General features: G+C 41.0%; 4 protein-coding genes, 1 long non-coding RNA gene and 1 pseudogene across 11 annotated transcripts; 3 read left to right on the top strand and 3 right to left on the bottom strand.

Moving 5' to 3' along the window:
* Positions 1-4,834: 4,834 nt before the first annotated feature.
* Positions 4,835-59,138, top strand: PADI4 (peptidyl arginine deiminase 4). Its single transcript, XM_074218291.1, has 16 exons — positions 4,835-5,194; positions 24,294-24,471; positions 25,420-25,486; positions 31,686-31,753; positions 36,544-36,661; positions 36,994-37,119; positions 40,415-40,593; positions 42,113-42,216; positions 44,845-44,956; positions 45,200-45,307; positions 47,766-47,920; positions 48,704-48,848; positions 50,213-50,315; positions 53,270-53,340; positions 57,592-57,735; positions 58,584-59,138. The coding sequence occupies exons 1-16, from the start codon at positions 5,103-5,105 to the stop codon at positions 58,815-58,817; spliced, it is 2,004 nt and encodes a 667-aa protein (XP_074074392.1). The 5' UTR covers positions 4,835-5,102; the 3' UTR covers positions 58,818-59,138.
* Positions 59,139-63,433: 4,295 nt separating this feature from the next.
* Positions 63,434-94,265, top strand: LOC141509075 (protein-arginine deiminase type-4-like). Its single transcript, XM_074218290.1, has 17 exons — positions 63,434-63,845; positions 65,876-66,056; positions 67,527-67,599; positions 70,361-70,452; positions 71,887-72,001; positions 73,466-73,585; positions 77,892-78,070; positions 78,488-78,591; positions 78,822-78,968; positions 80,354-80,465; positions 81,937-82,044; positions 83,075-83,223; positions 89,641-89,785; positions 90,354-90,477; positions 90,790-90,860; positions 91,504-91,659; positions 93,677-94,265. Exons 1-17 carry the CDS (start codon positions 63,625-63,627, stop codon positions 93,908-93,910), a joined length of 2,331 nt encoding a protein of 776 aa, XP_074074391.1. The 5' UTR covers positions 63,434-63,624; the 3' UTR covers positions 93,911-94,265.
* Positions 94,266-101,742: 7,477 nt separating this feature from the next.
* RCC2 (regulator of chromosome condensation 2) lies at positions 101,743-155,549 on the bottom strand. Of its 2 annotated transcripts, none has more exons than XM_074218288.1 (13): positions 155,451-155,549; positions 153,916-154,319; positions 141,712-141,805; positions 137,980-138,123; positions 132,400-132,531; positions 131,885-131,973; positions 128,357-128,471; positions 126,163-126,329; positions 124,125-124,305; positions 123,038-123,143; positions 118,883-118,955; positions 109,676-109,753; positions 101,743-105,940 (listed from the first exon to the last, which is right to left on the bottom strand). In XM_074218288.1, exons 2-13 carry the CDS (start codon positions 154,258-154,260, stop codon positions 105,833-105,835), a joined length of 1,632 nt encoding a protein of 543 aa, XP_074074389.1. In that variant the 5' UTR covers positions 154,261-154,319; positions 155,451-155,549; the 3' UTR covers positions 101,743-105,832. The 2 variants fall into 2 exon arrangements, with proteins under 2 accessions (XP_074074389.1, XP_074074390.1); XM_074218289.1 differs by lacking the exon at positions 155,451-155,549 and adding an exon at positions 154,908-155,005.
* A 116,994-nt stretch (positions 155,550-272,543) lies between these two features.
* Positions 272,544-524,638, top strand: ARHGEF10L (Rho guanine nucleotide exchange factor 10 like). 6 transcript variants are annotated; one of them, XM_074218287.1, is made up of 29 exons: positions 272,544-272,797; positions 349,959-350,029; positions 365,951-366,118; positions 367,028-367,055; positions 399,509-399,591; positions 400,899-400,982; positions 407,946-408,118; positions 414,770-414,886; positions 420,678-420,786; positions 426,230-426,336; positions 429,577-429,654; positions 430,449-430,628; positions 431,211-431,327; positions 432,036-432,128; positions 434,872-435,045; positions 440,109-440,254; positions 442,630-442,644; positions 442,868-443,049; positions 448,918-449,033; positions 450,200-450,327; positions 450,836-450,936; positions 462,041-462,162; positions 476,661-476,747; positions 477,587-477,810; positions 478,961-479,115; positions 484,854-484,999; positions 511,315-511,489; positions 521,209-521,331; positions 523,394-524,638. In XM_074218287.1, exons 2-29 carry the CDS (start codon positions 349,993-349,995, stop codon positions 523,906-523,908), a joined length of 3,783 nt encoding a protein of 1,260 aa, XP_074074388.1. In that variant the 5' UTR covers positions 272,544-272,797; positions 349,959-349,992; the 3' UTR covers positions 523,909-524,638. The 6 variants fall into 6 exon arrangements, with proteins under 6 accessions (XP_074074388.1, XP_074074384.1, XP_074074383.1 ...); XM_074218283.1 differs by lacking the exon at positions 414,770-414,886 and having other exon boundaries at positions 523,394-524,637; XM_074218282.1 differs by lacking the exons at positions 272,544-272,797; positions 414,770-414,886 and adding an exon at positions 308,567-308,661 and having other exon boundaries at positions 523,394-524,637.
* On the bottom strand, positions 328,943-329,439 carry LOC141509070 (NADH dehydrogenase [ubiquinone] 1 alpha subcomplex subunit 2 pseudogene; annotated as a pseudogene).
* On the bottom strand, positions 420,315-424,632 carry LOC141509073 (uncharacterized). Its single transcript, XR_012474574.1, has 2 exons — positions 424,411-424,632; positions 420,315-420,764 (listed from the first exon to the last, which is right to left on the bottom strand). It is a non-coding gene; the product is annotated as an uncharacterized LOC141509073 (long non-coding RNA).
* Positions 524,639-575,719: the final 51,081 nt, after the last annotated feature.

The raw sequence follows: 575,719 nt of genomic DNA, 5'->3' as shown, positions 1-575,719 counted from the left end.
GGCACTCTGCCCAGACCTTAGTGGACAATGGATCTTCTTGTCCACAGTCCTGGTCACATCCCTTTTGGAGCACTGAAGTCAAGGCTGAAGCTCGTAGTTTAAGAGGAAAATGATGACTAAGGAGGGACCGGGAGATACATCACATGAGGAAGACCCTGAAGAATGAAGACTATTTGTCTGGAAAAGAAAAGACTGCTGGTTGGGTTCAAGCACTCCCAAACTTATTGGTTCTTTTGCTTGGCCTCAGAACTCAGCCGCTAGTGAAAGCTGGGAAAAGGCCAATATATAGGGTTGATGTTCAGAGGAAGCTCCTAAGGGAGCTGTTGATCAAAGGTCTTTCACCAAAAGTTGACTGACTGCTTGACAGGTAGGTTGTGGATATTTATTCAGGGGCAGGTTGGACTAGATAGTCACCAAAGTCTCTTCCTCCTCTAAGATTCTGTGATTCTAAATTGTTTTGTTAAGCATATTTTTGTACGAAAAGAGTTTTAGTTTTTGCAACAAACAATATCCTTTGGATACAAATATTGGCAGCAGTTATGTCCATTTTATAGATGAGAAAACTGAGACTAAGAAAGGTCAAGGGACTTGTCCAAGGTCATATGCCTAATCAAAAGCAAATCTAGGAATCAGACTAAGATCTTTTAACTCTAAACCCAGTGCTGAATGTGTTGCATACTGCAGTCCTTGAAGACCCCTCAGTTCCCCAAGGTAAGTGTGACGGGTAAGGGCAGGGAGATCCAGAAAAGGAGAAGCCCCTCTTTGTCTTCTTTACACATTCACAAATCATTGGCAGTCTCTACAAGAATAACTTGACTCTGAGGAGTTTCCATCTGGCTGAAGGTTTAAAATAATTTGCCATTTTTTCTCTGCATAGTCTGGGCAATCTCTCCTCCCTGTTTTTACTGGCTTAAGTATTCATCTGCCAAAGAACAGGCCTGTCTCATTTTCCCCAAATGTTAGAAAAGGTCAATTAAATAATGCTCTCAGTTCCAGCTTTCCTGGGTCCCTATTTAACATTAAAATATTTCATTTATGGAAATATTTACATGATTTGCATGTAAAACCTATGTATACATATGTATACCACAGGTATAGTTTATATCAGATAGTTTGTCTTAGGAGGAAGAGAGGACTAAAATTTGGAACTCAATATTTTTTAAATGTTAAAAATTGTTTTAAAATGTAATTGGGGGAAATAAAATGTCATTTAAAAATTTCATGTACCTTACCCTGCCATGATTGCAATTGTAGCATTAGTATCTGTTGATATAGAAAAAAATATACATTGGTAAAAGGTTATTATGTAACACTTTTAAATGAATTTACATTTTATTACTGAAAACATCATTGATAGACATTTAAAAAAATAACACCTCTGTGAGTACTATATATGTAGATTCATATATAACCTTGTAGACCCTTAACTTTTCAAGATTTCTAAGATTTCTGTCTCTAATGTTCTGCTTTTGAGGTCCTCCCAGTTCTGTGAATCTATGTCCTAAGGGCACTCTTATTTCTGATTGTCTATGTTCTAAGGTCCCTCCCATCTCGAATAATCTATATGCTAATGTTCCTTCTAGCATCCTTTGTTTCAAGGTCCCTCCCAGATCTAACTTTCTGTGTTCTAGGGGCCCTCTTGCTCTGACATTTTATGTTCTAAGGATCTTCCCAATTCTGACATTCTGTGTTCTAGGGACCCTCCCAGCTCTGACATTCTGGGTTCTAAGGACCCTCCCAGCTCTGACATTCTGGGTTCTAAGGACCCTCCCAGTTCTGACATCCTGGGTTCTAAGGGTCCTTCAAGTTCTAACATTCTCAGTTCTAAAGACCCTCTCAGCTCTGACATCCTATGTTCTAAGAGCCCTTCCAGTTATGACATTCTGTTTTTCTAAGGGCCTTCTGGCTCTGACATTTTGTGTTCTAAGGTTCCTCTGGCTCTGACATTCTACATTCTACGGGTCTTCCAGTTCTGACATTTTCTGTTCTAAGGCATATTTTCTGAACTTACGTTTGTGCATGTGTAGACAAGTCTGCCTCACACCTGTGTGACTAGGAGCTGCCCCTTGACAGCTTCTTGTCTGGACCCACCTTCAGGTTATTTAGAAGCCATAGGGAGGCACAAACCATTGAATGAAAAGTACAAAACATCCTGGTCTGGCCAGTGCAAAGGCAACTTGTGTTCATCTAAAAATGAAGTCAGGGCTAGTGACTGACCAACAAATAAGGAAAAATGAAAAGCAAAGGGTCAAATTGTCTGCGAGATCAAACGTTATCTTCTCAGCTAGAACCAATCCTTCTGTAATAAAATCTCTTTACCTTTCTTTTGGGAACATCCCCTATGCATTGTCCTCTGCATTCAAGGATGAACTATAGTTTGTTTATGGAATCACAGAATGTCAACATGAAACTTTGCAAATAAGGAAACCCAAGGTCCAGAGAGGTTAATTGATTTTTCTAGGGCCACAAAGATCCTGGAAAGTTGTAGAATTTAGATGAAACAGGGACTATCTAATCTGCCCATTTTACAGATGAGGAAACTGAGAAGTAGGAAAATGAGCTTGCCCAGTGTCACCCAGATTATGTACTGGCATGCAAACCCAGGACCCCTTACTTCAAATCCAGGGCTCACTATTACCCAGAGGAATAGAATGTCCTTGGAGGCAAGAATTGTTTTATCTTTGTATTCCCCTTAATAAATGATTATTGGGGGACAGCTAGGTGACACAGTGGATAGAGCACCGGCCCTGAGTCAGGAGTACCTGAGTTCAAATTTGACCTCAGACACTTAATAATTACCTAGCTGTGTGGCCTTGGGCAAGCCACTTAACCTCATTTGCCTTACAAAAAATAAGAAAAAATAAATGATTATTGAATAAAAATTAAGACACTTTTATGGATGTCTCTGGTTTATCTTTATAGGTGTGTCTGTCTGTATGTATACATGTAAATAGGGACTGGATAAATAATATCTTTGCTAAAGGAAATTTGTAGGTGAGGAAGTTCCCCCTATCCATTCAGATCTGTACCTTTGCTGAAAATTGAAACTAAAAGTCTTACAGAGTTACAGAGGCATTCAATTTTCCAAAGTCACACAGCTAGAATGTATTAGAAGACGGACTACAATCCAAGTCTACCTCTCTACATACACTGCCTGTATGTATGTAATGTATATGATACATTACATACAAACTTACAAAAAGAACACTTTAGGTTTACAAAGGTTATTTACAACAACCCTATGAGGCTGGTCAAATAGTCTATTATATTGGCCCCATTTTTAGATATGAAGTCACTGAGGCTTAGAGAACAGCAGTGAATTACATTATATAGTTAAGATTGGGACTTCAGCCTAGGTCTCTTCTACCTTTTCTTTTTTTTTTTTTTTAGGTTTTTTTTTTTTGTAAGGCAAACGGAGTTAAGTGGCTTGCCCAAGGCCACACAGCTAGGTAATTATTAAGTGTCTGAGACCGGATTTGAACCCAGGTACTCCTGACTCCAAGGCCGGTGCTTTATCCACTTCGCCACCTAGCCACCCCCATCTTCTAACTTTTCTAATGAGATTGAGAGAGCTTTATTTGGGAAGTCTTTCTCTTGCAACCACATTTGTCAGTTGGGACTTGGGGGAGAGGTCAACAGAAGGCTCTGTTACTGGAGACATTCCAGCTTCTGACGGAAGAGACTCAGAAATATCATCAGCCCATTTTTTTTAGGGAACATGTTCCCCAGCTGACTGAATGGGGAAGGGTTGGGCTGACGAGGATTTCACCTGGGAGACCCAGTTGAAGAGAGAGAGGAGAATAGAGTGTGGTGGTTGTTATTCAGTCATGACCCCATTTGGGGGTTTGTTTGGCAAAGCTACTTAAAATAAGTCTCCAACTCGCTTTATAGATGAAAAAACTGAGGCAAACAGGGTTAAGTGATTTGCCCAGGGTCAAACAGTGGAATCTTCCTGATTCTAGGTCAAGTACTCCATCAACTCATCTAGCTGCCCCAAGACCGTATAGTATCCAGTCTCTAATGGCAAAGCTTCACCTCCCCTCAGGCCTTTATCCCCTTTCCTCTAAACTATTGCAAGAGTCTCCTAGGGGATCAACCCCCTGTCTCAGGACTCTCCCCACCCAAAGCCATTCTCTGTTTGATTCCAAAGAATATAATCCTAACCATGTCACTCCCCTTAACTCCCTTAACTCTCTCTTATCCCCAGGATCAAATATATATGATCATCTTTTTGGCATTTCTCTCCTCTACAACCTGGCCTCTTTCCAGTCTCACTACATGTCTGTCACCTTCCCACACACTACCAGTCTGCCTAACTTATCTTCTTGTTCCTAACCAACAATCCTGTTTGTCTCTCAGTGTCTTTGCTCTGGTCATCTCTTCCCCACCCGGGTCGCTGCCTGGAGTATACTCTCTTTGGCTCCACCTCTTAAAATAGATTGTTTTAAGACAACTGAGCACTACCTTCTGCATCTGACCTTTCACAATCTGCTTAGTTAGTAATACCTTCCTCCCCAAACAACTTCATAGTTAATGTACATAAGCTATGTTGATGTTTACATGGAAATATAAATATCAGTAAATATAAATAAACAAATATAGGGATAACATATAAATACATGCTATCTCCCTGGCAGAATCTGATGGCCCTGATGACAGGACTGGTTTCATACTTGCATGTCCAGTTCCTACTTCTGTATCTGGACATAGTCAATGCTTACATTTTTTTTTTGATTGGTTGATATAGCTAGTAAGTGACCAAAATGATCACTTCCTACTTCTGCAGACTCCAAAGAAGGACTGCTGGAATGATAACTCTACTCTCAACACCTTGAGATTTGGTTCATTCATTGAGCAAACCAGGGACTTCTTTGACTAATATCAAACTTCTGTCCACCTGGGGAGGCTGAATGACAAGTCACCTGGCCACAGGCTGGAAGCCTGAGAAAAAAGCCCATAGAAGCCCCAGGACCCATAGCTGGGAACAGGGAGGAGCAAGCCACAGTGACCTCCAAACCACATCTGCTGACTCATTTACCCAGTATAAAGGGAGCAGCCCACGGCAGTGCTGAAGGCCCTAGGCTGCCACCACACCCCAGAAAATGGCCCAGAAGAGACTCGTCCGCCTGTCGTTGGATCGGCCTACGTATGCTGTGTGTGTTCTGGACACCGACACTGTGGTGGACCTGCAAGGGTAAGGAAGAGGGGACTCTCCCTGTGCCTCGGTGGGTGTGTGGCTCTGACATTATCTGATAAGCTTGACAGAAGGGCTCTGCCAGTACATGCTGGCAGCTTAGTAGTTAATGAAGCTAATAATCTCTGAGTAGTCCAGAGAAGGGCGTAATTACTCCATAGAGAATTGTAGAAGTATAGCACATGGACCGTGTCATGCCAGAGTTGGAAAGAAGGGTGAGAAAGTAGAGAATATCAGAGCTGAGAGGGATCTTGGAACAGAGAATATCAAAGCTAGGAGGGGCCTTAGAACAGAGAATGTCAGGACTGGGAGGGCCCTTAGAAGACAGAATGTCAGAGGTGGAAGGGTCCTTAGAACACAGAGCTGAGATGATCCTTAGAATATAGCTTGTCAGAGCTGGAAGGGACTATAGGGAGTTAATAGTCCAGTCCTTTCATTTCATAGATGAGGAAATTGTGGACACTTGAGGCTGTGGTACCTCTGGTACAAAACTCTCCTGGGCTTGGCCCAGACCTTTTCTCTGCATTCATCCTATGCTCCCTTGTATCAAGATATCTGTGTAATTTTCCTTCTTGCTGTTACATTATCAGTTCCTTTTTAATCTCAGAACCAGACATAAGACCCTGCATTGCTGATTTCTATTCAATAGATCCCAGAATCCCCTAGTTCAATCAGTCCAATCCCCTGGCTGATCTAGGAATGCCCTCTCTTCCATCCCCAACATGTGATTTTTTAGCCTCTTCTTGAACACCACCAGTGACATGGTGCTCAGTACCATATGCATGTATGTACTTATCCACCCATTGCAGTTTAGCACAAGCCCAATTATCAGGTCTCCTTCAAATGAGTTGAAATCTTTGGAACTTTAATAAGCTGTGACTAGAACTGGCATTGGAATGAGGGTTAGACTTCCTCAAACCCCAAAACACACATAGCCCCCAAGTCTCACTAGACACCCCAAGACTCTTTGCCAGTTGCCTGAGATCTCCTTGAGTCTTCCTAACTTTGAGAATGTTGTTTATCCCATATGGGAAAAACTGAAGCCCCAGGACAATGAAGGGGAAGACTTGGGGGGGGGGTCAATAAAGCTGGGGACCAAACCTGTGATTTTGTAAATATAGAGACTTCAAGGGTCCGAGGGTCAGCTCCTTCTTTGCAACTCCAGGTCTCAAAGAGCTGCCCAGAGCAATGAGAAGTGACATCATTTGTTCAGGTCACATGAGACATTAGGTGTCAGAGGCAGGATCTGAACCCAGATCTTCCTGGCTCTGAGACCAGTTCTCTATCCAATATGACACATTGATCCTTTTGAAGTAGACAATGGGGCAGCTAGGTGGCTCACTGGATAGAGCAGCAGCCCTGGAGGAGGCAGTGTTCAAATCCACGCTTAGACATTTACTAGCTGTGTGACCCTAGGCACAGCTAGTAACCAATAGTTAATCCATATTGTAGAAGCAGCAGGAGCAGAAATTGTTTATATCAATATAGCTCTTTAAATATGTACAAAAATAAGTTTAATGTAAATTGGTCGAAGACATGCATAAAGGAGAAGAGTATAGTGAGGTCCATGAGAGAGAATTCTCTCCCCACTGGGAGTGTTTTAAGAGACTTTCTGAGGGAGATGGCCTTGGAGCGAGCTTGAGAAGTTTGGAAGAGGAACTAGGGCTTAGTGGGTTCCAGATAGAGTTCTTTTTGCTATTGTTCTTGTTCAGTCACTGCGGTTGTGTCTCATTCTTCATGAACCCATGGATTTTTCTTGGTAGAGATACTGGAGGGGTTTGCCATTTCCTTCTCTAGCTCATTTTACGTATAAGAAAACTGAGGCAAATGATGAAGTGACTTGCCCAGGGTCACAGAGCTAGTTTAAGGTCAGATTTGAACTCAGTTCTTCCTGATTCCAAGCCCAGCATCTATCCACTGAAACACTTAGCTACCCAAAAAAGTTCTCCTAGACTCTCTTAATTAAGATGAATGATATTAATTGTATTTAATGGCTAGTGTTGGAGGTAATGACCTCCATAAGGGACTGGGCTAAGATTTCAGCCTCTTTCTTTTTGGCAGTGGAATCTCAAGGGTAATGACTACCAATTGAATTTCCCTCCAGAGAAGGTGGGTAACACAACAGGCTGGTTGATCACCTTGGATTTCCATGCCATTGTCTGCCAATACCCCCTGAGTATAACCCAGGATATTTGCTAGTCCCCAGAACCCTAGATGACTAGGTGCAGTGAGAATCGATCTGAAAGCTCTTTGGGAGCCCTTATTGTGATCTGCCATCAGACTCCAATCTTTGCAATGAAACCCAGAGCAGATGAGGAAACTGAGATCCAGGGAAATGAAATGGTTTGCCCCTTTATCCAAGGTATGAACACTGAAGGTAGGATTTAGATATAGATCCTTTAATAATGTGCTTTTCATTATAAACAGATACATACATACATATAGGACAATTTGATTGACTGATGGTTGTCCTTTGTAAGAAGACATGGCATCAAATGAATGATGGCATGGCTTGTCCATTATGCTGATTATATTGAGGGGAATGTTGTGCAAAGGACCATTATCACCTCATGATCTGATTTAATAGGAAACAAGATCATCTGGGGAACACTGAGTGGGACAATTAGTGGACACTTATATGGATCCAGATTAAAAGGTCAAAAATTCCTTGGGATGGTCCTGAGGAAGCAGCACAGGGATCAGGAACATCATGGACAAAGGTGTGGAGGCAGGAGATAGAATGCCAAAGAGAAAGCAAGAAGCAGGTATGACTGGAATGTAGAGTTTGTGAAAGGGATTCATGGGCAAGGAGTCAGGGTTGGAACTGAATCATGAAGGGCTTTCAATGCCAAGCTAGGGAGACTCGGTTTTCTCCATATAGCAATAGGGAGCCACTGAAGAGTTCTGAGCAGGACAGCAACATGGTCAGATGTGTAGGGGGGAAAGGGGAGAGGATAAGCATTTCTATATAAGCATTACTTCTATCAGCATTTCTACTTTGTGTCTGGGGAAATGGCTCAGTAGGTAGCATGCCAGCCCTGAAGTCAGAAGGACCTGAGTTCAGATCCAGTCTCAGATGCTTAGTATATGACCTTGGGCAAGTCATTTCACCCTGATTGCCTCACATCCAGGACCATCTCCAATTATCCTGATTCATATCTGGTCACTGGACCCAGATGGCTCTGGAGGAAAAATTGAGGTTGATGACTTAACCCATTCCCCCCTCACTCAAATCCAATTCATGTGCTTGTCAATGGCATCACCTGCATGTCATCATGGTCCTCTTCAGAAATGAAGGCAAGGTATGTTTTTATTTTGATTTTGATTCTCACAACAGCCCTTTCAGGTCAATGCTATTAGTATCCCCATTTTAGGGATGAGAAAACAGATGCAGACAAAAGTTAAGTGACATGTTCAGGGTCTCACAGCTAGGATGCGTCTCAGACTGGTTTTGAATTCAGGTCTTCCTGATTCTAGGCCCAATGTTCTCTTTACTGTGCCACTAACTCAAAGGTGAATTGTGGCAGCTCCAGCCCTTACTATGTGACCCTAGACAAAGCATTTCACCCTCCCTAAGCCAGAGATAGGAAAATTCATATCATCTGACATAAGGAGTCATTGTGGGAACTGATACCTGACTGACCTTAAACCCCTGAGAGACAATTCTAAAGGACTCACGATGGAAATACCATCCACATCCAGAGAAGGAACTATGGAGTCTGAATGTAGATCAAAGCAGACTATTTTCAGTTTTTTAAAAGATGTTTCATGTTTTTTTCCCATTTTTGTTCTTGATTCTTCGTTCACAAAATGATTAAAATGGAAATATGTTTAACATAGTATATAAGTATAACCTCTATTAGACTGCTCTCTCTCAGGGGGAGAGGAGAGGGAAGGGAGGAAGGTAAAAAATGTGAAACTCAAAAACCATGTGAAAAATGATGGCTGAAGATTATTTTTACATGTAGTTGGCCACAGAAATGAGAGCTGCTAGTTCATTAGCTCAGACCTTGTTTCTGATGCTCATGGAAGACAAAGCAGGCTTTTAGGGTGTGTTTTTATAGAAGGCGAGAGGCAAGAATTGGTTATCAGGGGTCTTGGGTTCAAATTCCAATTCTGCCACTTCCTATGATGGGATCCTTTCCATGTGACTGTACTCATCTTTCCCATCACTGAGTCTCAGTTTCCCATCTATAAAGTGAGAGGCTTGAAGAAGATGACCTCTAAGTTTCTTAAGCTTTTGAGGGGCGGCTAGGTGGCGTAATGGATAAAGCACTGGCCTTGGAGTCAGGAGTATGAGTACCTGGGTTCAAATCCGATCTCAGACACTTAATAATTACCTAGCTGTGTGGCCTTGCGCAAGCCGCTTAACCCAATTTGCCTTGCAAAAAAAAAAAAAAAAGCTTTTGAAAGACTAAGCCATATCTGAGAAAGAATGGTTGATTCCCAGGAGATCCTCCCTTCAATGCATAGTATATAGTTGGTGCTTAACAAATGCATGTTGATGGGGGCAGCTAGTTGGTGCAGTGGTTAGAGCACTGGCCCTGGAGTCAGGAGGACCTGAGTTCAAATTTGACCTCAGACAATTAATACTTAGTTATGTGACCTTGAGGAAGTCACTTAACCCCATTGCCTTACAAAAATCAAAGCAAAACTGTTAGAATGTTTCTCTGCCTTTTCCTTGAACCTCTTTCCTTCCCTTCCCCCTGCTTCCTTTCAAAGTCAATTCCAATGCCACCTCCTTCTAGAAGCCTTCCCTCATTTTCCTTCTGAAAATGACCTTTTATTTTGGAACTAATATAGAACTTTACACCTCTTTTAATAGTAGCCCAGTGAATTGAGTCTGGATTCAGGAAAATCTGGATTAAATCTGGCCTCAGACACTTTCTAGTTGGATGACCCCAGGCAAGTCTCTTTACCCTGTTTGCCTCAGTTTCCTCATCTGTAAAATGAGATGGAGTGGGAAATGACAAACCACTCCAGTATCTTTGCCAAGAAAATTCTGAATAGGTCATGAAGAGTCAAACCTGACTGAACAATAAGGACAATGCTCTTATATTTATATTGCATCACTTAACTTCTTGTATCTAATCCTGTCTCCATAAGGGTAGGGCAAGGCCTTAGCTAGATTTTTAGCATCAAATGATCAAAGATTTACCAGGAAAAGAATCCTTAGAAGTCATTTAGTCAGAAAGTTCATTTTGCTTTTTTTTTTATAGTCAAAGACTATAAGACCAGAGATGTTAAATTACTTGCCCAAGGTCACACATTTAGAGGCAGCAACAGAATTAGAGTACAGGTCCTCTCTATATCTACTTTTCCTGAACTAAGAATAATACTCTGTGTTCAATAAGTGCTTAATAAATGCCTACTGAATGGAAATGAAATGAGTGATGTTCAGTCAGTACTTTGAAGACATCATCCATATTGGCCCTTGTCTCGTCCAGCTTCAAGACTTCCTTGTCCTGGCAAGGATGGATCTGATAAAGTAAACCAGCATATATTAACCACTAATTGTATAATCCTCTATCACATCTATCACACCAGGAATGCAAAAATGGCAAGGAGCTAATAAGTTCATAAGATCACTGACAAAGAGGTAGAAGGGACTTTGGTGGACATCAAGTCCAACCTGTTCATGTCTTCAAGGAATTTATAGCCTTGTTCCTTCAAGTCCCAGTTAAAATCCCATCTTTCTTCCCTTCCTTTGCCCCTTCATTCGATTGACTTTCTTTTGCTGATTATTTCCAATCTTTCTATAATTTGTATATTGCTGTTTGAATGTTGCCTCCCTGATAAAGACTCCTGGACAACAGGATTGTCTTTTTCATTTCTTTATAACCCCAGCCCTTAGCACAGTGGTTTACTGACTTAGAAATATTTAAGGTATAATCTTGCCACAGTAGCAAAGAGAATGGGATTTGGAGTCAAAGATCCACTCTGGCCTTAAATGTCTTTGTTATTTTGGGCAGTTATTTTCTCTCTCAGTCTCAGTATTTTTCATCTATAAAATGGATCCAATAAGCCCTGATGTCCCTTCCAGCTCTATTTATGAGTCTATGATTATAATGGAGAGGAACAAAGCACTCCTAGATACTAGAGAAAAAGAAAAGTATCATGTTCAGTTCTTCCGTTTTCTGTCTAGGTCACTGAACTATTTATGGATTTTTCCCCTTTTAAAAAAATATCTGTTTTGGGTGTTTTTTTCTTTTTTTTTTGGTTTTTGCAGGGCAGTGGGATTTGGGTGGCTTGCATGTCACACGGCTGGGTGATTGTTGGGTGTACAGGGCCGGATATGGGCTTGGGTGCTCATGGCTCCAGGGCTGGTGCTCTGTCCATTGAGCCACCTGGCCATAGCTACAATTATTACTATTATTTTTTAATTTTAATTTTTTTCTCTCCCCTTTATTGTTCAAGCAAGTCTATATTTATGAGGGGAGGGGGGTATTTCATTTACTCTTAAACAATATTTTATTAATGTAAAAAAACATTATTTGTACAAAATGAGAATAAATATTAAATTAAAAATTAAAAATATATCAATGTGCATTTCTTTTCTTTAAAAAAAGGCATTCAGGGCAGCTAGGTGTTGCAGTGGATAGAGCACTGGCTCTGGAGTCAGGAGGACCTGAGTTCAGATCCTATTTCAGACATTACCTAGCTGTGTGATCTTGGGCAAATCACTTAACCCCATTGCCTTGCAAAAATCTAAAAAAAAAAAAAAGGCATTTTCATTTTTCCAAAAATTCCTCACATCCATTAAGACCCTCCCTAGTAACAAATAAATGCATTCAAACAAAAGCCATTTCTGGACACAAATGCCTGCGTCTGAACTAATGGTTCACCACCTCTTTGGTGATATGAGGAGGAATGCTTCAAGTCTCTGAATAGGCAGTAATCAGACATGGATGGCATGGATGGGCTGCCAGCTATTGGAGAGAGGGCAGCTAAGTGGCGAAGTGGATAGAGCACTGGCTTTAGAGTCAGGAGGATGAAAGTTTGAATCCAGTCTCAGACATTTACTAACTGTGTGACTTTGGGCAAGTTACTTCACCCTGATTGCCATCTATGCAGGGTCATCTCCAGTCATACTGATCCATTTGCGGCCCCTGGACCCAGATGACCCTGGAGGAGAAAGTGAGACTAGTGACAGCATAGCCCCCATCACTCAAATCCAATTCATGTGCTTGTCATGGTATCACCTCCCTGATGTCATGTCTTCTTTGGGAATGAAGGACAAGCATTATTATTATTATTGGAGAGAGATTCTCCAATGACATGGTAGATCAATTAGTCAACCAGTAAGCATTTATTTAGCACCTCCTGTATACTGCCATAGACTCTGGAAGTATAAAGATCAAGCAAAACAAAAAAAACCAGTCCTTAGTCTCAGGGAGCTTACATTCATCCAAGGACACAAATTTGCATCTAAAATTATTTGCAAAATATGTGCTAAGTAGATACAGTAGAGCAGTAAAGTAAGACTCAAACGATATGTGTCCCTGTGTCTTGGGTCCACCAAACCTTTCTTTGCAGTCAGTCAATCTATCATTCAATCAACAAGCAGGTATTAAATGCCAAGCACTATGTGAAATGATAGCGATTCAAAGCAAAAGTGAAGGAATGCCTGTCTTCAAACACCTTACTATTTTTTTTAGTTTGTTTTTTTTTTGCAAGGCAATGCAGTTAAGTGACTTGCCCAAGGCCACACAGCTAGGTAATTATTAAGTGTCTGAGGTTGGATTTGAACTCAGGACCTCCTGACTCCAGGGCCAGTGCTGTATCCACTGTGCTACCTAGCCACCCCACAAACAGCTGACTATTGCTAGCTGACATGCAGATAATTTTGTTGTGCAGTCATTTTTAAGTTATGTCCTATTCTTCATGATCCCATTTGGAGTTTTCTTGACAGAGTTTGCCATTCCCTTCTCCAGCTCGTTGTAGAGATAAGGAAACCAAGGTAAATAAGGTAAAGAGACTTGCTTAAGGTCTCACAGCTAATAAGTTGTAAGGCGAATTTGAACTTACAAATATGCATTTCCTGACTTTAGGCTTGGCTCTCTACCCACTGTGCCATTTAGATGCCTGCATGGACATAACTAGATACATGCAAGACACCTAAGGGTAGGTGGAAGGCTTTGAACTTCATTAAAGGTTCCAAGAGGTCTGCATATTTCTCAGGTTAATGTCCTTGAATGACCAATTAGTGACTTCTTCAATAAGAAACTTTCTTGCCAGATGTGGGATTTGAACCAGGGTCTCCTTACTCTTTTTCCTCAGTGCATTCCTCTATAACCTATTCACTGCTCATCTTGTCCCAAGGCACCCTTTCCTAGACATTGATACCTTTGGCACCCTTCTCAGCAGACATCCCACCATCAAGAGTATTCTTTTTTTTTAGTTTTTTTTTTGCAAGGCAATGGGGTTAAGTGGCTTGCCCAAGGCCACACAGCTAGGCATTTATTAAGTGTCTGAAGTCAAATTTGAACTCAGGCCCTCCTGACTCCAGGTGCTCTATCCACTGTGCCACCTAGCTGCCCCTCATCAAGAGTATTATTAAACACATCTGCCCCACAAACTAGATACTTGGGGCAGTAGACAGAATGCTGACCCCAGAGTCAGCAGGATGTGAGTTCAAATCCAGACTCAGATATTTACTGTGCGACCCTGGGCAAGTCACTTAGCCCCCATAGCTTCCAAAACAAAAATAAAAACAAAAAAACCACAGATACTCCATCATTTTTTCTCTACTTTCCCTCATTCTTGAACCACTCTCCCTCCTCATCTCCATCTACTGCCTATTCCTGGCTTCCCTTAAGTTCCTTTAAGTAAAATCCCATCTTTTACAGGAAGTCTTCCCCAATCCCTTTTACTTCTAGTGCTTCTCCTTTCTTAATCACTTCCTATTTATTCTTGCACAAGGACTATCTTTTGACTTTATGATGTCCAAGATGCCTCACTGATAAGGGAAGAAGAGGAAGACAACTCAAAAACCAAGAGACTTCAGCAGCATCCAGACCATGATCAATAGTCCTGTTTCCTTAGATCAGGCCATGGGATAGAATGGTTTGGAAAAGGCAAGTGAGAAAGATGCCTTGCACATTATGGCCCTCATTATAATAAACATAATTGTTCACTCCACCAAGAATGGTCCTCTTCAATACCAAAGAACAACTGTTATCATCATCATCATCATCATTATTATCATCTCCAGCTCAGCACAGTGCCCCATTAGCAGCAGGTGCATATTGATGGACTATAGACTATTTAACTTGTTTTAATAGAGCAGACCATTTACAGATTGTTCATTGATGAACTATAGACCGTTCCATAAAACCACTCTTCATAAGTTGAAGTTATTCATTATATACCTTACATAAATTTCCTCATGCATGTGTCATCTCCCCTATTAGAAAGTGAAGTATATGAAAGGAGATACTTTGGTGGTTTAATCACTGGTGTTTTAGCATAGACATGTCGCACAGTAGACACCTAATAAGGACGTGATGATCAAGCAATGATCATGAATGTAAGGTAAATTGTAAACTTTAAAGTATGACATAAATGGTAACTGTGTCATTATGATTAACAAACACAGTGACTTAGGGAAGGAGCAGACTATGTTGACCACTATGCTAAAAGCCTCACGGATAGTATTTCATTAGATCTCATTTGATGGGGAACAAAAAAAGGACTTAGAAATCACCTTTATTTTACAGAAAAGGAAATTTAGGTCCCAAGAGGTTTAGCTAATTGTCTAAGATCACACATAAGTGGGAAGAAAGTGGGAAAGGCAGGATTTGATCACAGATCATCTGACTCCATAGTCTTTCCTCTGAACTTATTGAATGAAGCCTTTTGTTTCATTGACTTTGGGTTGGAGGCAGAACAGACTTGCCATCCAAACTGAAAAGTTGCTGGAACCCCAAAGTGACCCAACTGGTTCAGGATAACTGCCTGCCAAACCATAACAAGGTTTGTTCACACAGAGAGACAGACAGACAGACAGACAAACAGACAGACAGACAGACAGACAGACACACACACACACACACACACCCTTTTTACCTGTTGTTCAGATTGACAAACCCTTCCAGCAAGGCTTAGAGAACACAATAAACTTATCCCTTATCAAAGACTGATGGGTTACTGTGGGATGGAAAGTCTGCTGCTCTTGTAATCAGCAAATGTCATGATTCCAATCTCTCTTCTGACACTTATGAACTGGATGACTAGGGTTGAATCTTCTAACCTCTCTGAGTCATAGTTTCCTCCAAAAGTATCTGCAGCACCTAACTCTGGGCTGTTGTGAAAGAACTTTTGTAAACTTTTTAGCCCTCTAGGAGAACTGACCTGCCTCCAAAATAATCTCCTCCAGTTGATTTTTTTTTAACCCAAATGAAAAGTTTATCTCTATCCCCATTGAATTTCATTTTATTAGATTTAGCCCAAAGTCTTATTAATCTTACCAAGTGACTCAGTAGATAAAATGCAGGTATTGGACTCAGAAAGACCCATCTTCTTGGGTTCAAATCCAACCTCAGACATTTCCCAGCTGTTTGACCCTAGGCATGTTACTTAACCCTGTTTGCCTCAGTAAAAAGAGCTGAAGAAGGAATGCAAATTACTTCAGTCTCCTTGCCAAGAAAATCCTGAGAAGGTCAAAAGAGTCAGACATAACTGAAAATGACTGAACAACAATCTCTCAGATGTTATTGTTGCTAGGTCACTGTCTTCCTTCCTTTTAATCTCTCTAGTCCCTCTTTTCTGACTTCTTTAATTTAACATCATTTAAAAAATTCTCATCTTTGTTCGTTTCCGGGATTGGACCCAAGGTATACAGAACTGATTGTTAAATTTTCAATGTGAGCATTTATTTACACCTCAGATATTGGCAAACATCACACATCAGGACTTGATTTATTGTTTTGTGGATTTTCTAAACTTAAGAAACTGATGGAAAAAATGTTAACAATTCAAATTAAACTTAAAAGTATGTCAGGGTGACACCCTCCCAACCCCTCCCCCAAAACTGGTTGTTAGACATTCACCACTGGCTTTATTTAATTCTACTGACTTCTCCTCCACCCCATCCCACCCTTTTCTTTAACTCTTAGAGATCCAGATCAGGCATCCTTAACTGTTTTTGTGTCCTGGACCCCTTTTGAAAGCCTAGGGACTTCTCAGAAGAATGTTTTTAAATATATAAAATACAATACAGTAAATAAATGTAAATAAATAATTGTAAATGTAAATAAATAAAATGTAAAAAACTAAAATGACAAAGGAAACTAATTTTATTGTAATGTAATTAAGGGTAGTTAGGTGGTATAGTGGAGAGAACACTGATCCTAGAGTCAAGATCAGGAGGAGCTGAGTTTAAATCCTTTACATACTTGCCAGGTGTGTTATCACTTAATTCCAATTGTGAAAGAGAGGAAGGAAGGAAGGAAGGAAGGAAGGAAGGAAGGAAGGAAGGAAGGAAGGAAGGAAGGAAGGAAGGAAGGAAGGAAGGAAGGAAGGAAGGAAGGAAGGAAGGAAGGAAGGAAGGAAGGAATACTATGGCCAAAATAGTGAGGGAAAAAGACACAAGTGCATGGGCCCCAATTTTAGAATCCCTGGTGGGGTTGAAGTGGATCCTTCCCGATCAGAGCTTCCCCCAAATAAACTGATCTGTGGCCCAGTAGAAAGTGAGCCACCAGGGTGTTTGTTCAGTGGCTGCCTAGGCTAGAGGAAGAGGCTGGGTGTGGCTGAGGCTTCCTGGGCCACAGAAGGTTCAGTGAGCAGTTCTGAAGAACATACCCATGGGGCAGCAGCATTCATCTCGAGTTCAGTCCTTGGCTAGGGGCTGACGATGCAGGCTGTTTGATGGCTCAATCAAAGCATCACACACAACATCCCACCAATCCAGTTGGACGGCTTCTCAGGAGCTCTGGGAGATGGGGCAGTGCCAAAAAAGAGATCAGTTGTTTTTGAGTCCCAGGAAGGCCAGATCTACGCTTATGAAACTGTCCTGGGCCCAGCATGAGAATGGGAGTCAGGAGACCCAGATGCTCCATCCAGGTCTGCTATTAACTGGCTATGTGACCTTGGTCAAAATACACCTCATCTCTAAGTCTCATCTGCAAAATGAGAAGACTGAATACGAAACATTTAAGAGCTTGCTGGGAATAGAAAATTGTGTTCAGACCTTGGGGCAATATGATGTTTACATAAGTTACAGGCCTTGTTCTCATAGAGTCATAGTCTAGAAAGTGGAGTAAGATATCAGCTGTCATAGCAATCATTTTTTTAAAAAAGAGGATTACAGAATCTTAACATCATAAAGTTGGAACTGGAAGGGACTAGAGATGTCTGATTCCAAACTCTTCTTCTTTCAGATGAGGAAACTGAGGAAGACAGAGATTAAGTGACTTGCCCAAGGTCATACAGCTAGTATTTGAGGTTGGATTTGAACTCAGGTCTTCCTGACTCCAGGTTCAACCCTCTGTGTATTGTGGTGCTCTCTAGCAGCTTCTCATTTTAGTTCCAAGATATTCCAAGAACCTCTAACTTTGTTGATGTGGAAATAAACTGTGCTAGGGGATATCTCAGGCTAGGGTCTTGGTCTTAGCTCTGATGTTTCTCAGAACCCTAGAATTTCAGACTTGGATAAGACCTCAGATGCCATCTTGTCCAACATGTACCTGAGCAAAAGTCCCTTCTAAAGAGGTTCCTCAACAAAGAGGTTTTTTTTTGTTTTCCTCAAAGGCTTCCATCGCCTAGAAAAAGATTTTTGAGAATTGCCAATCTGGTGACTGAACTCTGCTAGTTTGGTCTTCTAGTGATGGATACATGAATTCAAATCCCACCTTGGTTATAAAGGCAACTACTGTCTCTTGGGGTCTCAGTTTCAACATTTGCGAAATGTGTGGGTAAGGCTCAGTGGCTTCTAAGCTCCCCCCCAGTCTATGAACTGCTTTGTGCCTCAGTTTCCTTCTCTGTCAAATCTGGGGGTTGGACTCCATGGCTTTTAAAGTTCTTTTGTACTTTATTTTGTTTTTAGGTTTTATTTTTTTGCAAGGCAAATGGGGTAAAGTGGCTTGCCCAAGGCCACACAGCTAGGTAATTATTAAGTGCCTGAGACCAGATTTGAACCCAGGTACTCCTGATTCCAAGGCCAGTGCTTTATCCACTACGCCACCTAGCCTCCCCATCTTTTGTACTTTAAATATATAAATCTAGTATTCTACAATGATGTAGGACAATCCCAAGGGACTAATTGATATTGATTGAATATGGACTGAAATCTGCTATTTTTCACTTTCTTTGTTTCATTTTTTTCTTTTATTCTAGTTTTCTTGTACAAAATGATCAATTTGGAAATGTTTTACAGAATTGTACATTTCTAACCTACATCTGATGGCTTGTCATTTCAGAATGGGGCAAGGGAAGAAAAGGATAGAATTGGGAACTCAAAACTTTAAATAAAAATTTTTTAAATTGGGCAAAAATTAAATCTATGAGTCCAGGATGCTTTCATTGATACTTTTACCCAAAAAGATCCTAGATGAGGTTAGAGAGGAAAGGTTATTCCCAGCCAAGGAGATCAGGGAAGGATTTCTGGAAAAAAGTAGATTTTGAATCATAGGAAGAAGATTATCCCTGGAAGATGGATGGGGAGAGATCTTTAGTGTCTCTTCCATCTCAAAATATCAACCTGAAAAATTCTAGTATTCCACTGATTTTCAAGGTTCTCGTGCAGTTGGGTAATGGAGAAATGGTCAATTGAAGATATAGTGCTAGAAGGATTTCAGAAGCCACCTACCCATTTTACAGATGAGGAAACTGAGGCTCCAGATGACAAAGTGAGTTGCCCCCAAACACATAAGGAACAATCATCTGAAGGGAGGACCTGAAGTCAGGACCCCTAAATCTAGAAGCACAGTTCTTTCTAGTGTGCCTATAGATTGTATGAAGCTCAATGGAAAATCCATGTTAGGTCTCCCAGGATCCTTGAACAGTCTCTGGGAAAGACCAGAAGAAAATCACCATGAGTCAAGATAGAATTCAGTTTAATTCATGCCTAGGGGGAAAAACTGCCCTTGTAAAATTGCCAAGGAGTCAGGTGCCTCGTGGGTGGGAATGTGTGTGATGTGTGTGACAGACTTGAACATTTCAGAGCAAGTCACAAGACTCCCTGTACCCTCTCCCTACTTTGTTGTCTTGAATCTGGCTTTCCTTCTGGCTAAGGGGTTTACTGAGCTCCTTGTACCTAATCTTCCCCATCCTCATTCCTGTTTCTTTTCCTTGGTGGTCTTTCCAACCCCATTTTCTCTTAGAGCTCTAGAGAGCCACGCAAAGCAACTCATCCTGTCTAATCCCTTCCTTACTTTCTATATTACCAGTGAGGAAAGGACCAATGGTTAAGTGACTCATCCAAGGTCACACACAGTGACCCTTGTGGGATTTGAATCCAGGTTTGCTGACTGAAGAGCCAGAGCTCTTTTCACTCTCCTCCACTGCCTCCCTGACCATTCTCTCTATTCTCATCTTTGGCAGGTCCTCCTCCCATGCATCTCTGCTCTTACTCTCCCACCTGAGAATTGTGAGCATCCTCAAGGTTCAGTCCTTGGCCTTTGGTCCTTTTTCATCTGCTTCCCTCAGACTCAGAGATTGCAACCACTTCATCTGTGGGGAGGGCTCCCTAACTGACAAGGCCATCCCTGAGCTCTCCTCCCTGGGAGGTCATCAAAGACTGATTAAGCAAGTACAACAGAAAAGGCAGCTGGTGAACCCCTTCTAGTTTGCTTTACCGTATCTGCCCCTTAGGCAGAGTAATATAGTAAAAAACCTTTAGAGCTTAGAACCCAGAGGGCCAGGGGTTCTAGGACCAACTTTGTCTCAGGAACACAGGATTTTAGAGTTAAGAGGGACCTGAGCAGCCATCCTGCCTACCCCACCCCCTTCCTCAAACCACCCCCTACGACATATTCAACAAGTGATTATCTAACCTTTGTTTAACCAGTGGAGTTTAGTTTTGGAGAAATCTCTTCACAAGAAAGTATTTCCTGACATCAAGCCTAAAATCTGCCTCTTTGATACTTCCTCCTTCCTCCTACTTCTGTTCCCTATGGCCAAAGAAAACAAATCTAGCTCCTTTCAAGGGCACTAGCCCTTCAGATACTTGAATACAGCTACTGTGTCCCTTCCTCTCCAAAGCAATTCAATTCAAACTCTGGGCTTGGAGTCAGGAAGATGTGAGTTCGAATTCTGCCTTAGACACTGATTAGCTGTGGGAATCTGGGCAAGTCATTTGACTCTGCCCAGACTCACTTTCTTTATGTGTAAAATAAGAATAAAATAGTAACCACCTCATAGGTAAAGAAATATGAGATCAGCTTTGTGAAGGTCTTTACAAACTTTAAGGAGCAATAGAAATCCTAGCTGTTATTATTATTATCATCATCATTATTATTAACATTACACATCTATTTAAGCATTTCTTAAGCTTGGGATGCAAAGACATAAAAGAAAATATTCCTTTTCCTCACTAAGCTTACCTTCTACTCAACTAAATATATCTAGGATAAATATCAACCATTTTTTTTCATCATCAATTTTCATATGAGTGTGACCCATAAGTCTATAATATTCTCACCTGCAAAAGGGGGATAATCACAACATTGTTTCACAGAGCTGTTGTGAGGTTTAAACAACAGCCATTATTATCCTTTCTCCAGTGTTTTTAATTTCTTTCTTAGGGGCAGCTAGGTAGGGCAGTGGATAAAGCACTGGCCCTGGAGTCAGGAGGACCTGAGTTCAAATCCAGCCTCGGACACTAAATATTTACCTAGCTGTGTGACCTTGGGCAAGTCACTAAGCCCCATTGCCTTGCACAGACAAAAAGATGTGTTTTTTCCAGCCATGAATGTTCCAAGCACTCACCTAACCATTGCCAAATTAGCACAACTTTTCTGGTTTCCTAGTGACCTATTTCTTCTTATATCATCCTTTCTGTAATCATTTAACACTGTTTTAATCCTGGTGTACCCTGACCCAAATAATACCTGCCTAATGGCCTGAAGGAGAGATGAAAAAGATGTAGCCACCTTCAGGGATATGGGTGTAAATATTGGACATACTGTCAGACTCAGCTACTTTTGTTGGTGAGTTTTGCTGAACAGGGTTTCTCTCCCTCCTTTCCCTCTTATTCTCTCTCTCTCTCTCTCTCTCTTTCCTATTTCTCTTTCTCTTTCTCTCCCCCCATCTCTGACTCTGTCTCTCCTCTTTCTCTCTTACTCTCTTACTCCCTTTCTTCCTCACTCCCTCCCCACCTCTCCCATTCTCTCTCCTCCCTCTTTCTTTGTCTCCCCCTCTCTTCTGTCCACCTCTCTTCCTCTCCCTCCTCTCCAGTTTCTCTGTCCCTCTATTTCCCTCTGTTTCTCCTTCTACCTCCTTTTTCTCCTCTCTCTTCTCTCTCTCTGCCTCTTTCTCTTTTACTTTCTTATTAATTGCTTCAAGGAATGGTCCCCTAGGTAAAGGTGTATTCTCCAAGTAGATGAAAAAGGACCAAAGAGAACTGGAGACAAGGGTCTGTGTCCTAGAGAAGGAAGTTTCCTCATTATATTCATTTGAACAAAGCACAGGGTCAGCAGATGGAACATTGCAAGAGTCCTTAGAGACCATCTCATCCTTGGGTTCTTAACCTGGAGGGGTATGAACTTGCTTTATAAGATATTTCATTAACTGTTCAATTCCCCTTGGTTTCCTTTATGATCCTCTGCATTTTGTTTCATGCTCTTAAAAGCAGACTTCCAGAAATCTGGGGGATCCCTAGACACAAAGGAATCCAGAACACAAAAATGATTAGGGTCCAAACTCTCCTTTTATTGAGGGGGAAACTGAGGCACAGAGAGAAGTGACTTGCTTAAGATCATATAGATAACAAGCAGAGCTCAGATTATGAACCCAGGACTTCTGACTCAAAATCCTCCTCAGGCCCACTTGAAAAGTCTTTCAAGCTTGGCAGGATCTGTGCTTACACTACACTGTTAGGGCCTTCTGGAACCTAGGATCTCAGTGCTGTGAGAAAACATGAGAAGAAGGTCTCAGTAGAAAAATAATAAAATTATGAGGATAATAAATGTCAGTCATCTCTGACATCTGCAATACTTTATATTTCTCAAAGCACGTTTGAGTTCCTATCTGATTTCATTAGCTGATGGCATTCACTTACCATCAGAAACTTTACTGGGGCCACACCCTTAAAAACCCAGCTCATAAATTCATCTCCTTAGGGCAGCCTTTGGAAAGCTGCCCAGGATTATAGAAAGAGCCCTGAATTTCAAGTTATTAACCTTGGGTTCAAACTCTGGTTGGAACATTTGTTAATGGTAGGACTTGGTCAAATCACTTAACCTCTGTGAGACTCAGGTTCTTGAACTGTAAAATGAGATAATACCTTTTTTGCCTACTTCACTTTTCCTTATTGTGGCTTTCCTCCTGACTTAATTAAATGAACATCTACTCATTTATTAAGCAAAGTAGGTGCAGAGTACTGGGCTGGGTCAGAGAAAAGTTCAAAGTTTAGAGAAGAAGGCCTCTGATCTCATGGAGATCACTGTCCAGTCAGTTGAGGGGTAGGGAAATAATTTCCAAGCATGCAGATAACTGAGATACATAGCATTATATCATCAGTCCATTAAACTAGGGATTAAGTCTGGACTTGGGATTTCATTGGTATTGGGAATGCCCACATAAGGAAACACACCCAACCAATGTAACTCAACACTTTTCTACAATTTATAATTCTAGAAAATTGCTGGGGACTGAGATGGGGAGGGGCAATACTGAGAGTTAAATGACTTGCTGGGGGTGGAGTGAGGTTCACACCAGCAAAATACGTCAGGCAAGAATTGAACTCAGATCTTCCGGGCTCCTCCAAGGTCAGCTCTCTTTTCATTATGCCAGCAACATGAAATCTCCAGTGCATAAAAAAAGAATCAACAACAACAGAATGATCCATGTTGGTCCATGGGAGAAGGTTGGATTTTCTTGGGTACTATGAAAGAGACTGGGATTCCCGATCTGCAGTAAAGCATTCTGAGCTCGAATTGGTCTGATCATCCACAGACAGACACACACACACTGCAATTTGACTCAAATACAGTGATGTCATTTTGGTCTTCAATAATCAAGGACAAGAACCAACCAACCAATTGAAGGGATAGATGCAGCAAGGTGGCACAGTGATAAGAGCATTGGACCTGGAGTCAGAAAGACCTGAGTTCAAATTTAAAAAAAAATGTATTTATGGCAATCAGGTTAAGTGACTTGCCCAAAGTCATACAACCAGGCAATTATTATGTGTCTGAGGTCAGATTTGAACTCAGGTTCTTCTGACTTCAGGGCAGGTGCTCTATCCACTGTCCCACCTAGTTGCCTGGAGTTCAAATTTGAACTCAGATACTTATTAGCTGGGTGATCCTTCAGCTTCTTTGCCTTAGTTTCATTATCTGTCAAATGAGTTACAGAAGGACATGGAAAAACATGAGGCAAACAGTGGACAAAAGATTTCCCTGGGTGATACAACCCACAGCTAATAAGTTTCCTGTGGTTGAAACTCAGGGCTCCTAGTTCTATGCCCAGAACTCTTATCTACTGCATCTTCTCTTTGCTTTTCTAGAACTTGGGTCTAGACTCTGTTTTCTCTCCTCCTTTCCAGCTTCTCTTTTTATTTCCATTAGAATATAAGTTCCTAGAGGGCAGGTACTATCTTATTTACTTGTGACTGTATCACTAGCTCTTAGTATAGTATGCTTACTACCTACTCCTCCCTCCCTCTCTAATTTCTTTCCTTCCCTACCTTCTACTTTCCTTCTTTCCTTGCTTCCTCCCTCCCTCCCTCCCTTCCTTTCTTCATGGCTAGCTTGGTAGATAATAGTGAAAACCAGTTGATTGACTTAAATTTAACTCCTAGTAATGACTAAGCTATTGGCTGCCAGGTGGGAGTGGGAAAGTTGGACATAGTGACATAATTCATGTCACTAATTCATGTCACTAATTCAGTCCTTTGACTTCATGCATCTCTCTCCCCCTGCTTGGCATCTTGATCCAGATGTGCCCCAGCTGGATGCAAGTTTTTTGAAGTATTTGCCACATCGGGAGTGACTGTTGACATCAACTGCAATCCTCTCAAAAGATCACCTTCAGGCACATCCAAATGGCTCCTGGAACCTGAGGTGGAGATGATAGTAAGGATGAAAGCCCCAAGCTCCCTTCTTAATGATCAAAAGGTGAGTGCAATAGTAGAAGAGAGAAACTGAGAATTGGGGTGGTCTGCTTTTTCTGGATTTATTTGTTTTCCTGGAGTTTAGCATAGTGTCCAACATAATAAGCCCTCAGTAAAAACTTGTTGACTTGGAAAAGATCTGGGAGATTTACTGTACTGCAAGTTCAATATGAGTGATAAGATGTCAGTAAAAGAGAAGCATATGGGACCTTGTGCTATGGTTAAAAATAAAGGCAAAATATCCAAGATTAAGGAGCTATTGGTCCTGCTTTCTTTAGTCTTTGTTGGATTACATCTGACATTATGTTCAGTTCTGAGTACTTCCATTTAGTAAGGTCCAAACAAGCTAGAGAGTGTCCAAAGAAGGGCAATCAGAACAGTCAAGAGACCCCCAGATTCTTTCATATGGGGATGGATTCAAGGGTATGGGAATATCTGAGAGAAAAGAAAACTTGGGGCAGGAGATGAAATAGCTATCTTCAAATATTGAAGGAATATCATGTAGAAGAGGGATTATACTTGATTTCTTGAGTTCTAGAGTATAGAATAATAGGAATTCATAAAATTAATAGTAACAGCCATGTATATAGTAAAGTTTACAAAGAACTGTATAAATATTTAATTTTATCATTTATAAATTAAAATAGCCAGCTTTCCCTCTGTTAATTATCTATTATCCTACATATAGTGATGGCATTTTAGTCTTTTTTGATAACAAAGGACAAGGACCAACCAACCAATTATAGCTGCATATAGTTTGCTTTGAGTTAGGGTTAGAGTCTTCCTGACTTCAGTTCCAGTGCTCCATCCACTACAACCCTTAACTGACTCAGGAGCTAATGTTCTTGAGTTTTGTGACTATTAGACTACCATGTTCTTGACCTTTTCTCCTCCCTGGCAGATAAAATGCCATGGACTGAAATCACAAGTGCCTTTCTGTGTTGTTCTGCAGGTCAAGATTTCCTACCTTGGATCCAAATCAAAGTCTGACCAGGCCCTACTCTACCTCACTGGTGTCCGTAAGTAGCATTTCTGTTTCTATTGGGGTGGTGCTCAATCACCTAGTTTGAATTAATACAATTAGAGAGTGCATATATGGGGAGTTGAGGGAGATACTGAATATTAGAAAAATGACCATCTTGTGGGGTCTAATTCTTGTTCCTCTGCTGATATCCATTCTGAATACCGTTCTGGAGTATCAAGGAAATACCACTTTTTAGAAGTTATTTTTGAGAGTAAGTATTGACGGGAGAATTGGGATCAATCAGAACACACATTGGAGTGTCCAGAGATAGGATGGGTAAGAACCTAGAATCTGTGTCACAAGAAAGCAACCCAAGGACCTGGGGTTGTTGAGTCTGGAGAAAACATGAGTTGGGGCAGGGTCACTATAAGAGCCTCTTCAAGTATCTAAAGGACTCTCTCAGGGAAGAGATATCAGATTAGAAACAATGAGCCAAAGCCCCAAATGCCTACTGTAGGCTTGCAAACAGAAAAAAAAACCTATAATAAATTAGAGGTGGTTGGTTCAACTTTACTGGCTCTTCAAGGAGAAGCCGGATGACCACTTCTCCAGGATGTTGAGGTCGGAATGGGATTATCTATTCATATATGGGCTGGACTGGGAGGTTTCTAGATCATGAAATGATGAATCTCGAGCTGGACAAAACCTTGTCCAACCTCCTGACATCATATACCTCGGTATCATAGTGACTTGGAAGTCAGCAAGATCCGTGTCTGAATTCTACCTCAAACACACACCTAACTGAATGACCCTAGGACAAGTCATTTTAAATCTCCATCATTAAAATGATAATAATAATTAAATGCCCAATCTACAGGGTTGTTATGAGGATCAAGTACTACAATGCTTTTCAGACCTTAAAGCACCATATAAGTGCTAGTTATTATTAATATTATTATTATTATTATTAAGGGGGGGGCAGGATTTCAATCCAAGTCTTCCTAATAGCAAGTGCGGTGCTCTTTTCGCTTTTCCATCCCTCTTTGTCACCTCTGAAATTCTCTGTTTCTATGAGATCTTTCTAAACTGAAAGGAACATGCCTCATGATGAATTTTATACCATTTGGTTTGCCTAAGTTTGGAGAGAGGATCATTATCTGTTTGACTTGTAGCAATCAATTTTTCAGATACAACAATTGTACCATCTACCTAAACATGGAAAAGTCATTATTTTTCTTGTTACAGGGAGTATCTTAATCTATGAAATCACAAATCACTGAAGTATGTAGGCAGGCGTACAGATTATCAGTGACAATATAATTAGGCAATGCAGTGTAGTGGGAGGAATGATGAATTTGGAGTCCCAGGACCTGTCGAATCCCAATTCTACCACTTGCTTAAAATCCAAAACATTATCTTTCTTTCCTTGATGACTTTAGCATCTGTCTGACTTTCTTTCTTCCTCATCCCCTTCCCTCCTACTACAGTACTTCACATTAATGATCTCACAAATATCCTAACTTCACGATTTAACAAGCCATTCACTGTTCACGCCAGTTCAGTCACACACACACACACACACACACACACAAACACACACATATCACTGAGCTTGTTTCATTCTTCATTTACAGTTCTCCACCTCTTCAAAATGATGAGAGGCAGGCTTTCCTGAAAATCACTAAATTGAACAGAATTCTAAAGTGTTTTCTTTTGCCTTGCTTGCCTTGCATATTGTTCTCCTGATCCTCCTTAATTTATTATGCATCAGCGTTTGCATCTTCCCAAGTTTCTCTGAATTCTTCATATTCAGTATTTCTCACAATACAACAATATTCTATTGCATTTATATAGCAAAATTATTTCATAAAACAAGAAAAAACTGGATAGATAAAAGGTCAAGAATCTAAAGGGAAATTTTTTTTAAAGTGAGAAGGAAGGGGACCTGATCTTAAACTATTCTACAAATAGCAATCATCAAAAACAATTTGATATTGGTTAAAAAATAAAGTGGAACAAAGTATGCATACAGTATACATACCATTGTTTGCTACAAACAACCAAATTGCTTAATGTTCAGTAAAACAAAAGGCGCCATCTATTGGAATAAGGATTTCTTATTTAACGAATACTATTGCCAAAAATGGAAAACAATCTAGCTGCAATTAGGTTTACACCAAGATCTCACACCATATACGTTATCTCCAACCAAATAGATAGCTGACTTAGTTTTTTAAAAGTTACATGATGAACTTGGCTAATATGGAAATATGTTCTGCATGACTTCATAATGCATAATTGATATCATATTGCTTGCTTTCTCAATGGGTAGGAAAGGAAATAGGAGGGAGTTAGAGAATTTAGAACTCAAAAATTTTTTTAAATTTATGATAGGGTCAGTTGGGTGGCACAGTGGATAGAGCACACACCCTGGAGTCAGGAGGACATGTCCAATCTGACCTCAGACACTTAATAATTGCCTAGCTGTGTGACCTTGGGCAAGTACTTAACCCCATTGCCTTAAAATAAAAATAACAAGAATTTTTTAAAAATTAATGTTAAAGATAATAATTAATTTTTTTTAAATTCATTGTAAACAAAGTAGAAGAAAAAGAAAGAACTGACTTCCAGATCTATGGGTAGGGATGATGAAACAAAGGATATCAAAGAAGATTAAATAAGTTTTATTATACAAAATTTTAAAAAATCTTTGCAAAAGAAAAAATAATGTAGCTAGAATTAGAAGGAAAACATTTAACTGGGGAAAAATCTTTGCAACAAGTCTCTCTGATAATTGTCTAATGTATAAGATACATAAAGTAGTTTCATTGCAATCATCTTTTTTATTATATTGTTCTGTGAATTGAAAATAAAACAAATTTTAAAAAAGAATTGATTCAAATTTATAAGACCCACTTCTCAATATGTAAATTGTCAAAAGATATGAGCAGGCAGATTTTAAAGGAAGCAAGCCAAGCTATCAATAGCCATGTGAAAAAAATTTACTGCAATGCATCAATATTTGGAGAAATTAAATTAAATTGCAAAGTAAAGCAATTCTGAGGTTCCATTTCATTCCTATTAGATTAGCAAATGAGATAAAAACATGAAATGACAAGTCTTGGAGGATCTTTGAAAAAAAATCTATGCTGTATATAGGATCTAGAAATTGGTCCAGACATTCTAGAAAACATTTTGTTAAGTATGCCCCAAAAGTCTACAAATTGTACATACATTTTGATCTAATCATAATACTGCTAGGTCTATATTTCAAGGAAATCAAAGAAAGAGGAGTGGGACTTTGTATTAGTTCTTTCTCTAGTGGTAAAAAGCTGAAAACTAAGGGAGGATATACCAATTGGGGAATGACTGAACAAACAATTACATATGAGAGAAATGGAATATTATCTTGGCATAATTATGGAAAGGATGGTTTCAGAGAAAACTGGAAAAACTTGTATAGAGGCAGACAGGTGAATGAGTAGATAAGAGAGATGGTTCTGCAGTCAGGAAACATATGTTCAAATTTAGCTTCAAACACTTATTTTATGACTTTGGCATTTACAAGTCATTTAACCTCAATTTCCTCATCTGTAAAATGGGGATAATAACATTTGCCTTTCAAGGTTGTTGTGGGGATAAAGTGTAATAATAATTATAAAATGCTGCACATTGTAGGTGTTGTATAAATTATTATTAGCTATTATTGTATAATTTGATGCAGAGATAAGTGAGCAGGACTAGTAGAATAATTAAAATGATAACCACAACATTGTGAGATAAACAACTTTGAAAGTCTCATGAAGTCTGATCAGTCCAATAACCAACCATATTCCATGATGATACATATCACCCACCTCTTGGTGATGAATTCAAGATGCAGAAGGAGACCTATATTTTTAGACGTGGGACATTGACAATGCATATTATAAAGGTTATCTTTTTCTTTTTTGTTTTTCCTAAAAGAGTCAGTGTGGGAGAAGAAGAAAGTAAATATTAATTGATAAAATTAAATTAAATTTTAAAACATTTATATAGCAATGCATCTTGGTTTGGTGCATGGAGATCTTTGAGTCAGGAAGACCTGAATTATAGTTCTATTTCTGAACCTAAACTAATGTTTGTCCTTCATAAGAAGACTGTGACATCAGGGGGGTGATGCCTTGACAAGCATATGAATTGGATTTGAGTGAGGGGGTGCTGTGCTAAGTTACCAGCCTTGCTTCCTCCTAAAGAGTTATCTGGGTCCAGTGGCCAGATGTGGATCAGGACAAATGGAGATAACTCTGGATGCGAGGCAGTCAGGGTTAAGTGACTTTCTAAGCTACTGGCTGACTAACATTTTCCTAGTCAATGAGCACCTGTTTTCCTTTTGGGGTTTTGCTAATGCAAAAGATGCTGCTATAAATATTTTCATCTATATGTTCTTCTTCCTATGTCTATGATGTTGTTGAGGCTTATGTGTAATAATAATCTTACTCTGCCAAAGGATATGATTTAATGACTCTTCTAGTATGATTCCAAATTGATTTCTAGAACAGTAAAAATCATTTACAGCTCTGTTAACAATGTCTTAGTGTACCTATCTTCCCACAACTCTATCATTTATCTTTTTTTGCCAGTTTGATAGGTTTGAGGTGAAACTTTAGAATTATTTTAATATATATATATATACCTTATTATTAATGATTTAGAGCATCTCTTTATGTTGTTGTTGAAAGTTTCTATTGATATTCTTGAAAACTAACTTTTATAGGCTTTGACCAATTATCTAAGAGAGAATAGCATCTGAAGTTTTCAGATATTGATATGTTTCCTATTTATCTTGAATTTCAGTCCTTTAAAAAACATATTTGTTATAAGGACTCTTATTTAATTGCTTTTTTCCCTTCTAATTGCATTGATTTTGTTTCTACAAAAGTCTGTTAATTGTTTATAATTTGAAATTGTCTATTCTTTCTTTCATGATTCTTTCACTCTGTTATTTGCTACCTATGTGACCTTGGAAAATTACTTTACCTCTTTAGACTTTAGTTCTTCATCTGTAAAATGAAGGTTAGTCCTCAATCCATTATGCATTAATCACCTGACCATAGCTGTGCAAGGTACAGCCCTTCATTCTCTCCTCATTCTAAAATAAATAATATTATTTCTTATATTTCATAAGGTAGTGATCTAAGCCTAATCCCTGACAGCTGCTTTCCAGTTTTCCCAAATCTTGTTAAATAGAAGATCCTAGTGGCTGATGTCTTCAGATTTTATGAACACTATCACAATTCACTGGCTAGCTTGTATCTTGTCTGTGTTATGGTTATTGCTTTTATTATCAGCTTCCTAAAACTAGATTAAAACTAAAAATGTAATTTTAAATTCAAATAAACATTTAAAAATTATATATTTTATTTTATTTAAAATTTTAAAATTAAAATTCAATTTTAAATTATTTATAACATTTTTCTTCCCTCCCTCCTTCCAAAGGGTCATCCCTTATAATAATTTTGGGGATTTTTTTTGCAAGGTAATGGGGTTAAGTGACTTGCCCAAGGTCACACAGGTAATTATTAAGTGTCTGAGTTCAAATTTGAACTCAGGTCCTTCTGACTCCAGGGCCAGTGCTCTATCCACTGTGCCACCTAGCTGCCTGTATAATAATTTTTTAAACTGAGGAGGAGAAAAAAAAATCAGCCAAGCCAATTAATATACCAAAAAAAAATTGATATTGTAGACACTATTCCTTATCCATGGACTTCCACCTCTGCAAAACACCTTAGGGAGAAGATTTTTTTCATATCTTTCCTTTGGGACCAAGCTTGTCTTTAGTAATTTCTAAATATTCAGTTTTGATAATTTTGGAGCGATTGATATTTCCGTTGCAGGCAGTTGTTTTCCTGGTTCTGCTTATTTCTCTCCGCATCAGTTCATATAAGTCTTCCTATTCTTCTCTATATTTCTCATATTTTTCTTTTCTTACAGCACAATGATATTCCATTACAATGATAGACTCCAGCTTGTTTAACAGTTCTTAAAGCAATGGGCTCCTACTTTGTTTCAGCTCTTTGCTGCCATAGAAAGGGTATATCTATATATATATATATATATATATATATATATATATGGAGTGCATATAAACTTTTTCTTTTTATTAGTGATCATCTTGGGCTATATATCTAATCATAAGATCTCTAGGTCAAAGTGTATGGACATTATAGTCTTTTTATTTTATTGGTAACTTCTTCTGTTGGCTCCTATTTCAGAAATCTCCCTGGATGCTGATACTTGTCGAAATGGCAAGGTAAAACCTACCAATGGCAAGATTGACAAGGTAAGCATGGAGTCTTTCCTCATCCAAGGATCTGGAAGAGAGTAAAATTGTTGACTTACTGTTCCCAGTCTGTTTTTAATTTACCAAGATAGTGGGTGTCACCTGTTGGTGGGAAAGTATGAGAAGCAGTAGCTCAGACTTGCGGTGATCTTGGACAAGGCAAACATAGAACACCAGCCCTACAGAATAGGTTCCATGGAATGTAACATGCTGCAAGCCTTAGATTGATCTTCTGGATGATGTCAGAAATAAGTCTTAGGAACTGGAAAGAAGGTTTTATTAGGGACAAGACTAGATCCTCCTCTCCCCCAGCCCAAACCCTCAAATATATATGCTCTCCAGATTGCATTTTTCAAACCAGAATGGAAAGAGTTCTAAATCTAGACCAAAATATACATTCAGTTGTCATTTGAATGACTTAATTCACTGTGTGACTTTGCACTTGTCCCTTAGCAGCTTACATTATAAGAATGAGAGGTAGCATGACACAGTAAATGAAGACCTGCCCTTGGAGGTAGGAAGACATGATGCACACTAGCTCTGAGACACATTGGCTGTGAGACCCAAGTCAAGTCATTTACTTCTTAGTGCCCCAAAGGCTATTCTAAACTTAAGTTGAAGGGAAGGTGGAGATCTGCAGTGGTGAAAGGAATCTTCTCATGAGGAACCTCTTTATACCAATATAATCACAATCTTGCAACAATCCTGTCCCCCTCTTGTGGTGCATATGTAGAATATATCTATAATATAGGTAGAATAACTATTACAGATGCAGAACACATATAATTTGTAGAATATATGGATAAAATACATATTCCATAAAGAATATATGTGTAGAATTATAAGATATATTGCATGTGCAGAATATTATACAGTGGAGGATGTTACTGTCATATTATATGTAGAATATATACAATGCATGTATCATTCACATATTATATGTGTAAATGATATATATGCATATATATAGATTTATAACAAGTGTCTATATCTCTACATTACAAATAAACCAACAAACATTTATTAAGTGTTTACTATAGACCTAGTGCTGAGGATATTAAAAAAAAAGTAAAAATTTTCCTCATCCTCAAGGTGCTTACATTCCAATAGAGAATCTGTTACTTCATGCAAACCCATTTGGTCAGAAAGAGGAAGAAGGCAGGGAATGCAAAGGCTAAATAAGACACTCACCCTGCTCTTGGGGAGTTTTTTTTTTAATAAAACTACTACTGGCTCCTTTTGGAGGATGGTGGTTAGGAACAGATGAGCTAATGGGGAGAAGGGGCTTTAGAAATAGACAAATGTGAATGATGAGGAAGCTCTCACACATTGGAGTTCTGGGATTGACAGTCCACTGTAGAGTGGGGTGGCTGACTTTTCAATGGATATGACCAAGGAGTTAGAGCCAGATTCACAATTCCAAGAACTGGAAAGATTTTGAGTGGTCCAGTGACAGACTCCAGTGTCTGTTGTCTAATGTCAAGTGTCCTTCAGTGAATAGGGGCTCACTGTATGGAGATAGGTGGGCCACCAGGCAATGGTGGCTTTCTGTAACACAGGAACTCATGTAACCCCCTTCTAAGGTGTGGAGAAGCTGGGATCATTCTGGGCAAAGGAAGAATTCACATAGACCAAATGAGAACAATACATCTTTTATGAATAGATGAAGTCACTTGTTTACCCAAAGGGAAGCATTCTCATTTTGGCCCATAAAAGTATATTGCAAATCATATGCTGACTAGGATATTCTGAGGAAGTGAAAAGCAAATTACAGAAATAAACAATATGTTGATATAGTTCATAGGCTATGGGCCTCCCCCCCTTTCCAATGACCTCCCAATGATTGGTAGGCTGGGTTCCCAAATTCCAGGGTTCTAGGCATAATTCTGAGAGGTTGGAGGGAAGGAGTCGGGATTCCTGTTATAGTAAATTTATCGGCCCCCCATCCAATATCAATTGCAAGTTAATACTTCCCTATTATCAATTAATCAGTTGACTTTTCTTACTATCAATTATTAATTACCATCAATCAGCTTTTCCAAAAGAATATTTACAAAGAATACAGAGAAAAAGTCAAAATAAAAACACTTCTGAAATAGGCATCCTGCTCTCTTCTACCATCATGCTCCTTGGTCCACTGGGCTTAATCTTAAAGTGTTTGCTATAAACCTTTCTTCCACTAAACTCACTTCTGGAAATGACTTGACCTCTGGATTAGCCATTCTCTTGCTTTCAAAACATGGTGTCTTCGTGGGGTCAAGCAGTTTACAACTGGCTCCTCCCTGGGCTTGGATGGTGTAGGCTCTGCAATTTGCTGGCCCTCTCTGTGTTGGTTTTCCTGAACATTTGAAGTCATAAGGTCTGTTCCATCTCTGATACTCATTCACCCAAGATTAAGAAAGAATTAAATCCAATGAGAATGCATGTGGCAATTGCAGTAGGGAGATGTCTGTTCATCTTAGCAATTATCTGCTATTGTGCCTTCTGCATTTCTTCTTTCTCCTCTTCATCAGTGTAAGCCTTTTGCAATGACTCTGGTTCATCCCAATTAAAAGCTATTTGTCTTCATATAGTAAACTGATAGAGAACTGTCAGAGAATATTCAGGTGTCCTCCCCAAAGTGTATCCTCCATTATTCCCTGACCCACTTGAACTGACAGCAGTCATGAGTACTCTGAATGCTTTAAGGATTTGGCGTTCATTGGACATTCCATGAAGAAAGAAGGCTCCAAAGAAGCATCGTTCACTCACCAGAAAGATGAGGAAGTTAGTGGTATAATATAAAAAAACACTCGATTTTTAGATTATAAAATCTTGACTTTGGCTCATCTTTCTGTCTGCGACCTTGGACAAATTACCTTGTGGGTAAAATGAAAAAAGTTTTTAACATTTCCATACACCATAGATCACTGAAGTGATGGATTGAATGTTGATGACAACAATGACAAAAATGATGAAGGTGATGATGGTGATGATGATAATCCTAGCAACCAAATAACAACAAAACAACATCACAGGCATCATTTGAGAGAGAATCAGAGAATTTCAGAGTTGTGAAGGACTATGAAGGTCATCCAACTAGTCAAACTGATGCCTGAACAAGAATGCACTGTAACATATCTAAGAAATATCTATCTAGGACAACTAGGTGGTGCAGTGGATAGAATACCCATCCTGGAGTCAGGAAGACTTGAGGTCAAAGAAAAATAGATGCATAGTTAGATATGTCGAACTAGTCTCTGTTTAAAGATCACCAGTAAGAGAGATCTCCTTCCACCTTCCAAGACAGCCCATTCCACTTTTGGGTAGCTCTCATCATTAGAAAGTCTTTTCTGACATCCCAAGGTATGCTGGGAAATGTTTCACAACTAACTCTCTGGACAAAAAAGAAAAAAGTACAATAGACACACTTTTTAGTTTAATCTTCATCTTTAACATATTCTCCATCTCTTAAGGCTTGAAAATCAACAAAACAATAAATTGAGCCTTGATTTATTGTTTTTGACAATTTCCTTGATGTAAATGCTCATACTGAAAATTTAATTGCCAGCTCACTGGGGCAAGTTCAAGCTGGCTCCAGTACAGTCCTGAGAGACATTGAACCTGAACTAGCCTCTTTGGAACTTCCCTTTCTTAGTCTTGGTTCTGTCCTCTAGGTGCCTCTTCCTCCTGTGATCTCTACAAATATTGAACACAACCCCCATGTACTCTTTGAATCTTTTATTCAGACTAAACCTCCTCAGTTCCTCAAAATGATCCTCCTTAGAAATGGACTTAAGCCCTATGCCCTCCTGGCTTCTCTCCTTTGGACAATCTCCATCCTATCAATGTTCCCAAAATATGAGGGCCAGAATGAACACGGCCCTCCAGGTTAAGTCTGAGAAAAATAGAGAACAGAGGGGCTTTCCCCCTTCCTATTTATTCCTGGAAGCTCTATTTCCTTAAATCACAAATCTTTCTCCCCAGCTTCTCTCCCCCTTCCCCTCCCCCTCTTTCTTTCCCCCTTCCTACTTCCTTCCCTATCTCCCTCTCTTCCCTCACTCTATCTTTCTTTCTCTCCTCCACCCTCTCTCCTTTTCTCTCTTCTTTCCTTTCTTTCCCCTCCCCCATTCCTCTTTTTCTTTTTCTTTCTTTCTTTCTTTCTTTCTTTCTTTCTTTCTTTCTCTCTTTCTTTCTTTCTTTCTTTCTTTCTCCCTTCCTTCCTTCCTTCCTTCTTTCCTTCTCTTTTTCTGCTGGCTTTCTACAGCAAACAATCTTTTCTGAGATAAATGACTATATCATCAATTGCAGTCTCTAGTTGCATCACATTGGAAGCTCAAGATGCCATTTGTTAAAGATTTGGGCCAATTGGGAGTGACAGCCAATCTTTATTAATTTGGAACTGCACCAGAATGACCTGACAGGGTCTGTGACCCTTTCATTGTTGTTGTTCTTGTACAGTCATTTCACCCATATCCAACTCTCCATGACCCCATTTGGAGTTTTCTTAGCAAAGATACTGGAGTGATTTGCTATTTTCTTCTCCAACTCATTTTACAAATGAGGAAACTGAGGCAAACAGGGTGAAGTGACTTATCCAGGATCACACAATTACATGTCCGACGAAAGATTTGAATTCATGAAGTTGAGTCTTCCTGACTCTAAGCCTGGCACTCTCTCCATTATAGTGCCTCTTACCTGTCCCAGGTTGCTGACCCTTTCATGATAATTAAAGGTTTCTAAATTTCAGAAACACTGCTCTGTGGTTCCCAGCACTAAGAAAGCTCTGTGTTCCCTTTTGGTGTCTGCAGAGAAATTGGACTTGGGGCCCCCATGGGCATGGTGCCATCTTGCTTGTGAACTGCGATAAGGATAGCCCCAGGTCTTCCATGGTGGATGCTGACATGGAGAAGGTGACTACCTGCAAAGGTAAAAGACTGATTCAGAACCCGTTCTTAGGCCAAACCTGAGGGTGGAAATCATTTGAAAGAAAGAGTGTGACTAAACCAAGTGCTTTCACAGGTATTGGGCCTTCATAGAATCAGAGGTCAAAACTGAGAGAGGGCCCTTAGAACACAGGATGTCAGAGCTGGGAGGGGTCCTTAGAGCACAGAATGTCAGAGCTGGGAGAGGGCCCTTAAAACACAGGATGTCAGAGCTAGGAGAGTACTTAGAATATGGGATATCAGAGCTAGGCACAGTGTCTATCACATAGTAGGTAGTTAAGAAATGTTTGGTTTTTCCTCCTTTCGTCCTTGCAGACCTGAAAGACATGTCCCTCATGATTCTGAGCATACAAACTCCAAAGGATTTCTTTGCCCGGCATGAGCTGATCCTGCACGTTTCCAAATTTGAGATGGATAAAGTGAGAGTTTTTCAAGCTGACCGTGAGTACCCCGTGACCTTGGTGTTTTGACCGTTTGGTGTCTTGAGACATCTTGAATGTCTCTGATGGCTAGCATACAATGATATTTTTAGTAAGTTGTCATTAAAGTCATCAGCTCAGCCCAACTTCCCCTGAAACATGTCACAAACCATTCCTAGGTAGAATTTAGGCCCAGGGTGTTGGAGGAGGAAGCCTGAGTAGGGGCTGGTTAATGAGGATAGAACCCACCAAAGATCTAGTGATAGCTCAAAGAGCCACACATCTGACAGACAGATGAGGCAGTCATGAACTTAGAGTCAGGAAGACCTGAGTTTGAATCCTATTTCAGTCATTTTCCAAAGTGTGTAGCCCTGGGCAAATCACTTGACATTTGTGTCTCAGGGAGGCTAGGTGGCACAATGGATAGAGCACCGGCCCTGGAGTCAGGAGGACCTGAGTTCAAATCTGAACTCAGACACTTAATAATTGGGCAAGCCACTTAACCCCATTGCCTTGTTTAAAAAAAAAACTTGACATTTCTGTGTCTCCATTTCCTTATCTATAAAAATGAGCAAAATAACACCTCTCTCAGAGGGTTGTTGTGAGACGCAAATGAATAGGCATTATATAAAGAGTTTTACAGGCATTAAAATACTTTATAAATGCTAGCTATTCTTATTATTGGATAGAAGAATTGATAGATAGAGCCAGATGGATAGGCAGATAATAGACAGATGAAAGAGAGATAGAAAATAGATAGACCTAAACAGACAGAGAGACATGATAGATGTTAGATAATCTAGAGAGATAGCTAGATAGAGAGACAGACAGATAGGCATGATAGATAGGTAGAAAGAGGGAGATAGATGATAGAAAGATAGATGTAAATAGACACATAAATAGGTAGGCATAATAAACAATGTTTGTCCTTCATTCTCAGAGGAATCCATGTCATCTGGGAGATGATGTCTTGACAAGAACATGAATTGGATTTGAGTGAGAGAGTGCTGTGCTAACTCATCAGCCTCACTTTCTCCTCCAGAACCATCTGGGTCCAATGGTCAGATATGAATCAGGATGATTGGAGATAGCCCTGAATGTGAGGCAGTCAGGGTTAAGTGACTTGCCCAAGTTCACACAGCTAGTGAATGTCAAATGTCTGGATTCAAACTCCCATACTCATTACTCCAAGGCCAGTGCTCTATCCACTGTGCCACCTAGCTGCATATAGATAGATAGATAGATACATAGATAGATAGATAGATAGATAGATAGATAGATAGATGATAGATAGATAGATAGATAGATAGATAGATAGATAGATAGATAGATAGATAGATAGACAGACATGGATGATGGATGGATGGATGGATGCATGGATGGATGGATGGATGGATGGATGGATGGATGGACAGACAGACATAGATAATAAATAGATTAATAGATAAACAGATAGACAGATGATAGAGTATATTTTAAATCCTTTACTATCATTATCACTGAATCAAGGTCTCAAAACATGTGGCATTAGACCTGCCAGGAGGACAAAAGGATCAGTGCTTATACCTCTGCACATGATTTCAGTAGCTTTTGCCTTGTAAATAAATTCCCACATGATAATAGTTGTCTCACTTCCTAACTGTTTTTTGGGAAGTGATAGGTATATGCAGGGAATGAAAATTACTTAAAATTCAAAATAGGAAAACTATCACAGGATCATAGAAACTGAAACCCAGAGAGGTCAAGGAACTTAACCAGGGTCACACTGTGTCTAAGACAAGGTTTGGACTCAGATCTTCCTGCCTCTCAGTCTAGCGCTCTGTCCACTGCAAAACCTACCTGAGGGTCTGTTAGGAAGGTCTTGTTGTCAACTCAATTGACACACCCTTTCTGACCTTACATAATTCTTTTCTGACCCCCCCCCCCCCCCCGGCTCAGACATCCTCCTCCATGTGCAATCACTGACCCCATGTCTATAGCCATGCTGGCATGAAATCTCCTTTTCCCTTCCATTGTCTAGTACAAAATACACAGAAGGCACTTAAGATCCTTATTGAATTGAATCTAATTGAACTGCATTAAGATGAATTTAATTGAATCACACCACAGGAAAGGTGAGAGAGGGACTCAATGTCTTATTGATATTTGATTCCTAAATGTCGATGAACCAAGGAGACGAGAAGCAAGACTCAGTATGACCCCTATCTCTTTGTGAACTGCAGGTGCCTTTATTCATGCCCTACACTACAACTACTTCAAGTTTCTATATGAATATTTACCCAAAGACTAACCCAAACTACCCTAGAATTAGAATTTGAAGGCAAAAACATATCCTTAAATTTCCCCAGGGACCTGCAGTTAAAATATAACCACACACACATATACATGCACGGGTGCTCATGTCCCACTGACTCACAGTCCTGTTATTTGCAAACACTCAAGGTCATTCATTGATCCCTCACTCTGCTTCTTCACAATATACTTCATCACAAATAACTAAGAGATAGATTCAATCACAACCTACTCTAGTCATTCCCAGCATCAACAGAACATCCTAGTTTAGGGAAGGCATAGAAATCGATCACTGTGGGTCCTCTTTACTTAGATTAAACACTTCACTTAGATTAAACAAAAATTGATTGTCTCTAAGAGTATTACCTTTAGTATGTTCTCTGCATAAGATCTCAGGTAGAACCTATAGGATCAGAGAGGCAATAGGGAAATCCATCAGGTTTCACTTATCTATTTATAAGGAGTATCACTTGGCTCTCATCTGCCCCCTAAAGTTAACACACTCAAGGGCCAATTATTAAATTCTCAATGTGAACATTTATACCATAGAAACTGGGAAAACACTACAGATCAGGGGTTAATTCGTTGTTGTTTGTCCTTAGTTCTCAAAGAGGACCCATGACATCAGGAAGGTGATGGCTTGACTTGCAAATGAATGGATTTAAGGGAAGCAGAACTGGGCAAAGTCACCAGTCTCACTTGCTTTTAATTTATTATTTTGTCCATTATCTAGGCTTAAGATGGAGAAATATGGTAATAATGCAGAGTAAGCAAACATTTACTAGCACATTCCTGAAAGGAGTCGATTTAAGCCCCCCACCCAGTCCCCCCAGAAGCTTATATTATCTCTGCCTTTATAAGCTCTTTACAGGCAAACTCAGAGTAGGAGATGAGCTATTACCCACATTAGGAATATTGTTCTAAGTTGCTGTCTACCTGCCCTCACATCCGTGATGCCCTTCCTTCTTGCTATCATAAAAGAGTGTATGGAATAGCCCTTTTATCAGTCCCTTTCTTTCTCCTAGGGAAGAAACTGCCATCCAAATATAAGATGGTATTGGGGCCAAAGAAGCCATCTCATGTCCTTTCAGGGCTTGAGGGTCACCACGAGGTCACCTTTTATGTGGAAGGACTTGCCTTCCCTGATGCTGATTTCTCAGGGCTCGTTTCCTTCACTGTCTCGTTGATGGACATTTCTAATCTGGTATGAACTAGAAAGTAGTTCTGGGGTAGATCCTGGTTCCATGGTCTGGGCTCATTGAAGCTCTGGGGCAGTGGGGCAGAACTGGGGAGAAGCACAGCTTAAACACCTAAAAAGACTCCTTGGCTTTATTTTCTCTTCATGATTTCTACTACTGCTGGAATAATTTTTCTTATGAATAAATACATTGATAATATCCTCTGCTAAAAAACAAAACAAAACAAAACAATGTCAATGAATCCCTATTGCAAATGGAAGAGATTCAGAATCCTTGTTTTGCATTCACATTTAATGTCGTCTGACTTTTACAGCCTTCCATGTATACTGTCATATATACTTATTTGTATATAATATAAAATACAAGTATATATAATAAATCATTAGCATATACTTATATAAACTTACTTATATATTATTGCTGATCAGTTGTTTCAGTCACATCTGACTATTGATCCCTTTTGGGCTTTTCTTGGCAAAGATACTGGAGTGTTTTGCCGTTTCCTTCTCCAGCTCATTTTAGACAAACGAGGACTGATGCAAACAGGGTAAAGGGACTTTCCCAGGGTCACACAGCTAGTCAGTGAGGACAGATTTGAAGTCAGGTCTTCCTGACTCCAGTCCTATCCACTAAAGAAGAAAAAGAAGACTGTGATTATCAGGGAGGTGAAACCATGACAAGCAAGTGTATTGAATTTGAGTGAGGGGGCTTTGCTAAGTCATCAGCCTCATTTTCTCCTTCAGAATTATTTGGGTCCAGTGGCCAAAAATGAATCAGGGTGACTGGAGATGGCCCTGGAGTTACTAAGGCAGGCAGAGTTAAGTGACTTGCTTAAGGTCATACAGCTAGTAAAGGTCAAGTATCTGAGGTCATATTTGAACTCAGGTCCTCCTGACTCCAGGGCTGGTGCTCTGTCCACTTCACCACCTGGCACATATGTGTGTGTGTGTGTGTGTGTGTGTGTGTGTAAATATATTCATATATAATGTATATATATATATATATATATTCTATACATATCCCCTCAATATGTCCTATTCTCTTACCTCTGAGTCTTTCTTTGTTCAAGCTCATCCCATGACAAAATGCCACTATACACCTTTACCTGTTGCATTTCTACACATTCCCAGTCCAACTGCTGCCTTTCCCTAAAACTCTGTGAACACACCATATGTAACAACCTTCTCCCTTGTTCTTTGCTTTCTACATCTCTATGCCAATTTTCAGACAAGTTTGTGCTTTATATTTATCTGGGTTTATGCCCTATCTCCCTAAGACTGTGGACTCCCAGAGATCTGGGATCATGCCACCTCTAAGCTTTGTATCTCCCTTAGTGATCAACATAGGGTTTTGTGCAATTAGTAGTTAAATGAATGTGTGCTGAATGACGGAATGAATGAAATTGGAGATTATAGATAAGGTTGATATGAATAAGCCTTCATCAAATGAAGGAAGGCTCTGAGTGACCCTCAGCTGGTGGGTGATGACAGAGTCATCTGTGTCTTTTCCTTTTTCTTCTCCCAGCCTGTCCCAGGGCTTCTACTTTTTGAGGACACTGTGGTGTTCCGTGTGGCTCCCTGGATCATGACTCCGAATACTCAGACCCCCCAAGAGGTGTATGTATGCAGGTGAGAGAGATGTTGCCCCTTACTGGTGGTTAGAGGAGGAAGGATGCCTCAGATCTGTGACAGCTGTTGTGATCACTGTCCTCATTGCTCAGTTTTTCAGGGTTATCTCCTCCCTTCAGCCATGGTCCCAAATAAGAGACTGTCATAATGATAATTTACCTGCCCCTTCAATAACTTGCAACCCAAAGACAGATAGTTCACTTTCCATAGCTCCACTATTATACCAATAATGGGTTTTTGGTCCTTCATTCTCAAAGACCATGACATCAGGGAGGTGGTGCCATGACAAGCACATGAATTGGATTTGAGTGAGGGGAGACTGTGTGCTAAGTCACCAGCCTCACTTTCTCCTTCAGAACCATTTTGGTCCAGTGGCCAGATATGAATCAGGACAACCGGAGTTGACCCTAGTGAGATAATCAGGGTTAAGTGACTTGCCCAAGGTCACATTTCTAGTAAGTAGCAAATATCTGAGGCTGCATTCGAACTCCTGTCCTCCTGGCTCCAAAGTCAGTGCTCTATCCACTGTACCACATAGCTGCCCCTAGTATTATACCTTAAGACAGGAAAAGAGGGGAAGGAGAGAGAGAGAGAGAGAGAGAGAGAGAGAGAGAGAGAGAGAGAGAGAGAGAGAGACAAGTTGGAGGATGAAGAAGATTCCATTATATTGCAAATGTAAATATTAGAAGGGAACTTTGAACATAGACAATTTGAATATAAAAAATTATAACTGGGAGGGACCCTAGAACTGAAAATGTAAGAAGTGACAGGGACCCTAGAATACAGAATGTAAGAGGTGAGAGGAAACTCAGAATGCAGAATGTTAGGGTTTGGTAGGACTTTAGAGTAGAGAATGTCAGCACTGGGAAAGGCTTTAGAACAGAGACTGTTAGAACTGAGAGAGTTGATAGAACACAGAATGTGGCAGTAGGGAAAGACTTTAGGATCTAGAGTGTCAGAGCTGGAAGGAACTATAGAATCATAGATTTAGAACTATGAGGGACCTTAGAGGTCATCTTGTCTAACTACATCATTTGATAGACTATGAGGTCCAGAGTAGAAAATGATTTGCCCAAGGTCACAGAGATAAGTGGAAAACCTGGAATTCAAGCTTAATTCCTTTGGTTACAAACCTAGAACTCTTTCTCCACCACTCTAGAACATCCAATGTCAGAGACAAAAGGGATATTGGAGGCCATCCAGTTCAATGTATTCATTTTCCAGAAAAGGAACTAAGTCATGGGAGTAGGATCAGAATTGTAAGTCCCAGGTCCTGTGACCCCCAAATCTGAAGGCCCTGTCAGCCCTGGATACCATTCCTCAGAGTCAACAGAAAACTATGTCCATCTCTCCTATTGAGAATTTCTTGTATAGAAAGAAGGAGCAAACAATCTTGAAATCTTTGCATTTCTTTCTTTGACCCCTTTCTGATGTATACTTAAATAAATAACAGAATCTGTTCATGGTATGGTCAATATCTATACATACCTCATTTTGGAAATACGAATTAGGAGGAAGCAGAGCTATATATAGTGGAAATGACTGAAATTACAATAATAACATTTAAATAACAATTTAAGGTTTGAAAAGTAATTTACAAATATCATCTCAATTAATCCTCACAGTAACCCTGAAAGGTAGATGCTATTATTATTATTTCCATTTTACAGATGAGGAAACTGAGTCATAGAAAGGATTGCTCAGAAAAAAGGATTGCTCCACTAGTAAGAGTGATGCAGGATTTGACCCCAGATTCAACTTTCTTCCATCTAGAAACTTAAATGGAAAAAAAACCAAAGGAGTCAGAGTCAGATAATCTGAGTTTTAGACCTAGGACTGCCATTTTGTTTTCTGTGTGACCCTGAGCAAGTCCTTTCCCTTCTTCCAGCCTCAGTTTCTTTATTTATAATATAAGGAGTTTGTACTAAATGGATTCTAAGGTCCTTCTCATCTTTGATATTTTGTGTTCTAAAGATTACTTCAACTCTGGTATTTCTAACTCAACATCTTGAATTCAAAGGTGCCATCTTGAGTTCTCTACCAGTGCTAAAAGTTTATATTCCAAGGTCACTTCAAGTTCTGACATTCTATGTCCCAAAGTCCCTTCTATATTAATTTCTATATTAATTGCCATGCAAATATACTATGTCCTGAGAACCCTGCCAGGTCTGACATTCTATGTTCTAAGGCCATTTCTTGTTTTGACTTTCTATGTTCTAAGATTCTGACCATCCATATTCTGAGATAGTTCCCAGTTCTGATGTTCTATATTGTAAAATCCCTCAGTTTCTAAGGTCCCTTCCAGCTTTGATAGTTTATCTTCTGAGGCCTCTCTTTGATCTGATTTTCTCTGATTCCTTTTTCCTCCCTAGACTTGCTGAGGACACACAAGGAAAGACTGTTGAGCTATTCTAAGACTCATCTTAAGATGGGAGTCTTTGTTTCCAAACAGACAGTGAGGAAGAACAGGGATGCCCTCTGCCATGGAGTGAGTTTGCTTTTTAATGGCATCCCTCACCTGGAAACCCCAGACTCTTGGAGGCACTGAAGGAATGGCCTAACTCCAGTCACTAACATGCCCAATTCCCAAAACCTTTGAGGTGAATAATTCTTCCTTGGTCTTTCCAGATTTACTGAAAATGAGAATTTTGTGGAATCTATGACCACTCTAGCCAAGAAGGCCAAATGCAAGTTGACCATCTGTCCTGAAGAAGAAAACCTGGAAGACATATGGATGCAGGTGATACTAGCTATTCTACAGTTAGGTAGAGACTATACCTGTATCTACAATCTGATTTCTCTCATGTAAAATCAAAATGGGCTTATGAGCAAGTTGGGGATCTTAGAATGAAATCTGAAAACAATTATCCTCTCTACAGGACAGGTGTTGTCACTGTTACTAACTAACAAAGGTGGTGATGCTATTGTTACTACCAAAGGGCAATTTTTGAATTTATGTGAATTTTCCTTCTACTCCTAATAGGATGAAATGGAATTTGGCTATGTCCAAGCTCCTCACAAAATATTTCCTGTTGTCTTTGACTCACCCCGAAACAGAGGCCTGAAAGATTTTCCTATCAAAAATATCCTGGTATGTTTTGGTGTTGTTTGGTCACTTTTTTCAGTTGTGTTTGATCCTTTGTGACCCCATCTGGGACTTTTTTTGGTAGAGATATTGGAGTTTTTTTTTTTTTGCCATTTCCTTCTCCAGCTCATTTCACAGATGAGAAAACTGAGGCAAACAGAGCGAAGTGACTTGCTCATGGTTACACAGGTAGTAAATTGTCTGAAACCAGATTTGAACTGGGGAAGATGATCTACTGTAAGTTAATTAGGTTCTGAGTAGAGATCTATTGAGTCAATTCCTATTTGATTGTCTAAAGAGAGAGGGTGACAAAGGGGAAAGAGCTTATGGTCTTCGTTAAATTGATAGATGGATAAATGAATAATTTATCCATGACAGAATTGAATGGATGGATAGTTGAATTTGGAGTCGAAATGTAGATTCTTATCCTACCTTTGAAACTTACTAACCAAGTGTGACCTTACTTGAGATTCTTAGCTACCTAAAAGGTCAGCATTATATAGGAGCTAGAATATAAATAATACAAATATTAAATGTAATATATAATATAAAATTAATATAAAATGAGGTTGCTATTGTTTTATCATTATCATCATCATTACCATTACTGGTGCTATTACTATTATTGCCATAATAATCCATGGTATTTTCATACTTCTCTATTTTTCCCAGCACTTTGCTCCTCCTAGCGCAGGAGGCACTCTTCACAATGGCCCTAGGGAGAGAGGGGGTGTGAAAAGTAGATTTGTCTGGTTGTCTAAAGGACCATCCAGGACTCCAGCCAGGAGGAGATCCAGGCCCCTTTTTAATAGGGTGGGCGGTAACATTGCACAGATTTGTTCCTGCAGAAGGGTGAGATCCTCCAGTCTTCCACTGAGTCATTTCTTTTTTGTACGGAGCATAGAACTAGGCCATGAATCTGCCTTCATTTGCTGGAGTCCAGAGGGTCTGGAGGGAAGGTGCCCAGTTGTGCTTCACTCGGACCATGAGCATTCTAATGCAGCAGAACCTCGAACCTCTCCAACCTCTGGGGGGAACTTTTGGAAGAGACAAATCCTCCAGCCTAACCCTTGGTCACTAGCTTGCTTTCTATCTACCACAGCTATTTTGGAGGGGTAGACTGGAGGATTGAGAGGTTTCTGGAAAAGAAAACAACTAGTTTAAAAAAATGCTAAAGACAGGAAGCCTTCAAAAAAATTACTGGAGTATTTTACCCCAAACAAGGAAAAAATATAATTTTTGACCTTCAGGGAGGAAAGAAGGGACAAGACTAGACCATCCATCAGTCAATCAAGAAGCAGTTATTAAGCATCCACAGTGGGATAGACCAGGACCCAGGCTAGACACTGGAGAACAAAGCTAGAACTAGATGCCCAGAGGGACCAGAAAGTTCCTTGGAGGCAGTGACCTAGAGGCTCCCCAAGAGAAGGAAGGGGATCAGCAATCCAAGTGAAAGGTACCCTCCTCTTTCAGTACCTGGCTCATTTTCTCCATGACTCTTCCAGATTAGAGTGGAATTTGGGCCTTCCTACACAACAAATACCCTCCTGATAGGAGAGGGTCAAAGTGTTTTATGGGGAGAAGAGGGTAATTTGCTCAGATTATTGGTTTTCTACCTCCTTGTCATAGGCAAGTAGGCACCAATCAACAAAGTAGCATAGGAAATGGTATTTTTTTAGCATGGAAAATTTCAGAAGTGGGGATTTCAGAAAAAGGGCAGAAGAGGGGAGGGGAGGGAATATCAGGCAGGAGGAGAAGGCATCTCTAGAGCAGAGACAGTGGGGCAGAGAACTATCCCTGGGGGGGGGGGGGGGAGAAGCAAAGGAGACCAGGATTCAAGCCCAACCTTTGACACACACCAATTATGTAATGCTGGGGAGGTCATTTAACCTTTCACTGCTCTAGGTCACTCTATATTAAGTAGTTTAGTTGAAGACTACAAGTTTTGGAGAAGGTACTGACCTGCACTGGCCCAGAGGATTGAATTTTTGGATGTTTTCCAGACTACCAGAGGGAGCAACTGAGGGTATGAGTAGAAGAGTGTGGAATGTAGGCAATCGATAGAATGAACAGCTTCCAGGGTCTCCCTGAGAGGGAAGGAAGGCAGTGATACAGGTTAAACAATAGTTTATAACTTTATATGAAAATGATCTGGTGGGGTGGCCATGTGGCACAGTAGATAGAGCACTGGCCCTGGAGTCAGGAGAACCTGAGTTCAAATCCAGCCTTAGACACTTAATAATTACCTAGCTGTGTAGCCTTCAAGCCACTTAACCCCAGTGCCTTGCAAAAAAAACTAAGAGAGAGAGAGAGAGAGAGAGAGAGAGAGAGAATGAGAATGATCTGGTGCTCTTAGTGATGCTCTTAATGACTAGATGCTCAGTATGAGTCAACAATGTGATCTAGTGGTGGAATTAATCAGTTCGATGTAACTTTATTCCCTCTCCCCCACCCCATTTCTCAGGGCCCTGATTTTGGTTATGTGACAAAAGAGTCAGCAGAAGGTTTGATCACTGGCCTGGACTCCTTTGGGAACCTGGAGGTCAGCCCACCCATCACTGTTGGAGGAAAAAATTACCCCCTGGGCCGGATCATCATTGGCAACAGCTGCTACCCTAGGTGAGGGTACAGGGATGGGAAAAGGTGTGTGGCTAGAGTGTGAATAAGCATGATAAGAATCCTCAGTTTAATCCCATCATCCTACCTCTCTCCTGCTATACAGGCAGAGAAATACACTTTTTAGCTTTAATTTTGGCAGCCCCTAAAAATTCTCTAAAATACCCCCCTCTAAATGCATTCTTCAATGGAAGGGCCATTCAAGATCTAAAATTCTATATTCTAAGGTTCACACACACACACACACACACACACACACATTCTGATAGTCTTTGTTCTAATATTCTATACTAGTTCTGACAGTCTGTGTTCTAAGAACCCTCCCAGCCTGTCATTGCACGTTAAGGACCCTCCCCCATCTAATATTCTGTGTTCTAAGACCCTCCCAGCTCTAATATCCTTTATTCTAAAGTTCTTCCCAGCTCTGATACTCTATGTGCTAAGGTTCCTCCCACATCTGATATTGCGTGCTAAGGACCCCTGATCATCTGGGCTCTAGTTCTGATATTCTATTCTACAGTCCCTCCCAGTTCAGATGTCTCCATGTTTTAAGACCCTTTCAGCTCCAATTCACTCTGAATTCTATACAGTGAGTTCCCTGTCACTGCAGGTAGCCAAGAAGAAGCTAACAGCTTGTTTCATTTTCCCAGATCAGGCAGAAGGTTGGACTAGCTGACCTCTGAGATCCTCTCTGGTCCTTAGTTTTTCTCTTTTCCAAAATGGCACCCATCCCACTGACTTATCTGCATTTTCTCTTAGACACTTTCTGACTTCTGTGTTTTCCAGGGAGCAGAGCAGAGAGATGCTTAAGGTACTCCAGGATTTCCTTTTTGCCCAGAAGGTTCAGGCCCCTGTGAAACTCCTCTCCGATTGGCTGTATGTTGGGCACGTGGATGAATTCCTCAGCTTTGTGCCAGCCCCAGATGGGAAGGTACAGCCTGGAGGGAGTGGGAGGAGTGGTATAAAAGGGGATGCAGAGGTTGGGGTATTGGGGAACTGCAAAATTGTCTGGCATCTGAGTTAGGAGATGTGGACCCAAACTCTCTGACCCTGGCTGGATATGTGACGTTGGCCAAATCACTGCAAAGCTGCAAGCCCAGTTTCCTTGATCTGTAAAAGATAGATGATTCTCAAACTATCCCCTTTGCTCCCCACCTCACCCACAGTAGTTCAAGGAATAATGATTTGTCAATAGAAAACTCCAGAGAAAAGTGTTATTATCTCATTTTCAGAGACCCCCATTCACTCAATTCCTGACCTGCATTTTCTGCATTATTCTCCCAAGGCCCTGATATAATCCAATTTTATTTCTGGAAGAAAAACAATACAGTTTAGGAGAATAAGGGCTGGACTAGATGCTGTATGACCTTGAGTGAGTCATTGAATTTCTCAAGGACTCAGTCTTCTAATCTATAAATTGGAGTGGAACATAGCAATATTTTTTTTTCTTTTCTCATTTTGGTTTTTTTTTAGATTTTTTTTTCAAGGCAGTGGGGTTAAGTGGCTTGCCCAAGACCACACAGCTAAGTAATTACTAAGTGTCTGAGACTGAATTTGAACCAGGTACTCCTGACTCCAAGGCCTGTGCTCTATCTACTGCGCAACCTAGCCGCCCCTCTTTTCTGATTTTGTATTGATGTTTAAAATGAATAAAAAAATTAAAAAATAAAAGTAAGATGAAGTGGAGATGAGTCACCAGAAGATCACTAGAAGAATATTAAGATCGCTTTGGGCTAAAGTTAAGAAGAAATCTCTGATGAAATTTAAGGTTTGAGCAGTGAATTAATTCACAAAAGAGACTCAAGACTCAGAAAGATGAGGGACATATAAATTTTATTACACAAATTGAAATGTTATTGCAAGCATGCTGAACCTTAGATGATAAGCAGCTAACAAGGAGATATGATATGGCTTTAATAAGGAAACAGGCCATGGTATATGTTCTGAAAGAGATGATATAGTTTAATGGATTATGTCAGAATGCTCATTTTGACAGCAATCTCTTATCTCAATATTCTTTGTTGGCCTCTAGCTTCTGTCCTATCTAGATGCAAAATCTGTGCAATTTGAGTACCCAAGACAGTTTTTATCAACCAAGATCTGTATAGGAAGGTGAACTTTCCCAGGGATGGGGGCAAACTTTTCCCAGGGAAGATGTAAGACAGCATTTTCTCTCAGGATATACAAGATCAGCATAGAGAGGCACAAATTTAGCTATTTGCTCTCAGCCTATTTCTTCTGCATCACATCTATTGTGAAGAATCATCTCCTGACCTGAATGTCTCCTTCTTCTAGGGATTCAGGCTTCTCCTGGCCAGCCCCAGTGCCTGCTACAAGCTATTTGAGGAGAAAATGAAGGAAGGACATGGAGATGCTAAGATTCTCGAAGGGGTTAAGAGTGAGTGTCTGGTCCAAGATTTCTGAGGGCTAGTATTCCTCACCCCCAACTTTGACCTTGGCTCTTAGAGCCACTTTCCCATAGTACACACTGACTCCATGGGTGACTGGTTCCAATCTAAGATAAATCACATATTAGGTGATACATGGGCCTTGGGACATCTCTCTTGGAAGTGAAATTGCTTTGGAGATTTAATCCAGGAAAAAATGGCATACCTCAGACTTGAAATGGGTCCCATTATTAGAATTAGAATGTCAGAGTTTGAACCTATAATGTCAAAGCTCAAAGAGGCTTTAAAACATAGATTAGAACTGAAGAAGACCTAAAGCATCCTAGAACACAGAACGTCAGAGTTGGCAAGAAATTTAGAGGTCAAATAGCCCAACCCCTTTCTTTTAATATTGAAGAAATTGCTCTAGAGATAGGGAAAATACTTTGCCCAAGATCCCATAGCCAGGATGTTGAAGAGTTAGGGAAAGAATTCAGGTCTCTTGACTACTCTCTCATTAAGTTCAATTAAAAAAAACACATTTGTTGTTGTCATTGTTCAGTCAACTCTTCATGACCCCATTTGGGGTTCTCTCAGCCAGGATACTAAAGTGGATTGCCATTTTCTTCTCCAACTCATTTTCAGAAGAGGAAACGAAGGCAAACAGACTAAAGTGACTTGCCCAGGGTCACACAGCTAGTAAGTGTCTAAGGTTGGATTTGAACTCCTGACTCTAGGTCCAGTACTCTATCTATTCCATCACTTAGGTGCTCAAATAATAATAATAATAATAATAATAATAGTTATCATCTATATTTAGTATATATTATGTGATAGGCACTGGGCTACATATTATCTCATGCATATAAACATTATCTCATTTGAAACTCACAACAACACTGGGAAGCAAGTTCTATTATTATTCTCACCTTACAGTTGAGGAAACTGAAGCAAAAAGGGTTAAGTGACTTGCCTGGTAAGTGTCTGAAGCCAGATTTGAAATAAGGGTCTTCCTGACTCTAGACCCAGTGCTCTATCCATCTAGTTCCCCCCCACCCCAAGAAAGCATTTATTAATCCCCTAATATATATTCAGTGAACTGGGGGTAGATAAGATTCAATTTTCAGTGAACAGGTGATGCTTGATCTCATGGAGCTCATAGTCTAGTAATAGGGGATTAAGACACAAGTATTAAATAATGATAATCAGTTATAAATAACATAGGGTAATTGTGATGACTGCTGGAAGGGCGTGCTGGAACTAACTCATACGGATTCTGGTGAGCCTATTGTTAAATTTTCAGCTTGAGCATTATACTCCAGAAATTGGCAAATTCTAAAATCAGAGTTTGATTAATTGTTTTGTTGATTGTCTAGACTTTAAAAAAAATTATGGAGAAAATGTTTCTAAAGCAAATTAAGCTTATAAGTCTGTCCTGGACATCACTATTATTGTTTTGGAAAGCTGATTGTTAAACATTTACCGACACATTCTTGGAAAACAGTCCTCTGGCAAAACCACCCAGAGTTATTGCCCCACTACCAGGGTCTTAAAACTATGTAACACACCCTTGTCCCAAGCTCCCTCCATTTCTCAAACCTTCAGAATAAGGGTCCAAATTCTCTTTTCCTGATAGATTTCCTTGGTATCACTACTATATTTCATCTTTCTGTGTTTCTAGTCTTTTTACACGTTACTCACCTCCCTATATTTTACATCCCAGCTGTACTTTCCTATTTGCTCCATTTCTAACCCCCATGACTTTGAGTCATTAACTCATGAGTTAATCCCTGACTAGTGCCTTGAATACTCTGCCTCTTCACCTCTTGCTCTTAGACTCTCTCAATTACTTCAGAAATAATTCAGTTCAAGCATTAATTTCTACATGAAGCCTCTCTGATCCCCATCAGCTGCCACTGACCTCCCCCTCTAAGCTGCCACATGCTCATTATGTCTATATTTTATGAAGAATCCCATGGGTATAAAGGGCTTTGCCCTTGAAAATATAAGCTCCTTGCCTTGGTTTTATTTTTTTCCACCTATGTCTGACTCTCTGTGGCCCCATTTGGGGTTTACTTGGCAGAGATACTGAAGTGGTTTGCCATTTCCTTCCCCAGCTCATTGTACAGATGAGAAAACTGAAGTAAACAAGGTTAAGCTCTTTAAAAGGAGGAACTGTTTCATTTCTGACTTTATATGCCCAGCATCCTCAATTCTGGTGTGTGTGTATATATATGGCACTTAATAAATGCTGGCATATGGTACTTAATAAATACTTGTTGATTGGTTGATTTGCCCCAGTGAAATTATTCCAAATTATAACTCTGAGAATAGTATAAAATAATCCAGGATAAGACCAAAGAGGTACCAAAAAAGTCCTGTGATCTCTGAAGATGAGGACAAGAGGTGAGTTCATTACCAAATGGGAGAACCATGGAGAATTTTCTGGAAGGAGGTGGTATTATTTCATCATTGAATTATCTCTTCCAACACTCTGGGTAGTTGATTGAAAATATTTACAAGAGAGTTCTCTAGGGATGTCCTTCAAAATCCTCCAAGAGAGATCCTCAGGGGTGGCTAGGTGGAGTAGTGGATAGAGCAGCAGCCATGGAGTCAGGAGAACCTGAGTTCAAATCCAGCCTCAGACACTTAATAATTACCTAGCTGTGTGGCCTTGTACAAACCACTTAACCCCATTGCCTTGCAAAAAAACCCAAGAGGGATCCTCAATTATATTATTATTATTATTATTATTATTATTATTATTATCATCATCATCATCATCATCAGTTATCATTATTGGCCATTCTAAGTAAGCCTTGTGCTTAGCAGGCATCCACCATCTTCTGTTTACAGGTTATGTGTGGAACTACAACTCAAGACTTTCTTGGCCAGCCTGAAACAAATTATGGATTGCTTACCTGCTACAAACAGTTCTCATTTTTCCCTTTTATCTTCTCTATAGAAAAAGGAAATATGATGATAAAAGACATTCTGTTGGACAAAACCTTGAGAGAGCACAATCAATATGCCGAGGTATGGGAAGCTGGGACTCTGGGAGAGGTGATGTGAGCTCTAAAAAACAAATCCACAGGATTTAAAATCAGGATTCAAATCCTATCTCTGTAACTTACTCTTTATGGGACCTCAGTGGGACATGACATTTCTAATCTGTTTCTTTACCTATGAAATGGGTTGGATTGGGTGACTTCTAAGCTTCATTCTCTGAGTCTATAGAGAGGAAACCATGGTAAAATTGGGGTCACCTATTGAAACTTCCCTCAGACACTGATTATGTGCCTGCTAAGGGCAGTAACCTTTGGGAGCCTCAGTCAACTCTCTGAAAGACAAAGGTTCTCTCAAAGTGTAGTCCAGGGATTCCTGAGAGTCCTTGAGACCCTTCTAGATTGTTCATGAGGTCAATACTATTGGACCAACATAAGTTGTATTTCCTGTTTATTCAGTCTGCCAGTCCCCCAGTGAAGAACCAGAGCCTAGGGCAAAGATATAATTAGGAATATTTGCACCCAAGGCAAATACCACAACCTCCAAGGATTGGAGGAAGAAGAAAAATGGACTAAGACTTTTTTAAAATAGAAATTTATTTTTCCCTAATTACATGTTAAAACAGTTTTTAAACATTTTTAAAGCAGTTTTGAGGGGGCAGCTAGGTGGTACAGTAGATAGAGCACCAGCCCTGGAGTCAGGAGGAGCTAAGTTTAAATCCAACCTCAGACACCTAATACTTAGCTATGTGAGCAGTCACTTGGGCAAGTCACTTAACCCCACTGTCTTGCAAAAAAAGAAAAAAAATATTTGAGTTCCAAATTCTTTCTTTCCCTCTACTCCTTTAAAAATAATGCCTAATATGATAAATATCAATTGATATGTCTCATAAATAAAAGCTTTTGGGGGTTCCTCAAACATTTTTGAGAGTGTAAAGGGTTCTGAGACTAAAAAAACTAAGAACCACTGCTCAGAAACATAGCTCTATGACTCCTTCCAGTTACAAATCTATATTCTTGTGACCATAGCAGCTAAGTGGTACAATGGCTAGAGTGCTAGACCTGAGTTCAGATCTTGCCCCAAACACTTATTAATTGCACAATCCCAGGGACATCACTTTACCTCTGCCTGCCTTAGTTTCGTCATCTATGAGATAACAGTATCTTCCTCCCAGGGTTGTTTGAACCATCTTTATAGAGCATTTTATAAACTCTAAAACACTATATAAATTGTTATTATTATTTTCATTTCTATTGTTATAGATGGATTGTAACCTGTATTGGTGGAGGAAATATTGGTAGAGACTTGTGCTTGCCTGGTATGGTTAATGTACTGTGGTCGCCTCATTGATACTGGAGGAATTGAAACTATATAAGGCCAAGAGACCCCATAGTAGCCAGACTAACCTCAAATAATCCTATTTTCTAAAAATCAGGCCCTGGATGTTTGATTCTGGTCTAGGCAAGTGAGAAGCATGCCTACATAGCATAATAAACATAATTGTACAACTCACGTTTCCAATCACTTGGTTGGTTGGTGTGGTCTTCTTTTTCCTTCTTTGAAGGACTAGTAGTAGGGAATCTCTACACCCATAAAATCAAAGATCCATAATATTTTGACGCATGATTTTTTGATCTCTACAGCCTCTGAGGGAGATGGGGGGGGGGGAGAGGGAAGTCCAGGCTTCCAACTTTACTTTCCTTACCCAGAATCTTTTGATTGTTAATCATGTCCAATAAGAGATTTGGTGAATTAAGCTATTCTTTTAACCCAGAGATCAAATAATAATATTAACTTACATCAAATTAGTTGGGTAGTGGGAGGGGTTAGAAGTCAAGAAGGATAGCAAGAAAGAGAGAGAACAGGAGAGTCTACTAATTCTCAAATCAGATTGGACCAACATAAGTGAATACCACTGTTTATTCAGTCTGCCAGTCCCCCAGTGAAGAACCAGAGCCTAGGGCAAAGATATAATTAGGAATATTTGCACCCAAGGCAAATACCACAACCTCCAAGGATTGGAGGAAGAAGAAAAATGGAAATTGTTGGTGAGATCCAAGGAATAGAATAGTACAGAAAAGAAGCTCACCCTATACCACTTCTTTGCTTCCTATTCTAACTCATTATTCTTGCTAAATAGGTATTAGACAACCATTATACCGCTGGAGAGCTTCAAGTGGCATTAGTGTCTTCTAAATTTGGCCCCCTAGGACAGAGCTCCAGTTGCCTCACCCTAGTTTGTTGCCCTGGACATGGACAATAAAAACAATGTGGATCCGGTGTATGTCAGTGACTTCATTTTTTTCCAGTGTGGGAACTCCTTCCACTAATTCAAATTACAAGTGATAACTTAGCGATAACTTTCCCTCTTAGAGAGTTGCTTGAGGCTCATATTTGTTTGGGGTCACATAGCTATGTCAGAGTTGGAATTGGAACCAAGAGCTTTCTGAATCCTTCTCCTGCTTGCTAACCACAAAGCAACATGGTTTCTCTTGGGGTAAGATCAGTCAAGTTTTAATCTCAGCTTTACTACTTACCATTTTAGTTTGAAGCGAATTGCATCCCCTTGGGGGGGGGTGTCTTAGTTTTCTTATAAGTAAAAGGCTTTAATGACCTTCAAAGTCCCTACATGTTCAAGAACTCAGTGGCTTGAAATCTTTCTTCTTCAGGATATCATAGATGATCAAATCTGGAGTTGAAGCTAGATGGGACCTTGAAGGACATTGAGTCTAAACCCTTCATTCTTCGGATAAGGAAATAGAGGGTCAAAAGCTCAGTGACATCCAATAAGCTTAATTATTTTGAATCATAGAATAAACTCCTCAAAAGTCCTTTGTCAATGCCTCCTGTTAGTGCAGGGCTAGCCCAGTACTCTCAGAGTCTATGAATAGTGAAGATCCATCTCTGGCAGGCCTTTCTAAGATGAAAAGACTTAGACCTGTGGTAATTCATCTTTTTAGCACCCTGGACCAGTTGGGCAGTGCCAGATGAAGCCTAGAGACCCATTTGCAAAATCACATTTTTTAGATGCATAAAATAAAATCCATGGGATCCCAGTTGTATTGAAATATAGTCCAAAGAATTGGACGGAATGAAAAGCAAATGATTAACCACAAAATACCAGTTGTCAAAATATTAAATTTGTATAGTGTAACAAATTTTAAAAAGTGCTTTTTATGACTTACAAGTTCATGAACTACCACCCCCCTTCAGATTTAAAATCTCTGTCTTAGAAGATGGGCCTAATATCCATTATTTTGACCACAACCTTTTGCTGAGGACATCTAAGACCTGGAGAAGGTCACCTGTTTATTGACTAAAAAGTGAACATGTATATACACTTACACACACACACATACACACACACCAAAGAAAAAACAATGAAGTATTTAGAAGCATTGAAATTTGAACCATCAGAAGATTGGTGCAATCATCTAATCCAACTCCCTAATTTTTCAGGGGAGGAAAAGACTCTGTTCAGACATATAGAGGGTGTGAGGAAAACAATGGGACAGGGGCACATCATAGCAGAAGCCCTGAGAGGGCAAGTCACCCACCAAAGGTCACACAGAGGGAGAGTGAGTGGAGGTACCAAAGCAAGAATTCAAACTTCCTACTACAAAAAGGGCACTGACCAAGATGTCAGAAACCTGGGCTCAAGACTTGCTCTATTAATATATCATATTGTTTTATTTTGTTATAATTATATAATAATATAATATAACTTGCTCTTATCTATATTGCCTTGAATAAGTCTATTTCCCTCTAAGGGTCTCAGCTACCTAATCAGCAAAAATGGGATGGCAGTAGAGTATCTTTGACATATCTCCCAATTCTGATATTCTGTGTTCTAAGGGTCCTCCCAGCTCTGACACCCTAGGTTCTAAGATTCTCCCAGCTCTGACATTCTCTGTTCCAAGGTCTCTCCCACCTCTGATATTCTCTGTTCTAAGGGTCCTCCCAGCTCTGACATCCTGTGTTCTAAAGTCTCTCCAACCTCTGACATTCTATATTCGAACCCTAACCCTAACCCCTCTGCAATCCTGGGTTCTAAGGCCCCTCCCAACTCTGTTGTTCTTTATTATAAAGACCCTTCCACTTTTGATGTTTTGTGACCCCTCTGTTCTGCTTCCTTAGGCTGGTACTTTCTCAGCCTGAATTGACCAAAATCTGAGTGAGCTTAGTATTGGAGAATCCTTTCCAGGGACTGGTCACTTGGAAGATGTGTGGGTGGGTGTCCATAGAGCAGAGTCACCTTCCTTGCCTCTCTCCCATTCCTAGAACTGCATTGACTGGAACCGGGAAGTGCTGAAGCAGGAGCTGGGTCTGTCGGAGCAGGACATCATCGACATCCCTCAGCTTTTCCGCCTCAGGATTCTGTCTTCCACAAATGAACTGAAAGCCGAGGCTTTATTCCCAGACATGGTAAGAAGTCAGTGGCTGAGAGGTGTGTGGCCCAAGATCCTAGGGTGGGGGTGGGGGCCCAAGAGCAACCTCTTAAGGTGCAAAGATGGTGGGATGTCTGTCCTTACAGGTGTGGGACTCCCCCTCTCGGGGAGATCTCAGGGTGGGGATGGTCAGGAGAGAGTACAGGAAACCTAGGGCTCTTCTCCAAGATTCACTCTGACTTAATGGAATGGTCTTTGGAGGGTTTGTAAGAAAGAGCATGGAACACAAATCTAAGACTCCTGGGTTCAAGTCCTAGCTCCATCATGGAATGATTTGCATGGGTCTTGATTGCCATATTGGTAAAATGAGAGCATTGGATTAGTCTCTAAGACTAAGGCTTCTTTCAGCTCTGATATTCAAGGTTGGCTAGGAATAAAACAGTACAAGCATCAGGGAGGATCTCACTCTTTATAGGATTTTAAGTGGGAAGTGAAGGAGCTCAATTAATACATTTTACAGAGCATAAAACTGAAGGCTGGAGAGGGAATATTGTGCTTAAGATGACAATATAGGGAATCAACCTCAGAACTGAAGGGCAGGAGAAATAGCTCTGGAATTGACATCTTGAAGATCTGAATTTGAATTCTGATTATTCCATTTAGTACCTGATTAGGATGGGCAGTCACTTCCCCTCTCTGTGCTTCAGTTTCTTCCTCTAAAAATAGGGGCATTAGCCTGTGAGGGCCCCTAAGTTCCTGACAATCTATGAATCTTTATCTATGATCCCAGGAATCTGGGCCTTGACCTCCAGATCCAAACCTCCCTTTACCACACAGAGTTAGGGGTATGAAAGATTAATTGCTGATTTTTCTCTCCTGCCCTAGGTGAACATGCTTGTGCTGGGGAAGTACCTGGGCATCCCCAAGCCCTTTGGACCCATCATCAATGGACAGTGTTGCCTAGAAGAGAAGGTCCAGACCCTGTTGGAGCCTCTGGGCCTGAAATGCACTTTCATTGATGACTATTTTACCTATCATCTCCGCTTTGGAGAGATACATTGTGGCACCAATGTCCGCAGGAAGCCCTTCCCCTTTAAATGGTGGAACATGGAGCCCTGAAAAGGCTCCCTTCCCATCACCTCTCCTTCCTTCTCCAGTTTTTGTGAACCAATTCCAGAGGTCTGCTTGCTCTGCCTACAACCCTGGTCATCTGCCCTGATTCCCCTTGACAACACCCCCACCCAATCCCAGCCAGGCCATTCTGGCTGCTCTTTGATGTACTGTCCAACTAGAGAGATGGATATCATCATTCATCAAACAACACCAGAGTAGGAAAAAAATGGATTGAGTTCTAAAAGCCTGTGGCCAGATGAACACAAGCTGAGGAAACCATAATAAAATTGTGAAGATGTTGCGAATGTGGCTACATTCTCCCAAATCCTTTGTTTTCTGTATTGTGATGAGGGAGAAGCAGAAACACAATTCTGGGGTCCCAGAGCTTGGGTTCTGCCTCTGACACTTACTGGTTATGGAATCTTGGGGAAGTCTTTCCTTTCTCTGACCCTGAACTTCCTCTTTGGGGAGACTTGGGAGGGGTTAATTTGAAAGGCCCTTCAGATTTTCTGACTTTTAAGGGCCCTCCCATCTCTGACAATCCTAGCCATTGCGATTATTATTAGATTATTCTGGCAGCAAGGGCCACTCTTAGAGATGCCTACATGGAAGGCCCCAAAGAAGGAAAGGTGGGGCTCTCTGAAGAGCGTAGAACGAGGGCAACCCTGTGAGCTGACCCACATCTCAGTCTTGCTGATGGGGTACACTGCCCCATCCAATTCACCCCTCCTCCTCAACCTCCATTTCCACATCTATAAAAAGGATAGTTCCAGATTCTCTCTCAAAATCAACAAGGGCAGAAGAAAGTCACTTAAATTACTTAGAAGTCTTTAAAGTAGCTTAAACTCTTACAATTCTTAAAATCTTAAAAGTAACTTAAACTGGGGCAGCTAGGTAATGCAGTGGACAGAGCACCAATCCTAAAGACAGGGGGACCTGAGATCAAATCAGCTCTTAAATACTGATACTTACTAGATGTGTGACCTTGGGCAAGTCACTTAACCCCATTGCCCCACCCCAAAAAAGGTAATAAATTTTCACTGACTAAGGGGCTATAAGGCTATATGTCTCTGAGAGAGCAGGGACAGGACCAACATGCTTCATTAGAAAATGGAATGTTATGATTAATATGGATCTATGTTTATCATTGCTATACATTTAGCACCTATATTAGATTGCTTTCTGTAAGGGGGAGAAAAGGGAGGTAAGGAGAAAAATGTAAAACGCAAAACCTTGCAAAAAATTATTGTTGAGGGGGTGGCTAGGTGGTACAGTGGATAAAGCACCAGCCCTGGAGTCAGGATTACCTGGGTTCAAATCCGGTCTCAGACACTTAATAATTACCTAGCTGTGTGGCCTTGGGCAAGCCACTTAACCCCATTGCCTAGCAAAAACCAAAAAAAAAAATGTTTGTTGAAAACTACTGTTGAATGTAGCTGGAAGAATTGAGAGAGAGAGAGAGAGAAGATGAATAGTTTGACAGAGAGATGATAGATAAATAAAAGAAAATGGAATGTTAGAGTCAGAAGAAACCATAGGCCATGACAAAAGAATGAGATGAGTTCACATTATCACTTTACTAAGAGCTCTATAGGTCACTAGTTAGCTTAGAGAACTGGGCCTGGAGTCAGGAAGATTCATCTGCCCAAGTTCAAATTCAGTCTCAGACACTAGCTGTATGACCCTGGGCAAGTCACTTTACCCCATTTGCCTCAGTTTCCTCATCTATAAAATGAGTTGGAGAAGGAAATGGTCAACTACTTCAGTATCTCTGCCAAGAAAACCCCAAATGGGGTCCTAGAGAGTTGAACGTGATTCAGATGGATGAACATGAGTTTTGCAAATATATCACTTAATCCTCATAGTGACCCTGGGATGCTATTATAGCATCCACATTTTACAGATGAGGAAACTGAAGCAAGGAGGGGTAAATGATTTGTCCACAAGCTAGTTTGCTTCCAGGGTGGACTAAGGTCTTGTAGACTCCAAGTCCAGAGCTCTATCCATGGTACCACTTGGCTGTCCTTGGGCAGCTGGGCAGCAGCTCCCTAGTTGGGTTACCGAAGGCTAGTCCTCCTCAGTTTTCTCTTGTGACATGAAAGAATTATTCTAATTCAGGGGTCCTTAACTTGAGGTGCCTGGAGTCCGAGGAGTCCAAGAATTTGGATGGAAACAATTGCATCTATATTTTCTTTAATCTCCTTCTAAATTTTAGAGCATTTATGAATGGAGGCACCAAACACTCTCCTGAGAAGCGGTTCATAACCTTCACTAAACCCCGAAAAGGACCTGGTCCAAAAGATCTCAATAGCCCCTTCCACAAGTGAAAATCCATCTTCTAAGATTTGCTCGGTTCTCTATCCCCACACGGTCTTGCTAGGACAACATAGAGAAAAGACTGAGGGACCTGGGGCTACTTGGCTGGAGGACCCTGAAAGCTAGGCTGAAGGCCTGAAACTTCATCTTCTCAAAGGTCTGAAGAGGGATCCCAGAGGGAGAAGAGGCCTAACTATCCAAGGCTTGGTCTAGTCTCCACTCTGGCTCAACTTTTGGGGTGGCATTGGGGAGTCTCTTCACATCTCTAGGTCTAAGAATACTTATGTTTGTGACTGACATTCATAATTGAAGAATATGCTAAATAGGAATATTCGAGTTGGGGAGAAGAGGGGGAGGCAGAAAGGAGGGAAGGGGAGATGAGAGAGAAAGGGGAGGAGAGAGGAAGGAAGAGGAAGGGAAAGAGAAAGGGAGAGAAGGGGGGAAGAAGGAACAGAGTTCAAATTTGACTTCAGACATTTAATAATTACCTAGCTATGTGACCTTGTGCAAGTCACTTAACTCTATTGCTAGTTTAAAAAAAATACAAGGAAAAAAAAGACTGGAGATGAAAGACTCAAGCTATTATCAAAGGACAAAAATAGATGAATTTATCTTGTCCAGCAGGGCCACCTGATGAGAGACCAGAGGAAAAAAATGGTCATGATGATAAAGACTTTCTCTCTGGAATCTATTCTTTCATAGTTCTACTAATCCTACTGCTCTTTCTCAGCCTCCTTTGCTAGATTGTTATTCAAATTGCACCTGGTACCCTTAAATATCTCCTTTGCCCTCTTCCTCCTTCTTCTTCCTCTTTGTCTCCTTCCCTTTCTCTCTGTCTCTGACTCATCTCCTTCCTTACAAACATGTCAATATCTGTATCTTTAAAAAACAAAAAATAGGGGGTGGCTGGGTTGCACAGTGGATAGAGCACCAGCTCTGGAGTCAGGAGTACCTGAGTTCAAATCTGACCTCAGACAGTGTGGCCTTAGGCAAGCCATTTAACCCCATTTGCCTTACAAAAGCCTAAAAAAAATAAATGAAAATAAAAACCCACTCACCAATCATCCAGTTTCTACCTAAAGACCTCCCCTGACAGGGGACATCCTCCCTTCCAAGTTGGGACATTCTCCTTAATGCTCCCTCTCCCTCTTCTTGGTTCTTTTGACACTCTCTACAACCCCACCCTCTTCTTCTGTAAAATGATCTGAAGAAGGAAATAGCAATCCATTCCAGCATTTTTGCCAAGAAAATCCAAAAAAAGGGGGCTCACAAAGAGTCAGACACAATTGAACAAGTGCCCCTAGAACAAAGAATATCAGCTGTGGCAGAGAACTTGGAACACAACCTCAGAGGCAGAAGGAATCTTAGAACATAATTATGTAAGAGCTAGGAGGGATCTTTGTATGTTAAAACAGAACATTAGAAGGGGAACATTAAGGGCAGCTAGGTGGCACAGTGAATAGAGCACTGGCCTTGGAGTCAGGAGTACCTGGGTTCAAATCCGACCTCAGACAGTTAATAATTACCTAGCCGTGTGGCCTTGGGCAAGCCACTTAAACCCATTGCCTTGAAAAAAAATCTAAAAAAAAAAAGGGGAACATTAGAACTAAGAAATATTCTGGTACATGGTACTAGAATTCTAGTACATGGTGTATTCTAGTATACCTCCCCTGGAATGGTAGAACTGGAAAAAACTTTGGAATATAAAATATCAAATCTGGAAGAGAATGTCAATTACAGAATGTCAGATCTAGAAGAGTTCACAGAACAAAAATGTTTGACCTGGAAGGGTCTTAGGGGTCATTCTGTCTAAACTCATAGGATTGCTAGCCAGATAATAATAAACATATAATAATTTTATGGTGCTTGGAGATTTGCAAAATGCTTTACATATTTTATCTCATTTGATGCCCACAACAATTCTGTGAGTTAGGTGCAGATGAGGAAATTGGGGCTGAGAGGAATCACCTAGGGCCTTACTGAGTCCATGCCAGAACTCTTCAGCCTGGTTGACGCCGGAAATTATTTCTTTATGATCTAAGACACCTGCAGAAGTGGGCAACTTAATTTATCCCTAGTCCTTGCTTCTTAGAGTCTTGATTGCTTTTATCTGGAAGTATAACTCCCATATATAAGAAGAAGGCACCTAAGAATCTTGTTCCCAAGAGCCATAGATGAAACAAAGCTGCCACCACAACAGCTTTTGTAATAAATCGTTCAACCCTGCCAGGATTAGACAAAAGAGGGAGGTACATACATATGTTCTCACCTGACTGCCTCCTCCTATTCCTTGAACAGCTTTATCTTCAGTCTCTTAAACCTAAGGAAGATGGAGAACACCTGGATAGATGATTGATAATTCCCTTAATTAGAAGCAAAAGTGATTGGAGGCGGATCTACTGGAGTCTATAACAAGAAGCCTAGGGGTTTGTTTCTTGGCCCTCTCTGCTAACAACCTCAAAAGGTCTGAAGGAGCCTAAAGCGAAGACAAGGAAATATGACCTCCTGGGATGAAGACACGGACTCCTGGCATGGAGACTTAGTTTCCTGGCAAGGAAGACTTTTTTCCTGGAGGTCAAATTTGAACTCCCGGCAGGTCTCAATTAAGAAACCTGAAAGAGTCAAGGAATTCCCAAGGAAGATTTTCCCTATATCTGTGGAGCATACTCTCAAGGCAGTGTGTCCATTGGGTACCACACTACTGGTTGATGTTGTGGGGTAAGAGAAAAGGAGCTTTCCTGGATTGGTAACCCAGGTGTTGCCATTGAAAGTATGTTTGTATGTTTGTTCTGAAACTGTTTAGGTGTCTACTGGAGAAGAGGGTTATGCACAGAGCACTGGGCTAGCTGTGGGACTGGTGAATACATTGCTTCCCTTTACTATGTCTCAATTTCCTTTTCTATGAAACAAAGAAACTGAACCAAAGAGCTTTTAAGGCTTGGTTTGTTTGGTTTTGTTTTTGTTTGTTTTTTTGTTTTTTGGCTCTGACTTTCTGAAATTCTCCAGAGTCTTGGGTAAGGTAGCTTTTGTTGTGTATGTTGAGCCCCAGTCCTGATGCCTGAGTTAGGAGGCACTAATGGAGAGGCAGTATGATGCGGTAGAATGGCAATGGATTTGGAATGAGAGAACTCAGAGTCAAATCTACCCAAACCTTTGAGTCAAATCTACCCAAACCTTTGAGTCAAATCTACCCAAACCTTTGAGTCAAATCTACCCAAACCTTTGAGTCAAATCTACCCAAACCTTTGAGTCAAATCTACCCAAACCTTTGAGTCAAATCTACCCAAACCTTTGAGTCAAATCTACCCAAACCTTTGAGTCAAATCTACCCAAACCTTTGAGTCAAATCTACCCAAACCTTTGAGTCAAATCTACCCAAACCTTTGAGTCAAATCTACCCAAACCTTTGAGTCAAATCTACCCAAACCTTTGAGTCAAATCTACCCAAACCTTTGAGTCAAATCTACCCAAACCTTTGAGTCAAATCTACCCAAACCTTTGAGTCAAATCTACCCAAACCTTTGAGTCAAATCTACCCAAACCTTTGAGTCAAATCTACCCAAACCTTTGAGTCAAATCTACCCAAACCTTTGAGTCAAATCTACCCAAACCTTTGAGTCAAATCTACCCAAACCTTTGAGTCAAATCTACCCAAACCTTTGAGTCAAATCTACCCAAACCTTTGAGTCAAATCTACCCAAACCTTTGAGTCAAATCTACCCAAACCTTTGAGTCAAATCTACCCAAACCTTTGAGTCAAATCTACCCAAACCTTTGAGTCAAATCTACCCAAACCTTTGAGTCAAATCTACCCAAACCTTTGAGTCAAATCTACCCAAACCTTTGAGTCAAATCTACCCAAACCTTTGAGTCAAATCTACCCAAACCTTTGAGTCAAATCTACCCAAACCTTTGAGTCAAATCTACCCAAACCTTTGAGTCAAATCTACCCAAACCTTTGAGTCAAATCTACCCAAACCTTTGAGTCAAATCTACCCAAACCTTTGAGTCAAATCTACCCAAACCTTTGAGTCAAATCTACCCAAACCTTTGAGTCAAATCTACCCAAACCTTTGAGTCAAATCTACCCAAACCTTTGAGTCAAATCTACCCAAACCTTTGAGTCAAATCTACCCAAACCTTTGAGTCAAATCTACCCAAACCTTTGAGTCAAATCTACCCAAACCTTTGAGTCAAATCTACCCAAACCTTTGAGTCAAATCTACCCAAACCTTTGAGTCAAATCTACCCAAACCTTTGAGTCAAATCTACCCAAACCTTTGAGTCAAATCTACCCAAACCTTTGAGTCAAATCTACCCAAACCTTTGAAATAGGACCAAGGCAAGCCCAGGAAAAACCTCAGTGGGAACTTGTCAAAAACATTAAATGAAACCCAATTCTACTTGGGATGCAGTTCCCATTCTGGGCTTGCCTGGCATGGTCATGGAGATCTTGGAGTTGGAAGATGTCTTGTAGATGAAGCTCAGTCCTCTCTTTTAGCCAATGAGGAAACAAAGAACCAGAAAAAGGAAATTATTTGCTGAGTCATCTATCATACTAGCTGCAGAACTTGTTAACACTAGAACTCCAGTCTCTTGGTTCCTAGTCCAAGGTTCTCCCCATCCATCCATTGCTGTTCTTCTAAGCCTCATGGTTCTGAGGACCAAAACCTTGTAGGAACGGTAGAGAATGCAACCATGGCTCTGCCTGCCTAACTGGGTTTCATTCTCTTCATTTCTTCTATCAGGCTTGCCCCTGAGGGTTATAAGACCTTTGAAGCCTCATCTTCTGATGGGATCCTCTTTAATGTGGAAGGTACAAAATTCAACTTTAGTTTCCCTGAACATCCGTGCAGATGGTATCTGCAACCCTCATGCAAAATCCTCCTTACAGCACTAGCACCCAGCTCCATGATGTTTTCAGATTGGGTGAGTTTATGATGGATCATGGGGGACAAGGGGAAGCACCTGAGATACCAAATCAGGACAAGGGGAAAGAATGGGTCCCTGGGTTCTGGCCTGGTCAGTTCAGAGCTGGTGCTTTATAGTCCCTGGGCAGCACCTTTCAGGAAGGACTATGAAAAACTGTCTAATATGTAGCTGATATTTCATAATACCAAATTTAAGAGAGAAATGGGTTGGATGTATAAACTAAAGATTACTTTTCATAGAAATAACTGAACTCAGTGGAACTGCTGAAAGCATGTGGAAAATATTGAGAGAAATCCAAGATCAGAGCATTGATCTTAACCTAAAGTTTACAGGATCTTTTGAAATCTAATTTTGCAGAGGGGGAAATGGAGATCTAGGGAGGAAAAGTAACATATTCAATGCCACACAATTAGTTAATAACAGGTTGCCCAACTACCAGTTCCAGGTTCTTTCCATATTGACTATGCTTAGGCAGTTGGGTGGCGCAGAGCATTGGATCTGGAATTGGGAAGAACTGTAGTTCAAATCTGGCTTCAGACTCATACTAACTGTGTGACCCCAGACAAGTTATTTCACTTCTGAAATTACTTTTTTAATGTCTAAATATTTTTTTTGGATTTTTGCAAGGCAATGGGGTTAAGTGACTTGCCCAAGGTCACAAAGTTAGGTAATTATTAAGTATCTGAGCCCATGTTCTGTCCACTGCACCACCTAGCTGCCTCTGAAATTACTTTTAACAGTTTCCTTAACTGTAAAACAAGAATAATAGTAGCACCAACTCACAGGGTAGATGTGAGAATCAAATGTGATAAATATTTGTGGAATGCCTAGCAAACAGTAAGAGCTATATAAATGTTACCTAGCCAGGAACCCATTCAATTCAAAAAACAAGTTCCAGGCAATGTGCTAGTCACTAAGGGAAAAACCACAACTGGAGTTTACAATCCACGTGGGTGGGGAGAAGGGACTACAGGTGAACATCGTTTGAGGGAGGGGTTTGGGGGTAGGAATAGACCCATGGTTTCAATGGCATAAGAAACTTTCCTAAGGGCAGCTAGGTGGAGCAGTGGACAGAGCACCGGCCCTGGAGTCAGGAGTACCTGAGTTCAAATTCGGCCTCAAACACTTAATAATTACCTAGCTGTGTGGCCTTGGGCAAGCCACTTAACCCTGTTGCCTAGCAAAAACCTAAAAAAAAAAATTCTGTGGGGACAGAAAATAGTCCAGGTGTGGGGGACAGCCTCTTCAAAGACAAGGAGATGAGCGATGGAATGTTATTTCCAGGGAACCATCAAATAAGGCAGTTTCTCTGGAATATAGAATTTATATAGGGGAATGATAGGGAATTAACCTAGAAAGATCATTTGGAGACAGATGCTTTTAGAAGCCCCTTGCTGCTTCAAGTCCCTTTGGGATAGATTTGGAAACTATGGACAGCACATCACTGAAATATTGGTATCTTTACAGATTAGAGTTACCTACTTTAAATCTGGGGAGGAACATTCCAACTGTGTGGCTATGATGAACATCACCTGTATCTGTGAGTAACATGTTTTAAAGGGGTAAAGAGAATGGAAAAGAAGAAATATAATCCAAGCAAAGGCTTTGCTTAAGCAGCCAGAGGGAGGGGGAGAGATTAGTTGTAGAAAGAAGACTTGTGTCCATTCTTGGGGAATGCCACAATTAATCAGTGACCTTTTGAAGGGTGTCAGTAGGAATGAAGGCATGGCAATAAGCAGTTATAAAGTGCCTACTAGATTCCAAGTCCTTGCTAAGCACTGGGAACATAAATGCAAGCAAAAAGAAATAGCCCCTGGACTCAAGGAGCTTGCCTTCTAATGGAGAAAGACAAAACATAAAAAACACATTCAAAGTTGACAAGTAAGAATTGGGGATGAAGTGCTTACATAAGGACACACAGTTGCATTACATCTAAACATCACATTTGAGGAAGAATATTGATGAGCCATAGAGCATTCAAAGACAGGCTATTCATATGACATAGGAATTCAAAGCTGGTCATCTGAGGATTGGTTAAAGCTGTTTAACCAAAGATTTGACAGAGACATAAATGTTGTCAAGTGTTTGAATGGCTTTCAAGAAGAAGAATTAATCTTGGTTGCCAAGGTAACATCACTAGGTAAAACTAGAGACAACAAATAGAAAATGAAAAGGGGCAAAATATAAGTTTAATGTAAAGAAAACTCTGATTGGAGCAAACCCAATGTAGCACTACCCTTCCTATCCTCATTGTATTGATTTGGTTAATGAAAAATTAAAAATTTTTGTCGTATTATTTACTTTTTGTGATTTACTTATCTTTGTGATTTCCTCTTTACCTTCTTTGCTTAAGAATTCTGCCCCAGATATAGATGTTACTGAGAATCAGATCTTGTTCTCTGCAAATCGTTTGATTTGTGACCCAAATGTGAGTTATGACAATTTGATCGAACCGTGTTGTCCTTTCTCCCTCCCCCATCACCATCATGCCTCTAAAGAATTCTTTTGTTGGCAGCAAGGATTGAACTAGTAAGGAACAATGAAGATTAGAGAAAGGAGATGATCATGGGTAAAATATGCCAGAGGGAATGGAAAGGGATGGAAATTCAAAGTACCAGGAGAAAGATTGTAACTTTAAGCAGGAGAAGGAGCATATTTTCATCTGAGTTTAGAGAAAAGAAGGAAAAAATGGGGGGGGGGATTTACTGAGATGTTATGAGAGAAGGAACTGGTGGTCAATAACCCTTTTTCCAGTATAGAGTAAGACAAAATCATCCACTGAGAAATAAGGGATGCTTGAGACGTTTGGGTTCAATTTCTGTGTACAATATGACTCATTTAAGAAGAAAATTATCTTACCAAGGAAAACTTAGTTGTTATTGTTTTGGGGCCATTTTTAGTCCTGTCAACCCTTTATGACCTATTTTTTTAAGGAGGAGGACTTTCTTGGCAAAGATACTGGAGTAGTTTACCATTTCCTTCTCCAGTTCATTTTACAGATGAAGAAACTGAATGACTTGCCCAGAATCACACAGCTAGTAAATGAAGTCATCTTTGAAATTGTGGAAATGAGTCTTCTGACTCCAAGTCCAGTGTCCTATCTATTAAATCACCTAGCTTCCCCTTAGTTGATGTTAGATAATGCGACAAGGGAGTGGGATCTGCATTTCATAAAAAGAGGGATAGAGAAAGTAGAAGAAACAGAGTTGAATTTGGTATGAAAAGGGGGGCAAGGTATATGAGAGTAGTGGATGATGTAAAATTTAACTACAACTCAAAATGGAGTGGTGGAGAATATGAAGACAGAGTAAAGATGGTAGCCTAGGAGAGTAGTGAGTGGAGAAGAGCAGACTGAGGATGAAGAATAAGTATGAGAGAAAGCAGGAATAGAGAGATAAGGAATGATAAATCAAGTTAACAATTCTTGATTATAGAAAAAACCACTTATGTGTGATGAGATCAAGGGTGTGACCATTCATTTTATGTGGTCAGGGTAGAGTGTTATATTGAAATTAAGGTTGAACCATTAAGTGTCCTAACATAAGGTTAATGATTAGGGTTAGAAGACTGAGGCAGGTCCTATAGTTTTTGGGGAAAGGTGGGAAAATGGCCTGGGGTTGGAGGGGTCAGTAAATAAGACACTGCTAAATGATAGTGGTAGAGGGAAGACCAAGGTAGCAGGTGATCATAAGAGCTAGAATTGAAGGAATCTTGAAATATAATGTTATATGGTAAATGAAATATGACCAAAAAGCACTTTGCACAGCTTAAAGTTCTAGAAGGAGGAGGTATTAAAAATGATACTACTATAATAGTATTGAATTTTGAATTGGAGGCCCCAGGTTTGAATTTCAGCTCTTCTCTTATTGTGGGAATTTGGAACTTGAATTGTCTCATCCCCAGTTTTGTCTACAAAAGGAAGGATATGAACCAGAAGGAACCCTAAAGTTCTTCTACTGTTTATCATCCTATGGAGAGGCAATCTTTGAGTGGGCATTCAAGAATAGAATTAGAATCCAAAAATTGAAAGGACTGACTTGAGAGTTCCTTGTCATTCTAGGTTTTCAAATGGGGATAGCGAGAAGATTCCTGTACTACTTGAAGTCCAATTTGTATAACATCCCTTTTCTTTTCATGACTTAGGAGGCAAAGAGACTCCCAAGATGTAAAGCCCTTGGAAGAGTAGACCTTGAAACACTTTATAGCCTGATTAGAAGAAGGGTAGGTTGGGAGATCTTCTCTGACTCTGAAGGAGTCCTGGGCTACTGGTCACTCCTCGGATTCTATGCTTTCTTTTCCAGCTTTCTCTCTAACAGTGGAAATGTATGGAGACAAAGAGAACCAGAAGAGAAGAAAGATGAACAATGAGGTTCAGGGGCCGTTTCGTGTGGAAGTAAGTATACTCTGGAGGGAAAACTCCAAGAATAAGGATTCAGAATCTTTAGTATGTCCCCTCAGTAGTTGGTGAGGCCTATGTATGGACTCTCTCAAAATAATGTTTTAAAATGCATAGACTATACAAGATTACATAGGAAATAAATAAATTGTATTAAAATCTGGTTCTCAAACTATCTTTTTGAAAAACATACAAACCCAAGGACCCCAGGCTAAGGACTATTTTGATGATCCACTGGGGAGTCGGGGTGGGGAGACAGCATGAAAAACTGAGTAGAATACTGAACTTTGTAATCAAGAAGGTACTTTGGTTCACATTCTATTGCTAATAGTAACTAGTCATGTAATCCTGAACAACAGTAAGTTTCCATTTCCCCAACCATAAAAACATGGAGCTCATAATACCTATACTCACCTATCTTGTAGAGTTGGTTGGCGATCAGAGAAAGGAGGAAAATCGATATGAGGTCTCAAAAGTCTCAGTGAATTTTGGGATACCCCATATTTGTTTAAAATGGGAGTGTTCTTTGAGGAAGGGAAAGGAGTCAGTGGGAAGGGAGTCATGGGGGTAGGGAATTATATATTATTATATTGCTGTTTTGATCATTAAAGTCATTGATATGTTTATGGTTTATTAACATATTGATATGTTTATGGTTTGGTATATTAATTAATATCATTAATATCACAATGTATTTATTTTATGTTCCTATCAATATATTATACTAATAACTAAAATTATGTCCACTGTATAAGTTGTTGTACTAAGTATTTTAGGATGATCTCATTTGATCCTCACAACAATCCTGGGAGACAGGCACAATAGAAATGAAACGAATTACTGAGGAGTACACAGTTTATGTGAGTGTCTAAGGCTGCATTTGAAATCCAGGCTAAGGACTTTTTGACCTTGTACATTTACAATCAAAAAACTATATTTGCTTATTTTGAAAAACAGCAGCAATAAGAACCATGTATATCGCTTATTCTACTGCTTTGAGAAGGAAGGAATGTCCAGGATCTCTGGAAAAAGGAAGGGCAAGGAGAAATATCTGTGTATGATAGGATTAATTTCTTTTATTTCTATATTGAAAATTCTATCTTTAGAGTTTAGGAAAGTGTATCTAATTCAATTTTGTATAAGGTAAATCCAGTGACACTGTGACTCTGGACAAGTCTATCTCATTTTCCTCAATTGTAAAGTGAGGATAATAGTATTGGTCTCCCAGGATTGTTGTAAGGTTCAAATCAAAGATGCCTCAAAGGTGCTATGTTTTGGGCACCTAATAGATAGTTAAATGCCTAGTCCCTTCCCCCTCCTGATATTTAGTCTCTCTGTCTGTCTAGGCAAAGATGGAAGGAGGTCTTTATTTCATAAGTCTGGGGTGGGAATAGGGGAATGATCCTTTAGAGTCCATACCTCTCTTTTCAGGAAAAAGCCCAATTCTCCTGGAAGGGGCCCATCATGCTTGTGAACTGCAAATCCAAGAATACATACCCACCTGAAACAGATAATTATACAGAAGAAATTCTTGACAAAGATAAAGGTAACTTCAGGTGCATCACCCAGTCTGGGGAACAGCCTTCATCTTGTCTGGGCTCAACCTAAGGATAGCAAAGCAAATTTATTCTCCCCTTGTTAGTTTGGAGACTTCTGCCTCAAGAGTTGCTCCCAGACTTAGGGATAAGGGCTTCCTAACTTACCACCTCTCACCCTCAACTGGAGTAAAACATTTCCCTTATGTTAAAAGAACTTGAGACAGGAGCAGAGAAAGCTAAAGGAAAGGGCACTCACTTTATAATTGAAAGTCTGGGTTCAATCAATAGGCATTCATTAAATATTAACATTGTATCAAGTATTGTACTTGGGGATACAAAGTCAAAAATGAAAACCCTGCCCTCAAGGAGCTTACAGCCTGGGAAAATGGAAAAAGTATCCCCAAATAAGAAAAAGCACAAAATAGATTTCTTTACACATTTGAGAGAGAACAATGAACTAAAGGGCTGTAACTACTGAAGTAAAACCCAAGCCCAACAGTGTAGTCAGAGTATTAATTTAGAGGCAGCTAGATATTCAGCAGGGAAGACTTGAATCAAATCTATGGAGATAGTTGCCACCTATGTAACCTTCGGCAAATAAACCTTCCTGTTTAATTTCCTCATCTGTATAAAAAAGATAATAATAAGATCTGTTTCCCAGGGTTGTTACAAGAATCAAATGAGAAAGCATTTATAAATTACTAGGCAAGCCTTAAAGTTTTATAAAAATGTTAGCTATTTAAAAAGACAAATAAACTAGTCAGTAGGCTGTTGTTTTGCAGTCTAGAGATAAAAGGGCCAGACTCATACATTCTTTACCCAACTCTCTTATAGCTCAGGAATTTGGCTAGGGTAGAGAAGAGCTATAGATCCTATCATTGGCCTACAGCTGGAACCCTACCCATTTGACAGATGAGGAAACTAAGACCCAGAGAAGTGGGATTAATTTGCCCAAGGGAGCAAAAGTAGTAAAGTGGCAGAGAGAGGTCTTCTGACTCCAAATGCAGGACCTTTCCCATTGTCTCATGTAACATCCCCATGCTACTACAAGTAGCAAGAGGTGAATACCAAACTCTGGGGGAAAAAACTGAAGTTCATGATGTCTAAATGTCAGCTTATGTATTCTAGAGGGGAAGGGATGTCTTCTTCTCAGGTAAGGTTGGGAATCCATGAACCTTCCTAATAATTAAGGTTGTCTAAAAATGAATTGTAGGGGCGGCTAGGTGGTGCAGTGGATAAAGCACCGGCCCTGGAGTCAGGAGTACCTGGGTTCAAATCTGGTCTCAGACACTTAATAATAACCTAGCTGTATGGCCTTGGGTAAGCCACTTAACCCCATTGCCTTGCAAAAACTAAAAAAAAGGGGGGAAAAAAGAATGAGCTCCCTGTATCAATCTATTCAAGTGGATGCTTAAATCAGAAGAGGGATATCCTCAGACCCTCAGAAGCTGGTTATTTCTTTCCTTTCCCAGTTATTCATCGGATGTCAAAAATGATCTTGAAGATACATTCCCCAATTGGATTTTTCAACATTCATCAATTAATTATTAATTGTTCTCATCCAGACAGAGTGAGACTCTTTGGCATTGAACGTGAGTATCCTTTTCATCTTTGGGAGCTGACATGTTTAGGGGGGGAAAAGAGAGAGTGGGAGAACACTGCATAGGACTTAGATCCAAATGGAGATCCAAATGGCCACATACTACCTGGTAGTGACTTCCTGTAGTTCAGTTTCTTTATTTACAAAGTGGGGTGGGGTAGAAGGACCTCCAAGTTCTTTTCAACTTGAAATTTAGGACTCTATGAGAGAGGGAGGTAGGAAAGGGGGGCAAAGAAACTTTAAACTTGAGTAACATATCATTACTTGGACCACACGATCTATGATGAGAAAGAAGACAATCATAACTGAGAATTCTTGTAGGTTTGTTTATAGTATTGAGAGGAAGGCTAATATCACAAAGGATAGGTTAATAGCAGGGCTCTTCATGCATTCAGAGTAATAGAGGTTGGGTTCTCAGGAGAACCTACTGTTGGGTGATAATGTTGGGGAGGGGGACAGGATTTAAGTCAGATGAAAGATCAGTTTTGTAAGCATGAGCCAGCAGAAGATGAAAAAGAATGGAAAACTGGCTAGATTTGAGATTTATGGTCCTCAGCTCAAATTCAGTTTCTGCTGCTAGCTGTCTGTGTTGAGGCAAAATTCTTGATCTGTTCTTTCATTTGTAAAATGAGGCTAATGGATTAGAGAGAGACTAAAGTCACATCTGGCTCAAACCTTCTATCCAAAAATGTCTGTTTCCAGATCCACTACTCTACCCCTTTGCTATAGAATTAAACTGAGTTCAGATTTAATATCATGGCAGAGACCATCTAGTTCAGGGATTATTTATCTTTTTTTAATGTTATGGACCTCTTCTCAACACAAGATTTTAAAGTAATGATAGGCAGTTAGGTGGCACAGTAGATGAAGACTGTAGTTCAAATCCATCCTTGGATGCCTCCTGACTTTGTGACCCTGGACAGTTTACCTAAGTTCTGTCTATTTGGGGATGATAATGATATAGTACCTTTCCCTCCAGAGTGATTTGTGAAGATAAAATGAGATATTAAAGTGCTTTGCAAACATCAAACACTATGTACATGCTTTCATCGAATTATTTCAGTCATGTCTGACTCTTCATAATCTATATGGAGTTATCTTGGCAGAGATACTAGTTTGCCATTTCCTTCTCAGCTCATTTTATAGATGAGGACACTGAGGCAAACAAGGTTAAGTGACTTGACCAGGGTTACTCTACAAAGTATAAAGATCAAAGACAATTCTAAAGGACTTGTGATAGAAAATACCATTCAGCTCCAGAGAAAGAACTATGGAGTATGAAGACAGACCAAATTTTACTACTTTCAATTTTTGAAATTTGTTTTCTATTTTGTTCCTCTCATGGTTTTTCCTTTTTGTTCTGATTCTTTCATAACATGACTAACATGGAAATATATTTAATATAGTTTATACATACACACACACACACACACACACAAGACCTATATCAGATTACTCTGTCAAAGGGGAAAAAGAAGGAAGGAGAAAAATGTGGTACTCAAAATCTTTCAAAAAAGTTAATGTTGAAAACTATCTTTGCAGAAGGTTGGAAAAAAATTAACTTTTTTTTTTAAAGTGGGGTTTTAGATCTCAGAGGACCAGTTAGTTTTAACCATAGTTTCAACTACCTACTTCCAGGGTTGAAGGGAACCAATTTGCTCCCAGTAACAAATAGGAGACTTGGCCCTGAGGGGCCCTTTTTTTGGTCATCTCCAAAATTAAGACTCATGCCATTGTACAATTATAGTGATCAAGGGAGTAGGGAGGGAGGGATAAGTCTTTGCAAGTTCAAGGATGTTTTTGAACTTTGTGGTCTTCCCTTCAGGAGTTGGAGCCAAAGACTGCTTGCTTACATTGTTTCAGAACTTTCATAGGCTTGCCACTTGCTTCCTTATATTGACCATTTTTGATCATATTATTATCCTCCCCAGCATTTTCTGGTTTAAATGGACTGAGCAATTTGGATTAGTGGTTATAAGGAACAATGAGAACAGGTAAAGAGAAAGGACAGATTACAATAGTGATGAGTTCATTTACCTCCCTTTCTGAGGGCTCTTGATGTTCTGTTTAAAACAGTGGTTGGGTTGTGATAACAAAAAACAAAGGAACCTAAGACCAAACTGGAAAAAGTCTTAGCTTTACAAGTAACTGGATCAGCAAAAAGAAATTCTTCAAACTCAGAAGAAAGGGAAGAATGAATTTTACCTTCCCCTCTCCTCTTCCCTTCCTTGACTTCATAGCTCTCTGGATAAGGATAGTATTTTCTATCACAGATCCTTTAGACTTGTCTTTGATTGGGGTGGCTAGATGGTGCAGTGGATAGAGCACTGGCCCTGGAGTCAGGAGTACCTGAGTTCAAATCTGGCCTCAGACACTTAATAATTACCTAGCTGTGTGACCTTGGGCAAGCCACTCAACTCCATTGCCTTGCAAAAAAAAAACCTAAAAAAATTCTTTGATCATTTTACTTCTAAGAAGGGCAAAGTCTGTCATGGTTGTTCATCCTACAATGTTTCTGTTAATGAATATAATATTCTCCTGGGTCTGTTTACTGCACTCAGCATCAGTACATGTAGGTTTTTCCAGGCTTTTCTGAAGTCTGCCCATTCATGATTTCTTAGAGAACAGTAATACTCCATTACATTCATATACCACAATTTATTCAGTCACTCCCTAATTGATGGACATCCCCTCCATTTGCAATTCTTTGCCACTACAAAAACGTTGCTACAAATATTTTTTGTACACATGGCTCTTTTGCCCCTTTTTAATAATCTTTTGGGGATAGACCTAGTAGTGGTATTACTGGATCAAAGGGTATGCACAGTTTGATTTCTCTTTGGATATAGTTCCAAATTTCTCTCCAGAATGGTTGCATCAATTCACAACTCCAGCAACAGCCTTCCCCGCATCCTCTCCAACATCAATCATTTTCCTGTTTTGTCACTGACCAATCTGATAGGTGTGATATGGTACCTCAGAGTTGTTTTAATTTGTATTTCTCTAATCAATAATGATTTAAAGCATTTTTTCTCATATATAGAAAAATATTTGTGTGTGTGTGTGTGTGTGTGTGTGTGTGTAAGAGAAACTACCTGCTCATATCTTTTGATCATTTATCAACTTGGGAATAACCTGTAATGTTATAAATTTGACTCAGATATCTCTATATAGATTTTAGAAATGAGTCCTTCATAAAAACACTAGCTGTAAAAATTGTTCCCAGGTTTCCTTCTAATCTTAGTTGCACTGGATTTATTTGACCAAAACCCTTTTAATTTAGTGTAATTAAAATTGTCCATTTTGCATATTATAATATTCTCTATCTTTTGTTTGGTCATAAACTCCTCCCCTTTCCATAGATCTGACAGAATCCTTATTCTTTATTCTTCTAAACACTATCAGCTCTTATATCTAAATCCTGTACCCATTTCTATTTTATTTTCTTGTAGGGTATGAGATGTTGGTCTATACCTAGTTTCCGTCAAGTCATTTTCCAGTTTTTCCAGCAGTTTTTGTCAAATAGTGAGTTCTCAACCCAGAACTTGGGAGTCTTTGGTTCAAGCAAATAGTAGATCATCATAGTCATTTACTACTGTTTCTTTTGTATCTAACTTTTTCCACTGACCTACTTCTCTGTTTTGTATCCAGTATCAAATAATTTTGTTGATTTCTGCTTTATAGTATAATATTAGATCTGATGTGGTTAGGTCACCTTTCTTTGCAGTTTTTCCATTAATTCCCTTGATATTCTTGACCTTTTGTTCCTCCAGATGAATTTTGCTACTTTTTTTTTAGCTGTATGAAATAATTTTTTGGTACTTTGATATGACGTTGAAAAAAATAATTTAATTTAGGTAGAATTGTTGCTTCTATTACATTAGTGTGGCCTACCCATGGAGCAATTGACATTTTTCCAATTATTCAGATCTGGTCTTATTTGGGAAGAAAAATGTTTCGTAATTTTTTTCATATAGTTTCTGAATTTCTCTCTAATGCCCATTTTAGAGGGGATATCATTACAAGTATCATTAGCTTAGCTTCAAGAAGAAGCTATGTGTAAACACTCATATTCCTATCCAATTGGTTAACAGAAATCATACAATTGCTAAGAGGGCTATTGATAGTCAAGAAATAATTTTTAGTTTCATCTCAATGCACCCAAGATTTGGAAGACTGCATCTATTCTCTTGGAGTAGCAATGAGCCACTGAACCTTGATGTCCCATTCTGCCCCACTTCCCAATTCAGAACCAGGGATCTGGTCCTCTAACCTAAGTCATCTTTTCCTTCTTCTAGGACCCACTATAAAAACTTCCTACAAAATGATACTGGGGCCAAACAAACCTTGCCATACTGTCACATATCTGAGAAACTCTGAGAAACGGGAATTTTATGTGGAAGCGCTTTCCTTCCCAGATGCTGACTTCTCTGGGATGGTTTCTTTCACATTCTCCTTGTTGGATCATTCTAATGAGGCATGTATGGGAATGGACTTTGGTGGAGGTTGGTAAAATCTGGAGGGCAAGTTGGAGAAACAGTTGAAGAGATAGGGTGGGGAAGAATTCAGTCATCCCATGTGAAGAAAAGACCTTGGGAGAAACAGGAAGAAGGGAAATTTGGGAAGGATAGATTGATTCTAGTCTCCAGTGAATATAGAAGCTTAAGAGCTGGTCACTTAGGATCATAGATTTCCAGTTGGAATCGTATGTCTCTTAAAGCTACAGAAACCACTCCTAATTCAGCCCCTTCCTCTTAAGATTGAGGGAACAGAGACCCAGAAAGGAGGAAATGACTGGCTCAGGTTCACTCAGCCGGGAAGTAGGTGAGTAGGGACATGAATCTAGCTTTTCTATAACACTAATGATTAATGGTTTCTACTACACCTCCTATAGGATGTCCTTGAGCCTCTGATCCAAAATTCAAGAGTGGATTTCCGTGTAGCACCATGGATCATGACTCCTAGCACCCAACCAGCCAAGGCAATCTATATGACCAGGTAAGGATGAGAAGGGACTTCAAAAGGCCACACTAAGACATCTTCCTTCTGCCCTGGACTCAACCCCACAGCTCTCCATGCCAGTGAGCAGATCAAAGAGCTTTCTGGTGACCCCCCCTCTACCATTAGGGACCTCATTAGAATGGGATGAAATTAACTGTGTTCTTCCTAGGAGTGGGCCTCCATGTCCCCCTTCCCCCATTGAGCTATTTTGCTGGTTTTCTTTCTAGTAAACTGAGAAATCAGCCCTTGCGTCCATGGAGATTTTGGAGGAATACCAAAGGTATGTTGCCTATCAAGTGGTTGACAGGGTCATTGGAGTCGGAGCCAGAGTCGGAGCTGGAGCCAGAGCCAGAGTCAAGGACAAAGTCAAACAAGTATGTTCTAGTAATTGGAGTCTTATCCAGGTGACTTAATGGCTGGACCCAGAATCAGGAAGACTCCTGAGTTCAATTCTGACCTCAGACACTTACTAGCTATGGGATCCCAGACACTCCAGAATCTTTGCTGAGAACTCCAAATGGAGTCTGAGTCAGATTCAGTTGAAAAAGAACTGAACAATTTTCCCTACCCTCTCATTCCTCCTTTTTTTTTTTTGGAAGCTGGGTTTTGGAAGGGACTGAAGAGATGGGAAAACACTGAGGCTAGAGTTTAATGACCTATAGCCCATAGCAGAATAACTTAATCCAAGCAGAAAAGGACTAGGGAGGGGACTTCTGCTATAGGAACACTTGATCTCATTCCATGGATGAGATCAGAGCTCTAAAAGTAGTTTGAAATTAAAACTAAGAAGTTATCCTCCTCTTTCTCTTCCTCCCTTCCCCTTCTATTCCCACCTCACCACCACCACCACCACATGATATGCTAAAAGATATTTACAGATTGGTAAACTTTCCAAAGATTTTTTGTATGTGTTTACAATTTCATTTCACATAGATTGATATGGGTTAATACTCTTCTATCCCTCAACCTGCCAATAGAAATAGCAAAAACCGATGGATATGGATCACAATTTATCACCTGGAATCCAATGTTCTGTTGACCCTTAACCCACTGAGCTAGATTGATCCATGGCTATTGTAGCATCAAGTTCTTTCTTTAAATTCTTCAGCTAGTTGAGAACTTCTCTGCCTGTATTCTACTCTGGTTTCTCAAAACCATAAGATTTTGTCCATGCATGGAGATAAAGTAGGTTTTGATACTCAAAATGGATTGTTGGTTGAGTGGGGAGTAACGGCAGAGTAAGTGTTGCGTCTCCCTTGAATGAACTTGCAAACTGACTGAGTAAGCAGTATGATATCAAATTTAGGAGGAAAAGAAAAGGGAACTGGGAGAAGATGTGAACCTTGGGATATTAGCCCCTGTGAGTAGGGAGATTTGGTATACTATAAGGTTTAGGAAGCTAAAGGAAGTTTTCCTGAGTTGTAAAGTCAAAGAGAAAATGCATGTTGCTATTTGACAGTTTCCTATTTTGAGAAATTAAGCTTGGTTGTCCTACATTACTGAAGGAATTCAAATATGCAAACCCCCCTTCAAGTTTTTAGCATTCTGGAACAAGTTCCCAGTAGCACCATGTTAGTTAAAGCTCTGGTCAAGGTTCCCCCCACCCCAAAGTCTTTATAAAGAATACTTTTTAAGTTGAGGGTCATGGATTCAAAAATAACTGAAACCCTTCCCCTACCTTTCCCTCCCCCCAAAAACATTCCTTCTTATGGAATGGGATTTGTTTTGAGTTTTTTTTTTTTTTTACTTTTCTCTCCAGGTCCATACCTTGGTCGAGATACTTGAATACTATTTTGGACTATATCTATAAAACTAGGATTGAGCTTATTTTCTGCCCCAAAGATGAAGTTCGTCTTGATACATGGATTGGGGTAACATCAACTTGAAGAACCTAGCTCTCTTGAGTTCCCCTCTCTGTCCCAATGGTCCTGTTCTCTTGGGCAAGAGGGACAGGGGAAACAGAGGTGGGGAGGAAGCATGCTATTTGTTGCATGAATTGGAATGGGCAAATGAGTTATATGGGGTAAGATGGCCTGGGTTCCTAGCTAAGAAACCTGGATGTAGGGAAGAGGGCTCAAGAACCTCAAATGGAATAATAGGGGCAGTTATTTAGAGTAGACCAATTTGGGTAAGGCTTCTATCAGTAAACCTGAGGGAGGCCTAGACATAAGATACTTAAGTATAGATTTTAGCTGGGAATGGGAGGGTCAAGCAAGACCTCAAAGAAACAATGAGCTAAATCAAGAGCTTCTGAGGCAGAGCTATGAGACTCGGGGAGAGTTCAACCTGGAGTTCACAGAACAGCTCATGTCTTAGTTGCGATGTAGAAGACCTGGTGGTTGGAGTAAGATGGCAGAATGAATTCCAAACTAAAGGGCATCTACTTTATCATAGGAAGGATAGGGAGTCAAGGATAACTTCTGAACAGGAAATGGACATGCTCACACCTGTGCCTTAGCAAAAGAATTTTGGCAGCTATGCTAGGGAGGAAGGGGAGGAGAGGAGAAGACAGCTCAGTAAAAGTATATGCCAATCCAGGAAGGAAATCAGGAGAAGGGGCCTGGTACAAGAAGCTATCTAAGGGGCAGCTCAGTGGTACAGTGTATAGAGCACTGGCCCTGGAGTCAGGAGGATCTGAGTTCAAAAACCTCAAACACTAATACTTACATAACTGTGACCTTGGCCAAGTCACTTAACCCTGTTACCTTGCAAAAAAACAAAGAAAAAGACACTAGGTAAGAGGAAATTCAGGAAAATAAACTTGGGCTTGATGTGTCAAATGTTTCACAAACCTTAAAGAACTGTATTATTGAGATTTTATTATTAACCATTTAGAGCTATCTGAAGGTAGAATGTGCTACCTTAGGAGGTCTTCTCCTTGAAGAGTTCCAAGCAGAGACTGAATGCCTCTTTATCATGTACTCTAATAGGGATCTTTTCAGAGTGTTTGAGTTGATCAGAAGACTGCTGGGGTCCCTTCCAAAACTCCAACTCTGGGTTTCTCTAAGATGTCCAGGGTATGGACTAGGTCATATTTTGCTTTTTCATTCTTGGCATCTCATCTCCTTGCTCCTCAAAAATGCAAAGAACTGAAGTTTTGAACCTAGCTATCTGGAAAAACATGGTGCCCCCAGTACAAATAAGGCAGGTAGAAGGAAGAGCTAGTTTGCAAAGAGGGCAATTATTTGGAATTGCTGAAACTTTGGCTGAAAGCCCAAGAGACAATTGGGAGATAGAGACTAGTTTGTGAGACAGGAGAAGGAAGAGTTAGAGATAACTCAAGTTACTGCCACTGCTAAATTCTATATGAAATGAGACTGGCTCCTTTTCATTCCTTCCCAGAATGAGGTGGCGATTGGGTATACCCAGAGTCCTCAACAATGTTTTCCTGTTTTCCTCGACCTTCCATGGAGCAAGAAAATCAAGGACTTCGTGTTCAAAAACACACTGGTAAATGTCTTGGATGGGTACAGTAAGCTCTGATGCCATTCTCCTAAACTGGTCACAAGGAGGTAAAAAATAACCTTTATTTGTCTATTGTATACCTGTTTGAAATTTTTTTTCCCTTGGTCTAGCACCTTGAGGTCAGTGATAAAGTTGTTTATTTTCTCTATTTTGCAAATGAAGAAACTTGAGGTCTGGATTGAGGGAGATTTGACTGGTACATATCGGTCCAAAGAGGACACTCTTGAACCCAGGTCTTCTGCCTTGGTCTGCAGAGTGATGAGAGGGACTTTGGTCTTTGAGTGGACTTGCCTAGAAGTGGAAAGAATAGTCTTAGATGACCTCAGGAATTCTTTTCCAACCAAATACTGGTCTAGATATTACATTTTAGAAAGGACATTGGAAAAGCTGGAAAGTATTCAGTAGAGGTGACCAGAATAGAAGAGTTGCTAGGGATGTTTAGCCCTGGAGATTGGGGGTGGGGAGGGTCAAACAAGGGAAAAAAAAATAATGAATCTGCAAGTATTTGAAGGGCTGTCACCTAGAAGGAGGTCAACCCTCCTCTGTTTGGCCCTAGAGGTCAAAACTAGGAATGATAAGCTATAAAGAAGGAAATTTATACTTGAAATAAAAGTTTAGATTAACAATGAGATGTTAAAAAAAAAAAAGTAGAATGAGTGGTAGTAAGTTTCCTCTCCTCCCTCTTCAAATAGAGGTCCACGGATCACTGTTAGGTGTGTTTGTAGGAAAGTTTTCTAGCCACTAAGGTCCCTTCAACTCTATTTTTAAAATTTTGAGAAGGTAACATTAAAGAGATATGCACTCCTCCAAAGACCTGGGTTTGAATCCAATTTTGTCACTGACTCGTAAAGTCAACTAATATCCTTGGCCTTCACTTTTTTCCTGTAAATTGAAGGTGTTTCAAAAACCCTTAGTTCTGATTCATAGGCTTAAATTCTTAACCACAACCTGGTCCACATGAACCAATAGGATAATGATTTTTGTTCAAATATCCAATACTGACTTTTTCTCCCAGCCATCATCTCTTGGTTATGTGATCCGTGAACGAGAAGATGATGACAATCTGGATGCTTCTGGGTTCCTGGAAGTCAGCCCACCAGTCACTGTCCATGGCATCTTTTATCCTTTGGGCAGGATTCTCATTGGAGATGGCAGCTTGCCCAGGTGAGAAGAGGAAGTTCAAGACTTGAAATAGGGAATGTGAAAATTGATTCTCCCTACCCTATTTGTGTCACAAGCATTTTTCAAATGTCGACTGAATGGAAGGCATTTTACTGGGGAAGACTCAAACAATAAACATTTATTAAACACCTATTATATCCTGAGGAGTGCAAAAAGAGGTAAAAAACAGTCCCTGCACTTAGGGAGCTCACAATCTAATGAGGAAGAAAACAATGATATAGTGAGAACTGCATCATGAGACAAAATGAGACACGCATTTTTTCTTATTTATTATTTTATTTTATTTTTCCAATTGCATGTAATTAAACTTTTTCAATATTCATTCACATGCACATTAAACAATTATCTTCCACCTCCTTCCTCTCAGTGGCAGACAGTCTAGTGAACTTCGTACATGTACGTTTGTGTTCAACATGTTTACCTATTAGTATTTTCTGTTTAAGGAATTAGGACTAAAGAAAAAAGAAAGAACTATGGAATAGAAAGGAAAAACATAAGAGAAATTTTTTAAAAAAGTGAACACAGTGTTCATTCAGATTCAGTAGCTTTTTTTGTTTTGTTTTTTCTTTGTATGATGTCATTATCCATAACATGTCTCCCAGGATTGTCCTAGCTCTCTGAACTGCTGAGAGAAGCTACATCCATCAGAGCTGATCAACTTAACAGTGCTGCTGTTACTGTGTACAATGTTCTCTTGGTTCTACTCCCTTTGCTCAGGATCAGTTCTATAATTTTTTTCCACATTCTGACCATTCAGGGTTTCTTATAGAACAAAAATACTCCATAATATCTACATAGCATTAACTTTTTTTCAGTCTTTTCCCCAATCATTGGGAATCCCCTCAATTTCCAAATCTTTGCTACTATAAAAAGAGCTGTAAATGAAAATTTTGGAATATGTGGGACTTTTCCCATTTTTTTTTATTATTTCTTCTTTATATAGACCCAGTGTGTATATTGTTAGGTCAAAGGGCAAAATCAGTTTTATTGCTCTTTGGACATAGTTCCATATTCCTTTCCAGAATGGTTGGATTAGTTCACAACTTCATTAATGTCCAGTCCTCCCACAACTCCAACATTGATTGGTTCTCCCTTTCTATCATCTTAGTGAATCTGATAGGTATGAGGTGATATCTCATAATTATTCTAATGTGTATTCTCTAATCAGGAATAACTTGAAGCATTTTTCACATGATTATATAAAACTTTAATTTCTTCATCTGCAAATTGCCTGTTCATATCCTTTAACCATTTATTATTTAAGGAATGACTTGGAATTTTATAAATTTGATTCAATTCTCTATATATTTTAGAAATAGGGTCTTTATCAGAATCCCTAGCCATGAAAATTGTTTCCCAGCTTTCTGTTTTCCTTCTAATCTTGGCTGCAGTGGTTTTATTGGTACAAAAACTTATTAAACAAAATTATCCATTTTGTAATTTATAATGTAGTCTATTTCTTGCTTGGTGATAAATTTCTCCCCTTTCCAGAGCTCTGACAAGAGTATCTCTTGATCTGTTCATTGGTCTGGGATATCACCTTTTTCTGTCTAAATTCTATAGCCATTTTGACCTTATTTTGGAATAGGGTGTGAGATATGGGTCTATGCCTAGTTTTTACCATACAATTTTTCAGGTTTCCCAATAATTTTTGTCAAATAATTCTTGTCCCAGAAGCTAATGTCTTTGGGTCTGTCAAACAAGAGATTACTATAATCATTAACTACTATTTCTTTTGTACCTATCCTAAATCCACATTATTTTATTTCTTTATCAATACCAGGCAGTTTTGATGACTACCACTTAATAGTATTAATTTTAGATCTGGTAGAGCTAGGCCATCTTCCTTTACATTTTTTTTCATCAGTTTCCTTGAGATTCTTGATATTTGTCATTTTGAATTTTGCTCCAGTTATTCTTTTCTAGCTTGTTAAACTGGTATTTGGTAGTTTGGTAGGGCTCTAAATAAGTAATTTAATTTCAGTAGAATTATCATTTTTATTAAATTAGCTTAGCCTAACCATGAACAATTGACATTTTCCCAGTTGTTAAGATCTGACTTTATTTGCATGAAGTGTTTTGCCATGACTTCCATACAGTTTTTGGGTGTGCCTAGACAGGTAGATTCCTAAGTATTTTATGTTGTCTTGCAGTTACTTTAAATGGAATTTCTCTTTCTATCTCGTCCTTGGGCTTTGTTGTTCATATATAGAAATGCTGATGATTTGTGTGGGGTTATTTTATATCCTGCTATTTGCTGCAATTGTTAACTGTTTCAAGTAGTTTTTTAATATGACTTTCTAGGATTCTCTAAGTATACCACCATTTCATCTACAAAGTCAAGGTTTTGCTTCCTTGTATCCAGTTCTAATTAGTTCAATTTCTTTCTCTTATAGCTAAAACTAACATTTATAATACTGTATCAACATATGGGCATCCTTATTTTACCCCACTCTTATTGGAACTGCTTAGTTTATCCCTATTACATATGATGTTTATTGATGTTTTAGATAGACATTGCTCATTATTTTTAAGGAAATTTTCATTTATTTCTATACTCTCTAGTGTTTTTAATAGGAATGGATGTTATATTTTGTCAAAGGTTTTTTTCAGCATCTATTGAGATAAATCATTATTTCTGCTTGGTTTTTTTATTAATATATTCAATTATGTTGTTTGTTTTCTTAATATTGAACCATTCCAGCCTAACTGGTATAAATCCTACCTGATCTTGGTTTATTACCCTAGTAATAACTTGCTATAATCTTTTATAAAATTTTATTTAAGATTTTTGTATCAATGTTCATTAGGGAGATTGCTCTATAATTTCCTTTGTCTGTTTTGATTCAGTACTATATGGTGTCATAAAAGGAATTTGGTAGAACTTTCTCCTATTTTAAAAAATATGTTATGGGCAGCTAGGTGGCGCAGTGGATAGAGCAACGGCCTTGGAGTCAGGAGTACCTGAGTTCAAATGCAACTTCAGACACTTGATAATTACCTAGCCATGTGGCCTTGGGCAAGCCACTTAATCCCATTGCCTTGAAAAATCTAAAAAAAAAATGTTATGTAGAATTGGAATCAATTATTCATTAAATGTATGATAGAATTCACCTGAAAATTCATCTGAACCTAGAGACTTTTTCCTTAGGAAGTTTATTGATGGTTTTCCCAATTTTTTTCTGAAATGGGATTATTTAAGTATTTTATTCTTGCTTATCTGGCTGGTTTGTATTTTTGTAAATATTCATCCATTTTTCTCAGGTTATCAAGTTTATTGGCATATACAGTTGGGCAAAATAGCTCTGAATTATCTTTTTAATTTCTTCCTCATTAGAGGTAAAGTTCACCACTTACATTTTTAATACTGGTAATTTGGTTTTCTTCTTTTTTTATCAGGTTAACCAAAGGTTGATCTATTTTATTGTTTTTTCCATAAAACCAACTCTTAATCTTATTTATTGGGTCAATGATTTTCTTATTTTCAATTTAGTCAATCTCTCCTTACATTTTCAAAATTTCTAATTTGGTATTTAATTGGGTATCTTGTGCTTTCTCTAGTTTATTTAGTTGCATACCCAATTCCTTTCTCTCCTTTCTCTATTCATATCAGCATTTAGAAATATAAAATTTCCCCTAAAAACTATTTTGGCTGCATCCTATAAATTTTGGTATGCTGTCTCATTGTCATTATTTTCTTGGATGAAATGATTATTTCTATGACTTGCTATTTGATCTACTCATTCTTTAAAATTAAGTCATTTGGTTCTCAATTAATTTGCAGCTTCTTTCCATGGCCCTTTATTGCATGTAATTTTTTTGCATGACCTGAAAAGTATGCATTTATTATTTCTGCCTTTCTGTATTTGATAGGTTTTTATATCCTAGTGGACAGCTAAGGGGTATAGTGGATAGAGCACTGACTTTGGATTCAGGAGCATGGGAGTTCATATCCAATATCAGACACTTGTCACTTATTAGTTGCATGACCTTGGACAAGTCATTTAACCCTGATTGTCCCATATCCAGGACCATCTCAGTCATCCTGATTCATATCTGGCCACTGGACCCAGATGGCCCTGGAATAGAAAGTGAGACTGGTAATTTAGCACAGCATACCCCCACTCAAAATCCAATTCACTTGTTTGTCATGGCATCACCTTCCTGTTGTTATGGACTTCTTCAAAAATGAATGAAAGGGGTCAGCTCAGGACACAGTAGAGAGAGCACTGGCCCCGGAGTCAGGGCCAAATCTGTTGAGTAGGGTTTTCTCAATGATCATGCCCTCCCTTCTTTCCCTCTACTAAAATCAGTCTTTGTGCCTCTACCTGGTGTTAATTTTCCATTAATGCATAGCCTTCTCCTAGAATAGTCCTTTTTATTTATTGTTTTAACTCTGTCTTATACTTAAATCCCCTTTGTCAAAAATATTCCTTTTATCTAATCTGAAAGAAGAATTATCCTCAAAGGTTGATTATTTGATTGACTGATAAGCAGCATTACCTCAGGGTCACTAAGCACCTTTTCTGTCTCAATGTGTTGGGTTCTTGACTTCTGGGCAGAACCAGGTTGGTGGCATGCTCCCAGAGATTTTTCCTACACATTAAATGAAGTCTCCATACAGACATTAAAGGTACAGATCCCACCCCCCAAAATGGATCAAAACAAGCTTTCAACTGTAGACATCATGGAGGATCTTCAGTAAAGGTCTCTCTCTTGGGGGTAGGGGTGGAGAAGAGGGAAAGTAAAGAACCAACTAGGCAGGAGAGTGGGAAAGCAAGAGGGAGGTTTTTAAGCCATAGTGAAGCCTAGGTCCTGGCAACTAGATAGCAAGCCAGAAAAGTTGGTCCCAACCCCAGACAAAGCCTGAACCCTAGGAATAATGGGGTAAAAGATTGGACTGGGTTAGGAACAAACCACTGCACTCCACCCCCCTCCCCCCAAGAAAAACCTTCACTGAAGATCCTCCACAATGTCTGCAGTTGAAAGATTGTTTTGATCTTTTTTTTTCCCCCTTTGGTGGAATCTGTAGCTTTAATGTCTGTGTAGAGACTTCATTTAATATGTAGGAAAAATCTCTGGGAGCATGCTAGCTTCATGCTACCATCTTGGTTCTGCCCAGAAGTTGAGGACCCAGCACACTAACTTAATGGCAAGTGTACCAGTGCATATAAGCTTTCCCAAGAGAGGTTCATGTGGGATTCAATAAGCTAATCCACTCAACGTTTGTTATACCCCAACGATGCTCAAGGTACTCTTCAGGCATGGGTAGACAGAGGGGGGAAAAAGAAATTAGTTTCTGTTCTCAAGAACCTTACAGTTGTACTTTCTACATTGTAGGGGTTATGGGGTGCCCCACCCCACTCTGCAATCTAGAAAATGTTAGTAAAAATTTTTGGCTCCCCCATTATATACCAGAGAAGAAGTCTGAATGTTTTTTCTTTTATGGAGTGTTTCCAACACCTTAATGTAAAAATTAGATTGATATTATACAATATTAGACATGTATTTTATGCCTTTCTAAATTTCTAAACTTTTTTTTCTGTATCATCTGCTGACCTTCATATATCACATGTGATTTCTGTAAAACTCCCAAGACCTCCTGGCTCCAGGGTCAGTGCTCTGTCTACTGCGCCATTTGGCTGCCCCACCACATACTTTTGAGGGAGGGACAAAGTGAAAGGAGAGGGAATTGAATAAACAGGAGTGGAAAGGAATAGATGGAAGAAAATAGCTAGCAATAGCAACTGTGGGGAAAAATAATGAAGCAACTTCTCTGATGGACTTATGATAAAGAATGCAATCCATCCCAGAGACAACTGATGTTATCTGAACACAGGCTGAAATACTTTTTTTTCCCCTGTCACTTCATTTTTCATGAGGTTTCTCTTTCTTTGTGGGGGGGGGGGGAAGAAGGATTATGTTTACTTTTATCACAAGATTATTTTAGTAATATGTAAATAAATAAATCCCATTTAATTTCTTATGCCAACCCACGATATATCAAAACCATGATGAGGAAAGTCTTGATGTGGTAGGATAATTATATTTCTACTGATCTCAAGTACATGAGGAAAGACTTCTAAGAAGAGAACTTTAAATTGGACTTTTTAGTAGATATTGGTGAGATAAAAGAAAGCATTAAATTTGAAGTCAGAAGACCAAGGTTCAAATCTTTCTTTTGTCACTTTGTGTGTGACTTTTAGGAATCAGTTTATATGGAGTTTTTAAAAACCTAAAATGAAATAGGCACAATGCTCACCCAATGGACAGAATGTCAGAAGAATCTTCTGTGAGTTGCCAGGCTCAGGATTGCTATTCTTTGGCCCTGGCTGACCTTCAGTATGCCTTTCTCTTCCTGGATACCTCCTAACTTTCCTTAACTCTTGTGTTTAATAGGGAAAACATAACTGAAGTGAACCAAAATTTGCGGAAATTCATCTATGCCCAGAATTTACAAGAACCCTTGGAACTGTTCTCCGAATGGTTGCTTGAGGGCAACGTGAAAGGATTCCTGGCCTTCGTCCCTGCCAACGATAGAAAGGTAAAGGTGGGAAGTCTCCAGTCTGTCCAGCCTGGCTAAGTCGGGAGTGTATGGGAAAGGGTGGGACCTGATATGAATTGGAACTGTTAGTGAGTAGCTAAGGACCTGGAGTTAACCCCCACAAATGCCTTAGAAGGAGAAACTAATGACCACATGGTCAAGTGAGAAGACTATAGCTATGGAATTGGAGAAACCAAATTCAAATCTGGATACTCCTCCTCCTAGCTGTGTGACTTTAATTGAACTTTTCAGATTTTGTTTTCCTTCATCTGAAAAGGGAATGTTGGCTTCATGGTCATAAGATATATAACCCATATGTCAGCTGGTATCTATTCATTTGTGTTGGTCAGCTCAATTCTCCTCTTCTTCTAAGGGAGAAACTCTATAAAAAGATAAAGTTGTTAGATATCGAGTCTAGGTCTACACCCTAGTCTTCTTCACCCTGGTAAAAGTAGCTAGTGACAGTGTTTGTACTCTTGTTGCCCTCATCTCAGTGAAAACCTTGAAAATCCACAAATGGCATCAGTGGTCAAACAGGCCTTCATTGTTCTGTCCTTTTCATCTCTAGGGCTTCCGGTTACTCCTGGCTAGTCCCAGTGCCTGCTATCAGCTATTCAGAATGGAGCAAAAATTTGGGCATGGGAATGCTTGTGTGTTAGATACAGTGGATGAAAGCATACTCCATTATGCTGGTACCACCCTTTCTTTGATCTTCCTCATCTTGGTTGATTCCATCCAAACCACATCACAGGCTTTCCCAATACAGCCCTGGGGTCACGAGTTTGGGAGGAATTATCTATTGGGTAGCCTAAGATATGCTTTAAATTATCACTGGACCTGAATGTTATGGGATCAGGTCAGTAAACAAGCACTTATTAGGCACCCACTGCATGCCAGACATTGGGGATACTGCCTTGACCATGTCCCCCTACCTTCTTTCTCCCATGATTGTCCTAGCTGCCACTAATGTCTATTCTCATTGCCTTGTGTTATCTTTCCTACAGAAAGAGTGAAGATGAGTATTGATGAGATCTTGGCTGATAAAAGTTTGCAGAGACAGAATGACTATGTAGAGGTATGGGGTGGGGGGTGGGGGGGAGAAGGACTGGCATACCTGGGTGGTTCCAAGCCTAGTTTGTTTCCTGTTCCTCCCTAAGGTCAGGAGTCTGAGAGCCCACAAATTAACTCTTTGTCCCTTGGTCACTGATTATAAATAGATTAGAATTTAACAAGAGTACATCCTGGCCTGTGTTGTAAAACTGAAGGTAAGATTTTGAAGATCAGGCTGAAAATGAAATTGGAAACCAATTCCACAAATGTGAATTGTCTGCTACAGGCCTGGCATATGGGAAGCTTTTTTTTTTCCCTTCCTTCTCCAGATAAATTCATTGCTATAACATGCTAATTTTCAATAGAAGGGCAAAGTTAAGGGCTAGAAGTTGGGAGACTTGGGTTCAAGTCCTTGACCTACCTACTTGCCCTAAGATATGGGCCTCAGCATCCCCATCTATTAATATGAACAAGTATGATGGGATTTATTATCAAAGATCTTTTCTAAGCTCTTTACTTAGATCTCAAGATTGTTAGAATGTAGGATTAGAATTCAAGTCCTGACTTCCCTGGCCTTGGTTTGTTCATCTATAAAATGAAGGTTGAACTAACTGACCATGTTCCTTTTCTAAACTCAATGGTCCTTTTCTTCCTCTGTCTCTGTCAAGACTTGTATTGCTTGGAACCGAAGGGTGCTAAAGAAAGAACTGGGTCTTTCAGAGAGAGATATCATTGATATTCCCCAGCTGTTCCGCCTGGGCTGGGTCAAAGATCCCTCCACTGAAAAAGAAGTACTCCGAGCAGCACATTTCTTCCCAAACATGGTAAGGAATATGGCAGGTCTTTTTAACTCTGAACCTAGTGCTGTTACAATTGTACCACTCAGTCATAAGGGCAGGCAGTGATCTTTTGCAAAAGGTCTGGAAAGTTGGATGAGAAAGGAGAGCTTTGCAGGCATAGAAGATGACCACAACAAAGACATAGTAGACTAAGTATGAAGAACATCAAGGTTGCCAACTTAACTGGGTCATATCATGTATAGAGAAAAGTATAAGGAGGCCTATAAATGACAATGGAGGAATTCATATTTGGTTCTGGGGTAATAGGGAGCCACTGGAATTTGAAGGAGGAAAGGGAAGTGACATGTTAAGACATAATTCAGAAAGATCCCGTTTGCAGATATGTGGAGGATGGATTAGGGCAGGAAAGATTTTAGTCAGGGAGACCAATTAAAAGCTATTTGAATAATCCAGGGGCGGGGAATGATGCTGATCAGGCCTGAATGAGGTATAGATATGGGAGCAGAGAGAAGGAGAATCCATAAGAGATGTCACATCTGTCTGATAAGATACTGACAATAGATTGGGTTTATGGGTAAGGACAAGAAAAGAGTCAAGCAGGGAAAAGCTTAAGGTTGGACATTAAGATCTGGGAATCCTTAGCATGGGAATGATGATAGATGAACAATGGGAGTCAATGAACTCACCAAGCAAGTGATGGAAAAGAAGGGAGAGAAGATAGTCCAGGAATGAACCTGGTCTGAAATGTCATTAGGAAACTGGTAAGACAGAAGTAGAATTCAGGAAAGAGACTAATGGCTAAAGATTAGGGATCATAAGAAGATTTAGAATCTTAAAGGATAGCTGCTATTTAGAGTAGGACACAGAAGACCCACATAACACTGGGATGGCCCTCTGCCACTTGCCTCTTGTCAGGAGGCAACCTTTCAACCCTTGAAATATCTAGTTTTCTTAAACAGCTGTCTGAGGTCAAATTTGAATTTCAGTCTTCTGACTCCAGACCCTGCTCTCTGGATACTGTGCCTCCAGCTAACTTGCCAGGCTCAAGGATCTAAGGATGGTTAGCCCAGGGAAGTCAAGAATATCCTACAAAGCAGCAGAATTATCTATGGTGGGCAGAGCTATAAAGGGGGCAAACTTAGACTTGCTGTTGGGTCAGGAGTGGAAGGAGAAGGGAACTTCTTACCAATTAGCTATTCCCAAAAAGGACAGGCTACCTTGTAAGGCAGTGAGTTCCCCCCCTCACTGGGGGGTGGAGGGCGGGAATTGTCAAGCCAAGGTTATTTGGCCATTTTGTTCAGGGATATTCTTGGATAGTTTGGACTTCATGGAGGGAGGGAAAGGAAAGGAAAGAAGCATTTAAAAATGTCCACTATGAGTCAGACGCTATGGTGAAGTGCTTCAAAAATATTCTCATTTTAGACTCTGGGAGGAAAGTGCTGTTGCTATTTTACAACTGATGAAACTGGGGCAAGAGTTAAGTGACTTGCCCAAGAATCTATAGCTAATAAGTGATCAGGACCAGATTTGAACTCTTCTTCCTGACTCTGAAGCAGCTAGGGGGTATATAGGGAACAGAATGCCAGCCCCAGAGTCAGAAGGACTTGAGTTTTAATCTAGCCCCAGACACTTACTAGTTGTGTAGGATCTGGGAAAGTCATTTAACCCTAATTGCCTCAGTTTCCTCATCTGTAAAAATAAGCTGGAGCAGGAAATGACAACTCTAGGATCTTTGCCAGGAAAATTACAAGAGGTCATGAAGAGTCAGACATGACTGAAAAGTAACAACCTTCTGACTCCACACCCAGCACTATATACACTGTACAGCTAGCTACCTCTAAAATGGACACCAAGATCTCTTCCATCTCCAAATTAGATTTTCTTCTGTTTTAGAACTTTTTTGCTTGAAAGTGACCCAGACTCTCAGCAGTTTATTTTTCCTTCTCAATGTTCTGCATAGACTATCCATTAGGTATAGGAAATGGGGCTTCTTGATCCCAGATGCTGCTGATGGGTCCCTACCCTTCTCTTCTTGCCATAGTTGAATATGATCGTCCTAGAATCTTTCCTTGGGATCCCCAAACCCTATGGACCCTTAATCCAAGGTGTCTGCTGTGTTGAGAAAAAGGTCCGTAGCCTGCTGGAACCATTGGGTCTGAATTGTTTTTTCACCGATGAATTCTTCGGTCATCAGGAAGATCTAGGAGATGCCTACTATTGGATCAACATCCACCGGAAGCCATTGCCCTTCCAATGGTGGACTTGGATAATATGACAGGGCCTTTCCTGCTCTATTCTCTGCTCTATTTCATGTCCGTCTTCGGGATAGTGATAGGGGCTCTCTCCACTATCTGTTACCCATCTAGTCTCCTAGACGATGTCTAAACTGGGTGATGGCCAAGGGTCATGTCTCTTCTGATCAGGGGACGGAACCATAATCTGCAATGGGATAGAAGTCTCTGCCTTGAGAAGCATTTAAAATAATGGCTCACTTGGCTGTTACCTTTCTTCTGATTCCCTTGTGTCCATTTTGTGGTGGTGAGAGTGGCTAAATAACTCATCTCAGAGAGGCTACTTATGGTTTCAACATGGGCTGAGAATTTGAGCAAATATTCAATAAAACTATTATTTCATCCAAGTGATAGCTTCTTTATTGTAGGATTGGGGTAGAGAACAAAAAAAAAATCTTAAATATTTCTTCCTTACTCCTCTGAAGAAAATGTGGTATAAGTGTGAAACATGGGATGGGGCGGGGAATGACTTGGAAATCAAGAAATCTGTTTTGTGCAGTTGGAGAAGTGAGGTCAAGATTGGGGTACTGTGGTTTCCAAAGATAATCAGAAAGAATGTCCAGAAAAGGGTCACCTGCATGGGAAAGGGCCTTGAAACTGTCCTGTTCATCTTGGATTAAAGGGGTTTTGGGGGTTGAGGGGCCAGGAAGGACATGATAGATGTTAGTAAGCATTTAAAGATCTGTCCTGTGGAGATGAGATTTCATCTGCTTAGCCCCAGAAAGTAAAGCCAGGAGCAATGGGCAGACAATGCCAAGAGGAGAAGATAGACTTGACCTGGGGAAAAAACTTCTCAATGCGTACGGCTGCCCCAAAGTGGACAGAGATCACCTTAGAGAGGTAATGGGCCTCTCTCTCATGGAAGGCCCTGAATCGGAGGCCACTTCTTAAATATCTTGGGGAGAGGAGACTTCTGTGGGGCAGAAGTTGAATTAGATGCTCATTGAGGTCCCTTTCAGCGCTCAAATTCTCTGGCTCATATGGTACCTTAATGTTCTATAGAAATGAGTTTTCAAGGGGCACCTAGGTGGTACAGTGGATAAAGCACTGGGCCTGGAGTCAGGAGTACCTGGGTTTAAATCTGGTCTCAGACACTTAATAATTACCTAGCTATGTGGCCTTGGGCAAGCCACTTAACCCCCTTTGCCTTGCAAAAAACTAAAAAAAAATGTTTTCAGTAAAGCATAAGTGCTAAAGAAAGGAATATTTAACACTCATCTCCTAGCTCCATTTCCAACACTGGCTACCTTTGTATGCTGACATGTCCTATTCTCTCCAGGTTTAGCACAGCCCTTAGACTCCAATTCTTGCCCTCAAAACAGAACCAAACTGGACGTTGAAGAAAAGCAGCAGTAAATGAAAGAAAACAAGCATTTTTTGCTAAGTACCGTTCTGTGCCAAACACTTTCAAATATCTCATCTGACGCTTACAATGACCTTCAGAGGCAGTTGCTATAATTATTCCCATTTTACAGTTGAGGCAACCAAGGTAGCAACTAAGTAGTGATTAGAGCACTGGGACTAGAGTCAGGAAAGCTCAAATTCAAATTCAGCTTCAGACCCTTCCTAGCTGTGTGACCTTGGGTAAGTCATTTAATCTGCCTCAGTTTCCCCAGTTGTCAAGTAGAAATAATAGCACCCTACTTTCTAGGATTGTTTTATTGATTAGTTGTGTCAGACTCTTGACAAAGTTACTGGAGCAGTTTGCCATTTTCTTCTCCAGATCATTTTACAAATGAGATAACTGGGGCAAACAGGGATAAATGACTTCCCCAGTGTCACACACAGTTTCTGAGGAAGGATTTAAACTTGGACAATGCTCTAACCAGTGACACCTAGCTGTGTCTAAAATAATGGCAATTTTCCCACCAGGTTGGTTAAGTTCCTTGTCCTCTCTGGGTGGTCTTTCCCATTCTCTGTAAAATACAAAGGTTGGTCTAAATGAGCTCATTAGTCCCTAACAGGTCTAATGGATAGTTAGAAGGGTGCTACAGTGCATAGACTGGGCCTGGACTCAAAAAGATATCTTCTTGTGTTCAGATCCTGCTTCAGACAGTAGCTGTGTGACCCTGGGCAAGTCACTTAACTTTGTCTCAAGTTTCCTAAATGAGCTCATCAGTGTCTATCAACGATAATGATCATTTCTGCTCATTCCAATTCCTAACAGCTTTCTCTCACCACACAGAGGGGTAGCAAAATCTGGGCAGACCAGATGGTTGGTTCTTTCTACCCATTCACCCGAAAGGATAAGGGGACCTGGTGGAAAGTCTCCTGGGCAGAGGCCTAGACACAGTGAAAATGGTTCATTCTTGCTTAGTGTAATTAGATGCCCAGGGGCAAGTGGTGAGGGATGTCAGATGACAAACACATGTCTCCTTGCCTCCTTTTTTCCATGCATGAAGTCAGGGAGTTCACCCATCATGTGACAGGTCCCTGTGAGCACAGGAGTTAACAGGAGACTATTAATCAGAATTGTCTTCAACTCCTCAATTCTTCCCTGCAAAACTGTAGTCCCTTAATTTGTCTAGATAATTGAGGAGTGGTGCCCACCATTATCATGGGGAAAATGTTCAAAAATATGCACTAACATCTTGTGCTGGGTCTAGCTTCTGTGAAAATCATTTTAAACCATCCCTAACCCCATCTTCTCAGGGGGAGAGCTTTGTCTGTGAAATAGGCCCCCAAAAGTTCTAACAGACTGAGCAGTCATACATCTCTCTTCATAATCCTAATAGCTTGCATTTCCCCATTCCCCACCACCATTTCTTGCTGTGCTCTTGGGATCTGACTTTCTAGTGTCTATTCTCCACTTTGTGAGCAGGTCTATACTTTGGGGGCCATAATCATGACTTTCCTGGTTCTCTAAGGTTTGGGGTTCTTCTATTCTTTGTAGGTCCCTTCTAGTCTACCAAATCGATGATAATAGTCCCGTTTTCTCTGGGATCCAGACACATCTGACATCAATTTGGAGTCATGAAGAACCTTACAATTCAATGAATCCAGTCCTGTCATTTTTTTTTTGGTTTTTTTTTTTTTTGCAAGACAAATGGGGTTAGGTCGCTTGCCCAAGGCCTCACAGCCAGGTAATTATTGTCTGAGGCCAGATTTGAACTCTGATACTCCTGACTCCAGGGCTGGCACCCTATCCACTGTGTAACCTAGCCTCCCTCAGTCCTGTCATTTTACTATGGAAATGAAGGCCATTCTTCTCAATTTGGATTAAGTTCAGGAAGCAGTAGGAGAGCCTGTACAGAACTTGAGAATTTCAGGAATGTCATCTTAAATGGCATTCCAAGGGCTGCTATCAGAAAGAAACCCTTAGGATCACAGTACAAGTGGGGGCTCATGTTAGCAAATGTCACCATGACGGTGCCAAGGATACTGAGGTAGGCTGAGCCCTGGCTGCTCCAAAAGATGGTCATAAAAGTCCCACCTACTAAAAGGAACATCAGCTTTGTCATCAAAGGGCATGGGGATAAACCCCTGGATCTGAGACCAGCTATTTAGCCTGGAACAAGTCACTCCCTTTTCTGGGGAACTGGACTCCAAAAACAGCAAGCATTTGACCTCAGTCTGAACACATTCAGTGATGAGAAATTCAGTTTGTCCGGGGTGGGGTCATTACACTGAAATAGCTATAATTAAATTTTGTCCCTACACAGAGCCCAAGAGTATCTGCCTACCTGTTATAGCGCCATTGTTTCTAATTCTGGCCTTTCAAAGTACACATCTCGTCATATGGTTAATGAGGACCATTGGTGATGAGGTGACTCTCAGTTCCATCGCTATGATCTTACTATCCAAGTGGCTAACACTCCCATGTCCTTGCCTAGTTCAACAGGACCTGACTATGAATCTCCCAGTAAATCAATGAGGAGCTTTTGATACCAAATGATTAATTTTGAGGAATCAGATGAATGTTAGAACACATCAGAACTGAAAGGAACTTTAGGACACAGAATGCGTGGGTCAGATCTTTATAATTACCACATGAGAAGGGCAAGGCATTTGCATGTTGACTATTTCCAGGTGAGCCAACTGAGCCTGGGACTCAGATTTTGCTATTGAAGAAGACCCAAATGAAACCACTATGTTAGAGACAAGTTACAGTGTGTCTGATTGTGGCTGATTAGACTGATAGGAGCTTAGAAGGCTCTACCCCAAGTTGGGCACAAAGTCCAGGTGAACACCTGATGAGGGTACTCTAAAGGTATGCATCAAACATCTCTCATTTCCTTTGGGCCGCTTCAGGTCTGCCTTGCTTTTTCATGAGGGCATGCCATGCTGGGTGATCTCTGTTGTGTCTCCCAGGCTGCAAGATCTTGAGAGACCTTGAGAGTGTCCTTGTATTGCTACTTCTGACGCCACTATGAACACTTGCCCTATGTGAGTTCTCCCTAAGTCTTTTTGAGAACAGCATATCTGGCATTCAAACAACATGGCAAGTTCATCAAAGTAGAGTTCTCTATTAAAACATTTGAATGCTTGGCATTCATAGAATCCCAAAATGGTAGCATTGGTCAGGTCAAGCACATTTCAAAATTTTTTTTAATAAATTTTAAACTGTTGCTGAATTTGAGCACTTCTTTCCATCAATCCAGTTTTTGTTCAAAGAACTGCTGATGATCTAGAAATAATTCTGAGCTCCCTCCATCACTCCCCAGTCCCATAGACCTGGGAAACCATGACAATAAACTTCCCAATAATGTCTGGAAGCTTAGTGCCACCTTGTGGTCTATTTTCCACATAGCAAATTAAATTCAGGACAATGGCTTTGCTGAATACTTTAGCTTTCTCCAGCACCTAACAAGCCCAAGTTCTCTGTACATGACTCATTTATTAAATAGCAGTTGAATTGTTACGGGTAAAATAACTGATATGAACTCATTCATCGACCAACTTTAATGTTTAACCAAATATGTAAATTATAAGCAAAGGTAAATTTTCAGCACCATCATATGTGGGTACCATGTAATCACTGAGACAGATAGAAATATGAATTATTGTGCTTACTTTCTAACTAGAAGAAAATGAGAGTGCAGTTTAGTCCTTTAAAAGTTCAGAATGAGTTGGAGGACTAATCAAGTTAATAAGTTAATAAAGATTTTTAAAAATTAGACTGAAGGAGCAGCTAAGTGGCGCAGTGGTTAGAGCGCCGGCCCTGGAGTCAGAAGTACCTGAGTTCAAATCCAGCCTCAGACATGTAATAATTACCTAGCTGTGTAGCCTTGGGCAAGCCACTTAACCCCATTGCCTTGCAACCCCCCCCCCCAAATAGGCTAAGATTGTTGTTAGTACTTCATTCTTGAAGAGCACCAATGACATCAGTGCTATCTTCGTCTTGCAAATGAATTGGATTTAAGTGGGGGGGGAGGACGCTGTGCAGTCCTCAGTGTCACCTTCTCCAGTCATCTGGGTCAGTGGATGAATCAAGACAACAGGAGATGGCCCAGATGCAAAGGGAGACCTTGGTCTGATGGTAAGGTCTTTTCCCAGGTCTGTCTGTCTGAGGTCCATTTAGTGATTAAGACTAGGTAAGAAATGAGGCAAAGAATGGCCTCTTTAGCTTAGTCAATAAGGAGCCCCTTTACCTTCACTTATTACATTATCCATCTCCTTAGGAGTGGTTCTAGTCTTGAAATGGAGCTCTGGAAAAATCAGGCTAGAATGAAAGCTATTGAGATCTAAACAACCCAAATCACTTGGGCTCTTCAGTCAAAAATAGGTCCCAGCCCAAGCTTTCCTTAGTCAGTGGGGTTTCTTATTGAGTTTCCATTTCCTCTCTCCTGGAGACAGTTCAAATCGACACTGGACAGTTACTGTGTGACCTTTGGTAAGTGCCTGGGTCCTTGGCAGCTGGCACAGTCTCCAGACCCTCAGCCCAGGATAGCCAAGGACACCTTGGAAGGTCAGCAGAACTTCTGTCATACCAGACTGTGAGCAGAGCCCAGCCCAGCCCAGCGAAGACCCGGCTCCCAGGGACCAGGAGCAGAACTGAGGAGCCATGAGGCAGTTACCTGGCAGCTGCTTCTAAACTCCATAAGGCAGGTCATGGGAGACTGCAGAGGTCTCTCTGCTCTCCCTGAGGCAAGACTCTGTGGCTTTGCCCATACTCAGATCCAGTCTGGGACCTGTCACATAGAGAAGTAGAGGCACAAAGCTCACTGCTGCAGTGGAGTAGGGACCTTCCTCATGGTTTCAGGGCAGCAAGGAGGGCTTGTGGTCTTCCTTAGACCAACCTTTCATAAGACCTTGGAGGAATTGAGAACTTACAGGTCCCTGGGGTAGGTGGGGGTCCCTGAAAATAGCTGCAAAAACTCTCAAAAGCTTGGGACAGTCCATCCTCCACCATGGACTCAAGAGCCCTAATTTAAATAAAATCAAGTCACAGACTGGGGAAACAGGTAAAAAGCAGAAGAAAAAACCCCCAACCATAAACAATTACTTTGGTCCTATGGAGGGCCAAAATATACACTCAAAACATAACAAAGTCCAAGTTTCTGAGTCCAAAGCCTCCAAGAAATATATGAATTGGTCTCAGGCTGTGAAGGGGCTCAAGAAAAGTTCAAATTTGACCTCAGACACTAAATAATTACCTAGCACTTAACCCTAGTACCTTGCAAAAAAACCTAAATACAAGGCACTGGGGTTAAGCACTAGGCAATTTAAGTAATTATTATATATAATTTTATAAAGTGTGTATATATATATATGTATATTAACTTTTCATAGTACCACCTTGATATCATGGTGTTATTTGAGGAATTAAGGACAGATATATCATCATCCTATTCTTTCTCCTTTCACCTTATTGTTCCTCAACCTACACCCCACCTGCCATCCCCTTTCTCCTATTCCTTTCCTCCTTTTTACCTCTAAGGTAAGAAAGATTTATATATCCAATTGAGAAGTTTGTTTTTAGGTTTTTGCAAGGCAATGGGGTTAAGTGGCTTGCCCAAGGCCACACAGGTAGGTAATTATTAGGTGTCTGAGGTTAGATTTGAACTCAAGTCCTCCTGACTGGTGCTCTCCTCACTGCGCCACCTAGCTGCCCCCACAAGCTCCTATATTAAGGGCTGGGTTGAGTGATATGTCACCAACCTCACTTTCTCCTCCAATCATCTGGATCCAGTGGTCATATGTGAATCAGCGTGACTGGCCCTGGATTCGAGGCAATCAGGGTTGAGTGACTTGCCCAAGGTCACCCAGCTAAGTGGCAAGTATCTGAGGTTGATTTGAACTTTTATCCTCCTGACTTCATGTCCTGTGCTGTTTACTGTACCACCTAGCTGCCCTTGGGAGAAGCACCAGGATTAAAGGGTGATCAGGAAAGGCATCCTGCGCAAGGAAACCAGAAATTGGAAATAAGGGTAGAAGATGGCAGGCTTGGGGACAGTCAGGAAGGAGGATTTATGTTGAACCAACAGCAAGCAAGCCAGTGTCTCTGCATCAAAGAGAACCAATAGGTTGGGAGGAGGGAGTAAGCTATAAGATGGAAAGGGTAAAGTGCTTTATAATGAAGGGATTTGAATGCCAGAGGGTTTTATGATTCCAGAGGTGATCAGAGCCACTGGTCAGTATGGAATGGGGGTTGCCTCAGTTGGCAACAAGGTCAGACATTCTTGATTATTTTGAATGACCTGGAGTGAAGGGCAACTTGTATGTCATTGCAATATTGCATATATTATTATTCATATATTAAAATATTTGATGATTTCAAACTTGTAATAAAAAAGGAAATATTAAGTATAGAACAGGATGAGTCAATGCTAAGACATCAGTTTTTCTGTTAAAAGACCTGGGATTTCAATGGCTCATTGACCCAGCAGCCCAGCAGGAGTAGTGTATAGTTTTAAAAAGCATACAAAAAGTAATCGATGAAAGGCAAAGTTTTTAGGATGATCAGTTGTCCCCTGCTACTTGAACAAGGTTAGATCATAGCTGTGTTATGACCTGGAGACTACTAAAGGGAATAACCAGACGGAAAAAGCCTTGAGTGCAAGTCATGTAAGGATCAGTGATCAGTAGAAGTAGCTAGAATAGTCATCAGTAGACTGGGAGGAGGGAGAAAAAGGAGGCCCAAGTCCATAGCCTCTAAGGGCCGTCTTCAACTAATACATGGATCATTACTTTTCTCTTAGGGCCCAGAGAACAAAACCAGAAGGAAATTGTGTTTAAGATGCAGACTTAATTGCCTATCAAGAAAATCCTGCTAACAGCAAAACCTGATGGAAAAGGGCAATTTGTTCCCCCTTCCAGGGGTTTATAATAAATCAACTTGTTAGGTAATTTACTGGATTTGTTAGCAAAGTTGGTTTAGTTCCCTTCAATCTAAAAATTCTGGGATCAGCTGCCAATGAAGGGGTTCAGAGTGGTGTTACTCCAGTCATTGCCCTACTTTGAAAGGGCAGAAAATCTTAAAAAGGCAGCTCAGCATAATTCAACACTGAGCTAAGACATCAAGACATCATTAACTCTGGGTCCACTATGCTTTTACAAAAATTTGCTGAGTGATGACTTTCCAGTCCCTCCTTACTCTGGACATACTCTATTTATATATCTTTATAGCTATATGCTTTTATTTTCCATTTTCAATGGTCCCTCCAGGTCTGACATCCTCTGTTCTATAAGGGCCCTCCAAGTTCTGAAGCTGTGTTTAAGAACTCCAGGTTCTAACATCCTGTTTCTAATGTTCTAGGCCTACAAAGAATGGAATTTTCTTAAGGGTTACTTTATCCTGCATAAAATTTTCTCATTAACATTTCAGACATTCCAAAAGGCTTAAGTGTGCAGAGAAGTAAAGTGTGGGCCTGGCTGATTTCCAGGTGACTTAAACATCCCAACCTTCCACCTGGTCTGGGTTCCACTGCACCTCTCCCCACTACACTTTAAGTGTTCAACCATTCCAGGGATCTCACTGGGAGCCCCGGGGTGGGGGAGACAACGGGTCAGCTCAGGGGCCTAAAAGGGAGGGGCCCCTTTGCTGTCATCTCCAACTTCTAGGCTGGCCCTAGTCAGGGAACTTGCATGAGATGAAGGCTGATGACTCCCCACCTAGGGCTCCTCATCTTTTTGTGCTTCCTATACCCTTTGGGGAGGGTGATGAAGCTTACAGATCGCCCAGAATGTTAATTTTAAAATGTGGAGGTCTAACACTGTAAAGGAAACCAATGATGTTGAAATAACCCACAGCCCTCCCCAAGAGAGCTGCTGAATGACAAAGCCAAGAGCCAGAAAGGAGTAAACAGTGATGTCATTTATTTAAAACATTTACTCCAAGAAATATATATATAAAAAAGACCAATTCCAGCAATGAACAAGGGAAGCTTCTCTTGCCCACCCTACCTCTGCGTTCCAAGCCTCCTGGCAGCAGGCTCTTGGGGGAAGGAGGGAAGGGAGAGGGGACAGTCATGTGAAAACATGATTTGGGAAAAGATCTCTGGTCACTTTCCTTCTCTTTTCAGAAAGTCCAGACCCAAGGAAAACAAAAAAGTGTACAGGACATTTTGGCTTATTTTTTCCCCCCCCAAATCCCTTGTTCTAAAAGGATTTTTTGCTAATTAGAAAATTCTCATTTCACAATATAGAAATGGAAGGGGTTGGAGAAACACTCACAAAAGTCTCCTCATACCCGTTCCCCCACCCCCCAACTTATTTTCTGGCTTCAGTCCCTTTGGCATCATGGGTATCATGGCCAGAAATTAGGAGATTTATTACGTATTTGCACTCTTGGCAGATGCAAATATTGTCACCCCCCCCCACAACTGATATCCTTTTTCTGCCCAGGATCTTTTAATCCATAACCATTATGGGTTTGTGTTGAATGAAATGTCCCTTCCTCCCCACCCCCATCCCCACCACCCCAAGACAACTCCTAATAAATCCAACCTTGGTTTCTCAGTATCAGAACCCCTTGGTGAACATGTGACAAAGAAGCAAGGTCCCTCCCATGCCTCTGACCCACTCTCTCCAAGGAGTCTGATCTTCCCACCCCAAATAAGACTTACATTGGGGTCCCAATATATATATGTCCAATAACTAAGGTCAGGAGCAAGGCCAGGGAATGAGGTTCTCAAGATGGCAGAATTTATCAGAAGTGCCCCACCTCCAGAAACTCTTCTCCCCCTTGTCTCCTTGTATAACAAAAGAAGCTCACAGAGATGACTTTATAAAGTTGGCTCTTTGTTGAAGAAAAGATTTTTCTATGGCATGTAGACTATATAATTATGGGATCCCCCCAGGGCCATTCATTATACTTAGGCAGGCCAAAGCACTTGACTTTGCACCTGACAAAGGGAGAGATCATTTTACACGGTGCCTAAAGAAGGTGGCTAAGAAAAAAACAAGACAACTGGATGAGGATACATTTTTGGCATTTTTAACATTTTAAGAGAATCTACAACTTGGTAACAATAGCATAGAAAAGACCCCAGACATTTTTGCTTTTCAGATATTTTGTACTCTGCCTCCATCTCCACCCACTTCAGCACACTGGACAGAACCTCACTTACACACCTGTGCTCACCTCAGCTCCACTGCCTCTGGCATCTGAGCTAAGTAGGAAGATATTCTATTGCAACTGGGTGGGATTGGAACAGGGGTCTGTAGAAAGGCACCATTTTTTTCCCTCCCAACATGGGACAACAGGGGATGGCGAGAAAAGAAAACCTGAGGCCAGGAGGCTGGTGCCAAGCAAACACTCCTGCTCCGACATGCTGGAAGGGTTCTCAGTCATTGGCACCATTTGGACCTAAGCAAAACTTGTGTCGGAGCACCAGATCCCAGGACTCAGTTTGGACTGAGCAGAAACAAAAAAACAGGGCACAGAAAATTCATGCCCAGATCCAATGACAAGAGCATAAAGGCTTGATCCACCATGAATCGATTCCCTCTGTACCACCATTAGATCAATCTTGAGGAGAAGGATTTGCAACCAAGCCTTGATCACCAAGGGATCCCATAAAGCTTAAACTTGAAAGGGAAAAGAAAAGCCCTCTGTCTCTCAGACAGTCCCTGCTTCAGGGATAACTGATGCTCCATGGGAAATCTCTTGGGGGGGCAGAAGGGGTGGGGGAGATACATAAGTCTGACATAAATGTCTCCTTATTCATTGGTTTTGATCAGAAGTAAAGACAAGGGACAGACAGATATACACAGATCTCAAAAGGTCCCCATTAAAAACTAAAGCAAAAACATCAAAGATGAACCAAAGGAGAACAGAAAGCTGGTTAAGGGATGCATGGTCTGACCAGTTCTTAAAGGACTTAAAGAATAGAAGCTGAAAAGAGGCAACAATGGAAACCTTCCAAAACCAAGACATTTGTTCCCAAGAACAAAGTCTGATCATAGCTGAAATGTTTTTACCAAGTCACTGTGACCTCCATGGATTGGGAGATAATCCTCAATAACTAGAGACTCTATCCCCCATCTTCATCATATAAACTCAACAGGGAAGGAAGGAACTCTTGGAGGAATAAAAAAAATGAAACAAACAAAAACATGTATACAAATGAACAAAAAGCAACACTTCCCCTCCCCTTCCCACCCCAGGCAAACCAACAGATTAAAATAAACCCAAACCAAGGCTCAAAAGTTCCTGCCATTTTCATAGGAATGCTAACTCGTCAACTACGAGCAAATATTTTAATTAAACATTTGGAGTAGGGAAGGGAGAAAGAGAGAAAGGGAGCGAGAAATGCTTTGGAAATCGTACAGTAAAAAGGTAGTAAACGTTGAATTTGCTTATAAAACGGAACCTCGGGAAGACTAACAAATAGGAGCTTCGGGCCACCTTTTCTCTGTGTAATCTCATATCATCCACCTTCTTTGTGTCCCAGTGCACAGTGGAAATGACAGCTGCCTGGAGCGGCCTGAAGAGCCTGCTAGCAGCCTCCTGCCCCCCGGCATCAGGAGAGGGTGCGGGGATTATACTCGGGGAGTTTTTTTAGCTTTTCTTTTTCAGTCTCGCTCTCATCCCTTGCGATCACCAAGGAGTGTGAGTAGCCCATGGCAACCTGGGGAGAAGGAATCAAATCATCATGAGCACAGAATGCTAACAACACCCCGGTAGGCAGGTCTTTGGTCCCTACTGGGAGGTTTGGCTTGCCCAATGATAGACATTACAGTATAGATATAACATGGAAAAAACATGCTTCTTGTTTCCTTAGGGACTTTGCAGATTACAAAGTCCACAAGGCAGAAAAGCTCCAAGGTAGATTTTAAAAAGCTTAAAGATACAGAGCAGGTCTCTTTTTCAAGAGAGTGGAGAGAGTAGAAAGATGTAGGGGGTTGGACTAGATGTTACAAAAGACTTGGGGGTGGATGCCAGAAGTCCTTTCTTTTAAGAAAGTTTCTGTATTTGGGGGTTTGGGGGGATATTCCACATTTCATGGGAGCCCATACTATTTCCTACATGCATCATAACTAGAGATCTGGAAGGATTCTCAAATGCAGACCAATCCCTTTATTTTGACCATAAAGTCACCTGGTTTAGCCTGGTTGTTGTTCCTGCACAAATAAGAACCAAGTGACCCAGGATTTAAACCACAGTCTTCTGACATTCACATTCAGACCTCTCATATTGGAGTTGAGGGGTTTCAAAAAGCATCTATTCCAAGATGAGGAAACTGAGGCCCAGGAAGGTGATCAAGTAGCTGATCTGGAATCTAACCCCAAGTGCTCTAATTCCATCTCAATATTCTGTTCTCCTGCCCATGGCCTCCCCATGATCACCTAAAGATCCCTTTACCCATTTCTGCATCTGTTGTCCAAAAGCCTGGATAAAACTCTGGATAAAATTAATAGGTCCTATCAACATAATCATATTAGATATGACATTCTGCTTTGCATAGTAAGTTTGTTCTCAAAACAAACCAGTCAAGTAGGCAGCAGACTAGGGTCATATATTAGTGGCCTTGGAGATGGAACTTTTCAACTATGAGCCAACTAGTGTGACTTTTTCTTTAAATTTTATTTATTTAAGGCAATGGAGTTAAGTGACTTGCCCAAGGCCACACGGCTAGGTAATTGTTAATGTCTGAGGCCAGATGTGAACTCAGGTCCTCCTGACTCCAGGGCTGGTGCTCTGTCCACTGTGTCATCCATCTAGCTGCCCCACAACTAGTCCCAACTTCTTCCCCCACCCTCTTGTCCCCAAAGTGAAGAACACAGGTAAGTGATTTTCTCTCAAGGGCAACTTGATGGTAACTGCAGAAGAAGTTGAACCTCAAATCTTTTGAGGCATTGGAGTACAAATGCGGCAATCTTCCCCATTGTACCATTGTCCATTTTTATAGAGACAGCAACAGGGAAGGTTAAAAGATTTACTGAATTAGATAGAATCCCACACACTTCAGCCACTTACTGCCTACAGTGGTCTTGGGGAAGGGCCTCTGCCTATCCAATCATTTCCTTATCTCTAAAATGGTGGGAAATAGATCATATGACTTATAAAGGCCCTTCCAGCTCAAAATTATTATCCTAACAAGTTCAAGCATCAGAGTTAAATCTTAATATATGGATTTTCTGACTTTCTAAGTCCAATTCCCGATAATGCTTGAAGGCAGTGGGGGATGGAGGACAAAATCCTGGCTTCTACTCCTTACTTTCTAGGACCTGTATGACCATGGGAATGTCATTTCAACCTATGGAACTACAATTTCCTTCTCTGCAAAATGCAGGGAGAGATGCTGGATGATCTCTAAGGTCTCTTTGCTTTCTTGTATTAAATCTGTGATGCTATGAAAAGAACACAAAATAATCGGAATTGTAGCCAAGAGAGCCAGAACAATTGTAATGCCAGTCATATATAAAACTTGTTCTTGTTGATGAAATCAGTTGATGAGCAAATGTAATAGCTACTAGTCTAAAACAGTGCAAAGCAAGCAAGCAATACAAATGTAATAGCTACGAGGATAAAAAAGATGCAAGAAAGTATTGGTGTAACTTTGGCAAGTCACTTAAATCTCCTTGCTATTACTTCCATCTTTACAATGATGAGATTCAACTCCCTGATCAGTGCTCAAATCAACTGTGTGTGTGGAAAGAACACTAAATGGCACAGGGTCACAACAGCCAAGTTTGAATGCAGGGCTGTGCCACCTGCCATGCTGACACCCTGGACAAATATTTTAACCTCCCTGGGCCTTGGTTTCTTCATCTCTAAAATAAAGGAATTGGTCTGCATTTGAGCATCCTTCCAGATCTCTAGTTATGATGCATGTAGGAAATAGTATAGGCTCTCATGAAATGTGGAGTATCCCCCCAAACCCCCAAATACAGAAACTTTCTTAAAAGAAAGGACTTCTGGCATCCACCCCCAGTTCTTTTCAAACCTCACCAGGTGGCAAAAGAAGGAAACCACAGATGGAGGGAGAGAGAATGAATGCTTCCAAGCACCTTCCCTATCTGCACGGATGGAGCGGGGACACAACGATCCACCCCTCCCCTCCCCTTGCGTGCGTGCCCAACAATTCTCAGATCAAGTTCATCCTGTTCCAGTGGGGGGCTTATTTGCATCCAACTCTGCCAGGCTGGTTAATGTCACAGCCCAAGGATGGGCCTCCCCATCTGCCCGATGCTTCCTTCTTCGCACTGAGTGGCTGCATGCATGGTACGCCCTGGGTAACAGAGATGAGGGAGGCACTAGGCCCCTGGGACAAGGGAAGGGGAAAGGGGGAAGTTGGAGCAGAAACAAATGATGCTCGAGGAAGGTCATTAGCCAAGTGGGGCTTGGCAAAAGCAGTTACTATGACCCTTTCAGATCAGGAAATCCCAATCCAAGTCAAGCCGAGTCCTAGTCCCAGAGAGGTGCAGAGAAGTGGGAAGGGGCCATAAAGTCACCTGGTTTAGCCCGTTGTTCCTGCATAATTAAGAACCAAGTGACCCAGGATTGAAACCAAGGTCTTCTGACATTCACATTCAGACCTCTTCCCATTAAGAAATCAAGTAAATTAGGGCAGCTAGGTGGCAAAGTGGATGGAGTGCCGGCTCTGGAGTCAGAAGGACCCGAGTTCAAATCCAGTCTCAGACACTTAATAATTACCTAGCTGTGTGACCTTGGACAAGTCATTTAACCTCACTGTCTTGCAATTTAAAAAAATCAAGTAAATTCACAGAATCATAAATAATTTTTAGAGCTGTAAGATAATTTGAATGCCATTTAGTACAAAATCCTGTAAATTTTAAGAAATGACTGGTGGAGTGACTTCTTTTGAGATACACATCAAGTGATGGGATTTGAACTCAGTTCTTCCCAACTTCTAGTCCAGTATCCATCCATGCTAGAAAGCATGAATCTATATTTCCCCCCCTTTCATTCTGATTTTTCTTTCACAACATGATTAATATGAAAATGTTTAACAGTTATACATACATATATTCCCAAGGGGGAAAAAGGAAGGGAGAGAGGAAAAACATGAAACTCAAAACCTTACAAAAAATGACTGTTGAAAACCATCTTTCCATCTAATTGGAAAAATAAATTAATTTAAAAAAAAGTATAAAGCTATAAAATGAACAAAGGGATGTTGAGAACACATCCATCTTGGAAAAATCTCCAGGACATCAATATCTCACATAAGCTGCTAGTGGGTAATGCTTTCCCATCCATGCATCCTCTCAGGAATGTTATTTCAAAAAGCATAGATGATGGGCCCAACTGCAAGAAGGATTAGATAAAAGACAGAAAGGACACTGGCACCTGCCCTCAAAAAGCTTCCCTTTGGAGTCCCTTCAATGCCTCTACACACCTGTTCTGTGTAAATGCCATCCAGGGTTTTCACTTCTTGGGCAGCAGTGGAAGACTTGGGCTTGTGATCACCGTAGCCCTGGGGAAACAAAAAGGACAAGGGGAAAATCTGTGAACACAAATGATGGACTTTTGGGTCAAGCTTCAAGAAGATCAACTCTTCCCACTCCAACTCGAACATCAGTTATCTGCTATTAGGTAAATGGAAGCTCAAGGAATAGCCACTAGCCCCAAGGGCCTTCCTTATACACTCTTCAAACTTTTGTAATCCTGCACTTTGTAGAAAGATACTGTGTGGAAGCACACAGGAGGCTGCTCTGACATTTCTCCTTCTTTCCCTCTCTCCCTTTTCATTTTTCCATTCTCTCCCATTCTCCTATAAGTCCCACCTTCCCAGGGATCTCTATATGCTCACCTCCCTCACACTTAAATCATTCTAGTTCAGATAACTACCCCAATGCCACCCCCAACACAACCCTCAATTTCTAACACAAATATGCCCAAAGGCTAGTTCATAGTCCTTATGGATATGCTTTCTTTAAATAATTCATAAGAACCTGTGGATGTTAGGTCCAATCTTGCACTCACTGGTTTGAGCTGGTTATTCTCAAGTATGATCTTCTCCTTATAGGACCATCACAGTTCTCTATACCCTTAGTTACCTCTACTAGTCTGTCTGCTTTGTGACTTTGTTTTAGAATAATCCTATTGCTACTCTACCTGGGTTTCGCACCTCCCTGCCCAGCCCCAGAACTGCAGAGACAGGAGAGTTTTGCCATTCCATCTCTGCATCTCTCACACAGAAGAGCTACATGGGAGGCTGTTCAGTGAACCTGCAGAAGTAAAGATATCATAGCACTGAATGGGCACCTACAATTCAAAGGACAGTGTGATTAAGCTCCCAGGAGGTGCCTCCAGGACCTGAGCCTAGCACTGGAGACAGAGACATGGTTTCTGCCCCACATATGAGATAGGACAATCTCATGGAACACATGTCTTCAAGGAGGGCAGGGGAGAGATTGTGACAGAGAGGAGCTCAGACCAAAGACAAAGAACTTAGGCCACTGATAGCCATAAAGTTCTTCTAAGCTCAAGAGCTAGAACTAGACAGAAGGACAGGAAATAAGCGCTAAACTAAGTGCCTATTGTGTGCCAAGCTCTTCACAATGACTCATTTGAACTTCACAGCCAGCCTAGGAGGTAGGGGTGATTATTATCCCCATTTTGCAAATGAGCAAATGGGATAGATGCTAAGTGCCTTGCCCAGGGCACACATCTAGGAATTGTCTGGATTCAAACTCAGCTCTTCTTGAATCCAGGCTCAGCACTCTATCCACTAAGCCACCCAGCTGTCTGGAAGAGACCTTTCTTTGCAGAGCCCAGAGTCCAACCTCTTCATTTAGCAGAAGAAAACTGAGGCTCAGACAGGTTAAAAGACTTGCCAAAATAGACAGTGACTCAAGATCAGAGCGGAGCTCAGGACCCAGGACCTGACCTGGTAGAGCCCCACGATATCTAATAAAGGAGTATGGGCAGGAAAGGGCAACAAGATCAGGGAACAGCTGATAACTCAACATGGTTAGAACCCAGAGCATGTGAAGAGGCAAGAAAGGCAGAAGCAGTCAGCAGTACCAGGAGGAGGAACTTGCCTCTGCTGTAGGTGAAAAACAGTAAGCCACTTTGGAGAGTGTTTCAGAGGGACCTTTGACCCTGGTCTAGAAAGGGATCCCTCATCTGATGAGAGATTACAGGACCACAGATTACAAGTTAGATCACAGGGTGACATGGTCACAGACTTTGAAGGGCTGAATCCAACCTCTCATAAATAAGGTAACTGAGGCCCTGGGAGGTTAAGTGACATAGCCTAAAATCATACAGCTTACTCCAAATCCTGGTCCTCTAACCACTAAACTAGGTGGCCCAAGGGGGTGACTTGCCATGCTCCTGCTAAAGTCACCCAGAGTGCTGAGGGCAGGAAAACAGAGCAAGGTGAGGTTCCCTGGCCTCAGATCCAGCATTCATTCCAATACAAATGAAAAATATAAAACCGATGGGTGGGACATGATTAATGTCAAAGGCAATGTTGAATTAAGGGTGATAACAGCAAAATGACAAAGATGACAAAATAGGAAAATGGCAAATGCTAGAGTAGCTATGAGAAAAATGCTCAGACTGAACTGGTCCAGTCATTCTGGAAAGCAACTTGAAACTATATAGAAAGTTATCAAACTATGCATACTATGATCCAGCAATAGTGCTACTAGGCCTACTGCTCTCCCACTCTTACAGAGGTTAAAAACAAAACAAAAAAAAGACTCATATATACACAAATTATCTATAGCCCCTTTTTTTGTAGTGTCAAGCTGAACAGGAAACTAAGAAAGTGTCCACTAACTGAGAAAAAGAGAACAAATTAAGGTATAGGGCTAGAATGAATCGTCTTGTATTAGGATTTCCTATAAATTGATATAGAGTGAAATGATTAGAACCAGGAGAAAAACTTATAATAATGTAAAGAAAAACAATTTTGAAAGATGAAAGGATGATCAATGTAATTTCTGGTTAAGAGATCCAAAATTCCAGAAGACCAATGTAAAAAGAACAAGACCCTCCAGATAGCTTTTTTGGACATGGCCAATCAGGAAATATTTTTGCTTCACTATGACTAGTTATTGCAAGGATTCTGAGAGAGAAGGTAGTTAGGGATAGAGAGAAAGAAATTGAGAGTGAGGGAAGGAGAGAGACAGAGAGAGCATAAGGAAGGCTAAAGGAGACATAGAAAAAAATGAGGCATCAACAAGTTAAATGGTGAATTTATCTTATAAAGCAAGCTCTATTCTAGAGATTTGCAGTTTCATGTACAAGTTCCTCTTTTTATTCCACTATATATATGGAAATGTTCCATTTAATCTGGTACTTGAGCTTAAATTTTCTGATTTTAAATTAAGGGTCATCATTCAGAGGACTAAAGAGAGAATGTTTGTGGAAAGGGTAGGATTTTGAGAAAGCTCAAACAATGGAGATTATGGGTTTGGAGGCTGAATGTAAGTTAAAGAAGGACATGGGCTTGGGCAGGAATGTGCATCGAAAGCAAACTGATTAGGTTTGGAAACAGGGTTTGGGTAGAAAAGAAACAAAAAATGAGCTGGGAGTAGTGGATAGATGGTAGGATCTCAAGGCCAGGATTTGGAGTTGAACACAAGAAGCATCATAGAATCACTCTATGTTCCTGAGCACAACAAGGAGAGGAAAGGGAGTCTTGAAGATCCTTTTGGGTACCCTGGACAGTGTCTAGATGAAAAACATCTAGAAGGTGACTGAGAATAACTACTTAAATACTGAGGTGCTCTTAATGGTCCAGGGTTCGGGTCCACCATTATTTGAAAAACATCACTCCACTTCCCAACCCCCAAAACCCAAAACTTAAAGTGATGGAGAACAGATACTGACTCCACTTAAGAGTTGGCTGGCCAGAATCAGTGTGGTTCTACATATTACAGAAAGGCCTATTAGCAAGATGCCTATATATACGCTCATGCATCCAATGTGTTCATCTCTTAGTCAAACTGTTTGTTCTCAAAGAAGACCATGACATTTGGGACGTGATTACCAAAACATATATAAGAATAGGTATTGAGTGAGGAGGGGGGGAAAGGAGGGAGGCTGTACTAGGTCACTAGTCTCACTTGCTTCTCCTTAGCCATCTGGGTCCAGTGGCCTGATAGGGATCAGAACCACTGGCGATGGCCCTTTTTAACCTAAGGTCTAAACAAGGTCTCAGATTGATTGAAGCAATGCCCATGGAGTAATTAAGGCAGCTAAGAAAGAAATGAGGCAGAAAATGGCCTCTTTAACCTAGTCCAAAAACCAAAAAACCAGTCTGGAAGCTAGCCAAAACAGAAGCAACTCCTATTCACATCCACTCTAAGTCAATTGGGACCAAAGCTATGATCACATAGGGTTGAACAAGGGCCTTCTGTTGGCTAATCTGAAAGAGCCAGTGATTTGAAGCCTAGATATCTATCCAGGTGTCAATGATCCAAATTTACATTCCTCTGGGCAGAGTACTTATAGGTAACATCAGTGGTAAATACCCCCTCGCTCCCCGGGGCAGGACTTCACCATCTCATTCCTGGGATATTACAATAACCTGACAGACAACTGGCCTCTCTGCCTCAAGTCTCTACCACCCTACTCCATCCCCCACTATCAAGATGAATTCCCAGAAAGCTCAGGTTTGACTAAATTCTGAAGTTTTTTTACTGAACTGTTTTTTTCTATTATTATTAATCATAGCAAATCAATAATGAGCTGTGCCATCAAATGGAACAGAATGAATTTGGGAAATTAAACAGTGATTCCAATGACACCCAACACTTGTTGCACTCTAACGTAGCTTTTTAACACTATAATTTTCTGATGGTGCTCCTCATGAATCAGAAAACCCTATCATTTGTGGGGATGAGGGTTTTTTTTGGGGGGGGAGAGGATGAGAATATCACAGATCAGAACAAGTCAATGAAAGAAGGGCAGGTGTTCTCAGGTTGCAGACTCTCACCTATCCATACCAGCAAGTAAGAAGTAGCATCTCAGAGCTCCCCAACAAGGGTCTCCATGAACAGAAAAGGTGAGAAAATCAAGAATTGAGATGGAGGATGGACAGAAATTGCTCCAATTCTACGTAAGTGTCCAGGAGGGATGAAAAAGACCAAAGAGTGGGCAGAGAGCAAGGTCCTACCTAACATTAGAAGTGGACCGTAAAGGGTTATGTAGACCCTTCAACTCTGTCGGCTTCTATTGCCTTTTCCCCCTCTTTCCCTCCCATAGCTTCTGCTATGTGACTGACTATCTGTCTGTCTCTCCCTCCCCCTCTTCTCTCAGACAATCTAAACCCGAATGGGCTGTTGTGAGGTTTATGTATCCCCCCCTTCCTCATTAGCTAGCTGGCCGAGTAATTTCTTACTGTTGGTTATGGTAGACATTTCATAGGAGGAATTCCAAGTTATAGGTTGGATTAAGGAGCTACCTCAATCCTCTGAGAATGTATGAAGAAGAAGCAAAGAGGCCCAGGCTGCTGGTAGGGACAAGAGGGAGAACCAGTCAAAGGATCTCTGCCAAGTGTCTAACTTTGGGACAGGCGGAGCTTGCCAACAGGGACAGTCTGGCCCAAGATTGTCTCATATGTTCTCCTATAACAGGTCCAAACAGAAAGGAGAGAAAACTGGGGCCAAAGAAACAAACAGCTAGCTTCCCAACAGAATGTAGTGCTCTGAACTCTTGGGCCCAGCCTCAGGTCACAGCCCAGGATTCCTCAAGCAGAACTTGGGGAACTGCTAGTGTGGAGCAGAACGGAAGGGGAGCCTGGGAGAGGAGCAGGAGAGCCTAGAAAAGGTGTCCCTCTTCTAAGATATGAATCATCACAGATAATTCCAAGAGGTTATTTTTCCCCAAAACCGAAATGAGGCTAGTTTTCAAAGAAGGAAGCATTGATATCATCAGCAAAACCAGAGATTATGACAAAAGAAAGAAGAATTAGAAACAAATAGGGAATGGGTCTGGATTGATGGTTTCACTGCCCAAGGGAACTCTGAGTTGGAGATAAGGAATCCCCTGCCAATGCTACTGGGGGCCCTTTGAGCCATCTAATGGTCATTAACTACACATGTCATGTCCTGACCCAGCCAGTCCATGAGGCCCAAAGTTCCAATCTCCAAATAATATTTTTAAATGTATGAAATACAAAGTATTAAAAGGGAAGCTAATTTTGTTGGAATACTGCTATTCAGATCTCTTTTGAAAAGTTCATGGAGTCCAAGGTAAGGTCCTGTGAGACCCTGATCCAGCCCCAAAGCTAAGAGTAGTTTTTTCAAAAAACTTTAAGAAATTCTTTCTGCCCACCCTGGCCTAGAGCCCTTAGAGAAGTGATCTGAGGGGAGGGGTCGGTCCATTTAGGGGGTGACAGAACCACCCTGTCAGAGACAGGACTTGAACCCAGGTCTTTCTGATTCTGAAATAAGGAGCAATTCCCAGATCTTTTGTTTTACATTCCTCCACACCTCTTCTACATTATTTCCTGTCCCCCCCCCAACAGGAAGTCTTGCACTTTATAAAACCCCAAGTGTTTAGCTGCCCCAGTCCAGGGATTTTATTCTGCCCCCTGCTCTCTGATTTCTTATATATTGATTCACCAACACCTAAATGTCTTGGAAATTTATATCTGGAAGCACCTCCCGATTGTGCACAATCCCTACAGAAACATCTGTGCCTCAGAAGACAAGAAAACCACAAAGTGGGTCAGGCTGTGCTTCATTTCCTCTCTGACCGGAAAATGGGGTCAGGAACTTCCTCAACCTCCTTTAAGACTCAATTAAAACCCTGGTCTGCAGGGATGGCCTGGATAGGTCCCTACCCCCGAGCCTCCTGCTGTCACCCCATCCCCTCAGAGATGACTTCTCACTTCTCTGCTTAAGATCTAGAATCTTCCTAGTTGGATGCATGTGATCTCTGTTCCAATACACTGGGGGGGGGGGGGGGGGCAGGCAATTGACCTTTGTTTCTGCCTTTCTTTGTACCCCAAGCTTGACCAGCACTAAGTCCTTATTGAATGACCTGACATTAAGGAATGGCTGGTTGGCCCTTGTTCCATGGACAGACTCCTGGCTAGGTGAGACTTTGAGAAAGACCAAGAACTGGGGATGGGCAGGGGGGAGAAAGAACTAGGCCAGCAGTCACCCATGGGGTTTAGCTGATTCAAGAGGCTTTCACTGGGGCCCCCACCCTCCCTAACCATGGTTCAGTTGTTTGTAGTGTAGAAGACATTTCTAGGAATAAAGCACACAACTGGTGGAGCAAAGTAGCCAGGACCCAACTTGGTGGCCTGAGGATGCAGCAGGACAAAAAGTCAGCACAGACCCCAGAGCTCATGAGGTACTGGGTCCTAGTTCATCATCATTGCATACTAAAGATGAAGACCCTGGGGCTCAGTAAGGCCTGGCGCCTCAGCCTGGGTCAAGAAGCCTATTCCTTTTTCCACAAATAGGCCGCACATGAAAGTGAGCTGGGCAGTCAGGGAAATCCCCCAAATCCGGTTTCTTGGGCACTTCATTTGTATGTGACCTTGGACAAATTATTTAATCACTATTTGATTCAGTTTTCTCATCTATAAATGATTTGAGATATATATATATATATATATATATATATATATGAAAAACAATAGCCTCACCTCCCAAGGTTTTGTGAGGGTATTTGTAAGGGGACTTGGCACCTACATAGTAGGTAGTATAGCACAGTACTAAAGATATCATTAAAATAACCCAGAAAGGTGGGATTGGACAACTACTACTCCAGCTTCCATTCAAATCAGACCTGATTCACTGAAAATAGGAAACTTCATATAGGTAAACGTCTATGGACCTCTTTTATTCCATTTATGCCCAGAGTTCTGAATCTTTTTTTTTCCAGCGCATCCCCCTGGGAACTCTAGTAAAGCCTATGAACCCCTCCCCTCCTCAGAAGAATGTTTTTCAATGTATAAAATAAGAGGATTACGATTACAAGGGAAACTAATCTTTTGAAAATGAACTGATCAAAACTTTTACAACCCCCCAGAAGCCAGGTCATGAACCTGGCTCAGCTCTCTCAGATGTAGCATTACACACAGGTCCTTCTGAACTCCAGTCGGCTCTCTAGACACTACATCACATACTGGAAATCCCCATTTAGACAACTGATAGGCTCAGTAGTGTGGAAAAAATGGTGAGCCTATAAGGAATCTAGGCTTGAATCCCCTCAGTCACTTATGACTAGCCATAGAAAGATCCCTTTGTATCTTAAGGTCTGCATCTCCCCATCAGTAAAAGGAGGGGGGCTAGACTCAATGACCTTCCACAAGCCAAGTTCTAAGGTCCTGTGAAGGACTCGGCCCATGGCACTAGAACCCTGGGGACTTTCAGGATGTCCAGGAGTCCTTATAAATATTATCTCACCCAAAAGACAAAATTGGCCACTCTAATTCCCAATCTATTGTGTGTGCAGCCAAAGAAATGAGGCTCCTGAGGCCATGCAGACTGGGCAATGTGTGGTGAGGCACCTCTGGGATAGAAGCAGGAAAATGATGATCCATTAGTACCTGCCCTAATCACTCAAGTAATTGAGGCTAAAGACACAGAAGAGAGAATGAAGGCCAATTTAGTAAAGGGGAAGCCTCCCAAGAGACAGTCTAAAAGGCCACCAATGTGACATCTGCTAAAGATTCCTTCCCAACTAGTACTAAGGGGGCTTTGGCATCTGAAAAGGCTTTGATGGGAGTGGAAAAGTGTGAATTCAATGGCTATTTATTTGCTTTCTAAGCTTCAAAAGGAAGAGTTAACACTAACCCAATCCTTGTCATTGGGGAGAAAAGATGGTGAGACATTGAAGATATAGAGCTGTCTCTTGCAAGAGAGATTATTTTATGGAGTTTATGGAAAATTCTAACTTGACCTGCATTTACATGACCAAAATGGCTTTGGTCTCAGCAGTTACTTCCTTTGAATGCAAAGGTTGACCAGAAGCCGCTCTGGGTCAGGGGCAGATCCACACTCCCTAGAATTAGAGGTCAATAAAGACCAAGGCCATCCTATCCAGAGATATGCAAAGGAGAATTCTTGGTACTTAAATCTGCTGTGCCTGTTCTAATATAAACACTTGTGGATTTTAAGCATGGGAAAAGTCCTGGCTTCATATCTCCTGAAGAGTTGCCTGAAGCCCACAGACAGTGAGTGATCTACCCAGAGACACAAAGAGGGCATTAGCTGTAGGGGATGTTAACCTCAATTTCTGTTTTTATCACATTAATCTTACAGCGTGAGAAGGCCCTGTAGAAAGGATCCCTGCCAAAGCATTCTGGTCTGGATCTGGGCAAATACAAGAACCTTAAGTGAAAGTCATCTGCTCATTGAATGACTTGATGCTTCAAGATCGAGGGGAAAACTACAAAGATAACATAGATGTCAAAACCAAAGAATGTTGGAATATGAGATGGGAAAGAAGGGATCTTAGACAGATTCCTTGGTTTATACAGGGAGATTCTGGGGATTTGACCCCAGGTGGAAGCAAGAAGGACAGAAAGACTGGAGGGAGAATCTTTCAATCAAACAGATGTCCAGGCCTTTGACCCTTCCCTTACAGTTCCCCCACTTTGAGCTTCACATTGCTGCCTTCTTACCAATTCACCGAAGGTTGGAGAAGGGCCCCAGCTGATGGTGCTCTCATCTGCAGCCACAATAATACTGCTCTTCCTGGAAAAGAGGAAAAAGTGGTCATTGCCAGTCTGAGGGACTCCTCCACTGTGCTGACCACCCCCATGCCAGCACGGAGGACTGTTCTTGCAAGTTGAGGACTTGGGGATACTGCCAACCTTTACATCCCAAGGGAAGAGTAGGGCATCACAAACCCATTTTCATTTCAGCATTTCAAAGGACAATGTTACAAGGAAAAGGGAAAAATATTTAAATCATAAATAAACTTAACAGCATCCGAGTCGTATTTTTTTTCCCAAGTTCAATCTGGAAGGGCAGCAGGCTAAAACCCAGGCTCTGCACTGATAAGCTGAGAAGCTTTGATACTGCCCCTCGAACCAGGGTCAGGTCGTCCCCCAGTAGGGAGCATGGTAGTGACCCCTGACTCCAAAGGGCTCGACATAATGGGGTCAGACATCCCAACTGACCTAACCACTGCAGCTCAAACCTCCCCAGCTCAAGCCCCTTCCAGCCCCCAACTTTCCCTTGAGCAGGGATTTCAGACCATGTTCCACCAAACCCAACCATAGCCTGATTTTGTACTGGTAAATTCCACACAATGGAATAAAATAATAAAAACTCTGAAAAAGGTCACACATCTTACAATTGTGACCTCATCTTGTAACTGTGACCTATTCTCATATGCATGTTACAGATGCAAAGAAAACTCAAGTACTCAGAGGTAAATTTTAGAGGATTTGAACCCAAGTCTCCTGAATTCTCAGCTCTTATCACCATACAAGAAGAGGCCTAGGCCTGTAAGGAGTCTTCTAGAAGCATTCTTCATTTAAGTCCCTAACAGAACGCCTTGGTATACTGTAACTTGGTTGTATAACTCCTCCCCAAAAACAAAAAACAGCATGCCTTTCAGAATATGGCAGACTGTCAGACATAGTCTGACAATTTGCTAATTTGCTTTTTTTCTATCTTTATTTTTTTTCATTTTTTTAAACAAGCAGAAGAGGGGGATGGATGTTATAAAATGAATTGAGGTTTTTCAAAAGACCATCAACAAAATCCAAAACAAATAGTTAGCATTGGTATTTTACATGTTTCTTACTTGATCATCACAAGAACCCTTCCAAAGTAAATACTATCATCCCAGTTTTAGAACTGAGGAAACTGAAGCAGACAGGTGAGGAGGCTTGTCCAAGACGTCACTGCTATAAAGTATCTAAAGTCGAATTTGAACTCCCATCTTCCAGCCATCCATGGACTAGGGCAGCACCTGGATGCCTGTCAGATGGGCTTTAGAACCAGACCACACATAAGCACACCTTCCAATGCCACAATGTCAGTTGCCAGGATTTCTTCCATGGTGCTATCTTAAGGCTCCAGGGATTCACACTCAAGATCACGAAGGTGCCACCTTCTGGTGCTGTGATCCTTTCCTCAGAACACATTCCAACAACTTTCTGCAGCTTTCTCAATTGGACCCAAAGCCCTCTTGACTTCACCTCATCTCTCCCCAGGGCTCACTCTTTTTTTTTTAAGGTTTTTGCAAGGCAAATGGGGTTAAGTGGCTTGCCCAAGGCCACACAGCTAGGAAATTATTGCCTGAGGCCAGATTTGAACTCAGGTTCTCCTGACCCCAGGGCCAGTGCTCTATGCACTGTGCCACCTAGCCACCCCAGGGCTCACTCTTTCTAAACTTGATTCCCATTTATTTAAAACCTCCTAGGTCCAGGCACTGGAGGAAGTACATCTGCACCAAAAGGCAGTCCTGTCCTCAGGGAGCTTACATTCTAATGTAGAAAATAATACATAATAAAAGCTGAAACCTTTGCAGCATGATGCTCTCTAGAGTCAATGGAGAGAATGCTAACCCTTCAATAAAGGCAATCTTTGGGAGGGGTGATTGTCCCACACTCCCATCCAAGGGGAGAAGGTGCTGCCTATCACAGGGTGATGAATTTCAGGGGGTCCCCTCATCCCAAGGGTGACAGCCAGCTCTGGTAGAGCCAAGCTAGAACAGAGATGCAGAATGACCAAGACATACCACCCCAGGTCAGCACTGTTCCCCAGCTATACCTGCCTCTCTTCCCAATCTTGATCCAACAGATCAAACAGGATATTATTCCTTTGCTCCCTTTTCCCCTCTGCCCTCTTCACCTATGCTCTAGCAAGCCTAGCCAAAGGTCAAGGCTGGAGTGTTGCCACACTGTCCCTTCTGCTTCTGTTGGCAAAAGGAAAGGGGATGGAGGGAGTCACTCAAGTGTGCTTAGCCCATTACTAATCTAGGTCATGTATATGGCAACTGAGCCTCTATGTAGCAATCCACTTAGTGCTCCTTCACCTGTGCTCAACCTTCTCCTCTCTTCAAGCCTACTCTTTCCCAAATCACTCAGTAGAACATTTGGCCTTTTTATTCACTAGGAAAAAAAAAATCACTGTGAGCATCACCCCCTTCCCTCCAGTCTTTGGTACCAAGAGGAGCATCTCTTGCCAAGCCAACTCTTCTCATATAGCTATGCATATTGGTATATATACACATGTAGAGAGGAGGAAGGAAAGGATGGATCATATGTAGATGATCCTTCACTCTCTCTGATTCCATCTTTTCCTGTCCACCCCACAGTTTGAATCCCAGCCCCCCCCCCCAAAATAAAGAACTTGCCCCCTTCTCTCACTCATCTGAAATTTCTCCCTATCTCCTGGCTTGTTCATCAAGAGTTACAAAAACAGAAAGACCACTCCTATCTCTTAAAATTTTTCACTAAACCTTGGCTTCCCATCCAACCATCTTCCCCATCTTGTCCATTCTTTCTTTCATGGTCCAACTCACAGGAAAAAGCAATCTCAACCCCACTGCATTTACATCCTTACCTGGCTGCCAATCTTATAATTCAGTGGAAACTATCCTCTGCCAAGTTACCAGTGATTTGCATTGTTCAATCCCATGGCCTCTTCCCTAGACTCACACCAGCATTTCTTGATCTCTCTACCACATTTAACTCTGTTTACCTCCAGGCTATACTCTCCTGCTGAGGTTTGCCTCCTCTCCTCCTGGAGAGCATCTCAGCTCAGAGGATTCCTGCTGATTGGGCTCTCCAGTTATCTCTGGATCCTTTTTCAGGTTCATCTTCTATAAGTGCCCCAGAGAGGTGCCTGAGGCCCTCCTCTCTACTAGGGCTCCAATTCTAGTAAGTCAGATTCTGTAGTTTTGTCCACCTCTGACATTCTCTGTTCTGAACATGCTTAAAGCTATCATTTTCCTCACTGACTTCATTAGTTTCAGATACAATCATCACCTTTATGCAGAGGACACTGAGACCTATCCATTCAGTCCTATACTTATTCAAGAGTTGCAGTCCTACCACAGATGGCTCAGTGGTCATTTTGACCTGGACGACCCACGATCTCAATCCAACAATTCCAAACAGACCTCAGATTTCCCCCCACCTCTCTCAGCATCCTCATTTCTGTTAAGTGCATTTGTCAACCATCAGGCACCCAGCTTTGCACCCTCCTAGCATTTGTGTCATTCCTACTTCTGCCTCCCCTCCACATCATTTCTCACCATTCATCCCCTTCTCTCTATTCCAGCAGCCTCGATCTTGGCTCAGACCTCACACCACCTAATTTTCCTTGATGCCCCAAGGCCCTCCCCACTCCATTCCATCATCCTGCCAAAGACATGTTTCTAAATCACAAATTTCACTTGGCCACTTCCTTCCTTAATAAATCCCAGGGCCTCCTTACTTACTTCAGGAACATATATAAAATCCTACAGCTTGAGTATTTGAAGTACTTCATGACCTACTGTTCTAGCTTCATTAGGACAACTACTAATTTTAAGGGGAGCCCAGTGGCACAGTAGATGGAACAGTTAGATCTGAATTTAAATCCAAACTCACACCCTTGCTAAATGACCCTTGGCAAGTCCCATCCACCACCTTGCCTCAAGTGGGCACTAAATGTTTACTGGCCAGACCACTAAATGAGGAAGCAGGAGACAGTCTGAACTGGGCGCAGTCCTGCAGGGGGCCAGCCACCAGCTTCTAGCGCAGTATACGGCCACATCTAGATGCTACAGGAGGAGCAGGAGGGAGCCAGTTCTACAGTCCCCATGAGGCACTTACCCACAAGCTAAGCTTCTAATCTTCCAGCCACACAGGTCCTGAACTGCTTTGGGGTACATGGTAGACTCCCGAGAAGTGTTGGTAGCACCCCAGAAGAAAAGGCCCCCTATAGAGAACATGAAAAAAGAAATCATTGGAGGGGAAATTCTTTCAAGGCAAGGATAAAACCCAGGGTCCCTGAGAAATCAACCTGTCTAAGGAAAAAAGTACCTCCTGCCTCACTTCCATGTACCTAGTTAACCATCCCATTAGCAGAGGATAAAAGCTCCATAAGGGCTTTTGTTTTTATACCAAAAACAGGATGCACCATAGGCAATGAATAAAAAGCTTTGAACTGAGAAGGAGGGCTGACTGTGAAAGATACTTCTACCAGCTGATAAAATATGGGTTACATTTTTTAAAAAAAAGGTAATATTGAATGAGAACTAGATCTGTGATCTTTGGCATCAAGAAGTATTACAAGAAAAGTTATTATACTGATGCATTTTGCATCTTTTAGACAACATACAGTATTACAGAAATTTGAGTAATTGCCTTTTGTGATCTAAGATCCTTGTGGCTCTGACATCCTATGTGTTCTAAGAACCCTCCTAGCTCTGGCATCCTGTGTTCTAAGGGCCCTCCCAGCTCCAACCTCCTGGTTTTAAGGGCCCTACTGGCTCTGACATCCTGGGTTCCAAGGGCCCTCACAGTTCTAATACTGTGAGTTTTAAAGACCTTCCCAATTCTAATTCTCGGTCTAAAGTCCCTTCTAGCTTGGCCATTCTCTGTTCTAAAGTTCCTCCCAACTCTGACATTCTCTAAGACCCCTACGCAACCTTTTGTTCTAAGACCCCCATCAAAAGTAAGATCTAAATGCACTTTCTGCCTTTCTATCTAAAAGCCAGTTCTATGTAGAATACAACATGCAGTTGCTAACCTGCTTTAAAAAATATAAGAAAAGAAGTCAAGTAATTTCCAAGATACTGATAATAGAAAATATCTCTGTCTGGCTGTTCCCCTGCTGGAGCATTGGATTATAAAAAGCAAAATTATCTTCTTAATATCTTCAAACCCAGGGCAAAAACCAGGAAGAATAACCACTAACCAACTTCACTGACAGCAAAGGAGCAGGTGTAGCCAGCGTAGATTTGTGCAGCCCCACGACCAGGGAAATCAAAGAGCTTCACCAGGCGAGGGACCATCTCATCCTTCTGCTCTGCGTGGCCCAGCCGGCCATATCCTCCAAATCCCCAGGAGAAAACACGTTTCTGAGAGTCTAGAACCAGCTGTGGAGAGAACCAAAGGGGCCCATTAAGTCAGTGACCAACTAAAAGAACAAGCTCCCAAATGGACAATTGCTTCCCCTTTCTAGATCCAGGTAAGGCAGCAAAGGTCAGAAGAGAAGCCATTGAGGGTGAAGGGGGAGGTAGTGGGGGGTGGCAAATGAGACAGAAACAAATGTACCAAGGATAATAATAATCATTATCTCAAAGCCCATGTCTTTCTCTTCCCCATTTGAAAGCAAAAGGGTTAAATCTTCAGACAGAAAGTAGCTCATTCAATTTTATATTACAATATTGATTACATTGCAGAAAGAGCAAAGAAAGAGGGGAAAAGGACAGGCACTTTCTGGATCCTTCTAGAAAAACACAACTCTCCCCCCCTTTACAGTTAACCTTTTCCTAGAAAGACTATTATCCTGTCATAAATCACCAGTGATCCAAAATCAATTTACTGATCAGTTTTGCTGATTATTTTTTTCTTTGGGAGATAAATGGGAGAAATTTAGGTGATGCAAAGCAAAAGCTAGCCATAAAAAGCTATTTTTAAAAATCAATCAGTTCTTGCCCAGTTACTTTAAGGGAGAGGGTGGTGGTGGAGGTGCACAAGCAGTTAAGTAATTTCCAAATCTAAAAGATCTTAAAAACATACCATCTTCCCATCAAGCTGGCCCTAAAGCCATGTGCCATAGAACACATTCTTTCATAGCAGAGTACAGATTGTTTCACTCTTGTTCTTTATATCTACATAGTATGTGGTTATTAAATGTCTGCTGACCAACAGATGAAATTACAGCTCATCTGAATATTAATATTACCTTAACCATGATATTAAGAAATATGACTGAGGAAGGGTTAAGGGAAATAATGTCCATAACAGCAAGTATTCTCCCCCTAAAATAGTAAATAAAAATTTATCCATACCCATGCATAATTATGCAAAAATTTTCTACCATATGTAATAATTTGGATAACAGGATAAATTTCCTCTAATTTATGCCGACTACCTTAAATACCCTTTAATATGGAGGGTCACAAGAATATAACATTCAGAGCCACAAGTAGCTCAAAAAAGTCCACAGGTCAACCCCTTCCATTTTACAGATGAGAATATTACATTTACAGACAAGTAAACTGCCTTGTCTCACTCAGGTCAGGAAGATACTAAGCGACAGATAAGATTAAATCCAGGTTGGGCAGCTAGGTGATACAGTGGACAGGACACTGGCCCTGGAATCAGGAGTACCTGAGTTCAAATCCGGCCTCAGACACTTAATAATTACCTAGCTGTGTGGTCTTTGGCAAGCCACTTAACCCCATTGCCTAGCAAAAAACCTAAAAAGATTAAATCCAGGTCCTCAGTCTCCCAATCTAACAACCTTCTTTCCACCTACTAGATTCCATTCCATTCTCCCTTCTCCACCCTAGACATCCGGAGCAAGGTTCAGTCTTAAACATTCAGCCTAAACATTTAGGTCATCCAGTTTCACACCCTGCATTTGGATTCGGAGCTGGGTCTGGGTAAAAATCCTAATGGCCATTTGCAAGTAAATTCATCATCCTTTCTATATCCATTTCCTCATCTAGAAATGAAGAGAGGTTAATGACCTCAAAGATGCCTTCCTCTTGTAGCTAGAGAAATTATCCCATGATGTAGTCCTACAGAGATAAGGAAACTGAGGAGCACAGACACCAGTGTGTAGGTCAGTTAGTGATCATGTGTCCTTCAGATTAGTCCAATGACTTGCTTCTGAATCGAACCAATCTGGAGGATGACATGGACCACTATTCATCTGTTTCAGTTTAACTTTCCCAAAGCGATGATGAAAGAAATAAAAGGAAAAAGAAAATAGTCACTCTTACCGTGTGATTGGTGCCACAGGCAACATCTCGGACCACCACATTGGGAACTGGCAAAATCTGTCCATCTTTTGTCTTTTCAATAAAGATAGCTACGCGGCGGGGGACCAGCTCACAGTCATACTCTATCCTCTGAGCACGGGCAATGAATTTCCCATCAGAATTGTGTCCTGCCAGCATACAGAAAAGATTGGATTTGAAAGCAGTGATATTTGGCTGAAGAGACCAACAATGGCCCATTTTCCGTTATTAACTAGGGCAGAGACCTCTAGTGACAGTGAGTCTGACTTGGGAGGTGAGCATGATGTCTACCTGAAAGACTATAAACATCTCCTTAAGGAAGGAACCCTTACACTTCTGACCATACTCCCCAGCACTTATACCTAGGGCCACACACAAAAAAGACATCTAATAAATGCCCAGTGATTGGATGCCATTAACCTTCATTAAAACTGCACACCATCCCCCTCCTTTAGAGGGCTGAAAGGGAATGCTCAGTAACTTAAACAAGGCTGATTCAACAGGTTCTTCATCTCCTCATCTTTGATGTAACCAAGTAGTCTTGCCTGACCCAAGGATCATCCAAAATATAGAGGCATATTCAAAGCAGCTGGCCAAACACAGACTTGTCCTGGATTTAGCTAATGAAGGCAAATAGAATATGCTTAGAGCCTCAGAGCAAGTGTGACTGATCAGACAAGGAAATAATTTGTAGAGTAGCTAACTACAGATTCAATTTTCCCGGAGGAAAATCAATTTAGCATCATGTAACTTTCTGGGTTTCTTCTAAATGCTACCTCTCTCCCTTATTTCTCTACCCAATCCAAGCATTCCTTTACTCTCCTATCTCTGGCACCAATGCTGCCATCTTAGTCTGGACTGTGATGATCACAGCTTGGGGATGGCAATACCATTCTAGGAGGTCTTGTTGGACCTACTTTCTTTAACCTACCTTTGCAGTTCTGTCTCACTTCGCTCCCCTTGGATGAACTCCAGTCCAAGCCACACAAATATCCTTCAACATGCCCCTGCTGTTCAGAGATTTCCACATTCCCATAGATTATGTCTCATTTTCTTTCTCTGGTCTCCTCTCCCTCTTTCTTTGAATTTCAAGGCATTCTCCCAAACTGAACTCAAATTTTACTTGTTTCACCGAGTCTCTTTTGATCTCCATCAAAAAGGATCCTTTCCCCAGAAGGAAGGTGGAAATTTGCTTTCCAGCACATTTATCATGATCTGTCCATTACTGTCTTCTCAGTATGAGAGCATGGACCAGGTCTCATCTGGACTTTCTATTCCCTCCTTCTACCTTCCCACCACCTAACACCCACCCTCCTAATGTTCTTCATATACTTTGTGGATTGAATATTGAAGGAACGGTTTTGGTTTGAGATGAGGACACTGACAGATCTTCTCTAGGATGGTGAGTGTTTACAGAGGGTAAGGAAAGAGACTTATTTTGGTCAAATGCTAAAGGTTATCATTAGATAAAAGATCAAACAATCTTCCCAGGTGATCTTACTTTCACTTTTTGTTGCACTCATTTCGGGCTGTCATTGGGATAAACATAGTTACTCATTTTCTGTAGTCTGGGGAAAGCTGACAGGAATCTCAAGGTCTAGAGATCAAAGATCCAAATTGCCAAACCCTAGATGGTTACTTCAGAAAAATGCAAATATCAAGAATGCTTAATTGATCAGCCAGTACAACATGGCTATGAACCCAGTGAACACAGTACATTTTACCTATTGTTGTGAGACGTTTGGGCAAGAGTCTTTTCTTTGGGGGGGTCTGAGATGTAAAATGTCCTATTGATGAGGTAGGCAAATATCCAAGAAGAAAGGGAATGAAAGAAAATGCTAAGGTGTCACCCTCCCTCACTCTGAGCTCAGTTTCACAATTTTTCCTTTTCTGACTCAGAACAGGAAACTCAATGGGTCAAGAATGTGCCCTGACCCTAGGGATGAAGAACAAAATTGAGAGGACCCTATCAAATTCTGACCCCACCCCACCCTCCACATCTTGTGTTACAATATACTGTTGTATGGAAAGTTGACAAGCACTTAGTCATAAACTGCTATTATCTGAGATCAATGGACCAGACTTTTAAAACACGTATGTTTAGCCTCCACTGATTTCTGGTCCAAAATACGCAGTTGAGATAACAGAAGCTTTTAAAAAGAATAGGCTGCCATACCCAGCTGACCATATTCAGGGCACCCAAAGGAGTAGAGGTTTCCTTTGCAGTCCATTATCATGCTGAATTCAGCCCCACAAGCCATTTTGGTAATTGGCTGACCATTGTACATTATCTGAAAAGAAAAAACAACAAGCAGTTTTAAATTTAAAAGAGAAAAATAATAGAAGGGAAGGAGAGAAAGAGAGAGAATAGAAAGGGATAAAGAAAGGGAAAGGAAATGGGGAGGCAAAGAGAGAGTAAAAGGAGAAGATGGAGGAGGGAAAGAGAAGAGGGAAAAAGGTAGAGAAAATAGGGGAGGGGGAGAGAAAGAGAAAGGAGGAGGATAAGGAAAAGAGAGGAGAAAAAAAGGGAAAGAGGGGAAGAGAAGATATGACTGGCTGACAAAATAAACCAAGCCATTCTCATCCTTTTGCAATGGACCATGAAAAATTTACAAGGACATCAAAGGAACCTAATGGGCCCAACTACTCTTAGCAAAAAAAAAGGACAGGAGAGTATAAAGAAAAGAAAGGCATTAGGAAGAAAGAAGTGGTACTGAATGACATGGTCACAGAGAAACATAAAACAGCAGCAAAATGCAGAGAATTAAATAACAAAACCATAGCTTTAAAGTTCTCAGGTTTAAATTTGTCAATGCAAAAAACTTTCCCAAGACTCTCTTCCACTTTGACCTCATCTTTTAGTCCCTGTAGCAAGAATGAGGACCACCTCTACCTCTGGAGATAGGCAAAGGAAGAGACCGTGGCCCATCTAGCCTTGAATCATTTAGTATTATCTATGAGGTACCTGGCAAAAGTAAATGGTGACTAAGTTCTCTGCTGTCTTCTACTCCAGGAGGTGAAAATCCCTCTAAACAAGAAACCAAGAGACTATAACTAGACTTCTAAAATTGAAGTCTCTGACAACCAGAGAGGTAAAGAGCCTGGAAGAGCCCAGGAAAGTAAATTAAAAGGATTTCAGGCATCTTCTCAATGACCCAAGGACTTCTGCAGGGTTGAGAGGATTAGTCTCACCTACCAAACATTTAATCAGATTTAGACCCAGACAGGACCTTATTAAAATTCACTAAAAGTCTTTAGACACACAATGCCTTTAGACCTGCTCTCAAGTAGTTTATCCAGAATAGAATGCATCAGACCCATTCAAAAATGAGCTTTTCAATTCCCTTCAAGTTCACAGATGGACTGCCCATAGTTCCTATCCTTTATCCCTCCCTATGTATATGCTGCTCCCTGGATGTGGAGAGGTGCAGCATTATCTAACAGAAAGCCCTGGACAAGAGTCAGAAGCCCAGTTCTGATAGTCCCTACCTATAGCTCACTGAGCCCAAGGATCATCATCTGCAAAATGTGCCTAACATTGATCCTACCTTTTATAAAAGGATGGAGCAAAGTGCTACATTACTGTGAGAAACAACAGCTTATATTTTTACCTATATGCTGCATCTCCTCTGAACTCAACTGTACCATACACAAATGTCTCTATACTGGGTGCTCAGTGAATGGTTCCTTGATCAAGATCAATTTAAAATACTTATTTTTAAGGGTAAAAAAATCACTTGTACAAAAATATTCATAGCAGCCCTGTTTGTGGTGGCAAAGAATTGGAAATCAAGTAAATGTCCAAGGCTGGGAATGGCTTAGCAAACTGTGGCATATGTATGTCATGGAACACTATTATTCTATTAGAAACCAGGAGGGATGGGAATTCAGGGAAGCCTGGAGGGATTGGCACGAACTGATGCAGAGTGAGATGAGCAGAACCAAAATAACATTGTACATTCCTAATAGCAACATGGGGGAAAAGATCAACCTTGATGGACTTGCTCATTCCAATAGTGCAACAATCAGGGACAATTTGGGGCTCTCTGCAATGGAGAATACCATCTGTATCCAGATAAAGAACCATGGAGTTTCAACAAAGACCAAGGACTATTACCTTTAATTTAGAAAACAAACTGGTATCGTATTGTCTGATCTTGCTATCTCTTATACTTTTTGTTTCTTCCTTAAGGATATGATTTCTCTCTCATCACATTCAATTTGAATCAGTGTATACCCTGGAAACAATGTAAAGATTGACAAATTGCCTTCTGTGGGGGGTGAGGGGAGGGAAGTAAGATTAGGGGGAATTTGTAAAACTCAAAATAAATAAAATCTTTATAATTCAAAAAATAAAAAAATTTTTAAAAATAAAATAATTATTTTTAAATGAGATACAGATCTGCCTGGATCCCAAACATACTTTTCCTCCACTTAAAAATGGAAGCCTTCATTTCCTCTGTGACTTATGACCAATGCTGACCTTCATGCCAGCAGTAGGAGCATTAAAGAATACCACCAGAAGGTGAACAGAAGGTGAAGAGTTGTGTAGTAAAGAGTAAACAACAGCCCTGTGAAGATGAGCCACCAGGGTTAACTGCCAGTGCTAAAAGTACTAGGTGATAAGGGGGTTGGTTGTCCTGACAACATCCACAGCCACTCCAAAGAAACCCTCTAAGCATCCACATAGTGAAAAGCTATGTAGATGAAAATTTTTTATTGCCTACATTATGGTACTGCCTAAAAGTAGGTAAAAACTGGACAATGCTTTCACTGAATCCAAGTCATTCCCTACTAACAAAACCCTTCTAAAGCCAAGATTACTGGAAATTGATACAGTGGCTAATAATGAAATATCATTTCAGATAAAAATGACCTGGAAGTAAAAGACCCAGTTGGGCTTATAAGCAGGTGGGCAGCATATATGATTTGTGCTACAAATATTGAAATGATATGAAAGACCCTAAGGGCACAGAATCAGACTGAGAGCTTCAAGGTATTTCAGTGGCCATCAAATCCAAGCCCTACAGTCTAGATGAGGAAACAAAAGTTCCAAAGAAGGGAACTCTCAAGATCTCTATCTATATAGTAAAAGAGAAAACTTTCTAGCAGTCTGCACAGATCCTTTTATGGTGGAATTCTGAAAATAAACAGCCAAGAGTCACTCAAGATTAGAAGGTCACTGAGGTATATCAGTGGAGATAAAGCTCAGACCCCAGAAATCTCAGAATCTGTTAACAAAGGGAAAAGGAACAGAATGATGATTTGCATTGGAATAGAGAAGGCTACCAAAATAGACCAATAGCTTCTCTGGGGCTTGAGAGAGAAGACTGGAACCCTAGGACACATTTGCCCAGAGGGTCTGGGGCAGGAAGTTATCAAAGGCAGGTCCCTGAACCTAGGTGGTCTTGGTTCTGGAGATGGCCTTCAATCCCTTCTGCCACTTAGCTGCCTTTGATTGAAGGCTGAAATGAAAGAGAAAAATCATAGTAGGGTCCCTCCAGAGGGAGAGGTTTTCAACTGTGTTCACAAAATAATGGAAGCACAAAATGTAAATTCTGCATCCCACTCAAAGTTGGCTTGCCTTTTTCCAGTAGACCAACCAACACATACATCAAAGAAGGAGTCAGGTTTCTGAAAACCAAAACCAAAACACAGGGGCAATAAAGAAGCCCCAAACCCAGTCATGAGACAGCTAAATTACCTGTGCAGGGCTGGGAATAGCATCAGTCTGATTGCCAAGGCCAAGCTGCCCCATCTTGTTCTCTCCAAATGCAAACACAGAGCCAGTTTCTAAGAAATGAGGGAATAAAATGGGAAGCGAATGAACATTCTGAATGTAATGAAAACTTAAAAGTTGCCTCAAAGACAGAAATATCAAACATGCTGCTCATTTGCCAAAGAGGATGGAAATGAGAAAGTATTCCAAAGGTGGAATAAACTGATAACTTTCCAGAATCACCATCTCCTATCAGAAAACAAGAGAACAAAGAAATACCTTGTTCTTATCTGCAAATGGAAACAGTAGAGAAGAAATCTTTTCCTCCTCCTGGAGTTGCTCTCTGTTTCAAAAGTCATCAAGATACTTGTTGCTCCCCACCCCCAGCCAGCCATCGGAAGATATCATGATACCATGATACTGCCACAATTCTGCCTCACTAAGCAGGTCCTGACTGAACCACAGATCTCACTTTGGCCAAAAAGGATCATCTTCCGTACCTGTCAAAGCCAGAGTGTGGTTCCTCCCACATGCTGCAGATACAATCACTTCCTTGCTGAGGACTTCGATGAGTTTGGGGGCTTCCACTCTCTTGGTATCCCCGTGTCCAAGCTGCCCCTTTTCATTTCGACCTGAGAAGACCAAGAGGAAATCAACAAGGAAGGCAAGAGATGCAAACAGAGGCATGTAGGGGTCCCTTACAACTAACTCTTCACCCTTGGGCAGTTGAACGAGGGGAGGCTGCCTATGGACTGTCTCTAATAATGTTATTAAATACATTTTTTAATTTTAATTAATTTAATTAATTTAATTTTAATTTTTTATTACAAAGGAAACAAATTATATTGAGGATGGCTTTCTGGGAGAGGGATACATAGGATACTATGGAGAAACAAAAACTATCAATAAACAAAGTTTCGAAAGTTAAAAAGGAAAAGAAAACAATTATATTGAAAAGTAATTATGTTTTTTTAATATGAATCAATAGTACTAAGAATGCTACAGAAAATAAGTTCAACATCAGAAACTGCTAATTAATTAAAGGAAATGTCACTAAAGGAGATGTGTCATTATGTTACTCACCCTAAGGGGCTTTTCGTTTGCCCTACAACTGCTCTAGAGAGTCTCCCCCAAAGGGATGGGAGCCCAGAAAGGAGTGGCTAACTTGTATCCTTCTTTGACATTTTGTACTTGATAAGCACTAAATTCCCCAACCCCCTTCCCTAACCATTCATGAATTCAGCCAGCCAGCCAGAGAAAGAGGAGTATAGAAATGTATACAAAACATATACAAAGTTAATACAAAAATAACAGCCAGTCACAGCATCTACAGAACAGATCTAATCAGAACAGCATCTGGAAACACTTAGGGTTTGACCACCCCCACCCCCATGCTTCTAAAAGGTATCTTTTCAGAGTAGTAGTTTTGGACACCTGCCTCTAAAGTGTTCAGTCTTCTAGGTGCTCTAAGCCTGCTCCACAGCCCATTGAAATCATTCCAGTAATTTCTCTTATTTTTATCTACCTCATAAACAGAACTCACATTCCCTGCCAAATCCTATGACTCCAAACCTCCAACTACTCCAGGAACCAGTAACAAAAGCAGCTACCGCAAAGTCAAAAGTTTCATCCACGGGCTCCTATCTCCATCCCTGGAAGCCAAACTAGGGTCCAGTCCCCAGTGTGGGATGATCAGGGTAGCAAAGGCCTTTGAAAGGCATGAACCACATTAAAACACAATTGGGAAACAGTAAACAAAAATAAAACAATAAAATATAGATAATTTAACATGTTTTAACTTATGGATAGTTTACTAGGTCCCAGTTCTTTTAAGAGTTCTTTATGAAAACTGGGCTAAGGGGGTCACAAGCCCAAATTAAGTAGAATCTGGGAACTGGGGGGGTTCTAATCCCACACTAAGTATCTTCCCCCATACATACAAGGAAGAAAGTTGGATTAGATTATCTCAAAGCACTAACATTTCATGTTCTAAGGTTCCTCCCAGCTGATACTCTGTTCTAAGGGGCCCTCCCAATTCTGATATTCTCTGTGCTGAGGTCCTTTCAAGTTCTGACATTCTATGTCCTATAGGCCCTTTTAGCTGATATCCCATATTCCAAGGTCCCTCTGGTATTTTCTGTTCTAAGGTCTCTCCCAGTTCTGACACTGTTCTAAGAACTCTCCAAGAACTAAGATTCTAAGGAGTATCCCAATTCTGACTTTAAAGGATTTTAAGCTTGAACAAGAGTTCTTATCTAGGGGAGATCCATAAACTTTTTTTTTGGCAAAGTAATGGGTTAAGTGACTTGCCCAAGGTCATACAGCTAGGTAATTATGTGCCTGAGACCAGATTTGAACTTGGGTCCTCCTGACTCCAGGGTCGGTGCTTTATCCACTGCACCACCTAGCCACCCCCTATAAACTTTTAACATAGACAGATATATATTTCAATATACTGATGTACACCTAATTATATTTATTTTTATTTTTGGTTTTTGCAAGGCAGGATGGTCAAGTGACTTGCCCAAGATCACACAACTAAACCTTAAGTGTCTGAAACCAACTCTGAACTCAGGTCCTCCTGACTCCAGGGCTGGTGCTCTATCCACTGCACCACCTGGCTGACCCTTATAATTATTTTTCCAATCTGATTTCCTTTGGATTTTTTGTATATATTTAAAAACATTCTTCTAATAAAGAGTCCATCTACATAAAGATTTCACTAGACACTGTCATAGGGCTTCATGATACCACCTCCTCCCTGGCCCCCCCAAAGGGGGGAGAACCAGGGGAATTCAGACAACTGCAATTCCTATGCGAGTATGAAAAAATAAGGATGAGGACTCTCCAAAATCATTCCAGAATATATACAATTCATGGAAGCTCTGGATCTAAGGTTGGTCCCTTCCAGTCATCCCTTGGCTTAGGAAGAATAAGAATCAAAATAAGATCAAAGTAGGGGTTCTTATTCCTAGAGATATTTGGAATTAACTAAATCTGTAAAGAGACACTGTGAGTACAGTGGAACAAGGCCTGATTCCGGTCACAGGATCTGGATTCAAATCACTTCAACCTAAGAAGCTTGGAATTCATTGGTCCATCTCCTTGCTCAGATTTTTCATCTATCACATCAGAGGGTCAGGGCCTCATAGAACAACAGCCCTGTTCTCCCCGCCTATGAGTAAAGACACACCAAGAGAAGCAAGAATGGAAGATCAGGAATTGAATGACGGTCATCAGAAATGTGAATGATTACCACAGGGAGAAAAAGAAACCACTGTCAGCAATGTACTTGAATTATCAGTGTTTTTTGGTCAGCCATCTTAATGCTCAAGAAATAGATGTGATAGATCCACTAGAATGAAGGCTGGGTCCAAGTTACGGAATTCATCTTTGGAAAATTTGAAGCCAAGATCAGCAGACCATCTGTCCACCTGGCATGACGTCCAGGCTACCTGGGAGAAGGAAGAGAGCCTAGAAAAGCCCCAGGGATTCTGAATTACCATACGGGGCCCAGGTCCACAGCCACATCTCACCAAACAACAACATTTGTCATATGAAGGGTATTTGGGAGGTTTTGTTTTGGTTTGGTCTTTTTGTGTGGGAAACTTAAAATAATAAATAACAAATGCCTTGAAATCGATTTCAGAGCTGTCATCAGAAACATTCATTCTACACTTCCTAAAATACAGAACAGTCAAAAAACTCAAAACACCTTACAAAGTAGTGACTTCTCCTGTCCAATACAGATGGATCAATTGCTCTCTGCTTGTTCTCAATTTCTTTGAAGTGGCAACAAGTTTATTCTCACTCTACTGAGTTGAAAAATCACTGGACCAGGAGTCAGAAGACCTGGATTCAGATCCCAATTCTAACACTTAATTACTTGGCATAAGCCCCTTCATTCCTCTGAGTCTCAGTTTCCCCATTTGTAAAAGGAAGGGGGTTGAACTGGACTACCTGTAAAGTCCCATCTAGCCCTCAAATGGTCAAAGGAATTAAAAGATTACTTAAGGTACCTTTAAAAAGGCATCAGACAATTTGGTGCCCTTAGTCTACCATAGAATTATTTGACTCGGGCCTGAATAAGGTAAGGTGTTGGTGACTGTTGTAGGAAAGGACTCATCTTTTTAAAAGCAACTAAGAGACACTGGAACCGTAAGCAGTCTAAGTATGTCATCATGAGGCCATAAAGTATAAATTTGGGCCAAACAAACTTGTAGGCTTTTTTTCCTTCTTCAACGGAACTACAAAATTAGCAGCCAAAGGAACACAACAGATGTTTCTTGTATTTGGACCTTGGTGAAGCATCTCATGAAACTGCAAAAAAAAAAATGGTTCAAACAGACTGAAATAAAAATAGCTTCATTTGGACAAAAAGCTGGCCAGAGGATCAAAAACAAAGAGTGGGGAGTCATGCCAGGGGACCCAGAAACAGAAAGGGTCTGGGAGATCCCAGAAGCTCTTGTGGAAGAGACCTCAGTCCATTTAAAACCTTCATTAATGACATATTTAAATGGAAAAAAAGGAGAAATGCCACCCAAGTCTCAGAATCTGGGCACTGGCAGGGACCTTCGTGGTCATCTGGTCCAAGGCTCTGGGACAGCTTTCCATGAAGCTAGCTTGGGAGGGGGGAGAATAAAATTACATCTTTATTTCAAAAGAACTGGTTTCCTTTGTAATTCCAAGGATTTATTTTATGCAATTAAAAACATCATTCTGAAAAGGGATTTGGTTGGCTTCACCAAGACTTCCAAAAGATCCATGACACAATAAATAATAAAAATAGCAATCATCATTATCATTGTCATTATTATGTATAAAACTCTTACTGAGCTAAGCACTAAAAAAACATCTCAACTAAGTCTCACAACAATCCCAGAAGGTAGGTGCTGCTAGGGCCCCCATTTATAAATGAGAAAATTGAATCTGGCAGAGGTTAAGAGATTTCCCCAGCATCATCCAGAGTTCCTGCAGCAAGATCTGAATTTAGCAAGACCAGCCCCCTACCCCCCACCTCAATGGCTATTTTTCCTGTCCAGGTAGGAGAAGCAAGGGCAATAAAAGGGAAGAATCAACTCAAAAAACAGATAGGAGAGCCAAGAGCAAACCCAAACACTTGGGAACAGAGCAGGTAAGCTGATAACTAGCCCTAAAGCTGTTCCCTGCAGACTGGGGCTGTCCAGAGGCTGGTTCAGAGGAGGCAAGCACTGTTAAGTCAAAGAACAGACAAACAAGTCCTGGGACTGGTACCAAACAGCAAGGTATTGCCTGAGAGTGAAATGAGGCACAATGACGGTGGCAGGAGAAGGATGCTTTGTAGATTATATTATAATGGAATGTGGTGGAAGGTGGGGGGGAGGGGAGCAAAGAACCAACATGGGGCTGAGCAGCAAGAATAGAGTTCTTATGTCACACTGTGCTATGAAGCAAGAAGGTGACAGTCTGGCTGATGATAACGCACCTCAAACGGGAATTCAATTGTAAGGCAGCTCCCAATTGGAAAGCTGTAGATGCAATGAAGGTGAAATTAAGTGGAATCACACTAGTGAAGTGCCAAGGGAGAGGCAAGGGATGGGGAGGGAAGAGTCCTGCCCGACAGACAACAAAAGGAAGGAAACATTTGTTCATTCACTAATGTCCAAAAGGTAGGGGGGGAAAGAGGATTTATTTATTCCTAGCTTATAAAGGGAGGGTAAAGAAAAGAAACTCAAAGGATGGCTAGCCCTACTCCAAAATAAACCTATTAAAAAGACTGTCACAGGGGCAGCTAGGTGGCACAGTGGATAGAGAACCAGTCCTGGAGTCAAAAGGAACTGAGTTCAAAGCCAGTCTCAAACACTTAATAATTATGGAACTTGGGCAAGTCATTTAATCCCACCACCTTGCAAAAACCAAAAATGAAAAAAAAAGAAAAGAAAAAAAGGCTGTCACCTTCAAAGGGAGGCTCTTGGCACCAAAGAAAAATCTCAATTGGGTTGGAGGACCCACTTTTCAAGAAGTTAAAGAAAAACTACAAGATCAGCTAACACCAGCACTAAACTGTGGGGTGAGGGCACCCCCAGATCCTTTTTACTTACCCCAGCTCCAGAGTTTTCCTTCTGTGGTGATGAGGAGACTGTGAGCAGCACAGGGGCCAGAGACCACTGTCCGCACCTGAATCCCAGAGAGGCACCCATATCTGTGTGGCCCCCACAAGTTCTGCCCCAGATTACGGTAAGCAGCTGGAACAACAAACAGGTGACAGATTAGATTGTCCAACAACCTCCCCCCTTGACAACTGTGGCCTGCAGATGAGTGCTCTTTGGGACACAAGACCTAACTCTGCCCTTATTTCAACTCTTCTGCAAATAGCCCTAGGTCCCAAGGTTGTTATGAGAATACAATGATTCTACAAACCCTTAATCAGGTGAGCAGCCATTCTATAGCAGCCCTGTACTAGAAATACTGATCCAACAAACCAACTGTGCACAATGTCAAGCTGGCTATGTACTGTGCATACAAAGATAACAAGGAGCCAGTAGCCACCATCCAGAAGCTCACATTCTCCCAGTTAAAATGTCTGTTTTGAATGAAGGCTGCATGAGGTAACACAGGAAGAAAGGAAAAGAGAGCTTGTGACCCTTCCCAAATACCGAATTACTCACTCTTCTAACCTGGGCAACAGGTTTGAATTTCTTTGTTTTTTGACACCTGGGATTCGAAGGTACAGAAGTACTGAAGTGTCTCAGAAAAAGCTTTGTGGCCCAGCTATGCTAGCTCATACTTCCTGTCCCACTGATCGGGGGCTCCATCAGGAAAGATTTGCATGGCTTCAAGGAAGTCTATGCTTTTATGAAGTCTATTCATACCACCTCACATCATTCCCCAACAATGAGAAATGTCACACAAATATATCTCATTCAGGTATAGGTATACAAGACCAACAGGGAAAGAAATGGAACCCATTTGCTGGCACTTCACCACTAATAAACCTAATGGCCACAGGATTAAAAATGACAACTCATTCATTCTATAACCATCTTGGCTATACTACTGCCAGCCTTGATACTAAGAGAGAGAGGGGAGAACTTGAAGACATGGCCCCAACAAGAAGCCATCACTAGTAGGGAATGCTCTCCCCATTCTGACTCATTTTTAGAGTCCTGATCCAAAGAGCAGAGATTCAAAGCCAACTTTAGAAGTCATCTCTTCCAATGATGAAAAAGGATAAAAACATTATTTGTACAAAAATATTTATAGCAGCCCTGTTTGTGGTGGCAAAGAATTGGAAATCAAGTAAATGTCCTTCAATTGGGGAATGGCTTAGAAAACTGTGGTATATGTATATGATGGAACACTATTGTTCTATTAGAAACCAGGAGGGAGGGGATTTCAGGGAAGCCTGGAAGGATTTGCATAAACTGATGCTGTGAGATGAGCAGAACTAGAAAAACACTGTACACCCTAACAGCAACATGGGGGTGATGTTCAACCTTGAAGGACTCGCTCATTCCAACAGTGCAACAATTGGTAACAATTTGGGGCTGTGTGCAAAGGAGAGTACCATCTGTATCCAGATAAGGAGCTGTGGAGTTTGAACAAAGTTCAAGGACTATTCCCTTTAATTTAGGGAAAAAAAACCAGATATCTTATTGTCTGATCTTGTTACCTCTTAGACTTCTCTTCTTTAAGGATATAATTTCTCTCTCATCACACCCAATTTGGATCAAGGTACAACATGGAAACAAAGTAAAGACTGACATATTGCTTTCCATGGGGGGGTGGGGGGAGGGAAGATGGGGGGGTTGTAAAACTCAAATAATATCTTCAATAAAAATAAATTTTAAAAAAGTCATCTCTTCCAACCCTCTCACATTAACAGAGGAAGAAACCGAGTCACTTGCCCAAAGATTCAAGATCAAAAGACTGAATGGCAAGTCTTGAAATATAAAGAAAGTTAACATAATGTGACTTTTTCTTCTTAAATTTATCTTAACCAAGCTTTGGGCCAACACAATAAACAAAACCATAGGGGCAAAGGGTGCTCTGTTTGAACAGGATCTGCCAAGTCAAACAGTTTCACAGGTGGCAGGTTGGCTGTTCATTGACTTTCTGAAGCATCCTTCTCTCTTGCAGTGCTATGAATATAAACTAGTGGAATTCAATCAGCTTGTGTGAGAGGGAGAATTTCTCCCAGCCTGGCCTCCCGAGGAACCCTCATAAAAAGGGATCAGAGGCCCATTAGCTGCCTAGCAGCAGACTCAGGCACTTTGAGGGTGAATTCTTCAGGTCTCCCAGTTTGCAGGGCCAGATCCTAATCATGGAGATCCTCTATGAATCATTGTGTTATCTTGTAAATTAACAAGGCTCACACAGTCACTGATTTGACAAGACACACAGCCACATACACCCAAGGTCAGGCCTCCTCGGGGAGTGCCTGAACTGATAAGAGACAGGAGGCAGGGGGAAACAAGGCATCAGACTTGGAATCAGCTGACCCGGCTGGGGGATCCAGTCCAGACACTTAGGAGCCAAGATAACAAGGGGGGGGGGTGGAGTCATTGATCATTACTTAGGGTAAAGATGTAGCACGGAGCTAATTCAACTCCTTCAGGTTACAGATGGTCAAACTGAGGCTCACAAAGGTCAGTTAACAAGACTTGCCTAATCACTCAGGTAAAAGTCTGCCTTAACTCACATCCTCTGACTTCCAAATCCTGCCTTCTTTCCAGTGCACCAGTCTTTCCTCCCCAGAAAGTGAACACAATGTCTCCACTACCTATTTTATTGTATCTCACAGAATTTCCGAGCCAAAAGACTTTTACTCGGACTGCTACTTAGCACAGATGGGAAAGTTATTTATTTTCTTCTTTCTCAGCTCATTTCCCAATAGAGTGGGGAATCCCCTCAGAACCTAATTCCAGACTATCCAGAAAAATGTAAGGAAAGAAGAATATAACCTCATCTTACAAGTTGAGAGAAATAAGGACACAGCACCTTGATCACCAAAGAAAGAGAGATACCAGGATGTATTCAGGGCAAAAACAAGTGAACTCAAGGAGAAGGTGGATGTTAAGTTTCAGCTTCCTGCCAAGAGGTACCATCTCATTCCACTGAGAAGGGAAGAAAACCTCAGGCACAGATTCCAGTCTCCATCCCCCTTGAATCAGTGGGGAGCCAATGGCCTGCTAAAGGAACATTGCTCCCCATAGCCCCAGTACTGGGTTTGGGAGTCATGGTGTGGTTGCCAAGATGCCACCCTCTCATTAGGGGGGGGCTGGTGCTCACCATGATGCTCTGGCCCAGAATCCCCCTCCTTACACCTTTCCAACCCTTTTCAGGTCAAAGGTGGCAGTTCTTCACTTACTATCTTGTCCTGTTGGGGAGTGTTGGTGTGCAAATATTTGTCCACTGGGAGAAAGCAATGTTAGAGAGTACTTTGGGATTTTTCCAAGTGAAAGCAAGTTATCATAAAACATGGAAGCGGGCCAGGTGGGCTTTTTTCTTGAAGGGCTTGTAACCCAGCTGGTGTCCTCATGAGGAATGAGACCCATTTTCTGGAAGTGACTGGGGGATGGAGAAGAGGTAGAAGGTATCCCCTCGAAGGCCCACCTCCTCCTGTTTACACACCCAAGCATGTTCCACCAAAAAGTCAGTACTCTCTCTAAAATGAGTGTATTTTAAAGCAGGATCACTCTCTCTTTGCATTAAATTCAACATTCCACAGGTAGAGAGGGCCCATCTCTTGTCTGTTCATAGAGGAATGGGGAACCAAGGGGAGAGGTTTATTATCGGGCATCATTTTTTAAAACAAGCTTTGTTTCTCTTACCTTGCTGTTTAGGCACTTCCTTCCGACCAATGAGGTCCCAGTTGGTCGCCCCAAAAATCAAAAGCTGCCCTCTGCACTTAGAGCCTTCAAGTTTCTACAAAGGAAGTGGGGGAGAAAGGAGAAAAGCATCAGCATTAAGGGCCATCTCTGTGGGCAGCCCTCCCAGGCTCTGCAAGACTCTCTGGCAGACAGCAGGACGCAAAGGGAATAATGTCTCGTTAGTCGCAGACCCCCAGCTGGCGGCTTCTCAGGCCTGCTCAATCGGCTCTCAGCAATCACACCTAATCTCTGGGCTTGAATACATGTAATCCCATTCCAGCACATGGCACCTCACTTGTGAAGCTCAGGGTTCATTTTTTTATCCTTTGATTTCTTATTTAAACCTAGTTTGCAAAACACTAAAAAACCCCAAACCCCCACCAAATTACACCTCCTCCCTCCCACCCTGCAAAATGAGTTACACAGGTATTTGCAAGATCCCTGTAGAGAGAGTATTAAAACTGGCTTGTCCTCAGGGCCAAATCTACATTTTCCTATCAGCAAGCACAGAGCTCTCTGGGGCCAGGCCTGGGCTTCACTTCTGCATAGTAATTAAACCTGACTAGCCTCTCCTCACTACCTAGTGAGCCAGGGATCTCTGACTAAGGAAAAGGGGGGAAGTGGGAAGAAAAGGATGCCCACCCCCACCTTCTAAACTCCCTAAAGGCTTCTCAGCTTCTAAATCTTCAAGGAGAAGTGTGTGAACTTAAGAGGCAGGCACAGGAGGTTTGGGATGGAGCTCCCTTCATTTTGCCCTCCATTAGTCAAAAGGAATCAATGATGAGTGAAACGAGGATGCTCCCCAGGGTACAGAAATGTAAGTAAGAAGCCAGAATTTCTAGTCAGTTTATTTCAGTGTTCATTCTGACCCAGTCTGCTACTGGTACCATACCTTTGATTTGTGGCCACAGATTCTCTGACATTCTATTTCAGTGTCTACAGATGAAAAAGTCAATCAACCTCTCTGGGACTCAGTTTCCTCATTTGTAAAGGTTATGAGACTATGAACAGCAGGTACCATGTCAGTCAGACCTGGCTGATACTTTGGTCACCTTAACCTAAATGTTGTCTGTTTCTTAACATTTCATCCCTTCCCTTCCACAGAATGGTTCTCGGAGAGAAGGGAAATATGAAGGAGATATAAATGATATAGATTAAAAAAAAAAAAGAATCTGTCTGTTCATTTCAACCATAGAATGGAAAGGAATGGAAACTGGTTTCATCTTTAATAATGCAGACACCTCTGATCTTGTGAAGCCCAGGGGAAGAAAACATTCTGTGCCAGAGGACTGTTATAATAGTTATTATTATTCATCATCAACAAGGATAGGAAAGGTAACAGGAAAACATCCATGGGAAATTAAGTGGCATCATTCTAAAGAAATATTTTCTGAAAAGTTCAAAAGGGGAGGAAAATAGGGTTTTTTTGAGGTCAGACTAGTGATTTCATTGGTGTACGAAGCTTCCAAGAGGAAAACTCTCAATGTCAATGGGGATATGTGCCGCACCTTCAAGGAGCTGCCAGGGACACTGGTAGCGGAAGTAAGTCCCTCAGAGTCTTGAATCAAGATCTCCTGATTCTGTGGCTGTCTCCCCCTTTTTTTTTATCCACTATGCCTACCTCCCTAAGAAACAAAATCCTTTTAATATCTGTATGGCAACTGACAACTTAGAATGGTTTAACAATTCAGTTAATTATTAAATGACATTTCTATAGGTTTAACAAAGTGCTTTCTGTACAATTAAGAGTGTCAGAGGTAGAAAGGAAAGGACCAACTTCCCCTATTTTGCCAGAGGAAAATGAAGTTCATGCAAGCATTACAAACCCATTTTCCAGATGAAGAAACTAAGGTTGAGGGGGTTACTGACCTGCTCATGGTATACACAGCTTAGAAATATCAGTCCAGACTTGAATCCTGATTCTTTATCTAAGCTCCCTTTCTATCATAAAACACTGCTCCCTGTCCAGGACAATCGAAGAGCACATTTTCAGAGTAAAAGCACCCCATCTCCTTGATAAATTGACTGCCCAAATTTGTCATTAGTAGGCCTTTCAGTGGCATGGCATCTGACCTATCCGGTGGCTGGAGTCTATTCACAGATTCGAGAGGACACATCCATAGGCCTGCTCCATAAATGTCCGGGGGTGGGGGGCATTGTGGGGACAATGGGAGTGGGAACAGCACAAGCATCAGCCAGAAGGAGACCTCACTAGACTTAAATTATTTAGATGGATCTTAATCAGATAGTAGATAGAACTTGGCTTTGACCAAGGCTCAGATTACTTGACTCGGAGCCTAGTTTCCTATGGTTATCTGCCCTTCTTTGGCTAAAATGGTGGGGTTTAACTTGGAAATGAATAAAGATGTTGTGAGTTGGCGGACAAGGAGGATGCTTAATCTGTCCTCTGATAATGCTTATTCTCCAGGCAGTCTTGGTTGGACAAAATCAAGCAATATTTTTTATTAAGCATTTAAAAAATAAGTTTTTATTTATTACTTTAAGCTAGAGATACAAATACAGATGTGAAAGTTGTCCCAGCCTTCAAGGTACTTCCAATCTAGGGACCAAGAGATAAGGACTGAGAGAGGTCTAGAAGATGAATAGAGAAAGTTCTGCAGAACCAGGGTTCTATAACCTGGGACCCCAAATTTCTAAAGATTCCAAGGGATCCATGGACTTAAAAAGGAAGAAAAATTACATCTTTAATTCAAAATAATAGATTTCCTTTAGAATCTTCTGGTATTATTATATCCGTTTAAAAACATTGGGGGGGGGGGGGCTAGGTAGCACAGTAGATAAAGCACCTGCCCTGGAGTCAGGAGTACCTGGGTTCAAATCTGGCCTCAAACACTTAATAATTACCTAGCTGTGTGACCTTGGGCAAGCCACTTAACCCCACTGCCTTGGAAAAAACCCTACAAAATTAAAAAATCAAGAATAAAAACATTCTAAAAAGGCATTCATCAGACTGCCTCAAAAAAAAAAGTCAAGTATTTTACATAGGAAGCATTTGAACAGAGCCTTAAAGGAAATGGGGGCTTCTAAGAGGTCAAGGTGAAGAGAAATCCACCTCAGGCTTGGGGGGGGGGGAGATAGCCTGGGGAGAAGTAAAGATATTGGAGGCTCTGGATGGGGAGGGGAGTGAAGAAGTCACCAGACCATGGAAGTTTCATTCAGATGGCGACAACCACAGGCTAGGCATCATCAACTGCATCTGGCAGAAGCACAGGGGGGCAGGCAGCCCTTTCAAAGAGGCATCTCACAGAAGTCACCCCTCATCACACATGAAGTCACATGATGTGCTGCTTTCCCAAGAATCAAATAAATTCTTTCCCATAATAAATGCTCAGGAAGCACCCATTAGGATACCAGTGAACCAGGTGCTTGGGAGAGAGAAAGGCCAGGTGGGAAAAATGTTGCCTAAGTTTCCAGTCCCTGGAGAACCTGCCATTCCCTTCAAAGACTTGAAGCCCCATCAACTAACAGTTATAAGGAACCTACCATCTAAGCCTTTACAAATGTTATCTCATTTGATTCTCCCACTAACTTGGGCAGATTGTGGCTATTTTTGATTCCCATTATACCTATGGAGACTGAGGCAATTAGAGATTAAAGTGCTTTGTCCAGGGACACCCAGCTGCTATGTGTCTGAGGCAGGATTTGCATTCAGGCACCTGAGTCCAGGTGTGTAGCACTCTCTCCATCACCCTCCCATGGCCTGGGGCTTCAAAACCTACCACAGCACTGCTCTATCTTCTACCAGGGTGGCAGGGGTTTCCTGCCCATCTGCCTCTGGTGATTTCCCAAGGCCACCCTGGAGGCACCAAAATGAACACTAGTTCGGTGAATTTCACATCATTCCTCATGTTAGCTTAAGGGCCTAACAATTTTAAGGGATTAATGATCAGTCTGCTGACTGACAATAACACAGCCTCATCTTGTGCTTAAGACTTGAGAAGCTTCTGGAAGGCAGGATTGTCATTTCAGCCTCTGTCAATCCCCCACCACATAGTAGGCGCTTTAAAAAATGATTGTTGGTGGAGTATTTCACATTTGCATTACATATACAACAAAAAAGCTTGCCTTATCCTACATTCCAATATGTCCTCCACTTCCTTATTTCACATTTTTACCCTTTTCCAAGTAAAACTGGACACTTTGACTGCACATAAGTCTATAACAGTTCATTAGAGCCTTGAAAGAGTCACCTCCTATGAACAGCTAAGTCAGATGAGTGTATGACTCAAACAAGATAGAGGTGGAAAGAAAGAATGATGAGTAACAAAAGCAGGGTGGGAAGGAAGGGGGGGATAGATGGTATTTGACCCTTAGATAGTTAATTCAGGTTTCACTGATGGGAGAACAGATTTTCTATTGGACAATGCTGGGCTGTCTGTAAAATTGCTCATCTTCAAAGGCCACTGGAGAGTTTGTGCACGCGCGTGCACACACACACAAACACACAAAATGCTAAGTAAATTTCATTTCATTTAATCTTGCTATGTCCCAAATCTCCCTGGTCACCTAACCTGGGCTGAGATGGACAGCAATAGCGAAAGAATACACTTAGCTTCTTCAATCAGCAAAATGGCATTTCTGCTATAAAGTGACTTGAATTATTACCCAAGTCCAAGAAGCATGTTAGAGAATCAACCTTTTAACATACATTCATTTAGAAGACTACCTCTCTCCTAGGAAGCAAGGCTGTTCAGAGAAATACCTTCCACAACAAATTCCCTAATGGGCTATCAACTAAAATAGGCTTCAAGCCCAGTTCTCCGAGATATTTATTTCTCTTTTCTGATTGGACAGATTTGTCTCAGGGTCCACTAAACTTCAGCAACCCTATCCTGGAAATATTACATTGAAATGTCTTCTGTGATCTGGCCGACTGCATTCACCTTAGAGCTGCTGCTGTACAGTCAAGGATACTTGGTTTGGTCTAGCTGGAGGAATACTTTAGGAAGGTGCCTGCTAATTCAGAATGAATCAAATCGACACAATGAACCGCAATAAGGTAGTCCGTTTGCCTGGCAGAGATCCTTGGGGACTTAGGGCAAGAATGATTTTCTCTAACATAATATATGACTAGTCCTGATCAGACCCATAAAAATTGACATCTCCAGCTTTCAAAGGTAGTATATATAGTATGGTGGAGAAAGAGCTGGGGCCAGGAGTCAGAAACCCTACTCTGCCATTTCCTAACTGGCCTTCAGTTTGCTCAGCTACTCAATAGAAGGGATTGTACCAGGTGAACTCCACAGCCCTTCCCAGCTCTGACAATTTGGTTTTAAGGTCCTTGGGGTCCTGGACCAATCATTTATGAAGCTAAAACAAAACCATTTTTGCAATGGCTAAAAGCTATTTCAAAAGACAAATAGTTAAGACTTAACATGTAAACAGCAAACAACTGAATTTGCCTACAAAAAACTGTAGATGGTATTTGAACAAACCATATTATGATTTTATGCCACCTCAATATAGCTGGTATTATAAGGTTCTGAAAGTAGGGAGGGGAAACAAGAGGGAAGGAGGAGAGAGAAGGAAAGAGGAAAAAAAGGAGAGAGAGGAAGTGTAAAAGAAAAAACAAAAAAGCAAAGAAGGGAGAGAGAGGGAAGGTAGCAAGGGAAGGAAGAAAGAAGAGCACTCCTGGAGATTATCCTAATGGGCTAAAGTTAGCAGTGTGATCCAGTGGGATCTTGTCATCTGAGGATCTGGGGAAAAATTCCATCTCTTAGGCTTACAAGTCAACATCACCTCCCATGGGCTTCAGTTTCTATATCATGTGCAAAATGGGATGGTTGGGTGACATGATAAGGTCCCCTTTGAGCTCTCCCATCTAGGATTCCACAATCAAATACTGACAGGAACATTCACCCAATGTTATCAGTATTCATAGCAACATTCTTGGCAATTGGGGGGGGGGGGGTGCTGAACATAAAATATGGGCCACAATTAGAAAACAGTTGAGTCAACAATGCTACAGAAGTATAAGGGAGTGTTTCAAAATATTAAGGTAGAAAAAATAATTAGAATTCAGAGAATGTAGTGGGAACCTTGTGAGAAACTACAAAGAAGGCTATGTCAAAGGGACTTTAGGTGTTAAGACACAGCAAGGGAGAGGGAAGTGAGAAACAAGTCACGGGCAAGGGTCAAGACCAAAGTTAAAGGGCCCATTGACCCATTCCTACTTTCTGTTAAAGATTGATTATCAGTATTTTAGGGAGAGTACTTCTGTGGTGGAAGGAAGAAAGGGCTGGTTTGCATACTCAGCAAGATTAAAAAAAGTCACTTCTAACATACGAGTATCAATAATTTTTCTATATTTTCATTCAAATGATTCCACTTCCATCATGCAGCTAGTGGATACTGTGCTAGCTCTGGAATGAGCAAAAGACTTGAGTTCCAATGCAGATTCAGAAGTTTACTACCTGTCACTTCTATGGCTTGCTTTGGTACCTTAGTCCCATTGCTCTGGAGATCAAATGATCTCCAATATTTGGTATGAACTTTGAGAGTCCCGGGCTCCTAGCAGGCACTGTATGAATCCTAGCTATTACTGTTGTTAATAATACTGTCCAGGTGAAAGCAGCCATGAGAAGGCTCAGGATTCCATGTTGCTTCTGCTCTGCCAGAATTAATTTTCAATTATCTCAGTTTCCTTATTTGATCAATTATTTTTTTAGTCTTTTTTGTTAAATGTTGCTTCAGCAGATCAGAGGCATTCTCCTGTACTACCAGCTGAGACCCTCTCCCCATTGTCCAACTGTAAGACCCCAGATTTATGGCTGGAAGAGAATTTCAAGGGCACCTAAACCAGCCCAAGTCACTCCCCCAGTCCTCTCAGAGTGTCAGAACCACCCACAATCACAAGCAAAACGGTTGTGAAGTGGGATGTGAAGACCCTGATCCCTCTGGCCTACCTTATTTGCATCATGACTCTAAGAAGAAATCAGAGGGCAAATACTGTGTCTTCTAATAAGGAGAACCCCCCCCCACAGGAGGAATAATTGATGTGTATGGGGGTAGGTGGTGGTGAGGTTTGTATGAAAGCAAAGTTGATACTCAGTTACCTAAAGGTATTTCTAAAGATGTAGGAGAAAGAGAGGCAGAGTGGATAAATGGATAGAGAGCAGACAAGATCTGGATTCAAGTTCTACTTTTGGCACATAGGCATGGGGGGCATGGAGGGGACAAGTCAAGAACCCTGGGGAGCTAAGATAAGATGATGCCAAAAAGGGAGGAGGGGTGCCCCAAACTCAAGGAGTATCCTCCTTTATTTTTTTTTTTTAGGTTTTTGCAAGGCAAATGGGGTTAAGTGGATTGCCCAAGGCTACACAGGTAGGTAATTATTAAGTGTGAGACCGGATGTGAACCCAGGTACTCCTGACTCCACTATGCCACCTAGTCATGCCAAGAATCCTCCTTTAAACCAATGTTCTTGGGATTCCACAATTAACCTTTCAATTATGACAGACATTGTATGTATTATCTCTCCCATTTTACAGAAGAAGAAAATGAGGTTCAGAGAAGTAAATAAGATGAAGACATTGAGTTCTTTCTAGTTCTTTCCCCTAGGATCCATCACAAATTCTCCAAGTCAGTCAAAGACTGCCATGATCTGGGGCTGGCCTCCCCCTCTTCCAGACCTCCTTCACTCCAGGGGCTACCAAATTGGCTCCCTTGAAGTGTAATGCAAAATATCACAAATTCAGAGCTGGAGGGATCTTCCTGAGTCATCTAGTCCAACTCCAACTTTCATTTTACAGTTGGGAAACCGAGGCTGAGAAAAGGAATTTTTTTCTAAATTCACACTAAAGATTTGAAATCAAGTCACTAGACTCCAAGTGTAATACTCTTCCACTGCCTCACACTCCCTTTTTCTAAGTCTGTCATTCCTCAAATGGACTTCCCACCCCCCCCCAAATGTGAGTCTTGAAATTCTTCCTTCCAAAGCTAAGCTTTTAGGCTTTCCTTATGCACCTAACTATCCCCAAACCCCAATTTCTAGAACCTTCCCTCAGGAAAAGACTTTTTGTTCAAAAACTTCACGTAGACTAATGTGTGTGTTGTTTCGCACTAATTGCATGCAGATTCCATGTTAATCTTTCCCATACAAGAAAGACCCAAAGGACAGTCATTTATGTCTCTGTACCTCCAGAGTCTGGTGTAGGAGCCTGGCTTCTTATTTTTTCTACTTACTGTAAGTTAGAAAGTTTCAGTATCCCCAGAACTTCACTCTTGTCTTGTATAACAACACATTTCATAAAAATGAAGGAAATTTCTTTGTCCATAATCACACAGATCCATTATCTGATATGATATAAGTAAAAATCTATATAGTTCTTCCAAGTTTGCAAAATGCTTTACCTATGACTTTTTTGTTCCTCTGAATAGATAGGTAGACATATTTTAGAAGGGCCTCTGGATGAAACAGACCATGTAGACTAATGGATAGAGCTAATTTCCCCACCAAACCCACCCTGCTCCCTGGACCCCAAAGCGATTAAATGGTAATGTTTTCTGGGGTTGTTTCCTCTTCCCTTTTTCTGAACTTCTGAGCTCTTAAAAAAACTTTCTGAACTGCTCCTCCTCCTCTGAGGAATATCCTAAAGACAAGTAAGATGGTACATTTAACCTGGTTTGATGAGAACATGGTCAAAGGAGGAAGACTTCCAGGCTATGGACAACCACAAGAACAGCTGCCACAAATCATGAATAATTAGAGGAATGCAAATTACAACCAAAGGGAGGTTTCACCTCACACCCAAATTGGCAAAGATGACTTAATTAGGTTTTTTTGCATTCAAAAGTATGGGTTGTCACTAATGTGGCACTTTTTCTAGAAAATAGTCATTGGTCATAGCTCCCAATGACACAATGGGGCATCAATAATAATGACTGCTCTAAACCCAGACAGTTCATTATTGATTTAATAGTGAGTCTTCTACTTTGAATGAACTCAAAAGTGAGAACTCCTAAGCCACTGTGATTTCTATTTTAACTAAAACTTGAAGACCCTCTGGGTCAAGTGATTAGGTATGGTCTACAAAAAATACAGCAATGTGTTTCACTTCTGCTCATTTCCCACCAGACTGCAAGTCTTTTCAACTTTTAATTCTTCACACACTTCACCATGAAATCTCCTCATCCCAAAAGATCCAATCCCCTGCCTCTCTGCACTTGGGAGCAAAGACTGTATATAAGGAGGAGTGTCAAGAGACATCTTTTTGTCCCACTTCAACTACTTTTGAGATCTGCTTCATTCTATGGTCCCTTCTAGAGGTATATTCTTTCTTCACCCATTTCTCCCTTTCAATCAGTTTCCTTTTGTGTCATTAGATTGGAAACTCCCTGAGGGACAGGGCCTGGCTTTGTTCACATCAGTATTCTCAGGTTAAAAAATTTGACTGCTATTGATTTGCACTCTTAACTGCAAAGACCCTCATAACTTTCCTAAAGGTCATTAGAACTTGAAAAGCCCCCTTTCTCGGTTGTCTTATGTGCTATGTTTTTTAAATGATTTTTTTTCCCATTTTGATTTGATTCTTCTTTCACAACATGATACATATAGAAATAGATTTACTATAATTATACACATATTTTAGATTGCTTTCTATGAGGAAAGAGGGAAGGGAGGGAGAAAAAACTACCAAAAAAACCTCCCATATGATTGAAAAGCCCCTGAGGCAACTAGGTGGAGCAGTGGATTGAGCACCGGCCCTGGAGTCAAGATGACCCGAGTTCAAATCTAGCCTCAGACACTTAATTACCTAGCTGTGTAACCTTAAGCAAATCACTTAACTCCACTGCCTTGCAAAAAAGAAAGAAAAGCCCAGTTCTTTCTGCCCTGGAAAAGCTGAAAACTTTGTCCATGAAAGTACATATGCTAAGTAAAAGATACTTTGAAAGTTAAAACCTGGGTCAAATGTACCTTTATACATAGCAGAGAAGGGGAAAGGAAAAGCCATTATTAAGGATCCATTATATGGCCGACACCCTTGTCAAGCAATGGAATTAGTTATTGTCTCATCTGATCCTCACAACAATACTGTATTATCCAATAAGTATCATACTCTTCATTTTACACATAAGGAAAGGGAGGTCAGAAGGGTTAAGTGACTTCTCAGGATCTTGGATCATCACAGGACCAGGAGCTAGTAATAAACAAGTCTTCCTGACTCGACCCAGTCATTAATCCCCCAAGTCAACTATTTTTGCTTAAAAACTGAGGTACAAAACCCATCATTAAAGACTGGGTACTTAATCAAATGAAGTGAGGCATCAGATAGCTCAAGGAACCTTTCCAGCCCTGACCTGGCTTCAATCAATCTGTGGTTCAGTTTGGGATTCTGGGACCAGTCCAAACCCATTGCTTGAACAGGCTCCCAGGAAAAGGCAGCAAAGTGAATTTCATTTTGCCCTTTGGAAATGATTCCTGCACATATGAACATGAGAATAATGAGTTCCAATTTAGTGGGGGAAAGGATGGAAAGGATGTGGAAGAATGAGGATTAATCAGTTTTGAATCTGTGTAGATGGAATGTGCTCAAATGGATTGATACGGCTCTAGATTTAGGTGAAAGCTAGGGTTTCACTTAATAATCTGGGGAGGGGGAAGCCAAGAAAGTTGGACCATCTGGCGCTCCCAGCGCTTTGAACCTCAGCATCACTATCTCATGGACCATCCCAGGAGACCAGCCTACTGGAGTCCTTGGGAAGAGAGGATGGATGTCAGCATCAAGGAGAGAATGGCAAAATATGTAAAGACCAGGAAGTCAAGCCCAAGGAAAGGGAACATCGATTTTCCAAGGTCACCCAACCTCTGCCCTGGGCCTCCCCCTCCACCAAGGCCTCCTTCCCATCTCCAGTGCCGTCAGATCACAGGCTTCTCCTTCCTCAAGGAAGATCATGAAAGCTTCTGGAAATCTCTAGGGGTAGGACATTGTTTTGAGGTCAGGTCCTAAGCCTGAGCACTCTGGCCTGGAGGTTCTCCTCTCTCAAATGGGGAAAAGAATACTATTGCCACCTACCCTCCCCCAAGGGTGAGCACCAAAAGGCCCCCTAAAAACTCAGAGTGGGAAGGGGCTTGTTGGAGCCCTCCAGGGCGGAGGCGGCCCACTTTTAGTAAGATCAACCAGAATGAATGGGGATCATGAGCCGGGCCCCCTACAGCAAAAAGGTGGAGGGAGGGTGCCGCCGGCACTTGGGGCCCCCGGCCCCCGCCTCCATTAGCATTCAATTACAGCCTGGAGCCCCTATTGGGATTTATTGTTCATCCCGGGCCCCGGGGTGGAGGCGGCCCCGCGCCCCACCTCCACCTCCGCCTCCAGCTCCGGGGCGAGGACGAACCGGGAGACAAAGCTGAGAACACCTCACCGCCGGGCGCCCCCGCCTCCCCCAACTTTCCAGGCAGCGGGGCCTACTGGGCATGCGCCGCCGGCTCGGGCCCGCCCCGCCCCAGAGCAGGGCTTCCCCCAGCTTCCCGGAGCCTGCGCAGTCCGCGCCCGGCCGGCCCCTCCCCTCCGAGCGGCGGAGCCGAGGCGGCGGGAACCTCAAAGCCCCGGCGAGATCGCCGCTCCCTGCAGAGCGCCTCTCCCTCCCCTTCCTTCCCTGCCCCCGCCCGCCATGACTAACCCGCCGCGCGGGGGGAGGGAGTCGGGGCGGCTTCTCCCCCCGCACCCCCTCCAGCTTCCCGCCCGGAGGCGCCGCCCGCTCCTCCCCCCGTCACCCAACTTAAAAAGTCTCCATCCCCGCGGGGAGGGGGAGGGGAGGCGGCGGCCGGCGGGGGCGGGGCCATGACCCCGCGCTCCCCTCCCCCCGGCGCACGCGGGCCTCGCCCCCCCGCCCCGCGCCGGCCTCCCCGGGGGTGATGGGGAGGAGGAGCGGCCCGGCCCGGCCCCGGCCCCAGCCCCGGCCCCGGCCCCGGCCCCGGCCCCGGTCCCGGTCCCGGCCCTGGTCTGGTCCTGGCCCCGGCCCCGGCCCTGGTCCTGGTCCTGGCCCCGGCCCCGCAAAACACGATGCGCCCGGCCCGGCCCCGCACTCACGATGCGCCCCGGCCCGGCCCCGGCCCCGGCCCGCACTCACGATGCGCCCCGGCCCCGGCCCGGCCCCGCACTCACGATGCGCCCCGGCCCGGCCCCGGCCCCGGCCCGCACTCACGATGCGCTCCTTCGTGTGCTCGGGCTCCGTGATGACGACGGCCTGGCCCGCCCCCGCCTTGCCCGGCGGCGCCGGCTTGGCCGCGCGCTTGGCCCCGGGGCCCAGGCTGTCCAGCTCGGCCAGGCCGTCCTCGTCGCCGCTGCTGCCGCCGCCGCTGGAGCTGCCGCGCTCGGGCCGCTCCCGCTTCCTGGCGGCCGCCGCGCCGCCCCGCTTCCTGGGGGGGCCGCCCCGGGCCGCCGCCGCCGCCGCCGCCGTCCCGTTGCCCGAGCTCTGCTGCTCCCAGGCCGCCGCCGCCGCCGCCTTGGCGCCGGCTCCCAGCCCGGCGCCGAGCTTCTTCCTGGGCATCCTGGTCCCCGATGGGCGTCCTGCTCCCGCCGCCGCTCCGGCCGCGCTGGGTCTCCGCGCTGGGGACACACACACACGCACACACACGCGCACACACGCGCGCAGCCAGGCGGGCACACCACGACACAATAGAAGCGGGGGTCAATTTGGGGAGCAGAGAGAGCGAGCCCAGCCCGGCCCGCACCCCCCGGGGCTCCCGGCCGGCTCCGCGGGCGCAAGTTTGGGGCAAGCCCCGTGCGGCCTGGAGAGCACCCCGACGCACCTTCCGCCCCCCCAAAAAGCCAAAGCGGGTGGTGCACCCACCATGGCCCCTCGCCCCCCGGGGACCCCCTAAACCCCGAAGGAGGCGGCTCGGGGGGCCACTTCCCGGGAGCCCGGCGCGGGGCGGCCCGGTTTAGGGGGGCAGGCCGGCGGTCTCCCCACCTGCTGCTTTTGTCTGCGGGCCGCCCGCCCCTCCGAGCCGGTTTAAAAGCCCGCAGCCGGATTAATAGCAATTATCTCCCCTCCCCCGCCACCCTCCTCCATCCCCGGGAAGAAAGTCAGCCGGGGTGGGGGGGGGCCCGCACCCCGGGGAGATGGAGAGAAGAAAAGACCTTTCTCCTCAATAGAGAAACCCCCCCCCAGCCCCCCCAGTTCAACCCCCCCACCTGTTTTTTGTTGCTATGTTCTTTTCCTGCCCACCGGGAACCCTCGCAACTTTGCGAGGGGCCCCGACTCGGGCGTCCCCCGGCGGCCGGCTCCCGCTCGCGCCCCCCCGGACCCCGGCTGCAGCCCCGGCCGGGCTCCCCTGGCCTCCCTCCGGCGCTCCGCTTTGCTCTCGCTCCGGCTGCCTTTTTTTTTTTATTGATTTTGAACAATGGGATCTCTGTCTGTCTCCGCTTCAACCACGTGGATCCGCCTTCCTTCCCTTTTTTATTCATTCAAACCTCCCCCTAGCCCCCCCCTTCCCCAGGTTGGGTGGCGGGAGGGGGGGCTCGCCAGCTTTTCTCTCCCAAGAGAAGGAAAAGCCAAACTTTGCTCCGGCTCCCCAAACTGATCCTCTGCCACTTCGGCCCCCCCGCCCCCCCCGGGCTCAAAGTCAGGAACGGGCTGCCCCCCTCCCCATTCAAAACCAGACAAACGGCCCGCTCCGGGCCGAGCCCGAGCCCCCCCCCCCCCCCCAGGAAAGGCGAGGCTCTGGGCCCACTCACCAGCTACTCCTCAATGTAAATACGAGCTCCCCGGACAAACGCTTCACTACAAAACAGAAACACATGGACGAGCAGCGGAAAACCCCAGCGCTAGACCGGAGCCGGGGCGCCCAGCTCCCCATCGCGCCCTCTCCAGGCCCGGAGGACCCGAGGGCGCCCAGGCCGGCCCTCCCCTCCCCTCCCCCAGGACGGGCCGCGCGGGCTGCCCCGCCCCCCACCCCGCGCCGGAGGGCGGCCGGGCTCCCCGCGGCTACGCCCCTCCCCCTCTTCTGCATCTCCCAGCTCTTCCGAAAACTTTCCGGGGGGGGGGGGGGTGTCAACCTAAGAGGACCCCCCCAGGCCGGGAAGGAAGGTGAAGGAGGCGCAGCGCCCCGAGAGAAGCGCTCCCGCTCCCCTCTGAGCGGAGGAAGGAACCCCATGGCCAAGGCTGGGCCAAAAGAGATCTCCTCGCCGGCTGCCCGGCTTTGCCAGGAAAATGGCTCCGCTTTGGCCCGGGGACTCCTAAGGACAGCTCCCTTCTAGAGGACGGGCAGGAGGGGCCCAAGGGAGAGGAGACCCCCCCTGAAGCTTCCTGGGGGGGGTGACATTGAAAGCCGAAAAGGAACTCCGATGAAGCGAGACTAAGCAATTGGTCCAAGTTCAGTCATCTAAGTAGCAAAACCTAGAATCCAGCTCTGGTCCTTTGACCCCAGAGGCAGACTTTCCCACGGCTCCAGCGCCTCTCAATCAGAATTCAGAGGTAACTATAATATACAATGTTACCAGATAAGCACAAAGAAGATAATGTATCAGCTTTTATTGTTTTATATATATATATATATATATATATATACATATATATGTATATATACACACACACACACACACACACACACACACACACAATAACAGCTAGCATTTCTGAGGCCTGTTAGAGTTCACAAACAGTTCATTTTAGCCTCCAAACAACCTTGGGAGGTAGAGGCTAGTATTATGCTTGGCATTCAGATGAGGAAATTGAGGCAGACACGTGCTGGGTCAGTAAGTGCCAGAGTCCAGATTTGAACTGAGAATGTTGCCTCCAGGTCCAACTCTGCATCCAAGACTCCCACCCAAGTGCAGTATGCTGGATCCTAACCAGTGTTCTTTCCATTATGGCAGGATAGCATCAAGGCAAGCCAAATAATTAAGTGATTGGAATGAATTAACCTTGCAGGTGGTGTTTATGCAGTGATGCTCAACTTGGTCAGTTAGCCAATAAACATTGAAGTGCCTACTATGGATCTGACCTTATGACTAGCTCTAGGGATATAAAGTGAAAAAAACCCCCAATCTAATCCCTACATTCAAGGTATCTCCAGTCCAATGAGGGAGACTATATATATATATATATATATATGTATATATATTTATATATATACAGCTATGTATAAGCGAAATTTAGAGAAGATAAATTTGAAAGGATCAACAGAGAGGAAAGAAGCAACAGAATTCCTAAAGTTCTCTTCTTCTAAAGTAATACCTTCAACTATAGTATCCTATTTTCATCCCTCTTTAGATTGAAGGCTCCTTCAGGGAAGAAACTGTTATTAGACATTTTTATGCTCCCCTCACAGTAGCTGGCCCAAATATGCACTGAATAATCAATGTTTATTGAATTGCTTTACCTCCCTTAATAATAGACTATAGCTTCCAAGTATTACTTAGACTTGGAATTTCTCACTGGCCTTGGTGGCCCTAAATTCCCAAAGACCACACCTCTAAGATTTGGCAGCTAGGTCCTACCAACTTCTACAGGTTTGGAAGTATATGAGAAAGTAGGTCAGTTGTGAGGAGCAATCCCCAAAAGTGGACTCTAGTATAGCAATGGAAGTATTGGGGGGGTACAGTGGACAGAATTCTGGACTTATAGCCAGAAAGACTCATCTTCCTGAGTTCAAATCTGGCCTCAGACACTCTTAGCTGTGACCTTGGGCAAGTTGCTTAACCCTGTTTGCCTCAGTTTCCTTATCTGTAAAAGGAGCTGCAGAAGGAAATGGGAAGCCACTCTCTTTGCCAAGAAAACCCAAATGAGGTCAGGAAGAGTGGGACCTGAGTGAAAGGACTGAACCACATTGCCCCCATCCCTATTAAAGAAATCACAGATCTCAAAATATCTTTAAAAGTGAAGTGACTTAGGGGAAAGGAGGATATAACAGGACCAGGGTTTGAATCCTACTTACCCCACCCCCAGTACCTAGGCCAAGTCACTCTTCAAATTTCCATTTCCTGTGGTGTAAAATAATAGAGTTGAATTTAATGGCCTCTGATGTCCCCTCCCAGGCCAGAGCCTATGACCTTTTGCTAGAAAGGACTCTTCTTCAAGGCAGAGTCTGTCTTGGTATCTCCCAAAAGAACAGAGCCCCATCAGTGTTGGTGATTAATAGATTTTTGTTGAATTTGAATAGTAGCCATCTCTGAATATTTGTTGAACAAACGAAGGACTTCTTTAAGTCTAAGAGAGCTGGAAAGGAAGTAGCCTCACTTTCATATGGAAAAACTGAAAGTCCAAGAATCAGCTAATTCTATGATTAAAAAAAAAAAGCTCAGAATCCAATAAACCTAAAATGCTGATGGAAAAAGGAAGTGGCATCTATATCGATATAGATCTGTAGGTATTTATAAATATACATAGATATTTTAAATATATACCTATATACATAAACACCTAATTACATATATGTGAGGATGTCTATATATTTAATGAAAGGTCTCCCAGGCATCATAAGCCTTTGACCTCTAATCTATCACTGACCTTCTCCATCAGTTCTTCCAGACTTGTATTTGCCTTTCTGAGTGTGCCCTGGTCTATAATAATTGCTTAATTCCTGTTTATAGATTGACTACCAATCCATCCTCTCCATTTTCCCAGAAGCCCCTGGGATCCCAACAACCCCCCCCTCCATCTCCTGTTTTCCAGCAGACTGGCCATACTCTCTGCCACAAAAGGCCACTTCCCTGGGATCTTAGGAGCTGAAAACATACCTCGCCAAATTCTTATTTTGTAACTCTGGTGTCCTTTCCTTGGGATCCTTTGTTTTGTAATTAAGTATGTAGAGTCCACTGTTTTCAAAGGGTGGGCACTATATGTGTCTTACCAAACTTAGTATCTCCTCTGCATTCAGTAGAGGCTCAATAAATGGGTTTATCTCTTCCATAGGCTGTCCTAAATTTTTTTTTAGTTTTTTTTTGTAAAGCAAACGGGGTTAAGTGGCTTGCCCAAGGCCATACAGCTAGGTAATTATTAAGTGTCTGAGACTGGATTTGAACCCAGGTACTACTGATTCCAGGGCCAGTGCTTTATCCACTATGCCACCTAGTTGCCCCTGTCCAAAATTTTTTAAATGGGAAGCTGAATTAGGAAAAATCTTTTTTGGATCCCCTTTTCAAAGATTTGGTATGAAAACAGCTACCCAGAGAGATGTGATCCCTTGGGCTCCCAAGGCCAGCTCTGGCAGGTTCTTCCTGCCTTCCAAAGGTTCAGCACAATCAGGAATTGTGTCTACCTTCCAAGATCAGCTTAATTAAGGGAAATCACCCCCTCCCTGCCCCAGCAGGCCAGCACGAGGTGACAAAACTCTGGCCATGACAACCAGTGCCCAAAAGACCAACCAAAATAGCTTGTAGAAAATAAAAGCAGCCTAAACTAGATTTCAGTTAAAGCTCTCGCATCCAGGGCTCTTCAGGAAATGGCAAGTTGATACTTGTCCCCCATGTGTTTATCCCCCCAAACAACTTGTACAACCTTCCTTCAGATTACCACTAGTGAGAAGCTGTTTCTCCCTCAGGTAATGCTCCCCCAGCCCCCACTGGTGGAAAGGACACATGTATCTAAACCCTGATGCAATTGGACACTAACCGACAGACAGTTGCATCATATGATCCTCTAGGCGTGGTGTTCTTCAAACTGGTTTTTCTGGAGAGGGAGATGCATCAGTCCAGTACCTCTGCAGAAATAGCAAAGGACTGGCCCTACTTGTCCTGCCACCCAAGCAGCTTTGACTAGGGCATGCCTCCCTCCTGGGCAGCCAACTATCCATCTATCCATCCATCCAGGAAAAGCCAGAGCACCTTTCCTCCCCAAAAGGAGTGTCTTCCATAGCATGTACAAGAAGAGTGTCATTCATCATGTTATGTAACGCTTTTAAAAAGCAAATCGAGGTGCACCTACATGGATGAGGTGGAAATGCCAGTTCCTACTCGAAAATATGCTATGAATGCTAAATCTAATTTTAACCAAGCAACTTCTCTTTACAATGGTGAGAGGACTTGGGGGGGGGGGGGGATGCTGGGTAGGGATCAGTTGAAGGAACTGTAAAATGTGAGCACAAGGAGAGAAGGGACCTTTTGTTTGTGTCTTTGTTTTATCTTTATTATACCTGGTGCCTAGCAGAGTGACCCATGTTTAAAATACACTCCATAAATGTTTGTTGATTTGGAGAAGATCTGAAGACAGGAGAGCCCTCTCTAGCAATTAAGGAAAAAGGAGGAGGTTTGATCTGTTTGACTTGAAGAGGTCAAAAACTAGAAGTGATAAATGAAAATTGCATATGGATTTCCACTCAAAAAAATCTTTCCAATGGAGCTGTACCAAGGTGTTATGGAAGACTTTGGGAGATTGTCAGCTCCCAGTTTCTGAGGGTCTTGGGCTGGATGCAATCCCCTTTGGGTGGATGGTACTTGAAGTCATTCTTCTTCAGGTGTGAGTTAGCATGGAGATGCTCTGAAGTCCCCTCCATCTTTGAGATTCTGCAATTCTATTGGTATGGGGACTGAGTGTTCTAAAGGGAAGAGAACAGGGTCCAGGATGGAAAAGATAGATCCTTATCCTGCCAACCTATTTGTACTTTCACTTCTCTCTGCCTCAGTTTCTTCATCTATAAACTGGAGAACTTTAAGTCCATCTAGGCATGGTGTGCCATCCAGTACTGAACACAGTCCATGTGCATATAAAACATGAAATGTTTGCAGAGAAAAAGAAAGGAAGGAAAGAAGGGAGGGAGGAAAGGTAAAAGGAAGGGAGGGAGAGTGGGAGGAAGGGTGGAAGGGAGGAAGGAAAGATGGATGGAATGAAGGAAGGGGAGGGAGGGAAACATTATTTGTAATTGGGCTAAACTATAGCCTTCCCAGTAAGATCCAATGTGAAATAAGAATTTCAGCTATCACCAATATTACTCAATATTGTATTGGAAATCCTAGCAATAACAATTTCAAAATGAAATTGAAGAAATGAAAATAAAAAATGAAGTAATAAAACTATTCTTTTTGCCAATGATAAAATGATATACTTGGAAAATCCCAAAGTCTCCACTAAAAAGTTAGTTGAAATAATAATTTTAGCAAAATAGCAGGATATAAAATATATCCACATAAATCATTAGCATTCATATATATATATATATATACATATATATATATATATATATATATATATAACAAAACCCTGCAAGAAGAGATAGTAGGAGATACCCATTTAAAATAACTCTAGATAGTATAAAATACAGGGGATACATCCCTAAGTGAATCCAGGAACTATATGAACAAAATCATAAAAAACTTTTTATACAAGTAAAATCAGATTTAATTAATTGGAGAAATAATAATTGTTCATGAGTAGGCTGGGCCAATTTAATAAAAATGTTGATTTTTCCTGAACTAATTTATATATTCAATACTATCCCAATCAAATTATCCAAAAATTATTTTACTGATAATAGAAAAACAATTATGAAATTCATTTGAAAGAACAAAAGTCAAGTTTATCAATGGAACTAATGAAAAAAAGATGTAACGAGAGGAAATTTAATGGTATTAGATCTTAAACTATATTATAAGGCTATATAATTATGAAAACCATGTGGTACTAAGAAATAGAAATGTGGAACAGATTAGACACACAATTTACAGCATCAAATATAAATAAATAAATATTAAGTGTTGGGTATAAGAATTTATTATTTCTTATAAATTGTTGGAAAAACCAGAAAGCAATCTGGCAGAAATTGGGTATAGATCAATATCTAACACCATTTACCAAAGTAAGATCAAAATGGATATGACCTAGATATAAAGAGAGATAGTACAAGAAAATCTGAAGAACATGGAACATATAACTTGTCAGACTTAGGTGAACAATGTATGTATCAGCAAGAGATAGGGAGCAGCGTAAAGAAGAAAGTTGTGTACAAACAAATGTAGCCAAGATCATAAGAAAAGCAGAAAATTGGGAGGGAAAATTATATAGATAGATTTTCAGATAAAGGTCTCATATTTCAATTATATAAGAACTTAGACAAACTTATAGGAAAATGAATCATTCCCCCAGATGATAAATCATCAAAGGATATGAACATGAAGTTTTCTGATTAAAAAAAATCAAAACAGTTTATAACTGTATGAAAAAATACTCAAAATCAATATTGATTAGAGAAATGCAAATTAAAACAACCTTGAGATATTATTTTATACCTATGAGATTGGTTAAAATGATTGAAGAGGAAAGTGACAAATACTGGAGGAGAGGTTGAAAATTTGGGTCAAAAGCTCACTGTTGGAACTGTGAACTGATCTAACCGTTTTGGAGAGAAATCTGGAATTATGCCCAAATAGTTGCTAAATTGCCTATACCCTCTGGCACAGGATACCACTCCTAGGTTTATTTCCCAGGATGATTAGGACAAAAGGGAAAATAATCTATATTTTCTAAAATAGTTAAAGCACTTTCCTTGTGGTGACAAAGAAGTGGAAATTGTAGAGATGTCCTTCAATTGGGATATGGCTGAACAGGTTGTGGTGATGGAATAGTACTGTGCTATAATGATCTTAGAAAAACATTGATAGACTTGCACAAAATAATGAAGAGTGAAATGAGCAGAACCAAGAGAAGATTTCATGCAGTAACAATATTGTTTCGAAAACAACTTTGACTAAGTCATTTTAACTATTATAAATACCCAAATTAACTAAGAAGACATATGAAGATGCTATCAATACCCAGAGAAAGAACTGATAAGTAGAAGCATGTAGAACTCTCTCTCTCTCTCTCTCTCTCTCTCTCTCTCTCTATATATATATATATATATATATATATATATATATATATATATATATATATATATATATTTGTACCTAAATGGTAGCCATGTGGGTGGGAAGGGAGGAGGAGAAGAGGAAAGAAAAAAAAAGTTACAAGATAATGTTATTTTATATTTAAAAGGAATAACAAGTTGTACATATTAGATTTACAGTTTCATGTATTATCTTTTTTCCTATTCTACTATGTTATGGAAATGATTGTTTTATTTCTTAGTTTCAGAATAAAATGAATAAATTTTTTTTAAAATTTGCCAATGACATAGAAACATGATGGAGCAACTAGATGATACACCAGATAGAACATGGGGCTCATCTTCCTGAGTTAAAAATCTGACTTCAGACACCAGGTGTGTGGCCCTGGGCAAATCAATTTGCACTGTTTGCCTTGGTTTACTCATCTGTAAAATGAACCTCAAGAAGGAAATGACAAACCACTCTGGTATCTTTGGGGGAAAAAAACATCACTACAATTGAGGTCATGGGATCAGACATGATTAAAAAATGACCGAATATCATTACATCACAGGAACATGACCTCTTAGCTTCAGTTTGAGTCCTTTGGATCATTTCATCGAATTCAAAGGACAATTCTTCTGCAATTTAGAGTTTTAAAAGGGTTTCCTGGGGCAATGAGATTTGCCCATGGTCACACCACTAATCTGTATTAGGTTGGACATGAACCTTGGTTTTTTGACTCCATGAATGACCACTGTATTAATTGCATCACACTGACTCTCATTTGGGACACAGGCTTACTAAAATAAAAAAAGTGTGAAATATTTTAAAATGTTGGTATCCTGCTTATAAAGATCATATTTCTTTAAAAAAAAAAGAAAAGAAAAAAATTAAAATGTGGTTTTAGAATGTTCCAATTGTAGAAATGGATTGGCTGAAATGAGTTTGAGTTGAAGACTGATCATTTTCCTACTATCAATAATAGCTTTAAGAGTCATTGGAGATTGCCTAAGCCTTTTGCCTTCATTTTTTTAAATAACTGAGGCTCAGGGAGGGAAATGACCCACCCAAGGTCATACCATAACCAGTTAGTGCTAGATCTAAATCACACCATGTTGGTGAATTCCAGCTGAGCCCTCTCTGACCAAGAATTTGAAAGATAAATTGAACTAGATGTTCTCTCTGAGGTCCTCTGTTGTTGTAAGACCCTACTCTGTTCTAAGGTCACTTTCAGTCTTAATATTCTCTGTTTTAATATAGCTCAGACATTCTATGTTGTGAAGTTTCTTCCAGTTCAGATATTCTATCTTCAGTCACTCTGAAGTCTGAAGTCCCTTTCAGCTCCTAACATTCCATTGACTATGCTTCTGAATGCTTCCAAATAAACTCTTCATAGAGAATCTATTCCTATCTATTCCTTCTCTGTGCAGAGGCCTCTAAGGAGCAAAAAAAAGAAAAAAATAAACAAAGATTTCTTAGTCTTCTTTAGGCCTTAAAACATTTAATGTTTGTTTGCCTTTAAAACCAAACCACCTGATTCTCCTATCCTCTGGAAGGGGGAAAGGAAGGGGGGGGGGCTCCCCCTATTCATCTACCCACCAGGCATCAATTAAGGGGTTAGACTAAATGACTGCTTAGCCACCTTTCAAACTGTAAAATACTAAGATTCTAAAATCCTGTGAGTCTTATTTTAATAACACCCCATTTTTCCACAGAACTTTGAGGTTTAGCAAATTGATTTCCTTTTTACCACTCTGTAAATTAGGGAGTCTGGGCAACCTTCTCCCCATTCTGCAGATGAATGAGGACATTGAAGTTCAGAAATGCTGAATAATATGCCCCTGGTCCCCCCCAACTAGTAAGTTCACAGCCAGAACTGTATCTGTTTTAAAAAATCCCAATATTTGATGAATTTAAAATTCCATGAGACTGTGATTCTAAGAATCCTTAATTCTAAAATTTTATGAGTGACTGTGGCTATACTTTGAAGGTCAGGCTACAAGAGCCACTACTGTGTCCCCAGAACTTTGTTGGTGAGCCCCTGAGTAAGCCCAACTAGTTTTACTAGTTACCATCATAACTTAGTGTGAATTGATTTATCATAAGTACATATCATACATAACAAATAACATAAATGCTTAAAATCATAATTCATAAAACTGAATTGGAGTTTTAAGGGAGGGACTAAAACCTTTAGATCCTGAGGCCATATCCAGGAAAGGCAAATCCAAGAAGGAAGCCAAGATGGGCAATAAGAAGACAACATCGTCACTTGGAAGCCTTGCCAAATCCCTCCCAGCCTCTCTTCTCAGACATCAATCAATAATCAGTCAATCAACATTTATTTGCTAGGTACTGTACTAAAGATTGAGGATGAAAAAGGAGGTAAAAGGCCAAACTTGCCCTCAAGGAACTTACGATCTTCGTACACTTCTAGAATACACTTATTTTTTTTATATTTTTGTCTAACCCAGACAACCATCAATAAAAGCCAGCATTCTGATCCACAAATTTTTTTAAATGATCGTATGTGAAATCATGTGCTCTTTTGATTTGAAAAGGTGCTTATTAATTTTAGCATCAATATTACAAAATCATATTTCTACATTTCCTTCTGAACCATTTTTCAATTTTTTTTTTTACATAATTGTAGGGGTGGCTAGGTGGTGCAGTGGGTAGAGCACAGGTCCGGGAGTCAGAAGTACCTAAGTTCAAATCTGGCCTCAGACAATTAATAATTACCTAGTTGTATGGCCTTGGGCAAACCAATTTGCCTTGCAAAAACCTAAAAAAAAATTAAAATATACATAATTGTAGTCATAGTATATACTGTGTGTTAACCTTAAAAACAAAATCTTAGGGGCAGCTAGGTGGCACAGTGGATAGAGCACTGGCCCTGGAGTCAGGAGTACCTGAGTTCAAATCCAGGCTCAGACACTTAATAATTACCCAACTGTGTGGCCTTGGGCAAGCCACTTAACCCCGTTTGCCTTGCAAAAAAAAAAAAAATCTAAAAAACAAAATCTTAAAAATATAGGGTCAAAATAAAACAACAGAAAGTATAAGGTAGATATGAAGTTTTTATTCTTTGGGATTTACCATTGACCTATGGTGGAGGCCATTCTAATAATGACCATACCAAGCTGAGGGAGATCAGAAAACTTATATAGCAGCAAGGGGAGGGGAACAGAATGGACATAACATATACTTCCCTGGAGATCATTCTATTATTTGATATCAAAGAGAACCATCCTTCTACTGAGCTATCTTTACCTGAGAGAATAAATTCTTTTATGAGTTTCAGTACCAGGAGGGCAGGATAAGTTCACCTTCCAAGTCTAAAGGACACCATTCTTTCCTGGATTGAGGATAGGACAAGTCTTCTTTTCAAAGTTTAAAGGAAGACACATTTCATTCTGAACTGGAATATAGTTGTAAAAATTTATATTTTGACATTATTTCCTAGTTTCTTCATTCTAATATTTTTTTCATGCAAGTCTTTCAGTTTTTCCTTGTATTTGTCATTTCTTATAGTTTTAGCAAATGACTATAAACAATATAACAAATGTCCAATTAGGCACAATTTGTTCAGCCATTCCCCAGTTGATGGATGATATATTTTGTTGATAACATTTTGTTGTTCACTATGTCATTATCTTGGGTAATTTGTTGTTACTAAATTCTTTCCTTTTTTATTTCTATTAGGAAAAGGCCTAGAGAGAGACTGCTATATAGGGTAAGGATTAGATCCCTGGACCTAGAGGCAATTAGACTTTAGTTTGAACCCTGGAAAGTCACTTCACTTCTATCTGTCTTGATTTCCCTTTGTAAAATGAGAATAATAGCACTTACCTCCCAGATTTGTTGTGAGGATCAAATGACATAATATTTGTAAAACATTTTACAAATCTGAAGCACTATATAAATAGTTATTGGCTATTCTTTTCAGGAACAACTTTGGAATTTAGATTTGGTAGTAGGATTTCTGTATAAAATGATATGAGCAGCTTTTTAATATTTATTGTACATTGTCATTATAGTTTCCAAAAAGTTTACACCATCGTCATTTGAGAAAACATTTGAGTCTAAATCTCTAATAATTAGAAAAATTCAAATAAAAAAAGCTCAGAAATTCCTCCATACTGTTCAGATGGGCAAAAAAAAATGACAAAAAAAAGGAAAAATGACAAGTGGGAAGGGCTGTGGGAAAACAGGTGCCCTAATCTTAATGAATGGTTAGTGAAACTGTGAACTAGTCTAATCATTTTGGAAAGCAATTTGGAATTATGCCCCAAAAAGGTATTGAACTGTGTATAATCTTTGATCTAACAATCACAATAGATCTATAGACCTATACCCCAAGGAGATCAAAAAAAAAAAAAGGAGCGTGTGTAAAAAAAATATTTCTAGGAATTTTTGTGGTGGCAAAGAACTGGAAACCAAGGGGATGCCTATCAATTGGGAAATGTATGAATGTGATGGAAAACTGTCCTACTGTAAGAAATGATAAAGGGGTGGTTTCAGAAAATCAGAAATGAAGAGAAAAATGAGAAGAACCAAGAACACATTGTACACAGAAATAATAATATTATAGCAGATCACCAATGACTAATCATAATTCATAAAGAAACACTTGTGGGAACACAAAATGTACCTCTAGTAGAGAGCTGATGGACTCAGAGTATAGACTGAAGCATATTTTCTTTTTCTTTCTTTTCTTCCTTCCTTTCTTTTTTCTTTCATTTCTTTCCAAACACAGCTAATGTGAAAATTTCTTTTTTGCAGCACTTCATATTTGTCATGGGTTTTGTGTTTCTTACCTTTAAAATAAATAAGAGAGCAGTTAGGGTGAAATCAGGGAAAGAATTCAGAACTGAAAATAAAATTAAATGAAAAAAAGTTATGTTATACAAATGTGATTGTGTTGTAAGAAATTCTGAAAGTGGATTTTTTCATCAATGGATATGAATCTGCATTTCCTAGTATAAACTGATCCATGGTGAAATAAACAGAACCAGGAGTATAATTTATACAGTGACAATAAGGTAAACTCAAACAACTTAAAAAGACTAACACAGTAACTAATCACAATTCCAGTGCATGAACAATGCTACCTTCTTTCTGACAGAGAGATGATAGACTCTAAGAGCAGATTGAGGCATATTTTTCTTTTCTTTTTTAAAAGATATTAAACATTGTATTTTCCTCCAGTCACATGTAAAATCATTTTTTAACCTTTAGTTCCAAATTCTATTTTCCTCCCTCCCCATGCCTCCTCATTGAGAAAGCAAGCAATTCAATATAGGTTATATATGAGTAATCATGCAAAACATTTCCATAGTAGTCATGTTGTGAAGAAAAACATAGATTCCCCTCTAAAAAAACTCAAGAAAGATAAAGTAAAAAAAAATATGCTTCAGACACCCTCAGTTCTTTCTCTGGATATGGATAGCATTTTTCATTGTAAGTCCTTCAGCGTTCTCTTGGACCATTGTCTTGCTGAGAAGAGCAAAGTCATTCACAGCTGATAATCTTAAAATATTGTTATTACTTTATACACAGGACATTTCACTTTGTACCTTCTCATGTAAGTCTTTTCAGATTTTTCTGAACATACTGCTCATCATTTCTTATAGTAGAATAGTTCATCATAATCACATACTACAATTTGTTCCCCAATTGATGTGCATTCCCTCAATTTCCGATTCCTTAGAAAAGAGTCACTATAAATACTTTTGTAAATATAGATCCTTTCCTTTGTTTTTTTTTTTCCTTTCGTTTAGAATATGGACCTAGTAGTTGTAGTATTGCTAAGTTAAAAGGTATGCATGGTTTAATAACCCTTTGGGCATAGTTCCAAATTGCTCTACAGAATGGTTGAATCAGTTCACAGCTACAGGAGATATATTTTTCTTACTTGGTCTCTGCCAATGAAGGAATTTGTTTTGCACTGCCATATATGTGTATAAGAAGTTTGTTTTTCTTGCTTTCTCAACTGGTAGAGGAAAGGAGGGGAGGGAAAGGGGGCAGCAGAGAGAATGAGGATGTGAAAATAAAATTGTTTCTAAAAAGAGACTGTAGTTCAGATCAAATGTCTATAATATTGTACATATTTGTAGCAGTGGTTTTGTTTTGCTTTCTTTTTCAATTAGGGGGAGGAAGGAGGGAAAAAGCAAATATTTATTGATTAAAAAAATAAAAATTTAAAAAATCTTCTACCTTATGAACAACAAAGCCCAAGGGCAAGAGAAAAAAAGAGAAATTCCATTTAAAGTAACTGCAGACAACATAAAATACTTGGGAATCAACCTCCCAAGACAAACCCAGAAACTGTATGAACACAATTACAAAACACTTTTCACACAAATAAAGTCAGATCTAAACAATTGGAAAAATGTCACTAGTTCATGGTTAGATTGAATTAATTTAATAAAAATGACAACTCTATCCAAATTAAACTACTTATTCGGTGTCATATCAATCATATTGTCAAATAACTTATTTTACTGAGCTGGAAAAAATTGCAGCAAAATTCATCTGGAGTGGGGGCAGCTAGTTGGTATAGTGGATAGAACACAAGCCCTGGAGTCAGAAGTACCTAAGTTCAAATCCTGCCTTGGACACTTAATAATTACCTAGCTGTGTGCCCTTAGGCAAGCCACTTAACCCCATTGCCTAGCAAAAACCTAAAAAGAAAAATTCATCTGGAGTAACAAAAAGTCAAAAATATCAAGCTGATGAAAAAAATGTAAAGGACGGTGGACTAGCTCTACCAGATTTAAACCTATACTATAAAGCAGCAGTCTTCTAACCTGCCTGGTACTGGTTGAGAAATGGATCAAGGATCTGTGGAGTAGGATAGGTTCAAAAGAAATAGTAGTCAGTGACTATAGTAATCTACTGTTTGATAAATCCACAGATATTGAGGAACCACTTCATACCTATCAGATTGGTTAAGATGACAAAAAGGGAAAATGATCAATGTTGGAGAGGTTGTGGTAGAACTGGGACAGTAATGCATTGTTGGTGAAGCTGTGAACTAATCTAACCATTCTGGAGAGCAATAAGGAACTGTGCCCAAATAGCAATAAATCTTTGACTCAGCAATACCAATACTAGGTCTATATTCAAAAGAAATCATAAAAAATGGGAAGAGTCCCACATGTTCCAAAATATTCATAGCAGCTCTTTTTGTAGTGTCAAAGAAATAGAAATTGTGGGGATACCTATCATTTGGGGAATGACTGAACAATTTATGGTATATGAATGTTAATAGAATACTATTGTTCTATAAGAAGCTATGAATGGTCAGACTCTAGAGAATCATGGAAAGAATTACAGGAAATGATGCTGAGTGAAGAGAGCAGAACCAAGAGAACATTGCATACATTAACAACAACATTATGAGTTGATCAACCTTGATAGATGCAGATCCTCTCAGCAATTCAGAGAGCTAGGACAACCCGGTGAGATCTGTTATGGACAACACTATCCACATCCAGTCAAAGAAAACAAAACAAAGCAAAACAAAAACCAAACTACAGAATCTGAATTAACACTTTGTTCTCTTTTTTAATTTAAAAAATTTCTCTTACGTTTTTCCTTCCTATTCCATGGTTTTCTTTCTTTTCCCTTAGTCTTAATTCTTCATACAGAAAATGACTAATATGTAAACATGTTAAACACAAATGTACATGCACCATGTTCACTAGACTGCCACTTGGGAGGAGTGGGAAGAAAATTGTGTAACTTATAAATAGGCATGTGGATGAATACTGAAAAACTTGCATAACATTTAATTAGAAAAATAAAATATCAATAAGAAAAATATTTTATTGAGGAAGGAATTGTGTAGCTTGAAGATAGAGGTGCAAAGATCATTATACACCAAAGGGAGGGGGACAAATTTTGCCATTGGTCAGACCTGTGGCCCCTTGCTCATATTTAGCAAGCCAGAATTATTTGGAAATCATGTGACAATCCTAGGAGTAACTAGGTCAAATGGATAGAGCACATTCAAATCGGGTTTCAGACACTTGTGTGACCCTGGGCAAGTCACTTAACCCTGATTACCTCTAAAAAAAATAATTGTATGAATAGAAAGAGGGGAAAAGACAATCAAAAACTATTTAATCTAATTTAATGGGATTGATTTCTGCAACTTAATTTTTAGGAGTTTCTGAATCCTTTCTGAATCCCAAAGCATTCCCAACTCACCTGTCTGCCATGGGTTTCAGTGATGATATATTTTGTCAACCTGGTTTTTCATCAGTAACATGGTCATAATCTTTATTCAGCAGAGTCTGAATATATATTATAAATGAATCCTCAGCTCATCTTTCTTCCTATCTCTTAACAGAATAGGGACCTAGCAAAATGGAATCGTGAAAGCCAATCACTCAATAAACATTTTTGAAGCACCTAATATGTATCAGACACTGTTGGAGATACAAAGAAAGGTAAAAGAATTTACAGTTTTCAAGTTTATATTCTAATGAAGGAAACCACACATATGCAGGTCAAATGCATTGGTCCTCAGGTTACGATGATAAATTGGATGATGATGCCTCCTTCTTGATGTCATTTCCACTGATAAAATCATCTCAGTTTTTGATGTTAGACCATATGACAGGGACAAGAATTTTGGCAGATAGAACTTTCTTTTCTGGGTCTTTTGTAAATGTGGGTAAGCATAGGCAAGAGCAGTTCCTGGGCTGCTTTTTAGGATAATGGCTGTGGACCCCTGAACAAAAAGACTTCTTTGATTCTTAGGCTATGCAGTTGTACCTTTCCATTTGTGGTGAAGGGACTGAAGTATTTAATTAGGAGACTGTCCTCCCTCAGCTTCCCAGCATCTGGGTTTTGCAGTCAGTTCAACATTGGTACCCAGAGGAGCAAGGAATAACCCAACTCCAGAAGTGGCCAGAGAAAGGGCTAATGATACATCTGGATATGAACTTGATGGACCCAATGTTATATGGGAACTGAGCTAAGAGAGTGTTCCCAACATATTGTTGGTAAGGGAAGGAAAAATATTTGTACATTTGAATTTACTATAACTTCAAAGAAATTTCCCTTGAGATGGCTAATTGATATTAAGTGGGAAGCACGAGGCACAACTTGGGGGAACAGTGGGGGGACCTCTGCCAGAGCAAGCACATGAAGCCCAGCCTTCAGGGCACATAGCTAGCAGCTTGGCCAAGGCAGTCAAGATCCAGGAAACAGAAGAAGGCAGAGCCGGTAAGCAGGAGTCCCCAGGGCATGAGCCCATTGAACCTAGGGAGGGGAGTGGAGAGAGACTGCTGAGCTCTGCCCCTGGAACAGGACTCTGGGGTTCTGACCACATTCAGATCCTGATTGCAGTCTAAGCCCCCCCATAGAACTGTAGAGCCCCCCCACCTCAGCCCCATGGCAGAGGGGGGAGCTTATGGTCATTCACAGACCAGGAGGGAGGACAGAGCCTCACACACTGAGATCCTTGTAGGAATGTCCCAAAAGCTCAGGAAGCACCCCCAAAACAGGCTTAGGCTGGGAAAATGAGCAAGCAGAGAAATAAGAGGAACACCATTGAGAAATATTTTGCCTGTGAGCCCAAGAAGGATCAAAACACTCAGTCTGAAGATGAGGAAGCACAAGCTCCTGCATCTAGAGACTCCAAGAAAAACAGAAATTGGACTCAGGCTATGACAGAGCTCAAAAAAGAATTTGAAAATCAAATGAGGGAGTTAGAAGGAAAACTGGAAAAAGAAATGAAAGAGATGCAGGAAAAACATGAAAATAAAGTCAGCAGCTTAGTCAAGGAAATCCAAAAAAAAATGCTGAAGAAAATAGCATGCTAAAAACCAGCTTAGGTCAAATGGATAAAACAGTTCTAGAAGTTATTGAGAAGAAGAATGCTTTAAAAATCAGAGTGGGCCAGATGGAAAAAGAGATAAGAAAACTCTCTGAGGAAAACAAATCCTTCAGACAAAGAATAGAACTCAGGGAGATTGCTGAATTTACGAGAACTCAGGACTCAATACTTCAAAACCAAAAGAATGAAAAATTAGAAGAAAATGTGAAACATCTCATTGAAAAAACAACTGATATGGAAAACAGATTTAGGAAAGATAATTTAATTATTGGAATACCTGAAAGTCATGATCAGGAAAAGAGCCTTGATATCATTTTCAAAGAATTACTACAGGAAAATTGCCCTGATATCCTAGAAGCAGAGGGCAAAATAGAAATGGAGAGAATCCACCGATCCCCCTGAAAAATAGATTGCAAAAACCCAGCCCCCAGGAATATTATAGACAAATTCCAGAACTCCCAAGTCAAAGAGAAAATATTACAAGCAGCCAGAAGGACACAATTCAAATACCATGGAGCTGCAATCAGGATCACACAGGACTTAGCAGCAACTACATTAAAAGCTCATAGGGCTTGGAATATAATATACTGGAAGGCAAAAGAGCTTAGAATGCAACCCAGCAAAACTGAATATCCTCTTCCAGGGAAAAAGATGGACTTTCAATGAACCAGGGGAATTTCAAATGTTCCTGTTGGAATGGCCAGAGCTGAACAGAAGGTTTAATCTTCAAATATAGGACTCAAGTGAAGCAGAGAGAGTGGAGGAGAAGGGAAAAATATGAGAGACTTGATGATGAACTGCATGTATTCCCGTATAGAAAAATGACACTGATAATACTCATATGAACCTTCTCAATTAACAGAGCAGGTAGAAGGAGCTTTTATAGATGAAGCACAGGAGAAAGCTGAATTTGAAGATAAAATATGGTATAAAAATGGAGTCAATAGAAAAAAAGGGAAATGTAATGGAAGAAAGAAAAAGGAGAGGGGGAATAGGCCAAGATATTTCATATAATAAGATTTTTCTTTATTACAATGAGCTATTGCAATGATATGGAAGGGGGTAAGGCAAGGGGGAATGAGGGAATCTTCGCTCTCATCAGAGGTGGCTAGGAGAGGAAACAGCATATATATACTCAATGGGGTATAGATATCTGGAGTAAGAAGGGGGGGCAGGGGGAAGGGGGGGTGATGTGAGTGATGGAGGAGAGGATGGACCACGGGGGGAGACTGGTCAGATATAACACATTTTCTTTTTTACTTCTTGCAAGGGGCTGGGATTGGAAAGCCTGTCCAGGACCATAGGGCCAGGTGGATTCTGGGCCTAAGGGGTGGTATGGGGGCTCAGGGCTTCTTGGCCCCAGGACCAGGGATCTGTCTGCTATGCCACTCAACTACCCTACAGCAGAGTCAGAGTGAAAGGAGAGAGAAAATATAGTACATGGTAGTGGAGAAATAAGAAAGGAGGGAGTTGTGATCAGCAATGACAACATTGGAAAAATATGGAAGTACCTTTTGTGCTGGACTTATCATAAAGAATGTGATCCACCTGTGACAGAGTTGGTGGTGTTGGAACACAGACTGAAGCACATTTTTATTATTATTATTTTTGGGGGGGTACAGGGCAAATGGGGCTGGATGGCCTGCCTGGGGCCACATAGCAGGGTAATTGTTGGGTGTCTGAGGCCGGATTTGGACCTGGGTGCTCCTGGTTCAAAGGCCAATGCTCTGTCCACCACCCAGACACCCCTACTATTATTACTATTGAAAACAAATAAATATTAAAAAAATAAAAAAAATAAAAAATAATTGATATTAAGTGGTTAAATAGAACTGGCTTACTAGTCACCATCTCCTAACAGTGGAGAGATCACAATGGCAGGGGCTGAAGTCAAAGATAGCAGAAAAGAGATGCCCCCACCTATTCATGGTACCTTAGAGCACTCAGGGGAAAATATAGCTCTGGCTCTCCACAGAGCCAGAGAATATGGACTATGTTTGTGGTGAATAAAATTTGTGGCTTTAAATATTTGCAAAATGTTCTATGTATATTAGCATATAAGAGTCAGGGAGACCTGGGTTCAAATCTTGCCTTAGTTAAACCCTAGCAGTATGACATTGTGCAAATGATTTCTCCTAAAGGAAACTTTAGTTTCATCATCTATTAAATAATTTACTAGATAGGACCTTCTAGCACTTGATCTGTGATCCTATGATCTCCTTTGAACCTCATACCAAATCCAGTAATAATAATAATAATGATAATACTCCATTTCATAGATGAGGAAACTAAGGCACAGTATAATACTTAATACTTGAACCATTCATCTGCTTTCCCTAGCTCCCACAATATGACCAGTCTAAGTCCTTTTCCTATCCTTGATGATGTCTTCTTACTCAAAGATTATCAATGAAAATAAGCTACAAAGTACTTTTTTTTTAAGGCAAATGGGGTTAAGTGGCTTGCCCAAGGCCACACAGCTAGGTAATTATTAAGTGTCTGAGACCAGATTTGAACCCAGGTACTCCTGACTCCAGGGCTGGTGCTTTATCCACTGCACCACCTAGCTGCCCCACAGCTAGGTAATTCTTTTTTTTTTTAGATTTTTCAAGGCAATGGGATTAAGTGGCTTGCCCAAGGCCACATGGCTAGGTAATTATTAAGTGTCTGAGGTCAGATTTGAGCCCAGGTACTCCTGACTCCAGGGCCGATGCTCTATCCACTGCACCACCTAGCCACCCCTACAATGTATTTTTGCACACCCCACCTCTCTCCACCTCCATTTAGCACTTAAATCTTTGACTCTGCAGTTCTCCATCCATTCCTACTTACATCCACCAAGCATCTTACCCTTGTCCAATAAATATGATTTCCTTGATGTGGGGGACTTCCTTGCCTAAAACAATACCTTTACATCCTTTGGCATTCATTCTTGTTCATGTCCTGTTGTAAATCCCCCATGGAGGACCCCTTGCCCATTGGGTATGACGTCTTCATCATGTTTTGCACATTTGAACTGATGCCTCTCATGGAAACTAGAAAATAAAACCCAGCAAACTATTTTCCCACAGGGCTGTCAGATAGGGACATATGCTTTTGAGCCTGAAGGAGGAGGAGGAAGTACAAATTCATTACAGATTTGACAAAGAACTGGGGAATTCATTATGAGATGAAAGGGTGAGTCTGACCAAATTTCTTTTGCAGTCTGAAGGATAGACAGATTAAAAAAATATGAGATTCTAGAAAGGGAAGACTGTGGGAGAGGGTATTCAGATACAACACACTTCTGAACAGGGACAGGATGAAAGGAGAGAGAGAATAGAATAAATGAGAGTGGGGAGGAATAGAGTGGAGGGAAATACAGCTAGAAATAGCAACTTTGGGAAAGATATTGAAGCAATTTCTCTGGTGGATTTATGATAAAGAAAGTAACTCATCCCAGAGACAGAACGATTGGAATCTGAACACAGACTGAAGTATACTTTTTTTCTCTCACTATTCTTGAGGTTTCCCATCTTTCGGGGGGGGGGGGGGGGGCAGGGATTTGTGTTTACTCTCACAATAAGATTATTGTAATAATATGAAATAAATAAACCAAGAATATGATGACATCAGGGAGGTCATACATAACATAAAAGTGAATTGGATTTAAGAGAAGGAGGGCTGTGCAAAGTCACTAGCCTCATTTTTTTCCTCCAAAGCCAACTGGGTCTAGTGGTCAGATATGGATCAGGACCACTGAAGATAGCCCTGGATGCAGTGGGAGACCTTGGTCTCTTTAAGTTAAGGTTCTTTCACAGGTCTTGATTTGTCTGAGTCAATGCCCATTTGGTGATTAAAGCAAGTAAGAAATAAATAACGCAAATAATGTCAAAAAAAATGTGAGATATTGCCTTTTCTTGGAGATTGCCTCCAATTTATCTTATATATGCCTTGTATTTACCCAGGCTTTGTATGTCTCTTTCCCCATTGCAAAGAGCATTCTTCAAACTTTCTATGTATCAGCAGTACTTTCCACAGTATCTGACTTAGTGACTTAACAATTTCAAGAACAGACCAGGATTATGATCCTTTGGAGTCACTAGGTGTCATAGGGAATGGAGTACTGGACATGGAGTCAGGAAGACCAAGTTCTAAACCTTCCTTCTTCTGGTTGTTTTGTTGGTGTTGTTTGTCCAAGAAGACTAAGACATCAGGGGGTGATGCCATGACAAGCAAAGGAGTTGGATTTGAGTGAGGGGGGAGGTTGTGCTAAGTCACCAGCCTCTTTCTCCCTCAGAGCCATCTGGGTTCAGGGGCCAGATATGGATCAAGAAGACTGGAGATGGCCTTGGATACAATAGGAGATCTTGGTCTTTTTAAGCTCTGCTATGTTTTTTTTTTTTAAACAGATTTCAGTTTGATTGAAGTGATACCCATTCAGTGATTCAGGCAGCTAAAAAATGGGCAATCCAGTCTTGACATTTAATGATTGTATGATCCTGGGCAAGTCTCTGCTTCACTCAGTTTCTTTTTCTGTAAAATGGAGCCCATTTCATAGGACTGGTGTCCTGTGAGAAAAAATTTATAAAGTTTTTCATGCTTTAATGCACTATAGAAAAAATGTGAACTTTGTCACCTAATCAGCAGAGCTAATAGAGTGGTTTTACAATGCCTGCATGACTGGAAACCATTACATCTTACTGCTAATAATAGCTCATATTTCCATAGTCCTTTGAGATTTTCAAAGTTTGTGGAGCTTTCATCACAAAAGGTGAGGAGTATGGGCATTATTATATCCATTTTACAAATGAAAAAAACTGAGACTCTGTGTAGAAATACTATACCCAGAATCACATGGCTAATATCAGAACTATTATCAAAACTATTGCATCAGAACTGGGAGTAACACTAATTGGGCTAAGTGTTTTTTCCACTATGTCACACTGTGGTACAAAACCAAAATAAATTTTTAAAAGGAGAAGAGAATGGAAGAAAAGAAAAAAGAGAAAGGAAAGAGGGGGGGAAAGAAGAGAAGAGGAAGAAAAAGAGGAAGAAAAAGGAGGAGGGGAAGAAGGAAGAAAGGGAAATGGAGAAAAAGGAAGAGGAGAAGGAGAACTATGAACCTGGGAGGTTACATTTGAACATTTTAATAAATACTATGTTCCATCCACACGGAATCAAACAAATGGACAGACTTCTCTCCTCACTCCCCCCCTCCCGCCCCCCCCCCCCCCGCCTCTTTTCCACCCCTCCTCAATCAAATTGGAATATAAGACTATAGATTTAGAGATAGCATTCCTCAATAGATAAGTAGTCAAAGAATATGAACAAGTGGTTTCAAAAGAAGAAATGCAAATGAATAACTAAATGAAAAAAGATGTTCTAAAGTATTACTTTTTTTTTAGGTTTTTGCAAGGCAAATGGTGTTAAGTGGCTTGCCCAAGGCCACACAGCTAGGCAATTACTAAATGTCTGAGACCGGATTTGAACCCAGGTACTCCTGACTCAAGGGCCAGTTCTTTATCCACTGTGCCACCTAGCCGCCCCCCTAAACTATTACTAAAATTAAAATCACTAAGGTTTTATTTCACATACATCAAATAGGAAAAGATGATAACCAATGGGAACAGTCAACGCTGGAAGGACTGTGGTAAAACAAGGACTATACATTGTTGGTGAATCTGCGAGTTAGTTTCATAGTTCTGAAAAATAATTTGAAATTCTGAAAGTCCTTAAACTATTTAAGTCCCTTGAAATAACAGTCCTTGGGCAAAACATTTTGTCTCTGTGTTAAAGAAATTTACCTGTGACCAAACTCTTCTCCTCTTTGTTAGCAAACATTTATTAAACACCCCTTATTAAGTTCATATGACTTGATGTTTGACCATGATGCTAATTCTTCAGCTCTTTTTGCTACCCAATGTCATGGCAGGTTTGAGGTAGGCAAGGGCAGAACACTCCCTTCCAAGGCCAAAGGAATCCCTTTGGTAGAAGGGAAGGTAGGATTGCGCACCCTAACATAAAAATAACATATTAACAAATGAAAATCACAACTCCAGGAAGGCAAGCACAGTATAGAACCACAATCTGTGGATAGGGGTGGGGCTGGGGAAAAGATCACAATGGGGCATATTTTAATTCACAAAATATTTTATGGATGTATCTAAAACATACTGGAATGAAACAAATCCTCACCTACACTCAAGGACTTGCTTGCTTTAATGAGCATCAGAATCTCTGAGTTGGAATTTGTTAGTACCTGAACAGAATTCATTGAATTTATTAGCATCTGAATAGAAACTTTTTCCCCAATATCCCCAATTTATGGTCATCTAGCATTAATATCTTTCCTGCTGCTTTTCAAAGTAACCCTTTTCCTTTTGGATAGCTCTAATTATTAGAATTCTTTTCCCCTTTGATTCAGTTAAAACTGCTTCTCTGCAACAGCTATCTATTGTTCCCAACTCTACTCTTGGGGAATAAGAAGAATAAATCAACCCCACTGTAGCAACTGTCTAAACCACCCTCGGGCTCTTTTGTTTTAGCTCACTCTTCCCACCTGTATACTGGTAAATTAGAGTTTTCCAGAAGGGTATCGGGATTCTAGGGTCAGTAGTTACTCCACCAATACTACAACACCGGAGCCTGGACTGGGGTGGGCTTTCCATTAACACAACCATATGACTCAAATTTTAACAAAAGAGAGACACTTTAAAGGCAAAGTAAGGAACATTCTTATAAGTATTTGGCCCATGGATCTAGGTTATATTCTCCAATTTGTGCACTCAGTATCTGTGGGGGAAAGTCTCACAAATTTTAAGAACCATGCTAGTGAGACACATATGTGGCTAGGGCAACTCACAACCCTGGAACTCTGGACCTTGATATCCATTTTCTTTCAATAGATTTGTCCCCACAAAGTTCATTAATGAGTATGGTGTTTGTGTCGAACAAGTGGCTCTACTGCCAACATTGGCTGCCCAATAGTCTTGCTGAACTGCTCCTATGTAAGCCTACTCTGATGTTGGATCAGACTATTCTACTGCTGAGACAAGTTACTGGCTAATTTTCTTGGCTGCTGGGGTAATTCTGTGCTGTTTCAGGAAGCAAAACCCCTTAGCTCAGGATTTAGGGAAGTTTCTCCAGTTCTATTTCCTTGGACTCTTGAGGGGTTTCTTCCTCCTAGAAAGCAGAGCACAGATAGGCATAACCTCCCTTTTGCTAAACATCTCTTTCAGGTAGCATTGGATGACCAAGAGGCATTGTCTCTTTTCTACATAGTTTTAAAGTCCTTTCTTAGACATGAATGGGAGTGCTGGTGATAGAAAAATATTGTGATCTTTTTTTGCATTGAGAACAAATCTTGTGGTTTTGTTCTGTACTGTACTATTCTGTATTGCCTTGGTGGGTGACTTTGGTCATGCCTTTAGGGCTGGAGCATGCATGGTGCCAATAGATGTCAAGTATGCTCAGTAGGCAACAAATTTAACTAGGCTACACATATTCAGTAATTGCTACCCTATATCAGGTATTGGACCCTCCTGAGGGGACTGCCTTGTGGCATGCACAGTAGAAAACCACACTAGGTGGTAAGCCACTGCCTAAACAATACCCTTCCTCCATCTCCCACCAAGGATCTTTTTTTTAATTTTATTTTTTATTCTCATTTTGTACAAATATTTTTACATTAATAAAATATTCTTGTTTAAGAGTAAATGAAATACCTCCTCCCCACCATGAATATAGACTTGCTTGAGCGATAAAGTAAATGGGAGAGAAAAAAATTAAAATAAAAAAAATAGTAATAATTGTAGGTATGGCCAGATGCTGCAATGGACGGAGCACCAGCCCTGGAGCCACAAGCACCCGAGCCCACATCCAGCCCGGTAGACCCAACAATCACCCAGCCGTGTGACATGCAAGCCACCCAATCCCCACTGCCCTGCAAAAGCCAAAAAAGAAGAAAAAAAAAGACCCAAAATAAAATAAAATAGTAATAATAGTAGGAGTGGCTGGGTGGTGGACAGAGCATTGGCCCTTGAGCCAGGAGCACCCCAGTCCAAATCCGGCCTCAGACACCCAAAGATCACTCTGCTATGTGGCCCCAGGCAGGCCATCCAGCCCCACTTGCCCTGCACCCTCTCCTAAATAATATTAATAAAAAATGTGCTTCAGTCTTTGTTCCAACACCAACAACTCTGTCATGGGTGGATCACATTCTTTATGGGAAGTCCATCGCAAAAGTTACTTCCATATTTTTCCAATGTTGCCATTGCTGATCACAACTCCCTCCTTTCTTATTTCTCCACTACCATGTACTCTATTTTCTCTTTCCTTTCACTCTGACTCTGCTATAGGGTAGCTGAGTGGCTCAGCAGACAGATCCCTGGTCCTGGGGTCAAGAGGCCCTGAGTCCCCATACCACCCCTTAGGCCCAGAATCCACCTGGCCCTATGGTCCTGGACAGGCTTTCCAATCCCAGCCCCTTGCAAGAAGTAAAAAAGAAAATGTGTTATGATGGAGTTAAGTGGCTTGCCCAGATTTGAGCCCAGGTACTACTGACTCCAGGCCTGGTGCTTTATCCACTTTGCCACCTAGCCACCCCTCCACCCTCCTCCTTCTTACTCCAGATGCCTATACCCCATTGAATTCTCAAGCCATATCTTCAGAAGCCATCCCACCAAGGATCTTAAGGAGTCATCACTTCCTTTTTTCTCACTGACTCATCCATTCAGCTGATGCTCAGGTTTCTTCTCTCCTTCTTTCCCAGCTTGTAACTGTCTCTTTAACAAGGACTAAGTTTTTAGAAAAGACTATCTGTCTAGAAATTCACCCTCTTTAACTCCACTCTCCTTTTTGCTGTTCTCCCCTCTTTACCTCATTAAAGTACCTAAACTTGATTCCCACTAGACTATTTTCCCTTATTAGGGATCAGTGATTTCCTAACTTCACTTTAGCCTTTCTTTCCCTCAACTTTTGCTAATCAATCTGTCCTTTAAGAAACTCACTATTTAGCTGCTTCTCCAAAAGACCTAGCTTTTTTTAGTAGTTTGTGGACTTTTTATAGTAACTTATAAACCATTGTACAACCCATGAATTAAATTACCTCCCTCAGTCAGAGACTGCTGAGCTCTTCACTCAAATGAACCACAGCTATATCTCCCTACCCCAGTTGTTTTGGCAATTATTTTTGACTTCCTTGCATAGGTGACAGTGGTTCCTCTCTCTGACAACAAGACCAGTCTTCCTAGTTCAGAGCTGGGTATCCTAAGTGAGAGATATTATTTTAACTTACAATAAATAACCAATATATTACCAAATTTTCATCTCTGTTGGTTAAGCCATAGCCAGGGAGTGTACATTTTGTCCAGTAATCATTAAATATTTATGGAATTCCTAGTTATGAACTCTAAACTTCTGTTGATTATAAAAACTATCTAGGAAACAAGGCAGTCAGGCAGATTTTGCCCGAACATGTACATTTTCTTTGTGAGCTACTTTCTTAGTGTTTTTCATGTACAATTCTCATATTTTCTTTTGTTTTTGTTCCTTTCATCCAGAAAAATTGTCAGACTTTCAAAGTTTTCAACTTTAAACCACCTTGACAATAGTAAATTTCTTTCAAATATTCCCCCCCAAATATTCACCTCAGTTAAACATTTTCTGTATCTTAAAATCCCCATTCAGCATGATCTTCAGGACTTTCAATATCTCCTGCCCAAATTTCAATGCACTTCATTGAATTCCTCAAGTGATACAAAAAACTCAATACAACATTTCAAATTTGAATGATCAGATACTTATGTATTTATTTTATTGTATTAAGGGAATTGTCCCTCTTCCCTCTAAATTGGGATTTTTATTTTCTTTTAGTGTCTTCAAAATTGTATTCTATTGTAGCACAAACCTAGGCTGATTTCCCCTCTAGAATTTTGGGCTAGTTATCCTTTCTCTGAAGACTTTTAAATCTAAACTTCCTTAATCTAAGGTTCATGTCAGACTATTGATAACTTCCTTGAGTTTGAGGACTTTAAATGCCAAGCTAGAAAAGTTTGGATTTTACCCCAGAGGCAGTGGGGAAGCACTGAAGCTTCTTGGGCAGCCACAGGATGGGGACAAACCATGCTCAGAGTCTGAACTGGATTGTGAGTGAAGGATGCTAGGGATGAGGTGGTGGTGGCAGACCAATGGGAATTCACAAGTGTCTGAATGGTGATAAGAATGGTAACACTAATCAGAACTTATGTTCCTTTGAGGTTTGCAAAGGATTGTACTTAGGCAGTCTCATTTGAAGGTGTGAGTTATGGGAGAAGGAAGAGACAGCAAATGACAACAGGTTTACAGATCTGGGGGATTGGGAGGATAGTGTTGTTCCCTCTAGAAATAGGAAACTTTGAAGGAGAATCAGGCTTAGGGGGAAGAGAATGAATTCTGTTTAGGAAGGGATGTCCTGCAAGTGAATGGGGAATGTGGGACTAGAATTCCTAAGAGAGAGCTGGTCAGTCCTCTGCCTTGAGATGAGAATTCTTCCTGTTTGGTAAGAAAATGGACCAGGATCTCAAAGCCTCTCTTTTTGTTAAAGGATGAAATGAGTGTTGAGGAAAACTAAGAAATGACTAGATGCTCTGCTTCTAGTGGAGAATGGGTGAGGTAGAGAGACAGAGAGATGGTGTTAGAGAGATAAAGTATAGACAGAAAAAAAAAAGTCAGAGATAGAGACAGAAAGAGAAACAGAGAGAGACAGACAGATACAGAGAGACAGATACAGAGAGATAAAGAGACAGAGACAGAAAGAAAGAGAGAGAGAGAGAGAGAGAGCACACTCCAGTAGATATCTGTAAAAGGATAAATTTAAAGGAGATCATTGCTGGAGTCTTTTCAGGCTCAGAAATTTGATATACAATCATAACTCTAGTTCCAACATTCTAAACTATAAGGTCTTTCCAGTTCTAATATTCTGAGTTAAACTTCTCTTATCTCTAATCTGTAAGGTCCCCCCCCCCCCAATTCTGACCTTCTGTATCCTAAAAGCCCCTACACATCTGACATTCTCTTTTCAAAGTGCCCTGCCCTTGCTGTGACAATCCTATGGTCAAGATTTCTCCCATCCCTACGCCAGTTCTGACTGGATTCTAAATCTCCTCTCAGCTCTGACATCCTATGTTATAACGTTCAGGCCCAACTTTCTTTGTTCCTGTGTTCCATATTGTCTGGCCAGTTCTCACTTTTCTATGAACCCATGATTCTCATGGATTTATGTTCCTTGTTCTTATAATTTTCATAATTATGTTTCTTAGGTCAAAGCCTGTATCCAAATGCACTCATTGCCTCTGAATACTATAGAAAGTTAATGAAAAGGGAAAAAGTCAAGTCAGAACAGCATATTCCCCAAAGTTTTTTGCTATTTTTCTGTGAGGCAAAGGCTATATTTTACCTTTACTTTATATGCCTCATACTCATTAATATAATTCCTGCCACATAATGAATACTTAATAAATGACAGTAGCTGATTGATTGATAGCTCCCTTGTCTTTTAATCATTGAATTAATGAAAAAATGTTTCAAATGAGAACATTTGAAGATGGTTGATTTGCTATGATGTGAACTGGGCTCCATTCATCGAAGCACATTAATAAAAAAAAAGTTACAAATGAGAAGATAGGTAGTAGCTGAGAAAACAAGCCTATTTAGAAATGTCCAGACAGGTTGTATCTTGCCCAGTTTGGAAAAACCCCATGGAAATCTTCTTGGCCTTACTTGTGGGACCAGGTGTGCACCCCATCATCAATAAGAGCAAGATTATAGGGTTTAAGAAGCAGGATGTTGACACAAAAGGAGGATTTGGGCTCATAAGTAGGATTCTGATGCTTTATTCATTTTTTAAGTATGTCAAGGATATATGATGTCATAAGAATGGGCAGTCCTTCCCCTAAAGTAGATTGGATGCTTTTGAGCTTTTGTGACAAACTCCAAAGTATTGTGGCCAAAATGGTATTGGGTTCCACCCCCCCCCCCAAAGTAATCCCTGAATTTAGTTAGATGAGTTATTCATTCATTCAGTATTATGAACCAATGATCATACTGGGTTAGGCACACACACACAAAAATGACCAAGTCTCTGAACTTCTATTCTATTGAGGCTATGGGAGTTCATACTATGTATTAAAATAATAATAATATCAATAGTTAGTATTTACGTAGGGCTTTAATTGTCACTTGGTTTTATTGTTGTACAGTCATTTTTAAATCATATCCAACTCTTCATGATCCTATTTTTATTTTTTTGGCAAAGAGACTAAAGTGGTTTTCCATTTCCTTCTTAAATTTACAGATGAAGAAACTGAGACAAATAGGGTTATGTAACTTGCCCAGGGTCACACAGTAAGGGTCTGAGCTAGATTTGAACTCAGGGAAATGAGTCTGACTCCAGGTCTGGTACTCTATTTACTGGGCTACTTAACTACCTGTAAGTATTGCTAAGTACTTTATAAATATTATCTCATTTGAGCTTTACAACTGCTCAAGAAGATGGGTGCCATTATCCCCATTTTCATAGACAGGGAAACTGAGGCAGGCAGCAGTTTGCCCAGAGTCATACAACTACTAAATATCTGAGGTAAGTTTTGGACTGAAGCATAAAAAGAGATCCAGACAAAGTGTTTTGGAAAAATGTGGAAAGAAGAGAATACTTAGGGGTATGTTTGGGCAATGGAAAGAATGTTGAATCTGCAGTCAAAGGAATTGTGAATTTGGGCAAATTGGTTAGTTAACCTCTTCAGTCCTCAGTTTTTCCTTCTGAAAAAAGGAGGATTGGACTAAAAATTTCCCAGCTTCCCTTCTAGCTCTAGAGCTCAGCAACTTTCACTTTGTGGGGTGAGTGGGGCTTACGAAGAAAATGAGATCCCCTGAGCTAATTCTTCAAAGAGTATAAGGTGAAAGGTGAGATCTGGAGAAATGAATGAATGAATGTAAAACTATTTAAGTGTTTAAGTGAATGCGAGCTAATCTAAGGAATAATAATAATGCTAGTGATAACATTTATATAGTACTTCAAATTTTATAAATGTCTTTACATATATTTGCTTGTTTCCAATATGAAAAGCCAAAAACCAAAACCAAACAGTACCTGCCCTCAAAGAGCTTGCATTCTAATGGGAAGTTTAGAGGAAGATCTTTAGAAGTGTATTGGGGGTCTTTGCAAATGCACAGAGGCTAAGAACTATTGTTCTCAGGTAGGGTGGGGAAAGGGGGGAGAGACTGGTCAAGTAAAATGCCGAAGGAGGGCTAATATAAGATAAGGCTTCTAAGATAGTCTGGTTTTCACTACCGTCTAAGTATCATTTTTTTTTTTTTTTAGGTTTTTGCAAGGCAAATGAGGTTAAGTGGCTTGCTCAAGGCCACACAGCTAGGTAATTATTAAGTGTCTGAGGCCAGATTTGAATTTAGGTCCTTCTGACTCCAGGGCCGGTGCTCTATCCACTGTGTCACCTAGCTGCCCCTAAGTATCATTGATTCTGTCCTTGAAGTTCCTTCAGTTGGGGATCTTGGAGAAGCAGGAAAGGAAAAAAGCTTTTACCAAATACTGTGTTTTACCAATATTATCTTTCTTACATGAACTGATGCTGAGTGAAGTGAGCAGAACCAAGAGAACATTGTACACATTAACAACCATGCTGTGGGATGGCCAACTGTGGTGAACTTGCTCATCAAAAGACAACTCTACCCTCAAGAAGTTCACAGACGGGGTGGCTAGGTGGAGCACCGGCCCTGGAGTCAGGAGTACCTGGGTTCAAATCTGATCTCAGACACTTAATAATTACCTAGCTGTGTGGCCTTGGACAAACCACTTAACCTCATTTGCCTTGCAAAAAAAAAAAAACCCTAAAAAAAGAAAAAAAAAAAGAAGTTCACAGTCTAATGGGGGAGAAAATTCTGTAAAAACAGGAGATAGATAAAGATTTATTATCTATATTATGGAGAAATACAGAGGACCACTAGGAGGCATGATAAAGCATGGAGTCAGGAAGAATCATCTTCCTGAGTTCAAATGTGATCACAGACAGTCATTAGCTGTGTGACCCTTGGCAAATCACTGTACCCTGTTTGCTTTGGTTTTCTCATCTGTAAAATGGGCTGGAGAAGGAAGTGAGCAAACTACTCCAATGTCTTTGCCAAGAAAATGCCAATGGAATCAAGAGTCAGACACAGTTGAAAAGACTCAACAACAAACACAAACACATCAATATAAATATAGAGCTTTAGATATATACACACCCACACACACACATATACATATATATAAAATACATATATTACAAACAATATATAGTAAAAACAAGTCTATATAATAAAATAAATGTTTCTCTATATATGCATACAAATAGGATCTTATCTAATTCTTATTGATGCAGTTGTTTATATGTCTACCCCATGAACTCTTGAAATGGGGAGGTATTTGTGTCATATGTATTCATATGTATACATGTTTGTGTATATGGAAGCATATAATAATAAAATAATAAATAAATAAAATAATAAAAATACTTAGTCCAGAATGATTAAAATGGTTTTTATTAAGGTATCTTAACAAAATGGCACACCTCTCTCATGGTGGGAGAGAGAGTCAGGGAAATCCCATCATACAAGCTCTTTCATGCACTTTGAAAGACTTTGTTCCTGCCCCTTCATGCCAACCATAGGCTTGGGTCACAAATCTAATTGATATGCTGGTTCCTACATATTTCCCCACCCTGCTCATTATACTAATGGGCAAGAACATATAGATCTCTTTGAGCATGTGCAAAGGAGAAGGTCAAGACTCTAGGTTACTCTTGACCAGTTAAGGACCAGTTTCTTCTAATCTAGTTTGTCATTTTTGGAATGAGATTAGGAGAACTCTCCCAGTTTTTTGACTGGCTTTGGCCATTTCCCCTTTGTAATGGATTTCAAAGGGGGCCCCCTCCACACCCTGTGAAGACCAACAACACCCTTCATTCCTCACATATATGATATGTGTTTTATATATGTGTATATATGTGATTTTTAATATGTAATTTTTTATGGGACTTCAAGGACACCAGAAGACAAAGGTTGGGTGGGAGAGAGTTTCACTCATGACCAATAGTCAGTGAAGATGTATAACCCAATATAACTGGAGATGGAGGTAGATGGTGATATATCAAAAGAAAGAGATATTAGATGGACAGTTCAGGTGCTCCTTTGCTTCCACATATGAACTAGAGGAAGACCCCAAGCATCATGTGTTTATTTGTTGTGGAATATTTTTGACAGTGTAGAGCAAGGGTGATAACATGATGAGAAAATATGAATGGTTTTGATTTCTATGAAATATCAGTGAAATAATGTATGTTATAATGCATAGAGTGCTAAAGCTGGAGAGAAGACCTTTGATTTAATCCTACCTCAGATATTAGCTATTAGACTCCTTGCAAGTCATATGACCTCTCTCAGCCTCAGTTTTCTCACCTGTAAAATAGGAATACTAATGATATCTACCTCACGATGGGATTAAGATAACCATATTGCATCAAAAATGTCAGCAGTTTACAAATCTTATAGTACTATGTAATTTTTAGCTATTATTATTATTATTAATATTATTATCTCATAGAATGTTAGAGCCAGAAGAACCTGAGAACTTGTTAAGTCCAACCCCTTTCATAGTTTAGCTGAGGAAACAATGCAGTGATTTATCAAAGACTCAAAAATAATGTCATGAAAAAAATATATTATTGATATGGTGCAAGTCACAATTTGGCAATTGTCAGAGAAAAAGGAAAACTCAACTGACAGAGACAGTTGAAACATTAATTATCTTTTTGCCTTATGATTAGTTTAGATAACTATGATTATCCACTAAGGGGAAAGGGGGGGAATGAGTATATTAGCAAAGCTCATTAAACTATCCTAAATCAGTTATTTTTTTCTTCCCTTTCATTGAAGTGATTGAATAATGTAGGGATACTTGGAATCACATCATCCTAAAATGTTCACACTGGAAGGAAATTGAAGAGCAGGGAATATGAGAAATGTAAGGGACCTTAGCCCATGAAATGTTAGAATGTAAAATAATGTAATTAGAAAGAACCTAAGAACGTGCCATTTTTGTAGTAGAAGAGAATTGACTTTAGAATGTGGAATGTCAAGATGACAGGAGATGGTTCAGGATGCAGTGGAAGACCTTGGCATCTTCAAAGTCTGACCAAGCTCTCAGTATTCCATAGGGTTTACTTCAGGTCCTTTCATGGCCATTGGAACAAATTGTTCTCCTTTTTTCAATCAATTGGGGAAGTCTTTTTACATACAAGCCCCTTAGCTCACTGATGGGTTTGAGGTGTGTGGATTACATTTACCCTGATTTACTACATCTGTTGGGATAGTTTTACCTGGGTGTAACCCTTGAGAGTGCTGAGGAATCTTGAAGCCACAAGTGAGAGTTGACTGAATCAATTGACTACTAAAAGTGAATGAGCAGCCCTGAAACTTAGCAAGCCCTCACACCAGAGATGCTAGTCCTCCTGAACACCCATATATCATATGTGGAGTGTTGCTGTTGTTTGTCCTTCATTTTGGAAAAAGACCATGAGATTAGGGAGGTGACAGCATGATATACAACTGAACTGGATTTATTTATTTATTTATTTTTATTTTTAAGATTGTGTGTGTGTTTAAGGGACTTGACATTTTATTATTGTTTTAATTTTGTTTATTTTTAAAAAGCACATTAGATTTAAATGAGGGAGAGTTGTGGAAGAGTCTAAGGAAGAGACCTTAGAGTATGAAATATAGATGATTGTGTTGGAGATCTCAGAATTTAGCACAAGATGAGAAGCTATGGATGGTTAGAATGACTGATAAACAGATACAGGAACTGAAGATGTGATGTCACTGACAGAAGGGATTCCTAGGTAGAAAAAATTCCCTTTACTAATGTAGGTCAGCACTTCTCTGTAATTACTATTGAGAGGATAAATAACTTGTCCAGGATCACATAGTCAGATTGTGTCCAGGGCAGGACATGAACCCAGTTTTTCCTGGCTTCAAACCCAGTTCTCCCTACAGGCACTTTTGCAGTTTTTGATATTCGCTAAATTATATGGGAAATACTATCCCCAAATCATGTGGGGTTTCAAGCTATAATACATAGAAGTCAGAACTAAGAGGGACCTTAGACTATAGAAAGAACCTTGAAAGAAACTTCCAGCATGGAATTTGAATTATAAAGATTTTATTTATTTTGAGTTTTACAATTTTCCCCCAATCTTACTTCCCTCCTCCCACCCCCACCCCCACCCCCCCACAGAAGGCAATTTGTCAGTCTTTACATTGTTTCCATGGTATACATTGATTCAAATTGAATGTGATGAGAGAGAAATCATATTCTTAAAGAAGAAACATAAAGTATAAGAGATAGCAAGATCAGACAATAAGGTATCAGTTTTTTTTTTCTAAATTAAAGGGATTAGTCCTTGGTCCTTCTTCAAACTCCATAGTTCTTTCTCTGGATACAGTTGGCATTCTCCATCGAAGACAGCCCCAAATTGTCCCTGATTGTTGCACTGAGAGAATGAGCCAGTTCATCAAGGTTGATCAGTTGATCATCACCCCCATGTTACTGTTAGAGTATACAATGTTTTTCTGGTTCTGCTCATTTCACTCAGCATCAGTTCATGCAGATCCCTCCAGACTTCCCTGAATTCCCATCCCTCCTGGTTTCGAATAGAACAATAGTGTTCCATGACATACATATACCTCAGTTTGCTAAGCCATTCCCCAATTGAAGGACATTGACTTGATTTCCAATTCTTTGCCACCACAAACAGGACTGCTATGAATATTTTTGTACAAGTGATGTTTTCACCCTTTTTTCATTATCTCTTCAAGGTATAGACCCAGTAGTGGTATTGCTAGATCAAAGGGTACCAGCATGGAATTTGGGAACTATAAAAGTACCTCTTGGGCAACTCATGGCATAAGAGAGAGAGCACTGGGTTGGAATCAGGAAGACTCATTTTCATGAGTTCAAATTCAGCCTCAGACCCATCCTAACTGTGTGACCCTGGACAAGTCACTTCCCTCTGTTTGCCTCAGTTTTCTCATCTGTAAAATGAGTTGGAGAAGGAAATGGCAAATCACTCTGGTATCTCTGCCAAGAAAGGTGATGAAGAGTCAGACTTGACTGAACAACAAAAAGGACCTAGCCTATAGAATGTTAGCATGCAGAATGATAGCATTAGAAAGGATCTTGCAATGTACAGCCCCTACTTTATCTAGACAAAGGAACTGAAACCCAGAGAAACTTTCCATCAACTCTCAGCTGAGTCTCACTTTCTCTAAGACACTTTAATCTTAGGGCCTTTCTTCTATTATTTGTAACTTATTCTGTCTATATCTTGTTTTTTTAAAAATCTTTAAATTTTTTTCCAACTACATGTAAAATTTTTTAAATATTTGTTTTATAATTTTGACTTTTAAATTCTCTCCCATGCTTCCTCTTTCCTCTCATTAAGAAAACAAGTGATTTGATATAGATCATACATGTGTAGCCATACAAAACATTTTCATATTAGTTATGTTATGAAAGAAAACAGACCCCCTCTCTCCAAAAAGCACCATAAAATTAAAGTTTAAAAAGTATGCTTTGATCTGTATTCAGACTCTATCAGTCCTTTTTCTGGAGGTAGATAGCATTTTTCCTCATGAGTCTCTTGGAAATGTACAATTCACTTTTTACCCTAAATGTATAATTTGTTTCTAAACCTAGTTCTAACTTTAATCCTAACCCTAAATATCTGTGATCACTGTATTGCTGAGATTAACCAAATCTTTTACAATTGATTATCATACAATATTGCTGTTTTAGTATACAATGTTCTTCTGGTTCTGCTTGCTTTTCAGTAGTTCATGAAAATTGTTTGTTTGTTTGTTTTTATTTTTTTGCAAGGCAATGGTGTTAAGTGGCTTGCCCAAGGTCACACAGCTAGGTAATTATTAAGTGTCTGTGGTAAGATTTGAATTCAGGTCTTCCTGACTCCAGGTCCAGTGCTCTATTCACTGCACCACCTAACTGCCCCCAGTTCCTGAAAATCTAGGTTTTTCTAAAATCATCCTGCTTATCATTTCTTATACCAAAATAGTATTCTGTCACCACTATATACCACAATTTGTTCAGCCATTCCTCAATGGATAGGTATTCCCCCAATTTCTAATTCTTTGTGTCCATAAAAAGAGCTGCTATAAATAACATAGTTTCTTTTCCTCTTTTGCTTTTCCTTTTTTGTAGATCTATTAGTGGTTTTGCTAAGTCAAAGAGCATATAGTTCTTTTGGCACAGTTCTAAATTTTTCTGCAGAATAGGTGTATCAGTTTGTTACTCCACCAACAATGTTTTTAGTTTCCCAGTTCTCTCACATCCTAACAATTGTCATTTTCATTTTCTGTCATATTAGCCAATCTGATAGGTGTGAAGTAGTACTTTAGGATTGCTTTAATTTACATTTCTCTGATCAATTGTGATTTAGAGAATTTTGTTCCTTGACCATTTATCAATTGAAGAATAGCTTGTATTCTTATATATTTGAGAAATGAGGCTTTTATCAGAGATTTTTACTGTCAAATTCCCTTCTCTTTCTATCTCTCCTCACCCCAGTTTTCTGCTTTCCTTCTAATTTTGAGTGCATTGGTTTTATTTGTGCAAATCCTTTTTAATTTAATGTAATCAAATTATCCATTTTACATCTTATAATATTCTCTATTTCCTGTTTGGTGATAAATTTTTTCCCTTATCCATAGATCTGACAAGGAAATTATTCCAAGCTCTTCTGTTGGACAGTGTGAGATTTTGGTCTCATGCTAATTTCTGTCAAACTGCTTTTTAGTTTTCCTAGCAGTTTTTATCAATCAGTGAATACTTGTCCCCAAAGCTTGAATCTTGGGTTTATCAAACACCAGATTATTCTAGACATTTGTTATTGTGTCTTGTGTATCTAATCTATTTCACTGATCTTTCACTCTATTTCTTAGCCAGTACCAGATAGTTTTGATGATTACTCCTTAGTGATATAGTTTTAGATCTGGTACACAGGTGTGGGTTACCTTTCTTTATATTTTTTCTCATTAATTCCCTTGATAGTCTTGACCTTTTCTTCTTCAACATGAATTTTTAAAATTATTTTTTCTAGCTCTATAACATACATTTTTGGAAGTTTGATTGGTTTGGCACTGAACAAATAAATTAACTTAGGTAGACATCATTTTTATTATACTGACTTGGGCTACTCATGAGCAACCAATATTTTTCCAATTGCTTAGATCTGACATTATTTTTGTGAAAAGTGCAAAGTCATTGTGTTCATTTAGTTTCTGAGTTTGTAGGTAGGTAGATAGACTCCCAAGGATTTTATTTTGTCTAGTCATTTTAAATGGAATTTTTCTTTTTTTTTTAACTGTTAAACTTTGTTGGTAATATATAGAAACACTGATGATTTATGTGGGTTTATCCTGTGTAATCTTTCAGAGCTTGACGTTAATATAAGACAAACAGAATTAGGTTAATATTTTAAGTTAAGATTATTGTTCATCTAGACCTGCATGCATGAAAAGGAGCTCAGTTGAATCTGACTCCCAGAGGCTTTCTGGGGGAGCAGAGTTATACAATTGTAAAATCAGAAGGTGGGATCTTTAGTAGGTGGGACTTTTGATACCTAGGACAGTCAGGTAGTACATGGACAGAGCACCTGCCCTGGAGTCAGGAGGACCTGAGTTCAAAAGTAACCTCAGACATTTGACACCCACTAGCTTTGTGACCTTGGACCAGTCACTTAACTCTAACTGCCTCACATCCAAGACCTGATTCATCTCTGGTCATTGGACCCAGATGGCTCTGGAAGAGAAAGTGAGTCTGGTGGCTTAGCACAGCCCCCCAATGACAATGGATAACAAGCATGTTATGACAAGTTTCTTTTTAGGCTATCAGGGGTTAAAATGATTTGCCAAGGGTCATACAGCTAGTATGTATCTGGATTTGAACATGGGTCCTTCAGATTCCAGAGCCAGCCATGTCATGGCATCATCTCCCCTGGTGTTATGGACAGAATTATTTGTCCATCAAAGGAGTGCCTCTTCCAAGTCAGGATGTGTTCCTGGTCATTAAAGGTAGAAGGCTCATTATCAATATTTTCATTAATTCAGGAAAATGCTCTTTCTTCACTTTGGTAGCTTATCAGTTGTGCTAAGAGACATTCACAAAGCATGGAAATTCTCCCCCTTTCAAGCCAGAGGTGCTACTTTCATGGAAAGAGAGGAGGCTAACCCTTGTTTCTTAAGCTGACATTTTTACATTCAAATTTGTGTATGCTCTTAAAGAGAAGGTTCACCTTTTACAATTTCTACTGTGTTCTGATTACCAGGAGACTTTCCTCATATCTGTGTGAAAGTTGACTTTACCAACCATTTTCCTGATTCTGTCCTAAAAAGCCAAGCAGTATAAGTCAAATATATATATATATGTGTATATATATATATATATATATATATTAAAAGGGCATAATTCATCAATTACACCTGTAACTTTGCTAAAGTTGTTCGTTATTTCAAATAGTTTAAGTTCATTCTCTAAGTTTACCATCATATTATCTATAAAAATGAATGGTTTTATTTCCTGACTGCCTATTCTAATTCCTTCACTTTCTTTTTCTTCTCTTATTGTTATGGCTAGCATTTCTTATACTATATTGTACAATAGTGGTGATAAAAGATATTCTAAGTGGCTCAGTGGACAGAGTCCTGGACTTGGAATCAGATAGACCTGAGTTCATATTTGGCCTCAGACACTTAAAAGCAAGGTGATCTTAGACCAGTCACTTACCTTCTATACCTTAATTACCCCAAGTGTAAAATGGGTATAATAATAGTTCCTATAATTTAGGGCTGTTGTGAAGATCTATTGTGATAATTATATTAGTGAAGTACTTAACACAGTCTCTGACACATGATAGGCACCATATTCATACTTTTCCCTTCCCTTTTTCTCCATCAAGGAGATGAGTAATATGATTAAATCTAGATTATTGGGTCTGCTGTAGTCATTTACAATGGTGACCTTTGTGGCTGTCCTGTGTTCCCTTCTTTCCATTAATTTGGATAAGTTTTTTTTTTTTTGGCAAGGCAATGGGGTTAAGTGGTTTGCCCAAGGTCACACAGCTAGGCAATTCTTAAGTATCTGAGTTCACATTTGAACTCAGGTCCTCCTGACTCCAGGGCTGGTGCTCTATTCACTCTGCCACCTAGCCACCCATGGATAAGAATTTTTTAACAGGACAAGTAGAACCAGAGGATCCCCAAAAAGTTGACAAGTAAATACTTGTTGACAAATTGAATCTTACTGGTCATTAGAAATTGTTCTCAGGGGGCGGCTAGGTGGTGCAGTGACTAGAGCACCAGCCTTGGAGTCAGGAGTACCTGGGTTCAAATCTGACCTCAGACAATAATTACCCAGCTGTGTAGCCTTGGGTAAGCCACTTAACCCCACTGCCTTGAAAAATCTAAAAAAAAAAAAAGAAATTGTTCTCACTTTTTTTTCGTGTTAGTTTTATCTCCCCACAATCAGTTGGCAAGAAGGGATCAAAGCCATCTATTTGTATTATGGCCCTGGCATAGACCTTTTGAATGAATTCCTCATAAATGTTTGTTGATCCTTGGATTTGATTTGGATATGATTTGGATACATTGTCATTAGTATGGAAATATGCAAATGAAGATTTCTTTTCCTTCCTTCCTTCCTTCCTTCCTTCCTTCCTTCCTTCCTTCCTTCCTTCCTTCCTTCCTCCCTCCCTCCCTTCCTTCCTTCCTCTCTCAACTCTGACATCTGGTGTTCTGATATTTTGTGTTTCAAATTCTCTTCCTGCTCACTCATTCCACCTTTTGGAGATTCTAGAAAATTATCAATTAGCATCTTTTCTTACTGAGTCAGCTTGTTTAAAAGAACAAAGTCACATCTGTTCTTACAATAAAGGAGAGATAAATATAGTAGAAATGAACCGTGGCAGGGGCTCATTGGTCAGGACCATTGACCAGAGCTGTGATTGCCTCCCCAGGTCCCTTCTTCTTGCCACTTACATATTAGATTTGGTGGTACAGAGAAAAAGCTAGCTTCAAAGCCCTAGATCTTTTTTTTCAAGGCAATGGAGTTAAGTGACTTGCCCAAGGTTCCACAGCTAGGCAATTATTAAGTATCTGAGGTCAAATTTGAACTCAGGTCCTCCTGACTCCAGGGCTGGTGCTCTATCCACTGTGCCACCTAGCCACCCCAGATGGCTACATCTTTAATCCACAGGATAGATAACTTGCCAAAGAGCCAGTGGCTCTTTTCCTTACAGGAAGATTTAAAAGAACTTGTGAATTCTTTAAGAGGGATGGCTCACATTTTACCAGTTCGGCCTATTGTACACAAGATGCTTTCTTTGCAATATCCTTGTGAAGCTTCCATTTCACAGATGAGGCAATTGAACTTCAGATATAGGAAATGACTTGCTCACACAGAGGCAAGATTTGAACCCAGGTCTTCTGACTGGAGGCATTCCAAGTTTATGTTTCTCCTATCAACCTGAGTTCCATTAATTATGGATGAACATTCAGAAACATAAGGGTGAGAAGAGAAATAAGCTATCCTCCAGTGAAGTGATTGGGATGGGAAGAAATGGAGGAAAGATCAGGAAAAATAGGGAAAAGGATAAATGAGAATTTTAAAAATGGGAATTTAAATACTAGCCCTTCTCCCTGGGCTGGCTTGTTTCTGGGTGTTATAATAGATTTTTTGCAGCACTAGAATTGAGTTAACAAGGCAGAAGTTAGAAAAAAAAGGAAGACTGAATATTTTTCCATCGAAAATACAGTGTAGAATCTGCTCTTGATATAATTCACATAAGAAATTATTTAAGGCTCTTTCATTAATTGATTCCTCCCCTAACACTCTCCCCACCCCTTTCCCAATGGTAAGCAGCTCCAAAGCTGTTAGATTGAAACAGAAAACTACAGAAAACATTGCTGGCTTCAGATCAGAAAAAGCAGCCAATGTGAGGATTTGAATGTACCTCCTCCTTCTTGCTCCCCTGCAGATTTTAAGCCTGCATGGGGGGGGGGGGCGGTATCAAAGGATGGAGTTGGGAGTTTCCCCTTATCCCTGGTTGGGTTGTCTCCTACTACATTCAATCCCTGGCTTCTGCCAATGCTCAGCTCAGTTGGGCTTGTGCTGGTGGGCCTCCTCCCTATGTGACCACTTGGTCTCCTTTGTGGATCTTTATCCAGGCAAAAGCTCACTCTGTGGCTTGTCCCCTAAAGCTCCGTCCTGGGCTAGGCTGTGAGGACCCTTAGCCATCCTCCTTCACTTTCAACTCACTCTGGTCCTCTCCATCTCCCCTTCAGCTGTCTTGGCTATGGAAGGATGACTTAACCAAAGGTTCTGGGTCTCCATTCTAACACCCCTTGTGTTTTACCTCTCCCTAAAGGAATGGAGGCATCTTGAGAAAAAAGACTGTCTTCTTTTTGTATATCTAGGGCTTGGCAGAATGCCTGGAGAATAGTAAGTGCTACATACATTTTCTCATTTCCTCCCTTCCCTCCCCTCCCCTCTCTTCCTCTATCCTCTCCTCTCCTCTTCTCTCTCTCCTCTTTCCCTCCACTCTCCTCCCCTTCTTCCCCTCCTTCTCTCTCTCCTCTCCTCCCCTCCCCCTCCACTTTTCCTCCCCTTTCCTCCCTTCTCCTCTCCTTTTCTCTCTCCTCTCCTCTTCCCCTCCACTCTCCTCCCTTTCTTCCCCTTCTCCCATTTCTTCTCTCTCTCTCCTCCCCTCCCCTCCCCTCCCCTCTCTTCCTCTATCCTCTGCTCTCCTCTTCTCTCTCCCCTTCCCTCTCTTGCTCCTCTCCTCTCCTCCCAGTTCTCCTCATAAAGCTCTTAGCTTGGCCTTTGGTGGATTCTCCCTAAGTAGATTCTCCAATAGTTCAAGTTTATAATCATTTCATCTTTGATTCTTCACTCACTCAACAAATCTAATTCGTAACTGAATTTTGTCATTCTACTTTTACAACACCTCCATAGCATATGTCCCCTTTTCTCTACTCAATCACTATTTGCTTCAGGCTCTCATCACCTCTCACCAGTCCCTTTGGTTCAGATCTCTTCCCACTCCTATCCATCCTTCTCTCAGCTGCCAAAGTGATTTTTCTAAAGAGTAGTTCTTAAAAAAAGTTCACATTCCATCCCCCTCCATAATCATCTGTGGCTCCCTGTTACCTCTAGGATCAAATTTATCTCTTCTCTGTGCAACTTGGCTTCTTCCTACCTTTCCAATCTTCTTCTGCTGCTCCATTTTCCCCTCATGATTCTAGGGTCCAGTGGCCAGGCCCTCCTTGCCTATCAACAGGAGTAACAACAAAAAACACTACAGCTGGCTGTTTCCTCACCTGGACTTCTCTACTCCTACTCCTTCACCTTCACCTTTGTTTCCTTTCCAGAACCTTCCCCTATCAAAGTATATCTTATTTTATTCTGTAAACATCTTACAAATATCTATTTCATTAAATATAATAAATATATTATTTTAGAGTGTGAGTTCCTTGCAGGCAGGGACCATGTTTTTGTTTTTCTCAATATCTTCTGTGTTTAGTATTGTGCCTGAAACATTGAAAGGTCCTTAATAAATGATTGTCAACTGATTAACCTCCTAAAGGAAATGAGTGGTTAGTATCTTCTTTTTCCTAAAAATGACTTTTTATAAATTCTGTTTAATTTTGTTGTACTTCCCTTCCCCCTAAATAGAGTATAAGCTCCTGAGTACACACAATGCATCTCATTTATTTTACAAATAGGTAAACTGAGACCCAGAGTGGTGATATAGACCATCCAGTGGAATATACATGCCTAGAAGCAAGAGTATATAGGTTCTGGCTTCCAAAACATCCCATGCCTGATGATTCTCCCCTATGTGATTTTGGGAAGTCATTTAACCTTCTTCAGTCTTAATTTCTCATCTGTAAAATGAATGGGGTTTTTGAGATGACCATTGAGGTACCTTCTAGTATTGATCTGTTGATTCTTCTACTTTGAACACAGTACAACAGATGTTTGTTGAATTGCAGTGACTTGCCTAAGGCCACACAGCTCCTATAGGTCTGAGCAGAGACTTTAGGCTGATTCACTCTCCTCCCCATCTCCTTCCCCCACCTTGCAGTAATGGAATTGCCCAAGGTCACACATCTAGTAAGTGTCTGGGGCTGAATTTGAGTAAGGTTCTCCTTATTCCAAGATCAGCACTTATCCACTGTGCCACTTAGCTGCCTCCCATTCTTCTATTAAATAATGCAGCCCATCAGATGATTCAGAGGATGGGATGGCTGTCTTGGCAATGAAAGAGGGAGACCTGAAAGGAGACACGCAGACCCAGGGCTCTCTATCTGGCAGCAAGCCCAACTGGGGGGATTACTCATACCTGATTCTTACTTTTCATTCTCACTTACAAACTATGGATGCTAGAGGATTGTTTCTAGGACTAAAGGGGTTTTGAAGGAAAATTAGCTATACAGTGAAGGAAATAAATGGATTCCTTATTGGGAGTGTTTGAAGCAGAGTTCTTTTTTTTAAGTGGCTAAATATTTCTTTTTTTAATATTTTACTTGTTTTCTAATTATATACAATAGTAGTTTCTACCTATCATTTTCTGTAAGGTTTTGAATTTTATAATTTTTCCTCTCCCTCCCCCCACAGAAGGCAGTGTGATAATGTTTACATTATTTCCATTCTATACATGGATTGAAATTGAATGTGTTGAGAGAAAAATCATATCCTTGAGGAGAAAATAAAATATTAGAGATAGCAAGATTCTGTAGTACATGAGACACTTTTTTTTTAATTGAAGGTAATAGTCTTTGGTCTTTGTTCAAACTCCACAGTTTTTTTCTCTGGATAGAGATGGTATTCTCCATTGCAGATAACCCCAAACTGTCCCTGATTGTTGCACTGATAGAATAAGCAAGTTCATCAAGGTTGATCATCACTCCAATGTTGCTGTTAGGGTGTACAGGGTTTTTCTGGTTCTGCTCATCTCACTCAGCATCAGTTCATGCAGATCCCTCCAGGCTTCCCTGAATTCCCTCCCTCCTGGTTTCTAATAGAACAATATTGTTCCATGACATACATATACCACAGTTTGCTAAGCCATTCCCCAACTGAAGGACATTCCACCTAATTTCTGATTCTTTGCCACCACAAACAGGGCTGCTATGAATATTTGGGTCTCCATTCTAACACCCCTTGTGTTTTACCTCTCCCTAGCGATGTTTTTACCCTTTTTTCATGATTTCTTCAGAGTATAGACCCAGTAGTGGTATTGCTGGATCAAACGGTATGCACATTTTTGTTGCCCTTTGGGCGTAATCCCAAATTGCTCTCCAGAGAGTTTGGATAAGTTCACAGTTCCACCAGCAATGTATTAGTGTCTCAGATTTCATCCCTTCCTACATTGATCATTGTCCTTTCTGGTCATATTGGCCAGTCTGGGGGTGTGAGGTGGTACCTCAGATGCTTTAATTTGCATTTTTATTTTTCTAATCAATAATAATTTAGAACAATTTTTCATATGACTATGGATTGCTTTGATTTTCTCATCTGTAAATTGTAACTTTGAATTATTTATGGATGGATGGCAGTATGTACAACAAATTGATCTATCTATCTATGTGTCTGTCTCTGTGTCTGTCTGTCTGTCCATCTGTTCATCTCTGTGTCCATCTATCCATCCATCCATCCATCCATCCATCCATCCATCCATCCAACAATCCCCCCCCTCTGCCTCTCTCTCTCTCTCTCTCTCTCTCTCTGCCTCTCTCTCTCTCCCCTACTTTCTATCTTCAGGCTACTTTTAGTGGGGCTACTAGAATGATACTCACACAGAAGGCTCAATCAGGAAATATTTAGATGATTAAGCCCAGAATTCACCTTGGGGATTAATTCACCCAAGCTCCCCATTTTCCAGAGGGGGGGTCCTGAATAACACGGATGACCCATAGCCAGGAAGGCAGATGCTTTTCAAAGGAAGAAAGCTTTCTGGATTTAATCACAATTGAGTCCATAATGAGGGCTTTGAAGTTGGTTCACTGCTGCCCCCACCCCAGCCTGCTGCTGACGTCATCTCTTCCCCTCCTTCCTCTCCCTCCTCCCCATTAGAGTTCCTTTGGAAAGCTCCTTCTGCCCACCGAACAAGTCAGAGAATTTAATTATTTCAATTTTTTTTGGTTGTTGTTAAATCAAAGACTCTTGGTGTTCAGTGAGTGGGGCAGATGCGCCTGCTCCACCCTCCCAGGATGAAGGTTGTGTGGGTGTGCGGTGGGGTGAGGGACAAGAAGAAACAGGCCTTTGGGGATGTGCTGGCTCACCTGATCTGACCCCTTCCCTGCCCTGTTTTACTCAAGGAAAAGGGCTGGCCTAGACTAGAGCTAGGAACCTGGCTAGATCTAATAGTCTCTGTTCAAGGGTCCCTTCCCAGAGGCAGCTTGGAGTAGTGGAGAGAGGGATGCCTTGTTTGTAAAATGAGGGGCTGGATCTTTTCACCTCCATATCCCTTTAAGAATTAAATCAGAGACTGGCCTTGAACCCAGGTCTTCCTAGGCTCATAAGGGCTGCTTCAAAATCAAAAATAGCTGCCTGCCTCTGTCTTTCCATCTGTGAAATGGGGATAATATTCCTACTTTCTAGGGTTGTTGTGTGGAACAGATGAAATTATTGTCAAACTCTTAGTGCAGTTCCTATATAACCCAGAGTGCAATCTAGCTATTATTATAGCTATAATTCTATGGTTCTCCTATCCTAAGTCCTAAATCTAGAAAATTTGGGTTCCAGGAGAGCCCTTGACCCATACTGATGTATGTGACCTTGAGCAAATCATTTAACCTCTCTGTATCTTCAGGCACAAAGCATTTTTTGTCTTTTAAAACATAAATTAATTACCAATATTTTATTTATTGATTTGTATGAGAGTGGACTAAAGATCTGGCCTTGGAATTAGAAAAATCTGGTTTCAAGTCCTGCCCCCAGGAGATTTTCTAAGATTATAAAGATGCTAGTAGAGGCAAATTTGCATTGATAAAATCACAGATTCTCTGCAAAGGTCCTTTCTAGATCTTCAGTCCTGTGTTCTAAGAGCCCTCTCAGCTCTGACATCCTGGGTTCTAAGGGTCCCTCCTGGCTCTGGCATCCTGGGTTCTAAGGACACCTCCTGGCTCTGACATTCTCTGTTCTAAGGGTCCTCCCAGCTCTGACATCCTGGGTTCTAAGAATCCCTCTTGGCTCTGACATCCTGTGTTCTAAAGACCCTCCCAGCTCTGATAGCCTGGGTTCTAAGGGCCCTCCTGGCTCTGACATCTTCTGTTCTTTGACATTCTATGGTGATTTTTAAAAGGTGATTTTCAGCTCTGACATTCAATGGTCAGAAGTCCCCTTCAACTCTGCCATCTCTCTCTCTCTCTGACCCCAAGCATCATCATTTCTCTTTCCTATCTTTAACTCATGCTGCTCATTGTAGCCTCTGAGCCAATGACTATTCCACATTCTTTCAAGACCAAATTAGTGAGATATTTCAATGCTTTGACTTTTACTCAGACTCTATTGTTTATTGTTGTTTTTGTTGAGTTGTTCAATAGTATCTGACTCTTCTTGACCTCATTTGGTGTTTTTCTTAGCAGAGATTCTGGAGTGGATTGCCATTTCCTTCTTCAGCTCATTTTACAGATGAGGAAACTGAGGCAAACAGAATAAAGTGACTTGTCCAGGGTCACACAGTTGGGAAGTGTCTGAAGACAGATTTGAACCCATGAATATGAATTTTCCTGATTCCTTGTCCTATTTTTTTTTTTAGGTTTTTGCTAGGCAGTGGGGTTAAGTGGCTTGCCCAAGGCCACACAGCTAGGGAATTATTAAGTGTCTCAGGCCGGATTTGAACCCAGGTACTCCTGAATCCAGGGCCGGTGCTCTATCCACCTAGCCACCCCCTTGTCTTATGTTCTATCCACTCTACTATCCAGCTGCCCTTTGCCTGACCAGTACTCAATGTATTAATAAATACTAATTGAATGATTGATTTTTTCACATTGTGACCTCTTTAACCCCTGTGACCAGGGCCATACTTTGACTAGAGCATGTCCTACTGGAGCATATAGGGAGCTGAGCAGAGCTTCCCTGGCCAATTCTGGCCAGATATGTGGCTTAGCACTAAAGAACTTGTGAAGAGGAAGCAAAGCCATTATTGGTTCATTGGCCATATGATGCCAACACTGGGTCTGTGTCAAAGAGGATTGACCACTGAGTCCAGAACAATGAATCTTTGGAGACAGGAGAGACATCTTCTGCTTTGACTTTCCTTCCTCTCTGTAATGTATGACATGGAATTCTCAGACTTCCCAAGGCAGGAGATGTACCTATAAGTTTGTATGTGGCAGTCAAAGTATATATTGCCTGGGCAGGCCTGAAGCTGACCCTAGGACCCTAGTTATTTCTTCTGTTTTGCATTTCTTTCCCTGGGTATAGGTGTATTGTGTATCTCACAAAGATAGCAACTTTATTCATGTGAGTCTGACCTTTAAAGACAGGGGTCAACTTCTTTTTTTATCTCTTTATCCCCCTACTCAAAGACTCCAAGAAAAATCATTTAAAGTTAACATATGTTTCATGTCTAAAAGGAAGTCATAATATATTATGACATTTATATGATATATATGGTATATGGCATATGGCACGTGGTATATATATATATATGTATATATGATATATGGTAAATAGAATTTAAATTAGGATTAGGGCAGTAATTTATTTTCTCCATGAAAATGTCTCATAAATATGAATTGAAAACTGTTAACCTTGAAATAGTAACCTCAGATTTCAATTATAGGCTGACTTTTTTCTGTTAATTACTTCCTATTTTATAGCTATTTGTATATTTGTTTTTTTAATATTGAACTTGATTTTTATTTATTTGTTTATTTATTTAGGTTTTTTTGCAAGGCAATGGGGTTAAGTGGCTTGCCCAAGGCCACACAGCTAGGTAATTATTAAGTGTCTGAGGCCGGATTTGAACTCAGGTACTCTTGACTCCAGGGCCAGTGTTCTATCCACTGTGCCACCTAGCTGCCCCTATTTGTACATTTGTACACATTCCCATTTGTATTTATTCTCATTCCAAAAGTACCAATATTTTTCCTATTTTAATTTTCCCAAGATTTGATGAGGAGACTGAGGATACATGAAATCTCTCCTCCCTTCAAATCAATCTCCACTCAGCAAACTGATCTTCCTAAAATATATATATTGAAATATGTTACTTGTATATATTTATCTACATGTTGTCTCTCCCAATAGATTATAAGTTTCTTGAGGCCAGGGACTGTCTTTTTTTTTTTCTTTTTTGTATCTCCTCTGCTTGGTACATCATAGGTGCTTAATATTTATTGATTGCTGGATGATACAGTGGATAGACCTAGAATCAAGAAGCCTAGACTTTTACTAGTTGAGTGACCCTGGAGTCACTCCTCTATTTGCTTCAGTTTCCTCATCTGCATAATATGGAAAATAATCTCTACCTCCAAGGGTTGGTGTGAGGATCAAGTGAGACATATTTGTAAAGTGCTTTGCAAACCTTCAAAGTCTAAAGAAATATTAGTTATTAAGTATACTATGTTGGGAAACTGTTGTTAAATATAATATATGAAGCTTAAATTATAACATACAACATTTGATTGGACTCCTGAACAAGCTTTCACCTTCTGCCTTGAATAGCTTGAAAGTTAGATGGCACAGTGGATAGAGCACCAGCCTGGATTCAGAGGGACCTGAGTTCAAATGTGATCTCAGACACTTGACTCTTACTAGCTGTGTGACCTTGGGCAAGTCACTTAACACTGATCACCTGTCATCCAGGGTCATCTCCAGTCATTCTGATTCATATCTGGCCACTGAACTCAGGAGGCTCTGGAGGAGAAAGTGAGGTTGGTGACTTAGCACAGCCCCCCCCTCACTAACATCTAATTCATGTGAATGTCGTGACATCACTTTCCTGATGTGGTCTTCAAAAATGAAGGACAAAAAACATCAACATAACAGCTTGAAAAACTGCCTTGAGGTTATAGTTTTTTTTTGTTTTTTGTTTTTTAGGTTTTTACAAGGCAATGGGGTTAAGTGGCTTGCCCAAGGCCACACGGCTAGGTAATTATTAAGTGTCTGAGGCCAGATTTGAACTCAGGTACTCCTGACTCCAGGGCCAGTGCTTTATCCACTGCGCCACCTAGCTGCCCCATGAAGCTATGTTTTCTTGTAAGCCAGATCAGGACTTGGCCTCATCCTTCTGTCAGAAGTTCTCCTTTCTTTTGAGAAAGATGGTATCCAATACAGGGGATTCCTTTCCCAGAGAACAGCGAGGACCCCCAGAAATTTCTGAACTCCCAGAGTGGCAAAATTCTTCTTTCATAAGCATAGTTCCACCACCCACGCCTAGGGAAAGAAACACAAAGAAGATAAAGCCAAGTCTATTCTAACTGCCATTTGTAAGCATTTGTCAGAAAGACACACAGACAGGCACAGTCAACACAGAGACACACACACACACACACATACATACACACATACACATGGAGGGGGAGAGCTATACCATGTTTCCATTGAAAGGAAGAATAGTGGAAAAGTTGTATCCTTAAAGTGAACTGAATGGGAAACTCTTATTGACTTGTAGGCCAATTTTTAAAAATATAGACACCCTTTGCTGCCATCATCTGGACCGCAGAACTATTAAAGGGATTGCTTAGTTAACCCAAAGTAAAAGCCCTTAATTGTTCAGCCATATGCATTACAAAAAGTATCTAGGGATATTCAGTTCTATCCATGCTCCAGATGAGATGGATTTGGGACTTGGGGAGACCCTTATTATTCCTTTTATTTTTAAACTACTTAGCTATTTGTTGAGAGGAAAACTCTTTCCCCCCCTTTAAAGTCTAAGGGAAAAAAGTGGGCAAACCATTGAACCTTGGTTTCCTCCTCTAAAAAATGGTGATTATTCTATTTACAATACCTACCACATGGAATTATTTCAAAGAAAAATGTTTTATAAAGCCAAATGCAATGTTGAAATGGGAGTTATTATTAGGATTAAGCTTGTGGGGAAGAGACAATTTCAGAGACTCAGCCCCCTGCCTCTAGGAAGAAGAGTTAATTGGAAAACCATCAACCTAAACTTGCTTGGTTACAAATATCTAGTTACTCATGTGGCATGCTTGCCAGAGCAGAATGTCTCTGGGTTTGATCCAGATATATTTGTGGTCTCCTTGTAAAGCTTTATTTGTTTTTATAAGCTTTCCCCTTGGGGGACAAGGATCAGGTCTATTTCATAAGCATCATGGCTTCCCCTTCTATGGTCATTTATAGTTTGTACAATAAGTTTTTGAAAAAGTACATTGTGATATGGGGAAATTGGCATGAACTTTGTTATTCCCATTCAGAAATTGCCAAAATTATTCCATTTAAATTTTCCCAAGATTCAGATAGGAGGCTGAGGGTAAATGAGATGTTAAATGAAATCTCTCCTCACTCCAAACCATCCTCTACTCAGTAGCAAATTGATCTGCCTAAAATTAAGGCCTGACCATATCATACTCCCTATTCATTAATAAATTCCAATTCTTCCCTATTCCCTCCAGGGTCAAATATAAAATCCTCTATTTGGCATTCAAAACCTTTTATAACTTGGTTCCCTCCAACCTTTCCAGTCTTCTTTATGCCATTTTCTTTCCATATTCTCCTTGATTCCTCCACATCTACTTCCTGACTCTTCCTCCCACAGGACTCTCCATCTCCTTACTTTATTTCTTTTCCTTGGCTGTCCTCCATGATAGATGCTTTTCCCTCCTCATCTCTGCCTCTTGGCTTCCCCAGCTTCCTCCAAGTCCCAGTTAATGTACCTCCCCTTCTAGAAGTTTTCCTTATAACTCCTCAAGGAGTCTGGTTTGTACATAACTGTCTGCATTTTGTTTCTCATCATTAAACTGTGAACTCCTTGAGATAGTCACTGGTTGTTATGGTTGTTGACTTGGTGGGTTTTTTGGTTTGTTTGGCCTTTCTTGTATCCCCAGTGCTTAGCATTATGTCTGATATATTGTAGGGTGTTTAATAAATTTCAGTTGACCCAAGGTCACCTGGCTAGTGGGTCTCTGAGAGGCCTTGAACAAATGAATGTGTCCTCCTTAAACTTTCTAAGTTTAAAACTTATAGAATATTAATTAAGTGACATCTAATATCATATAGACACAATCTTGTTCAGTTATTTCAGTCAAGTCTAACTCTTTTTGGTGTTTTCATGGCAAAGATACTGGATACCATTTCCTTCTCTGGCTAATTTTATAGATGAGAAAACTGAGGCAAACAGGGCTAAGCGAATTAAGTGACTTTTGCCTAGGATCAAATTGCTAGTAAGCATCTGAGGCTATATTTGAACTCAGGTCTTTCTAACTCCAGGCTTGGTGCTCTATCCATTGTGCCACCCTGCTGCCCATTTATATATATTATATGTATTATATTTATGTATACATATATAATTTTATATATAATTTCATTTGAGTCTCATGACTTTATGAGGGAGATACACATGAAGCAACTGAGCCTCAGTGAGGTTAACTTATTTATGGTCACACAGTCAATAAATAACAGAGGCAGGATTTGAACCTGACTCCAGGTCCAGAACTCCATCCATTAAAGTCCTATCGCTCTTCCTACTGAAGGTTTGAAAGCATGGGATATGGACAGGAATGGCTAATAGTCTAGTATATTTACAAGGTAGAGTAAAAGGGGAAGTATGATAGAAGGCACAAATTACATATTTCAATTCAACAAACTTTAAGAACTTTCAAGGCATTTTGCTACAGATTCATTGATTGGAGAAAAGCAAGTCATAGGCCTCAGTTTCAGGATGTGTTGATACCTAGAGAAAAGTTTATAGTAAATTGTAGGGTGAAGGGCTATGTATATATACACACACACACACACATATATATATATATAATATATATATATATATATATATATATATATATATATGTATTGTTTTGTTTTTGCAAGGTCATAGGGTTAAGTGGCTTGCCCAAGGCCATATAGCTAGGTAATTATTAAGTATCTGAGACCGAATTTGAACTCTGGTTCTCCTGACTCCAGGACTAGTACTCTATCCACTGTGCCATCTAGCTGCCCCCTAGCATATATATATATATATATATATATATATATATATATATATATACATATAAATTTTTTTTTTTTTTTTTAGGTTTTTGCAAGGCAAACAGGGTTAAGTGGCTTGCCCAGGGCCACACAGCTAGGTAATTATTAAGTGTCTGAGACCAGATTTGAACCCAGGTACTCCTGACTCCAAGGCCAGTGCTTTATCCACTATGCCACCTAGCTGCCCCTATATTATATTTTAATAAGAAGGATATAAGGTAGAATATGATTAAGAGCAAAGTTTATTCCAATATTGGCCCTACCATATAGATCAACCTAAGGAAAATCACTAAGCATTTTTGAGTCTCAATTCCTTATCTGTGCAATAAGAATCTTTTACCAAGGTCCATAAAGTCCATAAATTAATATATATCTATATCTATATATGATAATTGCATTTCATTAGAATTGTTTTCATTTTTAATTCTATGTATTTTGTTTTTTGTGTTTGAGAACATGATGCTCAGCAGGGGTCCATATGCAGACATGCAGACACTGCTTTGATACAAAACCCAGTTAAGGGTCCTTGGGCTAGTTGATCTCTGTGCAAATCTTTGATTTTATGGCCAGGTCTTAGGAAGATTATCTTGGTAGCTGTGGGGAGGATGGAAAGGGAAGGAGACAAACTGAGTTCAGGGAGACCAATTAGGAGTAGTTTACTTAAGTGATGAGGGCTTGCTTTATGTTGCATGTATATATATATATATATATATATATATATATATATATATATATATACATATATATATATATATATATATATAGGGGTGGGTATGGGTATGTATATGAAAACATTATGCATTTATACACATCTTGTCTCTTTCAGTGGAATGTTAACTCTTTGAAGGCATAGGTTGTTTTGTTTTTGTCTTTATATCTTCAGTGCCAGAAACCCAGCTTCATGGATCTTATTAGAAGAGAAATGAATATGACTGTGGTACTTTAGCAAAATCCCTGGTATAGTAGGAACTTAGCAAATCTTTGTTTTTTGATAGATTGATTAGAGTATTGTGTATGTGAGTAGAGATATTGTGAAAATAAAATTCATAAGATATATAGCTAGAATTTATATAGTGCTTGCTAGGCAAGGTCAAAGCACTTCCCAGAAGTGATCTATTTGATCTTTACCTCAATCTTGGAGATAGTTGCTATGATTATCTTCATATTTTCATAATTGAGGAAGCTGAGGCAGGCAGAGGTAAAGTGACTAGTCCAAGGTCATTCAGCTAGAGTTATAGGCCAGGTTTGAACTCAAGTGTTCCTGACTCTGGGATCTACCCCACCATTGAGCTGCCTCCAGGACAAAATTTTGATAACCAACATTTTGAGAGGTAGAAGATTTGGCTCTGATTCCTTGAGGAATTTTATAGTGTGGCTTGTTCAGATTCTTGACTGTGAAAATGTCCCCCAAAACAAGGTGGGATACTCACTGAGGTTTTGCCTATTAGAAATAAAGATATATTATTTTTCCCAGAATTTGTCCTAATCAAATTGGACAAATGTATCAAAGGATTTGGACTTAAGAAAGAGCAAAACAGAATTAGGTTAACATTCACATTTATTGATATTTCCCTAAGTCAAGAATTATGCAGACATGCATATTTGTATATTTATATTTGTGATGCCAATCCAGTGTTTAATATGGCATGGAATATGAAAACCAGGGGCCCATATGGGAATCTCCTTTATTTGAAAATAAATGGGTCATCTCCTTTGGAAATAACCTTTCTCTTGGTTTCATCTTGTCAGACTCAAAGTAAAATTAACCTTTGATTGTCTCTTCCTCCTCTCAGGGGTCACTTTCTTGTAGCCTTCAGCTCAAAAGGAATGCTATCGTGGGTTTGGGTTTGGGTTTGGGGGAGAGGGGAGACTCAGAAAGTCAGGGGAACATGCATATATAATGATTTTTTTCAGAGCAGGTCCCCAGCTCTGTCTTCTCCTATTTTCTGTCAAAGTATAATTTTCTCAAAACTATATACTTGCTCAAAGGTTCATATTCTTAGCTGTGGAATGAATGTGTCCTCCTTTAGATTTAGGAATACTTGTTTTACCCTTCTTGAACTTTAATCCAGGAAAGAGAGGGTCCTTCCTTAGACAAGATAGCATTGTATAAGGATGACACTCTTTGATGAGATTTGGCACAACCCAAAATAGCCTCCAGGGAAGATTCATATTTTGTCTATTCTTGTTTATATATAAATGTCCTGGTTCCCCCTACTTTGCTCCTATATGAATCTCCTAGTCTCTCTTCTCAAGGTGGTGGGTCAACTTGGCTAGATGACCTCCACTTATAGGTTTAAGAGTTTTTGACAGATGACCTCTACTTACTTTGCTTAAAGTAAATCCCAGAGAACAAAATTTCATGTCCAACCTATATTTTCAGTCATTTTATTTCAATCCCATATTTTTAAGGTTTACACTTCCAAGAGATGACTGCTTCCCTGGCACTAATGTAATGAAAAACCCCCATCCTGAGTACCCTCCTCATCCTTAGTTTCTTCCTCTATTGGCAGCATAAATATAGAGAATAGAGCTTGGAATCAGGAAGCCCTGGGTTCAGATTCTGCCTCTGATTCCTATTGATTGCATAAATCAATTAACCTCTTTGGAACTCAGTTTTTCATATCTGTAAAATAGAGACAACTATCTTTGTTGCCTTGTAGTCTTTTAAGGTTCAGAGGAGATAACATACCATAAAAATAACTGGAATTATTAAGTCACACTTCAAATACATATGGGCTGAGTGACCTAGATCACTCTAAATTCTCAGTCCCTCCGGAAATTCTCTGAGATTATGAATTGCAAATTAGGTGCTAATCTGTATCTGTCTGGAAAATTTCCACTGAGGGATGAACTCCCAGTTCTGGAAAAGGCTCCTTCTCCTTCTCCCAACCCTGCCAAATCTGGATGACAAGATCTGAACTCCCTAGATCATTGGATTCATAGGAGGAAATTGCTTTGTAAACCTGAAAATGCTTTATAAATATGTATTGTGGAGCTGAGGGAGGGGTGTGTGGTCTGTGTGGTCAAGATAACTTGAAAGGCTCAGCTTCCTTTCTTTCTTTTTTCTTCCCTTCATTCATCTAGGAAAACTTTTTTTTTTCCTTTTAGTTTTTGCAAGGCAATGGGGTTAAGTGGCTTGCCCAAGGCCACAGAGCTAGGTAATTATTAAGTGTCTGAGATTCGGATTTGAACCCAGGTACTCCTGACTCCAAGGTCGGTGCTTTATCCACTACGCCACCTAGCTGCCACCTAGCCGTCCCCTCTAGGAAAACTTTTTAAAAATATTTTTATATTTTAATATTTTTATAATTTTATAAGGAATCTTAGGTGAGGGTCATTTGATTATTGGACTTCCTGACAAGGTCAAAATAAAACTGAGTAGTAGAAAAGAAAAAAGACTGGGCCTGAAATCTAGGAGATCTCATAAATAATGTAGTTTGGAGTTGGAAGGGATCTCAAGGGTCTTCATTCCATTATATTGTAAACCCTTTGAGGGCAGGGACTGTCTTTTGCTTCTTTTTTTTAATCTTTAAAGCTTAACTGGAAGCACGGCTACAGGAGGTGACTAACAAATATTTATTTGATTGGGTAAATATTTCAGATATGATTTGAACCCATGTCTTTCTGACTCCAAATCTAGGGCTCCACTCAGTGGATAGAGCACAGACCCTGGAATCAGAAGAACCTGAATTCAGATCCAGCCTTAGACACTTAATAATTACCCAGCTGTGGGACCTTGGGCAAGCACAAGTAACTTAACCTTCCCATCCTGCCTCTTTGGGTCAATCCCCATGGAGGATTTTTTGTAAAGATTTAGAAAGTGTTGACTTCTGGAGCCTGCCTTCCTTCCTTCCTTCCTTCCTTCCTTCCTTCCTTCCTTCCTTCCTTCCTTCCTTCCTTCCTTTCTATTACATGTAAAGATAGATTTCAACATTCATTTCTTTCTTTTTTAAAGATCTTATTTTGAGTTTTACAATTTTTCTCCTAATCTCACTTCCCTTCCCCCACTCCCCACAGAAAGCAATTTGTCAGTCTTTGTATTGTTTCCATGGCATACATTGATCCAAATTGAATTCAACATTCATTTTTTGTAAGATTTTTGAGTTTCACATTTCCCTCCCTTTTCTTTCTCTCCCTTTTTCCTTTGGTAGTGAGTATTCTGATATGAATTATACATGTACAACTCTGTTAAACATATTTGTTTGGTTATTTTTGGCCTCAGTTTCCTTAATTGTAAAGAAGCAGTATGGTAATTAGAATTGAACCTGGAGAAAAAGATCTGGGTTCAAATTTCATCCCTGATACCACTAGTGTGACCTTAAGCAGGTCATTGCCTTCTCCTGAGACTTGGTAATAATAATGAATAATTAATAATAAAAACAACTAGTTGGGACATGGATAGAGAAGCCCCCTGGAATTAGGAGGACTCCTTTTCCTGAGTTCAAATCCAACCTGATACTTACTAGCTGTATGATCCTGGGTAAGTCACTTCACCCTGCTTGTCTCTGTTTCCTAGTAAATTCCTAATAAAATGAGCTGGAGAAGGAAATGGTAAACTGCTCCAATATCTTTGCCAAGAGGGCAACAAAGAGTCTCATAGAACTGAACAACAATGATGATGATGATGATGGTTTGCATTTATAAATGACCTTAAGGTTACAGAGCCTGTGAGGTAGGTACTATTATCATATTTTTTTAAAAAATTTAAATTATATATATTTTTTGTTTTCCAATTATATACAATAGTAGTTTCTACCTATCATTTTTTGTAATGTTTTGAATTTTATAATTTCCCCTATTCCCTCCCCCCACAACAGAACATAATCTGATAATCTTTACATTGTTTTCATGCTATACATTGATTAAAATTGAATGTGTTGAGAGAAAAATCATATCTTGAGGAAAAAATGAAATATTAGAGATAGTAAAATTATGTAGCACATAAGACAACTTTTTTTTTTAAATGGAAGGTAATAATCTTTGGTCTTTGTTTAAACTCCACAATTCTTTCTCTGGATACAGATGGTATTCTCCATAGCAGACACTCTAAAATTGTCCCTAATTATTGCACTGATGGAATGAGTGAGTCTATCAAGGTTGATCATCACCCCAATGTTGCTGTTAGGGTGTACAGTGTTCTTCTGGTTCTGCTCATCTTGCTCAGCATCAGTTCATGCAAGTCTTTCCAGTCTTCTCTGAATTCCCATTCCTCATGGTTTCTAATAGAACAATAGTGTTCCATATAGCAATTTGTTCAGCACTATTATCATATTTTATAGGTGTGGAAACTGAGGCAAATAGATTAAGTGAGTTGTCCAGAGTCATACAGCTTGTAAGTATCTAAGCAGATTTGAACTCAGATCTTCCAGACTTCAAGTATTAACATCCTTATCTCCCAGTTTGTAAAATAAGGGATTTGTTGTTGATGGTATCTGGTGTGCCTTCAGTTTTAGAGTGAACTTTGATACTCATTAGCTTTGTGACCTTTGCTGTCTCTGAGTCTAAATTTTTTTATCTGTTAAATAGGAATATTAGAATTTTAAAGACAATAGTGATGACTTTCCTCCTAATCCATTAGGCTATTTGGAAGCCCAAATGATGAGTCAACAGAGAGATAGCTCCTTACAATCAGAAAGTCCACATAAATCCACAATCAGAAAGTCTACATGAATCCAGGAGAATATAAATTCATGGAAGGCAGAAGTCCCCCTCTTCTCTTTTTTGAGGTCTTTATACATCCCCATGATTTGTACACAGTAGGTGCTTAAGAAATGTTCATGGAGTACCAGAGAAAAAGCTTCCAAAGCAGGTGGTAGGGGAGAGAGGAAGAATGAAGGGCCTGGGGAAAGGTCATTCTGCCAGTCAAAAAGGTCAGCAGACTTGAACCTGGTACAGAGAGGACCTAGGGAGATATTACCAGAAAGATTATCTCCAGGTTAGCCACCAGGACCTGTTAGTATTGAAGGCCAGACCACTTTGAAGCCAGTTTTCTTTTGCAAAGTTGGACCAAGGGCAGCTGGGTGGTGCAGTAGATAGAGCACTGGCCTTGGAGTCAGGAGGACCTGAGTTCAAATTGGATCTCAGACACTTACTAATTACCTAGCTAAACAATCTTGGGCAAGTCACTTAATCCCATAGCCTTGCAAAAACAAAAACAAAAACAAAAGCAAAGCTGGGTCAAAGAGCTTCTCTTTTGTCTTTGGTTCAAGGGATATCCATGTTCTGCTTGTATCTAGAGATTAGATCTAGGAGCTAGAAGTGGTGATACTAGCATTTTTTTTCTGAGAGCAATCATTCCATGGAATGGGCTAGAAAGAAAAAAACATAAAAGAAGTTATAAAAAGTAAACAAATATGCTTTGCTCTGCATTCACAATCTATGGTTTCTTTTCTGGGTGTGGATGGCATTTTCCTTAACAGGTCTTCAGGACTGTCCTTGATCACTGAACTATTGAGAGAAGTTGCTGCTGGAAGTCTTGCAGAAATTCGACTCTGTGAGGTTGACCTTAAAAAAATAATAATTGTTTATAAAAAAATAATGATATGTTAACCTTCAGAATTTGTTCTAATAAGGGATAAACATTAACTTCCAGAGTTTGGCCTCAAGAAATATTGAAACCAAGTTAATATACATATTTATGAATATTTCTCTAAGTTTGCTGATTACACAGGTGTGTATATGGGATCTGGCTAGAGAACCAGACCCCGAAAATGGAATCTTGGAGAGGGGTTCTTAGACAATTGGAAAGCAGGATCTGAAAAATTACTTTTGGTTTTGTCCACCAAGGGAATGGCCCTCAATTTAGGATGGGGCTGGATATCATTTATATCTCCATGGAGATCTGGAGGACATGCCAGGAGGGATGGGTCCTTCCAAACCCAGGATCTTTGTGCCTTTTCCGTTTACCCTAGGACCAATACAAAGAAATGTGAATAATGCTAAGACTGTCATAAAGCAATGTGAATTTTTGCTCTCCAGATTTGGGTGCTATTAATGAGGATTAGAGGTTCTCAAGAGACTGGCTAACCATTTGTCAGGGGTGTTTTAGGTACTCTATTTCAGTCTAACTGGTCTATTATTTTTTTCTAAAATATGCTATCTCTCATCCTATCTGGAAATCTCTCCCTCTTTAAGGTCCTCTATGAATCCCTCACTACCTTCAAGGATTAACTCAAATGCTACTTTCCATTGGAGATTTTGATTTCCCCTATTCCTCTCAACCAACTTCTGGAAGTGATTTGTCCATGCTCTGAACTATAGGACTGGACAGGGGAGAGAAGAAAAGGAGAAAAAAGGAAGGGAGAGGGAAGAGGCCAGGGAACACAAACGAAGGGAGTTAGATAAAGTGGAAAGAGCCTACATTAGTTCTGGTATCAGAGTTCAAATCCTATCTTATCTACTTAATGACTATATCACCTTGGACAAGTTGCTTAACCTCCATGGACTTCAATTTCCACCTTTGTTTAGAGAATAGTCTTTTCCAGTTTTGGACCCATGATCCTACAAAGGGATTGAGGTAGAAATTAAGATTTATATCAATAGAGTCTGCATTGACTTTTATTCTAGAAAGCAGCAAATTGATGAAGTAGATAGCTAGGTGATGCTTGGGGTAAAGCTTGGAAAAACTGAGTTCAAATCCAGCCTCAGGTATTTTATGGTGTGACCCTGGGCAGGTCACTTAACCTTGTTTGCCTCCATTTCTTCATCTATAAAATGAATTGGAGAAAGAAATGGCAAAGTACTCCTGTATCTCTGCCAAGAAAATCCCAAATGGGGTTAGGGGAAGTGATTCATGACTGAAAATAATTAAACAACAAAAATAGGCCTAAGATAAAATCTACCCTCAGGTACTTGTTAGTTGTTTGACCCTGGACAAGTAACTTAACCTCTGCCTGACTCAGTTTCCTCAACTGTAAAATGGGAATAAAAAAGCACCTACCTCCCAGAATTGTGAGAACCAGATAATAATCATTAAGGGCTTAGCACAGTGGCTGACATGTAGTTACTGTTACATAAACTTTAATATTATTATTATTATTAATAAGTGGTTATCATCTGCATGATTTTAACTTTTTCCTGACCCTAATTAATATCCCTCTTTAAGAACAGCTGAGAGAAGCAGTACAATGATCAAAGATCTAAAGGATTCGTGATGGAAATTACTATCCACATCCAGAGAAGGAATGATGGAGTCTGAATGCAGATCAAAGCTTAGATTTTCAATTTTTAAAATTTGTTTTATCCTTTATGTTTTTTCCTCTTTTTGTTCTGAGTCTTCTTTTACAACATGATTAATATGGAAATATGTTTAACATAGTTTTTGCATATATATAATCTATATTACATTACTCTCTGTCATGGGGAAGGGGAGGGAAGGGAGGAAGAGAGAAAAATGTGAAACTCAAAACCTTAGGAAAAAAAATGAATATTGAAAACTATCTTTGCAAGTAATTGGAAAAATAAATAAATAAAATGAACAATGACAAAAAGAGAATAGCTGAGAGAGCACCCACAAACCAGGAGGGTAGTAGAGTTCCTTTTTTTCCTTTTTACTGACATCACAGATTGTTCCCCCCCCACCCACCCAAATAAGCAGAGATTGAGTGAAGTTTATAGCTATGCCACTGATAAACCTACTGGGTCTAGTGCTAACATGGAGAGCCACAGTCAATGCTAAAAGGGGCTTTGGGATATTTGGAATGAGTGGGGAGGGGTCTTAGAGCCTGAGAATGTCAGAGTTGAGAGGGCCCTTAGAATACAGAATGGCAGAGCTGGGAGTTCAATTCTCTCATTTTATAGAAAAAGAGAGGAAGAGACTCGCCCAAGACCACACATCAAAGCAACCATGAAATGAGATTAGAATCCAGGTCTGAGACAAGCCAGTTTCATCGGTATTCCTCTTCTTCTCCAGGCCTGTCCTGTAGTTTCAAAGTCTCTCGCCCCATCACTACTGAAAAGCATCCAAGACCGCCTGGGATCAGAAAAGGGCCCATCTGGAGTTTGCCGAATTAATAGAATTACTTTCAGCTGTGGTGGTGGGCTTGGCCTGGGCCTCCAAGGAGAGAGGGGGAGTGTCATGGGGGAGGGGAAAGAGAGAGGCTGAAAAGATTCAGGGCTCTGAGGGTCAGATTGGATGGAGTTGAAGCCACATGTTCCAAATAAGTCACCAAGAGACTCAAAATAGAACCCGCTGGGGGTCTGGGATTAATGTCATTGACCAGGGCTCCTCTGGTCCAGTTAAAGGTGGTCCCATGTCTATGGGAACTTCCTTAGAGAGACTTTCTTCCCCTCTGCCCCAGTAAGCAGCCCTGATGACCATGCTATGGCACAATAGTTCCCTATACCCCTCACCCACTTTTTTTCTTTTTTTGCAAGGCAATGGGGTTAAGTGGCTTACCCAAGGCCATGAAGCTAGGTAATTATTAAGTGTCTGAGGTCCGATTTGAACTCAGGTACTCCTGATTCCAGGGCTGGTGCTCTATCCACTGTGCCACCTATCTACCCCTGCACCACCTACCCACCCCCCTCACCCACTTTTGGAAGAGACTGATAACTAGATCTGACTGGGAAGAAGTGATCCCCAGAATACTGCAACTATCTAAGCTGCCAGTGTGACTTTGGAATTCTCAGAGGAAGAGTTTTTGAGAACGTTTACAAAAATCTGAGGGATGGAAGGAGTGTTGAGAAGTCCTCATAGTTTTAGAGCTAGAAAATAAACATGTATTCAAATAGTTAATAAATATTTATTCAGCATCCAATATGTGAGAAGCCCCTCTGCTGAGCACCTGGGATATAAAGAAAGGCAAAAGACAAGTTTTGGCCATCAAGGAGCTTCCACTTTAATAGGGGAGATAATATATTAAAAAAAAAAAGACGGGAGGGGAGGGGAGAGAGAGAAAGGGATAGGAGCAGGGGCCATGGTGAAGTCCTGCAGCCAGGTAGGAAATGAGGAGGTGTACACAATAGGGCCCTATCTTAAATGGAGAATCTGGGAGGAACTCTGATATCCATCTTCTGCTTTTTATAAATCTGGGAGTGGGGGGTGGCTTCTGGTCCAATTCCCTCTTTCAGAGGAAAGGTTCAGAGTAGTTAAGTTATTTGCCCAAATCACCCAGGGAATAAATGAGGGAGGTGTGAGGTCCTTTAATATCTAGGGATTTTAATTGTAATGTGTGATCCTGGAGAAATCATTTAAACTCAGTCTGCCTCAGTTTCCTTAACTCTAAAATCCAGATAATTAGAGGACCTACTTCCCAGGGTTGTGATGATCAAAGGAGATAATAATTGTGATGTGCTTAGAACAGGGTCTTCAATATAGTGGGTGATTGGTGTCCTTCATACTCTAAAATGACACCACTACATCGAGGTCAAGGTACAATGTGTCCAACTGTGGCTGAACAGGCCAAGAAGAGCTCAGAAAGCTCTACCACAGGTTGGGCACAAATAGTCCACATTTGGAGGGGGGGATGGCTCTAAACTTGCACATCCTATATTTCTTTTGAGCTACTTTAATTGCTTTGCTCATAGAGCACATCCCTTTGTTTGATGAGGGCATGCCATGCTGGGTGGTCCTTTGCTAGCATCTTCTATGTCATGCAATTAATTCCAAAATTCTTCAGAGAGACCTTGAGAGTGTCCTTGCATTGTTTCTTCTGACTTCCAAGTGAGTGCTTGGGTGAGTTCTCCATAAAATAATCTTTTAGGCAAATGTGTATTTGGCATTTGAACATCAGAGTTGTGCTCTCTACAAATGAATTTGAAGTAGTTTAGTTCAAGAAAGGACCCCTGTGTACTATACCTTATCTTACCAGGTGATCTTCCTAAGCCGATTGAAATGGAAGTCTTTCAATTTTCTAGTATGGTAGACCATCCAGGTTTCACAGGTACACAATGAGGAGTCATTGCAATGGCTCTGGAGACCTTCAGCTTGGTAGGTAGTCAAATACTGTTTCTCTCCCATACTTTCCCTTCAGAGGTTCCCAAACACTTAGCTAGCTCTGGCAATGGGTGAGTCAACCTCATCATCTATGTGCACCTCCTTGGAAAGCATACTGCCAAGGTAAGTGTACACAGGATTCAAAACTTCTCCATTTGTTATAACCAATGGTTCCACCTATGGATGCTTGGTGCTGACCAATAGAGCATTTTTGTTTTCTTGGTATTAATTGTTAGGTCAAAATTTATGTATATGCTAATTTCTTTATCTATCAACAAATATTTATTAGGACTAAGGATACAAAGAGAAAAAGCTTACATTCTAATAGAGGAGACTATATATATATATATATATATATATATATGCATCTACATCCTATCTATATACTGTATATTATTTATATATATTTATATGAATTTGCACCCACATTCTTTGCATATTATATATACTATATACAAAATTAATTCAAGACAGTTATAGAAAGAAGTGCAGTGAGATGGTACAGTGGATAGAACACTGGGCCTAGAGTCAGGAAGACCTGAATTCAAATCCAACTCATTCACTCATTAGCTGTTTGACCCTGGGCAAGTCACTTTACCCTATTTGCCTTAGTTTCCTCATCTGTGAAATGACCTGGAGAAAGTAATGGCCAACCACTCTAGTCTCTTTGCCAAGAAAACCCCAAATGGGGTCATGGAGATCTGGACATGACTGAACCATAGGTAATAGAAGGAAGATTACTATTATCTAGTGATCTAGGTAAGACCTCATGAAGAAAGTGATATCTGTGCTGAGACCTAAAGGAAATCAGGGAGTCCTAGAAGCTTTGGTGAAGAGGGAGGGTGCTCCAGGAATGAAGGAGAGGCACATATTTTGAAAAATAGATTGGTCAACATGGCTGAATTACATCAAGAGGAAGGATGTGTCAGTGGGAATCTATTTTGTTTACAATTCTTGGCTACCACATAATTATTGCTAGGAATACCTTGGTGTGGATGGATCTTCCTTTCTGTGTTTCCTCTTTTGGGGGCTATATGCTTAGCAATGGCATCTTTAGGTCAAAAGTTTTGAAAATTCAATTACTTAAAAAAAATCACAATTCTACATTACTTTCCAAAAATGGTTGAATCATAGCAAATAGCTTCCATTCTACTGTGGATCAGAGATGGAAAATTATGCTATATAAACACACACACACACACACACACATGCATACCTATTCAGCTACACACATAGATACACATAGAAATATCTATGTCTATCTCCAACCACACATACACAATTATACATATATCTACATTTATACACACACATAAATACATCCACAAATCTGTACTCACATATAAGCTGATGTATGTCTTTGTATTTCTATATATTTATGTGTATATGACTGTAAGCACTGTGATGAACTTCCCTAGCCCATAGAAGGAGTCAAGTTTCTAACTGTAAAGCCAGACCACACACGCATACTGCAAGGGCATGTTCACATTAGCAGACATGCATAAGAGACCAGAGGAGGTTTAGCCCATTTTGTAGCCAAAGAAATGACAAAAGGAAGTTAAAAGAACTTTTAAAGTCAGAATAAGGATTAGAATTCAATTCCTTGAATGGAAGATGCTGTTCTCAGTGACAAAATATCAGGGACAGCAAGTTGTAATGGATAGATGTTGGGCCTGGAGGCAGGCAGTCACTGAGGCGGTGGCTTCTAAATGGGGATAATCATGCCTGTGGTGCCTGCCCCAAAGAGCTATTCTTGGACTGGTCAGTAACTAGCATTCCTATGACTTGGACTGAGCAGAATAAACATTGCCTGAAAGTACCCAAGGGGCTTGCAAGGAAGAGTCTTTGGAGCCCAGGCCTCTGTGGGCAGAGATCCAGGGAGAGGGCAAACTTCACAGGTAAGGAACAAGGGGAAAATCCTAGAGCAAAGTACCCTGACTCCAAATTTTACCTTTTAGGTTGCAGCTAGGTGGCACAATGGGATAGAGCACTGGCCCTGGAGTCAGGAGGACCTGAGTTCATACCCAGACTCACACTTAATAATTACCTAGCTGTGTGACCTTGGGCAAGCCACTTAACCCCACTGCCTTGCAAAAAAAAAATAGCTATAGTCAAATTCTACCTTTCATGCTTATTTACCATGTCTCTTTAAATCAGTCAATGGATAAGTGTTTATTAATTGTCTACTATATACTGCCTACATTTTGCTAAGGGTTAATAATACCAAGAAAGGCAAAAAACAGTCTCTGCCCTCCAGAAGTCTAATGGGGCAGTCAATGTTCAAAGGACTATGTACAAACAAGTTATACATATATCAATTGGACATAATCAATAGAGGGAAGGCACCAGAATGAAAAGGGGTTGGGAAAGGCTGATAGAAGAATGGATTTTAGCTAGGACATAAAGGAGGCCAGGGAACTAAGGAAGCCAGGAGGTAGAAATGGGAGGGGGGCGGAATTAGAACATTCTATTTAAGGAATAACAATAAGGATAGTGTCATTGTATCATAAAGGTTCTGGGATGGGGTGGGGGATAAAGTATAAAAACTGGAAAGTTAGGAGGGGAACAGGTTAGAAAGGACTTTGCTAAACAGAAAGTTTAAAATTTGATTCATGAGGTGCTGGGAACTGTTGGAATTTATTGAATGGTGGATGACATGGTAAGATCTCCCTTTAAGAAGATTAATTGGATAGGTAACTGGAAGATAGACTGAAGTGTGGGAAGATTGAGGGAGAGAGAACCACCAGAAAAATATTTCAATAATGTAGGGATGGGTAATGAAGACATACATCAGAATGGTGGCAGTGGCAAAGGAGAGAGAGGTTATGTGCACTAGATGTCATGAGACTAAGATTGACAGTCCTTATTCATAGATGGGTTTGGACTGGGGATGGGGTGATTGTGGGCGGTGGGTAGAAATGAGAGAGAAGAGAAATCTGGACAGAACCCTGGGGGACCCAGTGGTTAGCAAGTGTGACCTGGATGAAGAGCCAGCAACAGAGACTGAGGAGAAGCTGTCAGACAGGTAGGAGGAGAACCAAGAGAGAACAATGTCATGGAAACCAAAAGAAGAGAATAATGAGAAGAGGCTGCTCAATCATGTCAGAGGCTGCAGAGGGGTTAAAAACATTGTCATTGGATGTGTCAATTAAGGATCATCAGTAACTGGAAAAAAGCAGTTTCAGTTGAATGAAAAAAATCTCTGGGCCTCAGTTTCCTCATCTGTAAAAATAAAGGTTTAGTCTAGTTGAACAGTCTGAAATCTATCCTGTGATTGTAAGGTGGAACAAAAGTAGGGAGGCAATCCCCTTGGGGTGGCAATCAAGGGAGAAAGCTTCCTAGTTTAACTAGTTCTCATTAACTATACTCAGTTGATTCTATGGAAACAGTTCAAACACTATCAGAAAAAACCTTTAATTGTTGGCACCCTAGAGCAAAACCTTAGTGTTCTGCCCTAGTTACAGTTCTGCTCATGAAGTTCAAATGAGATAATATATATATAAGGTACCTTGAAAACTTAAATTTCTACATAAATGGCAGTTATTTTGATGCTTCTACTTCTGCATAGTATAGTGCTAAAGGATAATGGAATAAGATGTGAAAACACCCATGGATTTTGTGTGGGGACTGCCATCTTCCTGTCTTGAAGATATGGCAGGCATTATGTACTAAGAAAGGAAAGAAACGACCTTGAAGTCAAAAGATGAGCAAAAGCCCATGATTGAAATACTTAACTTGGAGTCAAGATGGTAGAGTAATGACAGGGACTCCCCTGAGTTCTTCCAAATTCCCCTCCAAAAAACTTCTAATAATTCCTTAAAATGAATTCTGCGGAGGCAAAATTCATAAAAAGATAGGGTAAAATACTTTTTCCAGTCAAAGACAACTTAGAAGGCCAGCTTGAAATGTCTGTCTCAATGGGAAGAGAATAAAATGCAGAATTATTGAGAAATCCAAAAACCATGATAAAAATAAGTCTAGACATCATTCATCAAGAAATTATCAGGGAAAACTGCCCTGATATCCTAGAACTTAAGGATAAAATAGAAATGGAAAGAATCCATCAATTATTTCCTGTAAGAGTTCCTAAAATGAAACCTCCTTGGAATATTATGACCAAATTCAGAGCTCCCAGGTCAAAGAGAAAAAATTGTAAACAGCCAGAAAGAAGCAATTCAAATATAGTGGAGCCACAGCCAGGATCAGCCAAGATTTAATAGCTTCTACATCAAATGATCAGAGGACTTGGAATATGATTTTCTAGAGAGGAGACCAGCTAAGATTACAACAAAGAATCACCTCCCCAGCAAAACTGAGTATAGGGGCAGCTAGGTGGCACAGTGGATAGAGCACCAGCCCTGGAGTCAGGAGGACCTGAGTTCAAATCCAGCCTCAGACATGTAATGATTGCCTGGCTGTGTGACCTTGGGCAAGTCATTTAACCCCACTGCCTTGCAAAAAAAAAGAAGGTTCAATAAGATCAGACTGTTTATGTTCATTCATGGAAGATGATACTTGTAACTCCTAAGAACTTTCTCAATATTAGAGTAGTTAGAAACAGAATACATAGATGGGTATGTATGGACAGAGTGTTAAAAATAATGGAATAATAACAAAAGTAAAATCAGGAGATGAGAATGAGGGCTGCACTGGGAGAAGTGGAAAGGAACAAATTATTTCACATAAAAATGGGACAAAACCCTTTTTACAGTAGAGGGGAAGATGGGAGCATGGCAGATAATGCCTAAACCTTACTCTTTTTTTTTAGATTTTTTTTCAAGGCAATAGGGTTAAGCAGCTTGCCCAAGGCCACACAGCTAGGTAATTAAGTGTCTGAGATTGGATTTGAACCCAGGCACTCCTGACTCCAAGGCAGGTGCTCTATTCACTGTGCCACTTAGCTGCCCCTAAACCTTACTCTTATTAGAATTGCTTTAAAGAGGGAATAGCATACATACTTAGGTATAGAAATCTAGCTTACTCTGCAAGGAAGTAGGGGAAAGTTATAAGAGAAGGGGAGCAGGGTATATAAAAGGGAGAGTGGATTGGGGGAAGTGGTCAGAAGCAAAACACTTTTGAGGAGGGATAGAGTAAAAGAAAGGATAAACAGGGGAAAAATAAGAGAGAAATACACAGAAACCATAACTGGTGAAAAATGTTTTTTATAACAAGTTTGTCTGATAAAAGTCTTATTTTTCAAATTCATAGAAGTGTCAAATTTATTAAAATGCAAATCATTTCCCAATTGATAAATGGTCAAAGGATATGAACAGGCAGTTTTTAGATGAAGAAAGCAAAGCTATCTTTAGTTATTTGAAAAAAATCTAAATCATGATTGATTAGAGAAATGCACATCAAAACAACTTTGTAGTTGTTTTGTAGTATGACTCAGACCCATTAGATAGGCTAATATGACAAAAAAGGAGAATGACAAGAGGTGGAGGAGATGTGGGAAAACGGGAATACTAAAACATTTTTTGGTATCATTGTGAACTATCCAATCACTCTGGAGTGCAATTTGGAACTTATACCTACAAGGTTATAAAACTCTTTGACCCTGCAATCCCACTACTACTTTGGATTTGTATTCCAAAAATCTTTTTTTTTTAGGTTTCTTTTTTGTAAGGCAATGGGGTTAAGTGACTTGCCCAAGGCCACACAGCTAGGTAATTATTAAGTGTCTGAACCCAGATTTGAACTCAGATACTCCTGACTCCAGGGCTGGTGTTCTATCCACTGTGCTACCTAGCCACCCCCCAAAAAAGATTTAAAAAAATGGAAAAAGATCCATGTGTATGAATATATTAAAAGCAGCTCTCTTTGTAACAACTTGAAAATTGAGCAAATACCCCTTAATTAGGGAATATCTGAACAAGTTATGGTATATGATTGTGATGGAATACTACTAGGTGATAAAAAATGATAAACAGGATGGTTCAGAAAAACTTGGAAAGACTTACATAAACTGATACAAAGTTTGGTGAACAGAACCAGGAGAACATTATATACAGTAATAGCAATATTGTACAATGATCAGCTGCAAATGACTTTTCTCCACAATATAATGATCCAAAACAATTCCAAAGGACTTGGGATGAGAAATGATATCCACCTACAGAGAAAGAATTGATAAAGTCTGAATCCAGATGGAAGCAAACTTTTTAAAAAAAACTTTCTTTTAGGTCTACATTTTCTTTCCCAACATGACTAATAATGAAAATATGTTTTGCATGACTGCACATGTATAATATATATCAAATTACTTTTCTTCTCATGAAAGGAGAAGGAGGGAGGGAGAAAATTTGGTACTTGAAATTTTAAAAAAGAATGTTCAAGATTGTAATTAAAAAAAAAAAGGCATTAAATAAATAATTAAATACCTGCCAGATCAGTTGTTCTGGAAAGATCACTATCATTTTCTGAGCCTCCATTTCTTCCTTAGTCAGTTGGGGATAAACAATACCCAAAGGTGTGGTAAAGATCAAATGAGGTATTTACTGTAGATACAAGAGCTTTTCCCAAAGTGAGCTATTACATGAGTGAACTGTTTTTATTAGACAGGGATTCTGGGAAATAAGAGAAAGGAGAAGATGGAAAAGTGCCTTTTTACAGGGGTGATATATGCATCCAATGCCATGGAGAATGGTAAAATCCCAGAATTTCATAACTAGGGGTAGACCTCATTGTCCAACCCACAATTGAACAGGAATCCTCCCTAAAAACCTACATTAATCATTCTTTTTTGCTTGATGGGTCAGCTTTTGCTCAGGTTACCTGTGGTGAGGGAGAAGCTACTCCATGTGGTATAGCCAATCTGCTTTTACATAGTTCTTAAATGTTTCCTTCTGGGGTGTTTGGGGTATTCAGGGAGCAATTCTGGTGTGAGGGCTTGCCAAGACTTTTTCAAGGCTGCTCATCTACTTTCACCCAACTTACTATGGTGCCAAGAAGCTGCATCATGTGCAGCAACCACACCCTGGTAAGACTATCTTGGCAGATGGACTAAACTCTTTGATGAGTTAGGGGAACATGTACCCACACATGTAAAGACTTCTCTGGGAATGAATGGATGAGAAAATTTGTTCCAGTGACCATGAAGGCAGCGGTGGCAGATGCTGTGATATACACTTAAAGCTAGGTCAGACATTAAAGACACCAAGGTCATCCTGCATATTGGGTCACATTGCCAATTGTTTTCACTTTTGTCTTGCCATTGGACTTTGATGACTCAAAGAGAGAATGAGGCTGATGACTTTGTGTAACTCTACCCCACTAAATCCAATTCATCTGAAAATCAAGACATGACCTGTGATATCACTGGTCTTCCAAATGAAAGACAAATAACAAATGTTTCTTCACATCAAGTCTAAATTTGCTTCTTTGCAACTTTCTCCTAGGATTATAGAATTGTGATAAAGCTAGAAGGGACCTTAAAAAAAATCTATTTCAATTAGTTCATTTTATAGATGGGGAAATAGTGAGGATTAGGCCTTCATTTAACTGGAAAGTTAACTTGCCCAACATCATTTGTTTGGTCTTTTGGTCCAACATTCTATCCATTATCCTTATTGTATCCTTGTTTTGTTTTAAGTGGCTTATAGGGTTATACCAAAAATGAGGTCAGTTAGGCTCATAGGCTTATCTTCTTTTTAGGACAGTTTGCTTTTCTTGGGGAAAAAAATACTCTATTGTATACACTGTCTCTCCATACTCTCTTTGTACCACAGCCTCATTGCCCTCCAAATAAGAGGCAGCTTGTTGGAAGGGATAGGACACTAGACTTGGAGTCAGGACATTCTAAGTTCAGACCCTTACTGGTTGAATAACTATGAGTTAAGTTACAGCTTCTGTGGGTCTCAGTTTCTTCATTTGTGAATGATGGAGTTGAACTCAGCCTCTAACAACCATTCCTATAAATGTGTGAAAGTTGACACCAAAGGGACCAGTTGAGTTCACATAAAGTTCCTACTAAACAACTCCAAACGATGGTGAGATCTACAAGAGAATCCATCTTTGTAGGATTTGTGGTAACAAGGACTACCTTGATTTTTGCTTCTTTTGGCCAGCAGAGGGCACCTGAGGACCAGGAGTGTGCCAAGGCTGGCTTGGATGCTGGCTACTGGGATGCATCTGTTCAAGTTCCTGGTTAAAAGAGCATCCTCTGGGTTTCAACACTTTAAATACAAGCATTTCATGCTTCTTTAAGGTTTACAAAATATTTTCCTAATATCATTTGCTATTTCTGAGAAAGGTGATGGAAATTCTTTGTTGTTGGGTAGCTTCAGTTGTTTCTGACTTTTTGTGACACTATTTGGGGTTTTCTTGGAAGAGGTATTAGAATGGTTTGCCATTTCTTTCTGCAGCTCATTTTCTAGATGAGGAAACTGAGGCAAACAGGGTGAAGTGACTTGCCTAGAGACACACAGTAAGTGTCTGAGACCAGATTTGAATTCAGTCATTTTCCTGACTACTAGCTCTATTCACTGTACCACCTATCCCCAATTAGTGGATGAAGACATTGAACCTATGAGAGGGGAAGCAAATTTATCCAGAATTACAGTTAAGAAATATCCAGTCTAAGATGTGACCTACACCAAATTGTTTCTGTATTTGGGACATTCCTTATTCCCATTCACTTTGCTGCTATAGTCTTCCCTTTTCCAATTACCTTTTGTTTTCATTGTAAACTCTCTTTACACCTAATTATTTACATTTTTCTTCCTAAATTTCCTCAGCTATGGAGGGTATTAGGCTCAATAGCTTCTCCAATCCTATGACTCTGTCACCATTATCCTGGATTCAGAGAAATCTGGAAAAATTCACATGAACTGATTCAGTGAAGGGAGCAGAACCTGAAGAACAATTTATGCAAACAATTTTGAAAGTCTTAAGATTTCTGCAAATGCAGTAACTTAGGTTTTTGCAAGGCAATGGGGTTAAGTGGCTTGCCCAAGGCTACACAGCTAGGTAATTATTAAATGTCTGAGGCTGGATTTGAACTCAGGTACTCCTGACTCCAGGGCTGATGCTCTATCCACTGTGCCACCTAGCTGCCCCCTCAAAGATCTTTGTGAAGAAGATTACCCACCTGATTATTTTGAAAAAATTTAGGAAGACTTATATGAACTGATACAAAGTAAAGTTAGCAGAACCAGAAGATCATTGTGCTTACAAAAATGTTGCAAGGATGATAAACTTGGAAAAACTTACCTACTTTGTTTTAATACAATGATCCACAATTCCAAAGGACTCATGATGAAAAATACCATCTCCCTCAAGATAGAACTGACAAAAATCTGAGTGTAGATTGAAGCATATTTCTTTTCACTTTAAAAAAATTTTCCTTTCTCTCTAGTTGTTCATCTGAAGGTATTTGTACTTTGTATCACTGCCCAGAGAAGCCAAGTGACTTGCCTGAGGTCAGATTTGGGAGGGAACAGATTTGCAATTTAGAGCAATGGTAGGTGGATAGAAGGCAGGACCTGAAGTCAGGAAGGCTTGAGTTCAAATCCAGTTTCAGACACCAGCTGAGTGATCCTGGACAAGTCACTTAACCCTGTTTGCTTCAGTTTCCTCATCTATAAAATGAACTGGTAAAGGAATACCAAGTCACTCTAAAATCTTTGTCATGAAAATCCCAAAGAATTAGAAATGACTAGAAGACCAAACCACAACATGGGATTTGAACTCAGGTCCCTTGAGAGAGTTTTGTTATTGTTTGTTGTTTATCTTTCATTCATTTTTTTTTGCAAGGCAACAGGGTTTAAGTGGCTTGCCCAAGGTCACACAGCTAAGTAATTATTAGGTGTCTGAGGTTGGATTTGAACTCAGGTCCTCCTGACTCCAGGGCCAGTGCTCTATTCACTGCACCACCTAGCTGCCCTCTTACCTTTCATTCTCAAAGAAGATCAAGACATCAGAGAGGTGATGTCAAGACAAGCAAATGAATTGAATTTGAGTGAGGGGGAACTGGGCTAAGTCACCAGTCTTACTTTCTCCTTCAGAACCCTCTGGGTCCAGTGACCAGATAGGAAACAGGATATCTGAAGATGGCCCTGGATGGGAGGCAATCAGGGTTAAGTTGCTTGTCCAAGGTCACACAGCCATTAAGTGTCATGTGTCTGAGGCCAAATTTGAACTCAGATCCTTGTGACTCCAGGGCTGGTGCTCTATCCACTGAACCACTCAGCAGTGCTGGATCATCTTTTCACCTCCAGCATCTGAAACTCAGGAGGACAGATGTAAACAAAAAGACTGAACCCCCCACCCAAAAACAACAACCCAGACCCATCCTTTCAATGAGGAAAAGCAGGATAAGGAAAATCCTTCTACTCTCCCCAGTTCAATTCTTGGCAGTCATGTTGAGAGAAAGCAGGAGAGGGAGGGGAGGAGTGGAGAGATATTGGTGAAACATGGTAGAAAACGGAGTTGTGGCTAGTCTTCTAATTACTTATTCCCCCCCCCCCATTCCCCCTTTTCTTTTCATATATGTATGGGATCACAAAATCAGATTCCTAGAGTTGGATGATCCTTGAGCTCATCTAGTGATGTCCAAGCTGGCCAAGAATTACTGCTTTTATATTCTTGACAAGTGGCAAGCCAGGCTCCACTTTAGAGACCTCCAGAGATGAGAAACTTCTTCCTTGCAGCTTGTTCCACTTGTGGACAAAATCTGAAAATCAGCCAAAATTTTTTTCTTTACCCAGAGCCTTGGATCTTCCTCTCTGATATTTCTACCCAATTCTTGTAGTTCAGTCCTCTAGGGGAGAGCAGAACAAGACTAATCCCTCTTCCATAGGATAGATTTCCAAATAATAATGTAGTAGCTAAGTCTTATCTCGAGGCTAAACATCCTCAGTTCCTTCAACAGATCCCCTCATGACAAGGTCTTTAGCCCTCTCTTAACCCAATGTCACCAGTTTCTACAGTTGTCTCCTCTGGACATCACAGATCATCCCGCTGGTTAGAGTTTCAACCTTTCCTCTCTCAGAGTCCTTCTAGGGAATAATAACTCACATTTCTATAGTTTGAAGACTTAGAAAGCATTTTTGTGACAACCTCCCTGTGAGATAGGCAGTTATCATTATATCTGTTTCCTCAACAGCTTTCATTTCTGAACTGGACCCCAGAGTAGTCCTTATCATCAGGAAACTCATCAACCTGGAGAATTGGTACTCACTCTTCATCTGTGACCCCAGTACCCTCTGCCCCCATGATTGGAGGACTGGAGGGCAGAGCAAAAACCTCCCCTTTCAGCCTTCATTCAAAGAGTGTTCTCAGATTCCCCACCTCCTCATTTCTCACCAGTTATCTATCACTTCTTGGGCCAGACTCCCTTCTTCTCCCCCTTTCTGATTTGCTTTTGTGTGATGTCTTTCTCCTATAGGTTTTAAGTTCTTTAAGGTCAGATACTGTCTTTCTTTTTTTCAGTTATATCTTAAGAGAAGATAGCTTAGTACCTATTGAATAGTAAGAATTTAGTAAATATTTACTGTTTGACTGACAAGGAAGTCACTTGCCCAGGGTCACACAGCTAGTAAATGATTTGGCACTTGAAATCAGAATTCTGGCTTCAGATGCAGCAGCTTTTCCTTGGGCATAGAGAAGAATCTGTGGCCATGAGACTGGTGCTTATGGAAACCAAGAGTATAACTTTGGCTTTATGGGCACAATGATCTCACCCAGTGGGTGAACCAATTACAGATAACTCCCTGTGCCCTAATCTCCAAACATAAAATATCTGCCTTGGGGAAGAGCATGAGAAACTTGTGACTCAAGGTTCTGTTGATGTTTCTATTAAGAACAGTAATTATTTGTTAGCTTTAAGAAAGTTCTAGGCCAGTATAGGCCAAATTAAGGTGTTGACATTTAGTAATATTAACCTGATCTGGATTCCTACTTTGAAAGGAGTATATTCAGACACATACACATTCACACATTTGTCCATACAACATGAGGCTAAAGTAGCAGCAAATTTTATTAATAAATTAAATGAAAGTAAAATTTATAACATTGTTTTTCATTGTTTCAGTTGTGTTCAACTCATTGTGATTCTATTTGGGGTTTTCTTGGCAAAGATATATCAGTGCTTTGCTATTTTCTTTTCCAACTCATTTTAGAGATGAAGAAACTGAGGCAAACAGGGTTAAGTGACTTGCCCAGGGTCACACAGCTAGTAAAGTATTTGTAGGTACTATTATTATTATTCTCATTTTACAGTTGAGGAAACTGAGGAAGACTAAGGTAAGTGACTTGCCAAGGATCACACAGCTAGTCAGTGTTTTAGGCCAAATTTGAACTCAGGTCTTCCTGACTCTAGGTCCAGCGCTTTATCTGTTCTGTCACCTAGCTGCCCAATATATATAAAAGCTATAAATTGTTAACTTTACAGTTGAGGAGGAAAGAAATTATAATTAATTATTGATTTGCTAGTTGTCCTTCTTTGGTTCAACTCTATTTCACAAGTAGAGGTGGTTTTCTTTTTCTCTGATTTCTCTACTTGTATCTCAAAATTTTCCCTAGTCTCCCCTCAGACTTCTGTTTAAACTAGGGCCCTTCTCAAGTTTATTCTGGTGATGAGCTTCCTCTCAGGTTAGTCTGCCTTGCCAACTTTGAGGGCTCTTCATCAGCTCACCAACACTCTTCCCAAGCCCTTCTTTCTGAGATGAATTGCTCATAGCCCAGGTAGCCTTTTGGAAAGATGGTGCCATGGTAGAGACATCTATGAGGTTAATGATGATGGTGGTAATAAGGGAAAAAGGAGAGTTGCTGATTTCTAAGGACCCTCCCCACCTTCCTTCCTCAATAGTCTATGTTCTAAGGCCTTCCCACCTCTGATATTCTCTGTTCTAGCATATATGACATTCTGTTGTTCCAAGAACTTCCCCAGTTTTGACATTCTATGTTCTAAGGGTCTTCCCAACTCTAACATTCCATGTTCTAAGGGTCTTCCCAGCTCTGACATTCTGTGTTCTAAGGGTCTTCCCAGTTCTGACATTCTGTGATCCAAGGGTCTTCCCAGCTCAGACACTGTGTTCTAAAGACTGTCTCCACCTCTTACAAACCAGACTCTGAGATTCCTCCAGGTTATAAATTCCATATTCTAGGATCCCTTCCTCTCACTTTTCCTTGTTCTCTGGTACTGCTCTTCACTTACATTTTACAATTCTAAGGATTAAGTATTCTGTTTGACCTTGGGCCAGTCTCTTCCCCTCCCTGAGCCTCCCATCTCCCCATCTATGAAATGAGGGCTCTGCACTTGATGAGCTTTACATTTCCTTCCAGTTCTGACACTCTGGGATCTAAGATTTTTTTTTAAAAGCATTCTCTTTGATTTGTTCTTTGCCGAAAGTTTAAAAAAAAAATCCCCAGCTGTCTGTACTTTAGAGCTAATGCTCACAGTAGCCTTGGGGTTGCTGGAGGATAGGCTCAGTTGGAAACCAATGAATGCATGCACTAATAGAGGAATAAATAAAAACAAATCATATCGCAAGAGCTCTCTGTGGGGTCACTTATCCACTGTGAAGGCTCCAGGGCCTAAGGAGGAAGTGGAAAGAGAGTTCTGTTCCAACATACAAATCGCTTTCCAAATGTAGGCCTTGCAGCTGATACATTTCCCTTATTTAGCCTATTTTCCTTTTCTCTTTGGGCCTCTGGAAAAGGAGAGGATTTAGACTTTAGTGTGACAGTGAATAAGTGTGGACTTATTTGATGGGAGTTAGAGCAAGGTGAGAAGAGAAGGATCCAGGTTCAAATTTTGACTCTAACTTGCTACCTTGAGCAAGCTACCTTCCTTTCCCACTCACCAAAACTGGTCTCAGTTTCCTCATCTGTAAAATGAGGGCATGGGCTTAGATAACTTCCAACTCTAAATCCTTTGATTTAGAAGGGATGAGATCAGGAACTGCCTGGAGATTTCAAAAGGGAATATTGAAACTAGGTTACCCAAAGCCCAAAGGGTCAGATTTTGTTACATTCATGGCAGCAGTGAATACTTCTGGGATTTTGAAGGTTTGGATTTTTTGTTGGTCTTGTGTTTAGGGGTGATTTCCTCTTTCTTTCTTGGGAGAAAATTTCTCCTTTTTTTTTTTTTTAAACTGCAACCTCATTTACATTGAAATCAGAGACTTCCCACCCATAATTTGGCCAATAGAGATAGGGGAAGAAGTAAATGCATTCTAGATTCTAAGACAGGCCATCTCTCTCCCAGATTATTCCCCTAAGCCTGGAGAGTACTCACTTCTCATCTTTGTCTCTTGGAACCCCTAGTTCCCTTAAAACTAATTCCTATGGAGTTGCATGAAATGATGCTGAGTGAGATGAGCAGAATCAGAAAAACATTGTACACCATAACAGCAACATGGGGGCAATGATCAACCTCGATGGACTTGCTCATTCCATCAGTGCAACAATCAGGAACAATTTGGGGCTGTCTGCAATGGAGAATACCGTCCGTATCCAGAGAAAGAATTGTGGAGTTTCAACAAAGAGAAAGACTATTACCTTCAAATTAGAAAAAAATGTTATCTTATTATGTAATTTTGCTATCACTTATACTTTTTTCTTCCTTAAGGATATGATTTTTCTCTGATCACATTCAACTGAAATCAATGTATACCATGGAAACAATGTAAAGACTAACAGACTGCCTTCTGTGGGGGTGGGGGGGAAGGAAGCAAGAATGGGGGAAAAATTGTAAAACTCAAAATAAATAAAACCTTTCTAAAAAAAATAAAAAAGACTCCTATGAGATGACTTGGGAAAATTACTTCCTTTGTCTGAGTCTCTCAGTTTACCTCTGTGTTAAATAGAACTAATAATACTTGAATTGTCTCCCATGTTGTGAACATTAAAGGAGACTTATACAATATGTATGTCTTTCTCTCTCTCTCTCTCTATATATATGTATACATGTATATGGGTATATAGATATGCAAATATGTATATTTACATATATAGCTACATAAATAGTGCTTTTACACAATGATCTATAGGAAAGAATATTCTTATTGGTGAATATAGTTTTCGAAAATTTAGACCTGTGATTTCAGTGGTGCAGGTTGATTCCTGGTGAGGAAAACTCTCTTTCTCAATGAAGATGGCTGGCACCTGCTAGGTCACCTAGAATCTGAGAGATATTTATGGGGTTACTGAAGATTACATCAATGGAACAGCTAGGTAGCACATTAAGAAAAATGTAGGACTTGGAATCAGGAAGACCTGAATTTGAATCTCACTTCTAACACTAGCTGCATTATCTCGGGCAAGTCACTTAACCTTTGCCTCAGTTTCCTCTTCTGTGAAAGGGGGTAATAATAGCATCTACTCCCAGGATGGCTTGGGGGACCACTTGAGATAAAATGTATAAAGCATTTCCTAAACTTAAAAACTTGTTAGATAAATGGTAGTTATGATTTGCTGTGTCTCAGGGTCCCTCAATCAGATGTGTGGAAGGTGGAACCTGACTTTATGTTTTCTTGACCCTGAGCTGGGATCTTTATCTGGCATGTTACATTCCTTTTTTATGCTAGATATCCTGGGAAATGGGAGCATTACTAGGGAATAAAAGTATTTTCAAGGTCATCCTCTGAGCTGGAGATATTACTACACCATTATTTTGGCCCTTCAGGGTGCTGAGGGTTACCCCCTGAAATTCTGAAAAGAAGAAACCCTCATGAAGAGAGAGAGAGAGAGAGAGAGAGAGAGAGAGAGAGAGAGAGAGAGAGACTATAGTTGGGTAAACTCAGAGGCAGCTCCTATTTTTTACCTACTCAAATCAATAGTATTTATTAAACACTATCTAAGTGGTGCTGGGAATACAAAGAAAGACAAAAAATAGTCCCTGACCTCAGGAAGCTCACAGTCTCATATGGAAAACAATATGGAAACATTTATGTAAAAAACAAAAACATTAACTTTTGTGTACAAGCAAGCTAAAGACAGGTTAAATCGAAGATAATCTCAGTATAGAGGGGTCTTTTGCAGATGGGAAAAGCTTCTTGAAGAGGAGAGGACAGTAGCTGGGACCTGAAAAAAAAATAAAGGGAATTGGGAGATGAAGAGGACTCAGGGCTTGGAGGCAGCTGGTGAAAGGCACCAATCAGGAGGGAAAAGTGTCTGGTGGGAGGAATAGTAAAAAGACAAATGTCACCAGATTTCAGTGTAGAGGATTAAGCTATGAGAAGATTGGAAAGATGGAGTGAGATTATGGAGATCTTAAAAGGTAAATGGGATTTTCTAATCCAACTATCCAAGGGATGGGGAGTTTATTGGATGACGGTGGTAGTGGTGACAAGATCAGAATGCATTTCTGAAAGGTCACTTGGACAACTGAGTGGGAGATGGACTAGGTTGGGAAGAGATTGGAGACAGGGATAGCAAGAGGCAGGCTATTCCAATAAGCTAGTTGTAAGGAATGAAGACTTGTAGCAGAACATTTGAGAAGACAAGTCAAAAGGAAATATTATGAAGGGAGAATCAACAGCACTTGACAAGTGATTAGATCTGGAGGGTAAGGGAAAGTGAGGAGTCCAAGATATCCTGTAGGATGTGAATCTGAGTGACTGGGAAAGTGGTGGCACCCTAAATTTAAGTAATAAGAAGGTTAAAAGAAAGGAAGATTCAAAGGGAAAACAATGAAATCAGTTTTGGATATGTCAAGTTTAATATGTCTATGGACCATCCAGGTAGAGATGTTTCCAGGTAGAAATGCAAAACTAGAGGAAAGGAGAAAGGTTGGCTGGAAAAGTAGATATGTGAATCATCTTCATAGAGATGATCATCGAATCCATGGGAGGTGATGAGGTCATTATGAGTATAGAAGGAGAAGAGAAAAAAGTCCAAAATGGAGACTTGGTGTTCCCTCAACACTTAGTAGAAATAACTTGGCTAAAGGAGATAGAAGAAGGACACAGAAATAGAAGAACCATAGAGAGATATGTCAGGAAAACTTGAAGAAAAGAAAGTATCAAGTTGAAGAGGGTGATCAGCAGTGAAAAGATCTGAGAAAAGACCATTGGATCTGGCAGTTAAGAGATCATTGATCACTTTGAAGAGGCTAATTCAGTTGAAAGTTTAGAAGCCAGATTGTAAAGCTAAGAAGAAATGAATGGAAAGAAAGTGGAGATACTGATTGCAGATAACATTCTCAAGGGGGTTAGTTCATGGAAGGGAAGACAAAAGCATGAATGGATCAAGGATGAGAGATACATGGTTGTCAACAAAAAACTCCAAATCTTTTGTCAACTGGCTAGTTATCTATAGACTAGTGGCGAAATTGAAGATAAGTGAGAGAGTAGGATTGGTAGAGGGGGCAGTCTACTGGAAAAGATGGGATAGAATGGCATTACTTGTGCATGGAGAAGGGTTAACCTTGGCAAGTAGAAACTTTCTGGTTTGCAGTTGTATTGGTGTGGTGTTGCCAAGGCAACTGCAGGTGGGTCTCAAAATTCAATAAACTTAGCAGCTTTTTAGGGGTGCATTAATTAAATGTTTGACCAAATATAACCCTCAAATGATGTTATAAATATCCAAAAGACCCTTGGCAGTAAAAAGGCTCCCCACCCCTGGCCTAGACCATCAATTAATTTATGTCTAAATTTGGAAAGAAAGCATGTCACAAAAGACTTAGAGTCATCTGACTTTTGTGCCCATATAGAAGCATCTGCTATGCAGAGGAGGAAATTCAGACTGGTCATGGGAAAGAAGACTGCTAACTTGTGCTGTCTGGTGCCAGAAGGCAGAATTGAGATAAATGGGAGGGAAGCTTGAAGAGAGAGAGACACGTTTTGACTCCACAGAAGGAAAAAAATTTTCTAACAAATTAGATCTGGTCGAAAGTGGAAATGCCTGCTCTGGGAGTATGCCTCCTACCCCACCCATGCCTTTTCAGAAAGTTCAGCTATGTCCAAGATTCGGTTAAGTTGCATTAATAATAATAACTAACATTAATATAGCACCTACTGTGTGCTAAATTATTTTTTTTTCAAGGCAAATGGGATTAAGTGTCTTGCCCAAGGCCACACAACTAGGTAATTATTAAGTGTCTGAGACTGGATTTGAACCCAGGTACTCCTGACTCCAAGGCTGGTGCTTTATCCACTACGCCACCTAGCTGACCCTAAGTTTTTCATAATTCTGATATTCTGTATTCTAAGGGCCCTCCCATCTCTGACATTCTGTGTTCCAAGGACCCTCCCAGCTCTGAAATCCTGAGTTTTAAGGGTCCTCCAACCTCTGATTCTGTGTTCTAAAGTCCTAGTTCTGACGTTCTTTGTCTTAAGAGCTTTCCTAACCTCAGAATTTTCCTCTAAGGTTCTTCTTAGTTTGGTGTCTGGACATAGTAGGAGCTTAATAAATGTTTTTTTTTTTTTTTTTTTTTTAATGCTTGCTTGTTAAGTCTAGGTTCTAGGTTTCCTTGTAGTTTTGGATCCTCTGGCCAAGGTCATTGATTCAGTCCCTGCCTTTGGGTGCCAAGGGGACTGACTATCATTACTGCTGGAAAAACATTTCCCCAAACATGCCCACTGGATAATGTCATCTAAATATAAAATTAGTAGATTATAACATAGTCATAGGAGTGTGCCTCATCCCCTGGGGTAAATATGGTTTTCAGAAGGGCCATCTTACACTTGAGCTTTGCAGACTAAACATCCTGACCCCTCCCCTCCCTTCTCTCTAGTCCCAGCTGGAGAGAGAAGCATTTGGCCAGGGATTTTATGGCCCGGACCCCAGTTCTCGACCTCATATGCATTCATCCAAGTTTCTCTTCAGTCACCCACCCACACAGCACTCCTTTCCCTCTCTGTCTTCGATGCCAAATCCGGTCACCAGTTACCCTCACAGGCTGGACCTTGGCTGCGGTAATCCATCCAGTTCTCATGCCCACACCACGGCCCCCTCCTCACTCTTTCTACATTTGGTGCCCTGCTGATGCCCAATGGGCAAAAGAACTTTGGACACATACAACCCAAAGGGCTGGAACTGGGTTAGAATGTAGTACAAGAGACCTTAGAGCTTGTCTAATCTTTCTCTTATATTTTTCTGGAGAGCAGATTGAGAACCAGACAGAGGCAGAGATTTGCTTAAGGTCAAAAAAAAAATAGTAGTTCAAGGCCTCCAATCCGGGACTTCTGTACTTTTTAGATCCATCATTCTTTCCACTCCATCACATGTCTCTGTAATCACTAGAGGTGGGGGCTGAGGAGAGCAACCCAAATGGAGTGTAACTGGTGCCAGAAAGGGTGAACTCTCCTGGCAACAATAACTCCTTTTTTCCTCTTCTTCCAAATTCCTTTCTCTGAGATTTGCACTGTGACCTACACTCAGAATGACTTTGAGTGAGGAAATCTTTGAAGAAAAATATTGAGCCTTTGAAAGAACCTCCCTCCGAATAAGGTGAAGAAGAAAAAGAAAAGGAATAATGATATCAACAATAATGGTGAGGACTATGACAACGTTTTTGAATGCTTTGAGGAGGCTCATCTGGCATCTAACTTGAAATTCTTTCCTTTTAAGTAATGCCTTTTTTTGTAATGTCTAAACCCAGTCATGGTGAATGAACATTGCATTCTCTAAGGGAATCTGTTGATTTAGAGTTGAGACCTTGGGACCCCAGTTCTGGTTCCTTCTCTTTCTTTGTCTGTGACTTTGGATAAATTCTTGAACTCTTTTTAGTCTCAGTTAATCAAATGAAGCTATGATCCCTCAACTTCCTCCCTTTCAAAGACAATTGGAAGGAAAGAGTTTTATAAATCTCAAAGCCCTATAAAAATGGGAGTTATTATTAACAAGTTTAATGAATAGATAAAAATCAATTTTTACCTGCCTAGCAATTGCTTGTAGGTATTTATAATAGGTAAATAAGTAGGTATTTAATAAATACTTGATCGACTAACTGATGGTAGAATGATTTAAAATCACTTTATTTATTTATTTTTGCAAAGCAATGGGGTTAAGTGACTTGCCCAAGGTCACACAGCTAGGTGATTATTAAGTGTCCCAGACTGGATTTAAACTCAGGTCCTCCTGACTCCAGGGTCTGCTCTCTATCCACTGTGCCACCTAGCCACTCGATTACTTTATTTTTCAGGGAAGAGTTGAGAAATTGTACCTTCATTCATTCATTCATTCATTCATTTATTTTAGAGGTAGGAAACTATTGATATGGAATTCTGCATATACTATTGCAGAGCTCAGAGAATTCTGGAACTAGGTCTCCAGCCATTTAGTTCAACTCCCTCTTTTATTTATATATTTTATATATATATATATATATATATATACATATATATGTATATATATGATATCATCTTTTGTTTATAATTTATAACATACATGATAAATTTATTTTCTCTTTCATATGCAAACCTTTGGAATATTTGAAAGAAGTTATCACACTTTGTCTGACTATTCTCTTCTGCAATTTAAATATCCCTAGTTTCGTCCTTCTTTTAAACATTTTTTTAAATGAACAAAAATCTATTTTCTTTCTCTTCCTCCATCCCTTATTTTATGAACAAGGTAGCTGAGATCTAGAGAGTAGAAATTTCATGTAGAAATGAAAAAAACATTTATCTAAGTCTTATGAAGTACTAGGTTTGTGATAAGTGCCTGGATCCAAATCCAAGCAAGGGGAGTAGTCCCTGCCCTTTCAAATATTGATGAGGGGCAGTGGAGGATATACAAATGAGATGGCAAACCTCAGAAATGATGAGAAGTAGTCTATGGGATTGGGTAAGACAAGATGAAAGCTCACCCATCTACTCAAGATCTTGGAGACTGTTGTTCAAATTCTTATGGGAAAAAGATGGAGGTCAGAGAGTTGGGCCAGGAGATGGTTGGGAGGTGGCAGGAAGAACTCACCAAAGATAAGGTAGAAGCTTACCAAGCAGTCATTTAGCCCAAGTTACAGAAGTAGTATTAAAGGTAGAATTGGAAATAATTCTCCAGAGCTTCCATTTATACCAAGACACTTTCCATGCAATGTGTTAATTGCTTTTGCTCTTTCAATATCTTTATTTTACAAGGAAAGGCTCACTGGGTCGAGAAACAGGGAGGGACACATTTAGAAATGAATGTGATATTCAAACAAAAAGGTATCCATGAAAAGAAAAAAAAGAAAATGAACGCTTTGTTGTCCTAAGCCAACCTTTCTGTTAGACCAGAAAATTTGTTTTTAGGGGTTGAAACTTCTCAGTAGGCTGCTCTGTCTGTCCTAGATCCTGCCCCTCCTTCTGCCTATAATTCTTTTTCTAGAAATTCCTTGAAATGTCCATGTTGAAAACTTTCATGTCCTAGACTTGTAAAGTGGGGGATTCCCTTGCAGACCTGAAAGCCATCAGTCATGTGTGAACAAGTAGCCGGCCTTTTATAAACTTAAAAACTTTCTCTAGAGGCAGCTAGATGGTTCAGTGATTAGAGTGTTAGATCTGCAGTCAGGCTTATCTTCCTGAGTTGCTAGCTGTGTGACCCTGGACAAGTCACTTCACCTTGTTTGCCTCAGTTTCCACAGCTGTCAAATGATCTGGCGAAGGAACTGGTAAACCATTCCAGTGTCTTTGCCAAAGAAAACCCCAAATGGAATCATGAAGAATCAGACACAACTGAAAAATGATTGAACGGCAAGATCTTCCCTGCTTTCCCTAAGTTACCCTGGTTCTGAGGGAATTGACAACTAAGAAGGGTGGGATGACTTTGGTAACACCTGGGTGTTAGCTGCAGGGAGATTCCTTGATGGTCCACTCTTAATAAACACTTGTTTTTTATTTTAATGCTTTCTTTTTTGAGTCTTGGTTCTAGGTCATTATAACTTCATGATTCTATGGATCCTGTGGCCAAGGTCACAGGTTCATTCTCAGCCTTTGGGTACGAAGGAAACTGACCATCAAGGTCCCATCAATCTTTTAAAATGAGAGGATTATTCATATTCTGCTTATTTCGAGTTTAGAAGATCGTTCAAGTCCTATCAGTGAAATAGCCTGATCCTTCCTTGGTCTCACTGTACTTATCAGTAAACTGAGGGGTTGTATTCAATGAACTCTTAAGTCCTATCCAACTCTAATTCTTTGTTTCTACTTAACTCAGAGGGTTATTGTTTGAAAAATGTAAACTTAAATAGTATTGGAATGAGTTTAGCAAACTCTCATAAAAGTGTTTTCAAAGGCAAATTCCCAATTAGTGGAACTTGAGGTTTCCATTTTTCTCTTCTGGGCTGGCTAATCTCTTGGATAAAACATTTCAGTTGCTGTTGTTTCCCCTCTCCATCCAGACAGGAAGTAGCTATTGCCAAAGAGTTGGAATGCCAAATTTGGATGAAAAATGGATGAAAAGGAAGAAAGAGCTTTCTCCTGGGGGTTGGGCCTAGCTGCCCTGAAGAGGGCATCAGATAACTGGCAGGCAGGCACAGAATAGTCACCAGTCTCATTTCTTTGAGGACTGATCCACAGAAGCAAGAGTCTCATTTCCAAGTCTTTGCCTAGTGACTAGTTCTCTAACAAATTGTCTTTAAGAAGGCACCTATTGGATTGGGAATATATATATGGACCTTCTTATCCACCCTCTTCCTTGATTATAAAAACAGAAGATGCTAATCATTCCTTGTGATATTGAGAGGAAGGCCAGCCTAGTAAAGGGAAAGAGTTTTGACTCTGGGGGTAAAAGAATTGAGTTCAAATCTCAAGTCTCCCACTTACTAGCTGTATGAGATAATTGAGATGTCATTTACTTCCTTGGACCTCAGATTCCTCATCTGTAAAATGATAAGGTTAGACTCAATAGCTTCTAGGTTTAGGTATAGAATTCTAGTGTATACTCTAATTTTAATGTAATTATTTTAGTTCATGCCTCCTTAGCACTGGCTAACTATACAATAGGAGTTGACAACTGCTCAAGGAGGGACCAGTCCTTAGAACATATGCAATATATTCTTTCTATTCAGTCCACATGGAGGTTTGATGACCTTGTTTTTGGAAAAGCATGATGAAGACCCCTTTCCTGTTCCACTTCAGAGAGGGTCTCCTATTTGTAGGATTTATTTGTGCCCCAACCTGTGGTGGAGAATTCCAAGCTTGTATTGATTTGATCAACCACAGTTGGACACACTATAACTTGACTCTAACATAGTGATATCATTTTGGTCTTATTCAAGAATGAAGGACAACAGCCAAGCAACCAACCAACTTTTGGCTATTTTCTGTTGGCACACTTCATGTGAAATTTAATTGACTGTTGAGTCTGAACATATCCAAAATCACTCTATTGATTTGGATAGCTGGGAAAAAAGTGTTGCTAGCCTCAAGATGAAAGAGGAGGTGGTAAATAGTGGCCTCCCCTTTCCTGTCATCATGTGGCTATAAACACTTGGTGCCAACTTTGTTTCTGTCTCTGTTTTGTATTTTCTTTCTAGATATTGAGTTAAGAAATATGAGAGACAGAATGGGCCAGGTTGTTTTGTTTGGTTGCTATTGTTTGTTCTCAAAGAGTACCTTGACACCATGAAGGTGATGTCATAACTTGTAAATGAATTTAAGTGAGGCAGGGTGGTGCAAAGTCACCAGCCTCTCTCTCTCCTTGGGAGCCATCTGGGTCCAATAGCAAGATATAGATCAGGATGCCTGGAGATGGCCCTGGATACAATGGAAGACCTTAGCCTTTTTAAGCTCAGGTCTTTTCCAGGTCTCAGTTTGTCTGAGGCAATACCCATTCAGTGATTAAGGGTAGGTAAGAAGTGATAGATAAGTCTAGATAAGAAAATAAAATAGCCCCTTTTACCTAGTCAAAAAAAATCAATTTGGGAGAGGAAGAGCCTCAAGATTTCTAAGCATAACGAAAACAAGTGTAATTTATACTGCCTCAGAGTCATCAGAACCCAGACAATGACCAAATAAGTCTTGGACTGGGACCTATAATTCACCAGTCAGGGAGAGTCAGAGTGATTTGGGTTTAAGGCATGGTCCTTAAAAAAATAAATCTAGTACATAAACTCCAAGTTGTGAGGTTTTAGTGATCAAAATTTATGTTCCTTAGCTGTGTGATCTTGAGTATGTCACTTAATCCTATTGCCTCACAAAAAAAATTATATTTCTTTGGGTAGAGTACCCACAGGTCAGGATATGATTCCTTCGTGTAGACAGGGGATGGAAGGGAGGCAGAAAGGAAGAAAAGAAGGAAGGAAGGAAGGAAGGAAGGAAGGAAGGAAGGAAGGAAGGAAGGAAGGAAGGAAGGAAGGAAAGAGCATTATCTAACTGAGTTGACCAGTTGGGTCTCCAGTGGGATCGCTACTACTGTTCACAGATTATTGTTTGTCCTTTGCTCTTGGAAAGGACCAATGGCATCAGGAAGGTGATGTCTTGGCTTGCAAATGAATTGGATTTAAGTGAGGCAGTTGTTCGAAGTCATCAGCCTCACTCTCTCCTCTAGACTCATCAGAATCCAGTGACAAAACATATATCAGGACAACTTTTTAAGCTAAAGTCTTTTCTCAGGTATCAGTTTGTTTGAGGTTATGCCCATTCAATAATTAAAGGCTAGGTAAGAATGAGACAAAAGATGGCCTGGTCTGACTTCACAAAAGAATCAGTCTGGGAGGAGAAGACCTTCAGAGTTTCTATCCAGAACAGAAAAAATTGCTATTTAGGTTAACTCTGAGTCATCAAAACTCAAACAATGAGCAAGTGAGACTTGGGTAAGGTGAAAAAAAGATTGGAAAGGTAGAAAAGGGTCAGATTATGAAGGTCTTTAAATACCAGAGGGCTTTATATTTGATGCCAGAGCTAAAGGAAGCTACTGAAGTTTATTGCATGGGAGGAGAGTGTGTGTGTGTGGGGGGAAGATGTGCTCATTCTTTAGGAACTTTAGGAAAATATCTTTGGCATCTGGGTGGAGAATGGATTGGAGTAGGAGGCTTAAGGTAGGTAGATCCACCAGCAGGCTTTTGCAATAGTACAAATGTGAGGTAATGAGGGTCAGTACCTGTGGGATGGCAGAATCAGAGGAAAAAAACAGGGCCTGCCTGAGAGATGTTGAAAAGAGGAAATTGATAAGCCTTGGCACAATATTGGAAAAGGAAGATTTGAGAGAGTGAGGAATGAAAGATGCCACTGAGATTGTGAGCCTGGGACTGGGAGGATGACGGCTCTCTCTATCATAACTGTTTTCCACATCTTTCATGTCTAGTATCCATAGCCAGGTACCACCTTGCAGATTGGTTAAAACAGGTTGAGGGGAACTGGAGATCTCAGATCTGTTGGTGAATTAGGGTGAGATCTTCTCCAAGCTCATGAAGACTTTCCCTGGTAGAATGGCAGATAAAAACAATTTGTTCCAATGACCTCAAAGATTATTGAAGCAGGCGCTATGGCCAGACATCAAAGACGCCAAGATCTCCCCCTGCTTTGTGGCCATCACTAGTCATTCTGACTTTTGTCTTGCTACTAGATTTCGAGACAAAGTTGATGACTGTGCAATTCTGCCTCACTTAAATTCAATCCATGCCTGAGTCAAGACATCACCCTTGTGATGTCATTGTCTTCTTTGAAATGAAGAACACACCCCAGCAGCTATACTCTTTTTCTACTTGCAGCTGTTCATGGTGAATCCATAGGCATTTATTTTCTTCGACCCCCTACCACATAGTTGAGTGATGTGTACTCACAGCTACTCCACCTACCTAAGTCTTTTGGGATTTCGCATTTATGTCTCTGCTCCCATAACCACTCCTATTCAGGCCAATATCACCTCTAGCATAACCACAACCACTCCAATTCAGGCCAACGTCACTTCTAGTATAATAGTCTCCTAAATGGACCTTGATTTAAGTTTCTTCTTTCTCTATTCCACTCTCTAAATAACTACCTTAGTGATTTTCCTCACAGGTATGGCCATGTCACTCTCCTCCTTAATAAACTCCAGCGTTTCTCTGGCACCTCCTGAATTGAATATAAATTGTTATATTTAAAACTCATTACAACCTGGTCCCAAACTACCTTTTCAACTTTTCTAATACATTACTTCCTTTCCCATATTCTAAATTAAACCGACTTTATGGTTCTTCCCATGCAGAATTTCATTCCCCAACCTTTGCACTGACTGTCCCTCATGTCTGGAACTCACCTCCTTCTTAGAATTCCCCATTTTCTTCAAAACTCAACTCAATTCCTTCTTTTTTATGAGTTTGTGAAGAGTCAGATATGATTGAACAACAGAAGAAGCCTTCTGTGATGGTCCCTCAACTTCTAGTGCCTCCCGGGGAAGTTAGATCACTCCCCAAATTATGATTGATGTCTGTCCTTTGTTCTCGAAGAAGGTCATGCCATCAGGGAGGAGATGTCATGACAAGCAAGTGAATTGGATTCGAGTGAATGGGTACTGTCCTTAGTCACTAGCCTCACTTTCTCCTTCATAGCCATTTGGGTCTAGTGGCCGGATACAAATCTGGATGTGAGGCAATCAGGTTAAGTGACTTGTCTAAGATCATACAGATACCAATAAGTATCAGATGTCTGAGGTTAGATTTGAACTCCAGTTGTCCTTGACTCCAGGGCTGGTGTTCCATCCATGCACTACCTAGCTGACCTCTTTAGAGACCCAAATTCTATATGTACCTCTTGTCTCCCCCAGAATGTGAACTCCTTGAAGGGAGTAACCATTTTTGTCTTTTTTTTTTTTTTTGTCCTTAGTGCCTCCAATAGAGTAGATACTTAATTATGCTTGTTGGATTGTTTGATTGATTTCTAATCTTCTTCCTGGCTTCCTCCAAGAAACTGAAATGGGAGAGGCTTTTTTCTAGAGGATGGGTTGAAACAAATAGCTCTCAGTATACTAGCTGCTCCCAGAAAGATCTATGTTTCTTAGGGCAAAAGGTAATGTAACAATTTAAAAACAAACATATCCAATAATATATGTTCAATTGAGTCCTGTTCCTTCGGGAGGCAACATCCTTACTCTAATAATGAGATTATTATACTGTATCCCAGGGCAGGTCCTGAATGCCACTTCTGGAGTTTATTAAGGACCAATAGCACAGACCATATTATGCTGGCTCTATTATGTTAGCTATGCTAGGGGGAGGTTATCAATTACATTAAATACACTGAACATTTATTAACCGCCCATTATTTGATAGAACCTGGATAAGAATAAATAAGCTTCAGTTCCAGCTCTCCAGGAACTCCCAGTCCAGAAGATTTTAATATTCTATTATTCAGAGAATCATAGGATTCTGTGACTTGTCCCCATTTCTACATGGTTTGCTGAGTTTAATTCCTGCTATTCTAATTGGAGCTAATTAGGAGGAAGGCCAGCTTAAATGAGTGTGAAGTTTGAGTTCTAGAAGATTCTCCCTCAGAAATGTGATCTTGCCACTTACAAGTATAATTTTAGTCATTTTATCTAGAGGGAAATTTCTGTTGGATTTACTATCTTATAATAAAGAGAGAAGAAAGAGATGTAATTGGCATACCAACACTTTGAGTGTTTGCTGGTCTTTCCCTCTTTCTGGAGAGTCCCTGGCTGTCTTGGATCCTAGGGCTGTGCTGTTTGCCTTTGTCTGAGGTTTAATCAAACCTCTTTACTAGGATTTGTACAAAAGGGAAGTATATTTCTTCATTTTTGGAGCTTTAGACTATCCCTGACTCCTCTGCAATAGCTCTTATGGGGAATTGGGTCTCAAAGAATTTAGACCCTTGGACTTCCAATGGATGAATTAAGGATAATGGGAATTCTCCCACTGGGGTAGCTAGGTGGAGCAGTGGATAGAGCACTGGCCCTGGAGTCAGGAGTACCTGAGTTCCAATCCGGCTTCAGACACTTAATCATTACCTAGCTGTGTGGCAAGCCGCTTAACCCCATTGCCTTGCAAAAAAAACAAACAAACTAAAAAAAGGATAATGCGAATGGAAATCAATCAAGGAATGCATCAAGGCTACTATGGATGAATTGTTCTATAGGGTCTTTTCCTTGGAGCATGCACAGATCTGGCCCAACTCTAGCCTATTTCAAAAAAGCTTGGAGGATGAGGGGGTGGAGTAGGAGCTATTTCTGACCATTTATATTCTGTATTAATGAATTCCCTCATTGGTCATTGAACCTGAAGAACTGATGATTCAAGAAATAAATAAAAGTAGATGACATGATTACTCTGGTTTTACTCCTTTAGAAAAAATATTGGTCTCAGATGGGGAGGACTTGAATCCTCTTTCCTTATAGCATCACCTCTCTTCTCCCACTGGAATGTTGCCAGGCAAGAAGAAGGCACACCAAGAGATCATGGAGTCATGTAATACCTTTTTAATGGCTCTCAGTCCTGGCTACACAATCAATTAAAAAGCTTCCATTTCATGACATGGTAAGTGGACTAGAGTCAGTTAGAAGATACCTAGGCAATGTGGACATTTTTCAAGGTATTTGGCATATGCTCATAAAAATGGGGCTCACTGGCCAGCTCCCTGAAATACTCATTCTCAGTTTGAAGTGGGCTCAAGGTGAGAGGGGTCCAGTGATCTGTTGTATTAACTATTGCCTTTTTGATTCTCCCTTAAAGTCTGTCGGATGAAGGAGAGCTGTCTCCTATCTGACCTCCATGTGGCCATTAATGCCACCTATGTCCTTTTTTGTGTTTGTTTTTTCATGGAGAGCCCATTGGAAAGGTGATTAAATGAGACTATTTGGGAAAGAAGAGGTGGTAGATTGCCCTCTAAATTGAAAATCTACAGTTGTCAGGCTGATCTCGTTGATGTATGCTTGTAAAACCCAAATAGTCTACCAGAGCTATTGGCAGGAAACTGAATTGCTTCATTTTGAATTGTCTTAGGAAGATTCTGCAGATCACCTGGCAAGATAAAGTCCCAGATATTGAGGTTGTTTCTTGAGGAAAACTGCCAAGCATTCAGATTCTACTGCAAAGAATGCAGCTCCAATGGTCTGGCCATGCTGTTTGAATGCCCAAAATACCTTTGCCTAAAATATTATTTTACAGAGAATTTTATCTCATTTGATACTCACAACATCCCTGGGAGGTAGGTAAAATGTTCCCATTTTTATAAATGAGGAAACTGAGACAAAGGTTAAGTGACATTCTCAGGATCACACAGTCAGTAAATATCTGGGGCTGGATTTGAACTCAAGTCTTCCTGATTCCAGATCTCATACTCTGTTCACTGTGCTACCTAGCTGCAGTTCTTTGTTCTAAGGACCCTCCCAGCTTTGACATTCTGTGTTCTAAGGTCTCTCCCAGTTCTGAAATTCACTTTCTATACACTTTCAATATATTTATATAAATTTACTTTCTATATACAATGCAACCAATAGTATTAAAAGCTGACCAAAAAAACTACATTCAATTGCCAAGGCTATAGACTAAAACATCAATAGGGGCAGCTAGGTCCACAGTGGATAGAGCACCAGCCCTGGAGTCAGAAGTACCTGAGTTCAAATCCAGCCTCACACACTTAATAATTACCTAGCTGTGTGGCCTTGGGCAATCCACTTAACCCCATTGCCTTGCAAAAACTTTAAAAAAACCCCAAAATCAATAGTCCCTGTCCTCAATAAGTTACCATTATATAGGGAAGGTCAGCATGTGTTTTATCAGGGAACTGAGTCTTAAAAGAGGCAGAAATGAGGAGGGAGAGCATTCTCTGGCCAGGAGGACAACTTCTATGAAGGTCCAGAGACAGATGGAATGTCAATTTTACAACAGTAGTGATTCAGTTTTGTTGGAACTTAAAAGGTATGAAGGGGAAGCAATAGGAAATAAGTTTAAAAAAAGTAGATTCAGTCTATGAATGGCTTTTAATGTCAGATCATAGAACCATGGGCTAGTCAATCATGAATTTTATAGCTGGAATGAATTATAGAAGCCATGTAGTATAACCCTTTGATTTTTAATATCATGAGGGTGCCAGTCAAAGAGGATCCAGGTTCAGGAACATATATTGGAGGTCCTCATTCTGGAAGTGAATGATGATGAAAAATTAAGGGGCTCTTCCTCCCAATCCCCCATTTAAGAGCATGAAAAGTAATTCTATGTCTATTTTGTATGATCTATGTGGTGATGAGAAGTCTTTTAATTAGTTGCCTAGCAATACTGAGCATGTATCCCAGAAACTTCTCATCTTCTCTAGAGATGAACAAGAACTGGACAACTCCCTGGGAATGACAGTATTTCTGTTCAATTTGGCCCAAGGGTTTTATAACATGCTGTGGGTTATCTATAAAATAGAAAATCAGTTTGGAATCAGAGGATTTAAGTGAATGGAGAGTCAGGTAGAACCTTCTGGTCTAATCTTTGAGAAAGAATAATTTGGTTGAGGGAGGGGAGAATGTTTGTCCTTTCCCCACCCTTATCCTTTCCCCTTAACCTGAAGATGACTATATAAACTTCAGAGGAGCAAAAGGTTTGAACTTTTTATTGATGTTTCTATAACATCCTCTGGGAGATGAGTATCTGGCCTTACTGTCTGAATGAGGATAGACTGTATGCATGAGAAAAGACATACTCAAGGTCCTACAAGGATTCCAAAAAGAAAATCACACCATACTAAGGAAAATATATTGAGGACTTCTAAAAAATCATGAGTTACCCCTTGTAGGTCATAGTTACTCTCTAAAATTGAGCCTACTTTCCCCTAAATTCCATATGTACTGGTGGGAGAATATCACAAAATTTTTTGGGAAGTAAAAGCAGAGAATGTTTTACATTAAAAATTTTACCTATTATCTTAATTTGTATTTCTGAGAGCTAGTAAAGTCTGGCTGACTAGTTGATATCAACTGATTATCAGTGGTGGGGATGGTGGTGGGCAGATAAAGATGACCTTTTGAGGATCCAGCCTGCTGGTGTGACTAGGGTTTGAGAGAGTAGCTCCAGAGTATGAGGAAATTGAGATTTAAAAATGTGAAGTGACTTGTCCAAGGTCACATAGAGACAGGAAGAATTTGTATTTTATATTAGAAGTCAATGAATCTAATGGAGATTTTTGAGCAGAGAAACTGAATTTTAGACAAGCCATAGTAAGATCACATATATAAAATATATATATATTTTTTGCAGGGAAGTAATGTAGACAATTGAGAGTGGATTAAAAATGGAGGAGACAGTAAGGAGGAAGACCAATTAGAAGGTAATTATGACCAGATAAGAGGCAATATAAAGTAGTGTTCATGAGACTGTAGAGAAAGGGATAGAATAGATTAAACAAAGATTGGCAACTAATTAGATATGAAGGGAAAAAGAAAGACTCAGGAATGATTCTAATGTTGTGGTGTCAGTGATGAGGAAGTGGTGGGTGGGGCCTTCAATAGAGTAGGGAAGTTTGTACCTAGCAGACGATGACTATTGTTGAGATGCTTGTGGGTTGATCATCTCCATCATTCTGGATGCTAAAGCTCTTAATAAGGAAGGAAGGGAACAAGCCTGGCCTACTAATGTATCAAACACAGCATTTTTACAAAAGCTATTTCATCTGATCCTTATGACAACCCCTGAGAGATGGAGGGTCTCTCTGCCATCTTGGCTGGGCTATTCTAATCCTCTTTATAGTAAAACAGGAAAACAGAGCAAAAGTGACTTCCCCAGGGTCACACAGCTAGTAAGTGTCTGAGATAATATTTGAACTCAGATCTTCCTGATTCCAGGCCTGGTGTTCTAACCACTGGATCACCTATCTGCTCCTAAGCCTGGAACATAGGAGATACTTATCGACCAATTGAGGACAGGAAAATGGTGACCAAGGTTGTGGAGAGAAACAGGTATGGAGACATATTGGGAAGTTTAGTCATCATTACTTTGATCCATGGTTAAAATGATAAAATATAATTTTTAAAGATTTTTTTTGCAATCAAAATGTCTTTTTCATTTAAAAAGTTTTTTAAATTTATTTTTCCAACTACATGGAATAGTAGTTCTCACCAATCATTTTTGGCATGATTTTGAGTTTTACATTTTTTACCCTCCCTCCTTCCCAGCACCCTCCCCAACAGACAGCAATCTAATATAGGCTATACATGTAAAGAAGAATCAAATCAAACCTGAAAAAAATTAGAGAAATAATACATAATACATAAGACAACTTTAAAAAATTGAAGATAGTAAGATTTTGGTCTGCATTTAAACTTCACAGTTCCTTCTCTTGATATGGATGACATTTTCCATCACAAGTCTTTTAGAATTGTCTTTGAATGAAATGAACAAGTCCCTCATAGTTGATCATCACCTAATGTTTTGCTCACTTCACTCAGCACCAGTTCACGCAAGTCTCTCTCTCTCTCTCTCTCTATATATATATATATATTTTTTCTTTTTTTAGTTTTTTGCAAGTTAAGTGGCTTGCCCAAGGTCACATGGCTAGGTAATTATTAAGTGTCTGAGGCTGGATTTGAACTCAGGTCCTCCTGACTCCAGGGCTGGTGCTCTATCCACTGTGCCACCTAGCTGCCTCTCAAAATATATTCTTTTTTTAAAATATTTTTCAAGGCAATGGGGTTAAGTGGCTTGCCCAAGTCCACATGGCTAGGTAATTATTAAGTGTGTGAGGTTGGATTTGAACCCAGGTACTCCTGACTCTAAGGCTGGTGCTCTATCCACTGCGCCACCTAGCCACCCCTCAAAATATACTCTTAAAGGAACAATTAGTAAACATTTACCACTTGCTACCTATGTGACCTTGAGTAAATCATTCTCCACCTCTCTAGGTCTCAGTTTCTTCATCTGGATAAAATGATTTCTAAGTCTTATCACACTCTCTCAGGCACTTGGTACACCAGCACCTGATAACTTCAGGTATAGATTGGATGAGCTAGTCTTAGAGATTCCTTCTATGATTAGCCCATCATCTGACCATTCTAGGCAGTTACATTTTCAGCCACACATCTGGGATGGGTTTTTGCCTCAGAGTCTTGCTTGCTCCTAAGTCTGGAGAACTTGCCCTCTGATGGACAGTGGTGTCTTTACTAGGACTGCAATCAGTCATTGGGACTGTGTGACTTTTCTGACTTGGGTTATATTTCCTCTTAAATAGATTGCGTCATGCCTCCCCAAGGGTTCTGGATTTAGGATCATATTTTCACTCATCAGCAGAACTTAGGCAAACATGATGGCCTGCATAGTTCTGTTAGAGTATAAATAGCCTTCCCTTGTCATGGATGGAGCTGAGACAGAGACTGTTTCTACTCTGTGGGGCTGGTCACTGTACTCCTGATTGAAACTTAGACCTGGGAAAACTCAATTTGCATCCCATCTCTTACTTTTAATAATGTATGACCTTATGAAAAAGTTACTTCACCACTCAAAGTCTCAGTTTCCTTACCTGAAAAATGAGAATATTCATGCTTTCACTGCTTGCTTCACAGGAAACAAGTCAGGAGGGAAGAAACATTCTGTAAATGCTGAACTATAATAGAAATGTGAAGTATTAGTATTGCTCCCATTTTCAGATAAGAAAACTGAGGTCCACCAAGATGAAGAGACTTATCCAAGGTCTCATAAGTAGTCACTAGCAGAACCAGAACTCATATCTTCTAATCAAGTTTGGGATTTTTACAACTAATAATAATAAAGACTTTTTTGGGAATACTTACTATGTGCAAGACTCTGAGCTAAGGGTTGGGAATAGAGACAAAAATGAAAACTCCCTGCCCTCAAGCAGCTACCACTCTACTGTAGAAACACAATTTAGAGAAAAGAGAAATTCAGGATAGATAGATGATAGATAGATAGATAGATAGATAGATAGATAGATAGATAGATAGATAGATAGAATGGATAGAAAGACAGATGATGGATAGAAAGATTAGAAAGATGAATGAATAGATACATAAAGACAGAGTTTGAGACAGAAACAATGATAAGAGATAGAGACAGAGAGAGAGAGAGATAGAGATAGAGAGCCAATGACAAAGAAATAGAGATATGTAGCACCCCTCTGGGTTTACTTCCCCAATCTACACTAAAATTTATAGTTTAGTCTCCATAGAGGTGGCTCCTCCTGCTCTCTGGATTCTTGGGCTTAACCTGAAATTAGGTGGTTCTTTTTCTAACACTAGCATATGAGCCCCCACTAGTGTGTTTCCTGTTAACAATCTGTTAGTATACTTAGCTCTTTAGCAAGGATATTTACTCAAATGGCAAAAATAACTTCAAAGTATTTCTCCCTCAAATTTGCATCATGCTTTTCCATAAATTCATGTAGAATTCATAGTAACTGTAGTGTCTTGATGCCATTTCTTTCTTGGGAAGGTTCTAAAAGAAAAGTACTATAGGATATAATTTTAGTGCTACATGAAGAGCTTCACTGCTTAACTGCTCAAATGGACCTGCTTCGAAGAGGCTATGGCAGGTTAATCTTATGGTAGGTGGGGTGAAGCAAGTCACTCAGCCATGGAGCTGGCTTCTTACCATGCTCAGCTCTTGCTGGGACGACTCAGGTAGGTCACTCTACTATAAGGAAGCTGCTGCCAGATTAAGCCAGTTGGATAATAATATTGCACTCCATTAGGGTGCTATTGTGTCTTTTTTAGAAAGGGCAACAATTTTGTCTAATTTCAAAAGAATCCTTCTCTTCTTCTCAGTTAGCTGTGAGGTCTTCTTCTGGCAGGAGATGGGACTGTTCTTGGATAATTCTTCCTGTTTCAGAGGTGACTTTCCTGAGTTTTGGACTCCATCTTTACTTATGACAACAGTTAAGTCACATTTCCCAGATTCTTATTGGGTCTTTTGCATATTTGGGGACAAAAGTATGAAGGCTGCTAATGCCTTTGAGGCATCTTCATTGTCTCACTGGCTAGTGGTGGAGCTATTCAAATGCCAGACCCTTTCTAAGGTGAAGAATGTTTTCTTCATTTCTGAAAGACCTTCGTCTATACATTTCAATGATTGGATTGTATTTTTGCTTCTTAAGAGCAAAGGATTCGGGGCGGCTAGGTGGCATAGTGGATAAAGCACCGGTCTTGCAGTTAGGAGTACCTGCGTTCAAATCCAGTCTCAGACACTTAATAATTACCTAGCTGTGTGGCCTTGGGCAAGTCACTTAACCCCATTTGCCTTGCAAAAAAAAACCCTAAAAAAAAGAGCAAAGGATTCAATATAATGAATAATAGATATGTACACTTGTATTTCTACATGTAATATATGAAGATATACAAACATGCAAATATAGACATATGCTTACTTCATATGCAAACTTAAAAAAAAACTAGTGATTTCTTGAAGATTTCAAGTGAGGAAATTCCCTCCACTAATGTAGATTTGGCACTTTTGGAGCATGTGGCCCAAAAGAATGCCTGGAATACATTGAGAGATTAAGTCACTTGCCCAGAGTGTCATTCCACTAGCATGTGACAGAAGGCTAACTTTCCTCAAATCCTCCTGTCTCTAAAGCTACCACTTTATCCACTTGGCTTTCATGAATATAAAATATAGATGGAGTAAATAAAACAGTAATTTGGTAGCAAGAGAGCACAACAATTAGGGCTATCAGTAGATGGATAGATAGAAAGATGGGTGGATGGATAGACAGAAAAAAAATGGATAGATAAAATAGAAAGATAAATAAGTGGATAGATAAATGCATGGAAAGATAGAAAAATAGATGAATAGATAAAATAGGTAAATGAATAGATAAATAGGAAGATAAATAATAGATAAAAATGAATGGATGCATAGATATAAAGATAAATAAATGGATAGTAAGTTAAATAGAAAGATAAATAGATGATAGAAAAATGGATAGATAAAATAGAAAAATAAATGGATGGGTAGATAAAAGATAAATGAATGAATAGATAAATATAAATAAATAAATGGGTAGACAGATAAAAAGATGAATGAATGCATAGATAGAAAAATAGATGGATAGATATAATACAGAGATAAATGAATGCACAAAGAAATGGATGGCTAGACATAAAGATGGAGGGATAGACAGATATGTAGGTAGATAGGAAGAAAGAAATCCATTGTAACTGATGGGATCATGAAGTAAAGTAATATAGGGGGAGAAGAAAAGAGACTTCAGGATAAAAGCTTGGTAAATATCTATGGTTAGAAGGCATGATATGCATGAGGATCCAGCAAAGGAGTCAGAGAAGGAACAATCAGAAAGGTAGGAGGAGAATCAGAATAGAGGGATGTCCTGACAACCCGGAGAGTCTCAGGGAGGAGGAGAGAGTGATCAACAATGTCAAAGGTTGCAGAGAGGTCAAGGAGAATGAGGATTGAGGAAAGCTCCTTGGGTTTGGCTATTAAGGAATCATTAGTAAGTTTGGTAAGAGCAGTGTTGGAAATGATAAGGTAGGAAGTCAGATTGTAAGGGGTTAAGAAGAAAATGAGAAGGAGATAGTGTTGTAGATGATCTTTTTGGAGTTTAGCTACCAGGCAGAAGAGAAATAACAGGATGATCAGAAGGGATGGAAAGATCAAGTAACCCCCCCCCCCCCCAAGTTAGGGAAAGCACAAACAAGTTTGTAGGTGGCAGGGAATGTGATAGGAAGAGATTGAAAATAAATAATAGAGTTGGGAATCATAGAGGAATAGGGTCACCCCATCATGTAAGAGAGAAGTGAATGGGGGCAGCTAGGTGGTGTAGTGGATAAAGCACCGGCCTTGGAGTTAGGAGTACCTGGGTTCAAATCCAGTTTCAGACACTTAATAATTACCCAGCTGTGTGGCCTTGGGCAAGCCACCTAACCCCATTTGCCTTGCAAAAACCTAAAAAAAAAAGAGAGAAGTGAAGGAGGAGATATTGGCAGAAGGCAACTGAGTGATGGGAGATGGGGGAAGAAGAGGAAGATCATGGTGGATGGCTTCAATATTTTTCTATAAAACACGAGGCAAAATTCTCAGATGAGAGGGAGGGGATAAGAAATCACCATGGGAAGTTAGAAGGCAGATGCAAAGGTTTGCAAGAATTGAAGTGGTGAGGGGAACATTGAATTGATAAGGGAGGATTGCCTAGCAACAATGAAAGCCCAGTTGAAGTTGTAACACAAATTTGTAGTATCCTCAGTCAGAATAGTTGGTGTGATTTTTCTCCCCTTTCATTCAGCAGATCATGTGTAAGAGAAACGGGAGTGAATACACCTCCTTCTCACCTCTATCACCCAAAGTATCTTCAAATCTCAATTAAATTATTACCTTCCATAGAAAGCCTTCCTGAATCTCTCCTCTCTCCTCCTACTAGGTAGGGTAGTAGCATGCTAGTGTTGGAATCAGTTTGACCTCAGGTCAGATCTTACCAGAGACAGCTTATTAACTGTGAGCCTCAAGGCAAGGTAATTTTACCTCTCATTTCTCTAAGCTCATCTGTGAAATGAAGATAACAATAGAACTTGCCTCTCAGGTTTGGACATTATTATTATTATTATTAAAATGATCTCATATCTATTTTATATGTCGATGATATCTCCTTTAGTTGGATTGCAAACTCCTTGATTACAGGAACTTTTCCATTTTTGTTGAATCCTCAGTTCTTAGCCCTTTGCCAGGTATTCAGCAGGTGCTGAATAAATGCTTGTTGACCCAAGTGACATAGTGAATAGATCCCCAGACCTGGATTTAGGCAGACCGGAGTTCAAATGTGACCTTAGATGTTTACGAACTGTGTGACTCTGGGCAAGTCACTTCATCCTGTTTGTTTTAATTTCCTCATCTGTAAAATGATCTGAAGAAGGAAATGGCAAACCACTCCAGTATCTCTGTCAAGAAACCCCCTAAAAAAACAAGAAGATGAGGCAGACATGTCTGAAAAATGACTATACAGAAATAGACATGCACCTCTACCAACACAGATCTCCAACTGTCCACTTGTTCCCATTCTTCCAGAAGTTCAACAAAGAGGGTTTGCTTAAAGTTTTGGCTCAGATGTCCATTTGTCATCCCTTGCTTTTATCAGGGGCAATCCCAAGGTAATCTAGGCCCAGTCTTGTCTTCTAGAAGCTTACCATGTTAAGATGAACTTAGATAAGTAGGATACAAAGGGAGAAAATGCTAGGAATGAATAAGTCTGAGATAACTGAGCAGGGAGAAATACCTTTATAGCTAAAGGACTCAGCTGACTCCTAAGCTAGACCCTAATGAAAGAGGATTTCAAAAAGTAGAGTGAGATAGGAAAGGAGTGAATTAAAAACATCAGGACTGACTGGAATGGATTTCATAGAGAGACAGAAGATAGAACTAGACCAAGGCTAAGAGAGTCATCCAGTTAAGCTGGTCCCTTCTAGTGGTGACATTCTTTGAAGGACCAGAAGCTGATTCCCCATAAAGCTTTATGTGTTTAAGGAGAAGCTAAATCAGTTTTTAATTGATCAGGTTGGAGGGACTTCCATGTCATCCCACTTCCTCATTACTTTCTCTGGTAGCCTTGGGTGTATATTTTTATTGTGGCTACAAGTATATATATGGGGGGGGGGATGGTTAGCAAAGCAAGAATCTGCTTGCACATTTTTTTTATTGATTGATATTTTATTTTATTTTTCCAATTACACATTATGAAAGTTTTTTTTTTTAACATTTATCCACATTCTTATGCATATTTTTAAGTTACATAATTTCCTTACACCCTCCCTTCCCACCCTCTTTCCCTTAGCGGTTAACAGTCTGGTGAATATTATACATATACATTTGTGTTAAACGTGCTTACAAGTTTGTCATTTTCTGTATGAGGAATTAGGACTAAGGGGAAAAAAAAGAAAGCCATGAGATATAAAAGAAATGCATAAGAGAAATTTTTAAAAAGTGAATGTAGTGTTTATTCAGATTCTGTAGGTTTTTTTCTTATTTTGTTTTGTTTTGTTTTTCTTCCTCTGGATGAGGATAATATTGTTCATAGCCAGTTTAATGGGATTGTCCTAGGTTACTGAACTTCTGGAAGGAGCTGCATCCATCAAGACTGATCAACTCACTATGTTGTTAATGTGTACAATGTTCTCTTGGTTCTGCTCAGTTCCTGCCTGTAATTCCTTCCATGTTTTTCTAGAGTTCAACCATTCATAGTTTCTTATAGAACAATAGTATTCCATAACATTCATATGCCATAACTTGTTCAGCCATTCCCTAATTGATGGACATTCCCTCAATTTCCAATTCTGCCACTACAAAAAAGAGCTGCTATGGCTATTTTGAAACATGTAGGACTTTTTTTTTTTAGGATTTTGCAAGGCAAATGGGGATAAGTGGCTTTTCCAAGGCCACACAGCTAGGTAATTATTAAGTGTCTGAGGTCAAATTTGAACTCAGGTCCTCCTGACTCCAGGACTGGTGCTCTATCCCCTGCACCAACTAGCCACCTGACTTTTTCCATTTTTATGATTTCTTTTGGATATAGGCCTGGTATCAATATTACTGAGTCAAAGTATATGATCACTTTTATTGCTCTTTGGGCAAAGCTCCATATTGCTTTCCAGAATGGCTGGATCAACAATGCATTAATGTTCCAGTCCTTCTACAATCTTTCCAACATTGATCTTTTCTCTTTGTTATTTTAGTCAATCTGATAGGTGTGAGGTAGAATCTTGTAGTTGCTTTAATTTGCATTTCTCTAATCAGTAATGATTTGGAGCATTTTTCCATATGATTATATATAACTTTAATTTCTTCATTTGAAAACTGCCTGTTCATATCCTTTGACCATTTATCAATTGGGGAATGACTTGTTACTTTAAAAATTTGAGGCAATTCTTTATATATTTTAGGAATGAGACCTTTAGCAGAATCCCTAGCTATGAAGATTGTTTTTTAGCTTTCTGTTTTCCTTCTAATTTTGGAAGCATTGGTTTTAGTAGAGCAAAACTTTTTTTTTAGGCTTTTGCAAGGCAAATGGGGTTAAGTGGCTTGCCCAAGGCCACACAGCTAGGTAATTATTAAGTGTCTGAGGTCAGATTTGAACTCAGATACTCCTGACTCCAGGGACAGTGCTCTATCCACTGCACCACTTAGCCATCCCCCCCCAGAGCAAAACTTTTTAATTTAATATAGTTGAAATCATCCATTTTGCAATTTACAAGGTGCTCTTTTTCTTGCTTGGTCATAAATGTCTCCCCTTTCCATAGATCTGACAGATAGAGTATTTCATGATTTGTAGTTTGGCCTTCATTTTTTTTTGAAGAAGACCATGACATCAAGGAAGTGATGCTATGACAAGCATGTGAATTAGATTTGAGTGAAGGGGTGCTATGCTAAGTCACCAGCCTCACTTTCTCCTCCAGAGCCATCTAAGCCCAGATGTAGATATGAATCAGGATGACTGGAAATGGCCCTGGATGCAAGGCAATCAGAGTTAACCAACCAGTTAATCAACCAGGGTGTCAGTTGACTTGCCCAAGGTCATACAGCTAATAAGAGCCAATTATCTGAGGCTGGATTTGAACTCCTGTCCCCTTGACTTCTATGTCAGTACTCTATCCACTGATCTATCTTGATCTATTAATTGGTCTATGGTATTGCCCTTTATGTCAAATTCTGTACTCATTTTGACCTTATTTTGGTATAAGGGTGTGAGATGTAGGTTTATGCCTAATTTTTGCCATACTATTTTCCAGTTTTCCCAACAATTTTTGTCAAATAATGAGTTCTTATCCCAGATCTGCTTGTAATTTAAATATTCTGGTGGAGGTTTATAATCTGGGTGACTTTGGGCAGGTCCCAACCTCTTTGAACCACAGTTTATGGGTTTGTAATTGAACTATGGTCAATACAACTTGACCAACTCTTGTTGGCCTGGGAAATCAGGGTGTACATATAGATAGAACCTCTTAGGGAAGATTCAAATATATTTTCCTTTGTTCTAGGTACTGCCTGGCTTTAATGTAGGGAGGAAACCATGCTCAGAACAAAATAGTGATTAGCCTTGACAATGGCAATATAAACAGGATCTGATTCACACCTTTGCTTAATTGTCTTCTTTGGATTTCTGGGATCTGCTTTTAAAAAATCAGGGTGGAGAAGAGGATTCTCACTCAACTTTTCAAATCTAGGGCTTAAAAGGCTCAGAACTAACAAGTTACACCAAGACCACCTTTTAAATTTTAGAAAATCCATCCTCTGATGACTAACCTTATGATGGGCCTCTTCAACCTTAGGTGGGCTGGTCCTTGATGATGTCACAGGTCTATATTATAGGGGGAAAATGTCCTTTAAAACATATCCTCTCATTTTTTCTTCTCAATAATTCACATTCCTATAAGCTTTTATGGCTCATAAAGTTCATTCCTTCCAACAATACCCATGAGAGAGGAAGTACAGAGAAGTAGTGAAGCTCAGTGGAAAGTGTGTTGACTTTGAAATTAAGCCGCACCTGTTTTAATTCTATCTGTCACTATTTGACCTTGAGCAAGTCAATTGACACCTTGGGGCCTCATTTCTCATGCCCTGTACAGTAAAACTAATGATGCTGTTGTTCTGGTTGATTACTCATATCTGACTCTTCAAGATTTTGGGGTTTTCCTGGCAAAGATCCTGGAGTGGTTAGCTATTTCCTTCTCTAGCTCTTTTTAACAGATGAAGAAACTGAGGTAAACAAGGTTAAATGATTTATTGGCCAGAGCCACACAGCTAGGAAGTATCTGAGGCTGCATTTGAACTCTGTTTTCCTGATTCCAGAACTGGCACTCTACCCAAGGTGCCACCTAGCTGCCCTCACACACTAAAAAGGAAGTTCAGTGTAAGGTGTAGAGAATTGTCAGAGAACTCAGGTTTGACTCTTTCCTGTATTTGATAAGTTTCTTAGTCTTACTCATTCTCCTTTTCTCATTTGAAAAAATATGAGAGCTTGATGCTTTTTTTGTTTGTTTGCTTGTTTGAGACTCAGTCTCTCCATCTCACCCAGAGTGGTACTACAGTGGCTGCTCATTAACCTATCCCTATACTGATCCATACAGAAGTTTTGACTGGTTCTCTTTCTGACCTGAGTCTCTTTGTTCCTCCTTTGGCTGCCTGTTGGGTGCCTCCTGCCTCCTAACCTTCCAATAATATTGATTCTAAACTCAGTGCAGTCACTTAATCACCTCTGCAACTCAGAAGTCTAGACCTAAGAAATCCAATGACTTCAAATCCTCCCGCTCCCCCAAGTGGAGATTACAAGCAGCAGTGTACTGGTAAACATTCTGCAGAAGAAAAAAAAACCAACTTCTAAACAAGGCACACTTTTAAAAAAGATTTCTAAAATTTAATATTTTGACAATTACATGTAAAAACAGTTTTAATATTTGTTTTTAAAAATTTTGAGTTCCAAATTCTCTCCCTCTCACTGAGAAGGCAAACAATTTGATATAGGTTATACATGTGCAGTTGTGCAAAATATATTTCCAGCACACACCAAAAAACCCCAAAAAACAAACTCCAAGTAATGATGCAGATGATGATGATGTTTGCCCTTCATTTTCAAAAACCATGACATCAGGGTGTTGATGCAGTGACAAGTTCTTGAATTGGATTTGAGTGAATTGGGGTGTGCTAAGTCACCAGCCCCAGTTTCTCTTCCAGAGCTAGCTGGGTCTAGTGACCATATATGAATCAGGATGACTGGAGATGACCCTGGATGTGAGTCAATCATGTTGTGACTTGTTCAAGGTCACACAGCTAGTATCACGTGTCTGAGGTCAGATTCAGTCTCCCATCCTTCTAACTCCAAGTTAAATAAAAAAAGCAAAAAAAAGTATATTTCAATCTGCATTTAAGATTCTATAATTTTTTTTTCCTCTGGAGGTAAAGAGAAATTTTTTATCTTAAATTCTTTGGAATCATCTTGGATCATTGTATTGTGAGAATTGCTAAGTCATTTATAGTTGATCAAATTATATGAATTTGCTGTTTGTGTACACTACTATCCTGGTGCTCTCTTCACTTAGCATCAATTCAGTTCATGTGTCTTTCCAGGTTTTTCTGAAAGAATCGTACTTATTTCCAATAGCACAATAGTATTCCATTACAATCATATATGACAATTTGTTCAGCCATTTCCAAACTGATCAACATTTCCTCCATTTCCAATTCTTTGCTACCACAAAAAGTCAACTGTCTCTGTCTATGTCTTTGTGTGTGTGTGTGTGTGTGTGTGTGTGTGTGTGTGTGTGTGTGTGTGTGTGTAGCTCCTTTTCCATTTTTATTTGATTTCCTTGGGATTTAAACCTAGTAGTGGATCAAAGGAAAGAAATAATTTTATGGTCCTTTGGACCTAATTCCAAATTGCTTGAATCAGTTCCAACAAGTTGTAGTACCCCAGTTGTCTCATATCTCTTCCAACATTTGTGATTTTCATTTCTGTCTTATTAGACAAATTCATAGCTGTGAAGTGGTTTTTCAGAGTTGTTTTAATGTGAATTTCTAATCAATGGTGATTAGAGAATTTTTTTTTTACACGATTATAGGTAGCTTTGATTTTTTTCATATGAAAAGTGCCTGTTCATGTCCTTTGTTCATTTATCAATTGGGGAATTACTTGTATTATTATAAATTTGACTCAGTTCTCTAGATATTTGAGAAATGAGCCTTTTATCAGATAAAAGAAACTTTTTCTAAATATTCCCCTCCCCCATTTTCTGCTTTCCTTCTAATCCTGGCTGCATTGGTTTTGTTTGTCTGACTCTTTTTTACTGTAATATAATTAAAATTATTCATTTTACATACCATAATTTTTTTTATCTCTTGTTTGATCATAAATTCTTCCCTTATCCACAGATCTGACAGTGGAACTATTTCATGCTCCCATCATTTATTTATGATATCACCCTTTATATCTATACCATCTACCCATTTTGGCCTTATCTTGGTATAAGATTTGAGTTTCTTAATAACAAAGTACTAGTTTCAAGTTGCTTTTCTGTTTTTCCAGAAATTTGGTCAAGTAGTGAGTTCTTGGTTCCAAACTTTGGATCTTTGGGTTTATCAACATTAGATTACTATATTCATTTACTACTGTATAGCGTATTGCCAATCTATTCCACTGACCCACCACTCTATTTCTAAGTCAGATTGTTTTGATGATTAGCAATTTCTGGTATTGTTTTAGATCCAGCTAGACTACCATTCTTCACATATTAAAAACTGATTCCCTTGCTATTCTTGACCTTTTATTCTTCCAGATGAATTTTTTTCATATTTTTTTTTTTAGTTCTATAAAATATTTTTGGTAGTTCGATTGATATGGAATTAAATAAGTATATAAAGTTAGGTAGATTTGTCATTTTTATTATATTGACTTAGTCTACCTATGAGCAAAGAATATTGTTTTGATCTTTATGTGAAGAGTGTTTTGTAATTGCGTTTATATAGTTCTTGGGTTTATCTAGGCAGGTAGACCCCTAAGTATTTTATATTGTCTACAGTTTTTTATTTTATTTTATTTTATTTTATTTTTTAGGTTTTTGCAAGGCAAATAGGGTTAAGTGGCTTGCCCAAGGCACACAGCTAGGTAATTATTAAGTGTCCGAGGCTGGATTTGAACCCAGGTACTCCTGACTCCAGGGCTGGTATGCTATCCACTGCGCTATGCGCCACCTAGCTGCCCCATCTACAGTTATTTTAAATGGAATTTCTTTTTCTATCTTTTTTGCTGCTGGACTTTGTTATTTATATTTAGAAATCCTGATGGGTTTGAGTATCTTGCAACTTTGTTAAAGTTGTTAATTATTTTAATTAGTTTTTTGGCTGATTTTCTAGGATTATCCAGGAATATCCTCAGATTATCTGCAGAGAATGCTAGATTTGTTTCCTCATCAGATTATCTGCAGAAAATGCTAGATTTGGTTCCTCATCACCTATTCCTAATTCCTTCAATTTTTTTTTTTTTTTCTTCTTTTATTTCTATAAATAGAATTTCTATACAATATTGAATAACAGTGGTGGTAAGAGTATTCTTACTTCACCCCTGATCTTATTGGGAATATTTGTAACTTATCCCCATTATAAATAATGCTTGCTAATAGTTTTAAAGAGATACTACTTATTTTAAGGTAAGTTCCATTTAGTCCTATGCTTTCTATTTTTTTTTTATGGGAACGAGTATTGTATTTTTTCAAAAAAAATTCTACATCTTGTGAGATAATCATTTATCTTTTATTGCTTTTGTTATTGATGTGGTCAATTATGTTGGTAGTTTTCCTAATAGTGTACCAATCCTGCATTTCTGGTATAAATCACATTTGGTCAGTATTTATGATCTTTGTGATATATAACTGTAATCTCTTTGCTAGTATTTTAGGATTTTTTTTTGCAAGGCAAATGGGGTTAAGTGGCTTGCCCAAGGCCACACAGCTAGGTAATTATTAAGTGTCTGAGGCTGGATTTGAACTCAGGTACTCCTGACTTCAGGGCCAGTGCTCTATCCACTGCGCCACCTAGCTGCCCCTCTTTGCTAGTATTTTATTTAAAATTTTTGTATAAAGATTCATTAGGGATATTGGTCTATAGTTTTCTTTCTCTGTTTTTCTTCTTTCTGGTTTAGGTAACTGCACCATATTTGTGTTGTAAAAGGAATTTGGTAGGACTCCTTTTTCCTATTTTTCAATTATTTTGTATAATATTGAAATTAATTTTTCTCTAAATGTTTGGTAGAATTCACTTTTGAGTCCATCTGGTCATGGCTATTTTTTATTAGAAAGCTCATTGCGGCTAGGTGGCCCAGTGGATAGATAGAGCACAGGCCCTGGAGTCAGGAGTACCTGAGTTCAAATCCTGCCTCAGACACTTAATAATTACCCTAGCTGTGTGGCCTTGGTCAAGTCACTTAACCCCATTTGCCTTGCAAAAACCTAAAATAAAAAGAAAGCTCGTTGATGATTTGTTCAACTTCTTTTTTCTAAGATAGTATTATATAAATATTCTATTTCCTCTTCTGTTAATCTGTGAAACGTTTTTTATATTCATTCATTTTATTTAGATTGTTAGACTTATTGCCATGTAATTGGATAAAATAGCTCCTAATAATTGCTTTAATTTCATCTTTTTCAGTGGTGTATTGAACCTTTTCATTTTTGCTACTAGCAATTTCATTTTCTTTTTTAAAAAATCAAATTAGCCAATAATTTATTTTATTATTTTTCTCCCATTAAAAACAGCTCCTAGTTTTATTAGCTTAATGGTTTTTTTACTTTTAATTTTTATCAATCTTTCTTTTGATTTTCAGGGTTTCTAATTTGGTCTTTAATTTGGGATTTTAAACTTATTTTTTTTCTAGTTTTTTTTTGGTTGCATGTCTAATTTATTGATCTTTTCTTTCTCTGTTTTATTCATATAAACATTTAGAGATATAAAATTTCCTTTAAGTATAGCTTTGGTTAAATACCATAAATTTTATCATATCTCATTGTTGCCATTCTCTTTGATGAAATTATTGATTGTTCCTCTGATTTGTTCTTTAGGATTAGATTATTTAGTTTCCAATTAACTTTTTAACTTTTTGTTTTTTGCAAGGCAGTGGGGTTAAATGACTTGCCCAAGGTCACACAACTAGGTAATTATTAAGTGTCTGAAACAGGATTTGAATTTAGGGCCTCCTGACTCTAGGGCCAGTACTCTATCCACTGCCCAACCTAGCTACCTTTCAATTAACTTTAAAAAAAAATTTTATTTTTCCGATTACTTGCAAAAATAATTTTCAACAATCGTTTTTGTAACATTTTGAGTTTCACATTTTTCTCCCTGGCTCTCTTCCCTCCCCCTTCCCCCAACAGAAAGCTATAGATAATGTATGTAAAACTATGTTAAACATATTACATATATATATATATGTATATATATATATATATATATATATTTATCATGCTGTGAAAGAAAAATCAAAACAAAAAGGGGAAAATCATGATACATAAAAGAAATTTTAAAAACTGAAGATAGTAAGCTTTGGTCTGTAATCAGACTCCATAATTCCTTATATGGATGTGGATGGGATTTCCCATCACAAGTCCTTTAGAATTGTTTTAGATTATTGCGTTGCTTAGATGAACAAATCCATTATAATTGATCATGACACAATGTTGCTATTAATGTATATAATGTTCTCCTCATTCTGCTCATTTTGCTCAGCATCAGTTCATGCAAGTCTTTCCAGACTTTTCCTGCCCCTCATGATTTCTTATAGAATAATAGTACTCTATCATCACATTTTGTTTAGCTGTTCCCCAATTGATGGACACTCCCTCAATTTCTGATTCTTTGCCACTACAAAAAGAACTGCTACAAATATTTTTGTACATGTGGATTTTTCACACTTTTTGGGGAATCTCTTTGGGATATAGCTGAATCAAAGGGTATATAGTTTTAATGCCCTTTGGGCATAGTTTCAAATTGTTCCCCAGAAAGTTTGGACCTGTTCACAACTCCACCAAAAAGTATTACTGTCCCAGTTCCAATTAAGTTTTTTGTTTTAGGTTTTTGCAAGACAATGGGATTAAGTGGCTTGCCCAAGGCCACACAGCTAGGTAATTATTAAGTGTCCGAGGTCGGATTTGAATTCAGGTACTCCTGACTCCTGGCTGGTGCTCTATCCACTGTGCCACCTAGCTGCCCCTCCAATTAACTTTTAATCTATGTTTGCATATACCTTCATTTATATTTATTTATTTATATTTATTTATTTATTTATATTCATTTATATTATGATCTGAAAAGGATGTATTTTTTTGGGTTTGGTTTTTTTTTTGGAAGGCAATGGGGTTAAGTGACTTGTTTAAGGTCACACAGCTACGGCAGCATTAAGTGAGGATGAATTTGAATTCAAGACCTCCTGACTCCAGGACTGGTATTCTATCTACTGCACCACCTAGCTACCCAGTGAAAAGAATGCATTTAATATTTCTATTTTTCTGTAATTCACTGTGAGAATTTTATGATCTGATACATGTCAATTTTTGTAAAGTTGCCATGTACTGCTGAGAAAAAGTTATATTCTTGGAAACAAAGTAAAGACTAACAGAGTGCATTCTGTGGGGGGGAGGGGGAGGGAAGCAAGATTGGGGGAAAAATGTAAAACTCAAATAATATCTTTAATAAAAAATAAATTTAAATTAAAAAAATAAATAAAATGACCAGAGAAGAAAAATAAGTTATATTCTTTTCTTTTCAATTTACTTTTTTCTTTTGTTTAGGTTTTTTTCTCAAGGCAAATGGGGTTAAGTGGCTTGCCAAGGCCACACAGCTAGGTAATTATTAAGTGTCTGAGGTCAAATTTGAACTCAGGTCCTCCTGACTCCAGGGCTGGTGCTCTATCCACTGCGCCACCTAGCTGCCCCAGTTATATTCTTTCTATGCCCATTCAATTTTCTCCAGAGGGTTATCATACCTAACTTTCGTAAAATTTTATTAATTTCCTTAACTTATTTCTTGTATATTTTAAATTATATTTATCCAGTTCTGAGAAGGGAAAATTGAGGTTCCCCCATTAGTATAGTTTTAATGTCTATTTTCTTCTATAACTCAGTTAACTTTTCCTTTAAGAATTTGGATATTATACTATTTGAAACATATATGCTTACTATGAATATTACTTCATTGTCTATGTTTTCTTTTTAGCAAAATGGAGTTTCCCTCCATTAGATCCATTTTTTCTTTTCCTTTGTCTGAGATCATGATTGAGACTCCTGAATCCTTTCTTGCTTTTTTTAACTTCCGAAGAAGCATATTAGATTCTGTTCTAGCCCCCTTACTCTTACTCTTTGTGTGTGTTTCTACTTCAACTATATTTCTTGTAAAGAACAAATTGTAGGATTCTGGTTTTTAATCTACCCTATCTTTTTTTCTTTTTATGACTGAGTTTATCTCATTCATATTCATAATTATGATTACTGTGTATTTCCTTCCATCTTACTTTTTTCCTCTTTTTTTTTTCTTTGTTATTTCTTGAGTATTTGACTTTGGGGCAGCTAGATGGCACAGTGAATAGAGAGCACCAGCTCTGGAGTCAGGCAGACCTGAGTACAAAATCCGACCTTAGATACTTAATCATTATTTAACTATGTAACCTTGGGCAAGTCACTTAACACCACTGCCTTGCAACACCCCTCAAAAAATTAAAAAATAAAATAAAAAGCTACTGACCTTTTCCAGCCTATAAAAAAATTAATTTTACTTCTAACAATCATCTCCCCCAATCTACCCTCTCTTCTATCAGTTCTGCCCTCTTCTCTTACCCCCCTTGTCTCCTATTTCTTGTTGGGTAAGAAAGATTTCTATATCAAACATGTATATGTTATTCCCTCTTTGACCCAGTTCTCATAAGAGTTAGGTTTAAGCATTGCTCCTCTCACCAATGTTTCCCTCCACTCTAATAGTTCTTTCATCCCTCTTTTATATGAGATAATTTACTCCATTCTCCTCTTCTTTCCCCCTTTTCCCAGTGTATCCTTTTTTCTCATCTTTTTTTTTTTAAATTTTTTGCAAGGCAGTGGGGTTAAGTGGCTTGCCCAAGGCCACACAGCTAGGTAATCATTAAGTGTCTGAGGCTGGATTTGAACTCAGGTCCTCCTGACTCCAGGCCCAGTGCTCTATCCACTGTGCCACCTAGCTGCTCTTTTCTCATCTCTTAATTTCATTTTTTGAAATATTACATCATATTCCACTCACACTCATGCCCTCTTTCTCCTTTTAACTGACCTAAAAAATGACAGTGTTCTTGGGAATTACAAGTAGTGTCTTCCCACATAGGAATGTAAACAGTTTAACCTTAAAGAATCTTCTATGATTTGTCTTTCCTGTTTACCTTTATATGCCTCTCTTGAGTTTTTTTTATTTGAAAGTCATATTTTCTATTCAGCTCTTGACTTTTTATCAGGCATGCTTTAAAAGTCCTCCATTTCAATAAAAAGTCATTTTAACTCCTGAAGGACTGCACTCAGTTTTTTTGAGTGGGTGATTCTTGGTTGTAATCCTAGCTCCTTTGTACTCTGGAATATCATATTCCAAGTCCTCTAATCATTTAATGTAGATGCTGCTAAATTTCGTGTTATCCTGACTGTGACTCAATTATAGTTTAATGATTTCTTTTTTAGTTGCTTGCAATATTTTCTCCTTGATCTGAGAGCTCTGGAATTTGTCTTTAATATTCCTATGAATTTTCATTTTGGAATCTCTTTCTGGAGGTGATCAGTGAATATTCTCAATTTCTATTTTCCTCTGTGGTTCATGACTTTCATTTTTACTCTGTGGTTCACAATATTTCAATTTTAAATGATCTTTCTTTGACCTATTTTCCAGGTCACTTGTTTTTCCAATGAGATATTTCACATTTTATTCCATTTTCTCATGCTATTGATTTTGTTTTATTGTTTCTTAATTTCTCAAAGAGTTAGCATCCACTTTTCCAATTCTAATTTTTATTTTCATTTATTTATTTATTTGTTTGTTTGTTTGTTTATTTATTTATTTATTTTTTAGATTTTTCAAGGCAATGGGGTTACGTGGCTTGTCAAAAGCCACATGGCTAGGTAATTATTAAGTGTCTGAGGTCATATTTGAACTCAGGTACTCCTGACTCCAAGGCCAGTGCTCTATCCACTGTGCCACCTAGCCACCCCCCAATTCTAATTTTAAAAAAAATTATTTTCATTAGTGAACTTTTGTACTTCCCCTTTAATTTGGTTAATTTTACTTTTTAAGGAGTTCTCTTCAGTGGATTTTTGTTTTTCTTTTACCATTTGGTCTATTCTTTATTTATTTTCTTCAGTATTTTGGCCTCCTTTGCCAAACTGTAGACTCTTTTTCAAGATTTTTTTGCTTTTACACTCATTTCTTTTCCTAATTTTTCCTTCTACTTCTCTCATTTGATTTTCAAAAGTCCTTTTTGAGCTCTTCTAGGATTTCTTGTAGGCCTGACACCAATTCATATTTTTCTTTGAATCTTTTCAACTGTTGTTTTGACATTGTTTTTATTTTCCCCATCACCAAAGTAACTTTCTTTGATCAGGTTCTTTTTTGTTGTTGTTTACTCATTTTCTAGCCTGTGTCTTGACTTTTAATTTTATATTTAAGTTAGATTCTGCTTCCTTGGTGAAGAGGACACTGTATCAAGATTCAGATTTTTGATGCTGCTGTTTTCAGAACTAGTTCAGGAGGTCTTTCAGTTTTTCCAAGGTTGTATAATTTTTTTTAGTGTTTTTTTTTTTTTTTAGTTTTTGCAAGGCAATGGGGTTAAGTGGCTTGCCCAAGGCCACACAGCTAGGTAAGTATTAAGTGTCTGAGGCCAGATTTAAACTCAGGTTTAAACTGACTCCAGGGTTGGTGCTCTATCTACTGCACCACCTAGCTGCCTCCCAAGGTTGTATGATTTAAGGAACAATGTAGTCCCTTTTTTTTTCCCGACCTGGGTTCTGATCTGTGAGCAGCCATAAGCATACTTTTCAGCCCTAGAACTGTTGTCCTGTGTCCCTGTTCCTGCTAGTGCTCCTCCTTATCCAGGGATTATGACCTAGAGTTAAACCTAGGCAATGCAACAGAATTCTATTCCCAGTGCCAACAAAGGCTTTCTTATAATCGCCTTCTTGGGTGTTATCAGCTCCCTTACCATTTGAGGGATAAGTTCAGAAGTCTCCGGGATTGATTCAGTTATCCCCGAAGTCTCTTGTTGTCTTGCTGGGCATAGTCTGTTTTCTCAGCCTATACTTTCTGGGGCTGTGCTGGACTGTATTCCACTCTCATCTCAGTGAGAAAGACCTTTACTGTAGACCTTCTAAGTTCTCTTGGGCTGGAAAGTTGTTTTACTCTATCCCTTTATTGGTACTGTTGCTTTGGAAATTTTTATTTCAAAGTTTTTTTGAAGGGAATTTTGGAGACCCTGCCTTTTTCTTTTTTTCTTTTTTTTAAATTTTTTTTTGACCCTGCATTTTTCTGTTATCATCATCACCACCAGGACATACTTTTAAGTTTAATCTTCATTATTTTCTTATGTCTAGAAATCAACAAAACAAAAAATTCGAGATTTATAGGGTTTTTCATTTCTGAGATGCAAATGATCATGCTGAAAATTTAGCAAATGCCTGTCAATAGGGAAAGAGTTAGTTCCAACACAATCCTCAAGTTGTGCACCACCATGCTAGGCTCTTTTTCTTTGTTTATTTTGTTTTTATAATGAACCAAAGAGATTTTTGTAATGAAAGTATTTTGTTAAGTTCTTTAAAAGCAGAGAAAAAATTAATCTGGACCGTTAATGTCTCTTACAGCTCTCTATTTGATCTGTCTGTGGCTCCTTCTTTCTACTTGTGTATCTATGATGAACAAGGTTTTCCAGCCTTCAAGCATTGTGTAAATGTGAATTATGATGCCAACTATTATAACCCTCCTCCCCCTCCCCCATTTTTTCAGAGGAAGAAATTGAGGCTTAAAGAGGGAGGAGGGTGAGTGTTCCAGATATGGAAAGTGCCTAGAGACAAGAGAAGGAAGGTCTAGTTACCAACATGACCCCAAATATATCACCTCACCCCACCTCACCCCACCATCCCACCTTACCTCCTTTGCTTCCTTTAAGTCCCAACTAAAATCCTATCTTCTACAGGAATCTTTCCCAATCCTTAATTCCAGTGCTTTCTCCCTTATTTCTTATTTATCCTGTTATGTAGCTTGCTTTGTATATACATGTTTTTATATTGTCTCTTCCATTAGATTGCAAACTTCTTGAGGGTAGGGACTGTCTTTTTCCTCTTTTTTGTATCCCTAGCACCTTAGCCTGATGTTTAGTAGGTATTTAATCAATGTTTATTGAATTGCTGTTTGTCCTTCATTTTCTTTCTTTTTTTTTTTTAGATTTTTCTTTTTTGCAAGGCAATGGGGTTAAGTGGCTTGCCCAAGGCCACACAGCTAGGTAATTACTAAGTGTCTGAGACCAATTTTGAGCCCAGGTACTCCTGACTCCAGGGCCAGTGCTTTATCCACTGCACCACCTAGCCATCCCTTTGTCCTTCATTTTCGAAGAAAACCATGACATCAGGGAGGTGATGCCAGGAGATATGTGTGAATTGAATTTGAATGAGGGGGTTATGTGCTTTGGCACCAACCTCACTTTTTCCTCCAGAGCTATCTGGGTCCAGATATGAATCAGGCCAAATGGAGATGATCCTGGATATGAGGCAATCAGGATTAAATGCCTTGCCCAAGGTCACACAGCTGGTAAATGTCTGAGGCAGGATTTGAACTCAGATCCTCCTAACGCCAGGGTTATTCACCTACCTACTCACATTTATTGAATTAAAGTGAAATTGAATAGCAATCAGCAGGGCCTAACTAGATCTGAACCCAGGTCTCCTGATTCCAAGTTCTCTGCTAGTGACACTCCAGCACAAGATGTGACTATTATTATCTCAATTCAAAGAAGAGACTGAGATTTTGAGACAAGTGACCTGGTTTAAAGCAAAAAGCCATAGTCATAATTTGAACCCAGATCTTCTCTTTGTATTCTAAAAAAGAGCTATTATAAATAGATAACAGATTTTGAACTTGAAGTTCAGTCTTATTTTATAGATGAGGAAGTCAAGGTGTAGAGGAGGGAAATGACTTGCTCAATGTTGTAGGATTGTAGATCTTTACAGATAAATAAATGGAAAATTAGGGAATTGTGGGAACTTGTTCAAGGCTGCACAGAAAGTAGGTATGAGAGGCAAGATTTGAATCCAGGCCTTGTGATTCCAAAGATTCTGCTTTTCCCAACATTCTCTAATAGGTCTGGGAGTTTGAACCCTTGAATCTTTCTCCTGAGATATTCTGACTCCAGAGGAAGCAGTCTTTCTGCCATATTACTTATAAGCAGTTGACTCCGTGTGTCGTCCCAGATGCCCAGGCAGCTTGGCTTCCTCCTTTTGCCCTTTGCGGTACAACCCATTAGGTGGCACTTACTTTATACTCGACCTCTCTCTGGGTTTGCCTCTCTCCACCAGTTTGAGGGACAGCCCAGCCTAGCCCAACCCAGCCCAACCCAGTCCTGCTTGGCCCGACCTGGACTGGCATAGGCTGACTCATTCTCAGTCTTCCTGGGAGCCAGGCTGGTCTGGCAGGTAAATGAATCACCTTCTGGCCTTCCATTGTCCAACACACAAAGTGGAGATAGATCCAGCCTAGGATACAGGTTCAGGAGTCTGCCTCGAACTCTGGAAGGGAGCCCAGCGAGGGAGAATTTGTTCCCCAGTCATATGAGAGATAGAGAAGCAGGCAACTCTCCTTCATCCCTGCTTGGAAGCTCACCTGCCTCCTTCCCCTGGGCAGAGGAGAGTTGGGAAGAAGCCAGGTAAGCCTGTTTTCTGTTTTCTGTTTTTTTTTTTAACAATCCATTGCTGTGTGCTGACATAGATCTCAATTTGTTCTCGTGTGTGACTTGTGAGTTGTGGCATTATCTGACAGTTGCAGATCTGGGTAATGAGTCTCTCTGTAATAATTATGACCCCTGCTTCTCCACTACTCAAAGTTTACCAAGTATCTTCCTCAAATCTCTTCGTCTCTATTTGGTTTCTGCCTTCCTGGCTCCACTGTAAACCTCCTGAGGACAGGGAAAGTTTCGTTTTTGTTTTTCTAGCTAATCTTTAGCATGATGTATGCTTGCTTATTGGTGGATTTGTTGGTTGACCTTGTTTAAAAAATTGTCATCCCTATTTTACAGATGAGAAAAATGAGGTTCTGAGCAAAAGAAACTATTATAGGCTTCAGAGGAACAAGATCCTTTAGAGCAGAGGTGTCCTAAATCAGATTAAAATGCAATTGGGAAATATTTAACCATGAAATAAAAATATACTATATAGACAATGTGAATATGTAGTTTTCCAAGTCATTATGCTGTCTCATTGGGATCTTGTTGTTCAATCATTTCTCAGTTATGTTCAACTCTTCATGATCTTATTTGGAATTTTCTTGGCAAAGATACTGAAGTGGTTCGCCATTACCTTTTTCAGCTCTTTTTACAGATGAGGAAACTGAGGCAAACATGATGAAGTTATTTGCCCAGGGTCACACAAGTGCCAGGTATAGGATTTGAACTTAGGGAGTTCAACTGACTCCTGGTTGTGCCACCTAGCTGTCCATTTTGGATACTTATATTGCACTTACTTGATCCATTTTATTTGAGCCCAAGATCACTGTTTTAGAGCTAATCTAGCCTAGAATCCTAGAGAGAAATAGTTCATTAATTACTCAACTAGCCAACAAGAATTTATTAAGCATTGACCATTACACAAGGGACTACAGATACAAAGAGGAAGAAAAAAAAATGGAGGTAATCCCTGCCCTCGGGAGATTTATCAACTAACCGAGGTAGACAGCATGTACATATTTAGGCAAAAATAAAATAGATATTAGATTTTGAGAAGGCACTTGTAGCAGGTGTGGAGGCAGGGACTGTGGGTGTGGGTGGGGAGGGTGGGGAAGACTTCAGGTTGAAGGTGGCTTGAACTGAACCTTGAAAGAAAATAGGGATTCTGAGTGAGGATGTACTGGAGCCAGTAACTGAACCAGGTCTCTACTCCTAGACTTCATTCTACTGTACAGTAACAGATACTCATAGTCTTTAAGGTTAAAAGAGACTTGGGTTATCTTATTTTGCATAGAAGGAAACTGAGGGCAAAATAAGAGAATTGGCTTGCCCAAAATCATATAGCTCATCTGAGCAGATTTGAATTCAGATTCTTGATCAACAAATCTAACATTCTCTCCACTGTGCCAAGTAGTCCCACACTATTCATTCATCATAATATTACTCCTTCCAGAACAGGACTCCAGATTGGGAGAGGAGGGTGAGAGTAGGCAGGGAGGCTACTCTGGCCAAAACTATAACTAGGCTGGTGAAATAGAGAACTTTGCCGTAGGGCTCAGACCACACTTCTATTCCTTCAGGTGTATAGAAACATGAATCTGCCTTGAGTCAGAAAGAATAATAAATGAAAATAGAAAGCTACCAAATGGTGGCTACCTCCCCCAGTGAGTCTGCTCTGTCTCCTCTCCCCCTCAGGTCCCATGGACAGTCCTCCCAGAAGCAGCCTTGCAGTATCCTCTGGGTTTCTGATTCCTGATGCCTTCAAGTGAATTGAAGGCTCATTTCAAGCTGGACATAGGTGTTTATTAGTTATATCTCTGAATCTGGTTGTGGGGAGAAAGAGAAGAAAGGTTTGAAGGAATTGCCAGTCTTAGGATTGTTCTCCAGCTCCTCCTCTTCCTCTAACAGGTACAGTGGGCTCTCTTTAGAATGCTGAAACTTGGAGGAGGAATAGAATTTTTTAAAAGCTAAAGGATACCTCAGAAGTCATTGGGAGAGGGGTGGCTAAGGTGGCATAGTGGATAGAGCACCGACCCTGGAGTCAGGAGTACCTGAGTTCAAATCCTACCTCAGACACTTAATAATTACCTAGTTGTGTGGACTTGGGCAAGCCACCTAACCCCATGGCCTTGCAAAAAACCTAAAAAAAAAAGAAGTCATAGGGAGATTTTGAGAGACAGGATTAAATTCTCTCTTTTCCTCCTGTCTCTGAGTTTATCCACTTTTTCCTCATCTCATCTTACCCTCTTGTGGTGGATGAAAGATAAAATAACAGAAAACAAAGGTATAGACTTCCTAGCATTTTGATTTATGAAGCAATGTGTACCAATTTCCTAATAATACAGTTCTAGGTCCCTTCCTCAGCTTAGAGTTGGACTCCCAAATACAAGGAAAGACAGAATTTTATACATTAAAATAATTAAATAAGACAATTAATTAAAATAAAGCAATGCAATACTAGGAAATCTTATTTCTAATTGGAGAAAAGAGAAAGTACTTTCCAAATTGGGAAGGAGAGAACAAAGAGTTACCATTCTCTGAATTCAGAAAAAGTGGTATCTCACTCTTCCCAAATGTCTGTGAATAATCAAAGCAACATAGAAACAATAACTGAAGCATCAGTATGAGGCCACTTATACAGGGTCTCCCCAAGACCTGTACCTATGCCTTGAAACAGCCTCCTTTCAATCTGTTGAAATTCTTCTTCGCTGCCAAGGTCCAGCTCAGGTGCCATTTCCTCCTGGAAACCTTCCTTGATTTCCCCCCCAATTCTGAAGGGATCTCTTCCTCCCCCTGTAATTTTGGTAGAGCCATTTGTCTGGCTATTTCTGAGCCTCAGAAATGGGAGATAGCATGTTGGAGACAGGGAAAAGCTAGAAATCTTATTTGAAAGAAATATGGAATGAAAATGGGAATGGGATTAATTTCAAATGTGGCTGGAAAAGGGAGGTAGAAACCATACAGTAAAAGCCAGGCTAGGAATTTTTAATTTTATGCTAGAATCAATAGAGAGGGACTGAAGACTATTGAGTGGTGGAGTGACATAATCACTTGGCTTCTATAAGTAGCTCCTTTGGACATTTGTAAGGAAGATGGATTTGAAAGGAGAAGAGATTGGAAGATTTAATTAGAAAATCATCACAGTAGTCCTGGTGAAAGATTATGAGGGCTTGATCAAACAGTAGTGGTCACATAAGAGTTGATATGGTGGTCCATGACAGTGGGAGATGAGGGAGAATGGGGAGTCACAGACAATTCAAGGGTTTCATGCTTTGAGGTGACTGATCAAAAGTGATACCATTTGATGTAAATAGAGAAACTTGAAGAGTACATAGATTTAGAGGAAGATGATGAGTTGAACTTTGAATGCATTGAATTTAGAGTGTCAACAGGAAACTTGATGAAGCTCAAGAGAAAGAAAGAGATTTGAGAATTACCTGCATTAATATACGACAGTAACCCTTGTGTTTGGGTGAGACCAATGAAGGAGAGAAAGAAGAAAGAAAAGAGTAAGAGATCTGGAACAGGACCTTGGGGAAGCCACTAGGATTGCCAGATACTGGGCTTTGTTACTAGATAATTGTTTGAGGTAAACTTTAATTTCCTCTTCTATAAAATGAAAGGGTTAGATTATGTGATCTCTAACATTCCTACAAACTCTGATATTCCATGTCCAAATCTTCTTAAAGCTCACTCCCTTGCACACCATGATCCAGGGACTCTGTCCTCCTTGCATGAATTTGACAGTCCACATCTCTGGTCCTCTCACCTATTTCCTGGCTGGTTGTCCACCATGTTTGGAATGCATCTCTCTTCTCCCTTCTCCTTTTCTGCTTCTTGGTTTCCTTAGATTCCTTCAAATCTCAGCTAAAATTTCACCTTCTACCTTGTTGCAAAATGTGAGAAAAGAAACTTTTCCTGATCTCCATTAATGCTAGGACCCTTCTGTTGATTATCTCCAATTCTCTCTCTCTCTCTCTCTCTCTCTCTCTCTCTCTCTCTCTCTCTCTCTCTCTCTCTCTCTCTCTCTCTCCATATAGATATATGATTTTTTTGTTTTCAAATTATCTCCTTCATTAGATTGCAAACTTGAGGAAAGGGACTATTTTTGCCTTTCTTTGCTTAGTGTTTAGAACAGAATCTGGCATATAGTAGGCATTTAATAATTGTTGCTTGCTTGCATTCTAAAGTCCCTTCCAGTTCTGACCTCTTATTCTCTAAAGTCTTTCTCAGTTCTGGTAGGATCTTCTAGTTTAGACATTTTATATTCTAAGACCTTTCCCAGATCTAACATTCCCTGTTCCAATGACCCTTGCAGTTCTGACATTCTCTTTTCTAAGGGTCCTCCAAACTCTGATATTCATGGCCTAAGGTTCTAGATTTCTGTATACTTTGTAGCATAGTTGGAGACCATGCTACAGATCTCACTATAATATGCCTCATTTTGGCCTTTTATTTTTGTGACCTTTAAAGGTAAAGTCCAGGAGGAGATACTCAGAGGATGCCACTAGGTGCCTTGTGGGCAAGTGAGAGAATAAAGTGTGTGAGGGAGCTAATATGAAGCAGTTTTCACAGGATATTGAATAATTTGACATATTTAACACAGGCTCCCAACTGGGATGGTGTTCTTAAGAACAGAGAGGAGGAGGAGGAAAAGACTATTGACCTTCTGGGTAACCTTTTTCTGATTAGTTTACTTTCATTCACACATCTAGAAAATAGGTTCCATGATTCTGTGCTCTATTTTATTCTGTTTCCTCAACTGTAAAATGAGAATAATAATAATAATAATAACTTAGCTCCTAGAGTTGTTTAAGGATAAAATGAGTTAACATTTCTAAAGTACTTTTTAACTTGAAATATTGTATAGGGACAGCTAGTTGTTGCAGTAGATAGAGTACTGGTCCTGGAGTCAGGAGGATCTGAGTTCAAATTTGACCTCAAACACTTAATAATGACTTAGCTGTGTGACCTTGGACAAGTCACTTAACCCCATTGCCTTACAAAAACCAAAAAAAGAAAAAATATTACATAAATATGAGCTATTATTATCATCATCATCATCATCAGAGAATCCTTACAAAGTTTTGTTTCAATAAAAAAGCTGTTAATTCTCTTTTCATGATTTTCTTACATCATCAATTTCTTTTCCCAATTTTCCCTCTACCATTCTAATCTTTTTCAACTTGTCCAGGAATTCTTGCTGATCTTTAGTTCCATGAACATTTTTCTTTGAGGTTTTGCTTGTAGTTGTTTTCATATTGCTGTCTTCTGATTTTATGTCTTGATCTTCCCTGTCACTGTAGTAACTTTTTTCTGATTGTTCTTTTTATTTAATGTTTGCTTACTTTCCTCATCTCCTCACTTTGAACTTTATGTTAAATTTGAAATTTGCTCACAGGGATGTGGGGGAAGGTAGAGAGGCATTGTGCCAAGCTTTGGACTTTTTTGTGCTTTTGTTTTTTGAGTTACTTTGGGTGGGTTTTATATATTTTCAGTGATTTTAAGGTGGTATGATCTAAAGAGAAGTGTAAGTCATTTACCAGGAAAGGACCCTGCTCCCCTGTTGCCACAAGTACCAATGTTCCTCTTGGTCTTTGAACTGTGACTAGGATCTCTGCTCTCCTCAGCCACAAGATCTCTTCTCCACCCTGGAACTGTGGCCCAGACCTGCTTATAAGGCAACAGATTTTCTAACCAGTGCCAGTTCTACCCAGTTACAGTAACTGCTCTCCTGTAATCTCTTTCTGAGCAGTTGTCCAACGCCCTTTCCCATCTGTGGGTTGAGACTTCCCAAAGTTGGTGCTGCTGGTAGTGTATTTGCTGCCTCCATGGTCTACTGCAGTTACTCTTGCTGTGCTCTGGGCTTGCACCCGCCCTGGTTTTATGAAACTCTCCTGCAGACCTCCTAAATTGTCTTAGGTGAAGAATAGCTCTTTCTGACTTTTTGTTAACTCCAAAACTTGACTTGAGACATTATTTTACAGTTGGTTGGAGAGGAATATTGGAAGAGTTTAACTGGGTCCCCTCCTGTAATCTACCATCTTGGCTCTCAAAGTACCCTCCCTTGTAACAAAGAAAAACCATTTGGTGAAATTATTGCATTGACCACATCTGTCAACATATGCCACATTCTATACCTGTAGTCTGCCACTTCTCTACTGTGGGAGAATGTCTTTGTTTCATCACCCATCCTCTGGAATAAAGACTGGCCATTACTTTTCTCTGAAATCTGTCTTCTTTTAGTAATATTTTCCTTAGTAACCTCTGGAGAACCAAGGCAATAAATTTAGTAGCTTTTTAAGGGTGAATTAATTAAATGTTTAACCAAATATAGCCTTTGAATGATGTTATTATTCTCTAAATGATCCTAGGCAGTAAAAAGGTCCCCCATTCCTGCTTTTTACTATTGAGATAATAGTGTATGTCATCCTTATAGTTCTAGTTGGTTCTCCAGTTCATCCAAGTCTTTCTAAGTTTCTCTTCATCTATCACATTCTTTTCTTATGGAAAGATAATATTCCTTTCTATTCCTAAACTACAGATTGTTGGGCCTTATTCTTCAATCACAAGATTGAGAGCTAGAAGAAAACAGAGGCCATTGTGTCCAATCTCATTTTACTGATATGTAAACTGAGATTCAAATAAGTTACTGACTTGTCCAGTATCACACAGTTCCTAAGTATCTGAGGCAGGATTTGAATCCAAGTCTTTCCAGCCTAGCACTTTAATCCGCTATGCTATGCTGCCTTTCAAAATGAGGGGATACTCAATTTGCTTCAGAATTTTTGTTGTTGATTTGGAGTTGTTTTTTTTTAAACAATTGGGCCTATATTGGACTTTCCCCCTCTGTATCCAGGGTGAATATTTGTTCTTCTGTTTGGCTTGAAGCCAGGCTGAAAGTTTATTTGGACAAGGAAGAAAATCATGGATTTCTTTGCTCCAGGAGACCCTGGAACTGCCTCTTGGCACCATGCCCTAAGCATGGCAGGGACTCCTGGGAATAAGTTTCTGAACCAACATAGAAGATGGTTGGTTAGGTAATTGGGTCAGAGGTGGACTGTGGGGCAAGAAGGCAGGTGCCTAAGTGGTGGCCAGAAGGATCCTGGTGCTGTGGGAAAAGCACAGGATTGATAGTCAGAAATACCTTAGCTTCAGTCCCAACTCAGCTTCTGAAATGAAAATTAACTTAATTCTCTGATCATCAATATTCTCACTTGTAAGATGGGGATAATACCTCTATTTTGTGCTTCGTAGGGCTGTTGGCAAAAGGAAGTTTTTTTCTTATATATATGTTTTCTGATTTCTGTTTTGATATGATTTGGTTAAATGGATTTCTTTGAAAAAAGGTGATTTATAGATTTTATGTGTTATGGAAGTGTAACCTATCATAAATTGTCATTGTCATTGTCATTATTATTATTATTGTACCTAGAAGTAGTCAGTCTTCTTTTCTTTATTTTGTTGAACTTGGAAAGACATCTCTTCCCCATGGCTGCAGTGAGCCCTGAGACCTGCTCTGCAGGTCTCTCCCCATGACACTATGGCTTTTCTCAGCCTTTAGTCAAGGACTCAGCCCATAGTCAAGGATTCAGCCCTAGACTGTAGCTGTCAACAAATTTTAGCATCTTTAGCACAGGCAGAGGGATACATGAATCAAATTAGAAAAATCAACTGCCCCTCATTCTTAGCATCCATTTTCTCTCTCCTTCTCGATAATCCAGTAATCTTAAAATATTAGAGCTAGGAGGACTTTTACAACACAGAATGTTAGAACTGGGAAGGGTCCTTAGAACACAGGATGTCAGAGCTGGGAGGGAAATTTGAGTTCATCTAGTTCAAGCTTTTGCATTTCATTAACTCTAATAAATTTTTATACTACTTTAAAAGAGGAAATCAAAATTATAGTTATTTATTGATAGTGTGGTCATGAGGCAAAGATCCCTGGACTGGTATCAGGTTGTCTGGATGCTAGGACTGTCTCTGCTATGAATTTCCTTTGTGACGTAAGCTGTCTTCTTTTTCTGGGTCTTAGCTTCCTCCTCTATAAAATAATTGGGTTGGGTTCAGTGATCTCTAAAGTTTCTTTTTTTTAACATTAATCCTTTAAGGTCCCATCTAGCTCAGAACATCTTAAACTGAATAAACTGAATGCCAGGTGGTATCCAGATTGATGTTTTTATTTGTCCTTCGTTCTTGAAGAAGACTATGACAGCAGAGAGGGGATGCCATGACATGTATGTGAATTGGTTTTGAATGAGAGGATGCTGTACAAAGTCACCAACCTCTCTTTCTTCTCTGGAACCATCTGAGTCCAGTGGCAGATACAGATCAGGAGGACTGGAGATGACTCTAAAAAATGAAGCAATCAGGGTTAAGTGACTTGTCCAAGATCACACAGATATTAAGTGTCTAAGGCAGGATTTGAACTCAGCTCCTCCTGGTTTCAGAACCAATACTCTATCCACTGTGCCATCCAGCTGAAGTCATGTACCTGAACATATATACATAAAAACAAAAAAAATTAATAATAAAAAAGAAGTGGATGAAAAGGCCCCTTCTCTAGTTGGGATTTAAGTTGGCAGCTGTCAGGGATTGTTTAAGGGGGCTTTGAGGATGGGGAAGACCTTTTGAGAGAGGACATGGCTCTTATCTTTCCCCCAAATCTTATGTGGCCTCAGTCACTTGAATCTTACCAGCTGAGTGACCTTGGGCAAGTCACTTAACTCTGATTGCCTAATTTTCAGCCGACCTGATTCATATCTGGCCACTGGACCCAGATGGCTTCAGAGGAAAAAGTGAGGCTGGTGACTTAGCACAACCCCCTCACTCAGATCTAATTCATAGGATTGTCCTGGTATCATCTCCTTGATGTCATGGTCTTCTTTGAAAATGATGGACAAACATTATTACATACATACACATGATATACAAAAACATACACAACAACCACACAATCCATGCAGACATGTACACAGCATGTGTAGACATATGAACAGATATACACATCTACACACAAGCACACCCACCACACATGTTCATATATACACACACACACGCATATACACCCTTTGCTCCAGAACATTGTAGTATATCACTGTTCAAGTTCAACCTCTGACAAACTGCTTGTTTCTAGAAAAGTTCATTAAGCTACTCTTGCCTTAGACAAGTCTCTAAGTTGCAGAACAGGGCTGATTCCCATGGGTAGAGTCTTTTTTTTTTTTTTTTTTTTTTTTTTTTAGTTTTTTGCAAGGCAATGGGGTTAAGTGGCTTGCCCAAGGCCACAAGGTTAGGTAATTATTAAGTGTCTGAGGCCAGATTTGAACTCAGGTACTCCTGACTCCAGGGCTGGTGCTCTATCCACTGCGCCACCTAGCCGCCCCTTGGGTAGAATCTTTTTTTTAACCAAAGTTTCCTTTCCTGATGAACTCTTGGGTTCAGACCAAAACCAAAGCAGACGAGAAACAAACAGGAACATCTCCCAGTTCTAGAAACTAAGACTGGCTAATCCATTCTGACTAATGTGCACACCATGATGTTTGATGTACTAACCATGTCTACAAAGGAAACCTTGTGCCTCAGATGCCCTGGGTTCTTGAAACATTTCCTGCTTCTCACAGAAGCCAGCTCATTCAAACGCCACCTTCTCCAGTGCCTGTGGCAAGTGGCCATCTACCTTTGTCTTTAAACCCTTCAATGAGGAGGGAGCCTCTACCTCCCAAGGCAGCCCATTCCACCTGGGGACAGATCTCATTTTTAGGAAGTTTTTGCCTCTAGGGAGCCTGTTAGTGGCTTCTCTCTATTGCTCCCAACTCTGTTCTCTTTGGCCAAGCAGAGCAAAGCTCAATACCTCTTAACTAGGTCAGTCCTTTGGCTACTGGAGGACAGTGATCATATTCCTTCTATGATTATTTCTTCGCTTCTGAACTTAGAGTCAGGATGACCTGGGTTTTGAGCCTTTACTAAAGGACACATTAGCTAGTGATGATAGGCAAGTCACTTAACCCATTTTTGCTCAGTATTGCCATCTGCATGATTGACTGACATATACTTCTTCTCTCCCTTGGTTTTTGTGAAAAAGGATGGAGTGAATAAATAGGAAAAAAAAGCTTCTTAAGTCCTTGCTTTGGACCAGATAATTCAAAAAGCAAAAAAGTTCCTGCCTTTAAGGGATTACATTCTATTAGAGGAAGACCTAGTGGTTGAGCTGGTAAATGTTTAAGAATTTGGGGGGCAGCTATGTGGCACAGTGGATAGAGCACAGGCCCTGGAGTCAGGAGTACCTGAGTTCAAATCCGGCCTCAGACACTTAGTAATTACCTAGCTGTGTGGCCTTGGGCAAGCCACTTTAACCCCATTGCCTAGTAAAAACCTAAAAAAAAAAAGAATTTGTTCCCTCCCCTCTAATAAAACTATTTATGACACACTTTTAGGTTTAGTCTGTATTACCATTTTTTTCCTATCACTTTTTAAAGTCTAAAAAGCAAAGCTGTAGTTAATCAAGCCCTGACTTGAAGTTTGTTGCTATCTGAGATATAAATACCTATACTAAAAATTTAACAATTGACTCAGCCAGGCACAAACTGGCTTCAGCACATCCATGGGAAGATGACACATATGGGGAGTGGTGGCCAGGGAGGAGCATTCTGTTCAGGGAAATTTCTGAGATAATTATTGGAATCACAATAATTGATTGACATGTCCTCTTTAGGAATGATAAAACACAGGGCAGGTGCTGGGGTCAAATGACTTTTGACATACTTGCAGGACCTCAGGCAAATCAATCTCCCCGAACCTCAGTTTCCTCATTTGTAAAATAAGGAGGTTTGACTCCTTTTTTCTTTTTTTTAGTTTTCACAAGGCAATGGGGTTAAGTGGCTTGCCCTAGGCCACACAGCTAGGTAATTACTAAGTGTCTGAGGCCGGATTTGAACTCAGGTACTCCTGACTCCAGGGCTGGTGCTCTATCCACTGTGCCACCTAGCTGCCCTGAGGTTTGACCTCTGATATCCTTCGTACCTCTAAGCCTATGGTGTTCTGAGTTACCTATTGTTCCAAAATCACAGTCGCACCTCATACATAAAACCATCCCATTACCCTTGTTCCAATTTATACTCTAGAAACTAGGCTAGAAAGTATGCACATGAGAGCTCACCTTATCAGGCCCCAGATGGGGTGGGGTAGAAACTGGAGAGACAGAGTACAGGAAACAACCTGTTCAAGGCTAATCTTCCCCTGGGATCTGCTTGGACTCCAACTACTGATCAGAATCAACAGGCCCAGAAAAACTTTGGGGGTCAGGTCACTCCCAAGGTTAGAGAACAATCAGCAAGTCATCCAATGAACATTAGTTAACTATCTACTATATGCTGCTTACTGTACCAAGCCCTGGCAAACACTCATATCTCCTCTCTGTTTCCTGCTCCCCTACCCACCCTCCAGAGATGCAGGAGGAGAATCAGAAACTGTTAGAATTAATTGATCCTGAACCAGTTCTCTACCTTTTATCCAAAATGGCCTGAACTACTAACCCAGAGGGTCAGTAACAATATCGGACACAAACTTTCCCAAAACCAACAATGGGCTTTATCTTTTTTTTTCTCTTGGATTTTTGCAAGGCAATGAGGGAACTTTAGTGGCTCTCTTATGATTCTACAGCTAGTTGCATTTGAACCCAGGCGGTCTGTCTTCAAGGTTAAATCTCTTAACACTACATGGAGCTGCCTCTCATAGGGTGATAAAGGAGAAAGGCTAGACCTGGAGACAAGGGGTCAGAACCTGAATTCTATTTCTCTATTGCTTATTAAGGACGCAATCTCAGGCAGACTAACCAATCTTCCTGAACCTGTTTCTTCATGTTTAAAAGGAGAATAATAATAAATGTATGGTTTGACCTCACAGGATAGGTATAAATGAGGCATTAATGGATACTGACAAGCATGTATTAAGCACCTACTATGTGCTAGGACAGCTAGGTGGTTCAGTGATTAGAGTACCACACCTGGAGTCAAGAAGATAAGTTTTCTTGAGTTCAATAGTTGTGTGACCTTGGCCAAGTCACTTCACCCTCTTTTGTCTCAGATGCAACAAAGTTTGGATCAATTCTCTGCTGCTTGTGCTCATTTTGGTCTAACAATTAACACTAAGAAAACACAGGTGCTCCATCAGCCAGCACCACACCATCCTTACATGGAACCAGCAATTATAGAAAATGGAGAAGTTTTGAGTACTGGGAACAAGTTCACTGACCTTTGCAGTGTCCTTTCCAAGGAGGTGCACATTGACAAGGAGGTTGATACTCGTATTGCCAGAGCTAGCTCAGTGTTTGGAAGAGTTGGAAAGAAAGTGTGAGAGAGAAGAGATATTAGACTGACTACCAAACTGAAGGTTAGTCATTGTGCTGACCTCTTTGCTATATGCTTGTGAAACCTGGACAATCTACCAGCACCATGTCAGGAAACTGAATCACTTCCTTTTAAACTGTGTTAGGAAGATTCTGAAGATCACCTGGCAGGAGAAGATACCAGACACTGAGGTCCTGTCTCAAACTAAACTGCTTAGCATTCCAACCTTACTAAGAGAGTGCAGCTATGATGAGATGGGCTGGACATATTGTTAGAATGCCAGACATACGCCTGCCAAAAAGACTATTTTATGGTGACCTCACACAGGGCAAGCACTCACAAGGGGGGCAGAAGATGCAATACTGAGACACCCTGAAGGCCTCACTGAAGAACTTTAGAACTGACTGTATAGCATGGGAGACACTGGCACAGGGTCATCCAGCATGGGGTGCCCTCATGAGTGAGGGGCCTGTGCTCTATGAGAAAAGCAGAATGGAAGCAGCTCAAAGGAAAGGTGACATCTATAAATTTAGGGTACCCACTCCAGGTGTTCACATGGGCTATTTGTGCCCGACCTGTGGTAGAGCATTCCAAGTTCATATTGCAGGCACACTGTACTTTGCCTCAGACATAGTGATGTCATTTTGACAGTCTTCACTAACGAAGGACAAGAACCAATCAACCAACCAATCATATGTAAAATGAGCTGGAGAAGTAAATGGCAAACTATTCTAGGATCTTTGCCAAGAAAACCCCAAATTCTGTCATGGAGAATTGGATCCAACTTCCAAAAATTATAAAAGGCAATCCCTGCCCTCAATGAGCTCATAATCTGATGGGGAAGACAAGCAAACAAATATACAACCAAGTGATATACAGAATAAATTGGAAATAATGAATAGGAGGAAGACACTGAAATTAAGAAGGGGTTAAAAAAGTCTTCCTGTAGAAGATGGGATTTTAGTTTGGATTTAAAGGAAGCCAGGGAAGGAAGGAGGCAGAGATGAGGAGGAGAGAATTCCAGACATGGGGGACAGTGCCCAGAGGTGAGATATGGAAGGGACTGTGAGGCCCTGGCCAGCATCATCAGGCAGAGTAGCTGAGGAGGGTAGGTTCTAAGAAAATCTGATCATATTAAATATTCTTATTCTCACTTTAAAGGGGGAGGAAAGAGACACAATACTAAGAAGTTCCTTTTTCATACGGCTAGTAAACATTAGGACTGAAATTGATCCTAAGTGTTCTGATCAGATCAATAATTATAAATTTTACTGGTCAGAGAAAATTCAGTTGAAGTTGGATAGACAAAGAGCAGCAGAGAGGAAGATAGTTTGACTTGGCAGGGTGGCCACATTTGCAGAGTAGCCAATTATTCTGGGAGAGGGACCCAGAGTATTCATTCAATCCCTGGGGTCCAGCAAACAACTCCCAGCCACTGACCTGTGGGAGGTGTTAGATGCTAGAAAATGGGAAAGTCAGGGGATATAGATGTGGGGGAGAGTGGATCCTGGGAGAGGAGAGGCATTCATGGTGATAACCTTCCAATGTAAAAAGGAAATATAACCTGGAATAACTTAAATGTCATTGACCAAGGGAAAAGCCCTGATCAACTCACCTTAGAGTTAGAGCAGCAGACTGCTTTTTCATTCATTCATTCATTCATTCATTCATTCATTTGTTCAATAACCATTATTAAGTATCTACTATGTGACTGTCCCTCCTGGGTGCAAAGGTGAAAAATGAAACAGTTCTGACCCTCAAGAATCTTACACTCAAATGAGAACTTTGAAGGTTGAAGTGGAGAAGGGTTTCATGTGAACGGCAGTTGAATGAGGATCAGTCAGTCCTGTGAGATAGGCAGGCACCATTCTGAAGGGATGGGTGATGATCACTGTTGCCCTTCGTCAGTCAAAAGGGAGTCAGGCTCAGATTCCTGAATCCAGAGTGGCAGAGACAGATGCCACAAGGCATCCAGTGTAGTAAAATGACCTATCTTGCAAAAGCCAGCAAGTACCCTGGGAAGAGTTTGCTTTTCTTTGTGAAGGCCCCTGGGATGGGTTCATCCCTAGAGAGGGGACCACACCTTGAAAAGCATTGCAGTTCTGGTGGCATCTGATGAGATTGAGTCTTAGGGAGTGTATTAACAGAACAGAGCATCATAGACCTATGAATGGCAAACTGACATTTTCCTAGTGTTAAAGTTGCTGCCAGTTGTATCAAACTGTTGGAGTAGCTCAAAACTGGAACGTCTGTTCCGATAAGTTCATCGGGAGATAGGTTAGGATATAATAAATGGTCACATACTGTTGCCAGACGTCAGTTGGTGGTGTTTGCCTGGTGTTAATGGTGCCTCTTTGATACTGAAGGAAATGAAACTAATTTAAGGATGAGATACTCCTGCAGTAGCCAGACTAGCTCTAATAGTCCTGTTTCCTATCAGTTAGGCTATGGGGTGAAATGATTCTCATAAAGGCTAGTGAAAAGAATTCCCTACATAGCATGCCACTCACTATAATAAACACAATTGTGCAACTCATGCCACCAGTCATAAATTGGGCACAGTGGTCCCTTTCAATACCAAAGGACTAGCAATACATTCCTTAGGGGAAAAACAATATTGAGACTGACCAGTTAATGGAAAATGCATACAAAACAAATATAAAATAATTTTCTAGGGAAAGCTGCTAGTCACTTGAGAAATGGTAATCTAGACAGGCTTCCTGTAAAAGGTGGTACTTGAACTGAGCTGGCAGGAAATTAGGGATTCTATGAGGAATGGGTGAGGAGACAACGCATTTGAGGCATGATGGACAACCTAGACTAGGAGCTCCCAACCTGTTTCACTCTTGCATTCCTAGGTTTTCTACTCAACCTGAAAGGAAATATGTTCTATCTAGTTTACCACACATAAGAACATAACAAATGAAAATAAAGGTATATTTTTAAATTATTTTATTTGATTTTTCCAATTACACATTATGAAAGTTCTTTTTATTTGGCAAGGCAATGGAGTTAAGTGACTTGTCTAAGGTCACACAGCTAGGTAATTTTCTTTTTAAGAGTCTGAGATCAGATTTGAACTCATGTCCTCCAGACTCCAGGGCTGGTACTCTATCCACTGGGCCACTAAGCTACCCTATGAAGGTTTTTCAACATTCATCAACATTCAACATATATCAACATACATATTTATGTTACACATTTTTCTACCACCCTCTTTTTTCAACTTCCTCCCCACAGTGATGAACAGTTTAGTCAAAGTTCTCCATATTCATTTGTGTTTAATATGTTTACATATTAGTCATTTTGTGTTTGAGGAGATAGGACCAAAGGAAAAGAAAGAAAACTATGGGATAGGAAGGAAAAATATAAGAGAAGTTTTAAAAAAGTGAACATAGTGTTCATTCAGATTCTGTAGGTTATTTTTGTTTGTTTTGTTTTGTTTTCCTCTGGATGTGGATGGTGTTGTCCATAGCAGGTCTCCTTGGGTGATCCTAGATCTCTGGACTGCTAAGAGGAGCTGCATCCATCATATTTGGTCAACTCAGAATCTTGTTGCTAATGTGTACAATGTTCTCTTAGTTCTTCTCTCTTCCTTCAGCATCAGTTCATGTAATTCTTTCCCTGCTTCTCTAAAGTCCTACCACTCAAGATTTAAAGGCCATACAGCTGGGTAATTATTAAGTGTCTGAGACCAGATTTTAACCCAGGTACTCCTGACTCCAGGGCTGGTGCTTTATCCACTGCGCCACCTAGCCGCCCCCACTCAAGATTTTATAGAACAACAGTACTCCATAACATTCAAATACCATACCTTGTTCTTCCTTCAGTTCATCCTCTCAGTTCCCAACTTTTTGCCACTATAAAAAGATCTGCTATAAATATTTTTGAATATGTGGGATTTTCCCCATTTTTTATGATTTCTTTTGGATATAGGCCTAATGTTGGTATTGCTGGATCAAAAGGTATACTTAGTTTTATTACTACAATGAAGATATTTTCAATAAGATAAAATGATTATTTACTAACAATTACCTGAATGTCTTGCTAAGCTTTTTTATGCCCCAATTAGGTACCTTTTAATCTAGTCAAAGACAAGGAGGTGAGAAATAGAATGTGAGTCAGCTAACAGGCCAATTTGGCTGAGGTGTAGAGCTTAGAGATGGATGATAAGACTAGATCCATATTGGAAAAGATCTTACATGTCACTTAGAAGAGTTTTTATTTTATCCCTGAGACAAGAGGGATCCCCACATGCTTCTTCTTTTTTGGCAAGGCAATGGGGTTAAGTGACTTCCCAAGGTCACACAGCTAGGTCTGTGTGTCTGAGGCTGGATTTGAACTCGGTTCCTCCTGACTCTAGGGCTGGTGCTCTACCCACTGTGCCACCTATCCTCCCCCAACTTTCTCTTTTCTAAGGGTCCTCCTGGCTCTGACATTCTAGGTTCTAAGATCCCTCCCAGCTCTGACATTCTGTATTCTAAGGACCCTCCCAGCTTTGACTTTTGGTGTTAGGGCCCTCCCAACTCTGTGTTCTAAGGACCCTCCCAGTCCTGACATTATGTGTTCTAAAGGCTCTCCCCAGCTCTGACATTTTATGATTCTAAAAGAAGTAAATGGCAAAATGGTATATTAATAAACTGTTCCAAGCAGTCAATCAATATTCATTAACCAGCAAAGTTTACAAAACTTTGTTGGGATAATTTTCCTTCTGAAAATAACCTCCCCCCTCCTAGCCTCCCCTGTTGACATCCTTGCTTGGACTTTTCCAGGAGTTTTCTCTTAGTTTCCGTTTTGCAGCAAACATTTCACTGTTTTCCTGGAGAAATATGAGCCCAGCTCTCCATGGGAGAACCAGCAGGTAGCCAGGGACATAAGAAACACAAGGTAAGGGATAAGCGCCAATTTCTTGGGGTGGAGCAGTTTTAAAACAAACTATGAAACAACCTTAGGGCCGGAGAGGAGCCATTGGTCCCTGGAGTCAAGCTTCAGGGTGTGTTTAAGAGCGTGTGGGCCTCTGAGGTGCCACTGCATTGACCTGAGCCACCTATGCTGCTGCCCTCATTAACCTGGATGGGAGACTGGTCATTAATTGTCTTAAAGCAGAAACATACTCAGGGATGTGTACTAGACCCAAGCTTTCAATCTGGTGTTTGCTTCGGTGGTGGGGCCTAGAGAATTCACAGTTTGAGGCCTCGGAGACTTTTGCTTCTGTTGGAGAGGATGTTGAATAGTTGTGAAAATTGTGAGAAAAAGGGCCATGGTGGCTTCCTTTGGAGCATGGGAGGAATCTATCCCCAAATGACACTTTGGGTACTTGTGCTTTAAAGAACCACTATTCAGGGGTGGCAAGGTGGTACAGTGGATAGAACACCAGCCCTGGAGTCAGGAGTACCTGAGTTCAAATCTGATCTCAGGCACTTAATAATTACCCAGCTGTGTGGCCTTGGGCAAGCCACTTAACCCCATTTGCCTTGGAAAAACTAAAAAAAAGAACCACTATTCTTTTGTCCCAGTAGCAAAACAAGAGAAATATAGAATCATATAAAGATAGGGCTGGATAGAGCCATTAAGGTCATTGAGTCCAGCTCCTTCTTTTTAATAGAAGAATAAAGTGACTCTTATAAGTCATCTGGACAGTCCTCTAACTTCAGATCTAGGATGATCCTGATGACACATTGCCTTCCTATATAATATCAGAGCCAGGAGGGTCCTTAGAACACAGGATGTCAGAGCTGGGAGGGTCTTTAGAACCAGGGATGTCAGAGCTGGCAGGATACTTAGGACCCTGAATGTCACAGCTAGGAAGGCCCTTAGAGCCCAGAATGACTGAGCTAAGAGGGGTCCTTTGAAGAGTTGGTATCAAGTCTTGTAATCTATCTCTTGCAGTAGGAGCCCCTGAAAATGTGTGAACCAGAGAGGGCTGCTCATTAGAGGGGGAGGATGGTCCAGATCATTTGGCTGCTGTGGTACATGGGGAGGAAAGGCTGCCATGTCACTGAAAGGCTCCTGTCTGCAGCTTATGGCTTACTGTTAATGATAGTTTTCTCGTAGGACGCTATATAAAAGTACATTGTTCTGTGCTGAGGGTGGATTTTGTAACATTTGGAAAGCACCTTTCATCTCTGGATCTTGCCTGTTCTCCCAGTCTTGGAGTGAAACCTTGAAACCATTGCCAGGCTCCTGTTGCAGAAGGGGTTTCTGGGGGAAGGCCAGAGTAGTGCCTGCTGTTTAAATTCCTGGCTTTTATGCCTTTGGCAAAACCCAATTAATTCCAGGTGTTTTTTTTCCCCTCCCATTCAGAAAACATTTGTTAAGCAATAACTTTGCAAACCCTCATGGGCTCTGCCCCTTCTATAGGCTCATGAATCTAAAGCCAGAGGGAACCTTTGAAGGTATCTTGTCAAATCCCTTCCTTTTACAGTTGAGGATTTTGAGTTGTGCTTTGCTCAAGGTAACACAGGTAGAAAGTAACTGAAGAAAGATTTGAACCCAGGACCTTTCCAAATCCGGTCTCTTTCCATTGTATCCAAGCCAGTTTTCTCCCCCTTACTCTCCCTTTTGGTGACATATCTAGGCAACCCTGCTCCAGGTTGGAGCCTGGCCTGGAAGCTTTGTCATGGTCATGAAGATTATTAGAGCCTTTCCTAGCTCACATGGCCTACCTCTGTGCTTAGGGATTCTTTCTCCCCTCAATTTAATGGGGACCATCAGGGCATACCTGAGGTCCACAAGGGTAATGGTATTTGGAAGGCAAGCTACCCCCAATCTCTGCCTCCCTGTTGTCTAACCATGTCCCAATCTTGGCCCTATTCCCTTCTGGGACTGGATAAGGAAGAAATCTGATGCTGAGAAGTTGTCTTTTGGAGCTATTTGGTCTGGGCCCCAGCTAGGGAAATCTGATCTCTGTATGGCTCTCTTGATGGATAAGTGGCTCCATGGATCAGTCCTTTGTCTGATGCCAGGTCCTGTTGGGCTGTGACAGGTTCTAGGTGATCTCAGGGGGACCCTGGTTAGGAGTTGAAGGCAAGTTACCCTTGGAGGTACTACTCTCTACTGGCTTGGCTCCTGTAGTACTGTATTTATCCAGAAATCAGTTTTTCCTGTTCTCTACTCCTATGTATATTTGCTTGTGGATGTTGGGATCACAATGTGGGTGAATGGCTCCTAGCTGCTCCCTATAGGGGCTCAGGAGGCTGGAATCTCAGAAGCCGTGGTGAGAGGGCTGGAGGCCTGAACAGTGGGGTAAAGCCCCTCTTTCCCTTTTCAAAGATGGAGGCATTCTAATCCTCCCAACTGCTCTGATCAAGTCTTCAAGAACAAAACATTGATAAAACTCTAACTACAAATAGTCTGGAGAGAGTTATATAGTCAAGATAAAACATGGGCTCTACTGCCTCTTCTAGTAGCTTAACATCCAGTAAAATTTCCTGTTTTTGATTGACATCTGGGCTTTCTATCTGGGAAAGCATTAGGGGTGGATTGAAAATGTCATTTATTTTTACAAAATAGAGGAGGCAAATGTGTGTGTGTGTGTGTGTGTGTGTGTGTGTGTGTGTGTGTGTGTGTATGAGAGAGAGACAGAGACAGAGACAGAGATAGAGAAAGACAGAGACAGAGAGTCAGAGAGACAGAGATACAGAGACAGAGAGACAGAGATAGAGACAGACAGACAGAGAGAGAGAGAGAGAGAGAGAGAGAGAGAGAGAGAGAGAGAGAGAGAGAGAGAGAGAGAGAGAAAGTAAGCACAAATGTAGTACTTGGTAATGTTCCTTATTGATTTTGGCAACAGGATAGAGTTTAGAAAGAAAACAACTGATATCACCTTCTTGGCTTCAACTCATCTGTATGATGAATCCTTTAACTTTTCTGGGCCTCAATTACCTGATCTGTAAAATGTGGACAATATCCTTTGTAGTACCAACTGAGGGGCAGCCAGGTGGCATAGTGAATAGGACACTGACCCTGGAGTCAGGAAGATCTGAATTCAAATTTGGCCTCAAACCTATACTAGCTATGTGACCCTGGGCAAATTACTTCACTGTGTTTGCTTCAGTTTCCTCAGCTGTAGTGATGTCATTTTGGTCTTCTTAGATAACAAAGGACAAGAACCAACCAACCAACCAAAATGAGCCAGAGAAGGAAATGGTAAACCTTTCCAGTATTTCTGTCAAGAAAACACCAAATGGGATCTTGGAGAATCAGATTGAGAAGACAACAATAAATATCAATTCCATGAGATGGCTATGAGGAAAGTGCTTAGGACTTTATTATTATATTATATTATCATTATTATTGAGGCAATTAGATGATGCATGCAGTAGATTGAGTGTTGGGCCTAGAGTCAGGAAGACTTAGGTTCAAATTTAGCTTCATGTATGTTAGCTGTGTGACATTGGGAAACACACTTTACCTCTGTCTCCCTTAGGTTTCTCCCCAGTAGAATGGAGATAATAATAGCCTCTCTCCCAGGGTTGTGGAGAGCAAATGAGAGACTATTTGAAAATTTGTACCTATCACATATTAGGCACTTAATAAATAATTTCCTTTCTCCCTATTAGTTACTAATGTTGTTTTTGAGAACATGTCTTGTGTGTTATTTAATGGAAAGAATGTTGCCATTAGGGCCAAAGTTCCTGATTCCAATTCAACCTGGATGCCAAAACCCTTCACAAAATCTCTCATCATGTCCTCCATCTTATCCCTCACATGATTTGTACCCTGGTGTAGGCTCCCAGTCCTGGATCCTCATGCTTGAATTACAATAATATCTTCCCTGCCTCAAGTCTCTCCCTACTCTAGTCCATCTTCCATCTAAAAAGTGATTTTCTGAAAGTGTGTCTGCTCATGTTTGTATGTTTTCTCCCCCATTAGATAATGAACTCAGGGAAGTTAGTAGATAGGATAGTGGTACAGTAGTGGAGAGAGTACTGGCCCCAGAGTCAGGAAGACCTGAGTTCAAATCTGTCCTCTGATACTTACTAGCTGTATGACTCTGAGCAAGTCACTTTACTCTAATTGCCTCTCCTACCCCTTCAAAAAGAAAAAAGAAAAAAAATATATATAGTAAGTTCTTTGGTGGCAGAGTTTGCATTTTGCCTTTTTTTGTATCCCCACAGTGGTTGGCACACTTTAATATGTTTATTGAGTAATTGATGACACCATCCCTTCAGTCAATCAATTCCAGTGGCTCCTTAATACCTCCAGATTAAATATAAATTATTTTAAAACTTTTAGTGTAGTATTAATGTCTAAAGTCTTTTGCACTCCAGGAATATCTTGTATAAAGTTGGATAAATAAATAAATCTTGTATATCTTGTATAAAGTTGTATATATCTAAATAAATAAATCTTGTATAATAATAATAAATCTTGTATAAATAGTACAACCAGATAACAAAATGGAATCACACCCTAAATCAGAAAGATCTGAAATCAAATTCAGCCTCAGACACTTACTAGCACCCATATCCTCAGGTTTTTTTGTGAGAATTCAGTCACTATATAAAGGTTTATATAAAGGATCCACACAAAAAGAGACAAAAGACCAACCCTGACCTCAAGGAGATTACAGTCTAATAGGGAGACAGCATGCAAACAAATATATACAAAGCAGACTATATACAAGATAAGTAGTAAATAAGTAAAAGAAGGAAAGCACTGGAATTAAGAAGGGTTGGGATAGGCTTCCTGTAGGAGATAGGATTTTAGTTGGCACTTGATGGAAACCAAAGAAACCAGTAGTTAGGAGATAATGGAAAACATTACAGGGTATGGTTCATGATTTCACATGTATAATTATTATGATATTACTTGCCTTCTCATTTGAGTGGGGGAGGGGCTAGAGGAAGAGAGAGAATTTAGAATTCAAAATAATAAAAAAGATGCTAAAAAAAACTCCAAAATGGCAAACATTCCAGGCTTTGACAACAGCCAGAGAAAATCCTGGAACCAAGAGCTGTAAAGTCTTTGTTTATGGAACAGCCAGGAGGTCAGTGCCATTGGATCTAAGAGTGCATGTTAAGGTGTAAGAAGATTGAGAAGGATCTTGGTTAAGGATAGGAAGGATCTTGGTTAAGAAGGCTTTGAGTGCTAAACAAAGCATTTTGTGCTTGATCCTGCAGACAATAGGGAGTTATGGGAGTTTATTGAGTAGGAGAGTAACATGGTCAGAGCTATGCTTTAGGAAAATCACAGTGGAATGGAGTGTGGAGAGACTTGAGCTAGGTGGATTTTCCTTGGGCTACTTCCTTAGTAAAGGTTTGAGGTGATGAAGGCCTGTGCTAGAAGGGTAGATATACTGGAAGAGAAAAGGGGAAAAATTTGAGAGATGGTGCAAAGATGACATCAACAGGCCTTGGAATAGCTTGGATATGGGGAGGAGTGGGGTGAGAGGCTGAGGTTGGTGTTGGTGGACGGTGTTGTCTTTTATAGTTATAGAGAAGACAAAGGGAGTGGGAAAGCTGAAGGGGACAGTTAATGAGTTCAGTGTTAGATATATTAAAAAGTCTCCAGGACATCTGGTTTGAAGTGTTTGAAAGAAAGTAGGAAATTCAAGATTAGCAGTCAATAGAGAGTTTGGGGAAGAATAGGTAGATGCAAGTCATCAGCAGAGAGGGATCGATAAATCCATGGGAGCTGACAACATTATCAAATAGTTTAGAAGTAGAAGAGGACCCAGAATAGAACTCTTAAGGGACACCTATGGTTAGTGGGAGTAAACTGAATGAGGATCCAAAAAAGGCAACAGAGAAGGAGAGGTCAGATAGACAGGAGGAGAAACAGGGGAGAGAGGTGACCTGAAAAACCTAGAAAGAAGAGAATTTCAAAGAGGACAGAGGGCAAGGGGAATGAGGATTGGGAAGAGAATGTTGGATTTGGCCATTAAGAAATCATCAGTAACTTTGGAGAGAGCAGTGTGGGTGGAAGGACAAAGTTGGAATCTGAGTTTCGAAAAGATCAAGTGGAAAGCAAGTGGAAACTGACCAAGGACAGGGTTTTTGAGGAGTTCAGCTACAAAGGGCAGAAGAGAGCTAGGAGATAAAAATTGTAAAATGCTCAGCACAGTTATCCACAGTTATCACACAGATAACACACAGTTATCCAGTCTATCCCCCTAATTCTGGTCAATATGTCCTGGCCTGGAATGATTTCTATCCTCACTGCCTTTTGGTTTCCCTGATATTCCTTTTTTTTATTAAGGTTTTTTTTTTTGCAAGGCAAATGGGGTTAAGTGGCTTGCCCAAGGCCACACAGCTAAATAATTATTAAGTGTCTGAGACCGGATTTGAACTCAGGTACTCCTGACTCCAGGGCCGGTGCTTTATCCACTATGCCACCTAGCCGCCCCTTACCTGATATTTCAATAGGCTGAAATCTCATTTTCTGCAGACCTAATGCAGAAGCTCTCCCCACCTTGAAGTTCCTACTTTTTTCCCCCTCTAAAGTGACCTTCCATCAACTTTGCAACTAACTTCTATGTATCTAATGGACACTTTGTTTCCCTCACAAGAATGTGGACTCTTTTAATGTCTTTGTAAAAAGTAGCAAAATAGTAAAGTGTAGTAACTAGAAAAGTGCCTATCAAATACAAAACATTTAAAGGTTTTTTCATTGATTTGACTTAAGTCTGAGAACTGTGGGTTCACATCTTCCCCCCTCCCCACTTAAAAAAAAGTATTTTTAGGGGGTGGCTAGGTGACGCAGTGGATAGAGCACCGGCCCTGGAGTCAGGAGTACCTGAGTTCAAATCCGGCCTCATACACTTAATAGTTACCTAGCTGTGTGGCCTTGGGCAAGCCACTTAACCCCACTGCCTTGCAAAAATAAAAAATAAAGATGAAAAAAATTTTTTTCCAAATTTAATGTAAAGTTGGTTTTCAACATTCATTGTTTAAAATTCATTTTGTTTTTTTGCAAGGGAATGGTGTTTAAGTGACTTGCCCAAGGTCACACAGCTAGGTAATTATTAAGTGTCTGTGCAAAGCTCTTTGCTGAGCACTTTTCAAATATTATCTCATTTCATCCTTACAACAACCCTGAGAGGCAGGTGCTATTACTACTCCCCGTTCTTGTTTTTTTTTTTTTAATTTGTTTTCCTGTGGAGACTGACAGAGGTTAAATGACTTGCCCAGTATCATATAACTAGTAAGTACCTGAAGCTGGATTTGAACTCAGATCTTTCTGAGTTTTAGACCAAGTCTCTTTTTTTCTCTATTATTTGTGCTTAGAATTGAAACAAATCCAAAACCTCAAGCTTTTTCCTCTGGACCACAAGTCCTAAAGGGAGGGAAAGAAAGAGCAGTTTTTCTTCCCCATTCATCTGGGTGCACAATCTCCAGACTGTGAGTGAGCAAGACCTTAGCTCCTGGATGCAGCTGAAGGGAGAAAAACTGGTACCAGATGCATTCTGGTTCATAGACCATGGAAAGAGGTTTCTTTTAGAAGAGGGAGGTGTTCTCCCAGAAACATATTCCTGATTGTTTTCCACATGGGTGCCTCCAACTCACATGATCTGCATATGCACCAAAGTTCCATTACAGAAAAATTCAAAGGGATGAAGAATGTTCAAAATGAGCCAAAATATCCAAAATGCAGTGTGTTTCATTTCTGTCTTTGTACTTGCACCTTCATCATCTAACATAGGTACCTGGTTCATTGTGGGGATTTAATCAATGCTTATTGAGATCTTCCCAACATAATCAACTTACACACCTGTGTTCTCTGTCTATGTATATTCCTAACTATACTAATATTGATAAAGTTCTTGGGAGTTAAATGCATCATCTTCCCATGTAATTAAATTCCAAAACAGCATAACCTTATTAAGGCTTTTATGATTTCTCTTTTATGTTTAGCTTTGTATGAGTCTCTTGAGTTTTCTGACTGAATGCCAAATTTTCTTTTCAACTCTGGTTGTTTCATCAGGAATACTTGAAAGTTCCCTACTTCATTAAATATTTGTATTGCCTCCTGAAGGATTATACTCAGTTTTGGTGGATTCTTATTCTTGGTTGTAATCCTAGTGTCTTTGCCTTCTGAAAGCTATTTAACATGGTCACCGCTAAATCTTGTGTGATGCTGACTCTAGTTCCATGGTATTTGAATGTTTTTTCTTTCTTCTTTCTTTCATTCTTTTTTTCTTTCTCTCTCTTCCTTCCTTCCTTCCTTCCTTCCTTCCTTCCTCTCTCTCTCTCTCTCTCTCTCTCTCTCTCTCTCTCTCTCTCTCTCTCTCTCTCTCTCTCTCTCTCCAACTGCTTTCAGCATCTTTTCCTTACCTGAGATTTCCAGAATTTGCCTATAATACTCCTGGGAGTTTTCATTTGGGAATTACTTTCAGGATTAGTGAATTTTCTATTTTACTTCCTGATTCTAAGATGGCAGTTTTCCCTTATAAATTCTTATTATATATCGTCTAGAATTTTTCTTTGATCATGATTTTCAGGCAATAATTCTTTTTTGGGGAGGGATTGAGGCAATAGGGTTGAATGATTTGCCCAAGGTCACACAGCTAGTAAGTATCAAGTATCTGAGGTTGGATTTGAACTCAGGTCCTTCTAACTCCAGGGCTGGTGCTTTATTCACTACACCACCTAGCTGCCCCATTCTTAGGCAATAATTCCTAAATTATTTCTCTTAATCTATTTTCCAGGTCAGTTGTTTTTTCCAATGAAATAGTTTTTCTATTTTTTTCATTCTTTTGACTTTTCTTTGTTTTGGATGTCATGGGATAATTAATTTCCATTTGTCCAATTTAATTTGGTTTTAGTTTTTTGCAAGGCAAATGGAGTTAAGTGACTTGCCCAAGGCCACACAGCTAGGTAATTATTAAGTGTCTGAGGCCAGATTTGAACTCAGGGACTCCTGACTCCAGGGCCAGTGCTCTATCCACTGCACCACCTAGCCTCCCCATGTCTAATTTAATTTTTAAAGAATTAGTTTCTTTAATGAGATTCTATTTTTCATTTGACCAATTCTGCTTTATTTTCTTCAGTAATTTTTGTGCCTCTTTTTACAAGCTTTTAATTCTCTTCTCATGATGATCTTGCATTACTCTCATTTCTTTTCTAATTCTTTCTCTACCACTCTTATTTAATCTATAAACCCTTCTCCCACTCTCTTGACTTTTTCTTTTTCTTTAATTCTTCCAGAAATTCTTAGCAGGTTTGTCTTAATTTACATTTTTCTATGAGCCTTTGCTTGTAGTTTTCATATCATTGTCTTCTGAGTTTTTGCCTTGATCTTTCCTATTACCTTAGTAACTCTTTTTGGTCAGGTTCCTTTTTGTTTCTGTTTACTAATTTTTCCAGTCTATTTCTTGATTATGGACTTTTTGTTAAGTTTGGTTTCTGTTCACCTTAGGTGAAGGGAAGAGAGGAGTGGTGGCACTATCTCAAGCTTAAGTTTGAGATATGTGTAGTTGAATGTTTTCAGTGCTTCCAAGGTGGTGTGATCCAGCAAGAGGCATGATCACTACTCTCCTGGCCTGCACTTTGGTCATTACTCAGGAAAGGACCCTGATCCACTGAAGCTGCAAACTTTAGCATTTCCATTCCCCTGTGGAATTGTGACCCAGAATTTGGTATGGACAATAGAATTGCCAAATAGTATCCTACACATTTTGTCAGCTCAGGGTCCACTGTAATCACTTTCCACCCAGTTGTCCAATCTCCTTATGGTCTCTAGGCTGAGAGTTCTGGAAACTGCTTCCATTGCTGTCTTAGTTGTTTCCAAGTCCCAATGCTGGTGCTACTGGTCCTTCTGACTTCCTAAAATGTCTTAGGTTGGAAAAATGTCTCACTCCAACCTTTTGTGAGTTATGCTGTTCCAGAATTTAATGAATGATTTTAAAGTTGTTTGTTGGGAGAGCTCATGTGAGTTTCTGTTTATTCTCCAACATCTTGGTTGTACTTCAATTAATGTTTATTGATGAATTGGATACTCTTCTGTAAACTTATCTCTTTTCCTAAATCCTTGTTGAAGCTACAATTAGCTTCCCCTTCACCAAAGTCTGAAACTCAGTAACCATCCTTGATTTTTCCCTGTATTCCATTCTTCTTAGATAGCTACTACCTACATCAACTCTTACCTACACTGTTATAATAACCTTTTAATTAGTAAATCTGATTTCAGCATCCCCTCTCTCCAATCCTTTCTCTACACAGCTGCCAAAAGAATCTTCCTGAGGTACACAGCAGATCATGTCATCCCTCTATTTAAAAACTTGAATTGGCTTCCTCCCACTTCTAGAACAGGGGTTCTTAATCCTTAGACCCTCAAGGAACTTAGACAAGGAGGAACAAATCCCATCTCTATTTCATTATAATTGGTTTCCCTTATAATCCTCTGTATTTCATTTAACACACCTAAAAGCATTATTCTGAGATAGGATCTATAAGCTTTACCAGACTGCTGAATGGATCCAAAAAATGCACTAAATAGATAAGTAAAAAATAAACCAAACCAAACAAATATGATTTAAGGACGCATGAGCTAAAATAAAACATTACATAATCTGACTGCAAACTACCTTTCCAATCTTAGTCCATAATTCTATCCCTTTATGTCCATTCCATATTTCAGTCAAACAACATTAGTGGCTGTGTGATTCTGGGCAAATCATTTAACCACTATCTACCTCAGTTTCCTCAATTGTAAAAAGGAGGTAATAACATTTCCTGGGGTGTTGTGAGGATGACCCATCTCTCATACCTGAGATGTCTTCACACCTAACTGTTTATGTCAGAATTCTTATTTTTCTTCAGACTTCTGCTCAAGGGTTACCTTCAGGAAAGTCTGTTCAAAATACTGTGTATTGATTTCTCTGGGGGGATTTTCAGCTTTCCCACTGTCAAGTAGAATGTAAGTTCTTTGAGGGCAGGAATTGTTTGTGCTTTAATGCCTAGTTCAGTGCCTTGAACATAGTGGATGCTTAATAAATCCTTGTGGAATTAAATTGAAAAAGTCCTTATTTTCTAGAGGTGTCCAAGGTTTTTCAGTAATTCCCCCCCCAAAACCAAAAGAAATATTTAATAATTATGTCTATTAAGATATCATAATATCTCATTGGGTCCCTGCTTTATGTGTACCAGGTTCCTTTTTGTGGCCCAGTGTTGTGGCCTCCATGGCACTGGTCAGGACTATACCTTCTTGCATTTGGATGGGTGACCCATAGAGCTAGACCATATGTCTGTCTCAGCCAGTTACTGTGGGGAGTCAGTGGGGCTGAAAACTGAATAGGAAGCAAGAAGATTGAATCATGCTTGGGAAAATGTCCTAAGTAACTCCTTGATGCAAAAAACTGTCTCTTTATCAATCAGGTAACAACCACTTATTAGATATTCTACTATGTTCCAAATTTGTGCAAGGACAATTAGGCTCTGGAAATACCAAGAAATTCAACAAACAATCAACAAACAAATAAAAAGCCAGTTCCCAATATTTTTCTGATGATGTGACAGTGATGCAAATCACAGCTCTGAGAGGGCTGCAAATGTATAGGTTTTAATAGGATATAAATATAAAGGATATATTTATTATAGGATTTTGAGAATACATTATAAAATAATGCATTATCTCATCTAGAGACTGTCAATGAGGCAATTCAGCTTAAGTATCTCTGACAGGCAGGGAGGAAGAAGGGACTATTTTCCCATTTTACAAATAAGAAAACAAAGGTCTCACTCAGGGAAAGTCCTGAAGGGACTCCTGCCCCAAATCACCATGCAATTATTTTATATCTGTGACCTCATGTAGTACATGGTCAGAGAGTTAACTTTTAAGTCAGGAACCCTGGATATAAGTCCCTGCTTTAACACAGAGGTAGAGGTAAAGGTAATGATAATTTTGATTTCCGACTTTCTGTTTGAAGTTTTCTTGGCAAAGATACTGGAGTGAATTGCCATTTCATTTTCTAGTTCATTTTATAGATAGGGAAACTGAGGTGAACAGGGTTAAGTGACTTCCCCAGGGTCTCACAACTAATAGATGTTTAAGATTGGATTTGAATTCAGATCTTGATTCCAGGCTCAGTGCTCCATCTGATGGGCCATCTTATCCAACTCCTCCTTTGACAGCCTAATTACAATAACAAGTTGGGATTTATCTAGTCCTTTTCAATTTGTAAAACCCTTTACAAATATTATCTTATTTAGTCCACACAACACCTCTTGGAGATAGATGCTGTTATTATTCCATTTAATGACTGAAGAAACTGTAGATAGAAGCAATGATAGAGATAGAGTCTAAGTGTATTGCCCGGGGTCATACAGCTAGCATCTCAGGCTGAATTTGAATGTGGGTATGCTTGATGCCATCTCTAACCACTGGACCACCTAGCTGCCTAAGAGAGAGCAAGCAGAGAGATAAAAATGTTAACTAGATCAGAGGATAGATATATAATAGAAAGAAAGAGGGATAGATGGGAGATGCACAGATAGGTAGGTAGGTGAGTTGATTGAGTATTTACTGAGAATGTACTATGCTGAATACTGGAAATAAATATATATTCAGATTCTCTAAATACCACATTTCCTACTCATCATCAATTGGGTGGTTTAGTGGAAAGAACCCTGGACTTAGTATCAGGACACATGTGTTCAAATGCTGACATTGTAACTTGGTAGTTGGGATCCCTTGGATCTCCTTTCCCTCATTCGTTAAATGGGAGCTATGTGATAATTATAAACTTTCTATCATTTGATGTTATTGTTATAGTTGGTAGGATTCCCATATGGATTCACTTAGGCTATGATGGTAGGATTCCAATATGGAGTCACTTAAGTTATAATTGTAGGATTCCTATTTGGAATCACCTAGGCTTAAGTGGTTCTAATGTTGATGAAGCTTATGGGCAAAACAGACAGCGTGCACTTTTTCAGCATTAACTCTATGTCAGATGGATAAGGCTCATGGAACTTTAGATCTGCTTGAATCATTCTCCTTCTGCTGTCAGTGTTAGAACCTCCCACAAGTTTATGGTCCTGATAAGGAAATGCCCAAGCCTGGTATCAACAGATGAGTCTGAGGATTTTTTTCTCCTCATCTGGGTCTGATTAGGACTCTATGACAATAGAAGCAGAGGTCTGTCCCCATGCACCCCACTCGGGAAGATGAGTCTTCCTAACTTTAGGTTTGCTGCTCTATCCACTGATAGCATATGCTATAGTTTAATTTATTATTCAGTGAATGATCATGCAAAGGAGTGAGAGTTAGTACATGATCCAAGCTCAACTCATTTCTGATTATCCTCACTGGGAGCTATGTCACATTGATGATGAACTTTAAACACATGTTGGTACTCCCTCATCCTTTCTAGCCTTGCCCTAAAAAATCATTTTACAAAGTGTTTTCCCCCAAAATAATCCTGAGGTGTTGGGAGTGCAAGGTCAAGAATTTCCTTTAAAGATATAATTATTATCATTACCATCAATTAAGTAGAAATTGTTAATAAGAATTATAAGAATGAACCCTTTTGCTGAGAGTAATGGTGATCACTTTAATTAGTGACATCATCATCATCATCATCATCATCATAATAATAAATGTTTAGAGGCAAAAATATTTCTTTCTAGACCAGAGAAGAGGTACAGGCTGGAAGCTTCTAGACCTCAGAAAAGTTAGGATAGATATTAACTGGAAAAAATTGGATTGTTCAAAAGTCAAGTCTCCTAAATCTCTTCATCTTTTGAGCTTCTCTATTGCTGTCCAGGGTGCTACCATCCTTTTAGCCACTTATGGTTCAAACAGTATCTTTCTCAAACTCTCACTTAACCTCATAAACTGAATTAATTTCTTAATTAATTAATTAATTAAAATCTGGAGATTTTTTTTTCTCTATAACATCTCTCATATAACTCCTTCCTCTTCTTCCCACAGTCATCACCTTAGTTCAAGGTAGTTGAAGTGGATAGATAGAGCATCAACCCTGGAGTCATGAGAACCTGAGTTATAAATCTTGACTTCAGACAGCTGTGCTGTCCTGGACAAGCCACTTAACCCCAAATGATTCCAAACAAACAAATGAAGGAATGAACCTCTCATGGCCCCTCTCCTGGACTACTCAGGTAGATTTCTATTTCAAGTCTCTTTCCACTGTAATCCGTTCTCCACATTAGTCAAAGCAATTTTTCTAAAGAGTAGATGCTGCTAGTCAGTAAGTTCCAATGGCTCCTTAATATTTCTAGGATCAAGTATTACATCAACTTCTCTGTTTTATGTTAAAATCTCTTTGCCCCCTGGCCCCTTATTCCCTTTTTGGTGCTTACTTCCCTCAACACACTCTACCTTAGAATCAAACTGACCCACTTCTGCCCACCCCTTAGAGTCCATTTTACATTTCCATGATTTTTCAGTTGCTCTCCCTCACACCACAACACTCTTTCTTCTAAGGTCCAAATGTTAACATTTTGGTCTTCCTTTAAGAATTCATTCCCTTCCCTTAGTAGGTCCCCTGCCATTTACTGTATATTTTCTTATATGTTTTGATTTGTGTAATGTGTGGTCTTCCCCAGGCTCCTTATGGGTAGGTATGGTTTCTGCCTTTTACCACCTAATTCCAGGAACATTGGAAACATTCAATAAATGCTTGTTAATTCAGTGATTAGTATGTAGATTATAACTCTCTTAACCTTGTGGATTTAATTCAATCCAACCAGGATTTGTTAATCAACTACCATGCCTAAGGTTCATGGAAGTATTATAGGAGAACTGTCCATAGAGAGAGACCCTTGATTAAATCCCATCTGTGACATATACTAAGTGTGACGAAGTCAATGAACCCTTCAGTACTCCCTTCCTCAACACCAATCAACCCATAAGCATTTATTAAACACTTAGTATATACACTCAGCTAGACAACTATGGGGTTTTTTTGCATAGCAAATGACTTGCCCAAGGTCACCCCACCCACAATGTACCAGTTATCACTGGGCTAACCTGGGAATACAAAGATGAAAAGGAAATAGCTACTGCCTTCAAGGAGATTACATTCTAGCAGGTGAAATTCCTATATCCACGAGTGTATATATATATATACATATATGTATATATGTATATATACACACACACACACACACATATATATATTTACTATAAATTGGTTATGATCTTCTTCAATAGTGAAGGACAGGAACCAACCAACCAGTATATTTACCAAATGAAAACAAATGTCATTTTGGGAGAAGGCTAACTAGCCACTGAGGCATGCATCTGGAGCCCTGTAAGCAGTTTCTCTGGGAATTCCCTTCTCCAGCAAAATAACAACAATAAGAAAACAAACAAATCATGCAAAGTTTCCCTATATAGTTAGTCACTTAGTCCTATCCTTCAAAAAGCTTGGAGAGTGGTGGTGTGGGAAGAATATGTAAACAGAAAATCTATACATGATCATTTGAGGAATTGGGAAAGGACTAAAGAGTTAAGAAAGTAAAATTAAGGGACTCTGGAAAGACTTTGAGGACTTAATTGAGTTTTGCCTTGAAGAAGGAGGATCAAGGCTCTAAGGTGCTAGGGTGAGGAGGGATTACTATACAGGTGGAGGGGGGGAATAGACAGTCTGTGCAGGGAAAGAGATTGGAGATGCTAGTAAGCTTCATCTTTTAATTTTTTTTTTTAAATTTAAGGCAATCAGGTTAAGTAACTTGCCCAAAGTCACGCAGCTAGACAATTATTAAGTGTCTGAGGCCGGATTTGAACTCAGGTCCTCCTGACTCCAGGGCCAGTGTTCTATCCATTGTGTCACCTAGCTGCCTCAAGTTTCATCTTTTTAAAGTAGTCACTCCCTTTTTTCTCAAGAGTTATTTGAAGCAAAAAAAAAAGAATTAAAAGAAAAGAAGGAAAAATACATCTTTGCATTTGAAGGAATAAGAACATGGGGGTAGCTCATGCTGAAGGGGCAGCTCTAATAATTTATACAGAAGTGTGACATGGGAAAGAGAGATGAATTGAGAATCAAAAAACTTAGGCTGGAGTTTTAGTTTCCTGCCAACAATTCACTTCTCCCTCTGGGTTTCACTGTCAAGATTTGCAGGACTTTGGAGCTGGAATTCCTATTGGAGATCCTATGATCATAGATCTGAAGGTGGCAGGAGCCTTGGAGCTCCTCCCCTCCAACCTTCTCATTGTTCAGATGACACAACTGAGGTCCGAAGAAATTAGGTGACCTGCTCAAGATGAAGTGAATAAAAGTGGGTGCCAGACATTGTCCTAAGTGAGAAGTAAATGTAAGATTTACAATTCAAACTGAAATCCCCGAAATTTACTTTCTACAGATTCATCCCATCATATTAAAGATGAGACAAGTAATTAGTATAGTAGAATATGCTCCTTGAGAGCAGAAACTGTTTTGCTTTTCACTTTTTATTCTCAGCATCTAACAGAGTAGGCAACATAGTTGGCACTTTGTACATGTTTATTGATTGGTTGATTAGAAAAGTAATTGGCCTGGTGGTCAAGAACCTCAGGGGATTATAGTCTTGACTTTGGCATTGATTCTTTGTAAATCCTTGGTAAAGTTACTTCTCTGGGTCTAAGTTTCTTCCTTTGTAAAATGGGGATAATTCCTGTATTGTTTACCCTCCAGAATCCCTTTGGACTTAAAACTGGAACAGACCTCAGAACTCATTGTGCAGAACAATAGGACTGCATTTGGATTCAGATGACGTGGGTTCAAATTTCAACCTTGCTTCTTGCTTCCTGTGTGACCTTGGACAATCTACCTAAATTCTCTGGATCAAAATATTTCTTCCTTTGTAAAATGAGAAGGTGGGACTAGATGGACTCAAAAGTCCCTTTCAGTTTTAAATCTCTGATCCTATGTTTTAACTTGATTCTACCTGCATCCCTGTTTTACAAAGGAGGAAACTGAGACCCAGGGAGGAAAAGTGACCATGATGACAGAGATAATAAGTAATAGAGAAGGAATTTTAACTCAGGTCTTCAGTCACCAAATCAGTGTTCTTTCTTTCTTTCTTTTTCTTTTTTTGGTAATCAGGGGTTAAATGACTTGCTCAGGGTCATATAATAGTAGGTATCTGAGGCTGGATTTGAACTCAGATCCTTCAGCCCCTGGAGCCAACTAGAGAGCACAATGGCTAGGAGAGTGTTCCAATCTAGGCTCAGACCCTTGACACTTCCTAGCTGTGCTGACCTTGGGCAAGTCACTTAACCTGGATTGCCTCACATCCAGGGTCATCTCCGGTCTTCTTAATTCGTATCTGGCCACGAGATCCCAACAGCTTTGGAGGAGAAAGTGAGGCTGGTGACTTAGCACAGCACTGCCTCATGTCATGACATGCCTTTTTAAGGCAATCTTGCCCAGGGTCATGCAGATCCTACTGTCCCCGGACTCAGCCACGCTACCATGGCATCGCCTCCCCGGATGTCAAGGCCTTCTTGGAGAACGAAGAACAAACAGCAAGTGCTTGTCATGGCCTCACCTCTCCTTTTCGCCCGAAGCACAAAAGCATCAGTTGCTCCTTAGTTCTGTCCATTACACGGCAGAGTCTAGAATTAGAGGACCTTCTCTTCGGAGCAGGCAGGGCGATGGGCTGTCAGGGAAGCGCGAGGCAGGCCGTCCTCTCCAACTGCCCACTCCTTGCAGCTCAGCTGAGAGATTGGAACAGGGGCCTGAGGGAGAGGCATCCAGCAGCCCTGGCTACAAGGGGTTAAAGCAAGAGAGCGCAGTGTGATGGGAAAGGCCTGGGGCTGGGTGACCTTGGGGAGGCACTTCAGCCGGAGAGGGGCTTGGAGAAAGAGGGGTTGGGGCTGGGTCATCGCTAAGGTCTGAGGCCCGCCATCCTGGAGAGCCTGGGCTCAGCCCTGGCTTCAGCGGCACTGCCTGGGCCTGGTAGGGACCGGCAGTCCGGACAGGGCTCCCGAGGCTCTCCGGGCATCTCTGCTCGGGCATCTCCCAAGTTGGCGCCCAGTTGGGGAGCTGCGGCTCCGGCAGGGCCGGCGGGGCCGAGGGGAGGCGCCCGGGAGGTTTCCGATCCGGGGCCTTGGACAACGCGGCAGCCGAGCCTCCAGCGGCGTCCAGGACCCAGGGCGGCCGCCCGGCGGCCCTCCGGCCGGGCGCGGGGGGTGAGTCTGGGGGCGGGGGGAGCGCCGGGGGCGCTGCCATTGGCTGCGGGCCGGGGCGGGGCGGGGCGGGCCGGGGCGCCTGGGAGGGCGGGAGGGCTCCGGCCGCAGCCGGGCCCGGAGCAGGGCCGGGCTGCCCCGTTCGCTGGTGGAAGCGGCCGGAGAGCGGAGCGGCGGCCGAGCCGGGGCCGGGGGGCCGGGAGAGCCGCGGGCGCAGAGCGGGGGAGCCCCTGGGGGCTATGGGCGCGGGACGGGAGACCTAGAGAGGAGGCTCCGCGCACGGCCCGGGTCGGCCGGGTATGGGCTCCGGGCGCTGCCCCTGGCCCGGCCCCAGCCCCAGCCCCAGCCCCAGGCCGGCCCTTGACCCCGGCGCCTCTGCGATCCCCCTGCCGCCGCGCCACAGAGAGCCGGCCAGCCCGAGACCCCCGGGTAAGTGAGTGGGGACCCTCTCCCCCCACGTCACTCCCCCCTCCCATCCGCACCTCTCCTCCCCCGGCCAGGGACGCGGGGTGTGCGTGGGCCAGTGCGCCCTTCAGTCTGTAGGTAGCATTTCTCCCTGAGTGTGCATTGTGTGTCCCTGCGAACGTGAGCACAATGTTGGGGACCTCCGGGAGTAGGGGGGTGCTTAGGGGACCCTGGGCGTGTGTGGCTGCTTGTCACTTTGGGTCTGTGGACCTCTGCGGCGGTCTGACTGGGGGCTCTCTGGGTCTCTCCCTAAGGTGACCTGTCAGGATTCTGTCGTGTGGATTGTGGCTATCTCCCTGTCTGTGTTGTATGGATCTGTGGCTTATGTGCTCCCGGGTCTACTGTGTGTGTTTGTGTGTGTGTGTGTGTGTGTGTGTGTGTGTGTGTGTGAGAGAGAGAGAGAGAGAGAGAGAGAGAGAGAGAGAGAGACTCTAGTCTGGGAAACAAATAGATTGGGAGCAAAACCCTTCCCCCTTCCCTTACAGTCTCTGGGGGCAGACAGACCCTCCCCAACCTCTCATCCTTTCTCCGGCATTCAGGGAACCATCTTCTATTGTCCCGCCTGGCTATTTGCACAGCCTCTTCAGATCTGAGGCAGGCAAAGAGGGGCTCTGGCCCCCTGCGGAACCTCTCCACCTCCGAATGAGAATAAAGAAGGGTGGATGTGGGAGAATCTGGGGGAGTATCTTATAGATTTCGGGGCCAGGATCTGGGGTCTCAGCTTTTACTGTGCTAATGCCAGACAGAAGGGTTGGAGCCATGAGGTTGGCAACCTACCTCTCCTCTCCTCCCAGGCACAAAAGTGTAACCATGGGAGACCTCTGGCGGTTTTCTCATGGGGGGAGGGGGAACTGGTACAAACTGAGACCAGCCTTCAGGGTTAGTGTCCCATGATTCTTCTTTCTGATCCTTTGTGGAAGACTGAAGAGATGGGATATTACTGGTCCTTGGGAGCAAAGACAAGTCCTATTGATTTTTTTTTATGGCTTTGGGTCGCTACTTTAAGGAAAAGAAAAAAGAAACTTAGGGTGATAGGATGTTGAAGAACCCTTTAACTTGTAGAAATGGGAGTTCAAAATACCTACCTGGTAGCAGCACCTCATGGACCTTCTCTGCTTGGGGGCCTGGAGGCTGCGATTGCTCTTATTTCAGAGGGATGACAACTGACTGAATGACTCCTCCAAGGTCATCCAGATGAGGCTAGACTGAGATATAAGCATAGAATTTTCCCCAGGAAAGCTGGGTACAGGTATAGGGACAAACTGAAATTTGAAACTGGGAGCAAGAACTCTGCATGTAGAGTTGGAGGGACTAGATTCTACCTGGGTGACCTTGGGAAAAATCACTTTATTTCTTTGGAACTCCATTTCCCTCTCTGTAAAATCCGGAAGTTGGATTAGAGTGTCTTAACTTTGTGGCTTGAACCTCTTGGTCAGTCTGGTGAAACCTATGGGTCTCTTCTCAGGATCATTTAAAAATTGTATAACATAAATCACTTAGTATTACAATGGAAATGAATTATGTTGAAAAAAGATGCAATTTTCCCTCCTTGAATTAATGGTCCCTAAATTATGAATAAATGGTCCCTGTACTAGTTGACACCTTTCAGTTTTAGCTCCAGAATGCTCTATTTCTCCTGACTCTTGTTTGTTAGGAATATTGACAAAATTGTCCTTTACCTAAGTCTATGAGAGATGGAGATGTTTGGGTTTGGAGGTGGGACTTCAGCTTTTGTGGCAGTGGAAAGGATTCTGAGTCTGTAGACTTAGAAGACCAGGTTCAAATTCTGGCTCTGCTGAACCTGGTCAAGGCATTTCCTTTCTCTGGGTCTCAATTTCTTTTCTTATAAAATGAGATGATTTCCATGGTACCTTTAAGCTTTAAATTCTTTTTAAAAATATTTACTTATTTATTTTGAAATTTACTATTTTCCCCTAATCTTGCTTCCCCCCCCACAGAAGGCAGTCTGTTAGTCTTTACATTGTTTTCATGCTATACATTGATCTAAGTTTAATGTGATGAGAGAGAAATCATATCCTTAAGGAAAAAAAATAAAGTATAAGAGAGAGCAAAATTACATTATAAGAAAAAAAATTACATTAGAAGATAACAGTTTTTTCCTTTAATTAAAGGTAATAGTCTTTGGTCTTCATTTAAACTTCACAATTCTTTCTCTGGATACAGATGGTATTCTCCATCGAAGATACCCCCAAATTGCACCTGATTGTTGTGCTGATGGAATGAACAAGTCCATTAAGGTTGAACATCACCCCATGTTCCTGTTAGGGTTTACAGTGTTCTTCCGGTTCCGCTCATCTTGCTCAGCATCAGGTCATTAAGCTTTAAATTCTATAGTTGTTGGTCATTGAATAATTTTCAAGATTTGAAGTGGCTGAGGGGACCCAACTGGAAGTTCTGAAGGCTAATGTAGCTTGGCTAATGTAGCTCAGGCAAAGATGCTCTTTTCCACTCCCAGGGTTTCAGCTGCATCTTGAATGAATGAGCCCAAGCTCTTGGTGGAAACACTGGAATTCTTCATGCTCCTGGGCAACATCCTGAGGCAAGGGGGATGGAAATAGTCATAGGATTTAGGCCCAGCTAGGACTTTAGGAAGTCATTCAAACTTTTCATTTTACAGTTGAGGAAACTGAAGTTTCGAGAGGTTAAAATAACTTGCTTAGGGTTTCACAGCTACCAGAAGCAGGGCTGGAACTCATGTCTTGGAGACTCCAAGTCTCTCCACTATACCACACTGACTGTTTCTTAGGTGGTTAAAAAGTTTTAAGCTTTTGGGATCCATGGTTATTATCATGATACTTGAAATTTGTAGGACACTTCTTATGTATTGTTCAGCAAACAATTCAGTAGAATAAACATTTATTAAGTACCTGTCACTGGTCATAGGCAGCATGAAATAGATAAAAGAGTCAGGAAAAATAGGAAATGGACACTTTTAGCTGTGTGATCTTGGGCAAATTCCTTAATCTTTCTGTTCCTAACTGCCTAGGTCTTTACTGCCAAGCCATAGATTGTAGTTTGCATTGGCAGAGGAGGATGCTTCCTTTTTACTCTCCTCCTCCTCCTCCTCCTCCTCCTCCCTTCTTTTTCTTTTTCTATTTGTTTGTTTTTTTAGGATTTTTGCAAGGCAAATGGAGTTAAATGGCTTGCCCAAGGCCACACAGCTAGGCAATTATTAAGTGTGAGACCAGATTTGAACCCAGGTACTCCTGACTCCAAGGCCAGTGCTTTATCCACTACGCCACCTAGCCGCTCCCTCCCTTCTTTTTCTTCTGGCCATTGGGGCTAAATGGCTTGCCCAGAGCCACATATTTAGTAAGTATTTAACACCAGATTTGAATTCAATTTCTCCTGACTCCAGGTCCATTGTTCTATTCATTAAGGTGCCACCAAACTGCCCCATCTGTCCCTATTTTTGTTTATATCTGTTTTGCATATATCCGTTCTAATGCTCCAAATGTGAAGACTGAAACAACCCAAATCCTGCCCTCAGGAAGCTTACAAACTAGGGACACTAGAAAGAGTGCTGAAATTGGACTCATAGAATCTGAGTTCAGATCCTGTCTTTCTACTGCTTCCCTTACCAGGGCTTCAGTTTCCTCATCTGTCAAATCAGGGGCTTAGATCTTTAGACTTATGAATCTTATAATGAAACAGTAGGAGCAGGGAGAACAACTATACAGATACCTGTAGTACCTAAAAGAATGATATAATGGAAAAGGGAAATAATGATCTCCTAGCACCTTATGATCTTTCTATGTACTTTGGCAGCAATATGAGAAAAGAAGCAGTGATACCAGGCTTCCTGGAAGAATTGAAAGGCCAGCTAGAGAGTTGGCCTTGTATTCTAGAATACCTGGAGTTGATCCCAGTTCTGTAATGCAGACTGGCTGTGTGACACGTTTCCTTTGTAGCTCCAATACCCCTGGGTATACAATAAGTGTTTAATAAATGCCTGTTGATTGAATTATTAACCTTTCAGTCTTCTCAGATAATGCTCTAAATCAGAGAATAGGTCTGGTTGAGTAGAGCTAGTTTCCACATTATAAATTTTCTAAACCAATTAAAGAAAAAAAATGAAAGAAAACAAAAGAAGGGAATTTCCAGGCAGGAGGGATGTATGACCGGAAGCCTAGATGAAAGAGGAGATAGCAGGATGAGATTGAAAGATGGAGAATAGCACTGGGTTATTTTTGGTTTTAAAAATTTTTGTTTTGTTTTGTTTTTAATTATGGAGGATGGGTAAAGAGTAAGGGGATGAAACTAGAGATGAGTTGAGATTAGATTGTAAAGGGCCTTGAATGCCAGGACTAAAAGTAGATCTTTTAATCTGTAAAATGTGAGGATCCACAAGAGATTTTTGAGTTGATCACAGCAGCAGTTTAGGAAGATCATTTAGGCAGCATATAGAAGAGGATGATCTGAAGAAGGGTAAGGTGAGACTGGATGACCAATTAGGAGGCTACTGTCATAATCAAGGCCATAGTCTCCAAAGTGGGGACCATGTTTTGAACCTAGGAAGTAGGTGGTTTGATCCTTCCCATTCCCAAGGAATATAGGATAACTGATGGCAAGGTGGGAATATGGTTGTATCTCATCTGCTTCACCTGAGGACTTGTCTCCATCACTCTCATGTCTACCCTTTATCCATTGCAATTCAACTCTCTTTCATTTACCTTCTACAGCTGTGCAAGCTTCCAAACTCCTACATATGAACCTGGTCATTAGTCCCACAGGGCAGTTAAAATCCCAATTCACGCAGCCATAGAGCAGCTGGGCAGGAGTCATCAGGGAAAATCTCCCCTCTCCCCTCTCATGCAAATCAGGGGAAAAAATTACTGTTAGGGGTGCTCAATTTAAAAATTTTAGTGACCAAAGTGGGGAAAAAAACAAATGTCTAAACAGATTCATTTGAGTTTTCTGACTAAGCTATGGCAGAGTAGTATTATACTCACTTTACAGATGGGGAAACTGAAGTTTTGAGAAATGATGTTACATTTCCAAGGTCACCTAGAGCAGTCATTGTAAAACAGTAGTTAGAACTTGGATCTCTTATCTCCTAGAAATGACTTTGTCTCTTATAGGCTGTTGGTGTAGTACCCAAGTACAAAATGGTCCAGTTTCCAAACTTTTCTTTTTAGATTTGATCTGTTTTTTTTCTGGATCACAGATTCATTTAATGTCAATTTATTGAGTGTCTCCTGTGTGTAGAGTGGTTCTCTGAGGGGCAGAAGGGTCTGTCACAACCCCTGCCCTCAAGGAGATTATTGAAAGGTGGAAGAGAAGTTGAGTAACCTCGGAATTTCAGGATCTGATCAGATCAGCTTTCTAAGCTATAGCTCATATTCTCCACTCTATCACCTGCCTGTACTCTATTCCCTCTTCTTTATCTCTACCTCTGAGAAAACTTGTCATCCTTTAAAGGTTGACTTTGGAGTCCTTTCTTCCATGGAGCTTCTGGCCCCTACCCCTTTCTTAGCTCTAATATTCTCTGTTTGAAGCTTCCTTCCCAGCTCTGATGTTATGTTATTCTCAGGTGCATTCTATCATTGACATTCTATGTTCTAGTCTTCCTTCATAGTTCTGCCATGTTCCAAATTGTCTCCCATCACTGACATGCCCTTCCAACTTTTACATTCTGTACTCTGCTTTAAGGGAATTGGGATAGATCTGGTGCCCTAAGCCAATCTTCCCTATATTTTCAATTACTTGTTGTCTGATTGGATGTGATTTTTACATCTTACATTTTGCATATCCTGATTGGAGGAAGGTGGAAAGCACTGGGACTTGAAGTCCTTGAAGGAGTCAGCTTTCTCCCTCATTTTTCCTCACCAGGTCATGCTAATGAAGGGAGATAGGATTTGAGGAAAGTCTGGAGAAAATGAACCTGGGAGGATGGAGAATAGAAAGTTATTAGACATGCTTGGGGCTTTTATCACCCCTCACCTTTTTACATGTTCAGTTTTTTTCTCACCTTTCTACATGTCCTGTCTAGTTCCAGTCTTTCCTACAAACTATCCTAGTAATGATGACAGTTTTAGGAATACTGATAATATTTTCATTTATATACTAATATATACATATAGATCATACACTTATATACGTATATAATCTTAATGAGTGCCTTATGATTAGTCTTTAATGTTTTCCTTATGGTTCTTTTTGTATCTTTTATATTGTATTTTCCACTGAATTCAGGTCTCTTTGTTACAAATACCTGAAAGTTTTTCAGTTTGTCAAATGTCCATTTTTTAAAAATTCAGCCTGGTTATAATAATAAGCTGTTAAAAATAAAACAAAACCAAAAAAATGAATAAGCAAAGGAAAAAGAACCTGACCATATATAGCTACTTTGGTGTAAAATAAGATCTGGGGTTCATATTCGGAGGAAGAGGCTAAAAAAACACTCTTACTCCAAAGAGTAACATCAAATGGTCATAAGCCCAAAAAGAGTTCTTAGATGAACATAAACAGGAATTCCAAAATCAACTAAGAGAAATCAAGGAAAAATTAGGGGAAAAAACAATCTAAGAAAAATATGAAAAGAAAGTTAACCAACTGGTAAAAGGTATGTACAGACTTATGCAGACGGTGATTCAAAGAGCTGAATCCAATACTCTTGCCTGTGCTATGGGTCAGGGATTCTGTGTTAGAGCAGGGAATAAATAAATAGGTAGACAGAGAGATAAAGCATCTCTTTAACACTTATGTACTATATTACATATTAAATGCTGAGAATACATATACAAGTCAAAATGCAGACCTTGCCCTCAAGGAATTTATATTCTAATTGGGGAAAATAACTCTTTAAAGAAAAGAGGAGGAAAAAGGCAAAAGAGAGGGAAAGAAAGAAGCATCCTTTGAAAATGTGGACCTGGTCCCCACTCACTGACAGATGGTCAAGGGCAAGACCTTGTTCATTTGCATAATAGAACTCTTACTAGTTTTTTTATGTCTCAGCCTGCCATTCAAGGCTCCCCCAACAGTGTCTCTGGCCCAGTTTTCCAGTCTTATTCCTTACTAATGAGAATTTAATTCATTTTAAAACCACAAATGACCATATCAAGCATCCACCCAGTTTATTCTGTGCTATTGAATATAAATGTTACAAAGATGAAAAGTGATATGATCATTCCTCTAAGAATTTCATATGCAAGATCAGCCATGTACAAAATTAACTCAGTCAACCAATCAGCAAGCAATTATTAAGAGCCTACTGTATGTCAAAATTGTGGTAAGCTCTGGAAACACAAAGAAAGGCAAAACCATTCCCTTCCCCAAAGGAGTTGACATTTTAAAGGAGGAGATAGGGACAGCTAGAGGTGGCGCAATGGATAGAGCACTGGCCCTGGAGTTGGGAGTACCTGAGTTCAAATCCAGTCTCAGACACTTAATAATTACCTAGCCATGTGGCCTTGGGCAAGCCACTTAACCCCATTTGCCTTGTAAAATCCTAAACAAAAAAAAATAAAGGAGGAGACAACCTGCAAAATGATATACAAACAAGGAGTGTAAGTGGAAGCATAATAGGCTGGAGTGGAGGGGAAGATTCTGATGAAGAAATCTGAGGAAGGGGAGCAGCTAGTGACATAGTGGATAGAGCATGGGCCTTGGAGTCAGGGGGGACTTGAGTTCAAATCCAGCCTCAGATACTTACTAGTTGTGATCCTGGTCAAGTCACTTAACCCTGATTGCTTCCCCCAAAAAGAAGGGGGAGAGGGAGAGATCACTTTTAGATAGGAAGGGGGTAATCAGGGGAAACTTCATGAAAATTTTATCTGAGTTGGGCTTTGAATGAAAAGATGATTTGTCTGATGAAACCAAAAAATGTTGCCAGATTTAGAATCAAAAGAACTTGGGATCAAATTCCCTCAGTTTCTTTTTTTTATGGAAGTGACTGTAGGTAAGTCCTCCCCTCTTCTGATTCCTCATTAGGGGTGGTACCAGAGGATCATTGAAGTCCCTTCAGGTCTAAAATTATGATCCTAGGATCCTATGGGTTTCAATAGATATAACCATGATAGTTCAAGGAATATGATTGGAAGTTGTGGGAATGGATTGGAGGTAAGAGGTGGCAGAAGAGGGCAGGAAGAGATGAGTTGGTTGGAATATGGGTTCTAGGAAGGGAGGTAATGTGAAATAAGTTCTATTAGTCTTTAATGTTTTCCTTATGTTTCTTTTTGTATCTTTTATATTGTATTTTCCACTGAATTCAGGTCTCTTTGTTACAAATACCTGAAAGTTTTTCAGTTTGTCAAATGTCCATTTGTGACTTTGAACAAGGCAGTACCCCTTTCTGGGCTACATTTTGGGGAGTTATAAAAATGATTGACTTGGACTGGAATATATCTAAGACCCCTTCTCTCTCTGACTCCTAGAATCTCATTGTGCTGCTTCATCTTCTTATATACTTAGAGAATTCTAACTTGTGTTAAAATGACAGGGAGATGCTCCTTCTGGTCATTTAAAACAATTCAGATTGCTAACCTGTCCCCTGGAGACAATCCTACAGTAATAACCCTGGTTCTGATATTGATGAAGAGACAAACTGCCTCCCCAATTATTTTTTAAATTTGAAGTTCAAAATTCCTTCCATCCCTCCAGTCCCCCCCCAACACCTATTTTTAAATGAACAAAGCAAGATTTTTAAGTTTACTCCCAAAAATCTGAGGAGAAAGGTCAAGTAGTATGCATGGGGCTGGGTATAGATTCTACTTTCTTTTCCTGAGGCTCACACAGGTGATGTGATTTAATCAACTAGCATTTATAAAGCTTGTATGAGGTACAGAAGTGATGCCATATCTGCCCTCAAGGAGTTTATATTCATACTGGAGAAGCAAGATTGGCACCAAAAGATAAATAACAAATTTGTAATCGCATTGTCCTAATAGGAAATTCCCCTCTAACAATGCAGGTCAGGGCTTCCCTCTGCCACTTAAATTTGTAGAGAACAGCATATGCTGATGCCTAGAACAGTAAACTTTTTGGTCTGAATGTCTCTTTACAATCTCTAAAAAGTATTGAGGACCCCAATGTTTATATCTATAATAGATGCTGTTTTAAAAATTAAAACTAGTAATATGTAAAAAATATTAATTCATTAATAATGATAAATCCATTAATATTAACATAAATATCAGTGGACACAGGGCCTCGAGTTAGGAGCACCTGAGTTCAAATCCAAAGTCCTAGCTGTGTGATCTTGGGTGAGTTACTTACCTTCTGTTTGCCCCAGTTTCCTCATCTGTAAAATGGAGATGAGACTAGCAATTACCTTCCCAGATTGTTGTGAGGATTAAATGAGATAATAATTATAAAGTGACTCCCTGGTACATAGTGAGCTCTATCAAAATATTAGCTTATTATTTTAAAAAAATTCATGAGAAGATTGGCTTTGTTTACATGTTTTTGCAAATCTCTTAATAATGTCTGCTTTAATAGAAGACATCTGGATTTTCCTGTCTGCTTCTGCATTCAGTCTTTTGGAATATGTTATTTTGGCTTATGAAGCATATGAAGAAAATCTGGCCTCACACAGGGTCCAGATATGTAGTTAGAAAAGGGAGGAGTATTTTAGTAGGAAAGTCACATTTTAATATAATGATGAAAATAATTTTGACCCTTTGAGTCCTCTGAAAAAGTCTTGAGAACTAACTGGCCTAGAACTTTCAGAAGTTAAGTGATTTTGACTGGGGTCCAAAAGTTAGCCAGTAATTTGGTCCCTGGTCTTCCTGGCCACTACATTCCATACACTGCCAGGCATCAGCATATGCAAAAGGCCTCCAAAGTACCCACAAGGCTATTTGGGGGAGGGAAGGGGAGATCAGGAAAGACCTCATGTAGAAGGGGGTACCCAAATTGAGACTGAAGTGAAGCCAAAGACCTGAATATTTGCCCAGGTGTCTCAGGGCCAGGGCTAAGATGAACCCTCTCAGTTCTAGTGTTTCTTGGTCCTGGATCAGAAACCCTTTTGAAGTTAGAAACTTCATCCTTAGCAAATAGTCAGAGGTCAAGGGAGTGAACAAGGGCTGGGGTGAAACCTTTGTGGATTCCAGTTCATTAACACCCCCATTGTAAAAGGACCTCTAAAGACTTGGGGACAAAACCTTTGTTGATAAAGGACACCAGGAAACCCAGCCCAGATGCCATGGATTATTCTCTTTGTACATTATTTTTTGGAATCCTCAGTCAATTTTCTTGACCTCTCAACTTTCTGGATAGAGCACTGGCCTTGGATTCAGGAGGACAGGAGTTTGAATCCAGTCTCAGACACTTGCCACTTACTAGCTGTATGACCTTGGGCAAGTCACTTAACCCTGATCACCTCCCATCAGGGTTATCTCCAGTCATCCTGATTCCTATCTGACTACTGCATCCAGATGGCTCTGGAGGAGAAAGTGAGACTGGTTGACTTAGCACAGCAGCCCCTCACTCAAATCCAATTTACATGCTTGTCATGACATCACCTTCCTGGTGTTGTGGTCTTCCTTGAAAAAGGACAAAAACCGCATATATATAGATATAGCTATATCTGTATATATTCATATATATATATTTGTTGTATATGCATACATAGAGGAGCATGTGTATATAAACACCAACATCTATATAGATATATAAACATATAGATAGATAGATAGATAGATAGATAAGGTTGTCAGAGCTGGAAGGACCCTTAGAACACAGAATGTCAGAGCTGGGAAGAACTCTTGGAGACTAGTCCTAACCTATCACTTTAGAAATAAGGAAATGAAGGACTAGAGAAGGAATCACTTTCCTAGGGAGTGCCCTGTTGAAGGTCTTTCAAGGTCTTCATATAGAACCTGTGAATTGGATGGGAGTGGAATTAAACTCAGAAAAGAGGCCAAGATTTCAACCTTCTCCCATTCTGAGCTTTTCACCCCTGCTCAGGTCATCCTTAGCAACACCCTTGGATAAGGCAGTGACTCAGGCTTGGCAGGGGAAGCAATGAATACCTGAACCTGGCCTTTGAACAAAGCAGGTGCTAAGGTCTGCCCATTCCTGCTCCCAAGACAAACTAGTTGTGTGACCCCAGACAAGTCAGGTAGCCCCTTTGACTGTCAGTTTCCTCATCTGTAAAATGGAGATGATGTTTGCACTGCCTATCTCCTAGGGTTATTGAAAAGAAAATGAAAACGTTATATAGATCTATGTGCTATTCTTAAATGCATGTATCTAACCTTGAATTTATGAAGTTATTTTGTTTGAGTGAGAGGCAATGTGAGCTATTGGATAGTGATTTGTCCTTGATGCCAGGAAAGATCTGAGTTCAAATCCTACGTCTGATACATATCAGGCGGTGACCCCCCCAGACAAAGTCACTTAACCTCTGGGGCAACTCTCAAGACTTCTTTAGAAGTAGAAAAGGGGCTAACCTGCTTTGGTACAGTAAGTTTTCCTCACCTGATAGTCCCTTTTACCAATGAAATCAGGTTGATGTTGATTTGATCTCTTCTATCTCTATCTGGCTTACGTAAACTTGGTATCCTGGGGGAGAAAACCTGCTTTCTAGTGGAGCGTATATAAGAATAGGTTGGACCAATGTGGTTTTAGCTTTAAAAAAAGAAATAAGCAGTAACTAAAAATAAATACACAGATAGATTTTGTTTTCCAACAGAACTGATAAACAGAAAATAAACCGTGAACTCAGTATTGTGGAAGTCGCAGAGAAACCACTTTAGGCTCCATGCCAAGAACTTCTTAACAATCAGATCTGTCCAATATAGACCTTTCCTTAAGGGTCTTCAAGTGGGGCTTCTTCATTTTTTAATAGAAGATTTTATTTATTTTGAGTTTTACAAATTTACCCCTATTCTTGCTTCCCTCCCCCACTCCCCACGGAAGGCAGTCTGTTAGTCTTTACATTGTTTCCATGGTATGCATTGATCTAAGTTGAATGTGATGAGACAGAAATCATATGCTTAAGGAAGGGGCTTGTTTTTTTAGTTTTTTCAAGGCAATGGGGTTATGTGGCTTGCCCAAGGCCAAACAACTGGGTAATTATTAAGTATCTGAGGTTGGATTTGAACTCAGGTACTCCTGACTCCAGGGCTAGTGCTCTATCCACTGCATCACCTAGCTGCCCCTAGGGACTTCTTTTTTTAAGGGAAATTTTATTTTATTTTCCAATTACATGCTATGGTAAGGTTTTTTTTTTATCATTCATCCATTTGCAAATTTATGAGTTACATAATTTTCTACTACCCTTTCTTCCCTTCCCCTCTCCTCATGGTGGTGAATAGTATGGTAAAAGTAGTACATGTACATTTCTGTTTAAATATTTATATATTAGTCATTTTGTGTAAGAGGAATTAGAACTTAGGGGAAAAAAGAAAACTATGAGATAGGAAAGAGAAACATAACAGAAGTTTTTAAAACGTGAACATAGTATGCATTCAGATTCTATGGTTTTGTCTCTGGTTGTGGATGGCATTATCTATAGCAGGTCTCTCAGAGTTTTCTTTGATTTCTGAACTGCTGAGAGAAGCTATATCCATCATAGTTGAACAATCACAGTGTTGTTATTCTTGTGAACAATGTTCTCTTGGTTCTGCTTCCTTCACTCAGCATCAGTTCATGTAACTCTTTCCATGCTTCTCTAAGGTCCGACCACTAATGATTTCTTTTAGAAGAATAACATGAAGTGGGCTTCTTTTTGGGGTGTGGTTTGACCTAGATGGCCATTCTTAGACTTGCTATTTCTTTCTGTAAGACAGTCTCAGGGAACTTTTACACAAAACAAAGTGTTTATGACTATCCACTTTTTAAAATTAATCATTTGCTAATAATAATAATAATAATAATATTAACTGAAATTTGCATATCATTTAAAATTTGCAAAACCATTTAACATAACATCTGCTTCCCAGAATTCTGTAGCAAAGATATGGCAAGCATGATCATTCCCATTTTATAAATGTGAAAACCAAGGGTAATAAGATGCCCATTCTTGGTTTTTCCCCTTAATACCCATGTGATCTTAGAGAAATGATTTTCCTGTCTTTAGCCTCAGTTTCCTTCTGTGTAAAATGAAGGAATTGACATAGATGGTCTTCAAGGGGCTTTTCCTAGCATCTTCTCTGGGCTTTAGCTTTTAAAAATTCCACCTTTGACAAGAAGTCTGTCTTGATTTCCCTGAATTCTAGTAATTTCCCTCTCTTGATTATCCCTCCTCCCTATCTGCTCATAACTGTTTGCATGTTGTCTACCAAGGTAGATTGCAAGGTCCCTGAGGGCAGGGACTGACTGTCTCTTGCCTTTTCTTTGTATCCCTAGTGATTGGCTCACAGACTGACAAACTGGCTAGTTAGGTGAACTCCAAGGTCCCTCCTGTCCATATACCTATGGTCCTGTGACCTGGGATCACACAGATGATTTTTTCAGGGGCAGAGCATGAATCCACTTCTTTGGGATTTCAATTCTAGCACTCTCTGTCCTGACTTGCCCATATTTTTTGTTAGAATTAAAAGGTGAGAAGTGGAAGCGCTTTTACTTTAACATGGTAAAGTATTGCTAGGTTGTTTTAGGTTTAAATTAGATTTTATTGTCTTTTAACATTATCTTCATTTATGTTTTTGTAATTAGTGGGCATATTGTTCTTTTGAATCTGTGTTCTTTGTTCTGCAGCCATTCATCTAGTTTTTTCAGTTTTCCTATTCATCATTCTTTAAACATAGTACTTTTCCATCCCTCTCAGTCTGTTCAGCTGTAGTTGTTTCTGGCATGTGCTGGTAAATGTTTAACAACTGGCTTTCCTGGAAAAGAATTAATGCACCCATAGGACAATTAAATCTAATCTGCATTGTTAAGAATTGCCCCATAACTTTCTTTAGTCTAGACAAGCAACAAAACAATAAATCGGGCCTTGATTGTTGGGTTTACTACTTTCTGAATTGTAAATGTTCATACTGTAAATTTAACAATCAGCTTTTTTTTCAGCTAATAAGAGCTGAGCTCTAGGACACCACTGGTGGTTTCTATCTTGTTATTACAAATAGAGCTGTTGGGAATATTTTTGCAAAGCTATGTAGTTTTCTGTTCTGAATAAAGAAGAAATGAAACAAACATTAAGAGTTTACCAAGCTAGTAACTAATAAATTCTGGATATATAAACAGAAGGACAACTAGAAGAACAGCACCTGCCCTCTGGGAGTTTTCTTCTAATGGGAGAGCTGAAAAACAGAGGAGCTAGAGGGGTGTGGGGGGAGGAAGGCATCTGTCCAAAAGTCAGAGAAGACTGGGAGAAGAAAGAAATGGGCTCACTGGAGTATAAACATAGTACAACAATAACAATAACAATAATAATAGTTATATTTATTTATTTATAAAGCACTTTAATGTTTGCAAAAAATTTTATATATTGTATTTGAGCCTCACAACAGCCTGGGAGGTAAATGCTACTATTATTTTCTTTAACAAGATGAAGAAACTGAGACCAAGAGAGATTTAGTAATTGTCTGAGGCAAAAATCAAGCTCTGGTCTTTCTAACCCTAGGTACAACATTCATCCCACTGAACCACCTACCTGGGGTTGTTCCTTTTAGGCTTTTCATCCTGTGATCTAAGGACCCTCTCAGCTCTGACATTCCATGTTCCAAGGACCCTCCCAAATCTGACATCCTGGGTTCTAAGAGTCCTCCCAGTTCTGACATTCTGTGTCCCAAGAGCTCTCCCAGCTCTAACATCCAGCGATCTAAGGGCCCTCCCAGCTCTGACATTCTGTGTACTAAGGACCCTCCTAGGTCTGACATCCTGGGTTCTAAGGGCCCTCCCAGCTCTGACATTTTTTGTTCTAAGGGCCCTCCCAGCTCTGACATTCCATGTTTCAAGGACCCTCCCAACTCTGACATCCTGTGTTCTAAGGATCTTTGACTTTTGTCATCCTCATATCAATTGACGTTCCAATATCTGAGGCTTAGAGAGCAATACCTTTGTGGTTCCCAATGTGTAAAGATTTAAAGCAGACTCTGACTCTTAGAGACCAAAATCTTTACAAAATGGGAAAAGTGAAGTTCCAAGAGCAAATGCCAGACAGAAGCTGAAGCTGACTTGCAGTGGTTGCAGTCCATACTTCTTACTTGACCCCTAATGAAACCTGGGACTGGAAAGAGAAAGTCACTGGGCATCCCAGTTTCTCAAGTCTGGAAACAGCACTTTACTGCTCCCACACAGTTCCTTGACCCATGGAGAAACAGGGACTCAGAAAACCAAAAATGTCAATCAGAGCTCTTGAGGAAGAACTGATACTCTGGTTGGAAGCCTTGAGGTCCAGAGACTTATCCATGTAGAGCCGGAAGAGGCCCTCTGAAGCCTGAGCATCCCACCTCATCATTTTGTAGAAGGTAAAAGTGAATCCTGGGAGGTAAATTTCTACTCCAGGTCATCCAAGCAGACAGCACTTGAGGGGGGATTTGAACCCAAATCCCTTGATTACAGCATCAGTACTTTTCCCATTCTTCCTTGCACTTCTTCCAAGCTATTTATTTATTTTTTTTTGGCAGTTAAATATACAAAGGGATGCTAGTCTCTGTATCATTTTCATTCCCAGAAGAAGGAACCTGAAACCAATAGATAAAGCTCCTTGCTGAAGGTTGCATCCCTTGCTGGGGTGGCAGACTCATTCAGCCCTTCTGTTAACTAGACCTCAGTAGCCATGCTGGCTCTGAGGTGAGTTGAGGGGGAGACAGATGGTGAGCAAGGAGGGATGGCAGCTTTCAAATAGTCATCACCTTTGGGCATCCCTCCCACGTGGCTGCCTTTCAGCATTGCCAGCTTCCCAAGTTTGATCAACAGTCACTTCCCAAGGAGCCAGGCCTGCATTTGTGATCTGGAGAGCAGGTAGGGCCTTGTATGTGGAATTGCTTATATTTAGAATTGCTTAGAGCTGAAAGGGATCATAGGACCATCAATTTGGAGTTAAGGAATGGAGGTAAAAATAATTAAAAAATTTTTAAAGTATTTACTTTTTCTCCTGTCAACCTTTCCATTCCTCACTTTGAAAAAGAAAAAAAAAACCCCTTGTAACAAATATGCATAGACAAGCAAAAAAAAAATTTCCTACCCAAAGTATGTGTCTCATACTGCATCTTGAGTCCCTTCCTTCTTTTATTGGGTACATAAAGTGATTTGTGATTACAATGTAAATATCAATTTGATATAAATATTAGCTATTTTTATTCATTAGAATGACAGAGATGGGATGGGAGGAAGGAATAGGTGAGAGTCTGAAGCCTCCCACAATCCTGGTGGTTGGAGATGGAAATCTTCTGTCTAGGAGAGGTCACATCACCTTGGTGTAGAGAGAACAAGAGTTTGGGCTGGGTATTGAGATCCTCATACTGCATTCTTAGTTACTTTGCTATTTTATTTGATTCCCCTTCTCCATGAGCTAGAGAGGCCAATCAATGTTTTCTTTTCTTTATTTTAAAAAAAAATTATTTTTGAAGTCTTTTGTTTTCACCTAGGATTCTCAATTAGAAAGCCATCTCTTATAAACAAATAATGGTAAAAAGGAAAAGACAATTTAAAAAGTTTTAAAAGTCTGACAGTGTCCCCTACCTCTACAGAGAAGTCAGGGAAGGGAGACCAGATCTGGACAAGAATTATTTATCTCTTTCTCTTTCCATTCTTCTTCTCATCAGTGACTCATTCACATCAGAATTTCAAAATCTGACCCTTATTCCTCCTTCAGAATGGCATGAATATCTTTTTCCACCCAGTGATAAAATAGAGAGATCAATATATATATATTAGATTTTTGCAAGGCAAATGGGGTTAAGTGGCTTGTCCAAGGCCACACAGCTAGGTAATTATTGTCTGAGGTCAGATTTGAACTCAGGTCCTCCTGACTCCAGTGCCAGTGCTCTATCCACTGTGCCACCTAGCTGCCCTGAGAGAGATCAGTATTGAAGGTCTAATGGATGAGTGGTTTGCCGGGGACTGCATGACTAATACATGTCTAAGTCTAGACCCAAATTTAGATAATCTGTGGACCTCAGATCCCTGTTCAGCATCCCTGTCAGAGGACTGGTTAACCTCCCCTTGGAACTTTCCAGTCGTTCCCTAATGAGATTGCCTCCTGCATATATTTGACAGCTGTCATTAAAAAGTCCTAAAAAATAGATTACTGAAATTTGCTGCTGACTGATCTTAGTTCTACTTTCTAGCTCCAGGTTGTTGTTGTTCAGTCATATCCTACTTTTGGGACCCCATTTGGGAATTTCTTGACAAAGATACTTGAATGGCTTTATCTCCTTCTTCAAACAGAAGTTAAGTGACTTATCCAGGGACACACAGCTAGTGCGTATATGAGATTGGATTTGAACTCAAGTCTTCCTGATTCCAGGTCCAGTGCTCTGTCCACTGAGCCACCTAGCTGCTCTTGCATAGGGCCAAGTAGAACAAATCTAACACTATTTTCTTTCAGAAATGTGAAGACAACTATGATACCCTCATCTCACACTTCTCTGAGTCTTCTATAGGCTAAATACTTCTCTCTTCTGTAGATCTTTGTAGGGCATGAGCTGAAGGCCTTTCTCTGTGCTGATTGTGCTCCTCTGAGAGTTTCCTGGCTAAGCAATATCTTTTCTAAATGATGGTACACTCACATAACAGTGTATATTCTGGGAGTCATTTGAGTTCAGAGTTCAATTTATATATCAGTGATTTAAAAATAAAATCAAGACTGATCCCTCTTTGAGTATCTGTGTACATTTTCTCACAAGGGAGATCAAGGCCATAGTAATTCACATAGAAAAACCCAGTTCTCACCCTCTTTGGCTCCAAATGTCACACACTTCCACCAATTTAAGCATCCTATGAAATATGATCCTCAAACTTAGCTCTTGGGGTTTCTGGGTGGGGAGTCATGGGCATGAGCATTGTCCTGGGGCCTGGCTAAATAGAGGGAAAGTTGCACCCAAGACTTCCCTGCATTGTAATGTGAATCCCACATCAGAGAGGAGTGCGGGGAGAAGAATGGTAGAGAGGCCCAGGCAAACTTGGGGCCCCCATGGTAAGAGGGCCCAGAATGTTTCTGGCTCTGTCCCAGAGTGTACCAGGTCAGCTACAGGGACCTGAGGTGTCTTGAACTTCCCAACCATATTGAAAGAACTAGATCTAACTGTGTGGCCGTGGAATGAGACCTGGCTGGAAATCAAGAAATCTGGGTTCCAGACCAGTTCTGACTCCAAGACCTTGGACTGGTCAGTTACAGTTCATTGATCTTAAATTTTTCTTTTCCTCAAAATGGGGAGGATAATTCCTGCTCCATCTCTCTCCTCTGGAAGGTCATAGGAGGCATTGGAGGTAGGAATGCACCAACTTGTCCACTCTGGACCAACCAGAATAAGAGATGAGTTAGAATTGCTGCCATGCTGGAGGTGTCTAGGTGGTGCAGTGGATAGAGCACTGGCCCTGGAGTCAGGAGTACCTGAGTTCAAATCTGGCCTCAGACACTTAATAATTATCTAGCTGTGTGGCCTTGGGCAAGCCACTTAACCCCATTGCCTTGCAAAAACCTAAAAAAAATGCTGCCAGCTGTCAGCTCACCCTCTGTAGGTGCTCTTCTTCATCGAGGCTCTGAGGACCCCTGGGAATAGCTGGGTGCTGTGGAAGAGGAACTAACTTTGGAGTCAGAGGATCTGAGTTCAAATTAGATCCCTGCTATTTTCTCTCTGAGCAAGTCACTTCTCCTGGCTTCACCCTCATCTGCAAAATGAGGATGCTGATTTTGATAGTGACTAAACTTTTTTAGCATTCTGTGTTTTCAGGCATTTCTGCTTCTGACATATCAAATGACACCGGTCATGTGCTTTGCAACTCAGGAAAGATAACAGACATGATACCACTGCTGTGAGCCACAATTGATGTGGGACTTTAAGGCTTGCCAAGTATTTTGCAAACACAATTTCATCTGATCCTCACATCCTCACAACATCATCTGATCCTGAACTTGGGATATAGTGCTATCATTTTCAGTTAGGGGAAACTGAGGCAGACAATGGCATAAGAGACTTGCTTAGGGGCGCACAGGTAAGAAGTGTTGGAGGTCAGATTTGAACTTTAGGTAGACTTGACTTCCAGAGTCAAACTTCTATACACTTCATTATCTCACAGCCTTGTCATGTTAGGTATTATTGTGATTATTATTATCATTATCATTATTATCCTATATTCTTAGGTACCCTGAAGAGCATTCACTGTTCTAAGTTGTATAATATGGCTCTGATATCCTGTGTCCTAAGGGCCCTCCCAGCTCTGACATCCTGTGTTCTAAGGAACTTCCTGACTCTGACATTCTGTGTTCTAAGGACCCTCCCAGCTCTGATGTTCTGTGTTATAAGGTCCCTTGCATATATTATAGGGCACTTTCAATTCTGACTTTTCTGTATTCTAGGTGCCTTCCATCTCTGGAATTCTACATCATCAAATCATTTCTGACTCAACATAATATGCTCTTCACTCCCTTCCAGTTTCAACATTCCATGTTCTAAGCTCTAGACAAGTTCTGGGTTCTGTAATCTAAGAGCTCTTCTAGAGATAACATTCTCTTTTCTAAATCTCCTTTCATTTTCATGGGAAGCTGCACAGAACAGGGAAAAGAGCGTTGTCTCTTGAATCATAAGATCTGTGTTCCATTTCTGTCTCTTGTTGAGTTTGATTTCTGTGTAACCTTAGGCAATTCAGCTTCTCTCCTCTGAGGTGGTAGTGGTGGTATCTGATTTTAAACTTTATTTATGAGGGATAATAAAGTTGCCCACTACCTCTCTTAGCAGCAGGAGTTTTATCATGCAGAGAGAAGTACAGGGAGAATGAAGGGTCAAATACCCTGTCAAATCTCCTTAGTTCAAGATTCAAGAGTCCTTGTCATGCAAGCATGGCCAGTTTCTTCCCTTCTCCCACCCTTTGTTGCTTTTATTTATTTTTCTTTTTTCCATAATTAACAAACATTTATTTTCTTTCCTTCCTACCTCCCCACTCTTCACTAAGAAAAAAAAAAGAAAAAAGAAACATATCAAATGTGCTTAGTAAAGAAAAACAAATCCCCATCTTGACCATGTCCAGAAATGCATATCTCATTCTGCATACTTAAACACCCGTGTATCAGGAGATGGGTAGCCTTTTTTATCATTGGCCCTCTGGATTGACCATTGATCAAAGTTATTAAAATTTTTGAATTGTTCATTTTTTTTCTCTTCAGTCACAATTTTGGTGGTAAAATGCCTATGTTTGGGGGCAGGGGGTAAACATTCAGAAAAATTACAGTTTGATTACAACACAAGATTTACATGGAAAGATAATTTAAAATATGTGAATATTCATTCTTCGTTCATTAGGGCCCAAGCTCTGAGGGGCGGCAGCTCTTAGTGTTTTCTTGAGTCATCAGACTTTGGTATTCATCACATTCACTAGAGCTGTGGCCACTTGTTCTCGATTGAGGTTATTCAATGAGACATTCTTCTCCTGGCCAAAAGCATAGCGAACCCACAGCTTGGGCTGCACCCCGGAGCACTCCTGAATCAGGATGGGAAAGTCGGGGTTGGCCTTCTTCAGCTCCATGTAGTGTTTCTCAATGAAGTCCCTTACTCCTTGGCTGCTGGCCGAGCGTTGGCACAAGTGGATGCGGATCTCCTTCAGGTTCTTGCCCACCTGGAAGGCAATGCCACGGGCTGCAGCTGCCGCCATCTTTTCCAGAGCCTGCGGAACACCACCCGAATTGTTCATTTTTACAATGTGATGGTTTCTAAGGAACTGATTCTCCTGGTTCTGCTCCCTTCACTCTGCAACAATTCATTTAAGTCTTCTTGGTTTTCTCTAAATACTATTTTACAGTATAATAATATTCCCAGTTTGGGGGCATTTTCCTGGTTTCCAGTTTCCTGGCATGGCTTCTGATGGCTAAGGATGACTGGAATCTTTTGTTGTTTCTAACTCTTGACCTTAGGTTGTGGCAGAAAGAATTTTTCTTTAGGGTTCTGGAGTTGGGGGGGTGGGTTCAAATCCTGGTTATCCTACTTCATATCTATGTGGACTTTGTCACACTTCCCTAGGGCTTCATTTCCTCATGAATACAATTTAAGAGTCATTTTCAGTTCTAAATGTAGGGTCTTTGAAGTAAAGTCTCTCACCTACTGCTTCTCTCTGATGGGCATATGCTCATAGGGAATGCATGAAAGAAAATACTTGCAAGTGAACAGACAGTTTCCTGACTTGAATGTCAAATGATAATTACTTGGTTTTTTCCAGTTTCAAATGGATAATCAAGAGCAACTTTGCAAAAGGCAGAGCACTTGTTCTCTTGGGACATATAGGTTAAAATCCTAACCATAAAAAAAAAAAATTAGGAGTCAGAATCCCCATTTTAAATTCCAGCTTAACCATGTGTGATATTAGACTGGGAAGTAATTTCTTTAGACCTCAAAATGAAGGGGGTAGGTTCTAAAGTTCCTCCCCTTCCTGAAATTCTATGACTCTTATGACCACATTTGAACCAGTTTCTAATTGGACTGATTGGTTCAAGTAGAGTCTGGAAAGGGGATCCAATGACCACTCTCCTTTAATCCAGCTATTGGAACCTAGGTAGATGATAATCAATAGATCATATCTCTGGGCTCTCCTCTGTGACTGGCTGTGTGATCAGGAGGAAGTCCTTTAACATTTCAGTGCCTCGAGGCAGGTCTCTCATGCACTTGAGCTCCCTCCAGAAATGAAATCATGGTCTGGCTTAAAAAACAAAAGTTGGAATTTAGTGTGTTAAAGTTGCCAAGTTTTTATTTTTATCTCCAATTGACTCTAACCACAACCAACCTTGTAGAATCATTATTTCCAGTTTAAAGAAGAAGAAACTGAAGTTTAGAGAAGTGAAATAAGTTGCCCATGGCCACAAAGCTATTAACTATCGGAGCCAGTTTTTGAATCTAAGTCTGCTAGCATCAAGGCTGTGATCTTTTCCTTATAATAGAAATAACTCATGTAGGTGACATGGTGGATAGAGTGGTAGACTTGAAACAAAAACCTGAGTTCAAATCCAGCCACAGACACTTACAGGCTGCGTGACCCTGGGGGAAATTGCTTAACCTCTATTTGCCTCAGTTTTCCCAAATGTAAAATTAGACATGATAACATTATTGTATCTCCCAGGGATGTTATAAGAATAGAATAGCTTATTTGTAAAGTGCTTTACAAACTGCAGGCATTATATAGATTCTCCCTTTTATTATTCACTTACTTTCTCTTTATATAGATGACCCTCTTATATTTTCCCCAGGAATGGCACCACCCTGTCTGAGGTATTAATGGAAGGAGGGTTGGGGCACAGGTAGTTTGATTTGAATCTTTTTTTTATTTTTTATTTTTTTATTAATTTTTATTAAAGGTATTATTTGAGTTTTACAATTTCCCCCCCAATATTACTTCCCTCCCCCCACCCAATGGAAAGCAATCTGTCAGTCTTTACTTTGTTTCCATGTTGTAGCTTGATCCCAATTGGGTGTGATGAGAGAGAAATCATATCCTTAGAGAAGAGACAAGAATTCTAAGAGGTAACAAGATCAGACAATAAACTATCTGTTTTGTTTTCTAAATTAAAGGGAATAGTCCTTGAACTTTGTTCAAACTCCACAGCTCCTTAACTGGATACAAATGGCACTCTCCTTTTCAGACAGCCCAAAATTGTTCCCGATTGTTGCACTTGATGGAATGAGCAAGTCCTTCAAGGTTGATCATCACTCCCATGTTGCTAGTTTGATTTGAATCTTGACTTTACTTGACATTGGGCAAGGCTCTTCTGCCTAGGTCTCATTTTACTCTTCTATGAAATAAGGGGATTGGATGAAGTAATCTCCAATGTCTCTCAATTCTAAACCCTAAGATTTAGCCTGGAAGAAGTTGTCCCAGTCCTACTCTTGCCATCAGAGACTAGTGTTGATAAAAAACAAATTGAGTAAGGCAAGTCATCATTTAAAAAAACATACAGTTTCCTTCTAGTGAAGTCTCTGGCTCCAGATTTTAGCCAAAAGCTCTTTCTATTTAGATTTCTCAGATTTGAGTTAGAACTTGAGACTTGGGAAAGCAAAAAAAAAAAAGATTTTTGACTAGAGTCAAGGATTGCATCCTATTTTGCCACTTTCTACCACGATAACCTTGGCTTCCATTTCCTCATCTCTAAAATGAAGGAGTTGGATTAAATGACTTCTAAGATCCCTTCCCCATGCAAATGAATGATGCTGTAATGGTAGCATCTCTGTCCTTTATGCTAGGATGGGTTTGTGCTGGTGATTAGACGTGATGAACAAGATCTGAGGTTGGGAAGCTGCCTAAAGGGCTGGACCCAGCCAGATTTCATTTGTACCCAAATACAAGGGTTAGACAAGATCAAGTATTTGACAAATATTCATTAAGCCAAGCACTGTCCGAGGTACTGGAGGTATAAAGACAAAAATGAGGAGGAACTTAGATTCTTCTAATTTATCTACAATCATAGCATCTAGAGTTGGAAGGGACCCTTTGAGGTCCTCACTATGATCATTACATATGGAATTAAAAGGGACCCTTTGAGATCATCTAGTCCAACCTTACCTTAGTTTGCCACTGAGGAAATTGAGGAATAAATATGGTAAGTGATTTATCCAGGACTGACCAGATAGCAAGTGTCAGAGCTGGGGTTTCATATCCTTTATTTTTTTAAACTTCAACTCCAGGGTCCAGATTCCACAGATGCTTTCTTTGAGTGTTTCCTTGTGTTTGACAGGTCCTACTAAAAGAATGACCAAATTGTTCAAGATTGACAGAAATACTGATTGACTTAAATGAGCTAAAACTCAGTCAATAGAGTAGCAAGACTTGCCCTATCATATGCATGACTTATGTCACCCACTTCCTTGTTCTACCTTCAGTTTCTGGATATGTGTGCCCTAACTCATCTTTTTTGGAAAATTGAAGGCAGCTTGGTGTAGCAGAAAGAATATTGGCCTCAAAGCCAGAGAATCTACCTCAGTTTGAAGCCAGGGTCTGCTGCTAATTAACTGTGTGACTATGATTAAGCCACTGAACCTTTATGACCCTGAGTTTATCATCTGCGGAAGGAGGGATTTGGAGGAGATGAGGAATTCTTAACATTTTTGATGTTTTTTGGTAGCCAATAGACCCCATCTCAGAATGATATTTCTAAATGCAAAAAACAAAATATATAGTATTACAAAGGAAACTAATTTATTTTTTAATATTATGAATGTTTAATTTAAAATTTAATATACCTATTTAATATTTATTTTGATTATTTTAAAAAATGGACTCCAGTTTAAGAAAACTACTCAAAAATGCTGTGATTTATGCATTCAGGGATGTGACATTTATGAACTTTGTGGTCAAGACCAGGTCACCCAAACCTCAAATTTGTCATTTGCCAAAGATAGAATACTATTTTATACTGAGAGGAAGCCTGGTTGTGAATAGAGAGCTGGCTTTCAGAGTTCAAAGGACCTGGATTCAAGGATTGCCTCTGATACCTCCTGGCTGTATGACCCTGGCCTTGTCAATATAATCTCTTGCCGCCCCTAGGGAACTCTCTAAGACCAAAAGAACAGGTGTTGATACATACTGATGACAAAAGTTTTAAAATTTATGGGTTCAGATTAAAATAATAAAAAAAGGACCAAAAATCCCTTTTAAACTATCCATACCATCCCTAGATATATAGGTTATATAGTGGATAGAGAGAGCATAACCTAAAATCACCAAGACCTTTGTTCAAATCCAGTCTTAGATGCTTTCTTGATGGATGGCCCTGGACAAGTCACTATCTTAGTTTCCTTATCTCTAAAAATGGGGATTATAAGAACACCAATTTCCCAGGGTTGTTGTGAGAATAAAATGAAATGTTTATGAAACGTTATATAAATGTTATCTATCATTACTACTACTACTACTACTACTACTACTACTACTATCACTACTACTTTACTACCACTACTACTGTTGCTCTGCTACTACTACTACTACTACTACTACTACTATTACTGCTGCTGCTGCTGCTATTACTACTACTATTACTATTACTACTGCTACCTACTTCAGAGTCTGACTGGTTCTTTTCTTTCCTTTCCTTTCCTTTCCTTTCCTTTCCTTTCCTTTCCTTTCCTTTCCTTTCCTTTTCTTTTCTTTTCTTTTCTTTTCTTTTCTTTTCTTTTCTTTTCTTTTCTTTTCTTTTCTTTTCAAGGCAAATGGGGTTAAGTGGCTTGCCCAAGGCCACCCAGCTAGGTAATTATTAAGTGTCTGAGGTTAGATTTGAACTCAGGTACTCCTGACTCCAGGGCCAGTGCTCTATCCCTGCACCACCTAGTGGCCCCAGCTGCTTGTTTTTCAAACATAAAGTGCTGCAGAAATGTATTTATTTAATAATAATTAATTTTTATAAATAAAAAATACCAAACATTCCTGTACATTTCTATGACTGTGAGAAACACCAGTGGCAGGAAAGAGGGTGAAACTCAAGTGCTCTTTTCCCACTCTTCTGGTCTTTTCTCCACCAGGACAGATTGACTGTGACCTGGGACATTTTTATCATCATGATTGATAAGGGAGGTTGGATACCTTATGAGGTTTTCTTACTTGGTTGCTAGTGGGTCATTTGTTGGTCTATAATTGAAAAGAGGGTGGAAGTTCCTTAGTTGAATAATCTCTCTCTCTCTCTCTCTCTCTCTCTCTCTCTCTCTCTCTCTCTCTATATATATATATATATATATATATATATATATACATATACATATATATTGAAGTCATAGAAAATCAAAAGAAAACTTACTGATCTTTATACATTCTCTAGGAATTCATTCATTCATTCATCATTTTCTCATTCTATACCTAGTGATTGGCAGTTAGACTTTGGTTTAGAAGAGCTAGATGTGGTCCTAGAACAAGAAATATCAGAACTGCAAAGGCTTTTAAAGGTTATCTAGTACAATAGATTCATTTTATAGTTTGCCATTTCCTTCTCCAGTTCATTTGACAGTTGAGGAAACTGAGGCAAGAGTGTTAAGTGACTTGCCTAGGGTCACATAGCTCGTAAGTGTCTGAGTCTGTTTTTAAACTTAGGAAGATAAGTCTTCCTGACTCCAGGTCAAGTGCTTTAGGCACTAAGCCTCCACCTAACTGTTCCATATTAGGCATGTAATCAATATTTATTCCCTTTACTTCCCCTTTGTGCTAGGTCTTGTGCTAAATTCTCGGAATGCAATTATAAGAAGACAAAACTGAAGTGCAGAGCATAGGAAGTAGCCCAGCTGGGATCTGAAGCCATATCCTCTGATCCCAATGTCTAGTCTTCTTTTGTTTTTAGGATACCTACATGTCTATAGCCCAACTCTACCTTCAACCCTAGGACAGGATCTAAGTTTAACAAAGACAAGGTCCCTCCCCTGAGATAGCTGATAGTCCTGGAGGGGAAGCAAATGTAATATTTCTAGCTATACCATTAGCTGCATCTGGGGTCCTCTTGGTAAAGGAGCCATGACTTCCTACCTGCCTTCAGGCCACTTCCTCTTCATGGTGGCTGGGATAATGGAATGCCTCCTGAGTCCTCCCCGGAAACCGACCCTATGGTCAACTATGTCAGTGTTCTTTCTTACTTTTTCTTCATCCCCATTCCTGAAAAGAAGATCCCTATAGTGGACTCTTCATATTCCAGTTCAAAAATGAACAATGAATTTGAGGGTTGAAGGGTATGATTCCCTGGATGCTGGGCAGATTTGATGGGTTAAGCTCCTTGTAGTGATGTTTTTGAATTTTTTTTTTTTTTATTTTTGCTAGGCAATGGCTTGCCCAAGGCCACACAGCTAGGTAATTATTAAATGTCTGAGGCCAAATGTGAACTCAGGTCCTCCTGACTCCAGGGCTGGTGCTCTATCCACTGCGCCACCTAGTTGCCCCCTTTTTGAATTTTTTTAACAAGCTTCTCCAGCTTGAGGTGACTCTATGATCCATCTACTGGACTGGTCAGGCCGCTGTTTGTCCAGACATTATGAGAAGACTTTGGCGATGTTTGTCCCTTTCTTCAGAACATGGGGACAGGAATGAGAAGCATCTGTGAATTTTTTTTTTTAAATGTGATTTGACTCTGAAGACTCCAAGCTAGGGGGGTTTCCCAGCTATATGGCCTTGGACCTTTAATCTTTGAACTTCATTGCCTTTCTTTGTAAAACTATATGAAAATAATGTTTATGTGAGAAGAGGGAGGACAACAGAATTGGAACAAAAGGGCCCCCTCTTATTATAGGGGCTAAACTTTGAAGGCAACTGGGGATCTATGAGTTAAAGGTGAGGAAGGAGCCCTCCTCAGGAACTGGGCAAAGGCACAGAGGTGGGAGATGGACTCTCATATATGGGAAACAAGCAGATATACTGGTTTGACTGGATTGTGGGGGAGTGATGCACAGAATGCCTGGAAAGATGGGTTTGAGCCAGAAGGATTCGAATGCTAAGTGGAGAAGTTTGTTGATAATCTGTTTGTAACAGAATCCTCCTGTCCCCCCCCCAACTCCAACTCTGGGGTTCTTTCCATGACCTCACGCTCCTGGTACATCTCCTCTCTGCAGTCCGAGGTTGGATTGAGGAGGGTGTGGCCTGGCAGAGCTGGAGCATAAGACCAAAGGGTGTGGGAGGCAGAGGGCTGACATCCTTGAGCCTGGAAGAACGCTGGCCTCTCCTACCCCAGCTGGCCTTGGCCAGCCTCCTCCCCTAGAAAGCTAAAAATAGCTGGATCCTCTGACACCTGCCCAGATGGGCTGGCCCATGTGTGTGAGTACCTTCCTGCTCCAGTCCGCAGCTGCTTAGGGATCCCCAGTTCTGCTTCTCCCTTTCCTGGCCGGCCCTCACATCACGCTGATGATGCTCTGGAAGAAGAATTTGGTCTTTTTTGGAGAGGGCCTTTAGAAACTAGTAGCAAACCTGCTTCCTTTCCACTCACTCCCTGGTTTTGGCCCAGATCTCCTCCTCAAACTGATTTTGGGGAATTGCTTTGGTGTATCATGGTGGTGGATTTTAGGGAAGCTCTGCAGAAGGAGCCAGAACACCCTACTGATCATAAAACCCAGAGGCCCAGGGAGGCCCAGCTCCCAGGGACTTCTTCCTGCCCTTTCCTGAGGGTAGGGAGGGAGGTGAGTTTTACCGGCTCACCTTGCCTCCCCTCCCCTCTGGTGTCAATGAGGAGAATAATGCTTTTGTCCTTCCTGTGTGAAAAATGACACGTACACCCGGGCCAAGCAAAGCCAACCAGCCTGTTCCTGTCATCTAGGACTCATGCTCCTGGAAAAGCTGAGCCCTTTTCCAAGTAATGACCTTTTTCATGTTCAGCCACAGCATGGGGAGGTGGAGAGAGGCCTCCCTTAGAGTCAGGAAGACCTGGCTGTGACTTTGAACAAGTTGTTTGGTTCTCTCAGAGTCAATAGCAGTTAGCTCTGTAAAGTTTTAGGTTCAAGACACTTGCTGGCTTCAATTATTAGAGTTCCACTTCATACTGATGAAAGGTCCTTTTCCAACTGAACATTTTCTGATCTAAGATTCCTCCTAGGCCTGACATTCTCTGTTCTAAGAGCTCTCCCAGCCCTGATAATCTGTGTTCTAAGATCCTTTCTAGTTTTGACATTCTCCAAGGATCCTCCCAGTTCTGACATTCTATGTTCTAAGGTCTTTCCCAGTTCTGATATTCTATGTTTTAAGATCCTTTCTAGCTCTGACATTCTGTGTTCTAAGATCTTTTCTAGCCTTGACATTTTATGTTTTCAGGGCCCTCCTACTTCTGACTTTCTAAGGTTTCTCCCAATTCTAAGATTCTTTCTAGCTTTGATGTTCTGGGTTCTAAGGACCCCTCCCAGCTCTGACATTATGAGTTCTCAAGTCTCTCCCAACTCTAATATTCTATGTTCTAAGGCTGCATCCAGCTCTGACATTTTTATGGTGTTGACTATTGTTCTTTGTGATTGATGACCAAAAATGACCTCACTATGTCGGAGACAAGTTACTCTATGTCTGACTGTGGCTGAGCAGGCCAGGATGGACTCAAAAGGTTCTACCTCAGGTCAGGTACAAACAGTACATGAACATTTGGTGATGTTCCTAAATTTGGGGTATCTCACATTTCTTTTGAGCTTCTTCAATTCTGCTTTGCTCATTTAGCACAGCATCCTCTCTGATGAAGGCATGCCATATTGGGTGGTCCTGTGCCAATATCTCCCATGCCACACAATCAATTTTAAAATTCTTAAGAGAGACCTTGAGAGTGTCCTTGTATCATTACTTCTGACCTCCATGTGAGCATTTGCCCTGTGTGAGTTTTCTATAAAATAGTCTTCCAGGCAAGTGTCTGTTTGGCATTCAAATAATGTGATCAGTCCATTGGAAGTACATTCTCTGCAGCAGAATTTGAATGCTTCATAGTTTAGCTTGAGAAAAGACCTCAGGGTTTTGGAATCTTCTCCTGCCAGGTGATCTTCAGCATCTTCCTAAGACAATTCAAATGGAAGTGATTCAGTTTCCCTGGCATAGCACTGGTAGACTGTTTTATGCTATAAGGACCCTCCTTTTCTGGCATTCCAGGAGTCCATCTCATAAAACTGGACTGCATCCACTGCTTGACTCACCCTATTTCATCAATTGACTGAAGTCACCTTGTTCTCATAGAGAGAGAAGTAGTTGAAAGAGGTGGAACAAGAAAGAGGCAGCTGGTTTTTTTTTTTTTTTGGATGAATTGGTTAATCCTTCCCTATGTAATCTGCTGGTGAATCATGGAAAACATGTGTAAAGGCCCTGCCTCAGGTGGATGAGTGTCTTTGTCCATCCCGTTGTTTCTCTTTTGAGCTGGAAAAACTGAGAGTACAGACTGATGATGGAGGGGTTGTGCAATGAGGAGCTTGGGGCAGGCTTTTCACTCTTCTTTCTGTGGTCTTGGTTGTGGACTGATTCTGGGAAGCTCCCTATCTCCATAAATATAAAGAGTTAGGTTTTCTTTCTTCTCATCCCTGTGGTGAGGAGTGGAATGAGGGGGGGGGGGATCCGGGAAGGGGTTGTGGATGATTCATTAGAAAATTCTGGAGGGGGGAAAGGGATAAGGAGAGGGGGCAGACAAGAATGGGGACATTCCAGATGCTTCCCTAGGCAGAGATGGCTCTAGAGATGAACCTCAATTATTATTATTATTATTAGATTATTATTGTAGCAATTATTATTATATCTAATATTTCTGTAGTACTTAGAGATTTTCCAAATTATCACATTCTCTCTCTCTGTCTCTCTTTGTCTCCCTCTCTTTTGCTCTCACTCTCACTCTTTGATTTTTGTGAGGGAACTAGATTATTGCACAGGTTAACACAGCTATTAATTATCAAATGTCTGAGGCTGGATTTGAATCCAGATTCCCCCTGACTCCAGGCTTCTTTCCACCTAGCTTGCCCTTTTCACATATTATCTCAACCCTGAGAATTATATGCTACTGTTATTCTCATTTTACAGACAAGGAAACTGAGGCAGAGAGCTAAGATAGTTGCCCAAGGTACAGAACTGGTAAATACCTTTGGCAAGATTTTAATTCAGATTTTCTTGACCCCCAGCTCTAGCCCTTTATCTACTATAGAACTTATGGAGGAAGGGGAAGAGAGAATGTCTTTAGCACTGGAAGACTGGGGTAATCAATAGGGGGAGAAAGGAAGAGGAAGAAATGGATAGTCTTGAAAGAGCAGAGTTTCTTAACATGGGGTCTATGAACTCATTTAAAAAAAATTTGAAGGGACCACTAGGTCGTGCAGTGGATAGAGCACCAGCCCTGGAGTCAGGAGTACCTGAGTTCAAATATGTCCTCAAACATTTAATAATTACCTAGCTGTGTGGCCTTGGGTAAGCCATTTAACCCCTTTGCCTTGCAAAAAAAAAAACCCAAAACTAATTTTTTTTGATAATTATATTCAGTATAATTGGTTTCCTTTGAAATCCTGTATATTTTGCTTTCTTCATATAAAAATATTCAGAGGAGGGGATCATAGGTTTGATAAGACTGCCAAAGGAGGTCATGACATAAAAAGGTTAAAAGTCCATGGATCAGAGGAAAGGACTTGGGATATAGTTCCAGACAAACTGAATGACATTGGGCAGCATGGTCCAGGATCTGAATTCAAAGCCCTTAGTTTTTCCTTTCCATGTGACCTTGCTTAAATTCTGTGGGTTATATAAAATGAAATGTTTTTCATTTATATTTTCTTTATATTTCTTTTTTTTTTTTTAGGTTTTTGTAAGGCAAATGGGGTTAAGTAGCTTTTGCTCAGGGCCACACAGGTAATTATTAGGTGTCTGAGGCCAGATTTGAATTCAAGTACTCCTGACTCCAAAGCCCGTGCTCTATCCACTGTGCCACCTAGTTGCCTGCCCTTATACTTCTTTTTAAAAACGATATTTTAAAAATATTTCTGAAGTCTGATCTATTGCTAAATCCTATGATCATGTGTACTAAAGTTTCCCACCTCTATCTATACACTGGTCCCTTGTCTTGACAAGTCATTTTTCATTTGTGCCTATCTCTTGGTGACTCTGGGTTTTCTTTCTTTTTCTTTTTCTTTTGCAAGGCAATGGGGTTGAGTGACTTGCCCAAGGTCACACAGCTACATGATTATTAAGAATCTGAGACTGGATTTGAACTCAGGTCCTCCTGACTCCAGGGCTGGTGCTCTATCCACCGGTGTCATCCAACTGCCTCTGTTTGGGGTATTCTTGACAGAGAAAATGGAGTAGTTTGTTATTTCCTTTTCTAGATCACTTTCCAGATGAGGAAACTGAGACAAACAGGGTGAAATGACTTGTCCAGGATTAGTAATACAGCTAGGAAGGGTCAGAGGCTAGATTTGAATTTAGGAAGATGAGTCTTCCTGACTCCAGAGTTGGTTCTCTGCACACTCTGACATCTAGCTTTCTGATTGCTTAGTTAAGGAAATCCAGAAAAATGTGAATACCATCTTGGATTGCACTAAGATGTGGACAGCTTCTAGGAATAAGGAGTAAATTATCTTGCTGCAATTTATTCTGGTTCCACTTCATCAGGAGGTTTTTGGTCAGTTCTAGGCACCTCAATTTAAGAATATTGAGAACTGGGAGAATCAGAAGAGGACAGCCATGATGGGGAAGTGCTTTTTAGTTTTTGACATAGGAGGATCTGAAAGGGTCTGAAAATGTGTAGGTTGGAGAAAAGAAGACTTGGGAAAGGATGGAGGAGTTGGTCTTCTAGTTTTGGAGAAACAGTCAGGTTGGGGAGGCATTAGATCTATTTATCCCTTGCCCCTTGGGCAGAAACTGGAGTAGAGGAGGGAAGATGAAAAAGAGGTCTTTTTAGACTGGTTAGAGAAAGTTCCTGGCTAACAGTTGAGCCGAGCTGAAAAGTGAATGAGCTCCCCTATAGAAGGGGCAGGCTCTCTCCTTTTGGAGGTCTTCCAGTAGAGGCTGGACAAACCATTGGTTAGATAAATTATAATGAGGTGTGATGTGGACATGGACTAGGCTAGATGTTGTGCCAACTCTTGATTCTGTGGTGCTGGGATTCTTTGGTTTTCTCCCTAAAATATTCTCCCCTTCAGTGTTAGAATATTGACATTCCCATGATCCTTCAAAGGCTAGCTCAAATTCCTCCTAGTAAACTTTCATGGTTCCCTCATTTTGTTTCATCACAATTTTATAGGGAAGTCTCATAGTATGCTCTCTGTATCATCTAATTTGATTTGTATATATTTGCATACCTGTCCCAGATTGTAATCACTTTAAGGGCAGTTGACTTTGTCTTATTTCCCTTTTTGGATCTCACTCATCATTGAATATTTGGCTGTGATTAGTCAGTAGTTGTTCAATGAATGAAAGAAAGAAAAAGGAGGAGAGATGAGAAAGGGATAAGGGAATGGAATGGGAAAATACCTAAGAAGTAAAAGAATCCTGCCCTTTCTACTAATTAACCATGTTACCTTAGGCATTTCACTTTTCTCTGAACCTCAGTTTCTTTCTTTGAAAAATGATAGGTTTTGTAATATAGTTTCTAAGACCTCTCCCAGCTCTGACACCATGTTCTAAAGTCCCATCTCTGATATTCTATGTTCTAAGGACCCTCCTAACTCTGACATTCTCTGTTCTAAGCATCCTTCCATCTCTGACATTCTCTGTTCTAAGAACCCTCCTAATTCTGACATTCTAGGTTCTAAAGTCCCTCCCATCTCTGATATCTCCGTTCAAAGGACCCTCCTAATCTTGACATTCTGTGTTCTAAGGACCCTTCTAGTCCTAACATTTCTGTTCTAGTGTTCTGTGTTCTAACATGCTAGGTATTGCCTCATTAAACTCTGACATTCTGTGTTCTAAGGACTCAGCCACCATTGTCATTTCTTTAAAGTTCTTAATGATTCTGACATTTTATGTTATATATTCTCTTCCAGCTTTGATATTCTTTGGTTTTTTCTTCTGGGGAGAGATACAGTGACTCTCACTTTGTCTACTGTCACCTATACTACAAGCTGGCTATTCTTTGTCTCCAGGGTAAATCTTTGTCACCTTCCCTTCCCCAGCAGGGAAGCCATGAAATGGTGTGTCCTGGTGCCTAGGCCTTATCTTTGCCCAATAGTGATACCAATGCTTGAAGAATTCCCAGTGACCCTTCAAGTCAAATTTTCATGGAAACTTTAGCAAAGAAACTGACTCATGATCTGAAGTCAGATTTTGGTCTCCTGGGTCCCGTCTCCCCAGGTTCGGGGCAGGGCAGGCTAATAATTTTTAGGAGCCCCAGTTCATGCATCTGACTCATCCAATCTCCTTTAAAAAAGTTCAAGAGGGGCGGCTAGGTGGCGCAGTGGATAAAGCACTGGTCCTGGAGTCAGGAGTAACTGGGTTCAAATCCGGACTCAGACACTTAATAATTACCTAGCTGTGTGGCCTTGGGCAAGCCACTTAACCCCATTTGCCTTGCAAAAAAAGTTCAAGAGATATCTTTTAAAGTTTATTTTTTCAATAAACAAAAATCCTTCCTTCTCAGCCCTCTCTTCCCCCTACCTCCCTTTGAAAAGGAAAGAAAGGAAAAAACCTTGGAACAAATATGTGTAATCAAGCAAGAAGAATACTTGTATTAGTTCTATTCAAAAAAGTCTTAGTTTGCACTGAGTCTGATACCTCCCCCTTTCCCCCCTCACTTCTTCCCTCCCTTCATCCACATCTCTCTTTCTCTCTGTCTCTCTGTTTCTGTCTCTGTCTCTGTCTCTGTCTCTCTCTCTCTCTCTCTCTCTCTCTCTCTCTCTCTCTCTCTCTCTCTCTCTGTTGCTGCCCTGCTTCACAGGGACAAAGGGGTTAATCCCTGGGAGTTAGAGAAAGCTGAGGATTTGAGGGTAGTGGCTCAGATTGGGGGAGGGGTCAGGCAAGGGCCTCCCTTTCCTTCCTCATTACTGGGACCCTCACATACACACAACCCCTGGTTACTGTGGCAACCAGACAGGCCAGCCTTGGAGACCCAGAAAAGAGGATGGCTGCTAGGGGGAGGTTCCCAGGCACCCCTCCCCCTGGAATTGGCTATGAGCAATTGGGGACTGCTTCCCCATTCTGCTGGGGAAGGGAGACTGGTTTGCCAGAGGGGGAAGGAGGTTAAAGAGGGATGTGTGGGAAGGGGAGCCATATGGTCTGTGAATAGAAGCATCTTTGTTACGAGGCCCAGGGGCATTTCCTAAGACTGACCCCTCCTTCCCCTCATCCTAGCAGGGTCTTCTTTCCATTCAGGACTCCCCATTTTTCCAGCCCCTCAATTTCCCCTTGCCAACCACAAGTCTTTCTAGCTCATTTTTCTCCCCTTTTAGTCTACATGCTGACATAATAATTTTTCTTATACTTAGCTTGGATTGTTTCTCCTCCTGCCTTTGTTCAGATGTCTTCAGTGACCCCTATTGCTGGCAGGGTCAAAGTTTAGAATCCAAGATTTGGCATTCAAGGCCTTCCACACAATCCAACCTGGAGTCACTGAGGTCAGAACTCAGCTTTGTTAAAGTTATTCAGACCTTCCCCATCTTGTTTGGGATGGTTCAGCAGACTGAAAGGTTACTAGATTTGGAGTTGGAATTCTGGGTTCCAGCCTTGGATGAGCCACTTCCTAACTTCCTGACCTTTCTGACCCTGGGCCTCAGTTTCCTCATCTGCAATATCTTATATCCTTAGGACTTCGTATAATATCGGCACACTAGGCTCTTAATGAAAGTTTATTGATTGATTGACCAGCTGATTCTCGGGAAGGAGGAGAAAAATAGTGTGTCCTGAATAGAAAATAAAAACAAAAGATATGAATAGAACTATGTTTTAGAAAGGCTATTGCAATAGTCCACATTTTAGATGATAAGTTCTTGGCTTAGGGGAATGACTAGGTCCCAAATGTATTTTGTTTTATTTTTTATTTCCTAGTGGGATGCAGGGAAGGAGGAGAATTGGGAGGAAGAAACAATAATGTTGGTTAATCAAAAGAAAATAAATTTTAAAAAATCTAGGGATGCAAGCATTGTCCTGAAAATTGCTTTGAATTTAAACATCTAGACAAATAAGACATAATCCACAGTAATCTCTTTTCTGGAAAAAAAAACACTCAAGTATGAGGCAGTCTTAAAACAAATACACACACACACACACACACACACACACACACACACACACACACACACACGACTTGAGCAATGAGAGAGGATGATAAGGGTGTGACCACCCTGTACCAATTGTGACTGCTATCAGTCAAGGGCTGATTGGCTCCACAAAGCATTAGACCCCTTGTCCTCCAAAGACCTGGAACAGAGATGAAAGAGAATTGGGACTATGGAGGAAGTCTGCCGTGTGTGTGTGTGGGGGGGGGGGCAGGGGTGATGCTCAGGGGTCCAGTCTGGGGGGAGGCACAATCTCCAGCTTGGTCAGGGGAAAGGAGGATAGTGATGGGCTCTGGAAAGGATCCAAATCCAGCCTGTCCTCCAATTCCAGTTGAAAGGCACTCAGGAGCCAGAGCGTCACCCTGCCTTTGAAAAGGAGAACATTCCTCATCAAGGGGAAGCTTGTTGCCTGGGTTTCTGGTGACAAAGATCTGCTGCTTCCACCACCCTGTCTCCCATGAACCCCTTAGTTCTTACCATTGAAGCCAGTCCAATGACCCCATTGCAGGAAATACAGTGGGTTGGGTCATTTTGTTGTTTTCTTTTTGGGTAGCTTTAAAGGCAGGAGGTTAGAGGCAAGGGAAGGGGAGGAAATTTGCTCAGAAAGTCTGCCTTTGCTGGAAGTGGTATTGGCATCCTCTTCAGAGTGCTTGGTCTTTTATTCATTCAACAAACATATAGAAAGGCCATGGATAAAGTGGAGAGGACAACCAGGAGGAGAAAGGGCCTTGAGTTCATTTTCCAAAACAGTTCTCTCATTCCTCCCAGGGAATGATCTCAATATAACAAAGAATTTTTAAAAAGGGGAAAAAAAAATCAGATCAGAAAAACTAACCAACAAATCAACCAAGTTCATTTTTAGGTAGCGTTATGCAACCATCGTCCCCTACTTCTTCCAAGAAGGGGAAGAGGCACCTTCTCATAATGCTTTTGAAAACAAGTTTAGTTCATTATATTGCAGTAGCTTCTTAATTGATCTCCTTGCTTCCAGTCTTTCTACTGTCCAGTTTATGCATAATTCAGCTTTTGGGCTGATAGTCCAGAAATAAATCTGACCATTTCACTTTCTTGTTCAAAAATCTTCTGTGATCCCTATTGCCACTAGGGTCAAACTTGACCTTTATGGGGGCAACCTCCTTTTCTAGCTTTTTAAAAAAAATGTTCTCCTTTATCCTTTTATGTTTTCTGAATCCCTTTGGTGCAGTCTAGTGTAAATGAGTTTGGTTCAGCAGACTGAACCTTCCCTTCATAATGTTCAGCTCTTCTTGCAGAGGTATTAGGGTGTTGTCAAAAGATCAGGAATCCCAAAGTTGGAGGACTTGATTCTGAGTCCTGGCACTGCCACTTACTGTGTGACCTTGGCCAAGTCACTTAATCTCTGGATTTCCATATTTCTCATCTTTAACAAAACCAACCCCCTCAAATGAGGGAATTGTATGTCTCTTCTAGTCTAAGTCTCTTCTAGATCCTAAGGGCTTCCCATTATTGCCTTTTGGGGATTACCCTAATCCCAAAGGAAGCTATTGAAGCCTCTAGGCTGGGGTCCTGGGCCCATGTTGGCCACTGCAGGATCCTATATGGTCTGCTTTTCGTCCAATCAATCAACTGATTGATCATCAATACCTATTAACAGACAGTAGCGAGCTGCACTCTAGTAGGCATCATCTGCTCCTTTTCTTTGAAGTCTCAATGAGACCTTGGGTTCTGGACTGAGTCCCTGAACTCTCTCTCAGAGCAGCCAGAGCAGAGGATGACTGGAAAGCCAGGTCAGGAAGGAGGTGAAGTTAGATCTGGAAACTCGGGGAGACAGGAATGATTCTCCTGGAGCACTGGATGAACGGTGGCTTCTAATGGACTCATTTCTTTTGGAGATTCTCTTTTCTCTTCTCTTCCTACCTGTGCCTATGGACATGTTACCTGCTTACCTCAGTCCCCCGATTGCTCCTTCCTTTTAACTATTCCATTTCCATTTTGGGACCCTCAGTGTTGCCTTTGCCCTTAGACCCAGAAGCAGGCTGTAGAGGACATTGGTAGATTTATATGTAAAGGGGATCTCCCTCCCCCCCCCCCATTTTATATAGAGAAGGACATTGTGGCCCACATAAAATCACAGATAGATATATTGGTAAGACCTGATTGACATCAATTAGGATCTGAGATTTTTGGACAGCAGACAACCATTCATTTCATTTATTGAAATTTCATTTAATTTAATAAACATTTATTTTGCTAGAGACCTCATGGAAGAAAGTCTATGGGTGTGCTTGAGGGAGATGACAACATTGAGATAAGATACTCCTCTCTCCCTGGGGCTCACAGGCTGCTAAGCAAATTAGGCAGAAATACATACAACTGTAATTCAGAATAATAGAAACTAAGTATATTAGAAGAAGGTAAATGAAGTATCCTTGAAAGTTTGAGATAGAGAAGACTTCCTAAAGGAGGCTGCATTTTAGTTGTACTTAAAAGGAGGGGTAAAAATTTATCATTCATAATGGATAAAGCACAGGCCTTGGAGTCAGGAGTACCTGGGTTCAAATCCGGTCTCAGACACTTAATAATTACCTAGCTGTGTGGCCTTGGGCAAGCCACTTAACTCTATTTGCCTTGCAAAAACCTAAAAAAAAAATTATCATTCATTCATTCAGGCAGTGGTGGTACAAAGACAAAAAAACAAAGCAGGCTTTGCCCTCAAGGGGCTTACAGTGTATTTCTGGTTAAATATGTACACAAATAAATATAAAATTTATTCATAAATCAAAGTCACTTGGGGAGGGGGAGAGGGACTAGAGGATACCTGTCCGGGGGGAATCTTCTGGAAGCAACATATACACAGATACAAAAAATACAAAATATAGGCAATATAAATCAAATGTAATTTAGCAGTGAGAACATGGACAACTATGATGAAGGAGGTAGACCCAAGAGCATGACCTATTGAGGCTCAGTTCTGGGTCTACCTCCTGGGTCTACCTAGGAGGAGAAGGGACCTCATTCCACATGGAAGATAGTGTGAACATGTTAGATATGGGGAGTCAGCCAGTAGACCACTTTGGTATAAACACAGAGTATGTAGAGGAAAGTAAAGTGAGATAGGCTTATACAATGTAGGTTGGAGCCCAATGTGAAGGAATTCAGATGGTAAGCATAGATCTTGGATTTATCCTAGGAAGAATAGAGAGCCCCTGAAGCCTCTTGAGCAGGGAAGGGACCAGATCTGTGCTTTTGGAATATCATCTTTCCATCTGTGTGGAGAATGGCTGAGGTAAGGGGAGAGAGGAGGACTGATGAGTAGGTTGTTACTGTAGTACAGAAGATAAAGACCTCAAGGACCATATTTACAAATGTGAAGGGAAAGAAGGAGATAGATGAGGCTGGATAATGTAGAACTAAAAAGACTGAGGAAGTTAGTGGCTATGGGGTACCGCTCTCATTTTACAGCAGAGGAAACTGAGGCTTGAGAAGGACAATCAATTTTGTACGGTCATGCAATCAATTTGGAGCTCCAATTCTGGTATTCAAATACTTTCGTGATATTACTCTTTATATGCAAACCTTCCCTAAAAGCTGAGACTCAGGTTATCTGGGAGCTGGGGGATCCTGAGATTGAATTGGCAAATGAAGGGTAGTGAAGAAACACAAATCCTGGGCTGTGTCTTGGGGCTGGTGGTGGCACTTAATGGATTAGTGTGGGGTCCATTAATTTTCAGAAAATGGATCTATGTGGTGTGTTGATTGATTAACCCTAGAGGGGAGGCCATCTGGTCCCATTAGCAGACTCTGCTGAGGGCTTGTTATCTCCTGAGCTCCTGTGATGATAGAGTACTTTAGGGAAAGTCTCTGTGATGGCCTCAGCCCAGCACCCAAAGTGAGGAGCATTTGCCATCTGGGGCCCTTTTGTCCAATGATTGGTGTCATTGTCTTGAATATGACCAGTAATGAAAAAAAGGGCTCCTATTTATGCCACACTTTCTCCCATTTTTTCTTCTTTCCTTCTCTGCTCCCTCCTTCCTCTTTTCTCAGACTTCATTTTCTTCAAGTAAGGTAACAACCCATTATAACTCCCATTTTTCTCCTTTAAAGAATCACATTGAAGCAGGCAATTGGTATAGTTAACTCTCCCACACTGCTGAGGTTAGGGGTGTGGCATGTAAAATCCATGTAAAATTTTTTGACCTTCCTTTGTACTAGAAAAGAAATCTGAATTTTTTTCTTTTTCTTTTTCCTTTATGGGGTGTTTACAGGACTTTATTGTAAAATTTGGGTTAAGTATTTGGTCCTAGACTCTGTGTTGTTTGTGGCTTCTGCAAAACTCCCCCCAATTTTCCTTTTAATTTCATATGCCAACCAGTGGAAATATTGAAACTGTGATGGGGAAAATTGCAATGTGGAAGGGATAGAGGTACTTGACTTGGATCTGCGAGGATCTAATTTTGAATTTTGTCTCAAACATTAGCTGTGTGACCTTGAGTTAGTCACATAACTTCTCTGTCTCCTTTTCTTCCTCTACAAAATGGAGTCTTTGTCCAGAACCCTTCCCATCTTTGCCCCAAACAGTGCCTAGACAGTCTTAAAGTTGTAAAATAGACTTGTATTGGTAGAGAAAATTTTCTCTCCTTGACACAATTGAATAAAATTAGTCAGATAAAACAATTTGTAATAGCTGAAAACAGGTGACAATATAAGGTTTTCAGAGCACTCGTATGATGATTTCATCTGAGTTCACAACAAATCTGTGAAATAAGTCCTATAGGCATATCCTCCTCATGTCATAGATGTGGAAACTGAGGCACATAGAAGTTAGGGAATTTTTCTTACAATCAGAAACCAGAAAGGATTTGAACTCAGGTTTTCTTTCCTTTAAGGAAGTGTCAGAGCTCAGATTTGAGCATGAGAATTCCTGATGCCCAAACCAACCCTTTTTCCAATAAACCATCCTATTTGCCTACTCAAATGGGGACGGGAAGGGCCAAAGAGGGTGAGGCCTCCAATCCAGTTAGCATATGGGATGTTGGGCCAGATAGAGGGATAAAGGATGGTTAATGTTTGGCTAGGAAGAGGAAATATCCTGCCAATTCCCAGAAGGTAGTTGACCAGCCCTGCTTATATGTTGCCTCTTCATCCCAGGACTGGGCTTCACTTACTGCTGATGTCTGTTAAACGGAATCTCCTCTTCAGGTTGAAACAGGCAGGAGTCTTTGAGGGTTGATGTTATTTGAAAGTTGCCTGGTCTTCTACGAGGGCTAGAAGAGGGTGGGGTGGTAGCCAACTCTATGGCATCCACCTGTGGTTTACCTTTGGGTTAATGATTTGCAAAGGGAGTTGATCCAGCTTTTCTTGGCCTGGATACTCCTCCTGCAATCAGTGGTGTAGTTGTCAGAAGTGAAGGGAAATAGATGGTGGATAGAGAAGAACCCAAGTCTCCTGGGGAGGGAAGTGTAGGGATCTGATCATCCAGCCCTGGATGGTGATGAAGCCTTTCCAGTCTTCTCTATGACCTCCTTTCCTCTTCCCCGCTAATCAGATTTCCACTCTTTCTTCCAACAGGAGAAGGTGGTAAGCTGAGCATAGTCACAGACAGATGGCTTCTTCAGACCCGACTCCTCAGCCTGCAGTAGGTACTGTGACCATCAGAATTTAATTTTTTTCCCCCTGACTTTCTCATTTAAATTAGGAGGGGGAACTGTTTGGTTCATAATAAACTAACATACTCTGGGGCACAGGGTTGAAAAGTCAGATGGATAAGAGTATATGCCACTGGGTCTGAGGGGCTTTGTGGGAGACTCTTGAGTTTTTATTCCATCTCTGCCATGGACTTGTGGGAACTTAGTGAAAGCTGTCTCACATTTCATACTCTGTGACTCCTTTGGGTTTCTTTTTTAGGTTTTTTTTTTTTTTGCAAGGCAAATGGGGTTAAGTGGTTTGCCCAAGGCCACACAGCTAGGTAATTATTAAGTGTTTGAGACTGGATTTGAACCCAGGTACTCCTGACTCCAGGGCCGGTGCTTTATCCACTGCGCCACCTAGCTGACCCTAGTGACTCCTTTACTATGCCTCAGTTTCCCACTGAGTCTGAGGGTCTTTGCATGCAAGGAGTTAAAGGTTCCTGAGTTTTAATCCAGTCTCTACCATGGACTTTTATGAACTTAAAAAAAATTTTTTTTCATTTTTTTTGGGGGCAAGGCCATGGGGTTAAGTGATTTGCCCAAGGCCACACAACTAGGTAATTATTAAGTGTCTGAGACCAGATCTGAACTCAGCTCCTCCTGACTCCAGGCCTGGTGCTCTATTCACTGTGCAGCCTAGTTGCCCTAACTTTTATGAACATAACAAAAGTTTACTCACATTTCATATTCATTGACTTCTTTACTGTGTCTCAGTTTCGCATTGGATCTGAGGACCTTTGCATGCAAGGAATTAGAGGGTCCTGAGTTTTAATCCTATCTCTGCCATGGATTTGTGTGAACTTAGTGAAAATTGTCTCACATTTCATACTCAGTGACTCTTTTACTTTGCCTTAGTTTCCCTAGAGCAGGCCTAATTAAGTAACTATTTAGTACCTATCCTAAGAAATGCTAGGAAAAATAAAGTGATACCTAGGCTGTCACCATCACTGTTGCTATGCCTAACTACTGTAGTACTCTAGGGTTTATGAATTATTTTCTCCCAACGATCCCAGGATACAGGCAGTCTGGACATTAATACCCCATTTTTTGAGCTATAGAACCTGAGAGAGGGAGATACAGGAGCTAGCCTTGGAGTTTGACAGCTCATATAGATCATGGTTTCAACCAAGAACAATTTCAAGTTGGCCACTCTTTCAAGTGTGCCACAGTATCAAAATGTTAGAGCTAGCAGGGAACTTGGGACCTAGAATGTCAGAGTCCTTAGAACAAAGAATGTCAGAGCTAGAAAGGAACCTTAGAACTGAAAAGGAGCTCCATAGAATGCCAGAGCTGGAAGGGTATAAGGTTCATCTAGTCAACTCCTTCCTTTAGCAAAAGAGGAAACTGAGTCAGGATTTGATCACCATTTTCAAAGAGCTCACAGGTAAATAAGGAGATAACTCCTGAAAAGTAGATTGTGGTAACTGATAAAAGAGGTACCAGTTCTTGGGAATTCAGAAGCACCTCTGACCTGGGAAAATTCAGGGAAGGCTTCATGGATCTCATAATACTTGGCTTGGGCCTTCCCTTTTAGGAAAATAAACTAGAGACATTCCTGGTTGGCCTCCAACGAGGTACAGAGCGAGCCAAACATAGGGAAATGGTAGCTAGTCTTCTGGGGGAGGAGTGTAGCCTATGTGACAAAGAGTCATGGCAAATAAATCTGGATGGGTAAGTTGGGGCCCATTCAAAGAGGATCTTGAATTTCAGGTTGAAATTTTTACGGCTTTGCTCAGTTGGTAGGTTGAGGTTATTCTATCAGAGTTGTGCTTGAGGAAAATTCTTCTAGTGACAGTATAATTAGCTTAATTTCATTCAGCACATATTTATTGACTACTTAATGGCACTGGGGATATAAAAATGAGAACAGAGCAGCTCCTGCCCTCAGGGAGCTTGCATTCTATTGGGGAATAGAACTGGGTCATGAGTACAGGAATATAGGGGATCTACAAAGTAGGATAGAGTGAAGGAGGGGAAAGACTATGACTCTGCAGTCAGGGGATTTGTGTTCACATTTGACCCTCATGTTTGCTATCAGTCATCTGGGGCAAGTCATTGAACTACAAATCTGGTGGTTCAGCCAGTTGCTCTCTGAAGGTCTTCTCAGATCCAGGTCTATGGTCTCCTGATGTTAATTCTCATTGAATTCAGGAATTGGAGAATGGTATTGACTGGGGGTGGGGGGAAGAAACAGTCCAGAAATGGCCCCAAGTAGGAGTCAGAGTCATGAGCCAGGATTCTACCAGATGGAGCTAAAGAGGGAATGGATTAAATTCCAATCTAATTCAAAAAGCATTTATTATAAACTCACTGTGTGACAAGCATTGAGAGAGGCATTGAAGATACAGAGATAAAGGTGAAATGGTTCCTGACCTGAAGGTGTTTTAAATCCTACTGGAATTCTATACCTGATAAAACATTTGTATAAGCACACAGGGATGGGAGATGACCAAGGGAGAAGCTGGAAGCCCAGCTTCACTAAGAGAATAATGTAAAATAAAACTGAAAAGCTAAGGGGGAGCCAGGGAATGAAAGTCTGAAATGGAGGTGGGAGAGAGCAGAGATGGGGTGATCAAGGTGAAGGCTGCCCAACATGGAGGTTTGTGGAGACTGCCATAGCAAACAATCCCTTCCTTTTGTCTGCTTTCCAGGGGGGTTGGAAAGAGATTACATCAGTTAAAAAAAAAGAAGCATTGAAAGATCTTAGAGTAATTGATACGCAGGAAAACTCAGCAGATTAAGACTCTCCCTCACTGGGTCTCAATTTTTCATCTGAAAACTGAGAATTATCCTTATTCTATTGGTCTTTTCTGTGTGTGTGTGTGTGTTTGGTTTATGAATCAATGACCCAAAATATGTTCAGTCATTTCAGTTATGTCTGTTCTTCATGACCCTATTTGGGGTTTTCTTGGCAAAGATACTGGAGTGGTTTGCCATTTTCTTCTCCAGCTCGTTTTAGAGATGAGGAATCTGAGATAAATAAGGTTAAATCCTTGCTCGGGGTCACAGAACTGATATGGTTTTGAGGCCCCATTTGAGGTCCCATTTGAACTCAGGCCCCCCTGATTCCAGGTGCTCCTAGGCCAATAACTTAACCTCTTCATTTATTTTGGAGAACTGATTGAAGTTCCACCTCTGACACCTAATGGTTAAGTGACCCTGGACTGATTGTTTAATCTCTCAGTACTTTTGATGGCTTCTGAGATCATAAATTGCAGCAAAGATGTATTGAGTAGAGGGAATTCCCTCATCCAGTGAATTTGTACACCAAATGAGGTCATGGGATCAATCCTTATCTGTAATGCTGAAGGGGTTAGTCATTAACTAGTGAGAGAAATGCCAGAGTTCTGACTATCTAAGACTGTCAAAGAAAATAATCAAACATCTACTTAATAACTTTTGCCAGACTCTAACATAGTGATGCCAATTTGGTCCTCAGGAGGAAGAACCACAAGCAACCAAGCTTTGGTTAGACTTGGGATTGGGGTTGGGGGGTGAGTACAGAAAGAAAAAAGATAGATGTTTATATTCTCAAGCAATTTTATTATTAATAATGATAGCTAGCATTTACATGGTACTTTAAGGTTTGCAAAGTACTTTTCATATGTCATATCATTTTATTTTTACAATATTCCTGGGAAGAAAGTACTTTTAGAATGCCCATTTTATAGATGAGGCACACAGAGGTTAAATAACTTGCCCAAAGTTATACAATTAGCAAGTATCTGAGAATGGATTTGAACTCAGGTCTTCCTGACTCCAGTCAGGTCCACTGCTCTATCCAGGGTGCCATCTAACTGCTTCATGTTCACATCAGCATAGGAGTCTGTGAGGCCTGAACCTTCACAAGAGATCATTGGCCCAAGAGGGAAAGGTATGCCAGGAAAAACCTGGTTCCAAAAGTTTATTAATTCAGTACTGTGGGACTATGGCAAGAATAGTGGGTGGCTCTGGTGTCAGAGAACCTGGCTTCAAGTCCTGCTTTGGAGGCTTATTAACTGTATAACCTTGGGAAAGCAAAAATAATAACAACTCATTTATAGCATTTTTAGGTCTGCAAAATACTTTATATTATCTTGTTTGTTGCTCAAAACAGGCCTACAAAATAGGTGTTATCATTAGCTCCATTGTGCAGATGGAAGAAACAGAGGCAGAGGAGTTAAGTAACTTGTCCAGGGTCACACAGCTAGGCTGCATCTGAGGTAGAATTTGAATCAAGGTCATCCTGGTTTCCATGTTATTTATCACTGACTATGCCACCCTGGTACCTCCTTGGGTCTCCTTTGTTCTTATTAAGCACTAACTATATGGTGGAAGTAGAACTAAGTATGGGGATATAAAAACCCCCAAATGAAATAAATTTTGTCTTCAAAGCACTTATGTGACATTGTCAGGGGAACATTGTAAAGGGAAAGTAGTTGTAAAGCAGGAATGGGAAACACTCAGATGGCTGGTTGAATAAGGTTCATGAAATCATTTGATCTGGCATTGCCAAAGCAACTGCAGGTGGTACTCAAGATTCAATAAATCTAGATTTTTGGGGGGTGAATTAATTAAGTTAATTAAATAAATTAATACTTAAATAATAAATAATTTAATTAATTAAATCTTTGATCAAGTATAACTGGCTATTTTTTAAGCTGATAATTTTGTATGGCCCATGAATGATGTTATTGATATCCAGATGGCCCTTGGCAGAAAAAAGGTCCCCCACCCTTATAAGGAAAAGAGCAGAGTGCAATAAGGATCATAGGATCAAAGATCAACAGATGGAAGGGACCCTAACTTGTTCCCATCTACCCATTTTATAGAAGAGGAAACTGAGGTATAAGGCAAAGACTTGCTCATTCGCTCAGGGCGACAAAGTTGGTATTAAAGATGGGATTGAATTCAGGTCTTCCTGACTCTTAAGGGCAGGTTGCAACCCACTTTGCCATTGCTGATGGGAGCCAAATTGTACAGAATCATAAATGACAGGATAACAACTTGGCATCATATTCCTTAGGCAGTGGGGAACAACTGAAGGCTTTTGAAGGAGGGGCTTAATGGTGAGGGAGATTACATTGGCACTTGTTGAAAACTAAATTGGAGCAGAGAAAGACAGAAGCAAGCAAACTATGGGACAGGCACTGTCCTAGACACTGGGGATACAAAGAGAGACAAAAGACAGTCCCTGACCTCAAGGAGCTCTCCATCTTTCCTTTTTTAATTAAAATTTAATTTAATTTTTTCCAATTACATGCCAAGAAAGCTTTTCAACATTCATCTACTTGCATATTTATAAGTTACACAATTTTCTTCCACCCCTTCCCTCCCACTCCAATGGAGAACAGTCTAATGAGCATAGTACAATTATGTTTATCATGTTTACATATTAGTCATTTTGTGAATGAGGAATTAGGACTAAGCAAGAAGAAAGAAAGCCATGGGATAGGAAGGAAAACCAGAAATTTTTAAAAAAGTGTCCTTGATCTCTGAACTGCTGAGAGGAGCTGCATCCATTGTGAGTTGGTCACAATGTTGTTAATGTGTACAATGTATACAATGTTCTCTTGATCTAAGGGGCTTACACTCTAATGGGGGAGGCAATATGCAAACAAATTTGTACAGAAAAGCTTTAGATAGGTTGTGTAGAAAATAATAGAGGGAAGGTACTAGAATAAAGAGGCATTGTAGAAAAATATTTCTAGTAAAAGGTGAGATTTTTGTTTGAACTCAAAGGAAGCCAGAAAGGTCAGTAGTCAGAGCAGAGGAGAGAGAAAGAACATTCCAGGGATTAGGGAAAACCAAATGCCTGGGGGTGAGTTAGAAAGTCTTGTTCTTGGATCATCCAGGAGATCAGTGTCACTGGATCAAAGAGTATGTGTCAGGCCTAGGGTGTAATTTGGAAATATGTTAAATCCAGTTGTACTTATGCAACCTATGTCAGATTGTTTACTGCCATGTGGAAAGGGGTAGGAAGGGAGGGTGGTAGAAAAATGTGGAACTCATAATCTTGCAAAAGGATGAATGTTGAAAACTGTCTTTGCATGGAATTGCAGAAAAATGTTTAGAGTCATTAAAAAATAAATTAAATAAAAAAGGAGCTAAAAAAGGACTAAGATGTAAAAAGACTGGAAAGGTGGGGGGGCTAAATTATGAAAGGCTTTAGATAATACTAAATAGAAGATTTTGGATTTGATTCTGGAGGCAATAGAGTTTATTGAGTTGGGCCTGGTAGCAAATGGATCTAAACTGTAGGAAAATCACTTTAGTGACTGAATGGAAGATGGATTGGAAAGGGAGAGACTTGAAGCCAGCAGACCCAATAGGAACTATAGCAATAGTTCAGGTGTGAGGTGATGAGGGCCTTCACCTATGTGGGGACAGTGTGAGGTGAGAGAAGAGTGTTTAATGGAGAGGTATAAAATTGTAGTGTGTAGGTGTAAGCAAAGATAAAGTTGGTAGTTGCTTGGGAAGGGGGTGAAGGAAAGTGAAGAGTCCAGGTTGACTCCTATGTTGTGAATCTGGGGGACTGGAACAATACTGTTGCCATCTAAAGAAATAGGGAAGGTGGGGAGGGGGTTAGGATTTAGGGGAAAGGTAATGTCTGTTTTGGACTTGTTGGGTTTAAGGTGTCTGCTGGCCATCCAGTTTGAAATGTCTAAAAGGCAGTTGAAGATGCAAAATTGGAGATCGACTAAGAGACTAGGATAGGAATAGTAGATTTGAGAATCAACAGCAGAGATGGTAATTAAATCCATGGGAATAAATGAGGTCACCAAGTGAAGAAATATAGAGCTGAGAAGAGGACTCAGAAAGAGACCTGGGGGATACCTATGATTAGAGATGATCTGGAGGAAGGTTTAATGAAGAAGCTCATTGAACCCTTAATCCAAAACTTGAAAGAGTGTTATATTCTTTCATAAAAAAATAAAATGAATATTGTTCAGTGACAAGCAGTTCCATTTAGGCAGAGAACTATCAAACCCCCCAGGTTAGCTTTCTGGGCAATAGAGACAAATCCAACTAACTCTTCACTGAGTGTTGAAGAGGTTTCTCTCTTTAGCTTCTAGCAAAGCAAGGCCTCTCTATCTCATAGCCAAATAGAAGGAAAGCTTCTACTTCATCCTGTTCTTTCTCATCAAAACAGGTATCCTGGAGAGATTTCCCCTCCTTTGAGCCTTAGATGGTGTCCAAAAGCATTAACATTCAAATAGCACAGTAGTAGTAAGATTTCAGCCCTCCTTTGTCAGCCAAGCAAATGAAGAGCTCTCACATGTGACCCAACTCTTTTCCAACCAATCAGAAAAGCTATTTCTCTCTTCCAGACTGCAGGTTCCCATCAAAGCAACTGAAGAATCAATTATTTGAGATAGAAGCTTCTAAATCTTTTTTCCCTATCCTCTACTCATGGCTATGTCTGCACTTGACTGACTTTTTTTTACACCTTCCTGTAATTTCTTCTCAAATCGTTTTCTTTAGTTTCTTATATCTTTCCAGTGCTTCAAATCAAAGCCTCCAGTGGTCAGTGATTCATCTTTACCTTATGAGCCAAAACTTAAGAAAATCCATCTCTCTGTCAAGTATGAACCTATCTTCCCATGGTTCCTTGACAGTTCCTTGATGAATAGTTTCTCAGGTATAGATTTCAAAACTCTAAAATATGGTCATATGCCAAAGAATTGATGGACTGCAATGTTCTGTGCCCCTCGTTCATTTCTCTGCCTTCAAATAGTCCTCTCAGCACCTTAATCTGAGGGAAAGGTTTTCTAATTTTGGGTTTTAAAGTCCTTCACCACCTAGCCTCCCTCCTAACTTTCCAGGCTTCTGATACATGACTCTCCTCCACAAAATCTACTGATATTGACTTTATTTTGTTCCTTAAATAAGACATTATTCCTTTCTTTTTTTCTGCAAGGTTTTGAAAGCAATCTACTATCGACCCTACATTTATAACCATGCCAAACATAGATCCATATTGATCATTTTGTGGGAGAAGAATCAAATCCAAATGGAAAAAAGAATACATTAGAAAGAAAAAAAAACCAGACATAATACATAAGATAACTTTTAAAAATTGAAGATAATAAGCTTTGGAAAGACATTATTTCTTAACTCAATACATTTTTGCTAGCTGTCTCCTATGCCTGGGATGCTTTCTTCCTCATGTCCATCTTCTGGTTTCTTTGATTTCTTTCAGGAGTCATCTGGAATTCCCCCCCCCCCACCCCTAAAAGATGCCTTTCCTGATCTCCCTTATTTCTTCTAGTGACTGCCCTCTGCAATCTTTCCCAATGGATCCAAGTTGTTTGCATGTTATCTCTCTCCCATTAAATTGTAAGCTCTTTGAGGGTAGGGATGGCCTTTTCTTTTCTTTATATCTCTAGAGCTCAAGACAGTGTCTGCTTGGCATATAATAAATGTCTAATAAAGGTGTGTTGACTTGTGTTATACTTCAACATTTTATCTGAGATTTTGTCTCTTCACACATTAGTTTGGTCTGTTTTCTAACTTCTGATGCTCCCCTTTCAGCAGCCAGACTGTTTACATTCAAAAGGGGTGATTTCTTGCAAATGAGTGAATTGGCTAGATGACTCAATTCCTACATAATAGATGTTCCTATCCCAGATGGTTCAAAATTCTATTCTAAGGACTGGGCTTCCCTGCCCCTTTCAGAGAAGAAATCCTGATCCTAATTCTCCAAAGTCATCTTACTGCTGGTAGACAGGGAAAATGATGATGAGCTACTTTAGCCTGGGGGCTCTGGAGCATTTATGTCCCCAAAGAACATGTAAAATCCTGTCTACCTCCAATTCTGCCCAATGGAAGTGGTTGAGTTTTTATGCTTTGAACCCATTGCCTTGTACAGGACCAAGAGTTAAGTGGCTGACTCAGTGCAATGCACATAGTAGGTGCTTAATACAAGTTTGTTGAACCAAATTTCAGGAATGAGATAATGAAAGTCCAAAAGACTAGCCAAAAACCTTTGCCACTCAGTGTCTAAAGTGCCAAAAGGTTTTTCAGTTTGTGGGGAAAGAGTACTGGATGGGGAGGTCATTCATTAGTCATGGGCAAGTCACTTAACAGTACCTTACCTCAGTTTATTCTTCTGTAAAATGTTGGGGTCAGGGTAGGGCTTTGAACCAGATGAGTCTTTGTTTCATTTTTGTCTATCTGGCGCCTAGTTGATTGATTGCAGCCTTGTGACTTAACAGGTCCTAGAAATGTGTATGTGGTGTGTGTGTGTGTGTGTGTGTATGTGTGTGTGTGTGTGTGTGGTTTGTGTGATGTATGTTTGGTATGTGTTGTGTGTGTTGTATATGTGTTATGTTTTGTGGTGTGTATGTTGTGTTGTATGTGTGTGTGTTTCCATCCTGTTTCTTCGAGCAGAGGATGACAAAGGGACAACCCTTCAGCCCTATTTCCACATCTTGCGTCCTCTACCTCCTATCTGTAGTTGCAGCATTTTATTCTGATCTTGAAGATTGAGTTGGATTGTCAATTTGGAACTTAGATGGGGGTGGGGGAGGCAGGGCATGTTCTAAACATTCTTTGTTGATTCAGCCTTATCTGATCATAACTAACTCACTTCCTCATATGATATGCACAGATTAATCCATTGTGTTATATGATTGCCCTGTTTTCTTGGGCAAAGCTCAAACTTTTCCTTTCCCATGGATCAGAAGATCCACCAGGGCCATGACTGACATTTTGGATACTATGTCCAGTTCCCTTTGCATTGGATAATTTGTGTATGGGTTTGCCAGAGGTAGGGGGATTGGCAAAATATACTATAGTGGTTTGCCATTTCCTTCTTCAACTCATTTTACAGATGAAGAAACTGAGGCAAACAGGTAAAGTGACTTACTCAGGGTTGCCCAATCAGTAGCCAGGTTTGAACTCAGTAAGGTAAGTCTTTAAGGCAACATCTGAGGATGAAGGATGTTATAGAGAGAAGAGGAAGAGAAAAAAGGACTTAGAGGGTCTGAAAGGTAGATAGAGAGAAGCAAGAAAACAGGTACACCCACTCTAGGCTTTCCCTTTCTGACTCTGAGCCAGTTAGGGTGGGTTGGGGGTGGCAATGGGGGCTTAGCAATGTTAGTTGGATTCTTTGAGCTGGCTCACTGAAACTCTGAACAGTTTTCTGTCAGCTGTGTTTATGGACAAAGGTTTACCATATATATACATTTTTGTGCGTGCGCACACACACACACACACACACACACACACACACACACACACACTCTCAACCATCACAGTCTGAGCTATCATAGTGCTGGCTCAAGGTCCCAGCTAATGTCTTAGAATTCTGGTTCACTTCCCATCCCTGGGCCTCAATTTCTTCATCTGTCAAATGAAGAGGCTGGATTAGATGAATACAGAGATGCCTCTCAGCTCTAAACCCTGGGTTTCTAAATGAAATTGAAAAAACTTATCACCTTCTGGCTTTTTTTATAAGGTAGAAGTTGTTTTGAAAGTAACATGAAAGTTTCAAAAATATTCTGTGATGAGCTCTAGACCTGGAAGAAACTGGACACCTTATTTTATAGATAATGAAACTGAGACCTGCTAAATGGAATACTCCAAAGGACACACCAACTGTAATCACCGGAGAAGGGATTTGAAATGGGATCTTTTGACTTTATAGCTGAACCACTGAACCATGAAGACATGTCCTCATCATTCCCAATCCTGTTTACCAATCTAACTTGGAGGGCTGAATTGTAGAATCAGATTTATGTGACATAAATTTTAGACTATATATCATTCTGCCTGTCCTTGGCACATGCCATTGGCCCCACACTGAGGTTCCTACAATATTTATTCATTTAGGACTTCTTGGAAAAAGACCTGGGGCTTCTGTGAGTTATATCAGCAGCATATAGTCTCAACCTCCTTCTATATGCAGAGGGCTTTATCATCCTTATGGCATTGGTGATGGTGACAGTGACATATATATCTCTTTAGGTTTCCTAGCTTCTTTGCATTGATTTTATCATTTGAGCCTCACACTAACCCTCTGAGGGAGGCATTTTGAACCCAGTTTTACATCTAATGCAGTTGAGGCTCAGCGAATTTAAGAGGCTTATACATGACTCCACAGTGAGATTGGAAACCAGGTATCTATAGTTCTGTGTTCAAAACTATTTACTATACCATCCATGAATGGGTTAAATGGCCATCCTTTGAGACCTAGCCTTCCTAAGTTCAAAAAGCCTTATGAAAAAGATGACTTTTTTTGGAGGTGGTCCACAATTTATGCTAAGTAATAAAGACATCATAGCATGGTGGACAGACTACAGGTCTTGGAGTAAGGGAGACTAGGGTTTGAGTTTCACTCCTGATACAGATTGGCTTTAGGAACTGGACAAGTCACTTAAGTGACTTAAATTTCTTAGTGTCCAAAGCAACTCTCTAAGATCAAGGGTACAGAAGGACTTCAGGTTAAGCATTGGTAGAGGAAGCTTCCTCACTGGGAGATGCATAAATCAATTAAATCACCTCCCCCATCCCAAAGAGGGAAGATTATCAAGATGACATGGAGAGCCCATGCTGTATAAGAAAGTACTTTGGGACTATGGAGTCAGACAATGTGGGTTTGAATAAGTCCTATCTCAATCAATCACTTAATAACTATGACCTGGGGGAACTGCCTACCCTTTCTTGCTCACAGGTTCCCTACTAGAAAAGCTATGGGCTTGGACTAGATGACCTCTAAGCTCCTTTCCAGCTTCAGGTCTGGTACTATGAAGTATCTGTTGAAAAAAGTTGATTAAAAAAAAAGGATCCTTGAAATATTGAAGGAAATGGCATTCTGGGGGAAAGCTTAAAGTTTAGATTAGAAGTTGTTTTCATCCTCAAATAACTTCCTGTCTAGAATGGAGATAGGATAATACAAAAATACAGATTTATTTCATGATCTCACCAATATATAATTAGAGTAGAAGAGAGGTATAAAATGAACCCCCCGGGGAGGTGGTTGGGGAAATTAGGGAAGGCCCTCCTGGAGGAGGTGGTTTGATCTTTAAAGGTTGAGGAGGAATTCAGGAAGCAGTAAGGGAGAATGAAGGGGTTCCAGTTATTAGGAATAAGGTTAGGTAAGGGGCAACTAGGTGGCTCAATGGATAGAGCACTGACCCTGGAGTCAGAAGAACCTGAGTTCAAATCTGGCCTCAAACACAATAATTACTTGGTTGTGTGACCTTGGGCAAGTCACTTTACCCCATTGCCTTGCAAAAACAAAACAAAAAATAAGGTTAGGTAAGGCATGGAGATGGATGAGAAGGTGTCCTTCCAGGATGCAGAAGAGCCATCTAGCTGAAGCAGAAGTAATAAGATAAAAGGCTAAAAGGGTAGTGGAAGTAGTGGTGATAGTGGTAGGCAGCCTAGGAAGAGTCTTCAGTGATAGACAGTGTAGTTTTTTTTTTAATTTATTTTTTATTCTCATTTTGTACAAATGTTTTATTACATTAATAAAATATTCTTGTTTACAAGTAAACAAAATACCCCTCCTCCCCCATGAATATAGATAGACTTGCTTGGGCGAAAAAAGTAAAGGGGAGAGAAAAAAATTAAAATTTAAAAAATAATAGTAATAATTGTAGGTATGGCCAGGTGGCGCAATGGACGAAGCACCAGCCCTGGAACCACAAGCACCCGAGTCCATATCCAGCCTCGTAAACCCAACAATCACCCAGCCGTGTGACATGCAAGCCACCCGATCCCCACTGCCCTGCAAAAACCAAAAAAAGAAAGAAAAAAAAGACCCAAAATAAAATAAAATAGTAATAATAGTAGGGGTGGCTGGGTGGTGGACAGAGCATTGGCCTGGGTCCAAATCCAGCCCCAGACACCCAAAGATCACCTGCTATGTGGCCCCAGGCAGGCCATCCAGCCCCACTTGCCCTGCACCCTCCCCCAAATAATAATAACAAAAAATGTGCTTGAGTCTTTGTTCCAACACCAACAACTCTGTCATGGGTGGATCTCATTCTTTATGATAAGTCCATCACAAAAGTTATTTCCATATTTTTCCACCATTGCCATTGCTGATACACGTCCCTCCTTTCTTATTTCTCCGCTACCATGTACTCTATTTTCTCTCTCCTTTCACTCTGACTCTTCTGTAGGGTCGCTGAGTGACTCAGCAGACAGATCCCTGGTCCTGGGGCCAAGAAGCCCTGAGCCCCCATACCACCCCTTAGGCTCAGAATCCACCTGGTCCTGTGGTCCTGGGCAGGCCTTCCAATCCCAGCCCCTTGCAAGAAGTAAGAAAGAAAATGTGCTATATCTGGCCACTCTCCCCCCATGGTCCATCCTCTCCTCCTTTATTCACATCCCCACCCCTTCCCCCTGCTCCCCGCTCCTTCTTACTCCAGATGTCTATACCCCATTGAGTATATATGCTGTTTCCTCTCTAGCCATCTCTGATGAGAGCAAAGGTTCCCTCATTCCCCCTTGCCTCCCCACTTCCATATCATTGCAATAGCTCATTGTAATAAAAAAAAATCTTATGTGAAATATCTTGGACTATTCCCCCTCTCCTTTTTCTTTCTCCCATTCCATTTCCCTTTTTTCTATTGACTCCGTTTTTACACCATATTTTATCTTCGAATTCAGCTTTCTCCTGTGCTTCAACTATAAATGCTCTTTCTACCTGCTCTATTAACTGAGAAGGTTCATATGAGTATTATCAGTGTCATTTTTCTATGCAGGAATACATGCAGTTCATCCTCATTAAGTCCCTCATATTTCCCCCCCTCTCCTTCAATCTCCATGCTTCACCTGAGTCCTGCATCTGAAGATCAAACCTTCTGTTCAGCTCTGGCCATTCCAAAAGGAACATTTGAAATTCCCCTGGTTCATTGAAAGTCCATCTTTTTCCCTGGAAGAGGACATTCAGCCTTGCTGGGTAGTTCATTCTTGGCTGCATTCTAAGCTCTTTTGCCTTCCGGTATATTGTATTCCAAGCCCTACGAGCTTCCAATGTAGCTGCTGCTAAATCCTGTGTGATCCTGACTGCAGCTCCACGATATTTGAACTGTGTCCTTCTGGCTGCTTGTAATATTTTCTCTTTGACTTGGGAGTTCTGGAACTTGGCCATAATATTCCTAGGGGTTGGTTTTTTGGGATCTCTTTCTCTGGGGGATCAGTGGATTCTCTCCATTTCTATTTTGCCCTCTGCTTCTAGAATATCAGGGCAATTTTCCTGTAGTAATTCTTTGAAAATGCTGTCAAGGCTCTTTTCCTGATCATGACTTTCAGGTATTCCAATAATTTTTAAATTATCTTTCCTAAGTCTGTTTTCCATATCAGTTGTTTTTTCAATGAGATATTTCACATTTTCTTCTAATTTTTCATTTTTTTTGTTTTGAAGTATTGATTCCTGATTTCTCTTAAATTCATCAATCTCTCTGAATTCTATTCTTTGTCTGAAGGATTTGTTCTCAGAGAGTTTTCTTGTCTCTTTTTCCATCTGGCCAATTTTGCTTTTTAAAGCATTCTTCTCCTCAATAACTTTTTGAACTGTTTTCTCCATTTGACCTAAGCTGGTTTTTAGCATGCTATTTTCTTCAGCATTTTTTTGGATTTCCTTGACTAAGCTGCTGACTTCATTTTCATGTTTTTCCTGCATCTCTCTCCTTTCTTTTCCCAGTTTTACTTCCAACTCCCTCATTTGATTTTCAAAGTCTTTTTTGAGCTCTGTCATAGCCTGAGCCCAATTTCTGTTTTTCTTGGAGTCTTTAGATGCAGGAGCTTGTGCTTCCTTATCTTCAGACTGAGTATTTTGACCCTTCTTGGGCTCATGAGCAAAATATTTCTCAATAGTCTTCCTTTTGTTTCTTTGCTTGCTCATTTTCCCAGCCTGGGCCTGGTTTGGGGGTGCTTCCTGAGCTTTTGGGGCACTCCCACAAGGGTCTCAGTGTGTGAGGCTCTGTCCTCCCTCCTGGTCTGTGAATGACCATAAGCGCCCCCCTCTGCCATGGGGCTGAGGTGGGGGGGCCCTGCTATTCTATGGGGGGGCCTAGACTGGGATCAAGATCTGAATGTTTTCAGAGCCCCAGAGTCCTGTTCCAGGGCCAGAGGACAGAGCTCTGCAGTCTCTCTCTCTTCACTCCCCTCCCTCAGCTCAATGGGCTCGTGCCCTGGGGGCTCCTGCTTACTGGCTCCACCTGCTTCTGTTTCCTGGATAAGGGCTGGGGAAAGACCATGCTGCTAGCTGTGTGCCCTGAGGGCTGGGCTCCATGTGCTCACTTTGGCAGAGGTCCCCTGCCGTTCCCCCACTTTGTGCCTGGTGCTCCTCAGGGTGCAGCTCAGGAGACTCCCCCAGCTCCCTGGGGATGCCTCTGGGAGGTTGAAGTTCTTTGGCTCTGGCAGGGCACCCCTCTGGCGGGCCACCCCTCCGACCCTGGGGAGCAGAGCCTTTCTGCTCTTTTCCAGGTTACCTTGAGTAGGAGAACTCAAGGTTCTGTCTCTCAAAAGTTTAGTTAGAGTCCTTAGCTGATGAATTTATTAGAGAACTCCTAAGACTTGATCCCTTCTTGTCGCCATCTTGGCTCTGCCCCAACATTGTAGTTTGCACCTAGATCATACTCCCCTGGCATCTCCTGGCTATCCAGTTCTTCTTCTCCCATTCCCCAGAGTAGTTCATCTTCCTGCAAGGCTACTATGTCAGGGATGTGACTAGACCAGATGTTCCTTAGAGTTCAGTTTGATTTCATCTAACCCATTGATCAATTCTGAAATATCCTTCTACCTTGTGTTCTGTAACCCATCCAGCTGGGTTTCTCATTCTCTGCTTGAACTCACCCTACTTCTCCTTTGTTGATCCAGGCCTTTACACTCATCTGACCAGCTAACTTCTCCCTTTCCTTCTTTCACTTTATTCAGGAGACCAGTCAACTCAAGAGGTCCCAGGGGCTTCTCCTGAGGCTGAAGAGGACCCTGGAGAGGTTTTTGAATTTGATGACAGTGATGAAGAGGAAGAGACCTCCAAAACGATCCCAGAGAAGGACGGAGAACCCCCACTCATCCACTTTGATGCTGTTCCCATCACTGGTGAGTAGAATCTAGGAAGCCCAGGGCCCTTTCTCCCACTGACTGGCTTTTCTCTCTAATTCACACTAGTTCTGGTAGGTCTTAGCTCATCTCATACTCTTGGAAAGCTAAATTGGGAAAATTCCTTCAGCTTCTGGGCTCTGGGGATTCCACATTCCTTGGATTTCTGGAACATCTGGGGCTACTTTGGCACTTTTTAAATGGATGTTTTGGCTGAGTTGGCTTCATTCTGGAGACAGTTGCACATAAGGAGGTTTCTGCTGAAGCTCGACTCCCCCTCAACAAGCAGAGGAAGAGGCCTCTTATCCTGTATTTAGCAGTTCATTCCCCTGCCTGGGGAGACCCAGAGAGGGAGGGTTGGGGGAGACAAAAGATCTCACTGGTATTTGGACTCTGTCACTTGAGGAATTGAGCTGAGGACTGGATTGACAGGAACTTCCTCAAAGCAGAAGGACAACAGGCTCCTTGACAGGCTCGCCCTCCCCAGTGAAGTGTTGGTTGGCTGCCATCATCTGGAGTTTCGAGCTGGGCTGTTGAGGGAAGGAAGGGGCACCCTGGAAGAGGTGGGAGTGGTGGTAATCATGGCTTACACAATTTCTGGCCTTCTCTGTGGAGGCTGTGAACCCTGGGAGAAAGGCCCTCTTGAGCTGGTGATGGGGGTTGGGGGGAGGTGAATTCGGGCACCAGGAAGATCCATGAAAACTGGAAACACTGGCTGAGATCTGTGTCCTCACAAGTCTCCCCTTCCCCAAGAGGAGGTTGGGAAATGGGGCAGGGGTGTGCCAAGTTCCTTTGGGACCAGCCAAACTGGGGATAGCACAGAGCTTCAGGGCTAGGTTGGAGTAGGGATGAGGGGGACACTGTAGGGAGGTCATCACCCTAACTGGTTCCCCTTTCTGTTTTCCCTAGATCCTGCAGCTGCCCAGTCCCAGACAGAGTAAGTGAATTCCCTTTCCTTTACTTTGGTGTGTTCTAAAATGGTGTTAAAAGAGAAATCTGAGGCATAGGGAAGGAGGAAAGTGTAGGGAGTAGAGATGGAGAAATGACTTTCATCAGCAACCTGGGAGATCTCACTGTCTGAGGGAGAAACAAGATGCTCAGATCAGGAAGTCTTTCTCAAAGCAATAACTGTATTTAGTAAGAATGCTATCATTTCCCCTGCCTTCTTAATGACTAGCAGTGTGACCTTGGACACATTGTTTAACCTCTGTGGACCTCAGTTTCCTTGTCTGTAAAATGTGGATATTGGAATAGATGACTCCTAATGATCCTGCCAGCTGGAAATTTGGGGTCTTGATTTTGATGCCTTTTATTCTGTTCAGAAAGAAAAAGGACCATCAATTATTCATTGTGTGACCTTGGACAAGCTCAGTCTCCTCTGGGAAGCTCTTGCACTTAGTATATAATGGGGAGAATAATATTCAGGGATGTTCTGTGACCATTAACATGCTTTACATTCAACCTTCATGGTATCCTCATTCTCTACCTCTTACTTGGCTGTGTGACCTTGACTGAGTGACCTCCCCTTCCCCAGGTCTCAGATCCTACCCTGGTAAGAGAACGAGAGAAGATTAAATTATTTCTAAGATTCCTTCCAAATCTGACATTCCATGATTTTATTTTTTTATTTATTTTCTATTCTGAACTAGCAAACAGGAAATAAGATGAGGACTTTCATATTGTAGAAATTAAAAAAGAGGATTGTCTTTGAAACTGTGACTTTTTAATTTAGATCATTTTTAAAAAATATGTAACAAATTCAGCATGGAACATTCAAAGCTGTCCTCCCTGTCTAGGATTCTTTCTGGCCTTTCTTCTGTTCTTTTTTATGGATTTTAAAAATACCTCCTTATCCCTTTCCTTCTTCCTTCCTTCCTCCCTCTTCTCTTCCCTTCCCTTCCCTTCTCTCTTCTCTTCTCTTCTCTTCTCTTCTCTTCTCTTCTCTTCTCTTCTCTTCTCTTCTCTTCTCTTCTCTTCTTTATGAACCCAAATGGGTTCATAAAATTAGATTTGACTAAATAATGAAATAAAATTCTGACAAAATAATCACTAATTATCCCAAAATGGAAAAAAGATGGGATACATAAAAAAACACAGAGAACTCTCAGATTTAGAAGATGGATGAGATTTGTTCTTTTTGACTCTGAAGGCAGACAAATTGAGAGCAATAGGAGAATATTACTGGAGGCAGATTTCAGATCTATTTAAGAAAGGACTTCCTAATCATTATAACTGTCCCTAGGGCAGTAGTTTTCAGGCAGAGGCTAGATTTTGCTTTAAAGGAATTTTGTAGATTGAATAAATACTTTGGTTAGACTAGGTGCCCTTTGAGGTTCCTTGAAGCTTTTTTGTGATTCTAAATTCTCTACTAAAGTAGACTGTATGACTCTTTCATCTATGAACTTTTCCCTGCTAATCCCTGTTGTTTGTTTGGTTTTTTTGGCAAGGCAAAGGGGTTAAGTGACTTACCCAAGGTCACATAGCTAAAAAAGTTTTAAGTGCCTGAGACCAGATTTGAACTCAGGTTCTCCTGACTCCAGGGTCCATGCTCTGTCCACTCTGTCCACCTACCTACCCCAGTCCTGTGGTTACTTTGAAAGAATCTTATTTCTTCCTTTTCTTCCCCTCCCCCCTTCATCATGTGTATGTTCCTCCATGCCTCTGTGACAGACAGGATAATATGACCAAACCAAACTATCTTTGCTTATGTAGAATGGTCACCACTGTCCAGGTCATGAATCTTAGAATGTAAGTGATTTGGAAGAGTCTGACTGGAAAGGAATCATTTCCTAAGACAAAAAAGGGGATGCTACGGACTAAAAGTCAAGAAATGATACTTGAGGTTCTAACTTTCTCAAAGGTGAACTATGAAACCTGCAGACAACTAATTGAACCTAACTTGTCCTCAATTTCCCTATCTGCAAATTGGAAACAATAATGTCCTCTCTCCACTTCAGTCTATTGGCCCATGGGGGCCCTTCCCAGGGTGGGGCTTGGCCCCAAGGGTTTGATGCAGAATGTGGCTAGGCAGGGTTCTTGGGGCAGACAGAATCTACTACTGTTCTGCTATGGGGAGGGAGGGAACAAACATTGAGGAGGTCCTTGTATGTGGGACTGGAACTGGGTGGATCTGTTGATTAGGTAGAAAAGGCCAGAGGCAGAAGGTGGTGTCTAGGACAGAACTGGAGATTCACCACAAGAGATCAGACCTGAAAGAGAGGAAGTCCTGGTTTTCAGGCTCCAGAGTTCAACACAGATTGCTGTCTGGGGGACTGAACTAGAAAAGGTACTTGCTTTTTTCATGAGCATTTGTGAGCTCTAAGTATAGCTGACTGTCCCTTGACTTCTCCCAACTTACCCAAACCCTGTCCATTTAAGAATTCCTTCATTCTTCTTTGCCTTCTTTATCTTTCAAGGAATAGGCTGGAGCTCTCCTCCCATTGCCCCACATGAACCTCAAAGAGAGGTTAGGGACCTTTGTAGGGAAACCTTTTGGCAGCCTGGACTAATGTGAGGCAGAGTGGTGAGGGGTGTTAGAGTGTTGGACCTAGAGCCAGGAGGATGGATTCATATCCTATCTCAGACACTTACTAGCAATGTGAACTTGGGTAAGTGACTTGTATTTTTTAAGACTCAGTTTCTGCCTCTATAAAATAGGTATTATATAGCCACTAGTAGTAATTAAACATATATATATATATATATATATATATACATATATATATATATATATAAATAATATATAAAGTGCTTGTCATACTTTTGAGACACTTAATGCAAGTATCACCATCTACAGATTGCCTTTGTCTGGTTGCTAGTTCTCCCTCCCCAATATCTTATATTTATATGTTTCTTTTATATATTTTATATACATGCCAGTAAGGAAGGCAGGAACTGGTTCTCAGCACCCGAGACAGCTCTAATCACATTGTAGGTGCTTAATTGATGTTTGCTGATTAGTTGATTGAAGTGACAGTTAAAATTGTGAGGACAAATGAGATTTTTGTAGATGTTAGGAATTCCTTGGATGCTAGTTAATTTTTAACAAGTTGGTGCTGGTATTATTTAGTCCAGTTGGCCATCCTCAGAACCTTGAGATGTCCTAGTTTTTGGTATTAGAATCAGAGGTCTAAATCTAGAAAGGATCTGGAGGTCATTTGATCTAATTATCTCTTTTCACAGATGAGAAAAAACTGAGGCCAAGAGAGGTATTATTCCAGGTATTATTCAGTATTATTCCAGGAGGTCATATTCTTTGTATAGATACATTCTAGCTGGATGATGATGATGATAAAATAATAATAATTAATATATCTAGAGTGCTTTGTGGGGTCCAAAATTGTCTAACATGTAATAAAAGAAACTGAGACAGAATGGAGCTAATGGTATTTTGTTAAAGGCTCAAAGACCCCCTTCTAATGAAAGGGACCTTAGATCTGAGAGGCCCCCTTCCTTCAGGGCCTTAGTTTTTTAGTACTTGAAACCCAGACAATACAGATGAAGCAAGCTAAAAATATAGAATCTTATTGGTTGGTTCACCTTGCTCTTGACCCTCCAGGAGGGTCTATACAAACTACAGAATCTCATTGGTTGACAAATGGACTAACAAACAGACCTTGACAGACCTATCTTGACCTTTCAGGAGATATTACCAAACCAATGAACTGACCTGATAAACAGATGTTAAAACATGTACATGGACTAATCATAGCTTTGGGTGAATTCAGTTGCTAAGGATCATATATCCTTGATGTAGATGAAAAAATTTCATGGATTTGTATTATACAGAAACCTACACTGTAGAGTTCTCTCAGCCTGGTTTGTAGTTGAATATTGTTGAAATAAATTATATTCTTAGCTTAGCTCTAAAATGACTTCCCTCTTCTAGATGTGCTTTTCAGGTTCTAAGACTTTAACACATAGAGCTCTAAGAAGAATCATTATGTTAAGAACTCATAATTCACCTGAGATTTCAGAGTATTTCAATTGTTACATCACAGGGCCTGAATTGAAAAATGAGTCTGCATCCCTTTCAATGTTATTAGATAGCTGTTTCAAACAACTTTTTCCATGTAAAATTTTTAATCCAATTTTGAAAATTGTGTCCCATTTCTCACTAATTCACTATTATAGGAATATTATTATCTTATTAACATAATGAAAGGATGTTAAGGTCTCTATCATTTGTGGTTCAAATGATAATTCAAAATGATCCCTCACTATAGTAATACTATACTGTATTATACAGTACTATACTATACTGTACCATATTATATGGTACTATACTATGCTATACTATGCTATACTATGCTATGCTATACTATACTATACTATGCCATACCATACTATGCTGTTCTATACTATACTGTACTATCCCATACTACACTATGCCATACTGTACTATACCATACTATACGGCATTATACCATACTATACTATACCATATTATGCATTATTATCCCATCCCATCCCATCTCATATCATACATAGATTATATAAAGTTCATTTTTTTTACACTTGCCTTTATCAATGAAATTTGCTATGTGAAGAAAAAAGCAAGAATCTGGCAGCATTAGTTTTGTTTGATTTCAGATATGAGTCATAGGCAGCCACTTGTAAGACAGAATATCACTGCCAGGCTCAGAATTAACCAGATGGGAAAATGTCTTTTTTTACCAAGCTAGAGATAGGTCAAGAGTATCATACCTTTACCTTCACAAGGTTGTTCTTTTGACTTTCCCAGGGTCAGACATCCATCAGTGACAGTCCTCAGACTGATGAACTAGTGATTTTATGAGAGGTCAAACATCTACACCTGAACTCAAGAATTAGGATAGCAAGCAAATTAAGTTTCAATCTAATTAATTATTAATTTATCATGGCTATTGACAGTACTTAAGTCTCAATTTTTTACAGGAGTTCATTGCTTTTAGTTAGTTCATGTTAAAAAATTCATGGTGACACTCCCAACTTCCCATTACTGAAAAACAGACCTCTACACTCACCTGAAGGAATTTACATTCTACTTATCAGTTCTGTCAGAATTGAGCTCTGATTGGTAGTCAAGAAGGAATGAGTGGTTCAACTCATTGACCAACCCAAAATGACTGACTAAATGTAGGGTTCGGATGTGATGGTAGGGTTTAGTCAATAGGCCTTGTTGACATTTATTGTGGAAGGAAGTTGGTTGAGTAATGTTTTATTGGGGTGCTGGTTACCTGTGTCATCAAAAGTCCTTGACCTACTCTAGCTATCTTGGGCACATGGGACTGATGATGGGTTGTGACCAGATGTTTGAGTGATGGAAATGTTGACTCTTATGATCATGATGAGCAAAGAGGAGCTTGTGGTATGTGGCTTCATATTCAGGGAGAGGGAAGTGATGCTCAGTCACAGCCATTATTAACTTGTTTAGGATCCCAGATGACCATGAGAGGCATAATCTTTGTTTCTCTAGGACTTTAAGGTTTACAAAGTACTTTTGTTAAAACACTGAGAATTAGATCGGACGAGTATTATTATTCCCATTTTACAGGTGGTGAAACAGAGAAAAACGTGATTTATCATAAATGAGGACATTAGTTTTAAAATTTAATTGATAAGAGACCTTGGAAATCATCTGGTCCAGGAGTTCTTAACTTTGGGTCCATGAAAATTTTGGTGGACCCTGAAAAAAATACATTTCCATATTTGCTATCCATATACTGAAAGGTAGCAACTCCTTCAGTTATGAATCTGGATCCTGAAAAAAGTATCCGCAGGTTTTTACCAGACTTTCTGAGAGGTCCATCCAAGGCCATAATATTGAGCCTTGGGGATATGAAGTTTCATGGAACATGGTCCCTATGTTCTATGATCTTTTTTTTTTTTTTTAGGTTTTTGCAAGGCAAATGGGGTTAAGTGGCTTGCCCAAGGCCACACAGCTAGGTAATTGTTAAGTGTCTGAGACCAGATTTGAACCCAGGTACTCCTGACTCCAGGGCTGGTGCTTTAGCCATTACTCCACCTAGCCGCCCCTATGCTCTATGATCTTCCAGACTCTAGTGGATCTTTCTCCATTGACTAATTCATCTGCACAAATAATCCTCCCACGGTGCAGGTCTGACCTTTGGATATTGGAAAGATGATCATATGAAAGAGGGATTGAAGTTGTTTTCTTTGTCCCACAGGGCAGAAACAGGAAATTGAAAAGAGGCAAATTTAATCTTCATGTTAAGAAGAAATTCCAACCAATGGGAGCTGTCTAAAGGGAGAGTGATTTTGTCTTGGAAAGTAGTAGCTCTCCCCTTATCTGAGGCAGAGACAGGGTGCCTTCTTGGCAAATTAGTCTAGATGGGGATTACAATTTCAGTCAGAGTTGGACTAAATTGTCATTGCAGTCCCAACTTGGGTAGAGATTCTATGTTTCTGATTTTGTGATCTTTGTCATTCCCTTGCTCATAATCTATTGGTGTCTTCCTATTGCTTTTTAAACTTCTCAACTTTTTAAGGCATTTAAGACTGAGTAACCTGTTTCTTGCCTCTTTTGCCAGGCTTATGTCATGCTATATACCCTTGACATCCTTTTTGCCAACTCAACTTTTCAACTAAACTGGATCATTGGCTGTTTCTCAAACTCAAAACTCCTCCTGCTACCTCCATGAATTCCCTTGAGAAGACTTTGGAGGCCTCTTCCAGCTCTGATATATTGTGTTCAAAGTGTATTGAAATGAACTTATAGACTCACAGTAGTTCAGACTTGGAAGAGACCTCAGCCATTCAGCCCAACCAATAAATAAAAGGAATCTCCCACTCTAATATACCCAACAGTCAGTCATCCAGCCTCCACCTGAAGACCTCCAAGGTGAAGGAGATCACCATATCTCTAGGCAGCTCATTCTACTCTTGGACTGCTATTATTGTCAGAAAACTTTTCCTGACATTTCTGCCATTTTGCCCTTTCTACCAGTGTCCCTTTGTGCTGCTCATTGGTGATAGAGTACTGCCTGGAGTCAGGAAGACCTAAGTTCAAATCTGGCTTCAAACACTTACTGTATGATACAGGACAAGTCACTTAATCCTGTTTGCCTCAATTTTCTCATATATAAAATAAGCTGGCAAAGGAAATGGCAACCCAACATCTGTATCTTTGCCAAGAAAATCCCAAATTGAATTATGAAGAATAAGTCATGACTGAAATGATTCAGCAGCAAAAACCTATTGCCCTAGAAGGTTTTGCCTTCTTCTTATGATGGTCTTCCAAATACTTGACCATAAATGCCATTTTCCTCATGATTCTTTTCTTCTACATCTAAATATGTTCATTTTTTTCTTCATCTCTTTTACTCAGAATCATTATCTTTCTTCAAGACTTAACATAGAGGCTATTTTTTCCATGAAGTATTTCTAGATCTCTCCCCATCCCTTATTTTATAATTTTTTCCTTATTTTTTCTTAGACTATACTTACTATTATATGAGTTATGTTCCCTTAGTGGAATGTAAATTCCTTGAGGGCTGGGATAGTTTAGGTTTTGCCTGTGTATTCCCAGGGTTTAGCAACAGTGCCTGGGGAAGAAGGAGGAGCTTCATAGATGTTTATGAATTGCAGGGGTAAGATTTAGAGCCATTCTGAGATCACCAACAACACCAACCCTGTTCATTAGTAACATGGGGATAATAATAAACACCTACTTCTCAGTATTGTCTGGTGATTGGCGCATACTATGAATGCCATGAGTTCATACTTATTGTAATTACCACTAACCTGTGATTACAGAACATTAGACAGATCATAGGTCAGTAGAGTAAGAATTGACCCAGTCTTTACTCCTTCCTTTTGAAGAGAAGGTAGCTTCCTTCCAAGAGGATTATTGGTTCCTTGGCCAAGGCTCCATAGATAATAGAGCTGGCCTGGTAAAAAGTAGGAAGAGCACATTGACTGTGGAGTCAAGGGACTTGGGGTCACATCCTAATGATGACGCTTAAAACACTTAAAACTTGACCTTGGGTAAATCACTAACAGTTCCTGGGCCTCATTTTCCTCATCTGTAAAAATGAGAGGGTTGACTAGATGGCCTTTGAAGTTCCTCCTAGCTCTATATTTGTGATCCCAAGTATTGAAGGGCAGCTTGGAATAGTAAATAAAGACTGGACTTGAATCCAGAAGACATGTTCTGGACATATCACTTTACCTCCAACACCTTAAATTCTGTAGAGAAGATGTAGATTTGAATGGGTAGCAAGCATTTCCTCATTGGGGAATTCTCTAAACCAGTGAAATCACACATCCAGTCCCTTTCTCAATGATCCTGATATTGAAAGCAAGACCAGAACCAAATCAAATGCTCTTTTCCATTATAATTAGGGGGACTCCTTTTTGCAAAACAGTCTGCTTTATTTTTGTGTTTGATGGCAGGAAAGCTATTTCCATCCTGTCTCTGCCAACTACTAGTGGTGTCATCTCAGATATACCCTTATACCCATCTGAAAAATGGGGATAATCATACTTTCATTAACTACCTTGAAGGAGGTTTAGAAGTAATGGAGGAAGAGTGAAGAGCATTCCCATTGAACTTGGAAGTCTTGGGATTTGGGTTTGAATTTGATTAGAAGCAGAAAGTTATAGTGGAAAGGAGAAGGTTGACTGGAGTGAAAGGCCCAAGATATAGATGCAGCCTTTACCATTTACAACTGGGCATGTTACTCGACTGATCAATATTATCTACCCCTCTGGGCCTTGGTTTCTTCATCTGACCAAGGGAAGAGTTGAATTAGACAGCCTCTAATTGTCCCTTCTGTTCTAAAGTCTAAGGTCCTTTGATACACTCTTAGCACTGTGCCTTATACTTAATGTTTATTGAAACATAGCCCACCCCTCATCTTTGGATCATATCAATCATAGCCTCTGATGTCATTTGCATCATTAGAGTATTTTTGGTGCCCTATATAACTTGCTGCCTTGTCAGCTGCATAAAAGAGGGACTCTGAATGTCAGATGGATCCTAGACTATTGAGGAATCTTGGATGCAGTTTATTGGTATTTACTAATTTTACTAATAAATTGATCATGCTCAAAAAAGTGTTTATTGAATAAATGAATGAATGAATGAATGCATCTTCCACTTACCTATATGATCCTGGGCAAATTACTTCCCATCTCTGGGCCTCAGTTTCCTCATTTGAAAAATGAGGGAGAAGAAATAGATGACCTGCTAGATCTCTGCCAGCTCCAGAGCTATGGTCATTTAGAAAGACAAGCAGTCATTCTGTTTGTGATTATTTTTTAATTATTAATTCTAGAATTATCTTTATGGATAGCTCTATATTGCCAAGTTTTTCCTAGATGTGGAGATAAAATTTGCTTTTCCATATGACTAAATAACTTCTATCTGCTTCGGTTTTCTCATCAGTAAAATAGGAGTTAGAATATCACCTATCTTGTTATAAAGGTCAAATAAGAAAATATTCATTAAGGACTAAATATAATGTATGACACATAGTAGGTGCTTATGCCTCTTTCCTTTTTTTCCCTTAGTTTCCTCCTCTTCAGCCACACAAGCCAAATCTGTCCCCTCAGACCCTTGATAGTCAGTATTGTTTTGTACAATTTTATTCTTTCCAGTAACCAAAGAACCAAGGATTCTTGTCCTTCATGGACATCTGTGTATCCCCCATATAAATTACTGACAGTGACTGGTGACCTCTGCTTAAGACTAAGGACAAGATGTAGTCCCTCTCCTCTGAGAACTAACAGCTCTAACAGCTAGGCCAGGGAAGGCTGACCTTCCACAGGAAATCACTACCTTAGGCCTTGGCTTGGAACCCCTGGGAACTGACTTTGGGGAGCCTCAGAGGCATTCTACATTTCTTGCCATCTCTACACTACATTCTACAGTTCTCCCACTTCTGACACCCTTTGTTCTAAAACTTTTCCCAACAGTGACATCCTGTGTTCTAAAGACCTTCCCAGTTCTGGCACTGATTGTTTTGAGGTTTTTCCCAGTAGTGAAATGGCATATTCTAAGCAACCCACCCTCTCAGTTCTGACATTCTGTGTTCTAAGGTTTTCCCTCCCGCATTAACATTCTGTTTTTCTACGGGCCCTCCAAGCTGTGACATCCTGTGTTCTTTGGGCCATCCCAGCTCTGACATTGTTCTAATACTTTTCCCAGCAATGAGATACTGTGTTTTAGGTACCTTTCCAGTTTCTGATATTCTATATTCTAATACTATTCCTAGCAGTATCATCCTATGGGTTTTTTCCATGTTTGATATTTTATTTTATTTTTCCAATTACATGTTATGACAATTTTAAAACATTCATCTACTTGCATATTTATAAATTACACATTTTTCTACCATTCTCCCTTCCCACCCTCCTCTCCCAGCAAAAAGGCACACATGTTCATTTGTGTTCAACATGTTTACCAGTAGTTATTTTGTATATTGGGACTAAGGAAAAGAAAGCAAGCCATGGGATAGGAAGGAAAAGCATAAAAGAAGTTTTAAAAAGTGAACATAATATCTAGCCAGATTCTTCATTCTCCCCCCCCGCCCCCGCCAGATGTGGATGGTGTTGACCATAACAGATTTTCCTGGGTTGTCCTAGATCTCTGAACTACTGAGAGCAACTGCCTCCATCATAGTTGATCAACTCTTATTATTAAGTGTCTGATCAACTCTTATTATTAAGTGTCTGAGGTTGGATTTGAGCTCAGGTACTCCTGACTCTAGGGCCAGTGCTCTATCCACTGTGCCACCTAACCGCCCCAATAAATTAGCTTTTACAAAAATATATTTGCTGAGAAAGTATAGTGAGGACATTCAAATTCAAAAATATGCTTCCAACCCAGGAGGTATATTCTCCCTTGGGAATAGTGGGCCCAAACTTAAAACAAAACTCCCTACCCCATCTTCTTCCCCTCAACCGATTAGAAGCATTTCCTGGCCCTAGTAGTCTTTTTTCTCCCATTATAATCCCCCACTATTTACTTCTGGCTGTGATATACCTAGTAGATGAGTCACTTGCTTAGTGGTATTGGTTGCTTGCTTGACTTGGCATTTGATGCCATGAGATAATACTTTCATGACTCCTCTAACCTTTTGAAGCTTACAAGGTCAAAACTTCATCCATTCTGTCTCTTAAGATGAAGAAAGAATAAATACAACAGAAACAGGTGCCATGGACTCAGGGACACATGGTGGCTGAGTAGAGAGTGAAGGCAGCAGAAGCTACTCTCCTCACCTAGCAGCACATTTGCAATCTTCCTTACTTGAAAACCACATGGATCTTAGTACAAAAAAAGGGTAATTTTTCAATTCTGGCTTTACCATTGGTTCTTCCTATTCCTCCATTGTCATACAGTAGTAACACCTTACTCATGTGTCCAGAAGTTAGCCAAACCAGTAGGGAAAATGAAATTGCATGTGCCCTTATCACCTAGTCTCTCATTCTACAAATATGTATATATAAATATAAAAAGGCAGCTTTTTTCCCCTGGGGAAGGTAGTATCAGAAACTGGTTGTATCAATAAAGTCTTTATGTAGAAAATGGCATTTGACATGAATCTGGGATCCTAGGATGATCCTAATTTGGGATCCTAAGATGAGAGAAGAGTATATTTCAGACATGGGGGTTGGCTAAGAAAAAGGCATGGAGGGGGAGATGTGAGGAATAGCAAGAACTTTTATAATGTTCTAAGGAATTCAGCAAGAAGGAAAAAGGACTAAATTTAAGACTTAGGTCTCTTGGGAAAAAGCCAGGGAATGAAGAAGAAACCACATTTCATTTCAAGGCCTTATTTGTTGCTGCAGCATTTGTTTAGATATCACCCTGTATTCCTTGAGGAACAGCACTAGGTCTTTCTCTTTCTCCAAAGTAAGCAGAGATTGGAGAAGATAAGGCTGACTCTGCCCATTAGGAAAGTCCAGGGCAAAAAAACCATCCATCTGGGGGCAGCTAAGTGGTGTAGTGGAAGGAGCACCGGCCCTGGAGTCAGGAGGATCTCCATTCAAATTCAGCCTCAGATGCTTAATAATTACCTAGCTGTGTGACCTTGGGCAAGTCACTTAACCCTATTGACTTGCAATAACCAAAAAAAAATAAAAAAATAAAAAAAATCCACCTGGATAACAGCTGACCCTTGAAAGAGTGGAGGCTTTGGAAGGGAATGGAGTGGGGATTTCAATAGGCCAGAACCTTCATAACTCCTATACTAAACAGCCATAGTAAAGCCTGTACTTACAACATAGGATAGACCTTAGAGTAATACAAGTTAGCCCAAGCTCACAAAAGTGAGTATGCCCTCACCTGAGATCTTTCTGTAGAGACTGGATAGATCCTTTGGTGATGTTTTAGATGTGATTTTTGGTCAGGAGTCAATGGCATCAGACACTCTCAGAGGTTCCTTCTAATTCCAGTTCTCAGATCTTTACTATCTACCTCTGATAATCTCTTTACTAAGAAGTGCCTTCCACCTCTTGATGTTCTGGTTTTTACGGGCTCTCCCAGACCTGAAATTTTGTGTTCTTAAAATCCCTCCAAGCTTTAATGTTTTGGGTTCTTAGTTCTATCCCAGTTCTGAGTTGTTCTAAGTTTTCCTCTAACTCTGACATTCTCTGTTCTAAAATCCATCTCTGACTTTCTGTATTCTCTGAATTTGGGCATTCTATATTCTAAAATCTCTTCCATCTCTGACACTCTATATGCTAAGATTTCTCCCAGCTCTAGTATTCTGTGTTCCAAAGTGTCTCCCAGTTCTGACATTTTTAATGCTAAGCTTCCATTTCTGATATCCTGTAATCTAGGGTCCCTTCCAGCATTGACATTCTGTGTTCTAAGGCCTTTCCCATATTTGACATTCTCTGACACTCTTTTCACTTCTCTGAAATTCACTATTCTTACATTCTATATTGTATAGTCTCATTCAACTCTGATTTTCTATAAGTTTCTAAATCCATGAAATCAAACAAGATTAATAAATGAAGGTAGCTCTTAGTTCATCCATCTCTGATCCTGGAAACTCCTCTCATCCAGTGCTTCCACCTTCACTGTCATAGGTTTGCATGTTTATGTCTTGGGGAAGAAATGGTGGCCACATGCTCATGGCTCCAGCTTGGAGTAGAGACCTTTATTTTGGTTTGTGGTGGGGGCTGTGGATTGCTTCATATGAATAACCCAATTGTGTGGAGGGAGATGTTTATTTGGACAAGAACTTTGCCTGCTGGGAGACAGTTGCCAAGCTGAAGAAGCTGAATCTCATGGGGCTCCCTGTGGAATGGTATCCAGACAGCTCTGCATGGAATGCTATACGGGCCCCTCCCGAGGAAGTCAGCAGAAGTGGGTTTTTCCTGCAAGTTGCATGCCTAGGGGGCTGACTTGTTCTATGTATTGGGTCAAGACACCTGTTCTCTCAAAGTCTCACTTTCCACATCGATAAAATGGGAGCAGAATAAATTGACTTCTCCTTCTGCACAAAGATCTTATGGGAATGGATAGATAAAGTATATCTGAAAGACTGAGGAAAAATCCAAGGGAATAATATAAGGTAGGACAAATTTTGTTTGTCCCAGGGTCCCATCCCCCGAATCTGCCAGAGGAGCGCGGGTGGCTGGGGGCAGCTGAATAAATAAGAGATGGGCTTGGACAGCAGGGAATGCTCAATCTTAAGATTTTCCTCTGGAATCTGAGAAGGCTAAGATGGGGGACATTAACTAAAAAAATTGGAATTTTTTTTTGGGGGGGATAGTGGAAAAAGTGTTGATCTAGGTTGGAATCAGGAGCCTGGGCATTTTACTGTCTATGTGACTGAACAAGTCACTTCCTTTCTTGAGGCTTCATTTTCCTCTAAGGAATTAGACTAAATTGTCTCTAAAGTTCCTTTCTAGTTTTTCTGTGATCTTCTGTGGTAGTATCCTTATGAACTTCTAAAGACCTTTAAGCTTTGAAATTCTGTGTCCTAGGATGCCTTCCAAGACTGACTTTTTCTATTCTAAGGGCCTTTCCAGCTAATGTTTTCTGAGACCCTTCCCAGCTCTGACATTCTGAGCCTAAAGTCCTGCCTAGCCTTGCCATTCTGTGTTCTAAGACCCATTCCAACTCTGGACATCCCATTCTCTTCTCTAACCTTTCTCAGCTCTGTCATTTTGTGCCTTCAAGTCCCTCCCAACTCTGCCATTCTTCATTCTAAGGTCCCTCCCAGTATTGATGTTCTGTGTTCCAAAGACCTTCCCCTCCCCCAGCTCTAACATTTATGAGCCTAGGGCTCAACCACCTCTAAACTTCTATTATTTCATGATTAAGTTTTTAAGTGGTTATAAATTGACTAGATTAAGAATATTTATTTAGCTTTTCATTTTTTTTAAGTGCCATAGGTCATCATATTGGCTGGGGAATAGTAATTAGTTGCTTTGTCTCATTTGCCATTATGAACTTAGTCTCCTGGGGCTCCCTGGGGTGGGGGGGGGGATTGAATTTGAATTCATGAAGATGAATTGTGTCTTCCTAGTGTTATTTCAGAAATCCACACATTCACTTTTATTCTGCTGCTTTGTCTTCCCTTTATTATCTCTTTATATTATATACAACTTGTTTCATATCTGCTCCCCATTAGATCGCAAGGTCCTGCTCCTCAAGGGGAGGGACTGTATTTGTATTCCTTGTATTCTCAGTACATTCATAGTAGGTGCTTAATAAGCGTACTGACTCATTGACTGCTCCTCTTTGTGCTGTGAACTTTTTTCTGGACAGATCCGGACCTTGAGCACTGATCAACTATGTTGTTGCCCAGGTCTAATGTTGATACAAAGATTGAAGGGGAGAGTAAGGAAAAAGTTGGAAGCCTGAGGGCGTACAGAAGAAATATGGAGATCAAATACAAATAAATTAAATATCTCAGACTTTAGCAACTTGTATGACTATGGGCAAGCCACTTTACCTCTAGCCCCCTCAGTTTTCTCAGCTATAAAATAGAGAGCATAATAATCTTTATCTCCTACAACAGGTTGTTGTGAGGATCAAATGAAATACTATTCATGAATGCTTGATAAGATTGGTGCGATTATTACATACAAGTTTGAAAGGGGAAACACCAGCAATTGAGGGGCTTAGGAAAGACTTCCCATAGAAGTTGGTGCTCAAGATGGGTCTTGAAGAGAGTGATTCTCTTCAGGTGGAAATGAAGAGGGAAGGCATTCCAGTGCATATTGTCATAGAGGGGATGTGGAGTTTTCTGTCTGCCAAGAAATAAGAAGTCTAGTTTCTTCTGACTGCAGCATTCAGGACTAACCCTGACTGATTTGCTCTGGGCCATTTAGGAGGCGGAGGAGCACGGGAGAAACCTGAACCAGGCCCTCCCAGGGTGTATTGTGTAATCTCTCCCACCTGACTCCGGTTGTCGCCCTGGCAAAATCTACTTTGTCCTAGGATTTTGAGCCAAAAGAGACCTTTGAGATTACTTAGTCCAGCCCCCCTTATTTTACCCATGGAGAAATCAGGGCCCAGAAATATATAAAATGATTATATAAAGTGCTTTCTAAGGCATCAAGTTCTCCATCAATGGACATTTTCAAGTAAAGGCCAGATAACCACTTAATTGCAAGGGGAAATATTATTCAAGAATAACTTGGACTAGAAAGTTCCTGAAGTCTCAACTATGAAAATTATGATTCTGTTCTTTCTAAGGTCCTTGCCATATGAGTTCCTTGAGGGCAGGGACTATGGGGTTGGATTCCTCTTGTATTTATCATAATGCCTGGCACACTGAAGCTATTTGTTGAGGTTGCTAGGTGGCACCATATTGAACAGAAGGCTGCCCTGGAGTCAGAACCTGAGTTCAAACCTAGCCTCAGACACTTACTAGCTGTGTGACTCTGGGCAAGTCACTTAATCCCCATTGACTTAAAAAAAAGTGTTTGTTGATGGAGTAATTGATGTTCACCTCGGTTCCAAATAGCATAACTGAGATTCAAACCCAAAGCCCCAGGCTTTACTAAAAGTCAAAATGCCTTATTAGCTCTTTCACTGAATAATGGATAATGATATAGCAATTTTTTGTTATTTTTCTAATTTATTTTTAGCACTCTTTACTTATGAAATTTTGACTTCCAAATTCTCTCCTTCCCTCCTATCCCTCCCCCATCCACTGAGAAGGCAAGCAATATGATATCAATTATACATGTGAAGTCATCCAAAACATATTTTTATATTAGTCATATTTTTGAAAAAAGCAAGAAAACTAAAGAAAATGATACTTCAGTTTGTGCTCAGAGTTCATCAGTTCCCTCTTAGGATGTAGTTGGCACTTTTTCAGCAAGAATCTTTTGGGATTGTTTTGTTTCATTGTATTGATAACTATAGCCAAGTCAGTGATAGTTGATCATCATTACAACATTGCTGTTATTGTGTACAATGATGTCCCAGTTCTGCCCACTTCACTTTGCATCAGTTCATATAGGTCTTCTTTGTTTTTTGGAAATACTCCCAAATCATTTTGTATAGCACAATAGTATTCCATCACAATAATTTGCTACAATCTGTTTAGCTATTCCTCAATTTGATGATCATACCCTCGATTCCCATTTCTTTGCTACCACAAAAAAGAACTGGATATAGTACTTAAAACATGTTTCCAAATTATCTCATTGGAGTTTCACAACAATCCAAGGAGGGAAGTATCAGAGATATTATGATGCCCACTTTCTGAATGGGAAGAAGACTCGAGATTAAAACTCACCTCAAAGCATGTTTTGAACCTAGGACTCTCTGATTCCAAGTTCTCAGCTCTCTCTGCTATGTCTTCTTGTCTTTCTAAAAACTATTGACTTGGTTTCCTATTCTGAACAATGGCCTTTCTTTCCCCTCCTACTCTGGTACAGTTGGTAGGGTCTAGTTATACCAGTCCTGAAAGAGGGCTTCTTTGCCAGGAAATCTGATCTGCTCAGATTACTGGTTCCCTCTGTTTTCTCTGGATGCTGTTTTGATGCTCTCATCTCTGAGACAAGAGCCACACTAGATGGGGAGGGTGCAGAGGAGGGCTGTCTCTTGAACTTTTTACCTTTTTCCTTCTTGAAGCTGTGTGGCTTATGATGACAGTGGTGACCCCCTCTCTAGGAGACAATTGGGCTTGGTCTTTCCCTACCAGGTCCCCACCTTTCATTCTTTGCTTCTTTAGATCTAAGTAAGGTTATTGATAGTTTGATAGTAGTATCATGTGGAAGGAGAGAGAGAGAGAGAGAGAGAGAGAGAGAGAGAGAGAGAGAGAGGACTGAGAGGAGAGAGACAGAGAAAAAGAGACAGGGATAGACTAGATAGACAGAAGAAGGAGAGATTGAGATTGAGAGAGAGAGAGAACTGGTCTTGAAACGAGTAAAACTTGGATATAATTCCTCCATCAGTCATGGGTTAACTGTGTAGTATCAATTCCTGTCCAGGACAAGTCAGGACTTTTTTTTTTTTTTTGCAAGGCAGTGGGTTTGTGACTTGCCCAAACTCACACAGTTTGGTAATTATTATATATGTGAGACTGGATTTGAACTCAGGTACTTGTGACTCAAGGGCTGGTGCTCTATCCACTGTGCCACCTAGCTGCCTCTAGTTAGGACCTTTTAGTGCCCTAAATAACTCTCTAAAGCTATGGAGAAAGTTCCAGTGAAATCACAAATTGTTTTCTGGCACACATGTGTGGCGCAGTGTCCTCTATGCTGGTGCTGTTGGTATTCAGTTTCAGACTTTTCAAGATACTCAGATGGGGATTTTTTGGCAAACTACTGGACTGGTTTGCCATTTTCTTCTTCAACTCATTTTTATAGATGAGATATTGAGGCAAATGGGGTGAAGCAACTTGCCCAGGTTCACAGAGCTATTAAATATCTGAGGATAGATTTGAACTCAGTTTTCCTAACTCTAGAACCAATGTTCTATGTACCACTTAAGTGCCCCAGGGTATACACAGTAGGTGCTTAATAAATGTTTGTTAAATGAATAAAAATGTATAAAAGGATATAAAGCTTTCTTTTCATTTTTGTCTTTGCAACTTTACTACCTACAAAGTGATGATAACATTAATAAAAATAAGGACTTAATGTAGTACTTTAGAATTGGTGAGACATTATTTATTTTTATCCTTCCAACAATTCTAGTTATTCTAATAGTTGTAATTTTTTTTTTAGATTTTTTTTCTTGCAAGGCTATGGGGTTAAGTGGCTTGCCCAAGGCCACACAGCTAGGCAATCATTAAGTGTCTGAAGTCATATTTGAACTCAGGTCCTCCTGACTCGAGGGCTGGTGCTCTATCCACTGCACCACCTAGCCGCCCCTAAAGTAATTTTTTTAAAGTTGAATAGATCAAGCTAATAGCATACTTGTAGACAAAATGGGTGCTTGCTAAGGATGCTGTTACTTCTTTTCCAGGCTGAACTTGTTACCAATTCCAAGGACCAATTCAGCAGCTCAATAATTAATCAGCATTTATTGTCTCCCTACTATGCACAAATCAGTCAATGAATCAATATTTATTTGGTCAAAGGATATGAATAGGCAGTTTTCAGATGAAGAAGTTAAAGCTATTTATAGTCATTTGAAACATACTCTAACTCACTATTGATAAGAGAAAGGGGAATTAAAACAATGCTAACTTTTCAGATTGGATATTATGACAGAAAAGGGAAATGATAAATATTGATAAATATTGGAGAGGATGTGATGTGGGAAACTGGGATACTAGTGCACTGTTGGTGAAGTTGTGAATTGATCCAATCATTCTGGAGAGCAGACTGGAACTATGCCCAAAGGGTTATAAAACTATGCATATCTTTTGATCCAGTAATACCACTTCTAGGTCTTTATCCCAAAGAGATCATAAAAAAGAAAAGAACTGGGAGTTAAGGGAATGCCTTTCAGTTGTGGAATGGTTGAACAAGTTGTGATATATTATTGTTCTATATCATTGTTAGTGTATTGTGAGTATATTATTGTTCTATTAAAAAATGAGCTGGCAAGTTTTAGAAAAACCTGGAAAGACTCACGTGAACTATTACTGAGTGAAGTGAGCAGAACCAGGAGAACACTGTACAATAGTAACACTGAGATGATCAACTATGATGGACTTAGCTCCTAGCTATACAGTGACTCAAAGATAATTCTAAGACCTTCTTTTTTTAGACTTTTGCAAGGCAAATGGGGTTAAGTGGCTTGCCCAAGGCCATACAGCTAGGTATTATTAAGTGTCTGAGACTGGATTTGAACCCAGGTACTCCTGACTCCAAGGCTGGTGCTTTATCCACTATGCCACCTAGCCACCCCAATTCTAAGACTTTTGATGGAAAATATCATACATGTCCAGAGAAAGAGCTCTGGAATCTGAATCAGATCAAAGCATTCTTTTTTCAGATTTTTAAATTTGTTTTTTGTTTCTTATGGTTTTCCCCTTTTGTTTTGATTCTTCTTTCATAGCATGACTAAAATAGAAATATGTGTAACATGATTGTGCATATATAATTTGTATCAGATTACTTGCTATTTTAGGGTGGGGAGAAAGGGTAGGAAGGAGGAAACTTTACAAAAATAAATGTTGAAAACTATCTTTATATATAAAATAGGAAAAAAATAAATGATATATATTAAGCACCTCCTGGTTAGACTGTATGTGAGGGGCTGGGTAATGATTGAACAATTCAACATTTATCTGCTTATTATGTGCAAGTCAATTAGTCAACAAGTGTATTTATTAATCACCTTTGTTTCAGGACCTGGAGTAGGTCTTGGAAATGCAAGGAATACCACAACCCCTATTTTCAAGGAGCTGATTTACCTTCTAGTGGTGGAGACAATATATGTGAAAGAAATACAAATACAAAATAGCCAAGTTCAAGGTCTTAAGGGAGGGACCAGCTCTAGCAGTTGTAGGGATCAAGAAAAGATGATATGGAAGATGGTGCTTGTGCTGTGTTTTGGAGAGGAGTCTATGAAGCAGAGTTGAGGAGGGGGAGCATTCCAGGGCTGAGGGACAGCCAATGAATGTGCAAGGAGACACGATGGGCACTAGCAAAAGGTGGGTAGAAGGAGGAGTGGTGTACAATGAGGCCAATCAGATGGGTCAAGGCCAGAGTGAAAAGGGCTTTCCAAGCTTCATAAGAATTTACTTTGGATTCTAGAGGCAATAGGAAACCTTTGTAGTTTACTGAACAGGGAATAACATGGTCAGATCTATACTGAAGCAAAATTATTTTTGTAATAGTGCTGAGGTTGACTGAACTGGAGAGTCTTGCAGCAGGGAGATTGATGAGTATTTCTTTGTAAAAATATAGACAAAAAATGGTTGAAACCTAAGGTAGTGCCATGAGAGAAAGATTGGGTTTCAAAATATATATAGTTGTGGGGATGGAAACAACTAGGTTTGGCAGTTAATTAGATAAAGAGGAGATGAGGGGAGGGACAATGTGGCTGGGGCTAATACCAGACTTACAAACCTGGGAGTCTGATAGGAGGAAAGAGATCTGGACTGGGGAAGATTTTGAAGGGATGATATTGAGTTCATTTTGGACCTGATGGTCTTTAGAAGTCTCTGGATTTGAAATGCCTAATTGGCAATTGATACAAGACTGGAACTCTAGTGAAAACTAGGACTGGGTATACATCTCTGTGAATGATTGACGTAATTGTTTTTCAGTTGTTTCAGTCATAACCAACTGTTTGTTCTTCCATTTGGAATTTTCTTGGCAGGGTTATTGGAATCACTTGTCATTTCCTTCTTCAGCTCATTTTACAGATGAGAAAACTGAGATAAACAGGGAGAAGTGACTTGCCCAAGGTCACACAATTAGTGTCTTAGACTGGATTAGAACTCAGATCTTCTTAACTTCAGACATGGTGCTCTATCTACTGTGCCACCTGACTGCATGATTGACATAGAGTTGATAATTAAATCCACGGAAAGTGATGAGGTCACTTTCTAGAGAAACTTCTAGAGAGAAGAGGTCTAGGACAAAGCTCAGGGGAACATACACGCTCTGAGTGATGAAACAGTACAGAAGGAGGGGAGGAAGGGAAGAAAGGAATGAACATTTATATACCACATTAAGCACTTTCACAAATATCATCCTATTTGATCCTCCCAACAACTCATATGAGATAGCTGGTGTTCTTACCATTTTATAGTTATGGAAACTGAGACATATAGTGAGGCAACTAGGTGATGTGGTGGATGAAGCACTGGGCTTGGAGTCAAATTCCACTTCAGATACTTAACAGCTGTGTGACCCTGGACCAGACTAGCTGCCTCATTTTCCTCTTTTGTAAAATGGTGATGATAAAAGTATCTAACTCCAATGGTGGAAGTAAAGATCAAATGAGATACTATTTGCCAAATGCTTAACACAGTGTCTGGCACATAGTAGGTGCTCAATAAATGCTAGCTATTTTAATTATTACTATTCAACAGAAGTTAAGTTCTTCAGATAAAATTTGAACTCAGATCTTTCTGATTCCATATCCAGTGCTCTACTCAAAGAAGATTAAGGAAGAGAAGTTAGAAGGTGAAGAGAACCAGGAGAGAGTAGTGTCTTGAATGCCTAGGGAGAAAAGATAACAGGGTTTTCAACATTTTTGTTGTTAATTGAGCTATCTGTTGTTTCGGTTTGCCCTTTGCTCTTGAAGAGGAGCTTTGACATCAGGGAGGTGATGCCATGACAGGCAGGGGAATTAGATTTGAGTGAGAGTGGGCTGTGCTAAGTCACAAGACTTGCTTTCTCCTCTGGAGTCATCTGGCTCCAATGGCCAGATATGAATCAGTATGACTGGAGATCACTTTAGATGTGAGGCAGTCAAGGTTAAGTGACTTCCTCAAGGTCACACAGCTAATAAGTGTTAAGTGTCTGAGGCTGGTGCTTTATCCATTGTGCCACCTAGCTGTCCCTATTGAGCTATCTATTGAAAAATCAAAAGGTGAATGAGGACTAAAGAAAGACCTTCAAATCTGATAATTAAGAGATCATTGATAACTTTAGAGAGAACAGTTTTAATTGAGTTATAAGATCAGAAGTGAAATTGCTAGGGGTTATGGAGTGAGAGGAGAGGAAATGAATGCTTTTTTAGAGAAAGGGAGTCAAGATGTAAGATATAGCTTAAAGACATGGGGAGATCAAGGGAATGGCTTGTAGGAAGGCGAATACTTTGGTATTTTTGAAGTCGTTGGGGAAGGAATCAATAGATAGAGATTGAAGATTGAAGGAGAGGGGATGATTGAGGATTCAGGTCTGTTGGAGAAGATGGCAGGGAGTGAGATCAAAGGTATATATTGCCAGGGACTGGTGGAAAGAAGAGAATTATATATGATGTCAAAGCTGTGAGAGGAAGAGGAGGAACATGTTCCAGATGATCTCATGTTTTCTCCAAAAAGAGACAATGACATCATTAAAATCTCCCCTTTAATTGTGCTCTTTAAGTTTCCTTATGTGACTTTCTCCAGTGCCATTAATGAGCAAGTTAATGGTCATAGAAAACACAGCTTAGGAGGATAAGCCAAGACTGAAATGTGGCAAGAGATGGGAAGTCACGGGAAAAGGGGGAAGTTCAAAAATAGATGGTGGGGAATTGGCTTACTAGAAAATCAATATCAGAGAGGAGGAAGTAAAGCTACAGCAAGGGCAGGGCCTAAGAAAGTAGTGAGGAATGAGTGGTGGAGCTCTCCTTGAGAATGAAGAATGGAAGTTAGGCATAGGTAGAGATGGCATGCTAGGCAGTCCTGGTGAGTTAGAGGAGTGTCAGGATTTTTAATTATGTAAGTGGAACATTTATGAGAAATGGAGAGATTCTGTATTTTACTATACTTGTGAGTGGCAGAGGTGGAGGGAAGGGTAAGCCATAGGATTTAAGAAGGCTAAGGCATTGGGAGGTCACTTTGGGGGAACATCAGTATGGTAACTGAAGTCCCCTTGTAAAGGGAGAATCAATATGGACATTGGAATTCCCTTGTTCAAGGGAAGGCATTTGAGAGAAGAAGATACTGAGTGAATGAACTGGGGGCTGAAGTTGAAAAGGATAGAGACTATTCAGTGACTGATATAGCTCTCTAATAATCTGAATTGGGTAGAAAATTTTGATAATGTAAATATGAAGGGAAGTTTACGTAGGTCATAGTTATCTGGATACAGCGATGAAAAGAAAAAGAAAATAGACCTGCCCCTAAGATGCTTATATTCTCCAAAGATACCTCATTTAACCAGAAGTACAGTGTAGTTTAAGGAAGGAGAAAGTGTATTGCCATTTCCTGCCTGTATGACCTTGGGTAAGTTACTTCCCCTCTCTAGAGTCAGGGTTGGACTGGATGGCTTTGGGTTCCTTTCTACTCTAAATCAGTAAATTAGAGCATTCAGGAAGGGTTCCCTCCCTCCTTTCCTCCTTTCCTTTCCTCCCTCCCTCCCTCCCTCCCTCCCTCCCTTCCTTCCTTCCTTCCTTCCTTCCTTCCTTCCTTCCTTCCTTCCTTCCTTCCTCCCTCTATCTCTTCCACCTTCCATCCCTTCCCTTCCTTCTCTTCTTTCCCTTCCCTTCCTTCCTTTTCTTTTTTTTTCTTTCTTTCCTTCCTCTCAATTGGGATTGAGTGACTTGCCCAAGGTCACATAGCTAGTAAGTGTCTGAGGCTGGATTTAAACTTGAATTCTTCTGATTCTAGGACTGATCCCTCTTTCAAGACTAGCCCTTCTGAGATCTTACCTCCTTGGGACATTCCATTTTTTCCCACATCCTATCACCTCCCTTTTCTGGGATCTAATGGGAGAACTGGAAAAGAAGGCATATAGCCAAATATAGAGTTTCCTCAACTTGGAACTACTTTGGTACCAAGGAGGAGGAGAGAGTTGGGAAGAGAAAGTCTCTTTTCACCTCCTATTATTTTTTGCTATTTCTTTAAAGAATTAGGTTGTTTCCATGATCTTCTTACTGAGCAGCCAAAAGCAATGAGCTGTGGGATCAGTTAGACCCCCTCCACCTTAAAGGTTGTCCTGAGAGTTGACACTTGGGACAGCATGGGGGCAGATGTATTCTGCTATCAGTAGTATTCCTTGCTGACTGTACCTAGTAAGTATTAAGTTCTCCTTGGACCAATGAGAATGCAGAAAGGAAAGGTTCTGTTGTTATGGTAATAATAGGTTTGCTATTCTATTTTCCATAAACAGTGAAGTACTGGCCTACTGGTACATTGACTAAGGAGATGTTCTATCACCCCAATTCTCATGAAATATTCAGTAAGTAACTTTGGGTCAGAATAATGATGAAAAGACTCTTGATGTAGTAGTGAAAAGACCCTTAGTTTGAACTTGAGAAACATGGTCCACATCTTAGCTTGTTTGCTTTCTACCTGAATAATAATAATTATAATAATAATAATAATAATAATAATACCATGTTGTCATTTTGCATGAACCTATTGGGATTTTCCTGGCAAAGATTCTGGAGTGATCTGTCATTTCTTTCTCCAGTTCATTTTATAGATGAAGAAACTGAAGCAAAAAAAGGTAAAGGGATTTGCTCAGGATCACATAGTAAGTATATGGGGTCATATTTGAATTAAGGAAGATAAGTCTTCCTAATTCTAGGATCAGCACTCTGTGTGCACTATAGAAACCTCTATCAGCCTCAGACCTAGAATTTTTATATTTATATAGTATTTGAAGGCTTGCAGGAAGATCTCTGACTCTCATTAGCTGTGTGACTTGGGCAAATCACTTAACCACTTTGGGACTTTCTCACCTGTAAAATAAGGGAGGTGGACTTGAAGATGCTTAAGGGCTCTTCCTTCTCTAAAACTATGATTCTCTTATTTTATAGGGAAATAAAATGAGGGCCAGAGGGGGAGAAATGACTATGATTACATGATCATTCAGGAGGCATTTATTAAGCACCTACTGTTTGCCAGGCATGATATTAGAACCTGAAGACAAAAGTGAAAAAAATTTATGTCAAAGACTTCAATTTAGTGAGGGAAGAGATTGTGTGTGTGTGTGTGTGTGTGTGTGTGTGAAACAAGCTAGAGGGTAGGGTGGGCAAAGTACTAGTGTCTAAAACTTGATGGGAGGTAGACTATGGCATCTGGAAAGGTGGTGGTGTTTGAGTCTTGAAGGATAGGAGAGATTGTAAAAGGTAGAGGTGAGAAAGGAGAACATTCCAGTGCTTAGTAAGTTTCTGGCACATAGTAGGCACTTAATAAATGTTGACTGCTGAATTCTAAGCATGGGGAATAGCCAGTGCAAAGACCCAGAGATGGAAACTGGAGGGGTCTATGTAAAGGATGCTAAAAGGCCTAATCTGATTGGACTTAGATAAGTGAGGATAAAGGGAAGTCTTTATAAAATGAGTCTAGAAAACTTTGCTCTACTATTGTAGTGGAAAACCAAGTTGATAATCAAGGCCAGAGCATTTGTGGAGTCCAGCAAGCTATTTTTCAAGATCTGCCTCCCTCCCACATCCCTTCCAGTTCTAACATTTGCAATGGCTAGTGATTTCTTCAGTGTGGAAATTTTTCCAAGGCAGATCATACACAACTTATCTGGAATTTGTAGTCTGACACCCAGAGGTGTTTGTGACTGGTCTAGTTCAGACTATAAATGAAAGAGGGAGAATTCAAACTCATGTCATCTGGGGGCAGCTAGAATGACATAGTGGATAGAGAAAGTCTCTTTTCCCCTCCTAGGGGATTTTAATACTTACTTAACTGTGTGACCTTGGGCAAGTCACTTAACCACATTGACTTGCAAAAACCAAAAAAAAAACCAAACCCCAAAACAAACCAAACTCCTGTCTTCTGGCTATTAGACCAGAAAGAAATGCACCACAGTGCCTTTAAGATAGTGCTGTTCTTATGCATTTCTGTCTTTGGATCCAGATGACCTCCGACAGCATTTTGGTTTCTGTGAGTCAGAAGAATTTACCTTGAAAACTATTGATTTCATGGATTAAAAGGGACCCAGTTAGGTCATCTCAGCTAAAAGGTCAGGGCCTTAGCTTGCTTTCCTACCTGTGGTAGGAGCAAAGGTTCTTTCTGCAGAGAGATGTAAGGAGTTGTTTGGTTGTTTTCTTGGCTAGCCTCTCCTTACCTTTCCCTAGAGGAGGGGAGATCGCTGTTTTTTAAGGAAGCCCAGATAAGGGTGAGATAACTGGCTCTTTATTGATTTGATAGCCCTTCCATTATCTGGAGCCTTTGGGGAGGAGTTGCAGAAGAAGTGTTTGCTTAGAGAGACAATTACTGGCTTAGCTGCCAAGTTCGAGTCAGACTTCATTAGTCAGGAGCTGGGCAGCAGAGGAAAAATAAGTTCTTTTAAAAGGTTAGAGAAGGAAAGCGGGGCATGGAAGACAAGACTGAGCATGGTGCCTAGGACTTGCAGGAAGGAGACTTCGGAGTTGGCTGAATGGGGTTCAGTCTTTCCTGGCAGATCTTGGCATTCATCATAAATGTGGTCTTTGGGCCACTGCTCCAGCCATCTGGGAATTGTGGGGCAAATAGGTAGGTGCTGAATCTTAGAGTGGGGACAGAGAGTGATAATGGGCATGGGATGGGATGGAAGGGATGGAGGGGGGACAGCCTAGTCTCCAAGTCAGAAATTTGGGTGAAGCTAGGAATCATCACTTAAGGAGATAAATAGTCTTATTGATAAAGCAATGGTGCAGTGCAGGGGATACTGCAAGTCTGTGTTGTGCATGTTGAGTCTCATCTTTGTTTTTACACCTATACTATTCCTGCTGTAATTACTAAGTTATTGGATACATCTAGGATTTGTGAAGAAGAGACAGTCTAAAATATCAAATGGCTGGCATTTATATGCCATAGCCCTTTGAAGTTTACAAAATGCTTCACATATTTGACCTTCAAAAATACTCTTCAATTTAGGTGGCTTAATTAGCCCCATTTTGCATAAGAGGAAAAATGAGAGAGGTGGAATAGACCTCCTCTCAGGCCAGATAGTACTGTCTGAGGCAGTAATGACAGCTAGGTGGCACCATAGGCCCAAAGCACTGGCTGTGAAGTCCTACTGGGAGAAATTCACCTAGGCCTGGCTTGGAGCCATCCAACTCCCTCCCATTGTGTTTGGTGGTGGTGAACACTAGGCTCCCCAAAGAGCCTTCCCGGTGAGACTCCTTAATGGGGCCTGGTGGGCTCTAGCTGACTGTTGTGCAGGAGGAAACAGATTATACAACGTCCCTTGGAGTTTAAGAAATGAGCAGCCAAAGTCCCATTCTTTCCTGTCCCTTTTGACCCTGCTGTCCCATGTCTGGTAAGTGGAAAGTCCAGCTGCCCCAAAATAAGAATACCTTGCCCTGTGAGCCCAATAGCAACAACTGCCTTTTCCATATCTCTTTCTAGCTTTCATGGTGCTGTGTTTACAGCACATCTGTTAGTAGAAAAGTCAGCTAATGGGACAACATTTATTAGGTGCTTGCAGTATACCAGACACCATACTACGCACTGGTGATCTAAAGGAAGTAGAAAGAAACACAGTACTGCCTCCCAAGAGATTTATAATCTAATGGGGGAGATGATTACAACAAAATAATGATGATGATGATGGTGATGGTAAAGATGATGAAGATTATGATGAAAATAATGATTGTGATAATGATGATGATGATGACAGTGATGGTGAAGATGATGAGGATGAAAATAATGATTATGATAATGGTGATGATGATGTTAATGATAATGAAAGCTAGCATTTGTATAGTTTTTAAGATTTACAAAGCATTTTACAAAGCATTTTTAAGTTGTTATATCTTTGATCCTTATAACTATTCTTGGAGGTAGGGTGCTATTCTATAATTGAGCAAATGGAGGCAGGCCAAAATTGAGTGACTTGCCCAGTGTCTTACAGCTAGGAAGTGGTTGAGTCAGTATTCAAACCTAGGTCTCTGCTGCTGAGCTGCCTCCCATAGACTTTTATTTTTTTAGGTTTTTGCAAGGCAAATGGGGTTAAGTGGCTTGCCCAAGGCCACACAGCTAGGTAATTATTAAGTGTCTGAGGCCGGATTTGAACCCAGGTACTCCTGACTTCAGGGCCAGTGCTTTATCCATTGTGCCACCTAGCCGCCCCCCCATAGACTTTCCCAAATATTGTCAGAGGGGTCCATGACTCAAAAGAGGCAAAGACCCTCCTGCTCTAACAAATCTCTGTTTTGTGGCTGAAAGGGAAGCCTACTGGCTCATAGGGGCTTTTTTTTTCTGAGTTATTCAGGCACCCATCCCTTTAGATGCATTATGGGTTGAGGCAGGTACAAGTTCCTCCTTGGAACTCCCACTGTCCATGTACCTCATTCAGTAGATCGGGGGCTACCTACCTCTCCAGGCCATCCCAGCTGGGGAGTATTTACACTGTCATCTCTGATATTCCTAGCTGGAAAGGAAGACCAAAGGAACTAATGCCTAAAAATCATTTTGCAAACTTTTAAGGTAATTGTTACTGTTTTGACTTCTCTCATCTCAGGTGCTTCGCTCTCCTCTTGTGTCCCTCTTATTCCAGTATATATTTTATTTAGCAGTGTACATGCTTTGTCTGAGAGTCAGAGTGACTTTATACATTGATGGCTGGCAGGGGTGAAGTCCTGGATTCAAAAATCAAGCTGCCTGAACCTGGGTATGTCTCAGTGTAGTTTTCTAAGACAACATTCCTGCAACTTGTGGTGGGCATAATTTATATAGGGCCTTCCCTACTCTGTGGAGTTCACAGGTCCTAATCCTTGCTTTCCAACCTCTCTCCCTTTCCCATTCCTATTTATATGAATGAAGAAACATTTATGAACCACTCACTCTGGGCTAGGTACTGCACTAACCATTAGGATTACAAATTCAAAAGCAAGGGTCTTCCTTGTCTAGGAGGAGAACTTAGATTCTTTTTCAGGGAAATTGCAGTGATTTCTTCAACACTTTGACTTTCCCCCTTGGGGGGAAGGCCAAAAACTTTTATGGATTTTCCAGATAGAAGGCATCACATCCCTAACCCCCCAGGATGTGGAAGGGATAACTGTACTCATTTCAGAGTGGGTGGCCAAGGAGGGCACTTGGATCTTAGTGAAGGGGATCACTGGGGAGTAGTTTGACTCAATGATAGAGTTCATTTGATCCTAATTCTGGAAGGAAGCTAGAGAGGTGGGAGTGAATTTATGGAAATAGCAAGGGGGAGGGGCAGTCATTGTTTCTATCTCTTCTACCCTTCCTACACCCCACCCCCTAATTCACCTGTGTCCATTGTGGTAGTTGAGGAAGATAACCAGGAGGAAGGAGACCTTAGGTTTAGAGAGTTTGGAGTTACTCCTTAAGAATCATCTAGTCCAAATGATAAAACAGGGGATTTGAAAAGTTAACAGGTAGTCATAGTCATACTTTGTAGGTGACTCTCAGGATTCAACCCCAGGTTTTATAATTTCAAAAAACAAGTGCTTTCTCTACCAAAGCACATAATGATATGATGTAATTATTATTAACTTTGGAATCAGGAAACCAGGATTCAGATTTTGATCCTAGATACAATAGCTGGGTGATTGTGGGCAAGTTTTTAGGGAACCAGACTAGTTAACAAAAGCCCTACACAACTGATGAATGCTTGTAGCCTTACTTTGATTTGATCCCTGGGATTCAAAGTCAACTAGGCATTTTATCAAGGACTTAATATGTGCTATGCTCAGGGACATATAAATACTAATAAAATTAAAGACAGTCCCTATCTTCAAGGAACTTACATTCTATTGGGGAAGTTCATAGCCTAAAGGAGGTAAGAAGATGGCCCCACAAGGAGAGGGAAGGTGAGGTTGGTATGGCTAAATATCTTCAGGCAAGTCAAGGAGCAGTTGAGGTCACCTTGTTGTACTCTATCATCATCATCATCATCACCACCATCATCATCATTATAGAAAGAAGCAGCAGCCCCAGAGAGAGGAAGTGAACCAATATCATTTAATTCCTCTGAGACTCAGTTTTTCCATCTTTAAAATAAACCTATTTTAGGGGATTCTTGTGGAAAAAAGTACTTTATAAACTATAAGGATTATAGAAATAGGAGTAATTACTATTATTTTCTTTTTTTTGTTTTTTTAGGTTTTTTGCAAGGCAATGGGGTTAAGTGACTTGCCCAAGGCCACACAACTAGGTAATTATTAATTGTCTGAGGCTGGATTTGAACTCAGGTCCTCCTGACTCCAGGGCAGTGCTCTATCCACTGCCACCTAGCCACTCCTATTTTTTCTTATAAAATGAGAACAATATTTGTTCTTCCTACCTTATAGGGTCATTTTCAGAAAGGAGAATTGTTAAATCTTTTAAGTGCTATAAAATATGATTTGTAATTATTAGATTATTATAGATGACATGCAAGTGAAAATGATAGGATTTGCAATTTTTTCTTAGGGGGGGGGAAACTAAGCTTCTGGGCCTGTGGGAAGTCTTTCACATAGCTGATTGCAACCAAAGCTCTGTATGCTTTAGAAGGTAGGTTCACAATGAGAGGTTATCACTTACCCAAGGTCACAGTCTGTAGGAATAAGAAGGAAGGAGTTCAGTCCAGGCTTTCCTGACTTCTTGCTTTGCCCTCTATCCATTAGGTCAGGTTCTTTTAGTTTATAGATTGTTTAATTTTATTTGATTATGTGCTAAGCTCTCTGGATTGATGTGTGAGAGAGAACTTACCTGACTTGGGACATCTCACTCACCTAAGGCAGTGTTTCTGTATCTCAGTCACTCGAGATCATGCTTTGTAGCCCATCTAAGCTAGCAAGGGTATCCAGTCGTTCAATGTTTTTGTGACACCCTTGACTTCTGTTCATCACTTGATCTTGCTCAGGGAATAATAAGTGATCCATTGAACCGTCATTCAACTATTATTTATTATTATATCATTTATTATAGGAGCCCACTATGTGTTAGGCAGGTCAACTAGGCATTGCAGTAGGCAGACTGCTGGACCTGGCATTGGGAAGACTTGAGTTCAGAACTGGTCTTAGACCTTTAGTAGCTGTGTGACCCTGGGCAAATCATGTCACCCTGTTTGACTCAGTTTCCTCATCTGTAAAATGAAATGGCAAATCGCTCTAGTATTTTTTGTCAAGAAAACTCCAAATGGGGTCATGAAGAGTTGGACACAAATGAAAAATGATTGAACAATGGGTCTGGCACTTGAGGATGCAAAGAGAAAAAATAAAAATGACATTTCCCTACCCTCAAGGATCTTACATTCTGTCACACACACACACATTTATGCAAAGTGTATGCAAAGTAAATAGAAGGGAATTTTTTTTTTTGGAGGGGGAGCTCCTATTATCTAGGGTGGGGCAGGGGAATCAGGAAAAGACTTTAAACTCCCTTTGCTACTAGGGAAGGATGTGTCAGTGCTGCCCCCATGGTTCCACTCACCATCCTTGGGACTCCTGGGACCCAAACTCCCTTCCTTATCCCCCACTTCTCTCTCTCCCCTCTCTCTTCCTAAGTGAATATAACCTCCATAAAGATAGTTTCTTTTTAGTCCCTGAATCCTCAGTACCTAACACATAATAGCTAGCTGTTTCAATTTGTAAAATGCTTTCCAATTATTTATAATCAATAATATCATAATTAACATCTCATGATAGCTCAATTATCTCATTTTATCTCTCCAATAAGCTTGGGAAGTAGTATTATGATTATCCTCATTTAGGAAGGAAACTGAGTCAGTAGATATGAAGGAAGTCACACAATGCTAAGAGTCTGAGGTAGGATTTGAATTGGAGTCTTTCAGACTACCTAATAAATACTTGTTCATCCTAATAAATGGTTGCTCTTTGGTTCCTTTTATATGCTCTTTGGGATTGGGGATCAGGCCTTACTTTTCCTGTGTATCTCTTCCAGCACATTATACAAAGTCCTTTTGGCTACTTTAGGGGTTGTAGGTTCTTATCAAGTGTGGGTACCCTGCCTCTGCTGGTGAAGGCCAGGACCCAGCTAAGTGTTGTCATCCAATGACCTTTACTAAATCCTTCACAAAGGCTACATCCAACCTCCATGTAGATCTATTGCTATAGTAGTTGCAAAATAGTTATTTGCTGAATGAATGAATGGCAAGGGTTAAGTTAACCAACAGTTACAGCTAAGAAGGATAACAGGGCCTTCTGTGCCCATTCATTTTACACTTTCCAAAACACTATCATTTGTATTGTATTGTATCACCACCCATAAATAAGGTAGGTGATATTATTCCCATTTTACAAATGAAGACACTGAGGCCCTAAAAAATGAAGTTTGCTCAAGGCTATGTTGGACCTGGAGTCAGGTACCCTGATTTTCATCCTGTGCTTAGATGGTGGTCTGGCTGTAAAGGTGGAGTAGCCTATTCTGCCAGGATTGTGCCCCTGTGGCTCCGGTTGTTTCTTGACCTCTCCAACCTTACAGTATCTTTCCCCCACAGGATCCTGGCTGTGGTGAGCAATGGGGAGCCCGTGGGAGCTGGAATTCGCCGTTCCAGCTGGAAGCGGAAGAGCTCTCGCCGAGGTAGGGGTTCCTTGGGATTGGAGGGTGAGAGAGACCTCAAGTGTTTGAGTGGCCTTCCTTTCAAAAAGGATGGGACTGCCAGCTTCTTCCTGAGCCAGTTAGGATTATAATTCTGGGGACAGGAATCTGAATGACTTCCTGTAAAGTAAGGTGCTTGTAAGAGTCATCAGAGGGCCATCTTTAATGAGAGAGGAAGGGCTATGGGACTGTTAGGTCCTAGAGCCTTAGGTCATGTCACTATTGGGCCCTAGTGCCTTAGGGTCACTTCATCATTGAATCCTACAACCTTAGGGTCATAGGAATATTGGGGTCTCAGAGTCTTAGGGCTTAAGAACCATTTGGTCATTGTGCCAGCAAATTATAGAACTAGAGATCTATACACTAATGGAACTATAAACTGGGGGATGATGATATAGGGTATGGGGGGACAGCTAGCTTCTTAAATCTTTCTGAACTTTGACAGAGATAGAATGAACCAACCCCCACCCACTGATAGAAGAAGTGGGGGGTAAGTGGGGCCCTCAAGGGGACGATGAGTTTAGGGATTTCACCCTACACCAACTAAGTCTGATTGAGTGACAAGTTGAATGTTATCCCAATGTGTCAAGGAAACCCAACTTACCTTGGGGTCAGGGAGAGAAGAGTTTTCTTCTGCAGTGTTGACCTGGGAGGTGGGGCTGGCTCTGTCTGGGTTCACTTCTGGAAGCAGCTTCAATCATTCCCATGTAAGTGGCACTCAGCCTAGGGAGGGATGACCTGGAATTGTCCTGGGACCACTTTGCTGGGCCTCTTGGGAGACCCTCTCCACCGGGGGCTCTGTGGAACTGTTGGGTATCTAACTGGCTGGTAGACTGCTCATAGATTGTGGAAAGGAAGGTGGGTGGGGCAGGGAGAAGGTTTTGGTAGCTGATGCCTGACTGCAGAGGAGATGGTGGGGGTGGGGGTGGTGATAGGAGAGGTGATTTAGCTAATAGCCATTAGGGTGAGCCCTCTCTCTCTCTCTCTCTCTCTCTCTCTCTCTCTCTCTCTCTCTTAACCCTCTCTCTTCTGAAGCCTTCAGGGCTTCTGACGACTATGATGTCAGGGAAGCAGGAGGGAGGCTCAGGATGGCTGAAGCTTCTAGTCTGGAGCCTCAGCTTCCAGCAAGGTGGAACCTGGCAGCTGGTGCAGCCTGAAGGGTCTCCCCCCAGCAGCAGGCCACAGTTGGTCCCATGTTGACCTTCCTCTCTCCCTCTTTATCTCTTTCTGTCTCTGCCTCTCTGCCCCTCTCTCTTTCTCCCCCTTTCCCTTTTCGTTTCACCCTCTAGGTGATCGATTCACTTTCCCCATCCTGGAAGAAGATGTGATTTATGATGACGTTCCTTGCGAAAATCTGGATGCTCACCAGCACGGTATGGCCCTCTGCAATTCTTTTGGGGGTGGAGGAGAGGGCTGGCTGGGGAGGACTCTCCTTTATCTTCCTTGCTCCCAAATGGAGGTTTTTTTCATCTTGTTTTGACAAACCACATCTGGTTCATGCCTGAAGAGATCTTTGTAATAATGATGATGATGATGATGATGGTGGTGGTAGTGGTGGTAGTGGCGGTGGCTCCTAGCCTGTTGTATGCTGAGTGGCTAAGGGCTTTACAAATATTATCTTGGATCTTCACAACAACCTGAGCAGGTAGGTGCTTTTATTACCCTCATGGTACAGTATGTTATATGTTATCTAAGAGCAGAAAATATCAGAGCTGGGAGGGTCCCTAGAACACAGGATATCAGAGCCAGGAGGGTCCTTAGAACCTAGGATGTCAGAGTTGCCAGGGTCCTTAGAATGCAGAATGTCAGAGCTGGGAGGGCCCTTAGAACAAGAATGGCAGAACTGGAAGGGGCTTTCTTTTTCTTTTTGAAAGGCAAAACAAACTGTTTTTTTGAGTTCAATATACAATATTTTATTTTCCTATAATTGAATGTTATAACAATTTTTTAACTTTTAAAAAATTTGAGTTTCAAATTCTATCCCTTCCTCTCTCCTCTCCTCTCTGGAGTGGGTCTTAGAACAGAGAATGTCAGAACTGGAAAGGTCCACAGAACACAATTTTGGACTGGGTTGATCTGTAGAACAGAATGTCAGGGCTTAGAACCTTAAAAAGCAGTGACAAATCTTGGAGGAGCCCTGGTATATATACACTATCATGGCAAGGACAAGCCTCAGTTGATCTGGCGCAAGTCTCTCATTTCACTGAGGAGAAAGCTGAGACAGATATGGGTGAAGTGACTTGTCTAGATTGACAGATACTAAGTTTCAGATCTGAGATTCTACCCCAGGGTTTTGGACACTGAGTGACGAGTTGTTGTCAGTATGACTCCTTTCTATCCTCATGAGGAAGCAAAGAAGGCTGAAAGTCCTACCAGGACCTAGAACAGGGGTTCCTAATCTGAGATCCACAAACTTGTTTAAAAAAATTCAATAACTGAATTTTATTATGATTAGTTTCTTTTGTGATTTTATGTGTTTTATTTTGTTCATTTAAAACCATAGTCTTGTGAAGGGGTCTATACCAGATGGCTAGAGGAGTCTATGGCACCCAAAAGGTTAAATGCCTCTGACCCAAGACTACTTTTTCCCATGCTGTCCCTAGGGATACAAAGGTCTGTTGGTGACTCTTCAAACACATAGCTGATGATCTTGGAGGCCCAGTCTTTAAGGTTCTTTTGGAGGCACTTGGGAATATGCTAACATTTGTCAGAGACTTGATATTGAATAAAAATCCCTCTCCCATAAGGTGGAGGTGGGAGTGCCTGCCCTGCCCAGATCACTGGGTTGTGATAAGGAAACTGTTCAGAGAAAGGTAACAGAGGAATAGAGAGAAGGCCAGACTCAGAGTCACGAGGAACTGGGTTTGAGATCTGTCTTTTGCATATAGTGGCTCTAGGACTCTGGACAGGTAACTTAATCTACCCAGTAAGTCACTTAAGGCAGCTAGATGGTGAAGTGGGTAGAACACAGGCTGTAGAGTCAGGAGGACTTGAGTTCAAATCCAGCCTCAGATACTTCTTGGCTGTGTGACCTTGGGCAAGTCACTTCACCCAGCCTGCCTCACATCCAGGACCATCTCAAGTCATCCTAATTCATATCTGGCCATTGGACCCAGATAGCTCTGGAGGAACAAGTGAGGCTGGTGACTTAGCACAACACCCCCTCAATCAAATCCAATTCACCTTCTTGTCATGGCATCAGCTCCCCAATGTCATGGTCTTCATTGAGAACAAAGGACAAACATCATCATCAGATCACTTAACTTCCCAGTGTTCTAGACACCCTTCCCAGATATATATATATATATATATATATATATATATATATATATATATAATTATATTTATATGCAAATAAGCATGAAGAAAAAACAAAATATAAAAATATATGTAATATATCTAAAATGCATTTTATTCATACCTCTATGTAAATATAAAATATGTATATATGTATATAAATATAAATGTTCTTTTATAGTATCAGAAAGTAGGAGGAACATATAGAGAATTAAGCTCTGCCCTCAAGGAGCTTATACTCTAGTGGGAAGCCAAGAGGTAAACAGAGGGGTTCATTACCTATAGGATGCATATAGAATGGAAGGGTGGTAACTTTGAGAAATAGGCCCAAGAAGACTGTTCCAGTCTTTGAGACTTGAAATTTAGTTGAGACATGGTCCCTACCTTGAACATAGTAAGCAGCTAATAAAACTTAGATTGAATTGGATGGCACTTACAGTGTGGTAGGGAAATGGGATGCCCTTTCCCCACACCCCAAGTCACCAGACCATTACAGGTTGGGCCTCAAGGTGCAAACAAAGAACTATCAAGACTGGAGGTGGGAGGTGGGAAAAGAGAGGTTATTAACCAACTCAGATGGGGCAAATAATTTAGAAACCCAGTGGCTTTGCCTGAAAGATCCCTATGTCACCTTTTGTTATTATGTTTTGTTTAAAACTTTTCCCTCATCCCAAGGCTGGGCTGCCAATGAAGACTCGATTAAATTGCTGATGTTTTTTCTGCTGACCCAGCATCTCCTCCCCCTGGATGGGAGGTGAGGTTTAGGTAGGGGTCCATTCTGAGGCCGACCATCTGTTTTTTTCTTTTCTGAAATTGAAGGGAGATGAAGGCTATTCAGCTAGGTGGGGCCGCTGACTAGTAGAGGGCTGGGAAGAGAAGGGGGTGACTACTGGTCTTGTTAGCTAGATAGAACCCCTCTACCTTGGAGCCTTTTAAGATGGACAGGCAGAGCTTTAATATTGGGGTGTTGGAAAAAGGATCTTTAGGAACTGAAGAAAGATTTTGTGATTGAACTATCCAGTCTTGTCAGAGATACTATCAGATTTTAGGTTTCCACTATCTTCTCTCTTTTCTCTTTTTGTCTGTTTCTCTCAATACACACACACACACACACACACACACACACACACACAAACACACACACACACACAGAATTTATTAGATACTTTGGTATGCTTCATGCTAGGGTACAAATGGAAAATCAAGATGTTTCTGCTCCCAATGAGTTCACATTTAAACAACACATACTGACAGGTTAAACTTTGGGCAGTTAGAAAGGGGGAAGGACCTGCTGGCTTTTTTATCATTTAAAAAAATTTTTAAGACAATCATGTTTAAGTGAATTGTACAGGATCACACAGCTAGTGTTTGTGGCTGGATTTGAATTCAGTTCCTCCTGAGTCCAAGACCTGTGCTCTATCCACTGTTCCACCTAGCTGCCCCATTCTGCTGGCTCTTAAGACTTAATCTTATGGAAGATGACAGGCCCTAAGGCTTCTCATACGGTCCTATAGCAATGGCCAGAATGAATGATTCATTAATGGAATTCATTAAAGCTAAAATATGAAGTTGTCTCCCATTTTGATGGATAATTATTTGCATAACAGTAAACTAAAATTTCCTTAATATGATCATTATATTTTAATTCCATAGATTTACTAAATTTATTCTTCTTATTTTCCTCTTTTTTTCTCTTCTCTTTTTGTTTTTTTTTTTGCAAGGCAGTGGGGTTAAGTGACTTGCCCAAGGTCACACAGTTAAGTAATTATTAAGTGTTTGAGGTTGGATTTGAACTCAGGTCCTCCTGACTCCAGGGTTGGTGCTCTATCCATTGTGCCACCTAGCTGTTCCCTATTCTCTTTATTTTCAAAGAAACAACAAAAGCCTTAAGATACTGGGTTCTGGACCTGGGATCAGGAAGCCCCAAGTTCAAATCTAGCCTCAGAAACTTATGAGCTGTGACCCTGGGCAAGTCACTTAATCCTATTTGCCTCAGTTTGCTCAAATGTAAAATGGGGATGATAATAATAGCCCCTATCCTCCACATTGTTGTGAGGACCCAAATGAGATAATGATTATGAAGTGCTTAGCACATAAATGTGCATTCCTTCCCTTTCCTCTCCTGTCATTAAGTAAGAACACAGGATTTAGAACTGAAAGAGACCTTGGAACATGCAACTCCAACAGCCCCATTTTAGAAATCAGAAAACTGAAGACCAGAAAGGGAAGATGATTTACTCAATGTTATATTTGTAATAAGGAGCAGAGCCAGGATTAGATTTTCTCCTTCCCTCCTTTCCTTCTTTCCTCCCTTCCTCCCTCCCTCTCTCCCTCTCTCCTTCCTTCCTTCCTTCCTTCCTTCCTTCCTTCCTCCCTCCCTCCCTCCCTCCCTCCCTTCCCTCCCTCCCTCCCTTCCTTCCTTCCCTCTCTCCCTCCCTCCCTTCCTTCCTCCCCTCTCTCCTTCCTCCCTTCCTTCCCTCCCTCCCTTCCTTCCTTCCCTCCCTCCCTCACTTCCTTCCTTCCTTCCCTCTCTCCCTCACTTCCTTCCTTCCTTCCCTCTCTCCCTCTCTCCCTTCCTTCCTCCCCTCTCTCCTTCCTCCCTCCCTCCCTTCCTTCCTTCCTTCCCTCCCTCCCTTCCCTCTCTCCCTCCCTCCCTCCCTCCCTTCCTTCCTTCCTTCCCTCCCTCCCTTCCCTCCCTCCCTCCCTCCCTTTCCCTCTCCCCTCCCTCCCTCCCTTCCCTCCCTCCCTCTCCCCTCCCTCCCTTCCTCCCTTCCCTCTCTCCCTCCCTCCCTTCCTCCCTTCCCTCTCTCCCTCCCTCCCTTCCTCCCTTCCCTCTCTCCCTCCCTCCCTTCCTCCCTTCCCTCTCTCCCTCCCTCCCTTCCTCCCTTCCCTCTCTCCCTCCCTCCCTTCCTCCCTTCCCTCTCTCCCTCCCTCCCTTCCTCCTTCCCTCTCTCCCTCCTTCCCTCCCTTCCTCCCTTCCCTCTCTCCCTCCCTCCCTTCCTCCCTTCCCTCTCTCCCTCCCTCCCTTCCTCCCTTCCCTCTCTCCCTCCCTTCCTTCCTTCCCTCCCTCCCTTCCCTCCCTCCCTCCCTCCCTTCCCTCCCTCCCCTCTCTCCCTCCCTCCCTTCCTCCCTTCCCTCTCTCCCTCCCTCCCTTCTCCCTCTCTCTCCCTCCCTTCTCCCTCTCTCTCCCTTCTCTCTCCCTCCCTTCCTCCCTTCCCTCTCTCCCTCCCTCCCTTCCTTCCTTCCCTCTCTCCTTCCTCCCTCCCACCCTAGTGGCATCTCCCAATGAAGAGAGCTCCTGGCTTCCAAGTATTCTTTCCACCATATTGTCCTGGGGGAAGAAAATGGGCTTGAGTCTGTTGGGGCAGGAGCTCCCTCTACTGGAGGCATCCATATGGCCAAGTGTGTGTTTTCAAATGCATTTAATGTAATGATGATTATGATGATGATAGCTGATAATAATAATAATAAGCATTTATATAGCACCTGCTATGTTCCAAGCACTATGTTAAGTGCTTTACAAATATCACCTCATTTGAAAATAAATAAATGAGTGTATTTGGAGAAAGTGGTTGATTTTAGGTTTAGCAAGTGACTATTTGGTCTTTTTGTTGTGGGTCAGTTATGTCATGACTTTTGGATTTTTCTTAAGATAGATACTGGAGCGGTTTGCCATTTCCTTCTGCAGCTCATTTTACAGATGAGGAAACTGAGACAAACATTAAATGACTTGCTTAGGGTCACATGGCTAGTTGGCAAAGATACTGGAGTGGCTTGTCATTTGATTCTACAACTTATAGATCAGGAAATTGAGGTAAACAGGTAAAGTGACTTGCCCAGGATTAGACAGCTAGTAGATGAGTCTTCTAAGTTCACTGATCTGTCCACTGTACCACCCAACTGCCCAGACTATCTGCTTTCTAAAGCTTGCTAATCCTATAACTCTGGGGCTGGGTGGGTGGGGATAAATTCATTTTGTCTCTCTTGAGACATAATTTATTCTTATGTAAAATAGGGATAGAGAGACAGATAAGTGGGTAGATAAAGCACTTATTATGTGCCAGGCAAATATTATTTCTTATCTTTAGCTCTGATAGGAAGAAGAGGTTTGGGGAGGTTACACAGTTTATAGGTATCAAAACTGGGATTTGAACCTGGGTCTTCTAGGATCAGAAACTGAGAAGCAGGAAGGATTTTTTTATTTTTTTTGGATTTTTTTCAAGGTAATGAAGCTAAGTGACTTGCCCAAAGTTGTACAGCTAAGCAAGTATTAAGCGTCTAAAGCTGGATTTGAACTCAGGTCCTCCTGGTTCTAGGGTCTGGGCACTATCTACCTAGCTGCCCCAGTAGGAGGGCTATTTGAGGTCATTCAGTCCCACCCCTTCATTTCACATTTGAGGAAACTGAGGCACAGGGAGGTTAAACAGGAAAGTATTAGAAGGGAGATTTCAATCTGGGTATTTCAATACCAACTCCACTGCTATTTTCACTGAATTCAATGACTCTTTTGACTCTTGCTTAGAATTCTTTCCACCATGTTATTTGCTGAAGACTCAATCGTGTGCTTTTGTTCTTATTTGTCCCAGACTGCTTTGGTGGGGAGTGCTGGGACTGAACTGCTCAAGATAGAGGCATATAGTCTTGTGGGAGAAGGTTGGGTTAGGAAGCTGGGGCCCTAGGCTTGTCTTGACCTGGACAAATTCCTTCATGTCTGTGTCTCATTTCAAAAATGAGAGAGGGAGAGGTAGTTTAGATGCAGTAGAAAGGGAATTGACTCCAAAGTCTGGGTTCTAATCCTACTGTGACACTTACCTTGGATAAGTCACTTTTCTTGTCCATGCTTTCTCCATTTGTAAAGTGTGTGTGGGGGGATAGGATTAAACTAGATGACCTTTGTGAGTCCCTCTGCCTCTGATAACCTTTCAGTTCTAATGAACAATATGTGAACATTTCAGTTTTAAGTGCCCTCCTTCAAGATTTCCAAACCCTCAGGTTCCCCAGCCATGCTCGGCTCTTATTCATCCTCTGTTGGTTTTCAGGGTCAGAGAGGAACCTGATTTATGAGAATGTCCACCGAGAAGGGGGCCCACGAGAGTCAGAAGACCTAGGCTGGAGCTCCAGTGAGTTTGAGAGCTACAGTGAAGACTCCGGGGAGGAAGAGGTTAAACCAGAAGTGGAGCCCACCAAGCATCGGGTGTCTTTCCAGCCCAAGGTAGGCAAGTGGCATGGAAGGCCCCAAGGGGTAGGTTGGGGCCAGGACAAAAAAGGAGTAGTAACTTGCATGAGTGAATGAGTGAACTATGAATGAATGAAAAAATCTTTAAAGTTGTTAAAGACTTATGATTGCTAAACACCAGAGATATAAATAGAAAAACAAAGAAGATCCTGGCCTTTAAACAACTTATCATCAACCTAAGGGACTTGAGGGCAAAGTGACTTTGGAGGGTAAGTGAGGTCTTTGAGAAATAGATTGACATGCCCCTTCTAGGTATAATGGAAAAATTGTTTGACTTTTGGATGGAATGGGAGGACTGGAGAGTGTGCCCAGGGCCATTGTGCCCAGGCTATCAGTCTGGAAGGAAAAGTAGGAAGTGAAGAAAAATATGGGTACATGTCTAGCCATAACCTTCACCTAGGGCAACCCTAATGGGCAGCCAGGTGGATCACCAGGCCTGGAGTCAGGAAGCTAGTTAGACACAGAGTAAGATTGAACCCAGGTGTTCAGAATCCATCCCATTCCTTTCTCCATAAAACCAACCCTTATTTCCCAACTAGTTCCTATCTTCACACTCTCTTTTCTGTAGTTGAAAAGTAGCCCTCATAGCCCAAATATTCAAATTTGGCTCCAGATACTCAATATCTGTGACCTGGACAATTCATAGTCACTCATGACTGTTTGTCACAGTTTTTTTTTTTAGGTTTGTTTTTTTTTTGGCAAGGCAAATGGGGTTAAGTGGCTTGCCTAAGGCCGCACAGCTAGGTCATTATTAAGTGTCTGAGACTGGATTTGTACCCAGGTACTCCTGACTCCAGGGCCGGTGCTTTATCCACTGTGACACCTAGCTGCCCTGACAGTTTTCTTTGTAAAATGAGCTGGACAAGGAAAAGACAAACTACTCCAATATTTTTGTCAAGAAAATCCCAAATAGAATCATGAGGAGTCAGACACAACTGAAAAATGACTGAACAACAACAAAGGTCAGCCCTATCATACACAGAATCTCAGAGATCAAAAGGATATCAGCGAGTATAGCCTCAGAGGCTAAATAATTGGAGGAACTTTAGAGATGAAGGAATTATCTCTCTCAATTTATAAAAGAAGAAATGGAGTAACAAGCAGAGTTAACTGACTTACTTGAGGTCACACAGGTAGTAAGCAAGGGAGGTGCCATTCGAACCTGGGACCTCTGATGCCAAACCAGTGCTCTTTTTTGCTGCATCCTACTGCCTCCTCTCTAGGGCAAGTAGATGTGACTGATTTGTTTCCCCATCTATAAAATGAGGAGCTTCTAGCCCAATTAATCATTACTTCTCAGCTCCTTTCCCATTTTAGAACCTGTCACAAATATTAATTAATCCAAAATCCAATTAATCCAAATCATGAGTGAGATTAAACCCAGGTGTTCTGAATTCCAACCCATTCCATTCTCTGTAATATCACCATTATTTCCCAACTAGTTCCTGTTCTCAAATCCCTTTCTCTGAAGTTGAAAAGTAAACCCTTAAACCTCAAATTGTAAGGATTCTTAGATTTATGGAAGCTGTTTCCTGGGGCTTATTCCTTACCTCAGTCCACTTCTCTTAGAGACTCGACAGTCATTTCAGTGCTATCATCTGCTGCTTTTCCCTCCCTTCTCCCATCTATTATAATGAAAGCGACTTTTCTGCTTTAGTGAACAAATTATTTATTAAGTACCTACTTTATCCTGAGAATTCAAACTCAGTCTTAGTCCACTACTGACTGTGAGACCCTGGGCAGGTCACTTAACTTTACCTTTGGCAGCTCTCTTAATTGGAGAGAAGGTGCCATTCTTGCTCTGGTTGAAGGAGACCTCTAATATGGTAATTCACTCTTATGGTAATATCCCCCAATATCCTTGTTCTTTTCTCATATGTTCTAAGCTTGTAACTAGGGGTTCTAGGTGCTGAAGCTTCATGGGACCTCAGACTCAACCCATTCCCAATCAAGAGTCCTCTATAACATGTCTCTAAGAGCCCTCTATAATGTCTTCCTATCAAAAACTCTTTATAATGTTTCCAATAAGGAGTCTTTACCTTTCTTGAAGACTTGTATTGATGATTCACCAGAAACCAAATGAAATTTTAGTATTTGTAGACTTGCCTCCCAGTACATCAGATAGAGAGCACTGATGTAGAGATATAGCTATCTTCAGTCCCGCCCCCCCCTTCCCCCCAAATGGACTTTTCCCTCAGTGTCTCTTGTCTAGAGGACTTGGAAACCATCCTGTCCAGTCCTCTCATTTTACAGATGAAGGAAAAAAACTAAACGAGGTTGAGGAATTTGTTCAAGACGATGTAGTAAATGACACAGGTGAGATTTGAACCCAGATCCTTTGACTGTTGAATTCCATATACTTTCTGATGTACCATTTTTCTCTTTGCACTTCTTTAATAACTCTTATCCCTTTGCCCAATGACATCCTTTAAATCCTTGGAAACAATGATGTCCTGTTTCAATCCCCAGTGGACTTTAGATCTTGAATTCTCTAGTCTAACCACCCCCAGGCTCTTCAAAGAATCCTTTTTTTAGTATTATCTCTAAGCCTTTTTTAATGTCTGTAACTGAATCCAGGCCTCCAAGTATGTTCCGAAGATACTGAATTATGCCAGAGAAGCAATAACAAATGCTAGCAAAGCATTTTATAAAAAGCCAGATCTCATTTGAGTTTCACAACAGCCCCAGATCCTATAGTGTTCCTTTTTTTTCCCATGGGCAATGGGATTAAGTGACTTGTCCAAGCTCACCTGGCTAGTGTCTGAGGTCGGATTTGAACTCAGGTCCTTCTGACTTCAGGGCTGGTGCTCTATCCACTGTGCCACCTAACTGCCCTCCTAGAGGTATTCTTATCTACATTTTAGGTAACTGAAGCTAGGCCCAGAGAGCTGGTGCCACATAGCTAGCCAATGTCAAAAGTGGGATTTGAACCCAAGTTAGTTGGACATGATGGAACAATAACTACTTGGCTGCAAGACCACAACATGCTACTCTTGGTTTTAGTGGTCAAGATTCTCAGATAGTCTCTAGAAGTGAATATGGGCTTTAGAGCAGAGACCCCACAGAGACCATCTAGCTGATTCTATCATTTTGTAGAAGATACTGAGTCATGGAGGCAGGCAGAGACTTACCTGCCCAAGTCTGTACAATTCAACGTGGCAGGCACTGGTTTAAAGTCTGGAGGTACAAAAAAAAGGCAAAAGACAATCCCTGCCCTCAAGGAGTTTAAATCTAATGAGGGAGACAACTTGCAAACAAATTATATAATACAAGCTATAAACAGGATAAATAGGAAGTAATGAGCAGAGGAAAGCACTGGAATTGAGAAGCGTTGTAGAAGGTTTCTTATAGAAGTAGGATTTTAGTTGAGACTTAAAGGAATCCAGGGAGGTCAGTAGTCAGAGTGGAAGAGCATTAGTACCAGGATTCAATATATTACAAAAACAAACAAAATTTAATCAAGAACCTTCTGTAACATCTCTAGTAAGGGGTCATTAGCTTTCTTGAAGAGATTTACCACCAGTAGTTGCTGGGATTGGGGAAGAGGGCAGGAGAAACAACACTGAAGCTGTTGGGCTCATTCAAGAAGACAAATGGAGGAGGGAAATTTTGATTCTTGGTTGATAAACTTGGACATAGGTTAGTGATGAGGAGGCATGAGGACATTGAAGTTGGAGGAGATGAGTGTCAGATATGGTTGCTTGGAGTTGGTGATCACAATTGATATAAATGGAGGCTGCCTATTTCTTTACTGAGGGCAGTAGAGGTTCTGTGTTTCTTGGTTCCCAATTGACCAAGAACCTGTAACCATTCACTTGGTGGTGGTGGGTACTTGGGGGAGAGTTTGGAATCTCTCAATTGGCATACTAAGTGTCCTTTTCCATATACAATCCTACATTTTCCTTGCAACTCCAGGCTGTTTCTCCGGCCCTGAGAAGTCTTGTGTCTATTACTGGAAAAATGGCCTCCTGGGGGCTATGGATAGTTTGCAGAGGGGGGCACTGACATTTGGTGCTTTGAGATCCCTTGCTGCATGAAATGAGCTTGCCCGGTGGAGCTGCTGCCTGCTCTGACCCCTGTGTCCTGCTTGGCTGTCTGTTGTGTGTCTTGCCTTATAGAAAGACATTACCTGGAGGATGAGTCTAACTCCCCTCTCCCTCTCCCTCTCCCCAACCTACCTTATCCATTCTCTGTGTGACCTTAAGCAAGTCATTTAAATGTCTTCAACCTGAGTTCTCTCAAATGTAAAATCCATGTGTAGAGGAAGTCAGACTGAACTTTGTCCAAGCACCCTTCCAACTCTCTATGGCTGATCCTGCCTCTGATCTTTATTTAAAAAAAACAAAGAGAGAAGAAACTGGGGCCCAGAGTGGTTAAGCTCCACCCTGAGGGCCTTTAGGTGAGTAGCTGAGCTAGGGTATTGCTCTCTTCTTTTTCTGTGGGAATCCTACTGTTTTCACTTGGATTTAGAAAGGGAAAAACATGAAACCATCATGGGAGCTCCTCCTCTGAAGTGTGGTGAGGCTGGTTCCATCCAGTATAGGCCCCCCTTTCATGGAATCCCAGGAAGGGGAAGATAAACAGACAAGCCACGGGCAGGGAGAGGAAATGTTGACTTGAAGAGGCCAGAAGGGGCCAAACTCATCTCTGAAGAATAAAACTCGATTCAGTCAACAGGATTCGGTGTTAGATGAAGGCAGAATTTAGATAGGACAGGGTCAGTCCTTTGCTTGTTACACTGGCTCCCCCCTCCCCATTGCAGCCTCCTGGCTTCCCTTAGGTCCCTACTGAAAGCCCAACCATTATACTGGTGCCTTCCCTAGGAGCTTAGAGCCAGTCTGGCCTAGATCTAGTTTGGCCTTATCTTATTTGTGCATGTTGTCTCTATCATTTTGACTAGAAGCTCCTCGAGGGCAGGAGGGCTATTTTTTTAAAACCTTTCTTTGGGTTCTCAGCTCTTAGCACAGAGTGGTACAGTTTATTTCTCCTCCTTTCCCTCCACCCCTAGATTAGGACATTTAATGGTGCTTAATAAAAAGCCTGTTGAAATTTCTCCAAGATTAGTAGAGGGAACTATATACATACGTACACACACACACACACACACACACACACACACACACACAAAATCTCTATACAAGTTATATATGTATATATTTAGGCATATATTTCTGGATATGTGTGTATATATCTTTTACATTTAAATGAGTTCAGCAATTCTTGTGCTATTTTTTGTCTGTGAAGAGGAATATCATGGACTTATTCATGCTTTGAGATCTTTTTCTCATTGAGGTAGTCCCTTGGTCTTTTCCTTTCAAACTAAGGCATTTTGTGAGACAGCTGACTAGCATTAGAGATTTTTTTGGGTAGGGCAATGGAGTTAAGTGACTTGCCCAAGGTCACACAGCTAGGTAATTATTAAGTACCTGAGGTCACATTTGAACTCAGGACCTCCTGACTCAAGGGCCAGTGCTCTATCCACTGTACCACCTAGCTATCCCCATTGGAGATTTAATAGTAAGTCTTATTCCCAAGGGATGGGGACCACAGTGGAGTCCAAATTTGTGACCCTATAAGGATTCTGTAATAATGACTAGACACAGTAAATAATATGGAATTTATTTTCCATGGTCTTAGAACATGGAATGTCAAAGCTGGGAGGTCCCCAGGACACAGAATGTAAAAATTGGGAGAACTCGTAGAGATCACATCTCATATTCTCACAATGAGAATAGTGATGAGTCCTTAGGGAGACAGGGTTTCATTATATTGTATAAGCCTTTTCTCTAGATAATGCAAGAATAAAATTCAAATATCAACATTTTTATTTGGAGGCTAAGTAGCACCTGGGAATTTGGATGACTTCCCATCATATGAGATGAGTAAGATCTACTTTACTCTCTGCCTTTATTCATTCATCTCTTATGCATTCATCCATCTATCTTTCTGTCCACCATCCATCCATTCATATATTCATTCATCAGTCATTGGTTCCATTCATGTTTTCATTTTCTCATCATTCATCTGTTCATATATTCATTTGTTAATTTGTTTCTTCATCTATCCATCTCTATGTAATTCATTAGTCATATACTTCCTATTTTATTCACTCATTCATATCTCTCCATTCACTGCATTTATTCATATTTTCCTTTGTTCAGTTCATCCACTCAGCAGACATGTACTGAGCATTAGACTTGAGTGACCTTCCTTATTATGCCTTATGGGCAGTGAGGGAAGCCCATCCTTCCCTGTTTCCATGAATTCATCTCAATCATAGGACACCAGTAGACTTCTGGTCCCACAGCTGTTGGCTGTCTGTCCATGGTGGGGGTGGGGGGGGGTGGCAGGGTGGGGTGGGGGGGTTACACTGAGCCCTCCTGAGGGAGGGCCTCCAGCTGTCTGCAGCCTCTCTACTCCCCCAGGTATTTTGGTCCCTTGAGTATGTCTCCTGGCCTCTCATCTGCTGCTTTACCTGAGTTTCTTTTCTCTTCCCTCTTGTTTGTGTTTTTGTGTCCTTCCTCTCCTGCCTGCTCCTTCCACCTGCTTTCCTTCTGCCCGCTGCCTGCCTGCCTGCCCGCCCGCCTGCCCATCCGCCTGCCTGCCTGACTGCTTTGGGGGCGCCAGCTTTCTCCAGATCTGTCTAGGCTAAAGGAGAGATACGCCAGGACTAAGAGGGACATCTTGGCTTTAAGAGTTGGGGGGAGAGACATGCAGGACCTGAAGCAGAAATACGATTGTAAGGTATTGTCCCCCACCTGTCTTTAGCCCTCCCTTGAACTGTGGACCTTTAAATGCAGCTGGCATCTATATATTGCTTTATCCTTTGTCTTGTGTTTTATTAACACTATCCCACTTTATCTGCTTGGCAACCTCTGGGAAGTCATTGATATTATCCCCATTTTAAAGATGAGGGAACTAAGCAGACAGAACTTGCTCAGGATGAAGTATCTGAGGTTGGATCTGAACTCAGGTCTTCCTGACTCCAGGTCCAGTGCTTTACCTACTATACCACCTTGCCGCATTTCTTCTGTGAATCTGTATCTCCTCCCTCTGGAAATGTTTCTAGGGTGTTTGGAGGGTGAGAGCAGAGCCAAGTCTAGGAGTAGGTCAGGCTGCCAAGGGTAATCTGCAGGGGTATGCAATGACAGATGCCTTAATCATGTGACTTTTTTCTTTTTGCAAGGCAATGGGGTTAAGTGGCTTGCCAAGGCCACACGGCTAGGTAATTATTAAGTGTCTGAGGTCGCATTTGAACTCAGGGACTCCTGACTCCAGGGCTGGTGCTCTATCCACTGCACTACCTAGCCACCCCAATCATGTGACTTTTAATGATTATGTATGTGTTGGTATGGATAAATACATATGTGTATATGCATTTATGTGTAGAGATATATACACATAGTCATATATAAAATTCATATATAAAATGTATATGTATGTATGTATGAAAGAATTTTAAATGCCAAAAAATCCTTCTCCCCTTAACTCCTAGGGTTTATGTGGTGTGAAGTCAAGCTCCATGTGTTATAATGAAAGCTTTATTTTAAGGGACACCAGGACTCTGCCCCAATTCTGGATAAGTGGAATTCCTGATGTCTGATGTTGATGGGTGGAGGGGTCTTGACTTTGACTCCATTGCAGTTCTTCAGGCTATAGATTCTAGAATCCTGAACTGGAAGACACCTTTAGCATCCTATAGTCCAGGTTATAGATGAGGAAACTCGATGGCTTGTAGGGAAATAACTTGGAGCTTCTATGGTTTGGACGAATTATCACACTGGGCTTAAAAATTGACCATTGTAGGACATGATAGAAGGTCTCCTGATTCATGGTGACATCTTCTTGAACCTTCTCAATGTTAAATGGTGACTTTTGAGGTGGCTGGGTACTCACCATTCATCCAGTCTCATTTTTTTATAGATGAGAAAACTGAAACCCAGAGTTGATATTTCTTCAAAGCCTCAGGCCAGAGAATCCCAGCTGTTATGCTCAGGAACCATCTTTCTGATTCAATCCCTTGACTTATTATATGATAGAGAAAGTCAGTTTGGGGAGTTTGTGACTTGCCCAAGCTCACACAATTTGTCAATGTTTGCATTAGAATTTGAGTCCAGATTCCTTGACTCCAGGGACAGGGTTTTTCCCACTTATGCTCTTGACTTTGTCTCTCACTTTAGCCCCTGGAATGACTCTCTTATTTCTTGCATGAGAGTTCATGTAGAAAAAATGTTAAATTTGAAGTTCGAGAGGGTTCAAGTCCTGCCTTTGCCACTTAGTGACTGTGGGACTTTGGGCATCTTTGTGGCCCTCATTCTCCTTGTCTATAAAATGAGACACTTGGACTAGATGGCTTTTAAGGTCCCTTCCAGCTATAAATCTGTGATCCCATGATTTGATGGGGAGTAAATACAGGGGTAGAGATGGAGGTATAGAGTGGTATCTTCTCCACAGACTTCCTTAGGAATGAAGTAGTAGAGAAGACCAAAGTCTTTCCTGATCCTCCTTCTATATCTCACATGTGACATTCATTTATCCAAGGTTGTATGACTGACCCATCCCTTGGAGGACAGGCCCCTGGGCCTGGTTTGGGGCACTATTGTTCTGAAAAAAGGGGAGAAAGTCTGCATTTCCCAATGGTGTCTGCTTTGTTTTCTAACTCTCTGCCACTAATATAGTACCCTGGGGAGAACAAGGAGAACCAGGAGCCCAGACTTGGAATTGGAAGAGAATTTAATCTAGTAATTGCTAGTTATTTGACCCTGGGAAAATCACTCAGTATTTCTGAGCTTCAGTTTTTCCATCTGTATAAAATGGAGTTCATAATGTTTCTTGCCCATCCTGCTATACAAGGTTATTGTTGTTGAAGAACAGGCTCTGTCCATTATAAAGAGCTATAGAAATGGGGGGACTGGGTGGTGATGGGGCAGAAAAACCTCTGTGACAGTTTCTTCCTCTCTCTGGGCCTCAGTTTCTCCCTTTTGTAAGATGAGGGAGGTTGGACTAGATGGTCTCTTAACTTTCAGTTCTCAGGCTCTGGTTCTTTGATCTCAAATAGATCTATAAATTTCTATATCTATAAATCTTATCTTCAATTTTGATCTTGAACAGCTCCTTTCTATCTATGTCTGCAATAACCACTAGCTTTAGAGTCAGGGGTTCTGATTTGGTTCTGATGCTCCATTCAGTAGGAGCCTCTACGGTGGGCCTTGGTTTCCTCTGTCAAGCAAGGGAGTTGGCTAGAAGCCTTCTGAGAGCTGTGACTCCCATACCTGGCCCTCTTTCCATGATACTGCATCTCCTTCCAGAAGATCAACACTTGCCTTCTGGGAGCTGGTGGTCTGGTTAGGAGATGAGCCATAGACCAAAGGACGAAAAGGGGGTCCATGAGACTTTCCGGGTAGGAAATCGAAAGGCCTGGACGCTAACATGGTTTGGAATGAGGCCTCCCCAGCTGTGGATAGGGACTTCCTGTGTCTCCTGCTCTTCTCTACTTCCCTCCCTTCAGAACCTTCCCTTCCCCTCCCGCCTTGCATTTTGGGGAAACTCCTCAATCCTGAAATACCAACCGCACAAACTGCCCAGCTTGGGGTTTGAAAGTTCCTGGACTTTTTTTCATTTTCTAAAGACTGAGAGCTCCTTTTAAAGGTGAAAATGGAAGTCTGGAGAAAGGAATGAGTCATCTAAGGCATAAGGTTGGTCAGGGACAGGTTTTCTGATAGATCTGGAAAGACTGTTAGAAGGGAGAATATCAGAGCTAGGAGAGATATTAACCCTAATCCTAACTCTAGAGAATGCCAGACTGGGAGGGCCCTTAGAACATGGAATGATGGAGCTAAGGGCAATGGTAGAGCTGAGAGGGTCCTTAGAACACAGAATAGTGAAGTTGGGAATGTCAGAGCCAGGAGTGCCCTTAGAACATGGGATGTCAGAGCCGGGAGGGCCCTTAGGACACAGAATGTCAGAGCTGGGAGGGTCCTTAGAATATGAAATGTCAGAGCTGGGAGGGATATTAGAAGAGCAAGTATAAGAGACAAGAGGAACCTTAGAAAATGGTATCCAACTCCCTCATTTTATTAACATAAGGGAACTGAGCTCCCATTAGCATAAAATACCTTGCCCAGAGTCACTTAGAAGTTAGGATATTAAATCAAGGTCAACATCTTCCCCTTCCATTTATCATAAAAGAAGTTCAGGAAAAGGGTCAGGGAAAACAGAACAGTAAAAACGATCCAGCAGGAACTCCTCATGAGAGGGTCCTCTCTTTACAAGAGGGTCAGTATTTCTATCAATAATAAGTCTCAAATGAAGAAAAATAACTGAAAAGAGTATGATAAACAATCTTTTGGTGCTTATGGGAGGCACGCAGTGGGGTTCTTGGAGCTGGCAGGACCTCTCCCCTTCCATTCCAGGGGTCCATGTTGGCATCTATGCTGTCACTTAAGTATCTTGTCCCTGAAATACTTCCATCATTTGTTTGTTCCATGGCCTGGTAAATCTTGGGGATTTTTTCAGAACCAGGTAGGACCTTAGAGATCATCTCATCTAATTCCCCTAATTTTCCAAGGAAATTGAGGCTCAAGGTAAGTGACTTGTCCAGCTACTGAGTGGCAGAATCTGACTCTGAAGCTAAGACTTACTGATTTTAATTCTGGATCTCTTTTGATTATTTCTTATCTGGAGGTTATCATCTGACTGAAAGTCTTAGGATCTTAAAAACTGAGCTATAAAACCTGTGTTGGTCCCAAAAATAAAAAGAATTCCTCCTTTGATAATATTTGAAGATTTTCAAAATGTTCTCCCCACAATAAAATTTAGATAAGGCATAATCCTTGAAGTCTGGTAAAGAGAAGAGACCAAGGATGGGCTGGAGAAGATGAGGATGGTGGTCATAGGTAAAGTGTCCTTCCTGCATAGGAAAGAAGTCCTAGGTAGGACATCCTTTAAAATTCAGCCCCGGGGCTTCCCTTACAGAAAGTTTTTCCCCTTGCAAAAATCCTTTTACTACCAATTTTCCCTCTGATCCTGTCAGTATCCTTTGTATTGTATTTCTCATTTAATAAGGTTAAATATCAAGAGTTGATCTCTTCTCTTTACCAGACTATAAGGATTATGCCTTATCTAAATTTTATACTGTCCCTTGAATTAAGTACAAGACTCTGAACTCATTTATTTGTTTATTTATTTGGACGGTATATATCTAGTCCTTTTCCATGATCATTTTTGTAATCAAAATATGGTTAAAGAGACATTATAGAGTAGTGGATTTAGGGTTGGACTTGGGGACAAGGAAGACTAGATCTCAGGAAAATCTACCTTAGACAGAGTAGCTATATCTGGGAAAATGTCTTTATCTTTTCTGTGCCTCAGTTGTCTTTTTTGGAAATATGACAAGTTGGTATTGCATGATGCTGGACAAGTCTCTTAATTTTTCCTGTTGTCTTTGTGTTTTTGGAAAACTGAGAGATTGGATTTATGACCTTTACAATTTCTTCTAGTTTTCATCCTAGGTGATTTGGCATCTTTGTTAGCAGATGGAGAATCCTCATACTAGAAATTCCCATGTCAGCAAAATGATGGGTTCTTGATGTATTGTCAGGAGGAAATTGAAGACCTTCATTGCTTAGAGCTTCATCTAAGTGTGCCATCAATCACAAAAGTACATTTGAACCTATCTCATGCCCTTTCCTGTATGTAGTATATCTATGACAAATAATAACATGAAAAAAATTTTGAAACCCATAGAATTCTAATTTTGGTGTCAAGACATTTTATTTTATATCCTACCTGGGATTCTGGGTAGCTGGGAGACCCTGGGCAAGGTTCTTAACTTCTGAACCTCAGCTTCCCTATCTGTAAAATGGGAATAATGATACTTCTCTTACAGCATCATTATAAAATGGAATACTGAAGAAAAAATAGTGAAGGAAGATGGTAGTGGAGATTAGGGCTCTGGACCTGGAGTCAAGATGATCTGAGTTCGTTCTTCTCAAACACTCATAAGCTGTGTGAATCTGGATGAGTTACTGAACATTTGTCTGTCCCAGGTTCATCAATTGTAAAATGAGGATAATAATAGCAGTCTCTCCCAGGAGGGTTGTGAGAATCAAATGAGATATATTTGTAAAGAACTTTGCAATCCTCAAAACACTATATAAATGATAACTACAAATTGTTTTTGCCAATCTTTAAAATGATTTATTGTTCATATTTCCACTATACCATGCTGCCTTATTACCTTACAGATCATCTCTCATTAAGAAGGGAACAAAGATGGAGAAGGGGGAAGATGTGGCAAAGGGGTCCCATTTTGTGTTGAGTTTGATTCAGCAAATGTTTATTAGGCATATATATGTATATGTATGTATATGCTCCATTTAAGTTGCTGTGCAGGTTGAGGCAGTGCTGCCCACAATCCTGGCTGAGCCCAGAACTTGGATAGTGTCTTGGGCTAGAAACATGAGAAAGAGGCAGAATGATCCCCTGCTGTCTGCTTCTGACAGGCTTTTCCTCCCTTTCCGTTCTCTTCCGTTAGATGACCCAGCTCATGAAAGCTGCCAAGAGCGGGACCAAGGATGGGCTGGAGAAGACGAGGATGGCGGTCATGCGCAAAGTGTCCTTCCTGCATAGGAAAGAAGTCCTAGGTAGGACATCCTTTAAAATTCAGCCCCAGGGCTTCCCTTACAGAATGTTTTTCCCTTATAAAAATCCTTTTGCTATCAATTTTCCCTCTGATCCTCTCAGGATCCTTTATATTGTACTTCTCATTTAATAAGGTTAAATATCAGAGTTGGTCTCTTTTCTTTACCAGACTATAAGGATTACGCCTTATCTAAATTTTATACTGTCCCTTGAATTAAGTACAAGACTCTGCACTCATTTATTGTTTATTTATTTGGATGGTATATATCTAGTCCTTGTCCATGATAATGTTACCCTGAGGATCAGAAAGAACCTTTTGTTAGGGAGACAGTCAGGGATAAGTGGCTTGCTCAGGGTCACACACAGCTAGTCAGAGTCTGATTTGAACTCAGGTCCTTCTGATGCTCTATCTACTGCACCAGTCAGTCATCCTGATCCATATATGGTCCCTGGACCCTGATGGTTCCTTAGGAGAAAGTGAGGCTGCTTTGTTATGGTCTCACTCACTTGTTATGGTATCACTTCCCTGATGTGATAGTCTTCTTCGAGAATGAAGAACAAATATCATCATGTATCTAGTTCAATGTGTTTCATTTGAAAGAGCACTAACTCTCCAGTCCAAGGACCTTGGTTCGAATCCCAACTCAGACAGTTGCCACCTGTGTGTTCTTGGAAAAGTCGCAATCTTTCCAGGCCTCTGGGGGCTCATGCTAGATGATACTTCATGTCCCTTCGAGCTGTAAATCTTTGTGCTAAGTATTGTACTGGCTTGGATGCTAGGGATACAAAGATAAAAACTAAACAATGTCTGCTCTCAAGAAGCTTCCATCCTATTGAGTAGAAACACCATATATACAAATACAGAAAAATTAAATACACAAAAGTCAATGCCAAGACATTTTTTACCCATGGGGGATGCAACAACATATCTGGTCCTTGATATGGTCCTTGAATTAAATCTTTTTTTTTTTTTGCAAGGCAAATGGGGTTAAGTGGCTTGCTGAAGGCCACACAGCTAGGTAATTATTAAGTGTCTGTTTGAACTCAGGTCCTCCTGACTCCAGGGCCAGTGCTCTATCTGCTATGCCATCTAGCCACCCCTGAATTGAATCTTGAAGAGAGATAGGAATCTGAAGAGATAAAGGTGTTATGGAACAACCCTTGGGGATGGGAGAGCTAGTGTTTAGTGTGGGGAAACTGCAGTTAAGCCAGTCTGGTGCTTCCTTTGGAATTTTAATGATAATAGCTACCATTTATATAGTACCAGATATTGTGCTAAGCATTTTACAAATTTTATTTGAACTTCATAACCCTGGGAGGTAGGTGCTGTAAAATCTCCATTTTACAAATTAGGAAATTGAGGCAATTGAGGGTTAAGTGACTTTGTCAGGATCACATAGCTAGTAAGTATCAGATTGAATTTGAACTTAGATCTTCCTGATTTCAAGCCCAATAATCTACCCACTGGATCAGGCTACCTTGCTTAGGGTAGCCTTGTATCTAGGCTGCTCTGAGAGAGGAGAGAGTGGGGGATTTTGTCTTTTCCCTAGGATCATCAGATCCTAGATTCAGGACCAGAAGGGACCTCAGAATAGTCTTCTTCCCTTATTTTAAGAATGAGGACGCTCAGGCTCAGATGGGTTAAGTGAGTGTTTTGCCCCAGTGAGTATGCAAACCCAACATTTGAACTCAGGTCCCATGACTCCAAAGATATCTTCTCCCTCTCCTCCTACCACTCTTCCCTCCCTCCACACTCTCCAGTGGTGGCAGCCCTGACCTTCCTCATGACTGAAGTCCTCTATTCCTCTGACTCAGCCTCATCCTGAGGCCCTCTGTGGGGATACTGGCCCTAGTCTCTATCCCCTCCCCGTGTTTGTTTCTGTGGGTTCTGAATGTTGTTAGAAACCAATTTATGCCTTTGGTCAGAGCCTGACAGCCAGGGCCAGAGGGATGAGAGCCTCACCCAGAGTGAGGCGTTTTTCAGAGGCAATCAGGGGAAAATACACCCATCTACTTTTTCAGCTGAGGACTCTTTCATCACCCCCTTCTATCTCAGCTTCCTGATTTCCCCTTCTTTTCATAAGTTAACTCTTACTTCCTCAAGAAAAAGCACCAAGTTCCTTTCCCTTTGAAAGTCAGGCAGCTGAGGACATTGGAAATAAAACCAGATTTGGAATCACTAAAACTGGGCTCTGTCATTTTCCAGCTGTGTGACCTTAGACAAGTCACTTCACTTTTGTCGGCCTCATCTTCCTCCTTTTGTGAAATAAGGGGTTGGGTTAGATGCTTTCTAATTTATCCCTTCAAGCTATCTATGAGCCTGAGACTCTTATCATGCCCATTCTTTATTCTTGGTTCAACCTCAAGCACTTACCTCTTCTTCTGGATTTCAAGGGAACCTTTTTGCCCATTTTAAGGGGACCATGTGGACCTTTCTTCTTGTTTCAGTTGTTCTTTCCTCCTCCTCCTCCTCCTCACCTAAGTTTTTAGAGGGCTTTAAGTCTTACTTACAAGGCTTCCTTCCTTCCTATACTTGGAAAGCTGCAGGTAGAGCTTACTTGCCTTCATTCTTTCCCCATCCTAGCATCTTGGTCTATAATGGGACCAAGGCATAGGCTGTTTTTTTTGGCTTTTGCCAGGCAGTGGGGTTAAGTGACTTGCCCAAGGCCACACAACTAGGTCATTAGTAAGTGTCTGAGGCTGGATTTGAACTCAGGGTATCCTGACTCCAGAGCTGGAGCTCTATTCACTGTGCACCTAGCTGCCCAGCATCAGTCAAGACTTTCTATATCCTAGTCCCATCAAGTTTTCTTCTTTGAAGGACGAGTGGTTTTCAGTGAGCAAAGGAGGTCAGGCCAGTGAGGGATTGCTCTCAGAATTAGGGAAAGGAGAAAGGTTGGTCAGCTGAGCATTGCCAGTAGCAGGCTATTCGTGTGGACATCCTCCCCCACCCCATGCTGATGAGTCCTCCTCCTCCCCCCTCCTTTTCTCCTTTCTCTCCTTCTTTTCCTCTTCCCCTTTTTTCTCCTTTACTCCCTCTTCTTCCTCTTCGGCTTCTTTCTCCTCCTTTTCTTCTTTTTCCTTCTCTTCCTCCTTCCCTCCCCTCAATCTCATCTCCTCCTCCATCTCCCAGACTCCCCCCCCCCCCCCCCCCACTGCCAGAGTTCATCTAAAGCCTTTGGTAAAATGACCCTCCCTCCAGAGGCGTTATTAATAGCCCCAGTTCAAGTCACCAACCAAGAATGGAAACCTGCGGTGGTGGAGGAGGGAAGAGGAAACTAAACAGCAGACGGCTCCGGTGGGCTAGGGGCAATGCTGGGGGCACGATGTGGGTAAAGCGGGACAGCCTCTACCAGTCCCACACCGTCATCCGATGCCCCTCCTCCTCCTCCTCCTCGGTCTCCTTTTCAGGTAAGGGACAGCGCTTCCCCAGCTAGGTCATCTGGCTCTGTCTGTTGGCCTCCCTCTCAGCCCCCTGGCATCTTGATAACCCCTACTTCCTGTCTGCCCACAGCCAGCTCTTGTTTTCAGAAGCAATACTACAATGTGGCTTTTTTCTCTTCTCTCGTATGAGTCTAGAGCTCGGACGAGCTCCGAAACAAGAATCCAACAGCCCTGCTGCTTACCTCTCTCGTATTCTGTTGCTCATAGCCCACCCCTGTCCTCTGGGTCCATGTCTTAGATCATCAAGATTCTTTGGGTCCTCTGCTTTTCTCCTTGGAAAGAAAACAAACTCACCCACATTTCTTCACAACAGACATTTTCTTTTCCTGTCTTGGCACTCAAAAGAAAACTATTTTTAGTTCTAGGGCAGCAGGGACAAAGAGGGTCAGATTGGGATAGTCAGAGCTGATGCTAGGGCAACAGTGGTGGAACCGGAGAAAATGGCTGATAGAATGTTGCCACCTCCACAAGCCACCTTGTTTCAAGGATATTCCAGATTTCTGTCCTCTCCCCTCTCTCCCATCTACTCTGTCACTGCACCCATCTCCTCATCTGGACTGAATCAGAGGTTCTCCAATTCTTTCTGTGGCATCTCTATCTCTCCTGCTTGCTTTAGTATAGAATGTCCTGGGTTTGGAGTCAGGAGACCTTCTGTTAGTTATTACCTGTATCACCTTGAACATATCATTGACTCTCTCTACTCTTTCTCTCTGTAAAATGTGAGGACTGGTTTAGATGATTGCTTGATCTTCCAGCTTTAAGGTTCATTGATTTGAGAGATGATCAAACCTCATGGTATAATCCAGAGGGGGAAGTCCAGTCAACCTCTGCCCCTGTCCCCTGATGATTGTTTTGTTTTTGTTTTTGTTTTTTTGAGGAAGGTCTGAACCTTGATTATATCAGATAGGGAATTCCTGATAGGGAAACTACCAGTTCAGATCGGGCAACTAATCGTCTATTATGGAGTTTTTTCTACTGGCAACTCAGTTGGCTCTGATATTTTAAGTGATTTGTCCAGGGTCACCTAGTCAATAAGCATTTTAAAAAATAAATTTTATTGACATCTTTTGCTTTTATATCACATAAATATCCTCTGAAGCCCTCCCTTTCCCCTTCCTAAAAAGTTGCCTTATGTAGCAAAGAATTAAAAAGAAAAATAAACCAGAGGGAAAAAAGCAAAATTAATAAACTGAAAAAAAATCTGATCAGGTATATCATATTCCCTACCCATAAGCTCCCCACTTTTGCAAAAGAGTGGGGAACTACCTTATTATTTTTCTTTGCAGAAATAGAAGCATTAAATTCATTGAACATTATTTAGATATCCATATTTAGTCCCATCATTATTATAACTACATTATTCTAGCTTTTCTTTGGGGCCAAGTTCCAAGAAACTTCTTAAACACTTCTTATAGGTATAACATTCTACTAGGTATTAATAGACAGAGACCTCCCTCTATGTAGATGTCTCAATGGTATTGTCCAGTTTACTTGGAGGGAGAGAATGTCAGAGAACCAAGTTTATAGGATCACAGATCTAGAGTCACATAGGAAGCTGTAGGCTCCTTGAATAGGGTTTTTGATTCTGCTCAACAAATTTGTCTGAATTGCACCCCCAAAGATTATAGGGTCATTCCTCACCTCTGATATCCTAAAGAAGTTTTGACTCATCCCAGAAATCAAAATTATGTCATAAATCTTAATAATCAATCAATAACCTATATTAAGCACTACCATTGTTTTAAGCATTGGGGAAATAAAAGGAGGTGAGGAACTCACAGGGTCTTATTGATGTTCTTTTCAATTTCAGAGGACATAATTACACTCCGGAATTGAGAGAGAAGAGGAGGTGGGGAAGCTTATAGTCTTATAGTTTTGAGGGCATCAACTAGAAATAATTTGAGTCCTTTCCCTGGTCCTATCCCCAGGCAGGAGAAAGGGTTGATCCATCTTTGAGCCCCCTGCTCTGAAGATTTCAAAGTTTCTGGTTTGTTTTTCCAGGTGATTCAGAGGAGGAGGACATGGGGTTCCTGGAAGTCACTGTTTCAGATATCAAACACCCAGCTCCAGAACTGGGTCCCATGCCTGATGGCCTCAGCCCTCAACAGGTCTGTTGGGGAGTGGGTGGATGTATGTTCATGGGGACAGGAAACCAATTTGAATTGGAAGGTTCCTATTTCCTTACTTGTACCATACATGAGTTTTTTCTCTTAAGGAAGGAGATGGCCAGGGGCTATTATCGATAACTATCTTTGACTGGGGAGGTGGGTGAGGGAATGAAACCATTCCTGACCACAAGAGAACTTTTTTTTAGGTTTTTTTTTTTGTGAGGCAAATGGAGTTAAGTGGCTTGCTCAAGGCCACACAGCTAGGTAATTTATTAAGTGTCTGAGGCTGGATTTGAACTCAGGTACTCCTGACTCCAGGGCCGGTGCTCTATCCACTATGCCACCTAGCCTCCCCCTACAAGAGAACTTTTAAGAATTGACTATACAAATGTAGGTGCCATCCAGAGGTGGTTAGGTAGCCCAGACCTGGAATCTGAGAGCTCTGAGTTCAAATGAAGTTTGATATTTACTAGCTTGCGTGATTCTGGGCTTAATGTCTGTTTGCCTCAGTTTCATCAACTATAAAATGGGAATAATAACTCTACCTCCCAGGATTGTTTGGTTTTTGTAGTGAAGATCAAATGAGGTAATATTTGTAGGGTGCTTAGAACAGTGTCTTGGAGCAAGGCAGGTCCTTTATAAATGCTTATTCCCCTCTTCTCCCAGCATCCTCTCTGTCCTACCCTAATCAATCACCCTTTCCAAGGAGCTATGTAGCATAATGAACTAACCAACCTATGCTGACTAGAGTAGCAGTGATAAGTGTAGGCAGGGACAATGAAAAATGGACAGAGAGATTGGGAGCAATTACTCTCATTCCTATAGTGTTTTAAACTTCGCAAAGCATTTAACTGAGTTGTCCCTGTAAGGCAGGTATTACCTTCCTGGCAAAGAGTACAATTGAGGACCAGAGGGGGAAATGACCTCTTCAAGGTCACACAGCTTGTAAGTAGCAAGATCAGGATTCAAACTCTGGTCCTCAGGCCCCCAAAACTGTCATTTTTCCATTCTCCTATGGCTGCCTCTTGGAATCTGTTCTCACATCTGTTCCTGATTTTCTGTGTGACCTCAGGCAAGAGATAAAATTTCTCTGAGGCTTTCTCAATTATGAATGGGAAGGAGGAAGAGTTATTCTGTCTTAGTGATGAGGACCATTGAGAACTGGTGTGAACAGTGAGGACAAAGTAGTGTGAGTTTGTAGGGAAGAAAACACCATAAAATTGCAAAATGGAATGGAAGAGTTAAACCACAGAATGTTAGAGCCCAAAAGTATTTGAATGCAATGTTGTATCTGGAAGGATCCTTAGAACTTAGAATGTTAGAGGTGTGTGGGATACATAGGAATTTAGAATGTTAGAACTGTAGGGATGGAAGAACATAGAAGTAACCTTGAAGCCCTCAGTATTAGAATATAGAGTATTAACTAATGTAACAGGATTAGACTTAGAGAGTATATAGTTCCAGTTCCTCAATTTATAGATGAGAAAATGGAAGTCTAGAGAGAAGGGACTCACATGAGGTCCCATAGGTAGTTAATTTGTGGCTGAGATGGGTGTTAGGACCCTGGTCTCCCAACACTTGGTGCTGTGTTCTTTTCCAGGGGTGCCCAGTACTTCCTCCTAAAGACACATTGTAGGCATTACATTAAATACTTATTTCCTTCCTCTCTCTGCATCTTCTGTACTTAACTGTAATTAGTCACCCTCTTCAAGGAGCTCTGAAGGATTGTGAACTAATTCTAATATAGTTAATATTGATAATTCGAATATACCATCGAATATAGTCTAATATAAGCAATATTAATAATTCTAGAATACCATAGAGTATATTCTAACATAACTAATATCGATAATTCAAATATATCACATAATATATTCTAATATAACTAGTATTTATAACTTTAATTATGCCATATAGTATATTCTAATATAGTTAATATTGCTAAATTTATTCTAAATAACATTGATAATTCTACTTTACCATATAGTTTATTTTAAAATAATTAATATAGTATATTTTAATGTAACTAATATGGTATATTCTAAATCTGAGAATAAGATTATTATAGATTGGGAGTTGCCACTAGTAACTCCTAGGGAGAACAGATTGAGGCTGTGGATCAGAGAACCCAGCAATTACTTGGAAATTTGAGAGAAAATGACCTGCCTAGAGGCCAGTGACTATTCATTTATTCCAGAGCATCATTGGAGGACTCTGCAGAGCTTTTGAGTGCTATTGGAAAACCTTAGACGGAGGCAAAACAGAAGACAAAAAAAGGATAAAAAAGAAGTGGGGGAAAATCAGAGGGAAGATAAAAGTATACCCAGTTATCTCCTGAAAGGGGGAACAAAACTAAACTTATTGTCATACCTGGTATTAATCCCTATCTCTGTTGCCTATTAATCTGGAACTTTAAGCAGTTCTCTCTAGGACTTTCTGAGGCTCATTTTGCTTATCTTTTAAAAAATGGGGATGATAGCAATACCTATACTTATATATCTTACAGGAGTGGGATATGTGTGTGGGAAGGTTGGGAGGACATCAGATAAGATAAGCTACAGAATGATAGACTCACAGAATTTGAGACTTAAAAATGAGAACCCTCAATGACCTAGTTCAACTTGTCTTCCTCTAAGGATCCCCTTGTATTCTTTATAAGGACTGAGTGGAAATTTTCTGCGAAATGAAGGGATTAGATTAGATATCTCCCACTCCTCACTCCCCCACCATATATACAAGTGATCATCCAGTTTCTGCCTGAAAACCTCTTATAAGGGGGAACTCAACCATCTCTCCAAATGTTCATTTCAGTGTTGGATAGCTCAAGATTTTCTTGACAGCCCCATTAGTCCTGGTTCTCCTCTTTGTATTTTACAAACAGTAATACAATCTAAAATGTAAGCTATTGTCATAGAATCTGTTGACTTTATGCAGATGCCCACTGACCTGGGTGATTGTTTGAAAGGATGCCTTGAAAATGTTGACCCTCCATCAGACTTACTTCTCCTACATCCTTGCCCATTGTGTCTGTCTGAAAGAGATTTGGGACTTGCTAGGAAAAGAACTCGTTAATCCAACCAGAAGAGACCTTCAGAGAAGGGCATGGAGGAGGAAGGATGTTTCTGTTCTTGAATTATGAGTTCTCAAAGCTCAGGGGGTCCCTAGAATGGAACTGGATACCAAGAGACTGGCTATGTGACAGTGACAGATTAACTCACCAGTTTCCTTTGACCCTCACAGGTGGTGAGACGTCATATCTTACGGTCCATTGTGCAGAGTGAGGGGAGCTATGTGGAGTCCCTGAAACGGATTCTTCAGGTATACCAAGGGTCTCTAGGAGACTTCTGGGAAATTGGAGGGAGTTCCTGCTCCTCTCCTCCCTGGTCTAGTGGGGGGAAAAAAGGGAAACCAGGGCTGAAGGCTCTACAAGTCTTCATGAGGATCTTTTGGCCAATGTAATTCATCGAATATTTTTGAAGGGACCTTATGATGACCCTGGGTTACAGATATACAAATCAAGAGACTTTTTAGAAGTTACATCCAGTTGCAGTTGACTAGAAATTTGGGGACCTTGTGGAACATGTGAAGACAGTGGAAGAGGCCAAAACTGGAACCATCATAAAGATGGCAGATCATCATTGTATACAGAGTTTCCTCCATTAGACTGAGGTCTGAGATTATCTTCCCCATTTTTCCATTGGGAGGGCTGCAGAGTTGATCCCCATGTGATCCCCATGAGAAAAGGAACTCCTATCAGAGGAGGATAGCAACTGCTGTGTAATTTTAGTTTTAGAACGTCATTTGGGGTGTTGAGAGATTTGGTGACTTCCTGAGAGTCAGAAAGGCAGAACTTGAATGCCATCTTCCTCCTCTCACTTTATGACACGGTCCTGCATCATTTGCTCATCTATTCCATCTGAAATCCTCTGCTCTTGGAGTATTGTGGTGAATGTGGAGTATGTGGCGAACCGCTACTAAGATGGAAGTATGAGACTGAAGGTGGGAACGCCTCCATCTAGAAATAAAAGCCAGGTCTCTGGTACAGTAAGGGAACAGGTACCCCTGTATGTGGGCAAAAGGCCCCTGTTCTAACTACCACTATGCTCTGACAGGATTATAGAAACCCCCTGATGGAGATGGAGCCCAAGGTGCTGAGTGCCCGCAAGTGCCAAGTGGTCTTCTTTCGCCTTAAGGAAATTCTGCAGTGCCATTCCATGTTTCAAATTGCTCTGTCATCCCGTGTGGCTGAGTGGGACACGACAGAGAAAATTGGTGACCTTTTTGTGGCTTCGGTGAGTGGGAGGTTGGACCACAGGATCTTTCTCTCCCTTCTTGTCAGAGCCTTTCCCCTTCTCCCTCTATGAAAAGGGAAGACATTGACTGTATTGGAAAGGAACCTGTAAGTCACATGGGCCAGGGATTTAATCTGGCAGCAACAGGATAGCAAGAACATTGGGTGGGAGGTTATTTAGATATAAGTATACATGAATGAAAATAGTATTATATATTGATAAATCAAATTTTGTTACATTTTTCTGTTACATTATCAATATTTATATGGTACTTTAAGTTATTATTAATATTATTATTATTATTATTGCCCTAATTTGACACATTTTAATGCCCTTCTCAGCTCTGACATCCCAATTTAGTCATCCCTCTTCCATATATTAGTCTCAGGGACCTGTGAGAAAATAAGAGGATATTATATAGTAAGAGTGTTCAGACTGGAGTCAAGATTGGCACAGTACCTGTCTCTAGCCCTTTGAAAATAGAAGACCTTATGAAACATTCCCTAATCTCTCTCATCCTCAGTTTTTCCATCCATGAAATGGGTTTAACAAATCTTATATCATCTCCTTTTTTGTTTCTAGTTCTCCAAGTCCATGGTCTTAGACGTGTACAGCGATTATGTCAACAACTTCACCACCGCCATGTCCATTATCAAGAAGGCCTGCCTCACCAAGCCAGCCTTCCTGGAATTCCTCAAGGTCAGTCATGTAATGGGGTAGGTATCCTTCAATGGGGAAAGGAGGACACTTGCTTAGCAGAGACACCATTTTTTTCTTCTTGTTATTTTGGTAAAAGACTTCCCCTTTCCTGATTTTAGTGAGCCTACCATAAGATGGGAAGATAATATCCAATATATGGTATTAGGTGCTTATAAGGATTATTGGAAAGCCATTTCCATGGAGGTTCTATGAGGACTGAGTAGACCACCAGAAAGGGGAAGACCATATTCTGTGTTTTAAGAGCTCTCTCAACTCTGACATTCTATATTCTAAGAGCGCCCCCAGCTCTGACTTTCTGTATTCTAAGGACCCTCCTTACTCTGGCATTCTTTGTTCCAAGGATCCTTAGGCTTCAACTTTCTATGTTTTGAGGTGCTTTCTATGTCCAGATTCTATGATTCTAGGTGCAAGGGCATAGCCACCACCAGGTATATGCAATATATAAAAGGATATGATTTGTTTTTGAACTTTATGGAAACATTCTAGACCATCTCAGGACTTTGGAAGGATAAATTTCCAGATCTAGGACTCAGAGCCTTTCCTTCTCCTCTCTGAATGAGGCAGGGCTGCCAGGACATACCAGTGACCAGGTGGATTCTGGATGGGGGGAGGACAGCTCAACTCAAGGACTTGAGAGTGGGTATGCAGGACACATATTGGGGAATGACTGGAGCTTTTCTCTTCCAGAGGCGGCAAGTGAGCAGCTCAGATCGAGTCACACTCTATGGGCTGATGGTGAAACCCATCCAACGGTTTCCTCAGTTCATCCTTCTGCTTCAGGTATGGTCCCATCCAAGAGCCAGTCAGTGTGGTGTGGTGGTCAGAGCCTTGGATTAGATCTCTGGGGGCTATACAGTCCCTCCCTTTAGCATCTATTGTTCCTTCTCAAGGTGGCATACATAGGTTATATGGTGCCCTCAGGAAGCATTGGCTCAGTGTCAAATGAGTGAATGATAAAAATCACTTATTTAGTACTAGCCATGTGACAAAGCTAAGCACAGGAGATATAGTAGAGGTAGCAAGAGTCTCTCTCCAGTAGCTCACAATCACTTTGGGGAGGAAAACACTAAAAAAGAAAGTGCAGCTGCTGGGCAAATGGGAGGTCCTGGAGAGCCTCAGGGTTTCAGCAGGAGTGCAAATGGCAAGATGCTCTGATGGGGTCCTTAGGTTCTAAAAGTAGATCTGAGGACAGCACTTGGAGTATCGAGACAAGGCAGATTGGATGAGCATCTCATCAGGAGGATTAGAGTTGGTATTTAATTCTCATCTCATCCAAACTATATGAGTGGTCAAGTCCCAGTGGATCCTGAGCATGCTATGGCCAGGAGGGAGGGCAAGGAGGGAAGAGGGAGCTGTAGTGAGAATGACTTGGAAATAGCTATCAAGGGATAACCATTTAACATGGTATTCTGATAAAATTCATTGTCTGACCTTGACCCAAAGAGAGCCTTCTTGGGGAAAGATGGTAGTATGTGGTCCTGGCTGACTCTCCTTGGATAACTCAAAGGCCCATCTCCAATTATGCTTAGTTAGAGCCTTTCAGCTTAATTCATGAAATATTTATTGAGTGTCTGCTCTATGCAAAAAGGAAGCAGCTTCTGCCCTTAAGGAGCTTGAATTTTACTAGGATGGAGGGGGTATGACTTGTATAGAGAGAAATGCTGTTCACTATTTTTATCAGTGATAATGATGAAGACCTAGGGAATCTGCTTATGAAATCTTCAGGAGACACTTAACTAACATAGCCAGGGAAAGAGTTGGGCTAGATCAATTGGATGATCTAATATGATGAAGTTAAATAGCATCAATGGAAAATCCTGCCCATGAGTTGGAAACTGTGGGGAAGACATGGTTAGACATGGAGGTTTTAGTGGAATGCAAGCCCAGTATGATTCCCTGGTGTCAAAAGGCTATTAGAAAAGCTAATTAGGCCACTTTAATAAATAGCATAATGTCCAGAGGGTGTGAGATGACAGGAGATGGGGACTGGACATGTGAATTCTTTGAGAGAACTCCTAAGAACAGGTCAGCACCAGTTTTAGTTTTAGGGAGCCATTCATAGGACTAAGAAGGTTACATAGCTGGTAGATATAGAGGCCAGAATGACACCTGGGTCTTCCTGGTTTCAAGCCTAGCTCTTTATCTAGTGTTCTCAAATGAAATGATGACCCTGCTGTATTCATTTTCTGTTCCTACCACATCTGAAGCCTTGTGGCCATGTATTAAGAAGGACATTAACAGATTGGACAGATAGTCCCAAGGTTGGAAATCACAACTGTAAGGGAATTAAAGACCATGCCATCAATTGAAAAAAATGGTGACAGTTCAAGGAGAGATTTTGTGTGTGTGTGTGTGTGTGTGTGTGTGTGTGTGTGTGTGTGTGTGTGTGTGTGGAGACATTTGAAAGCTGTCTTCAAATATATGAAAGACTCTTTAGTGGGAAGAGGGTCTCTTTCTACTTATTCCCTGAGCACCTAACCAGAAACAGAAGTGACAAAGCATAGCTAGTCCAAGGTAAAGAGAAAACTTGACAATGAGAGCCATCTCCTAGTCAGTGTGCTACCTGAAGAGCTGGTGAGTTGGTCATCACTGGAGGACCCTAAATATGGGCTAGACTTTTCCACAGTTGTTATAAAGGAGATACTTTAGACCATATGTCTTGAGATTCTCTCCAGGGTGCTTGAATTCAAGGCTGGATCCTTGATCCAGAGGCTAGACCTAGGACTGAGAAGTCCCTTTTGACTTGGGTTCATTTGGTTTATGCTTTGCATTTATTTCTTATTGGCTGATTTGTGTTCACATTATTTTCCTCTAGTAGCACATGAGCTTCCCAAAGGCAAGGTTTTTATCTCAGTCTAATTTAAATGAGTGGAACTGCACCCTCTCACTTAGATCAGTGTGGGAAGCTGACTGTTAAGTAGTAGAGTTCAGAGAGAGATGGGATTTCCAACAGCTCACATCTACTCCCTCCCTTCTCAGATCAGCCTGCTGCAGAGGTGGAGGGTGGTTACCAATTCTAGTGCACCCATTTGAACCCCCAAATTTTCCTGGGAAGTTTGGGGCATGGGTTGGGAAGAGAGTGAGGCAGGAATGGAGTCATCCTGTGACCTGGATCTGGCCTCGTCAGAGGCAAATAACCTATTCTGTGTTAGGAACTGTCACAGAGATATCATAGATACAGAGATGCCCCCCCCCCAAAAAAAAACCCATGTCCTCTTGGAGTTCTATTTAACTGGGAAAAAAAACCAAGATGTGGCTCAAGAAGTAAACAATCTTGGTGACCCAGGAAACTTTAAGAAGTTGTGAGGCATGTGTGTAATAAGTATGTGAAGGAAGGAAAGAGAGAAAAGGAGAGATGGAGAGAGAAGGAAAAAAGGAGAGGGAGGGAGGGAGGGAGAGAGAGAGAGAGAGAGAGAGAGAGAGAGAGAGAGAGCGAGCATGCTTGCTAGCTACCCAATCAGATCAGTCATGACCAGCCATGTATCATATGTCTCTGAAAGCTGGTCTTCTCTTGCCCTCTTAGGACATGCTGAAGAACACCCCCAAAGGCCACCCAGATAGGCTCTCCCTCCAGTTGGCCCTCACAGAATTGGAGACGCTGGCTGAGAAATTGAATGAGCAGAAGCGTCTGGCTGACCAGCTGACCGAGATCCAACAGCTGACCAAGAGTGTGAGTGACCGGAGCAGCCTCAACAAGGTAAGGACCCGTGTTGGCCGGCTCTTTCTTGAGGTATTGAGCCCAGGGAAAGAACCTGAAAAAGGTTGCAGTCCTCACTGTGATGAATGGCAGCACTGTGACCTGGGGCATGTCCCCTGTTCTCTCTATCCCTTTGGAGTCCTCATAAAGTAGTGATAGAATTGAAAGAGCCCAGACTCTAGAATAAGAGGGAGCTGGGTTCAAATTCCATCTCTGATGTTCAGCGAGCTCCTCATTCACTGTCTCTGGGTGTCTGTCTACTCTTCTGAAAATGAGATGATTATACCATGTGGCTTCTGAGATCCTTTCCAGTAACTATAGGCTCTATGATTGCATTAAAGTCTTTTCTGATGCCTCCTTTTGACTCAGACATGAACCCTTGTCTCCGAGGCTTTGTTGGTAGATTCTACTAAGGTCAAAAGACAAAGCCCATGAGTAGAGTGTGCTTGTAGTTTGAGGACCAGTCTAGTGGTACTTGGAAGGGTTGGTTACTAGGGTGATAAAGCCTTTTTTCATTCTAGTCATTCAGGAAGATTCTATTGCAGTGAGGGAAAAAAAGCAGTTTGCTGAATTGGGATATCAGAGGATCTGCATTTAGATCCAGCTCCTGGTAGTTACTACCTATGGGACCAAGAATAAGTCACTTCTTTAGGGCCTCAGTTTTCTGTCTGTAAAATGGAGGAGTTACCTCTACCTCTAAATCTACAGTCCTATGATCCATGATGTGCAGAGGTTGGCACACTATGGCCTGAAGGTCAGATCTATTCCTAGCTCCCATAAGCCATTAAAAAAAGGCAACAGATCATATTGACCCTTGGACAGAGGTTGTCAATCTAAGGTGTGGAATAATGGGCACCAAGGGAGATCACTGGTTGTGTTTGACATCAGTTTAGAGAATGCCCATGAATTCTGGAAGTTTGGAGGTAGAATGCTACCATTATCTTTCTCATAGGACCTGAGACAGGGAGGCTCCCTATAAACCTCAAAGCTCTACAGAAATGAGCATTTTTATTATTATTATTTATCCTTGTGAACAAACTGGAGGAATGGCCCCTTCTGGGACAAAAGTCTTCCACAAGGTGGCAGTGTTCTTTCATTTCTGTTTTTAGGAGGGGATGGAAGGGGGAGAGGAAGAGTATGCATACCCCATATGTCCCCAGATTTCCTTTGAGTCTGGGTGTGGACCAGATGCATGGATGCCTTAGGTGGAAGAGCTCTCATGTCCATTTCATCCATCTCACTGCCTCTGATCGGGGTCTCCTTTGTTAAGAAATAAATGGGGTCCCTTTGAAACTCCAATGATTGTCCTCTATGCTGCCTTGATTATTTCATTGGCCCTGTTGGTCAAGACCTGAAGAGTTAACATTTCTGTTTTCCTTTATGCTCTGCAAATCACTTCACAGATATTAGCTCCTCTGATTCTCATAACAGTCCTGGGAGGTAGGGTTATCCTATCCATTATTCTCTTATTTTAGAGATGAGAAAACTGAGATAGAAATGAAATGACTCTCCCAAAGTCACACAACTAGTAAGTGCCTGAGGTTGGAAAGACCCAGCAAGTATAAGAAAGTTTATTCTGAATGTATACATATCAACACATTTACCTACCTACTATGTACATACACACATCCATGCATATACATTTATACATACATACACACACACCTACATAGTTACATGTCTACATACAGGCATACATTCCTATGAACCAACCACATGAACACTCACATGAATACGCTTACTACTTGCATGCATATCTGCCTAAATATACACATACATTCACTAGATGTTTGAGTATGTTGCTTTCCTTAATGATGTATAAGCTCCTTGGGAGGAAGGAGTTTATATTTTGGGGTTTTGTATCTCCATGGCCTTTGACAGTATCCAGTGGATAATAGGCACTTGATAAATGTTTGTTGACTGCCAGGTCCAGTAGAATGTCAGTTCCTTGAAGGTCCAGTCTGTGTCATCTTTTGTTTTGCTATTTCCAGTGGGCTAGACAATAAAAACAGCCATTCTCTATCAAGGATGCTTGCTCATGGAATGACTTTGGATAGGTCATATATTCTCTTTTTTAGATCATCCATCCTGAGTTTCTGTAAAATGATTAGAGTGGACCAGATTGTCTATCTCCCCTGAATCCTTTGACCTTGGCCATTGGCACTGGCTAGAGTTTGTTCCAGATGGGATACTCTCCTATTGACTTCCTCTTCATCATAACCACTCCCATCCCTACCCCCACTTTTCTGGGAAGGAAATGTTGCCCTAAGCAGAATGCCAGCTCAGCAATTATCCCATCTAGTTCAAGGCTGTAAGAATTTGTGTTGAGGATCAGCCTCCACTTCCCAGGTTTGGAGAAATGAAACTGGGTGTAGCTAGAAACAGAAGCAAATTTGTTATTTCACAATGTGCCCATTCAGGACCCCATAGAGGAATGTTTGTGAAATATCCTGTTTTAATTTGGGGATTTTTTTTTCACTGGGTAGCAGCCAAGAGCCTAGGGGACTTTCTTTGATTGTTATTTTTTTGGGACCCTTGACTGGGACTCGCAGGATGTCTGAGATGGAAGGGACCTTAAAGAACATCCTGAACTTGGATGTGAATCTGTGCATGTGATAAATTTCCCTCGCAGCTACCTTTACGTGAGGACTTTGGTGGAGGAAGAACTCAAGACTTCCCTAAGCAGCGACAACAGCAACAACAACATCAAATAATAATAATAATAATAATAACAATAACAATAATAAATGACTACAGCGATACTACAGCGATACTTTTATCTATTTTAAGGTTTCGCCAAAGCACTTTCTCTTTCTTCATTTGATCTTCACAAAAGAGATACAAATATAAAAAATGATAGTCCCCACCTTCTAGGAGCTTACACTCTTATGGGGGCTTGTGGAGATAGTACATATAAGGAAGTTGGAAAGCACGAATAGAGAAGGGGTTCCTAAGAAAAGTACCTGATAGAGGGGCATGATGGAAAAGTCAGGAAAGTTCCAAAGTAGCACAGCTGGGTGAGAAATGAAGAGATGTTCTGCAATGAGCTCTCTCCTTAAGAAGAGGATTTGGAGTACATTTCACCACCCTCCAGTCCAACTTACCCCGGGAGGTAGGTGCTGTTGTTATTACCATTTTACAGATGAAGAAACTGAGGCAGAGAAGAGGTTAAGGGACTTGTCCAAGGTCACACTGCTAACAAGTCTCAGTTTCATATGAATCTGTAGGATTCAAACTGAGGTCCTTCTGACTCCCAAATACAGTGCTCTTTCCACTGCACCTTTTTTTTTTTTTGCCTTTTCCCTTCTTTCTAAATTCTAACCATTGCTCTTAGTTCTGTCCCTTGAGGTCAAGCAGAACCAGATATTTACCTCTTCTATATAAGAACCCTGAGATGTTTAAAATATTTTCAGCCCAGCTTCAAGGTACATGCTCTGTCTGTCTGTCTGTCTGTCTCTCTCTCTATCTCTGTCTCTGTCTCTCTCTCTCCCTTTCTCTTCTCCATTTCCCATTTCTATAGCTAATCTTCAGATGGGGTGATCTGAAAGCCCTTCACCATTTTGGTTGTCTTTCCTGGATACTTTTTAGTTATCAATGATGCTTAGAATTGAACCTAGTATTCTGCCTGTTGTCTGATGAGGGTAGGTCACAGCCAGACCATTGCCTCTCTGGTCCTCTCAGTGTAACCTAAGATGGTATTAACAACATGATGAACTTGTGGGATACCAAATTCCTAGGATCTTTTTTCAAAGTATTGACTCTTCTTTCCTCTCCTATATTTGTTGGGCAGTCTAAACATCCCACATCTTGGCCTGTCTAACTAGCCCACATGAATTGTTTATGTTTTCTTTCTGGGGAAGGTCATGGCCATTAATGTCCAATAATGGAGATTGAACCATGCTTTTTTTTTTAAAGAATTAGATAGACAACAAACATTAATCATAAGATTATAGCTTTATTACTCATCATTTGTGGATCATAAATCATAGTTCATAGGATCAGAGACTTAGAGTTGGAAGAAATGTTAGGGGTTAGCTAGTCTAAGCCCCTCAGAAAAGGAATCAAACCTAGACATAAGTGAATTGTCCAGGGTCACTTACATAGCAATCAGCACATAGTGGGAATAAATTCTTCTCTACTTATTGTGAAGGACACATATCATGCATCATCATGGCATTGTAGAAAGTAAATTTTGCATAATAAAACCTGAGTTCCAGTTTCAATTTTGTCACTTAATTTCTCTGTAACCAAGTCTCTGAAGCCCCACTTTTTTTCCAGTATAAAATAATTGTGCTGGTTCAACTTCTTCTTTCTTTCACTACCTGGAAAGAAAATACATTGTGTTGAATACTTTTAAATTGTGAATTGTTGAATTATTATCTTAATACTAATAGAGTATGTGGAATCTATATTGATGAGGGCTCCTAGTTCTGTTAAGGGATTTTACTTCCATTGTTCTCATGGTAGAACCAACCTCTCCTTAAATGTTCCTGTTGCTCTGTTCTTTGAAGAAGCTGAATATTTCTCAGAGGGTAAGCTAAGCTGACCATGTGCTCAAACAGGCATCACTAAAAGAGAAAGATTGGGTCATGGGCCTGGTGACAGACCACATGTTTTCTCATGGCTAGTGGCTTATATCTGGAAAGAAAGTTGGTTACTAAGGAGTGGTAATTGTTTGACCATAGCATCACAGATCTTTATCAGGAAAAGACCTGAGTCCATCTAGTCCAAATCTGCCCCTTTCTCTCATTTTATCAGGAAACTGAGGTCCAGGGATATAAAGTGAAATAGGTAGTTGTCATCAGAGATGGGTTTTGACATCAGAGATGACCTCTTTTCACTGTACACCACTGGACAGATTGCTGGTTCAAGATTCAATGAAAACAGCATTTTCAATATTCATCCTAGGAAGTAGATGGCAAGTTGGTTAACCAGGGAGTCAAGAGCAGGATGATATAAAACTTTGATTCCTGAATTGAAGCATCTAGCTACATGTCCTCTGGTGCCAGTTGGGCTGAAGGCTGGTGCTGACTTAAATCTGTGGTCCTCTTGCCTTTTTATAGCTGCTGACATCAGGCCAACGGCAGCTGCTGCTTTGTGAGACCCTGACAGAGACGGTGTATGGGGACCGTGGGCAGCTAATCAAGTCCAAGGAGCGCAAGGTTTTTCTGCTCAATGACATGCTGGTGTGTGCCAACATCAACTTCAAGTAAGTTCCCTGTTGGTTCCTCCTTGTGATGGTGGAACCTTTGTTCTACCCTCATAAAATTTGGGTAAGGGAGTGAGACCTGGGGGACATCTGGAGTGGACCTGGCTTATCCTAGTCCAGTCCTTTGGTACCATTAAAGGATTCTTTCTTCTTTAATACTGGGGTTATGGGGGTTATTGATCTGGGAGCTTCTTGTCCCTGGTTGATAGTCCAAGGTTGCTGTAGAATCCCAGAGTGGCCTTGCAACTGGTTTCTGACTTTGGGCAAGTGACTATTATAACCATGGGGTAATAGAAGGAGCTTTAATTTTTGAACTGGGTGTGAATCCCAGCTCTGCTTTTTAACTATTTGTGTGATGTTGGGTAAACCCTTTTATTCCCTACAGACCTCAGTTTCCTATTCTGTAAAGTGAAAGCTTAGATGACTTCTAAGATTCCACCTGGTTCTGAGATTCTTTGTTATAAGAACCTCTCCCATCTCTGCCATCCTATTTTCTCAGGGTCCTCTCTGAGCTCTAACATCCTGTGTTTTAAAGAACCTTCCCAGTTCTGACATTCAGTGTTTTAAGGTCTCTTCTTATTCTGACAGTCTATGTTCTAAAATCTCATCTGATATCATATAATCTTATAAAAAGATAATCATTTGTTTTACTTTTGAAGCTCGACCTTGGAATGACAACTTCACTGCCTCTTCCTTGGTCATCCCACTTCAAAGCTAATTCTTCTTGATGCTGCAGATGCTCTTTCTTCCATCTAAACCAAATCTTTTGATTTTTTTGAGTAGATGTTTACCTGTCTTGAAAGATTTTACCTCTGGAAGCCTAGATTCATAAATTCCATTAATGGTTAGAAAGTTCCTAGTTTTAGGTCAGAAGCTTGAAGGAGTGCCCCAGGACCAGAATGGACTTGTCAGATTCAGAGCCCAAAGGACCTCCAATAGTGTAAACATCCTCCTTTTAGAAAGGAGCTGCTAGAGGTCCAAGTCACCAAGGTTATAAGTAGTAAAACCAGAACCCCTCTACCCTTCTGCCCCTAATTACACTGTTCACTTCATCGTAGCATGCTGACTCCTCTATCCCTATTATCATCAATAGTGTTTTTGTGACTGCCTTGCTTTCCTAATGATCAATAAAAAATCCAAAACCTCTTCCAAGTCATGTGTAATAAGTCATTTCAGCATCTAAAGGATTAAATTATGTCATGGGGCTTTGGAGTTTGTGCTTTGGGTTCACCTGGGCCATCACTCCCAATGAATATTTATTTCCAATTTATTTGTTCAGTTAACTCAAGAAGGGACTCCCAAGAATAGTACCAGAGAGGTGAGGGGAGAAGAGGAGGAGGAGGGTTGGTAATGTAACAGATTGGGGTCATAGAATGGAAGCCCCTTGAAGTCACGACCTGGTTTTTGTTTCTATATTGTATCCTTCAGGACTTTTATTGGTCATTTAAGGGTTTGTTGAATAAATGAATAAACAAATAAATCAGCAGCTCACACTAGAAGTATGGGAAGGTCATTCCAAGCTAAGGTAGCCAGGTGACTCAATGAAGAGCGAGCTGGACCAGTAGTCAGGAAAGTTTGAGTTCATCTTGTCCCAGATGCTTACTAGGTGTGTGATCCTGGCCAAGTCATTTAAGCCAAAGTCTATAAAGTGCCTTGCACTGTGTTGGTACATTGTTCTCTTACTTTTGCTCCCTTATCTGCCTCAGTTTCCACATCTGTAAAATGGGGATAAAAATATATCTACCTCCCATCTCATTAAGATAGGATGAGCTGGTACAGCTAGGTGATGCAGTAGATAGAGTACCAGCCCTGGAGTCAGGAGGACCTGAGTTCAAATATGGCCTCAGATACTTGGTATATACTAGCTGTGTGGTCTTGGGCAAGTCACTCAACTCCATTGCCTTGCAAAAACCAAAAATTTTAAAAAAGTAAAATGAGTTAATATTTGCAAAACTCTTTGCAGATGTTAAGACTCTATATAAATGCTAGCTACTATGAAGATGATGATGATGACAACGATAATGATAATTCCTTCATCCATTCATTCAGCAGACTTAATAAGGACTTTCTATGTGGAACCAGAGGAGACATAGATAGGACCAGATCCCTGCCCTCATAGAGCTAACAGTTTTATAGGGGAAGAAATCACCAATATAAATGTAATCCTCAATAGTTATTGATAGGTTTATTTGAAGTTCAGAAGGAAGTAATTCACAGGGTATGAAGAAGATAGTTAATCCTGATGGGGAACAAGAGTGAACTGTTTTTCTAAACCTCCTTCCAACCCCCTGACCCCCTCTAGTATCCTGCTTATAGCAGTACTTAGCTTACATTAGAAATCATAATGACCTTCCATCCTTCTCTGTCTTTCTTAGGCCTGTCAACCACAGGTAGGTGGGACTGGAGTCTTGGTTCTTCAAGGGGGTTTGTGTGTGGTTCTGGTGCTGGGAACCTGGGGCTGGGGCTTGCCTGGTGCTTCTGACCTAGTTTAATCTTGGTGTGGTGGCTGCCATTTGGGGCTGCATGATTTGTGGCTGAGCTGCTCAAAAAGGGGATGGGAGTCTCAGGAGTGGGGAGGGTGAACAACCGCAATCCTCCCTTTCCTTTCCACAGGGGGCAGCTGGAGATTAGCAGCCTGGTCCCCCTGGGCCCAAAATACGTGGTGAAATGGAACACAGCCCTACCCCAAGTGCAAGTGATGGAAGTGGGCCAGGAGGGTGGCACCTATGACAAGGACAATGTCGTCATTCAGAATGCTGGCGCCAAGAAGGCTCCTCCAGCTAGCCAGTCCCACAGTGAGTGTCTTAGCCTTTTCCTTCTTAATTCCCGCACTCCATCCCCAACCTAACTCTTACCATCATCTTTCCAAATTTCTTATAGTATATAATACAGAGTAAAGGGGACCAGATAGGAGTGCAGACCCCTTGGGGCAAAGCATTCCTCTCTGGACCCCTTGTTCTTCATCTCTAAGGTTACCAGGGATTTATTCATTGCCAAATCCAGTCCTCACCCTCTTTGACCTTTCCTTAGCTTTGTGAACCTGATTTTCCTTCTACCTTCTGCATCTTTATTTAGAGTATCATCCATCTGTTCCCTATACTCCCTGTGTGCAGGTGTCCCCCAAGATATTCTCCTAGGTCTCATCTCTTTAGGTATGCTTCCTTGGTGATGTGATCAATTCCATTGAGCTCAGATATTATCTTCATGTTTAACTTCCAAATCTTTCTTCCCCTTCTCTCTTTTTTATTTCTCTTTCTGTCTTCCTCCTTATCTCTCTCTCAGTCTTTCTGCTTTCCCTTTTTTCTCTGTCCCTTTCTTACATAACATATTTGTGTGTATGTGTGTATATGGATATGTATAAAAATACATTTATATATAATTATATATAATTGTACATAGTTTATATATACATACATATATTATATATATATGAAATCTTCAATCAAATCTTTCTGCTGAATTCAAATTTAGCAGCTGCCTACTAGACCTTCACATCTGTGGTCGAATAGCATCTCAGATTCAAACTATGTTCCCAAACTGATATACTTTTAAACTTCTCATTATCAAAGATGCCACCATCTTCCCTGCTTCCCTGGCTTGTAGCCTTGAAGTGATCTTGGATTTTTCCCTCTTCCTCAGTCCTGCAGCACATTAGTTGTCATGACTTTTTTCCCCCTTTAAATAGAATTTTATTTTTTTCAAATACAAGTCAAGACAACTGGGTGTGAATCTTGCAAGGCAATGGGGTTAAGTGACTTGCACAAAGCTAGTTCACATAGCTAGGTAATTAGTAAGTGTGTTTGAGTCCAAATTTGAACTCAGGACCTCCTGACTCTGGGGCCAATGCTCTATTCACTGTGTCACCTAGCTGCCCCTACATTTGTTTTTTAAATAAAATTTTGAGTTCCAAATTTTCTTCTTCCCTTCCTCCCTTCCCCTCTCCCTAAGATAGTAAGCAATTTGCTATAGTTTAAATATGTATAATCATGTCATGTCTTTTTTAAAAAAGTTAATTCAAATTTTTAAAAATAGGCAAATTTTCATTCTCATTTATTGTTGTTATGTCTGACTTTGTGATCCTATTTGGAGTTTTCTTGGCAAAGATACTGAAGTGATTTGCCATTTCTTTTTCCAGCTTGTTTGACAGATGAGGAAACTGAGGCAGACAAGCTTAAATAACTTGTTCAGGAACACACAGCAATTGTATGAGGCTGAATTTGAACTCAGGTCTTCCTGTCCACAGACCCTGGGCTCTACCTGCTATGTCACCTAGCTGCCCCTCATTTTCATTGATTTCTCTTTAATTGAAAAAGAAAAAGAAAAAACTAATTCTTAGTAACAAATTTGCACAATCAAGCAAACCAGTCCCATGTTGACCATGTCCCAAAGTGTCCATTTCCTGCATTCTGAGTCTATCCTGAGTCCAATTAGGAGGTGGGTAGTCTTGCCTTCATTGGTCCTCTGGAATGATGACTGGTCATTCTATTGATCAGAATTCTTAAATCTTTGCACAGCTGTTTGTCTTGATGGCATTTGTTGCCTTTGTATAGAATTTGATCCTCATTGTTTCCCTTTCCTCTGTGAGAGTTCACACTCATGTCTTGTTGATTCTGCTCGAATAGCATCTCTTGAGTCTGTCTCCTTCTGTCTATCCCCTTTCCTGTGGTCTATCATAATGTCTCCTAATTGATTCCCTTGTCTCTATTCTCTCCCCTCTTTAATGCAGGCTCTGTAGCTGCAAGATGAATGCTTCTAAGACATACATTTGACCATGTCATCCACCTCCAAAGCTTCAAGCTGTTCCCTCTTGCCTGTAGGATTAAATAGGAACCTCCCAGCCACTCACATTTAAGGAAGGCTTCTATAAACTAGCTCCAAGCTAAGCTTTCGGATTTATTTTATATCACTCCCCATTTTTGCATCCTATCTTCTGGCCAGATTGGGCAGCCAGCTGTTCCCTGAGCTTAGCATTCTCTCTACCTGGGACTTTTCCCTGGGATATAGTCACTTTCATAATCCTCAGTGCCCTTCAGATTCAATACAGGGGTCACTCTCTCTACTCTTGCTATGCTCTCCTTCCTCAGGTTACCTTGTATTTATACTTAACTGTATATGTGTTGTACTCATTTCATTTCTGACCCTTGAGAAAATAGAAGCTCTTTGGAGCAGAAACTCTTTTCTTTCAGTTGTGTCTGACTTTGTGACCCTATCTGGGGTTTTCTTGACTAGGATACTTCAAGGCAATGGGGTTAAGTGACTGGCCAAGTTCACACAGCTAGATAATTATTACGTGCCTGAGGCTAGATTTGAACTCAGGTCCTCCTAACTCTAGGACTGGTGCTCTATCCACTGTGCCACCCAGCTGCTCCTTGACAAAGATACTGAAATGGGTTGTCATTTCATTCTCCAGTTTATTTGGCAGATGAGGAAACTGAGGCAGACATGATTAAGTGATTTGTTCAGGATCTCTTCAATTTTGTTTTTAATCTCCAGTGAGGAGTGTATTTATTGAATTATTATATTTGCAGTTCCTTCTTGGGTTCTTGCAATGACCATGTTCTGTTGACTGTCGAATGTTTAAGAATGTGAGTTGTTACTGTTTTTATTGTCTAGCTGATTCTCTATCTACCGCCTTGTGTTGTCTCTTGTGCAGCTAGGTGGGTCAGTGAGTAAGCTCTGGACTTGGAGTCAGGAAGACCTGGGTTTGAACCCTGATTCATATACTAGTCTTGCGGCCCTAGTCAAGTCACTTTATTGCTTTCTGCCTCAGTTTCCCCATGTGTAAAATGGGAGTAATAATAGTACCTACTTCATGAAGTTGTCTGAGCATCAAATGAAATAATATCTGTAAAGGGCTTTGCAAACCTTTGTATTATGTGTCTTTTAATTATTATCTGTAGAATTGTGAGCAGCTGCCATATCATCATTTTTATTATTATCCACACAATTACCTTATGTGAATGATAAATGATTGAATATCATTGAATATCAGTAAATACTCAACTCACCAGCCCTGAGTTTTTAAAACTGGAGGAGAGAGGGAGGTACAAAATAATAATCTCTTTTGTAGAGTCATGGTTTAGTGGATAGAGAACTGACCCCAGAGTTGGAGAAATTCCAGTTTCAAGTCCTTCCCTTGAGACACATTGGCTTTATGACCCTGAGTAAGTCCCTTAACTTCTTTCAGGCAACCCAGATGGGAAATAGAAGAGCAGGTAGCAGCCTAAATTGGTGGAAGAAGTTTTATCACCCAGAGTTCCTTCTACCTGTGACTAGTTTAAAAAAATACACAAAAAAACCCCAACAACCCTCCTCTCCCAATAGAATCATTGAACGTTGGGATGTGAGAATGGGAACATTCTCTTCCTTGCTACTAGTAGCAACCTCTTTTGAGCTAAACAGGGCAAAAATCATACCCTTTCGACAGAGGAGGAAACCGAGATCCAGAGAAGGAAAATGGTTTCCCTAATGTAACATAATTCATGACAGACCCAGGATTCTGAAACTTTTTTCCAAGACCTTTTCTACTTCTCATAGCTGGCCAGACTGTCTGCATGACCCTGGATGTTTCAACCAGGCTACCTTGGGCCTCATTCAGCATAGGGTTCTTAGAGGGTATGGTTGGGAACATTTTTTCAAGTGAGGGCCCTCGGGGTTTGTGGCCAGGTACTCAGCTAAGTTCCACACCATCCTCAGGTTGAAGAGTGTCCTGTTTTGCTTCCTTGCTTCTGACAGAGGATGGGATCTTTCTGATGAGGGGAAGGCTATATCTGGGGGGGTTCCTGGGCAGAACCATTCTGGAAGTTTGGAGGGAGCACATGTACCATGTTCATTCTCTGTGGAGGCAGCCTGGAATGGGCACATGACCAGATGGGTCCCTTTGGGGAATTCTCTCTCTCCCTGGTCCCCTTTCTAATTAATAGAGCAACTGGATTGATGGAGTGAAACGTGCTTGTGCTGATTTTTGTGCTTCATTCTTCAAAGAAGCTGCTCCTGAGGGTCTCCTCTTTCCTCCCTCCTCTTTCTCCCTCTCTTTCTCCTTCCTTTTCTGATCAGATGCTTCGCTTCAAAGAATCTTCCTGGCCAGTAGCTCTTCCCAGCCATTTAGGTGCTGCTAATTAGAGAACCCTCTACCCCAGCATTCATAGGGACCTCCCCCTCCCCAACACACATATACAAATATGACTCTCTTTTCCTATTCTGAGAACAACCTCCCCTCATGGAATCCCTCCAGAAGCTGCTCATGGAGCAAGGTGGGTTTTAAAGGCTGTTGATGAGGATGATGAAGATGATGGTTACCATTAATATTTAGAGAGGCGGTGCAGCCTAATGGAAGACTTATTGACAAGTTCCATCTCTGATTTATACTGACTGTATGATCTTAAATGGTAGCCACTTAGTCAAACTCTAAGACTTGAAGCTCTGGAAGAGTGGTAGATAAGCTGTGGTAGGGGTCCTTTGCATACCAGGAGTATCCTACTCTAATAGTAAAGCCAAGGTTTCTGACCAAATTATATAAAAATACACAAACATGATTATATACATATCTATGTCTATGTCTATATATCTTACTTGTGTTCCATATGTCATACTTTCATAACCATTATCTCAATTATAAGATGTTAGATTTAGCTCTAGTAGTTTAGTTGTTTTCAGTTATGTCTGACTTTTTGTGACTTCATTTGTGTTTTTCTTAGCAATGATTCTATCATGGTTTGTCAGTTCCTTCTCTAGCTTGTTTTACAGATGAGGAGACTAAGGCAAATAGGGTGAAGTTTGTCCAGGGTCACATAGTTAGCAATTGTTTGAGGTTGGATTTAAACTCATGATTTCCTGACTCCAGGCCTGGGGTTCTATCCACTGCACCACCTAGCTGACTTAGAAGATAGCACAAAGACCATCTAATCCAATGCCATCATTATATAGAGGAGGAAACTGAGTCATAGGAAAGCTAACTGACTTGTCTAGAGTACTATGTGTCAGAGATGGGATTTGAACCCAGATCTTCAGAACCAGTGCTCTTTCCACTATATCACAATGATTCTTTCAGGGAGGTAGGACAGGGCAGCAAACACTAGATTTGAACTCCAAAGACCTGGATTTGAGACCTGTCTCTGCTACTTATGACATGTTTGAGTGTGGACAAGTCACCTTCTTTGAGCCAGACCTCAGTTTCATCATTGTAAAATGAGGGAATTGAATTGGATTACCATTTAAGATTGCCTTTACCTTTAGTTTCTGATTGATGACTCCCATTTTAACAGGCCACTTTACCAGATAAGGAAGCTTAGACTGAAAGAGAAGTGATGATTACTCCAGATAACTGGGGCACTACTGGAACAATATACTCCTGACTCCAGGATAGTGCTAATAATTGGTGACCTGGCAAACCTAATGACCTCCAGTCTCAGGGACAACCCTTTCAAATCCTTTTTCTCATTTTACCCCTCACCTAAAGTATCTTTGGGAAAGCCACATTAGTAGATATATGGACAATATGTGAAGACACCTTTGGGGTGTCCATTGTCCTGCTGATGCTCAACAAGTTTTTCATTCTAGTTCATATGGCTTCCATCCATGTAAAGTGAACTAGTAAAATAGTTTGCTTTTTTCTATCTCTTAATTCCAGTCCTTGCCTTAGTTGTCTATCTTTTCTTTCTCAGACAAAGTATACCTTGGTCCCCCTCGCCTCTTCCAAGAACTACAGGATTTGCAGAAGGACCTGGCTGTGGTTGAGCAGATCACCCTACTTATTAGCACCCTCCATGGAACCTATCAGGTACTGAGCACCTTGGGCAAAATTCTGGGGGTCTAACTATCAGATTGATCAGCAAAAGTGTCTATCATCCTTGCTTAGTAATGGGTTGGGATTCAGTGGGAGCTAATGCTGACAATGAATTAGTGGCAATGATCCCATTCTCTTAGAGGTATTATGAGGCTATCTAGAGTGAAAGTGGTAGCAGCCAACCTCGTACCCCTTTGGAAATCTGAAGTGAATCTTCCAGGGTAGGACAAGGCATGGATTGTAGTTCACTAGGCTAGACATCACAAACTCTCCAGAAAAGCAATCATTCTTTTATGTTGTTCATTCTTGGAACATTGTTCTGGCTGGACAGAACTGATCATCATTGTCATTGTCATCATCATTGTCTAACATTTTTATAGTACTTTACATATATTATCTCATTCATTCTCAAAACAAGCCTGTCTATTTCTCTCTTATTGTACTTATTTTTCAAAGGAAGAAACTGAAGTGAAATGACTCGCCACAGCTAGTATTTGAATGGCTAGAGTCAGCTCAGGTCTCCCTTACTACTAGTTCTGCATTCCATCTTCTGTACCATCTAACTGTCAGGAAAACAGTCACCTAGTAAGCACTTATTAGGCTACACAGAAGGCTAAGTGTAGTGCTAAGTATTGTTGAGGTAAAGAAGAGCAAAAATATCTCTTCCCTCAAGGAACTCAAATTTTAATGGGGGAGACAACATGTAAAGTAGCTACATACCCACATTGTAAATGGAAGATAGTCTGAAGAGATCTTAGTTCCCAGCAAACAATATCTCATCAACAGTGCCCCTAGAACTGAGCCAATCACCAAATTCCTCTCTAGTCTGGAAGAAGTTTAACTTAGATGCAGGAGAGACTTGGCTTCCTCGTTTATTCTGTCCCAGTCAGAAATCCTTAACTTCACTTCTTCCTCTCTTAACATCAAGAGTGCTTGCTCTAAATAGTGAAGTCAAGGGTCAGAGGTGCCATGTGGTCCTGCTGAAAGTGTGTCCTGTTTTCCCTTCCTTCCCACCTTCCTCCTCAGTGGGAGCTGTCCAGGATGGGATAGGATCACGGTTGGTTTTAAGAAAGCAGACAGATTTGGCAGTGACTAAACCTTCATTGGGTAACTACTAGGTACTCTTTCTATTCTATTTATTGTCTTTCCCTCACACACAGAATTTGAACATGACAGTGGCTCAAGATTGGTGTCTTGCCCTTCAAAGGTTGATGCGGGTAAAGGAGGAGGAAATCCATTCTGCTAATAAGTGTCGTCTCCGTCTCCTACTCCCTGGAAAGCCAGACAAGTGAGTTAAGGGTATCAGAGGGGAAGTAGTTTTCAATTTAATTCTATTTAGTCAAGGTTTATTATTATTATTAATTCATTTGTTCAAGAAGCATTTATTGAACACCTACTGTATACAAGGCACTGTGTTAGGTGCTGGAACCAAAAAAGGCAAAAATCAAAGTGAAAATGATCCTTATATGTAATTGTAAAAAAATTAAATAATATTAAATGGAAGAAAAAGAACTGAGTTGAAGTTTTCCTAGTCTTAATTTGCCCACTTCTTCAGTGGGTTAATTATTAGGTGGAGAAACCTGAGGTATAGTTGCTACATCTTACCCAGAGAACTTAGTCAATGACAAGGATGATACCTACCATATTTATTTATTGCCCCATGCTGCCATATTAGGAAAAAAAAGAGAAAATGTAAAAGGCCAAGGTGATCTCCAAAACGGAAGAGATCTCACTCAGTGCTTTGAAGGAAGAAAGGGACCTATTTACAGCTCCCTTGTTCTCTCTCTCCTTGCCAGGTCTGGCCGGCCCATCAGTTTCATGGTGGTTTTTATCACACCCAACCCCTTGAGCAAGATCTCCTGGGTGAACCGTCTACATTTAGCCAAAATTGGACTCCGTGAGTAATCCAAGTGGAAATGAGATTCTAGGGAGTGAACTGGGCTGGGAGAAGATGGTGTAGGCACCAGAAAAGTTGAGTCAAACAAATGATGAGGATTTAAGCTCCTATAGGGTGCCACACTTTTGAGATTCAAAGGAAAAAGTGTAATTTCTGCTCTGAAAAAGCTTATATTCTGTGATGTGTATTTTATATGCAAAATAGATACAGATTAATTTCTGTGTGTGTGTGTATGACACCAACAGCTAAGGGGATCAGAAAAGGTTTCACATAGAAGATAGACTGAGTTTTGAAGTAAAACAAGGGATTCTAAGAGGAAGGAGTATATTCTGGGCATGGTGGATAGCCATTGCAAAGATCTGGAATGGGACATGGGCTATGATGTACAAGAAATTTCAAGAAAGTTAGTTTGGCTGGAGATCAATAGTCAGGGAAGGAATTTTGGTCTGTGTGTAACTGGGATGATCTAATTGGCAATCAGTAGAGAAAACTTTTCTAGAGGTAGTGGTTACACTGATTGGTTACTGGACTCAAAGATAATGGTAGAGAGTGGTGGCCAAAAGATGACAATATGATAAAGATGGCAAGGTAGATGATGCGACACCCAAGGAAATTATGGATAGTTATAAATAGCCAAGCTGGGACCGAAAAACAAGTCTCGTGACTTCAGAATCAATGTTCTTTTCATTGGACCTGAATAGTTTCAGAGATATATTTTTAAAAGGGGTCTTAGAATAAAGACTATGATCACTGAAAGGGACCCTTAGAACAGAGAATGGGAGAACTGGAAGAGGCCTTAGAATAGAATGAGCTGGGAGAAGGTCCTTAAAACAAAGAACGTCAGAACTGAGAAACTTTAGAGACATCCAGTCCATTCTTTTCGTTTACTAGTACAGAAAATAGGTTTGGTCTACTTCATTTTGTTTGTTTCTAATTTTTTTTATTGTTTTTGTTTTAATATGATTTTCACTTCCAAATATACCCCTTTCCAGTCTTTCCCAGAGAGCTATTATGTTTTTTTATAAAAAAAGTAAAAAAAGTAGAGAAAACTGCAATTCAGAAAAATTCATTATCACAAACATTCTAAAGCAGTCATAGTCCCCCATTTCTGCAAAGAAGGGAGAAAGTTCCATTTTTCCATTTTGTCTTTGGGACTGGTCTTGGTCCTTTTAATCACACAGTATTCCATTTGCTTTTGTTATTGTTCTTTCTATTTAAACCTTTGTCACTGTAAATTGTTTTCCTGGTCTTGTTCATTTACTTTGCATTGGTTCATGTGTCTTCTCTGATTTCTTCATATTTATTGTTTCATACAGTGCAGTAATATCCCATTATGTTCATATGCCACATTTTGTTTAGCCATTTATTTCCCCATCCAGGGACACTTCCTTTGTTTCCAGCTCTGTTATCCACAAAAGAACTGTTACTAATATTTTGTTCTATATGGGGCTTTGCTCCCCATCTCCAATCTCCTTAGGGATTCATGTGCTTGGTCCACTTCTGCCAATCTTGCCCCCTGAGTTATTCTCCTGATGTATCCAACCCTCAGTGTCGCAGAGGGGCAGCTTGAGGAAAGGACAGAGCTAATCTTTGAGGTTTCCCCTCATAGTGTGGGGGTTCCTGGGATGTTGAAAGCTCAGAGGCTTATCTTCCAAAAAGTCAAGGCACCAAATCACCAGGGGGTGTCCATGGTTAGACTCCTGCTGGGAAAGGGCAGATACCCCCAGGCCCTGAGACATATCACTGATTACCTTCTTTGGGAAGGAATCCCTCCCCCTTCCTCAAGTTGGTTCTGTTCTAGTTGCCCCAGGCCAGTAACCAGGCTCTGTTTGCATGCTAGCTTTAAAGCCTCCTTTAGGTTTTCCCCTGATAGGCTGGATGAAAGGGGGCTTAGAGTGTGGTGGAGAGCCCTGATGAGTGATGCGGGCCAACCCAGTCCCTTCTCCTTTCCATTTCCTCTGAAGATGCTCTACTGCCTTATCTTTATGCTGTTCTACTGCAGCAAAAGTTTTAATGGAAGGAAATTCATTTGAAATCTTATTTGAATGCCTGAGTCCCCCTGGGGCTGGAATAATTTGTTTCTTTTATTTTGTTAGTTTGTTTTTATCTGCAGAGCCTGGTTATGGGGGAGGAGGAGGGGGAGGAGGGTTGGGGTGGAATAATATAAACCTGTTAGAAATAAAACATGTTAAAGACATTTTTGAGTATAGGATTTTATTTCTTTTTATTTCTTTCTTTTTTTTATCTTATTCTTCATGCATGTATGCCCCCTGTACCGACCATGTGATATGGTTAAAGTCAAATATGCTCCTGTGAGCGTGAAACAAAGAAGCAACCAAATTTAAGGAGATAGGAAGTAGTGTGGTGTAATGGATAGTGTTAGACATGGAGTCAGGAAGACCTGAGTTTGAATCCTGATTCTTACTCTTACTGGCTGTGTGACCCTGGGCTAATCACTTAACCTCTCTGAGTCTCAGTATCCTCAACTTTGAGATGATGATGATGATGATGAGTGTGTGTGTGTGTGTGTGTGTGTGAGAGAGAGAGAGAGAGAGAGAGAGAGAGAGATCCTTATGATCAATTATCTCTAAATCTATGATGCCTCTGAAAAAAGAAGTGATCTTTGGCACAGTATCTCTATGGTGCCTATGCTGGAAGGGACCTTAGATGCGGTAGTTCAACACTTTCATTTTATTGTTAAATAAACTGAGGCCCAGAATGAGGAACTGGCTAAGGCCATGCAGGTGATAAGGCTATATTATGAACCCACAGTTTTCTCCAAATCCAACATTCTTTTTGCCACACCAGGAAAGAGAATGAAACAGGTTGTGAGGATCTAGGGAAATTTCCAAGATTACTGAGAATGTCAGTTCTCTTTCCCTTGACCCTAAATAATGTTGGCTCACAATTAGCCTGAATCACCTCTTCTGAATCACTCTGGGGATAGACAGGTCAAAGATACTCCTCTGATCTAACCCTACCATCAGAAGACCCTGGGCAAATCATTTGCCCAGGGTCTTCTGATATCAGTTCTTGAGTCTTTCTACTATATCACCCAAATCCTTGTTTCTCAATGCCTGCTGTATAAAATCTAATCCCTATTCAAGGTCCTCCACAATTTAATACCTGTCATTCCAACCTCAACTTTTGCCACTTCCAGTACCCCAGTGAAACTGAAAAGCAACATAATGATCTCCAAATGACTTGTCTGATATGGGATGAATCATGTCATTTCTTTGGTTCTAGTATAACTGAGAGGGTTGAAGTAGATGATTTCTAAAGTTCTTTTTACATCTACCATTCTTTCTCTATTCTAAAATTCCTTATAACACTTAACATTCTATATTCTAAGACCCCCTTCCAGATCTTACATTCTCAGTTCTGACATTCTATGTTCTAAGACCCCGTCTGGCTCTGATATTCTATATTCTAAGACCTCTTCTAGCTTTAACATTCTATGTTCTAAGACCCCCTTCTAGTTCTTACATTCTATGTTCTAAAATTTCTTTTAGTTCTGACAGTCTATGTTCTAAGACTCTCTTCCAGCTCTGACATTTTATGTTCTAAGGTCCCTTCTAGCTCTGACATTCTGTGGTCTAAGACCCCTTCCAGCTCTGCCATTCTTTGTTCTAAGATCCTTTCCAGGTCTGACATTCTATGTTCTAAGACCCCTTCCACCTCTGATATTCCATGTCCTAAGACTTCTAGCTCTGACATTCCTTGTTCTAATATCCTTCTAACTCTGACATAATGTATTCTAAAGTCCTTTTCAGACTGACATGTTCTGCTCTAAATTCTTTTCCAGCTCTGATATTACTATGTTGTAATTCGCCTCCCATCTCTGACATTCTATGTTCTAAATTCCCTCCCAGTTCTAACAGTCTATGTTCTAAGGTCTTCTCCAGTTTGACATTTTCTGCTTCATGTTCCTTTTTAGCTCTGATGTTTTATGTTCTAAGATCTCTTCTAATTCTAAAGTCTTCTCTTTTAGATTCCTTTAAATTCTATTTTCATTATTGTAACATTCATCCCAGCTCTGAAGCCCCTTCCTCTGTTCTTATGCCATTTCCAGCTCCACCATTATGTCTTCTAGGGCTTTCTTCTGCTTGCTTCCCCCAGATATTTCCCAATATTCCTTCTTTAATACCCTGAAATCTCATGTGCAGAGGTAAGAATGAGTATGGTATGTATAGGACAATGAAGAGATTGGCCTGGTTGGAGATTCAGGAACATGCTGGAGAGGCATAAATGAGTAGAAAGAGAGCAACCTCAGAGGGATGACTATCTCTTCTTTATTTGTGACCACCTTTGGGCAGGAAGAGGTAATCTCGTGATGGTAACAGTAGAGTTGGGGTGAGAACACCAGAAGATGAAGAGCCAAGCCAACATAGGCCCACTTTTGTAACTAGTTCCAAGCTTCAGACTGAGCCATTTTGTATGGGCATCAGTGCCAAATGGGCCCTGTAAATATGACTTGACACTAAATAAGTTCCCACTTAATGTCAATTGGAAATAACTGCTTTGCCAGTCTAACTTGTTCATAATGTCAATTGCCCAAGTGGGTTATCAAGGTTTTCTTGCAATAGCTTTTTAATTTGGTCTCAGCCCTGTATGGTTTAGCTCTGGGAACAATGGCCCAGCAGATGGAGAGCTGCCACTAGCTTTCCTTCTAATATGAGAGATCAGAGTCAGGCAGAGGGAGCCATCTGGAGTGAAAAGGTCAGATCATTAAAAATAATAATAATAACAATAAATTATAAAGGCTTGATAGGAGGTGGGTGAATGGAGCAAAGAAGAGAAAGAGGAAAAAACACAGGGGAAAAGAGATTTGGCAGTATATGGGGGAAAAAGCATATGTCTGCAGAGTCACTTATACTATATTCAGAAAAAGGACTCTGGAATTTCCTTTGTCCAGCTTTTATCTCCCTCCCTCCTCTGACTCAAGAAGTCTGTTATTTTTCTATCCGCCCTTCCATCCTTGAAAGCCCAATTCAGATACCACTTCTTCAGGAAGGTTTCCTGGATATCCCTGGTTGATAGTAACCTTTCCCTTCTGACTTACCCTAGAATTTTGTTTTGTAATTCTCAAAATGCCAATAATATATTAAAAATCTGTGTTAGTGTTTAATTCCCCCACTATACAGATAACTCCCAGAAGATAGGGACTCTGACTTCTCAAACTTTTTTTTCTTAAACTATTTATGAAAATCCTTTTTATTGATAATCCTTTATTTTTTATATCACCTTTATTCCTGAATAAAGGTGCCTAGGTGGGACAATGGAGAGAGCACAGGATCCATGGATACCTGCATACATAATCAACCACACTTGCTTAAAAGTCATGAGTCCCTGGGCAAATCACTTATGTGTCTGCCTCAGTTTCCTTATCTATAAAAGAGGGAAAATAATAACATCTGCCTCCCAGGGTTGTTGTGAAGCTCAAATGAGATGATATTTGTAAAAAACACTTTGCTGGCCAGCTGTATAAATGCTAGCTATCTTCATTATTGTTATTTTGATTATTACAGCCTTCCATCATGTCCTACTCAATGAGCCATTCCCTGTAACTGATATTTTAAAAATAGAAACAAGGCAGTTCAGCATTGCCACGCAACAATTAATTGCGTCTGATTGTATCTAGTAATACACACCCATAGTCTATGGAATGCATCTATAGGAATGGAGACACATGTTTTCAACTCTTCCCCAGAGCCAAGCTTGGTCATGGTTTGGTATTTTTGGACTTTTTTTGGTCTTTACATTTCTAACACCCAACAACCATTTATTAAGTTTGTTTTGTGGGCATGTATTGTGCTAGGGATACAAAGATACAGAGTGAAACAATTCTTGTTCTTGAGGAATTTATAGTCTGTCAGAGAAATGGTTTATTTGTGAGTTTATACAAAATGAATGCAAAATAAATGGCACTAAATACTAGGTGAGGCAGCTTGGTGATTCACTGGACAGAGCACAACTCCATGAATCCAAATCTGTCTTCAGATACTCACTAGCTTATGACCCTGGGCAAGTCATTTAACTGTTTGCCTTATCTGTATAAAGTGACCTAGAGAAGTAAATAGCAAACCACTCTAGTACCTTTGCCAAGAAAACCCCAAATGGGGTCATGAAGATTTGGGCCTTACTAAAAAATGATTGAATAACAATAAAAATGATACATAATTAGGAAAGGCATTAAGAATTGGGGTAATCTGGAAAGGTGTAGATTGGGCTGGAAGGAAAGACTTCCAAGAGACAAAGGAAAAGAAGAGCATGCTTTGATGAGTTCAAGTTAATTTGAGTTTAGTAGTATGTATGAATGCAGTAGGTGCTTATCAAATATTTACTGTGTCTGTCAGCTCAATTACCTACTGGGAGATTAGAAGTCTCCCTCCGTATTGTTAGCTGGGTCTGCATCATTTTGCTATCCTGAGTCTCAGTTTCCTTGTCTGTAAAATCGGGCTACCTAGTCCCTGGAGAGACTACAGCATAGGTTTGCTGCCAGGCTCAAGTGAGGTAAAACACATCTAAGGGTGTTTTATAAACTTTATAAACTTTGAAGCACTATGGAAATGCCAGGTGTTGTTGTTGGCGGCATTATTATCATCAGATATTTGTTGAATGTGTGAACAAATAAAGGAGTGAATGAATAAATGGATATGTGGTGGATAGGAGTCTGAAAGTATTGAACAACAGGTTGTTTGAATCTTAACGGTATCTGCCATTTGCATAATGTGTGGTGGCTTTTCCATATTGTTAGTTTGTCTCATTCTGCTGTTGACAATTCATTCAGTTCCTGCCTAACCGGGGTCCATTTACTGATCTGGGTCAATCCAGACCTCCCTGGATTGAAAGGTCTCCTTTCCCTTCTCCTTAACTCTTGTATGCTCTCCAAAGTCCTTTCCCCAGACAATTTGAAATCACAGGGGACTTTTGGAATGTTGCAGCAGTACTAAGGAAGGTTGCCAAAGGATGTCAGAGGTGGGAGGGTCCTTAGAACACAAGATGTCTGAGCTGGGGGGGAGCTCTTAGAACACAGGATGTCAGAGCTGGGAGGGCCCTTAGAACATAGGATATCAGAGCTGGGAGGGCCCTTAGAACACAGAATGTCAGAGCTGGGAAGGTCCTTAGAACACAGGATGTCAGAGCCTCTCTGAACATAGAATATCAGAGCTAGGGAAGATCTTAGAACCTAGAATGTCAGAGCTGTGACATAAATAAAATGTAAAGGTGGAAAGGTCTTTTAGAAAAGAGAATTTCAAATCTGGAAATGAAGTTTGAGATCACGTAATACAAACTATCTTATTGAAGAGTTTGCTACTCCTTGGTGTCATGATTTATACTTGTTCACCCAAGTCATTCTTGGTAGAGTCCAGGTCTTCTACTTTCTTGTCTTGGGTTCTTTGATATTTGGGGCTTATCTAAGGATTTTCATTTATCCAAGTTCTACCAGGTCATTTGAGATCTGGCTTTGTAATAGGGCTTTTGAGCATTTTTATTGTAGCTTTTAAATGGGGGGGGGGGTGAAGTTGATATTTGCATGAAAAAATTGGGAGTAGAGGGGAGTCTTAATAAAGTGGATAGAGCTTTGGATTTTCAAACACTCAACTTCAATCCCAGCTCTTGCCATTCAGTGGTTTTATGACCTTGAGCAAGATATTCATCCATCAGTTTATTCATCCATCAAATGAGAATGATAATCTTTACCCAAACTGTGTCCCAGGATGATGGTGAGGATAGAGCAGTTACTCCATAAATCACTAAGAAAATGGGAGCTATCATTGTCATCATCAGAACATTATCATTATTGAATAAACCATTGGATGTAGCACCTTGCATAGGATTCAAGAGCTGTAGATAGGGAAACCTAAGTTAAGTCCTCCCCCCAACTAGCTGTATGACCCTGGGCAAGTCATTTGACTCTTCTGAGCCTCACTTTCCATCTTTAAAATGGAATAAATATAGCACCTACCTTCGAGAATTGTTGGGAAAATCAAATGAGACAAAGTGTAAAGCATTTATTAAGTTTGCCATTACTATTATTATTCTTATTGGGCAGCTAGGTGGCATGGTGGATAGGGTTCCAGGCCTGGAGTTAGGAAGATTTAAGTTCAAACCTTTAGTAACTGTGTGACCCTGGACAAATCACTTCACCTCTTTGCCTCAGTTTCCTCTGTAAAATGCGAAGGAAATGGCAAACCTCTCTAGTATCTCTGCTAAGAAAACCCTAAATGAGGTAATGAAGAATTGGACACAACTGAAACACCTGAACAACCGCAAAGGCAGCTAAGTAGTGAATTGTATACTGGAGTCAGGAGGACTCATCTTTATGAGCACAAATCTGGCCTGAGGCACTTAATAGCTGTGTGACCTTAGGCAGGTCAAATAACTCTGCTTGCCTCAGTTTCCTCATTTGTAAAATGAGTTGGAAAAAGAAGTGGTGAACCATTACAGTATCTTTACCAAGAAAATCTCAAATGGGGTTATGAAAGAGTTGGATATGATTCAATAATAGAAATTATGATGATAATTAGCCTGGAAGAGAGAGAGACTCTAGGACTCTTAAGATGATAATTTTTATGGCTGTGCAAAGCTTAGCTCCCTTTGCTGATCTCATTTTTGCTATGAGTTGGTACAGCCTAGCCTAGGAACTCGGTTCTTTGCTGCTACTACTGAAGAGGTCCAAGCAGCCAGAGGGTTGATGAAGACATTGGATTGGCTAATGAGCCCTTCTCTGCTTCCCATCAGTGACTCCACATCATTTAGCTGTGCTCAGCCCCAGAGCTGTAGACTACAGGAAGTAATAGCTCCCTCATGAGGGCGATGCTCCCATAGCTTTGATTGCCCTAAGGGACTGCTCCCCTCACCCTAGGACTTAGTGAGTCATAGGTCTGTGGATCTACACATGAGTAAAGTGGGGGCCTCAGAGAGGAAGGGAATTGTATGGATCACTAGGGAATAGGAAGAGTATCTTTCATTATGGTCTAGTCAGGAAGGACTCGAAGGATAGACCTTTGAGGAGGCTGCCTCAGTTGTAGTGGGAAGAATCTTGGGGACAGAAGATGGGTGTTGGTGGCCTGACTGCTTTGTGGTTTTCGGTTTCTTCATGATTCCAGTTCTCTGTTAAATATTTGGATTATTTGATGTGAAAGGTTCCTTTTGGATCTGTTATGAAAACCTGAGGCACCTAGGTGGTATAGTGAATAGAGTACTTGACACCTAGGTAGTGTAGTGGATGAACTTGACTTAGGGTTAAGAAGACCTGAGTTTGAATCCTGCCTTAGATGCTGGCTGTATAACCCCCGAACAAGTCACTTAATCTTTTTCTGTCTTAGTTTCCTTATCTACAAAATGGGTATAATCATAGCACAATTCCAAAGTTTGTGTGAGGATCAAATGAGAACTTGGCAAAAGTGTTTTAGAAATCTTAAAAGAGATATAGAAATATTACTATTATTACTGAAAATGCTAAATTTCATTTCTAGTTTTAGCTTTTAGTAAAGTTATTTCAGGTCTGATAGTCTTTGTTTTGAAGTTCTTTCAAATGATATCCTTTTTTTCTCTTAATTCTTTGTGATTCAGAGTTTGGCAATACCAACAACCTAATTATTTTTATATAGAAAGGACAGAAAATGATTGCATGTGGGAATCTGTGAATTTTATTTGTAAAGATTGTATTTTTAAAAAATAAGTATATAATAAGTTTATCACATTAACTTCAAAGCCATTCGGCTCATCTATGTCTCCCTCTGGAATATCTTTCTGTCCATGTAGTTTTAAAAAATGCTTCAGTGATACTTTTTTATTTCCTTTCCTTCTATTATCAACTTCTCCACTTCAGTTTCACTAAATTGAAAAAAAATTCTTTTAGAAAACAAACCCATATATTGACCATGTCTGAAAATGTATATTTTATTCTGTACCTTCATTCCATCCCATTCTATTATGAGGTAGGCAGCACACTTCATCAACAGTTGTCTCATATGTATACATCTATTTCTATATGAGTGTGTGTGGTGTCTACATATGTCTTTATATATATATTATTCATGAATCATATTTTATGAGTACATTGATCAGAGTTTTCAGATCTATTGTCATTGTATAAATTGTTCTGGGTATGCTTTATTTACTCTGATTTTGTTAATGAAAATCTTCTTGGGTTTTTCTAAATCCATCCCTTTCATCCTTTCCTATGGAGATACCATAATTTGTTTCTCCAGGCCTTGGTGACAGGAACCACATTTGCACCTGGTTCTTTGCTGTCACCAAGAGCATCGCTACAAATATTTTTGCACACTTGGGTCTTTTTCCTCCTTTTTCTTTGCCTTTGCATAATAAAATTCCTTAGTAGTGGCATCACTGAAGTCGAAAGGTATAGAGTTCAGTGACTTTTTGGGTATAGTTCCAAATTGTTTGCCAGCCCATTATAAGTTTATATATCCAATGACAATGCATCTGCGTGATTATTCTCCTACATCCTCTCTAACAATGGTTATTTCCCTTTTTTGTCATCTTTGCTAATCTAATTCATGTGAGATGAAATCTTCGATTTAATTTACATTTCTCATTAGTAATTTGGAACAGATATTTTTCTTGTTGGGAGAGGTAGCTATTGCTAACTTTATTTTTTCTTTACTGCTATTCATATCCCATTTATTTACTGGGAAATGGCTTTCATTATTATGAATTTAAGTATGTTCCTAATAAGTCAATATTTTGCATTGGTATTCATGATTGATTTTGGTCTATAGTTTTCTTTCTCTGCTTTCTCCCTTGTTTAGGTATCTATATTTAGAGGAAATTGTTCTAAGGGCCCTTCTAGCTCTGGCTTTAATTTTTGTAATATTGGTTAGAGAATTTCCCAGGAATAAGGGAAGCTGTGAAGGAAGAATGAGAATTAATTTCTATCATGCTTGAAAGAGGCCTTCCTGGCCCATGATCTAGAAACACATTGTAGATTACTCTGTTGGACAATGCTCCTGAGACTGGTCTAGGCTCCTGAGGCTTAGAGATAAGTGATCCAAGTTTAGGATTTTTAACCACTTTTCCCTTTCCCCTCACCAGAACTAACCAACTCCTTCCTATCTTGTTCCATTGGTTCTAGGGGAAGAGAATCAGCCTGGCTGGAAAAGCCCAGATGAGGATAAGAAAAACAAAGCCCCTTTCTGGTGCCCTATTTTGGCCTGTTGCATCCCTGCCTTTTCCTCTCGAACCCTCAGTCTTCAGGTGAGTAGATTTGGCCTTTCTATGCTGAAAAGTTGGAGAGAAGAGTTGTAGAATAGCAAGAGCTATAACATACACCTGAGAGTTGGGGGAGGGAAGACTTTGTCATCAATTTAAAATGTGATGCCATGTAGACCCTTTCATTGCTTAGTTACTCAATTGCCCTATCAAATCAGTGAGGACAATCTTTTTTGGATTTTGCTAGTTTGTGCCAGATATGATTCTAAAACTCTTTTCCTTTATCTTCTATATCTTTCTGATATTCCAGATTTGGTATTCCTTCTTGATTTTATGAATTTTGATTCTTCTTCCCTTTTTACTTCTTCTGTACCAAAGAAGTCTAATGTTCTTTGTTTTGTTTTTTTATATGTTAGGTCTACAATCAATAGGTCAATAAACATTAATTTATTGACCATCTCCTGTGGATACAGATGTAATAAATGGAATGGCCCCTGCCCATAAAGTTCTTACATTCTATTAGAGAACATATCTTAGATTAGCCATATTCAGAATAAATAGAAATAAGATATTTAAGAAAGGGAGGCAATAATTACATTTGGAGAAATTAAGAAAAGCTTCAAAAAGCAGATAAGCTGAGTCTTGAAGGAATGATCATTCTCTTCTGTTCCCAACATCTTTAGTCTTTTTTTGAGGGTTAGAACCATGTCCTCTACTTTAGTGAGCATTCTTTTTCTAATTTGAATTGTTATGGCTGGTTCATGAGCAGAACTCTAAAGAGTCAACCAGTAAATATGAAAGACATTGATCTCTGTGAAAATAGGAAATTGGACCTTTGGGAAGTTCCCCAAAATTCTTTAAAATCTTACTCTTCCCTCCTATGTCTGTTGATGAGAGGAAGACCATAGCTACCTCTTAGATGCCCAAGAGCAGCCTGCTATCTCCATTTTAGCTGGTGCCATTGGTGCCTGGGATAATGCTTCATAGGAATGCTTAATTAATGTTTCTAGAATTGAACTGAATTACTTCAAGACCACATCAGATTATTCAAGGATAGGAGCAGCATAGACAATCTTACCCTTCTAGCCAGTGATGTAAGGCATTGCCTCTTTGACCCTCCTGGGCAAGCATCCAGTATCCAGGCCTTGGATTGCTTGGGATAATAAAGCTGTTCTCATCCCAGGAGAAGGGTTATATTGGTAAGGAGTTGAATTTGGCCTTCTCCCCCCCAAGTCCCAATTGTCTGGGCAGTCTGAATGCCTTAATATTTTAATTTGTGGCAGATAAGAACAAAAGCTAAATCTTATTGGTCCCATTAACTCTAATAGGGCAGGTCAGAGCCACTGCCCTGAGAATTTCCAAAGTCCTTCAGAGAACCATAAGGGAATCTGGGAGCTGAGAGGAACTCCTCAGCCTGTAACTAATTCTGAGCATGTTAGGTGGCCACAAAGTCTGTAAAAGCAGCCAGCTAGCCAAATGTGTGGAAGGCATTGATTTTTCAGGTATCTTTAGATCCCTGGGGTCTTAGAGTATAGAATTATGGACCTTGTAGGACACTTAGACTATGAAATATAAAACCAGGGAGAACCTTAGAACTTAGAACCAGAGCTAGTTGAGAATTTATAGCATTTAATAGTTGGGAGGGACCCCAGCTGTTTGAAACATTGAATACTGAATGACAGAGCTTAAAGGGGCCTTAGAACAGAGAATTTTAGACCTGGAAAAACCTTAAAGTCCATGTAATCCAAAACCTTTATTTTGCCGGGGAGGAACTGAAGCCCAATGTAGAAGGGGCTTGACCAAACTCTCCTAGTGAGCCAAGGGTCAGAACTCAGACTGAAGTCTAGGTCTCCTATTGTCTTGTCTGTTGTCTACTTAATATAAATGTAAAATTATATATACCAATTTGAAATGAATTTATCATCTTAAAGTTTTATTTTGATATAAAATATACTATATGAAGTTCTATTTTAATGATTAGAGATGAGAGGAACGATGCCAACATTCATAAGTGGAAGGACATTTATAAAAAGACATGGAAAGCATGACATATGGATATAGTGTGAGCTCTAGATGTTCTGAAATCTGAGGATGTATATAGAGAATAGAATGCCAGTTCAGGAGTCAGGAGTTCCTGGCTTCTCTCCATCATCTTGACTCTGCCCCTTATCTAGTGACCCAGGAGTCAGGAAGATCTGGATTTCAGTCCTGACTCTGACCCAAAGGGCTATGGATATTACCATGAAAATGTCACAACATATCAAGCAACTCCGTGAGACTTTATGTTACAAATGAGCTACCTCCACCAACAGAGGGCATTTCTGGGCTTCAAAATTCCTTTTATTTTGTGAAATTGTTTACCATTTCCCTTCCTTTCCCCCATAAATGCCAAAGGGCATAGGAGTCAGAAATGGGTTATGAGATAATGACTCTAGTGATGGAAGGGGAAATCAGGGATCATCTAGTTCAACTTATTAATTTTTTATAGATAAGGAAACTGAGGTTCAGAAAAGTGAAGTGACTTTTCCAGAGTTCTATAGAGTGTAAACACCAGAACCATTGTCCTTTCAGGGAAAGGATGACTATTCTTTCACCATATAGGCCAGTTTCACTTTTCATGACCAACAGCAGACATCTTTCTTCCTACTTCCTCTCTTTTCCCCTTGGAATTTTCCTTAGAAGGAATTGATGTAAAGATGACTTTCTTGGCAAATTATCTCCCTCTTTTTAAAACTCTAGTAACAGGGTATTTTTTTTAAATCTAATTTTTATTTATTTTTCAATTACTTGTAAAGATAGTTTTCAACTTCATTTTCTGTAAGATTTTCAGTTCTATATTCTTCTACCTCTCTCCTTCCTCTCCTCTCTCTATGACTGTAGATAATCTGATATAGATTATACATTTAATATATGTTTTGTTTAAAAAAATTTGTTGCTTTTTTTCTCATTCCACAGAAATTTGAAGCAGTAAGAGGCATGTAGTTAGGAAGCAAAGTTCAAAAATCCTGGGAAAAATCACTTAACCCTTCTCAGTCTCAGTTTTTTTTCATCTGTAAAATGGGGTTAATCATAGCTCCTGCCACACAGGACTTTTGGGAGGATCTAATGGGATAGTCTAAAGTATTTTGCCAACCGTAAAATGCTATGGAAATGTTAACTCTTGTTAGCTCTATCCTTTCATCAGGTTGAAACCTCCCTTGTGACCAAAAAAACAAAATAAAATGAAACTGTTAAACCTGAACATGTTATCTGATATACCCAGCAGGGTATGCAATATCCTGTCTCACTAGTCCCTCACCTCATTACTATAAAGGACAAGATATATCTTATTTCATAAATTTATTTATTTTTTCCAAATATACTCAAAGACAATTTTCTATATTCATTTTCTGGTAAGATTTTTTGAGGTCCACTTTTTTCTCCATCCTTCTTTTCCCTCTCCACTTCCCCTTGATAGCAAGCAACCTTATATAGATTATGTGTGTATAACTATGCCAAACATATTTCCATATTAGTCATGTTGTGAAAGAAGAATCAGAAAACAAGTGAAAAAATCATGAGAGAGGAAAAAATAAAGCAAAAATAATTTTTTAAATTGAAAATAGTTTGCTTTGCACTTAGGCTTCATAGATTTTTTTTTTATTAAAGATTTTATTTATTTCGAGTTTTACAATTTTCCCCCAATCTTGCTTCCCTCCCCACACCCTGCACAGAAGGCAGTCTGTTAGTCTTTGCATTGTTTCCATGGTACACATTGATCTAAGTTGAATGTGATGATATATATGATATATATGGTATATATCCTTAAGGAAGAAAAAAAAGTATAAGAGATAGCAAAATTACATGCTAACAGTTTTTTTCTCCTAAAATTAAAGGTAATGGTCTTTAGTCTTTGTTTAGACTCCACAATTCTTTCTCTGGATACAGATAGTGTTCTCCATTGCAGACAGCCCAAAATTGTCCCTGATTGTTGCACTGATGGAATAAACAAGTCCATCAAGATTGATCATCACCCCCACACTGCCTTCAGGGTGTACGTTTCTCTGGCTCTGCTTAGTTCGCTCAGCACTAGTTCATGCAAATCCTTCTGTGCTTCCCTAAATTCCCATCTCTCCTAGTTTCTAATAGAACAATAGTGTTCCATAACATACATACACCATAGTTTGTTGAGCCATTCCCACTAGTAGAGCTTTGCAGTCTGTGTCTTCCTGTAGCTCTTTCAACTTCTCCTCTAAGATTTTGGATGCTATACCATTGGGCGTGTACATATTTAGTATTGAAATTACTTTATTGTCTGTAGTACCTTTTAGGATGATATAGAGTCCTTTCTTATCTCTTTTAATGCTATCTATTTTTGCAGCTGCTTTGTCTGAGATAAGGATTGCAAGCCCTACTTTTTTCACTTCAACTGAAGCAAAATATATTTTGCTTCAACCTTTTGCTTTTACCCTATATGTATCTCTCTGCTTCAAATGAGTTTCTTGGAAGCAGCATGTTGTAGGATTTTTTTTTAGATTTTTCAAGGCAATGGAGTTAAGTGGCTTGTCCAAGGCCACACAGCTAGATAATTATTAAGTGTCTGAGGCTGGATTTGAACTCAGGTACTCTTGACTCCAGGGCTGGTGCTCTATCCACTGCACCACCTAGCTGCCCCAGGTTCCTGGTTTTTATTCCACTCTGCTATTTTCTTGTGTTTTAAGGAAGAGTTCATCCCATTCACATTCAAAGTTATAATTACTAACTCTTTATGCCTTCCATGCTATCTTCCCTCTGTCTGTATTTCCCTCCTTTTTTCCCTTTATCCATATTCCCCAGTATTTTTTTCTGAATACCATCACCTTCAGTGTGTTTACCCTCCTATATCAACTCCCTCCCCCTTTCTTTCCCCTTTTCCCTTTTCTCCTTCCCCCTTCTGTTAGTTCCCCTTTTTCTCCCCCTTCCCATCCCCCCTCCCCTTTTCCCCTTTTAATACTTGAAAGGTAAGATAAGTTTCTTTACTTAACTGGATGTATGTAAGTTAACTTTAAGCCAAGTCTGATGAGAGGAAGATTGAGGTGGTTCTCACCTCCTCCCTTCTTCCCCTCTATTACATTAGGTCTTTTGTACCTCTTGATGTAATGAGATTTACCCCATTTAGTCTCTTCCATCATCCCATCTCCTTACTGTCCCCCCCTTTTAAGGAGGTATTGTTTTTAAATCATTCTGAGTCACAGAAAAGTTATGAGTGTCCATCACTTCTGGCTAAGTATATTCTCTCTAATAAAGTTACAATTCTCAAGAGTTATTAGAGTCTCTAAGGTAAGGATTTAGCTTTTTTCATCTTATTGGATAGCAATTTTTTTCCCTTTAGCTTTTTTTAACCTTTTCATGTGTCTCTTGAGCCTCCTGTTTGATATCCAAATTTTCTATTTAGCTCTGGTCTTTTTTGTCAGGAAATGTTGGAGGTCTCCCAGTTCATTAAATGTCCATCTTTTCCCCTGGAAGAGAAGGGTCAGCTTTGCAGGATAGTGGATTCTTGGCTGCATTCCAACCTCCCTTGCTCTTTGGAATATCTCATTCCAGGTCCTTGAATCCCTTAATGTTGATGTAGCCAGGACCTGCGTAATTCTTGCTGGGACTCCTTGGCATTTCAATTGTTTCTTTCTGGCTACTTGCAGGATTTTCTCTTTTATCTGTTAGTTCTGGAATTTGGCCACAGTATTTCTTGGTGTTTTCATTTTAGGATCTCTTTCTGGAAGGAATCAATGTATTCTTTCAATAACTATTTTGCCCAATGGTTCCATAATATCAGGGCAGTTTTCCATCACTAAATCCTGTAATATTAAGTCCAGGCTTTTTTTCCTCTTCAATGTTTTCAGGAAGCCCTATAATTCTCAGGTTGTCCCAATTGATTTGAGAAAATTATTTTCTTTTTGTATTTGTCCAATTGTATTTTCCAATGTTTTGTTTTCTTTTTGCAATGTGTTAATTTCCTCTTGAGTTTCTTTTCTTAACTTTTGCAATTGTTTTTTTTAAGGTTTTTGCAAGGCAAATGGGGTTAAATGGCTTACCCAAGGCCACATAGCTAGGTAATTATTAAGTGTCTGAGGCCGGATTTGAACTCAGGTACTCCTGACTCCAAGGCCAGTGCTCTATCCACTGCGTCACCTAGCCACCCCTTCCAATTGATTTTTAAACTCCTTCCTGATTTCTTCAAGGAAGTCTTTCTGGACTGGAGACCTATTCATATTCTCCTCAGAAGTGCTAGATCTCTCTGGGTTAGAATCTGGTCCTTCTAAATATTTCTCCATGGGTCCCCCTTTTTACTGGTTTTTCTTCATTTTTCTAGGATCTTGTGTTGGGGGTGGGGCTGGCTCTCAGAGATTTGCTTTTGAAGATCCTAGAGGCTTTGTTCACTTGGCTTAATAATTCCAAGGGCCAGCCATAAGGGGGTGTTGGTTGCTTTCTATGGAGTGATTGAAGCCCTCTCCCAATCCTTGAGGGAGGGAGGAGGGGCAGCAGGGTCTGAGTTGACCTTGAACAATGGGCTGGAAGCCAGTATCCCTTTCAGCTGAGTGGACTCCTTTGTCCACACCTGTGCTTGAGGGGATTGGGGGGGGGGGAGCAGCTACTGTTTGTTCCTGGAAGAATGTTCAAAAGTTTGGAGTTCAGGTCCTGTACCCAGCTGGACTGCAGACCTCCCCTGGTTCTTGACCTGCCTCTCACCAGGGTCTCTGAGGCTAATGCTGGTCCTTTGGCTTCCCACCTGTTGCTGTCCTTGCATTGATCCTCTGGTCTCTTCTTTTGGTTCACTCAAGGTCCCCTGAGACTGACCTTGTTGGTAGGTGTTCTTCTCTTAGCTTCTTTTTCTGGATTTTCTTGATCGAATTTCTGTTAAGAGGTTTCTTTCATGTTATTTTTGAGGTGACACAGGGAGCACTTAACACAGTGCCTGTCTTCTCTCCACCATCTTGGCCGTAAGTCCTGCTTCATAGATTTTTTACTCTGAGTGTGGATGGCATTGTTCATCAAAAACCCTTTAGAATTGTCTTTGATTGTTGTATTGCTGAGAAGAATTAAGTCTATCAGAGCTGATCATCATACCGTGTAGCTGTTAATGTATACAATATTCTTCTGGTTCTGCTCACTTTACTCACAATCAGTTTATACAAGTCTTTCAGGGCTTTTCTGACCTCTGACTGCTCATGATTTCTCACAGAATAGTAATACTCCATCACATATACCACAGTTTCTTTAGCCATTCTCCAATTGATGGGCATCCCCTCAATTTCCAATTCTTTGCCATTCTAAAAAGAATTCCTATAAATATTTTTGAACATGTGGGTCTTTTCCCCTTTCTTATGATCTCTTTGAGATCCAGATCTAATAGTGGCATGCTGAATCAAAGGGAATGCACAGTTTTATTGCCCTTTGTGTATAATTCCAAATTGCTCTCTGGATGGTTGAATCAGTTCACAACTCCAAACAAGCTTTATTTTATTATCTGTTCTCTGGTGACTCCATATGTTTTTCATTTATTCTGAGCTGAACTTCCTCCTAGTGGTCTTTTCTTTTAGATTGTTGTGGTCTCTCTTGGTTCAACTTATTCTGATCTTCCTCGGCTCAATCAGAAGAACTTCCCATATTTTTCTGACTTCCTCTTTTTTAATACATAATAATTTCCCATGACATTTCTAAACTGAAGTTTTACTTCATCCATTTCCCAGTTGATGGCCATGTACTTTACTTCTTGCTCACTTCAGTTGCAAAGCATTTTGCTATGACTATTTCACTATACATCTAGTAAGCAGCAACTCACTGTCTGTGGATTATTTTGATATGATTGGATTTTTTCCCCCTTTGGCTTTTTTGGGGGAGGGGGGGCTAGGCCCAGTTTATAAGTCTTACTGCCTCTGTCAGGTTTATGGAATTTATTCTTCTTTGGATGGTTTTGCTGGCCCTCTCCTCCTGGGCACATGTCTTAAAATCTGAAAGTGACAGTTGGTGTTTTCTAAAACATATTTATTGTCTCTGCTATCAGATTGCAAGTTTCTTGAGGGCAAGGACTTTCTTTTGACCCAGCACTTAGCACAAATGGCTATTGACTGACTGATTGACCAATACTGGAAGGATCTTTATAGTCATAGGTTTAGAATTGAAGGGTAGTTTAGTCCTTTCTTACTCCAACCACCCGTTTTCCAAACAATACCACCAGTCCTTTGGTATCAAAGACAACCACACCAAACAACCAAACGATTAAGAGGATATTAAATCCATGAGTAGTAAAGTGAGAGACATTCTTTCCATTTCACTACACTACCTTTTTATTTAGAATGTATGTCTCCCAAGGATCATGCATCAGCTCATTCTCTATCATTAATTTCAGTTCTGCAGATTGAAATGAAGTTTTAAATGGCTACTATGTGGTACACTAAATGGAATAATGTTAGCATTATCAACAATAGCTAGCATTTATAGAGTGCTTTTAGGTTTGCGCAGCACTTTACCTTTACACATTTGATCCTCACAAACAACCCTGGGAGGTAGGTAGTATTATTATATCCATATTACAATTGAGGAAACTGAGGCAGAGAGAGACTCAGCTCACAGTCCCACAGCTAGTCTTGAATTCAGGACTTTCTGAATCCAGACCCAGCACTCTATCCATATACTATCTAGCTTCCTTTTAAGAGCCTAGTATTTAAAAGAACAACTCAGTTCTCTGCTCATTTGGTATAGAGTTGCCAGAAACAAATTTATTAATTACCTATCCAAGCATGGTTTCTTAGAAAAAGAGAACAAAGGGCAGTTTTCTCTGCTAATGGAAAACCCCAGTCTGACCTGAGCCTCTTCTAATTAGAGGTTATATTGTTCAGGAAACAAAAGACAAATTCCACAGAAAGACTCAAACAAGAATACAAAATTCAGTTTTAGGGCTTGACTCACCATGTAGAACTGTAGTAATGTTAATCTTGGAAGATGTGAGCATCCTTGGAGGTGATGTCTTTGAGGAAAACCAATGTCATGCACAGGGCCTAACAAAATGGCCACCTTTCTCAATGGAATCCTGGACTTCTCTATTGATACTTCTTTTGGTTAATAAAGGGATTCTGTTTTTTCACCCTATTTAAAACTATACTCAAGAGCTACTCCCCTTAATTGAATTAAACAAAGCCATTTCTCTCCTAGTTTGGTCACCACAAACAAAAGAAAAGTTTCTTAATTTTCTGGTAGATCCTTTACAACAGGGTTGGTTGTCTCCTCTTGAAAGAAGAATTGTCTTTGATAAGAATGAAACAAAGGTTTTGCCACTAGGACACTATCTCCTTAGCATTAAGTCTTCTATTCAGAGCAAAGTGGTAATGGTTTTTTCCTTTTATTTAGGAGAAAATAAAAGTTTAAGATTAGGACACTGACAAATTATTACATCTTACTATTTTAAAAGAATTGAAAGAAATGTTATATCTTAGTATTCTAAAAGAAATTGTAGGAGAACAGCTTGGTGGCGTAGTGCATAGAGCACCAGCCTGGAGTCTGTGGGACCTGAGTTCAAATCCAGCCTCAGATATACACCTAGCTATGTGACCTTGGGCAAGCTACTTAACCCCACTGTTTTACAAAAAAACAGCAATAACAACAAAAAAGAAATTGGAGACCATAATGGATATGCTTTCATGCCAATTGAAGGTTGTGTTATGGAAGGGCAGCTAGGTGACCTTGGAATCAGGAAGATGGCAATTTGAATCCAAACTTAGATACTTGTCCATGTGGAGCTGTGTGATCTTGGGCAAATCACTTAACCCTGATTGCCTTGCATCTGGCCACTGGACCCATGTGACTCTGGAGGAAAAAGTGAAGTTGCTGACTTAGCACAACACCCCATCACTCAAATTCAATTTATATGCTTGTCATGACATCACTTTTTTGAGAATGAAGGACAAGCATTAGGTTTTGTTATAGGATGTCTCTTCAGTACCTGATAAAACCTATTAGGGAATTTAATGGAAAGTTCCTGAAATAGATGGGACATTAGATCAAGTGATCTCAGAGGTCCTCTCCAACCTGGATTCTTAGTCTTTACTACCCAGACCAGAAGCTCATAGCGCATTAGATATAGGTAGTGGAACTTATTCAATCTGTTCTTTTTTTTAAAAAAAATTGATTGAGGAAATTAAAGGAGCACTTTAACTTTTCCCTAGTGTGACTTGGCAATCAGGAATTGGTCCATTGTAATGGAGAACTGACTTTAAAGTATTTCTTTTAGTTTGTTTTTTTTTGCAAGGCAGTGGGGTTGTGACTTGCCCAAGGTCACACAGCTAGGTAATTATTATGTGTCTGAGGTCTGATTTGAACTCAGGTGCTCCTGACTAGGACCAGTGCTCTCTCCACTTCGCCACCTAGCTGCTCCAACTTTAAGTATTTTTAAAAATATATTTAATAATATTTTTTGATTACATGTAAAGACAACTTTCCATTCATTTTTGAAAGTTTTTGAATTCCAAAATTTTCTCCCTTCTTTTATTCTCCATGCCCTTCCCCAGGATGGCAAGCAAAGTGACATGTTAAACACATATAATTGTGTAAAACCTATTTCTATATCAGCCATGTTAATGAAAGAAGACTTAGAACAAAAGAAAATAAAAACCCATGAAAATCCCCCCCAAATGAAAATAGTATGCTTCAATCTGCATTCAGATTTCATCTGACTTTAAGTATTTGAGGGACTATCAGATGGAAGACGATTAGTTTTATTCCATCTGACAGAGGTGAGAGGGCAAAACCTGTGCTGAAGCACCAGAGGGGCAGATTTCAGCTCTGTGAAGGAAAAATCATTGGTGATCTCTGTGAAAGGAATGGGTTGTCTCAGAAACAGGGTGTCATCCAAGTGGGGAGGTTACCAGGAGAGGTGATCAGTCAATAATCATTTATTGATCACTGATTGTGAACCAGTCATGTGTAAGGGCTAGATGATCATTTGCCAGGAAAAATTCTACAGGGTTTTTACCTTTTTGAAATATGGATGGACTTCCCTCAGGTTTTGTTTTTTAATTTTTAAATTGTAAATTGGATCATCTGACTGTTGTCACTTCTACATCTGAGATTTTTTTTGAGTGTTTGGGACCTTCCTTGGGTCCTCCTTCCTTGGTGACCTTGAATTTGTGGTTATCTCTGGAGGCAAAGGGGATAGGGAAGAAGGAACCCCACGATGCTTCTGAGTTGGGAATTTGAAAGCTATAGGGCTCCCTTGAAGAGTGTCTGTGATGCCTCCTTTCTAATACTTGGTTTGGCTGGATGCCGGCCTACAGAGAAGACTGTCTCTCAGGTGGGGGAGGTGGGGGAGGGTCGACCATCTGCTCCTTGGCTCCAGGGAGGCCCACACAACATCCTCATTTGGAGCTTTCTGGAATACAAAGACATACAGGCTGAGAATAGCTTTGCTCCTGGGGAGGGCTGTGCCACCTTGTGGGGGTGGGGTGGATCCTGCTGCGCTTGTAGGAATATTGAATATGGGCACCATTGACTGATGGTTTCAGGGACACTCCCCAGCAACTGGTCTTAAATACACCCTTCCCTGATTGTTGCTTGCTCTCTCTCTCTCTCTCTCTCTGTCTCTCTCTCTCTCTCCCTCTCTGCCTTTTCCTCTACTTCTTTCTCTCTTTCTCCCTCCCTGTCTTTTTTTTCCTTCCTCTCTCTCCCTTTCTCTGTCTCTGTCTCTCTCCCTCTCCTCTCTCCCCTTCCCTCTGTCTCCTCCTTTCTCTCTCTCTCTCTCTCTCTCTCTCTCTCTCTCTCTCTCTCTCTCTCTCTCTCTCTCTCTCTCCCTATCTCTCTGTTTCTCTCCTTTTTCCTTCACTTCTCTCTTTCTCTTTCCCTTCCTCTCTCTCCCTTTCTCTGTCTTTGTCCCTCTCTCTGTCTTTTTCTCTCTGTGTACCTCTCACTGTTTATCTGTCTCTCTGTGTCTCTCTCACCTGCCTCACTTTTTATGAGGTCTTCATTCCCTTCCTCCTCTAATCTCACTCTCTTCCCGTACAGATGTGCCCCAATCAGCTTTCCATCATTAGAATGAATTAGGTCTTCCAAACATTGTCAGGGCCTCATCCGATTACTGCCAGTAACAGATGCAATATTGTTGGCTTTCTGGTTATGGCTTCTTACATTTCTTCCCTTCCATCCTCTCTCAGAAATGGAGATGAGTAGTGGAAGAGGAGGGGGATAAGAGTTTGGGAGATGGCAGCTATTGCTAGAAATTTGGCCTTAAGTTTGGATCAAATTAGACCAATGACTTGTATGGATTTCTCTTGGGAATGCTGGGAAGGCAATTGGTTGGTTGCATTTCAGCTTGACCTTTATGAAGGGCTCATTGTGTTTGACTCTACACTAAATTCAACCTGTGCTGCTTCAAGAGGTCACAGAGCTGACCCTGAGTTCTCAAGGCTTATGTCAGCCAGAATACAAGCTGTGGCTGAAGAGTCTTTGAGTACCCGATGTTAGCCCAGGTAGGAAGGCAGAGCAGTTGAACTGTGAAAGCAGAGAGGGAACTAGGAGCCTAATGAGTGAACAAAGGAAGGAACAATTATTAAGAACTCACTCTCTCTCTTGTATTTTACTAAAGCATTAGGGATGGAAAATCCAAAAGGGAGACAGATCTTACCCGTAAGCAGCTTACATTCTAATAAGAGGAAGCCGCATTTAAAAAGAATTATTTAAGACAATGGGGGTTAAGTGATTTGCCCAAGGTCACACAGCTAGGCAATTATTAAATGTCTGAGATCCTATTTGAACTCAGGTCCTCCTGACTCCAGGGTTGGTCCTCTATCCACTGTACCATCTAGCTGCCCCAGGGAAAGCCACATTTATAAGGAATTGGTAGCTAAGAAATGTTGTCTTCTTGAGAGTTCAGGGTCAATGAATAGGAAAAGAGGACAGTCCTTTGAACTCATAAGAACCTAAACCTGTTTTCCACCCTAACAGTGAGTCCAAACGTAGGGAGAGCTGAGACTTCCATGCTCAAATGTATGTTGTGGTGTATGCTGATACGAGGAAGAAAAAAGCAAGTTGAATGAGGACTCTGCAGAATCTGATATTCTTATTTGCTTTCCCCATCTTTTTGTGTCTTTTTGATTACTTTGACTTTTAGATCATATAGAAAGACAACTAGATTGGAGACAGAGGATCTGGGTTTTAATCTCAGTATTTTTATTTTTTAAAATGTATGAAATATTAGGCAAATCCCTTTTCTTCCCCCCCCCCCCCCAGTTTCCTCCTCTGGAAAATGAAAGGGTTGATTTGGATGATGTCTGGGGTTGTCTACAAGACTGTCATATATGAAATCTCTTTTCCTTTGTTAGAAAGTTCAAACTATTCATTGGGGTCCCGTGCAGTCTTTGTCATCCTTATACCAGAAGAGGGCAGCACATGCCCTAACAGATGTTAGTACAGTCGTCCTGGGGCTCTGACCCAGATTAAGTGGAGGGTTCCACTTTTTCTTTGCAGATCTCATGCATAGTGGGTCAGGAAAATCCCAGATCCTTTTCCTCTATTGTGGCTCACTGTTCTCCGATATTCAGTCAAAGATGCAAAGAACCAGGCTTTGGCCAACTCGTGCCTTGATTGTTCTTTGGGAACAGAGGCTATTGAGATTATTAATGATGATGGGTGCTAGAGATGCTATGGTCTATAGGTAGAAAATTATGATGGTGTTTCTATCAGCAGTGGTAGTTGTTACTGTGAATAGAATGACTTTTAAAAAAAATAAATATGTTTTAATGATGGGAATTTGGACAAGTAATAAACTACAGAGTATCAGAGCCAGGAGAAGGGTCTTAGAACACAGAATGTCAGAGGTGGGAGGGCCCTTAGAACACAGAATGTCAGAGGTGGGAAGGCCCTTAGAACACATGATGTCAGAATTAGGGGGCCTTAGATCACAAAATGTTAGAACTGGGAAGATAGGGTGAAGAAGAATAGAGAATATTAGAATTGGGAGAGACCTTTAAACACCATTTATCCCAACCCCTATATTTCATAAAGGAGGAAGTAGGCCTTTTGAAAGAAATTTCTTTTGTCCGACTGCCAGAAATAATTTTAATTAATTTGAATTAAATAAATTCTAAACATTTCTGAGAGAGGTGTTTTCAAAACTACTGGGAATCTCTGCCCATATTTTTACCTCTTGCTCTAAGCAGAAATGTTTTTCTTCTGTGGTGGATTAGTCACTTGCCTGAGGTGAAATTTAATGGAAGAACACAAACCAGGACCTAGATGTTATATTCCTAATTCACTACCTTTTATTTGCCATTTACCCACTTTGAGCCTCAGTTTCCTCATCTTCAAAATGGCAGGAGGGTGGATTAGAGGATTTCTGAGAGCCTTTTTGACTCAGAAAGTCAATGATTTAGTGATTTATCTGTCAGCAAGGGGAAGGATGATTGAAGGCTGGGTTCTCCTGTTGGATGCTGGTATTTGCAGCCAACAGAGACTCTTTACCCCATCCTTCAGTCATTCTTTCAACCATTCATTTGACAAACATTCATTAATTGTCTGCTGTGTTCCATCTGTCTCCTTAGCTCAGGTCCCTGATCCACTGTCCAGTTCACTCCCCTCTCCTAGGCTTCTCTGCAGTCAGCACATCCCTCCCTCAGGGCTATCTCTGGGTAAGTACCACCTCTTAACCTGTGCCCAAGACAATGTAGGTCTCCCTTTGATCACAGGACAGTGAAGAAGTGGGTGGGAGTATTGAAATATTTGGTCCCTAGCTCCTATTGGTGTTTACAGAGTCTTGTTTACGTCTTTAAAAGATCAAGTTAAAAGGTGTCAGGGAACAGAGTGAGATATCAATTCTGTAGACCTCATGGTTCCAGTGAGACAGAGGTCATTCAAACTATTACTTCCCAAATGCATGTTCCCAGGAATATGAAGGATAGGGGAGATGGTGCTGGTGACTTAGGCCAGCTCACCCTTTCTGCTGTAAATTTGATTGAGAATTCATGTCCTGTTAAGAGTGGCTCTGGAATGTATCCTCTTCACAAAGAAAGATCAGATCTTTTTAGGACATAGAATTACTAGTTAGATGGGAGCTCAAAGGTGTCCTTGGCTTTGAGTGATATTTGAGTGATATTGGACAAAACACCTAACTTATATATGCCTCAGTTCTTTCATCTGTTAAATGAGGGTACTGAACAGGAAGAATTTTGTGGTTCCTTCCAGTGCAATCTATGATTCCAAGATCCAATGCCCTCATTTTATAGAAGAGAAAACTGAAGCCCAGAGGAGAAAAGTAATTGGTCTGAAGTTACAGACCCTTCTGACCAAATCCTTGACCTGAGAAGATAGATACTGTATTTATTATTGCCTTTCCTATCCCACTGCCCATGGAGGGAGACTGGGGAAGACTGTACCTGAGAGTCTCAGTCCATTGCCCCTGTCATTTCTGCTCTGTTCTGCCCTTGAGCCCTGGCTCTGATCAGCCCCTACTTTTTCTCTGTCCTTCCAGGTTGCTGGTGGGCAAGATGGTGTTGGTGGCCAGGTGGAGATCTTCTCCCTGAACCGACCCATGCCTAGAATGGTCAAGTCCTTCCCTGTGGCCTCCCCAGTGCTTTGCATGGAATACATTCCAGAGAAGGATGAGGAAGATGAGGACCAAGAACCAGGCAAGGCAGCCCCTGACCCCTCATCTGTAGTCCATCCAACCATCTGCCTTGGACTTCAGGATGGAAGGTGAGAGGGCCTGCACAGGTCATCCTATGGATTCTTTTTTGTTTGTTTGTTTTTGTTTTTGTGAGACAATGGGGTTAAATGACTTTCCCAAGGTCACACAGCTAGTAAACATCAAGTGTCTCAGATTGGATTTGAACTCAGGTCTTCCTGACTCCAGGGTGAGTACACACTATCCACTGGGCCTAGCTGCCCTCACTCTATGGTTTCTGATCTTAGGATCACGACTAATGATGAATTAATTGAATGAATGGATGAATGAATGGATGGATGAATGAATGAATGAATAGGTAAATGAAATAAAAAGTATTTATTAATTGCTTATAATGTGTCAAATATTAGACTAAGATATGGAGATACAAATATAAGCAAGTAAGATAATCCCTCCTTTATGGGAACCTTCATTCCAATGGGAAAAGACTCCTCATACTTCTCAAGCCACTGGAAAATGGTCCCATGAGTCAGGGTAGGCATTATCATCTATTTAGAGATGAGGAAATGTAAAAGGGAATGGGGGCAGGGGCAGTAGTATTTTGGACAGGCAAGTACAAAGAATCTATATGGAGGTTGGAGTTCATATGTTGATACCTTCTTTTCAGAAATTGGGATGGTGATCTGGTTATTGTTATCTTATGGTGGTGTGTATGGATGTGTCTCTGGTCTGTCCATCTGTTTCTTCATGCTTTTCATGATGATCTTCAAGCCACTGGAAAATGGTCCCTTAAGTAGGCATTTTTCTCTCCTTTTTACAGATGATGAAACTGAGATCTATATTTTTACAGCTTCTAAGTAGTAAAATTAAAACCCAAGAATTCTGTTGTTTTTTTTCTATAAATTATACTATAGCTGTATCAGGTCTTCCCAGACTTGGGGTCTTAACCTGGGGTCTAGATTTTTAGTCTTCTTTGAACTTGAGTGAGGGAGAAAAAATTACATCTTTATTTCAATATAATTAATTTCCTTTGTAATCCTTTAAGTTTTATTTTATGTACTTAAAAACTTTCTTCTGAGAAGGGATATTTTTAGGCTTCATCAGACAGTGCCATAGGGGGTTACATGATACAGAAGGGACCATATTCTTTGGGTCAAGCTATATAGGAGAAGACAGGTTTTAAGAAGCATCAAAGCTAGTCTCTTCTTTGTCTCTTCTCAGCATCCTAGTGTATGGCAGTGTGGATACAGGGACCCCGTGCTTGGTCACCTGCAAGAGCCCAGGTCTGCAGCCTGTCCTTTGCCTTTGCTACAGCTCCCACTACCTCTTTGCTGGCCTTCAGGATGGAACCGTTGCTGCCTACCCCCAGAGCAGTGGTAAGGAAGATGGATGGATGGATGGATGGATAGATAGGAATGAAGGAGTGATTTGTAAACACTAGAGTCTCCTAGTTACCTGGTTGGCACCAGTCATTCCATTCTGCTCAATGGAGTTTGAACTCAGTGGAGCTCAATCCCATTTTATTCCATGCCAATCAATTCTGCAAGGATTTATTAAATCCTACTATGTGTTAGTCATTGTGCTAGACATTGGAGAGGCAAAGCAAATAATAGAATAGTCAGAGCCCCTCAGCTCTCAGGGAACAACATGCCCATAAGTAAGCAAGTATTTCATGCAAAGAAAGTGATTTCTAAGGAAAGGGCAATATTAAATGGTGGGATCACAGAAGACTTTCTGTGGGAGGTGGCTCTTTGAGCTTTGAAAACTGTTCTAAGGTCCTTAAGCTTTGACCTTCTGTGTTCTAAGGACCCTCCCAACTCTGACATACTGGGTTCTAAGACCCTTCTAGCTTTGACCTTCTGTGGTCTAAGTTCCTTCCAGCTCTGACATTCTCTTTTCTAAGCTTCCTTCCCAGCTCTGACATCCTAGGTTTTATATGGAGGTTGGAGTTCATGTGTTGATACATTCTTTTCAGCTCTGACATTCTGTGTTCTAAGGGCCCCCCAGCTCTAACATTCTGTGTTCTAAGGGCCCCCCAGCTCTAACATCCTGGGTTCTAAGGGCCCCCCAGCTCTAACATTCTGGGTTCTAAGGGCCCCCCCGCTCTAACATTCTGGGTTCTAAGGGCCCCCCAGCTCTAACATTCTGGGTTCTAAGGGCCCCCCAGCTCTAATATTCTGGGTTCTAAGGGCCTCCAGCTCTAACATTCTGGGTTCTAAGGACCCTCCCAGCCCTGGCATTCTATGTTCTAAGCACGCTCTCAGCCCTGAAAGTCTCAATTTCTAAGGTTCTTCTAACTCTGACATTAGATATTCAGCCATTCTGAGTTTTGGGCTGGAGAAGATATTTGTGCTTCAGCTGAGGATGAGACAGGATCATTTCTAAGGCCCCTTCTTAGAACTCTTAGGTTCTACCCTGTACCATTGTGCCTAGAGCTTGGGGGCTAGGGTGTGGGAAGGCTGGGAGGTAAAGAATGGAGGCAGAAATTCTCCTGTCAGACGCTGATCCACTAGAGTAGTTCCTCAAGGTCTTCTGTCATCCTGATTCTGTATTTCTTTGACTCCCAACCTCAGGGAGGGGAGATTTTGACTCAAGCATAGAAGAGACTTTTTAACAACCAAAGCTATGCTTCCAGCAGCATTGAGCTCCCTTCACTGGAGTGTTCTAGTCCGTGACAAGTTGCTGGCTATCGGGGTGCCCTGGAAGGGGTTGCCATGGTAGATACTTCTTGAGGCTCTGAGGTCCTCAAGCTTCTCCAATTGGCTGCCAGGGCCAGGAGGGAGCCAAGCACGTAAGAGTCCGGCCCTTGGCCTAGAGAACAATCAATCCTTCCGATGGGGAGGACGATGGCCATAGATCCTGTTGCCTTCCCTTTCCCCTCCACTGCAGCTCTAATTGCTGTGTCATCCCAGCCTGTTGCAGGGTTATAAACGGATATTTGTACTGAGCTTTTTTTTTTTTTGCCACTTGGCAGTATGTTGGTATTTTTAATTAGCTTTTGATAAGGCATTTATAGTTTTTAATTAAAGGGGGAAGAGGGAGGGAAAAAAAACTCTCACCATCAGACAGAGCGTGTGTGTGAATGTAAATTCTTGCTTAGATCCTCAGAGATCTAGACCAAGATTCTCTAACTTTTCCATTACTAGTCTACCCTTGTCTTCTTATTGGACTTAGCAGTTAAATCATGTCCTTTTTTTCTATTTCTAAGCTTGACCCTCAACCTTCTGGGCCAGAATTCTGGTCCTTTGTCACCTCTTATCACTTGGCACTGAAAAGGTCACAGGCTGGAGAAAGATAGATCCAGGGGTGGAGGTTCCCAGTCAAGTAGGGAGGAGAGGTTGCAGGGAGTGAGGTCCAAAGGTCCACTGGGGGCTATGGGGAGGCCCTCTTCCCATCTTAATGCTCTGTATTTGGGAGAGATTTCCTTTGTTTTGGTCCAGAACTAGAAACCAATCTCTTAATTCCTTTTCTCTTTTCTCCTGAGGATGATAGGGCTTAGAGAGCACCTGAACTGGAAGAGACCTTAGAACATAGAATGTCAGAACTTAGAAAGACCTTGGAATATGTAAAGTATGGGGCTGAATTGACCTTAGAAACATCTATTGTCAGAACTGGGAAGGGCCTTGGAATATGTAAGGTAAGGGGTTAGATAGAACATCTTAGAACATCTAATGTCAGACCTGGGACAACCCATAGAACACAGAATGTCAGAACTGGGAAGGTCCTTAGAACATAGAACATTAGAGCTTGAAAGGACCTTGAAATAAGTTAGGTAAAGGGTTGGATAGGCTTTAGAATATCTAATGTCAGGTCTGGGAGGACCGGTAGAACACAGAATGTCAGTGCTGGGAGGGTCCTTAGAACACAAGATGTCAGAGTTGAGAGGGATCTTTGAACACAGAATGTCAGAACTGGAAGAAACCTTAGAATCCAGAATATCAGAATTGGCAGGGCCCTTGGAATATAGAATATCAGAGCTGGGAAGGACCTTGGAATGTATAACATCAGGGGTTGGATATACCTTAGAACATCTAATGTCAAAGCTGGGAGGGCCCATAGAGCACCGAATATAATAATTGGGAGGGTCCTTAAAACACAGAATGTCAGAGCTTGGAGGGTCCTTAGAACACAGGATATCAGAGTTGGGAGGGATCTTATAACACAGAATGTCAGAGCTGGAAGGAACTTAGACCACAGAAGGTCAAAGCTGGGAGGGCCCTTAGAACACAGGATGTCAGAGCTGGGAGGGTCCTTAGTGCTTACAATACCAGAGCTTGGAGCAACTCAGAATGTAGAGTATTAGAGCTGTGAAGGGTCTTGTGTAACCAAACTAAGTTCTCCACTTAAAAGAAATTGGGACTTGGAGAGAAGAAAACCTGTTTACATAGAAGAAAACCAGCCTTCTGTTTTTACCTTTCTTTGCTTTACTATTTCAGGGTTAGGTCAGGCCAGGTGCTCTGTGTGCTTTTTTCTAAATTTGAGATTTTGTAATGAGTTAATGTGGCCTTCCTGATACATGTGCTAATCTCCTTGTTGGATAATCAGTCTGCACTGATGCTGGCTGTGAGGGAGAACAAAACTTTACCATGGCAGATACATAAAGTAAATATATTCTGTCTGTCTGTCTGTCTATCTATATCTATTGTGGACTGTCGATTTTTTAACCTAATGCTTTCTGGACCCTGGGAGCTATCCAAGTAGTCAGTGATTAAAATCAGTATTGCATAGATTCCAGAGATAATCTCACTCATGTGTGCAATGATAGAACTACATGATGTCAGATGGGGAGGGATCTTAGAACACAGAATGTTAAAGCTGGGAGGAGCCTTCGAGCTGAGAGTTGCACAACTGAGAGGACCCTTAGAACACAGCTGGGTCTTAAAATCAGGGCTGCTGACACTGATGGGCCATGGGGATTTGGTGGTATCTAGGTAATGTCTACTTTTCATTCTGCACCCTGCATCATGGGATTTTCCAACTCCCCCCTGCCCTCCATCTCATTCTCAGTCTCCCTTTTCAGATTGGATCTAAGACACTGAGCACATTGGCCTGCCTTCTCTCTGATTCGGGGTGGGATCCTCTCCATCAGCTGGCCTGTGGGAGGAGGAAGTCCCACTTCCCCAATGAAGGTGCCTTTCCTGAGACAGGACCTTCATCTCCCTTAATCTGGCAATGCTGGGTAGTTGACAGGCTGGGCTCAGCAGCCAGATGGATGGGCTGTCATCCTGTATATGAGTGCTGGCATCGAGGGGCAGCAAGGTGAACTAAAGAGGGACCTGGTCCTCCAAGGTGGCCTGAATGGCCACCAATTCTGATGTCCCTTGGACACCCCTTCCAAAAATAACTTTTGCCTTCACTCAGGAAGTCACTAAGCATTTATTAAGTACCTGCTGTATGTTATTACTGTGGTAAATGCTAGGGACACAAAAAAGACCCCCCTCCCTTCCAAAAATAGAATTTACAAAAGGCAGGCAACAAAAGCATAATGGAAAGAAAATTGGATTTAAAGCCAGAAAACATGACAGTAAATCCTGCCTCTGTCATTCTAAGCCTCAGTTTCCTCCTTTGTAAAAAAACTCCATATGGTATAGGGATTAGGTTTTAGAACTGGAAAGGATGAGTCCAACCTTCTCATTTTACAGAAGGAAACTGGTCATATTGAAGGGAAGAGATATTAATAGCCACTGAGGGGCAGAGACAAGATGAGAAGCCAGATTTTTCTGCCTCCTGGTCTTATGTTCTTTTCACTACATCCAGAGGTTCTCCTCTTATAGAGACCCTTAGAAAAGGGACCTGAGCCTTACCTTTAGCATGAGCTGAAAATATCACATTCTTGTCTTTTCTAAAAAGTGGGGATGCTCTCCCAAGAGTTGATCTGGCTGTTCCCAGAAGGTCTTGCTTCAGGACAGGGTCCTTCATGCCTACCTCTCCTTCACCCATCCATTTGAAAGCCTTGGGCTCCTCACTTCCCCTCCCCAAATCCAGTTTGATTTGAAGAACATTGAAGCATCCAGTCTTCTCATTCAACGATGTTGTGGAAAACACACAAGATTTCAAGCCAAGGGAATGAGTCCCTGCTTTTCCCAGCTACCACTTGCACAACTGAAGACCCTACTCATTTTTTCCTCTTCCCTAAAATAGATCATGAATTTGGTGTGATCTCTAAGAGCCCTCTTAGTGCTTAGATAGAATTTAGAGCTAACAGGTGACCTGGTCCGACTTTCACAGTTGGTGAAAGAGGAGACTGAGGTTGAGAGCTTAATTGACATTGGTAGAAGCCAGGCTAAGGCTTAGGTCTCCTAAATATCCCAGCCCAGTTTCTCTTCATTCAACCCAGAACCCTCATCTATACAGTAGAAAACACTAAAAAAAAGACCTGTTTGCATGTTCTGACCCTGTTTTCATATCCTGACTCCACTATTGCTGTTACCCTGAGACAAGAGACTTCAGTTTCCTAGGACTTGGGTTCCTCATCTGTCAATTGGGGTGGAGCTGGGGAGGGAAGGTAGAAGGACCATGTTGTCTCAGGTCTTCTGGATCAGAATCAAGGATGCTCTCTGAACATCTCCTTATGACAAAGTAATTTCCTCTCCTACCACTAGAGGGCAGGGCTGGCCCTCAGAACTCCATGGGCTTGTCAACCTTTCTCAACATCATATGCCAACACCCAGCACCCTACTTGCTGTTGATGCCTCCCATGGGACTGCCTTGTATTCCCCTCTGGAAGGCACTCTCCTCCCTGAAATGGGGAGCCTGGAATGGGGGTAGAATGGGATAGAGGGGAGTGAGGGAAGAGTGGGATGTGTCCATGAAGACTCTGAGGGTTGGGATTCACCTGGACCGTGTGATGAGTCCTGTGGGTGACCTGAGGCAAATTACCTCACCTCTCTAGGCCTCGGCTTCATCCTCTCTAAAATAGGAGGGTTAGACTATGTATTCTGAGAGGTATGACATTCTATGTTCTAAAGGTTCTTCCAATTCTGACATTCTGGGTTCTAAGGACCCTCCCAAATCTGACATTCTACAGTCTAAGAATTCTTTCTTTTCTAACATTTCATTTTCTAAAGTTTCAGTTCAGACATTTTATAATCCCATAATCTTTTTTCTCCCCCAGGGGGCCTATGGGAGATGGAGAGCCCACCAACCTGCTTGACTGTGGGCCCAGGGCCCATCCGTACCCTACTGAGCCTGGAGGATGCTGTGTGGGCCAGCTGTGGGCACCAGGTCACTGTGCTGGATGCTACCACTTTGCAGACTCAGGTATCAGCCCCTGACCCTGGCCACCTAAACTCTAGCTTGTGACACTAGTTTTCCAACCTTCTGTGAGTTTGCTTTTTATTCATCTCATAGTCAGTGAGCAGCAGTTGTGACATAATTCAGCTTTGGGTCTTCTTCCTCAGCAGCTTCGTTAGGCCTCTTTCTAGGCTAGGTATATAATTATGGCTTAGTGAATCTGAAACCATAGGTCTAGCTTAGTTTCAGTTGTTCTACTTGGACAGTGGTTAAAGCTAGATGCCTGGGATCTGTTCTTTGCATTTCCCTGTAGGTGACTCAGTTATTAACTCTATAAACTGAGGTTATATACTAGATAATTTGTGCAGCAAAATTTATAAAGTGCCTACTGTGTGCAAAGTATTGTAGTAATGCAGTCAACCTATCTAGCTTTCTGCCTATAAAATATTGGGGAGAGAAGACTCCCCAAGGAATTTTGAATCTCTTTCAGGGATAACATGTATTCACACAGTTAATATAGTAAGAGAAGGAGAGGGCACTCATTGTTCCAGGTAAATTCCATAGATCTAGTGATCATTTTCTCAGTTTTATTTCAAAAAGAGAGAAAAGCAGATCTCTGTTGTTCTTACCCTGTTCTATCTCTCAAAATCTCCTTGATTACCTCCAGGCTTCTTGAATCTGACCAGTTCCTTTCTGGTGTTTGTCCAGTTGGAAGAGGCCCCTGATGGAGGATGTTAGCTTTCATTGCTATTGCTCACAGCTATCTTGGGGTGACGGGGGTTGGGACTTCTCTTGCCAGGGACTGCTTGGCAGTTACCCTACCCATGACTCTTAAGGTGCTCTAGAGGTATTGATAGACTATTAGGATGCCATTGGTGTAATCAGGGCACCTCTAAATAGTAGATCTGAGACAGCCTGGTCCTTCTACCTTCCCTCCCCAGCTCCACCCCAATTGACAGATGAGGAACCTAAGTCCTAGCAGCAGAGGTGATAGAGATACGAAGGCTCAGAGGGTTCTAGAATATTAACAAAAGATCATTTAGTTTTCTTCCCTTCCTACTTACCCACCATTTTATAGGGAGAAGTACCTGAGAAGAAAAGTCACTTGCCCTAAGGTCATTAAAGTAGCAGAGCTGAGATTCGACATCAGTTCCTCTGATTCCTAGTGTAGACTTTTCCTGCGATATTATGTTGCCTCTCAAGAGTCAGTTCTGAGATTCTTGCCCCTTCACCTCTCCATCCCCTCAAATAGGGTTTCAAACTTGCTTGCTTGTTGTTTCCATGTTCAAGAACAGAACTCAGGGAGGATTTTTATGATCTCACCCATAACCCTCATCAATCCTTCCAGCCCCTGGCAGCTGAGAGCTGGTTTTAGAGGGAAGACCTCATAAACCTCATTGCTTCTCTCTCTCTGTGTGTCTCTGTCTCTCTCTCTCTCTCTCTCTCTCTCTTTCTTCTCTCCCCTCTCCCCTCTCCCTCACCTCTCTTGATGTCCTAGAGCTGATCTGCATCTGATGCAGCTTTAGAATTTGGCTGTCCAAGGTGGATCTGCTCCCCTTCCCCCCCCCCACGGGCTATAGACTTATCAGTGATGCAGGAAGGTTTTTTGGGAATTAAAGAATACCAGAACCAGGAATACCCTTAGAACAGGGAATGCCAGGGTTGGACCATTATAGAATGTCAAAACTGGAAAGATTGTAAACTTAAATCTGGAAGAACATTGGAGGGCATCCCATTCAATCCCTTTATTCAATGTGGAGGATACAAGGCATTGAAGGAGAAGGTGACTTGCCTGAGGACATATAAGAATGGGTTTCTAGGGGTCAGAACTTGGCCTATCCTGGACTGACCTCCCCATATGACTTCTAGACAGGGTTAGTGCTCTTTAGGGGTCAGGGACTCCTCTCCAAATTGCTCTGGATCCCTATTGTTGTATTTTGATGTGGGAGGGAGCATTGGTTCCCCTAAAGTCTGTCCCTCTGCTGGGTCTGTGTACATTGAAATGAAGGTTTTCTAACCCAGTCTTCCCAGGAAAGGATGGCGAGACAGCTCCTTGCTTTCACTCCATTCTTCTCTTTTAAGATCTGTACATCCTAAGGTGGGTGGGGTTTTTTTCCTGGCTCCTTGGAGGATGCAAAAGAGAAAGGTCAGCCCTGGATGGGGTCCTGTTCCCCTATGACCTCTCCTTTCTCTCCTCTGTTCTCCTGCCCCCCTCCTCTCCAGCCTGGCCCCAGCCCACACAGCCAGACACCTGAAAGGCCAGCTCCCGCCTGGCCGCCCGGGGCCAGAGTGCACAGCAGCCTCCAGCTTGTGGCTGTGATGATTTAAGATTAGTTCTGTGCTCGAGGCTCTTAAAAGGGGATCAATATGGCCTTTCACCTGCGTTTTACACCATGCAGGAGCTCTGTGGGGGGAGGGAGGGGCAGGGGGGCCTGGAGCAGCAGAAGCTCTAGCCCACAGCAGTCCAGCCAAATTGAAAAGTTTCAGGGCCCAGGGAGAGGCAGGCAGTGAGCCTTCAGCACACACAATCATTTTTCCATTCTGTACTGTAACAAGGTGAATGCTATCCATATTTAATAAAGAGTCGCTCCTGCAGTTTGGAACGGAATAGAAATGGGGCCTGATCGACAGTCACGGAGGCTCTGGAAATGGCTGGTATTGAGGTATGGCCTATCCTCTGGCCTTTTCCCCAGGGCTCTTTCCCCTTTTAGCTCTCTGTACCCCAGGGGGATCAGGCAGGAGCTTTTGGAGACTCTATGTACATTGTAATTGTGCATGTGTGTATGTAATGTGTGTGTGTGTGTGTGTGTGTGTGTGTGTGTGTGTGTGTGTGTGTGTATGAGGCCAGGAGCGAGACTTTTATCTGCAAAGTCTCACTGCTGGACAAATGGCTAAACAATATTGGAAGAACTCTCTCCTTAAGAAGGCCAGTAAATAAAGTTAGCAAGATCTGAGTTCAAATTTTGTTTTAGACACTTAGTAGCTCTGTAACTCAACTTTCTCTCAGTTTCTTTATCTGTAAAATGGTGATAAAAACAATCCCTATCTCCTGAGGAGTGAAGATAACATGTATAAATAAATCACTTTGCTTCAGATATTTAGTAGCTATGGAATCCTTAACTTTTTCCCTCCTCTGTAAAATGGGGATAATAACAGTCCTATCTCCTGAGGACTGGATGAGATAACATATATAAATCACTTTGTAGACCTTAAAAAGATTGCTTTCATATATATATAATATATATGTTAATTAGTCATCATTTGGAGTCATTGCATCATACGAATTTCAGAGTTAGAAGGAGCCTCAATGGTACTTGAAAACAATATGCCCATACTAGGATATGCTCCTGATATATGTAATATGTGCCAAACTATCATCTGTCTTAGGTCTGGAGCCCACCATTTCCAAGGTCCAACCCATCCCATTGCTGGACAGCTCTCCCCATTAGGATATCCATTCTCAATTGGAGTCTTTTCTCCTTTTCTTTGTCACTTCTCATCTGTCTTCTGGGGCAGAGGAAGGAGATGTCTTCTTTCTCTTCCATGGACAGCCCTTCAAAAGTGACCTCCTCTCAAGTCTTTTTACCACACTGAGATTCTCACTTCATCTATATCCTCTTTCTATGTCTGCTGGCTCGAAGCCCTTCCCCATTTTGCTTTCTCTCTTCTGGACACCATCTTGTTTCTCTTGTAGTTTCCCAATGAATTCTCCAGATTTGATTTGAGCTGGGCAGAAGAATTGAGTTCAAGACCTAGTGCTTTTACTCTCTAGACTTCTGTTTCCTCCCTTATTAAATGAAGGAGTTGGATTGATCTCTAAGGTTCCTTCTAACTATCTCTTTGTTGGCTGGGTGGTCAGCATGCCCCTGGGCAAGGTATTTTCAGAACCTTGCTTTTCTTGCCTGGAAAATGAGAATAAGAGCCTGCTCTGAGGAAAACTCTGTTAGGACAAAAGATCTGAGAGTCATGTTATAAGAATGCAGAGGGAGAATCAGAGGGAGAATGGAGAGGGCCTACATAGCCCTTTGAGTCTTCTTTGAAATGTCAGGTCTCTCTTTACATCTCTCTCCTTAGCCATAGTGATTTGTTCATACATTTGTCCAAAATCTTAGGATCTGTTTCTTTCCCTTCCTGAGTTGTCTCTTGGACTAATCCATGAATAGGACAATATAGGAAAAAGGGCATCTTTTAAGTTTCCATAAACTTACATGGCTTTCCCACTTTGCTGTCTTAGAATTTTCTGAGCTAAACCATATCCTCCTCCTCCCCTGTTGAGGTTTTGGAGGATGACTTTGGTTAGCTCCAGTTAGAGGGGCATCCAGACCTCTGTCTGTGACTCCATCATTCCATGTGTCAGATCTTTCCTTTGGCTGTGGGTATGTCCTCTGTTCTTGTCCCTGCCTGGTGGCTGCTCTGCTGATACTGCAGACATCGGTGAATGCTGCCCATCTTGATGGCTCAGCATCTCGATCCTCTTGGAGGGGGTGTGGTAAGGACTGTCAGAGGAGTAATGTCACGCACCCAGGGCCTGTGTCAACACAGCGGCCTCCACGTTCATTATCTAGATAGCCACCTTCAAAGTCTAATCCAGTCTTTCTGGAGTTCATTTTCTCTGATCGCTGGAGGGGGAAGCTGGCTGAGATGATGCCTGCATCTTAATTTAAAGAAAACTGAATCGGCACAGCTGGCAAGGATGCCGATTAGTTGTCCTCGACCCACCCACCCGGTTTCTGACTGAGGCTAAGAGAAGGGGGTGGTGCAACAGGATCCTGGGCACCTGTGTGCTCAGCCCTTTGACCTGGTCCCTTATGGATGGACCAAGAGGAATTAATTTCCCCATTCCCCATCCCTATATGGTTAGAAAACAGAACATTTTGTCCTCAAATCAATGTCTCTAAAACCAACTTCATTATTGTTAGAAAGACTATTTGCTAATAATACTCATCCACTTCCCCTGCTGTGAAGTACAATAGACAGAAGGCAGATTATATTCTTTAGAATTGGCAAATTGAGTGTGAGAGTTGGGAAGGGTCTTAGAACAGAAAGTGTTAGAGTGAGGAGCATCCTTAGAACACAGAATATCAGTACTGGGAAGACCCTTATAACACAGAATATCAGAGCTGGGAGGAACCTAAGGATGCAGAATGTCAGAGTTGGGAGGAAACTTAGAACACAGAATATCAGAGCTGGAAGGAACCTAAGAATATAGAATGTCAGAGCTTGGAAGTGGCTCAGAACACCAGTATGTTAAAGCTGGGAGGGAGGTGTCTTGGGACATGAAATGTCAGAATTGAGAGGGATCATAGAACAGAGAGTAGAACTGGATCATTCTCTACCTTTTACTTACCTGTGTTCATGTTATTTTCTCCAGTAGAAGGTAAGCTCCTTGAGGACAGGGACTGATTTATTTTGACTTTGCCTTAGTATTTTTATCTAGTCCTGAACACAGAGCCTGACCACTCTGTAAATGATTGTTGTAGTGATGTTACAATATAGAATGTTAGTGTTAGAACATTCCCTTTGGGCATGGGGAACTCTGAGACTTTGTAGGCCAATCCCCCTCCCTGTTCACATGGAACACTGAGCTCCTTTTCTCCTCTGTCCTTCCTGAATGGAAGGGTCATCCTTTCTACTCGAGCTATTGCCTGGTGGCCAAAGTTTGGGTGAATGTATCTCAGCCCTTGATCCATTCATATCATGCTTGACTGATTTGTCTTTTTCTTTGAGTGATGAGGATAATAGCTAATGTTTATAGATTATCTACTATCTCTATGTATCCTGAGCTAAATGCTTTATAAATATTAGCTCTTCCATCCTCAGAATATCCCTAGGAAGTAGGTTCTTTTATTTTTCCCCTGTCCCATTTTACAAATCAAGAAACTGAGGCAGACAGTTTAAGTGACTTGCCCTGTGTCCCACATCTAGTAAGTATATGAGGGCAGATTTGAACTCAGGTCTACCTGACTCTATCCTCTGTATCATCTGGCTCTTTTATGTCTCACAGTCTTAAGGTGATGATTCCAAGCTTCAAAAAGTAGGCCATGGGGGAAGCAATGACTTAAATTCATTGAACAAGCACTCAGGGAGCCCTCTGTATGGCTACTTAGTTCAAAGGAGCTTGGTATTGACTAATGAACTTGTCTCAATTCTATGGCTCACATCTTCACCTTCCCCACCCCCACCCATCTACCTAAGTGGTCTTGACAATTTAAACCATTCATCACCAGTGAGAGAATATGGATGGTTCAGAGCAACATGAAGGTCACTGCTCAAAGCCTATGTCCTATGATCAGGAACCATCTTTCAGTTGTACAGACATTTATGAAGCTTCATGCTAGGAAATGGGAATACAGAGGCAATTGTGAGGCAATTCCTCCCCTCAATGACCTCCATTCTCTCCTGGAGGGATATTCCACGGATACAAATAAAACAATTACAAAGAAAAATAAGGGAGAGAAGACTCTGGGTAAGGTAGCCAAGAAAAGCTTTTCAGGGGAAGCAAGGCCTTGAACTTGAGGACTCTGAGAGGCCTACCTCAGATGGGATCACACACCAGGCAGTGAATGGCCTGTGCAAATTCGTAGACATAGAAACTGCATAGTCAAGACTTGTAGAGAGTAGTTGATGCTATCCAGTCATGTCCAATACTCTGGGATCCCTTTGAGGGTTTTCTTGACAGATACTGGAGTAAGTTTGCCCTTTCCTTCTCTGGCTCATTTTACAGTTGAGGAAACTGAGACAAATTAGGTAAAGTAACTTGCCCAGGGTCATATAGCTAGTAAGTGCCTGAGACTGGTTTTGGACTCAGGAAGATGATTTCTTGACACCAGGCCAGGCACCCAGTACACTATCCATAGTGCATAGAATTAGAGCTGGAAAGAACTTTGGAGACATCATTTTACAAGCGGGTAAACTGAGGCTTAAAGAAATTAATGAATGTAATCTGAGATGACATAGCATGTGTCAGAGGCAGGATTTGAACTTGGGTCCTCTGAGTCCAGATTCTGGGAGGCATCTTAGATATCATTTCTAGTGATGAAAATGCCCTCCACCAGTGCAGACTGATACTTCCCTCCCAATTTGTGGTCTTAGGGAGTTCTAGGAGGGGAAGCAAAAGGTTGAGCACTTTACCCAGGGTCACACACATGGTATGGGCCAGATGTCTTTTTAATCTCGAGTTCACATTTTATTAAAAAAAACTGGCTTTAATTTTACATGCTGGGAAAAAGAGACTCAATGGAGTGGTTTGCCCAGGGCGACCCAAGAGGAAGTGGTCCAGCCCTCATTTGAGCTTTTGTATTTGTATGTAATTTGGTTTTATTTCCCTCTGTGGTTGCTGTTTCCTCCAATGGAATGTGGGCAAAGTCTACTTCCTTTATGTCTCTCTATCCTTAGTGTCTGAGTTAAGTAAGTACTTAATAAATGTAGTAGTGTCTGAGTTAAGTAAGTACTTAATAAATGGTCTTTGAATGAATGAATGAAAGGAAGAATGCAGCTAGCTTCTTTGATCCCAAATCCAGTGTCCCTTCCACATACTTCAAGAATCTTAGTCACCACCTGTAAAATGGAATAAGAACTACATGGAGCTTATAATGGAATGCAGTGGGCAGAGGGTTGGTTTTCTAGTCAGAGGACCTGTGTTCAAATCCTTCCTAATGAGACCTTGGGCAAGTCAGGTTGGAGTTGGGCCTCAGTTGACTTGTGTGTGATAGGAATGCATTAGTCTAGAGGATTCCTTCTAAGACTACCTTCCAAATGTAGATCTATATAGAATGACTCACCTGCCCCTCTCCAAATTTGTAATAAGGTGAAAGGAAGCCAGGTTCATGAGCATACTTCATTTCATGGGACATTATTGCTGGGGACTGAAGTTGAAGGGCTGAGGGTTGAAAGGTGAAGATAGCAGGGGGAGAAGATGGTAATCAGGAAGCGCCTTGATGGAGGGCTTTGAGTTAGAGATGGCGCCCGACTCTGAACTGTATGGATGAAGGGCACTTACTGCAAGATGTGTTCTCCATCATAATCTGCTCTCTCCAGCTGTGGCATTTCCCAACTCCCACTGTCTCTTCAGCTCTTAGGCTCTACCCTCTGACCCCATCACTAATATTTCTTGTCACTAAACACGACAAGGAGAAAACATCTCAAGGCCCCTCGGCAAAAAACAGAGCTTACAGAATTGCGTCTGCCCCACTCCCCCCGAGCCCCCCTACCCTGGCATTCCCACCCTTAATTTTCACATTTAGTGCCCAAACTGAGTTTGCATGTATTAGCTGTTGTAAATCTTTCATAACAACGCCACGCAACATGAATAATGCATCACAGGCCTGTATTAGTTTTCTGTCTCCTATCTTATTTATGACACAAAACGGGTGGGAATTTGCAAAAGTGGAATCTGGGCGCGGGGGTTCCTGGGTAATCATATGCAAATTGGCATGAGGACTGAGAGATTGACTGGTTTCCCGTAATACTGAGAAACTGCCAGCTTGATGAGTCCCGGTTTTTGGACCACTGGAGCATGAGAGATCGAAGGTCCTATCACCTGGGAGAACTGTCTTCTTTGAACAGTTTTATCTTAATTTTTGGTGTGGGGTTTTGTTTTGTTTTTTTGGTTATGGGAGGATGGGGAGAGTGTAGCTGGTTTTGACATTAGCAGGTAAAACGTGAGAAAACTGACTTTCTAGATAGTGTGGGAATTGGGAGGATGCTGTCGTCCAGTTGTGACTGACTCTGTAACCCCATTTGTATTGTCATTTCCTTCTTCAGCTCTTTTTACTGTTGAGCAAACTGAGGCAATCGTGATTAAGTGACTTGGCCAGAGTTATATACCTAGAAAGTGTCTGAGGATCAGATTTAAACTCAGGGAAATGAGTCTTCCTGAGTCCAGGTCCAGTGCTCTTACCACTACTTAACTTCTAGGAAGTAGGTGAGGAGAATAATAACAATTATCACAGTGATGATGATGATGACGACGACAACGATGACAGCTGACATTCTATAATGGTCCTTTATGGTCTACAAAGCTAAATTGTTGTCCCATCTGATCTTCACCACAGTCCTTTGAGGTAGAGACTGCAACTGTTAGCCACTTTGACAAACAGAGAATTTAGCATCTTGGTCATCTTGGTGACTACTCCAGAGTCCTGCAACTAATAAGTATCTGAGGTGTGATTCAAAGGCAGGAGGTACACTGGGGAAATAGTGGGTTTGCAATTAGGAATTGGGTTTTACATGTAGCTCTCACACTTTACTTCATGTATGACTTTTGGTAAGACATTTAACTTCTCTGGGACTCAATGTCCTCATCTGTCAAATAAGGGGGTTGGATTAGATGGACTCCAAGGTCTTTTTGAGCTCTCAATCTGAAATCTATAATTCTATGTCTAGTAACCAAATATCCTTTGTGTGTTATCTAAACGGTTAGACGCTTATTGCCTGTGATCTTGCATCATCATCATCATCATCACCATCATTGCGACTACCACCACCATCACTGTCACATATTATCAGTAATAGACAACAAATAACATTGATATTTGAGCTCTTACCAATGTGACTTCATTTAGTATTTAGAACACCCAACCCTATGAAGTAGTTACTATTTATTAACTCCCATTTTTATAGTTGAAGAATCTGAGACTGAGAATGATTAGTAACTTTCCTCCAAAGTGTTCATACAACTAGTAAAAAAATCTGAGATTTGAACTCAAGCTTTCATATCTCTAAAAATCAGTGCTCCATCCACTATATTACCTAGTTGCTTCATTTAGTATCCTTGGGTCTCAGTTTCCATTCCTGTAAAATGAGGGAGTTTGATTAGATAGCCTTCTTAAGGGTTGTCCAGCTCTAGAGGGATGAATCAATGAATGAGGGTATCTAGGAAAGGTTATGATGCTAAGTTTCCAAGGAGAAGGGAGTTTCCTGGCTGAAAGAAGGGCCCCCTGTTAGACAGAAACACTTCCCGGCTTGTTGTGGCATCGCTCTGAGTTTGTAGGAACAGAAGAATAATACTCAAAGCAAAGGAGGTGATGGCTTTTGCATTCTGGTTCCCTGTTCTTAACTCAGGAGAATGTTGGAGGCAGCTAGAACAGAGTCATTAAAGATCTTAGAACATGAAATGTTGGAATTGAAAGAATCTTCAGAACCCAGAATGTCAGAGCTGGAAGGGATCTTAGGACAGAGAAAATTGGAGCTGGGAGTGGCCTTTGAACAGATAACTTTGTAGGTGAGAGGGATCTTAGAATATATGACATTGAAGTTGAGAGGAAACTCAAAATTGAGTGTCAGAGCTGGGAGGACCTCAGACTCCCCCAAACACACATTATCCTCATGAAAAAGTAAAAAGTTGTTCAAGTGGACTTGCCCAAGATCAAACAGGCAGTAACAGAGATGGGAATTTAACCTGGTTCCTCTCATTCCATATTCAGCTCTCTTTCCCTTATTCTACCCCTTTCCCTCTTTCTCTTCATTCCCCTACTTCCCATCATATCAATCCAAAAAGAAAAATTTCTTGTGTATATCGTAGGACATAAAATTCTTGAATTTTCTACTTCAGGTCAGACAGACCATTTGTGGCTTTCCCTCTCATCCCTTTGGCCTTCAGTGGTTGTGACCCTTGAAAAGACTTCCACTTTTTACCTGGACTGGACTGGGGCTTGCTTTTGATAACCTTGTTGTCATCCTGGAGAAACAAAGTGCCAGGAATCATAATCCCCATTCTGATAAATGATTATTCCTTTCACCTCTCACACGCCCCGACCGAGTGGGAAATAAGAATGATTCTGCAAAACTCTCGCGTTTCTTCTGTTATGACTAATGCAATCGGGGCCTATATAATCTGCAGCCTCAGCCTGTGATGAGGTTGATAACTCCCCCTTTGGATAAGAGTATAAATAGGTTCTAAGCAGATGTTCTGTGTGGGGGTGGAGGGGAGTGGGGAGGGGTGACAGCTGGGAGGGACATCCTTAGGTTTTTCACAACTGTGTTTGCTTAGACAAAGCACCCAGGTGCTGATGAGAGTGACTCCCCCAAACACAGAGAGAGCCTGGGAACATCCTTCCTGCTGGGAGTTTGGACAGCGACCTGGTCCATCCATTAGCTTTTGTCTGAGGTGCTGATAATCAGTATGGCACAGGGAAAAAGAGTGATGGGTTTACAGGGAAAGGAGCTGGGCTTGGATCCTCCCTGCCTCAAGCTGGGGCATTGAGGTGGCAGAGGAGATGGAGCTTTGAATTTGGTATTTGTGAACCTGTGTTCAAATCTTGACTTGGATATTTACTATGTGACTCTGAGTATGCCTCTGTTTCCTCATCTGAAAAATGATGATAATCCTCACTGTTGTGAGGATCAAATGAGATCACATGGTAAAAGGCTTTGTCTACTCTCACAGGCTTAATGAAAGCTGGTTATTGTGGCTGTTGGTATTGATGGTGTTGTTGTTGATCTGTGTGACCCTGCAAAAAAAAAATCACTTAACTTCCCTGGTCATTTATTAAGTGCCTCCTGTATACCAGCTGCTGTGTTAAGTTCTAGGAATACAAAAGGAAACCAAAACAATTTTCCTGTCCTCAAGAAGGTCACAGTCTAGTGGAGGAGACAATATGAAAATAGTTAGGTGATGTTAAATATGTCCAGATTACATAGAAATGATCTTGGAGGAATGTGGAGAGACTGAGATTTTACTTAAGTTTTGGAGAAAGCCAGGGAAATTGAGGCAGAAGGGAGAGAGTGGAGCATTCTATGTGTGGAAAACAACCATGGGAAAGGTATGGAGATGGGAGAGTGAGGATGTGGAGGGAAGTGAAAGGTGAGAAGACTGGGAAAGTGAGTGGGGCTGTTCGTTATATTTGCTCATGGAGCTAATAGTCATCAGAGCTCCTTGAGTGGGGCAAGATTAGGTCTATGCTTTAGAAAAGTCACTTTGGCAGTTGCAAAAGACACAAGAATGAAAAACAAGTTAGAAATCTTTGACAGTAGGTCAGGTAAAAGATAGATTTGAACTAAGAGTAGGCCTTTGTGGGTTAAAAGAAGGGGAGATGGATGGATGGATGGGTGAATAGATAAGATGGATAGATTGAGATAGATGATATATGTATAGGTAGAGAGATGTGCAGATGGGTGGATGGTAGATGAATTAGATAGATGGATCATAAATGACTGGATGGATGGATAGATAGATAAATGGATAGATAATGGATAGCTAAGATAGCTATACATATATAGATACACACAAGACATAGGAAGGTAGAAATGATAAGATTTAGCAACAAATTGGATATGAGAGGTGAATAGTGAAAGTGAGTCATCTTGGATGACATCAAGGTTGTGTACCTGAGTGACTGAAAGATAGTCGTTTCCTTGACAGTAACTGGGAAGTAGAGGAAAGAAAAGGGTTTTGGATGATGGATATAAGTGGAGAGATAATGTATTGTTTTATCAACCTGCTGAGAGTTTGAGTTGCCTTCAGGACATCAAATTCAAGATGTCTATAAATCATTGATGTGGGAATGAAACATGAAAGAGAGATTAGTCCAGGATATGTATAGAGATTCTTTTTTTTTTTTTAAATTTAAGGCAATGGGGTTAAGTGACTTGCCCAAGGCCACACAGCTAGGGAAGTGTCTGACGCTGGATTTGAACTCAGGTCCTCCTGACTCCAGGGCTGGTGCTCTATCTGCTGGGCCATCTAGCTGCCCCTGCATAGAGATTCTTACTCACTTATTGGGAGTGAATGAGATCATCAAGTGAGATACAATAGAGGGACAAGGAAAGAACCCAGCTCATGGTGTTGGAGAACATCCATGGTTAGTAGGTATGACCTAGATATAGAACCAGCAAAGAACACTTTAGAAATAGTGCTTAAACAGAGGTGGGGAAAACAGGAGAGACAAGTGTCTAAAAAGGGAGAGAGACTATAGAGAAAATGGGAGAAAACATCAGAGAGATACAAAACAGAGGAAGTGAAGTTCCCATCTCTGGCGGTCCCCAAGTAGATAAGAGTGTGTGTGTGTGTGTAACACATACATTGATGTTCAGTTGCAAATTGTTTATAAAGATGGGGAAGAAGCCCAGGTACTTCTCTAACTGCCATTTTAGAGCCCTTATTGAAAAAAGCTCATGCTTGAAGGCCAAAAGCCTAGTCTTGTAGTGTGGAGACTGGATTAGTATAAAGCAGCATCTTGCCCTGACCAGTTGGTCTCTATCCCTGCCGGGTGGCATCGTTTCTAACCCATCACCCTTTGCTTAACACATATTTTTCCTCCTTTCTTCTGGAGCCGAGGAGGTACCTTTGGGAAAGGAAAGGTAACCACTCTGTCCGGGCCATTGAGTACCCCAGAAATCCCCTGCAGAAAGATAAAGGAGAGCATGTGTTGGGGCTGACAGTAATACTGAGGGATTTGGAGCTACTGAGGCGGCTGCAAGCCCAGCCAGTGCTTTTCAGGTATCAGCGCAAGAGATGAAACGCTACAGTGATTCTCATAATTGAAGAAAACAAAAAAATAAATTAAATAGGACTAATGAGGGAAATATCAATAACTTACACTTTGAAATGTTTTGCATTTTTTCATTACTCATCCCTTGCCCTCCCTTCCCCCACCCCAAAATAGAATGATTTACTAGCTTTTTTTTAATCATTAAAAGATCAAGATAAAAATAGACAAAAATCTCATCTCTCCTACTTCACTCCCTGTCCCCCAAGCCTTTCGAATAATTTTTTGCTCATAGGATGATTTTGGCAACTGTTCTGTGTGAAGGCTGGTAATCTTTCATTAAGATTTTATTCTTGATTTTCACTTGGCTCTGTTTTCTTATCCTGTCCAGAACCCAGGTTGGATAAGGGAGTCTGTTTTGAACCATCTGCCTTAGAATGTTAAACCATGGGATGTCAGAGCTGGGAGATGCCTTAGTGTAGGCAGGGTTGGATCTGAAAGAAACCTTGGACATAAACTAGGTTGTCAACCTCATTTGGTAGAGAGAGAATCCAAGATATTGGGGACTGTGGCCTTGACCTCTTAGCTTTGGCTTCCTGTGTTCTAAGGACCCTCCCAAGCTCTTGATTTTCTGTGTTCTAAAGGCCCTCCCAGCTTTGACATACTGTTCCAAGGGCCCTTACTACTCTGACATTCTGTGTTTTAAGTGTCCTCCCAGCTCTGACATCCTGTCTTCCAAGATTCCTCCCAGCTCTGGCATTCCATGTTCTAAGGACCCTTCCAGATCTGACATTCTGTATTCTGATATTCTCTGTTTTAAGGGTCCTCCCAGTTCTTTTTTTTTTTAGGTTTTTGCAAGGCAATGGGGTTAAGTGACTTGCCCAAGGCCACACAGCTAGGTAATTATTAAGTGTCTGAGGATGGATTTGAACTCAGGTACTCCTGACTCCAGGGCTGGTGCTCTATCCATTACGCCACCTAACTGCCCTGTCCTAGTTCTGATATTCTGGGTTCTAAGGGACCTCCCAGCTCTGATAGCCTGTGTTCTAAGATTCCTCCCAGATATGACATTTTGTGTTCTAAAGGCCCTCCCAGATCTGACATCCTCTGTTCTAAGGACCCTCCCAGTTCTGACATTCTGGATTTTAAGGTACCTCCTGGCTCTGACATTCTATGTTCTAAGGCCCTTCCCAACTCTGACTTTCTGTCCTTGATGTAACTTCATCTTATACCTTTAAGAAATGATCAGATAACAAAGCTTCTTGATGCTTAGGACTGTGGGCTGCCCTCCCTCTCTTGGCACTACTAAGTTCACAAGTGATGCTGATGCCAGTTCCAGAAGGCAGCCTTATGGCTCATGGCACCTAATTCTCCACCAGGTGGTTTGTCAGTTTACTTGTGGTTCCCAGCTCTTTGGAGCCCTTTAGACAATTGATCCTTTCCTTACCTGAATCACATCAGCAATAATGGCCTTGAATGCTGAGCTGCTCACCTTGGGATTTATAGAAACAGTCTCTAACAGGGGCATTGGGAGGCAGAGAAATATTGTGTGTCTGCAGGTGAGGCTGTGTCAGCAACATTCTGGGTTTTATCTCTCAGCCCATAACCTACTGTGAAGGTACCTGCATGAAGCTGCCTAGGCATCCTGGCTATGCCAGATTGCCTTATTTACCCATCTATAAGAGAACAGCTCAGACCAGGGCCCTCCTCCAGTCTGAAATGTGTCTGTAAGTAGAATAGCTGCAGATATGCATCTATGGATAAGTTGTTGGTAAAGGCTATTGGCTTGCAGTCTTCTCAGTTCCCTAAACACACCTCTCTTTGAACCATCCAGTTATAATGAACTCTTCAAATCAGCAGGCAGATTTCATTTTCATGTCATTGTCCTTATCCCCTTTTCCCTTTTGCATCTTTTGGATCTTTTCCACCTTTGAATCCAGGCAATGATGTTTGAGATAGTCTTGAATCTGCTGGCCTGGTACTTCCAGTCTTAGAATATTGTATATAGAAATGCCTATAAAACATGGGATTTCTGAGCTAGAGAGGCTCTTATAAGACTTTAAAATGCAGAATGTTTGTTCCAGAAAGACTGTTAGATGTCAAAACTGGGAGGGTCCTTAGAACACTGAAAGTCAGAATTGGAGGACTTAGAGCACAGGATGTCAGAGCAGGGAGGGCCCTTAGAACACAGAATAGGGGGCCTCTAGGTGGCACAGTGGATAGAGCACTGGCCCTGGAGTCAGGAGAACCTGAGTCCAACTCTGACCTCAGGCATTTAATAATTGCCTAGTTGTGTGACCTTGGGCAAGTCACGTTAACCCCATTGCCTTGCAAAAAGACCAAAAAAAAAAAAGGGAATTGTGAAGGACCACCATGCTTTAATGATCCCCTCAACTCCTACTTCTTTCAAGAACACAGGATGTTAGAGCCAGGAGGGCTGGTAGAACACAGGATATCAAAGCTGGGAGGGTCTTTAGAATACAAAATATCAGAGCTAGGAGGACCCTTAGAACTCAAAATATCGAACCAGGAAAGACAGTTTTGACATCGAACATTTGAGCTAGAGGATAGGTAAAAGGTAAAAATGAAAGGCCAGAGAAGGACCCCTTGGAAATCCTCTGTCTTACCACTTGGTTTAATATTTGAGGAAAGGAAAGCATAAAGGACTGTTCTGGAGTCTGCCAGAGGATTGACCCGTTTTGGCTTTTACTGAGTTTGGGAAGGTTTTGGCAGGTTCTGGTCTTGTTGGTTATTGGTTAAGGAGATCATCTTCAATAGGAATCAGTAGACTATGGTGGCATCATCAGTGGTTTGGAAGCTCTGCTCCTAATCCCCACCTGGGATGAATCTCATGTCTCTGTCCCTCATCTTTGCCATCTCCTTCAGCTCTGTCTTAGATCCTTAAGATGTTCCCTAAAAATTCCCTTCCAACTGAAGACATGTTGATCTGGACACATGAAAAGGGTTCTTTTCTTCTTACCACTTTGGGCTTTCTCCTGCCCTATTTGGTAGAGGAGGTACAATGGTTAGATTGCTAGGCCTCCTGAGTTCAAATCTGGCCTCACATGCTTCCTAGCTTTGTGAGCCTGGACAAGTCACTTCACCCTGTTTGCCTCAGTTTCCTTATCTGAAAAATATGCTGGAGAAGGAAATGGCAAACCCTCAAGAGTCTCTGCCAAGAAGACCCCAAAATGAGATCATGGAAAGTCAGACACAACTGAAATGATTGAACAACAACAAATAGTCACTAGGCCTCCAGTCTTGTTTCACCAGAATTCTTGCTGAGCTTGGGGTTTATACAAGAGAGTGCCAGTATGTGTTTAACAGCCAGGCTCTGGGTAAGTTTATTCTGCATTAGAAATATTTTTAAGCCTAGACAATCAAGAAACCAACAACTCCAGCTCTAATTTGTAGTATTTGCTGATTCCTGAGGTTTAAATGTTCACATGGAAAGTAGGACAATCAGTCCCCTCAAATTGGGCGGAACTGACTCTAGCCCATGATGACTTTGTCCAAGATTGATGAAATATAGTGTGTTAGCATCATAATGTGAGGAAGGAGGCTGAATGTGTTGTCAGACCCTGGATTCGGATTTGGGGCTCTGCTCCATAAGAGTTCTGTGAGTTTGGCCACCGACCAGCCCTGGAGTCCTCTTTCTGGTTAACCTCATCATGTCAAGTGAGAGAGTTGGACTAGATGGTGTCTGAGGTCTCTTGGTATTCCTCAATCTCTCTTCCTCTGATCTCTGTGGGTCTCTCCTCTTGAGCTGGACTGAACTGTCTGAGGGATAAACTGTATATCTCTCCCCACCAGGTCTCATCTCAGTGTTGTGTATTCAGCAGGTGCTTAATGCATGTTGGGAGAATTTTGAGTATGAATTTGAAGGATAGATAAAAGACTGAGGCCTTCAGGTCACAGGATGACTAATGGGCCTGTCTCAGACAGAGCTGACAGAACTGCTGAGTGGCCATAATCATAGAGATGAGGACTGTAGATCTGTCTCCTCTGTCTCCCTGTCCTCAAAGGGGGAGGGTGGGTCACCTGTACCAAGTTTAGGCCGTCCCCATTGCCCTCTAAAGGGGCAGCCTCCTGGCAGTGAGTCAGGGAGGTGTCCTTGCCAGCAACCAGCTCCTCCAGCGAATAGCCCCAGAGATCCCCCTCTTTCTGATCTCAATGTGAGGAAATGGCTGCTTTTAACATCCCAGCCTCCTCTGTGGACTCGCCCTCTGAGTTTAATTCCCTCCTTATTAACACTGCATCTTCCTGGCAACGAGGGAGAGTGTGGCTGCACATCATGATTCTGACTTCTTCTCGTCCCCTGGTGTCCCCTTGCCTTATTAGAAGTATCAGCACTTTGATGCTGGCTTTTATCTTAGAGTAGGCATGGGGTAGCGGGTGTGCTCAGAGTCTGGTGCCAGCTGTCTCCAGGATGGCGCATCAGAGTCCGGACAGGCAGCCAGTGTGGCGGGGAGGGCGTTGGGTCCGTCTCCGACCTCTCCAGGAAAATGAGAGGTGTCTGATAGAAAACTGTTTCTCAGGAGTCGAGCCTCTTGGAGGGATAAACAGGTCCCTGTTGTCATTTGAAGGGCCCCAGAACCTCATCTCTCCACCATGCTAACTCTCTGGCAGTGATAAGACTGTTGTCTGATGAGCCTCAAGTTTGATCCTTTTTGACATCTCCATCTGGTTGAAACTGGGATCAGCTATTGAATAGACTGTCACTTCCATTTTTGGAATGTTTTAGAAATTACAAAGTTCTGGACTTAAATCATATTGCTTGATCCCTTTAAGATCCTTAGGCAGAGTTTTTTGTGGGGGGGCAGGGGGAGTGCAACAGATATTAATATTTAAATTTTACAGATGAGAAAATAGACTGAAGGTTGATTAAAATGACTTGCCCAACATCATTAAGGTAGGGGCAGAAGTGAGATTCCACCCTACATTTTCTGTTGTTTGTCCTTTGTTCTCTAAGGAGACCATGGCATTAAGGAGGTATCGCCATGACATGCATGTGAATTGGGTTTGTGTGGGGGGTTGGGGTGACAAACACTAGGTCTTCTACAACACAAGTCTGTTGCGATTGCAATGTAGTATAAAAGAAAGAGTCATGGACCTGGAATATCCTTGAAGTCAGGAGACCCAGATTCAAGTTCCAATTCTGTCACATACTATCAGGAGAACCTTAGATGAATTGTTTCCCTTTTCTGAACCTCAGTTTCCTCATCTGGAAAATGGGGTTGATAATAATGTTTCTTGTAAGCATTTAATGTTGTTAGTTTAGAGACACAGTGTAAGGGAGGGGTTCTGAACTAGGAATAGGTCACTGATTATTGAGTGTAGGATCCAGGGCAAGCCCTTTTGCCACAGGTTTCCTCATCTGAGAATGGGTCTTGTTCCAAGGGACAGAAGAGGTTATTTTTTTGGTCAGCCTAGTTAACTTCAGTAGGTGACTTTCCAGAGGATCCATAGGAAAAGTATCTAAGGGGAGAGGGGTGGATGATGCTCAGAGGGTAACTATCAGCAAAGAGAACTGCCCTCAGCCCAAAAAGCACCTTTTAGAGTAACTCTGATGAAGGGAGGGTGGGGCCAGCTTTTCAGGCCTGCATGAGGATTCCAGTGGCTTGGTTTTTAGGATCACACTATCTCTGAATGACAAAGGACATCTGACTCAATCTAGTCCCAGTCTAGATCAAGAGCCCTTCTGCAGTAACCTTGACCTTGAATTGTTGGTGTTCCCTCAGGGACAAAGGCAAAAGAATTGAATCCCTGGACCCTATAACCAGTTTTGCCAAGAGACTGTGATTTGCTTGGAGGTGGGAAAGAAATCCTAATAGTAGGTGCTGAAAGGACAACCTGTGATGTATTGGAAGGAATTTTCGATTTGGACTGAAAAGACCCAAGTTCAAATGATAGCTCTGATGCCTCTTAGTGTGTGGAGTCATTGCCCTTCTCTTGACCTTGGTTTTCTCAGGAGTAAAATGGAGAGGCTAGACTTGGTGTGACCACCTCTTAATCTCTGAAAGTCTCTTCTACATCTGACAATTTTTGTTCTTAAAGACCCTTTGAGTCAGAGTTAAAGAATTCTGACATATGTCCTTAGGTCCTTAGATCCCTCCCAGCTCTGCCATCCTAGTTCTCCCAGTTCTGTCATCCTGTGTTCTAAGGGCCCTCCTGGCTCTGACATACTGGGTTCTAAGGACTCTCCCAGCTCTGATGTTCTGTGTTCCAAGGGTCCTCCCAGTTCTTACATCCTATGTATTCTAAGACACTCCAATCTTCTCTGTTCTAAGGACCTAACAGTTCCAACTGAACCAAACCATGGCAAGCTCTGTCCTAGCCCTGGCATTCTGTGGTCTACTGTTCCTCCCATCTCTGGTAGTCAGTTAGGTTCTGAGTCTCGGTTCTGCTCTTGAGCACCCCCTCATTAGGTTCCTGCCTCAGCAGTGGGGAGTTAGGGGGGAGGTATTAGATGTTATTTTGCCCTAGAAGGGGCCGTCAGTGAGGGATGGCAGGAGCAGAGAATTTCAGAAAAAAGGAAAAAAACCTCTCAGGAATTAATTGAAATTAAAGTACTGGGAGCCTCCATATGGAAAAGCAGACACCTAGTGTTCAGAAAATAGGTTGAACATGTCGACTGAGAGGTGAGTAAGGAAAGGAGGGGCTCCGTCATTGAGCTTTCACTGTGGGTCAACATCCCAGCCCCATAATTCTCCTGTGCCTTCCTTCTGGGTCTGAGTGCCTGTGTTTGCAGCTCTGTGTGGACATGTGTGTGTTCATACACACATATGTGCGTGTGGGCAGGGCACATATACACATCTCTGTTCCTGTGCATGTGTGTGTGTATATCCATGTATGTGTATATTGGGGGAGGAGGCGACAAGGGCATCTTTCTTCAGAATAATCTGCATTCCTCTGGAATTTTTAAACAGTCTCTTGACATTGCTTTTCACTGAGCTGGCAATGTGGAACGATTCAATGAGCATTTGTTGGTAGAAGACATGGGTTTGAATCTTGTTTCTGCTATTCATGGTGACCTTGGATTTGAATCTCATTTCTTCTTTTCATGGTGACAAATATATAGTTAGTCCAGCTACTCATTATTATTGTTGTTAAGATTTATTCTAATTGCCATGGGGACATTTAGTTCTCAATGATTTTGATTTTACATATGGAGCCTGAGTCTCAGAATAGTTAAGCAACTTTCCTAGGGTCACCCAGCTATTTGGCTTGTTTCCAGGATGACAGAATGACTTCAGTCCAGCCCCATCATTTGACAAATCAGGAAACTGAAACCCAGTAGAATGATGTGTCTGAAGCAGGATTTTAACTCAGTCCCAGTGCTCTCTTCTCTCAGGATAGGACACTTTTTCAGTCTTAGGTTCCTCCTGAAACTCCAATGATCCACCTCCACCTTAATTTCTTCTCTAAAAATTACTTCTCCTCTAAGGGAATGCCAAGCCTCTTGCTTCAGAGCCTCCATGGCCTTCAGTTTCCCAGTCTATAAATGATTTGAGGATTCCTCCGCCTCTAAAGCCTGTGGTGTTGTGTTCATGGTGACTTCTTCAGCTCCCAGCTCCTCTAGCTGATTCATTCCCCCGATACCTGTAAACAGCCTTGGCTGCTCCCCCCGCCCCAATACACACATCTTTAATCCTGTTCTTTATTTCTGATACATTTAGTGGGCTACCATAGCCCCTTCATCCAGTCCGACTCTGGAGGATGGAGCATCTTGTCAGCCCTCTTCTTACAGCCCTTCAAGGGAAATTTAGCTCCATTATATAGATTAAAAAAAAAACAAACAAGATTAAAAAAGTTAAATAACCACTTGGTCACAGCTAGTTAATATGAAATCTGGGATTTGGACTCATATCTATTAACTCCATCTTTTTTTTTTCCCCCTTGAAACCAAAGTGTCTCTGCCCTCCAGTAACATTGTGTGTGTGTGTGTGTGTGTGTGTGTGTGTGTGGTGGGGAGAGAGATGTTTGAAACCAAGGACTCATGTCCATTCCCTGAGGGATGAGGTCACATTTGGTGTGACAAACCCCAGATGTGTCTGAAAGGGAATGGATTACCATTAATTCCCCTTCCGACTTCAGCAGGCTTGCAAATATCTTTTTAAAGTCCCACCAGGGCCAGAGGCAGGCTTGTTACTGCTCTAGAGAAACAGAATGGATTTCTCTGCTGTATTTGGATTTAATTGAATTCTAACAGATCACATGCAGGCAGGGTAGACCTGTGCCCACTGCTTCAGATCAAGTTTAATTCTGGATTGATGCTTTTTGGTTTTGGCTCATCTCAGTGATGCTGAGGTGGGCAGGGGTAGCTATGGGTCAGTCGAAAGGCTTCTGGTTGTGGGATGTGGAGATCTGCTCCTTTCTAGCTGGGTTATCTTCAGCGACTGGCTTAACTCATCTTAGCCTAAGTTTCTTCATCCTTAAAGTGGGAGGGAGGGGAATTAGGATTTCTCAGATCTCAGTATCCCTAGGATCCTTCATTGCCATGAAATTCTGTGTTCTAAAGACCCTCCTAGCTCTGACATCCTGTATTCTAAGGGACCTTCCCAGCTCTGATATTCTGTGTTCTAAGGACCCTCCCAGTTCTGACATCCTGTGTTCTAAGGGCCCTCTCAGCTCTGACATCTTGTGTTCTAAGGACCCTCCCAGCTCTGACATTTTGCATTCTTAGGTCCCTCCAAGCTCTGACATCTGGTGTTCTAAGTCCCCCTGCCCCAGCTTGGTTATTCTGCATCTGAAGGGCCTTTTCTAGTTCTGTCATTTTGTGATCTGAGGGTCCTCCTAGTCCTGATAATCTCTACTATAAACTCCCCCCTTGCCTCTGACATTCCCTGCAGCTTTGATTTCCTCTGACCCACTGGACTCAGCATGGTTTCTGATGCCTTTTGTCAGAGAGCTTTGTGCCAACAGGGTCCCTCTGTTCCCCAGGGACCCCACGGGCTGAATCCCCATCTTGTCTTTTTGCTGTTTTCCCTCCAAGAAGCAGTTCCACTCTGTACTTCTGAGTTTGGGAATAAAGGTGAAGGGTGTCAGGGATCTTATGGAAACATAGGGGTAGGCGATAATATCATTGGGTGGCTAAGGAATTGAGGACTTCTATTATGGACACAGTAGTTGCAATGTTCTACCTTAGGAAGATAAAGATGGGAAATGACACAGGTACTGAGCTGATAGCGTAATAGTATGAATCATAGCCCCCAATTGGTAGATTGGAGCTCTGAGGCAGTGGAGACTAAGCAGTACCTGCCCAAAAATTATCTGGTCATTGCCTGAAGACCTCAACTGAGGGCAAAAGAACCAAAGCAAGGGAAGGCAGCAAGTGTTTATTAAGTGCTTACTGTGTACCAGCACTATGCTAAGGGCTTGGGCTACAAGAAAAAAAACAAAGACAATCCTTGCTCTCAAGGAATATAAGACACAAAGAAATTGAAAAGAGAGGTGAAGGGTGGAGAAAAAGGAAAAGTACCCACTGTGGGTTCAAAAGCAAGGCCAGGAAGGGTATAAAGATTGCCCAGGGCACCTCCTCAAAACAGGCTGAAGAGAAGAGGCGACTAACAAGGCAGAGGGATTTTCCAAGATGAGAAGGTTGAAAAATGTATTCATGAGTGAGGAGGCCCCAGATGTTAAGGGATCATTGGACAAGACTAAAAAGTCAGAAGCTAGGTCCAAAGGGGGGGAAAAAAAGAAAAGATGAGAGGTACTAACAGTTTTCTTCCCTTATTCAAACCTAATCATTCCTAGAATTTCTACTCATTGTGCCTAGTTCTTCCCTCTGGAGCTATTCTGCTGGTCCTTATATCCCCAATACTTAGCATAGTCACTGGCATCTTGTAAACATGTTGAATTAAATAGAATAAACCTCATTCTTTTTCAATATTAGTTTGGTTATAGACTAGAAAATAGCCATCCCCCTACCCACTCTAAAGTCCTGACTGTCCTAGCTCCTATTGAGGTCTCAGTTCTCCAAGGCCCCCCCCATATCTTTTTTTTCAGATTAACTATTTTTTTAACAAGTCCATGAGGTTAAGTGGCTTGCCCAAGGTCATACAGCTAGGGAATTATTGTCTGAGGTCAGATTTGAACTCAGGTCCTCCTGACTCCAGGACTGGTGCTGTATCCACTGTGCCACCTAGCTGCCCCAGATTAACTATTAATCTTCTTCTTGGGAAGATGATTTTTTGAGCCCAAGTGCAGCATTTTACATTTATTATGATTGCCTTTTGTTGTATGGTATTTAGGCTAATATCCAGTACTGTCTGGATCTTTTGGAACTCCCATTCTGTTATCTAGCTTGCAGGATGGGTCATCTCTAGTTTCAATAAGCAGGCCATCTATGCATGCTTCCTGGAACATAGTAGGCAGTTTGCAAATGTTTATTGATTAATAGATTGATTGGTTAGTTATTGATAGGGAGTGCTCTATATAAAAGTTCTAAAAGAAAATCCAAGGAACAAGAGATATCTGGGAAGGCTTCATGGAGGAGGTGGTACCTGAGCTTGATTCTATGAGGCCAATGCTTGTTAAGCTCTAACCCCTTCTCCAGCTGGGGCGTCTCCCACATGGCAGATTTTGATGAAAAGAGGACAGCTTGATGGTGGTAATGGAGAGAGAAGGAATTCAGCCTGTGGTTCTCACAACTCAGCATCATAATTGATATGCTTGACATATGAGAATTTAGATTAGACCTTGCGTGGCAGCATTTAATTTGATTAATGATTTATCACTTTAATTGAGAGTTTTACTGAGAGATTATTCACTACAGGCAAGATGAAGGTTCCCAGACATTCTGAGGCCCAGAATTGCTTTAGGGGAGGAAGTGTAGGAGAGGGGAAGAAAAACCCTGGATCTGCATTTCACCTTGAGCTCAGTCTGTGTAATCACCTGCTGGCTACCTCCCCTTAATGAGCCTTAGTCCACTTGCCTGTAAAATAAGAAGGGAAGGGTCAGCTAGGTGGTGCAGTAGATAGAGCACCAGCCCTGGAGTCAGGAGGATCTGAGTTCAAATCCAACCTCAGACACATAATAATTACCTAGTTTTTACCTTGCAAAAAAAAAAGGAAAGGGGACTCTTAAAGGGAATATCTAGGTCACCTTCATTATCTGATAGTTGGGGTAACAGGGAGCCACAGTGGTTAAATGACTGGTCCACAGAGGTGAAGTCCATGTCTAGGATTCGAACCCAGGTTTGGACTCCACAGCCATGGTGCAATTTTGCCACTTCCCTTAAAGAGTTATGAGGATCAAATTAGAGAAGGTATGGAAAGCCTTTGGAATCATAAGCCTCCATCACATTTGGGGGTTATCATTTCCTGGCCCTGGCTACAAACCCTTTCCTTTTCTGCCTGCTGTGACTCCTGAAGAGGGCAAATTGGATGGATCTCTCCAAGTTCCCAGCCTGGTAAAAGAGAAGTGCATGAATTTGGCATTAGAATCCTTGACTCCAAAAACTAACTGCTCTTTGCTGGCTGACTGTGTGATGATTTGCAGATTGCTTCCCTTCTTTGTACCTTGAAGATCTTTGTATAAAATTGAGGGGTAGGGCGGCTAGGTGGCACAGTGAATAGAGCACCAGCCTTGGAGTCAGGAGTACCTGGGTTCAAATCCGACCTCAGACACTTAATAATTACCTAGCCGTGTGGCCTTGGGCAAGCCGCTTAACCCCATTGCCTTGAAAAATCTAAAAATAAAAAAAAAAAATAAAATAAAATTGATGGGTGATCTCTGGGCAGAGAACAAGTATAGATCTCCTTGTAGAAATGTAACAGATGCCTGTCTAGGAGGACAAGTGGAGGCTTAGGGTTGGCCAGGATTGTGGGCAATTGGTAGGGGTACAAGACAAAACATGAGGAGCTTTCACTAACTGGGGGAACTGAATAGTATCTTCTTCCTTCTCCTTTCTGGACTCTGTGGGAGATGACCACACCTCACAGAGGCCCACAATAGTACATTTTGTACCATAATCAATACCCAGGTGCCTTGGGGTGGACAGGAAGAGAAAACAATTCCCACTTTCTGTGAGTTGTCTGTGTAGAGGACAAAGGGAGACAAAAGCCCATTTCCCACCCCCACCCCCAAGAAGCTCCCAGTCTGTGGGGAGGAAGATACATTCCCTGCCCTTTGGGAGCTTCCAGTTTGAGTGAGGTGACATATTTCCAGCCCTCCCAGAACCTCTGGTTTGTCTAATGGAGAGGAACAATCCCCTTCCTGGGCTACTTTTTACCATCATAGAGGAAAGTAAGACATCTCCAAAGGCTTGGGAGCATTTGCTTCCTTGAATGGGTCTGCTCTGGAGAGAATAACAGCCTCTTCTTAGGTAGCTGCTCTCCTCTTTTCCTTCTTCCAGGGAGCCAATATATTCCCTCTCACTGTTTCCCCTTACCCAGGGTCCTCTCTCCTCCTTTCCTAGCACTCCCCCCGCCCCCCGCCACCCTTATGTCTCACTACTGTGCCATCAGTGGATGTCTTAGAAAAGCAATTTTGTCATACATCTTGAGATCTTGTCCTCTGGGGCTCTGCATTCTGATGGGGTTTGAGTGCTGAGTTCATTCATTTCTTCTCCCCCCTGAGGCTGCTGGGGGGTGGGGAAGGAGGATGGCAAAGATTGCCAGTTTTCTCTCTCTCTCTGGATTGCCCACGATCTTCCAGACCCTTCATCTCAGCAAGGAAAGCAGGGATGGTTTTGCTGGTAGGAGAGTGGTAGGAAGTAGGAAAGGGTGATAGTATGTTAGTTATCTTGCTTCCTTTTTCTTGGAGCCTGTCCACAGGTTGTTCTCCTGGGGCAGGGTCTATATATCCTGGTCTCAAGGTGAGGGTGGGGGCGGGGGGAGCACAGGCCATCTCTGATTGCAGGGATGTGGGTCATTCTCTCCTGGTACTTGACACCTTTCCTGTGTGTTACAGCAAAGCTTTGAGGCGCACCAGGATGAAGCGGTTAGCGTGACGCATATGGTGAAAGCGGGCAGTGGTGTTTGGATGGCCTTTTCTTTGGGGGCTTCCATTCGTCTCTTCCACACAGAGACCCTTGAGCACCTCCAGGAGATCAACATTGCCACACGGACCACCTTCCTCATGCCAGGTAAGCCTAAGGCCTAGCCAGACCCAGAACCCTACACACATAGTATGTCTATGTAGACATCTTGACTACTAAGATCTTTGCCGCTCTAGCTTCCTCATCTTATTAGATAAGAAAGCTAGGTAAGGTCTATGAGATCCTTCTCTCCTCTGATGTCCTCCCAGCTCTGTGTTCTAAGGACCCTCCCAGCTCTGACACTCTGGGTTTTATGAACCCTCCCAGCTCTGACATTCTGGGTTCTATGAACCCTCCCAGCTCCAACATCCTGTGTTCTAAGGACCCTCCTGGCACTGATTTTTTTCTTCTTCTTCTTGCTGCCCTCTTTCCTTCTCCCCCCCCCCCCCACACGTTTAACCCTTTCTTCATAAGACCAGATCTAATCTCACTCTTTTTACTAAGGTCTTCTCAGTCTCAGATTTGACATTCTAAGGTCCTTTTCAGCCCTTATAGTTTATGTTCTACGGTCTCTCGCAGTGCTGACTTTGTTGTTGTTTTTGAACCTTTCCCCCAGGCTTTGTTTTAAGATCTGATCATCTAAGATCCTTTCCACCAGTTAAACCCCACATTCTCAGATTCTTTCTCTCTCTCTCCCCCATGGTGCAGTAGATAGAGCACCAGCCCTGGAGTCAGGAGGATCTGAGTTCAAATCTAGCCTCAGACATATAATAATTACCTAGTTTTTAACCTTGCAAAAAAAAAAAACCCAGGAAAGGGGACTCTTAAAGGGAATGCCTAGGCCACCTTCATTATCTGATATTTGGGGTAACAGGGAGCCACAGTGGTTAAATGACTTGTCCACAGACACAGGGGTGAAGTCCATGTCTAGGATTTGAACCCAGGTTTGGACTCCACAGCTATGGTACAATTTTGCCACTTCCCTTAAAGAGTTATGAGGACTATGACATTCTCTGTTCTAAGAACTGGTTTCCAACTTGTTCTCCTTAGTTGTGGTTCAGACTAAGTACATAAGTAGATGCCCACTGTGGAAGGTGTTGGGGGAAGTTTCAGAATACTAGTTTATGATATTGTATCTGATACAATTCAAGGATGGCCATCCTGTTCTAACCTAGATTTGCCCACGTCTTCTCTTTTCCCTTTATCGTGTTTATCTGCATAAAAGCAGGTCATAGGAACCCAGGGTGGCCTTGATAGAGAAAAATGTGGAGAATTCATAAACAGGGCAGTGGAGGAATGATAGCTCATTAGTTATTGATGAGTCTTGGGTCTTGCCACTCCCAGACTAGGGGGATCATGCCATATCCTTGACCAACTCTGGTTCCCTCAGGCAGCCCTTAGAGACAGAACCACAGGCTGATAAGTAATGGGCTGATGTTCAATGATGAATGATGGAGGAGAGAAATTTTTTTAAAAAATTAATTTTTTATTTAAGAAGGGAAATTGTTGATTAATTTTTTAGTACCTCCCCCCCCAAAAAAAATCATTGACTAGCTTCCACTAGGGCATTGATGATGACTGGATGACTTCTGAGGAAGAAGTAAAACAAGGGTCAGTTGTAATGGGACGCTTAAGAGTCAGAGGACCTGGGTCATTGTGACCTTGGATAAATCACTGAAGCCCTCTGAGTCAAGCCCTCATCTTTAAAATGGGAACATCTGGCCTTTGAGATTCCTTCCAGCTCCAAACCCTATAATTCTGTGATTCGAATTTTCATAAGGGGAATGGGGTTAGATACTGTAATCAACCTGCCCTCTCAATGGCGTCCCTGAGATTGTTTTTTCTTTTCTTTTTTTTTAAAGTTTTCCTACAACCTCTGCTTTTCTAGAAGAGCTCAGGGATGACATCTGTCTTGGGGGGCTCCAGTTTTGTTTTTGCTGCCCACCTTGAGGAAGCAGGCAGCAAGTTCCCCTTCCCTAAAATGAATATTTGTCCACCTCGGGCCCCAACACTCACTAAAGTTTCCACCAGATGGACAGAACCCAGGCTTGAGATGCCCTCAGCCAAGAAGGCAGTGTGTTGTGGAGGGCACCAGCTGCTCGGTCGTGTTTCTACTGTCTTGTCCACAGCCAGGCTTGGTACCTAAGTGCCTTCAGAGGGCTCTGGGACCTACAAAGTTAGAGCCTGGAGGCCAGAAGCATGAGGATGATGGGGATTGAGCTAATTGCTACAAGAGCCAGCCAGATGGTCTGGGTTGGCTAGTGGTACTCAGGCTGACACACCCATATGCTGAGCCTGTGAAAGGTTGTCACTGTCTCTCTCTCTCTCTCTCTCTCTCTCTCTCTCTCTCTCTCTCTCTCTCTCTCTCTCTCTGGATAGGGTAGGTATAGAACCATTAGTTACAGCCTAGGGGAGGAGAGCCTCAGCCTTCAAACCAAGAGAGTCCCATATCATAGCAATTAAAGAAAGTGGAGAGGGGTTACTTCACCTAGAAAAGGTAAGACTCTGCAGGAACATGGTAGCCTTCCTTATCTATCTAAAAAGCTATAGTGATTTAAAAAAAAAGACTCTTTCTATGCAACCTACAGGAATTCATCCACAGGAGGGTTTAGACCCCTAGATTTATATCTGGAGACAATCTTAGGGAAATCTGATTTCTCTCATTGGATAGATAGGCACTGAGGCCCTGGGACATATAGTGACTAGCCCAAGAAGTAGCAGATCTGAAATGTAGACCCAGAATCACTATTTCCAAGTCCAGGATACTTGCTGCTGTATCATGATTTGAATTAACTCCATGGAAAGAACTTTCTAACCTGTTGAGTTTTCCCAAGAGGATTGGGCAAGCTTACAAGGCAGTGTGAGTGTCTTGTCCCTTGAAGGTTTCAAGGAAAGACTTATCAAGGATATAAAAGAGGAGATTCCTGCTTTAGGCAAGAGCTATACTTTTTAAAGGATCCAAGGCTCTCTCTAGCTCTGAAGTGTTATGTTTGATTGATTCTGTGATCTGGAGAAGGGTGTTTTTTGAGGCCCCAGGTAAGAAGGTGGCTGGCTGACCAGATCCAGTCTCACTTGGGATTTTTTTTTTTCTATTTCTTCTCTGTCCTGTTCATATTACTGATCAACACACCAAAGCCATTTATTTGAGGGTAGAGATGGGCAGTATCTGGAGTCCACCACATGAGTGATTCCATGGCAGAACAAGAGTTTTTATCTGTAGCCATTGAGGACTAGCATGTGAGCTCGTTGGAAATCACCCTTTCTAGGCCAGGATGAATCATTCTAACCCAAGGTATCAAACTGAGACCAGATCAAAATGTATCCAGGAAGTGTTTAACAGAATAAAGGAAAATATAGTACAATACAGCGATTGCCACTTTGTAGTTTTCTAAGTCATTGTATGGGGCAGCTAAATGGTACAGTAGATAGAGAGTACCTGGTCTGGAGTCAGGGACACGTCCTAGCTGGGTGACCCTGGGCAGGTCACCTAGCATTGTTTACCTTAATTTCTTCATCTATAAAAATGAGCTGCAGAAGGAAATGGCAAAATATTCCAGGGTTTTGGCCAAGAAAACCTTAGAAGATTCAGACTTGGCTGAACAACAACAAGGTCCATGTGTGGGTTGTAGGGATCTAGTTCTATCTGAGTTTGATGCCATGGCTTTAACCAATGTAGGAGCTGTTCTAAGCCAGATTACAAGCCCTTCTAGACTATTGTGTGAATTGCTCTAGAGGAATGTGCAAACTATTTTCTTACCACTTTTCTCTTTCCAACCAGAAAGATTAAACAGGATTCTTAAATTCTTTATTAGACATATTTTTAAAGGCTTTTAAGTATTTTTCCCTTTTCTCCCACACCACAAATGAAGTAATTGCATAATTAGTAATAAATTTGTTTCTCCTGTAAATGTGCCCTCCCCTTTTTTGCCCATGTTAAAAATTTATCACACTTCTTTCTCCCATCCCCCTCTTTGCTGCCGAATGCTTGACTGGTATTAATGCATTTCTGAACCTTTACTCCCTCCTCCTCTTAACTAGACAGGTCATTAATAAAATGTTCTCCGAGAGCAGAGCTTTTTAAAGTTGTATATCTACAGATAGATGGCTTTGGTGAGTCGAACACTGCAGCATTAACTCTCTGTGATAAAATATTTATCCGCCATTAGAATCCCCCTCCCTCTTAGTGTTTGTGAACCTATCTCTCTGCTTTCCTTGGAGGGGTAGGGGAGATCAGAGAGGGTCCCAAAATGGGGCCTGCAGAGAAAGTCATTCTCCAGGCCTAACACCATCTCCATTCTCTGCTTACCTGCCCATTCAGTCTCCTACTCCCAGACTTGCCACTTCTGGCCTGTCAGGATGGGTGATCTTAATCTTCCTTGTATCCTGTTTTCTGTGGCAGTCTTAGTGATGCCCAGGGACCCTTCTCAGAATCATGGTTTTAAATAATCAAGGGGAAATGCTTTAAATTTCAGTTAGAGATCAGTGAAAGTAAAGCTAAAGTTATATTGTTTTGTTTCTCCTCATCTAAGTTCATGGATACTTTAAAATCTGTCCACCCGTCCCTGGGCAGAAAATGGGTTGGAGTGAGAGAATTCTTCTGAGATTAGTAACAATTATCCTAGGCAGACTTGTTTAGGGTATAATGTCACTAAAAAATTACATCTGACCAGTAGATGCCCCAATACCAGGCAGGATAGGATGTCAGATCTGCATGATCATATAAGTATTCATGTTTGTCTATATTTTTATAGTTCAGAAATAATAGAGTTGGGAGGGTCCTTAGAACAATGAATGCCAAAACTGGCAGGACCCTTAGAACTTTTTTTTAAGTTTCCACCCCCCCACACAAGGCAATGGGGTTAAGTGGCTTACCCAAGGCCACACAGCTAGGTAATTATTAAGTGTCTGAGGCCAAATTTGAACTCAGGTACTCCTGACTCCAGGGCCAGTGCTCTATCCACTACACCACCTAGCTGTCTGCCCCCTCCCACCCTTAGAACTTTTATTTTCAGAGCTGAAAGTGCCTTAGAACACTGGATACCAGACCTGGGAGGGCCCTTAGAGCACAGAATCTAAGAAGTGGGATGGTTCTTAGAATACAGAATGTCAGAGCTGGTAGAGGTCCTTAGAACTCAGGATGTCAGAGCTGGGAGGAACATTAGAACTCAGAATGTCAGAGCTAGGAGGGGCCCTTAGAACAAAGGATGTCACAACTGGCAGGGTCTTTAGAACACAGGATGTCAGAGCTGAGAGGGCCCTTAGAATCCAAGATGTTAGAGCTGAGAGGGGCCTTAGAACTCAGGATGTCAGAGCTTGGAGGGGCCTTAGAACACAGGATAGCAGAGCTGGGAGGGTCTTTAGAACACTGAATGGCAGACCTGGGAGGGTCGTTAGAACACAGAATCTAAAAGGTGGCAAGGTTCTTAGAAAACAGAATGTCAAAGCTGGGAGGGCCTGTAAAACAGAGAATGTCAGAGGTGAATGACGTTTTAGAATGTAGGCTATTGGAATTGAAGGAATACAGAATGTCAGAAGCATGGGTGAGGGCACTTGAAAATAGAATAGCAGAGCCAGGAAGGACCTTCGAAGATGAAATGTCAGAGTTGGAAGAACTCTTAGAACACAAGGGGACTGAGCTAGAGAGATTTTAATGACTAAATAATCTGACCACCTAAAATGATAGAGAAGGAAACTGAGCTTCAGAGAGGAGAAATCCTTTGATGGACTAGGGATTCAGTCCCAGCTGGTCCCACTCTACAACTGGTACTCTTTGCAACACATCTGGCTAATCCTAACACATGCTGATAGGCTCTATGGCTACTCTTAAGATCTAATGCTATTCATCACCTGTTGCATGGGAATCTCTCCACCTGTTCCAAGAGTTTTCTGGCTCCTCAGCCTTCCATCTTGTGTCTGACAAAACTCCATTTTTCTTGTCAATCACTGCCTGATTCTGATATCACACTATTCTCACATTTGTTTTAATAATACTTATGACTTTCTGAATTAATAACATTTTCTTTCCAAAGAAACAAAGAACTTATTGTGTTTTCATGTTATGGTCTATTAGGATATATAATATAACCACCAGCATTTTCATAGTGGAAACACTTTGCATCTATCATCCTATTTCATTCTCATGGCAACCTAGTGAAGTAGTCAGGAGAGCCCAATTTTACAGATAAGGAAAATGAGGCTTCAAAGGTGACTAAGTGAAGGTCTTATGGTTTTAAGGGGGCAGAGCCAGGCTGTGAAATCTCCTCACTTGGGTCCTTTCTTCTATGTCATTCTAATTTAAGAGGCCCTATTTTGCTTATCAGGCCCTGGGCATATCATCTCCCATTGTAATTAGGATATAAAACAGAAGATGATAGCCCTGTCTTAGAGATAAAAATGGATCCCTCCTTTTGCTCCCTTTCTTTCTATCTCTGCTGTGAGATCTCCACCTATCTATTCTACAGCTAGAACAGAGACAGCTAGGTGGCACATTGGATGGAGAACCCTACCTAGGATAAGGAGAACCTGACTTCAATTCCAGCCTCAGACTCTTCCTAGCTGTGTGACCCTGGGCAAGTCATTTAGCCCTGTTTGCCTCTGTTTCTTCATCTGTAAAATGAGCTGGAGGAGAAAAAGACCTGGACTCTGGGATGGCTTTCATGTCCCACTTATTCTGCTCTCCAGGTTTTTTTCCCTGCCTAGAAGGGGGCCTGCCCCCCCCCGGAGTGTACAGCCCCCACGCCTCACCGAGCTCCCCCTCTCTTCTTCCTTCTCCCCACCACCATTCTTCCTAAAAAGAGGAGACAGCGCAGGGCTGATCATGCAGCAAGAACTAATCCGGCCTGACATCAGAAACATGTTAATTCACGGCAGCGAATTATCCCATTTCATTGTCTGTGCCTGAAAACAACAGGGTGCGCTGTTTGAGCAAAGAGAGGCAATCATGCATCCAGAATGTAAAACGGAGCCTGGAAATCGCACCTCGCTAGGTTTTGTCTGTACATCATCAGCTCTCATGACTCTCCTCACCTACTCCAGCCCCCAGCCTTCTCTGCTCCTTCTGGATGCTGGCACCTCCTGGGCCCTTGGGACCTCTTAAAGCAGGCCAGGCTTTCCTGGCCAGCCCTGTGCACCTGAGCCAGTCCTAGTGTACCTGGGTCAGCCCTGTGTACCTGGGCTAGCCCCTGTGCACCTGGGCCAGCCCCTGTGCACCTGGGCCAGCCCCTGTGCACCTGGGTCAACCCCTGTGTACCTGGGTCAGCCCCTGTGTGCCTGGGTCAGTCCCTGTGCATCTAGGCCAGTCTGTGAACCTGGGTCAACCCCTGTGTACCTGGGCCAGCCCCTGTGCATCTGGGCCAGTCTGTGTACCTGGTCAACCCCTATGCACCTAGGCCAGCCTTTGTACACCTGGCACAGTTCCTGTGCATCTGGACCAGCCCCTGTGCATCTGGGCCAGTCCCTGTGTACCTGGGTCAGTCCCTGTGCACCTGGGACAGTTCCTGTACATCTGGACCAGTCCCTGTACACTTGGGTCAGTTCCTGTGTACTTGGGCCAGCCACTGCTACCCTGATTCCCTGATTCAGAGGCTCTCTCTTTCTCTGTGGTCATCCAGTCCAATCCCTTCCCAGATGAGCAGCACCTGTCCACCATCCCTGACAAATGGGTCTCCATCAGATACAAGGCAGATAGGAGGGGAGGTGGGGGGGGAAGATTCTACCCCCTTACAATGGCTATTTCCTTGACTATGGATGGCAGTGAAGGCTTAGCCACCCCTTGTTTATTTCACTGTTTGATGCAGGGTATGTCACTTAATGACTCTCAGCCTCTATAACATTTTATTGTTTGGTCAAGAACAAAACTTTGTGACCCCATTGGGGGGTTTGTTGCAGAGCTACCAGAGTAGTTTGCCATTTCCTTCTCCAGTTCATTTTACAGATGAGGAAACTGAAGCAGAAAGGTAAAATGACTTGCCCATGGTCACACAGCTAGTATGTGTCTGAAGCTGGATTTGAACTCAGAAAGATGAGTCCGATTCCAGGCTTGGCACTTCTTGCTCTATGGTGACACCTGGCTGCCCTACATATAAAATATGGATGATAATAAGAGGCACCCACTTCACCGTGTTTTGTGAAGAGGATCAAAAGAGATAATACCTCCACGATGCTTGTTAAACTTTGGATGCCACATAAGCTTCTATTTATGAGAGGTCTTCATGGAGGCTTCTCTGCTTTCCCTGTGGGTCCCATATCTCTCTAGGTCTCCCCGCAAGGGAAATGATGGAATCAATTCTCACCAGGGAGTTGATTGTTAAAATTTCAGGGTGAGCGTGCTACACCCTGGAAATTGGCAAATCAAGGTTTACTTTAATGATTTAAATAATAAGTTTATTTATTACTAATTGTCTAGACTTAAAAAGTGATAGAGAATATGCTAATGATAACAATTACAGCAAACTTAAGGGTAGAAAAAAGTTTGTTTCTTTTACATTTGCATACATTTTTAAAATTTATATTTTATTTTATTTTTTATATTTTGCAAGGCAATGGGGTTAAGTGGCTTGCCCAAGGCCACACAGCTAGGTAATTATTAGGTGTCTGAGGCCAGATTTGAACTCAGGTACTCCTTACTCCAAGGCTGGTGACCTATCTACTGCACCACCTAGCTGCCCCTAAAATTTATATTTTTAACATCTATTTGACCAGTTTTTTATATTTACCAGTGTGTGCCTCCATGCTTTTCCCTGTGTTCCATGTTCCCTAGTACTTATTCTCTTCTCTAACTCAGAATTCAAAAGAAAAAATAGCACCGTACAATGGAAAAGCCCAGGGGAAGAATCAAAAGAATTAGATCACTAGATCTAGTACCCAACACTCACTAACCTTGTAACCTTGGCCAAGTCATATTTTTGTTTTGAGCCTCAATTTCCTTCTCTGTAAAATGGAGATGATAATAATAAGATATACTCTTTAGAGCTAGAAGGGAGCTTAGAGATCAGTCTTGTCCAGAGTTCTTCACCTGGAGTCAAGAAACTCTTAATTTTTTAATATTTTGATAACTCTTCCATGCTAACTGGTTCCCTTTGCAATCCTTGACATTTTATTTTAGACATTTAAAAACTCGAGGAAGTCTAAGACACAAAAAAATTAAGAAATGCTGATTTAGTTCAACCCTATTATTTTACAGATGGGGAAACTGAGGCTCAGAGAGTTGAAATTGCTTACCCAAGGTTATATAGTATATATGCAACAGAACTAGGATTGAATCCAGGTTCTCTTATTACAAATACAGCAATATGTTAGACCAAGGAAGTCCTCTCCCCCATCTGCCTGAGCCTTAGTTTCTTCATCTGTAAAATGGAGACAAATCAAAATGAAAACCTGCACTACTTACCTCCCACGGTTAATGTGAGGATCCTGTGTAGAATGGATATAAATGACTTGAACACTAACAACAATAGTTCCTATCTTAAAATACTTTTTAAGATTTGCTAAGCACTTCAGGGATGTTATTTCACTTCTCTAGCAACAGCCATAAGGCCTAGGAAGTATGTGGTGATTTAAGGATTACAAAGTGTTTTATTCATGGTATCTCCTTTGGGTTATCACAACAGTCCTGGGAAGGAGGCAGGGTTCTTAGCATCTCCCAAACCCACATTAGTACATCAAGGGCCTATTTGTCAGCATGGGGATGCCCTTGACTCAGGAACATCTCAGCCCTCCTGTAACTGAGTCTCACAGAGGAGACTTGGGTTTTCCTGACTGCAAACTGAAGGCTTGGCTCATTAGGTCTTGATGTCCCTCACTATTGTCCTTCTCCTTTGTCTTCCCAGGCCAGAAGCACGTCTGTGTGACCAGCCTGCTCATTTGCCAGGGCCAGCTCTGGGTGGGCACAGACCAGGGCATCATTGTTTTGCTGCCTGTTCCCCGACTGGAGGGTATCCCCAAGATCACAGGTGAGATCTAGCATTGAGAGACCCTCCCTCCCCCCCACCTTCCACCAGGTCTTTGCACAGGCTGTTCCTGATGCCTAGAATGCCCTCCCTCCTCAATTCTGACTCTTAGGATCCTTAGATTCATTCAAGCTCCCTCTTTCCCTCTTCTCCTTCCCCTTCTCTCCTCTTTCTCCCTCCCCTTTTACTTTTTCTTTTTCTTCTCTCTCTCTCTCTCTCTCTCTCTCTCTCTCTCTCTCTCTCTCTCTCTCTCTCTCTCTCTCTCCGCCTCTCTCTCTCTCCTTTTTTCTCCTCTCTCTTCTCCCTTTCTCTTTGTGTATCTTTGTCTCTACTCTCTCTCTCTCTCTCTCTTTCTGTCTATCTCTGTCTCTCCTCTCACTCCCTCTATCTCTGCTCTTTCCTCTCTGTCTCTCTTTGTGTCTCTGTCCTCCGTCTGCTCTCTCTGACTCTATCTCTCTGTGTTTCGTTGTCTCTCTATCTGTCACTCTGTCTCTCCTCTCACTCTCTCTCCCCTCTCTCTGCTTTCTCTGCCTCTGACTCTCTGGCTCTCTTTCTCATACCCCTTATAGAATAAAAGCTCATTCAGGGACTGGCCGATTTTATCTCTGTCTTTGTATCTCTGGTGCCTAAGTATATTCCTGGTACCTAGTGGGTGAGTAGGTGCTTAATAAATGTTGAAAATTAGGAGATCATATAATGTTTAGGGCTTAACAGAATCAATGATTATAAATCTAGAGCTAAACAGGACCTCAGAGGCCAGCTAAACAGTTAGTTCCCACCTCTGCCCTCCATATTTACAACTGAGGAACCTGAGACCAGTATAATTAAATGACTTTCCAAAGTCATACAGGTCATAAGTGGGATTTGAAATCAGCTCTTCTGACTCTGGAGCCAACATTCCTTATATTTTTTTTGCAATCTCACAGAATCTCTGCTACTGCCCCTTCATTTTAGATTCAATACAGAGGGTGAAAGGTCCCACAGCTAAGTAAATGGGAGTCATTGTGCCCAAGAAAATGGAAGTCAAGGTGTCCTGTATCCAGGCCTCTAGAGTAGATGGTCTTTGAATTGCTTGAAACCAGCTATCTTCCCTTTCTTTGGGGCTGATGGAACCCTATCTTTGACTTTCTCCCAAATGGGTTACTGATGTTGGCACCTCAATTGAGTCAGAGACAAAGCAGAGACAGATAACGACTCTGTGGACCCCTGGGAATGTTGTCCCTTGGACTCTTCCTTTTAGCTGCACTCCACAGGACTTTATAACCCTGATTCTACTTATCATGGAAACCCTGGCAACTGTGGTGTCAGTGATGGACTTCTTCACTGTAGGTAGGGGAAAGAACATTGTTTATAGAATTCTGTCTTGTAGCTCCAGCTCTGTTCCTTTCTACTGGCATAATGTGAGCCAGGTCCTTGGGGGCCTAAGTTTCCTTTTCCATGCAGTAAGGGGATGGGGAAACTAACTGGTATCTAAGGCCAATTGGATACCATCATTAAAAATAATTAAATTGTATTTCTTTTCAGTTATCTATAACTCATAAGTACTTGATTCCCTTTGGGTTTTCATCTCCTGTGCAGAGTAGATAGAGTTGCTTCTACATACTGGCTATGTGACCTTGGGCAAGTCCACTGACCTTTCAAGGTCTTGGGGAGCTCTCAAAGACTATGAATTGCAGAGTATGAGCTGAGCTGCATTGGTGAGGGAAATTGTTTACCTAGGAGGGCCCTTTACCATTAAAATCAGAGGTCTAGTAAAAGAAAATGATTACATTAATTCAAAGGACCCTCCCAGCTCTGACATCCTGGGTTCTAAGGATCCTCCCAGCTCTGACATCCTGGGTTCTAAGGACCCTCCCAGCTCTGACATCCCATGTTCTAAGGACCCTCCTAGCTCTGACATTGTGTTCTAAGGACCCTCCCAGCTCTGACATTCTGTGTTCTAAGGGCCCTACTACTCTCTCAGGTGACTTCTTGCCTTCTTTGTTTAGGTGTCCCAGCTCTAAATCCTTGCATTAGTATTTGTCTCTAATAGTAACTTTTTGCCTACTCTCCTATGTCCTTACAGGAAAGGGCATGGTCTCCCTCAATGGTCACTGTGGGCCAGTGGACTTCTTAGCTGTGGCCACCAGCACTCTGGCTCCAGATATCCTGAGGAGTGACCAGGATGAGGCAGAGGAAGAAAAAGGTGATGGCCCATCATCCCATGAGCCTCCACCTGCACCTGATAGCCACCCACCCCGAGATCTAGTCCATAAAAAGGGCATTCTCCTTCAGTACCGCCTGCGCTCCACAGCACACCTGCCAGGACCCCTCCTTTCAGTACGCGACCCCCCAGACCCCGATGGGACAGCCCTGGCCCACAGCGAGGAGGATGGCTCTATATATGAGATGGCAGATGACCCTGACGTCTGGGTCCGCAGCCGGCCCTGTACCCGTGACGCTCATCGTAAGGAGATCTCCTCGGTGGCCATCATCTCAGGAGGGCAAGGCTATCGCAACTTTAGTGGTGGTGGAAGGCCATCCTTGGGCAGTGAGACAGACAGTACTCTGCTCATCTGGCAGGTTCCCTTAATGATCTAACCCACCCTTCACTCCACCAATTCCACTTACTCCACTTGTCTCCCACAGTGCCTTGCACTGCTCTGGGACTGGCATTATGCCTCCCTGGCCTACCTAGGCATAGATTTCCCACAGTGCCCCTTCCTCTATTTTCTGTCAGGCTAAGTATGATCAAACTGGGACTGGAAGGAAGTCACTTCCTCACATGCCAGCTGCTTCGCAGGGTAAAATAAGGCTGGAGGAGCTCTCTTGGCAGAAGAGGGAAAGAACTTTTTTTTAAAACAAACAAAAAAAACTTTCAAAGGGTGTTTTTTCTTTTTTCTTTGGTTTGGGGTTCTAGGTATGGGAGGGAATCTTTGAAGAAAACGATCTTTTAAAACAAATATATATGCGTTTTATATATGTATGTATATATATATATATGTTTGTATATATATATATATATCCATATATGAACATCACAACTGCCAATCAAAGTACTGTCCTCATAGGCTCAAGGGCAGGATTAGATTTTACAAAGCTCACCTCTCTAAAGATGTGTGCTTGTGCATGGATGTGTGTTTGTGTGTGTGTGTGAGAAAGAGAGAGAGAAAGAGAGAGAGAGAGAGAGAGAGAGAGAGGTTGGTGCGTGCCTCTGTATAAATAAATAAGTATATATAGTGTATATTATTTATGTATAAAGAAAGTCTGTATATATTGGTGCATTGGGAGAGATAATAATAAAGGCATGGTTGATGTCTGTATTTGTGTTGTGCTTCCTTAGAGTGCGGTAGCCCCCTTCCAGACTCAATTGACTGCACAGGTGTTTGCTCAGAGGAATCCAAGCTTCTTTCCCCCCCTTTCCCTTGTCCTCCCAAGATGAACTTTTTCTCTGTTACTCTTGGGGGCTGGAAGTGACTTTGTGGGGGGCGGGTTGCAAGGCAGTGGGGTTAAATGATTCACCCAAGGTCACACAGCTAGATAATTGTTAAGTGTCTGAGGTCAGATTTGAACTCAGGTACTCCTGACTCCAGGGCCAGTGCTCTATCCACTGGACCACCTAGCTGACCCCTGGAAGTGACTGTTAAAGGAGCTTATGGGAAGGAATCATGACCTTGGGGGTGGATTAGAAGGGACTTTTCTAGGTCTACAGCTGGCCAGGGAGAAGAATTATGTGCTCTTAGGCAAAAGAGTCAGACCTTGGGCAAGTCACTTAACACCATTGCCTTAAATAAATAATTTTTTTTTTAAATAGCCAGACCTTTGACATTGCCTCTCAAACTCTCTAACCTTGTGGACAAGATTTAAAGATATGGACCACAACTTTACTGTTGTTTTGCAATTATGTCTGACTCCTCATGATCTCATTTTTGAGTTTTCTTAGCCAAAATGCTGGAGTGTTTTGCCATTTCCTTTTCTGTTCATTTTACAGATGAAGAAACTGAGGTAAACAGAGTGAAATGACTTACACAGGGTCACACAACTGGTCTGAGATCAGATTTGAACTCAAGAAGACAAGTCTTCCTAACTCCAGACCAGACATTGTACCACCTCACTGGCCCATGGGCTATAACTATGACTCTAAAAGGGTAGTTCATGGACCCTTGACTGTCTCTGAAACTTATTCAGGGGATCTTCAAGGTCAAAACTATTTTCATAATAGTACTTAGCTTATATAACCCACATAAAGAAATACTCTTTGGGAAAAACATCCTCAGTAATTTTTGTAAGTGTAAATGTGTCTTGAGATCAAAAAGTTTAAGATCTAGTTGGGCTATAAGATAGTATAACTCAGAGATTTGGTACTGGTTGAATGTTTGCTGAAGTAGATAGAATGCTGAGTTTCCTCAGCTGTGAAGTATCTTGAAAACATCTACTTCCATGGTTGTTGTGAGGGTCAAAAGATAATATAAAGCACTGATCATAGTGCCTGAGACATGGTAAGTAAATAATAATGATAATAATAATAGTAATAATAATACTATGTACTTGTTTTCTACTTCCCTCTCCCCCCCCACCTCAAAGTAGTTATTATTGGGTAATGTTGGTTCGAAGGGCAGTTTTTAGTGGAGTGTCCTTGGCATCTGTCTCTGACGTTTTAATATTCAACATTTTAATTGATGACTTAGATGAAAATATATACTATGTATTTCCAGTATTACAGATAACACAAAGCAGGTAGAGATCTCTAAGGTAGGAGATGACAAAATTGGATATACAAAGTTATCAAAGGGCTGAAATAGATGAAATTTGATAGGAATGTCAAAGGTTTCCCCTCCCCAAGTCCAGGGCTCCAACCATTATACCCATAGTTATCACAGGGGACAACTTTGCACAGTTGAGAGAGAGCTGGGAAGACCTGTGTTCAGATTTAACCCATATGTTGATTATGGGACTCTGGGCAAGTTCCATAGCCTCTTGGTTCTCTAGGCAGCTCTTCAAATGCTATAAGTCCCAGAGAATCTTTATTCTCTATTCCTAGATATTCCTCTATGCCAATCTCTATTCCTAGACCGATTAGTGAATAAGCATTTATTAAGTGCCTACTATTTGTCAAGCCATGAGGAAACAAAAAGAGGCAAATGATAGTCCCTGTCCTCAAGGAGCCTCCCAGTCTAATGGGATAGACAGCATGTAAACAAATATATACAAACAAGTTTTATACAAAATGAAAAGGAAAATATTAATCGAGGAAGGCACTAGAATTAAGATGAGTTAGAAAAGACTTCATATAGGATTTTGGTTGAAATCTAAAGGAAACCTAAGTCTAGTCCCCATCCCTCATGGCAAAGTCCATTCTTTGGTTCCAGAAATTCTTCTCACAAGTCTGAGATGGGCTCAACAACAGTTCCCATGATTAAAGATCTGGAGGTTTTAGTGGACTGCAAGCTCAAGATAAGTCAACAGTGTGACATGATGCTATGGCTATTGTAGACATTGCTAAGTGGAGCCTTAGTAACCATAATGAAAAGGCTAATTTCTGCTCAGAGTCCTGAATTCAGATCCCAGGGCAAGTCACTTCACCTTTAAGTGCCTTCAGACTACTTACTAAGTATTAATTTGCAGATGAGTTGCCAATCAGTACCATTAGAAAGGGTTTTCATACCAGGACCCCCCTCCCCCACTCCAATGAAATCACACTCACACAAAAACAATCCCAGTGACTCTAACAAAGATAGTCTCACTACTGATATTCTTGAGCTCTCTTCATCAAACATACCTGGAATATTGTTCTGGGCAGGAGCAGAAAAAGATGGAAAAGATGGAGACCATCCAGAGAAGAAAAGACCAATGCTCAATCCATGAGCATTGAATGAACCACTTGCTATGTGTTAACCCCTATATTGGCACTGGAGAAGCAAAGAGAAACCCTCAAGGAGTTTACGCTCAATGGCAGCTGTTTTTGAAGAATTTGAAAGGCTATCATAAGAAGGGAATAAACTAGACTCATACTACTAGACCCCAGAAGACAAAATGAGGAACACTGGGTGGAAACTGCAGAGAATAATTTTGGTTTCATGAAGTTAAAAAAAAAGTCCCCCAAATCAGAACTTCCTAGAAGTATAATAAACTGCATTAAAAGATAGTGAGTTCATCATCAGAGGTCTTTAGGAATAGGTCAAGTGGAAGCAGCTAGGTGGTACAGTGGATAAAACATCAGTTCTGGAGTTAAGAGTTCAAGTGTGACCTGAGACACTTATTCATTGTGTGACCCTGGGCAAGTCACTTAACCCTAAATAGCATCTTTATAAAAAAAAAGGAAGCAAGTGACTAATAGTCAGCATCCTCTTGGGGTATTTTCTGGAATCAATCATGAGTCAACAAGAATGGAATGTATCAGAAATCATATGTTAACTGAGATCCCTTTGGCTGCTTGAGATTCTGTGGTCTTGATTTTCTTATCTGGGAAATGAGGAGCTTGGACCCTGTGCTATTGTAGGTCCTTACAGCCCTAACTTTCCATGATTGGGGTATTCTTCCCTTCCTCATGGCTGGAACATTGGGGGATTTGGGTCTGCAGCTGCAGGATCAGCTGAGAATCCAGGGCTATGATTTGGGTGGGGGTGAGGAACAGAAGCAGGCCTTAATTTAATGATGGGCATGGAAGCCAACTAGAGGGTGAAAGGGGGGTTGGCATGGTTGCTATAGGCAACCGAGCTGGGGCTTTCAGGGGCCTGACCGGATGTTATTGCCTTGGTCTAGAGAGAGGCTTGGACTCTCGCCAGGCTCAATAATATCAGCAGTGAACACAGCCTATGAACTTCGGGGTTGAGACTTACAGGTTTGGGGAGAAGCATCCACTTCCCCCACACATCCCCTTTTTGACAGCTGGAAGGAAAGAACTGTCTCCATCAATAGTCTAACGATCTGTTGAATAGTAGGCATAGTTGGAAGCCCTACATTTTGGGCCTAACTTTTCCTGAATCGCTTTGAGGTGTCATTTTGTACTGTCTAAGCTCTCTAGGGCTCAATTTTCCCAATCTGTAGCAGAAAAAGCATAAGATTTTGAGAGTAAGATCTGAGTTTGAATCTGACTTCCATCACTTGCTAATCATGTGATTAGTTAAATCATTTCAACTGTAGGAGTCCTAGTTTCTTTATATGTAAGAAACAGTAAATAAAATTGTGTTCCTTACCTGATATAGTCCCTCTTCTCTCCTCTGAATCTGCCATCCCCCTGGTGCTGGCTCTCATCACCTCACACCTTACACCTGGAGTGTTGCAGTAGCTGCTAGGGGGTCTGCCTGCCTCAGGTTTTCCTCACTTCAGTTCATCCTTCATTCAGCTAAAAACTAATCATCTTAAAGTATAAGTTGGACCATGTTATCTCCCTATTCACCTCCTTCCACATAATCTAATCCAGTGTCACTGACCTGGCTGTTGCTCACACAAGATATACTACATCTTCTAATTTTAGGTATTTTCACTGACTATCCCTCCAAACTTATAATGCTTTCCTTCTTTAGATCTGCCTCCTGGCTTCCCTCAGTTCTCAGATAAAATCCTACCATCTGCAAAATGTCTTTCCTTTTTTTTTTGCCAAGGCAATTGTGGTTCAGTGATTTATTCAGGGTCACACCCAACTAATAAGTATCAAGTATCTGAGATTGCATTTGAACTCAGGTCCTCTGACTCCCTGGGCTCTATCCACTGGACCACCTAGCTGCCCCAAGCCTTTTTCTGATTCCTCTTAATGCTAGTGCCTTTCCTTTCCAATTTATTCTGCATATAACTTGTTTAAACAAAGTTGTATGTTTCTGTTTGTTTTTTTTGTTTTTGCAAGGCAATGAAGTTAGGTGACTTGCCTGAGGTCACACAGCTAGGTATAATTATTAAGTGTCTGAGGTTGAATTTAAACTCAGGTCCTCCTGACTCCAGGGCCAGTACTCCATCCACTACACCATCTAGCTGCCCCCAAGTTGCATGTTTTCTCCCCATTCAATTGCCAGCTTCCTGAGGGTAGGGACTGCTTTTTTGTGTTTTTTTTTTATCCCCAATTTAGCACTGTGGTAGGTTCTTCAAAAATATTTGTGGGATTGATAGGGTAGTTGTGAGGGTTGCGTTTTTTTTAAGACAGTGAGGACTATCTCTTTTTTTTTTTTTTAGATTTTTCAAGCAATGGGGTTATAAGTGGCTTGCCCAAGGCCACATGGCAAGGTAATTATTAAGTGTCTGAGGTCAGATTTGAACCCAGGTAACTCCAAGGCCAGTGCTCTATTCACTGTGCCACTTAGCTGCCCCGACTATCTCTTTTAGATAGCAAAGCATTATGAACACGAGAGGTATGATATTGAAGGCAGCATGGTGTGGTGGATGTGTATATCCTGTTGGTGTTAGTCTTGAAGTTAGAAATATGGTAGAATGGAAAGAACTCTGGATTTGATCTCATGGAACCAAATCTGCCTCTGCCTCTGCCTATCTGAGTGATCTTAGGCAAGTCACTTCTCTCCTAGTTTCTTCATCTATAAAATAATGAAGGAAAGGAAGAGAGGAGTGAACAGATAGCTTCCAGGACTCCTTTCAGTTTGGGACCCATGATCCCATGGTCTTATAACGTTGTCATCTTCAGTTGTGTCTGACTCTTCATGAGCCCATTTGGGATTTTCTTGGCAGTGATACTAGAGTTGTTTGCCATTTCCTTCTGAAGCTCATTTATAATTGAGGACACTGAGGCAAGCATAGTGAAGTGACTTGCTCAGAGTCACATAACTAATAAGTATTAGAGGTTGGATTTGAACTCAGGTTTTTCTTATACCAAGCCTAGTTATATTCACTGGGTCCCCTAGTGACTGAAAGTATTAGGATCTAAACTTAACCTTTGTAGGCTCCATAGAAAGCAGCCTTGGTACAACTTCATTAGCAGACAGGATAATGGGGATAATTGATACCTCATTCTACAGCAATTATTATCACTTACAAGGATATTGGGAAGATTAAATGTGAAAGAGGTAATAATAGTAACTTCCATTTATATCAGTTTTAGAGTTTATAAAACACTTCTCTTAGAACTGTTTGAGGTAGGTGTTGCAAGTATTATCTCCATTTTACAGATGAAGAAACTGAGACAACTAGAGATTAAGTATTTGATCCAAGGTCATTGTCATCAGGTCTCCAGTTCAATTCTCCACACTTTGCTACAGCATATTGTTTTCTGTAACTACAAATAGCATTAATGTTAATTTTTTTTAAAAGTTTTTGTTGTTTGATGAATCAATTAGCCCATTAATGTAATGGTTGTCTTTCATTCTTGACATTCTTTTTTTCTTTTTAAGGTTTTTGCAAGGCAAACGGGGTTAAGTGGCTTGCCTAAGGCCACACAGCTAGGTCATTATTAAGTGTCTGAGACCGGATTCATTCTTGACATTCTTGACAAAGAGGTGATGCCATGACAAGCACATGAATTAAATTTGAGTGGGGAGGAGCTATGCTAAGTCACCAGTCTCACTTTCTCCTCCAGAGTCATCTGGGTCCAGTGCTCTGACAGGGGGATCAGGAGGACTGGATACTTAACTAAGGTTAAGTACGACCCAAGGTCATACAGCTAGTAAATGTCTGAGACTGAATTTGAATGCCCCGTCCTTCCGATTCTGAGGCCAGTGCTCTATCCACTGTGCCATAATGTGTTATGAACATGAATGACCAAATTTGTGACTTGTATATTGTTGAGATAGATATCTACTGGGAATTAGAGAAGCATCTATTCATCTTACTTTCTGGATGAAAGCCAATGAATATAGCCTCATAGCTTCATGACACCTTTGGGTGCTTGTAGGTGGGAAGGCAGAACCCACTTCATGGACCTTCCATCAGTTATGGAGAATGACAAAACAACTACCTCCCCTGGAACAGGAGCATAGAGGCTCAACAGCAGACACCCTCTAAACTGGATGCTCCCTTATGGGGTATTTATTAGGTATCTGTCTAGTAGTAGAGGATGCGTTTCCTTTGGCTCCAAGATGGTGAATGTCCATAATCCTAACCTCGTTCTCTTTTTCCTTGGGGAAGGGTTAACCATATCTGTCTCCCTTGTTAGGAACATGTCAAAACAGTTGAGTAGAGAGGTCCAATAACTGGGAATGAAGAGAGCTAGATTCTAGGCATTCCTACTACTCCCTGGACAACCATGGAAAACATACTTCTAGGCCTCAGTTTCCTCTCCTATAAAATGACTGATTTGATCTAGATGTCATTTAAGGTCACATTTAGTTCAAACATTCTATGTTCTAAGACCCTCCAGCTCTAAAGTTCATTGTCTTCTTTCGATTTCTAAAGAAAGGATTTGGTGGTGATGCAGGAAGACTAGCAACCACCTGCCCCCATCTAGAGTGAAAGCCTCTGTCACTACATTCCCTTCACATGTAAGCAAAAAGAGAAGTCCTAGTTATTGGAAGACCAGATGAGAAGCTAGGCCTATTTCCTAGCTCGGTCTCCCGCAGTGGTGCTGATTAAGGAATTGAAGACTGGAGGCTATGTGAGAAAAAGACCCTCCTTATTCCATTGGTAGAAATTGTTTGCTATTGTCCCTGTGTGTAGAGATTTTTTTTCTTTTTGAAAACCAATATGGGCAGTTTGATATAGTGGATAGAGTTCTGTAGCCAATGGAAAAGTTAGTACCATGGAAACAATGCTTAATTTGAGGTCAGAAGATCTGGATTTGAATCTTGAGATATATACATATATATATATATATATCCATATATATTATAATATATAATAATTATATATATATGGAATATTCTAGAGTTTTATTTTGGTGGGGTAATGTTTAATTTTTTTCTGAAATGTTCTGTGACCTCTAGCAAGTCACTGAGTCTCAGTTTCATCATCTATAAAATAACAGATTGGATTACATGCCTCTAAGTTCCCTTTCAGCTCAAAAGTTTATGATCCTATATCTGGGCTTTGAATTTTGATATTATCTTCCTTGAAACTCAGTTTTTCCTTTGGAAAAAAAAGGCAATTGGTCAGATGACCTCTAGGCTCCTTTTTTATGATCCAGCCTACATTGTATTTGGAGTTAGAAGACACTGCCAAGATTCAAAGGCTCTGTGATCCTGGGTAAACCCCTTTGGGTTTTTTCCTTCTATAAAATTTGGAGGTCAGATTAGATGGTTTCTGATGTCCATTTCAGCTCTAGATGCTTCAGTCCTTTCACAATAAAATTCTGGGGAAATCATTTCCAGGAGACTAACAGAAGGGATGAGTCATTGAAGTGAATTTGGGTAAGTGGTGACCCAGTAACCCGATTTTCATTAGTCTTTGGGTTCAGAGTCCTTCAGTCATCTCTACAGACAAAGAACTGAGAACTAGGTGCTAACACTCAGAAAAGAAAAGGGGAAGAAGTCACTGGACAAGACCAGTAGACAAGAAAGGATCTGAGATGGTAGTTTCCTTTGAAACCTTCTACTGTAGTTCTCCTTTGATACTTCTGCTTCAATCAAGTCAGTAGGTGTTTGTGGGCTAATCATGATTATTTGGGAAATTATAGCTTGAGCCACCCATCTCTACCTTAGAACATAGTCACAGCCTACACAAGAGTCATAAATCAAATAGAAAAGTATTTAATTTAGACATTATTAAGATTACTCAGGAAGAAGAACAGGTAGCAAAAATAATTTTCAGTCCACCACTGCTTTTTGGGAAAAAAAATAAATTTTTATTGATGCTTTTGTTTTTATGTCACCTACATTTTCCAATATATGTTTTCCTTTGCCCCTTTCAGAGAGTCACCCTTTATAACAATTAAAAAAGAAGGGAAAAAACTAATTCAACAAAACTAATAAAGACATTAAAAAAATCTGTTATATGCAGTGTCCCAAATCCATAGTTCCCCATAGTAGTTGAGAAAGGGAGTAGAGTAGGAAAGGAAGGTGTCTTCTTATATTGCATATTTGGGGACAAATTTGGCATTTATAATTTTGTAACTTTTTTTGTAATTGTTTTGTTCTCTCCCTTTACATTATTGAAGTCACTGTGTATATTGTTTTTCTGTTTTTTCTGACTTCAGTTTGCATGAGTTCATGTAAGTCTTTTCTATGTAAATAATACTCATTGTTTCTCAAAGTACAGCACTATTCCATTGCCTGTATGGGCCACAATTTGCTTAGCCTTTCTCCAATCAATGGGCATTTATTTTGCTTCCAGTTCTTTTCTTTCATTAAAAGTACTGCTGTAAATAATGTGGTGTATGTAGGTCCTTTCTTTTTATTCACTTAACCTCTTTGTGATATGGAATGTTTAGGTCAAACGGTATTGTCTCTTTTAATTACTTTAGTATGATTATAAATGGCTTTCCAGAATAGTTAGATATCCAACTCCACTAACAATGTATTAGTTTTCCCTTCCCTTCATACATTGTTTGTGATGTCATAGGTCCCCTTCAAATATATAAGACAAACAAGAACAACATTCTTATTAGTGCTGTTAAGGAAATCATCGAATGAAAATTGGTACAAGAAAGAGTTGTCCAGCACTAAAATATTTTCTCTGATGACATGCTCTAGTGGAAAATCCCTTACCCTCAACCACCCTTCTGTGGGCATCATCAAGCTTTCCAATGCTAGGGCTTATGAAATAAGGCATCTGAATCTATGCCAGTCTTCCCTTGCCAGCAATACATACCAAACTCATGGTTGGCCATCACCATTTCCCATTGCTGGCTAGTGTCATCCAAATTAACATTGTGAGGATAGGAGTCAGTTAGTTGTTATCAGCTTGTACTTGGAATCAAGCTCCATACCCAATCTATCAGTGACAGCCTACTTGAGAGCCAAGAGTTACAATTTGTGGATGGGATAATGAAGCTTTTTGTCAGTGAATTTTCTCCTAGCCAACACAATGGACTCCTGGTGGCCATTGCTCTTCAAGTATAAAATTGCTCCCAGTCCCTGTAGGCTGACATTAGATGAAACAAAGAACCACCTTGGACCTGGAGGAGCCAGTACTGACAATTTACCAACCCTTTGATCACATTATTCAATCCAACGATCTCCAGACAGATACAGGGAGGTTTCAGTCAGATCATTCTACTCTGTCTCTGCCATGTTTTATTCAAATTTTTCTTAAAAGTAAGATAATTAAAATATGTTGTAAATATACCATAATTCTTTGCAAATTTCCAGTAGTAATTCCTAGATCCTAGAAAATTCTTCAAGTCTTACTAATTCCTAATTGCCAAATTCAATGGCTTTTTCTCGGGTCTCATCCTTCTGGACCTCTCTATAGTATTTGAGTATATTGACCACCCTCCTCTCCTGGATTCTCTCTTCTATGGGTTGCTGTGACATTGCTCACTCTTGATTTTCTTTTCTTTGCTGGCTCTTCATCTGTGTTCACTCTTAACCCTGGGCATCCTGAAAGTTCCTATTCACAACCCTCTTCTCTTCTCTCTCAATATTTTCTCTCTGGGTAATATAATCAACTCCCATGGGTTAAAATGATCACCTCTGTATATAACTTCTAGATTTATATACCTAACTCTAGTCTTTCTTCTGAGATCCATTAACAACTGCCTATTGGAATCTCCATCTGGAGGTCCCATAGGGACCTCAGGTTTAGTATGTTCAAATAAGAAGTCATTAAACTCACTCTACCTACCACTCTGTGTCTCTCCTTTCTTCCTAACTTTTTTCTTCCTACCAGGAATATATGCACCATTATCTAGTCACTTAGGTCAATAACCTCAGACTCATTGATACTCCTTCAATCTCTCACAAATCTTGTTTATTCTTCTTCCAGTGTCATTTCTCATCTCTGCCCTCTTTTGTCCAGTCACAAGGCTTAATGGTCTCCCTGATTCATGACTCTTCACTTGAGATCCTGCTTCATCCACTGATGGCTTCCAAATTGATAATCCTAGAGCACAAGTGTGATCATATCATCTCTGTCCTCCCCTTATATATACATTTACTCCCTGTTAGCATTTAAATAAAGACTTTCATGGTTTGTTTCAAACTTAGCTCTCAAGGTTTGGTGCACATGACCCTCTTTCACAAATTCTACTTTCCTATTTTTTCTTGACCATGCATAATATTTCTTAATTGACCAATAAGCATTTATTAATCCCCTATGATGTGTCAGCCAATGTGATGAACAATGGGGAATACAAAAAAGGCAAGCAGTGGATAGAAGAGTACATTGTATGGTGTAAGGTATAAGAAGACTGGAAAGGGGTGGCTAAGTGGCGCAGTGGATAGAGCACCAGCCCTGGAGTCAGGAGGACCTGAGTTCAAATCTGACCTCAGACACTTAATAATTACCTAGCTGTGTGGCCTTGGGCAAGCCACTTAACCCCATTGCCTTGTAAAAAAAAGAAGAAGAAGAAGACTGAAAAGGTAGGAGGAGGTGGCTAGATTATGAAGACTTTGCCCATTGGAGCATTTTGTATTTGCCAGTGGAAGCAATAAGATGCCACTAGAGTTTATTGAGTTGGGGTGGGGACGTAATAGGAATTGTGTTTTTGGAAACTCATTTTAGTGACTGAATGGAGGATGGGCTGGAGTGAAGAGAGACTTGAGGCAGGCAGATCCACAGCAAGTTATTACAGTAGTTAAAGACTGTCTACATATCTTTGCTCAAGCTGTCCTCCATGTCTAGAATGCACTCCCTCTGCAATGACTTTGCTAAGAACCTCTGGCTTCCTTCAAAGCCCTACTAAAATGTTCCTTCCTATCCATGGCCTTTCCTATTCAATTAATCACTCTTTTGTTTTGTTTTGTTGTGTTTTTGCAAGGCAGTGAAGGTTAAATGGCTTCTCCAAGGTCACATAGCTAGGTAATTGTCTGAGTTCAGATTTGAATTCAGGTCCTCCTGACTCCAGGGCTGGTGCTCTATCCACTGTGCCTGGTCATCTGACATTCTGACCAGTAGCTTCTAGCATCTTTCCTTATGCTTCGCCAATATTCTTCCAGATATAATGAAGACATGGAGATACTATTTCAATTTATAGAATCTCACTAGAGAGACTAAAGCCATATTTTCTTTATCACCTGCCTTGGAGACTCATAATATCCATGCAGGTTCAATACTGAATACTACTGACTACTCACCAGACATTGCAGGACCCTACTGACTTTTGGTGCAATAGATGTACCCACTCACCTCAGTTATTTTTTTAATTGTCATTCAGTTATGTAGAACTCTTCAGAGAGTGGTATTTCTTGGAAAAAATACTGGAATGGTTTGCCAAGTCCTTCTCTATCCCATTTTACAGAAGAGGAAACTGAGGCAAACAAGGTTAAGTGACTTGCCCAGGGTCACACAACTGGTAATATCTGAAACTGATTTTGTACACAGGAAGATGAGTCTTCCTGACTCCAGACCTAGTCTTCCATCCACTACTCCACTTATTTTTCAGAGTTATCTTTTAAAAGTTAACTTTTCAGAGTTATATATATTCATACACACATATATGTTTATATGTGCATACATACATATGTATATAGCTCTTCCCATGCCTTTTCTGTAACACCACTAGGTAGTGCAATAGATAGAGCCCTAGATTTGGTGTTAGGGAGACTTTCAAATAAACTTTACTAGTTTCTTTTGTGATCCTAGGCAAAAGACTTAATTGTTCTCAAACTCAGTGATTCTTAAGTTTTTTGGTCTTGGGGCCCTTTACTCTTTTTTTTTTAGGTTTTTTACAAGGCAATGGAGTTAAGTGACTTGCCCAAGGTCACACACCTAGGTAATTATTAAGTGTCTGAGTCTGGATTAAGTCCTCCCTTCTGAGTTCAAATTTAGCCCCTGACACTTATTAGCTGTGTAAACCTGGGAAAGTCATTTAAATTTGTTTGCTTTTTTTCTTCATCTGTAAAATGAGCTGGAGAAGGAAATGGCAGATCATTCCAGCATAACTGCCAAGAAAACCCCAAAAGGAGTCACCAAGTGTCAGACATGACTGAAAAACAAAAAATGCCAACAAATAGCACCTACCTCACATAATCAAATTCAATTAAATAAATAAATAATATAATCATAGTTTGTTTCCAACTAATTTTACATCTCACAAATCAAATAATCCTTATAAAGTAGTTTGTAAACCTTAAAGTATAAGTGAGACCTATTTTTATGGAATCCTGGGAACATGTCCTATATTAGTAATTCTTACCATTTTTTTGGTCATGGGACCCTTTATTCTTAAAAATTATTGAGGACTCCAAAGAACTTTTATTTGTCTGACTTATAGCCATCAGTATTTACAGTATTAGAAATAAGAAAATCTTTGGTGTTATGAAAAACTTTTAGAAAGGTCTCAAGTACACTGGTTTGGGGTCTCTGGATCATCTTTTGAAAATCTTTGCATTAGAGTTAACAATTCCTTTAAAAAATCATAAGCACTGACTATATATCAGATACTTTATCAAGAAGAAGAGGTTGGGGGGTGGCTAGGTGGAGTCAGGAGGTGGAGTCCTCCTGGAGTCAGGAGGACCTGGGTTCAAATCCGCTCTCAGACACTTAATAATTACCTAGCTGTATGGCCCTGGGCAAGCCACTTAACCCCATTTGCTTTGCAAAAACCAAAAAAAAAAAAAGAAAAAAGAAGAAGAGGTTGGATGTGATTTCAGAGGTAATAGGAAGCAGAAGCAAATGGAATTTCTTGAGCAGGGCAATGGCACAGTCAGATCTATACTTTAGGAAGACCTCTCTTGCTTTCATGAGAAGGATGAATTGGAGAAGAGAGAGGCCGGAGGCAAGGAGATCAATTTTTGAGTTCTCCCCATCTCTGAGAGGATAATTTTTCTGAGATTACTCTCGAAAAGCTCTGGAGTAATTGAGGTGCATTGGTTGTATCAATCTTTGAGCACAGCACATCTGCTCCTCTCCTTCTCCCTGTTCCCCTCCTTGCCCTGATCCCCTCCCCCCAAAGCAGTTGGAAAAGCAGAACTGTCCCCTTCTCCCACCAAAATAATCCGGGCTCCAGTCCCACATTTGCTATCATTTTTCCTTCCTATTCTCCAGACTCCCATGGATGTTTCTCTCCCTCCTCTCTCCCTCTCTTCCCCCATCCCATGCCTCAATGCCAGTAAGAGCCCAGAATCCCACTCATAAGTCCATTCCCCCCTTCCTCAAAATGGCAGACCAGTCTCCTCTAGAGTCCCCAGCCTATGGGACAACTATAATAATGAAGTATTTTCAGGACCTCTGGGCACTTCCCTCACCCTTCTATATGAGTTGCCTTCCCAAATTAGAATGTGAGTTCCTTGAGATAGGAATTGTTTTCTTTTTCTATTCATATTCTCTATTATATTCTATTTATATCATATATAGATGTATATATATTTCTATTCTATTTCTATTTCTATTCTATTTATATTATATATCACAGAACTTGATATGTAGGAAAAGATTAATTAAGGCTTTTTCATTCATTCAGATCCCATACATGGAAGATACCCAAATATCTTCTTGGGTTGGAATCGGAAATGCAGATCTTGGGTTCAAATTCCAACTCAGAAAGATATAGGGAGGGGGAGAGAATATCCACCTCTGGTATCATTGGTATAGACAACTCCCAGGTAAGGAAAGTCCTTCTCAGTGCAGGTTAGTATCTTCTCTGGAGCATAGAGTCTTCCAGGGTTTCCTAGAACTTTGAGAGATTAGACAATTTTCTCAGTCATTCCTTCATTATACATTTGATGCTGGACTACAGACCAGATCTTCCCAGCTCTCAGTCAATGGCACCACATTTCTCAGAGCTTCATGCCCTTTAATCAACCAACAAATATTTCTTAAGCATTTAGAGTTGGCCAGGCACTGTGTCAAGTGGTAAAGATACAAAGAAATAATAAAAACAGTCCTTGGCTTCGAGGAGCTTACATTCTAACGATCTGAAAGTATCTTTCATAAAAGTTATAGGACTATAATTATCTCTTGGAACCCACTGTACTGCCTAACAGAATGCTTTCTATTTTGAGTCTTCATCATCACCATTGTATGGGGTTACATGAATCTAGGTGAAAGGGAATTTGATGGGAGAAATTAAGTTCGTCAAAGCCTAGCATGTCACCTATGCTCAGCTGAACCTCCATTTTCTATTCCTAATCAGTACACTCTATCTTCTGGAAAATCAAGATACATTTTTCCCATTCTCCCCCCATCTACATTTGGATCAGAATTCTTTTGGACAACCTCTGGTGGTGTTTTCCTAAAGTGGGCTGCTAGGATAAACCTTATAACCTTTTGCTTTCTCAGGAAAAGCAGCTCTGTTGACTGGCCCATCTTCCATTAGACTCGACCCAACCTTCTTTAGAGGGACTGATAAGATCTATGTTGCTCTCTGATTTGTTTTTGATGGCTCTTAGCTCTTGCATGAAGGGCTGATTTGATTCATTTGTGTTCACTCTTGTTGCTTGTTATTGTTGCCTCCATTTTCCTTACCAACAGGATTAATACCACCTCAGTGAGGCCATAATTTTGATTCATCAGAGATACTGGTGTTCCATATTTTGTAGCCAGAGAGCCTCACTGGGAGGATATTGGTGTTGAAAAGATGAGCTTTTGTGCTAGGAAACAGCATGGGTTCATTGAAAGCACTGCACAATCCCCAAATGCAATTCAGCTGCTCTCTTTCCTCCTATTCAATTCTGGGTTGAGCTCATTGTCCATCTTCAGTGACCGTCCAAGAGAAATGTGATAATTGTCCAAAATTATAGCAAGTGTTCAGGTAACACTGGTATGGCCCATTTTCCTTTATCCACATTGATAGAGGAGTCCAGTGCCAGAAGTAATCAAAAACAAAAGAAAAATTTTTAAATCATTTATATTTAGTTTGAAGGGCAGTCAGAAAGAAATGTGCTGATAAATACAGAAGCAGACACTTATGCCATCATGTCCCTTCTGTACCTGTCTTGGAACCCATCCTCACAGTCTTAGCTTGGCACCCTTGAATTGTAACTGAATGGAAAGGGGGGCAGAAGGGAACAGCCATTTTTGTTTAAATAACCTACTCTATAACAGGCACCGTGCCAAACACTTTATAAATATTATCTCATTTAATCCTCACAAAAACCTTGGGAGATAGGAAGGTAAGGAGGCTAAAGAGAATTCACAAAATGACTACCCCAATCTAGCAATAACATTGTAGAGAACACTATATCAATTTAATTGGCATCAACAATGAGTTTGGAAAGATAATCTTGACTTTGTCTCTAATCAGATCTCCACAAAGAACAAAACTGGGTGGGATAAATTAACTCAGGTGCCTGAGAGCCTGAGGCTAAATGGGCTCAAAAAAAGATGAAACCACAAAGGTAAATGCAAAGTCTTCTATTTGGGCTTAAATAATCATCTGGGGAGGTAGGACAAGACTGCAGTTCATGTTGGGGTCAATTAGCAAACTCAATAAGTCAACAATATAATGTGAAAGTCAAAAGTTTTGTGAACTTAGACTAGATTGAGAGACGTGGGTTCAGAACATGGGTTTGTATCCCACTATCTTTTCCCCTGGACAGACCACATCTGAAATATGATGATGAGTTTGGGTGCCACATTTTAGAGAGGGCATTGACAAGTAGAGCCTCCTGTATGCCTCAGTTAACTTCTCTAAAAAATGACAAAACTCCACTATCTTTGCCAAGAAACCCCCAAAGGGAGTCACAGAAAATAGGACACAACTGAAACATCCTGAGCAACAGAGCATCCAGTGGAAGGGATCTACGATAACAAGGGTATTGTATGGTCTGACACATGAAAACTAGTGGATGGGTTTAGGAATTTAGCCTAGAGAAAAGACTTTGGGTGGGTGGGTGGGTGGGGGCATACTAGTTGTTTTCAAGTATTTATAGGACAATCTGCTTGGCCTGAGAGAACAGAATTAGGAATGGTGACGGAAAGGTACAATTGTACTATATTTTGTATAAACTTACCTGCTTATTTTGCAACCTCTCATGTGTCCCCAATAGAATGTAAGTTCATTGAAGGTAGGGGCTCTTTGTTTTTGTCTTTGTAATCTCAGACCCTAGTCTGCATTCAATAATTCTTTGTTCAACTGTATTGGGAAGGAAGTTTAGGAAATAAATAAGGACCAACAATCAGAGGGGTTCAAAGGGTGATTAACTGGACTGTGTTGGGAGATAATGAGGTATCTCTCAATATGATGTCTTCAAGCAAAATGTATATGGTCATTTAGGGATGATTCTTACTCTGGAATGTGAAGGGCTAACTGGCCTTTGAGCTTCCTTCCAACTCTGAGACATTGTGATTTTGTAATTAGTCTTGGTGGGAAAAAAATCATTATCTGTACCCTTCCTTGAACCTTTAGGTTGATTTAATATGGCCCATGTTCTTAATAGCCACTGACTCATTGGGGATTGAACTTTGAAGCAGGCTTTTTCATTTTAATATAGAGCCAATAGTCTTTCCCCTCTCATTTTAGAAACTGATAGGCTTATAATAGGGAATAATGCCTGCCTCAGTTGTCACTGAGTCACTCATTGACTAATGAAAGGAATATCACTTATCAAAAATTCATACTCTAAGACACTCATCATGAGAACCTTAAACTCATTCATCAACTCCTATTTGTCAGAAATTAATAATTCATTTCTACACACCACGCCCCTCCCCTGCCTTGCCAACGATTTTTTTGGTTGATCCTAAAGTACTAGACAGTACATATAGTATTATGACATCCTTGCTTGAACATTTTCTCAATACTGTCTCAATTACCCCATTCAAAGGCTCCATAGTACGCAGAATACTTCCCATAAATTAAATTTCTCGTTCAGTGAGTTTCTAGTCCATCCCCATTTTCATCCCCACTCTGGTCCACAGCTCAATAATTTTCAATGAGGATCTTAGCTATAGAGCCATGGAATCATATACCTATAACTGAAGGGGTTATTAGAGGTCATCTAACTCAAATTCTTCATTTTTCAGATGAGGACACTAAAGCCCAGAGTGCTCAAACCATTTATCGTGGTTAGGCATTAATGACTTTTGGCTCCAATCCCCATATGTTTTGCTTTGCACCACATAATTCTATGTCCCACCCATCCTCTCTTCTTCAGTCCAGAAGCATCATTGCCTCCATATTCTCCAATACTTAAAGTGAATTAATATAGTTGCTATTTACACTTCAACCACAGCACTTTGATACACACATACACTAACATACACAACAATGCAATAAGCCTCAGCACAGTTTTGTTTTTGTTTTATGAGTTATTTCAACTAAATATATGATGTCACTTCAACAATAAACATGAGAAAATGCAATGACATTTTCATACCCAGAGGGACAATATGACTTGAATCAACTTGCCTGGCTGGAAAATAGAACTTGCCCTGGAAAACTTCTATCAAAGCCTAGACATTGAGAAGAAAAAATAACACATCACTTCAAATGGAGTCCTCACCCCACCCCCACCCTCCCAGTGTAGAGATTCTAATAGTATTAAAGTAGCAAGTTTGTAAACTCTTGGCATGATATTTTATACCTTGAAGTGTCACTATAGCCAAGACATCCCCAAATCTATTCCTGAACATCTTTAGTAATCTAGAAGGAATCCCCACAAATATAACATGGGTCCCCTTGAAAACGAATATCTCAATACTTGGACATCAGATATAGCGTTTGGATAATCCTGACTCACATCCCCTTTGTGTACTTTATATCCACAACCATCCAGGGACTTCATACGAAATAGCAGAGTATTTAAGACAGAATAGTCAGTTACTCCCCATAGCCTCTCCACTTGGTGTCATAGATAATCAGAATTTCTGATGCTCTTTGGGGCTCTCATTTACCTTGCTGAGTCCAGGGGAGCTGGGTGGCACAGTAGAAAGAGTGTTGGGGCTAGAGCTAGGAAGACAAGCTCAAATCCATTCATGACACTGATTGGTGTATAACCTTGGTTGTCACTTAGTTTGTCTCATTTTTTTCAACTAGTAGCTTCTTTCTCTCAGGATTCTTGTGATGACCAAATGAGGTAATATTTTAAAGCGCTGGGCTCTCAGGTTTAGGGATATCTTTAGAGTATTGCCATCATCATTGAGATTACTTCCACTTTTGCATGTACATTCATCTTATAACTGTTTCTTGTTGTCTATTTTTGCCTTTCTTTGTAGACCCTTTCTGGTACCTATAAGCATTTTACATCATTTTTTTAATGTTTGCTAAATTGACCATCTTATTTCTGCCCCCAACTGCCTAATTCTCCAACCTCTTAAACACCATTTAACACTATAGGCACAGGTTTCATGATATTCAGACATCCCAGGACTTAATGAAACGAGGAGAGGCTTTCTTATTTCCTCATAATATGCAGCAAAGTTAAAGATTACTTCTGGCACTGTCATCATCCATCAATGTGGATAAAGGAAAATGTAACCCAATTCTGCAAGCAGGAGAAGGGGCAGACAGTACTAGGAATGATAGTGCCTACTATCTAAGCCCACGTGACCACTACTCCCACTAAATCCCTATTTGTGCTTAGAATTCAATACAATAGGGTAGACACAGACTCTGTGCTTGGGGAGAAGGTTGAGGAGAAACAATTCCTGCCATCTGGAAACCTCTAGTCTGATAGGAGAAGACACTGTTCTTTCCCTTGGAGAGTTTGCTGAAGGAGATTGTCCCTGAATTTAGGGAGAACCTAGTCTGATGGGGGAGGCACAGTCTTTGCCCTTAGAGAGGCAGATGAGGAAGACAGGGAGCCCTCAGGAACCCCTCATCTGAGGAAAGAGACCAGACCTTGACCTGTAAAACATCTGTGAGGATATTTGCAACAGAAAGATGTGCTACTGAGAGAATCAGAGCTGTGTAGAGAGATGATATACTTCCTCATTTATATTTTCCCAAGGAGAAAGTAAATAGCAAGAAAGTACAAATTGAGGGAAATCAGGATAATTATCTGGGCTATTTCTTGTCATTCTTGCTCATCAACAAAACATCTTCCAGAGGCATTTGTAGGTCAGTGGAAGAAAGTTAGACATTGTCAAGAGATGTGAACTCTTGGTCCCTAATGGTTTTGTCATTGACCCACTGTGGGCAAGTCCCTTTCTTTGAGCTCTGGCTTCTTCATCTATAAAAAGACTTGCTGGTCTCTGCGATGCCTTTCCAGCACAGGCACACTCTGAATGCTAGAACACTGGGTCACTTGGTTGTTGTTGACTTCTTTATCTTGGCCAATTACTTGTGATTTTTCATTCCAGCTCCCTACTCAGTGAAACCTGGCATCTCAGGAGGTAGTAAGCACTTATCTCATAGAAAGGCTTCTTTCAAACAGATTTGTAATAATAATGTTGTTGCTGTTCAGTCCTGTCCAACTCTTCATCACCCTGTTTACCCATTTAGCAAAAATATCGGAGAGTTTACTATTTTCTTTTCCACTTCATTTTACAGATAAAGAAACTAAGGCCAACATTATGAAGTGACTTGCCCAGGTCCAAACAGTTAAGTATCTGAGACTGGATTTGAACTCAGATGAGTTCTCTGTATTCCAGGTCCAGTACTCTAGGTACTAGGGCATCACTTAGCTGCCTCTGTAATAATAATAGTTTGTTTCTATTTATTCATTTATTCCATGAGCATTTATTGCACACTGCCTGTAAGTAAGACACTGGAGATATTTTCATTTATTTATTTTTATGGGATCTGTGAATTTATTGGTGTGGGCAATTCCCAGCAAGAAAACTCCCTCCACTAATGCAGATTGGTCTTTTCTCTGCAACTGAAGTCTTAGTCATTGAGGAGACAAAGAGAAAATAGTCCCTGTCCTCAAACAGTCCCAGTTCATTGTGGCAGGCATTGCTAGTATTTTTATCCCATTTTACAGATGAGGTGATTTGGAGAATTGAAGTCATTTGCTCAAGGTCATACAACTAGTGTCGGAGTCAGAATTCCAATCCCAAATCTTTCTGACTCTTCCTATAATGAGCCTGCTAAACTCTCCCTCTTTCTTCCTTTTCCTACTGTTTGGAAGACTCAGATTCAGGAAAATTTTGCCTCTAAAGGAGAAGGCAAGGACTAAGAGATTTAGGAGGAAGACTCCATCTCAATTCCTGGACCAAGCCCACAGCCAACAGCAGGGATGTTTTGCCAAGCATTTTTGAAGTGTTAATACAGAGCAAGAGAAGAAGAAAGGCAGGTGGCTTGGAAATGTAACCTGAGTGCGGAAGTCCTTTTGGTATAGACCTTTATTCTTGTAGGTGGACATCAATATCCCATACCTGGGCAAGGGGGAGCCCAAGTTGGAGAGCACCAGGGAGAAGAGAGACCAAGGCTTTTCAGTCTTCCAGATCTACAGGAAACTCAGTCTTCTTTGAGTTCGTTGGGCTTCTAGCTTTGAGAGAGAAGAGTTGCACTGCCAAACTCTCTTCAGGTTGATGAAGGGAGAAATAGAACTTTAATCATGTCTGTGTTCCCAGTTTACACATTAGAGACTTCAGGGAATTCCCCTTTAGTTGAGATCTGGGAATCTCTCTCTTGTTTGAACTGAGTTATCTTGCTCCCAATGGGACAGCTCCTTCCCTCCATAGTATCTGGTGTGTATGTTTGTAGGCATATTTTCTCTGATTTCTCTTTTGCTATTGACTTGTATAAATGGATTTCTTTCCTACTTGCTGTGTGTTCATTCCACAATGGACTGCTACTTAGTGGGAAGAGAATAGCGTCTTGGAGGTCCCTCTTCTTCTATTAAGAAATAGCAATTAGTTTAGCTTGAACTTTAAATTCACATAACTTAGTCCAATGTTATTTAAAGGAGCATCTCAATATCACTCTAGCCTAGGACTCTCTCTGTCTCTCCCTCCCCCCAACTTTGTGTCTCTGTCTCTGTTTCTCTATGTCTCTGTCTCTGTCTGTGTCTCTAGTTCTTCTTTCCCTATTTCTTTGTCTCTGTTTCTTTCAGAGTGGTGGCCAGTTGCTGCTCCTAATTTTTCCTTCTGGCATAAATTATAGTTTCCCTTGGAAAAAAACAGAAGGAGGAGATGCTGGGGCTATATCTGTTCTTGCCTCCCTTCGAGCCATACACACATGACCACCAAACTCTACATAAGGAATCAAGACTTCCCCAATATAGACAATTCTCAGAATAGAGACAAAATGTGAAAGGGGGAAATGAAAATCAGGAATGTTTAAATAAGAGATTTCACTAACCATATGAAGTATTAAAGGATGCTAAACTCAAGTAAACCTCAATAAGGAAGACTTCCCGGAGGAAGTGAGCAGGGTTTGGGTTGTGGATGTATGAATATGTGTGTGGGAGAAGGGGTTCATCTGAATGGAAAGAGATGATGATGTGTGTCCTACACTCTCAAAGAAGACATGACATCTGAGGAGGAGAGGTCATGACAAGAACATGAATTGGATTTGAGGTGTGTGTGTGTGTGTGTGTGTGTGTGTGTGTGTGTGTGTGTGTGTGTACTAAGTCACCACCTCACTTTCTCCTCCAGAACCGCCTGGGTCCAGTGGCAAGATATGAATCAGAGCAATCGGAGATGGCCCTGGATGCCAGGCAATCAGGGTTAAGTGACCTGTGTCCAAGGTCACACAGCTAGAAAGAGTTAAGTGTCTGAGGTCAAATTTGAACTCAGGTCCTCCTGACCCCAAGTCTAGTGCTCTATCTACTATACCACCATCTACCCCTGTGGAAAGAAAACTCTAGTAGGGTAACCAGTAGTCTAGAAGAAAGGAAGCTGGAACCATACGTCTTTAAGTAAGAGCTAGAAATGATACCTAAAAATAGGGATGGGGGCAGAGATTGGGAGACACACATATTTATTAAACACCTACCAAGTGAACCAAGCAAGCATTACAAATATATTGATTCTATTTGATCTTCACAATAACCCAGGAGGTAGGTGTTATTATTATCCTCATTTTACATTTGAAGAAACTGAGGCAGATGGAGGTAAAGTGATTTGCCCAGGGTCACATAGTGTCTGAAGCTGGATTTGAACTCAAATCTTCCTAAATCTGAGACCAGCTCTCTATTCCTTATGATATTGCCATTAGTAGATAGGCGAGAATGAACTAGTAGAGAAGGCAATGGAATTTTTGACCTAGCTAAGAGTTCAGGTGCCCTCCTGAGTAGAGATGGCCCATGGATTCAGGAGTCAGAGGACCTGGGTAGAAATCCTAGCTCTGCTACCTATTAGTTATCAGACCCTCAGTTTCCTCATCTGTCAAATGTGACAGATGACTTAGATGATATCTCAATGTCCTTCCCAGCTTAAAATCCCATGTCCCAAAGAGTTTTTTGAATTCTTTCAGGGCTAAACTCAAAGGGGACCATAAGATTTAGCTTTGAGGAAGAACCATGTAGTCTCTGCTATGTTGTTTGTGCAAAATAAGGTGACCAGAATTTTTTTCCCCCTAGACAAATCCAGGGACATGGATTTGCATGCAGCTTTAAATAAATTGAACCTCATTTACATACATTTACATGTTTGTCTAGCTGGGAGGTTCAAGAGGCCCAAATCCAGTGTGTATAAATTGAAGTGAGCACATTAGGGCCATCTTGACTTTGCCTGAACCTTCTAAGCAGGGCTAATGGCTCCAAGCAGTGGGGTTCCCATTGCAGTGGGTCTAAACTTGAGCTAGTTCTAGGAACTTTGGAGCCTCTTGAGCCCACAATTCTGGGACCAAGAATAGAGGAGAGTATAGGGGGACCCACCCCCTTAGCCTATAGGGAAAGAGCTTCCAGGAGGCTAAGACCAAGTTACAGCAGCCTTGGGGGGATGGGGTCTTTCCATTGCAAATCTGGGGGCATTCCTCAAGAGTCAATAGAGAATAAGCAGTTTGAAGCATCTACTGTGTATTAGACCTTGCTCTAAGTTCTAGGGATATAACAAAATGGGAAAAAAAGTCCCTGTCTTCAAGGAGCTCCCAGTCTAATGGGGGAGTCAGCATGTACAAGCAAGAGACAAACTGGAGATAATCATAGAGAGAAGGCAGAAGTGGGACAGCTAGGTGGCATAGTGGATAGAGCACTCGACCTGGGTTCAAATCCGGATTTAGACACTTAATAATTACTTAACTGTGCGATTTGCATAACTCACTTATCGACATTGCCTTGCAAAGACAAAAACAAAAAAAGAAGAGAGCCGGCGGATGTGACTTGTTTAAGGTAATTCAGCAAGTGACACTGGCTAAGCCTGGTCTCAAATAAATCAATAATAATCAAAGTGCTTTAAGGTTTATAAAGCTTTTTAAATAAACAATCTGATTTGATCTTCACTATAACCCTGGGAGAATAGGTGTTATTAATATCCTCATTTTTCAGATGAGGAAACTGAGTCACAGGGAGTTCAAGTGGCTTTCCTAGGATCACACAGCTAATAAGTGTCTGAGGCTGGATTTATTTCAAGTCTTCCTGATTCCACGCCCAGTTCTCTATCCACTGTGCCCCACATTTGGGGCTCTCAGGTCAATGCCCTACCTATTGCACCAGCCTACCTAGATGATAGGAGATTTTTTTCTTTTAATTGATTAATTTATTTTCCAACTACATATATGGGTAGTTTTCAACAAATATTTTTTTCTATCCCTCCCTTCCTTCCTCCTGACAGAAAGCAAAGTAACATACATAGGCTCTACATGGAGATATTCTTATGAGACTGGGAACTGGCAAGTGGGGAGGGTGTGTTCAAGATCACAGGACTGGGTTCTGAGATATCACAGGACTGTGTTTTGAGATATCACAGGACCAGGTTCTGAGATTTCCCAGATTTCCCACTCATAAGATCATTGCTCTAGAGCTGACCCCCCCCCCCCCCATGAGTTAGTTTAGTTCCTTCATTTGGGAGATATAGAAACTCAGGCCTAGAGAGAGCAAGGGACTTGCCCAAGGTCACCCAGGTTGTACATAACAGCTCTGGGGTTAGAATCTAAATCCTCAGACTGGAAATCTATGGCTCCTCCCTTCCCTCCATTGTTAACAAGAGGGGTTGGAGGGGAGGCCTTGGGCCTTCCTTTTTTCTTTTTCTATTTACATTTGCTTCTCAGCATCATCCCAGGTGTACAGGATCACCCCTCCCCCTCCCCCCATGCTTCCCCCCAGCGTGGCCTGGTAACCATGGCAACAGCACCATGGCAACAAGCACAAGGGAAAAAGGGAGAAAAGGCCCAAGGTCCTATACCTGGGAATGTCTAGCAGGAAGAAGGAAATTCAATTCATTCCATCCTCAGTAAGCCCACTGTGGTTTGGGGGCCCCTGTCCTCAGGGAGCCCCCAGACTGAGAGAGAGAGACAAAAGTCTCAATATCCTCCATTCTAGGGGAAATCAGAAAGGATTCCAGGAGAGGGATGCCATAACATAGAAGGAAAAAAAAACCACTGGCTTTAGATTCAGAGGATCTAACTTCAAATCCTGGTTTACTTACTTATTCCCTGTGCAACCTTAGACAAGTCATTTCCTTCTTCTTGGCCTCAGTTTCCCCTGCTGTAAAATGGAAAGGATCAGCAGTGGTGATTCATAAAGCTCCTTCATTGTCTCCATCTAAAATTAGTTGAGGGCCAGAGGGAGGCAGGCGAGTCCAATTCATTCCCCCAGGCCTTCAACCCATCTGGGATCCTCTGATGAATTTGATTGAATTTTTTGTTTTTCTTTTTGTTTTTGATAATTCAGTTATTAGCTTGATATTCTTGGTAACTCAGGCTTGAAATGGGACTGCATATAAGTGACTGTCAGAAAGGGAATATGACTAGATTATACCAATTAGATAATAATTTCCTAATTAAACAACAAATGCATTTATCACCTTTAAGGGGAGTGGGGGGGGGGGAACAAAACAATACCCAGCAATCCTGAGTATTCCCTCCATTGTTTCTCAGCCGATCAGCAAACATCACTTTGGGTCCTGAGAGATTGGAAATCCTCAGGGGTCTGCAGGATTTAGAATTTGAAGAGACAGCTAATCTAACCCTTTTATTTGACAAAGGAGGAAACTGAGGCCCAGAGAAGTGATTTAGCCTAGGTCAGTCAACTAGTCCATCAGCAAATCTTCATTAAATGATTCTTGTGAGCCAAATATTCTTCTAGATATGTTGGATACATAAAAAAGTCAAAACTAGACACACAACTGGTCTCAAGACTCCTTTCCAAACTCCCTGGGTTGCACAGTTCTTATGGATTCCACCAAACTTTCCACCCATGTACACTGCTTCCTTAGCTGGTTCTCCAGCTGGTAGGTGGGGGATCAGGGAACCCTCGGTACTAGGCTTCCTCATAACTCTCCTTACTTCTTCTGTTGCTCTTTGAGCCCCCATCAGTGTGTCTTCTTAGCTATTATAAACAGGGTTCACCCCTGGGAGAACAGCCCCTTGACAAACTCTCAGATCACAGAGAAAGGTTTTGAGGATGTACTGAACAGTGACAGAGCTGGATAGCCATAGACACTCAACCCTTTTATTTGATAAGGGTGATTTCTTCTCCGGACACTCAACCCTTTTATTTGATAAGGGTGATTTCTTCTCCGAAGTCATACAGATAGAACTGAGGCTTTTGCTTCCTAGTTTAGGGCTCTATGGACCACACAGAATTGCTCAAATTCCATAAGCATTTGTTATTATTATTATTATTTGTTTGAAATGACATAAAAAGGAACAGTTATGGCCCTTAAGTAGCTTACATGCTACTGGTGCATTCTATATGTATGCTAATAAAGTCAAATTAAGGTAATTTACAGAAGATAAGTCAGGACACGCTCTGTTCTCTGAAAAGGTAGAGAAAGCAATCCCCACCCCATCCTTACCTCTATCCCTTACTTCAAAAGATTATGACTTTAGAAATGGATGACATCTCAGAGACCATTAAACCTGACTCTGTCATATTATAGAGAAGGAAACTGAGGAAAAGAGAGGTTAAGTAAGTTGTCTAGCATCATATTCAATAGAGAACTGGACTTGGAATCAGGAATTCATCCTCATGAGTTCAAATATGGCCTGAGACACAGTTAGAGTTATAATCTTTTCAATCATGTCTAACTCTTTGTTTTCTTGACAAAAATAATGGAGTGATTTGCTATTTCCAGCTCATTTTACAGATGAGGAAACTGAGGCAAATGGTGCTAAGTGAAGTTGATTGCCTCAGTTTCCTCTTTTGTAAAGTGAGGTGAAAAAGGGAATAGTAAATCACTCCATTGTCTTTTCCAAGAAAATTCCAAATGCGATCACAAAGAGTTGCATATGTTTGAAATAACTGAACAGCATTAATAAACACACAACTGGTAGGCATCTGAGGCAGCATTTGAAATCATGACATCCTAGCTCCAAGTGTGGAATTCAATTCATGGCATCACATCTCTTTTGTTATAGAGGTGGAATCTAGAGACCAAGATGGTGTAGACATGATGAAAGTCATCTAGATAAGCATCAGAAGTAGGATTTGAGGTCCTGAGGCCTTCAGATCCAGATTGTCCTCTTGACACCCTGATTTGTTGGGAAGATCAAATGAGATAATCTTCGTAAAGTGCTTAGCACAGTGACTGGTAAACAGCAGGTCCTTCATAAACGTTTGTTTCCCCCACCCCACCCCTTTCCACTTGTACCACAGTGCAGCTCTCTGCATTTGTCAGTGATGGAACTAGGAGGTTGTCATTGGGAGATGGGAAATATAATCCCCACATGCCCTAGAAAATCTCCCTACTCCCAAATCAGACACCTAAATCCTGCTTCCCAGAACAAATCCCAAGCAGCAGCTGCTCTCAGCAACATGGTTAGCTCTGCTCTGGTGAACTTGATTATCTTTATCAAATTAATTTACTTTAGCCAGTGCAGTCACCTAATTAAGACATTTCCCAGGGCCAAGTTTGGGCTGACTAATAAGGTGGGAGCAGTCAGGTTTGCTGTACGGCTATATTTGGGATGAAGCAGGAACCCAGAGTAACTCTAGCATGTCCGTTATGGGAACAGAGCAATTTACCAAGTCATCTTGTCCATCCCTCTGTCTCTGGGTAGCTTCTGGGATGGGGATATGAGGTAAATTTTCCCCTCCAAAGCTCTTCATGCTAACCTCCTCCATTCCCTCTTGGCGTCACAGAATGACTGAACTAGACCTAGAAAGGATGTTTTCAAGGTCATCTGGCCAATGCCCTCGCTTTATAGATGAATAAAATGAGACCCAGAGAGCCATGCCCAACATCACCAAGAGAGTTGTCACAGAGTCTTACCAGAGACAGGGAACTCCTTTCCATTACAGAAGTCTTCTGTCATAAGAGCTTGAGACATGACTCATTGACCTTGAGCTACAAAGTCAGAGATTGGTTGAATTACTCTTCCATCCGCAGTCTAGGCTCTCAACTCTCCTGTGGGAAATGTATTCTTAGGAGACTGATCCTCCTTGTCCTTTCTTCGTTGGAAAATCTGACATTTAATGCTGAGATTGGAGTGGGGAATCTACAAAGAATATTGCACTTATTTATTGATTTAAAATGCTATATTTCACCTTATAGGGGTGGCTGGGATTTGTGCCAAGGCATCACTATTTAGAGGGTACTGACTACATCTGAGTCAGCTGATGTTAGCCTCAAATTTTAGAGAATAAAAAGTTCAAAGTTAGTTCAAAGAAGAAATGGGTTCCTCCCTGGCCTTGTAACCCATTCCCCAACCCCATGCTCCCAGTACAGGTCTTTTTTCCATTCACAAAAGACTGTCCTAGAATCTTAATTGTTTGGGAGGGCAAACTTTCCAAGCTATGATGTTGAAAGAGAAGGAGCTGTCTAGTTTTTTATTTTTGGGTTTTTGCAAGCAATGGGGTTAAGTGACTTGCCCAAGGTCATATAGCTAAGGAAGTATTAAGTGTGGGAGGTCGGATTTGAACTCAGATCCTCCTGACTCCAGGGCTGGTGCTCTTTCCACTGTGCTATCTAGTTTCCCCTTTCTTGTTTTTTAATATTAAGAAAATATTATTTGTGTCTGTTGGATATTTTCTGAGGGCTTTCTTTGACCCAGATTGTTCAGTACGAGCTCCTCTTAGATTTAAGTGTAACTCCATTGTTAATGCTTAGGAGCCAAGAGAAGAGCAACCTCAGCCCATCCCTCTATACCTCCACAAGCTTCTTGCCTCTTAGTCTTTCAAAGTAGGTACCTAACTCCAATCAGGTGTGGGGGGCATCTTTTCCTTTTCCTGATTCTTCCCTGCACAGGAAATAGGCAAGACTCTAAAAATTTGACCCACATTCCCCTCCAGACTGGACTCACTTGAGTCTAAACCAGCCATTTCTTAGGGCTGCTTCGCTTCCCTTTCTCCCTTTCCCTCAGGCATTCTTTCTTCAATCTTTGTTATTCAATCTGTCCTCAGGTAACTTGCTGTCTCTCCAGATAATCTGTGAACTGTTTGCTGTCAACTTTGCAAGTCTGTGAATTTAAAAATCTGAGCGTTTATATCTCCGCAGTCAGTCATGAGTTTTTCACTTCAGAATGAATCCCTGTCTCTGAACTCTTTGGGACATCACTGCCCAATTCCCCATCATCAATACTCTGTAATTCAATGGAATATGAACTCCTTGATTCCCGGCACCCACTACAGTGTAAGGTGCTAGCTAGTTGGTGCTTCCTTAATGATTGTAGGTATTACAATTACAATTACTCTAGTTTAGGTGGGTTTGAGTCCCAGATGCAAGGGAAACTGTCCTATGACCTGAGGCCAAATCCTAAGCCCTGTCCCCAGAGAAAACACATTCTTCTGGAGGCAAAAGATCAAAAAGTGAGCTTGCAAGGGAAAGACAAAGACATTTAGGGCAGCTGGAGTCAGGAAGATGTAAAGATAGAGACAGAGACAGACAGAGAGGCAGAGAGAAGCAAAAGATAGGAGAAAAAGAGAGTGAAGAGCCAGAGAAAACGAGAGTCAAAGAGGGAGAGGGAGAGAGGGAGAGAGAGAGAGAGAGAGAGAGAGAGAGAGAGAGAGAGAGAGAGAGAGAGAGAGAGAGAGAGAGAGAGAGAGAGGATATTGAGCAAAAGAGACAAAGAGAGACAGAGAGATAGAGACAGGCAGGCAGAGACAAAAAGGAGACAAGAAAAAGCATTTGTACCAGGAATGTATTAATACGTTCTGGAAATACAAATAGAAGCAGAAAGATAGTTCTTGCCTTCAAGGAGCTTATATTCTAAAGGGAGAAACTAACACATAAAAGGTGAGGGGTACTTACAGGAGGGCCAGGTAGAAAGAAGTCCAGGGAACCTTGTGCTAAACTGGTTAGAAGTGACTGTGGCTGCCATGTGCACTTCCTCCAGTGGAGGTCTCCTGGTTTCTAATCCAGAACTCTCTCCTCAATACCACATAATGACCTCTCTTTTTGTAGATGTGAAAGTGTTTTAAAAATTAAAATTCATCAAAGAAAACCAGGACTCATCATCATTGCCTTTCCTCATTATAAACATCTTTGTCATTATGCTCATCACAATTTTCATCATCTTCCCCTTCAGTTCCTTTTCTAATGCTTAGGAGCATAAGGGGTTTTGCTCAAAGCTTCCTTTCAGAGGCTTGCCATTATTAGCATGAAAAGTGAGAGGGCTTGACCTAAGTCCATGAACAATGAGTTACAGACTCATTATTGGATGCTGAGGCTAGAAGAGAAGAATGATACAATTTTTGCCCTCAAGGAGCTTACATTCCACCAGAGAAAGCAATATTTTAACATATAAGTAAATCCAAAACATATCCTTTGGTAGAATGTGCTTATTTAGTGTTTTTCTTAGTTAAGAAATGTGAATAGATTTTGATTTACAATTAAATGCAATGATAGAATTTTTTTAATTTTAAAGAAATGAATATCTGAACATTTTGGATATTCCATTTTCCTATTCCCTAACAGGCTTAGTAGTGCCATATAGGGGAAGCCTCTTGTCTTTGTCCCAGCTTCTTCTGGTGACTCTGTCCCAACAGTCCCTACCAGGTAGCTCACGGGAACCATCTCTGTCTACTGTTAGCTCAGCAGTGGGCCTTGACGCCGAGAGGAGGCCCCTTGGATCCCATCTGGGCATGCCTTTAAATTTTACCATCCTGTTTATGCAGCTCAAGGCGCCCACGTTAAAGATGGCAAGCTCCATTTAACATTTATGACAGCACAATGCTCCTAAGTGCACAAGAGGGAGGGGTGTGGACTAAGGGCTGGGGGCTGAGGAAAAGAGAGGCAAGCTTGCTCATACCATGCCTCAGGCACTTATACTCTAGCTGCAGAGAGTTCTATTATTTTGTTCACAAAATTGTTTTTTTTTTAAACACCACTCAGATCTACTCCCCAGAGTCTCTTTCCCAAATAACTTCCCTTCTCTCTCCAACATGTTGATTTGTTAGCTCCATCCTTACCATCAATCGTTTCCATCATCACCACCTTCCTTACACCATCATTATGTCATTATCTTTATTCCTATTAGATTACACCATATTCCATGTTGGTATAATTCTCAGCATCATTTCTCCATCACCATGGTCTTTGCCTCTGTTAAAGTTAGTAAGATCATTGTCCATTAACTTCATTATTATCATCATCATATTCATTGCTACCCTCTCTTTTTCACCAACATTTCACCATCAACGAGTGAGAACAAATGGTATCATACATGTCAGTCAGTCAAATAACAAGCATTTATTATGTGCCTACTATGGTCAAGCAATAAGCAATTATTAAGTGGCACCTGTATGCAATGTCCTATGATGAAACAACATGTTTGAAATACAAATAGAATATGCATACAATACCTACTCCCATGAGAGAGTATTTTAATGGGGAAGACAACATATAGCAATTGCTCATAATAGCTAGCATTTATATAATTCTTTAAGGTTTGCCAAAAACCCAACTTGGCAAATATTTCATTTAATCCTCATCACAACACTGAGAGATAGATGTTATTCTTATCACTTTTATAGAGGGGGAAACTGAGGCAGACAGAGATCAAGTAACTTGCTCAGGTTCAAACAGCTAGTAAATGTTTGAAACAGGATTTAATGTAAGAACTTTATCCATTTATTAAATGTATTCTATGTATTAGGCACTGTATTAAGTGCTGCCAATTCAAAATAAAAAATGGAACAGCCTTGTAAGCATATAAATACATACAGAATAAATACAAAAAGTAGTTTGTGGAAGGAGGGAAGTGATGGGGTGAGAATCAGGAAATGCTTTATATGAAAGCATTTATCTGATTCCTGAGAGAAGTAAGAGTCTCTCTGAGATGGAAGTGAGAAGAGAATAATCCAAGGAATGAAAGGAGGCATCCGAGATCATTGATGAATGAATGCATAGTGAAGATGTTGAATAGTATCAAATGCAGCTAAGGTCCCTTAAATCAAGAATCCTATTAGGGGTCAAGAAAATGAACAATGAGCTTGCATTATAGATGGTGGAATGTGTTCAAGTTGCTTCAGGTTTCATGCAGACCTTGATCTTTGCTAGCCTGTCACCTCTGACCTTGTTCCATGAATATTTGCTTTTGCTTTGCATTGCTTTGACATGATCATTGCTTTCCATATACTGCTGGTGATACAAACAACCTATCATCTCCATTGTCATCATCATCATTAAAGCCAACTCCATCACTATCATCACAATCCCCAACATCCTTAACACCATCTTCAACACTCTTGACATCATTGCCATCACTCTCATCATTCCTCCATCCAAATCATCACTTCTACCTTGTGATCATCTTTCTTGTAATCATCACTATCATTGGATTTTCATTATAACCATCATTATCACCTTCACCTTCTTTGTGAATAATTATTCTATGATCATTATCATCACAACCTCCATCGTCATCACCTCCATCTTTATCATTTTTATGCTTATTATATGGTCATTTTCACCATCATTATCATCTTGATCATTCTTATCCCCATCATTATCACCATCATCCTGATAATTTTCATCATCACTGTCATCACCAACATCATATTTATCATTTATATCTTTATCATTATCCTCATCCTCATCATAACCATTTTCATGTTAGTCACTGCCATTATCATCACTCTCAGTCATCACACTCATTGTCATCCTTATTACCATCATCACCATCACTGCCTCTATTGCTGTCCTCTTCATCATCTCCAAAATTCCCATCATTGTTGATACTATTGTGATTGTGATCTTGACTATAATTTGCACTATCAGTTCTAACAACACCACCCTCATGATCATCAGTGTGACCTTTTGGGAGAACTTCATGTCAGGGGAATAGGAAGGCTAAATAAAAAGCATGTTATTCATATTCTTCTCTTTGCTTGTCTCCATGCTAGGATCATAGGATTTTAGATCAAGAATTAAAAGATAATTAAGTCCCTTCCCCTCATTTTACAGATAGGAAACTGAGGCACAGAGCGGTCAAGTGACCTGCCTAGTCATCTAGGTAGGAAGCATCTGTGTTTATGATTTGAACACTTGTCTTCCTGGCTACAAGTCCACTGCCCTGTCTACTATAATCTGTGCTGTTTGATTTGCTATGGCTCTGTGTGTATGTATGTATGTGTATTTGTTTGTTTGTGTGTGTGTGTGTGTGTGTGTGTGTGTGTGTGTGCATGCACACAGAGGACCATACAAAAGTGCATCAGATCAATGTGTAGAGGTGAGGGAGTGGAAGGCCTAGGAGAGAATGGAAAACAAAGTTAAAATTGCTTTTAGAGGCAATATCGCTCTTTGCTCAGACACAGATCCAATTGTCTCAAGGCGGTTATAAATTGCTGCCTCTACCACCTTTTACTTCTAAAAAATACAGAAGCATCCTTGCCCTTTATGTATTCACTGTGCAAAGAGCCACATCAATACTTTGAAAGATCCATGATTTTATCCAAGGGACTACTCCTCTACAGGTGGAGATTGCAGCCCTTCTATGCTTTAGTAACTCACTTTGTGAATTGCTACTGCAAAAAAGAAAATTGACCCTCTCGTTGGGACCTCAAATGAAAGACCTGGAGTCCCATCCTGGGGCCTTTGTTTGAAGTCTTTCCAGCTCAGAGGGATCACACTAGTTTTTGTTGCTTGGGTTCTCCTGGTCTGGTCTTTGAGAGTACAGGTTCAGGGCTATGCCACAATGAGGCAAATGAAGAAATCTCTTAAACCAGAGAGACCATTTCTGTAAGCTGAGGAGGTCTCGTATTTTCATCCTGAACCTTCCAGGAATGGCTAACTACTGGGGCTCATAATCTCTGACCAATCTGCCTACAAGAATAAGGAAAGACTCAGAGTGTGTTGTCTGACCCTGTGACACAAAGTCATTGCTGCCTAACCTAGAGGTGTTTGCTATACCTGAGATATCAAGTAGCTTGAAGCCCACTCCAATACACTTGACTTTTCTACAAGGACATACACATGTACCCCACAGGGAAATACAGATATTCAGGGAAAACCACCCAGGTAAGTAGACTCTGCAAGCCTCCTTTGCTCTGTCAAGTCAAACTTTCATCCAGCTGGGGCAGCTAGATGTTGTAGTGGATAGAGCCTCAACCCTGGAGTCGCGAGGACCTGAGTTCAAATTTGAATTCAGATATTTGATACTTGCTATCTGTGTGACTTAGGGCAAGTCACTTAGTCCCATTATCTCACAAAAACAAATAAATAAATAGATCTCATCAGTTTTTGGTATCTCCTTCATAGAATCATAAATTTGGAACTAGATGCTTCCTTTGAGGCCATTGAGTCTAAGTCACTTCTAAGTGGAGGAAGAGTCTCACAGCTGGTAATAATGGCTAGTAGTTAAGAACCACTTTATTAGGAGCCAGTAAGTCGAGTTAGTATATTTGGAGGTGCTCTTAATTATCTCACTTTTTAATAATTGGGAAAGTGAAGCTTAAAAGGTTGTCATTTGTCCAAGATCACATAGCTTCTTTGAACTAGACTTACTGGCTCCAAAGATTTTGTAGGCACTGTAGAAGGGATTAAGGGATCCCCCCCCCCCCAACCCTGAATCCCTCTATTTTATCTGTTGCCATGTTGTTGGTGGTGTTGGTCCTTTGTTCTTCAAGAGGACCAATAGGATGATAGACAGGTTGTTGTCCTCATCGGACCCATTAGCAGTTGTTGCTGTCTTTCCACCCCCTAAGCTCAACTCCCCTGGTTTATTGACTGCATGAACACACAGTTGCTTGTCTTTTACTTTCCCCATTCCTCTGCTTCTTCCCCATTCTGGCTCTTCCCCAGTTGCATTTTATCCTTTTTCAGATGCTGTGGAATGAGCTATATATATACACACATAGGCCATTATTCCAACTGCGACCAAGCTGTACATTATCATGGAAAAAAAAACTGTTTGTTTCTGCACCATCACCTGCAGCCATGACATGTACTCCGAAGCCATCTTCCGTTTCCTTAATGATGTAGGTCCTGGTCTCATCCACATCAAGCTGCAGGCCAAACTCCTTTCCTCAAGCACTGTTGAGGCATTGGTCCAGATTTTTCTTTGTCTGGTCTCTTAGTTAACCCTTTTCTTCCCTATTAGTCTCTCCATATTCTAGGATGGGCTGTGCAAAATGCGGCCCGCAAGAAGCCAAGCTACCACAGAGCTTTAACTAAAATGGCAAATCAAAATATATTGTTTCAATAAAAAACTTTTAAAAGTAGGGTTGGACAGCCCTGTTCTAGGATGCAGATATGGAAGGGGTCCCATGGATCATCAAAGGTTCGAGTGCCCCCGCCCTTCAGGAGTCCTTGTCTGAGCTCCAGCTGCTGGGTACCCTCCTCCTAACCTCCAGTCACTTTATATTAGCTTTGTTTTTAATCTACACTTATCATTTGTGAACATATTACATATCTTTAGGAGGAATAAATAGAATGTAGGCTCCTTGAGGACAGCCCTTGTTTTTGTCTTTCTCTTAGAAGGGTCAGTTCTAAAGAGGCCTACTTCCCTTCCTCCAAAGTCAGGAGCATCTAAGGGCAAATCTAGATGTATTTCTTAAGCTTAGAGTGCCTTAGTTTCTTCAATTGGGTAATGAAGATAACAATATCATCTCCCTCCCAGGATAATTGTGAGGATAAAATGAAGTAATATTTGTAAAGATGCTTTGCATAGTGCCTGTAAAGAGTTTTTCTCCTTCCCTTCTCTTTCCCTTCCTCTTCCCTTTCTCCTTTCTTTTCCCTTCCCCTTTCTCTTCCCCTTCCCCTTTCCTATTCTTTCCCCTCTTCCTCCCTTTTCTCTTCCCCTTCCCTCCCTTTCCTCCAGTGGTACAGTGGATGGAGCACCAGCCTTGGAGTCAGGAGGATGGGAGTTAGAATCCAGTCTCAGACATATACTTTGTGACCTTGGGCAAGTCACTTCACTCTGACTGCCTCACATCCAGGGCCATCTCCAGTTGTGAGCTATATCAGACCACTGGACCCAGATGGCTCTGGAGAAGAAAGTGAGGCTGGTGACTTAGCCTAGCCCCCTCATTCACATCTAGTTCATGTGCTTGTCATGGTGTCACCTCCCTGATGTCATGGTCTTCTTCGAGAATGAAGGACAAACATCACCTTTCCTTCCTTGATTATTTGGTTCCTAATCTTTTCACATAAGAGGACCCTTTTTACAGCTTGTTAAGTATTAAACCTTATATAAGTATTGCTATCATAGCTTACTGGATAGAGAACAGGTCTTAGAGTTAGGAAGACCTGGATTCAAGTCTCACCTCTGACAAATACTGGATAGATCACTTATCTCTCAGCCCTCTGAAAATCTCTCTACACTCTGAGTAGTAAAGGAAGTGTTGATCTGCTTTAGTGAAGGGAATTTCCTCACTTGGGAATTCCCTATGTCAGTAGGGTCCACAGGTCTGGTTGTTACTATTATTATTATTATTATCATTCCAACCCTCCAGTGCATTTGTGGTCTTATTGAGTCAATTGTTCCTTTTCATGAGGCAAATGTGAAGTCATCTGTACCTACCCATCCTGGAGAACTCTTATCCTTCTCATAAATTCACTGCCAAGGGTTCACCAAATATTCTGGTGTAGTGAAAAGAATACTGACTTCGGTGTTGGAGGACCTGGCTTCAAATCTCACTTTCATCATTGACTGGCTGTATAACCTTCAGGGAGTCACAACCTCATTGGGTCTTCTCAGTTTCTTAACTATAATATGAAGCAGAAGAGTGTGGATTAGGTGGCCTGTTGGGTTCCTTCCAGCTCTAAATCTATTGTCTCATGATCCTTGACTGTAATCATTCTCAACATTTAAACATTTCTTGGGGTCTCCTCCCAGCCCATGGTGGTAACTCTACCATTAATGTCCTTTGATTGAGAAAAATATATGGTAGCAGCAAGCTGCTGTGAATCCAGTCATGCTTTTAAATGAATTTGTATTTTATTAATCAAAACAGCATCTGCAGACATTTGAAAAATAGTAATTGACATATGTTTGGAGGCATATTATTTATTCACTCTACAGAATGCTAATGCATGGTGCCTGTATAAATTTGGAATCACCCCATGTCCCACTAGAGATGGGCACTATGCACGCTCTAGTACCTGGGTTCCAATCTACCTGTGGGACCTGGAACAAATGACTGGGCCCACCCTTAGCCTCGGTTTCCTCATCTGTAAAATGAGATGTTTGGACTAGGAGGTCTCAAGATCTCTCCTAGTTCTATTTGCCTATGAACCTATAAACCATTGGGCCAATTTAACTCTTTCTTTTCATTAGAGGATGGGGCTGGGGAAGAGAGAGAGAGAGAGAGAATGTGATTTGCCTGAGGTCCCAAAGGTTGGAAGTGAATGATGTAATCCAGGCCCCACTTCCCTCTTTTCCATTTTACAGAAGATGAAACTGAAGGTCAGAGGAGAGTGCCTTGTTCAGGTTCCCACAGGTAGAATTCGGATTTGAACCCATGACCTCCAGATCTTGGTCTTTTCCCACTCTGCTACAACTAGCTCTTTAGCTGAGTGTCTGCCACAGGGCTCTGCCCTGAGAGAGATTCAAGACAATTCAATAAACTTTTATCAAGTGCTTTCTGTATGCAAGGAGTAGAGGGATCCTTGATAGGACTCCTGATGGTTGAGGGGGAGCTGAGACCTATGCTTACTAACTATGATGTGAGTAGTGAGGTAAGAGCAAAGAAGAAATCCCAGACATCTCTGAAGCATCTTAGGACCTTCTAGAGTCTGGTGGAGTTCTTTTTAGGACCTGTGGTTATTTCCATTCCATGGTGAGGCATCAAGGGGTTATTCTATTAGTGGAAAAGCCTGGACTTGATCCCAAATTTCCAGTTCAGTGCCTCTCTTTGTATCCTACCATGTAGCACTCTCTTGCTCTCTCTCTCTCTCTCTCATATCTATATATCTATATATAATAGGCATACAGTAAGTGCTTAATAAATGATCATTGACTGATTGAATGACTATGACGCACTGCCAGAATATGTTTTGTTAAGTACCCGAGTGAGAACAATAATAATTCATATTTTTCTAGCCTTTCATGGTTTAGCAAAGTGTTTTCCTCACAACAATTTTGGAAGATAAATAGTACAAGGTCTAGGGTCACTGTCAACCCCAGGTTGAAGGCATTCCCTCTAGCCAAATGCCATTAGACCCTCTCATGTGGCAAAGCACCTGCTGCTGATTTTTTTTCCAGTTGAGATTGACAGGTTGGGGGATCCATTGCTCATACAAAAGCTGATTGAAATCTACTGGATTATATGGCAAGAGGAGGTTATCCCCCAAGAGATCAAAGATGTCTCCATTGCCCATCTCTATAAAGAAAAAAAAGAATATTGGCCTGTGATAATCATGGGGTGGGGAGGGTGGGGAGGGTGGGGAGGGTGGGGAGGGGGTCTCTTTCATAGTTATTGCTGGTAAGATGCTTCCCAGAGAAGAATTCTTCCCTTAATAGACTGATCTGTCAGCTGAGGGATGGGCATCTACCTGAGAGCCAGGGTGGTTTCAGAAAGGGTCTGCTACCCAACAACTCCAGGAGAAATGCCAGGAGCAGAAAAGAGGTCTGGGGGCAGCTGGGTGATGTGGTGAATAGAGAACTGTCCCTGGAGTCAGGAGAATCAGTGAGCCCAAATGTGGCCTCAGACACTTAATAATCATCTTTTTTTTTTATTTTTGCAAGGCAACGGGGTTAAGTGACTTGCCCAAGGTCACACAGATTTGAGGACAGATTTGAACTCAGGTACTCCTGACTCCAGGGCCAGTGCTCTATTCACTGTGCCACCTAATTGCCCCTATTTAATAATTATCTAGCTGTGTGACCTTGGGCAAGTCACTTAACCCCATTACCTTGCAAAATGCAACCAAAAAGAAAGAAAGAAAAGAGGTCTGAACGTGATAATTCTCAATCTGACCAAGGCCTTTGATGCTGTCAGTTGTTAAGGGCTTGTGGAAAACAATGGTGAAATTTGGTAGCCTGGAGAAGTTCCAAGATGGCATGCTTGCACTGGTTCTTGGATAAAGGCTGATGCTTTCATGCTTTCCCAGTCACCAATGGAGGGAAGCAAGGCTGTCTACTTGCTCTCATCTTTTTAGCATGATGTCTTCCTAAATGTTGTCAGACTCCTTCAATGAGGATGAAAATGGCATCGAGATCAGCTACCGCACTAATGGTAAACTATTTAATTTGAAAAAGCTCCAAGTCAAGACTAAAGTGAGCAGAGAACCGGTACGTGACTTTTTGTTCTCACATGATTGTGCACTCAATGAAGCCTCTGAAGCTGAGATGCATCAGAGTATGGATCAATTCTCTCTCTTGTGCTAATTTTGGCCTGACATACAAGAAAACAGGTTGTTGGTAGCTGCCACCACATCATTCATACATGGAACCACTTAGACATAGCAAAAAGAGAAATTTCGAATATTGTGGATATGTTTACTTTCCTTGGCGGTATATTTTCCAGGGGTTTCTACAAAGACGATGATGTTGACACACACATCGTCAGAGCTTGTTCAGTGTTCAGGAGGTGCCTAGAGAAAGTGTGGGAGAAGAGTCATTGTGTGGACCTCGTGGTTGGATGCCTGTGAAACCTGAACAGTCTACCAGCACCATGCCAGAAAAGTGAACCGTTTCCATTTGAATTCTCTTAGGAAGGAGAAGGGAGGGAAGAGGAGGAGGGAGGAGGAGGAGGGGAAGAAGAGGAGGTCATCTGGCAGGATAGGATACAAGACTCCAGGGTCATTTCCTAAGCTAGCCAGCCAAGCATTCAAACTCTTCTGCAGAGAGTGCAACTCCAATGGCTGGTCACGTTGTTGAAATGTTAAACTAAGTTTGCCTAATTTACAGAGAACTCACACAAGGTAAGCCCCCACATGGAGGTCAGAAGAAGCAATTCAAAGCCACTCTCAAGGTCTCTCTGAAGAACTCTGGAAAAGATTATATGACATAGAGACACTGGCATAGGACTGGCCAGCGAGGATACCCTCATTAGAGGAGGTGTTATGCTCTATGAGCAAAGCAGAAGTAGTTTAAAAAAAAAGTGAGATGCACAAATTTAGAGACAACTCCACTCCAGATATTTAAGCCACCTGTTTAGGCCTTCTGGGAGAGTCTTCTGAGCTCATGTGGGTCTGATCAGTCACAGCTGGACATACCTTGACCCCAACATAGTGATGTCATTTTGGTCCTTTTTGAGTATGAAGGACAACAACCAACCAACAGCCATTTAAGGACAGGGTTTGGGAGTGGTGTGGAGGGAATCTGAGAAGCTGAGAAATAGAGAAAACAGTCACTCTGTCTATTCTTACTGTATCTCTGCCTCTTTGCTGCCTCTTTCTATATCTCTATCTCTGAATCTCTGGCTCTCTCTGCCTATCTCTGAATTTCTGTCTGTCTGTCTTTGCCTCTGTCTCTCTGCCTTTGTCTGTCACTGTCTCAGTCCCTCTGTCTGCCTTTGTTAGTCTTTGTGTCTCTGTCTCTGTTGCAATCTCTATCTCTGCATCTTTCTGTCACTATATGTTGGTCTCCCTATCTCTTCATCTCTGTGTCTCTGTCTAACTCTTTTTCTTTCTCTCTGTTTCTGTCTGTCTGTCTCTCTCTCTCTCTCTCTCTCTCTCTCTCTCTCTTTTTAGGTTTTTGCAAGGCAAATGGGGTTAAGTGACTTGCCCAAGGCCACATAGCTAGGTCATTATTAAGTGTCTGAGACCGGATTTGAACCCAGGTACTCCTGACTCCAGGACCGGTGCTTTATCCACTACACCACCTAGCCGCCCCATCTGTCTCTCTTTTCTTTGACTCTCTCTGCCTTTGTCTCTGACTCAGTCTCTCTATATCTGTCTGTCTCAGTCTATCTTTCTGCCCCATCTGTCTTTATCTCTCTACTTCTGTCTGTCTCTGACTCTGTCTCTCTGCCTTTGTTTCTGTCCCAGTCTCTCTGTCTCTGTCTGTCTTGGTCTCTCTTTGCCTCCCACCCCCAGAGTGGGCCCTGCATGCCAGAGTCTTGACCTGAGAGCACCCACCAGCTCCTCCTCCTCCCCCTCCTCCTTCCCCCTCCTCCCTTCTCCTCCTCCTCCTCCCCTCTCCTCCTTCCTCCTCCTCTCCCTCCTCCTCTTTCCTCCTCCTCCCCCCTCCTCCCCCCTGCTACAGTTCTCCTCGGTGATTAAAACTCTCAGGCTGGGCTGGACGTGACCCTGGCTCTCCACATGGAGGAGATGAAAGATGTTGAAGCTGCCCTCCTGGTTCAGCACTTGAGCTCTGCAGCCTGGGGATGAATTATGCATGGCAGCCCCTGCAGGCTGGCTTCTCCTTGCAGAGCTGGGCCCAGCCAGCCCCGGAGCCCAGCTCCTGTCTGTCCGGGAAGGCAGGATTAATGCTCCTAACTGCAAGTCCAGGAGGGGCCAAGGAGAGGAGTTCAGGTTCCCCTTCGCCTTCCCCTATTTTCTTTGTGAAATGCTTCTTTTCAGCAGAGGCCCCATGGTTTAGTGAACTAGTGAGAGAAGCCTGGAAGGGAGGATGAGACTCAGAAGGCTTTGTTGACTGCACTGAGTCCAAAGACCAGGGTTCAAGTCTTGGCTCTGTCTGTGGCTAGCTGTGTCCTGGCATCAGCTCCCTGCTTCTGGCTTTAGGGCTGCTCTTGTTTGAGCCAAGGAGCCACAGACCCTCTCCGGGAACGTTATCCTTTGAAGATGCTTCAGCCCCATGGCTTTCAAAAGGACTCATTGGCAGGCCCCTTGGGCCCCATCCGAGTGGCTCTAGACTCATCTCCTCTTGACTCTGAACCTTTTTAATTAGGGAGGCTCCCAGGGAACCTAGGAGGCAGAGGGGTAGCCAGAAGCAGGGGACCCACAATATTTGTGAGGAGGATGGGCAGGATGCTTGCCAGGGATCCTCAGGCTAGGGCTGTGTGTCCAAGGCCTCCCCAGATACTCTGTGTCACAAGCTTAGAATATCCAAGGTGACAAGAGTATTAAAATATTGGGCTTAGAGGATCACAGAACAGAGAATGTTTGACCTGGAAGGATCCTTAGAGCATAGGAATATTGGAGAGGCCCTAGAACACAGAATATCAGAACCAGAAGAACCTTAGAACACAGAATTTTAAATCTTAGAGAGGCTTTAGAATGCCCAATGTCCAATCTGGAAGAGGTTTCAGAACTGAAAAAGGCCTTAGAACATAGAATGTCAGAACTGGGAGGGTCCTTAGAACACAGGATGTCAGAGCTGGGAGGACCCTTAGGACACAGGATGTCAGAGCTGGGAGGGTCCTTAGAACACAGAGTGTCAGAACTGGGAGGGTCCTTAGAACACAGGATGTCAGAGCTTGGAGGGGCCTTAGAACCCCCAAATGACAGCTGGGGAGGATCTTAGAACCTAGAATATTAGATCTGAAAGGAGCCTTCAAACCCAGCTTGGAGAGGTCATAGGGCTTTCTCATTTTTCAGAAGAGAAAGCCCAGCTCTAGGAAGGAACAGACTTGCCTAGAATCTAAACATAGCAGAGACTAGAACCCAGTTCTGCTGCCTTCCTCCTGGAGCCTCCTTGCCCAGCCCCTAATGTCCATACCAGAAGCTTGGGGGAGTGTGCGACATTTCAGATTGCTTTCTGTGTAGCCAGGCTATGCTCAGAAGGAAACCCTGGTCAAATTTGTAAACCAGGAGGCAAGGAAACCACCCTCCAGAGTCTCTGGTCCCATTCTTAGGGGAGACAGGAGTCTGATGGATTTATAGTCAGAAGACCCTGTCTCTATTAGCTGAGGGACCTTGGACAAATCACTTCCCCTCCTGGGCCTCAAGATTGGAAGGGAGTCCTTTCTAGCTCCAAGCCTGATGGTCTTTTTCTTCAGGCCAAAGTGAGGTGGGTGAGGGAGGGAACTGGCAGCGATGGAAAGGCTGAAGAGAAACTTCACCAAAACACATTCTCTCAGCAGGGACCCTCAGCCTCCCTCTTCTTCTATCCCTTGATGATTTAATAAACTTTGATCATGCCCCCTCTCTCCAAACTGAAGAGGCCTATTTTTCTTCCTTCTTTAGGTTTATCTTTGCCTGGGAGCAGAGAAATAAGATGAGGGGGTGGGGTAGGGACACAGCAGCTCCCTGGAAAAATCCTACAGTACAGGGTGGAAGTGGAAGTTGGGGAGCCGTGAGAAGAGATGATCCTGGGTCCAAATACTCCTGCTATTTTCCAAGTCTCTTGGCCTCTCTTTGCCTCAGTTTCCCCAGTTAACAAACTACAGACTTGGTCGAGAAGATCTCTGAGGACCCTTGCATTGTGTATATGCATTTCACATCAGCCAAATTTTATGGGAGAAGAAAAGAGGATTTAAATTATCTGGAAATGAGCTCGGAGGTCAACTACTTTTATAGCCGAGGAAACCGAGACCCAGAGAGATGGATAATAATCATAATAACTATCATTTATAGAGTGCTTTAAGGTTTGCAAAATAGTCGATAAATATCATCTCATTTTATTACCTGGGAGACAAGCATTATTATTATTCCCATTTTAGAGATGAAGAAATGGTATCAAAATTTAGGTGACTAATTAAGGGTTATATAGATTCTGATCGAGGATTCAAACTCAGATCTTCCTTTCTAACTATTATGCTCAGGGTCACACAATCCCAGGAAGGATTTGAACCCAAATCCTCTAGGACCAGTGTCTTTTTCACTCCATTATTTTGCCTTCAGTTTAATCAAAAAGGAGACCACCTCCTTCCAAATTCCCTCCTACTCACTTCAGAACCATGGTAGCCTGTCTGAGCCCTAGCAATTTTATGGTGAAGGAACAAGAGAACCAGAAGTCAGGAGATTTAGGTTTGAACATCAGCTTGGATATTAGCTACCTGTGTGACCTTGGAAAGTCCTATAACTGGAGCCTCAGTTTCCCCTTCTGCAAGATGAGGACAATATAGGTGGCTTTTAAAAATGCTTTCCATCTCTCATTAACCATGAACTCCAAAATGTCCCATCTTCTCTGTTGAATAAATAAGGCACATAAACCACAGAGTTCTCATGTTAAACATTCCCCATGCTCTACTACTAACTGTAAATGTGATCACAGACAAGCATCCCTCTTGGCTTTAATTTCCTTATCTCCAGAGAAGGAGATACTGGAGAAATGGGAATACTAAAGTGCCTGCTCTTTGATGAAACTCCTTGAAGTGAAGTCAGAGTAAGAACTGAGCTCCCCCAAAGCCCAGAAGATAATTCTAGCTGACTCCCCATTAGTGTGGAAAGGACCTGACTGAGGGAGGGCAGTTGGGCTTGTTCAACCTGGAGAAGGGAAGACTGAGAGATGATTGAACAATGCCTCATGTCGGGGAAGGGCAAAAAGACAGGTTTCTGTTGTCTCAACTTCGAGACCACAAAAAATTTCATAAGGATGAATATAAGGATCAATGAAGTTTGTTGAAAAGCGTTCCTCCAGGTAGACCTTTGTCTGGCTGAGTTTTCTTTCTTTTCTTAAAAAATAGATTTTCTTTTAAATTTTTATTGCTATCTTACATTTTTACAACACCCTTTCCCAGTATATCCCTTCACTCCTCCCTCTTACTCTTTTGCAATAGAGAATAAAAAAGAGAAGGAAAAAGTTCTGAAACTGCTTCAAAAGCATCCATTGGGTCTGACATGGTATGCTTTGTCATTCTCTTTCATTGCTGGTGCTCAGACTAGATGTTCATTAAGATGACTGTAGTTTAGTGGAATGATGCTGAATGTGGAGATAGAGGAGGCAGGTGATGATTGTGGCTCTGGCATAATCTGGGTGACTTTGGGCAAATCCACTCCACTCTCTGGGGCCTCAGTTTCCTCATTTCACACAAAAGAGGACAGAATGACTTCCAAGGGCATTTGGCCTGTTAGATCCAGCCCTTTATTCCAGTCTGTTGAGATTGTTTGGGATGCTGATTCTTCTCTTATGGTAGGAATCAACACTTCAGTAGTTCTTGCCATGTATGAGTGTGTGTGTGTGTGTGTGAGAGAGAGAGAGAGAGAGAGAGAGAGAGAGAGAGAGAGAGAGAGAGAGAGAGAGAGAGAGAGAGAATAGATATCTAAAGATAGGTTTATTTTATAGCAAAGAAAAGGTATGGAGGTAGGGCAAGTGACTTTGTTCTGAACCCAGTTACCTATATGAAACAAAGGCATTAGTCTACCTAGGTAGTATTTTTATTGTATGTTTATGGATGCAAATCCCCATTACATATATGATCTCATTTGATCCTTATGCCCTTGTGAGGCAAGTAATACCAAAATGCCTTACCAGGCTTCCATAGTCTCCCATAGTATCAGAAGCAAGATTTGAACCTTAGCTTCCAGTCTACTTTATCCAATGCAATATGCTGCCTCTGTAATTCTTTTGGCATATTGGAACAACTGAGTTCAAAGCAAAATTAGCAAGAATACTTAGGAGGACCAGGTAAGCTCCATCCTGATGTAGCTTGGTCTTGTTCTCATTCTCTACCCTGGACAGCACCTCCCCTCCTTCCCCCTCTTCCTTCTCACCTTTCTCCAGCAGCAGCTTCTGTGACCTTGGGTCTCAGTCTTCCTTCATCAGAGTGATGTCCAGGACCCTCCTCTCTCCTCCCCACCCCATCTCCCAATAAATTAATCTTACAACATTGATTCAAGGGCACATCTCACGTTTCTTGCTCCAGTTGCAGCTGCGTGGGCTGCCCACTGTGCTGTTTGATCTTCCAGTGGCCTCATTTGGATTTTAGTCAACTGGTTTTGAGCTGTAGATCTCTCCATTCCTGCTCCCCCTCCCCAAATCATCCGAGTAGGATGACATCTGGAGAAAGGCAGGCCTTTGTCAGCAAAGCTGAAGCACCAAAGGGGCTTTCATCTAATGTGATGAAGGTTCTTTTCTGATCAACATAGACTTTGGACCAGAGAAAGAGGAGGTACCTGGTGCTAGGAGAGCCTTTGGGGAATCGACTTGGCCTTCTTTAGCCAGCTCCCTCTCCCTTTCCAGAAGGACATCACAGCAACTGCCACTGGGGGGATGTCTCTCCACTGAAGTCTTAAGTGAGATGAGACAAAAAGAAAGGCTATAGGATCACCTTAGAAGTTCTGCTGGGGGTAGGTGTGGAGAAGGTGGGAAGATCCTCAAGGTGGGAATATGTTAGAAGATGGTATCAGAGGGAGCTATTTGCATTTTTTTAAAGATTTTACTTATTTTGAGTTTTACAGTTTCCCCCTAATCTCACTTCCCTCCCCCCACCCCCCACAGAAGGCAGTCTGTCAGTCTTTACATTGTTTCCATGGTATACATTGATCTAAGTTGAATGTAATGAGAGAGATCATATCCTTAAGGAAGAAAAATAAAGTATAAGAGATAGCAAAATTACATAAAAAGATAACAGTTTTTATTCTAAGTTAAAGGTAATAGTCTTTGGTCTTTGTTTAAACTCCACAATTCTTAGACTAGGCAGCTATTTTCTAACAGAGATGAACATAAAATTTAGATTCCTTAGAACTGTGCACAGAGTCCCTTACAATCAAGAAAATAGACCCTTACTTTTTTAACCAAACAAAAGGGAAAAAAATTCAATCATGATGAATAAAATGGCCAGGGCAGAAAGCCACGGTAGTGTGGTGGCAAGAGTCTCTGGTCTGAGGGTTCAAATCCTGTCTTGGCCACGGATGTGGCTTTGTGACCTTGAGAAAGTCACACGACCCCCTGTAGCCTCTTTGTCTTCATTTGCCAAATAAAGGAGTTTGGAATGGATTCAAATTCAAATTCTAGTTCAACCAAGATTTATTAAATGTGTTTACTTATGTTCAAACATGTATTTTGTTCCTGTTAGAACACAGGTTGTCAGAGCTGGGAGGCCAAATCGGTTCCCCTTTCAGCTCTGAAATTCTGAATTTCAGAGCTGGAAGAGGAACCAGTTCAAACCACAAAGAGAAAACAAAAGCCTTTAACAGCATATTAGCTCTGATAGGTCATCCTCAAATTGAACTGTAAATTCTATGTTCTAAGGCCTTCCCAGTTAAGGCATTTTGTGTTCCAAGCTTCCTTCTTGCTCTGACATTCTGTGTTCTGAGGACCCTCCCAGCTCCGACATCCTGTGTTCTAAGGACCTTCCCAGCTCTGACATGCTGTGTTCTAAGGTCCTTCTCAGCTCTGCTATTTTGTATTCATATGAATGAATACCTTGGAGATGAATCTCCTCTATAAAAGCTCATTAGAATATTTTTGCATATTATCCTGGGGTTTGAAAAGCAGCTTAGCATAATGAACAGAGAGCCATCTTCAGAGCCAGGATGACCAGAGTTCAAGTCCCAGCTTGGACACTTAGCTGGTAGCTGTGTGCCTGTGGGCAGGTCATTTAACCCCTTCATGCCCCCAAATAATTCTTGATGACCATAAGTTGAAGGGCAGAGAGAGCTCTGAGCTGACAGTGGGCATTTCCCCACTGGTCATTCTCTATATCAACCAAATTACAGGACCAAAAAGATCAGGAAGTTTAAAAATTCTGTCTCAGAGTGAGGGGAATGGGCCAAATGACCTGTCAAAATCTCTCCTTGTTCCTCTGACCCAGTCGCTCCATCAGGTCATCAATTATCTCATTTCCAATAACTTGATTTGGGCTGATGAAAACCAGCCCTTCTGCTACTTTCCCCTTTCCCCTCCTCCATCTACCCCGCCCTCTTCTCTCCTCTCTGCCTCTTCATTTCCACCTACCCCACCCCAGCAGCCTGCAATTACAACTCAATAGGAACTAAGCGATGAGTTAAACATGGGCACCAGATACTGATTTATATAATGATAATAGCTGACATTTATGAAGCACTGGGCTAAGCTGTTAACATACATTATCTCATTTGTTCTCACAACAACCACAGGATGCAGGGACTATTATTATCTTCACTTTAAGTCGAGGAAACTGAGGTAAGCAATGGTTTAATGATTTGCCCAGGGTAGCTAGTAAATATGTCTGAGATTGGATTTGAACTTGGGTCTTTCCCATTCCAGGTTCTGTGCCATCTAGCTGCCCTAGTCCCAGGGAATGGTGCCTTTTCTTCATGCTGAAGCATTCAAAGAAGATTATTGGGATGCCACTCATTTATCCTTTCCCTTTGAAGATCCTGCTGCGTTAGTTGATGACTAAAGACCCATACTGAGAAGTGGAGGCCAGAAGAAGCCCAGGGGGCCAGATGCTTCATCAAATGCTGTCTGAGCATTGTAGAACTGGGTGTCTCCCCTTTTGCTGTGTGTTTTTCTCTCTGTCTCTGTCTCCCTCCATATTTCAGTCTCTCCTCTTTGTTCCCCCTATCCCCACCTATGTATTTCTGTCTATCTGGCACTCTCTCCCTCTCTCCCCCTTTTTCTTTGTCTCTATTTCTCCTCTCTTTTCCCTTGTGTTTCTGTTTGCTCTCCTATATCTCCCTTTGTATTTCCCTCGACACCCTGCCCCTCTTCTCCTCTCCTCTTCTCACATCAAACTGCCCCTTGCTTCATTCTTTTTTTTTTTTTAGTTTTTTTGCAAGGCAATGGGGTTAAGTGGCTTGCCCAAAGCCATACAGCTAGGTAATTAATTATTAAGTGTCTGAGACCAAATTTGAACTCAGGTACTCCTGACTCCAGGGCCGGTACTCTGGTACTCTATACATTGCACCACCTAGGTGCCCCATTGTCCTTCATTCTTAAAGAAGACCATGACATCAGGGGAGGTGATACCATGCCAAGCACATGAAATAGATTTGAGTGAGAGAGGCTATGCTAAGTCACCAGCCTCACTTTCTCCTCCAGAGTCATTTGGGTCCAGTGTTCAGATATGAATCAGGGTTAAGTGACTTATCCAGGGTCACACAGGTAGCAGGTATCAAGTGTCTGAGGCTGAATTTGAATTCCTGTCCTCCTAATACAAGGCCAGTGTTCCAACCACTGAGCCACCTAGCCTCCTACATAATATACATACTCATATGTATGAATATATATAGCGCCATCTATGTATTCAGAGATGCACCAAAGCAAATATTCTCAGACTCACACCAGGATAAAAGGGAGTTTCATTTAACATAGAATACCTAGTAAACAGCCCCTATTTGGATCCATTTTTTCCATCTCCTTTGCGGCAAGCCCCAAAGCTAGAAAGTCCCCAGAGGAAAATTCTTGTGCTGTTCTCTCCCCTAATAAAGCATTCTCCTGCCAGAGTGGTGTGCCCATGAAGGAGGAAGGTAATGTAGCCAAGGGAGCAGCAGACAAGACCAGGTTCCTGAGAAACTGGAAACCTTGAGAAAAGGCTCTGTGTGCCCTTTAAGGGAAGGGGGAAGTATAAGGATAGCAAAGGGTCTGAATGTCTGCCCCTTCCCTGCAATGGGCCCATTTGGCTCAGGGGACTACCCACCTGCCAGCAATCACCATAAAAGTACATGGAGGTGGGGGGGGGGGAAGTGTAATACAGAGAAATAGCAAGGCACAGCTCCGATCCTGAGAAGCCTAAAGTCAAAGAGGAAAAAATAAACATTCTCAGTCAAAAATAATTGGTTCTCTGGGTGACCATGCACAACTCACTTTACTTTTCTGAGTAGAAGTTGCTCTGCTATAAGTTGAGGGAGTTGAATGAGATTCTTTCTGAGGTTCATTTCAAATTCTAAGGTCCCTTCCAGTTTTAATATTCTATGTTCCAAGTACCCTCACTGCCTTGACATTCTCTATTCTTAGCCATTTCTATATTCTAAGGGCTATCCCAGCTCTGACATTGTGTGTTCTAAGGACCCCCCCAACTCTGACATCCTGTGTCCTAAGGACCCTCCCAACTCTGACATCCTGTGTTCTAAGGACCCCCCAACTCTGACATCCTGTGTTCTAAGGACCCCCCAACTCTGACATCCTGTGTCCTAAGGACCCCCCAACTCTGACATCCTGTGTCCTAAGGACCCCCCCAACTCTGACATCCTGTGTCCTAAGGACCCTCCCGACTCTGACAACCTGTGTTCTAAGGACCCCCCAACTCTGACATCCTGTGTTCTAAGGACCCCCCAACTCTGACATCCTGTGTTCTAAGGACCTCCCCAACTCTGACATCCTGTGTTCTAAGGCCCCCCAACTCTGACATCCTGTGTTCTAAGGACCCCCAACTCTGACATCCTGTGTTCTAAGGACCCCCCAACTCTGACATCCTGTGTTCCAAGGACCCCCCCCCAACTCCAGCTCTGACATTCTGAGTTCTAAGAGCCCTCTTGGCTCTGATATTCTAAATTTACTAGCTTTATAAGGTTATAGGATAGTTAAATGCTTTAGGCCTCGAAAGATGGGAGCGCTCACCAATCCTTCCTAGGCGAGGCACCCCTAGAATGGGGCTTATTCCTGGGAAGCTTTACCAATGGGGTTTCCAGGAGCTCAGGGCTACCAACTCATTTCCCACTGGGTCTTTCTTACCTTATCCTTTACATACCTCCAGGGACTCCAGTCTCTTGGCCATGGTATCTTACCATGTCCAGAAGTTACCTTAGCCACAGTCTAGGTTGGGGGGGGGTAAGACTCAGAGACCCCAAAGGCTGGAGAAATCATTGGAGTCAAGTCAGGGAAGCTCTCCAAGGTTGAGGGCCTGTGGCTGGGGAGACAAGGTAGAGGTGTGAGGAATTGGTCAGGGATGTGTCAGGTTAATTATTCCTGAACCAGCTCTCAATCAGCAGGTCTATGGCTGTGAATGAGGCAGGAGATGGATGGGCTCTGTTGGAGGTGCCCGATCAATTCCCTCCTTAAAGGGATAGACTTTCTCTCAGAGCTCTTGCAGGAGTTGGGACTTTTTGAAGATTTCATCTAGGAAGAATTGCTCAAAAATCTCTGGGAGGGAAGATGAGGAAGGAGGGATGGAGAGGTTCCTCAGTCTATAATCTCTTTCAAAAACTAGTGATTTAGTAAAAATAAAAAAAGCATCGACTCTAAGGATATTAATTCAAATCCTGCCTCAACCATTTATTACATGTGTGATTTTGGACAAGACTTTCAACATCCTTGGTCCCAGTTTTCTCATCAATGAGAAGGAGGGAGTTGGATTTAATTGGCCTCTGAAGCCTTGATCTATAAACTATGAATGTCTTTTTTTTTGAGGCAGTTGGG

Source organism: Macrotis lagotis, chromosome 1, assembly GCF_037893015.1.
Source record: "Macrotis lagotis isolate mMagLag1 chromosome 1, bilby.v1.9.chrom.fasta, whole genome shotgun sequence".
Classification (NCBI taxonomy): domain Eukaryota; kingdom Metazoa; phylum Chordata; class Mammalia; order Peramelemorphia; family Peramelidae; genus Macrotis; species Macrotis lagotis.
Note: the sequence above shows the minus strand (reverse complement) of the source record. Positions and strands in the feature narration are given on the sequence as shown.

Bases quoted from the DNA above. Each gene is read 5' to 3' on its own strand.
- PADI4 (XM_074218291.1), top strand. From the start codon at position 5,103: ATGGCCCAGAAGAGACTCGTCCGCCTGTCGTTGGATCGGCCTACGTAT. The intron at 24,472-25,419 runs GTGAGTGCAATA...GTTGTTCTGCAG, and splicing joins CCCTTCTTAATGATCAAAAG to GTCAAGATTTCCTACCTTGG. The intron at 50,316-53,269 runs GTGAGTGTCTGG...TCTTCTCTATAG, and splicing joins GATTCTCGAAGGGGTTAAGA to AAAAAGGAAATATGATGATA.
- LOC141509075 (XM_074218290.1), top strand. From the start codon at position 63,625: ATGACCTCCTGGGATGAAGACACGGACTCCTGGCATGGAGACTTAGTT. The intron at 63,846-65,875 runs GTAAGAGAAAAG...TTCTTCTATCAG, and splicing joins CTACTGGTTGATGTTGTGGG to GCTTGCCCCTGAGGGTTATA. The intron at 83,224-89,640 runs GTGAGAAGAGGA...TGTGTTTAATAG, and splicing joins GGAGATGGCAGCTTGCCCAG to GGAAAACATAACTGAAGTGA.
- RCC2 (XM_074218288.1), bottom strand. From the start codon at position 154,260: ATGCCCAGGAAGAAGCTCGGCGCCGGGCTGGGAGCCGGCGCCAAGGCG. The intron at 128,472-131,884 runs GTAATTTAGCTG...TTTTCTTTTCAG, and splicing joins CTATTCCCAGCCCTGCACAG to ATAATGTACAATGGTCAGCC. The intron at 105,941-109,675 runs GTGTGTAGAGGC...CCTTCTCCCCAG, and splicing joins ATGGCATTTACACAGAACAG to GTTGCCATGGGCTACTCACA.
- ARHGEF10L (XM_074218287.1), top strand. From the start codon at position 349,993: ATGGCTTCTTCAGACCCGACTCCTCAGCCTGCAGTAG. The intron at 430,629-431,210 runs GTGAGTGGGAGG...TTTTGTTTCTAG, and splicing joins GTGACCTTTTTGTGGCTTCG to TTCTCCAAGTCCATGGTCTT. The intron at 431,328-432,035 runs GTCAGTCATGTA...TTTCTCTTCCAG, and splicing joins CCTTCCTGGAATTCCTCAAG to AGGCGGCAAGTGAGCAGCTC.